Source organism: Manacus candei, unplaced genomic scaffold (assembly GCF_025592945.1).
Source record: "Manacus candei isolate 608988 ecotype Guabito, Panama unplaced genomic scaffold, ASM2559294v1 h1tg000076l, whole genome shotgun sequence".
NCBI lineage: Eukaryota > Metazoa > Chordata > Aves > Passeriformes > Pipridae > Manacus > Manacus candei.
This window is the reverse complement of record NW_026138124.1, coordinates 4,919,274-5,484,220: the sequence shown is the minus strand read 5'-3', so window position 1 is coordinate 5,484,220 and position 564,947 is coordinate 4,919,274. Positions and strand designations below refer to the sequence as shown.

Below are 564,947 nucleotides of genomic sequence, written 5' to 3'. Positions count from 1 at the left end.
TTCAGCAGCCCACGTGGGGTGGCTCCTGCCAGGGGAGAGAAGTAAAATTAAATATATATATATAAAAAAAAAAAAAAAAAAAGGCAAAGAGAGAGGAGGAGATGACGGATGGGAGGATTTGCAGCCGTGGCCGTTTGTCCTGGTGGAGGGAGCCCTGGATTCTGCAGGCACAAGGGACCTGCCGGTGCCCGTGGGCCGTGGGCACGCATCCCCCAGCACGGCTCGGCACGGCACGGCACGGCACGGCACGGCACGGGGAGCAGCCGTCCCCGCGGTCCCCCCGCCGCCCCGCTGCCTTTGCCAGCCGACTAATTGCGCCAGTGACTTTGCAGTTCCCAAAATAGCTCCTGGCTCCGGCGGGTGACGTCAGCGGGAGCCGCGGCGGCAGGCCCGGCAGGAGCAGGGAAGGAGGACGCTGCCGGGCGTGGGGTGTGGTGAGCAGCTCCTGCATCCCACCACGGTCCCGCTGGGTGACCTTGGCACCGTGGGCCGTGATCCCAAGGGAGCGAGGCTCGCAGTGCCGCAGGGATGCTGCGGGGAGCGCAAATCCTCATCCACCCCTTCGGAGGAGGTGGTCCAAGGATGTCCCTGCCCTGCATCCCTGCCACGTGGGTGCCCACATCCCCAGGACCTCTGGCCGCAGGGGGTGGGGCAGCCTGTTCAGAGGGGCAGATCTGCCCCTCGGTGCCCCCGTATGGTAAGGAATGCCCCCTCAGCCAGGGCAGCTGGATGCCTGCAGCTGCCCAGGGGTGCCAAGGGGTGAGCCAGGGCCACCCTCACGATGCCCCTCCAGGGAAACTGAGGGATGCAGGAGGATGCAGAGGCAGCAGGGAGAGCAAGGGGGGCACAGCGAGCAGACAAACAGAGCAGAGCTCAAGGTCACCCAGGTGCTGCTGGACACAGCAGAGCCAGGGATGCTCCCCGGGCCAGGGCTGCCTCGGGCACTGACTCACCCTGCGCAGGACAGTGCCCAGCTCCTCCAGTTACAGGCACAGATGGGATTGCCTTAACAGGGCACAGTGGGTGACAGGGTTGGCCCAGTCCTGAGAGAGCACCCCTGGGACTGGGCACACACACCCAGGCCCCTCCAGCCATCCCTGCAGTCTGCACCCTCTCCAAGCAAGGCATCCTCCATACCACTCCCCAGCCAGAAACACTGGCTTGTACTGGTCTCACACTGGTCCCAGAAAAGGATCCCCATCCCTCCCAGCACAGCCAGGCACAGCAATGTCTGCCCCAATTTCTGGGAACCAGAACTCCTGAGCCCCACACCAGCACTCAGCCAGAGGCTGGCTTATTATTCAAGAGCACGGCAAAGTAATTAAAGCCTCCTCCATTTCCCCTTGCTCATTTGTGCTCCTTCAGCCTGGATTAATGGGTCTCCTCTCCCCAGCACAGACTCATTCCTTATTCCTAATAGTCCATAAATCCCAGCCCCAAAATAACCCCAGCTTTTGCCTGGGCCTGCTGAAATATTTATTCTCTCCTCCCTGCTACCCCCCACACCATCCCCTCTCCGGGGATGGGGAGAGGAGCTAATCAATGGGATCGACCGGTGAGGAGCTGCAGCTGCTCTGGGCACCGGGAAACAGCTGATGTCGGCAAGAGGATAAGAGCTGGGCAGGAACCTCGGCTTATCCCGGCTCCCACGCAGCCGCTGCAGCCTGGCTGTGGTCCCAAGGCAGGATGCTCTCGCACCACTGGCATCCCCCGTGCTGATACCCTGCTCCAGAGCATTCCCCATGCTGATACCCTGCTCCAGAGCATTCCCCCTGCTGATACCCTGCTCCAGAGCATCCCCTGTGCTGATACCCTGCTCCAGAGCATTCCCCGTGCTGATACCCTGCTCCAGGGCATTCTCTGTGCTGATACCCTGCTCCAGAGTCTTCCTGTGCTGATACCCTGCTCCAGAGTATTCCCCGTGCTGGTACCCTGCTCCAGAGCATTCCCTGTGCTGGTACCCTGCTCTAGAGCATCCCCTGTGCTGGTACCCTGCTCCAGAACCTTCCCTGTGCTGGTTCCCTGTTCCCACCCTGCCTGTCACTCCCTGCTCCCATGGAGATGATGTCCAGCTTGGCTGTGCAGTGTCTAGGGGGATCCCTGTGGATCCCAGCCCACTCCAAGCTGGCTGCGGGAGAAAAGGCTGGAAGACAAGGGAGGCAGCTGCTGTCTCTCCTGGCTGGAAACCCTTTGCTTGCTGGATTGCAGGTTGCAGAAGGGAGAAGCTCCAGGAGAGCAGGACCTGTTTTCCCAGCCCAAAGCCAAGAACAGCAGGGTGTTGGGTAACACCAAAACCCAGCCTGGCTTTGCCGGCTCAAGGCACAGCCCTCAAGGAAAACAGGGAAAGCCCATCCAGCCTTACTCACCTTCCTCCCTGCAACACCCCAAGAGGCAGCAGCCTCCAGAGCAGCTCCTGGCCACCAGGTCCCTCCCCACCTCCCATAGCCATGGGGAGGAGTCGGCAAAGCTGGCGGAGCCCGCAGCACCCTCTGACCCATCCCCAGCTGGTGTGGGCTGCAGGGGGACCTGGGGAGTGCCGGGGACTGCTCTGTCCCCCTCCTGCTCCCAGCAGGACCCAGGCATTGCCCAGCTGTCCCAGAGGCAGGAGACAAGGAGGGGGGTGAGGGGGCAGCAGGGTGGGCAGCGGAGCGTGCAGGACCTGGGAAAGGAGAGGTTTTATTCACACACCACCTCCCTGCCCTTTCCCAGGGCCCCAGCAAGCCCAAGTCGAGTTGCACTGCTACAGCCTGCCTGGAAGATGCTTCCATGCCTCAGTTTCCCTTCCATCCCCTCAGTGATGGAAATCTGGCCTGGGGGCAAAGTGCTGGAAAAGCTCTGCCCACAGGAAGTGGAGGAGAGGCAGCCAACATCAGCCTTGGCATGGGGCCAGGGCCACCCCACAGCCCACATGACTGCCAAATCCACCGGGAACAAACCCACGGCTGGAACCAACCCTGAGCCTGGTGCAGCTCAGGGCTGTACCCCCAGAGCTGGGGTGGGGAGGGGTCTAAGCTGGGCTCTCAGCTGGGTGGGAGTCAAGGGATTTGCACCAATTTTTGGCAGCAAGAGCTGAGCCTTCTCCTCCAGGTTTGGGACATTGCCTCTTCCCCAGATATTTACTGCTGCCCGGGGCTTTGAGGGGGTGACAGGGAGACAAGTCAGGTCTCAGAGCACTTCCAAAGGGCTTTTATTTATTCACAAAACAAACCCAAACACATATAAGGAAAAATGGGAAAACCAAAAAGCCCAACCCAGGAATATGCACAGTCTATTATTAACAAAAGGATTGCACAAACAGAGGAGTGAGTGCAGCAGAGGGAGCAGCTGGGACCTGCTCTGTGCTGCTGCCCGAGCCCTTCCTCACCCTTACACCCCATCCATGAGAACACAGAGATCATTTTCCTGGTGTCCCATTAGGAATCAAACACTTGGTGGTGAAGGCAACTGGTACTGCAGGATGGATCCTTCCACCTGAGCTGGGAGGGAAACAGCCTTTACCCTAAAGGCATGGCACTGGGAAGAGACCAGGCTTCTGGGCCCCTTTCCTTGCTCTGGGAAGAGATTTGGGGTCTCCCCTATGGTTTTCCATCTGCTTGTGTCCTGTCTGCCAGCTCCCTGCCTGCCCTGGGCACTCTCACCTGCCCTGAGCATTATGGAGCTTATGGGACAGAGCAGTCAAAGCCAGCATGTCTGGATAGCACAGGATGGAGAAGGGTGGTGAGGCTACAAGGAGGCCCATCCTTTCCCACTCCCCAAGGGATTTTTTGGGCAGGTACACAGGCTGTGCTGAAGCCCCCCCGGAAGGGAAATCTCAGTTGAGCTCTCCTAAAACCCCACAGAGTTTGCAGAAGAAACAGGGGAAATGGGCATGAGGATTGCAGATGGCGTGAGATCCAATGCCTGCATTTCTGCTGCATGGAAATGAGGGAGGGATCGGTGTTTCTGACACCAAAATGGGAAGAAAAAGCTGGTATTGGGATTTCTGAGGGGTTTTCAAAGCAAATTGCAGAACAGCAGCAACTCGCTGCAGAGCCACTGGAACATCCTGGTGGGATTTCAGCCCCCTTTTTACATTTTCTGAGTGTAATCTAACGTCATTTTCACAGCAGAAAGTCCATTTTTCTCTCCTCCTCTCTTAATAGAAATGGCTGAAACCAACCAGATTTCACACCAAAAGTGGTTCTGTTTTTCCAGGGGGTGGTCTGGGGGAAAAAACCTTCAGCCAGTATTTCAGGAGCTGAGGAGAGCCCAGTCCTCACCCAGCTCTTCCCACCCTCAGAGCCCAAACACCCGCAGCGGACTCAACCTGTGCCCTCGTGGGGTGAGTGGGGAAACTGGGGCAGAGAGTGGGTGTCAGGGTTCAGCCCCTCTTTGTGGGCATCACCCCTGTCCCCCCCTTACCTGCGGGGGATCCCGGCGGGGCGGGCGGTCATAGGATGTCACAGACAGCACCGGCGTCCTCGGAGTGGTCGCAGTTGTGGACGTCCCAGCGGATGTGGGAGCAGCGCAGCAGCGAGGGCTCGTGGCCCTTGCACTTGAGGTTGTCGAGGAAGATGTAGCCCGTGCCCTGGCCGTACCGGGCCTCCCCCCAGGCTGCCATGGCGTGCCCGCAGCCCACCTGCCTGCACACCACCTTGGCGTCCCGCAGGTCCCAGGCGTCGTCGCACACCGTGCCCCACTGGGACAGGTAGAACATCTCCACGCGCCCCTCGCACCGGTGGCTGCCGTTCACCAGGCGCAGGGACCCTGCGGAGGGCACGGGGTGAGGCAGCCCCTGCCCGTGCTCATCCTAGTGCTGCACCCCCCTCTCCACCACCTTGGAACAGCTCTGGTCTTTCCAAGGCTCTGCAGATGTTTGCTGGGGCCCACAGCTCCCCCACTGCCTCCACACAGCCAGAATCACGGGGGGGGTGACCCGCTGCTGGTGCCTGGGTGACCCTCAGAGCATCGTGGTGGATGTTCAACTTGAAAGAACGGACAATAATTCTCTGTTCCTGGCTCAGCCCCTTTGATCCATCACCTCCCCTCCTCACCAACGTCCATCACCCATCACCTGAGGTTCATCGTCTCTTCTCCCATCCAAAATCCAACACTTAATGGTCCATCACCTGAGGTCTGTCACCTCTGCCTGAACCAGCCTTGTAGGCACCAGGAGAGCCCATGACTTAATGGTGCCACTAGTTTTTCCCCCTCCTATGACCTGCTCCAGGTGGATGCTTCAGACACTGCCAAAGCCTGTGCCACTGCCCAAGCCACCTCCGTTTCCACGCTGTGCCAGTGTGGAGCATCCCCAGGGCTGGCACTGAGTCCCCAGTGACACCTCAGTACCTACCCTCCCTGGGACGAGTTGGGACCAACGTGGTGGTCGTAGCAGTGGCTTCTTGGAAATGGTCTCCAGCATCATCAGCACCTGGTGCAGTGGGGAAGGGGTGGGAAAGTGACTCAGGGGACACCTGAGCCCAGGGCCAGGACAGAGCCCCCCCAGCAGTGGTGTGGGATGGCTGGGGATGGATGCGGGGTCGTGTGGGGTGGGATGTGCAGTCACTGCACTTCCAGGGATGTGCACAAATGGAGACCAGAGATGATAGACACACTCCAGCCATCACCATGGTGAGCCACGGTACCAACTGCCATTGCTGTCCCCCATGGGCAGGAGGCCCCCCAGGGTCAGGTCAGAGCCCCCCAGCAGCAGCGTGGGATGGCTGGGGACTGATGCAGGGATGTGTGGGGTGGAATGTGCAACCACTACTCTTCCAGGGAAGTGCACAAACAGAGACCAGAGGTTGTATTCACATTCCAACCATCACCTGCACCACAGCACCGAGCACTGCTGCTGTCCTCCACAGGCAGGAGGAATCCCAGGGGCTCATTAATCACCCACCACCCCATTTTGGAGACCCCCACTTCCCGCAGCCCCCCCCGAGCACAGCCAGAATCCTCCCTACGCCCATTATCTCGTTGGTTTTCCACTCCACTGAGCTGAGCTTCACTGGAGAACCCCCTTCTCCCAGCTGGCGGCCCCCAGGCTCTCCCGGACTCTCACCTCGGCAAATGACCCCGGCGTCCTCGTGGTGGCCGCAGTTGTGCTGCCCCCAGCCCAGGTGGAAGCAGTCGGCCAGGCGAGCCTCGCCGCCGCCGCATCCCACGTTATCCAGCAGGACGGGCCCGCTGCCGTAGCCGAAGGAGCCGAGGACGGTGGCGGCGAGGGCGGCCCCGCAGCCCAGCTGCCGGCACACCACCTGGGCGTCGGGGAAGTCCCAGTCGTCGTCGCAGACGGTGCCCCAGGTGCCGCGGTGCCGCACCTCCACCCGCCCGCGGCAGCTCCCGTTCCCGTTCGCCAGCCGCACGCCGCCACCTGCGTGGGGGCCCCGGCACAGGCACGACACCGGGGGGGACCAGGGCTCCACAGGGGGGTCCAGTGTCCCCTGCTGACCCTCCAGGGGTATGGGGTGAGCCCCCGGGGAACGTGGGGTGAGCGTCTGGGTTATGGGGTGACACATAGGGACGTGGGAGCAACCCCCTGGGGATGTGGGGCAAACCCCTAGGGACATGGATGCAACCCCCCCAGGGATGTGGGGCAAAACCCTGTGGGCATGGGGTGAGCCCCTGGGTTATGGGGTGACCCCTGGGGGCATGGTAGCAACCCCCCAGGGATGTGGGGCAAAACATTCAGGGCGTGGGGTGATTCCCTGGGTTATAGGGTAACACATGGAGACATGAGTGCAACCCCCTGAGGATGTGGGGCAAAACCCCTGGGTTATGGGGTGACCCTTGGGGACATAAGTGCATCCCCTGGGGGCATGGGGTGAGCCCTTGGGAGCATGGGGGGAAGCCTGAGAATGTCAGCTGAGCCCCTGGGGACTTAGGGTGAGCCCTGTGGATGTGGGGTGAGCCCTGGGGATAGGGGGTGACCCCCCCCCAGGAACGGGGAGCCCCATGCAGAACTAGCAGCAGCTGCACACTTACTTTCCTGCTCGACAGTCAGGAGCATGGTGGTGACCACCTCAGTGGCCTGGGAGGGCTGGTCCCTGCCATCTGTCACTGCTGGGACAAGCACGGGGACACACAGGCATTGGGGGGTCCAGATCCAGCACCCACTGCCCCTCTTCAGTCGGTACCAGCGGCCACCAGCACCAGAGCTGCCCCATGGCAAGCTACTGCCATGGGCAATGTCACTTCCAGAGTGTCACCCACGCGTGGCAGGACCCCAGGGTGACTATGCTGGGTCACAGCAGGACACAGAGGGCATGATGCCCCCCAACAAGACCCCAGCTGAGTGACTGCTGACCTGTGGCCGTGGCTGTGAGTGTCTCCTCAGAGTCCAGGGCCACCGAGGTGGTGAATGATGTGATGGTGGACGTGTCCAGGCCTGCAGTGACACAGAGGGACAGAGGTGAAATGGTAGGAAGAAAGATGCACAGCTGTGAACGTCCTGACTGTGGGAGGCAAACCCGGGTGGTTGGACTCGATGACCTCAGAGGCCTTTGTCTTTTCTGACCTAGTTGATTCTGTGATTATGTGAGTCTGGATGCTCCAGGGCAATGGGGATGAGGATGGACCATGTCCATCTGCACATTTCTGCTGCTCAGGTGCTGGAAATGGGGCTTCTCCACCCCAGCCCAAGTGCTGGGGTCCCACATGGGACCTTCCTTCTCCATGTACCTGGGAGGTTTATCATCAGGATTCATTACCTTTTAATCTGTCTTATCCCCTACCCCTCTGAGCAGAGGCTGTTCATGGTGATGCCATCAGCTCACTGCCCAGGGGAGGTGCCAGAGGGGATGGGGATGTTTAGGGAGGAAAGGACCAGCCTGAGAAAACTGTCCCTTTTCTCCAGCATCAACCTCTTTGTCCCCTAACGGCAGGAAAGGGAAAGCACTGGCACTTACTGCTCCCGTCATTAGCCATGATAATGAGGGAATTCAGGGGGATTATTAACATTATAAACAGTAATCAGCGGAGAATGGCAGAAATGCATCATTTCAGGAGGGGAAGGGGAGGCAGGCTGGGCCTGGCATCGTGCCCAGCCCCTGGCAGCCGCTTACTCATTCCGGACTTGGGCAGCTTGTTTTCCAGCCAGCAGAGCAGGGAAGTGGCAGAAGGAAATGGCAGGATGGCAGATGCATTTCCCCTGCAAATCACCACTCCAGCCGTGTCCCAGTCCCTCTGTGCAGTGTTGCATCCTGCTCCAGACCACCAGGATGACGGCGGATAAGGAGCAAGGATGTTCCTACAGCACCAAAGACTGGTCCCTGGCCAACCCTGGGCACCTCAGCATCTCTCTGAGGCCATTTCTCCTCAGAGACTGGAAAGTCCCTGGGTTTTTCCCTGCCCTGGTACCTGCACAGATGACCCCGGCGTCCTCGTGGTGGCCGCAGTTGTGGATGCCCCAGCCAAGGCTGTAGCAGGCGGAGAGGAAGGGCTCGCTGCCATCGCAGTTGACGTTGTCCAGGAGGATGCGCCCTGTCCCGTAGCCAAAGTAGGCATTGCTCTTGTAATCCAGGGCCTGCCCACAGCCCAGCTGCTTGCAGACCACGCTGGCATCGCTCAGGCCCCAGTCGTCGTCGCAGACGGTGCCCCAGTTCCCGCGGTAGAAGATCTCCACCCGGCCCTGGCAGGTGTCGGGCCCGCTCACCAGACGGATGCTGCCGTCACCTGGAGGGTGGCAGCACGTGGTGAGAAGGATGTTGTGCCCCTGCACACGGCACAGGGATGCCACCGAGCCTGGAAATGGCAGTGCCCGTGATGGCAAAGAAACCGAGTGAGAAAGAGTGGGGAAAGGGTGGTGCTTTAGGGCAACACGGCTTGGGAGCCTTGGAAAGCTCTGGGATAGGGTTTGGCCATGGCCAGCACAATGATAGATCCCCAGGGTTCTGCCCCTCGGAGCTGGAGAGCTGGGGGGCTCAAGAGGGGCAGCAGGTGATGGTGGGGGACACTGCCCTCAGCCAGGATGTCCCCCCTGCAAGCAGCACTCAAGCAGCTTACTTTCCCCATCCTGTACCGGGGCTGTGAGGGTCCTGGTGGTCGGTCCTTCGCTGGCTTGCGTGGGTGAGAACTCTGCAAAGGGAAGCAGAGAGGTGGCACCTGCTCCTGCTCCATCATGAAGCTGGAGGGATCCCTCCCACCCCACTGCTCCAGGAGGGTTTGCACCAAACTAGCCCCAACAGGGAAATAAAGAGGGTTTGCAGCTGCACTGCCCTGCCCAGAGCTCTCTACCAAGGGCTCAAGCCACTTCTCTGCCCTCAGACCCACCCCCCCTACCTTCTTCTTCACCCCTTCCACATCTCCTCTCCAGCAGTGCCCTGGCTCAGTTTCTTGCTCAATCCATGACCTCTGTTCTCTGGTCCAACCCACCAGCCAACCCATCATCTCTGCCTTTCCATTCTTCCTTTTCCAAGCCCTGCTTCTGGAGGACACAGGAATTCACTGAGCAGCTGCTCTGGGTCTGCACAGCCTCACATTCAGTGCTCACTGATGCCTGGCTGATGAGCAAACCCTGAGTAGCTACACAGGAGGAAAGTGTGTGGGGTGCATAGGGGTCGGCACAGAGTTGTTCCACTTTCACTTGCCAAGTTCAAACACTTTCCACTGCTTTTCTCACCTTTAGGAACATTTTCCTACTGAAAACCTCAGCAATTTAAAGAAAGACAAGTCAAAAGGGGTAAGAGCAGTGGGGCAGCGACTGACTCAGAGGCTGAAACGTGGGTGGGCATGTGCTCTTTCCCCAAGGATTGTGCTGGAGAGGTCGCAAAGTCCCTGAGCTGGGAGTGAAAAGAAAACACAAAACAGGCTGGTCACCTTATGGCACCAGCATGTGGAGCTGGGAGGTGACCTGGATTGAGGAAAGAGGTGGAGGGGGGATGCAGAGGAGGCTTGGCTGACCCATGATCATAAGAACAGAGGCTGGGATATGACTCTTGGGCTCTACCAAAGCATCTGCACCCCTCAAGGCTTGCAGCCCCCCAGGAGCTCCCTGCCCTCCTTGCCCCCAGGGAACCCAACCTCACTACCATTGCACACGACAGCCACGTCCTCGTAGTGGTAGCAGTTGTGGATGCCCCAGCCGTGGCTCCAGCACTCGCTCAGAGCTGCCTCCCAGCCCTTGCAGTCCACGTTGTCCAGGAAGATGGGCCCGCTCCCCTGGCCGAAGGTCATGGCAGCCGGGAGGGTGATGGCGTGGCCACAGCCCAGCTGGCGACACACCACGTTGGCATCCACGATGTCCCAGTCGTCGTCGCAGACCGTCCCCCAGGAGCCGTTGTAGAGGATCTCCACCCGCCCCTGGCACCGGCTGGGCCCGTTGGAGAGACGGATCTCTGGGAGGACGGGCAGAGGGAGGTCCCTTAGCAGGCAACAGGCCACGAGGTGACAAACACTCAGGGGGAGCAAAACTACTCCAAATCCCTGCTCCTTAAATTAAACGGTGACTCTTCTCTGTATCACAAGGCTTGGTGCTGCCCACCTGGTGGTGGGACATTGGGCTTCCCTTCATTGGAGGTTTTTAAAAAGAGATTGGATGTGGCCCTTAGTGCCATGATATAGTAATTGGAATTGGATCAGGGGTTGGACTTGATGATCTTGGAGGTCTTTTCCAACCCAATCTATTCTATGATTCTATGATTCTATGATTCATCTGCTGGAAGCAGAGGACGTGGAGACTCAACATATCTCAGTACAAGTGAGATGCACCAGCATCAAGGCTGGGTTGGACAGGGCTTTGACCCACTTGGTTTAGTGGAAGGTGTCCCTGCCCGTGTCACGTTGGAGTTGGAACAAGGTGGGATTTAAGGTCCCTTCCAACCCAAACCATTGTGTGGCTCTATGATCATGCCATCATTTCACCTCCTAAAGGGCAGTAACCCAACAGGAGAAGAGGAAAGCAGATGTGAGGCACCCATGTGTAGACATACAATGGGTGACAAGTGACAAGGTGCAATTAGCAAACTCTTATGAGCCTCAACGAACAGATCCAGAGCTGATCCCACGTGGGAGTCGGTGGGATGGAGATGATCCCTCAAGCTGCTGGTGACAGGGAGCAGGCATAGAAGTGCTCCTGGCCTGCCACGTCAAGGGAATTATTTGCTTGTGTGTGATGCATGGCACAGGGACAGGGACTCAGCAGGAGGTGGCAAAATTCCCCTCTCAGGATAATAAGTGGAACAGGGATAATAAAGAAACTCTATTTCCTTCCTGTAAAACAAATTTAGCTTCTTGCTGCTTTTTATTCCAAACCAATATGCTTCCTTTTTGAAATTCCCAAAATCCTTTTTTTTTTTTTTTTTTTTAACCAAAAAATTGCATGTTTCAACTACAAAACTTCCTGGAGAAAAGTGATTTTAAGAGAAGAATCTCACCTGGGAATTGCAACATCTCAGGCTCGGAGGTGGTGCCTGTAAGGGAGAAGAGAAGGGATCAGCTCTGCAAGGGAGAAGAGAAGGGATCAGCTCTCCCCAGCCCTTGAAGCACGGGGAGCTCGAAGGATGATGGCAGCAGGGATGGGGTGGGCATGGTGGGGGACCTGACAGCCCCTGGACCTTTTTCTCTCCTGCAAAGGCCTGAGGTTTGTAGGGGAAAAATTAAACACCTTTTCTCAGGGCATCAGTTCATCTGCTTCACAGTGGGGGAAACTGAGGCAGCATGTGGGTGACTGTGGCTCTGCAGTGGGACTGTGCTTGAAGCACAGTGTGTGACACTGAAGAGCCCAGTGGCCAGCAGCAGCCACCCCAGGTGGGCCCTGCCTTGAGTCAGGCCTTGGGGATCTTCGTATCAATCCATGGCTCCATTCATGAATTGCTGCAGGCCCTGGGCAGCTCCTGCATGCCCCTGCCCTGTGCCCCGTGGAAAAGTTGAGTGGTCAGATGGGGATGAGGAAAACCCATCCTGCCTGCCTTGAGAAACCCACTGGAGATCTCCTGATGGAAGATGCTGTGCCCTGTGTGCATTTTAATTGATTTTTTTCTTTTTTTTTTTTTTTCTCCCAACAAAGTCTGCTTTTTGCAAGCTCCATAATTACATGCAAGCACCAACACACCTGTTGATGGGGTGCATCCACCTTAGGGGGTGAGCAAGCAGCCTCCAGAGGGAACTGAACGTTTGCAGGATGCATTTACATTCCAGCCAGCTGGGTTTGAATGAGGGCTCTGGAAGTGCCCTGCCAGCAGCCCCAAACTCAGGGTCTGGATGCTCAGGGAAGGGCTAAGGGAAAGCTGAAACTCCTCCTGGCAGCCTGCTCCTCCCACTGGGCTGAGCCCCCCTCCCACAATTTGGGCATTTATTTGGGCACAAAAACTCTCTCAGCCCCAGTGCTGAGTGATGTGGGGTCCCCCCTGGGATGCTGCCAGCGTGGGGCACTGAGAGCTCCAGCTTGTCCAGGAGGTCACAGCAGCATGATCCAGGGGACAGTGGATGGGAACGAGTGGCTGGACCTTGTGGACATCCCTGTCACTGTCCCTGTGGGTACCCTGGGAGTTCACAAGCTCTTGGCAGATGCCAGAGCCCAGCACAGATTCCTCGGCCATCTGAGGCACCTCAGGCTTGAGGCTGTGCCTGCACAGCCCTCTCCCATGGGTGACACCTTCCAAAACCCTTCCAAACCTAGTGGAAGGTGTCCCTGCCCATGGCAGGCGGTTTGGAACGAGAGGAGCTTTAAGATTTCTTCCAAGCCGAACCATCCCGTGTTTCTGTGATGCCTCCATGCTAATTACAGCACCCAAGGGCTCATCAACGCCCATGGTGGCTCCGTGGCCTCTTTTCCTCTCCCTGCCTTGGACCAGCCCTGTCCTGCTTCACGCTCAGCCCACGAGCAATGACGTGAAGGTCAATCCCAGCCGCTCTGGAGGCGGATGTCACCACCGTGAGAGGCAGCGTGAGCCTGGGGGGACAGTTGAGCAGATGAACCCACCTCACTTTTCCTTGCTAGGACGTTGCCTGGGAGACCATTAAGTCAGCCAGAAAACAGGGCTGTCAAAGAAAGACCTAGAAGCCCCAAGAGAAACGAGAATAAGGCAACTGTCTAGATGTATCCATGAGTTAGCAGGGATGCTGCCCGTAGCTGGGATGAACATCAGCAACCAGGGAGCTCCAGCCCTGGTCGGGCATTCCTGCCCTCCCCAGCTGGACCAGGCAGGCTGGAAAGGGATGCTGTGATGCCAGCAAGAAGTGGGAGTTACACAGGCAAGACCAAGGGAGCAGAGAGGCTCTAAAGGAGAGAACAGGGAAGGACACGGCAGCCCCGTGGGCTGGAAAACAGGAGAGAGAGATTATTCAGCTCACCTCTGCACCAAAAATGTGGAGATGTGAGCGTTTCTAGGAAGAGCGTTTCATCCTGGTTTGTATTGATTTTTAACACCTAGTCCACTCCAGTGCCGAAGAAGCAGTGGATGAAAAGACATTGATAAATATTCATTTCCCTTTAAGTCAAAATCAAAGCTCTGAAATATTCATTTAAGAGCATCCTCCAGCAAAGTCAGGAGAGATCTGAAAAAAATATGCCTGGTGTGTCTACCATAATGAGGAACGAGGGGAAAACGGTATCCTTTGAGAACAGAGAGAGGGAGAGGGCCCTGAGAGAGGGAGAGGGCCCTCGGTGTTTCTCTGATCCAGCTTCACAAAGCCAAAAGAAAAAGGGAAATTGCTCGAGTAAACACCGGTGCTAAACAAAACCACCAAATGGGAGGACAAATCGCCCTTAGTTAGCGACTAATCTCTGCCCATTAATGAAGAGAACCGGGAGAGCCTGGCGGTGCAGGGGACAGCGGCAGAGCCACCGGGGTCCCCTCGAGATCCCCACACGTCGAGTGTGGGCGCCGGGGCTGCCACAGCAGCTCGGGAGGGGACGGGAAGCTCCCGCTGAGGGAGTGGGAAGGCAAAACCTGATTTGCCTCAATTAGGGTGTCTGACTACATCTGAATTCCCAGTTTTCTGGCTGGCCGTGCCTTGGCACGGGGTTGTTGAGGCAAGAATGTGTTACCACCCACCGCCTGGCTGTAATCACAGGGATCCAGTCACACCGGGATAACTGTGCTGCCTCAGCACTTGCGCAGACCCTCATTCCAGAGCGGGAATGGCTTTTCCCAGTTGGATTAAAATGCTTCCCAGCCTGACTGGACAGTGCCTGCCAGGAGTGAGTAGGGACCATCGTCCTGAGGGAATGGGTGCACATTCCACCCGTCGCTTCGGCAGGATCAGTCCCACAGGTCCTGTGGAGCAATCCCAGGAGCATCCTTTGGCCGTAAGCATCTTCCCATCGGTGTTGGACCTGCTCCCTCCATCCCTGTGCACCCTCGGTGCTGCTGGGGACACCATGCCAATCCTACCCATGGAGAAAATCTGCCCCCAAATCTGAGAGCCGGAGGGAGATCGCGGGTGCCTAAAACCCCTCCCACCGCCCAACGCGGAGCTCACCGGTGGGGCTGAGAAGGAGAAAGAGGAGGAGGAGCATGGCTGGCATCAAGGAAAGGGGCAGCACCGCGATGTCCGGCCCCCCTGTGCCGTGCCGGGTGGCCAGACAGGGACCAGGTGTCATTGCTGCACGACAGTCCTGCCGCAGACAGGTATCCAGAGGAGGCTGTCCCTGAAACATGCAGACAGCAGTTAGTGGCGATGGCCAGAAGAGCCTGTGCCCACCAAGGACCATGCAGGACCCCTGAACACGTCTCTCTTCGGTATTCCCAGGAGCAGTGACCAGGAGACACGTGAAAAGTAATTCTAGTTGGATTTATTGAGAACAAGAGGTAATTTTTTGAGTGGCAAGATGAAGCTGAAAGGGCCACATCCCACCTGCAAAAGGAAACTGGAAGCCAGAGGCCTCTATTGTCTCTGCTCTTTGTCATCCTGTGAGGAAAAAAAAAGCAGGGACAGGCATTTCTGTGGGAAGACAGTAATTTCTGGGGTCTGTAGGACAACCTGATTCACCTGGGGGATTGAGATGCAAACTCCACGGGGGTAAGATGGAAAGCAAACCGAAATGTCAGCAGAAAACAGGGAAAAGATTAAATATCATAAGATTCCATTTCCCCTTCATTTACTGCTCCCTGCAGGAATCACTGCCGAAGGGATGGATTTCTAGCTCTGTTTCACTCACAGACTGTTCGGGAGGGGGATGGGGGCTGGTCCTGCTGGCCGCGACACCTCTGGGAGCCCAGACCCTCATCCCAGCGGTGCCAGCAGTCGGCCTGACGGCAGCGTGTGCTGGTGGAGCAGTGCCATCGTGAGGATGCTCTCACACACAAAGCCAGGCTCTCAGGCTCAGCTCAGCCGAGACCTCAGATTAGTCCCTCCAGCCTGCACGAGGCACTCCATATCCTTAAGGGATGCACACCAGCTACTGTCATCTACTGATGGTCAAAAACCTGGGAAAGGACATTGAAATCCACTGTATCAATGACCAAACCCTCCCTCCCATGGAAACCCCTCCTCCAGCCTTTTCCTGCTCCTGGTTTTCCCATGCACAGGATGAGAAGAGCTCCCAGGTGGGATCATGTGCTGGTGTCCACCCAGCCAAGGTCCCTTAAGATCGTGGGTTGAATGGGCTCCAGAGCCTCCAGATCAAGGCTTTGTTGCCTGCACCAGAGAGAGATGATGGTGGACCAAGGGTTTTTATGTGCACCAGCCCGAGGTGATGGAGGTGCAGGACGGAGCCTCCGTGGATGGGACAGGGCCCCGTTACTCCTCCCTGGTCTCTCCCTCAGCTCCCGCTGCCCAGAGGAGGAGACCCGCCAACAGACAGACGGCTCAGTGATGGGGGATGAAAACCAATCTACTCGCTGAGGTGATGGCTTTCAATACTCCATTCATCCCTCCTGCAGCGCCGAATAATGTCGCCTTTTGTCCCGCCAGCCCTCCCCGCCCTCCGGAGGGGCAGGGCTGACAGACGGCCCCTCCGCCGCCCTGCCCCGGCCAAACCCCGGCATCGCGTCCTGCTCGCAGGGACGTTGTCATCGCCGGCCACTTTTGTGCCGGAGCCAGCGCGTTCCTGCTCCCTGGAAGGGTGGCAGCGGGCTTTAACCACTGCGGTGCTGTGCCACGGCCGACCCCAGAGAGGGAAAACCTGATTTGCCTTCTCTATCCATCGCTCTTCCACCTGCTTCTCCATCCTCACCCCAATGCTCAGGGTTCAGCTATGAACGGAACCCCTTTCCTTGCACCCAGGGATGTTGGGGCCCTTTCAGAATGTCTATAGATTGAAAACTACTTTTAAGCCATAATTAGTCATTGTGGCACTGCAGCAAAGCAAAATATCCCTTTTAACATTGCCCAGAGAAGCTGTGGCTGCCCCATCCCTGGAAGTCTCCAAGGCCACACTGGATGGGGCTTGGATCAACCTGGGCTAGTGGAAGGTGTCCCTGCCCATGGCAGGGTGGAACAAGATGAGCTTTAAGTTCCCTTCCAACCCAAACCCCTCTGTGATTCTGTGAGGTATCTATGATTTAAAGGGTTGCTGAATGTGGGTTTCTGGAAGTCCCTTCAAACTGAGGTCCTGCAAGCTGTCAGGTGTCCTGCAAAAGCACTTCCCATCATGCACCCTATGGAAGGAGCAGCAAACCCCACATCACCCCCATCCTGCACAAGCACTGCCCACTGGGGCTGCTGCAAAACTCCCAGGGGCAGGGCTCCAATGTGGGGCACAGAAAGTCCCTGCTTTCACCCCAAATAACTCACCACAGCAGACACACTGTCCCCCACCAGCATTTTGCCCACAATGAAAACTCCCTCCTCCCACCTGGACATGAGACCGCAGAGGTCCTTCAGTCCCCTTTGGTTCCTTCTGTACCCCTCGGCCACAGCTGGAATGAGCCCCTGCTCTCTATTTGTCACTTCTTCTACTTTTTAATATTCAAGTAACTTCAGGAGAAATCATAGTCTTTCACCCACCACCACCCCACCAGATCATTATTTGTAATTACCACCCTGACCTAAAAAAAAGCATCATAAATCCACATACCTGTTTGATAATTTCTCTCCAGTATAAAAGAGGGTATATCAGATCCCAGAAATATTCTATTCTCTTTTGAAATAAAGGAAAGAGCTGGCTAGTTATAAAAAAAATTTAAAATAATGGTTGAAAAATTAATATTCCCAGTAAGAGGTGATGGGGATAAGGCAGGAATTTTTTCTTTAGGTGAGATCTTGTTTAAAAAATTTAAAAAAATAATAAAAGGAGAAGAAAAAGGATCTCATCCATCAACAGAACAGCTCCAGCCCGTCATCTCTTTGCACCTTTGGGGTGGCTGCTGCTGGGTTACAGCGGGATGGCAGCCCTGCATCCCATCCTGGGGCAGGTCATTCCAAAAGCAAAGGAGAAAGAGAGGGAGGAGGAGGGGGAAGAAGAGGAAGAAGAAGGAGAGAGAAGGAAAGAGAGGGAAGACCGCTAAGGAGACATGGCGGGGAGGGAATGGCTCGGGTTTCAGGGAGGCAGGCAGGGACACATCCTTAAATTGGGTGCTGGCAGAGCCTGGGTTACGCCTCAGGGGAAGGGGGAAGCTTTTTCAGAGGATTTGGGCTTTTCAGCTCCTTCCCACCTCCCTCCTCAGCTGTCTGAGTGCCCACCTGGAGAGGAAGTCAGCAACAACCATCTGGCTGGAAATATTTCTGTCGATGCCTGAGCCAGCACTGGGATGCAACGGGAGGGGACAGTCCCAACATCTTGCCCCTCCTGAGGGATTTGGGAACCTGCTCCTCAGACATGGTCCTCCCTGCCTGTTCCTGGGCAAGAAGCTACCTTTAGAGGTCCTTTTTTTCAGGATTTTTCCTGCCTGGCCATCCAAGGCAGCTCTGCTGAGGACGTTAGAGGGACCTGCCATGTCCTTGCTCTCTTAGCCTGCAGTGAAGGATGTCCTGTGCTGGAAACCTTTCCCATCCACCTCCACCACCTCCTACTCTACACATTCATGTTGTCTCCTTCAGCTGCCAACCGGGGCATCTCTTTGTTTTAAAAGGAATTGTGTGCATTTAATAATTTCTAACCATTATAGCCTTTTAACCATTTTAACCATCATTGCAAGTAAAAGTCGAGTAATGTGAGACTTTTGGGTCCCAACAGGCTTGAGAATCATGGAGAAAGAACCTCCAAACATATTGGGTTTTCCAGTCTCATGAAATCTTAAGCTTCCCAGCAATTTTGGGAGCTTGGTGTGATTTTGGCTTTGAACAAGTTGATCTTATGAGCTACAGGATTCACTCTCACAGGAGGCAGCATTTGCCTTGTGGCTCTTGCTGCTGGATTGTTTACTCATTCCTACACAAAGCCAGACCCTTAAATGCCCTAAAATGCCCGTGTTTCATGTTTTAAGTCCTCACAAAGCCAGCTCTGGCTACAGCTGTCGCCAACTGCTTCTGCCATTACCTTCTTGTAGGGATTCAGTAATTAGCAATTAGGCATTTTTATTCCCCAGTAGCAGCAAAGTTCTAATTGACCAGATCATGAGTGAAAGTTTCAAAGGTGCCTTTTAAGTCTGTTTTGCCTAAACTTTGATAAACTCCCCACTGTCCTGGCTGTCTGCCAGGCCCATGGACCGGGAATCGTCAGCTCCAGCATCGATCCACATCCAGGCTTTGGGGACCAGGAGTGTAAGCTGCCCTAATGTGGGCATGCAGGGATAAGGTCAGCAGCCTGAAGATGCCTTCCACCCTGCCCAGAATTTCTCTGGCCATTTAAGCACCATCTCAGATGTTTTCCATGTCTGCATCCTTCCTGCATGTGCTCTGAGTTGGCTTGGCAGTTTCAGGCTGGGGGATTATGCTGCTCCGAGGAAAAGAAAACACAGCCAGCCTTATTCGAGGAGCAGCCACAACACAAGAAAGGCTAATTATAAAATTCCACAGGACGGCAAGGTTGTTCTCTTGTGTGCTGGAGAAAAAAGCTCTTTTTGTGCTTCGTGATGGTCCTGCTGCCTACTCAGGCAGGGACACTCAGAGGCATCAGTGATGCTCACAGGAGAGTGGCTTATGGAGGGTTCAGGGCCATCCCCACATCCACTCAGCGTCTGCCATGTGCCACGAGCAGCACCTACCACAGCTTCCTATGGCAGCAGGTGGCATTTCCAGCAGATCTGTTTTCTGGCAGCAGCTCGGTCATGGGTGGAAGCTGGGCAAAACAAGTGGCTCACAAATCTGCAGAAAACACAGAGCCTCCAAAAATATAGTAATGATAATATAAACAGATTTTCCTTTTCAATTAGCCAGGAAACTACAGAGAGGAGAGACAAACTCGTTTGTGTGTCCTATGCCATGGCCAGGAATTGTTTTGGGGGTGTAAAGAAGAACCTGGTGCCATACAAAAAAGCCATAAGCCGAAACAAAAGGCATCTCCTTGCTGTCAGGATGGAAGGATGGGGCTGAGCTGATCCTCAGGACACCAGTTGCTGTTGTGAGCCATTAGCCGGCTTATAACGAATGACAGGATTCCCCTGCTGATTGCTGAGCTAAATCACGGTGTACTTAGGGGTTTCCTGCTGCTGCCTGAGCTTTGGGGAGCAGCAGCACGAAGGATGCTGCACCTGCAATGGGATGAGCCACCCCTCCTTCCTCTGTTCCTCCTGCTGCTCCGGAGCACGAGCAGCAGATGGGATCCTGTGATGTGGGGTCCCAGGAGAGGAGCTCTCACCCCCAAACCAATCTGTGTCCAGCAGCCTTAGGAGAAGGGAAAGGTGTAAATGCAGCACAAGAGCATTTTGGTTTCCTGTCCTCAGTGCAGAAGGAGCTGTGCTCCTAACACACCTCTCTGCTAATTTTAAGGTATTTTCTGGCGGTTTATAAGTCCTGAAATAAAGGCAGGGCTGAGGAAAGGGCGGTGGCAGCCCCCAGCATTGCACTCAGCTGCAGCAAGCTGGAGCTGCGGGAGAGGTACCCATCCCCTCCCCAGACAAAATCACCTTTGTTCCTCCCCGTAATCTGCTTCCTGCCCGACGTGCTGCAGAAACCACCTCAGCCAGGTGAGAAAGAGCAGCCCAAGGACGCTGTGCTGACAGGAGGCTCTCCAGAGGGCAGCTGACCCACGCCGTGGGCTCCAGCCGGTACCCAGAGCTGGGGAGGAGCAGGCACGGATCACAGCGGGGAAGAGGGGATGGGAAACGGGCAGCTGGGTCCTCTCCATCACCCACGCTGGTCACAGCAAGGGCACTCGCTGTGGGAATGAGCTTTAGAGTATGTCTGTAGCTCCCTGCCTTTTCTGGGTGTCATTATCGCCATGGGGTGAAACCTCACCCTGCACTGGACTCCTGGCAGTGGGATCCACTGGAACAGCAGCCATATATATGTATATGTGTGTGTGTATACATGTATATATTACTGTGTGTGTATTTATACGTGTAGGTATATATTTATGTACACATACGAGGCGTCCAGCGGGACCAGCACTTGCTGGCTTCTCCGCCAGCCCTGGGGAATCCAGGCATCCCGCTTCTGCTGCAGCATCGCTGTTGTGAGATGGGTGTGCTGCAGCCTCAGTGCTTTTAAATACACTCCTGAGAGCCCAGACCACGCCCAAGTGTGCGGCTGGGAAGTGGTGACCTGTCTGGGGACACGCAGGCTGACAAGACAGTCGGGGTGGACATCGCTGCCTGCTGGGGCAGGGACCTGTGTGGAGATGCGGTGTCCGAGCCTGACACTCCAGGGAACAGCTTGGGTTGGAAGGGACCTTTAGAGGTTTATTTGGTTCCGGGAATGCTCCGGAGCGATGGATCACCTCGTCGGCTGCCAGGAGGCTGAACGTGCACTAGGTGGCAACCAGCTTCAGGGAGAGGCGCTTGCGGCAGCCGGGAGGGGTGTTGGGTTTGGTCAGGGAGAGCAAAGCTCCACTGGGAACCCCCAGGGACCCGCCAGTGCGGCGGGCACAGCCGGCAGAAGGCAAAGCAAGACCAGTCCTGTCCATAATTAACGTTAATGGCGAGGGGAGGGTGGCCAGAGCAGAGGAGACACACTCAATCCAGAGGACTGGGCTCCAGAGTTTCCTGGCTGGATTTAGCAAAGGCAGGGAGGAAGCTGTGGCTGCCCCATCCCTGGGAGTGTTCAAGGCCAGGATGGACAGGGCTTGGAGCAACCTGGGATAGTGAAAGGTGTCCCTGCCCATGGCAGGGGGAGGGAAGGAGATGAGCTTTAAGTTCCCTCCCAACCCAAACCATTCATGATTCCATGATTTCCCTGGAGAAGGCAGGCAGAGGGGAATAGAGCGTTTAGCTGAGTTCATGGGGCATCTTCCACCACCACCAGGGATGAGGAACATGTCCTCTTCAGTAGGTAAATCCCAGGTGTTGGAGAGCAAGGTCACCCAGCAAGAGTGGGATGCCCACACCAGATCCATCCCTGCTTTGTCTAATCAGTTCCCAGCAAGAACCAGCAGCAGCTGCTGCAGAGGAAAATGAAACAAAATTTCACCTATTATCTTCTGCCTGCAGAGGAATTTCTTCCTAATTTCTGTCACTTTGGGTTTGTCTGCTCAGGGAAATTAATCTGAAATCGAGTGGGCTGTGAATTCAAAGTGCTGCAGCAATCCCAGCAGAGCTTGGACAGGCTGTTTCCTAAGTGGCCAGGCTATTCCCCAGAGCACCAGCCTAAGCCTGGCAATTTAACAGAGCCCCAAGCATCAGGTTTTATAGACATTAGTGTAGGACCTTGAGTCAAAACCGCCTGAGATGGAGCAGCCATGGAGAAATTAATTCAGCAGCCTTCCAGCCCTGCTGCAAGAAAAGAAACAGGAGAAAGGCAAATATTTGACTGATTACCCCAGTGTGTGGATGGATCAGACAGGAGCTGATCCCATGTTGGAGGACTCCCTGCTTTGCATACTGATTTGGGGAGCATGCAGAGAAGGGTGTGGGAAAGAAGAACATGGGAAATAAGGGATAAAGCTGGAAAAAAAAATCTGTAAGGGACTGTGTTAAAATCTGTGGATCATTAGGGTAAAAATAATATAAAATATAATATCCAATATTTTAGCAGGCAGTCGGGACTTTGAGGTCTGCATCCCTGTAAAAACAGGGTCCTTAGGGAGAGCAGGACACCGAGTTTCACATCCAAACTCAGAGAGCATCTTCGCAGAAGTTGTTCTTCACGCAGAACGGTTGGAGGAATTTGTGCAGTGGGGTCTGACAGGTTCAACTGGTCACCAGACCCCAGATTCCTGTTGTACGTGGTGCCTGAGCCCTGCTAACCCCTTTCAGGTTGTTGGACCATCATAGCATACAGGACAAGTGAGGGAGAGGTGTGGGAAAAGGGTGAAAGGGTGACTGAGGGAGGCTTGTGCTGCTGAGATTAGGTGTCTCAGCCATCCACCATGTGTGGCAGAACCTTCCAGGGACCTTGATGCAAGATCAGGTCATGAATCCCTGCTCAAAAAATAAAAATTAAAATAAATCCAGTGCACTTCTAGACTATTCACACAGCTCAGCCACTGCCTGGCTGGTTTACCTCCATGGGTACAGCCCTTCCCTTCTCCCAAGAGCTGCACCCAGTGCATATCTGCTCTCCCCCACCCTGCAGCCCTTATCTTTAGCACCCTTCAGCCCCGGAGCATTGCCCAGAGACCTCGCCCAGCCTCCCTCACCAGCCAGGACTCCTCACTTGGAGCATCCCTTCATCTCCCAGCCCTGCCATGCAGTTCTGCCAGACTCGATAGAATCCCTTCTTCACCATCCTCGATTCTCCCTGAAACCTTTTCCTATTTAGGACCAGAGGATATTTGACACCTCTGCAGCCATGCAACCACATGGATCACATAGTCTGCTCCCAGCACGGCTTTATAAAACATTCTTATCTATTTTTCAGGAAAAAAACCCTTGCACTGCTCTCCAGTTACCAATTACAGCCGTAGGAGACAGGAATCCTGAGCACCTGAGTTGTAAATGTGAATCTTATTGTTTAAGCAGACACATTACGAGCAGGCTATCAATCACTTTTGGCAATTATTAGTTCTTTGTGAGTATTTTGAACTCAAGTATGTGACAGTCTCATCCATCCTGGAACAGAGAAATCCGTGGGCATTTACATACAAGGCTGATCTGGGGGGGATGCAGCTTCAGAGGGTTTTCATCGAAGCTGTTGTGGTTATGTGCTTGGTGCTGTACATTTTTGGCAGAGAACCAATCTTATATAAGCTCTGTAAAGAAAATTCTTATGTGTTTAACCCTGGTAGAAGAAGTTTAGAAGATGTCTCCATTTGTACAGCATAAAGTGGTTCTATATGTTATTTTTGCTGTAACTATTCAATCCAAGAATAATGTCCTTTATTTTATAAGCCTTTGGGAGCAGATGTATCATGTCATGGGTGAATCAGTGTTGCTGGGTGTAAAGTCCAGGGAGGTTTAAAGTCATTTGATAAGGACTGGTGAATGCTTCCTGGTTTTGAAAGAATTATGATGATCTTAAGGGTTTTTACTGACCTAAATAATTCTATGGTTCTATGATCATTGCTGACAATGTCTCAGTGGGATTTTGACTTCTGCATCCATCGAGGGAAAAATCTAGGTGGTGTCTGACCTAGCTCTAACAGAGTATGAAGTGATCCAGCTCTCTGCAAGGTGCTTCAGGATTAAAGGAATCCCTAAATAAATACATATTTTGGAAGGTGCAGCAGGTGGGAGGAAGCAGCGCTCTATTGTTGGAGAGATCTGCACACACAGGGTTGTGTTTAACCACCCTCATCCCTGCTCATACAAGGAACAGGCATCTCCAGGGCTTTGTTTTGGATTTGCATAGATGTAAGTGAAATCCTCCGGGCTGTACTGAGCAGCTGATTGATCCAGGATGGATCTGGCTTTGGTGGTCACATCCACATCCCCACAGGACGGGGCAGCGTGGAGAAAGCAGCTCCCACAGCATCCAGTTAAACTGCCTTAGAGGCTGCAATGTTATGCACCACATGCACCCCATCACACACTATCACACATGGTCACACTCACACGTTGTTGCACACTCAGGGTACCACACAGAGCATCTCACACACCCAGTATTACACATGCTCACACGGACAGTATCACACTCACACCCAACATCACACTCCTGCACGGCTGCTGTCAGACACACTCACACACCCCCCCACACCACACACGTCACACTCACACACATTATCACACACACACATGATCACACACTATGACACACACTGTTTCACTCAAACACATTAACATACACACGTTATCACACTCTCACTATCACACACTTTCACTCACACATCGCACACACTATTTCACACACACATTTACACACACACAATCACACGCTCACTATCACACACACTACCACACACTGTTACACGCACATTATCACACACAGTAACACACTATTTTACACATACTATCACACTCACATTATCACACACAATCACACACACTATCACACACTCTCACTAGCACACACACAATTACACACTATCGCACACAATCACACACACTCAGTATCACACACACTATCACACACACAATCACACTCTCATTATCACACACACTATCACACACATTATCACACACACTATCACACATTATCACACACACTATTTCACTCACACACATTTACACGCACTCACTATCACACACACAATCACACTCTTGCTATCACACACACACTATCACACACACACAATCACACACACTATCACACTATCACACACACACACACACACTATCACACACACTATCACACACTATCACACACACACTATCACACACACACACACACATACACAATCACACACACTATCACACACTATCACACACACACACAATCACTATCACACATACAATCACACACACACACACACACACACACACAATCACACTATCACACACACAATCACACACACGCACACTCTCACTCACTATTCCACCCCTCCGCTGTCACTCACGCACCTCCACCAATCATGTCCCTCTCTCTCCCGCCCCCGCCCCCTTGGCCCCGCCCCCCTTGGCCCCGCCCACTCACACGCCCCCGGGCGGCCGCGCGGGCGCACGCGCGGAACCTGTGGGAGCGCGCACCGGGAGCGGCGGCGGGGCCCGAGCGGGGTGAGGGGACCGGGGGGACGGGACCGAGCGGGTGAGGGGACGGGGGCGGCTGGGCAGCGCTCTGGGCTGGGCCGGACTGGGCTGGGCAGAGCTCTGGGCTGGGCTGGGCACCGCGGGACGGGCACCCCCGGGCGGGCACCCCTTTCCCTGCGCCGCTCCACCCGGGCCGCCCGTGAGGGGCCTCCCGGGACCGTTGCGGCCGCCCTGAGCCCGGCCCGTCCTGCCCGGGCCGTTCGGAGCGGGGCACGGCCGGCAGCGGGGCCTTCCCCGCGGCTCCCCTCGCCCCGGCCGCGGCCCCTCCGCCGCTACCGGGGCGGGCGGTGCCGCCCGGCCCCCGAGTGGCCCGGGACGGGCCCGTGACAGCGGGGAGGGCCGGTCGGAGCCGGGGGGGGTTGCGGTGGGTGTGCGGGTGCTGCCGAGGGCCCCGGGCCCGGGGGAGGCTCCCGAGGGGTGGGCGGGCGGCCCCTGCCACCGGCTCCCCGAGGCAGGACCTGCCTCGGCCCTTCCCGGCGCTCCCGGAGCTCCCTCTGCGAGCCGAAGCCCTTGGGGAGTTGGAGGAGCTCTCCAGGTCGTGCCGGGTTCGCACCCGGCCAGTCAACGGTCTGCCCGCAGATAAATAACGCGCCTTCGGTGCCCGGAGGGACCCTGGAGCGGGAGGGTTGGACACAGGGTTTGTTTGGTGTGATCCCGTGTTCAGGTGTACCTTCCCTCCTCTCGCTGCCTCAGCTTTCCTATTCATCGGTGCCCCAAGCCAGCCCTCTGCTTCGTTGACAGGCAGACGCTTTGTTTCCGCCTCAGTTGCCGTCTCTGTTTTCCCCTCTCTGAGGGGAACTCTCTTGGAGCTTGTTTTGAGTGGAAGCAGTCCAGGTTTGGGGCAGCCGAGTTTGTTTCTTCTTTCAGTTGTCAGCCCAGCCACCTTGTGCCGAGTGGATCAGCAGAGGCTGGCAGAGGGCAGGACTGATCAATTTGTGCTGGGAGTTATTGCTGTGATCCCCTCTCTGCTGCCGTACTCTGTTCTTGCTCTTTGGCTGCTGCTGATCGGAGCCGGGTGCTCGTGTATGGAAACGTTTGTTTGGGTAGGAGTTACCTGGCAAGAGCTTCCAGCCCTGTTGCATCACTGTGTTCACAGCTCGGGTTGTGCTGCACCCAGAAGTGCAGCTCAGCTGGTGTGAGGGGCTGTGGGGGCTCTGGCTGGTGGTTTGGGGTCAGAGGGGCACGGGGCACACGTAAAGCTGCTCCAGTCGTGCACCCTTCACAGGGTTACATCTTACTGCGGTCCCGTGGCCTCCTTGTGCTTTATGTGTTCCTCTAATCCCCGTGTAATCTCTTCCCGTGGGATCTTTGTTGCCCTCCCAGTCCTGTCTCTCAAAGTGGTGTTAACAAATCCCTCCTGGGCACCCTCCTTTCTGAGCAACCCGCTGAAAAGTCTCAATTCTACCAATCTGGTGATTTTTATTTTTAATTCAGCCCAGCTCAAGGGCTCCTGAGGCTCCTTTTCATTTCCAGGTACAAGCTCACATTTCATTTAAACTTTTATCAGCGCTGGCAATTTCAGTTCAGAAACTTAAAAAAGGATTTGGCATTTTTAGAAATCATTCTCAGGCCCGTGAATTTTAAGATCCTACATTTAAAGCAAAAGAAAATTCTGCTTTCTGGAAGTAGAACAGAATTAAACAGGGCTTTCAAAGGCTTTAATTCCCTTTCCCTTGCTTTCTCACCACCATTTGCTGGAGTTTGAGGAGCAGGGAGCGAAGCTGTTGGGAAACACAGCTGAAATGCACCCAGTTCTTTTCCTGTCCAAGTCCCCGATTAAAGCCATGTGGGCAAATGTTTCAGAGGTTGTGCTGGGTGTAAAGTTCCCACCAAACAAATCCAAGCTCAAGCTCTGAGCCCACGTTACAAATTACTTCTGAAGTGAAGGGCAGCTGGCTGGAATATTTAAGTTTGCACAGGGTTTTGTTTTCACTTGGGGCAAGTTGGGCTGTAGGATTTCTGACTGGTGCCAGGACTGTTTGCTGAATAAACAGAGCTTTTAGGGTTGGTGTGAATTTCGGCTTTTCAAGGCATTTTTAAAGGTCAAGGTGAAGTGTTCTAGTCCGTGGGATTTCAGCAAAGATGTGAGGTGAGATGTGTAACACATCCCAAACCGCATCTTGCTCTGCCTCAAACCCTCTCTGCCACGGCGTAATGCACAGGGCAGCCCAAGGGGGTGGTCTGAAAGCTGTATGAGCAGCTCCAGTATTGAATTTCTCAACTTCTGATATCTACGTGCTCCTGAATTCTCGGGGAGGACTCAGGAACTGCAACTTCAGGCCTTTTCTTTCCCTTGTTTGCCTTAACTCGGGGACTCGTAATTTTGGCTTACTGAGGCTCTCCCGCATTCCTCACTTCCCAGTCCGTGCAAACAGCTGCTGGCTCAAGCAGCGTTCAGTGAGAACTGGCAGGAGGCTGAAATACGCCCCTCGCTCCTCCTCTGGACCAGCAGTCCCAGCGCAGGAAATATTTTTCCATCCTGATGGGGAAGTGAATGTCGGAGCACGCGACGCTCACGTGCAGCCAGTCCGGGTACCCCCGCGTGTGGTCCAGCATTCACAGCATCGCTGCCATCCCAGGGGTGAGCAACAGGCTGTTGACACTCAGCTGTTATCCCAGTGTTATCCCCGTGGCACAGGGAGGAGGTGTTTTTTTTTTCTGGGATGTTTTCTTGTTTCCATTTCCTGCTGCTGTGTTTCGGAAGTGAAAGGAAAATGAATCGCTGACTCCCTCCTCATGGCCTACCTCTGCTCTGCCTGTGGCTGCAGAGTGTGCTGATGAATATTGGGCAGCAACTCTGGGGGGAAGAAAAGGTGTTTGTTCTGTATTTGGGGTTCAGGTGCGGGGGACAGAAAAATCCTGCAGCCTGGCTTTGCCTCACTCTGGTCCGAGCTGAGAACAGACATGCTGGTGGTCCCTGAGGTGGAGAAGTGTTGGTGTGAAACCTGCCATAAAAAGAAGTGACAGAGGCAGGTGTTGGGTTTGATACCTTAAGCCTTAATTTGCTGGTTTGAGCAGTAAAATAGCTGTCTTTGGTGTGTTGGGGGAGAATGGATTACAAGGAAAAGGTTGGTAGCAGAGACCAGGGCTGGGTCTTGGTGATGGGGAGCGCTTTGTCACCAGCACCAGTTGAGCTGGGGGTGTGGTGTAAAAATCTCTGAGCAGCTCATGAAGTAATTTACACTGAATTCCTGGAGAAAGTGTTGCTTTCCTCTTATAAATGCAGACGTGTGGGTGTGTCTGTTCTGCGCTCGCTCTTCTTCTGTGTCTTTTTTGAGCCAACAAGCCACACGGGCATGATGGATGGGACGCTCCACGGAGCGTGGGATCTTCTCCCATCCGGCAGGGATGTCATCCTCTGTGCAGATGGCATCCTCCAGTGGAAGCCACCCACTGCTGCTCTGCCTCTTGGGAGACCTGAACTTTTCCATTTGATGGGAAGGAAGCTCACAGCTCCCTGCTGACTGCAGGGAGTTAAGCGAGCAATCAGTGATGTGAGACCTGAGGGGGGAGAAGGCGACTTTATTTTAAAACAAAATGAATTTCACTCATTCACAGCCATACCCACCTACACACGAGAACCAACGTGGGGATCTCCAAGTGGCTGTCCATCACTTGGACAGATGTGTGTCCAGATGGTCTAGACAGGATTCCTTGGAATGACACAATGGACAAGGAATGCCAAATATCAGACCTCTGGTGTCTTTTAGGCAGCTTGGTGACCTTGTGATGGCTTGGGTCTCTGCTTTTTTACATCCCTTGGGGGCTAAGAGTGATGATCTCTTGTTGTTGGAATTTGTTTACTGGCCTTTATGTCTTTCTCTGGATGTCTTGGGGCTGCTATCACATTCTCTATTCTTTCCCAAATCATCTCTTAAGGGCTTGAGTCTCTGGCTTGAGTCTTTGATGCAGATTGTCCCTTGTTTCAAGAGTTCCTTGTTTTCCAACCTGAGAAGCTGCAGCTTTGATCTTGAGGACCTGCTAAATCACTGCCCTCAACACAGACTGCCCTCAGCACCCTGTGTTCCTCCTGGTGTTCCTGTACTCCTTCCCATCCATTTTTTGCTGGGATCACACTCAACTATAAAAGTGTATGTGCTGTGATTTGCAAACTGTGCATGGAGGATTGTCTCCTGGCTTTGTGTGCACATACAGTGCTACACAGAAAGAGTCATGGGACGGATCCTGGATCAAAGCTGAGTGGTCAGAAGCCTGAATGGAGCTGATGGTGTAGCCCTGGAGCTCAGATCAGTGAGAAGAGTATGGGAACCACTTGTGTAACCGAGTCATTCCTGTGCACAAGTGTTTGAGGAGCATTTGGCAGCTCAAGTCAAGGTGGTCAGAGCACAACACTGCCAGGAGCAGTGCTGAGCATGGATGGGGAAGGGGGTGGAGTGCCCTCTTGCCTTGGCACATTCCTGGCTAGTGAGTGTCTGTGTGAACTCAGTCAGGCCTTACAGGTCTCCCTGACATGATCAGCAGTGGCTCAGGAGGTGGTTTGATACAGATCTGTGGTGAGTCGGGTGGTGTTTGGTGCCACAAAATGAGAAAGAGGAGTTGCCAGCATTGGCAGGGAGTGGGTGGTGGTGCCTCACTCACCCTCAGCCAAAGGGTTTTGGGGCCAATCTGCTGCTCTGTATTCTCCTAAATGCATCCTCTGTCAAAGTCAGAGCTCGTTTTCCTCTCAAACGGCTTGTGTGGTTTGGATGGAGGATGGGGGGATTTGGGACATCATTCTCAGCTCCGTGTGCTCTCTTTGTTTCTCACTGCAGGTCCTCAGGAGAAAATGGTGTAAGGCCAGCCAGCGCAGCTGCCACTTCCAGTCGTGCCCAGAGCTCAGGGAGGAACATGGCAGCAGCTCAGGGAGCGGGAAGCAGTTCAGCCGGGCCATCCGGACTCCCCGGTTCTGCCCCGGGGCACAGCAGCAACTCCACGGTAGTGGCGGTGTGGGAATGGCAGGATGAGTTTGGCAGGTGGAGGCCGTACCGAGGGAATGTCTGCAGCTACATCGAGCAGGTTATTCAGGCCTCTCAGCAGAAGGGCCGACGTTCGGGGTCGGGGCTTGTCAGCAGCATCCCTTTGGGACGTGCGGATCCCGTCCTGGCTCCCTACGTCATCGACATCCCGAGCCTGACGCAGTTCCGGCAGGATACAGGTAAGGGAGCTTCCCTGCCCACGCTGGGGTTTTGCTTCTGTGCTCGGGGATAAGGGGGCCTCCTTCTGTGTGGGACAGCCCTACAAAGCTGCGCTGTCTGCTGCCGTGCTGGGCAGTTCTTTGAGGAGTGGCACATCTGCTGCTCTTCTGGTGCTGCCCAGAGTGGGAAAATCTGTGGAGCTGGGTGCAGGCAGCAGGGATCCCTCAAGGAACATCATCATGGGACACCCAGAGCTCACAGCTCAAGAGCCAGAGCTGGAAACTCCCCCCACCCACAACCATTCGAGACCACTTGCGTAAAAAAGGCCTTTTTATGATTCCAACCCTCCTGCTTGAATCCCTTGTTCCCTCTGGAACTGGAGTGCCAGCTGCTTTACCTTGGCATGCTGCCGCACACAAGCTGCTTGTGAGAGCCTGCAGCCCCCACACAACACCGAAATGCTGCAGCAGAATATTCCCTGCACTTGTGCTGTGCGAGCCTGGCTTGCTTCCTCCCAGGGAGGAAGGGATGGGCTTAACAGCAGGATTGAGACCTGATTTCCATCCTCCTCTCTCCTGGGCTCGCTGGGGGTACAGCTCAGAATTTGCCAAGATGACTCCTACCCTCTTTTGCTCCAGATGTGCTGAGCAGCTGGAGCTTAGAAAAGGGACAGGGATGGAATGCATGCACTTCATCCCTGGAAAATCCAGGGAGATCCCAAATTACACACCCTGAATGAATGGCTGCTTTGGACAATTCTCCATCCATCAGTTTCCCCTTTGCCAACACCTCTCCCATCACCCCAGGACGCAGTCGAGCATCCCCCCCATGCTTTAGGGGGGGGACATGTGCTGGTTTCTTGCCAGTTGAAGCAGTAAATGAGCAATGTTTTGAACCAGCTGCACGATCATCCAGTGCTGACAGGAAAGGGAAGTGGTTGGAGCAAATGTGAGCATCACAGCTGCATCCGTGGTTTTATTCTTAGTGACCTTAAGATTAGTTTTTCTAACGGTGTCCTGGGTGAGGTGGGGAGCTTTCTCAGCTGGATGCCCTGGCAGGTGTGCTCAGTGTGGCCTGTTTGAGCACCGAGAAACCCAGCTGAGGCTGTGGCTTTGAGCAGTACAACATGGACCACCAGAGCTTGTACCATCAGCTGTTTCTTTCCTGTTTTCTCCTGCCAAACTTGTGAAGGAACCTTCCAGCCTTTTGCCCTTTAGCCAGTGCTCCAACATATGGGCAGCAGTCCCAAACTCTTTGGTGAAGATGAGCAGAGAGCCTGTGGGAGGGTGAAAGATGCATCCCAGTGTAAATGGGACATTCTTTTCCGTGAGTGCAGCTGTCTCTCCTTAGAGGTCTTGTATCTCTCTAGAGCCTTGTGAAAGATCTCAGAACATCCACTGAATATTGTCCATTGCAGGGTGGTTCAGAGTTTGTCATGTCTGGGGGACAGTCCAGCACAATTTTGGAAATTGTGTTGGCTGGCATGATCTCATCTTTCCTTGGACTAGATCTGAGTTTGAATTGTTAATAACAGAAAGGCTCATTCCGCTCCACAGCTCTCCTGCAGTGCTTCCCACCGATCCAGAGGGATGCTGATCAAAGGGGCCAGGGCTGTGAGCCTCCCTCCACAAATACCTGTGTGCTCTGCAATGTGACTGTTGGAAACACTCTCATATCCCCTTTCTGTGGCCCAGTTCTAGGCAAAGCTTTTCCTCTCTGCAGGGCTCTGCCTTAAACATGAACGTTTCCGAGCGAGCTGAGAGCTGAACTTTGTCATGGGCTGGAGAAAAGAATCTCTGCAGGAAACATCCCCATGAAAAATCTTTAAACAGTGCAAAAAATAGGCTGTTGTATTCTGCTCATTAGCTATTAGACAGATAAATAGGCTCTTCAAAGGAAGCCAGGGAGAATAACAGGAAGCCAGTGTTAACGGGAGCAGCGTCCCCTCCAGCAGGGAATGACAGCTGTGTGGGGGGATGCTGTGGGCAGGATTAGCTGTGGGCTTCAGCTGCTGGTTGAGGCAGATTAGCTGAGATTGAGTGCAAGGAAGCAGCAGGAGTTGTCCTCTGACCGCAGCTGTTTGCCCACCCTGGAGAGGAATGCCAGTTTCCCTACCAGCCTGGGGGAAGGGGAATGTTTTCCAAGTGCGAGGCTTTGGTCTTGTTGACTCTTAAAAGCTGTCCCTGCTGCTGTTTGGGGGTGTTACAAACTCAGGTTGCTTGCAAACTCCTTGAGCCCTCTCTGTGCTGCTTTTATCTTCTGAGCTGCCAGTGGAGCAGTGGCAGCCTTGCTAATCTCCTCTGAGATGTGTCCCACTGGATTTCTGACATCTTGCTTTACCTGTGGCAGTCCCCCTTTTCTGGGAGCAGGTTCCTTGCACTCATCTCTAAAAGCAGTGCATGTCTCACCATCTCATTCCCAGCCAGTCTTATCCCCAGTCTTCCTGTTTGGGGGTTCATCCCTGAAGTTACCCAGCTTTTGAGGCCATTGGGTTTGTGTTTCTAAAACTAGGCAGGACTTGCTGGATAGGAGCAGTCATTGCTAGAGTTTGCTTTTGGCTGTTTCATCTGCCTTCCCACTAAGGCACTGATTCCAGGCTGGGAAGGTCACCTTGTAGTAGTTTCCACAGTAGCCCAATACTATTGGGTAGAAATAACAGCAGGGTGAGGCAAAGATCCTCAATATCCTCAATCCAGCATTCAGCCAGCCAGAGCCTGAACACAGGCAGCAGTTGAGTTTTGGCAGTGTGGAGTCCCACGTGGGCTGTCCTCACTTTTCTTTGGGATGTGCCTGTTGGGAGTGAAGCTTGCCTGGATTGCCTGCACCCCACAGAGCCACCAGTGATATCCCAGGGCAGTTCCCCTCAGGCTTTAGGTGTAAAGTGCCTGTTTTCACCTGGAGTCCTGGAACATGGTGCCATAACTCTCATGACCTCTTTAGGGGTTTCATTTGGTTTTTTTCCTCTTGGTGCTGTTCTTTGAAATCTTCCTGTGTCATAACAATTTGTTGCACCCCTGTTCACTCCCACCTTCCTGCATCCCTAGACTTGCTTGCCCCGTGGCATTTTTGCAGAGGTTGCAGAGCTTTTGTCCTCTTGGGTGGCTTCCCTCGCTCCCGTTAGGCTGCTGCTTTTTTGCAGAAAGGGATAAAATACCCAGAAATGAAGTCATCCTGGAGAGCCAGACTTCCAGGGAGTTTGAGCTCCTGCTGTTGCTGTCAAGCAGCCTTGCAAGAGTAGAATGTCTGCTTCCATTTCTCTCCCTTTGTCTGAACAGCTGTTCTCCTCTAGTTACTTCATTGTCTTCTCCTCTCTAGTCTTGCTCTATCTCCCAGCAGCCAGGAGCCTAGAGAAGCTGACCCTGTCTGTCCCTTTTCCAGAGTCCTTGTCCTTGCCCCTGTGGGACTTCACCCACTCTCCCAAGACCAAAATTGTCTGAACCTCCGTGTAGCAAAGTGGGTGTTCAAGCCCCTTAAAGTGCTCCTGCAAAGCACTTCCCGATGCTGTTGTGTCTCTATAGTTACTCTGTTGTCAAGGCTGTGGGAGTTGGGGTTTTTTAAACCAGATCTGTGCCTCAGCCTGATTTTTTTTTTTTTTTTTTACTTTTTTCCCTTTAACGTCAGGGAGGCATATGTGATCGCTGGGCCTTTGTGCTCGGGTGTGTCTGCGTCTGCATCCTCCCTCCTTCCCTCCTTTCCCACCCTTCCTCCCAGCAGCTTTTGAACCTGTTGCCAGCCCACAATCAGATTTGGCAGAGGGACAGGGATCTCGAGGGTGTTGCGTTTCTCTGAGCTTCATGACCAAACCCAGCCCTGTCGGGAGGAGAAGCTCTATTAGTGCCCCTGCTGAGGGAGAGGGGAGGAAGACCACCCTCTTGTAGGCACCACAGATCTGTGCAGAAACAAATCCTCCTTAACTCTCTGCTCTCAGAACGACTGTGTTTACTCCCCTCTCTCCCCACACAGGGACGATGCGGGCTGTCCGCAGGCACGTCTTCCCGGGGGACTCCGCTGCGGGGCAGGGCATCGTCTGGGAATGGCAGAACGACGAAGGCGGGTGGTCCCCGTACGAGATGAACGTCTGCGTGTTCCTGGAGCAAGCCCGTGCCACCAACCACCAGCGAGTAGACCTCGGACCCTTGGGCTACAACTACGAGGTTGACTTTGTGGCTCAAGTCCAGACCAACAAGACCACGAGGTTCCGCCGCAGCGTCCAGAGGCGCTTGGACGCCCCGTACCCGGTGACGACCTCCCTGGCACCCCTTCACACGGGGGTGGGTTGTTCTTGCCAGCAGTGCTGGCCCAACAGCGGGACTGGTCCCATCACCACGCGCTACCGCCACTCCATGATAAACTTTCCCAACTCTTCCACTGCTCATCAGGTTCCCGGTAGGACAGCGTCAGTAAGCTCTTCCAGCGTCGGCTTCGTGCCCTATAACAAACCGACTTTGACTGGAGCAAGGTCAACACCAAGACTCAATGCACAGAGCACCTTGGTTTTGCAGCAAGCTGGGGGCCCCAGCACAGGACTGTCTGCATCTAATGGAGTCAGGTACAGACCCTAATTCACTTCTGTGTGTCCGAGACATCTACTGTGCTCAGGTCTGCCTTATCTAGGAGACTCTCTGTCCCAGAGGACTTTACAAGGGTTTTCTCCCCAGGAGACAGAGGTTTGTGCCTGTGTATCCAGTGCAGTGGGTGAAAAAGCTTCTCCTCTGCTTTCCACTCCTTTTATTCCTCACTTGAAATATAGTCCCTGTCTACAAGTCTTCCCTGAACCACTGGAGAAATCAGATAGGTTGAGGTTCTGAAGGTTGGAGAAAATTAATAGTGATTGGTGGTATTTCAGGTTAGGCTTTAAAACAACTTTGAGAGGGACTGAGTGAATTAAAAGGGGACTTGTAAACATTTATTTAGTTCAAAGTAGGCAGTAAACATAGAGTGGAACTCTGCTCTGTGTTCAAAGCTCTTCCCCTTCAAGGAGGAGACCACTACATTCATTGGGTGTGGCTGAGACCTCGTGAATTCTCTGCCAAAATCCGGTGTCCAGGCTATTTGTCAGGCTAAGTGCTGATGCAGTGCTGAAATGCCACTGGATTTCACCATGGCTCTTCTCTCAGCTCCCACCAGTGAGCAGCTGGAGCTGAAGGAGGGCTGTGTTTGCACCTTACTGATGTAGGAGCACGGGCTCCACTTCAGGCCTTTTTGGCTGCTGCCAGCTCAGTGAAAAGCAGAGGCTTGTGGTCTGATACCTCATCTCCTCTCTGTGGCATGGGCTGCTGGGGCAAGCCATGGTCAGTTATCCCACGCTCAGGATCTTAACTCTTCCTGTGCACAAGCCCTTGCTAGCAGAGGTCTGTAAGATCTGTCTGTGGCAGTGCTGGCACTGAGCATCTGACCAAGCAAGGGCTGGCTGACTGCTCCCTCTGTTTGTGAACGGCTGGAAGTGTGCAGAGCCTTACACCCACTTCCCTGGGAATAATCCAGCTGCTGAACCACTGTGTGAGCCCCTGAGAAACTGCAGGGGAACTTGCCAGGGCTGACTTACCTGTCCAAACTACTCCAGGTAAGTAAAGAGATAAGAGATCTAGAGTGTTGGAAGCACATTCTGCTAATTACACAAGGCACAGGGGTTTGAGGTTCATTTTGATTCTCATTTGTGTTTTAAACAAGATGCTGAATCCTGAGGTATTTTTCTTAGTGTTGTATCAGGACTTTCCCTCTTCGGGGTCATCTGAGTGAAATGACTTCTCACATCCTGTTCTTCATTCTCACGGTCTTTTTTTGGTGGTTTTTTTTGCACCTGGTGATTTTTTTGTGGTGCTTTAAGCATTCACAGTACTCCTCTGTTCCTGTCACCTTCGAGGAGGGCTGAAAATCAGACCTCAGCACTGCCTGCAGGAGCTCCCAGTGAGGCTCTTGCTGTCTCCTGAAGAAGCTGCCAAATTCCCCCTCTCTTGGGAGACACTGGTTGGTGCTCCAGACTGCCTGGAGCCCCCATCCTTCCCCAAAGCCTCAGCATGATTTGGAAAGTGACTCCCAGTGTGGGAAGATTAAAAAGGAAGAGCCAAATGCTGCAGCTGTTGCCCCACAAGCCTGTCTGGAGCAGATCAGGGTCTGGGTGTGTTTTGTGCTACTGGTGGGGGGAGAGGCTGTCCTGGAAGGAGGGAGGATGGGACAGAGATGCCCAGAGAGGGGTGGCATGGTCTCCTCACCATGAACTGAGCCCACGACCCAGGCAATGCCAACCAGGAGGAGAGGAATGCCCAGGAGGAGGCTTGGAGGTGCCCAGCAATGCCAAGGCTGGTTGAGGTTGGGCTGTTTCAACCTATTTTTCAGCTCAGCTGTTGGTGGTGTGCAGGGGATGAGGTGGCTGGTGTCCTGGCATCTATCCCTGCCCAAGCCAGCCTTTATGGGGGATGCAAAGGGGATTGTATGGTTAAATCTGTGCTGGGGACAGCAGGACATGCCACCCAGGGCAGGTGGCAGCTCTTTGGTCACCTGGAAGGGAGCGAGTGAGTGCTGTCAGGCCTATGTGACAGTCACCCTCTGTAAAACCCACATCCCCAGCTGAGCCCTGCTCCCCTGGCTGCCTGCCTGTCCCCTTGGGGTGTGCTCTCCAGTCCTTTGGGATTAGTTTTGCCAGGGACACTCTCTTTGTCCCTGCCAGACAGCCAAGTGCACGCAGGGGGGCAATCTCCATCTTCCAGTAGCGTGCTGAATGTGAAAGGGGCTTGTTCTTCCCCAGCTGACAGCTTGGGATGGCTTTTTCCTGTCACCTCTGCACTGAGGTTGAGTCGGAAATGCCACTGGGTGGGTGTAATTGCTCCTGGCTGGAGTTACAGTATTGGGCTTGTGAAACCCGTGTTCAGCAGAAAATCCTTTAATTTCTATGAATTAGGGGAAACCTGAGTAGCAAAATCTAACAATGTGTTTCATTTAATTCCTAAGCCCAGAACATTCCTGGGTTATTGTATCCCCTGGGTTCCTTGTCTTCCCCCCTCGACTGAACGTGGCATGGTGGTTTGTTCCCCTTACCTTGCAGTCACTGTCCTGCATCACCCAATAGTCCAGCCTTTGGGGCTAATTATCCTGCACTAATTATCCCACCGAGGGTTTCTGGCTGTGTCCGGTGTGCAGCATTGCTCACTCCCCTTAACTGTGATGTGCAATTCCTGTGCTGACCCGTGCTCAGAGGCCAAAGGGAAGTGAGCAGTGGGACACAGGGGCTCCTCTGGTGTCTAATAAAGGTTGTGTTGTGTTCACCCCACAGCCTTTGGCTCCAAAGCAGCGCTGACAGATTACTTGCTTTTACAAAACTGCTTATCTTCACAAATCTTTCAGGGATGACCCAGCTGCCTGCTGGAGCTGAACTTCAACTGGCAGAAGAGCTCAAAAGCTGACTGGGAGAGACTGAAAGACAGTGCAGTTGTGTACACCCAGTTTCTTTAGGAAACACAACTAAAAATGGCAACACTGAAATAAACCTCTGTCCTGCAGGGCCGAGGAAGAGGCGCAGTTCATCCTGGCGAGCTGCCTGACTCCCCGTGTGGCTGTTACAGTTATTTCTAGCAGGCAGGCAGGGAGAGCCCCCAGAAGAGGCTGTCAGCACAGGCATGCCCAGGCTCCTGTGGCACTGAGGGTTGTTAAATGTATTTGCTGCTTGCTGCAGGGCGGGTGCTGTGTGAGAGCAGGCGGAGCTCCGGCACTGCAAAACGCAGGTTTGATTTCCTCCTGCTCTCAAGAGGGTCAAAGAGGGAAAACCCAGAGAAGAGTGCCAAGGCTTAACTAGATGCTAATATCCTTGGCTCTGCTGCTAATGTGTTAAATACATGTGGGCAAGTTATTTTGCTGCTTGGTGCATTGGTTTCCTCCCATGTATTAAACAGAGTTAATGAATCTGGCCTCTCTCACAGACAGTGCTGGAATCTGCACATGGAGTGTCCCATGGCAAAGGTTGTGTCCTTGTCTCAGTGCTGTTAGCCAGATCTGGGAAGCAGGGGTTGGCTGCCCAGCATCCCAGCCACCTCCTGGCATGATTCTTCCCACCCTGTGTGGGAAAGCATCCATCCCTGGGGCAAGAGCTACCCTGTTCCCTGTGCTGTGCTGGCTAATTACAGAGTAGGGCACTCCTGAAACACCCTGCTTGTAATATGAGCAAGTAAAGTTGCAGAAAGCAATCTTCCTGGGGATATTAATTAGTGCCCCAGTCAGGCAAATCCCTGCTGTAGCTCTGCTGGCCCCTCTGAGCTTATGTGGCTTTGGCTTCTGGTATAGGTTGTGCCTACAAATAAAGCAGGCAGCTCAGGGGGACAGGATTTTGTATGAAAGGATGGGGAATGGAGGTCTTGAGGGCCAGGGAGGGATATTAACAGTATTGGGGATCTGGTGCTGTACCCCTAAATCTCCCAAAAGGAGCAACCTACAGTTAGCACTTTGTAGAATCAGGAGGGAGCAGAACCTGGGCAAGGCCTTTCCTTTTCTCTCTCCTCCTTCACATCTTCCAGCTTTGTCTGTAGGCATCCCAGAAGTTCCTCAGATGGTGAGGAGGGGCTCTCCTGGTGCTGGTTCTGCTGGGCACATGGTGACTTGTCCTGCAGCCCTGTTAGCCAGCATGGTTCTCTGCTGCTGGGTGTTCTTCCTGAGTGGGAGCAGAGGAGTCTTCTCTGCTTGGTGCCAGGAGGAAAACCACAGATCCATGTGGCCACATGTGTGCAGTGCACCAAAAGGTCCTTCTTTAGAGACACTCAGTCTGGGTTTTGGCCTCTTCTTGAGAAGAAAGGTAGGGGAGAAACTGCCATTAGTGTTGGTGAGCCCTGGGAAGGGGGTTTGACCTTTGGGTGTTGTGGTAGCACTTGGTGTTAGTGTGAGGCAGGGCTGGATGCAGCCTTGACCTGTGGGGAGAAGTGTTGGCTGTTGCCCAGAGGGTGACAAAGATGCCTAATAAGAGATGTGTGGCCTGCTGGTTGTGTGCAGGGGAAGAAGAAGGAAGAAAGGGCTGTTACCAGATGGAGAGGGTGAGTTCTTACAGGCTTTCCCACTTCTACTCTGTTAGGATATGGTGTATGTGTGGCTTAGGTGATGTTCAGCTCAAACCTGGCCATCCAGTGTTTGAAGTGGCAGCAGCCCTGGATTCCAAGCTGTTGACACACCTTCTTGCTGGCCTTGTGCTTTGCTGTCTCACTGGTGCTGCAGAATCTAGAAATTCTGGAGAAGCAAGTGGTTTTGTCATGCTGAAATATCAGTCTGCCCTGTCTGCCTCCCATAGCAGACTGCCTGGGAACTGGTGGTGGGAAATCATAACAGTATCTTCTTGCTGAATCTCCGAGGACAGTGTCTTACTTTGCATCCCTTTGTTCACAACCTGGTGATCCCTGTTACACTCGGTAACCTCCAGATACAGAGCAGCGGGAGAGCAGGAGCTGCAGCAAACAGCAGGGCAAAATTGGGCCAGGAAGGAGGAGACAATACTAGGAAACGTTCAGAGAATTCAGGCGTTGACTTTCAGGTGTTGCAAGCCCAGCCTGAAGGCTTGGCTGGGAGTCAAAGGCACTGCCTGGCTACAGATCTCCCTGGGCAGCAGAGGCAGCAGGAGCAGGTGCCTCAGTGGATCCCTCTCATCTCTCCACACTGCAGTGCTTGCTCTTGCACTGATGCCCTCCAGATCTCTCTTATGCAAGACCCCCACCAGCCTGCCTGCATCAGGTTTTTTCTCCTAACTGAGCCTGTTTTCAATAAATCAGCAGGACCTCAGCCCAGCCTGGCTCCAGCTCTCTCCCAAGAAGCCAGCACTGTTTCTGGCAATGCTGGAATTGTTTGAATCTGAGCTGGTGGATAAAATACATCTGTTTGTGCTGCTCTGGGATTGGAGGCACAGCCCATGTTACACTACAATGGCAATATCCTTCCTTGTTACCTCTTCCCCTTCCTCCTCCAAAACCCCCACTTCAGACCCAGCGTAGGCTCCAGGTAGCGTTTCCGCACCTTTTTTGGCATGACAGCACTTCCTCCCACTCACTGCGGCTGCAGACCTGCCCAGGCAGCGTTGTGGTACCTCAAAGCAGTTTGGATTTCCCTTGATTTCATCAACCTTTGGGCTTTCTGCAGTTGTAACAGAAATCAGGGAGCGTGGCAGCTGTGCCAGTGCGGTCCCACAGTGCCAGTGGGTCAGCACAGCCTATGGCACTGTTAACTGGGGTGCTGCTGACTGGCAGGGGTGTATTTACTGAAAGAAGAAGTATTTGGTTTCTCCATCATCACATCAGTTGGCTTAAAGGCCTCCAGCAGTCAAAGCTGACACACTTTGCCTTTACACCACTGATCAGCAACTGTCCCCTGGCTTATGGATAGTAATTTGTCTGCAGTGCACTCCCAGCTTCCCAAACTTGATCACTTGTAAATGCATTAACTGCTTATGTATTTCCTTTTGCAGATCTTGAGGGCTCTTCTCATTCTGTCCTGGTTTAACCCAGCACACAGCTGACCACCACACAGCCCCTTGCTCTTTCCATCTTTCTCTGGTGGGATGGGGGAGAGAATTGGAAGGGGAAAAAAAAGGAAAAGTTTTGGGTTGAAATAAAGAAAGTTTAACAGGACAGAAAAGGGAAGGAAAATAATAATAATGATGATTATAAAAGTACTGAAATGTGATGCAGAATGTAATTGCTCACACCCACTGAGCAGCAGCAGTTTTCCCCCTAGTTTCTATACTGAGCATGACATCAAATGGTCTGGAATATCCCTTGTCCCAGCTGTGTCCCCTCCCAGCCTCCTCACTGGTGGGGTGGGGTGAGGAGCAAAGAGGCCTTGACTTAATGGGATCACTGCTAACAACTAAAACATCCCTGTGTTATCAACATAATTCTCATCCTAAATCCAAAACACAGCACTGTACCAGCTACTAGGGAGAAAATCAACTCAATCTCAGCTGAAACCAGGACAACAAGTTCTTGTTCCTGGATGACTTGGACTTGAGCCTTACAATGCAGGAAAGAAGAGTAAAGATTGTCCCTTCCATCATCTCAGAATGTGGTTACCAGTGATCCCCTTCCCAGGGCAGCTCTGGGTTTGCTTTCTCCAGCCTCAGGTGTAATGACCCTGTGCTCCAGCCCTTTGGAAGGATCCCCTGCCCCCCCCCCCCATCTGCTTTCCTGGCACAGTGGAAGGTTCAGCTTTGTGCTTTACAGTATTTTTACCTCCCATGGGGAAGTGAAAGCACCTCCATGTCGTGGTGTGATGATAAAGCACAAGCTCCTCAGGGTCACAGGCTGGGGTGGAGGGGTTGCTCAGGCTCTGTTGTCTTCTTGGCTGCTCAGTTGGAGGAGGAAATGAAGGAAAGTCAAATGTCTCTGTGAAGCAAAGGGATGAGATGAAGGAGGAGGAGGGAAATACCTGAGAAAGAGCTGTGATGACGAGGGTGAATCAGGAAAGAAAAGGAGTCATAAAACCATCTGACTCAAAGCCCTTTGAAATCATGTGGAGGATTTCCCCTGTATTTGGGGGGTTTGAACTGTAGGCAGAACAATCCATTGCATCATTTGAAGACATTGCAAAATTGGTGGCAGCCAAAGGGAAAGCACAGCATTTGAAAGAGGCAGAAGGAAAACCTCTCTGGTCTGGAGAGCTTTATAAGGGTCTGGAAGAGCTGGTTTCCCTCAGACAGGTTGTCAGTGCCTCACCAAGCCCTGGGTCCTGCCCAGGGTTCTTCAGGAAGCTCAGGACACCTGCAGGAGCCCATTCCAAATTGTGACAGGTAGGAGAGGGAAGAGGTAGGGATGCCTCCCTCTCAGGAGGGTGGAAGGCAGTCACATGTCACTCACAAATCTTTTCAGCTCTGGTCATTGTCATGGAAATAGGGACAAAGATTTTAGCAAGGCTGAAAGGAGGGACCTCTGTGATGCTGTTTGGAGCACCATGGCAGCTCTTGCATCCCAGCTGGAAAGAAGGTTCCCCCTTAATAGTGGATGAGACTTGGGCTTTTGACCACCTTGGTCTCTGAATTCTTAAGAAGCTGGCCAGGTTTGATGTAATTTTGGGGAGGCCTTGGGGATAGTTGTCAGAATTCACTGTGTATTAACTGCAGCTGATGCACATGTGCCACCTGAGACAGAGCCCATGGGTGGTTTCTCTGTGCCAGCATGTTGGATTTCAGATGTTCCTGCTCTGCTCATGTGGATCCAGCTTGCTGTCTTCTCTAGTGACCCCCTCCTCAGTGTTCATGCTGCTGCTCCCCCTTTCCTTCCTAACTCCTTTCTCCAACTCATGGCATGACCCTGGCTGCCCATCTATCCCAGACTAGCTTGAGGTGCAGCTGCCACCTTTGGGAAACACTGCTAAAACAAGTAGGTGAAGAACCTGAGAGGGATACTTGGTGTCTGAATCCTCCTGATTTCCAAAGAAAAATGGGTGACAAACTCTTGTGAGTCTCCTGCAGCCTTTGTTCCCTTTGGATTCCTGTTGGATGCATAGTGCATGTTGGCTGCTCATAGGAAGCTCTGTTGTGGAATAGCAAGAGCAGGGATGCATCACAGGATCAGAGCAGGGTCCAGCAGGAGGAAGAGATGAGTCAGGCTCAGCCTCCAGCTGAGAGGAGATGGGGCTGGAGGCAGCTACATTACAGCACAGCTCTGAAGCCTATCTTAGAGGTAAATTAACCTAGGAGAGAGCTCTGGCAAGGACAGGCCTCCTCAAATACAGCTCCTGAACCAGTGGGAGAAGGGTGCATGGGTGAGGGTCCCATCTGGGGCTCATCTGAGCAATTAAGCCCTGTTAATATATGCAGGGCTCTGGCATTCAGAAGGCAGTTTTACTGCTGGTTTCTTTGTTAGTGGTTTTTCTGTGCTGTTGAACTCGTCCCTTTTTCTTTTCTCTCTCCAGTGCCCCAAACCTGCCCATCAAGATGCTCAAACCCAGTAAACTGAACCAGGCCCTGGCAGGTAAGAACCCTACTCTGCTTTACTTACTCAGTCCTTAGGATTAGGTGAATGAGAGGTTTGCCTTTCTGGGGCACTTATTTTTCTTTAGTGCCTTTTAGGAAGAGTTAGAAACGTTGCTGGCATATAAAGTTTGAGACTCAAAGACTTTTCAGAAAAGCAAAGAGGGCAAATTTGGGAGAGAATGGGATGGGCAAACCTTCAGTAACTCTTTTCTCGTTAGTGCTTGTCCTTAGGCTCTCAAAATGAGTGGGATTATTTAAAGCATGGCTATTCATCTTTGTACATGTGCATGAGCAAGTAGCAAAGGAAAGGGCATGTGGAAAAAACTGCTATTTGCTGCTTTTTTTAAAGTCAAAGGGGAGGAGTGGTGTGAGATTTTGTGTGGTTTTTAATGTGAGTTTTTAGATGTGGTTTTATTAAGAAAGCTCAGGTGGTCTTTAGCTTAAAGGGGATTTTGATGCCTTGCCTCAGGGAAAGGGGAGACAGAAGTTGAATCAGACATTGTCTCCTGTAGCAGCAGAATACAGGTTTGCTTGTTATCCAAACTTGTGAGCACAATACTGAGGACTGTGTCTGGGAGGGATGAAAGTGCCAGTTTTCAATGCCCCTTTTCAGAGTAGATTTGCCTGTTAAAGTTGAAATGGCATTGCCTTAAAAACGCCAGCTCGTGCTTGCAGCTTTCAGTGGAAGCCTTGCTGTGCCAACAGCCACTGGCACCTTTGCTCTGTTGGGACTCAGCCAGTGCCAAACCATGGGGGCCTGGTGTGTCGGTGCTGGGGGGTTTGGGTGTTCTGCCAAAGCAGGGGTCTTCTCTGTCCTGACCCTGACTGTACATACGCACACGTGGATGTCATAATGTGGTAACCTGGGGCAGAGGAGTGGGAAAGACCTGATGTCTGGTATTTTCTGTCTGGGCTTTTTTTTCCTGTGTCCATTTCAGGCACTACAGAATAATCTATTAACCCTCTTCTTCCTCTGGCTCTTATCCAGGCATGGTCTGTTGAGGTTATTAGCTCCTGGGACACCAAACTTTGCTCCTGAGCAAGTGGAGACTGTAGCACTCTTGTTTTTCAAGACAAGGTTTACCACCTTATTCCAGAAAAGGTGATGGTGTTCGGTCTCTTCTTGAGTGCCAGCCTTTACCCTGCCTAAAAATGGTCCCCAGGATTGATGTTTTCAGTCATCTAATGTTAGCACAGTCATAAAACTGTGCCTTGCATGTCTCTGTAGCCAAACTGGCACTGCATGAAGACTAACACTGGTGTCCTCTGACAGCATGCAGCCCATCTACCTCCTCTTAGCAAATCACTGTGGAAACGAGGTATAAAGTCAAGCTCAGACCTCGTCTGGGAGGGTGACCTGAGCAGAACTCCCCTTACTCGAGGCAGCTCTGGATTTCCTCCCCTGGCTATTAGCACTGACTGTGTAATTAGGTACTTAATCACAGAAAGGTAAATACAGCAGAGAACTGAAGAGCCCTGGTGAATCCAGACTGTTAATGTTGTTAACTGTGATCTCATTCTCCAAGTACAAGTCACCCACTGTGGATTTGGAAGAGGTGAATACACACAGTCCATTTATGCCTTGTAGTGCCACATTTGGATATAAGAGGCTGCAGGAAAGCCTAGTAAAATAAGACATTTGCCTCCATTTAATACAATAAAATGGTTAAGCGTGTAACTGATATCTCTGTTGCAGGCTGGGGGTGAAAAAGAGGGAATAAATATTCACTTTAATACTCTTTAACTCTCCACAATGCACTCTGGGATGCAGGGGAGTGCAGAGCTGAGTGCTGTCAGTGCAGAAGCAAATCCCTGGGACCAGCGTCTCCTTCAGATCCAGGTCTTTGTAGGACACTGCTTTGATGGGCACTGTGCTGCCTTCTGCCAAGTGTGACACACCTCAGAGGTGCAAGGGAGGAGGGAAATCTGAATTTGAGTCCGTCCTCAAAGTCACATGGAAGCAGAGGAAAGATTAATACAAGTTAATTAGGAAGCAGAAGGAAAACATCTCTGGGGATATTTCTGGTAAAAAAGGAAGCAGTGGAGTTCTGGTAAAAAGGAATAGTTGTATTGAAACATTAATTGGTTGGCTCTTTAGGGACACCTTCTTCCCCTCTATGCTCTACTCTGTGTCTTGAACCACTTCTGGGAGGTAATATTTTGTTCATATTTAAAATCCTGCTGGTGATGTGCGAGTTACTCATTACTCAGGTTATTCTCAAACAAAATCTGGGCCCCTTTTTGTTCCTCCAGTCCCTGCTGCATGACTGCTTCCTTCAGCATCAGTGGCAAAGGCTGGGATCTCTAGGGCTCTCATGTTGTGAGGGAGAGGGAAGTCTTGGATGAGAATGAAGGAGGTTTTATTTTGGGAAATGTGTCCAGAAGTCTCACAGGCCTTGGTCTCCATCCCTGGGTGCTTCAGCAGCTTTGGCTCTGGTTTGAAGCTGGAGAGATAAAACCCCTGAATCTCATGGGTGATCTTGAGAAATGCTGCAGGTGCATCTCTTGGATGCAGAGGGAGCTTCTGGTGGATAAACAGGAGATGAGGAATCCTGTGGGGTCTGAATGAGAAGCTGGGTTTCGTTGGTGTGATGAGCGAGGGAATTGTAACACTGTCAACCCCACGTCTTCTGAAAGCACCACTTGGGATCTCAGACATTGTGAAGCTGACTTAAAAACCATATTTTGTACAAAACCCCATAATTTCTTTTTCCTTGCTTTCTGCTATTTTAATACTTCAAAGTGCATGTGGAAACTTGTCTTTTAAGCTTTTTCTTTCCCTGTGAGAATTTGGTTGGTACAGTGGAAAGCCAGAAGAGAGGTCTAAGCAAACTGTTTAACCACAGTATTGGTGTTCAAGGATCAACTGGACTAATATCTCCTGAGAATAATGAAGTTTAGCTGGTGTGCCTTGGGGCTTGAGGGGGTGGGCAAGGTGCTCATATAAAGGCCCTTCTAATACTAATTTTTAAGCTGAAGGCTGGAAATGAGCTTTTTGTTAAATGAAACGGAGCATTTCTCATTCACATGATTCCTGGAGCTGGGGCATTTGGGAGCATATTAAGCATGATGATTTTGCTGGTGGATATAATTGTACAAATTAGCAATGCTTTTCTGAGATCTCATGTTATTTGAAGATAAGCTCTGCCCTGCACCAGCCTGAGGCCTGGCAAATGCAGCTCATTAACCAGAGCTGGTGACCAGAGGGGCACGTTGGGCTGGATATGAGTAAGTGTGTCCTCAACACTCATTACATTATGTCAGGGTGCTTTTCCCGTGCTCAGCCTCTGCACAGGATATTACAAAAGTCCATTATTTACACAGCAGGCTGAGAAAAGCTGGTGGATGTTGTCATAGCTCCAGTGAAAATAATTTTACCCCAAGGAGTCACTAACGTTGTATTTCTGGCCAAATAGATGCTTTGAGCAAGAGAAAAGAGGCAGTTCTGAGTGTGGTTATTGCAGGTGTTCACAGCAGATCAGATGCCAAAGGATGTTCCACAAGGCTTGGTCTCCTCACTCCTGCAGTCCTTGCAGTGAAGAAACCCAGTGCCCAATGGAAAGTGTGAACATATTAAATAATATTTTTCAAGTTCCCAGGCTTGCTGGTGAGCAGCAGGAACTCTCACAGGAACATGTGATATCCAGAGCAGGCTTGGTCTGGGCAAGCTTGTCATGCTGCAACTTGCCCCTTGTATATTCAGTGAGAATTTATCCAGGTTTAGAGCTCCTGACATAACTCCATGGATGCCTACAACAGGTTCTGACTTGAAATTGTTGTGTCCACGGTCAGAATTGGAGACTCCACCTGCTGATGTGATGTGTGTCTGTGTGTTGTTTTGGCACTTTGTATGAACACACACTCCCATGTAGGGCCTGGGGCAGAGGAGATCCCTTGCTGGGGACTCTGCCACCAAACTCGTGGGAGGATTGTTAATGCTGAGATTTGCAGGATTGTGTTAGAACTTCAAAGGAGGCATTGCTGCTGGGGTTTGAGATGAGCCAGAAGAGCAGTGTAACACCAGGACATCCCTTTTTTGAATGCTCTCTTGATCTAAATCTGCATTTAGTGATGCATTGATTCATTGCATGTGCAGCAGAAGGTTAAAAATTGGTCAGGAAAATGTGTTTTTCCACTTTTACCTTTTCTTGACCAATTTAAAATTGGGAGAACATTGGGTTGGAGTAGTTCCGCTGGTCCCATGTTTACCCTGTGCTAAATGTCTGCGTGGAGCTGCAACTGGGTTTGCAGCTCATAAAACAAAGAATTTGAGGAACAAATGCTGGGGGTTTTTGGTGGTGATTCATGATGCTGGCAGGCAGTTTTGGACATGCTGTTCCAGGTACAAGAGGGGCTGTGTTAGAGGGTAGCTGAACTCACCTGAAATTCTGTGGCTCCTGCTCTTTGCTTGGTCTGATTTTTGAAGGCAGCATGTTGCCCTCTGACATTGAGAGTCTGAAGCTGGTTGTTCAGCCTCTGTTTCTGCTGTGTTCTCTTTTTTTTTTTTTTTTTTATGGGCTCTGCATGCTAACGTTAGCAAGACAGTATTGATCTCTTCAGAAGAACACATTAATTTTGCATTTGCCTATCAGTCAGCTGTGCGTGGGTGGTGATAATCCCTGTTAGTCTTTGGACTCGCTTTTCAAATGTCAGTCTGTGCAATCAGAGCTATTGCACTGCTTAGAAACAGCTTTTTTAGACACAACTTTAACTTTGGTTTCTGCACCAATTCTGGGAATTGTATTTTGCAGCCTCAGTGGGGTCAGACTGAGATGATCTCCCCAGCTGTGGCGGGGGCAGCATCTTCCCTGTTTCTCAAGAATATTATTCCTCCAGGCTCTCCAATCAGAGTGAGTTGGTACTGCTCTTCTAGGAATACCTCTGGCTGCCCTTTAACCTGCTGGAAGGGGAAGGGACCTGCCTGGTGCATGTATAGGTGGCAGCTTTGGTGCTGCTGCTGGGCTTCAGGTGCTCAGTCGTACTCATGGAAAAAACAAGTAGCTTTTGTTATGGGAACATTTCAGCTCTTCCTTAAGGCTCCCTGGAAGTAGTGGACTACTGGCTTAGACCAGGGTTGAGAACATACAAATAGGCTTGTGGTCTTTAGTTCAGGATTGAAAGGAAGTTACTTTGATGGTGAAATTGCTGGATCTGATGGGCTCTCCTTGGCTGTGCCTGCTGGGAAGGGCCTGATGCTGTCAGTGGGACAAGAGATACTAACCCAGGCTTTGTATGCTTTGAAGATCCTCCTCTGGCCCTGCAGCACCTCAGATCTAGGTCCACAATGATGGCACCTAATGGAGGTGATCCATGGCTGCCTGCTTACCTATTTCCATTTGGAAGTTTCACCATCCATTGGGCAGCCTGGTCTTGTGGCCAGACCAGCCCTTCCAGAAGTTCTTGGGTAACTCTGGGGAAACTCCTTCTTCCATCTGTGTCCCTCTTCCTGTGTTGTGCAACTCCTTCTGTCTGTCTTTTGGTCCGTAGATGGGAAAGTTTTATTGAAAGTATTCAACTTTGGGTATCAGGAAAGGAGTTGAACAGCTTCTGGAATATTTATTGTGCTCTGACCTTAGGAAAAAGAGGCATAAATTGTGGTTGGCACTGCGTAGGAGTGGTTCTACTTGTGGGGCACTGACACAGGCTTTGCACAGGGGATTTCTAGTCACAGGATGCAAGTTCTTGACTGGTTGCATATTTGAGGCAGAAAATAGTCTTACCACTTGCATGCAAAGGTGATGCTTCCCCTCATAACTCAATTTTCAGTCATGTAAGGACAAGGTGCCTCATTTTTTGTCCTGGACAAATGTGCTCTAGAATCTTCCTTTCCCAACCCAGATGAATAGAGGCTTGCAAAAATGAAATCCTTGGAAACCTGAGCTTTGACCATGTATTACCAAGCAGGATTCTGTCAGGAATGTCCATAGCATTAGGATGTGGTTTGTGTGGTCTGCTATCAGAGGTGACTTTTGGGGAAACGCTGGCTTTTAGGTTTTCTGCTGTTGGTTTGTAACTATAAGCTTTTTTTCTTTTTTTCTTTTTTTTTCTTTTTTTTTTGAGTTCTCATGCTGTCTGTTGCAGGTGGGAAATTGCTCTTGGGAAAGCAAAAGCAGGTGTTCTCTTGGATGTAGGTGTGAGAGCAGTATGGTACCTTGGAAATGTTATGATTTGTAACCAGCCTGCATTTCACAGGCAAACATCTCAGATCAGCGTGATCAGTCCTGTAGCTGTCTGTGTGCCAATTTTACCTTCAGGGAATGGCTGTCCTTTTTAATGATTCATTAGCTTTATCAAACTGCATCCCATGGATACAGCTGGCTGGGATGGGGGAGGGTGAGGATTGCATTGAGCTGGGAGTGCAAGGGAAAACTGGAGTGCCAGGGAGGAGAGGGTGTGGGGTGAGCGAGGGGCTGAGTGGGGCAGTTCCTGCCCCAGGGTTTGAAGGCAGTTCAGCTGCACTCTGGAGATGGGTTTGGTGTGGCACTGTTAAAATGGGTAGCTTTAGGTGGGAACAGCTAAGCAGGATCTTTAGGGGATACCAGTGATGCCCTGCATCCTTCAGGACTGCTTCCAGGGTTCTGGTGAGTGGGAGAATTCTGCACCACAGCAGACTCCGTGCCTGAGGAGCCCTAAAGCCAAGGCAAAGAGGAAGGTCCTGTTCACACACCAGCACAGAGGTGTGCCCACACTTCCCTCCTTTAATTTGCTACCTGGGCTCCTCCCTGTGAAAACCTCCGGATCCTGTCCTTGTGCTGACTCCAACCCTGTTGCCTCTCGGATGTTTTATGTCCTCTGAAACAAGGGCTTGGGTTTCGTTTTATTTTATCCTCTATTTTATTTTTTTTTTTAATTTCCTTTAAAAGATTATTTTTTTTTAATGATTGTATTTCCCCATTGTTTCCCCTCCTGCATGTTGACCTCGTACCCACTGTAGGCATGACGGCTATTCTGATGTCAGCCGCCGGACTCCCCGTGCACCTCACCCGTGTGCCGCAAGCTGCCAGCACCCATAGAGCCACTAAAAAACACAGCTCAGTTAAGGAGGGGAGGAAAGTGTCCAAGAAAGGTAGTTCCTGCTCAAACTCTGATATATTTGCTTCCGTCTCCTTCTCTTTATCTCTCTGCGCTCCTTCCTTTCCTGTCGTCTCTCCCTCCGCCCTCTCGGCTCTTCTGGTTTGACTGATGATGTTCCTCCCACCGAGGGGAGAAGCAGGATGTGTCTCCCCTGCCCTGCACCGTTTCTGACAGGCTGTGAAATAAGATGAGAAAGTAGATGTGGTCCTGTGGTAGGTCTGCTCGTTTCCATCCATAATTAAAGCTGGAGCAGCTCTGTGATCCATGCATGTCAGACTCCCCCGTGCTCCTGCTGCACCCTCTTGGGGAACCCTGAGTGTCCACATACCAGGACCTTCTGAGTCATTGGTGGAACAACTCTGGGAGCTGAAGGACCATCAAGGAGAGCATTGAATCCATATGTGCTCTGAAGAGAAGGTTTGCTTGTGAGCCATGCTCGTCATGATTGAGTCATGGGATGACAAGGATCTGCCAGACCAGCAGACCCCTGAGTCATACAGGGCTTTCTAGGTCAAATTGCAGGGGATTTATTCTCTTCACCTCTTGTCTGGAGTGGAAGGGAGTGGAGTGCTGTCAGGTGGATGTGCCCTGGCAGGAAGGGATGGGTTACCTTGGCTCTCATGCTGAGCTGAGCCACCTCCAGGGTAGGGCCTTCGTTTCTCCTCTTATCTCACTGGCATCCCTCTCCTTTGCAGAGCCTGTGGGCTCCCAGTTTAGAGCCTGGATTCCATTTGTGTGTAGCAGCCCTAGGACTCTGCAGGAGCAGGTGTGAATCCAGCCTGGTGTAGCTGTAGAGGTTGTTTGCCAACCTTGGCACAGGTGTGTCAACCACCACCAAACCTACAGTGTGTCCCCCGCTTTGGATTAGCAAAAAGGGGGGACTAGAGGTGGGAAGTGTTCAACACTTATATGAGATGCTTATATTTTAGAAAGGGAAGAGCCCAGAGGTAGAGGGGAAGAGACACCTGTCTGTGTGGGGAGTTTATTAGTACATTTTTCTCTCTCCTTGGAGTCCACGAAGTCCGAAGCTGTCTGAAGGAGGCAGGAAGAAAAATAGAAATTAAATGAGGAGGGAGGTATTTTGTGGAAATGCATTATGGAGGGAGCTGCGAGAAGGAGGGAGAGAGCAAATGTGGAGTAGGATGTGTGATGGAGGGGGAGGAGAAAGCAGGGGCGGCAGGAGAAGCAGTGCAGAACAGGAGGAGCGAAGGAAAATGGGAGGTGAAGAGCCGAGTGGAGGTGGGTGACAGAGGGGCTGGATGAGGATCTCACTCCATGGAGCCAGCTGGCGAGGTGGTGGGGTAATGTGGCTCCTGGTGCTCCACTCCTGGCATGGGCAGCATCCAAGCAGCCCTCCACAGCCAGGGAGGAGGGCTGAGTGGTGGGAATGCCCTGGAAACAGTGCTGAAATGGAGCTGTGAGGGGCCAGGCCCTCCCAGAGAGGAGCCCAAAACACCAAGGGCTGGGCCTGCATTGGCGTTGCTCCCCTGCTGCTGGTTAGTGACATGAAATAACTGTATTTAGGGCACAGTGTGGGCACAGACACACGGGCCTGCTCCTCTGCAGCCCGGCTGGCTGCTGGTTTCTCCTCCGTGGGGTCTGTTGGTCCTGAGCACTGCTCCACTCACAGCATCCAGCCCTCCCTAGCAGGAGGGGGTGTGGGTGCAAACAGCCAGGATGCTGTAAGGGATGTTAACAGGAGGGTGTGTCTTGTGACTTGGGAGTGGGATGGGGAAAGCAGCAATGCAGAGCATGGAACAGGGAGCAAGGAGGATGGGATGTGGGCTGAGGGTGAGAGCAGCACACACCGTGTTGGGTGTCTGCCAGGGAGCAGAGGAGTGGCTGTAGCTGTGCTGGGTGTTTTGCACCCCATCAGCGTCTCCTCTGCCATGAGATACCAGTTCCTCGGTGCTGGGTGCAGCACTGGGAGCACCCCTGTGTGCCTGCAGGGCTGCCCTTGGCCAAAGGCTGTGCTAGGGCAGCGCTGGCCCCAGGCCAGGCTGTCACCTCCCTGCCAGCTCTCCAATGCCACCTGCTGGGGCTGGGACACCTCCAGAGGAGCAGAGGGAACACCAGCAGGAGGGATGGAATGAGAAAGGCATCAAGGAGCTCCTTTTCCTATCTGGCATGGCAGGATTTGTCCGAGCCATCCTCGTGCTGCAAGAGGAGACTCTGCCAGCTTGGCTCTTTCCCACACTGACCCATGAAAAGGGGGACCTTTCAGTGATTTAGGTTATTAAAATCGCTCTCTTGTTTTGGAAAGCAGGATCTCCTTTTGCTGGGGGCTGGGATTCCAGTCCTGCAGAGTGCCTCCCTCCTGGGATGCAGAGGGTGCTCAGTCCCTTCTAGGAACAAGCTGTGCTTGTACAACACCCTTCAGGGCTTAGGGACATTGTTCTGCAGTGCAGGTCCTGAGCCTGATTTTTGGCCAGCGTGTTCTCTTTGCCTTTACAGACCCTGAAGCAGCCAGCAGACAGAGATGGGCCTGTTCCGTGCCCTGAATTTCATGTTGTGTGTTCTTTCCCACACCCCTCTAGGATTTTCCATCTCAAGCAAGAGCTGTGCATCCAGGAGTGGGCCCAGCAGTGTACTAAGTACAACCAGCTGTTGGTGGGTGCAGTTTGCCTCTCCTGAGCCTCTTCTCCCTCCCTTCCTGCTGCTGCTGCCAATCCAGGTCCCACCTGGGTTGAGGCAGTGCTGATGGAATTGCAGCCGGATATAGCTGGGGTGTGTTAAACAGAGGCACTAATTAGTCAGGACTCATTAGCGTTGTTGCTGTTCTGGCAGGGATGTCTCTGGCACAGACACGTGCTGTGGGTCTCGGGGAAGCCATAGTCTCCAGGCAGGCTCTATGTTATCCTGGCACACGGCCTGGCAGCGTCTGCCATCCTCATGGATCGGCGCTGCCTTCCCGCCGGCTGGCACCGCGCTGCGTTTCCTCGGGATGCTGCAGCCACTGCCTCGTGCCAGCGGCACTGACTGGGGCCTCACTGCTGCCAGTGGCTTCTCTTGCTCTCCCCAAGCATGCCTGGCCAATGAACTGGACACTACAGGGCTCCCCTGACCTCACAGGGACCTCCAGGGGACTGAAGGGAGGAGGTGTTGGCTTGGGCTTGCTCTGCTACTTGTTACCCTCTGGGATGGTGGGGTCACCATCCGCTTCCACCTGGCGAGGAGTTTTCCCTGCACAGCCATCCTCCCTAGGGTGGGCAGGCACATGTGGAGTGCTGCTCTAAGGAGGGAGAGGAGATGAGATGGTTTGTCCTTCCTTACCAAGCAAGGAGATTAATCCCTGCTGACTGATTGCTTCCCATATGTCTGTCTGTCTGCAGCTGGGTCTGTGGACTGTGCAAGTGCCTGTCCCTCGGAGTTGAGGGAGCTCACTGTTCCGCCTGGGGAAGGAGACAGGCTGCAATAACAGGGGTGCTCTGACCAGAGCAGCCTGGTCACTGGGTTATCCTGCTGAAACACTGAATGTGGAGAAACCTGTTTTTAGCACCAAACTCCTCTCACGTTCCTGATTTCTGGACAGCCCTTTCAGGGGTTGAGGCTGGTAGATCCAGCCTTTGCAAGTGCAGGGAACAGAGGTGATGGGAGCTGTGTGACTGTCCATGACAATAACTAGAAACAACCTATGTCTGGCCTGCAGAGGGTATCAAAAAAGAGTCTGCTGGAAACCATATGGCTCGTTTTGGGATACAGGAGGAGACATGTTACTGCTGCAAGCATTTGGTTGCCGAGCAAGGATTCAAAACACATCTGTTAAACGTTGCCCATGGAAAGCCCTTGCTTCAGCAAGCAGCTTATTATCTACAGGGAGGAAGGGGAAGCATTAAAAACAATTTGATATTCCTCTCTTTGTAAATGAAAGAATTGGTAAACGTTCTTTGGCATCCCGGATAAATCTGTAGCACAGCACTCGGCCAGCTGGTGATAAACAGCATCAGTCGATCCTGCTATTGCATTTCCAATCCTCTATTGAATCCAGAAAACTCTGGGGACTGAACAGGCTTTGATGATCCCAAGGGATGACTAGAACAAAGGTTCGGAGGCAAACACTTTTATGGAGCAAAGTGTCCTGTAAGGAAGTGATTCATGTGCGGGAGCAGACGTGGCTCGTGCCGTGGTCCCAGCTGCCTCCTGGCTCCCCCCACGCTGCTGGGATGTGCCTGGATGGAAGTGCTGGTCTGTCCAAGGAAGAGCCTCTCTTAGGAGGCAAGGAAGGCTGTGTGGGCTTTGCTACCCCTGCTGAAACCAAGCTGTCAGCATCACAAGGCTTCTCTGGGACTGGACCTTCAAATCCTTGCAGCTGGGGACAAATTTTTCTAAAGCATCTGGGCTCCCCAGCCCTTCCTCTCTCCAGGCAGCCTTGGTGGCTGTAAATGCACCAGAGCATTGTCACAGCAAAGTGACAGGAACAGACTGGAAATGCCACAGTGCAAATCCATGAGGTTTTCTGAGGATGGCTGAGGGCTGCATCACTCTCTTCTGCCTGTCTAATTGCCCCAGCTCCATCCTAGTGCCAGCTGGTGAGGTAGGTAATTCCATTTGCTTTGCTCAAAATCCCTGCTGTACCCCAAGAACTTTCCTGTCTCACTCTTAGCCAGCTCTGCACCAGATTTTTGTCTCCTTTCACTGATTTCATTTGAGTGAGTCTGGCCAGTTCTTGGGTGAGTTATGTCTGTTTCTCTGAGCTGCTACAGAGAAGGAAGGTCACCAGGGGCTGCAAGGGGAGAGCATCCCCCACCATCCTGAACGAGGTGAACTGCTCTGAAGCTGCTCGGGTGTGTGCAGGTGGGAGCAGGTGAGCTGGGGCGTTCTGCCAAGGGCTAGGCAGGTGTTGCTGTTGCTGTAACATGCCCTCTCTGCTCACTTCCCTTGCTGTCTTCACCTTGTCTGTGCATCTTTTTGGCACTGCTTCCTCCAGCCCAAAGCCAGAGGAGACAAGAAGGTCACCTCAGAAAGACACCTGGAAAGTGCAGGCCAGATGGAGAAGGACTTGGTGGTCAGCCTGGCAGGCAGCCCAGGATCCTCAGGGATGAGAACACGGTGATCATCTTGGAAGTGGATGGAGTTAGGGTGGGTAGCAGCTAGTCCTGCTCAGAGTCCTTTCTAAAACCTGCAGATCAGAAGAAACTGAGGTCTCCATCTCCCACATGATCATGAAGCCCTGCTCTGCCTGAGATGTCAGGCGTCTCTCCTGCCCAGCACTGGCACTTGGAATGAGCATCCCTTCACCTCCTGGGCTCTTTTTCTTGCTTGTGTGCTCAGTCATCCCTTCCTCCTGCTCCTGCTGCCAGAAATCATGTGTTTCAGGAGTGGCCAGGAATCCCCTTCTGAAAATAACTCATCTTACTGTGTTTTCATTAGAAGAGTCCAGCTCCCAGTTCATCAGTCTTCCTGATGTTCCACCCACATTACTGCTCTGCCTCTTTCTTCTGTGGCATTCCAGGGAATGAGGGGCTTCTGCCTGGTAGAGGATCTGTGCCATCCAGGCCTTTGCATGTTTAGCAACACCCAAATGGATGGGGGGAGCTGAAGATTTGTGTTGTGCAGGTACAGCCGCATCTCCAGTGCTCAGCTGTTGCACATGGTGATACTCTGTGTCCTCCTGGGAGTGTGAAGTTGGGAGCAGCAGTATTGTCTGTGCTAAAGGATCCATCTGGCCAGGATGGAGAATGGAGAAGGAAGAGCTACTCCAGCCGGGAAGGAGAATGGAGAAGGAAGAGCTATGCCTTGGCTGACCCCCCAGATTTGGATTCAGGAAGGAAGGATGAGGCTCCCCCAAGCCAAGTGACCAGTCTCTCTCTTTGCCTCCTGCCAGGTGGAGTCATAACATCACTTGCACAAATGTTTCCTCTCTCAGGCTGGTGGAAGAGCTTGGCAGCCTCCGTGACGGGTAAGGAGCTCATCTCCTCTCCCAGGACCAGGGCCATACAGAGGCATGGGATGCTCCCTGGCTTATGCCAAGTCTTGCTGGGCAGCTCCCAGAGGCTGGGTTTGGTGGTAACTTGCTCTGGGTGTTGTGGGATGTTTGTTGCTTCATCCCATACTGCTTCTGGGAGGACCAGGCTTGTGGGCTGGTCAGGTGCCCGTGGATGGATGGGTGGATGGGATCAGGGACTATATGTGGGAAGATGCGAAGATATCAGTGTCATGTGCTGCAAGTTAAAACACAGATTGTTTTATATACTTGGATGACTTGCACTGTGTTTTGCTTGATATGAGTGTGTGGAAGCTCAGGAGAAAGGCCTGTTTCATTTTAAGGATGTGAAGCTCGTTCTGCCATACTCAAAACAGGACCTGAAGCTTGGTGTGTGTTTCCGGGTGTCCTTGTTGGGCACCAGCTGGGGTGATGTGGGAATGCCTTTTCTCCTTTGACAACAAAGACTGTGTGATCCTCTATCCTACTGAAACCATTGAGTTTGATCCCAGCTGGCTTCTGGTATGCACAGAAAGCTCAGCTGGGACCTGGCATCACTTGGGGAGAACTGGAGCACAGCAGCTCCAGGCAGACCCCTGGGTGTACAGCACAGGGCACCAGCGGGTGCTCCAATCTGTGATGCTCAGAGTCCTGGTGGGAGCCACTGCTGATAGCAAAGCCTTTGTGGGCTTGTAGGGATGAGTTGGAGCAGCCTCTTCTCCCCCTCTAAGCCTAACCTTTCTCCTTGGCATCCTGGCCAGTGGCCTGCTTGTCTCCCTTCTCTCTAGCTCACCCCACATGTGCTGGTCATACTGCACTGTGTCTGATTTCTCCTCTCTTTCTCATCTCTCTCATTGTGCAGCCACACCAACAGAGCCAGAAGCAGTAGTGAAGAAGTACCTGGAAGAGCTGAAGGGCACTCCTGCTGATGAGGTGAGAGGACAGTGAGGCAACTCCAGCTTGCCCAGAGTTCACTGTGGTGTCATGAAAACCGCAGTGTTTCCTGAGGACCATCCTTCCTTGGGCATCCTGTGTGGTAGGTGGTGCTACTTGCAGTGGCACTGTTGATGTGAGGTAGAGAGGCCTCAGCACTGCCTGGAGGCCACATCTGACAACAGGTGACTTGTTCTCATCAGAGGACTGTGACAGAGAAAGCACAATGTGGGCTGAATAGCTCAGTCTGACAGTGCCTCTCCATTGCCCTTGGAGCTGGCTGCAGGGCCTGGGGGGAAGGAGGGGAGTTTGGTTTTGGTCTCTCAGTGCTCAGAGGTTGAAACTAGAGATCACACCCTGCACTGGAGCTTGCAGAGAAGCAGGACAACCATACCCAGTTCCCACTCATCTGCTGTGACTGATGGCAGCTCTCCACCTCCTGGGCAACGCAGGAAGTGGAGTGGGGTGATACCAACCAGATAAGGAAACCTGTCTCTGTGCCCGTAAACGTCAAAGGAAGGGATTAAACCAGAAGGCAGATCTTCCTGAAGCATCTCCTTGATGGCTTCCTCGGTGGGTCAGTCCTTGGGATCAGCCTGTGCTCACAGGTGGTGGTTTCTCCTCCAGGACTGCATCATCTGCATGGAGAAGCTTTCCTCCCCCTCTGGCTACAGTGACACGTGTGAGTCCAGCACCATCAGGCCAGAGGCTGTTGGTCGCCTGACGAGCTGCCAGCACTCCTTCCACATGCTCTGCATGCTGGCCATGTACTCCAACGGGAACAAGGTACCCAGCTGGCCCATCCCCACCAGGCCCCCTGTGCCCAGGTCACTGTGCTGTGGAGCTCTGATCCTGACTTCTCTCTCCTGGCAGGATGGCAGTTTGCAGTGTCCCTCCTGTAAAACCATCTACGGGGAGAAAACCGGGACCCAGCCCAAAGGGAAGATGGAGATCTCCACTTTCCCTCAGTCCCTCCCTGGCCACAAGGACTGTGGGACAATCCAGATTGTGTATCACATCAGCAGAGGCATCCAGGTGAGTGCACAGCACGCTGATGGATAGCACAAGCTGTGAGAGCCTCCCAGAAAAGTTCTGGGATCCAGTACAGTGCCTGCTGGCAGCCCATCACTGAGCAGCCTACGGTGCCTGGAGCCAGCAGCTGCACCAGCTGTTCTTCAGTGTGTATGGGTCTCCTCCATCAAAGATCTTTTTCTGAGCAGCCCCAGAGTTTACAGCAGCTCCTCACCTGCAGTAAGGAACTAATGTCTGCCTGAAACAGGGAGGAGATTCTGCCCGTGCTCACAAGGTGGGAGAGATCCCGATGTGTGGCTTCACAGCCCACGCTGGTTTCAGCGGTGGCAGTGAGCTTGCAAAAGTTTGAGCTGTGTGGGTTTTTTTAAGGTGTCATCAGACCACGTGGAAAAAGCTGTGGTTTGAGGCTGTCTCCCACCAGAATATAATGAGATTTTAGATCTGGCTTTGTATCCCAGCATGAGACTGCTCTTGGAGGAGTCCCGTGTAATGCTCACATGTCCCATAAGAACAAGTCAGACACCTTGTGCTCATCAGCTGCCTTTTACATGGAAGAGCTGGTTTGAGATGAGCCTATGTCAAATCCTGCTGCTGAGGAATTGCCCAACTCCTGTGAAGATGGGTGTGTCCATGCCAAATATGTCTCCTCCCTTGCAGGGCCCCGAGCACCCCAACCCTGGGATGCCATACACGGCCAGAGGCTTTCCTCGCTATTGTTACCTACCAGACAATGAGAAGGGCAGAAAGGTAAGGCACTGTACCCTGATGATGTCACCCTTCTCATGTTATCTCAGGGCACTGAGCTTGTCAAGCTTCTGGCCGTCTGTTTTCTCATGGCTCAAGTCTCCTGCCTTGGGTTTTCCTTTCCCCCTCTAGGTCCTGGAGCTCCTGAAGGTGGCCTGGAAGAGACGCCTGATTTTCACAGTGGGCACCTCCAACACCACCGGCGAGAGCAACACGGTGGTGTGGAACGAGATCCACCACAAGACTGAGATGGACTCAAACCTGAGTGGCCATGGCTACCCTGACCCCAACTACCTGGACAATGTGCTGGCAGAGCTGGCTGCCCAGGGGGTCACTGAGGACTGCTTGGGACAGTGAGCCGTGGGGGCCTGGCTGTGCCGTGCACACCTCGGGGGCCCACCTAGTGCACTTATTCCTGATGCCTTAAGTTCCTGTGTCTGACCACCCGGCACACTGAGCAATAACAGTTCTGTGGGAGCCCCGCCTGCTCTTCACGTTTTTGGGGGGAGGGAAGGATATTTTTGTAGAAGCTGCACTTGTGTTTCTGGGTGGGATTGATGGCCATGGCCAGGAGCAGCTGGGACAGCAGTCCTGAGGTGACAGGTCCCGTGGGGAAGGCAGGACCTTCCTCTGGTAATGCTTGGGGACAGGATGGGGAGATGGGAGTGCCTTGCTCCCACTAAACCACTTGGAAAGCAAATGAGGGCCTCCCTCTGGTGAACAGCAGCTCCCTGAGGCACCTCTTGCCTCCCTCCTGCCCTGTATCTCTGCTCAGTCCCAATAAACTGTTCATTTTCACAGCCAGTCCCTGCCTCTGCCTTCCTGCTGCCTCAGGGCTTGGGGTATCTCACCCTTAGTGTCCCTCTCTAGGGGACCAGCCTGATCCATGGAGCCTCATTCCAGCCAGGACAAAGGAGGGGAAGCTCAGCTCAGCTGGAGGGACACGGATCTCGGTGGAGGCAGGACACAGAGTGCTGGTACCAGGGCTGTGGTTCCAGCCTGTTGATGCTTTGGCTGCTGGATCCTGGTGGTCTGTGGCCACGGTGCCAGCAGAGGTGACCCATCACTGCCCACCCTGCACAAAGTTGCAGCCTCCTGCTCTTGCCGTGAGCTGCCAGCCTCACTCCTCACCAACCCTTCTGGCAGACCTTGTCCCTCTTTTCTCCTTCTCTCAGGTGAAATGGCAGCAATTTGGGGCTGTTTGTGCACGGTGAATCCTCTGCAGGGAGGGGCTGCTGTGCTTTGTGCTGCTGCTGCAGGGATGCTAGTGCCACCAGCTGGTGACAGTCACCTTCCTCCCGCGGTGGTGGCAGCAGTGATGCTCTTCAGCTGGGAGCACACTCCTGGTACTCCTAGCACCTTGCAAGTGGGATATTGCCCCAGTTCTGGTGGCCTTGCAGTACAGTGTCCCCAGGCTCAGAGCTGATATCTTTTGAAGAGCTTGTTTCTGGCTGTTCCCCTCCCTGTGGCCACTGGACCCAGCTGCACATTGAAACCATCCCTTTGGCACTGGTGCTGTCTGCCATTTCACCTCCTTCCTGGGAAATCTGGGATGTGGCTGGGCTTTGTGGCAGCTCTGCCTTGGCATCTGCCTGGGACCAGCATGTCCTGGGCCAGCAACTGGGCATCTTTCTTCCTGCCATTATAATATAAATATTAAAGGTTTTTTAGAGCCTTTTCAGGGCAGGAGCTTTCCCTAAAGTCCATCTTGTGATTGCAGGCTCTAGGGGGCAACCCCTCAACCAGCCTGTGAAATTTGGGGATGCTGCAGGACTGGCAGCTCCTTGGGAGCTGTAGTTCTGTGTCTGTGTGGTGCTGAGCTCTACTCAAACAGGCTCTATCTGTTCCTCTCCCATCCTGGTTGCGAAAGGTAAAGGTTTTGAGTTCAAACCCCATCTCTGTATCCCTGGATCATGTTCTCACAGCAATCAAAACAGTGAATTGAAGCGAAAATTGAGCAGAGTTCAACCAGCCCTGTACAAAGCAAGAATTTCCTGCTGAGCCTTGCCCAAGGCACCTCCAGCAGCTGCTCCAAGGAGTGAATCAGCTGCGTCTGGGCTGGTCCAGGGCTGGGGCACTGGACTGTGAGCTGGTCAGGCTCAGCAGCTCATCCCTGGCTGTCACAGCTTTGGACATGAGGCACCTCCTAAAATCCTCGCCCTGTCTGTGCTGAGCCTGAGACTGTCCCTGTGGCAGGGGAGCCAAGGGGTGGAAAGGAGCAGAACCAGGAGCTCAGACAGTGCTGTGCAGGGAGCTGCTTTGAAGCAGTGGAGTGAAAGCACAGCCATACTGCCGTGGTGCCCATTGGAGCACAGAGAAGGAGGACAGAACCTGAAACAGGTGCTTATTATGCTACTGGATGGGTTGACCAAAAGCCTTGTGTGCTCCATCCCCGGCTGGAGCCCCGGGGAGGGTGGGGTCTCTCCCGGCCCCCCGCGGTGGTGCCTCATCTGCCGCAGGGTGGTTATTATTAGCCCAGCCGTGACCCCGCAGCTATGCTGGGTACCGGCAGCTGAAACTGTGACTCACTGTCCCCCTGCGTCACCCACTCTGCCCCTCGCCCCGCCGGGAGTGCCAGGGAGGGGTCTGGGGGGGGCGGGTGGAGGGTTGGCAGGGTCCCCAGGGTAGGTATTGCTGGGTCGGAGCGGGGAGTAAGTCAGGGATCAGAGGGAGGAGGGATGGAAGCTGCAGCTGCGCCTGTTTTTCCCCTCTGCAGCTGGACGGTGTAATCTTTGAATGCCCCATTTCCACTTAATCTGAAGGCGTTGTCCCGGTCCCTTGGGAAGGGGGAGGAAATCCCCTCCCACGCAGGAGTGGGCGGCCGCTGCCCTTGGCAAACACGGGAGAAGGAGCACTCCAACCCCTTTGCGTGGGGAGGGGGGGGCTCCCGAGCCGCGGGGCAGCTCCCGCTTCAGGGCGCTGTCCCTGGCCCCATCCAGAGGGCTTGGGGAGCCTTTCCCTGGGAAGGGGGAAGGATGGATGGGGAAATGTCAGCGTGGGGTGGCCCCAGAGCTTGGTGCTTCCGTGCCCCCGGTGCTGGGTGGGACCGTTCGCCTCATCGCTGGGGTTTGGGTGGGTTCGGGTGTGATGCTCTGGAGCGCTTCCCTGCCCGCGGGGCAGGGCTGGCTGCACCCGAACCAGTCGGGCACGGGCTCATCCCTGGCTCCCGGTGGGCACGGGGAACCCGCAGGGAGTTGGGTCTAGGTGGGGTGAGAGGGGATGCGGGACCTCTTGCCCAGCTGTCCCCATAGCACCAACACAGACTGCGACTCCCGCCAACCCATCCTGGAGGCTCCGGTGCCTCCTCCGTGCCTCAGTTTCCCCTTTCACATCACAGGCTTATGCCCTGGTCCCTCGCAGCCTTCGAGGTCCTGCAGGACTGAGGGGTGACCCGGGTGGCTCAGTTGTTCCCCCCTGCCCGCGGGGTCCTGCCGGGCCGGCAGAGCCGGTGCAGGAATGTGGGGCTGGGAGGGTCCGGCTCCTCGGGACGGGCGGTCCCCGCTGCGGGGGCACTGGGGGCAGTTCGTCCCCTCGGCAGTGGGACGGGGTGAGCGGAGCAGAGAGGCACATCCAGCCCCAGCGGGAGGACGCCATGGAGCTGCCGTGGGTGCTGCTGGCGCTGGCTGGGATGGGCACAGCCGCGGGCCTGGGTGACTCCCTGGGGGACAGGGCAGAGGGGGACGGGGGTCTGGAGAGCCAGGGAGGGGGTTATGGGGCTGGGCATGGCTGGGGGGTCCCCATACCAGTGTTGTCACCCTGCTGCTGACACTGCTGGCACACCGTGAGCTCCCCCTGTGCCAACACCGGCACTCGTGGGCCCTCTCACGGGTGGGGGCCGGGGTCAGTCACTTGCGGAGCGGAGCAGAGCAGGGGGTCCCTCGCTCACCGTCCACTCCCCCAGCCCGGCTGCCCTACGTGCCCCGCATTATCCCTGTGGCACTGCTGGGGAAGGTCACCGCCACCACCTTCGCACTGGAGAGACCCTGCTGCATCTTCGACCGGCACGCCAACGCCTCGGACACTGTTTGGCTGGCGGTGGCTTTTGCCAACGGTGAGCACCCGCTGCCCCGACACATCTTCCCGTGGCAGGGGGGGGACCCTCACCACAGCCACTCTCCCTCCATCTGTGCCGTGCAGCGTCAGCCACCTTCAGGAACCCCCCATCCCGGGCTGATGTGCCCCCGTACAAGCAGCTGCCCACCACCCACTCCTACATGACTCTGGAGACGGCGGCGGCCGCGTACGCCTGCCCAGCCCCCAGCCCGGCCGTGCTGCGGGTCGGGGGTGACACGGCGTGCAAGGACCAGGGCAGGCAGGACCCCTGCAACGGGCCCCTGCCCTCCCCAGGGCCCTACAGGTAAGGCCAGAACCCCCGAATCCCGGCTCGGGTGACTCCCCACCCAGTGTGTGCTCGACCCCCGGTGTCACTCCCGTACCCACCGCAGGGTGAAGTTCCTGCTCATGGGCTGCCACGGCCCCAAAGCGGAGACGCGCTGGTCCGACCCCATCCTCCTGCGCAGAGGTACCGGTGGCACTGCCATCCCCCCGTGGGTCCCCACACCTGCCTGGTGGCACTGCCATCCCCCCGTAGGTCCCCCACCTGCCCTGTTGGGGTGCTGGCATGCGGCACAGCACAAGCCCTATGCCATCACCCCAAAATCCAGAGGGGGGAGCAGTGATCCCTGATGCCCTCCATATGCTCCATCCCTCTCCTTTCCATTACCCTCTGTGTCTCCCCATATCCCTCATCCGGCCTCTTTCCAGCCATCAGCCCGAGCACCATCGACCCCGTGCCCACACGCCGTGGCAGTGACGTGGTGGTCATCGCCTCCCTCCTGGCCAGCCTGGGGACAGCCCTGGCCACTGCTGTGCTCGGAGCCCTGGGGTATGGGGGCTGCTCGGGGGGACGTGTCTGCAGGGGCCCCAGGAGAACCCCCCCGAACTCGCCCCCATCAGCAAAGAAATGGATAGTTTTAAGATTTAAAAACCCTTTTTATTCTTAAATTGGAGGTTTGAAGGAGAAAGTGCCCCTTGGGGATGGTCAGCACGGGAGGGCTGGCACAGCCCATGGACTCTGCTTGATGCCTCTGTATTTCTCTCTCTGCAGTGCCAAGGTGTGGTGCTCCCTGTGCCAGCGGGATTTGGGGACCAGCGCCTTCGCCCGCAGATCCTACCGGACCCATCACATCCCCCCAGCCCTGCCACAGCCCCCACCCCCAGGCTGTGGGTGTAGCCCCCCAGGGCTGGGCTGTTTTGCCCTCCGACCCCCTGCTCCTTGCCATAGAAACATGGAACAGGTCGTGTTGGAAGGGACCTCAAAGACCATCTCATTTCAACCCTGCTGCCGCGGGCAGGGACACCTTCCACTAGAAGTAAAGTGTCCTGCCAAGTAAAGTCTGACTTTACATCTGTGACTGCCTCCTCCTGGTCCTTGGTCATGCAGCGTGGAAGCTGTGAGAGTGAGGGCACCGAATTCCCTCCAGAACAACCCAGGGTCTCAGTTTGGTGGCACTTGGTGTCGGGGTGGGGGGCACAGACTGGCACCCATGGGGTCTGTGGGGCACATCCCCCCGGGGTGTCCCTCTCTGCCCCACTGCCGGGGTGAGGGCTGTCCCCCACCCATGCCACGAGCGCGGCGGTTCCCAACACGCTTCGCCGGCGGGCGCTCAAACATAACAAATGCTCCCAGGGAAACGAGCCCAACCTGTTTGCCGCGGGGCTGCGGCCCGTGCAGGAATGTGGGCGGTTGGTGTGACCACAGGCGGGTCCCACGGGGACGCGGAGCTCAACTACCCGCACTCCCGCCCTCGGCACCCAGGCGTCCGCACCATGCTCCCGCTGCTCCCGCTGCTCCCGCTGCTCCTCCTGCTCCTGCCCGCAGCCCACGGTGCAGGTGAGTCCGACGGCGCCATCGGGATGGGCTGGGGATCCCCCTCGGCGTTGCGGGGATCCTCTGTGAACCACAGGACCCCAGAGCCTGGAGGTGTAGGGCAGCTGATGCCCTCCTTATTCTGGGTCCTATTCTGGGTGCCACCTCTAGTGTCCCTGGTGTCACTGACCTGAGTTGGCTGACACAGTGTGGGGTCCTTTGGGGGTCCCCCTTTGCATTGCAGGAGTCCACCGTGCACAGGCACCAGGACCCCCCTGAGCCTGGAGGGGTAGGGCAGCTGATGCTCCCCCTATTCGGGGTTCCACCCTCAGTGCCACCCTGGTGTCAACGACCTGGGTCCTCTGGGGATCCCACAGAGGTGTCTCCCCCCACGCCGAGTGGGAGTATGGGGTGTCTTTGATTCCTCTTTTCACAAAACAACGTCTGAGCCCAAAACAGGGGGTGGGAAGCAAGCAGGGGCCCCTCTGCTGAGATCACAGGGTTCAGCTCCCTCCCGTCCCCACCCCGAACCTCTGGGACCGGGGCAGCCGGTCAGGGGCTGCAGTGAGACCTCTGCACCCTCCGCCGCACCCCCTTGGCTTCTCCCGCAGTGGAGCGTGTGGGGTACACGCCGTCCCTGACCAAGAACCCCGTGCTGGAGGGGCAGACGACCGGCTCCACCTTCGTGCTGGATCAGCCCCGCTGCGTCTTCGACAAGTACAGCAACGCCGACATCTGGCTGGTGGTGGCTCTGGAAAGCAGTAGGTGGGGGCGGCCCAGGGCAGGGCCCTGTGCCCCCCGGCTCCCTCCTCACCCTCCATCCCCATCCCTGCAGCCGCAGCCAACTTCAGCAACAGCGTTGCGCCGGGGACTGCCGAGAGCGCGTTCCAGAACTTCCCTGAACACGTCCCCGCCTACATGACCCTCAATGCCACCCTCGCCAACTACCCCTGCCCCAAACCCGCCGGGGATATCACGGTGCTGCGCGTTGGTAGCGAGACCAGCTGCAGCGGGGATGCTGCGAGACCCACCTGCAATGGCCCCCTGCCCGGCCCCGGGCCCTACCTGTGAGTTTGCTCCTGGGGATGTGCCCCCCTCAGGGGCTCCCGGCAGCCCCCTGGCTCACGGGACCGTGGCCAACTTCCCTTCCCATCTCAGGGTGAAGTTCCTTGCCCTGGAGGGCTCCGAGCCCGTGGCCGAGACAGGCTGGTCACAGCCCATCATGCTGAGGGCAGGTATTGCTGCTGGGGGCTCACCTCACAGCTGTTGGGTGGGGGATATGGGGTGGTCCTGGGGGGTGTGGGGCGGTCCCAGGGAGCTGAATCCTGAGCAGTGGTTTGGGGCGAGGGCCCCTGTGAGATGGGGAAGCTGAGGCAGGGCAGTGGTGGGGATCTCACTCGGGTAAGGTGGCACTGTGTGATGGCACATTGTGTTGGCACGCACGGACACACCGTCACCCACGTGCCCCCACCCCGAGCCGCCCAGGGCTTTGCATCCCTGCATCCTGCTCCCTCCCCTCCCGCTCTCTCCCCAGCCAAGTCATCCAACAGCATCTCCACGACGGACGAAGGGCACAGCGCCGGCATGATCGCCCTCACCACCATCCTCTCCATCCTCTTCGCCATCCTCCTGGCCGGGCTGGTGGCCATGCTCGTCTTCTGGGGGTGAGTGCCACCACCAAGTCCCACCTAGGAACCCAGAGATAGGTGCTGGGCACGCGGGATCGGCGCCAGAGGGTGATGCCGTCATCCTGTGGTCCCCACCCTCATCCCTCACCCCCCCGCTTCCCTCCCCAGCTCAGACGCCTGCGGCGGCAGCAGCACCTTCAGCAAGCAGGAGGCGGTGTCGGTGCGGCGGTACAACACCCACCACGTCTACGACCAGCCGGCCGCCCGGCTCTGAGCCCCCGCCGCCTCCCCGCCGCCCCCCGGCACCGCCCCGCCTCCCCACGCAGCCCCGGGTGCCCCCACGGCATCAGCCCACTGCCACGCGGGCACGGCCAGAGCTGCCCCCCGGGGCTGGGGCACTGGAGAGGGACATTAAAGGCTTTTCCGCGTGCTTTGTGCCCGGCCTCTACCTCCTGTTTGTGACCTCCCCGGGAATGGCACCTGCCAAAACCTCAGCGCCTCACGCAGCCCCCTGGAAAGCCCCGTGGCCCTGTTTCTGTACCCCCACGCAGGGCTCTGAGCCCCGTCCCTGGGTGGGGGGAACGATGTGGCCCACAATGCTCTGGAGTGGGAGATGTGTTGTCACGCTCGGTTGGGGCACCGGTGCCACCTGTGCCCACTCTGAATGGGTGAAAGTCCTCTGGGGCACAGGGCAGCGAGGGGAGGCCCCCCCCAGCCCTGACACTGGGGTGAGGGACACTGGAATGTCCTACGGGGGGGTATAGGGGGTGTTTCTCTCTTCCCCTTAACCCCACAGCAATTTCTCGCTGACCCAAACCCAGAGGAGAGTCTCCCCCACCCAGAGCTGGCCCAATCCTTCCCAGGTGCTCTTGATGTTCCCCTGAGAGCCATGAGACTGGTACCCTGGGATGCCTGATCCTGCTCCAGGTGTTGTGGGGACTGATCCTGCACTGGGGAGTGAATCCCTGATCTCTCTCTAGGGGATGTGGGGGCTGATCCTGCACTGGTGGGGAGTGAGCTAGGGGAAGCTGATGCTCTACCAGAGACTGGGAGAGACCTGATCCCTCATTCCTGATCCCGCACCAGGATGTGGGCCCCTGATACTGATGTGGGGGATGTGGGTGCCCTGATCCTGGAGCCTGGTCTGGATGAGACCCCGCCGGTGCCGGGGACAAGCAGGACAGAGCTCACCGCAGGGTGGCTGTGCCCCTTTGCGTGGAGCCAGGGCAGGTGTGCACACACCTGCATACATCACATCCGTGTGTTAAACCCACCGTTTTTCCCCGTAGGCGCCGTGCAAAGGGCAGCATCACATTCACACCCGGCCCCGGTCACAGCGCCCTTACAGGCTGTCCTTGTCCTGCCTGGGAGGGGTGTTAGCAACCTGCCCCCCCACCCCCGCTGCCGGAGCCGCCCCCGTGGAGCCCAGCCAAGGGAAATCAAGCAAATCCAGCGATTAACTCCTGCGGAGAACCAGCGTGGGTGCAGCCGAAGGACGGTTTCATCCGGCAAACGCGGGTCCCCTCCGACCCACACCCCGTCCTCCGAAATAAAACAACTGTTTCAGCTGCAAAGCGGCTTCGAGTGGTTTGGGAGGGGGGAGTGTCACCTGTCACACGGGTGCTGTGGGGGTGGGACACATGGCCCCGACTGATTGCGGGGCTGGAGCTGCCACTGGGGTTGGTGACAGGGGACCGCACCTTGTCCCCCTGCTGTCCCCCTGTGCGGGGGAGGGAGAGGGGCAGCGCTGTAGGAACAGGGCAGCGCGTTCCCGGCGTGTTCCCAGAGTGTCCCCGTAGTGTCCCCACGGCGCAAATGCCAAGGACCAGCTTGGCTGGCACAGCCCTGAGCCCCGGCTTTGGGTGCGGGGCGACTCCTCGAGCCCAGGTGGGTCTTGCGGGAGGGAGGGGGAGTTCCCCCTCTCTCCGCTGGTATTTAGGGCACCAAGATCCCCCCAGAAATGCCACCGGTATCTCGGCGGTGCTGCAAAAAAGGGTAAAAAAGGTAGAAGAGCAAGAAAACGTCGGGGTTTTGGGGTGCGGGGCAGCGCGGAGCACGCTGCAGCCCCCCAGGTTCGTGGGGGGGCGAGTGTGGGTCTGGTCCAACCCAGAAGCCGCGGCCGGTGCCAGGGGGGCCGAGCGGGACGAGGGGAGACCGAGCGGGACCGGGAGGAACCGAAAGGAACCGGGGACACCGATCCGGGGACCCCCCGGGACCCCCGGCAGGGCGGGAGGACCCGGCCCCGCCCACCGCGCCTAGGCCACGCCTCCTGGCTGACAGCCGATAGAACCGCCCAATGGCCGCCGCGGACGGGCTTTCGGGCCACGCCCCCCGCCCCGCCTCCGCACGCTGATTGGGCGGCGGCGGCGCCGGCCCGCACATGGGCGCTGTGCCGGGAGCCGCAGGTTCGAGGCCGCGCTCGGCGCCGTTTGGGCTCCGCTCGGGTCTCCTCGGCTCGGTCTGGCTCCGCTGCCCGCCCGCCATGGCCCGGCGCAGTGCCCTCTCCATCCGCATCGTGGAGGGCAGGAACCTGCCCGTCAAGGACATGTGAGTGCCCCCCGCGGGGGCAGGGAGGGGTTTGGGTTGGGGGGGCCATCCCCGGGAGGGACCCCCCTCTGCCCCAGGAGTGCTGCGGGGTGTCCCCTCAACACGTCCCCGTTGGGGATGCCATCCACCAGGTGTCTTTGGAGTGTTTCCCTTGCTTTGGGGGCTTGGCCAGAATGGCTTCGTGTCCCCCCAGCAGTGCATACACTTCGGGGGTTCCCTCCAGGGTGGTTTTAGGTTCCTCTTTGCTTTGGGGGTTCCCTCCAGGGTGGCTTTCATGTCACCTTTCTTTGGGTGTCCCACCCAGGATGGCTTTGGGGTGTCCCCCCATCAGGGTTCTCCATAGGGTCTCTTTGGGATCCCCCTTGCTTTTTGCGGTTTCCTCCAGGGAGGCTTTGTGGTTGCCTTGCTTTGTGAGTTCCCCCAGTGTGGCTTTGGGATCCTCCTTGCTTTGGTGGTTCTGTCCAGGGTGTCTTTTTGTGCCCCCAGTAGTTCTCAGCGCTTTGGGGGCTTCTCTCGGGAGTGCTGGGATGTCTCCCGCGGTTCGGGGACACCCCCAGGAGCATCCCATGTTGTGGGGTGCCCTCAGCAATGCTTTAGGGTACCCCAGGCAATACTCCAACTTTGAGGTGCTCCCTCTGTGCTGCCGGGGGGCAGGGCTGCCCCCACCACGCAGGGACCCCCACAGGGACCCCCGGACATGCAGCAGGACCCGGTACATCCGTCCTCCCCCACAGGAGCAGAGGGTGCCCCGGTGCTGTGGTCCCTGTCCCCGCTCTGTTCCCAGCCCCGGCTCCATCCCACCATCCCACCTGGCTGCGGTCCGGGGGGCTCCTCTGGCGGTCCCTCGGCTCGGGATTTCCCTCCCAGAAAATCCCGGCGTGGTTCTCATCGCTCCGATCCTTATGGGGCGGGATGTGGGGACTGAGTTGGGGTGGGACGAGGGGAGAGCACCGGCGCGCCCCGAGCCACCAAGGCAGCGGGAAGCCGTTGAGGAGCGCCCGGCAGCCGGAAAACCAGCAAAAATCCCTTCAGCCGTCATGGAAAAAGAGGATAAACAAGGAAAGAAAGATGACTTTTTTTTTTTTTTTTTTTTTTTTTTTTTAAATCCCGTGTGTCAGGGCCTGATTTTTAAATCCCTTGGCACAACTCCCTGCCGGAGCTTGACCCAGCGCGGGCAGGCTCTGGATTTCGGGAGGCTCTTGGTTTGGGGAGAGCGTGCTGTGGGAAGCCGCCCTGCCATAGCGCCTGGAGCGGAGCTTTCCAGACCGGTGGCTTTGGGACGTGGCGCTGGGCCGGGAGGGAAACCCGAGCGCAGCCCTGGCCCCCGCCGCTGACCTTGGCCGTGTCTGGCCCCCTCCCCTCCGGACAGCGGCTCGTTGGGATCTGGTTCCCTGCCCTGGCACGGGTTTGGGGAGCGCTGGTTTCCTCGTGGGAATTCCCTCTGCGGGGTGTCTGACTGGGGGGTCAGACCCTGCTTGCGACAGCCGGGGGTGATGAGGCACCCCCAGACCCCTGCGGGACCCCCGGCTCCCTCAGGATTCGGCGCAGGGAGTCGCGGGGGCAGGATGTGGCCGCGGCTGCTGTGGTTTGTGGCTCCCGATGCCGCCCTGTCCCGGGGTCCGGACCCCCAGCGCGAGGTTCGGCACTGCCCGGACCGAGCTGCAGCCTGGGGTGGGCTCTGCCCTGTCCCCTCCCCCAGGTGAGCGCTGGGAAATCCTTCCCGCGTCTTCATCCTAGGAGAGGAAGGGAAATGGTCTGCTCGATTTTTTTTTTTTAATGGTTTTTGATTTTTTATTTACTTCGTTATTGATTTTTTTAATTTGATTTTTATTTTGTTTGAATTTTATTTTATTGTATGATAATAAAGAATTCTAATAATTATTATAATTATAATAATAACAATGATAATCTTTATTACATTATTTTATTATTTTTTCACTCTTGCACTTTTTATTTTTATTTTATATTTATTCTTTTATTCTTCTCTTTCACTCTTTTATTTTACCTTTTATCTTTTAGTTTTCACCCTTTTTTCTTTTATTTTTACCCTTTATTATTCTACGTTTTATTTTATTCTTTTACTATGCTATTTTCCTTTCCTTTTTTAAAATTTTTTCATTCTATTTTTTATTTGCTTTTTACATTTTTTTATTTGTTTTATTGCTAAACCCCCCCCCCCAGGGCAGAGCTGCACTGCTGACTACACCAGTTAATTTTTAATTCCAGCCCCCCGTGCTGCCCCACCGGTGGCTGCGGGGGCCACGCAGGTTCCTTCTCCCTTCCCCCGGTTCATACGGTGCTCATTTCCTCTTCCACAAGCCCAGCCTTCCCCTTTCCAGCTCCTTCCCTGCACCCCGCGGGGGTGCCCAAGCCAACTGGATGCTGCGTGGGCGTCAGAGGATTCCCAACACCCACCGAGCCTGCAGCACCATAAATCCCTTCCCGACATCCCGGGACAGGGATGCGGTGCACGGGATGTCACCGGGCTCCCCGCCTGCCTCGGGAGAGAGGATTTATCCCACGGCAGCTTGGGCACCTCTCGCGGCCGCCAAGGATGGATTCTGACCATCCTGTGTTTGAATGCCTGGAAAACATGATGCCTGAGTGGTACAAGATGGGGTTCCTGGCACCCTGTGTCCAGGGGATGTGGCTGTCCTGGACCTCCCCGTGGTGACAAGGTTTTCCAGCTCTCATCCAAGCCAGCCCCGCGTTGCCGGGCACGGCTGGAGCGGGCAGCTGTTCCCTTTCCGCCTGCCTGCTCCCTGCATCCCTGATGGTTTGCACAAGGCAGGAAATGTCAGCAATGAGCTCCCGTTAATGGCACTTCACCCACTGCTCTCCTAAAAACCGCTCAGGCGGGCGGCTGGGATGGAATGGGAGCAGGAGCCGGGAGAGCAGCTCTTGGCAACCTGCTGCGCTGCCAGCACCGCGGGGCCGAAAGGATGGAAGTGCCTGGGGATAGGGATATTACTGTGGTACCCGGGATGCGCAGCCTGAGGAAACCCCCTGCAGCCGTATTTGGCAGGGCAGGGAGCACCCAAACCCTTTCAGTCCCCTCCCAAAACCTTTCAGCTCCCACCCAAACCCTTTCAACTCCCCCAACCTGTTTGAATTTGGGATGTGGAAATCACTCTGTGCTTGGCTACCGAAGTCTGCACCCGTGCATCCCCCCCTTTCTCCAGGACACTCATGGTTGGCTGATGGTGCCACTGGGATTGGCATTAATGAGGATCCAAGCTCAGAGCAGGCTGCTCCGTGCCAGTGGGATGGGAGCCACAACCTTTCCACCCCCTTGGCCAGCACCCAGGTCCTGCTGGCTCCTCTGTCCCCAGCCAGAGCCCCCACCCCTGCCCCCGTTCCTGATAAACTGGGCTAATAAGCTATAAAATGGTGATTATTTTTTGGCAGCGATGACTTGGGTCATCCATGGGGAGGAAGCGGGGTCAGAGCATTGTGGTGCCTGCCCTTCACACCCTCTGCATCCCTGGGGGTGTCCCCGGGGTATCCCCATCCCTGCAGCTGTGTTGGGGGTCTGGGGAGAGGCTCCAGGGCTGGAGGAGGTTGCTGTGGCCTCGCTCCTGGTGTGTGAAATTGTGCTGTGGGTGCCTGGAGCTACTTCTGGGAAAGGGTGGGTTTTGTTTTTTCCTTGTCTTCCTGTGTGGAAGAGGAAAGCCACTTCTAGCTGCCAGCAGGACACAGTGGCCGGACACGGTCAGGGATGTGTGTCCCTGGCCTGGGAGTGAAGCTGAGGTCACCACGTGCCTTCAACCATGGCCAGATCCACCCAAGGAAACCTTTGGCAGCCCCGGCACTGCAAAGCCCTGGGGTGTCCCTGCATGGTCCCCTCTCTGGGCAGGGGTTATCAGGGCTGAAGGCTTTGGTCACCCATTACCGTGGGTCGGGTGGGAGGCCAGGGCCATGGCTGGTGGCACTGACAGAGCTGTCCTGTGTCCCTCCAGCACGGGGAGCAGTGACCCGTACTGCATCGTGAAGATTGACGATGAGGCCATCATCAGGTGAGTGGCTGCAGGTCCCTGGCTGGTCCCAAACCTGCTGGAGCCCTAAATTTGGTTTCTGGTGGGTTCCTCCATTTACCCTCCTGTGGTCACAATATTATTGTTACTATTATTATTGTTATTACTATTAATAATAATAACATTACTACTATTACTGCTATTCCCTGCTTTGGGCTGAGATGTTCCTCCTGACACAGTGATGTCTAATAGCTCACAGCCCCCCTTACTCTGTAAGCCACCCCCATGTCTTGCCAGCCCAGAGCCTCAAGACTGGCCAAGGACATGTGTCTCCAAAAGCTGGGAAGGTCCTGGGGCTGGGAAGGTGGGGAGTGCCCTGGTGAGGGAGCCCTGTCCCCTGTGTCACCAGTGCCACCTGCCCTGCAGGACTGCCACGGTGTGGAAGACGCTGTCCCCGTTCTGGGGGGAAGAATATGAGGTGCAGCTCCAGCCCAGCTTCCACAGCATCTCCATCTATGTCATGGATGAGGATGCGCTCAGGTATGGGGAGGGCCTGGAGGGGGACTCAGGGGTTTACAGCTTTGGCTCCCCGTGTGCTCAGCCCCATTGCAGACACCACAGAATCCAGACCTGACCATGCTTCCCTGAGCTTTGGGACACAAAGAGGGGAAGTTATTTCCCGAGGTTATTGTCCAGCTGGCACCAGAGGGTGGCTGATGTGCTCCATGGGTTCAGACACACCGTGGTGGCCCCAGCCCAGGACTCCCTGAAGTGGGGGCTGTCCTGCCTGGGTGCCAATCTCATGCCATGTCCTGCTTCCCACTTTTGTTTTCCAGCCGCGACGACGTGATCGGGAAGGTCTGCATCACCCGGGACATGCTGGTGGAGCACCCCAAGGGTAGGGGAAAGGGTGGCTGGGGGGGTCCCAGTACGGACCCATCTCCTTGGATGAGCTGGTCCAAGGGCCCCCCCAGTGACCCTTCCATGGGGATCCCCCCTTTTCCCGCAGGATACAGTGGCTGGATGAGCCTCAGTGAGGTGGATCCCGACGAGGAGGTGCAGGGGGAGATCCACCTGCGGGTGGAGGTCCTGGGCAGCCAGGGCAGCCGGCGGCTGCGCTGCTCCGTGCTGGAGGCCAGGTGAGGAGGGGACAAGGGGTGGCAGGGGCTGTGTGTGCAGCCAGGACACGGGCAGTGAGCCTGGGCTGCTTCATGACTCAGTTTCCCTGGTGTGTCCTGTCCCTTGGATGCAGAGCATCCTCCTCACCACCCAGCAGCTGATGGGGGTCCTGGGGCAGAGTCCACCTCATCTGCTGGTCTTTGGGACATGCTGGGGAACTGAGGAGGGCAGTGGGTGCCATGGGTGCCATGTAGGTATTTTGGGAGGTCACTGATAAATATCTTCCTCTTCTGGGCAGGGATTTGGCCAGGAAGGACCGGAATGGGGCCTCTGACCCCTTTGTCCGCCTGCGCTACAACGGGAAGACACAGGAGAGCACTGTGAGTGCGACTGCAGCTCGTTGTGATCCTCAGCCTGCCAGTGGTGCAGGTGGAATCGTCCCATGAGGAAGCCTGAAGCCATCCCTGTTCCCTGGCATCCCTAGACTGGTGTCCCTGAGGGGCGGGACACAAGGCCATTGCCCTTGCAGGTGGTCAAGAAATCGTGTTACCCCCGCTGGAACGAGACCTTCGAGTTCGAGCTGGCCGAGCCCGCCGGGGAGAAGCTCTGTGTGGAGGTGTGGGACTGGGACCTCGTTGGCAGGAACGACTTCCTGGGCAAGGTGAGCCCCCAAACTCCATCACTGCTGCAGGGGGTCCTGCCCAGCTGCCCACCCAACCCTCTCCTGCCTTCCCCTGCCAGGTGGTGTTCAGTGTCCAGGGGCTGGAGGCGGCTGGGCAGGAGGAGGGGTGGTTCAGGCTGCGGCCGGACAAGTCCAAGCCGATGGAGAACGAGTGAGTGTTGGCACAGGGGCGTTGGGGTGTGCTGGGGTTGGTCCCAGAGCCCAGAGGGGCACTGGGGAGGGGGTTATTCCTGGGTAATGTCATCCTTTGGAGGAGCAGCTCCTCCACCTGCCTGCCCAGGCTTTCTCAGGCTGTTGGGTCACCTCCTGCTTGGTGAAGTACTTCTCCCTCCACCCACCGACCCACCTCATGCTCCTGCAGGCGCCGGGGCAGCCTGGGCTCACTGCAGCTGCAGGTGAGGCTGCGGGATGAGATGGTGCTGCCTTCCCACTGCTACCAGCCCCTGGTCCAGCTCCTGTGCCAGGAGGTGAAGTCGGGGCGCCAGGTGAGGGGTCCCTGCCAAGCCCTGCTGGAGCACCCCCCTTTCCCTGGCTCTGTGCCGGGCCTGTACCCGACTCAGGCCACATCACACCATGGTGCCTCTCCCCTCCAGGATGGCCAAGTGCACCTGGTCACCCTCCTGGATGAAACCACCACGGCCGAGTGCCGGCAGGAGGTCGCCGTCAACTTGGTCAAACTCTTCCTGGGCCAAGGGCTGGTCAAGGAGTTCCTGGACCTGCTTTTCGAGCTGGAGCTGGCCAAGCCCTGTAAGTGGGAAGTGGAGTCAGAGGCCTCCAACCATCTTCTGGGGCTGCAAAACCTCCGGGATCTTGTGTCGGGAATTTTTGGGGGTGATGGTTGAGGTTCAGCCGTCACACTGTTCTCTGTGTAGGAATCTGCTGGGTTCATCCCAGCAACTCCTGAGCTGAGTTTGGTGGAGGAGCAGGTGGTTTGAGGTTTGGAAATCCCCATAACCCTCATGGAAATGGCCAGGGTTGGAGGGCACAGCCCCTGGGAATGCCCCCATGGTTGAAGCTGCATGGTGGGTGACCTGTGTCCATCCCCCAGGCCATGGAACCTCTCTTGTTTTGCAGGTGAGCCCAACACTTTGTTTCGGAGCAACTCCCTGGCCTCGAAGTCGATGGAGTCCTTCCTCAAGGTGCCAAACTTCCCAAGACTTGCTCTTCCCAGGTCACCCTGGCTCTGGGATGTCCCCAGGGGTCCAGTTCCCGGGGGAAGGATTGGGAGTGCTAGTGGGGCTGTGTCTTCCCCTGGGGCTGGGAGGCTGGAGAAAATCCCCTGGGTGACCCTGACAGTGTCTTGTGCCAGACCTGTGGCCCATCACTGTCCCCTGGGCTGTCCCCTGGCAGGTGACAGGGATGCCATACCTGCACTCTGTCCTGGGGCCCACAATCGCCCGCGTGTTCGAGGAGAAGAAATACGTGGAGTTGGACCCCGGCAAGGTGGAGATCAAAGACGTCGGGTAAGGGACTGTTGGGGAGGTGGGACAGGGGGTCCCCCGACAGGGAGGTGACAGTGACAGTGCCCGCAGGTGCTCGGGGCTGCACCGGGTGCAGACGGAGGGCGAGGTGATCGAGCAGGGCCGCCAGCACCTCCAGTCCTACCTGGGTGAGCTGCTGGACGCCATCGCCAGGTCGGCCCCGGCGTGTCCCCCCGTCATCCGTGCCGCCTTCCGGCAGCTCTTCCAGCGCGTCGGGGAGCGCTTCCCCCAGCACCAGGTCAGGCTGGGACAGGGGAGTCAAACAGGGACATCCCCAGGGCTCTCTGGGTGCAGTCCCCAGCTTTGGTTGATGGGGTCCCCTCTTGGGCTTGAGGGCAGTGCCCAGGGATGGGGTGCAGGGGGACAGCGAGTGGGGCCCTGCTGCACCCAAACAACAGCCCTGGGTGCTGTGTGGGGTGCCTGGGGATGTCCCATTTTGGGACAGGCCCCCACATGTCTCCGTCCCCCATCTCGGTGGTCACAGCATGCCAAATTTGTGGCCGTCACCAGCTTCCTCTGCCTCCGCTTCTTCTCGCCGGCCGTCATGACCCCCAAGCTGTTCCAGCTGCGGGAGACACACGCGGACGCGCGGACCAGCCGCACGCTGCTGCTGCTGGCCAAGGTGGGGACACCAAGGGACAAGGGGTGGCACCCGGGAGGGGCTTTGAGGTGCCTGGCTGCTTCCCATTCGGGATGGCTGGGTCTTCTGGGGCTGACACCGCCATCCCCGGGCGTCTCCAGGCCATCCAGATGGTGGGAAACATGGAGCCGGCGGCCGGGCGGGCCAAGGAGACGTGGCTGTCCCCACTGCTGCCTGCCCTGCAGCAGGGCATTGCCCGCATGAAGGACTTCATCACCCGCCTGGTGGGCACAGAGGAGCAGAAGGGGGAGGAGGAGGGCGAGGGGTGGCCGCTGGGCCCCCCCACGGCCGTGGTGAAGGAGGGGCTGCTCTTCGTGCACAAGACACGGGGCAAGGGGCCTCTTCTCGGCACCGCTGCTGGCAAGAAACTCCACTTCTGCCTCACCGGGGAGTCCCTCAGCTTTGGCAAGAGCCCCAGTGCAGAGGTAGGGGGGTGCTGGGGGCTGAGGGTGTGGCAGCAGGGTGGCACTGACCCGCTGTGTGTGTGTGTCCCCTCCATCAGCGCCTCGGTGCCATCGCCCTGTCCGACATCCTGGCGGCCGAGAAGGTGGAGGAGAAGAGCTTCGGGAGCTCCCACGTCATGCAGGTGGTCTACACGGACACGGGCGGGCAGCAGGAGACAGCCTACCTGCAGTGCAAGGTGGGGGACAGCGGGGGGCGCCCCGAGGGGTGTCACAGCCCGGGGGGTGTCCCCCTCACTGTCCCCAACCCCACAGTGTGTCAATGAGCTGAACCAGTGGCTGTCGGCCCTGCGCAAGGTGTGCGGGAACAACCCCCGTGTGCTGCGCTCGTACCACCCCGGCGTCTTCCGCGGGGACAAGTGGAGCTGCTGCCACCAGCGGGACAGGACAGGTACGGCGAGGGGGCCCGGGACCCCCGCAGGGAGGTTGGGGGGCGTCCTCCCATGTGCTGACCCTGCTGCCCCACAGGGCTGGGGTGCGACCGGACCCGGCACGGCGTCACCCTACAGGACTGGAGCGACCCCCTGGACCCCACAGTGGAGGCTCAGCGGCTATTCCACCACCTCCAGGGCCTCCAGGGGGCCCTCAGGTGAGTCCCTTCCCCTGGGGACCCCCCTGCATCCCCTTGTGCTCCTGCCAAGGGCCCGTTCCTCTCATCCTCCTCTCCCCAGGGAAAAGTACTGGGAGCTACAGGAGCCAGAGGACGCCCAGAATGGCCCCCGGAGGGAAGGTAAGTTGGGTTGGGGGGTTTTGGGGACCCCACTGGGGATGCTCTGGTTGAGCAATGTCCCCAGGGGTCACGGGGGGCTGTGGTGGTTTGGGGGTGTCTCCCAAGGGGGCTGTGGGGTCTCACTGTTGCTCCCCTCTCCCACAGATGCCCCCCTGCCCGAGGGGCTGAGCCAGCTCTTCAGGGTGCTGGGGGACCTGGAGAACTGTCACCACCAGGCACAGCCCCCCAAACCCCCAGCCCCTGTCCTTCTGCAGCTGCAGACTTGAGGGACCCCCTGTCCCCCTGCTGGGATTTGGGGTCCCCACGGCTTGGGGACCACGGCGGTGGAAATAAAGGCACTTTGTACGTTGCAGCCATGTCCTGTCCTTCTGGTGGCACCCTGCTGGCCATGGGGATGGGCACAGGGTGAGGAGCTGGCCACAGCTCTGCTGGTAGCACTGGTGGTGCTGCTGATGGCGGCACTACTGACATCTCAGATGGTCCTGCTGGTGCCGTTTCTGGTGGCCCTGCTGGTGGTGGTGGCATCCTTGGAGTCTCTGCTCGTGGTAGTACTGGTGGTGCTATTGGTGGCACTGATGCCATCACCGATGGCCCTGCTGGTGCCATTTGTGGTGGTCCTGGTGGTGGCAGTGGTGGCATCACTGGTGACTCTAATGGTGGCTGTGGCGGCACCACCGGTGGCTCCACTGGTAGTGGCACTGGTGACATCTTTGATGGCCCTGCTGGTGCCATTTCTGGTGGCCCTACTGGTGGTGGCATCAGCGGTGGCTCTACTGGTGTCTGCACCGAGTCCTCCCGCCCGCAGGGGGGCGCTGTTGCGGCCGGGAGGTAAGGGCAGACCGTGGGCGGAAGTGACGTCAGCGGAAATGAAGCCGCGGCCGCCATAGCGAGTGAGGGCGGAGCGGCGGCGGGATGAACGCGCCTCCAGCCTTCGAGTCCTTCCTCCTCTTCGAGGGCGAGAAAAAGTGAGGGGCCACCCTAATTAGCCCTTAATCAAACAGCGGGGGGCTGGGGGGGAAGGTCCGGGCTCCCCGAACGGGGAGCCCGGGCCTTTCCCCCCAGTCGCCCGCGGTTGCCTGGCCCGCATGGATCGATAACATCCCCTGTATCCCATTTATTTATCCCCACAGAATCACCATCAACAAGGATACCAAGGTGCCCAACGCCTGCTTGTTCACCATCAACAAGGAGGACCACACGCTGGGGAACATCATCAAGTCGTAAGTCCAAACCGGGCACTAAATTTTGGGCTGGTTTTGAGGCTTTTTTTTTTTTTTTCCCGAATTTCCCTGCGGTTTTTTTTTTTTTTCCCCAATTCCAGGCAGTTGCTCAAAGACCCGCAGGTGCTGTTTGCAGGGTACAAGGTCCCTCACCCTCTGGAGCATAAAATTATCATCCGTGTGCAGACCACCCCCGATTACAGCCCCCAGGAGGCTTTCACTAATGCCATCACGGATCTTATCAGCGAGCTCTCCCTGCTGGAGGAGAGGTTCAGGGTGAGTTTATTTATCCTTAAAAGTGTTTATAATTAATCAGAGGGGTGAGTGGTGTGTCTTAAGAGCTGCTGCTTTAGGCCTGTAAATTAATTCAAGCCCCCCCTCGTTGTGTTATTCAGCTCCTGGCTGCTCTGAAATGGTTATTTATGTGTCCAAAAAAAAAAAAAAAAAAAGGGGTGAGAGGTCTGTTATTTCTGAATGCCTGGAATTGGTTTTGAATCTATGAAGGATCAGTTGGAATTCATTCTTCACAGAATGGTTTGGGTTGGAAGAGTGTTCTCTGATGTGGGGAAAAGCACCAGGGCACCAAATTTGTACATAAGCTTTGATTTTAATTTCAGTAATAATTTTCTGGAAACCACAGGTTTCCACTGGTGGTTCTCGTGTATCTCAGAAAAGTCAGGGATGTTTAAACACCTCTTCCAGCTCAGTAACAGCTCTTCTGTTTTTGTTTGTGATTTTACAGGTTGCTATTAAGGACAAACAAGAAGGAATTGAGTAAAATCCACCCCCTCTGGAGGAGACTGTGCTTCTGAGGCAGAATGATGTGTCTCTTAGTTAGGTGATATATTTAAACCTCCATTCATGGCAAATATTTCCCCCCTTGTCCCACTTCTGTTTAGTATTTGACAGCAGCAGTGATATTTTGAGTTTGTTTGTTTGGTTTTTTTGTAATACCAGACAGGCACTTTGCCAAGAGGATAAATGTCTTGTTGGATATGACAGATAAGTCATTAAAGTGATTTTTTTACTTTTCTGATTGGAGCCTTAAGGCAAATATTTGTCCTGGGCTGTTGGGGAGGTTATTGTGGGTATAATTCCAGCATGAGAAGCTGCTCAGTGACAGCAGCAGATGAACTCTCTGCTTCTCCTGTCAGAAACTCCAGGCACTGCCAAGTGAACTGGTATTTTGTTTTATTAAGTGCCATTTCTATAAAACAAATGCACAAATTGTGAAAACTTACAGTTAAAGAAACCGGATGTTTACAACGATTTTAATGAGTTTAACAAACCCTTACCTTTGTTATTTCATTTAATCTTGCACATCATGGCTGGTCTAGAAAACGTTCATGGGCACATGGGTAACAGTCACTAATACTGCACTAGTTCAAATCACGGGGGCGAGACTGGCACAGGGGACTATGACTTCTTCCAGATGGCTGTGATGTTCACACTGGTCAGGACAACAAGGTAGGTGAAGGCAGGGTCTGACACCACGTTGTTCACCAGGATCTCGGGGGGCTGCTCCCCGTTCACGCGCAGCTCCGGCCACTGGAGGATCTGTGGGGAGAACAGAGGGCAGTGGGGGTGGCGGTGTCTGAGGGGGAGGATGTTCAGCACAGCGGGGTCTCTTCTGGGGAAGCTGAGTCAGAGGCTCTTCCCCCTGTCTGAGGTGTGGTAAAGCTTTGGGATGTTCCTGAAGGGCCAGGGTTTAATGCAGAGCGGCTTGAGCAGGAAGGAAAAAGGTGTTGGCAATATAATTCCCAAAACCTTATGGAATCATAGAATCACTTGGCTTGGAAAAGACCTCCACGATCACAGAGTCTGATCTTTAACCCATCACTACCTTGGCAACCAGACCAGAGCACTGAGTGCATATCCAGTTGTTCCTTGAGCACCTCCAGGGATGGGGACTCCAACACCTCCCTGGGTAGTTCATTGCAGTGTTTTAACAACCCTTTCAGTGAAGAAATTATGGAACATTGAGTCCCTTCATACCTATATCCAGTGTAGCTCCAGACCAGTGAGTGAGAGCCTTTGGGTGTGTGTGTGATTGTCCTTTCAGAGCCTTCATGCAAGGGAACAGTGATTGCCCAAAGGAGAACTGTCTCCAGAGGCCAGGGAAATATCGACTAGGAAAAGGGTATGTGAACACAGGAAAGCAGTGAGCCCTTCCCTGCTCTGGATTCCCTCCCCTCAGCCCCTCAGGGACATGGTGCCTGCACTCTTTGTGTTGTGGGGCTCTCCAGTTTAACCACCAGAACTTTAGGGCCCTTCTAGGAAGAGCTGCCCAGCTGCACCATGCAGGAGCTGACAGACTTGCTTTGCAGCTCGTGATTCCTGTCCCGGCTGTGAGTGCCATGGTCAGCTCTGGAGACTGCTTTTAATTGCTTGTGAGTGTCAGGTGTGGAAACATGAGGCATGTTCTGGGATAAACCTCCTCGGGAGACTGGGATTAGCTGCCCTGGGGTGGAAGGGAGGCCCCAAAGGGTACCTGATACCCCAAAGGGTACCTGTGCAGGAGAGATCCTCCGCTCCGAGCGCTTTCCCTTTGGAGAGCCCCAGACCGTGGTGTAGCTGGAGAGGTTGTACATCCACACGCTGCCCTTCTCATCACCACAGAACACGTAGCTTTTTGCTGTGAGAGCAGAAGAAAAAGCTGGAAAACTACTGTGGAACTGGGAGTCTGTTCTGCTGCAAAGCAGAGCTCCAGGCAGTGCTGTAGGGTCCCAAGGGAAGGTGCCATATTTCAGCAAAACTCCCTTTCCAGCACAAAACTACACATCCACGTTGCTCTGAAAGAACTCAATTCACTAAAAGATAAGTCAGCTATCTTACTTTAGCGTGGAAAAAGTAGTGCTAAATACTTCAGGATTTCTCCTGACTTTTTTTTAGACTGGTTTTGGAAAGTGATGACCAGATGAGGTTTGTCTGTTCCTTGCCAGCCTACAGAGCCAGCTGCCCGGTGTGTGGCATCCCTGCCCCTGGCTTCAGATGCACTCAGCATCAGAATGGTTCCACCAAGGCTACAGGGCCCAGCCCTCAGCTCTGTGCTTTGAAAACCTGTACAAGAAAGACCATGGAGCCTCAGCTGAACCCCCTTGCAGGGCAGATGGTACAGCTGCAATTCTTTATCACTTGTATTATTTATACCCAGCTGGTGCCGGGCTGAGGCTGCGCAGTGCTGGAGCTGCACTGCAGTGCTTGCAGGGGGGAGCCCTGACGTTCTCTGGTGGGCTCTGAAATCCAGGCCTCTGCCTCTGATGGGGCAAAGGGGAGCCCCACACACCTGGGCAAAGCACACCTTGCCCTGGGGACCAGTGCTGCCTACCTGGGCAGGTGCTGAGTGTCAGGTAGGACATGTCTGTTGTGGACCACTCCAGCTCAGCCAGGATAACTGCAGACACTGTCCGCTGGCATCCCTTCCCCTTGGCGTCAAAGGACCGGCTCCAGCTCCACAGGTAAATGCATCCTGGTTTGGAGCTCTTGGAAACTAGGGAAGAAAGAGAGGAGGGGCTGTGTAAGCTGCTGGGAAGTGAAATGCCTCAAGACAAAGGCTGGGCTCTGGTGAAGGTGGTCCATCCAGAACACGACTTTTAGGACCTGGGACCTGATCCAGCAACAACTGTTTCCACCTGCTTTACCTCATTTCAGGACAAGTGGAGGCTGCAGAGAGATTTTCAGTGCTATGCTTACATTCCTGAACTGCAGAACAAGCATAAGCTATTCAGAAAAACCCAGCCCATGATGTGGAACCTCCAGTTCCCCTGCAGAAAAGACTGCTGCCACCAGCCCCTGAGCAGAAAGGAGCTCTCCTTCCTTCCGCACTGGCACTACTTGGCCAAGCATGCCCTTGGGGATGGGTCCATCTGATTTACAGTCCTGCCCAGACATGGGTTTATGCTCTAGGCCATATTTTTGGGAAGATAAATGACTCTGGGAAAAAATTCCCTTCTGTGTAGCCCCCAACTAACGAGGCAGTCACCCTCTGCTCATTGTTCTTGCTTTATCCTGCACATGCTGAGGTGCCCCACTGTTTTTTTGGGATTGGGCTGTTGTGTTTACACTCACCGACGACATCGTCATTCAGAAAAGCCAGACCATCAACCCTGTGAGATGTTGTCATGCTTTCATCATCAGGAAACTGGAATATGGCTTCAAAAGGCCTAGAGCAGGGGGGAAGGGTGAAATGAGCCAAGTCCTGAACAGGCAGCAGTGGAAGGGGCACCCAGGTACAGAGCCCAGAAGGAAATTGGTGTGTTAGTGAGTCTCTTGCCAAGTTCAGATGAATTCCCACTTGAACTTACACTTCTATAAGTATGGGTTTATTGAAAGCAGAAGCCCATTTGCTTAAGAGATTGCTGTTTCACTTCATCTCTTTTTGCAGGCGTCAAGATTAGTATTTGCCAGCAGGGCATGACTTTACTTGCTTCTTTCTTGTAATTTTTTCCTGAGCTCCCACAGAGTGCCAGTTTCCTGGGTTACCTCACGTACCAGGGGCAGGGAAGGCCTCACTGTGAGATTGGAAATCGATCCAAGAATTCACACTCTGTTACACTACTTTGAGATGACACACCCTTAAGTTTTGGGGTATTAGATTACACTCCTGCCAGCCTTCCTGCAAAGCAGCCTGGAGCTTTAATACAAGCACAGAGCTGCAAGCTCCTTTAGCACATGCTCATATTTTTTCTGGCCACTATGGGAAGGAGAGGGTGTTTTAAGTTTGGTAGGACATGCTGCTTTTGCTCAAACCTCCTGAGTTAGAAATCAAACCTTTGCTAGGACTACCTCTTCTTGTTATGGAAAGCAAATTCATGGTCCCAGCTTTTGGTTCTCACCTGCTTTTTTCTCCTTTATCCAGTTTTATGTTCCAGGCAAAGCAGCCACCTTCACAACCTGCCAGCAGGTACTGCTCCGGGCAGGTGGGCACCAGGGCAATCCGTAAGGGAATAGAGGCTGCTTCCAGCACCAGCAGCTGGCTACAAAACAGAAGAGAACAAGCAGTTAAGTGGTGCTGCGACGTGGTAGTTACAGGCTCCTGGACTGGCCACACATCTGGTTTTTGAACCTTTACCTTGCTTTGAAATTGTAGTCACAGTCTGGAATCCCAATATCCCAGAGTGCAATTCGCTTGTCATAGGATGCAGCTGTGGGACACAGAAGAGAAGCAGGTAGTGACACCGCTGCTCATCTGGCTCTTCTCGTGCTAAGCTGGCAATTCTACCTGAGGCACAGGCTGTTACACTCTAAGGCTGTGGCATCAGAGAGCTCATTAAAGCACAGCAGCAGTCACCAAGGCTCCTGGCCCCACACCACTCCACAGACACTGTCAGGCATGCACAGTCAATACTTTGTGTTCTTATCCTGTGCTCTAAGAGGGGCAAATAAAACAAAGTTTCTTTCCTGGTGTCCATTACTGAGTTGTGGGTTCACAAAGTCGTTAATTAGTGGCCCTCTAAGCTTGTTTCTGCTCAGGGGTTATGGTGGGATCTAAAATACGAGCTGCAACCTCTACTCTCAGGCAGACACTGCTTTATATCCCTGGCTTACTGTGTTCACATCCACAGCAGCTTCCACTGGGAAAGTTAGGCACTGATGTAAAGAGTGAGAAATGTCACCATGCTGAGATATTGATAGCAGAAACAATCCTAATAGATTACTCAGAGTGATCTGGATCCCCATCAGATGACACCCCTCCAACTCAGTTTGTTGGTGTCCAGTCTCCAAAGAGGGATGCAAAGACTCTCCCTTTATTACTCTTTTTCTATGCAATATATAGGGTTAGGGTGAGCCTTGCTGTCCATAGCATTATATAGATGTGCTATCAACCTCCTTATCCCTTCTTCTGCTTCTGCTTTTGGCACTCTTGAGCTTCTTCTTGAAAAGTATCCCCTGTTCTAAAAAAATTCCACTTTTAATGGTTCATGTAGCACTCTAACCACTCCAGGATGTGGGTAATTGTAGGCAAGAGAAACAATGTGCTGTGGGGCGCAGGTGTGGCCTGAATGGCTCCGTACCAGCTCACTCTACAGCCTGACAATGCAGCTCCAATTTGTAATATGATGGTTCATTACCAGTCCATAAGCCACGGCCTCTGTGGGCCCCACTGTGTGTGGCAAAGCTCTCTTTGACATCAGGACCTGAATAAAAATCTCTGATGAGGCACAGAACTAAAAAAAAAAAAAAAAGTCATTTATTCAAAATCAATTGAGCACATAGTTGTGCTTGTTGGGAAAAATGAAATCCAAAACTCATAATAGTTGAGAGCCCTGCCACTGCCTGCCCCCAGCTGCCTGCTCTGCCTGTCATTCTTCTTACTCACCCCTGTGGAACGCATCCACTGCTGGCCCTGTTTGTGGCTCGTGTGTGTGTGCCAGCCACCCTGAGAGCCACCGAGGGGGAAACAGGAGCTGCTGCACCTCAGCTGAAGAGCCAGGTCCTGGCAGAAACAATCTGTCCTGCTGTAAATTGCTGCCACAGGAGACTAACAATGGTCTCTCCCTAACACCTGTGTGTGCTTTGTGTGTGTGTGTCCCTGCTTGCCCTGGTGACAACTCCCCTTGTTAAGGAAGCCTTGAATTTTCCACGTTATTACTAAAGCTAAAGAGGTTCTGAAGCAGAGACTTACTGAAGAGGTGGGTCTCTTGGGTTGGGCTGAAGCAGACAGTAGCAATGGGCTTCTTGTGAGCCTTTATCTCTCCGTAGCAGAAGTCAGCTGCCACATGGATCAGTTTGACAATCCCTCTCCTCCCAGCAGCTGCCAAGATATTGTGAGCTTTCTTCCGACTGTCGCTGATCACCATTGTGAGGGTTGTCCATGCAACGCTGAAGAACTCCTGGGACAGAAAGAAACCAGGAATAGAGTGACAGCAGACCTGTTAGCTCAGAGATAAGACAACTATCACAAGTGCTACTCAGGTGAAACACCACCACTATTTTAAGATGGAGCATCAAAACTCAAAACAACCCTGAGAAGAACACAAACTACAGAAACAGGATGTTTATTCCTCTATGCTGTCAAGCAGGCTTAGCAGCCAGATACACCTGCGTGAGGGGAGAGGCACACTAATCTTTTAAACTAATAAAAGTATAAACCCAAACCAGGCTAAAAGGATAAGCAAGAAATATTTATTATGTATCTTCATCCATTTAAGACCTGTCCACGCTAATGCCTGACAACCTTTCAGACCTCTTTGTAATATATATTATGCATATATGTATGTCAGTATTATAGATTATGGCATTCCCATTCAATGCTTACCCTTCCCACTTGCAACCCACCTCTGTAGCCACCTTATACTTTTTCAGCACTGTCCCTGTCTCACAATCAATCAGACAAACAGATTCCCCTCCACAGGTTGCCACGGTTCTGGAGGAGCTCACAATGGGATCTGAAAGAGGAAAAAAAATGGGTGAGAAGTTCCCAGGCTCAGGGATAACACACGAAGACTGCAGCTTATCACTGCCTGGTGCTCTCCCAGCCTCCTGCTTTCAAAGTCAAAGAAGAAATACGTAAGCAAGTCTCTTCCTGACAACGGAGACTACGGCTCGAAGGAGCAGGGGTCTAACGCATGGAGTCCGCCGGGATTCCAGAGCCGGGTGGTTCTGGGAATCCTGCAAACCTCTTTAAGAGCTCACCTTTCCTGGCTCCAGAGTCTAGCACTGGCTCGAAGACACAGGACCAGAGCTGCGTTTTAAAATCCTCGCGGCTGTTGCCTTTACTGTGACACTGAAGAAAATGCAATGGCTCTGCACTGACATCCTCCTACAATAAACCATCCACATTTAGACAATTCATTCCCCTGACAGCGGTTTGCCTGTGATTGCCTTGACAGAACCCTCTACTGAACACAGCAATCTGAGTTAAACTGAAGGACACAGGAGAGGCTGAGGTGCCAGCAATGCTCAAGACTCCTAAACCAGCAGACAACTGTTCAGATGTGCCCAGCAGACCCAAGCAGGGAACCCCATCCTGCTGCAGAGAAATGTGAGAAGCCCTTCAGACCCCCACTGGCCTGAGCTGAGGGGGAAACACCTTTCCCCGTGCAGCCATCGGTGTGACCTGAGAGCAAGGCTTGCCAGTCCCATTTCTAAGCACAGGCTTTCAGAGCACCACCTCGGAGCGCTGGTCCATCCGTCCCCTGAAGGGGATTCACCGTCTCCTGGGGGTGTCCCTTTCCTTCCCTGACGCTTCTGAGGGATTTAAAACAATGACAAAAAAAAAAAACCAAACCAAAACTTTAACTCACAATACATATGTGAGCTCCAAGCTGTGTAGAGCTCTGATGAAACCTGAATGCAGCTCCTCCCACTACACCAAGAGGCCAAAAGCCAATCCCCAGGGGGCTGGTGGACCTACCTTTCGCTTGGAGTTCTTCACTGGAGTCAAAGTAACAACTCCATTGTCCTGCTCCTGGCTTTTCTGTTCCCCTGTCATCTGGCTGGATCTTCTGTTGCTTTGTCCCTTGGGAAACTGCTCTCCATTCTTCTGTGTCCCTTCAGCTCCCTGCTCAGGGGTTGTCTCCTTGGCTGGCTGGTTTGATGTTCTTGGTTTATCAGGAGCTGGGTCATCCTGCACATGGCTGGACTTTCTGGGATTAACTACAGCCTCCTCCTCGGTGTTTGCCTGGGACTTGGACCTCTTGTTTCCAGCGCCTGACTTTGAATGGTTTCTTTTCCTCTTGCTGGGTGTTACTGTGACCTGTAAGACACGTTGTCATGCTCTCAGTTTCTGCAGAAGGTTTTTAGCTTTCCTGAGGTTTTCCAGTGATTTGTAAGTTTAGAGATATTAGTTATTCAAATGCAAGTACCCTCCCATGGTTACAGCCTGGGCTCCACGAATCAGACAGCCCAGAGCTGCAGGGTTCCTAGAGGCAGAAGATAATGAAAATCACACAGCCAGACTCATTTTCAGCTCCCTTTCCCAGTTACTTGTGATTTACATACGATATGGAAAAACAAATCTGGTCCATGGACCACGGGGGTTCAATCTGCAGCCGTTTCCAAGCAGGCAAAAATAAGCACAGTCTGGCCAGCCATCAACCCAGCTCTCTAATTAAAAATATCCCTTCCCAGGGAGTCAGTGGAGTCAGTAAGATTCATGGAATCTTTTGGGTCTGCTATGAGAATGGAAGCTCTCTCCTCTTGGAGAGCAACTCAACCTTCACATGGCTGGGAAAGCTTCAATCTGGCTGTAGAGAATCAGCCTGAGCTGCTGGATACAGGCTGGAGCCTGGGACTGCCCCTGTGGTTACCAAAGGGTCATAAATGCAAACTGACAAGAGCTACTGAGTTTGCAAGACACAGAAAGGACATTGTTAATGTAACTGGAAAAATCACCTACCTGAGCCACGTCCTCTGCAGCTTCCCTAGGGCTTTCTGTACTTTCTTCCTCATTCTCATCTGCCTTTTCCTCTGGTTCAGTATCTGAGTTTAGCTCCAGACCCAGTGAGTATGACAGAAACTCTTCTGCAATCATTTTCACCTTAGAAGCAAACATGAAATATGTTAAAAAGAAAAAAAAAAAAAGACAAAAAAATCAAGAGCAGTCAAACTCTGATGTGTCAAGAGCTGCTTTGCCAAGGTTTTAATATCTGTTCCCACTGCTCCACATGAATTTCACAAGTGGTGGAGGAGTCCTCAGCTGATAGAGGCTGGCAGGCCAAGTCCTCTGTTGACATTACATGACCCAAGAACTTCACTTTGTTATGGGCATCCAGGGTACACAGTTGTGAAAACAACAGCACAGCAATGACACAAGACAAAGGAGAGATGGAAGCCTCAATTGTGTGTATGCACATACAAATAAAACAAATGTTACAAACTAAATGGTATCTTTCCCCACTGGGAGTAACTACACTTGTCATTATCTTTTCTCCTTTCATACAGCTTTCATCAAGAGTAAAGGTTGCCATTAAACTAATTTGCAAATAATTAAGTATTAAGGATACTGCAGTCTTGTTAATTAGTACAATTATGGTTATTGCTTATGAATTAAAAAACAATGTTTAATGACAGTCATCACAACTTGGTGCATGTTTAGTCTTAGTGCTCCTGTAACTGCTTCATGAAGCAGTGAAGAAAACCACAAGAAGTGATACCACCTGTCTGCAGGAGCCCTGCACCCAAATCCATGGAGCATTTTAATCAAATCCACTCAGAATCAGGAGCAGGGTCCTTGCCTGAAGAACAGAAGGGTAAGTGGGACACAACCTACCCGCCAGCGGGTGAATTCACTGAGGGAGCTGGGTCCATACACTACATTGGTTTGTACTGACTTCAGGAACTTCTTCCTGATGGACTTCACCTGCTCAGCTGTGTATTTCTCAGGAAGTTGGTCACGGAAGAATTTTTCCCAGTGAGCAGTAACCTAGGCAGAAAGACTGAGTCTACTCGACAGAAAAAACAGAGCAGAAAAGCACAAGAGTACCTGTGAAAGCATTGAAGAAGTTGCCAACCCTGAGGTAGCTACGTGATGGCACCACTTCCATTTTTTTAATCAGTGTTCAAACCATGATTTCATCTAACAGAAAACCCAGTTCCTCTGAACCAAGCTCAGGGGAGTGTGCCTAAGCAGACTCTGCCAGCATTGGACCCAGAGCAATGCCTGATTTCATGCCTCTGGATCCAGAGTAAATGGCCTTAAGGAGTCTTACACTGTGCCTTCCTAACAGGGAGGTACCTGATAGGTACACAGGTATTTCACAGACAACAGTCAGCACAATAAGACATCCCAGTCTTCAGTATTTGATCTCCCCCCCCACTGATACACAGAAGGAATTAACAAGATCAACTAACTAGACTACTAGTGGTAGGAGCAATAATGCACAAAAACAACCAACCAACCAACCAAACCTTTTTCATAATAGAACAGTAATTTTGCTCCAGATCACAACATGCTTTGGGGGGACAGTCTGTCAGGAGCTGAGCTGTGTACACAAATGAGTGAAAATACAGTTCCAAACATGCACAGCTGAAGAAGAACAAACAAATTCTTGTTACTGGTGTATGCTGGAAAAAGCAAGATTATCCTGAGCTTGGTTTTGTGCTCCCCATTCCTGGGGCCTGGACAGTAACATAAATTAGACAGGGAGGTGTATGTAGCTGTTCTGTCAGCACCAGGCTTCTCCTGTTCCTGAATGATGATCAGAGTGACCTGAAAAACTAGAGGGTCAGACACAGACCTGGTTGGCCCTGCTCCTGTCACTTAAACCACAGGCAAAGCTGGCTGCACAGAACAGGTAGAGCAAATGCAAATAGGGACCAGAGAAAGCAGAAGTAAGACATTTCCTGGGTGGCCCAAACTGCAGGCTGGGCTCAGATCATACCACAGTTATTGCAAATCATTTGATGCTTATTTGCATTCTCTGAGAACAATATTTAGTTACTTCTCAGGTGTTTAGAGATGAAGGAAATATCAGACACCTCACCTTGCTGGTGAGCTTACGGCTGTGGACATGCCTCACGTGATTGGCCAGTTTGGTTATGTCCTTGCCATTGAGCAGCCGAAGATTTTCCAAAAGAAACATTACTTTATAGTCATCGTTGAGCTAAAGAGAGAAGACACCAGAGTTACAAAAACTGCACACGTGGTTCTTGCTTTAGCTTTAGTCCTTGATGAAAATACAGCCAATGATGAGAAGAACATATCTAGGAAGGAAAAGCTGTTTCTTAAAATCTCTTCAGCGTTTCCAGCTTGAACTTCGCCTTTTAATTCTGAATCCATGTTCTCCTGTGAGTTGGGATCTCAAATTGCAGACAAAAGAGCTGCCCAACCCTCAGGCAGTACTAACATCCAACACAAGGTGGGGGCTGTGTAACCACTCATCTGCTCAGCCTGAGTGCAAGGCAGGCTGTTCTACTCCCATCCTTTAACTCTAACACAGAGGAAGGCCTGTCCTGCCTCCAGTAAATGAATTCCAGCAGGAATTCTTTGGGCCAGGTGAGTTTTAGGTCAGACAGTTCACCATGCAGCCACGCTGCCAGCATACAATAGCAAATAAGCCTCTGTGGATGGTGACAGGGGCTGATGCCACTCTAAAGCACAAGTAAAATTCCAGTTTTGGATGTTTAACCTGTACAGGCAGCAGAGCCTCTTGGGAGAAGTCAGAAACCTAAACTAGAACTAATCACCAAGTTTAAACCTTCATCAGAGGACCAAATCTGCTCTTCCAAAGCACAAGGGGCACTAAAACTAACTAAACATTAGATACTAAGAAAAAACTCTTTACTTTGAGGGTGGTAATGCCCTGGCACAGGTTGCCCAGAGAAGCTGTGGCTGCCCCATCCCTGGAAGTATCCAAGGCCAGTTTAGCGGTTGCTTGGAGCAACCTGGGATAGTGGAAGGTGTCCCTGCTTGATGAAAGGGGCTGGAACAAGATGATCCTTAAGGTCCCTTCCAACCCAAACCATTCTGGGATTCCATGATTCTACAAGGACATTTCTACACAGTTATTACTCTACTTAACACAAGCATGATCATGAGATACTCTGCCTAATAAACTGCCTAAGATGGAGTCTGACTTGGAGAAACAGGAGTTCAAGACACACAGACATGGATATCTGAGTGGTTTGGGGCAACTGATGTCTGCAGACTGGTAAAGAGTGGCACGAAGTGGTGGAGGGGCACACAAAGACTGGCTGTTTTCTCAGATGCCCTTACACTTGCTGCCCAAGAACAACATATAAGAACTCTGCATAACTGCTGTGTGTCTGCCCCTCTGTTTAATGCTGAGCTTGTAAGGATGGGGGGGTAACTCACTGTCAAGTACACATTGTTCTCGTAGGTCAGCTCCTCGAGCAGAGGGAACTGTTTCAGAGCAGTTACATCTTCCAGCTGGTTATTGTTGCAGTTTAGGACACGCAGATCAGGCAGGGTTAGGCTGTTGGGAAATTTGTCCAATAAATTATCAGAGAGATCTAGTTTCTGCAGGTGCCTCAGCCGGGAAAACAACCGCGGGTCTAAATCTCCAGTCTTCAACTGCAGCTTGGACAGGCTGAAAACAAAAGATAACATGAACTATCTGCATCTCACTGGAAAACCAAGGGCTGATTTCACAGGATACAAGGCCCCTGCTTTTTCCTGTCTGCTGCATTCTGGACTCTGAGCACACACACGTGGGAAAGATGATGTGTTTGAGCTAACAGACACCATCAGGGGCTCAGGTCTGCCAAAGTTCCTGCAGCATAATTAACCTGCAATTCAGATAATCCCCTATGGGTAACAGAGCTGGCTGGGAGCAGTGAATCACCAGAAACATTCTTATTTTGTAGAAAGAACCTCTAAAGAGTTTTGGTATTTTATTCCTTTGCAATGGTGATTCAACAAAACAAGCTGAAGCAATACATGACACTTATTCACTACACCATCAGTCTATTCTGTCCATAGAATGCACTGGATTTATTATTTCACACTTCAGGCAAGTGCAGAGCAGGCCCCCAAATAATCTGCCTGTTTTCAAAGAACTAACCTGACCAAAAAAGTGATTTTTCCATTTCTTCTATAGTGAATTTTGCTGCAAAAACTTCCAAAGGCAAATAAGGGAATCTACCTAACAAGACTCCAAAGCTGCCACCAAAACAGAAGTATTGTGCTGAAAGAGGAAGAGGTATAATATTTGTGAGGGAAAAAGCAATACCCCTTTTCTGTAAGAAACTGAAAACTGGATATTATAAGCAGGGTCATTTATATTTGGTTAGATCATTTAGGTGAGCTCCAAAGGGAGCTTCTAGTCCTGGCAGCCAACATCTCCTGAGGGCACAAGCCTGAGTTCCTTTAACAAACAGAAATCCTGTCTCTAATGATCAGTAAAAAAAAGGCTTCTTGATATAAATGAAGTGTGAATAAATGAGGCAAATAAACCCAGGAAGCAAGGTCCCTTCTCCTTCACTTGCCATCTCAGAGGCCTTACCAGCCAGTCAGAAAGGCTGAGAATTCAGCTGGCTGCAAAGCTGAGTCTGACTGTGGTGTCATTTTGGGGAGAAACCCAACACTGTTCCCCAAACTTTCTGACATATAATCAGCACCATGGCATGAAGCATGGGAAAAGCCACATTCCAGAAATCCACTGCTTCAAGCACCTCCCCATCACTCTGTTACCCAGATTACTGCAGCTGATGCTCCTCGGATAAACCTTTGAGTTCCTCTCTAAAAATAATTATTTTAGCACAAGACAAACCAAAAGAAATAACTTTAAAGAGTACATGTGAAACTCAAACCCTTTGCATCAGGAACAAAAACAACAAAGGCACCAGCCAGAAACTGGCCAGCTGAGTCACTCAGATTGACCAGCTCTGGAACACTGAAATTCCACTACATTAAACATTTGGAAGGACACATATTTGCAATGACCTCTGTTAAGGATCTGAGCAACAAACCTGTTTTTAGTGGTTTCTAAGTGTTTCAGAGTTTATTCTCCCTCTCTGCAATGTTTGAGGTACTAACATAATTGGATTTAGAGGAGACAGAAAGTGATGGAGGGAGAGGAAAACGGAAGGGAAATAACGCCAAAAATACTTTAAAAACCCTCTATAATCCAGGCCAGAAGATTCTCTTGTTTACATTAAGCAATTCCTAACAAAGATGGAAGTGCTCTGAGGGCAGGGATGATATCTGGGAGTTAGGAAATCAGGATCCAGTTTCACAGAAAGAAGGTGGCACCAAAAATACAATAAAAAAGACAAAAAAAGGTGACAACTGTCCATAACCTGCACATAGTGCCACCAGTGCTCTCTGATCCTGCACTGGGAATGCCATCTCAGTTCTGTGCTCTGGAACTGCCTCTCTTTTTTTTTTTTTTGTAAAAATGCTTAGGGAAAAAAAAAAGGCAAAGGAAAAAAAGAAAACTATCACCCAAGCTGAATTCAGCTGGAATTTTCCATGGGCCTGCCTGCACTTACTTCAGTGTCTCGATCTTCCGGAGCCTCGTAGATCTTGGAACTGCTCTTTCCAAAAGAAGTTCTGTAGTGATTTTTGACATTTTTAACCTCCACCCCTCTCCCGGAATCAGTAATGAGTCAGCTGTAGGATCTCTTCTTGTAACCTTCCAGGAAAAATAAACAGGAATAAGAGGAAATGCTTTTAACTGACTCCAAAAGGGGAAAAAAAAAACATTATGAGGTTATGTACTGATTTTGCTGCTGTGTTGGAAGTGGCCTTTTTTACTTATTAGGCTGGGCACAGGTTCCCAACATGCTGACCCAATCCATCTCCAAAACAACAAGGATACCTCCTGTGGCTGTTAGAGTGACAGACTTGCTGCAGGGGATGACCCTCAGGACCTTGACAGCCTCACAGTTACCTGTTTGTGCCTCTCCTGGGCTCTGCTCCAGGAATTCCAACAGGCTTTCAAACAAACAGCAACAGAAAGAATAAATATACCTGCTGTGAACCCCTTCCTCTCAAGAAAATGACAGTGCACTCACTGGCCTGACCAGCTGGACAGACTGTTTGGCTGACAACTCCAAAATCCCCTAAAATTTTGGAAAACTGAAGTAATTAGCAGAAACGTAAATACCCACCCATTAATAACATCATTTCCTCAGCAAGGAAGAAAAATATCAACAGCATTCTGTGTGTTGTTGGTAATTAACAGATGTTTCCATGCATTGCTGTGGGTGGGATAGGACATGCACACACAGGGATACGCTGATATTTAGAATAACAACACTGACAAGTCCAAAGGAGCTTCATGAAATTACTGGTTCAGGGTTTACCACTCTTCCTGACACAGATTCCAAGGGAGGGAAATAAAAGCTAACAAAGCTCCAAGGCCAGGCTCGCTCCTGTCTTTCTGTGTTAGATCAGAGCTGCCTAAATGCCATTCCAGCACATCCTGGGGAACACAGGGGGTACTGAGCTGTCCTTGGGCTTCATTTCAGCACCACCACACACCTACAGCACCTGGAATGTTGTGTGATGGGCAACGAGGCACTGCTTTGTTAACACCTGTATGTAAGGACAGTCCTTCAGGTATGGAACATTTTATACCAGCACAAAAAGGCTGAATGGAAAAACAGTTTTGAACGGCAGATGTTTGGGATTTGATCGTTCAAGCAACAGAGCTGTCACCGAGAGCCAAACCACGGGGTGAGGTTGAACCTACCAAACCTCCCTAAGCGCTAAGGAAAATGTGACACCAGTGGCTGTGGATGTCCCCATCGCCCTCTCTGTGACCACACCAACACCTCAGACACAGCTGTGACACCACTGAGCCGCAGGGAAGGCCGGGCATGGCATGTCCCCATCCCCGCAGCACCACGGGGGATGCTGCGGAGGGGATGCTCGGCCACTCCGGGGGCTGACGGGGAACTGCCCCTCCTCCTGCCCCACAGCAGCGCCGGGGCCGGAGCCGCACGGCGGGGCATCCCCCTGAGCTCCGTGTGCTTGGCCGTGCCCGCCCTGCCCGGCCCCGGCCCCCGGGCGGGCCCGGCGCAGCCCCCGGGACACGATGCGCGCGATGCCGCGGGGACGGCGGGGCCGCGGGCGCCGGGCTGTGCGCCCACCTTGGGGCGGCCTCCCGGCCGCGGGGCACCGGCTGCGAGCGCAGGCCGCGGCTCCGCCCGCGGGCAGGGCCGGGCCGGTGCGGCTCCAGCCCCGGGCCCACGCCCGTACCCGCGGCCTGCGGTCACTGAGGGCCGCCCTGGGGCCGGCGCCGGCCGCGGCCTGAGGCGCCCCCGCGGGGCGTGCACCGCACGCTGCGACTACAGTTCCCAGCGTCCCCCGCGGCGCGCCCGGGCCCCGCGCCGCTGGTCGGGGCCGCGGGGGCTGCTGGGAGCGCGAGTCCGCCCCGCGCCCCCCCCTCCCCACCACCCACCACATCCATCCCGGCCGCGCGGCCTTCGCCCAGCCCCCGCTGCCCTCACCTGGAAGCGGCCGGGCGGGAGGAAGAGGAGCCGGGGGGAGGGAGGGAGGAAGGAAGGAAGGAAGGGCGGGCGGGAGGAGGAGGAGGAGGAGGAGCGGGGAGCGGGGCTGTGTGCTCGGCGCGGGCAGCGGGATGCGGGCGGCGGGCGGAGGGCCGGGCTGCGGCTGCAAGGGGATCCGCTCCTGCCTGCTCTGCGAGGGGCCCGCGCCGGCCGCTCCGCCCCCGCAGGTACCGGGGAGGGGGCGGGCGGCGGGGCGGGGCGGCGGGAGGAGCCGGGGGGCGGTGGGGGGCGCGGGCCGGGGCCCCTCGGGGCGGGACCGCGACCCCCGTGCCCGGGGAGGGGCCGCGTCCCGGGGGCTGCGGGGCAGGTGGGGACAAGGCACAGCCCCCGTTCCCCCCAGGGGTACTGTGGATTCTTCACCCTCGTAACGCCCTGGCTGCGCTCAGGAGCAGAGAGGGAGCTCACCTGAGCTCCACGCATCACACTCATTTCCTACAGCTTAGCCTTGCGGCCCGGGCGATTTTTATCAACTTTCCTCATTCAACATTTATTGCTTATGACAAACCATATCTCTCCAGCCGGCCTGAGCGATGCCCACCATTAATCTCCTTGCACCTGTGGCCCCGAGGATCACCGGTTCTTCCCCTGTCTTTGTAGGATAAAGACATCACTAGTAAAGCAAAGTGGCTTCAAGCAAGCACCTCGTGGAAACAAAACAAAACAAAACAGGGAATAGTTGTTCCCCAAAAGCAGCTGTAACATTTCTCATGTCTGCAAGAATCCCGTACGGTTTTCCTGCTGCAATATCAAGGTTGCAGTGGCAAAAAAATGGAAATGCCTTTAATTGCTTTTTTTGTTTTCCGTTGTTATTTCCACAGGGAGAAGATAATTTCACTTACTGTCCAGCAACAGGCCTAGCTAAAGGAAATGAGCACTCGGAATTTGCTGGCTGGGCATTCCCCTTTCCAGGGGTGTTCCTGGTGGAGGAGTTCATTAGTGAAGATGAAGAGTGTGAGATAGTGGAACTGATGGATCGAGATGACTGGAAACCATCACAGTCTGGCCGAAAGAAGCAGGTTGGATTTTAGAAGCACATTTGATCTTGGATGCCTCTGGAAAAGGAAAGATGTTTTCAGTCAACCCCCCAGATATTTAGATGTTTCGTTAAATGTCTTCCTTTGAAAGCTTTTCCTGAAATCAATGCCGAGAATTACCTGTCATTAAAATCAACTTCTTGGAAAAACACATGATAGTCAAAACAAACAGTATTTGATGGTGCATGTCCAGGCATTAAAGCTCACACAATCTCCAAGGGAAAGAAGTGGGTGTGTGGGTTTGGTTTTACTTTACAAATCCAACTCCAGAGAGATTAACGTACATTCACCGAGTCCTTTTGGAACCTGGTGACCAGGAAGCGATGAGAACAGAATCCTGTAGGGACCACAGCCTCTCCAAAAAGGCTTGTCCTAGATTTTCCCTTTACACCAGCTTTTTTCCCCCTCCCTCTTCTTTTCCAACAGGACTATGGACCCAAAGTGAACTTCAAGAAGCAGAGGCTGAAAGCTGACGGCTTTACCGGTTTGCCAAGTTTCAGCAGGAAGATCGTGGCACAAATGAAGGCCTGCTCTGTGCTCAGTGGTTTCTTACCTGTTGAACAGTGTAACCTGGACTACACACCAGAGAGGGGTTCTGCCATAGACCCCCACTTTGATGACTGGTGGCTGTGGGGGGAGCGTCTGGTCAGTTTAAACTTGCTCTCCAAAACCGTGCTCTCCATGTCCTGTGACTCAGAGGACACCATCCAACTATCCCCCACTTTCAGCAAAGGGCAATTAAGCCCCCCCGGGTCTCTCACACAAACAGCAGCGTGCAGAAATTCGGGCGAGGAGGGAATCGAGGGCGTTGTGCCGCCGAGGCTGGTTCCCAGTAAGGAGGTGACTGTTGCTGTTCACTTGCCCCGGAGGGCGCTGGTGGTGCTGCAGGGGGACGCGCGGTACAAGTGGAAGCACGGGATCCACCGCAAGCACATCGAGAACCGCCGGGTCTGTGTCACGTTCAGGGAGCTCTCTGCAGAGTTCAGCGCCGGGGGAAGGCACGAGGAACTGGGCAAAGAACTGCTGGAAATAGCTCTTTCATTCCAAGGCAGGCCGGTGTGATCAAGGGGGAGGCCGAGTTGCCCTTTGTTAGGAAATTTGTTAAACGAGGTACGGAATTTGTATGACCCGGTTTATTTGTGTGTGTGAGGAACCAGGTGTGTGCAGAGAGAAGCTCAATAAAGTGGAAATTTGACAAACAGAAATAAGGGACTGCAAGGAAGGAGTGGGCTCCAAAGGTTATGCTGGGCAATGGGAGCTTTTAGGCCAAAGTCAGAAATGAGCTGTTGTATCCATTAGCTGCGTTTTAACAAAAAAGCAAACAGCCAGTTTCTAAACACTGAAGTGCTTAGAAGATAGTAAGTTAGAATCATTAAACTGAGCTGAAAATCAAACAGCCCTTGACACAGTTTTAGCCCAGGCCCTGCCACATATTTTAACCTTTCCTGGCCCACACTTGATACTGTCAGACGGTTTTGAGTGTTGCACCTCGCCCTGGGGGCACAACTATCTTTTCACCCTCCTCAGAACCTTCAGAGACCAGCTCCCAGGGGAGGAAGGTAAGCAAGTATCTCTCCACAGCTAGTACAACACACTGAGAACTAATTAAAGTAATTATCCTTTGCTGAAGATTCAGGCTCTTAACAATGAGGATTAATCATAAATTCCGTGTGTGACCTGTATCTTCTGGGATCTAAGAGCAGCATTTGCAGAGGGCTGATGCCACTCTTCAAGCTTGGACAGGGATCAGACCAAAGGCCTGCACAGGCTGTGTTATTTTCTGATCATTTGTCATCTCTGAACCCCGCTGTCAGCTCTCAGTAGCAAGAGTCTGATTTTGGGAATAAGCTGGGCAACAGACTGCAACACTGGCAGCTATCATTTATTTTCCTGGCACCTCCAGCAGTCAGGTTTGAATCATGCCTCGTACCTAAGATTCAAGTAGTCATTTGCAGCAGAAGCTGATTTGAGGCCATCTGTCTGCTCTGAACAAACTTCTGTGCTCTTGAAAATGAAGTTGTGCCATGGAAGAAGTGTGATCCTTTAATAAATACAGTTGTGCCATGAAAAACATTCAGCACAGTCACACCTGCAGCAGTAAAACACCACATTACAGTGCTGCCTGGCTTTGGTTGGTAAGGAAAGGGGACAGATATTTACAAACAGGATCTCAGTATCCCTGCACTGCTGTGTTCTGCCCTAGAAGTACTTCCCTGGCACAATGCACAGGATTTACTGTACAGTAATGCACTAATGCCACAGGCACTGCCCTCTGCTTTAGGGACTGCAGGGGAGGGAGCTCTTTACCCAAAACCCTTACTAGAAATCAGTTGGGTCAATCAGGATATTTCTTATCAGTTTAAGACAACAGATACAGCTACAGCCCTTTGTGCAGTGAACCAGGTTCAGTTTAGCCCTGTATTTAAATAGCTCTGGGCATTGGCTACGTGTTAATTCCTGCAGAGATCCACAAGCAGGGCTGCCATGAGCAGTCCCAAACCCCAAACCTCCATCCAGGCGGGCTGGGGAGTGTCACTGAGGTGCTCCAGGAGTGATTCCAGCAGTCACAGCATGGCCTCTCTGATGGAAACCTGTCACTGCAAACATGAACAGGCACAGAGAGCTCTATCCCAGGAAATTCCTCGTAGGCTGCAACTGGAAGAGGGTAGATCTACATTAGGTATTAGGAAGAAATTCTTCCCTGTGAGGGTGGTGAGGCACTGGCACAGAGAAGCTGTGGCTGCCCCTTCCCTGAAGTGTCCAAGGCCAGGTTGGAGGGGGCTTGGAGCAACCTGGGATAGGGGAAGGTTCCCTGCCCATGGCAGGGGGTGGAACTGGATGATCAGTAAGGACCCTTCCAACCCAGCCCATTCTGTGATTCTCCAGCTCACTCCCAAAAGCAGGGGGTGCTCTCAAAACAGCAGTTCCTCACCTTTTCTGCAGCCTGGTGTGATCAGCACTGTGTGGGTGGAATCCACAGGCCTTTGGGAGCATGATGTTCCCAGGACAGCACGTGGAGCTGCCTTTGGAGCAGAGGAGCTTTGTCCATACAGGAGGAGGAGGCTGTCAGCCTGGGGGAGCCCAGCACAGACACACAGAGGAAACCCAGGGCAGGTTCTCACAGAGCAGTCACTGCACTCATATCCTCATCACTCTTCCAGTTCCGAGCCTCTCCATCGATCCACTCCAACTGCAGCAATCAAGTATTGCCATTAATGTTTGGCCCTAACTTCCAACACTCCCTTTTAGATTTATATTGCACTCTCAGCCTGCTAAAACACTTTCCTTGTGTGTACCTGCTGTTCCATTCTCTCTGCACTGGAAGCAGATGATGGCTCCTGATGAATCAGATTGCCACAATAACACATACACAGTGTTAGTTCATTTTGTGCCCTGCATTTGTTAGCTGAGTTTTTCTGCCTCAATCAAACTATGCAGCTTCTGCTCTTGCCAGAAAATTCCAGCTCTTCCTAGTTGGTATCTTAAATGTGAAAAAAGGCAAATAATTAAATACTGAGCCAAAAACTGAGGGATTTGTCTCAATGGTTTTGAAGTCCAAAACTTAATCTCGTCACTACAGTAATTGCTGGGTCAGTCTTTTGACATTTTAAACAGCCTCTTGGGCATCATCCTTAGATCAAAATGCAATTACACCCATCTGTTCAGTATTACTTTACAAAACTTTATGTACATTCTCTCCTAAAAAGCCAGAAAACAAAACAAACAAACAAAAAAGAGCCAGAAAACCCTGTTTTGCAGAGTTACAAAGCATTAACAAATTGACTGTCAAGTACCATAGAAATCTGAGAAAAGTACAAAGACGTTTTAGTCTTAATTAATGAGCTCTTAAAAGTAATTTTGTCCACTAAGCTGGTATTATTAACATAAGACAAATTTTAATGGTCTTCCTGATATAGAAGTTCCTGTCACAGCTGTTCATCTCCTTAACCATCTCCTTAACCTCCTTGTAAAGCACATGCCAAGACCCAGACCCTCATTAAAAGGAAGCACGTCTAATTGTTATCTACTTGTGTATGTTAAAAGGAGAAGGATAATATCTGAGCAAGATTTTTTTAAAAAAGCAAGGCAGAACCCAAGTTAACCCATAGAGGATGCTGGAGGACTTGAGCTGCCTTTCAAAAAATCAGTCTGAAATCAGTAACAAGTGCAAAACTGAACAAGTTTATCCAGTTTCTCTCACACAGCTGGACAATAACTGAGATACATTCATTGCTCTACATTAAATATTGTTCATGCAGAGATAAAACAAGAACAGGCAAAGCTAAAATACAGATTTTTTTATTTTCCTCTTAGCACTCATCGCTGTCACAACCCTGGACAGAAGGCAAGCTCCCAGCTGGACACACAGGGATTCAAGGGAATGCTCTCCAAATCCAGACAGTCAAATTACTGAAACTGCTTTGAGTCGGGTGCAGAGAAAAGAGCCTGAGAGTTAATCAGAAAATAACCCCCCTGGCCCAGCCTCGCCAGGAGCTGAATTTGAGATTGCAGCCTGGAGGGGGTGCTGAGGCAGCTATCTTAAAAGTAGATGCAATGAGATTTAGAAGATTAAGAAGCTGCAGCAGTGGGGAAAATCCCAAAAGCCTTTTGTTGTTTGTTTGAAGGCAGGGACAGAAGAGAAAGCACATTATGAAAGGCCAGAGGAGCACCTCCACCCCTCAGCCCAGCTCAGGTGTCCTCGAGGCAAGCCGGGCTTGCCCATCCCCACATCCCAGGGCCAGGGAAGAGGAAGGATGTTCTCTCTCTGCAGCTGAACCCACGCCGGAGCTCTCTATAAACACTCCCACATATCTGAGCGCTTACGGCAGCGCTCGCCCCACCCGGGGCTCTCGCACAGGATCGCTTTCCTCCGTCACGTGGAAACCCAACACTGCTCCATCTCTCCTGGTCGTAAAGTCCCTCTGAGAGTCACATACCCACTGAAACAACGGGAGCCAGGCCTGCCCTGGGGTGATGTTAAAAATAGGGAGCTCACAGAGTGAGAGCTGCCACTAAACACGGCGAAGGGAGAACCCGACACTGCTCGGGCTCCCACAGCTCCCTCCGGCCCCCAGTCGTGCACTGCCTTTACTCCTGCTAACCAGGGAAGGAGGGAGAGGAGTTGCCTCCTAAATTACCAGGGCAGGTGCCTGGGAATGACACAAATTGGGCTGTACCCTTGTCTTTGACAGCTCCTTCCCTGCTGTAGGGTGGGCAGGCAAGGTCCCTGCAGCGCTGCAGTCTGCAGAGGCGTTTTTCTGCTGGGCAAAAGCTGTCCAAAAAAAAAATCTAGAGGAAGACTCAGGACTCTGGAGTGAGATCATGGCTGTCCCCCTGCTAAGCCGCAGAGCAAAAATTGGGGAAATGGCCCAAATAAGGTAATAACTGGTCCAGTGAGTCACAGCCCAAGGGGGCTGAGAATCAGGGCAACAGCCACCCCAGGGTGCAGCAGCCCAGGGCCCAAGGCTGGTACAGAAAGCCAACACACACATCAGGGAGATCCTCAACACATGTCCCCAGCTGAGGGTGGAACCCTTGGGAGAAGCATCTCTGGGCAGGAATTGCAGGAACGGAGCCACACAAAACCTGGGACACTCCAGGAATGACAAACGGACACCCCAGAAACGACAGAGAGGTGACAGCACGGGACAGACAAATCCAGACATGACACAGGCCTGCTGGGACAGCAGTGACAGTGTGGAAAGGCTGGAATCTTCATGCTTGACTGATGGGAATCCTGCTGACAGCCATGGGCAGCAGCAGGAGCAAGGATTTTCTAGTGCTGTAGCACAGAAACACCCACCTGGACAACTCCAACATCCCTACTCCTTCCTTTATGGATGAACTGCTATGGCTGGTACCACAGGTAACCTGTCTGCAACACAAGTCTGGACCTGACAGAGGTGAAAATGCAAACAAGTTGAAAGGAAGAGAGGCAGGAGCAAGAAAAGCAGATGCTGTTGTTGGGAAGGGAGAGGAGTTACAGCACAAAGGTGATCCCAGAGAGATCCCAGATGCTACAGTCACTGAGCAAAAATACTCTCAAGGGCTTCTCATGGAAGGGAGAACTCGGTGCCCAGAGAGACACAAGACACAGAGCTGCAAGCAAAGATGGGAAAGCATGTTATTATTCTGGTTTAAGTACATTTGCCCCCGGGGACACCATCCCAAACCATACCTCAGACTCCCCCTGGAGTAAGGCGATCCCACTCCAGTCACAGATGCTCTGCCTTGAGACTGATCTTGAATCCAATCCCACCAAAGCCTCAACGAGTTATTCTACAAAAATCAAAGCACAGTTTCTGCTGCATTTCTCCATTTGCTGAAGTTCATTATACTTGCAAAAAATTAAATTAACAAATTGGCTGTTTCCAAACGAGCTGCATTGCTTTCACAGCACTGTGTGCACACGGGGGAAACTTTTCCTTTTAAATTGCAAAAATGGCTCAATGCTTTCCTCGACAACTTCCCGAGCTCCTCAGTACACAAGGGTATTATTAAAGGAGAGTGCAAAGTACAGATGAGAGACTCTTCCCATCTGGTCTGGCTCTGGCCTCACAACAGAAATTCTCCTGGGGGAAGAGCCCACATGTGCATTACTAGGCAGAAAACTGAACTCTGATTTTGTTGTATAAACCTTTAATTTTTATTATGGTAAAAAGAGGAAGGGAGAGACGGCGGATTCCTGGGGAGTTTGTATCAATTTCAGGACCACCCACTTCCTGGAGGACACTCCTCATTTTTTTGCATATGCACATGAGTACAGATTAGTCATTTAGCACACAAAGCCTATTTTTCTTTGCTGCACATCAGCCAATATGGTACATGCCAACTGCAGCAAGAACAGCAGATGAAAGCCACAGACACAGTGCTAAGCAACTTGTTCAGCAACGCTCACATTCGCATGTAAACATGAGAGATGAGAGTTGGTTTCCCAAGGCCCTCACCAGAGAGGAATATTGGGATAGTCTCACCCTGCTGCCCTGGGGTTTGCGTGTGCTCTCCGTTCTGGGAAGCTGACATGTAATAATACACTGCCATTAAGTTTCTCAAATCCCAGTGGAATAAGGGACCAGGGTTAAATGGAACATTACAAACATCCTTAATGATTTCAGAAACCTATAAGGCCTCAGAGACTCTGAAACTGCAGTTTTTGAGTGCAGAGGAGGAAATCAGCACAGGATCAGGGCCAAGAAAATGTGCTTATGCTTCTTGCAGCCCTGTGTGGCAGAAAGCCTTACTTTCCCTTCAAAGAGCTCATGATTGCAAAACACTCTTTTCCCTCCACAAAGTTACCAAAAATCATAAAATTGTTTTTTTTTTTTTCAGAAGTTTTTCACCCACAAGGATGCTACAGAATTTACAAGCTTCCCTTGCTAAGCAACACAGACATGCAAGTGTCACTGTCTCAGCTGCTGAAAAAAGAAATGAGCTCAAGGGAAATGGATAGCTCTTTAATGGCACACAGCATTCCTGCCGGATCCAGCTCCATCGGGCTCGCCAGCACAGCTCCAGGTTCCACCAGAGGAGCTGCCTGCTTTGGTGAAGGGAGAAGGAAGCCTTCATTTCTGACAGAAAAATGCTACAGCCAATTGAAAAAAGCTAAATGATGGAATACACAGGACTGGGCTTGTTCTCTCCAGCAAAACAGGCAAAAGGCATCGCAGCAACACGTGAATGAAGAAGACACAGCAACAGATTCGTACAATATCTGCTGTCACTCCTTACCTCCTTGAAACTCGCTTTGCTAGTCCTTCAAAGTTTTGTCTCATTAAATTCCCCGGCACTGTTCTGTTTTAAGAATGTCCTTGTTAAAACTAAAACACCTGTAAGCCTTCCCTGGGCACTCCTGCCTCTTCTTGGGAAAAAACACATGATCTTGGCACTCGTTCGATCTGAAGTGACAGACGCTGCTGAAGAAAGTACGAGAGAACTTCCCAGCCTCCTGCAATTCAAAGTTCTACACCCCCAGCTGTAAAAACATAGTAAAGAATAGCAAGAAAAGAACAAAAAAAGCTAAGGCTGATTTCTTTCAGGTTATGTATTTATGGAATACTTGCTTTGGAACAATGGTGATCAACACTTTCAGTTTCTGTTGTGCTTTCCTGGATGTCCTTGAGTCAGCTGCAGGTACCCACGTTAACCAGCTCTGCTCTAGAAATGAGCAGCCAGTTAATCGTGGCTGCACTGACAGCCAGGGAGTTCTGACATGTAAAACAGGTCCTACACACACACACACACACACTGGCTGTTTGGAAGCTGATGCAGTTTTACTTTTGGCAACAGAATATTGCATTTGTAAAAAATACAGATTTTTGGCTACCTGAACCAATGTTAAGGTAAAGTTTTGACCTTGAACTCCACGGCAGTGTCAACTCAAGTACCAAGTGTGTAGGACCAGAATCAGGCCAGAGACCCCAGCATGTGAAACAGCACTAGAACCCACAGCTAGAAATGGCAGGCAATTAGCATTTACATATTGAAGCCTCAAGACAATCCATCACTGGTGCGTCCCACCAAGTAGCAAACCGGGTGTTTTGCCCTCAGCCCCAGCTGAGGGGGCGTGCAGGCTCTGTCACACCACCTGCATGCCTCTGTCATGCCCATCTAACTGCACTTTGAGTTTGTGGAGCTCCTCGATCTCCCGGTTGTGCCGCTCCGTTTTGTGCCGCACCAAGGAGCGGTAGAAGTGAATGGTGAAGACGACAAAAATCAGACCCACGGGGACCATGATGATGGTGGAGACCAGTGCTGACTGCCACCCCGCGTGGCTGCTGGGCTTCTCCACGTTGGTGGTCTCGTTCTTCAGGATGGAGCCCACAGGCAGGAATTTTATCCAGCACAGCAGCACGACCTCCGCGAGGAACAGGAGGATTCCCAGGACGGTGGAGAAGCCCCAGGCCAGCTCGATGTAGGGGTGCATGCGCTCGTGGGGGGACTCGCTGATGGAGTTCAGGTTGTGGATGTTGCTCACTGCCTCCACGTTGGGCAGAATGCAGGTGCTGATGAGCAGGGCGAAGAGATGAACCGCCACGAGCACCGTCGTGCAGGCACTGAAGGCGATCAGCAGCATCTGGGGGTACTTGTACTGCACCTCCAGCTGCACCTCCACCATGGCCACCTGGAACCAAGGAACAGAGAGCTCGTCAACAGCTGCTGGCTTTCCCTCTTTTCAAGGCTTCCATCCAGGAAAGCATCCTTATTCAGGAAGAACACCTAAGGTCAAGTACGCGCTCAAGCGCTTTCTGGAACGGCAGCCGGGATGGATCACTGCCGTTCCTCACACAGTCTGTGCCTTGGCCTTCGTGAGGCTCAGGAACACGTTTCTAACATAACACATCTCTCCTCGCAGCCACGAGCCATACGAGCTGCATCAACCCCAACACACAGCAGAAGGAACTCATTAGACGGCACGTGGGGCGGGGAGACAGCCTGCCAGCCCCCCCGCCCCTCACACCTTCTCCTTCCGCCCCTCACTGCGGCGGCAGCGCAGGAAGTTTCCACTCCGGGTGTGTAAAGAAAAGCAAAACCAAGCAGCTCCTCTGGCCAGTGGCCAGCCAGGTTTCACTGTCTCCCCCTCCATGGGAAGCACGCAAGCTACTTTATAGGTTAAGTCAGCCCGTAGTTAAAATAGCTGCCTTCTATTCTCAGAACAGTTTACGTTTGGTTTTATTACAAATATGCCCAGATACAAGTTATTTATATCCTCAAATTTCTCCCTTGAGGGCTAATAACTTACTGATACACTCAGCAGAAGTGGACAGCTACTGGCTTATGGGTGTGCTCAGCAACTCAGAGAGGAGTCTCCTTCCCAAAACAAGAGCAGGTCTCTAAGGCTATTTTTTCTTTAATCAAATAAAGCTTAAGAAGCAGAATATGTGCAACAGAGCAGGAGGCTCTTCTGAGATCAGAACTAGAGTCTAGTACAGGCCTGTTAACTACTTTAGCATAAGAATTTGTACAATCACTTAACCTACCTGTGAAGTAAACCAGTACTTCTCTGTGATAGCATCCCTGAAAGGACTGCACAAACCTTTTTCACTATGAGAAGCCACAAAAGCAGTGAACAAGACTTATCAAACAGTCCTCTCCAGCAGCTGGCTTGGATCTGCAGCTGCACTTCATGATTTGCAGAGATATTAACTCTCCTGGCAGCAGGCAAAACGTCTGGTGATCCCAGGGGATCTGCTGCCCCAGCACGGCACAGCTACATGGAAAGAAGCCACACTTGGGTTCCTGACTCAGGGCAGTGCCTCTCAAGACCATCATGACAAGGCAAAGTCTGAACGAGCAGCTCAATTCTTGGACACTGAAGCATTTTGCAGAACTGACTCATGATTACTTTATCCAGACTTCACATGAGACACCCCCCGAGCAGCCATTTCGGGCTCTGTATAATCACCTGCACCCCTCACTCTGGCATTACTTGTTAATAATATTATTTAGGCACTGGAAGATTAGGGGTCTGCCCGTGTTCTCCCTGTTGGAAGCCCTGAAAAGGATTAAAGGGGATGGAAGCCAGTTGGCATTACTGCTGCCTTACCTGCATTTACTCTGAAATCATCAGCAGCCTGAATGAGGGGATCACAGTCAAGTCTGAACACATTTAGAATCATAGAATCAGCCAGATTGGAAGGAACCTCTGAGATCATCAAGTCCAACCCTTAGTAGCAACCAAGATATAATATGTGGCAAATGGTCTACAAGCCCAGATTTATACTTTCAGAAACTATTTAGGATTTTAGAGACATGAAAAATATCGTGGTGGTTCTTGGATATTCCCAGTCCTTTGTCCTGATTATGAACATGTGGAGAGTTTACTTTGTTTGTTTGTTTTATAGGTTCCTGTTTGCAGTTTACAGTAGTTCTTGTTGTACAGCAAAGAAAATATTAACACAGGATTGGCCTTCTATCTATTGCAAGGTCAATTAAATTGAAACACATTTCACATGGCCTTGTGCATGTTCTCTTTGCAGTTCCCCTTATATTGATTTGAGAGGGAGGAGATCAGACTTATTCTCTACGTACAATGAATTTGTACAGCGCTGTGGTTGCCAGTCACACCCCATCAGCCAGGAAAAGCTGCAGGTATATTGTTCATTAAGTGGGTGCTGCAATAACCAGGGACGTGGTATTCAGCCAGCTGAATGGGAATTGTACCTGCATGTTCAATTTATAGCTTTATATTAAAGCTGAAAGCCTGGCTGATGTCAACATATCAATTTCTGCTTGTTATCCTTCACATGAGCAGCACTTTTCAGCTAATTGGATGTTTCCTCCCAGACTAACCTATTCCCTAGGGCTGGCTTCAGCTGTGCAATGTGATGAATTTTTAACACTGACTGATGGCTCAGTAAGAGGTATTTCAGGGGAAAACATCAACAATCCAGATAGTGCAGCAAGGCAGAAAACCAGTTCATTTAACCCAGACAAGTGCTGAAAAGGTGAGTGAGCTCTGATTGCTTTACCCTGCACAGACTGTCATGTCATTTCCTGACCGGGATAAGAGAAAGAGGACAAGCTGACATAACCCATTTAAAAATTATTAAATATGCTGCCTAGCCTGTAAAACTATTAATATGTCATGTTTGATACAATTATACTCTTTCATGCAACAGCCCCCTTATTTTAACCTCTTCTCAGAAGCCACTTTGCAAGGCTGAGCACTGTGCCAAGCCATGGAATATTTCAGCATAGGCTTAATTTTAAGCTTGAGAATCATCCTGTTGGACTCCAGGCTCACAGGACCGAGCGCTCAGAACATTTCAGAATTAAACTGCAATTAAATTACATGCAACGATGGTGGGTTTTAGACCAGTACAGCCCCGATTATCCACAACAAAAATGATACTCATCTTGAGAAATTTAGACCAGGACAGATAATAACAGGCAAAAGGATGACAAATGGCTTAACATAAACCATGACACATTCACACAGATGGTTTGGCAGGCTGTAAAAATCACTCCAGTAGATCTGTTAGGGTTTTTGTTTTGTCTTTTTTTTTAATCAAATACATATCCTGTAGCGACTGGACAAGTATTGAGAAGATGGATTAGCAGTAACAGTTCTTAGTTCCATCAGGAAAATTATTAAGGAGGTCTCCTAAGCTCCCTCTTAATTTCCTTTATCTGCAGCCTCCTCGGGGCAAATGCAGTCACCCTACAACCCATCTCCAAGCAGACATGGCACTGGAATGACCCACATCCTCCTGATCTGCCCAACTCTCTGCCAGAAATACCAGAGATGGTAAGGAGGAAGGTTTGCATTATTCTGCAGCCTGTCCAGAAGGAGCTGGATCAGAGCCATCGCCTGTTGATTAAATATCCATCAGCTCGCAATCATTTTCAGCCAATATGGAACTGGCTTGAATCAAACACACCGACAGGGAAGTAAATAAAGCAATAGCCAAGCCCTGAATGACATTTGTTTACATAGTTAAATGCACTCAAGGCTTCAGGGAAACTATTTCATAGAATCACAGAATCAGTTAGCTTGGAAAAGACGGTTAAGATCATCGAGTCCAACCTTTCCCCCAGCACTGCCAAGTCCACCACTAAACCATGTCCCTGAGTGCCACGTCTACACACATTTATCTCAAAATAACTTCTTTCATCAATAGCCAAATAGTTGCTCTCAATAGAGTAAACATCCGTGTACTAAATACCTACATGCCAAATTACCAGAGGAGAACCAACCCAATAGGAACAAATACCTCAGCTGTCAAAGGAAGGTCCAATTAGCTGGGAAAAAGCTTGCTAATAAAGAGAGATTTTGCAAGAGATTTTATGTCTTACTGTTACTGATTTCAGGAGTACCTCTTATATGTTAGGCTGGTGGTCATAATTAACAGTATTTAGACCTGCGTGTTTATTGGACTCGCATTTTAAACAGTTTAGAGAGAAAACAAAACCAATGGTTAACTTTGTGTGTTTGCCAAGGACTTCCAGCAACTTTGTGTTGTGTGAGCTGAGAAGGCATGCTTTGTTTTCAATGCCCTGCAGTGTGGGTGGGCTGCAAGCCCCCGAGTCCCAGTGATGCCAGTGACAGCACAGCCCAGCACGGACACCTCGTGTGACCATGCTCGTAGATCAGTCCACAAGAACACAAAATGCTAATGTAATAACCATGTTAAAGAGAATGGTCACAAATGACTAACATGGAACTCCAGAGGCCCACAGGGCAAGCACATGAGAGGCTTTTCCAGAGTAAGGAAACTGAGTGAAAGGAGTCTACAGGAGAGCATCCAGCTTTCTCAAAAGAAGGGACCTTCTGCCCTTGCAGCACACAAGTTTGGTCACAAACCAACAAAGACTTTGTGAAAAGCTTTTATGAGCATCTCTTGCACACAGACAGAGAGCGGAGAGGACATGAAAACCCCCAAGCACCCTCTCCCCCTCCAGTCTGCTCCCACTGAACCCCCCACCTGCAGCTTGCCAGCTTCACTTTGGGTGACCAACTTTGTCATCCCAGACTGCTGAAATGTTATGGATGATTCATGGTCTGGGGGGCTGGGGGAGGAAAAAGCAGCGGAAAAAGCTAAAATAAAACAAGAAAGGCTATCTGGAAAGATCTGTCTTCCCCTCACAGCTTCTGAGCTGCAGGATGCAACATCCTCACATCGTGTTCCACGCACCAGACACTGCCCTCTGCCCCCCTGCTGACAGACCTCAGGAACAACCAGACCTGCCCATTTCCTGAGCAGAAAACCTCCCCCAAACTGGTTTCAATCCTCACTCCCAGTAAGCAAGAAGCAGAGGGGAGGTAAAGGGGCTCACACTGACACAGCAGAGCTGTGTTTTGTTAACACCACAGCTCGAACAGGCCTGAGCACTGGACCAGACTGTTTCTGTCTTGTTTATTTGCTTACTCCTGACACGGTTTTGACCTATGCAAATAGCTTCCAGATAACACCCGAGTGCAGCACAGCAGAAAGCAAGCACCAGGGATTACTTCTAATAGGCAGCACTGACAAAAATATACCAGGTTTGGCTCCCTTCAGGCTACAGAGCCCTCTGACACGAGTCTCAGGGCCTTTTCTCACACCTCAGTGTATAACACGATCTCCCTGATCGCGCTACGCAAACTTCACTTTGGCAGACTGCGACCCAACCTCCACCTTATTTTAGACACCATGACCTGAGAAAACACACACAGAAATTAAAATAATGTTCAGGACCACAGCAACCACAGGGGCCTGGAGGAACTCCACGCCCATGAGCAACCTCAAACGTAAAGGCAGCAAGGGATGACCAGCCTCAGGGCCAAAGGAGAGCTCAGGTCCTGGATTGTTTAGCATTGCTGGTGGAACACTTGCAGGTAGGGGATTAGTATTTTTAAAGAGCTGACTTGGGAGTGTGTGGGCTGTCTTAGCTCATGTATCAGTGCTACCTTGAGAGAGCCAGCCTCAAACTTTCCAGCAGCAGCCGAGACAGATGCCTCCTGCCTCTTCAGGAAACAACAGTATGTCCTGATTCTTCCCAGGAGGAAAACGCGGATTAATGGATGATTTTAGAGAGCCAAAACCTTCGCGATTCAGAAAGCTATAAAACACACATACCATGGCAAATCCAGAGAGCAGAGCAGAGGTTCTGCTGGAAGCTTTCAGTTTGGCTCGGCTCAGGTACAATTTTCTCCAGGAAAGGGCTTGAACAGAGTGGTGGTTTGACGTGACCAGTTCCAGGTAGCTGCGCCGGACCCAGTCCCGGTAATCCATGCCCTTCGTGCCAGGCTCAGAGCAGCAAGCAGGGGTGGAGGGATCCACTGGGACGTTTAATTCAGAACTCATGGTGAGACAAACGCTGAGGGAATAAAACAGTCACGTTCAGGCAGACAGGACGAGCATCAACTACTGGAAAAGCTACGGTGGAACAAAGTTCCCCTTGGTCGGTGGGAAAGGATGGACCAAATGCCATCACACTTGCAAGGCACAGAACTGAGAAAGGACAGTCCCTAATTGCCAAAAATGACCATAGGAACTAGGAAAGATTACACAGGTAAACCCAGAAACTACTCCAGCAGGAATTCAGGAAGGCTGCACAGCATCAGGCTTTTCATTTCAGAGCTGGCACCTCGACTTTGCCCTCTAATTCCTCCTTGCTAATAAAAGAATTGTTTTACAGATGACACTTTGGCAATAGGACCCCTATTTCATCATTTTGTTTTGAGATGACAGTTCATTTCCCAGAGCATCATGGACTGGCTCCAAATGCACCTCCTAAGAGAACCAAAGTAACACCAATTCAGGGAGTCACTTTTTGCTCGTTCTTTGGAAACAGTTTTTTTCAGTTAAACCATTGCTCTTCATGGCTCATTTTAGATGGGCACAATTGTTCTTCCCCAAACTCCCCCAAAAGGCACACAGCTGATTGCTGTGTAGGATTAACAAGTGAACTTCCCAAGCTTTTGCAGTGAGAAGTTCAATTTCCTGGACTGCTCACACTCCATTTATCAGCCACATCTGACCAAGAATCCTGTTCCCTTAATTCTACCAGTGGCTCTGAGCACGGGGAAAGGAAAAGACAATTCCAAGGGGAAAATGGAGCTGCTTCCAGGAAATTTCATCATCTTCAGATTCAGGAGATTACACTGAGAGATGTATGAAAGCAGCAAGACTATTTCAGGTGGTGATTGCCACAGATCCAAGTGCAGGGTCCAAACCACCCTCCTTACACCACCACATCTCACCAGGCTGCTGCCAAATGGCTCTGGTGATCTCTGTGCCATCCATAGACAGAGGGCAGGATCCGTGGAATGTTTTGAGCAAAGAATTCTCAACTCTGGCAAACATCTGAAACTAGATGTTTAACTCAGCCTTCCAAAGAATGGAAACTACGATTTTCCAGTTAATCCCCTCACACCCAACTCCGCCATTGACACTAGAACTGCATGTTCTGGCCATAAAATACTCACCAGGTCCTAGCAGGAGGAGATGCCTGCCCAGAATCACACCTGGTGTGGTACTAATTAGTCCCAGCACCACACCTCAAGGTCACAGGCACCTTGCTGCTCACTCCCACCCCCCCCCCAGGTCTCCACATGCAGGGGACACATGGGGACAGCTAATAAAGCCATGGCTGCTGTGAGATTTGAAGAAGTGGCAAAGACCAAAAGGACATCAACTGCCCAAAACTCTGAATGCTGTCACTAAAAGGGAACAAAGCTGCTTCAGGCACAACAACAAAGATTACACTGCAGCAGCAAACGAAGCATTGCAGGTCGCAAGACTGTCCCTCCTGAACACGGGGGGCCTTCAGGTACCAGCCCCCTCAGACATAATAAGGCTGGCAGCAAGAGCACAAGATCATTCCTGGGCAGTTTTTTACAAGGCCACCATTACATGGAGAACTCCAGGATGGCTCCTGACCTGCTCAGGAGTTTTCAAAATATTAAAAAAAAAAAAAAAGAGAAAGGCATGAAATAATATTCACACAACAATATAAGCAAAAGAAAATAAGAGGGACAAACCTTCCTTCTTGCTCTGTGTTTTCAGAAAAGGCAAGAATCACCTATTTTACAGAAGAAGAAAAAAAGCCTCCTGGGAGGATTGGAGGCAGAAACAGCCTGTGAGCAGCAAAATCATGAAGCTGTTTCCTGTGACAACATCCTGTGTGGATTCTGCAATGTGTGGCGTGGAGGGAATTTACAGACTTTGTCCCCAGCTGATACAGTGATGGCCTCTAGTCTGCCATTTATTTTCACAAAATACGTAGGAACTTTTTATGTAGGAAGCTTTGACCCCTGGGACAAATTCCATTGAAAAGACAAATAAATGCAGAGGTTACAGAGAGAGGGCAAGAGTACCCAATCACATCTGCTTCTTTCATTAGAAAAATAAGCTAAAAATACCACAAGGATGAATTTTCACTCTGGAGCAGCTCAAGAGATGTTCTCAAATAAGTAAACAACTTCAGAATAAAATCCATAAACACAAACGTAGCCCAAACAAGCAGTGCCAGGATGGCAAACTCACCTTGCTAGCTGTGGACATGGAGGGAGTGGGTGGAGGGCTCCAGGGGCTGAAACACAACAAAAGAAGCATTTTGCATGCACTCTATCTGAAGCAGTTTTACTCTGGAAATACTTCTCAGATAGTTATCTGCATCCGGGGAGGGTTATTCTGAAGATATCACGCTCTTGCCTTGCAAAGTTAAAGGTTCAGCACACTTGCTCTTACAGAAATAACTGTCCTACAGGGTTTTACTGCACATGGAGTTTTGGATGGAGAATGAGGACTTCCCCAGGAGACCTCTTCCTCTGCCAGCTCTGGCAAAGTCCATCCCAGCTGCGTCTTCACTCGCTTCCATTGCACCATCAACGCATCTGACCTCACTTCATCTCACACTGGTAAGACAGAAACCTCTCCCTAATTGCTCCCTCACACTGATCTTGTTACCCTGCCCCAGGGAAAGCCTCTGCCATGCCTCACATCTCCGTGCCCTGCTGCAAGCACACAAGCAGGGATTTCTCCACAGCAGGGAACGAAGACAATGCCACAGGGTGAGATATGTAGATCTGTCTTTGCAGCACTGGCAGCTTCCCTGCCTGGTTTTGGGATGCTGGTCCCCTCCTCAGACCCAGATTTCTGCCTCACACCCCCAGACTGGTCAGTGGGTTTGCACCAGTGCCTTTCTTCCTGGTATAACATCATCCAACCCCCTGCAGGCCGTGGCTAAGCCAAACCCCAGGCCCTGCTACTGCTCTTCCATGAGCTCAGGCCCTCTTTGCTATGGGGAACCCCTTTCTATGTCCCCTTCTGGCTCGGGGCCCCCCCGAAGCACCCCTGGGGTGTCACAGCACCCAGGCAGGGTGTGAACACCCCACAGCTGTGACCTCTACTAAGCAGGGGATCACTTCCCAAGCAGGATGTGATCCCTCACCCCATCACCACAGCTGGGATCCTACTCACAGGGCACTGCCCGAGCAGAGGATTTCTCATTCTCCTTCCCAGCTACACTCAGCACACCCTGGGCAGGATGTAAGGGAGGATCTCCCCTCCAACAGCACCCTCGGACAGGGGATCCCCCAGGCCAGGATAAGACCCACTCACAGGCAGAACCTTCCCCTCCAACGGCAACCCGGACACATCCTCCCTGGGCAGGATGAGACCTCCTACCACTGGATCCCTACCCGGCATCTCAAGGCTCCCCCACATCTCCTCATGCAGGACGGGACCCAGTTGCTCGATCCCCTTTTCCAACAGCACCCTGGGTCAGCGGCTTCCCGACTCCGCAGGCTGGACGTGCCTTCCCACAGCACCCCCGGAGAGAGGATCCCTGTCCGGACACATCCCCCGGGAGCCGGCCTGCCCTCTGCATCCCAAGGGACCCCCAAAGCACCGCCGGGCAGGATGGGACTCCCCTCCCTCTCAGCCCCACCGCCCTGGGCAGGGGATAGCCCCCGGCGAGGCAGGATGAGCCGCGTACCCCCCCACCATCCCGGACGCGGGATTCTCCCTACGTGGGCAGGATGAGGCGCGTACCCCCCCCACCATCCCGGGCAAGGGAATCCCCATCCAGGCAGGATCAGACCAACTGCCCCGGGCAAGATGAGACCTCCTCCTCCCGGTGGGCAGGAGACGCTCCCACCTCCGCACCCCAAACATGGAGGGGATGCCCTCGCTACCCCAGAGCGCGGGGCCCGCTGGGGGGGAGCCCCCACCCCGGGGCGGGATGCGGGGCCGCGGGGGCGGGCCGTGGCTCACCGCGCTGCTGTCCGGGGGCCGGGCCGGGAGCCCCGGGATTGCGGGCGGGAGCGGGAGAGCCGGAGCTGGAGCCGGAGCCGGGATCGGGAGCCGGAGCCGGAGCTGGAGCCGCCTCCGCCGCTGCCACGGCAACGCCGGGCACGGGCCACGTGACCCGCAGGAAACGGGGGGTGCGCCGCCACGCCCCCGCACGTGACCGCGCTCTGATTGGGCCGCGGGGCAGCCAGGTCACGCCCCCTCGGCGGCGGGGGCGGGGCCTGGGGAGGAGACCCCCGCCCGTCCCCCCCTTCCCCCGCGGAGCCGGGGCCGCGTTCACCCCCCGCACCCCGGGGATTTTGGGGGTCCTCGACACTGGGGATGTGCTCAGCGGTCACAGAGGAGGGGCAGCCCCCAGCACCCGCAGCCGGGTGGGATGCCGGGGGTCGCAGCTCGTCAACGCGCATCTGGCAGGGCAAAAAAAAAAAAAATAAAATCAGCTCTGCGGATCCCTGAAGTCACGGTCGGGCTGAAAAACCCCCACTGGCGAAGGTGTTGGTGGGTCTGGGGCGGGCGTTATCTCTAAGTCTTGGCACAGAGAAGGTATTGGTGCAATGGGATGCAAATGTGCTTTTATTACAGTTGTTAATTACACAGCAAAAAGTCGCCACTTACATAAGTCAAAAGGCAGCGCTGCTCTGCCTCCGCCGGGCTGCAACCTCCTCTGGCTCCCTGGAATCCCGGCTGCTATCTCCCTGCACTCCTCCTCTATTGACTCAGCAGGAAATCCTGTATAAACCCATCAAAAGGACAGGGACAGCCTTATGGGAAAGAGAGGGAGTTCCTTCCCTGGAAATGAGATAAAGAAAATGCCGAAAGGCAGCACAATGGGTCAGCTTTATCACAGGGTAATCCCATCATCCTGAATTCCTTTCTGCCCGGGGGGGAGGGAAGAGACAGGAAGACACTTCCCAAAAACCTAATAAAGAGAAAGATACATTTTTTTATCCCGAGGGTGTTTTTCACCTCTGAGATCAGGAACACCTCTGCTCGGTTTCAGCACTAACACTGCTGCCTCTCAGGGTCCCATGTGTAGAAATGGAACGGAGCAAACTTTAATCCCTGAAGATTAGTCTCCATCAGGGAAAGGAGAGGGACTCCTCTAGAAAAGCATCCAGAAAAAGAATTTAACATAAGCAGGTCAAACTCCCGGGCAGTTTTAAGCCTTTAAATTATTAGTGCTTTGTCAGGGCCTTATTTGCAATAGGAAGCAGTTGTAGAGTTATTCCTCATTTTACTACACACGGGAGCACTTCCTTTTTTCTACTCCATGGATGACGTTTTCCCAGTTTTGAGGTCACAGAGTACCTGCATTTTGTCTTAACAAAGAAACATCCCTCTGAACCCCCCTTTGAAGTGCTTTGTATTCTCAACCAGCTCGTACTGCCGGGAACAACCACAACACGGCAGAGTATTTTTTGGAATTCACAGCAACACCTACCAAATACAGCTCCTACTGCTACACTGAGCCACCCCAGCGAGACAGACCGTGAGGCAGATCCCACCTTCACCAACATGTTCTCTTTGCTGTTTGTGGATTTCACCTACAAACTCGGCATTCCTGCAAAATGGAGAGCATGAATAATTCAGCACGGGTGAGGATGGCATCTTAAGGAGGCAGGATGAGGCCACACAACCTGAATTTGTTCAATCACCAACATCTGCTCTACTTAATGCAGAACAGGACTTAGCTCAAAGGCCTGACAAGCTCAGAGGCAGAACATCTTTATTTGTGAGGCTCTCAGTTCTTCTCTGTCCATAAAAACCACCCTATTTTTATGGCTCATCGCACAGTATCCACAGGGTTTGCCTGCCCTAAGGGGGCTTCACGTGAAGCAATGCTCATAACTCATCTCTCCACAGGGAAAATGCCAGGTGCAGAACATCCATCCTGCATCTGAAGTGCTCAGGAATGAAACACTGCCACAACCTGCCTCTGGGGAGACTGAGCAGAAAACAGTTCCACGCAGATCTCTGACCTGGGAGGGGGAACAGCTGGGATATGGACCTTGCAGGTTAGAAGTTATCCAGCTCTAAAGTCTTTGGGTATGTACAGGGGAACTAAACACAAACATCACTTGCACTTGATCACATCTGCTTCTCAGCTGCCACGGTAATACCACTGAGAAGCCACTACATAAAGCCAGCTCAGACAAAATGCAGGATTTCTGGCAGCACTGCTCAACAAAGGATAAATCTAAAAAGAGATTCTCCCTTTTTTACTGTTTTTGCTTAAAATAATTTGGCATTAACCAAGGCTTGAGGAGAAGTAGCACCACATTCTTGATGCGAGGCTCTGGGATGAGCATGTCTGAAAGCCAGCAGGCACTTCTAATTAAAGATACACTGAAAAGACAACAATCAAAGTTACAAGTAAAACCACCACTGCATATGCTTTTCATTTAAGCACCGGTAAGTAAATGTATATATAGATGTTATCATTCCTCCTGGGGAATCCAAAGTGCAAAGCAGAGAGCTCAAGCAGAGAGAAAGGCAGGTGTCATTACATGAAGCTGTAACACAAGCAGAATGATTCCATTCCAAGCCTTTCTGCCACAGCATTTGGAGGCTTTACAGGCATAATCTTTGGGAAAATACATTGTTCCAATCCAAAAGCAAAAAGTAAGTGACATGCAGCTAACACCTTTTCCATATTTTCATGTGTGCCAAATCACTTGATCTTTTTGTCCTTTCCTGCAGCCCTGCAAGCATCTCTTTATTCTACTGAAATCCTCTTGAAAAATAAAATAGAAGACAGAACAATCCAACACATCCCTTTTATTAATTTAAAAAACATGGAAGAAAAGCAATAGGGAAAAGTTTTAGCAATAAAAAAGGGATCCCGATTAAAAATCTATAGAACTTGTCTAGCAACATAAACTGATTTCTTTGGGTTAGAGATGACCCCATACAAAACCCCAAATTCAGAACACTCACAGTGCAGGAGAGTCTGGCTACAGACCACTTTTCTACTTCAGGTTGAACTCTTCCCTTAGATTCATGTATCCCACTGCTACCAGCTCCGCCATAAGTAGAATACGTAGCCTTCACAGTAATATTTCCCTTAAATGGTAATGGATATGTTTTAGCTTTCAGACAGAAAAACACTCTGGGCCATGTTAGAAAGAACTCCAGGGTCACAGAGACTTATGGCTGACTCTTTAGAGCAAACTTAGAGCAGACTGCACAGCAGTTATACAGGCAATTAAGAAAAAAATCTCTTATTTGGCATTTCTCTATCACTATCTCTCGGGCCTGTGACATGAAGGCCATGCCCCGTTAAGCAGATGTAACGTACGGCCAATGGGTTCTGCTTGGCTGAGATGAAAGGCTTTCATGCTCCTGGATATAAAGCAATGAACAGTGCTTCCAGCTGTCCCTGAAAGGCCTCATCCTCTTCCCATCACAAAACTTGGCTCTTCAGCGTCATCTTCCTTCTCTTCCTCCTCCTTGCTGTCCTCTTCGTCGTCCTCGCTGCTGCCTCGCTCTTGGGACTGATCTGGTTCTACAAACACAAACAGGGTGAATCCATAAGGTGTTCCCACCTGTCTTCCTTCTCAAGTATTTCACAACAAAACAGTCCCAGGTGCTAAGGAAACGTGTATTATTAGGTCATGCTAATTAGCACGAGTGGATAACATGGATAACATATTCCCCTGTGTCTTCCTTGTTAAGTATCTCACAACTAAGTAGTCCCAGATAGTCAGGAAACATGTATCAGATTATATTCATTCTACCGAGGGACAGGGAGCTCAGAATATCAAATTCCCCCTTGGAGAAATATTCCCTTACCTCCAGTGTTACCAAGTCCACCTCCTACAGAACATTATTTCTTCAAACAGAGGTAGTCAAACACCAGGGATGATGGATTATCTCATTCCCAACCTCTGCAGGTTGGCATTAACTTTCAAGGATCACAGAGTACTGTTACAGAGCACTGGGAAACCATGGACAAGACTGAGTATATTCCTACACCTATTTTAAGTCACAGAAACTCCACAGGGTGCCATAAAGTTTTACAGACTGTTTGCTATACTGCAAGTACAGGAACCCATTAAGATATGCCTAAAGTTAACAAGGGTCACAGAAAACTCGTGAGGCCTGCTGAAAGATCAGAAAACACTTACTAGAAATTAAATAACCAATCATGAAAATGAGCTACAGCATCAAGTGGGACCTGAATCTGACTTTTTCTGCTCTTTACTGTTGCTCAGGCCCAGTCAAGCTCACACGTAGGATTTAGGCTCAGTGGTCTGATGCCACCGCGTGGTGAAGTTCTGAACTTTCATTTTGTCTTAGGGGTTTGTACAATAACCTAACTTTAACAGCTGACCTGATTCGCTGCCAACCCTTATTGTGAATGCATTTACTACAACAAAGGTGAAAGATGGCAATTCAGAGGTTTTATTCGTTCATTCAAAAAGGAAGATAAATGCTTGCCCACTACATACAACAAATGCACTTCAATTAATTTGGGAAAATTCAGATCTCAACCAGGGCACACAAAACTAGAAAAAGAAAAGACTGTTCTCAGTAGACTAAAGATGGCTATCAGGGGCTTCTGTCCCTACTGGTATTATTATCATTGTTATTACTACTACTACTATTATTATTATTTTACATAGAGAACCACAAACTGTAAAGAGTTAAAAATGTAATAAAGACAGGGGAGTTTGGATTCTTTCAGGAACTTGTGCCAAACAAAACCACTCCAGCCCCACAACTGGTACCACGGCAGTGCCAGTCCCTGATCCAGCTCTCCTCTCTCCCAGCCACTCCCTAAAGGGATGGGTATTCTCTTTTGTTCACTCAAAATGAACAAAAGTATGTTGACTCATACTTAAATCCTCCTCCTAGTTACAAGTCATAAATGACTAGCTTAAAAAAAAAAACAACAAACAGAACAAAAACAAAACACCCAAAAAAACCTACTCTGCTACATCCACTTGCTGTCACAAGTAAAATTAACCTAACAAGTAATTTGTCCTCCCGTGTTTACATGGGAGGCTGGCAATGGTTCAGCTGAAACAGATCCAATTCTGAAAAGCAAAGCAGAATTAAGGTAGAACTGTCAGACAAGTTACTGTTCCAGCAGAATTACCAGCAACTGCTGTAACTTTAAGAATGACTGCAGTTAGTGAGCTAACCCACAAAGGACAACTATTTGAAGGAGTAAGCTAAAATAAACTCACTGAAAAGAAGCAACAATGTGCAAAAGTTTGAGCAAACAGTTACACTGATGTTTGCTGAACATTAATTTCAACACTGCAGGAGGACAGAGGCAGTCAGGTTTTCCATGTTTATTTCTATGCAAATAAAATAGTCATGTGGAACAGATGGCACCAAGGTGGCTCAATTTCTTACACACACAATCATAACTCAGTTTCTTGCTGCCCAAGCTGTGCATTTTTTTCCACCTGTTTTCTCCATAAGCATTCAAAATATACATAAGAGAAAAGCACAGCCTCGAACAATACTGCCTTTTTGAGCAGATGATGTTCTAAATCTGCAGTTTGTCAGAATAGCTGGGGCAAAACATCCACAAACAACCAAATCCAATGTTTGCTGTCCAAAATTTCCCCTAATAAAGGGAAAATATTCACAAACAGCCAAGTTATTTGTAAGATTAAATCTCAACATAGATGGCTTTCAAAGAGGATTTTGAAACATTAGCTAAAATAACAAGCTTAAGGCTCAGGCTTCAATCCATGTATTGAGAATGCTTGGGGGGGGGTGTGTGGAAAAAACCCTTCTAGGCTTCAATTAGGGAACAGAATTGAGTCTTGAGGAAAGAAAACTAAATTTCACTGACCTTTTTCCTGCTTCTTTTGTTCAAGTTTATTTTTCTTAGCTTGCAGCTTCTTCTCTTTTAACTTCTGGCTATAAAGCAAAGAAAAAAAAAAACTGTGACAAATCCTACCTTTGTAAAGCTTCTGAACATTCATACACTGATAAACGACACATTGGAAAACCTGATTTCAGAAGAGAAGTTCAATTTAAATTTGGCCTTAACTGAAAATTCAGCAAGAGCAAACTTAGCAAGCAATCAACAGAAACTTTTCTATGTTGTTTTTAGTCTAATGGATCTTTTAAAAGTCTTCCATGATGCCACTGCAACCCAAACTATACGATACACAATAATCTCCAAGAACACAGATGGAACAAAAATGAAACTGCTCCTATATTTTAGCTACCTAGGCTAATGAACAAAAAGAGAAAATGGTGTCAAAACCTAGACTGCTGGGATTGAACATTAGGGAAAAAATATCACCAGTAGCATATACTTTAATTGAAAAAAAAAAAAATTTAAAAAAAATAGTGCAGTATGCTTTGACCTTCCTCTTTGGCTGTACTTCCTGGGGATATTGGGTCCTTGGAACAACACTAGGAGTAAAAGGGAAAGTCTGTTCACAGAACCCAGTTTTGTTTGCCCAGAAAAGGCAATCAGGCAAGTTAATGTCAGACACAGCCAGAGCAGCCTGGGATTCATGTTCCTCTCTCACCACCATAAGTGAATTCTCTTGAAACAGAGAGCCAGGTAGTGTTAGGTCAGGACAGAAGAGAAGGGTGGTGAGGGAAATCAGAGGGGCTCCTACAGGGCAAAGCCACTTGGGTCCTGCACCATTAGACCATAGAAGGGGGACAAGGAGGTGTTAGTGTTTAGGCAGCATCTGCTGTTGGAACAGTTGTTCTCCCTCTCAGCCAGGGAAGAGGCAGCAGGCCAGATCTGACTTGGTGGCCATCTGTTGGACCACATTAAATTAAACTAAGATGGCAACAGTGTTTGTGTTGAGCACTTTTGTGCTAATATGGCAGTGAGTCACTTTGCACAGGCCTTTCCACAGCAGCTCTCAGCCACAGGATGCAAAGCAGCAAGGGAGAGGCTGCTCAGGGTCAGACAGAGTAAAAGAGCCGGGCCATGATACCTGCTGTTTCTGAAATGTGTGGTGGATAAAGACACTGGGATTTAAATTCCTGTATCAATGCACTCCGATGTTCAAGCTACTTCTTGAGAGCATCAATCTTGTAACTGTTTCACTGTGTCTAGAATTTAAGAGCAAGATGGATTTAATATTTTTTAATATTTTCATTTAACCTACTAGACTTGACCTGCAGGCAGAAGTGGCCTATCCACTAAGCAGCACACAGTTTTGCACTGAAGCTGCTTGGTATCAAGGGATTCAGATGTTCATTTAAGCCAGATATAAACACAAACCTTTCCTGACACTGTTACAACAAATATGCAGTAAGGCACCTTGCAGTCAAGACCACAGAGTCAGCAAAAGCTGCTCAACCAGTCCAGAGTTATCCTGCCAGTGATGACATGGAGAAGAAACCACGCCAGCAAAGCCTGTCAGGTTTACAGCTACCTTTAAAAACCAAACAATGACACTGACAAATTTAATTTCCACAGCCAGACTTCCCAGCTGATAGATGCAGACACAGAATGACAGTGTTTATCCAAAGCATGCAGCTACAGATGAGGCACAGGGTGTGAGGGTTTCCATGTCAAGCCTCCTGGGAAAAATCTGCCCTTACCGCTTCCTTCTGCGTTTTGCTGTTTGCTCTTCTGCAACCATCTTATTCCTCTCCAGTTTCTTCTGGAATTCCTCATCTAGTCTTTGCTGTAATTGATCACATGTCATACTTTGGTCACAATCTAAATTAAAATACTTCTTTTAAAAGTCATGTCCTTTTAGGGAGAAATCTTTTAGCAAAATACAGAAGGGAGCTCTGCCAGATTTTGCCTGGCTTTTTTATACAAAGTCATGTCCTAGGGATGACTGCTGTACAGACAGCACTTTTAACCTATACCCTGAGCCAAACACTGAAACCTTCTGAGGGAGGAATCCTCACCAGAACAGGTGAGGAAGGTTGGGCTTTTGCCCTAATGAATGTTTCGGTAAAAACAAGTGAATAATTGGAGACATAAACATTAACATATGGATCAAAGGACTCGGCCAAGAGAGAGTATAACAATAATGTTGTCTGAAAGAGAGGCCATTCTACTTGACCAAGCCTTAAAAGAAACATCTGAACTCCGTTCACAGGCACTTGCCTTGATTCTCTCTAGGCAAGACAGTGATAATATAAGGGATTTCTAGTTTTAAAGCATTTTCAAGCCAACCTGAGAACACACACACTCACGTGTCTTACTGCGTGCTAGGACCCCAGGGAACACAGGAGATGGAGCATGTCTGACACAAAGCACCAAATGTTTCAGTACTGACACAGACGCCACGTATCACACACTCCTACAGACTCCTCTGACAAAGGGTGGCTCAGAATGGGATTATTTGTACATGACTTTCAAAGAAAACACAGATTTGCAGCGAACACCGAATATTGGGGGGTGAGGGAACTATAAAGAGCTGTGCTGACCTTCTCAGCCATGGCATCCATGAAATCCTGCCTCTGGTACTCTCGCCGCCGGAGATGCCGGTACACGTGGAACTCCCCGCTCCCGGCTCCAGCACTGGAACCTGCAGCAAAGAAGGGGTAAATCTGCTAGGAAAGAATGTGTATAGATTCTCACAAATAACTACAGCTAGAGATGAGCTAAAGCATCCTATTGAAGCTGCTTCTGACTGACTTTCAGCATATCTCACACAAAAAATAAAGGTCAACAGAAAGGAGATAAACCCCATCGTATTGTACTCTCCCACACAAGACAGATACCACTGACAGTTTCTGACTGTTTCTTCACAAATGAAATGCCCACAGCTCTCTCTTCCTGGCATCAGCCTGCATGTTGAAGCCTCATAGGAGCTTTCAACATCACTCTCCATTCTCTTCCTCTGTCTGCTGAGCCATTTCTCGAGGCAAAGCACAGGAATACAAGCCTCAAAGAAGACACCTAATTAAAACACAGCAGCTGGGACTGCAGCACGGGTGCTCTTGATACCAGCAGAATCCCAGCATGTCAGGTGCTCCCAGAAAAACAAGACAGTTTGACTCAAGCACACAGCAAAGCTATTTGAAAAAGCCATGAGGGAATTCCAATAGGCTGAAGAGTTTATCCCAAAGCATATATAAAAACTTCAGTCCAAGATCAATTATTCTGAGATAAGAACAAGTCAACCTCTAGGAAGGATGAAGGTCCCAAAGAAAGACAGAACTTCTACATGCAGACACAGTTTACACCACAACTACTATATTTAATCCCTGCAGGTAAAAGTAAAGCATAAGCAGAGTATTTAGGTCAGGTTCCTTGCACAGCTGCCAGCTCCCTGCCTGACCACACAAAACCATACCTGCTGCACGTGCCTGAGATCCAGGCTGAAAGCAACCACAAGAAGGGCTTCATAACTGTAAGCTTCCAGAGCACTCTCAGATCAGTGGGAAAGACAGATCTACTTATCATCATTTACTTGTCATCACCAGAGCAGCAGCTTATTGCACTGCAGGCAGCCCACGTGCTGCAGTGCCACGGGCTTTGTTCACTTTGCATCCTGACTACCGGCAGAAAAGCGGGACCCAAGAACCAAATAAAACTCGAAAAAGCAACTCTCGAAGCACATTTCACACCTCTTTCCTCCAGCAAAATGAGCAAACTGAAAAACCATCTCTGTCCTCCCCTGTTAAACACTTTTCTGAGTTAAATGTGGCTGACCCCGGAGATATCTGAAGAACAGAATCTTTACCCATCACGTCTCTAACGAACTCCGGGGGAGGTCGCGGTGCCCATTCGTTCAGTTTTTCAGGGATTGGTACAGTCTTTTCCTGCAAGAACAAACCAACCAGCCATCAGTATCTTCTACGAGCAAAGTCTGCAATTTTAACACATTGTTGAAAGGCGGGACATGTCTGACAACAGCCTCTTCCATCAGCTGACAGATCTCAGAAGGAGCACAGCTGCAGCCATTTCTTCATGCACAGGGACCAGGAGCAGGCAGAAGAGGAGAATCAGAAGGGATCCTCTCTGTCCCTCACATTCAGGCCTGCAGGTCAACAAACCCCGGGAGGATTAGGAATGTCTGTGCTTCTTTTCGGTATGGAAACCAGGTGGAAGCATGTCAGCACCTCCAAGCACTCGCAGGAGCTGAGTCTACTCCCACTACCAGTAGTCTGGGAAGTGATGAAAGGCATTTGTGCACCTTCCATGCCAGATCTAGAGGACAGGAAAGAGCAGGGGAGGGAGAACACATGGTGCAAGGTCAGAGGAAGAACGCGGTGCAGGGACATCTCAGCTGCTCCAGCACACACAGGGCACGGGTGAGAGTCTCCTCCTGGCAAACACCTCCTCGGGAAAGGATCGAAACACCCAGTTAGAGGAACTGGGGTCATTAAAAGCAGTGGGCAGAGCAAAGGCCACCGGGCAGAGCACTGAGGGGCTAGTCCTCCTCCTGGGTCCCCAGAGAAGGGTCTCTCCCCTCACAGCACCCCAGAAAAGTCCCTCTCCCATCATGACAAGCCGGTGTGTGGGGCAGGTGTCGGTCCCTCTCCCCTCGAGGACCTCGGGAGGAGAAAGGGGCGGGGGGTGTCAATCTGTCTCCCTTCATGGAACCGGGAAGAAGACAGGGGAGGTCGGCCCCTCTCTCCTCGCAGACCCGGGGTGGCCGTGCCGGCCCCTCTCCCCTCACGGACCTTGCAGGTGCAATGGGGGGGTCTCGGTGTCCCTCTCCCCTCACGGACCCTGGGTGTGGGGGGGTCTCGTTGTCCCTCCTCCCCCCTCCCGGCCCCGCCGCCCTCACCGGGTTCCTCATGAGGCGCTCGAGGCGGAGGCGCTGCTCCTCGGCCGCGCTCCGGGGGATGACGAGTGGCTGCGGCTCCTTGCGGGGCCGGGGCGGCCGCGGGGCCGAGGGCGCCGCCATGTTCCAGACCTGGCCGCGCCCCGCCCCCCGTGACGTCACGGCGCGCGACGCTCCCCCGCCCGTCATGGCGGGTCTGGCTGAGGGCCCGTGAGGGGACCCTGGGGGGGACGGGAAGGGTTTCGCGGGGCCGTCACCGCGAACAGTTGTAGAGTCATAGAATCACTGAATGAATTAAGTTGTAAAATACATGGAGTCCCAACTGTGACCGAACACCACCCTGCCAACAACACCAGAGCACCGAGTGCCGCGTCCAGTCCTTTCCTTAAACACCACCAGGGACGGTGACTCTGCCACCTCCCTTAGCAGCCCCGTTCCAATGCCTGACAAACCCTTCTGTGAAGAAATTCCTCCTGATGTCCATGCCCTGCAGCCCGGGTGGGAGCCGAAGGCACAGAGTCACAGAATGATAATTCACAAAATCAAGGAATTGTATGATTGGAAGGGGCCTCTGGAGATCATCCAGTTCAACCCCCTGCCAAGGCAGGGTCACCCAGAGCAGGTGACACAGGAACGTGTCCACGTGGGTTTGGGATGTCTCCGGAGAGGGAGACTCCACACCCTCCCTGGGCACCTGTTCCAGTGCTCTTCCACCCTCAACGTGATTCTGTGAGGGCACAGAGTCACAGAAAGATGGTTTGGCTCAGAAGGGACCACTGGGGTCACCCATTCCAACCCCTGGCTCCAGCACCATCCCCTGAGCTTGGCACTCAGGGCTGTGTCCAGATGGCTTTTGAGGGAGACCCCACACCCTCGCTATGCAGTCTTTGCCAGTGCTCCATCACCCACACAGTGAAGAGTTCTTCCTCATAGAATTGCACAATGGTTTGGGTTGGAAGGAACGTTAAAGCTCATCTCGTTACACCCCTCTGCCATGGGCAGGGACACCTTCCACTAGCCTAGATTGCTCCAAGCCCCATCCAACCTGGTCTTGAATACTTCCAGGGATGGGGCAGCCATAGCTTGTCTGGGCAGCCTGTGCCAGTGCCTCACTACCTTCACAGGGAATAATTTCTTCTCAATATCCCATCTAACCCTGCCCTCTCAGTGTGAAGCCATTCCCCCTTGTCCTGTCACTACATATCCTTGTGAAAAGTTCCTCTCTATCTTTCTTGTTGGCTCCCTTCAGGTACTGCAAGGCCACAGCTGAGTCACCCTGAAGCCTCTTTTCCAGGCTGAATAACCCCAATTCTCTCAGCCTTTCCTCACAGGAGAGGTGCTCCATCCCTTTACACATCTTGGTGGCCTCCCCTGGACTCACTCCAGCAGGCCCATGTCTCATGTTCAGGTGGAACTGCTTGTGGTCCAGTCTCTGCTTGTGCTCTCATCCTACTGCTCCCCACGCTCGGGGAGAAATACGCTCGGAGATACGTTGTTCCCTGTGTCACTTCTCCCATGTCCCAGCTGTAGCTGTGCTTCCCGCTCCCTGCAAAGCTGCGTTTGCTGAGCTCTGATTTCCTCTGTCCCCCCAAGCACGTTCTCCAGGCTGCAGCGAGTGCAGTCTGTCCCCAACAGGACCCATTAACGAGGCAGCTCTGGCATCTGCCATGCTCCATCCAGGCTCCGGGCTCAGCTGAGCCCCGAGGAGGGTGAAAATTCAGTGTGTTTTTCACCAGCACCCTCAGCCCTGCCAAATCCTTTCCCCGTGACGGCGTAAGCGATATGGGACTTCCCAGTGCCTCGGTGGCAGGCTGCCTGCACCATCTGTTCGTGTCACTTTGGTAATTAACCAGCGCTGCCCGCGGGCTTTGTCTGCTGACAGTGATGAACGGCAGTGCCATTCCCCACGGCAAGGCCTTGCTGGGCACTGGGAGATGCCGAGATGTGGGCAGGTAGAAGGCGGGGGATGCTGCACTGTCTGCATCCATATTCACATCTGGGCTTTGCGGGAGCAGTGCTTGGACGAGCTGAGGGATTGTACACTCAAATCCATGCATGACTGACGGGGCTGCAGGAAGCCATGAGTGGGGAAGAGGAGCCGGAGCTGGCTGTGATCAGGTTCCTCTGCAAGCCAAATTTCTTTTCAAGTCGCTGTGGCCCTACAGAAATGGCATGGCATGTGCTCGGGCTGTGCGTGCGTCAGAGAATTAGCTACTAAAGGTCAGCTGCAATGGAAGAGGGGCATAAACCTTTGTGTAGTTTATGGAGATAAGCTGGAGCCGAGAAGTTGGGCTCTGGGTTTCAGACAGCTTCGTGCTGTGCATGTGGAGAGGGCGACAGAAAGGGGAATGGAGAGGTTGGGAATGGCTCCTTCTGAGATTTATAGTTCATTTATATGACCTGAATTTATTAAGCCCCCATTCTCTTCTCCCTTCAGTGGAGAAAACCGGAGCTGATCCTCAGGTTCAGCTCTATGTTTACAAAAGACTTTTCAACCCTCACTGAGGTTGCTATGGAAATCACACTAGTTTGTGCCTCGTGTTTGTCTTACCAACCTGATTTGTAAAAGAATGGTGTGAATTTAGTGCTGGCTGAGTTCCCAGCTGGCCGCTGGTCCTGGAAGGCATCCTTGCAGTCTCAGCCCTGGCTGGAGCAATGCAAACAGCTTCCCCCATGCTGTCTGCCAGCTCCTCAGCTCCTGTGCCTACGGCTCTCCCAGCCTTGGGTCCTCTTCAGCCCACCAGGACAGAAACCTTACAGTGCCAGGCTGGACTCAGCCTCGCCAAGGAAACACCAGTGCCGTTGCAGAGGCGGGGGCAGGTACGTGCCCCTGGCCCCTGCTCAGTCACTGCAGAATGTTTTTTAGAAGCAGAAATGTAGATTGATTGAGTTTCCTCTCTGTTTAGTCCTGAGCAGAGCACAGGAAGGTTTAGCTTCCTAACCCCTAAATTGTCATGGGTGTGAGTAATGAGCTGCCTTCCACTCCCCATGGGCTGCAAGGGAGCAGCTGGGCAGCTGGATTCACTTGCCCAAAGCCTGGCTTGTGCCATTGACAGCTCACAGTCCTGGGAAACAAACAGGCAGCTGCCTGTCATCCAACAGAGCCCATGCAAACCATGGGGAAAGAGACCTGGGAGCATCTCGCTCTGAACCTACATGTCTAGGGAATTGGTGCAGACTCTTGATGTGCTAACGCATGTATTACTTTTAAAATATATCTATCCAAGGAGGGGGGCCAAGCCTGTTACTGGGTCATTCAAAAATAGAAAGTATTTCATCAAAATACAAAGCCCACGAAATCGGAGTGCTGGGCTGGAATCTGGGCAGAACTGGGCTTACTGGGGTCACGGGATTTGCATTAGAACAGGGAAGTGTTTTCATAGGTCAGTGCAAACCAAACAACAAAACCCAGCTCCCTGATCTGTATCAAAGCTCGACTGTGTTTCTGAGGAGTTTTCCTACCAAAGGGATCTTTCTGGAAGCACTGCAAGCCTTTGCTGAGACAGACCCTGCACGTCAGGCAGGAGCAGCTGTGGAGCTCCAACACCCACGTGAAACGTGGGCGGCTGCGCTGCTGAAATCCCTTTGCATTTTTGTCCTGTTCACAGTCTCTGCCGGGCACAGCTCAGAGCCAGCATCCCACAGATCACTTCAACATCCCTGCAGACTAGTCCAGCGTCCCTGCAGACCAGTCCTGTTCCAGCCCTGGGCAGAGGGCACTGCTGGCATGGAATCCAGCCCAGCCCACACACTGAGGTTGCCTTCGCCTCCTTTCACTACCAGATCTCTGTGTTAGATGCAAAGGGCTGTTGCATCCTGCCCCTGCCTCCCAGGAATCCTGTGAAAGGAAAGGAAGGGATGTTTTCCAGCAAGACTGATGCTGTAGTTAGTCAATTTGCTAATAAGCTGAGGTGTGAATGGTTTAGGTTTAGGCAGGAAGAGCAGCTGTCCCACCAGCACATCTCTCAGTGCCAGCCTTGAGGGCAACAGAGTCATCCATAAGGAGGGGCTGTCACCTCCCCAGCTGCCCAGCTCCTGATGGATGAGCTCTCCAGGAGCAGTGAACAGGCTCTGGAGCCTTTCGGGGGAGGGAATATTTTTGTGAATGGATCATGACACAACCGAGGCCTGATTCCTGAGCTGAGCAGCTCCCTCCACCCCCCCAAAAGCCATGTGTTAGCTGCGTCTGTCACGCTGCTTAGCTGTGACAGAACAGTCTGGGACAATGCCCCAGTTTTCCCAGGGGATTCTCAGCAGAAAAGAGCACACTAGAAAGACATACAACGTCAGAACACGAGGCACTGCCTCCCAGGAGAGATGAAGGCATGGGAGGGGGAAAGACAGGCCGTGGGGAATGGCTGCTGGGGGATGCTCTCACATGCCTTTGGCAAGGGAGGTCCATCTTCACACCCCAGGGCTGCTCATTCCCTATTATCCACACTGCTCTGGGGAGGGAGGCATTTCAACCTGCACCAGTGACAAACCAGACAAAGAAAAAAAGAGACTGGAAGGAGATAAAACCCTGTCCTGTGCAGCCTGGACCCATCCTCCTCCTCCTCCTCCTCCCTCTGCTCAGCAGTGAGAAAAATACCCCTCTCTCCCTCCTCAGTGCACTCCATCAGGCAGAGACAGACTGAGCCCAGCCCCAACTGCCTCGAGATAGCGACGAGGTCTACACACATGTGACATGACAGCACCCTCCCTCCCTTTTATCCTTTCTTCATGTAGCAAATCCAGCAAAACTCCAAGCTCATGCTCACGTGCTGTCCTTTTTGCAAGTGATTTTATTTTAAAACCGAAACTCGAGTTCTCCATTTGTTTATCAAGTCCCCCTCCCCCTTTTTTTTTAAATAAAATTAATTTATTCTACACAACAGTAAACTCTTCCAGACTCTTCCCTATTTACAAATTAACATTTTTGCTTGCAGATCTTTGCTTCCCCCTCCTTTTCCTATCCTGTGACACAAAAAGTGAGAAACCAGCCCGTATCTGAAGGTCTGTAAGGCAGTGCTCCCATCCAGCCCCTTGGGACCTCAATGAGGAACCAGAGTGATGATGTCTGTGCCATATCCAAAATCACCACTAATATCCAAAATTCACTCTGTGTGTGAAGGAAGCATGTCCAGGTTAAACCCATCAGCCTTTCCTTGCTGCATGGGCTCCTCCAAGCTGGGTTTTAGCTGAGCTGAGGAAGGAGAAATACCCTCAAAAGAGCGAACTGCTCCTGCTGCTCTCTGAAGGACTGTGTGTTTGGGGAGAAGGTGGCATTTCCTGCAGGAATGAGATCCACCAGCTCTCATCTCACACAGCCATGGGCCAGAAAGACAGCTCTCACATCACAGAAGGAGCCTTGGAGACACCTTCCCTGCCCTCTGGAAGCGGGAGGCACAAATGACTCAAGTGCTGGGGACATGCTTTGCTAGCTCAGGAAAGAAGGCACCTAAAAAAATAAAAATTTGGCCCAACCCAATTCCAGGCAAATTCAAGGAGTTTTTTTGAGTTAGGTTGTAGCTTGTCTTGTACCTCTCTTTGCACTAAGTGGTAACTTCTAGCTGCTATGGTGGGGTCTGCTCTACCTGGAAACCTGTCCAGGCACTCCAAAGCCACTTGGCTCAGGTCCTGTTAGCACTGTCACCCAGATCTGGCAGCCACACAAGGAGCCAGGAGCCCTGATGCTGGGTAAGACAAGCTGTGGGAGGCAAACCAAGAGGGACACGCAAGCACTTTGTCTGCAAGCAAAGCTGCCCTTCCAGAGGGTCTCCCACCCCACACAAGGCACACAGACTCTGGCCTGTAAAACCATCCTAAGGGCTTCCATGACCTGTAAGGAAAGCATCAATGTAGTGCACATCTGGCCACAGCAGGTTTCTGCTCTACACTCTCCTCCAGGGCTCACCTCCATCAGGGACCTCCTCCTCCAGGTGCACGTAGCTGCACTGCTCTGTCAAAAAGCCACCAAGCAGCAGTGACAACGGCATGCCTGGTCCCTCCTGGCAGCAGTGCTGCTCCAGCCCTCACTGGCAGGGTTTTACAGCTGCTGGGGAGGGACATCAACCACTGGCAAGGGCAATCCTGCCCATCAGCCTGGCCTGGCCCCCCGTGCTGGCTGGCTGCTCACCCACCTGGCACCAGCCCCACTCCTTTTGCTCTTCCTGGGCATTTCTATTTGTCTAAGAAAAAACCAGTAACTTTCGATAGCAGTTACTGAAGATGTGTAGTGTTTTCATTCCTGGGAGCCCAGCTGAACACCTGCAGGGCAAGGCTGTCCCTCACCTCCAGACACAGCCCCTGGCCTCTGCCTGATGCCCCTGGACATCCCGAATGACCAACAACTGATGCAAAGCAGGGGTGTTGTCATATTTTCCAAGGTTTGCCTTGAGCAATGGAAAACATTGCCCAGCTGTGGCAGAGAGCAGTCAGAAGGCTGAGCTGTTGCCCTTGCAGAGAGTTTAGGTTTTGAGAAAGCAAGGAAGAGACGGAGGAAGAAAGGGATTATCCAGGGATTCTCTGTAGGTACAGCAAGGAGAGAAAGGAAACAAAGGAACACAAAAGGCAGGACAGCAGGAAAACCCTTTCTTGAATGCAATTCATTAAGCTTTGGAAAAAAAACCTTCTCCTGGCAGAGGGTTGGAAACACATGCCTCAGAGGGAGCCCAAAAGCCAGCCTGGATAAACCCTCAGTGGTGCCCTCTCAGTGATCCACGTATTTGAGCAAGTCTCTGCATGTAGATCTGCCATTTCCATGGTCATCCCAAAACGCCAGAGTCCCTTGGCAGCTGGTTTGCAGGGTGATGGTGCCAGAAGGATGTTGGCCATGCTGGGCTCTCGCCCCAGAATGGATGTGCCAAGGCTCTTTGGCTGGGGAATGGAGCCTGTCACAGCTCCAGGCTGCCATCCCACGATGGTCATACCCGGGAGGAGATGCAGGGAGCTTGGCTCAGCCCTCGGAGAGCTCTTGGTCCGGAGGGAAAAAGAAGAGGCTGCAAGCTCCAAAATGGCACTGACTCTTTCAGCCTCCCAAACCTCCAGCACTGCCCCAACCTTGGGGCTGGTGCAAGGTCCAGCTGGGACATCGCCTGCTGCTGACGCAGCTCCCAAAAGCAGCAGGGAGCGAGAAGGACGTCCCGGTTTGGTTGCTGGTGGCGGCAGGAGGAGGTGGCGAGGCTGGTGGAGCGGTGAGGGGCACGGCTGCCCCGCTTCCCCCCACCATCCAGCCCCCAGGCATGAGGGGCTCAGTAGAAGGAGTACTGGTTTTCCACGGCCCGGGTCCGGCTCCGGGCGCTGTCAGCCTCGTGGTAGTCCTCGGCACTGGCGGTGGGGGGCTCCGGCCGGCGCTCGGTGCTGTCGCTGCGGCTCCGGGGGCCCAGGGCACCCTCCAGACGGTGGTAGGGTGCAGGGACAGTGACAGGGGGGGCCACGGCCACCCCCTCAGCAGGTGGTGGGGCCGGCGGGCCAGTGGGTGCTGTGCTGCAGAAGTAGTGTGGAGGTGGCAGGTCGACCCGGCAGCCCGGGGGCTGTGGCACAAGGGGTGGTGGGGGGCCGGCATCTGCAAGGGAGGCAAGAGCTTGACCTCTCCAGTGCTCCCTCGCTGGCACCATCCCATGCCCATCCTCTCCATCCTTGACCTTGCCCTTCCCCAACCCCCCTTGCCCACAGTCCCCCAGCACAGCAGGATGCTCTGAGCCCTGTGGACCCCTCTGCCCCTCTCCTGCTCGAGCCAGGGGACTGACACCCATGGCCAGGGACACGGGGGTCACGCCAGCACAGTCCTGCTGCTACATGGTGCTCCCTGCCTGCCTTCTATGGGATAACACCCACCTTGGCACATCTCTAGAGCCACGTGCGTCAGCACAGACACAGCTGTAGGGAGGGAATCCCAGGGATCACTCCCTTTTAGTCCCACACAAGGTACCACCCAAACCTCACACCCAACCCTCCACATGCAGCCCTGCCCCTGCCCGGCTCCAGCACCTACCGGGCTGTGGGCTCTGGGCCACCACGTAGCTGCGGAGGGTGATGTCGGCCGCTCCGCCCGACTCCAGGGGGATGGGATGTGTGTGGAAGTGGCGCAGCATGTCAAAGATGGTCTGGAACCAGAGGTGCTGCACGTGGCACTGCCCGCTCTCGTTCAGTGACAGGCGGAGGTGCTGCAAGCACAGGGGTCAGTGGATGAGCTGGGGACTGGGAGGGTGAGACCACCCTTGCAATCAGCAGCAGAAGCCACCTCCATCAGCCAAGGGTGGTTTGCTCCTACCTCAGGATTGTCATTTTTAACCTGCTGCAGGGTGTTTCCTGCAAAACCCTACTCACTGCAGCCCCAGGAGAAGTTTGGCCCCTCCTAGGGATGAACACCATAAAGGAACACCCAGACAAGGGAGGCTGGGTGCAGCCAGGGGGGCTGAAGCTCCAATCCCGGTGTCACAGACAGCCCTGGGGAAGACTCTAGCCCACCTGAACTACTTCTTGCAGGACAAGTGACAAGAACAGGCAGCTATATCCCAACCCCTGACAGCATGTGCCCTCTGCTAGAAACTCAGCAGAAAACTCCATGTGAGTTGGTTCTTCATAGTGCATTGGTGTACTTCAGGGCACAGAATGAAAAAGGAGAGGGCGGGGGATGATGTGCCAGGCTAGGCTGGGCTTCCATGCATATTACTTAATAATATTTAACCTTATGCTGGCATGGCAGGCACTGATCCAGTTAGGAAAGCATAGAAGGGGCTGAGCAGGATGCAGAGGGCTCTTGGAGGGACAGGGGCAGGCGGTCCTGGGGCTGCCCTGCCAGAGCTGCTGTGTTTGGGGTCACTGCATGGCACCTGCTTGCTTGCAGAGCAGGAAGGAACCCAGGGTGCTGGGCAGGGCTGGTGCTGATATTCACAGAGAAGCAGAGGACACCCACCTTGGCTTTCCCCTGGAAGTTGAAGGTCAGCACATACTCCCCCGGCCGCGTTTCGCTCTGCCGGATGACAAACAATCCGTGGCTCCGGGCGCCCCCGAAGAGCACCAGCTGAGCCGCCTTGATCCGAGAGAGAGTCCCGTGGAACCAGGGGAAGTCAGAGAGGTTGATCTCCGCCTCTGCCTCGCTGTCCTCCCCTGCCCGCAGGGACAGCAGGTTTTTAGGGAGCACCCAGACATCACCCCCTCCCGCCCCCTCATCCTCTCCCTCAAGAACGAGATGCTGGGGCCGCATCCTGCATCCCGGTACCTGTGAGATGTGCAGTGGGGGAGGACTCCAGGGTCTGCAGGAAGTTCTCCAGTGGGACGTGGGTGAGGAGCTCCCCCAGGGAGTCCCTGCTCCGGCCGTGGGGCACGGGGACGGCAGTGGCTGTGGTGGTGTTGTGAGCGCTGGGCAGGGCACATCTGTCTGGCGGCCTGGGCACATCTGGAAGGGAATTTGCAGAGGGATGGGCTCATGGCTCAGCATCACCCACCACCACTGGACAAAGCTGGGGGCTGTCCTGCTCTGAAGGCAACCACGTTGGATACCCTTGGCTCTCAGAGACACCTGAGAGCTACGTTATGGCTTTGAGGGACTCCCAGACTTTCCCAGATGTAGGTCCTTACCGTCAGCCAGGAACTCGCAGCTGGAGGAGGTTGTCCTGCCTGGCAGACAGGCTCCCTGTGCACAGGACACTAGCTCAATATCGTCCCCGCTGTCCCTAAGGGAGAGCACAGAGCACATGGTCACATGCTGAGTGCCACACTACAGACACATGCACGTGTGGCACCTCCACTCCTCCACCCACTGGCACAGAATGGGGACTCAGCCAAACAAAATTCCAGCTGTGATCTGGGAGCACATCCCAATGCTCCTTGCTTCCTCCTGAGGAGCTGCCACGAATAGAAGCACCAACGCCACAGAGAGGCAGAGCAGCCACCAAACAACATGGCTTTTTGGGGGCGAGAAACCAGCGTGAGAGGGATTAAACCCCTGAAAGCCCATTGTATAGGGTCATGCTGGTCAGTCCCAGCTGCAGGATTTTGCTGCAGCCTTGTTGGTTTGGATGGAAATTTGTCACCTTGACCCTCAGCCCTTTGCTTCCCAAGACATCGGTGCACCCACATACAATCCCACCACCAACTTTCATCCTTTCACTTTGACCCTCTGCCAAGGGAATCACAAACCCGTAGGAATTACAACCCTAAAAGACATAAAAAAACGCAAGCCAGGAAGCCTGGAGCAAGCCAGCGAGTGGGAACAGACCAAGGCAGGGGGGCAGCCCCCGCAGAGCATCCCTGCTGCCAACCCTCCCCGTGCACTTCAGCATCCTTCTTGCACAAGCATCCGACTCGCTCCACAGCCTATTTTTATCCTGGCTGTCAGAAAGAGCCTGGCACTGCCAGAGCTGCCGGCAGCACTGGGCTGCTCTTGCTTAACAGCGGCCACGTGGGCACAGGCAGCGAGGAAGCGTCTGCGTCGGGTGGTAACGGCTCCCTCGTGAGCTGCTGAATTATTTAGTGGCCAGTCCGTGAATCAGCCACTGGGAGTCATTCAGCTGCAGCCGGCTAAAAACAAGAAGGGAGGAAGGAAACCAAAACCAACAGCGCGTTGCAGAAAAGCCGTCGCCGGGCGCTCACGCGGCGGCTCCAGCACGCAGCCCTTGGCAAAAGTGTCGGGAGCTGACTGGAAATTCGTTCTTGGCAGCGAGCGCGTGTGTCGGTGTATTAAACAGCTCATTATTATTTGCTCTGGAGTTCATTATTATTTGCTTTACAGTCACGTCCGGAGGCCAGAGCGGGACGGCGCTGGGTGCTAAGCAAACAGAGAAGGCTGGGAGGCTGCCAGAGGGGCTGGCGCGGGGATGCCGGCGGCTCCCGCGGTGGCTTGAGGGGAGCACGGCCGTGGTGCTCGGCTCCGGCTGGAAAACTGGCACTGAAACATGCAGTGGGGAAAAAAAGGGTCTTTTCCCAGCCTTGCCTCCCTCAGCAGCCCAGCCTCAGCACTGCTTTTTGAATTATCAGACTTAATTAAAGCTCATCTCGTTCCACACCCCGCCATGGGCAGGGACACCTTCCACTAGCCCAGGTTGCTCCAAACCCCATCCAACCTGGCCTTGGACACTTTAAGGGATGGGGCATCTGCAGCTTCTCTGGGCAACCTGTGCCAATGAATTATATATTTCAAAAAACAGGAAAAGGAGCTGGAGGAGTAGAAATCTGGAGCGCATCAGTTCATCCTCCCCACTAGATGCAGCCTCCACAGTAACCAGCCCTGTAAACCACCTCTCTCCAGCAGAAGGGGGCAAAGGCAGCCTGGAGGCAGCGGGAGACTCTCCAAGGCCCTGTTCCAGGTTTGCTTGAGGTTTTCAACTCTGCAAGCATGGGCACCTCGTTTTTCCAAAACTGTGCCAAGAAGGTCAGTGCCAGGGTTTCCCCAGAGGCTGGGCTTGTCTGAGCCAGCTGAAGGGCAGCAGCATTGGGCACAAAACCTCCCTAATATGTAACCTGCTGCATGGGCTGATGAAACAGCAGATGGGAGGTTCTGGCTGAGTTGTGACTCCAATGACAGTATTGATGCCACTGTGATAGAAAGGTAAATAAATCGATTTAACCAGCAGAATCTTAAATATACCATGGATGCTAGACTGGAAAAAAACATGGAGAGTAGCTCAAATACAGTATAAAAGCTTCAGAAGGTGGGTGTGAGAAGGTTCCCACGTTGAGGCTGAGTTCCCAGGTCACTTGCCTCTGCCAGGCTGAGGTGACATGGAGAAGGGAAGGGTGAACAGGCAGCCACTGCTCTGCAAACACAGGCTGCTAACTTGGCTTTCAGACTGCTCTGAGTTGGGGACTTCTGTAACAACCTGAGTAGCAAAAACTGCACTGGGGTAACAACCCGTGCTCAGGGGTGAGGGCAGCACAGCAGTGCCCAGCTCAGCCCCACACGGCCCCTTCCCCCAGCAATCCTTACCCAGGGTCAATGCAGTCCTGGATATCCGCCACCCAGGAGTGCTTCTGCAGGGAATCGATGGTCTCCAGGATGTACTCAGCCCCGTTCTCCACCTGCAGGCAATGTGGGATGGTGTCAGCAGTGCTGGGGTCCTGCCACCCACCCCCCATAACCCAGCTGGACCCCTACAAAACCTGCTGCTATTAAACAGGACTTCGCCGAGCAGGAGAGGATCAGTGTCCTGCCTCATCTCAGCACAGGGGTGCCGAGGGGTGACCCACAGAGATGTCCTGCTGTGCCCAAGGGTGTGCCCCCTGACCAAAGATGGGGCTCAGAGGAAAACTCCCACCCCACTGTTATTAGCACATGTATCACAAGGTTTTTTACAAGGCTGTTACAGCCTCTGTGGCAAAACCACACCTGGCTGGCAGCATTGGGGGTACCTGGCATTATGCACCAACATAGACAGCATCACCTCAGTGCCCCCCAAAAACTAGCTCTGCACAGGTAGAGCAGAGCTGCTCTCTGCCCCCAAACCCTGCCACACTCCAAAGCCAGGAGTTTAAACCTCTCCTCTGTTATCTTTCCTGCCTGCTGGTCCATGAGGCTTTGATTTCTGATTGCAGTGGGGTGGGAAAGAAGCTCACTTTCACGGGGAAAAAAAAAACATTAAGTAAAAATCAGGATGCAAAACAGCATCCAAAATGGCAAACCCAAAGCAGCTGTGCCTTTCTGGGGACAGGGAGAACCCAGAAGCCCCACATCAGTGGCTGCAGATGCCACGGGATGCTGTGTGCCTCTGGCAGGTTTCCCTGCATCCTTCACGGAGCTTTACACATCGCGTTCCTGAGCTGGCAAAGCAATCCGGACTCCAGGAGGGTATCACATTGCCAGCTGAGACAACCTCCAAGCAAATTAAATTAATCACAAACAACTGAATCACTGTCCTGAAAATAAGCAGGGAGGGCAGGGAGCAGAGCCCTGGCTGAGGCTGAGCAGTGACCTCGTCCCTGCTGCAGCTTGGGCTGTGCCTGAGTGATCCTGCCCCTGGCAGAGGTGTAGAGGAGCAGCAAAGACCCCCCCTTAATTTGTTTAACCAGAGAAAAGGAGCTTCTCTGGCTTTCTGAGGACAACACACAAAGCTGATGTGAGAGACAGGACTGCTCACTCATGCAGAGCATGACAGCAAGTGAAGCACGTGCAGGGTTTGGGTATTTTGCAAGCACCTGCTTGTGCAATGGAAAAAATTGCGTGTGCCTGGTGTCTGATGGGAGCTGGGGACATGCTGCCTGCTCATTTTTAGGCAATTTGGCAGAAACTATTCTAGTGTGGCCTCCCTAAACAAGGCAGGGGCTTTTCCACCCGTCATAACCTGCATGTTGTGTGTGAAGGTTGAGACTGGGGTCCACATCACACAGGAAGGCAGCAGGGAAACCACAGCACTCAGCTCCCTCTCTTACCCATCTAACCTTCACCCCAGCACCTGTGGGTGTTTCACCCCCTTTGCAAGTCCAACCAGCAAAGGGAGAATGGGAGAACAGCCAGAAGATGACCCAGCAAGAAGGGCCCGGACAGAAAATGACCCACAAATGATAATGGATGTGAGAATAGGGGAACAGCATTCTGTGTCCACAGCTGGGAGGGGAGGGCAAAGGCTGGCTGGAAGCAGTGGAAGAGGGGCTCAATGCTGTGCTTGCTGCCTCTGCTCACTCAAAGGGTCGATTCCAGTCAATTCCCCCTGTGGCAGGGAAAGCACCCTGGCCAGGACAGGGCAGGAGTAGGAGGTACCTGATAAATCAAGCATTTTTTGACTGGTGGGGTTTGGAGCATTCCCCAGGTAAATTAAAGAAATGGCTGAAGTAGTCACTGATCTGTTAGTGGTGGGGATGGATAAAGCATTTCTGGCTCCAGAAGATGGGAAGAGGACAAGCCCAGAGTTCTCCTCCAGCAGCCAAAGAAACTGACCCTTATGGACACCCAGAAAGCACCCCCAGAGCTGAATCCCCCCCAGGAGGGATTTCTCATGACCAAACCCAGTCAAACTCATCTGCTCATGCTTGTGACAGCCCCTGGGATGGGAGAAGCAGTGGCACATCCTCGGACTCGCCACGCTTCAGACACTGATGCAACACAGTTGAGGTGGGATTTGTAAGGAGATCTAGAAAACATGACCGAAGGTAGCTGATGAGCAGTATTCCAAGAGCAGTGATCAATGGCTAAGAGGCTATTGATGGCCGATGGTCAAAGCTGAGGGATATGCTCATCAAAGGCTCTCCGTGCGTGCTGCTCCTCAGTAACAATTAGGACAAAGGCAAGCGAGGATGCCTGATCAATTCATGGGTGACACCACTCTGCAAGTGTGTTGAAGGATGAGGCAAGAACTGAAATGCTCTTGTCAAAGCTGAGAAATGCTTAGTGGAAGAAAATGCCTCCAGCTCAAGGACAAGGGCAAGCTCTGGGCTCACACCGATTGCTGGGGGTGTCTGGGCTGGGGAACCACAACTCTGGAGCAGTTCTGCAGAAACCATTGAGAGGTTACACCAGCCCACAAGCTGCGTGTGAGTCAACATCATCATCACTGGGGTATGAAGAAAACAACTAGATCAGCTTGGGCTGGATAAAGAGGAAGAAGAAAGGAGAAGCAATCAAAGGAGAAGCAATCCTTCCTATCTGCTCTGGGACATGGCCCCATGTACACTTTGGGGAATTCTCTCTTCAGAGCCTGCAGGGAAAGCAAGGAGGACCTTGGGCTGGTCAGTCTGGATGGCAGAAGACTCTTGAGGTTGGTCTTTGAGACACAGAAGACAGTTGAATGACCCTCCATGGCCATGGTGGACACGGAGCACAGCAGAGGCTGAGGCTGAAGAGCGAGAAGCCCTTGGGGCAGGGAGGATGCCCCGAAGGAGGTGCCAGGAGAAGGTGTGGGACCTTGACAAGGAGCTGGGTTTGGTGGAAAATGATTTCCAATGGGAATGTGTGCCAGGGCCAGCAGGCTACCAGGTGCAAGGGTTTTCACAAAGCCAGGTTTTATTTTTCCCCTCCTCTGCTTTCACAGTTTTCTAAGCTTTTGAGCAGGTTCATTCAGCCAGGAAGCCCGGCCCCTCTGCTCTGCTTTGCCACACACTCTTAGGGGAGAAGCTCTTAGGGAGAGAAGTGTTTTTTGAGCAGAGGGAGGACACAGAAATGCTCGAAATGCTGGTGTCCTCCATGTACATGTGCTGCCTCCCAGCTGGGCACATCCCACAGCTCTGATGGAGAGTGCAAGTCCACACAAGTGGGAAAGTACAACCCCATTAGCTGGAGAGAAACACCACGTCCAACAACACATCCATCATCATGGTGGCCAGGACCCTGCAAAATTCAGCCCTGATCTGCCATGACAGGCTGTTGCCTTCCAGCAGAGCAGGAGGCAGCATTAAGCTAATTAAATGCATGATACGGAAAAGTCTTTTTTGGAGAGACTTTCACACTCTGCTCATGCCCACAGACTCATGTGGGGTGGTTGATCCCCAGGGTCTCAGTGGCCCTGCACAGCTGTTCCCACAGAATCATTAAGGTTGGAAAAGACGTCCAAGATCATGGAATCCAACCTTTGACCGAACACCACCTTGTCAACTAGACCAGAGCCCTGAGTGCCACTGCCCCGTGTCAATGAAACAGCCACCATGTGCCACCAATCCAGGGCCATGGCAGCCACAAAACCACAAGCAGCTGCACCAAGGAGTATCTTCCCTTGCAGGTTGTCCCTGGACACTAATTTAACCTGTCTCCTGGTGACACAGAGAAGCCAAGCTCCACAGTGAAAGCCAGGCAAACAGCTCGATCCCAAAATACCCAGGTGTCAGGTGGAGGAGGCAGGGATCCCATGGGGGGCATTAGTGCTGTTGGCATCTCAGTTCCGAAAGCCAAGGCAACAATCCCCTCAGGAAATGAGCATCCCTGCAGCAGGGGCTGGATGCAGGTGCAGATGGGGTTCCTGTAGGGATACACACCCTGCTCTCACCTTTAGGACAAAGGTGTTGTCTTTGTCAGGCATCTCCAGTGGCATTGTGGTGCGGACCTCGATGATGGCTGACAGCGGGATGCTCACCTTGGGTTTGGAAGCCTGGGAAAAGAGGGGAAAAAAAAAAAAACCAAAGAAAATAAATTAAAAGAAATCAATGAATAAAAAAAGTCACTCAATTGAATCAAACTGTCCCTGGGGACGACGCAGTGGAGCTCTCAGAGGCGAGATCAGCTCAGCCTGTGTGGTTATTACAGCGGGGGAATAAACAGCATTGATTTCCCTCCCGTTCTGATAACTCTGAGCTCTTTGAATTAAACCAAGAGGAGGCCCAGTGGAAGGCAGGGAGGTGCATTTAAGTGCCAAACCTCCTCCTTGTTCCAGCACAGGCTGAAGTGCCAGCTCTGCCAACACCACTTACTCCTCTCCTCTCCATTTTAAACCCTCTCCCGATGGAGATCCGCCGGGAGAGAACTGTGCTATCTGATGGGGGACGCTTCCCATGCGGAAAAGCAGCTCCCTTTATCCAGCACAGGAGCAGCATTTCAACCGAGAAGCTCCGACACAGCAGCCTCAGCCATGCAGGGAATTTTAATTACATTAAAATAAAGAAAAATGAATTTCCCCCAGGGCCCCTGGCACCCGCCGGAGCCTTGATGGGGGGGCAGGACCTGGTGCCTCCCACTCCAAGTGTTTGCTGAGCAACAAATTCCCCAGATATTTGTTTTAATTATAACAAATCTCCCCAAAGGAGCCTGCAGAGCTGCTCTCCAGGGCTCTGGGATTCGGAGCATTATGAATGTGGGAAGTGGAGATGCAATTTAGTCACTGAAACCTGTGCCTGGTGCCTTGGGTGCAGGGAGTAGGATGAGGCCAGGGAGCAGCTCCTGGCTGCAGGTTACCAATAACGGGCTCAGTTCCCAATTTTATTGGGAAATGAAAATAAATACATCCAAGACAGAACAGAAACTGCTTTTTCCCTTCCAGGATGTTTCCGTTTCTGCCAGCCCTGGAGCCCCAGCGCTGCCTCCAGACACGTCTCAACCGTGCAAGGCTCTGCCCATCCCCAGGGAATTTTTCCATCCTGCTGTTTGCACAGGAGAAGGTCAGAAAGGAGGCGGCAGCTGCTTCGAAAGGAAAGGAAACAAGGTGATAATTCACCGCTGAGCCAGAGAAAGGGCTTAGAATCACAGAATGGTTTGTGTTGGGAGGGACCTTAAAGATCATCTCATTCCAACCCCCTCTTCTCCGGGAAGGCTCTTCCTTTTAAAGATTTAAGGACATGGCCATAGTTTTTGTAGGGTCTGTGCAAAAACAAAGTTGTGGCTGCCACAGAAAAAAGCTGTTTTCTTCCAGCTGTGCCAGACTGGTGCCACTTTTACAGCTGAATCGTTTGCCAGATGGAAAGCAAGATGGGATGAGGGGAGAAAGCTGTAAACTAGAGCAGGGTGTGATTATAACAGAGGAGCAGACAATGTTCATAAAAGTTGCTGTAAAATAATTTCAAAATTGATTTTTAGAGACAAATCAAGATACACTAAAAAAAAATCCCTCTATGAGCTCTCTCTAAAATGTTTTAAGAGCAGCAGTTGTTCCATTTTAACCCAAGTTTATTACCCCTTAGGTGCAGCTGATAAGCCAGCGCTGCTCCATGCAGCCCACACCCACCAGATCCTCTGTGCATAAAATCAAGGAATGGTTGGGTTTGGAAGGGACCTTAAATATCATCTCATTCCAACCCCCTGCCACGGGCAGGGACACTTTCTACTAGACAAGTTGCTCCAAGCCCCGTCCAACCTGGCCTTGAACACTTCCAGGGATGGGGCAGCCACAGCTTCTCTGGGCAACCTGTGCCAGGGCCTCACCACCCTCACAGCCAAGAGTTTCTTCATAATGTACAATCTAAACCCACTCTCTTTCAGTTTGAAGCCATTCCCTCTTGTCCTGTCACTTCACGTCCTTTCCAAAAGTCCCTCTCCAGCTCTCTTGAAGGCTCCCTTGAAGGCATCATGCCATGGACATGGGGTTGTCTCCTTCCAGCCAGGCCTTGTGCAGTCCCTGGGCTGTGGAAGCTCCCAGTCCAGCTCCCAGTGATGCACACCATCCATACCAGTGCTGAGCCTCTCTCCAGAGAGATGCACTTTAAATGCACGTTTTATATTTTATCAGAAGGACGGATGTTTCAGTGAGAGGCACAGACCAACACCCACAGAGCCAAGGTTCACTCTGGCCTGCAGGTTGGATAGGTTTCAATCACATTTTCCCGTCCATTCGCACCTCAGCCACACAGCACCAGACCTCCCTCTGGACCAGAGCTGGATTTCATCCCAGCTCAGCAGTGGAAACAAGAAAAGCCTCAAGCGAAGTCCAACTGCTGCTTGAATTGCTCATAAAAACAACAGTGGAGAAAAGCCAGGGCTTACCTTTGGAGGGACATAAAACTCAAGGAGGAACCTCTCTCCTTCCACCTTCACCGCTTTCCGGAGCAGGAGGCGGCACTTCTGCCACTGTGAGCTCCCCACACAGTTCGTGTCATCGGCCACCATGTAGCGCAGCGTCCCCTCCCTCTGGATGTCCACCAGCTCCACCTTGGAGGAGGGCACCTTGGACAGGCGCAGCTTGTGGGTCCATTTCTCTCGAGGGTCCCCAGGCTCCTTGCCCCCGGCCGGCCACAGCTCCCTCTCGGCCCTCCGGCCGCCCGGGGCAGCCTCGGCGCCCGGCTCCGGAGAGGACTTGCGATGCCACATCTCCTTCATGCCATCCACCACGCACAAGCTCATGTTCCTCAAGGAGAAGCCTTTCTTGAACTTGGGCTTGGCGGCGGCGTGGATGGAGACGTCCTCCGAGCTGCGGGACTGGCCGTAGGAGGACACCTTGCGTGCCTGCACCTGCTGCGCCGGGGTCAGGTACCGGCTGGCACCCAGCGGGGTGTCCATGCTGTCCAGGGACTCAGTGGACGTCTCCTCCTTCCTCGGGGTGACCTCCCGCCCGTAGGGGACGTGGCAGTTCTGCAGCCCCACGAAGGGCACGATGTTGTACTTGGTGGGCGAGTCGGACACGAACACCCGGCTGACCTCCAGGCTGAAGATGTCCAGGAAGTTGGCAGTGAAATGGTGGGAGAAGGAGGTCTCTGCCCCGGGGGTGTCGTAGTGAGGGTTCTCCTTCAGGAACTGGCAGAACTTCTGGGCGAAGTCGACGGCGGCCGCCTGGGCGTGCAGCTTGCAGAACTCCCTCCAGTCGGGGAGCGGGGAGGAGGGCTCCTGGCACAGGGCATCGCCGTTCATGGCTGCCCCATTCCACCTGCCGGCAGGCTGTGGGGGCAAGGGCACAGCGTGAGCCTGGGCACGGACATGGGCAACCCACCTTGCCCCCCCCCGACACAGGGGTCTCCCCAGGAGCCAGTCTGCAGCTCCTGTGCAAAGGGAAACGCTGTGGGCAATTGTCTGTGTGTCGCTCTCTCTCCACCTCATACACTAGAAAAAAATCTTGGCCCCGGCAGCAGCCATAAATTGTACTTATTTTACGATTATGACCATGCAAAAGCGTTATTGATTTATCATAAAACCGCTAAGGAGTCCCCGACCGGAGGAGCCCGGGGGGATTCGCCTTCAGGATTTCTCTCGCTGTGTGTCTGCCTGGGCATGGCACAGCTCTCCATAGGGTGAGGGAGTATCAGGAGTCCTGGCAGTGCCCTCCCCTCTGCACCCAGCAGCTGGTCCTTCTCTTTCTCCATTCTCTATTTCTGCCCTGATCCTTTGCCACATGAATTTTGGTATTTCACCCTCCTCACTGGAGCATTGTGGGGTAATGGATAACCTGGGACAGGTCCTTGACAGAGGCCAAGGAGTAGATTGGGTACAGGGGGAAAAGAAAACAAAAGCCAGACCCAGGAGCACACCAAAGCTTAATGGGAGCTGCAGACCAGACCCACGTGCCCATGGGAGAAGCATCACTTTGCCCAGTCTCCACACTGGTCCCTCTCCCAGCAGCCATGGGCCTGCCAGGGCATGTGTGCAGGCTGGCTTGGTGCATATGCTGCACTTCCCAAACATCTACCAGGCTTTGGGTAGTGTGAACAGCTTCCTCAGGGAGACCCTGGCAGCAAACGCATCTTAAAAATCATCTCCCAGTGGTGAGACTGCTTGTGGTCTACTGGTGACAGCGAGCCTGGGCCAGTGAGCAAGTGGAGCACTGCTCAGCCCATGTCCCCAGACACAAGGTCCACATGTTCAGACACCCCTCCTTCCCCCCCGAGGGCAGCAGTTTGGCAAACCCACCTCAGCCGGCTCAGATACAGAGCCCAGGGGTGCCTGCAGCTGCCGTGCTCCAGGCAGGAACTGTGCCTGGGGGATCCAGTTCTGGAAGGACACGACAGTCCCCCCGGGTTTTGCTGTTCTCCATTCACAGAGCAGCTCTTTCCCTGGATTTTGCTGTTCTCCATTCACAGAGCAGCTCTTTTGCTGGCGAGGGATTACTCCTGCTAATAAATCACGCGCAGGATCCCGCCAGCAGCTTACACGGCCAATAATTAATTACTGCTCGGATGAACTGCACAAGCCACGGGATCAGGGCAGGCACTGGGGACTGGGATAACCCGCCCCTTGTCCTCCAGACCCCAACCACGTCAGTCACCAGACACAGGCAGGACCAAGCCCCAAAGGCTGTGATACAGAGCAGCAGCTCTGGCCAGGAACCGGTTGCCATTTCCCCAGTACATCCTTACGGAGATGAGGCACCACCTGACCTACCAGCACAAAACATCTGAGCTCTCCAAGGAGCACCTCCATCCCAGGAAGTGGCTCTCCACCCCCCTCAAACAAGGAGAAACCCACACAGGCAACAAAAATCTCAACAGAAACACGATGCATGTAGCATCTTCCCACCTTTAAGACAGGGATGCTGCTTGGTGCCCTGGCTGTGCCAGGGAGGCAGTGAGGACCTGCACTAGCCCCTCACATCCCACAACACCATCACCAGTCTCCAGCAGAGCCCCAGCCCCTGCAGAAACCCCTGGCAAGGCTCTCCCCAGCATCACAGGGCTTTCCTGGAGACCTGAGCAGGGAGCTGTGCCAGCTGGGAAAAAACCCATCCCTGCAGTTTAGGAGCAGCGTCTGAATTTCCCCAAGAGACAACAGGAAAGTAACAGAAAATGCAAAGCTGTTTGTTACCCGCCCAGCAAATGAAATTCCTAATTATCCATCCATCACCAAGCAGAGGATTTAAAGACTCGGGTTGTGGCAGCAGTTACTGCCCTTTGAATTGAAAATTCACAGCCCCAGCTCTGCCACAGCCCCAGGAGCTGCCCTGGCACCAAGCCACAGGCCAGGAGTATTTGGGCTCAGGGAGAAAAGGGAGATGAAAAGGAGTCTCCTGCTGCCAATCCAAGCAGTCACAGCAAGATCAAGGAAGGGGGAAAGGATGCAGAGGGAAAAGAGGAGAAAGGGGCTTAGGAGGAGAGAAAGCCCCACAGTGATGGGTTTAATCTGCCCTGGGTATCGAGCCCAAGGGCTTTGCTGGTTTACCCCCCCCCAGATGGGGCAAGAACACTTCTCCCTATCCCTCTCTCCAGGAGGTGCTCAGAAGGAGGCCTGCCTGCCCGAAATCAAGATACATTGATACAACAGACTCTGAGATGTTAAGGGAAAAAAAAAAAAAAAAGAAGAAAAAAAAAGAAAGGCACTTCAAAAAAGATCAAGCCCCAAACAAAAAGCCTCGAGATCCAGGCACTGCAGCCGGGCTCAGGCTCGGAGACACGCACGCAGAGGCATCACAGCATCTTCCTTTCATCTGCATGGGGATGACAGACTTTAAAAGGCCAATTTATAAAAATGAAGGCTAGAGGAGAGACATCTGGCAGGTCTGAGGAGGCGGGGATTACTAACCCTGTGCCATGTATCCAGCCCCCCCTGCCCGGAGCTGGTCCATGAGCCCTCCCTGCCAGGGCCCAACAGCAGGGGCTGGGAGTGGGTGGGGTGGCTGAAGGCAGCCCCCGGGGCCACAGAGCCATCCCTGCCCCTGGTTCATTGTTTACCTGGTTTCTGCGGGAAGCAGGCTCCCAATTATCTGTGTAGATTTACCTTTAATCTGGGTGCCTTCACTCCCCTCCATACCAACAGCTCTGCCCCACTTCTTGAAATAACTTATCATGCCACAGACAGCATCCCCGGGCAGAGCGGTGGAAGCGGAGACGAAAATAAGCTCAAGATGAAAATAAGCAGGAAAACTGCAATTGCTTTTTGGAGGGGAAGGGCCATCCACTGCCAGCCTGGCTTACCAAAGGCTGCAGGGTGCTCTGGGCACTTTGCTAAGGAGCCAGATCCCTTGGGAGGTGCCATCAGCCCACTCCAGAACTGGCCCAGGGGCCACAGCTTCGAGTCCCTGGCCTGGGTGACACAAAACACATGGATATATAAAATGAGGTGGTTTGTTGTGAAAGGGAAGCCACAGAGTGGCAAACACGGCATCAGGCTGGTGATGGGCTCCTAACCCACCTGCATGAGTCCCCAAACTCCTCCCAGGGCAGTGCTGTGTCTGCTGGGGAAGTGAGTAAAGGTTTAAAAAAAGAAGGAAAAAAGAAGGAATTTCTGGAATTGGCCAAATGGAAATCCAGGTTGGGATGGCAGGTGAGAGCCAGCCCCTGGCAGTGATGTTAGGACAGTCTCTCCCAACAAGGTATGCTGAGGCATCCCCTGCTCTGGGGGGTGCACACAGAATGATCTGAAAGTCGAAGTAAAGCTACTGACCTCAAGAAGAAATGAAATTTAAACTGTCAGCAGAAGCGCAGGAGGAAAAAAAACAACTCCCCGGTGAAGCAGGAGTCAGGGAGCAACAACAAAGCCACTGGGATTTGCTGAACCAGAGGGTGGGGAGGAACCAACATCTAACGAGGTGTTAATAACCCGAATGCGCAACACCGGTCATGGGATGGGCAGCACAGCCAGCCCAGCACTGGCTCTGATGGCTTTATTTAAGGAAACATCCCTAATAAAGAGATGTTTCCCTTCCGGCCAGCGCAGCCAGGCTGGGACAAAGTGATCCTCGGTGGGCAAAAACACTGTCTGGTGGAGGTTGTGGGCGGCAAGTCTGAATCCCTCCATCCCTGCCTGCATCCCTGCACCTCCACCTGTGTGGGAGAGCTCCCGGGGCAAAGCCAGGGAAGGACGGGAGAGGAAGGAAAAGCCTGCATGGGAGGGTGTGCAGCAAATCCCTGGCTCCTGGGGAAGGTGGTCCCCAGCCCAGTCCTGGCTGCCTTGGTCCAGAAAGCTGCTTGGCTTCCAGCAAGATCGGTTTCCAGCAAGATCGATGCCACTCAAAGCCCCAGCTGGTGATCCTGATCCCCCGGGAATGACGTGAGGAAACCCAGGCACCTGCTCCCCCAAGAAAAGCGCCTGACCTAAGCGTGCCATGCCAGAGGAGATCCCCGAGTCACGAGCAGGTCGCAGAGCAAGGCGATACGTCCCGGCCCCCCCCCGGTGCGAAGTGATCCTGGCAGGCAGGCAGCTCCCAACACACAGGCAGAGGCAGCCCCTCTGGCAGCTCAGGAGGGAGCCTGGAGCCTGCCTGCACGGCTCCAAGGCACTGCCTGCCCCAGGCACGCAGGAAAACAGCTAAAACCAGGATGGGGACTGACTGCCCTTAGGACAGTGGGGCAGAGTGAGCATCACACAGAGCCGGTGGCAGGAAGGAAGCAGGGGCATCATCCCTGCTCTTACTGTGCAAGCACAACGGGATGAGGGATGCATTGGCCACAGAGACGATGTCCCCCCATTCCACAGCAGACCTGAACCATGCAAAGACCAAGCAACCTCCTCCCAGGGTGTTTCTTTGCCACCTCGAGGGCCATCCCCAGCCCCTCAAGACCCATCAGAGCTTTAAGGGCATGCAGAGGCTGAGCTGAGGAAGAGAAAGCCATAAGGCAGCAGAAGCAGAAGTTACCTGCCCTCATTTCACATCCCCCAGACCCCTGACCATCCCCACCACAGCCCCAGTGTGGGAGAAGCTGATTTCTCTCCATACTCCTCATTGCTCCAAGCACTATTTATACTATTTTGATCTTAAATCAGACTGGCTGCCTGAATCGGAGAGAAATGGAAACAATCTTTGTTCCTCTCATTTACTGTCCATCCCACTGAAATATTAATCAAACAGCATTTCAGCCTCAAATTTTATGGTCAAACCACCTTCCTTGAACCAATCCCTTGGTAAGTGCATGCTTTGACTCCCTCCACTCCAGATGCACTTCAGGGTCCACCTGACACTTGCAGCCTAGAAAATATTTTTCCAGAGTGAAAAGGTTTCAGGCCTTTTTCTACTTCCCAGTGAGGGATCTCTCTGGTTGCAGCATCAGCCAGACCAGCCCTCAAAACAGATGCACCAAAGCACCCAGGAGTGCTAGATGGCCAGGGTAGGGTTTTGGGGTGCAGGTGCTGAAGGGACACATCTTCCAAAGAGAAAACAGGCAAGAAATGACCCTTCTTCCTGCTCTTGCACACATGGTGGTCTCCCCACAGCGCTGTGTGATATCTCCCAGTTCTGCATCCCGATGTCACCCCCAGCACTCCTGCCAGTAAGCAAATGGGCCCATGACAGTTCCTCCAGTAAAACCTGAGATTTTCTCCATTTCTCACTATTCTGACCATATCACAGGGTTGTTCCTATCGCTCCCCTCCAAAATCCCCCCCCCAGTGTACGTTATACCTCCCGTGCTGACAGCTGCTGGAAAATAAAGACGAGTCAATAGATAAGATCCACTGGATCTTAGATAATCTCTTCCCTGAGTAATTCCATCCAGCTTGCAGGGAACCACACTTGCCAGCCCATGCACGGGGCTGAAGCACCACCCAAGCCACTCAGCCCACTGGGTACACTGGTGTGGGACCCGAGGGACACGTCAGCCACAGGGAGGGGGTCCCCAGGGTGCAGTGACATGATGCTGAGCAAAACTTTGGTACAGCTGGGCATCATGGATGAAGCTTGGGCCTTGGAGGCAGCTGTGTCTGGGAATAAAGCAAAGACCTCCCCTCAATGGCCCAAAAGAAAAGATATTAAAAGAAAATAAAAACAGAGCTTTAGGTAAAGGAGTCAGAGGCTGTTGTCCATTCCCTCTCACTTGGATGCCACCTCCCATGCCTATCTCTGGCAGGAGAGACTTCCCACAGAAAACTAACCAGTCCAAAGTCTATTTTTAACTACCACAATAGCAGAGCCTCCCCCAAGGAGTGGCCGAAGCCCTGTCCCCAACCAAGCAATCTCACATTTCCCTCACTAAGCCTCGATTTCCTTCCGCCTCTCAGCCCACAACAAAACCCTCCTCCTCCTCCTCCTCCTCCTCCTCTCGCCTTCCCATCCTTGGAAAATTATTTGCACATCCACCCACCTCCAGGCTGTGGGTGCACAGTGTCCTGTGCACCTGTTATATATTAACCACTGACCTGGTACCTGGGGGCAGACCCTTCCTGGACTCAGAAATGCCAAACAACAGGAGATTTATCTGCTCGCTCCCCACCGCTGGATGCACCTGAAACTCAGGGAATTTAAAGAAAAAGCCCCACAACATCAACCCAACTGCACTTCACAAAACAGATGCAAACTCTTTAAAGAGATTCCTCTTGCCCTGTGGACCGTTATGCCATGAAGGGGCTCCTTGGGTGTTTTTGAGGGGAGAGCTGTGTGAGTCAGTGGTGCAGGAAAACCAGGAAAGCACATCCTGATGGATACAGCACAGCCATCACTGGGGATCCCCCACTGTTATGGCAGAGAACCCCCTAAGATTGTTTTTCAATTAAGGCACATAATAAACATCAGATAAAGTTACCCAGTTCTGTAGCAAATTTCCTTATTATGTTTTTGTGTGTTGCAGATCTAATTCCCCACACGCATCACTGTCTCATACCCGCCTGCAAACAGCCTTAAACTGCTGCCTAATGGTATCTGAGCTTAGGAAATTCAATTCTTCCCAGCGCCTCACCCAGGACTGCTACAATCACTGCTAATTGCTTAAGTGGTGTATTAAGCAAAATAAAAATTCCAGTGGGCTTTGAACCCCCCCCCTCAACCAGATGATGCCAAAACACCCTGTTACGGCTGCCAATCCTGGCTGGAGATCCAACCTCAAATATCTCTTTTCCTTTTGCTGTGCAGGGATGCTCCTGGGCAGGCAGACCTTCGTACCCATCATGGCCACAACCACGTCAGAGGGACTCACAGGCCGTGTCCAACTTCTCCACCATCCCTTTTCCCAGGGTTCTGCGATGCCATCGCAGCCCATCTCCTGCCCCAGGGTCTTGGCTGCCAAATGCTGCCAGGACCCAGTGGAGCAGGGCATAAACCAGCTCCCATCATCCTGATGGGCCCCTGGAAGTGGATGCACACTGGGTCCCACTCCTGTCCCCCCAGCTCCAAAGCATGGCACAACCTGTGCGAGTTGAGTCTCATCCCAGACCCAGACCCTGCACCAGCAGTGCGGGCGCTCCCACAGCAAAGGGATTCTCCAAGCCCTTCTGACTTTCTCTTTAACAAAAGTCGGATATGGGCTGCAGTTTTCCCTTTAGGGATGACCTCTCCTCCTCTCCGCTGCAGCGGAACCAGCTGGGATTCAAATCTGCAATTCCTGGGAGCGTACCACGTGCTCCCCGCAGTCCCCAGGTTCCCTCTGCCAGCCTCCACGGGGAAGTGGAGCACCGAGCCAGGCACAAGTCTCCAACCCTTATCCCACCACCTCACTGGCATCCCCGGGCAGGGAAAGCAGCCGAGGTCAGGCGAGGGCACCCACGGGCGGGTGCTCCAGGAAGGGAGCGCTGCCAGGAGCGGCTCCGCTGGCCTGGGGCTGGGAGCACGGCCCCGGGGCACCCCGGCCAGCCTGAGTCAGCAGGGCCAGCAGATGTGCAACCATCATCTGGTTCCTGGGAAGAAGAAGAGGAGGAGGAGGAGGAAGAGGAAAGGCATTAGCCAGCAACATCCTCATCTCGAAGAGATGGGTGATTTCCCTCCAAGGAGGAAGGACAAGAGGAGGTTGGACAAGACCACCCAGCCACGAGGGTGTATGAGATGTGCTCACAGTCCAGGAGAAGAGGGAACAGACCTGATGGCTCAGCCAAAAGAGGCAGCCCTGCAGTCAAGCAGCCACTGCAGCCCTGAGCCAACTGAGGGTCTCACACTTGAGGAAGGTGGTGATTTTAACCCCAAAGCCGCACCCAGAGCAGGACAGGGGAGCTCCATCCTGCAGCCCCCAGGGCTGACTCATCCCCCTCTATGGCACAGAACAATGGTCACCTTGTGCTGGGTGAGACACCAGACAGGGCAGGCAATCCCATGCCCTTCCCAAGCACATGTCAACAGGCTGGAGCATCTCCACGAGAATTATCCAACTTTTTTAGAAATCAGTTATTCAGCGGTGGCCCTGGGCTGCACTGAAGCATCACAATGATGGTGAGACACTGGGAAACACCACTGAAGGACACAGAGGGAAGGTCCAAGAGCACTTGCTATCCCATCTAAGCAGATCCCCTGGCAGCACACACCCACCTGCCTGTACAAACACAATGGCCAAAGGCCTCAGGGAAAGGGGGCTGAGAATTTTGGAAGAGCCTATGGAGTTTAGGAGCATGATCCCTATTTAGAAAGGCATCCCCAGATGCCTTTCTAAAAATCCCTGTGGAGGGGAGTTCTGAGTAATCATAGAATTGTTTAGGTTGGAAGAGACATCCAAGATCATCAAGTCCAACTGTTCCTCCAGCACTGCAAAGGCCACCACTAAATCATGTCCCCAAGTGCCACATCTACATGTCTGTTAAATCCCTCCAGCGATGCTGAGTCTGCCACTGCCCTGAACAGCCTGTTCCAGTGTCTGACAACTCTATCAGTGGAGACATTTCCCTTAATATCCAATATCCCCCTAATATCTGTGCCCTGGCACAGCTTGAGGCCATTTCCTTGCCTGTTACCTGGGAGAAGAGACCGACTCCACCTGGCTCCACCCTCCTGTAAGGGGGTTGTAGAGGGCGAGCAGGTCCCCCCGAGAGTCTCCTTTTCTCCAGGCTGAGCCCCCCCAGCTCCCTCAGCCGCTCCTCATCCACTCAAAGACAAATCAGCAGAGCCTCCCGGGGATTTTGGGCAGAATGCTGGGTGGACAGAGCTGTTTTACCTCCTCTCCTGTTCCAGTTCACAGGGTCCCCAAAGTGTCAGCAGCCTGGCTCTTCCAGGTCAAATGCATAACTTCAACTCATCGATTTCCACGCTGGAATGAGGGACCAGACCCACTCAGAGGGACCTGGAAGGCAAAGGATTGGGCTGTCAGGCCCTGGAGTGAAAGCAGTATCCTCGGGCACATCTCACCCCTGAGCCACAGCCCTGCTGGGCTCCAGCCTGACTCCACCAAAACTAGAAATAAGCAGAAGGGCCAGGGAGAAAGTCCCTCCGCTTCCCAAGGGCCTCCCCCTGGTGCTACCCAGGCTCAGCAGAGCGGGGCTGGAGGAAGCTCGGGAGCCGCAGCGGCCCCACGGGGGTCCCCGGGGCCCCGCGGGGATGGGAGGTACCGGCTGCCGGAGGGTCCGGGGGGACCAGGTGGGGACCCCCCCAGAGCTGCCTGCACCCCTCACGCAAACCTAGGCAGACAATAATGATTGAAAATCACGGAGCATCCACGCGGGGTGCTGCGCGCTGCCTGCGACCCCAGCGCCGGGGCTGCCGCCCCCCCCCCAGGGCTGCCCCTCATCCCCCCGGGGCAGCCCCCATGGCCGGGGGGAGCCCATCCCCGCGGGGCAGCCCCCCATCCCGGGGGCAGAACCCCCTCCCGTGGGGCAGCCCCATCATCGGGGAGCCCAACCCCTTGGTGCAGCCCCGCATCCCCGGGGCAGCCTCCCCCCTCTCCCGAGGCAGCCTCTACCCCTAGGGCAGCCTCCCCTCTTCCTGTGCAGCCCCTATCCCCGGGTCAGACCCCATTCCCGGGGCAGCCCCTCTTCTCCCTGTGCAGCCCCCACCCCTGGGGCAGCCCCCCATCCCCGGGCCGAGCCGGGCACCGCCGGGTCTGCCCCATCACCGCCCCCCGCCGTCCCTCCCGCCCCCGCCGGGCCCGATGCTCACCGGGAGGGGGGGATGACCCAGCCGCGGGGGGTGGGAGGCGGCGGCAGCCCCCGGCCCGGCGGCGGCGAGGGGAGGGGGCTGCTCGGGGACCCTCCCGGCTCCACCGCGCCGCAGCGGCGGGAGGGGGGTCGGGGGGGGGGCGGGACCCTCTCCCGGGTGGGGGGGTGTCCGCTCCTGAACGGGGGCGGGGGGAAAAACCGGGAAAACAAGAGCCCTCCTCCCTCCTCCACCCCTCGGCCGCCGCCCCCCGGTGCCGGTACCGGAGGATGCGCTCACCCAGCCCCGCTCGCTGCTCCGGCTCAGCTCGGCTCGGCTCAGCTCGGCTTAGCGCGGCTCGGCTCGGCTCGGCTCTGCCCGGCCCGGCCGCCCCCCGCCCCGCCGGCAGCGCCGCCCCCCGCACCGCCCACCCCCGCCCCCGCCGCCTTAAAGGGCCCCGCCCGGCCCCGCCGCCCCCCCGGGTTCGCAGCGCACCGGGCTGGGGACCCCCAGGGCAGCACCCGGCGGGGTGGGCACCCACCCCCCCCGAGCACGGGGTTGGGATGGAGGCAGTGCCAGAGAGGGCGCCCCAAATGTCGGTGGCACCGCAAATCCTCGGATGCCTCCCCAGATCCTCGCACGGGCACCCCAAGTCCGCGGGTGGTGCCCCAAACCGCAGATCTTCAGTGCATCTGAAGATCTCCCCTAAATCCTCGGACAGGCACCCAACCCCCGCCAGGGACACCTGAAATCCTTGGGCGCCACCCCAAATGCTTGGGGGAAGCTTCAAATCCTCAAATCATCAAACCTTCAGAGGGCACCCCAAGAGTCGCAAATCCTGGCAGGGCACCCCCGTGCCTTGAGAAGGGGGTACAGCCTTTTCTCACCCCGTCTACCAGCCCAATTCTCATTGTTAGGCTGCACAGGAGAGGGGATTTGGGGTGACCCCCCCCAGCCCCACATTCCCAGGGGTCACAGGGCAGCACAGTGTGACTGGAGTGGGCTCCAGGGGCAGGTTTGGGATCCAGCCCCGGAGCCCACCTTTCCCGTCCTGCTGGTGGATTTTGAGGGCTCACCTCTGAGCACCTTCCCCTGCCAGGGGATTCAGGACAGAGGGAACGCCAGGACAGGGGAGCTGAAACCCACAGTGGTTTAAGGGATGTAGTGAGGGGTCACACAGCCTCCCAGACCTTTCATAGCCCCCCCCAGCCTCTCTCCGTGGTGTGTCCACGGGTGGATAAGGATGAGTCACTAAAAAAAAAAAAAGAAAAAAAAAGGAAAAAGAAAAAAAAGGATTTGCAGAAGGAACAAATCCTTTTTACTTCTGCAAAGCACCTGTAGGATTAAGACAACACTGGTTATGTAAGGGGTGGAGAGGGGGGTGGATTTTTTGTCATTATTATTATTTATTTATTATGCTTCCTCGCCATTCCCTTACTCTGCCAGGTGTAATCTGGGGAGATTTGGGGAGAGGCTGCTTTGGGAGAGCTCAGAGGGGGTGGGAAGGAGGGAGGTTGATTGTAGGGCTGGTGCACAGTGATGCCCTGTTTGCTTGTTCTTCCCCCAAAGCAGCATCTTCCAAAACCACTTTTTTTGTTTGGCTGTGTTTTTGGCAGCAGTGTGAAACATGGGCCAAGGGAGGGGTTGCAAAAGCATTGCCAAGGAGGCACGACCAAGGCACAGACTCTTGCCTTCTTTCCATCATGGCTGTTTTTGTGATGATTTTGGGTAGATGCTCACCCCTGCTTCTGGCTGGTCACGTTTTCAAGCCCAGGTTGGGGGCTCTAAATGGCAAAGGGTATTGAAATGAGATGATCTTTAAGGTCTCTTCCAACCCAAACCATTAAATGTTTCCACAATTCTACGATTCCCTTCCCCGGGGGTGTTCTGGGGATGAATTGATGGTCACAGAGGGGCTGGATCCCACTGCTCAGTGCAGGTGACCCTGGATCACTCACCTCCCACGGCGGCTGACAATGTGTTTCCACCCCCCCCTCTCTCCCCGGCCTCTGCTCCAAAAAGCCTCTCTCCCATTCATATACATTTTTAAAGAAAACACACAATCAATAGTCTCTTAGGCTGGAATTTCATTAAGGGTTTCATTGCACTCGCTATCGATTGGCAGCAGGGCTGGGAGCTGCATGGAGTGGGTCTGGCATTCCCGGCTCATGCCGTGCCCAGCCCGTGCCACGGGACCACCCAGACCACCCTCCAAGGGCAAAGGCCAGGCAGATGATCCTGCTGCTCCCATACAAGCAGCAGAAAGCCCGACATCCCAGCTTTTACTAAACTCCCAGATTTTACTAAACAGCGCAAAACATACCAGGAGCCCAGGGAAGGGCTGGGATGCTGGGATTCCTTCCGTGAAGCAGGATAAATGCTTTGTGATTCCAAAGGCTTTGGTACATAACAGGCTCTCTCCTGCCCTCCCTCCGTGGGATGCTGCTTGTTTCAGGATGTGTAGAACAAGGCTGGGAGGCCTGGCCTTGCTTCCATCAAGCACCGGGGCTGCAATTAAAAAACGCCCCAGGGCTCTGAGTGTGGAAGGGCACAGTTTGCTCTGCTGCTGGTTGGTCACTTGGAAAAATCAAGGGAAAAATCCCAACCTTTAAAAGGGCTCGTGGGCTAATTTTAGGTCTGGGCCTTGACCAAGGAGATTTACAATAATTGCCGGGGTGAAAGTTTAACTTCTCCCGCGACTTTTCTCAGCAATCCCCAAGGAACCCTCCTCTGCTGCGCAAAGAGCATCCCCGGGCCAGCTCCCCAAATTGCCTTTTTAAGGCTTTATTTTTAAGCCGAAGCCACAGGCTGCCTTTGGTGGGACAAAAATTCTTCACGAGCCCCGGTCTGCAGCCCGTGTGAGCTCCTGTGGACGGCGATGAGCTCCGGCTCAAATCCTGGTCCCCGGTTTCTGGCCCCGCTCGTCCCTGTCCCATCCGGGAGGCGGAGCAGAGCGGCACCGCTCCCCCCGCGGACACCCCTGTCCCCATTCACCACTAACCCCTTTTTAATAGGAACCACGACGCGAGCAAAGCAGAACAACGCATTGCTTGTAGAACCACGGCCTTTCTGCTCTGTTAAATGATTTAAAACCGGTGGTGAATAAACCTAATATCTGCTCGCTCCTGCCAATTCTCATTACTCCGGGACTCCCTCGGAGCTATTAGCTGCCTTAAAAAAAAAAAAAAAAAATAAAAAAAACATCGCTGGAAGGAGTCAAGCGAGTGGCTCAGCCAGTGCTGGGGAGGGCTGCTGGCAGCCGCCCGGCTGGAGCGTGACGTGCCCTTGAAATCCTGTGCCCGGAGGCATCCGGCATCCGAGCGGTGCCAGCTCCGGCAGCGCCCTCCGCCACCCGCGCCTCCCGGCAGAGCCGGTTATTTTTGATTTCGTCGCCTCCAACCTCGCCGCGGCCCGGGGCAGGCGGGGGGTTATCCGGGGAGTGCAGCCCATGATGCTCTTGCTGATTTTCATGCAAAATTCTAGTGCTGTGGGTTCGCAAAGCCACGGTGGGGAGAGGGGAGGAAAGTGTGTTAGGGGGGAGGAAAGCAGGGGCGGGAGGTGAAGGGGTTTGTTCAGCATCCCAGGAAAAGCCTGGAAAGGAAGTTTGGAGACGGCCGTGGCCGGGGCAGCCCAGCCATGAAACCATTCCGTGGCGCAGGCACAGCAAAATCCGGGTGCGTATGTGAGCTGTCAGCCAGGCAGACAGGCCCCAGGCGTCTCCAGGGCTGTCACAGCTGCAAATTGTCCAGGAGCAGCCTCTAATGAGATGTAAGGGAAGGATTTACTGGAGGAAGATGTCACAGGGATGAAAGGGGGAAAGAGAAGGAACCAGGAGAAATAGCGGTTTGGGTTTGTATTTATTCGTGCAGGAGAAATTGCTTTAAAATGTCCTTTGGTGTGTTGGAGGAGGCAAACAGGCAGTGACAGCCCGGCCTCGGGGCTGGAGGAGCCTTCACTGATGGGAAGACCTTGATGTGCAAATTCCCTTCTCCTCCTCACACCGGGACTCAGGACTTACCTTCGAGAGGGAGCAAAGCCCTTTCATTTCAACACAAAGACTGTGGCTAAAATTTCCTCTGCAACCTGAGCTTTTCCTTCCTGGGGGTTTCTGTGCAGCCCTGGTCCAATGATGCTCTCCCAGGATGACCACAGAGATGGACAAGCCCAACTGCAGACCAGAGCAAAGCCAGACCAGCTGAAATTCCCTGGGAGAGGATGTACAAACAGGAGGATATACAAACAGGAGGATATACAAACAGGAGGATATACAAACAGGAGGATATATAAACAGGATATACAAACAGAAAGGTATACAAAAACAGGACCAAAACCCATCCCCATCTTCCCGCGGGATAACTGATGGAGTTTGGATGGAGCTGGAGGGCACCAGCTGAGTGCAGGAGCCATGCCAGAGAGTGGTCAGCCAGCTCTCAGCATCAGCAGTTCATCCCACATCCTTCTTGTGTGCACCCAGCCTGTCCCTCACCACATCACGGCTCTTCTGCACTTCAAACATCTGTTCAGGGTTGTGTTCAGTGGCCTCTCAGTGTCCGACCCAGATGGAAAGGAGTAATTTGGGCTTGATTAGTGGGGAGGGACAGCAATCTTCTGATCACACTGTCAGGTGGAGAAGTGGTTCAGGGCTTGATGCTTCTGCCTCCCCAATGGTTCTGGAAACAGAATTAGGAGCAAAAAGGGGGTGTCCAGCTCGATATCAGCAGACACAATTAAAGATTTCTCATCTTAGTTTTGTTCTGCCTGGTCTCAATGCCTCCAAGAAGTACAAGTATTTCCTGCTGCATCCTGCTGGGATGGAGCTCACCGGGCCCCTCGGGACACCCCGCCCCGCCCCAGCAGGATCTATTTGTGCTCGCTCTAAGTCTCCAGGGGGTACATTTGAATAGAAACAGGCGCATTCAGAAACACAATAACACCTACGAGGACACCTCCCTCCCTCGAGCCACCGCGGGGAAGCCACCGGAGCCTGGCGCTGGTGATGCTGCTGCTCTTCTTCCTCCTGCTGATGCAAATGAAAAGCGATGCTGTTCCTGTGCTCCAACCCCCCTCGGCGCCCGCTGGCAGAGCACAGGTGGGGAGCTCGCCAAGCGTGGAAGTGCTGTGAGCAGGGGCAGAGCCCCACGTCGGGACGGGCACACAGACCAGTCCTTGTGCTGTGTTCACACCTGGGACCACACAGCTGAAAAAAAAAAAAAGACAAACCCAAAACCCCAGCGTGTTTGCTCCTGCCTCCTCTCACCACAGGGCTCTGTCCCCCAGGGCTGTGCCTGCCCTGCCGGCGTGACCAGGTCTGTGTCTCTCCCAGGGGGACTGGCACCTTCTGCACCTTCTCTTCCAAACCACCTCCCAAAGGTCAGAGGTTCTCAGCTGCTCGCAGGTTGTCTCTCAAGTGTCCCTTTTTTTTTGTGCTGTTCTGCTCTGCTGGGGCTGTGCTTGAGAAATGGTGTCAGAGGCTTTGTTTTGCCTGTCCAGAGACCGTGTAGGAACCAGCCATGGAGGAAAAGGCTTAAAAAAGCCTTCCTGCACACCCTCCGTGGCTGTGCTGACCTGAGCAGGGGCTTTTGCAGGAGCATCACCCTTCAATCACCTCCTGCAGCTGCATCTGTTTTGTGGTGTGTGCCTGGGGAGGGGCTTGGGGCCCCCACTTTGCCGGTCCTGACCCACAGACAGGATGATGGAGCTGTTCACCTCGAGGACCATGACACCACATCCTCTCCTGCAGGGTCTGTCCAGGTTGGATCCTTCCCCCTTGCTCTCCCCGGGCATAACACAGCCATGGGCTCCCTCGATACTGCTGCTCCAGGCTCCCATTATCCCAGAGGTCCCTCTGCCCTCTGCAGCCTTCAGCCAGTGGGAGCCAAACCCCTTGAGATTTCAGGCACAGAAAAAAGGCTTTCACCTTTCTGACTTACAAACATTCCAGCAACAAGAGCTCCTTGCACCTGGAAACCACGGGGGAAACCGTGCTGCTCCTGCTCCCCAGCATTTCCCGCTGGTCCAAGCGGTTTTTTCATTGCAGTTTCCCAGGGGTTTGCCTTCCCTACATGCTGGAAAATGCCCTTCTGGCAACCTTGGCTTTGAAGCATCCCCACACTGCTGGTTCAGGCTGGCCCTGGCGTTCCTGCAGTGCCCAGCTCTGAATGCTCTCTTGCACGTGTGTTCAGTAAAAAACATTAAATATTAAAGGCAAAACCATCATTGCCTGGACTCAGAGCTGCTCTTAAAAATGTTAGCAGCTCCAAAATCCCAATCCTCCCTTAGCTTTGAAAGCTTCTTCCATCTTTTCAGCAGCCCGTGGGGTGCTGGGGCGAGGTGTGCACGAGCAGCAAGGTGGGCAAAATGCCCCCGAAGGAGTTCCCAAAGTGAAGCCACCAGGCCCAGAGCAGCAGATGGGGAATTCCATAACCCTGTGAACCGGCAGGGATGGGTGTGCAGAGGGGAACTGAGAAAAAGGCCTGGAAAATCCCAGTTCTGGGCCAGGGCACTGGAGGGTGGTCAGTGAGGACAGCCCTCTCCCCACCTTGGGCAGCTCAGAGGAAGGGGGCACCACGTGGGAACAGGACAGGTCCCATCCTGTCCCCAGGCACTGGGGAGATGCAGCATCTGCTTGTGGGGGTGCTGTTATAGTCCCCTCCATCAGTGGGGGCCCCAAGGGGCTTTCCATCTGCAGGGGAATTGCCTACTCCCACCCCAAACCTGGGCACCTCCTCGTGTGTGGGATGCTTGATGGGATCAGGCTGCAGAGGGGACAGAGTTTGCAGAGCAAAGCCAGTTATTTTAAGGCAAGGATCCCTCTCCTGGAGGGGGAGGGAGGAGGATGCATTGCTGGCTCTCTGTCCCACAAAAGTGAAGCCTTTTTAGGATATCAGTGGGATCATTCATGTGGGTCCAGCCCAGATCTGTCCTCTATGCTAAACATCTTTCCCAAGTCTCTAAAACCACCACGAGGCTATTAAAAAAATCACTATTCCCTACAGAGCCCTTTCTTTCCCCAAGAGACTCTTCTGGGGCCCTTCCCTGATCCTGCCGTGGCTGGAACCTGTAGGACCATCCCCCTGAGCGTCACCTGAGCATCTCCCCCTCCCAAAGCAGCAGCTTTGGCAGGCTCAGCCTGGACCAGCGCTGTGAGAAAGGGTTTCCATAGCGACAGACACCCAAAAGGCCCTAGATCCTGGGTGTTCAGGGCAAGGATTTGGGCTGGGGGCCAGTGTGCTGAGGGCATATCCCAGAGCCCCATGCTGCAGCTGGATTGCTGCTGGGGTGAACCCCCCAGCCAGCTCGGGGCTCCCATCATCCCAGGACAGCTCCACATCTCATAAATCCCGCCTGGCTGCACCTCCCTCGATGACCTGACCTGCCATGCGTGTCCAGGATGCGTGGGGAGCACCTGTCCAGCAGGATGCTCAACTCCCACAGAGACCCTGGTGCTGCCAGCCTGGCCCTGCCTGTCTTGGGGAGCTGGCCAAGCCCCCGTGGGGTGTGTGGGTTCCCCTCTGCCCCCGGTCCCTCCACGGCTATTTTTGGCCACCACGTGCCGGCCACCCCCGCTGCTGGTGGGGACGGTTATTCTGGGCAAGAGGAAACGTCCGAGGAAGTTGTCCCAGGGCTGTGGTGCCTGGGGGGCAGTGGGATGCCTAAACATCCTTGTGCCACCGCCCTGTTGGAAAACGAAAGGCTGGGGTTCAGGCGAGCCCCTGGCACTGGCTCTGTCCCCACAGGTGTCCCCTGGGGACGGTCCTTGCCCACGGCCCCTGTGGCATCCCCAGTGCCCTCTGTGCCAGCACAGCATTTCCACCTCATGTGCCTCATTTAGGTTCTTCCTGCCTTAACGAGGACAGGCTTTTGGGGAGGGGGGAGCGACGTAAATATTTTTCCGGTTCCTCTCCGAGCTGGAAAAGCCTGCGAGGCCCATCTCCAGGGAGACTCTGTAAATAAGGCGGAGGGGGAGGACGGGGGGGCCACTCCATATGCTGCACCAGCTTTCGGCCCCGGCTTGCCATCAGATGTCTCACACAACAGGAAGCAATAAAACACTTATTACCAGCCGGCACCTTCCAGCGCGGAGGAGCCTTCGCCTGCCGGAAAGTGGAATTTCACCCCAAATCCCACTTCATAACAGGGGTCCCCATTAGCAGGGTTGTGGGGCTCCCATAACAGGGAGCTCATGGCAGAGATGCCCACCGCTGCAATTTCAGCATCGGGATAACCCCACTGCAATTCCCGTGTGTCCCAATATCCTTCTGCCTGCTGCTGTCACCTCTCACACCCTGTCCCAGCACTAGGAAGAGTACCATGGTAAATGCACCCTGGCCAAGGGAGCTCCCGGCATCCAAACCCTGCTGTCCTTTTTAAAACAGTCCAGCTAAAACCAGCAGCCCCATCTGTTCCATCTATTAGGGAAGAAATGAGAGGGATGATGGTTCATGGATTGTGAAGCTGTGATATTCACCCTTGGACAATAATTCCTGCTGCGTGGCCGTACCTCCCAGCTGAACTGGAGCATGTCTTCGAGACAGATGTTCAGCTGTGATTTAAAGGCACCCAGTGGTGGGGGATCCAGCACCATTTCCCTGCCTGCTTCCAGTGGATAATTAGAGCCGCGCTTCCAAAAATAAACACTGATTGATCCCTATGGCCAGGCTGCTCTGGCTCCTGCCTCCAGATACCCAAACCCCTTATATATTTCCTCCTTTTTTCCCCCATATGAGCCTTATCCATGAGCTCACCCCACACTCCGAGCCCCTAATACCTCATCCCCTTTTTCTCCTGCGTGGGCTGCGTCCGTGTGCTGACCCTGCGAGCTCCCAGCCCCGCACTCTGTTTATCCACCACGTCCACTGGGTACACCCTGAACTCGAAATAACCTGCCCCGGCGGCGCGTTCCTGCCGGTGCTGGCTGTGCCCGTGTTTGTGTTTGGAAGCTCCTTTCCTGCCGGCGGGGAGTCTCGCTGGCATCCTGCGCGCCAGGCGCTGGCTCCGCTGCGTTCAGCAGCGCTCAGACCCATCGATCTCCCCTTTCCCTTTGCGGAACGGGAGCAAACACGTCGGCTGCCCGTGTGTCAGAGGCTCCGGAGACCCGCTGCCAGCGGGAAGCGGAGAGGAGGGACGCGAGGCGCCCGGTTGGAGACCTTTAGAAAATCATATTATAGGGGTTTTTTTATAGCACCGCGATAATTGCTGCCCTGCGCGCGGTGTCGCATCGCCCCGCTCCTCCTGGCGCTGCCAGGGCATTTGGCATCCCCTGCACGGGGCTGGAGTGGGATTGGATCCCTTTTCCTTCGCCCCTGCCCGAGGGGTGCGATGGGGTGAGCGCTGCAGCCCAAGATCACGACAGATTGGCCACATCCTGGCAGAGATTTCTCTCCCGTCTCCTCTGCCCGCAGCAAAAACTGAACTTGTGACCCAGATGTGAGCAGCCTGTTATCTCGTTAGCCAGCCCAGCTTCCCCAGGAGCTCTTTATTACCGGATAAACCCTTGAAATTCAGCCTGGGTCTCTGAGATGGACTGGGAGATTCACAGGTTAAATAGATATAAGAAGCACAGGTTTGCCTGTAATTATTTTCCCGAATATCTGTCAATACTAATTAAAATTGTTTCCCATAATTAAATTTAAAACATCAAGGGAGAGCAAGGGGTCACTGAAATCCTCTTCTTTTGAATCACTCAGGGATAAAAGAGGTTTTCAAATCAAATTAGTAAAAAAATCCATTCCCATTTTCCCTCCCTGCCTTCTAGAAAAGGGACAGGCTGTGGGGTGCTTTGGGGCTGCCCTTTGAACCTGGCTGAAAATGGGGTTTAGGGCCTGCTGGGGCTCAGGGGTGAGGGTCTATAGGGGTGTAGGTCTACAGGTGACTGTAAGGAGAATGGAGTGTGCCCCCCAAAACCCAGCACAGCCAGTGACACCCGAGAAACCAGTGATGGATCAGGCAGGCCATGAGGAGTCAGCTGTACCCCAAATCCCACACATGCCAGAACAGCAAGGGCAGCCCTGCTCCTGCTCCCCTCTGGCCACAGGGGTGTTTGTCCTGCTGCCTACAGCAACCCCTGCACATGGTGAGCTGGTTTAGAGCTCTTGCCTGAGTGTGGGGCTTCTGCTCACTTTAATTGCCCCACTGCCTCATTTCTTGGAGGAAAGAGGTTTGGACACAGCACTGCCGGCGATGCCAAGATTGGCTGGAGGAGCCATCTCCCTCTGCCTGGACACCCAAGGACACCCCTCAGATGCAGGGCATCTTCCCGGGCACCAAAACTGCAGGATATTGTTTCGTGCTGCACAGGAGCATCTCACTGCCTGTCCCAGCGCCCCCCGCTCTGCCCGGAGGGACCGGGATCCCCCGGAGCCCCACACCCCCCGGCCCCGCCCGACCCCGTCACCTCCAGCACGCCTCTAGAAAGCAGCTCCGAAAACTTGGCCGAGGCTCCGGGCAGTGACCCGAGAGCCCTCCCCAGCTCAGGCTTTCCCTGCCTCCGGTCAGAGGGTTTGGCAGCCAAAGCCGGGCTCTTGGGAGCGGCTGTTGTTTGCTGCCCGGGACACCCGGACATCCCTTGGCTGCGGGGATGGGATGAGCCAGCGGGGCCGAGGTGAGCTGGACGTGCAGGTTCCATGCAGGAGGAGCTGCTGGAATCTGCAAAACAGTGAGATTAGGAGAGAAAACAACACCCCACATCTAATGCCTGCCCCCTGCCCGGAGGGATTTTGGGACAAAACAGTCCATTTGTCATTTTTATTTTGGACGTAAGGAGGTGACAGCTCTGCCCGAGGGACAAAATCTGGCAGCTCCAGGGGACTGGTAAGACCCAGGTATCCCAGGGGGCTGCAAAACCTCTGGCACAGCCCTCTGCTCTTTGCCCCTTATGGTGTGGGCTCCTGACCCTCCCCAGCCACCCTCACACTGCCAGGCTTGGCTGAGGAAAGCTGTGCCTAAAATTCAAGGACAGAGCCTAAAAGCAGCCCAGCCCTGCCAGGCTGGGGCTGCTCAGTTCCCCTGGGGCTGCAAAAGCAGAGAAAAAGGAGGATGAGGAAAAGGGGGATCCTGATCAGCTCTCCCAAAATTAGCCTGGCAAATTTACACCATTCAGACTGAGTGCCTTTGCCAACAGCCACGTGGGGACGTACAGAATAGCTCAGGGGTTGGATCTGCCTGGGCTCAGTTCCCATGGTCCCTCCTTCACCAGAGCCTTTCACCAGGCCTGTGGGATGCCTGTATTCATGGCAGCTGGGACACCAACTCCAGCACACAGGGACAGAGGTCCTGCCCTTCCTGGCACTGCGAGACATCACTGCCTTTAGCTGCTGTAATGGGTTTCTAAAATTAGCTGCACACTCTGCCCTTGGACTCAAGCAGGACATTTCTCAGTTGTTTAATATCAAAAGTCCAAAAAAAAAAAAAAAATAAAAAAAAGGAAGCAGAGCACAAAAGCCACCCAGTCAATGCATGGCTAAGTTTATTTTATCACTTGTCCTGCAGAACTTGACATCTATTTTAAGTCATTTATGAAGAGTACAAGTGTGAATAGCTGCAAAAGTTTTGCAATTCCAAGACAGAACATACAGCTGCTAAAAAAAGCAAATTTAACCTTCCCAACAAAGCCTCAACAAGCAGCCCACCCTTCCCTGGATCACGTTTCCCAGCTACTGATTTCAGGCAGCCAAAGCTCATCTCCCCCATGTCTTAAGTCGATAAGTTTACAGAGAGGTCTCCAGCTATGGCAGCATCACCCCATCACCCCCCTCTGGCATCTGTGGGTGCCTCCCTTCCGTTCAGGCTCGGTTTACCCCGTGCTGAGCGGGACAGGTGCAGGTTGGTCCCTCAGGGTTTATCCCTCCCTCCAATTTATGAGTATTTTACATTTTGCCGCAGGCCACAGCTCCTATAAATAAACCCGGGCTGCCTGTGGCAGATGTGAAGCCTATTGCTGCCTGCACGCTCCGTTAGAGGCCCTGGCTTCCCAGCAACGGGAGTGGGAATAGATCTGGATCCGCAATGAAATATTAATTGGAAGCAATGCTATTCTCCTGTCTACAGAGGGGAATTTTAATTGAGGACCACGTTAACAAGCTAATACCTTCCCTCACCATGCGGTCACAGCGAGCTGAGGCAGGAATGGGGGTTGATGGGACCTGCACTTTTTAATTGGAGCATCTCCCATTGCCTCTGTCTTCCCAAATCAATCCAAATTAGCAGCCCAGTGTTCATCACCTGGCAAACCCGCCACCAGCAATTGCTTGATTTGACTTTTGCTTTCCTAAAGGAGTCAGAAACATCTCAACAGGGAGAGTCTGGGGCATTCTTGTGAGATCAGTCCTGACCAGCAGCACCTCCATTCATGCCCATTAAGTCCTAACTAGTCCTAACTATTCCCACACTGAGGGTTCCAGTTCAAGAACAGCATCTGCTGGTGCCCAGCAGCATGGGCAGGAGGTTCCTAGAGCCAGAGCAAAATAGGAATTCTCAAACGGCACAACAGTTGAAAATGCAAGTTCAGGAGGTTGGCTTTTCCCCCCATTTCTGGTTAAATTTAGCCCACCCAGTGTTGCATAGGAATCAAAACAGGACGGGGAGAGATGTGGATCTGAGAGGAGCACCTCTGGTCTTGCATTTTCTGTGTGTTTTGGTAGAGACTGAGCTCTCTGGGACACTGTGGGGGCATGGGAACTGCTGCAGCCCTCCCAGGGAGGGCTGGAAACGTGTCCTGCAAAACAACTCTCCCTTAGCTGAGGCTTTTGATTTCCAAGGGTGGGAGCAGGGGGGATCATTGCCTTCATCCTACAAAGCAGAAAGCAAAGCTATAGTAAAGCAGCTGAAAGGGGAGAAGGGACAGATCCTGCTGCAGGATGGAACAGAGCTGGCGCCAGTGGCATCGTGTCCAGCTGTCACTGTCACATGTCGCCCGTGTCGTTCTCGTGGAACTTGTGGAGGTGGTCAGCGAACCTGGGGAAAGAGCAGAGCCACGTTCACCTGCAGCAGGGACCAGAGTGCTTTGGTGGCCGAGCAGGAGCCGCTCCAAATCCAAGCAGTGCCCACAATGATGAGCACCGTGCTCTCCTCCAGCCACGGGCAGCAGTGCCTGGACCTGCACAGGGAGTCACAGCACGGACCTGACTTGGGTCTCCAGGATCACCTTTGCCTTTATCAGGATTTCTCCTGGGCAAGGACTGCTCAGAGGAAGGGGTTTGGAGAGCACCCCACTGAACACAGGTGGTTGCCTTGTTCCGTGCATCTTTTTTCCTGGCCATTCTCATTGGGTTTAAAGCCCAATGAACTGCCCTTGTCTCCAGGACAGAGGTGCTCCGAGCGCTGCCCAAAAAGTCTGCTGCAAACCACCATGCTCTGCCCACCAAAGCCAAGCCCCAGGGCTGGGCTGGCCCAGCCTGTCCCCACACTCACTTCTTAGCGCAGAACGCGGTGCAGTCCCGTCCCACGCTCTCGCTCCAGGCTGTTTTGTAGAGCACCTGTAAGGGAAGGAATGTGATCTGCTCTGCTTTCACCTGCCACCCCTGCCTGTCCTCACAGCACCCTCTGTCACCACAGTGCCAGCCCATCCCTGCCATCCTGTCCTGGAGGGGGACTTTGGATGAGGGCGTGGAGCGACAGGATAAAGGGGAATGGCTTCAAAATGAAAGAGAGCAGGTTTAGATCGGATATTGGGAAGAAATTCTTCCCTGTGAGGGGGGTGAGCCCTTGGCATAGGTTTCCCAGAGAATTTGTGCCTTCCCCATCCCTGGAAGTGTCCAACACCAGGTTGGATGGGGCTTGGAGCAACCTGGTCTAGTGAAAGGTGTCCCTGCCCATGGCAGGGGGTTGGAACTGGTTGATCTTTAAGGTCCCTTCCAACCCAAACCATGATCCTAAGATCACCAGTGTGGAGAACCCCAGTATGTTTTAGTGGTTGCCCTCAGGATGGCCAGGATGACCTTTTCCAGTGGGTTATTTTTGCTGGGGCAGTGCTGCTGTGGCTGCAGGGGTTCAGAGTAAAGCTGGAGGCTGCACATGGATGGAGATGTGTTTTGGAACAGGCTTAAGGAAGGGCACTGCTCAGCTTGGCTCCTTTTTCCTTTCATGGCACTGTGTTTTTATTCCAAAGCTGTGGTCTCAGGAGGCAGTGGTGGGGTTTGGAAAGAGGGAGAAGCCCTCCCATCCCAGACTGATTCATTCAAGCCTTGGGGATTTGTAAACTGTTGTTATCACCAGGAAAGCACTGGTGATACACCCACCAGCAGGCCTCTAAATTAGGATTAATTAAAGTCTCCTGGGATCGGTGGCAAAGACGTTGCTCCCACCACGGGGATGGAGGAGATGGAGCTTCATCCAGACCCCTGCAGGACACACAGTGTGTGTCCAGCCCAGGCAGTGCTGGGTGCTGGATTTCAGGCCCTTTTGTGTCTAGATGATGTAAGATCATTCCAGCCATGTAATATTTATGAATTTTCCTTATTTTTTTTTTTTTTTTTTTTTAGGTTAGAGCTTTAAATTTTAATGATGTTTAACTTTTTATTTCCTTTGCTCCTTTCCTCCCCAAAATAACACTTTAACTTTGAGATCAGGACAGAAATATTGTTCTGATTCGTCTTTTATCTCCTTTCATCGTTGAATTATTGATGATTTGTTTGGCTTTCTTTCCCCCCTGAAATGACAAATAAAATCCCAGGAACTGTGCAAGGATATAAGGATATAGGAGGAGTTTGCATCATGACACATTCCCAGGAGATTCAGGCTGGCTCAAGCCTCCATTCCTACCAAACCTCTGCTTCTCTGTTTTTGACCCTAATGTACAGTTGGGGAAATTTGGAGCCACAGAACACATAAAGAACATGGGGGGAACTAGAGTTCAATAATACAGAGTATTACAGTGTAATACTTTGTAAAACAGAGCCAGAGCTCATCCCTGGAGAGGCAGCAAACAGAACTGAACTCCACTGGGCAGGAGGTTAAGGATGGACCCAGGCACAGGAAAATGGAATTGAACATGCTCTAGAAACAGGCAGTGTGGGCTCAGGGGGATGTATTTTATTCCTAAAATTGCTATGGTATTAGATTCACAAAAATTAACCAGAATGTTGCTCCCCAACAAGCTTGGGAATACACTGAATGCCCTGTGAGCTCCCAGCACAGTGGCACCACGGTCCTGTGGCTGTTCCCAGGAATGACACAGACAGCCTCCAGCTCCTGCCCTTGGGCAAGCCTGTGCCCAGCCAGGGTGGGATTCCCGCCCCATGAAGCTGAGGGGGATATTCATTGGCATGTCCATGTGCCTGCTGAGTTGTGCTGCCCACACTCCTGTCTGCACTGTGCCTCCAGAACCACGGATACACCATCTGCAATGCACTCACTTGGCATGACACCCTGAAAAAGCCCAAATTCCTCCTGGAGGGGATGCTAGCAGACATTTTATCGGGATGTCCACCCCCTGTGGCCCCCACACTTACCAGGAAGACGAGGCAGTGCAGGAACAGGGTGTAGAAGAAGGCAATGGTACGAGCGGTCTTGTTGGACAGGACGAGCCGCCCCTGCAGAAGAGCAGAACAGAAAATCCCATTTTAATGTGGGTCAGTGGAAACCACTTCTCCCTGTGCACAGGTTCAGAGAGACCCTCAGCAAGACTGGGGCCCTGTTCCTGCTAGACCCTATATAAACACACACTGGGGGGGGATGCTTTGCCCACCTCCAAGCAGTCATGCTCCTCCAAGGTGGCTGCACAAGTGCCTATGCTCTCAGCCCAAAATTGCCCAAATCGAGGTGAATCCAGGGCTGCAAACTGTGGGCTTTCCCCCACTGAAAACTCTCTTGGGGTGTTATTTTAAGTTACTTTACCTCAGCTTTCTCCAGCAGCTCTACCTGCTCCTGCTGTGCCAGCCCTGACTCAGTGCCTGCTGTGGCTCAGCACTGCTCCAGAGAGAAACCCCGGCAGTAATTAAGTCTTGCACATTTTTAATTCATGAGCTCAAACAACTTGTGATTTGCAGCATCCTCTCACCACTTCCTCTGCAGGGCAGTGGAGCCAGGCTGCTCCCAGAAGCTGGCCCTGGTGTCCCCTGTCTCTGGCTCTGCAAGGTCTGTCCTGAGTCACCCTCCACCTTTGCCAGTCCTGTGCCAGCACACAGGGCTGTCCAAGCTCTCCAGGGACTGAAACCCTGTGGGGTTGGGATGATTCACCCTCCAGCCCCTCATTTTGGAGAGGCCACAGCCAGCCCCTGATGATGTCTGAGCCCTTTTGGCACATGACACCGGGGTCCCAATGGGAAAACCTTCACGTTCATCCCTTCAAAAAAGCCAAAGTCAGGAGCAGCCGCAGCCTGGGAGAGCAGTTTGCAAAGGATGTGCCTGCCTTCCTTCACAGCCACTCTTTATTCCTGCTGTAAAACTCAGGGACTCATTATGGACATAAGCACATTCCCCAACCACCACACGGGCTTTCCAAAGCTGGCATTAAAACCCACAGATCTCCCACCAAACCCATTCTGGGCTGAAATCATCTTTGCTATTCACAGCCACGGCGGAGGCTGCTGTAACAAACAAGATTATGTTCTTAAATATTCCCAAGGAATAACTCCCCTAAGTCAGTTTTTTTTTTTTTTGTGAATGCCTTTCATTAATTCTCCGTGGTGCTGGCACGCCACACTATCCATATTCATGTTGGCATTTGCTTGGTTTTTATGCAAATGACAACTCTGCCTTTATTACAAGACATTTCTGTGTTCTGGGGCTGCTGCAGACCAGCGGTCCCTTGTTACGCCGGAGAGCTGGGGGTTAACTCAGCCAAAACCCAATCCTGAGCCTGCTGCTAATGTCTCAAATTCAAATATAAGTCAGATTTCCTCAATAACCGCATTTTTATCTCAGAAAGTAGCATTCATCCCTAAGAGATGGCAGCTCAAACCTGCAGTGGCAGCAGCGGCTCTTCTGTCCGCTGCAGCTCAGGCAAGGAGCTGCTGCAGAAACCACAGCTCCCCAGTATTTTCCCTCATGCTTTTTGGAAGGAAGAACCAGAGCAGGAAGGATCAGGGCTTGTGAAGGGGTTTTTATGGACAATGCAATATGAAATCACTGTGTGCCTGAGGATGCTGTGCTGTGTGAGGCAGAGCATCTCCCCTGGGGCGTGGGACCCTCTGCAGCCCCTCACACTTCTGCTCCCGAGTTGTGTGGGGTGCTGGGACTCCCTCATAGTCTCCTATGAGGGAGATCAGGCTGAGCAAAGAGGCTTTGCCCCTGGTCAGCCCTTGGCTGGGGGTGCAGCTCTGAGCCCCCCTGCCATGCTACAAACCAGAGGAGAGGTGCTTGGAATCACAGAACAGAATCACAGAATCGTGTAGGTTGGAAAAGACACCCAAGATCATCAAGTCCAACTCTTCCCCCAGCACTGCCAAGGCCACTACTAAACCATGTCCCCAGGTGCCACATCTACATGTCTTTTAAATCCCTCCAGGAATGGTGACTCCACCACTGCCCTGGGCAGCAAGGGAAGAAAGCGACTGCTCCTAAACTGAGCCCCAGCATGGCCCGGTGAGATCTGCACCCCGGCCTGGGGGAGCAGGGATGGGGCCCTCTCACTGCCTGAGGCCAAGCCCAGCAGCCCCATTCCTCATGCAGGAGCTGGGATAAAAACCTCTCACCTCCCACTCGTGCACAGCAGTGCAGCCCACTCACCATGCTCAGCGTGGCTTTATCCCAGGGACTGAGGCTCAGGTACTTCCGCTGGCGTTCCTGCAAGGAAACCGTACAAGAAGCTGATTTTTGAGGCTCAAAGGGCCAAATTTGGGGTTTGCAAACCAGGGAAGGAGCTCTGTGCCCCAAGATGTTCCTATTTGCCCCCCAACCCCAGACACAGGGGACATCATCAGGGCACAATGACTTTCATTTTTTATTTTTTGAAGTGGATGGCGTTCGAGCGTGTTTTATTCTTTCAGAGCGCTCTCCCTGGATTTCAGCTGGGCAATGGTCCCACAGCAGACAGGAGAGTGGCAGGGGCTTTTCATACCTTCCTGCTGAAGGAGGAGAAGGGGTCCAGGCGTTCCTCGTACTGGGAGGAGTAGCGCTGCTCCGTGTCATCCCTGCTGCCGCCCTGGGGGAGCAAAGGCAGGGTGAGAACCAGTGGGCACCGGGATGCAAGGGGTGTGTGGACACCCAGAACAGGGACACAACCCCCCAGTCCCCCTGGGCTGCTCATTTGGAAGCAATGACCCCCAAAAGATGGAGCAGCACAGCCCAGAGCTGTGACAGACAGCATCTGTCCCTTTTGGAAAGGAGAAGCACAACAGGAGCTATTGAACAAAGTCCTTTCTTCATAAAATTGTAGAATGATTAGGGTTGAAGGGACCTTAAAGGCCATCTAGTTCCAAACCCCTTGCCATGGGCAGGGACACCTTCCACTAGACCAGGTTGTTACATCAAGGGATTCTTCTGTGGGGACTCCTTATTTCTCCTGTGACTCCCTACTTTTTGCCCTTTCTGTGAAATAATTGTACTCTCTTTCCCCCCAGAGAGCTCCACCTGGGTTAGTGCAAATCCCTCTCTGAATTCCTTTGCTGCTGGGCCACGTAGGAGGGTGAGGTTTAGGAGGAGGAAATAATTCTTTAAACACAGGGCTGTTCTTAGCTGGGCAAAGGGCAAGGAAAATGAAGTGCAAAGAAGTGAAAGATTTGGGTGGGTTCAGACAGGCTGGATTTTATCCTTCTCCTGGGACAGAGGCTCCCCTTGTAGAGCCCTGGCAGCAGCAAGCCCCGAGGATGCTCGTGCAGCCTGCACATCTCTGCTCCTCCTTCCTCCAATGCTGCCTCTGCAGGTCACCAGAACTGCAGATTCCACATCATTCCTACCCAAACCCAGCCTGGAAATGGGCATGGGCGTGGGCATGGGCATGGGCACAGCCTGGTGCAAGCTCTGGCTCAAGGGCTCTGGTGCTAATCCACCCCCTCTGCCCAGCACTGTCCCTCTCTGCCCTGCCAGGCATTCACCGAGGCCCTTCTGGACCTGTTCCTGCGTGCAGTGGGTCGTCCTGCCCAGCCACCATGGCTGGTTGTTACTCTGCTGTGTAAACCTTTAGCAAATATGCCCTTACACCCCGCAATCCGATCCCACAGGTCACCGTGGTGAGAGCAGCTCCCCATTTAGGGGCGATGAACTCGCCACGGCCTGGCCTTATTGAATGATCCCTGGGGAGTATTTTTAACGTGTCACATGCCCGATTAGGGGGTGAATTATGCAATTCCCCGGCGCTGCTGCCACGGAGGGTTTTGCTCTTTGAGCTCATGTCAATGGCATGCAGGGGTTGCCTTGTGGCCGTGGATAAACATGGGTATGATATTCCGCAGGAGAAACGGGAAAAAATGTCAGAGGGGGTGACCTGGCGTCATCACTGAGACATAAATAAAAGAACCAAATAAGGTCCTTCACAGCTGTAGGAGTTTCCCATGCCCAAATGCTATTAAAGTATCTGTCAATAAAATGGGAAGGGAGCACAGAGGGGGAGTGGGATGGCAGGGAACTGGTGTCCCCTCCATTAGTGGGACTTTTGCAGTTATAAGGAAAGCCCGAGGTCAGGACAGCCTGGCTCTGACCAGGGAAGTGGTGGCAAGGGAAAGCTTCCAGGCAGCCTGACCTGCCTGCAAAACCCCCACGATTTCCAGGGATGAAGCTCCTGAGGGACACAGCACGAGCAGAGCAGGTTGCAGCTAAGACTATTTCCCCTCCCTAGCCTCCTCCTGGTGTTGATGGGATGTTTTTGGGGCTGGTTTCTTCTCTTTTGGGACTGTCTGTCTTCTGGCTGGCCAGGGAGCAGCTCTCTCTGCTGGCTACAAGAAGTTCAGGGTGGTGGGGAATGAGCACAGGTAGGACAGGATGATTTTCCAGGCTCTAACTGCAGGGCTTTATTGCAGGAGGTCCCAGCTTAACTGCTGTCTGCATGGTCAGGCAGGACCATCTGTGATTACCTGCTGGAGCATCACATTGTCAGCAATGAGGATGAAAGTGGGGTGTAGCAGCTCTTTTAGGGAGGAAATTTGAGCTTCTGGCTTAGAAGATGTCAGACACCCTCCAGCACAGTTCAAAACAGCCTTCCCAGCAGAGAGGCTGGGTCCCTGCTCCTGTGGGCAGAGCACTGCACCCTTTTCCACCCCAGTTAGCTCCCATTTTCCAACTTCCATGCAAGGTGAATGTGGGTACTGTGCAATTCCCCCGTTGCCCGGCCTGAGCCTGGGGATTGTCCATGTGTGTGAACCCAGCTGGAGCATGGACAGACAGACAGACAGATGGACACTCACCCGGCCAGGGTAGCTCTGCAGGAACTTGATCTTCTCGTAGAGCTTGATGTTGTCAGCTCTGAGGTTGTCCAGCTCGCTCTGGAGCGCGTGCACCGTGTGCTGCATCATCCGGTTCTCCTGCAGCAAGGAGGGGAAAACGGGATCTAACTGGGTGGGAGGAAGGAGCTGGGGGTGATCTGGGGCATCCAGCCAGGGTTCAGTCCCTTCTCAGGAATGAAAATCCCCTGGCTTTGAATTACAATTGCTCCCAGATCGAAACTGCCCCGGGTGTGGCAGAGTGGGGCTCCCAGCCCTGAACCACGAAGAACCACATCCCTCGTGCCCAAAGGAGGGCTGGGGCGGCTGAGGTGGCCGTGGGGGGCTTTGGGCTGAGACGTGGCCCCCATGGGAGGTGCAGAGCCAACCTGATGGTTTTGAAAAGGTTGTTCTGAGCTGCCCTTCAGTTTGGATTTTTACCCCAAACCACATTCCCTATGTGCTTTCTCCATGGCACCCCCCAAATGCTGTGCCAGGTGGCCAAACACACACGAGGCAACAGGCATTTGGACCTGCTCTCAAACTGGAGCAACAGGGATGGGCTGGGGGAGGCTTTGGGCCTGCTCACAGCAGAATATATTTTCCTCTTGCTTGCAGTGGCTGATACTAAACTCCCTGCAGGTCACTAAAGCAGCAGCCCCAGGTCGTGCAGCCCCCACAGCCCCCTCCCCACCAGACATACCCCCTCCAGCTCCTGGTTCCTGGCCCGGAAGCGTTCCCTCTGGCTGGAGATGATGGAGAGGAGTGAGTCCACCTGCCCCTCAGGGAATGAGGTGCCAGGGGATGGAGGGTGACCTGTGGACAAGATTTGGCATGAGAGATGACCCGGCAGATGCCCACCATCCACCCCAGGGATCCTCCCTGTGACACTGAGGGACTTTGGGAGCACCCAGATAAACTCCTGTATACAGTTACTGCAACATGGTTTATGGTTTGGGCAGATTTTTTTTCATTTTTAGGGACTTATCCTGGAAATGCACAGGAAAACCAATTGCATTATTTGGTACAACCCATGGCTGCCTTTCCCTGACCACAACCCTTCCCATCCCTGCCAGACTCTCTCCTGTAGCTTCTGCAGCAGCTGCAGCCATAAAAAGAGCCCGAGAGCCACAACCAGGCTCTCCATCCCCACTCTTCTCTCCCCTACCCTGACCCTGCAGCCATCACCACCTTGCTGTGCCCGGGAACCCAATTTGGGGTGCCCCACATGGTTGCCCCCCACGATGGGGCTCTCTGGGTGCCTGGGGGGCCTGTGGGAAATCCTTCCTGCCCTTCCTTCCCGGCAGTGGGAGGCATCCAGGGCCAAGGAGAAATATGTCCCCAAGGCCATGACTCAACTGGCTGCACAGAGCAGCTATTCATAGAGCAGGATGGGTGGCTGAAGGTTGTTTGGCTTGGTGGGACTGTTGCTGTGATATTGTTTATCGTGTGTTTTCAGAACCTTTCAAAACAAAATAAAAAAAAAAAGCCAGAACGCCCCAAAAAACCCAAACCAACAACAACAACAAAAAGAAAATAAAAAAAGGAAAGGAAGTGTTTTTGTTTTTTGTTTTTGTTTTTTTTTTTCTAGAGGAGCCAGGAGTTATTTGTTTTCGATTCATTTTCTCCTGCAGACCTCAGCACAGGAGCTGATGTAAAGGAAATGTTTCCCTCGCTGTCTCTGGAGGGGTTTGGTGTGGGAGGAGCAGGAGGCAGAGCACAGGGTGTTTGGTTCAGCCTGGGTTCACCAGCTCAGCACAGAGCCAGGCCTGGCACGTGCCTGCTGCACCACCCTGGGAGCAGCTGGAGGATGGATGAGCCATGCCCAGCATGGGAAACCCATCACTGGTCCCAGTGAAGGACATGCTGGGCAGGTGATGCCTGAGCTGGCTCCGGAGCACCCTCACACTGCCATCCCTGGAGAGGTGACACCCTGCCCATGTCCCCCCCAGCACAGCCCCAGCTTTGTACCCCCCTCTCACCATAAAACAGCGCTGTGGCCTCCTTGATGGGCTCAGGGATCTTCTCCAGGCTGGGGCTGGCAGCACCCTGGGCAGCACAAGCAGAAGGGATTGAGCATTTCCCACCCACCCAAAGGTGCCTGGACAAAGCAAACCCCTCCTGGACACTGCTACTGCCCCGACACCTGCACCCACGAGGCACTCTGCAAGGATCAACACTGAGACAACATGGAGAGGTTGGTGTTCCACCTCAAATCCCAGCCTTTGCCTGGGAAGAAGGGCTGGATGGTTCCTGGATGCCACTGCCACCACCCTCTCCCACCCCAGTGCAAGGGCACGATGCAAACCTCTGCTGGGTGAGTCGTCAGGAAGAAAGAAGAGGAAGAAAAAAAAAAAAAAGAAGGGGGGGAAAAAAAGAGAAGGTAAACACCCCTCAGGTCTGCTGCTGACCCAGCAGCAGTGACAGCCAACCCCTGGGGCATCTGGAGTGGTCCCTGCCCGCTGCCAGGGCTGGGGTTACCTCTGCATCCGGGCGGTGCACGGCAGACAGGGCTTGGATGGTGCTGAGGTCGTGCTCCAGCTTGGCCACGAGCTCCTTTTGTCCAGCCAGCGTGGACACGGCCTCTGTCAGCTGGATCTGCAGCTCTGCACAGCGCACTGGAAAACAGAGCCAGGGCTGTCACCCGGGGGGGCCAAAACCCCTCACTGTGCCAAGCAGACACCAAGCAGCTGAGAAAACCCCACCTGGAGCACCAGAGCCAACTCATGGGCAGCAACCCCCTTCTCTCCTCATTTCTGAGGGCACACCAGCAATCCCTGCTCAGCACCAGGGGTCCCTCCCACCTTGGTGATGCCTCAGGATGGGCACAGTCCCTGGGCAGGACCAGCATCACGTCCCAGTGCCAGGGGCAATGGGAGCAGGCAGCTGCCTGTACAGCTGCTTCAAAGGTATCAGCAAGGTATTTTTAGTGCCCCAGGGGTACCTGGTAGCCTCCTGGCTGGGCAGAGCAGGGGGACACGGAGAGGGATAAGGCCCACAAACGGAATCCCAGGTCTGCATGGGAAAGGTGTGATGGAAGAGGCTCTGGGCAGCACATCCCCGGCTGTGAGAGCTGGGACAGGAACTCATGGGGTGGATGGTGACTATGGGGGGCTATAGCAAGGTGGAGGACACCTCCCAGGAGGGGCTCAGGTGGGACCATTCCTGCCCTCAGGAGCTGGGTCAGGCTGTGCAGCCCCCAGCATCCCTGCTCAGCCAATTTTCTACAAAGGAACCCTCTCTCCAGTTGCCCCCCAGAGTAAAACCCACACCCTAAACCACAACAGGCGCTGCTGGAATGCTCCAGGAGCAAAACAAAACCCTCTCATTCCCCTCACATAACCCCAGCCCAGATGTGAAGGAACAGAGAGATGTGCTGGGGCCAAAATTCAGCTACAGCAAGAGGCACAGGACCAGCACTGCAGGGCAAGCTCCGTGCTCCGCTGGCAAATCCATCCCTGAACTGTCTTGCAGCAGAAATCGACTTGTTTCACCTTCTCCCTCGCTGCCAGCAATGTCTGGGCCTCTCCCTGGCTGAAAAACCTGCTCAGCTCCAGGTTCAGAGCTGGTGCTCTGCACCACCAGCATCTCCACTGCAGGGACGCAGGATACGTCCCTCTGTGCCTGGGTTTCCAGGTGGGTGAAAGCTCAGGTTCCAGCTGTTCCAGTCCCTCCCTGATAATTCCTGTTGTAATTATTCCCCTGAATTCCAGACAGCTGGAAGGCAAAAAAAAAAAAAAAAAATCCTCATTTATCAACAGCCAGGGAGCAAGAAATGCAGAGGGTGCTTGGGGAGCAGCCGAGCTGGGGGGGCAATGAGGGCAGGCTGTTGCACCCCCAGGGCTCCTACCCTCTCTGAAGCTTTCAGATGAGGGGTGCAACGTGGGTGCAGCTCAGTTCCAGCTCACCCAGCCCTGCCAGGCTGGCAGCCAATCTGCACACCCTAAAACTGGTTGTGGATGGGGGTCCTTGCACGGGGTGTGATGCCCTGGCCAAAGGATTGGACTGAGAGCAGCAGCAATGGAGGCTTGAACAAAGTGATGCCCAAAGCCAGTGCTGCTTTCCCAGGAAGCAGAGGCTTTGCTGGGGCAAATTCCCCCCTTTTTTGTGTAGACATGGCACCTGAGGACAGTGGTGGCAGCAGTGGGGTAACGCTTGGGCTCAATGATCCTAAGTCTTTTTCAATCTAAACAATTCCATTATATGAAACACAATTTCTATGTTCATATCACAGAATCACAGAGTGGTTTGAGTTGGAAAGGACCTTAAAGACCATCTCATTCCAACACCTCTGCCATGGGCAGGGACACCTTCCACTAAACCGGCCCAAGCCCTGTCCTATCTGGCCTTGAACACTTCCAGGGATGGGGCAGCCACAGCTTCTCTGGGCAACCTGTGCCAGGGCCTCCCCACCCTCACAAGGAAGAATTTCTTCCCAATATCCAATCTAAAACTAGATTGGATAAACTTCTTTCAGTTTAAAGCCATTCCTCCTGTCCTATCCATGTTATTCGGAAGGATCAAGGCTTCCTGCAGGGAAGTGGAGGTGATTCATACTTTGAACAAAAACCATGGATTTATTTTTTCTCCCCTCTCCATATTTAGTTTATAGCCCCCAATAAAAGGCTCAGGATCGAGCAGAAGTGGTTGTGGTAAAGGCACATCCCACTGGAGGTCAGTGTTTCTCCAGGAATTGGGAGTTGCTGCCTGCTCCAAAACATGGGTGGCCTGATGCAAAATATTTGCATTAACAAGATTTGGAAAGAAGAAAACCTCTTCCCTACGGTTAATTATTCAATTGGCAGCCTTTTTAAATTGCATTAAAGTGTAATTGGGGAGCTATTACTGGCCAAACAGGGGCTGTGGGGCCCAATCCTGCACAAGGCAGGGCTGAGCATTGTGCCCAGGCTGCACCACGCTGGGAGCAGAGTGGAGGCTGCCTGGGGCAGGACATGTTCCCTGGCCTCCCACCCTGCCCAAAAAATCCTCTGCAGAGCTGAGCCTTGGCATCCTGCAGAAGGTGACCCAAGCCCTGGGTCCCACCTCTTGCTTAAAAGTCATGTAACTTTTGGCTTTTGAGTTACATGGACTGAGTTTTTCAATTTGCTTGAGAGAAAAAGGGCTGAGCAAAGAAACACATCTCCCAGTTTTAAAGGAATCTGCATCCTTCCTTCCCTTAGGTTTCACTCAGCCTTGGCCAGTCTTCTACAAACCATCCACAAAAAGAGAAAAGACTGGACCCACCTCTAACACTGAAAGCAACCAAATGCACAGTTTCTCTCTCATCCCTTTACCAGTGTCACTCTTCACAGCGGGGCTTTGGTGGTTTTTTTTAATCATAACTTTCTTTTTTCAAAGGGGCCCTGACCACCCGCGAGTTCGTCACTTCTCTGCCAGCGACTCTTCACCTCCAGCAGCGGGTGGACGGCTCTCCCAGGAAGGCAGGTCAGCTCTGGCATTGAGATCCAGCAAAAGGAAATCTGCCTTTGTCTTCCCTGAGCTGCTGCTGCTGGAAAACCTTTGCTCTGACCCCTCAGATGTGCAAATACCTCAAAGGCTGCGGAAGACCGAGAGGTACTGCAGAAGATAATGGGACAAAGAAGGTGGAAGCCCCGGGGAAACTGAGTTTTAAAGAATGGTAAGTTTAGCCTCAAACTCTGTCTTTTGAGGTGGTGGAGAAACTGGGCCTGACATTGCCATTGCCTCACAAAGAAAAGTGAAGTAGTGCAGCAACTGGGCAGGACACGCTGGCAGAAGCCACCTACCTTGGCTGGTGCCACGGTCCAGTGCCCCCTTGGCAGGCACAGGAAGGTCCAATTTATCCTTGTCTGATACTCAGGAAATGAGAAGCTGAGACTGGACTATTCCCACCCCTGGAAGTGCTCAAGGCCAGTCTGGATGTGGCTCTGAGCAACCTGATCCAGTGGAAGGTGTCCCTGCCCATGGACTTGGTGACCTTTAAAGGTCTCTTCCAACCCAAACCATTTGATGATTCAGTGATATCTTGCCCCAAACTGAATGAGTGATCAGAAAGAGCCTCTGCTCAAAGGATGTGATCTAAAGAAGATGTCTGTTCTGGGAAGTCTAAATGTACCTCCAACCCACTGCTGGAGGAGCACAGCCATGGACGACACTGCCATGGGATGGGTCTTCCTGGAAATAACATAAAGGATCTGCGTGTGGACAGGCCACGTGGTGAGAACGAAGGTGCCTCGCACAGAGTGAAAACAAAACAGTCCTAAACTGAGAATAAAAGATTCAGATGAATCTCACACTTCTTTCACTGTGAACAGCCCCTTCGGCCTCGTGCCGTTCCAAAGCTGCAGGTTAAATCCCTGCAGTGAATATTGAGGAAAACAATCCCAAAGCCCCAGTCTCCATGGGCACGTTGGAGGGGAACAGGGAGCCTGGCAGATGCCAGGGCTCATTGGGAGTGCCTGTGAGACCACGAGCCCAGCACTGCCACGGAGCAACAGCAACTCTGACTCCCGTAACAAGCCCCAGCAATTGGGCTCCCTTGGCAAATCATCCAAAATAAACAGCATCTGTTTTCACAGATGGAGAAAATTAAGACACACTAGCAACTTAGTTTGAAGTTATAAGGCCAGACATAAATAAATGAGAGGCAATCTTTCCATAAGATGGTGGTTTGATTACTGAGGATACAGACAGATGAATAAATCACCTTGGGGTGAGATAGGCTGTAACTTGCTACACATCCATGAGACTGAAGTAACTGCTCATGTATATCCTCTGAGCCCGAAGGAAATGAGAGGTAAGTGGTATTGCTGAAGGGATCAGGGTAGGAGCACACACATGGGCAGTTATGGCAAATTAGCTGATGCTCTGCAAGTTCACACCCTGATTTGCCTTGTGGGAACTTTTTAATCTCCCTCTGTTACTGTCTGGCCTCCTCAAATTTACATAAACTGTAAAAGACCCAAGAAAACAAGCTGAGAAGTGATGTGGCACGCTGGGAGCTTTCTTTGAAAAGTCAACCGAAGTGCACTGAAACCCACTACTTCAAAGGTTTTAAGTGTATTTTACTGACTGGAAGGAAGATGATGGTAAGATAACTAAACCTTGGAGTACCTTGGCATGAGGGCTCAAAGCTGGAGACTCACTCAACACAAACACGGGTGTCTGAGAGTGCCAGAAGCAGGAGCAGAAGCCAAAAGAAGAAGAAGGAAGCAGAGTCCACCATGGGCCCTTTGATTTTCCAGCTTGTTCACCTTTCCCCACGTTGGGCCACTCCAGTTAATGGCTGGGCTGCTGTGGACAGTGACTTGGAAGTTGAAATCACAATTTTTTCCCCATGCAGAAATAAGTGCCAAGACTTCCTGGCATTGCTGTCCAGGAGGCTTTTCAAGACAACAAAGCCTTACCTACAGTTCTACCTGATGCCAGAGCTCCCAAGGTTTATACACAAACTAAGGCACAGTTTCAGGCTCTTGAAACACTTGGCATTTACCTTTCAAGGAAGTCCAAAAAAGACTGTTCTTGCCCAAAGTCCTGCTGCCCTTCCAGGAGAATCAAAGGCAGATGACTTGACCCTGCACTTTGGGGTTGAAGGGGTGAGGGGGACACGGTCAACACCCTGCAGAGTCCATCCTGGATGCACAGGATGATTTTCTCTGCCCTCTTTTTGATCTATGAAGGTGCCAAGGAAGAAAGATCTGAGCCAAAATCCTCCCCGCAACAGGAAGGTTGTCCAAGGCCTTTCAATGTTGTACAGCCCCATGGTTGTAGTTCTGTCTTGACCTTTTCATGGTGAGGGACAGCATTTCTGCACGGCCCAGAGCGTGTGGGAGTCACTCAATCTGTCTTCATGCAAAGCCTTTTCCCTGGGGCCACCACTGAGCTGTCAAGTAGGCTGAGAAACAGGACAAAGAGGCAGGGAATGATTGAATATTTCTTCTCCACATGGCATCAGAGCCCTGTCTCCTGGGATCTGAGGTGCAAATCTCTTCAGAGTAAAGGCCAAAGAGCGGGTTGTGGTGCAAAAGCCCAGCTGGGCTGCCTGCTGAGGTGCATCTCACCTCACAGAAGGCAATGAAAAATCACTGTCATCCTAAGGGATCACATTCTTCCACGAATCTCCCAAGACTGAATAAAGATACTGGAAATCAAGTGCTCCAGAGATCCCACCAGCACTACAGAAGACACACAAGAACTGGGCTTTTGGGACATTTTAAAGCAACTTCTCTAGAAATCTCCAGGTCACTCAGCTCTAAGAGCACCTGAGTAGCCAAAATGCCTGGAATCTGGGAATCATCTCAGCCTGCAATGTTGCTTATGGGTATCCATTGGGCTGTCCTGGTTTACTTGTACCTGCCATGAGATCATTCTGTGATCAGACCTCCTGCAAGGTTTCTGAAAGGGCGAAAAAAGCAAGGAGATGATGAAAAGAAAGGAGTAATGACACCTCTAAAAGCCATCTGCAAGTTCTAGCACAATCTACCTGGTCTTTAGGCACAGATACCAGCCCTGGAAAAGCTCCAGGAGCAAAGCAGTGAGGTTTCCTTCTCTGTAGATACAGAGGTTGTAAGCAAAGACATCAAGAACTTAAGTGATGTCCTTCAGGGATGGTGCAGAAGATGTGCAGTCCCACACAGGAAGGGCTGGGACTGGCACCAGTCAAGAACAACCCTGCTGTTTTACTTTAGGGTGCTGTCAAAAAGACAGGGAGAAATGGGGACAATAGAAAGCAGAATCATATCCAACACCCTGAGAACAATATCTGAGACTTCATATGCCCAAGTGACAAAGGGCTGGGAGGTTGCACAGGGAAAAATCCTCTTGCCCCAGCATCAGCATCCTTCTCTGATCCCTGCAGCCCTTTCTGTCAGTGCCCTCAGGGTCAGCTTGGAAGGTGGCCTTGGGGAAGAGCAGAAGGAGCCACTGAACTGCAGCGAGGTGGGACCAGGGATGGTGGTTTTCAACTAAAAGAAATTAGTTGAAAAAAGAAATACAATTTAGATGAGATCTAAGGAAGGAGGTTTTTTTATGATGAGGGTGGGGAGGCCCTGGCACAGGTTGCCCAGAGCAGCTGTGGCTGTGCCATCCCTGGAAATGTTCGAGGCCAGGCTCGATGGGGCTTGGAGCAACCTGGTCCAGTGGAAGGAATCCCTGCCCATGGCAGGGGGTTGGATTTCATGACCTTTAAAGGTCCCTTCCAACCCAAACCACTCCATGTCTCTGTGGGTGCCTGCCCCACTCACCACCCAGCTCTCTGGGTTTCTCTGCCAGCTGCTGGCAGAGGAGGCACAGGTGAGATTTCTTCTCCCTCCCCTCCTTTTCTCCCTTTTTTTTCACGTTTACAGGGCCTGCTGGGAAGGGAAGGTTTGAAGGATTTCTCCTTCCCTTTCCTCCTGGCCCAGCCACTCCAAAATAAACAGCCCCCAGCAAAGAAACACAGCGCTGCTTAATAAATTCACCCTGTAAGGATCGAGATTTCATAGAAGAAGGGATTATTTCCAAGGGTTCTAAGATAATTACATGGGTAACTAGGAAGAGTTCAAGAAAACAGTTTGAATTTTCTTATCAGTTTCCCATAGCTTGGAGCAAAAAGAAAATAAAATGCTCTACTGTAATCAAATCATGTTTTCTGAAGCCCTCTGTTGGCAAGAACACAATTTCTTCACCACTTCCATTAAAACAGAAATACTTAGGAGAAAATGATAGCATTTCCAACAGGAAAGAATTGGGGCCCAAAAGCACCGTGTCAGCCACTCACAGTTTCTTACCTGGTGGAAAAATATCCCCCTTCCCACTGAAAGACAAGAACTGCCTCTGGCTGATGGTGGGGCAGGAGCTGGACCACGGCCAGCACCTGTGGCACTGAGGTGCCAACTTCCTCCTGCACCCAAGGATCCAACAAACAAGGGCTTTTCCCATTAATCCAGCAAATCCCTGTAATGCTTCCTTATGCAAATCTCACCCATCCAACCCCAGCAGCAGCTCTGTCCCAGCAGGAACAGTGATGGCACACAGTGCTGACCACTGAGGGTCTGTGGGAACACACAGCTTAAAACTTCTGCCCAAGAGGAGATTTTCAACATCCCTTTTGAAGGGCTGCCCCAATGAACCTATTACAAAGATCCAACTATCTCCATGGAAGACTGTTAAGTATCTGCTCCTGACCTCTCACATGCACCCTGGTGGTTTGGGCTGCCTTCCTACTTTCCCAAAAAATAAACTTTTGGAGAGTAAGGCTTGACAGAACAGTCTGGTTTTATCCTAGATTCTAAATTCTGAGCTACAATGACCCTTCTCCAGCTTCTCCCAACACGAGGTCTGTGCTTTCACAGGTATAACACATCCCTTGCTTATGACCACGGGTGTGATTTTAGGAGTTCCACGATGATACCACCTAAAGAAAAGTGCAGGTTACAAGTACAAAAACTACCAACCTCAGTCATAGCTTTAAAGGTGTAGCTTTAGCATCAAGTTTAAAAAAATTAGGGTCAAATTATACATGATAATGCCATTTACAGCAATGAACAGTCTGACCAGTTGTTAGAAAGAAGGGGAAAAAATAAAGTGTTAAACCCAGAACCTTCCCATCATGTGGAACAACCCGTCACAGACGTTTCAAAAACCTTTAATTCACAAAAAACCCAGACAAGCACGCCAGGTAAAACAGAGCACACAGGTAAGGACAAACACACATGCCCTACCTGACACCCAGAGCATCCAAGCCAGCAGTTTATTACACCAGTTTTAAAAATATAATCCCACTGACGGATTACAACATCTGTTCCTTACCAAACTTCAAACTCCTGACTCTGTAAATACTGAGAATATTTATAGGAACAACATCTAAGGCACTAGAGGAGGAATTTATTTTCCTATAAAGGATCTGTAAAAATAAACAGTGAGAGCCAAATATCTGGGAAAATTCTTTTGCATTTTCATTTTTGAACCTAAAGCATTTCTGACCTCAGATAACTGAATTCAATTTTTAAAAATCAGCTGATATATTGTTACAGTGCTCAAAACAGTTCCCCTTTGTAGTCTCAAACCCCAAATACATATTTCTGTGTAGGAAGCTGGGTGCCCACCTCCCACTGACTGCAGCAGGAATCGTCACACTTGGATTTCACTGAACAAAGGATACAGTTTAGACATCTAACACTTCAATATTTAAGGTATTGAGAACACACACACACATACACACACACACACACACACACACTCCTTGTAGGAAATGAAACACAAAAAAGTAAATTTTGCTCCCCTGGCCAAACACAAATCCCACCAAACCAGCCCCCTTGAGCCCTCTGCACATCACCAAACCAGAACCACAATGTAAATGTTTGCTGCTTGGACTCAGGTCCCACCTCAATAAAAGACGAGCCCACGCAGAATTGTGTTTGTATAAAAGATATTTACTTCAATTATCACACCTAGGGTGCTAGTGAATAATAATAATAATACATCGTGTGAGTTTCATACAGTGATATTGCTTCTCCATATCATATAGGGACCGTTGTACAGTGCTGAGAACAAACATTATATGGCTAAACCAAACAAAGACAGAAACAATGCCGTCTGCTGACGAGGGAGCGCTGCCCTGCACTGCCAGCCAGATAAACTCTTACTTTTTTTTATGTTTAAACAAATACCAAGAAATAAAATGTTACAAAAGATGAGTCACAGCAACACAATGTGGGCTTCTCAAAGCTACTTGTACAAAAAAAAAAAAAAGACACTTTTTTTGTTGGTTTTTTTTTTTTTTTTTGGTCAATTGGGTCTTTGTGAGGATCTTTTTTTTTTTTTTCCTTTTTTTTTTTTTAAAATCTGTGATTGTGAATATAACAAACAAGCTCTAAAAACATCTAAGACTTAGTGCGTTACAGAAAAAATATAAAATACTGCTAAAAATGTAAGACACCACAATACACTGGGGTAAAAACTGAGCTTATTATTTAAAAAAAAAAAAAAAAAAGTTCTCAGGAAAAAGTACACCACTTTCTGTTCGAGTTCATCTTGTGCTGTGTTAGTAGTCGGGGCATTTCCAAGGTCTGCCCATTCTCATGGCAAGTAGTTATTGCACAAATGCAAAAGAGTTAATTTTTTTAATTAAAAGAAAAAAAATAAAAATGAAAAGGGACATGAGGGAAACAATTTAAAAAAAAAAAAAAAAAGAAAAGAAAAAAAGAACATCCCCCCTCCCCAGCCTCCACCTGCTTTGGGATCGACGTCCAAATTCCTACGTGTGACATTCTCGCAGCGTTTCCAGCAAGGAACGGGAAAAAAATGCTTTTCACCACAGAAATGCATAGAGTGTTCCGAGAGGAACAACCTTCTGTTCGGCAGAGCTTATCCAACAGTTACACGAGGGCTTATTTAATCTTATTTTCTTTTTCTTTTGGGCTACGCCAGAAGGAAAAGAACCTGACGTGGGGAAACTCATCGGATTTTTTTTAGTGGGAAATTCACCGGATGGTTTTTTTTTTTTTTTTTTTTTTAGTGGGACACCCTCGAAAGGCAAAGTGCAAATTTGCTTCCCAATCCACAGCAGTGGTGAGTGATGTGCCCTGCAACTGGCTCAGCACCCTCCAGCTTTGCCCACGCCAGGCGGTGCCGCGGGGCCGGGTCAGCGCTCCCGGAGCCCTCGGACCGTCCCTCCTGCGGACACGCTCCCCCCACCCCAAATTCGGGGTTGCAGTCTGGCTTCTGCAGCTTTTCCTCTCGCTCACCAGTGTCACCTCGCCAGGGAAAGCCTGTCTGAACCTGTCTCAACGCTGCAAGAAAACTGAACCCCCCCTCTGCGGCCCAGATCAACGCACGACGTGGATCTCCAGAGCTCACGCCAGGAAAAGCTGCTGCTGCACAAGGTGAACTGTGATTTTTCTCCCTTTTTGTGGTTTTTGTTTTTTTTTTTTTTTTCCTTGACCAACTTTGAACGAGAAGGAAATCAGCTCTGGATTCAGAAAGTCAAACAAATGCCAGCAAAGATGAACATCACAGGAAACCAGTCTCTCATTTTAAATGAACAATCGCAATGTGCTCTGACCAGGGGCTCTGCATCTTCAGCAAATTCTCAGTAGAGGCTCTAGGAGGCTCAGGGTATTTTCTCTCTCTGTATACTTTAAGTCTCTTCTCTCACAACTGAGGCTTCTTGTTCTCAGTCCTAAATTATTTTAAAAGCTATTTAAATAATATTATTTATTAGGCATTTAGATAAAATACTTTTTTTTTTTTCCTTAAAAGAAAAAATGATTGCTCTAGAAAACACAACAGGGGCACAATGATATGGATACTACGAGCCAACACCACCTGCTCCATCTCTAGGATATCTCAAGCTTTCTCCAACATCCATTTAGGGGATAACAACCTGGTCTAGTGGAAGGTGACCCTGCCCATGGCAGGGGGTTGGAATTAGATGATTTTTAAGGTCCCTTCCAACCCAAACCAATGATATGTATACTCCTGTTGTGTTTATATCAAACAAAAAAAAAAAACCTCAACAAAAAAACCCCAACCAACTGTTAAAATTAATCTCATAAATAGGAAATATTAGATTGTTTTCCTAATTACAAACCACCTTTATGTATTTCACCTTATGATGCCGTAGAGAGAGCGAGCTTGGGAAAGGACACACAAGGGCTGGGAAGGGCTGAGGGTGCTGGTGGGTGAAAGCCTCTTCTGGACAGAACCAAATTAAGACTGGAATGACTTTACAGTGCCTAACCCAGAGCCACCACGGCTCTGGGGGTGGAAATGGGGACAGCAGCTGTGACTGATGGCACTGGAGGACATGGGACTGTGGCGGTTGATGTCCACGAGTGTTTCTGGGATGCTGACAGACCTACGAGCACAGGGGGTGAGACTGAGCCTGACGAGATCAACACTGCTGGGTGATGGTTGATTCCTACCCCCAGACCCACTGGAGCCAACCCACAGGGATATGGATATTTTTTTTGTTTGTTTTTTACCCCCAGGAACCTGAATTCTCCCAAACCAGAGCTCGTGCTTGGCTGTGTTGGCAGCAGGACACGACCCTCCAGACACAGAACCAGAGTTTCTATTGCACTAAAGACTCAAGCACAGTGTGGGAAGTGCTCGTGAGCAAAGGGGGGATGTGGGACTCCACCAGTGTTTGCTCCTCTCCAAGGGAAAAGCGGCTGGGAATGCTGCAATCCAGATCACTGTGCTTTAGATTATTCTCCATGAAGAGATTAGGAAATAAGGCACATAGCTTTCCAAGCAGAGAAAGCTTGTTAAATAGCAAATTTCAGGAAAGTAGCAAAACCCTAAAAAATGGGAAATGGGCAGGATTTGGATGATATGCCTTCTGAGTGAAAACAAAAGAATTTCAAGCTTAACTAAAATCTTTCCCCCACAGAAAAAAAGAAACGATCTGTGATCTCCATCTCTGGATGGAGAAAGTGAGAAGGAAATGGAAGCCCTGATCAAGGAAAAGGAAAAGTATGATATAGATGTGACCTTGCTTATTCCCCACACGGCTCCTTTCTGAACTAGATGCTCAAGTACTCCCTGTATCACCTGTACCAGCATCCAGAGGTAACCAGGTACTTTGGAAACACTTTTAAAGCTAGTAATAACTTACCCACATATAAATAACACATCAAAATAGCACGAAGGGTCCAACATAAGCTACAAAAGCCAGAGAAGTCTTGATTGAAAGACTGATTGTAGAAAGTATTTTTTTCTAGTTACTTGGGGACAAGATTGTACTTCAGAGCAAGTCAAGTGCCAGGTTTTATTTATTCTCCTGAAAGCACAGACACTTGCCTTCCAAGAGGAGCTGCCTAACAGAGGTTTTTTTATCTCATTCCAAAGAATACTTAAATTTTCAGCTTAGGGAGAGCAAGCCTGAACTGCTTCAATTTGATACTTGGTTTTAATTTACTTAATCAAATGGGTTTGTTATTGTTTTAAGTATGTCTTTACTGTCCACCTTCCTGCTGTACACAGGTATAGGAAAGTACACTGCAAGTGTGCAAATATCTGGCATATTAACCTCCTGCAGGAGCCAAACCAAAAGAGTAATTATCACAGGATGTTGCAGGTGAGGTTTGACTCTTGCACATCTCAGACCCTTGGGATCATTTTTATGTATTCTGAACATGATCTCCCCTGTCCTCATTAGCTAAACCCGTGTATCTCCAACAGCCCAGTCTCTCCCATGACTAATCCCCTCTCTGCAACAGGGAACAGATCTGACAAGTGGGAAATGGCATCTCCACCCATTAAAACACATATTGGTTTTAAGCCCTCGCTCACCTGCGTCCCAAATGATTTCACAAATTTGGCTGTAGCAATTCTAACTGCACCATTAAGACCAAGCACACAAACACTAAATACACAGAGGGGCTTTTCCATACTGGAATGATGTACACAGACACATTTAACAACTCCTAAAAATGCATATTAATTACCCGCATAGACAGAGGAGAATGCAACTTGTGCCATTATCCTTGCTATCAACAGAGAGGTTGTGCTGCCATGACACCACCACAATTACACAGTAACTATGCAAAAAAGCAGGTATGGCACCACAACAGCAGGAAATTCCTGGCATGACTGTCCATTTCCAAGGATCTTTGGATGAGGATTGTACTTCGAAGCACAAATATCTCTAAAATTCAAACAGAAAGTCCAAGATGTGACATCACAGGGGCATCTACTTTTTGCTGGACTGTTTCCTGCACTATTCCATTGTGGTTGAGGATTCAGCTGCTCTCTGAACTCAGCTGGTTCAAAATCTAAAGAAACTGAAATGACACGATGAAACCAACAGTTTTAATAATAGGAAACCTACAGAACTGTGGCTAAAATCTCCTCGCCTCACTGTGACTAAAGCCAGCTTGAAAAATGGCAGAACTGTCCTTTACAGAAGAGCCTGAACAATAATCTTATTATTATTGTCCAGGAAAAATACAATAATCTTATTAATTTTTTAAAAGGAGGTATTTCCTTTTAATGCACTTTAGTGCCAGAACATGTTTGTTAATAGCAGTGAAAATCAAGCCCGGGAATCCCATTAGGTTTTTGTTTCATTCATAAAGTAATTGTAGAAACATAGACTTCATAGACAGGCAAGGATTTTGGGATATACATGGAGTGCCCAGGTCTTGGGAAAAGCAGGTCCTGGATGATACCAGAGGGTGAGGGGCTTGCTAATGAAGTTCAGTGAACGACTTTCTTCAACTGGAAAATGACCTTACAACTAAGAACTTCTATTAAATATGCCACAGTACTGCTTGGCTGGGGGAATCATCCCTGAGGACAGAGATGGCACCACTCACACACCTGTTTTTAAGGCATTTTGAAAACTTAAGTGCACAGGCCTAACGCTAATCTTCTCCAAAAGGATAAATTTCACGTTCAGAGCATAAAACCATTTTATCCTTGCATATTAATAGGGTAGGGTATAGTCCATGACCTGGTCATGTAGGACAAATCAGTCCCTAGGCAAGGCATAAAGGGCTTTTCTTGCTATAAAGTTCATTATTAACTATATTTTATATCTGGCATAGTCAATATATCCCATAAAAGAGATGGGGAGGGAAGAACAAATTGCTGAAATTATATTTCTATGTTTTAGAGCTCAATGAAGGAGACAGGGATTGCTACATCCCTTTTCAAACTAAGAAGGCTGAGCCAGAAAATAAACCCAGATCTCGTGCTTCCCAAGCCAGTGATTCTCCTTGCAATTTAAAACCAGATTTTAAACTGCTGGGGGGAAGGGGGGGAAGAGTATTTTCTTTGTATAGAATTTTTAAATTCTCTATTTTTTTAAAAATAAGTTGATTGCATATGCAACACGAAGGAAGAAAAAAATATTGATGTTCACACAGTGGGGCAGCAGGAAGTGACAGGGGAAAGCAGCAGGACAACACAGCAGTCAACTCAATCCTGCTTTGCTGATGTTTTATCCATGGGAACTAAATTTAGGGATAGGAGGCTATAACCAGATGGTCAAATCAGGGCCAAAACTGCCACACACTCATGGGAAAGCTTTGGTTTGGTTTATAAAATGTTAAATCCAGCCCCCACCTAAGAACCAACTTTCCTTCTCCTCCTCCTGCTTCTGGACAGTCCCCAAGAAATGCTCGGAGCTCAACCACACTCGTGGCTTAAGACAGAGGAAACCCACTGGGTGAAGAGGAAATAAGAGAGGATTTAAGAGACACAAATGAAGTAAAAACAGTGCCCTCCATCTGCAGGTTAAAAATGTCACCACTTGACTTTCAGTCTGCAACAAATAGCCAGGATTACTGATCTCTTTGCAACCCTGCTAAAGGCACTGGTCCAGATCACTGTGGTGTTCCAGTTTAAATAAACCATTTCAGATTCAAGTGCAAAGTGTCCAAACCCAATTACTTTTTCTCATGTGTCCTCATACTTTATATACGGTCAAAATGGGGATTTTTTTTGGTGTGTGTGGGGGTTTCTAACCTGTCCTGTTTTTGCCAGGAGCATTTTTATTCACATAAGCTTTAAGAATACCTGAAATTAATAATTTTAACATGAAAAATGACAGACTTCTGACAGCAGCTGTGCTAGTGGGGACTGCAACCACTGTGAGCATTTTCCACCATTTCATTACATTATTTTGTCACATTTCCCTCAATCCTATTTTATGTCAATTTATCAGCTTTGTAGTTTGAACTACCACCAGAACAATGCACTTCCTTAACTTACTATTTCTCCTGATAAATGATTGAAAACCAGCAAGTTTTAAGTAATTGGATCAGAGAATATTGCATAGAATTCTGTCATGTTCATGACCCTCCTGCTCTACACACCATTCCCATATCAACAGGTTACATAAAAATAATGCAAAGATCTTTTAGCTAATGAGAAAGGCACATTCTTTTTTTTCTTTTCAGCTGCAATATAGATATTTCCTATTACAGCAAGGAGTTTATTACTAAAGGACTCACTAATTCATGACATGGGCAGAGTGCACTGACACAGGTTCCTTTAAAGGGCAGCTCTTTCTATAGGCATTTTACAGATGAGTAAATAAAATGGTCCAATTTTATGGCATCAACAGAAACTGTAATTAAATGCATTTCTGCCAATAAACATGTGCAATCCTGTTCTCTGAAATCTGTATCCTCAAAAATGGAAGTGTATTGACAATCCCACTGTATGACCCCTCTGCCAAGGGATACTCTTTGCTGGCTTTTAGCAAACAAAGCACTACACTTTTTTCCTTCCCTAACCATCCAGAAAGAAAAACTGACAATTTTAACTGCAATATAAACGTATTTCTGTTAAAACAGCCCTGGCCCTTCATGCACGGTGTTAGTAAGAGCATGGAACTGGAAACAGAGAGAGAAAATAAAATGCTTTTAAAGAATCCTGGGAAAAAACAGAGTCTGGCATGATGGATTTTCTGAAAACTGCCTGTGCTTTTATCCATCAGGAAAAGAAACGTCGGCAGCGAGGGCTCTGCCCCACGTCACACATTCCCTTCCCCCGGAATCAGAGACCCAAGGGGGTGACAGCCACTGTCCTACTCTTTGGCATTTCTTCTCCTCCAACTTTTTGTCCTTTTAATGAAGTAAAAGAAGTTATTCCAATGCACGTTTTCCTCCGAGTGTGAGTTCCAAGTGCTGCACCTGATCCCAACTATGGCTCGCACCCTGCGCTGCAAGTTCAGTCTCTACACTGGGGGGGGGCTCGGCCAGTTTGGAAAGCCAGTAGGTAACTCATGTCCAACCCAAGAATCTCAGCAGTAGTTCAAGCTAATCCATTCTACTTTCCAACAGAAAAGCAGCTGTGACCTTGGCTAAACGCCGGGAAAAACCGGGAGCATCACTTAAACTCCACGAGCTCGATCTGAGACTGCTCGTCTGCCCCTGCCCCTTCACCAAGGAACCCACAGGGACTCCAGGCAGCAAGGCCCAGGTCACCCCAGCAGCATCTCAGCAGGCTAATCCACATTCAACACAGATCATTACATATGAAACAGCAAAAGGAGCTAAGCCACTAATAAAGTGCCAAAAATATAGGAAATACTGACAGCATTTTATTTGATTAATTTCATAATAGATCCCAATGACGACCCTTGGCAGGATGGAGTGACTTCTGACTTCTGAATGCTGTCTTTATCCAGCAAAATTACATGACTCAGATGTAATAATGGAGCTTAGAATTAACAGTTAGTGTTATGAAAGGAAGATTTCCTCTAGGGCAAGCTACAGATATGCTTTTTAAAAATCGTTACAGCATTAAAAAGTGGGCAGACGCTAAAGAATCCTAAAGAACTGGTGGAAACCTGAAAAGCAAACCAAAAATAAACAGGGGGGGAACAAAAAAAAGATATGTTTCAAGGCACTTACGTATTGCTTATTAAGAAGAGAGATTGACCTTAAGTGCTGCATTTGCGTGCGACCTGTGAATACAGTTCTGCTGTCGTACAGTGCAGCCAGAGCTCTCAGTAAGCATCATGGAATGCAATCAGATAGACACAGGCACAAGAACAGTTTGGGGAATATTAATTTAAAAACAAAAAATAATTAAAAAAAAAAATAAATCATCAAACAGAAAAAAAACCCCCTCGCTATGGAGAAAGCCGAGAGTAACCACTTGACCGCATCCAGCACCTGGATCTCAAATCAGCAGACAAGGACAGTAGGAACAGACTGGCAAGTGTATTGCCTAGAATTAATTAAAAAAAAAAACCCAACCTGAACCAAACAACAACAAAGAAAAAAAATAATAATAAAGAACATAAGAAAATATCTGCGTCTCTCAGCCAGAAGGTTTGGTTCTTGGCTGAAGACGCAGCTCGTTGTGACTTGTTTCAAGGTATGTGTGTTTTACCAGGACGTGCATTTATCGATGGAGCTGTGCTTTGGAAGTCAAACCAGGACACTGGACAAGTACAGAGAGGTCACCCTTTGCTTCACCCCGTTCTCCCCTCGCTGGCTGTTCCCAGGGAGTGACGGCCCTCCCGGTGGGAAGGCAGAACCGCTCCCAGCACGTGCTGTCACACACTGGGGTCTGTCACTACCAATCCTCTCCTCAGCTCAGCACAGAAAGGGGCAGCTGCTCTCTCCGCTTCTCAGTTTGAGTTTTGCATCACAAGTCCCCAATTACCCAAGGAGGAATCCTGAAACAGCTAGCAGTGAAAATCGGAAATAAATCCCTGCCTTTCAGCCTCCTAGAGCCTTCTTTCCTCAATCATGGAAAAGGATGGATTTTAGTGTACTGATTCTTAATTTGTGAAAACTTGCGCTAAGTGCTGCTGTCGCTTGTTAAGAGACTGTAAATGAAATACATAAGTTCTAAAACATCATGCAAGAAATGTGGTTTCACATCTTACAGTCAAAAATCCTACTAATGAATTAATACAAGCACACTGAGGTGTAATATTGGGAACATACCTTTAAAGTCGGAACTCCTCTCCCCATCCCTCCCTCCCCCAAAATCAGAAAAGTAATATTAATTAAACTTAAGAAGTAATGAATGCACCATTAAAGTGTCATCAAAAAGATGCTGACCTAAGACAAAAGTTCAATGATACACAATACGGTCAAAAAAGTCTTCAATCAATAATATACAGTATGACAACTACATCTTGTAAATTATACCCAATACTGCCGGCAGTCTATCCCTCTAAAGAATATTTGCCCCCTTTCATCCCTTCCTAACAATCAGATAATAAAATACAGCACCTATAAATAAGCAAAAAAAAATTATATATATATATATTTATATATATATATATATTCCGAAATCATCTATTGTTAGTTTTAAAGATATGGCAATAAAGGAGTCTAAATTAGCAAACTTGTAGAAGCCATAACTGATAAAACAGCTTATTGAAAAAAGGTGGCAGTAATGCACTCTATGTGTGCACAAGTACGTAAGAAAATACACAGACGTATAAAATTGCACGCACACACTCACGCACACACATCCTTCCACGCACCTCTATGCTCACGCATATACATATAGACAACAGGAGGAGTTAGAGACAAGTTAGAATTTGATTTGTACTTTGATCAGCCCTAACCTGTGCATAAAATAACGGGGAAAAAAAAAAAAAAACAACCAAGGCTGTATTTCTGCAGGGCAGAACGGGCTGGACTGGGACTCGAGAGCACGAAGGTTTTGGTTTGGAGTCTGGGCTGCTTCCATCCTGGTAAGAGCCCGTCTGGTCATTGCCATGTACTCTTTATCCACACAAAAAAAAAAATAAGCTTCCCACAACTAAAACGTATTTAAAATCAGTGCTTGTGGTGGGAAGAGAGTCAGTAAATGGCCACCAACAGCAGGAAAAGGGCCGGATCTGCGGCAGCTCCAGTCCCTCTTAGTGGTGTGTGACAGCAATCGGACACGTGAACTGCTTTTCCATTGATTCCAGGCAAGCTGAATATTCGGGATACGGACTACGCCCCCGAAGTAGCGGCTGAAATGTTACTGGCCAACGTTTTTGGAGCGATCTGTCTTTGCTGAGAGGAAATCCTGTACACTACGAACCAAGTGAAATGATCAAGTACATGCTGTTTCTAAGTTGTCTCCTAAACCTCCTAGATATGAGGTCTGATCAGCGTGCTCTGTGGTTAGAGGTTAAAAAGCAGATTATAAAATACCTAGATTCAGATTTTTTTTTTTTGTCCTGATTTGGCCTAAAATGGAGTGTATTAAACAAATTCTGGGCTGCAAAAGACCAGAATCAGTTAAAGCTATGAAACAATGTGCACTACGTGTCAATATTCTATTTCACTTACAAGAAAACACTAAGTCAGCTACCACAAATTAAGATATTTTCCTGATGTGACTTTTTTTTTGTTTTGTTAAAAAATATGTGGAGTAAATGTGTTTTTTTTTTTTAATTCAAAGTTTCAAACAACAAGATTCTTTTCTTTTCTTGAAAATATGTAGGAATCCAAACTAGTGTGTTTAGAGTCGGTTGACTGTGCAATCTCTTAGTGGCAACTGAACAGCTACAAAAAACTTTCTTTTTTTTTCTTTTTTTTGAAAAATCTCCCCTTTTTTCCTGGTTTAAGAAGATAATAGTGTATTATCGCTCTGTAGCCATTAGATGGCAGATAAAAAGCCCCCTTTTAATATGTGGGTTTGATTTTTTTTTAAGTTTTTTTTTTTCCTTTTTAGTTTTTTTTTTTTCTTTTCTTTTTCCGTTTTTCATTTTTTTAAAGCCCCACACCAAAGAGGAGGGCACAAGGCAAAGCTGTATGAGTTATTCCAGAAATCGTGGAAATCACTTAGGGCAATAATAAAAACACTTCAGGGTACAAAAAAGCTCGACTACACATTTCAGTTTTCTTCCTCGAAAACACAAACATAAATTGGGCTTAACGCTCCTTTTTGATTTCTATATGCACCTTGGCCTATGGCGTTTTTGCCCTGTGGCCCGCAGGGCGGTTAAGTGCGAACACAATAAAACCAGTAGAGGTCCAGTTTGACTTCCCAGCTCTCCCGAGTTGGGCCAGTTTAATCTCAAAACTCCCACTCGACGGCCTCTTCCCGACTCGCGGCCTTCTCCAAGCGGTGGATGATGTTGTTCAAGTTGGCCGCTTTCTTTTTCCTCAAGGAGCTGTCTCGCGTGTTCCTGGAGCTCGCCGCCTCCGAGAAGCCGAACAAGCTCTGGAGAGAGTTGGCTTTCTGCGAGCCTGCGGCCGGCGTCGAGCTCGTACTTGGCACACTGGAGGTTTTCTCCGAACTTTCTTTTGACTTGTAGGAGCTCTCCCCCGTAAGGACTGAGGTGGAGGCAGCTGAGGTAGAGGCATCCCCTTCCGTGGCAGAGTTTGGCAGTGTCTCCAGAGCTTCTCCCGGGCGCTGCGGTGCCGGCGGGGAGCTCTGGCGCGGTGCTCTGAGCCGGCCCTCGTCGTCGGTGTCCTCCAGGCTCTCGGCCTGGAATGGCTCCGCTTTCTCCGAAGACCTGGCGCCTTGCAGTGCCTCTTCCCCCGCCTCAAAAGCCGGCTCGGCGGGCCCTCCCTGAGACTTTGCGGTTGCATTGCTGTACTCATCCGCCTCCGGGCCACTCGGCTTCCCCTCGGGAGGGCCTTCCGCGTCCACGCCGTCGCAGCTGTCCCCCTCGGAGCTGTGAGCCGCCCTGCTGCTCCTGGCCGACGGAGAGTCGCTCGACCCAGCCTGGCTCTGGCTCCCGGCTTGGATCTCCTCGATGAACAGCTCCCGGCGGATGCGAGACCTGCGGGACAGGGGAGAGGGATGTGAGTCTGCCGGGCCGCACGGAGCCGCTCACCCACACCAGAGACGCCGCTCAAAACGCCCTCTCATGGAATTCACGGAATCATTAAGGCTGGAGAAGACTTCCAAGATCACTGAGTCCAACCTCACCCAAGCACCACCACGCCCACCAAATCGTATCGCCACACTGATCAGTTTTTGGAGCGCTTCCAGGGATGGTGACTCCGCCATTTTCCCTGGTGGGAAATGTATCCATGTTTTTCATAAAGAAAATAAATGCATTTCTAGGAGAAGAAAATGCCTTGTAAATACGAACCAACTCAGAGCTTTCCTAGAAATGAGCCAGTGTGCCTAAACAAAAAATAAATCAGGAAAAATTCTGGATAAACCCTTTGGTGTTCTCCTGGGCAGCAAGGACAAACAAGGATGAAACCAAGTGAGTTGAGATGAAAGTGCTGTGGGGAAGCCCCGGCTTTTTACAGGCTGCCAGTCTATGAGCTAGTCTGACTTCTGCCTCATTTTTTATTTAAAAAATCAATTTCAGAACATGAGTAGTGACAAGCCAGGTAGAACATTTCATGGGAATGAATGCAATCCACGTGTGGGTAAAGTTGCCCAATGTGCCACCTTGCTCTTCCTACTACTTGAGCAGTGCAAGAATACCCCAAATACAGCACCTTGCCATTTAACTTGGTCTTTCCTCCCTCATCTTCTCTGTTTAGGAGCTCCCAAATTCCTCACAAGTAGGGAACAGTTTATGAAAAAGCCTTAGGGTCTGGGCTAACCCCTTCTCTGTTCTGCTCCATCTGGGAGAGGTGATGAACACCATTCAGGTCCTAATCTATAACCAAGAGGGAGCCTCAATGACCCAGGGCCAGGGATGAGACCACAGGCACAGGCAGGGTTTAGCAAAACTTTATCTTTCAGAGTGAAGGTAACACTTCTGGGTTTCAGCCATGGGGAACTGCTACAGGGCTTGTAGGGAAATGCTGTCCCAACACTGACAGCTGTATGGATTTTCCATTTCTCCTTAAACGTGCTGTGGAAGACAGCACACAATGGAAAAACATTAGGCCAAATGCAGAACACCATCTGAATACAGCTTTTGAAACTAATGATATTATTGACTTATTTGAAATGCAACCGAGTATTTCAGCAGTATTGCTGACTCCACACTTCTGAAGGATTTAGGGGGTCTGTAATTTTCCCTGGGAGAATATTACTCACCTAACAGAAGACCACAGGTGCTAACATTAATTTTCCATTACCATTAACTGCATGCATCCTGCAACATCGATTATCAGGCTCTCTTTGAGCCTGTAATCTCCCTGCATGGACATTGATCCAGAACACGCTGCTTCTGTAACGTTCCCCAAGTCAGGAGAGGAAACTGATAAGAGCTTGGTGCCTGCATGGCATTTAAAATACCTCTGCTCCAGCAGGTACTGAATGCTGACATCCTCACCCAGTATCTGACCAAACATCAGTTCCACGTCTGGGGAAATCCCCGGAATTCACACCCAATATATTGCTTCTGGAATCTAGTCTGGCTCCTGATTAACATAGTAATTAAATCCCTATGGTAAAGAAGAACTGGTGACAGCAGCTAGAAAATTCCAGAGGGCATTCCTGTTGGTGGAAGGTGTTGGCCTCGACATCCACACACCCTGTTGGCATTTATCAGTGTAACTCAAAACGTCAGCCATCTCCTGGGGTGTTTGCTGCAGTTCCCTGGACAACATCAGAGCAAGCACAACACAGAGTTCATTGAAAAATGTGCTCAGAATTTGGGATTACAATTCCAGAAAGTCTGGTTTAATTCCTGATGGGCCTGTAGTATCATCTCTGTGACCCTACTGAATTTATGTGCCAGTTTCCACAGGTGAAGTGGGACAGAAATTCCTTCCTCCCACTCTTTTGTGATATTTTTAAGACAACAGAGCCTCGAACTCTCGTGTGTCCTGTATGTGCTTCACTAATGCAAAGTAAGGGATATTTATTTAATATTTTGAGAGCTATGTGACTGGTAAGGTGTAAAGCCACAGACTTGGAAAGTTCACAGATATATCAAAATCCTTTATACCTATTTATATTCTGAAGTGAATTATTTCTTTGCCTGCTGAGGATTTTTTTTTAAGTTTCTTTTTGCTGCAGAAAATAAATACTAATGCTGAATTTCCGTCTGGTGGACATAAAGGTAGATCTTGCTGCATCAACCACCTCTGGAAAAGTGAGATTTGGGCTGAACCTGAAAGGAAAAGCATCACTGCAACAGGATTCCCAGGAGACGGGAAGACAAACCTGTCCAAATCTGTGCCCTGCCTTATCTGAAGTTATTTTAAGTAAAAATTAACATTAAAGAATTTAGCAGATGGCTTGAGATGTGGAACTGCTTCTGCATGAAAACTCTTCAGTTTGGAAAAGAAATGGCTGAGGGAGAGTATACAAGAGATAAATAAATTAAAGTGTGGCCTGGAGAAGATGAACAGGGGAAAGACCACCCATTTCTTACAACACATGAGCTGCAGAACGGTCAGACCCTGCTCCCCTTGCAGAACATAAAACCTGTACCTCTTCTGCAGTGTCCTACAAATTATTTAAGAGTACTCCATGCATGAAAGCTAAGAAAGTTACTGTACAGAGGAAAGGAACAGGGATGTGTTTTGATTTTTCAGTGGTGCCAACTGCTCAGAGCACCCAGGGCTCCAAACAGGCTTGAAGGAGCTCTTAAAACTCCCGGAGCCTCAGCAGCACATCTGGGAGCAGGTCCAGATCGCTCAGCACCCGGGTTTGTGCTGCCCAGCAGCCCACAGCCCCTCATTTAGAGGTGTTTTTATTTTGCATACAGCTGTCAGCACCTCCCCTCCGTGGCCGAGCACGTTCCCGGGCAGGGCAGCCCGTGGGAACGAGGGAGGTGACACATGCCACCAGTGCCACCAGTGCTCTGTGCTCATCTGCCTAAGTGAGAACAGCACATCTTGCTGTCAGGCCGAGGGGAACGTTATTTTCACAGGCATTCCTCCAACTTGTGTATAATTGCCTGGAAGTGGGAACTGGAAGAGGCCTGTGTTTGGAGAACTCTGAGCGGCGGAAGATGCTGCGTCTGCACCGAGTTCAAGGCAGGGAAACTCAGTGTAAATGTGATTATTTCTTGGTTATAATTTTAAAATTTTGTATAGTTTACTATAAACATTATTTAACTGTTGTGCATAATATTTCTGAGATATCTCATTAAACTCTGTTGCTTCTGCTTCAGCAACTTCCCTGGTAAAAGATGAGAAGGGCTAAAGTGAAAAATACCCTTGAAATGTTAGCAGTTTCTAAAAACAAACAAGTTTAGCAGTCTGGACTAATTAGGAACATTGCTGGCTCTGACTGAAGGAGCAGAATAGTATTAAATCTGGTAGCTTAACTGTACCTGTTCAATATTCATTAGCACAAATATCTTGGAGAAAAGTCTGCTGCACTAATTAAGATTCCCAATCCCAAGCACAGTTGATAATATGTTTATTCAAATCCTTATAATTCTTATATGCTGTTCTGGTGTTGTTTCTTTTTATTGCTGTCTCTAGGCCAAAACCTACTTCAGTGGTTTGAAGGTGGAGAAGGTTCCCTCTCAAGTGAGAAAGGCACTGAACAGATCAACATCTTATTTCATTTTAGTGGAGCTCAATGATTAAATCACAACAGTGAAATAAATCATAGAATTACAGATCGTGGTTTGGGATGGAAAGGACATTAAACACCATCTCATTCCACCCCTCTGCCATGGGCAGGGACACCTTCCACTAGCCCAGGTTGCTCCAAGCCCCATCCAACCTGCCCTTGGACACTTCCAGGGATGGGGCAGCCACAGGTCCTCTGGGCAACCTGTGCCAGGGCCTCACCACCCTCACAGGGAAGAATTTCTTCCCAATATCCCATCCAACACTGCCCTCTGTCAGTTTAAAGCCACTCCCCCCTGTCCTGTCACTACATGCCCTTGTAAGAAGTCCCTCTCTGTGGCCACATCTGATATCAGGGTTATCAGTTCTCTGTCCTTCATGACTCTATAGAGCTTCCCAAAAACACACTGTACCTATTTTCAGAGCTCTCAGTGGCTCAAGACCTAAAAGAAAATTCTCTTTTTTGCTCTCATGCAGGAAAACAACACAATGAAAGCAGGACAATTCTGATGCCATCCGGACACTTCCAAGCACCCCCCATCCAGTGACCTGGGGATAACACCCACAACACCCCCCTAACACGTGTGAGTGTGCCTATGTGAGTCCGACAGAGCAGCCTTGCCTACTGCAGTGGGTTTATAAATATTCATCAGTGGACATCTCTACATCCACGCCCACCCCAAAAGCGAGACTTTCAGTTTAAAAGCACTACTTCCATCAATATGTGAATATTGCTGCTCCTCAGGGATGACTTAAAATCAGTCTGGAGCATTAGCACCACGTTAGTCAGAACCTCCCTGCTGTCGAAACCGTTCATCTTATACAACCCCCCGGTGCTGGTGGAAGCAGACACAGTCTGCTGGAGCAGAGCAGTACCCTGCCAAAGCAAACCCAACAAACCCCTGAGGAGCAGGGCTCCCGGGAGATCACATACCTGTAATTGTGGAACCAGTTGATCACGGTGCTGGTTTTCAAGTTGAGCTGCGTAGCGAGTTCCTCAATGGTTTTTGGTGATGGGTATGGCTTTTGCTGGTAGGCTCGTTTCAGAGCTTCCTTCTCCTCTGGTGCCAGCACCACCCGGGGCTTCTTGAGCTGGTGCTGGGGCTGTGGGCTGGCCCCCTGGCTGTAGTCGATGCCAGCGGATGAGGACTCGCAGGACTGACTGTCGCTGACAGAGCTGTGTCGCCGTTTCATGTAGGCTGAAAGAGAAGCACATTGGATCAGCCCCGGCTGAATACAAATGCAAAATCAATGAGTGCACGAGCTGCGGGATAAACACGGAGGTGACAGGTTGTAGATGCACGGATGGGCTACTCAGGGCATCACCAGAGACCAGAGGAGAGCAAACACGGGGAGGATGCAAGAGGCAGAAAGAGCAGAAAAGAGGGTAGATCAACTGGAAACCTGCCAGGGTCTTCTGCTTTTTCAACGAATGTGGGACACGAATGACAGGGTTCAGTTCACAGGACTCATTTCAAATTCACTCTTTCGAGAGCAGAACTCCCATGTGAGCACCTGATCGGGACAGTCGCACTTCATTTCAGCTGAAACGAGTTTGGTGGTAAAAACATTTCAGATGTGCACGAAGGTCTCTCTAACACTAAGGTCTCTGAAGGAAAAATATGACCGTGGAAGTGGAAGGCAGCCTTTCCTGCCTTCCCACACCATCTCCAACACACGATGGCGCTTGGAGCTCAGAGATCCCAGTGATGGGCTGTGCTGCCTTTTCCTACAGCTCTTCACTACGGCAGTGACAGGTTATGAAAGATAACCAGCCCCCAGCACCCTCCTCCTCCCCTACACCAAGCTCCCTCCAAAACACATGTACTTTCAAGAAAGCTCTCACTGCACTGATGGAGCTCAGTGAGGCTGTGATCCTGCCACTGACCCTCCTCCCCGACGGGGAGTGAATTATCCTGGCAAATCCCGCAAGGAAAGAGTCCCAGCAAACGCTGTCACTGACTTGATTGATTTACACCAGGCACAGAGAGGTGGGATTTACTGCACCTGGCAGTATCATGCACAAGCATTGCTAATGAGGGGGCTGAAAACAGCAAATATAGATGAATCTTGTCAATAAAATCTTTAATGGCCTGTTAAATACCTTCTAGATATTTAAGAGTTTAGGTATTCGAGAGCTGCAATTTGATAACCTTGGCTATTAAATTCCAGACTACACCAGCCTGACATCAATCTAGCAGGCACTAAATCTCCAAGAGCCAGGAGCTCTGGTTGGAGCCAGGGACTAACGTGGGGCACGTCACACCGGTCAGCAACCAAATTCTTCAAAGAAATCAATTCCTCTCTCCCCACAGCTCTGCCTTCAAGCTGAGGGTGCACAAAGAATAAAAATACAATGCAATCAAATAAACTGCAGTGTTCAAAGCCCTGCTCACACTGGCCAACTTCTGCTGGCAGAGCTCCCTCCAGGACTGGCCGGGTTTTCTGGCTCCAGTGGGTTCCAGCATCGTGTCCTCTACATGCTGGCACCTCCAGTGGGACCTTTTACGCTGTGTCTTACTATCACTGAAGTGAATTCTGAGCAACTCTGTAACCTTTGGGGGTATCTGCATGGCCTGCATTTTGTTTTTCCTGAATATGACAGATTACCTGTGGATTGCCTGCTGTGTAAGATCACTGGCATGGAACAGAACGTGAGATGCTCGTGATCCATCACTCTGACGTGATACAGTCCTGCACACGTTTGAAAAAACCATAAAAAACCAAAGTGTTTTTGTTTTAAAATAAATTTCCTTAAAAACCCACCTATTGAAGTTGTTCCAACCAGATGCAGAACAGCAAAGATTCTGCATTATTTCAAGGTGACCCATTGGCCTTATTTTTGCAGCCTTCAAGGAGCTGTAACAACCTTCTACCATGGAATTAATCATTCCAGCAAGAGAATCTCACATTTCTATAAGGTTTTTAATCTCAAGACTCCTTCCTAGATGTTATTTCCAACTTGCACTGACATGCAAACTACAGACAAGGCTCCCTTGTCTCCTTGGATAGCAGAACCAAGAGGCTGGAGGACAACATCCATCACCTGAGCAATGGGCAGCAACTTCAAGAAGGCCATGAGACAAAACAGAACCTGGCATGGAAGATGTAAAAAGGTGCTCAGGGTATCCCTACCTCTGCTCCTGGAACCTCACACTGGGATCACCAAAGGTGCAGTGGCTGATTTAGGCTGCTCTCATGGGAATGAAACAAATTCTATAAATGCTCACATTTCATTAACATAAAAATAAAGAGGAGGGTGTCCCCACCGCTCTGTCAGCAGCAATTGTTTTCTGGGGGATAATCAATTATCAGAACAAATTTCCATTGGGCCAAAGGCAGAACTAGCACCCAGGCTTTATTTAGGGTTTAATGCTGGTCTCTGGAAACTCAGATGACATTTATAAGAGCTTTTCCATTTTAATTTTTATTTCAAACATATGTGCTGTGTGTAGACAGCATAAGGAGATCATTCAGCACATTTGCAGTGACAGCAAGGCTCAAACTGGAATCCAAGTTGCAAACACACTTTATTTTTGGAGAAGCTTGATTTTTGTCTGTGACCAGTCTCCACTTCTCAGGAGACATATGAAAAAAAAAAAGAAACCCAGATGTAATTTGGGCAAAGGTCTGGATCTGGGTCTGAGACTGACTTGTCAAAGCCAACTCTATCCCCTGAGTTACACCTTTTTTCCCCCTCACCATAATTTTTATCTTACGTGGTATTGAACAAGATTATTACAAGGCAAAATAATGGGGAAATGAGGGGAATTAAATATTCTCCTGCCAGCAGGATTCAGGGCTGTTCTGTGAAGAGTGTGATGCTGCCAGCAGCACACACACAGCCTGGCAGGTTATGAGAGGAATGAACTCCTGCAAGGCAGGAAAGGTGTGCAAAGTGTCTCAGCCTGGTGAGCCTGCACCCCTGGCTTCCTCCAAAGAGGGTGGTTAATGTACATTGCAAATTTTCAGAACCATTTTAAAATGGACATTTATAGCACAAACTTCAGCCTGGCGGAACAGAAAAAAAAAAAAAGATATATGCAGCTCACCTTTATCATAATTATTAATTTACTCCCTTAATAAAATGTGGCAGAGAAATAATTGATAATAATGTTTCACTGGAAGCAGATCCAGGCGCATTGTTCTTTAACTGACATTAGCTGAAGGGAAAGTTAAATTCTTAATGTGGCTCTAGAGCAATTTAAAAGGTTAAATCACAGGATCCTTACCTGCATGAAAGGATTTTGCAGGAAATACAGGTCTGAATTCACTTCAGACTGCTCTGAGGACAGCACTTGAACAGCTCAGGAGCTCAGTGCAGAGTCTCAATGATTTATGGCCTTATCTCTATTCAGGTACCATCTACAGAGCATATGTATTGCTCACTGTTTGATAAGAATCCAGTTTAGAAAATAGTTTTGAAAGGATATTGTCAACACTACTTTTAAATTATTTTGATTTTATTTTCCTGCATTATGGGCAATATTCTCTTCGAGGCTATAAAAATCCAGCTAGCTGACAATTTTATTTCTGCCACTTTTCTAATACAGCAAAACCCCTCATGGTTCCCTTTGGTTTACAGTTGGAGGTGGGAAACCCAAGTGGATTTTACTCCCCATGGAAGATCACTCACAATCTGTGATAAGATACTGCACTGCTTTATATTACACTGTGATGAGGATTTGAATTTCTTCTTAAAAGCCTGCAAGACTGTAATTTTCCCAGAAGCTCCCTCACTGCAATTTTAAATATAATCACCAAGTTCTTGATCAAATGTGTAAATGCTTTCAGAACATCAGTCAACAGCAGTGCTTTCAGTGTACACGATTAATGATGTCTGTGCTAATATCATTAAGGGATAGCTCGAGAGATGTATATATCATTAATTAGTTAACTGCTGATAATGGCAGCCTCTGAGTCTCTTGTAAAATCACACAAACGTACTAAAAACAGGGCTCTGAATAACCACTGGTCTTTAGTAAGGAATTTAAAATAGAGAGAAGTAGGATAAATGTGCAGGATATGCTCCCTACTAAGATACCCAACAACAACTCAGATTCTTTCACAGGTCCACCCTCACGACCTTGTTTTATGTGAGCATGTACTAACACAATCACCTTCCCCCCCCCCATAAAGGCTACAAATATAATTATTCTCAAACACCCTTTTATAAAGGCTGCATTTTTCTTTTCTCCTAGAGACCATCAGTGCAGGACTGGCAAGAAGCTCTCTCAGGAATCAATGCACAGTTCTTCCAGCCCAACATCTGTGACCAGCTGCAGCACTATTAACTAATAACCCAAAGCCAGCCCCAAACTTGCATTTCTCATTTGGTAAGGCAAGTTATCAGTGCTACCCCAGGGCCTCAGTAATTAATCTACAGGAGAATATAGCAATGATTTCCCAGTAGCTGGTGAATATTCAGGGTTTGGGGTTGTTTTTTTTTTGTTTGGCTTTGTTGTTGTCGTTTTTTTTTTTTAACATTTCTTTTCTTTTGAGATGTATCTGCTTGAGCAAGCATCAAATAAAGCTCTGGAAAAGCTGCCACGAAGTCCTTTTGCATAACCTTCGTAATACTGGATCAATGCTGCCTCTCTACTATTTATGGAGAGTTCTAAAAGACACGCTGATCTTCGAGAGGACGGAAAACATGAGTCAGCACCGGCGCCCCGAGTTACCTTTTTTCTCCATTCGTTTCATATCCATCAGCTTCTCCACGTTGTTGGGATCGTTCAGCCACAGCTGCATGCGGACAAAGGGCTCCCGTCCCTTCAGACTCAGCTTGTGCCAGGGCTTCGGGCGAGCCAGAAGGTCTGAGACAGAGCCTTGTGTTAGGCCTAGGATTGTCTCCCCGAACAAACGCTGACCTAATACGAAATCGAGAAGCGCGTGAGTTCACTCAGCCGAGGGGCTCGCCGGAAAGAACACGTTCTACCAGACCGCTCGGCAATTGTTCTTACTTCAGAAGGGCTTGAAAACCCCAAAAGAAACATTTAGGAGGATAAAAGCTCTGCCCCCCACTGAAAGGGTAAATATTGAGCTTTAATTTAATCCTTGGGATCTGCCTGAGACACACGTTTGGGGACCGGGACCTTACAGCGAGACAGTGTGCAAAAAATAAAATTAAGGAGCTGAAAAGTGAACTGAACTTCCAGCTAAGCAGGCAACTAGTGAGAGCAGTGAGGCTCCTTAGCTCTTATGCAGGAGGGCAGTGCCACAGCTTCATTCCAACAGGGCAATCCAAACATTTCCAGCAATTAATGAACCAAGACCAGTGCAACCCCCCCACCTTCAGCAGTGTCCTCACAGACACGTGTATGTATTTTCTGTGCTGTACTATCTGTGGGGTTCTAACTGTTGTCTCACCAACCAGAGATAATCACAATCTACAGTATTACAGGTTTTTTTACAGCCTCTACAGTACTTCTGGTTCAGGATACTTAGTTTTAGTTCTCTTTCAAAATGTTGTCGTTTTATCAGGGTGACATCTGCAAATGCCTTTCAGTGCACAGCATCTGTGAGTGCACTGGTGACACTGACTTTATATGGTTAAGGTCTATCTTATCAAGGACTGGGGAAAATCCCTGTGCAGCTCGAACCCAACCACAGAGCTGGTTTTCTAAACCCCTTCACTTCAGCGTTCTCCCTGAGCTGAACTGCCTTGATCCCAACAGCTTGTGCTACAAGAGAGAGCCTGGGGTCATCTGAGTCACCTAGGTGATTTAAGACAGAAGCCCTGCCATTATGGAATTTCAAGGTAACCCAAAGATCTTCCCATACCCCCCAAGTTTGGGCCTTGGGGTCTCGTGTCTGATCTGTAGCTTTTGAGTGCCCTCACTAACACACAACAGAACACTTTCCCTTCACTTCCCAGCACTCTGAGCCAGTGCCAACCAACAGATTCCTAAGGGACAACAGGGATGAGTGGGGGCTAACGACCCTACAGCTCTGCAGGACATGCCCACACCATCAGCTCTTGCCTTCACAACCTCACCTGATCCTGACACAAACAGGTCATGGAAAACACCTGCTCTATAGACCTATTCTCTGTGCTTAACTCCAGGATCTCCTCCTCATTCTCGTTAAAAATATCCCAAGACTGCTTTTGGTGATTTTTGTTTGTCTGTATGGGGAGAGAAGGGAACGTGGGACCAGTCAGAAGATGAACAGTGTCCATTCAGATGAGTGGGGCAGGTGGGTCTGCAAAGCTTTTGGAGGAAGCAGCTGAGATGAGAGGCAGAGAGGGGAAAGGAAGACAGGGCTTAACATGACACTCTGCTAATAAGCTCTAAAACTAACACTGAAAATGGTTCTTACAGACTGATCAGAAAACTACATGCAGAATTCACTTAAGTTCCTAAGTAATAAGTGATTTTCCATTACCCTCAGTATCAGGAAAATCAGACAAAAGAGGTAATTCAAGGCCAATTTTATCTCGTGTATTGCTGGGGTAACCTGCTCCCTGTTTGTGTTTAAAAACATCAGTTAGGGCCTCATCCATTTCCCTGTAAACCTGCCAGCTACCAGCAAGATAAGACAGCTACTTTAAAAATCTGTTATTGTGTGGCCACACAAACAGGAATATGGGCACAAATTTGCAAAAGGGTTGGGAATGAGCAGCCCAGATCGGGTACTAACAGTGCTGCTGAAGGAAATGAACCTCAAACTACACCCTAAAAATTAAAAATGCAAAGGTGGAAGGAGGTAACATCATGTTCTCTAGGTGTTAAGAACAAAGCTAAAGATGTTTATGTCATTTATATTATTCCAGGATATGGCAGGAGGGGATAAAACACCTGAAAGCCTCCCAAGCTAATGGGGAAGGTGTTAGAAATCATCCTCAGCAGGCAGCAGGTGTATCACGCTCCATCTTCATCAGAGCACTATTAATAGTGGGAATATTTTTAAGCACAGGTTTCCTAAAACTTCTCATCCTTCATGCCTGTTCCACTGATGGACAAAACTTTCTGCGTTGGTTTCATGGATAGTCCTGGCCCTTTCTACAAAATACCCACCACTGTAATCCTACAACAGCTCAGGGCATCTGCTTCCCTCTCTAAGTTACATGTTGCCCAACAGGGAATCACTGAAGATACTCTGACATTTGGGGCAACATCTCCACGTTAACAGTGCCAGCACTGTTTGCTGAAATCACAGAATCATCAGCCAGTGATAAGGGACCTTAAAGACCATCTTGCTACCCCCTGCCATGGGCAGGGAACCCTCCACTAGCCCAGGTTGCTCCAAGCACCATCCAAGCTGGCCTTGGACACTTCCAGGGATGGGGCAGCCACAGCTTCTCTGGGCAACCTGTGCCAGGGCCTCACCACCCTCACAGGGAAGAATTTCTTCCTATTATCCCATCTAAACCTCTCTTTCCATTTAAAGCCATTCCCCTGACTGGTGAGAGTTGAACAAGGCCCCGTGGCCTAAGACAGAGAAACCTGTGCACCAGTCAATCTGGTGCACTAGCACACTGAGGGCACAAAAGGAGACATTGAAACTGGTTCCACACCTAATGCACAGTTTGGGGGACATTTCCTGGCTCTTCTGCTGCTTTTTAGGCTTGTCAGCCACACTGTAGGAAAACAAAAATCATGGGAAATAAAAAAGACTAAGTAAAAATGGCATCAAAGCAAATGTAAACAAAAATACTTTTTCAAACCTCTCTGGAACACCAGAGCAGGTACAGCACTCAACAGCATTTTGCTCAAAAACCAGGGGCTTAGACCTACAAACCCTGATCATGACTTAAAGCTTTATCCCTATGTTATCTCCACTGAACAAGGAACCACCATGTGCCCATGCCAGTGTGCATGGACAAGGAATTCTGCTGGGCTCAGTGGAACACAATCTCATGCAGGGTATGTCCATGATCAAGGATCAAGGCCATTTTCTTTTTTTTCTTTTTTTTTTTTTTTTTTTTTTTTTTTCCAAATTCTGTTAAATGAGAACTTGAAATCTCCCCCCTCCTGGTACTTTTCCCCTTAGAAAAATAATCTGAGATAATAACATTTATTCTGTGTCTAGATGAAAAAAAAGGCTTCCTTACATACTAAAACAGAGGAGTTTTTGCTTTTACAGTCATAATGTTCAGATGACATGGACAAAATTCTTCTCACCTAAGTATCACTGTCAGTCTAAATGTAAACTTATCTTTTTGGTCCCATTTGTGGTGAAGAGAATTCTGGTACTTCTGGAGAGTCCCAGATGTTATTTTGAACACCTAACAGAGGGTGAGATGAATCCCTTGCTAAGCCCCAGAAGCAGGAGCAGGTAACACTGGGACAGCCTTGCTGCCCTCCTGCCACAGACTCAAAGGACCCCTAAAGGTTTCCCAAAGCCTTGTGAGGGAAGCAAGTGTTAAAGACATATGAAGAACCAGTAATTTAGAGGCACAGTGGCAGCATTAATTAATGTGGACTTCCTGTACTCAGATCAGGTTATTCCCTTTGACTATTCCACACACAGAGTCATGTCAACATGACAATGAATTCAACACCCCAAAACTCATGTGTAGGTAAAAGCAGACTCAGCTTTGCACATCTCTAAGCAAAGTAACTGAATGGCCCTGTGCAGTGATCTACAGGCTCATCTAAACCTCAGCTGAGTTTGGATTTACCCTCCCAGCTCTACAGGTAACACTGTGCTTCTGCCTGTGATGCCTCTCCCTCTCCAACCATGCTGGGCTCCTCTACTTCACCTGTGCCCAAAATGCTGGGCCTTGAATCTGTAAGTATGGGGAAAACAGCCTCTTTTCCAAAGAGAGCTCTCGCTGGTTTTGGGGTTCTGGTTGTCCTGACAGCCTGCTGGACTGTATTTTGGGAGGTGGGAGCAGTACCTGGCTGGTGAGCCAGGAGCAGAGCTTAGGAAGAGCCAGGGTGTGATGACATTTTAAGTAGAGTGTGACAATCTGAAAGGATTTTTCTACCAGCTTAAAAAAACCCCAAATATCTTCTTCACAAATTAAAGCTTGGGCCGGAGTATTCTCGCAAACATCTACCGAACTACAGCTCAAAACCAAAAGCACTTACACGTTATTTCGGTCAAGAAACGAGAATAAAGCGATTTACCAAGATTGTTGTCCGTTAGCACTTCCTTGACCCTCTTTGTGATGCCATAGGTGTCCAGCTCGGGGGACATGGCCACCAGTTCCTGGATGCTCAGTGCCGAGTGGCCCGACAGCGGCAAAGGGGTCGTGGATTGGGATTCGGAAGCCGGCGGCTCGCTGGATTCTTGGGATTTGCCATCCTTACTTGTCTCTATAGCGGGGCAGGGCTGCTGCACCAGTTCAGTCAGGCTTTTCACTGACTCACTGGAACTCATGGGAGATTCAGGAGCAGGACTGCAACTGGCAGAAGTCTTTGGAGTACTTTCTGTAATTGAAAAGAAAAAAGAGAAAAAAGGCCTCGTTTTAGCATAATTGTAATGTTTTGATTGCAGGATATTTAACTTTCCTTCTCATTTATATTCTACCTACTTAAAGAAATGCCTAAGTATGCAAAATTCTACTTGCTATGACTTGGGTACTAAAAAACCTCTTCTTAAAAACAGAATTATTTTCTAATTTTATCTTGAGTCATCTCTGATTTCTTATAAAGACAAGATGTACAAATACAAATAAAAATCAGGAAAAACTGGAGTGCAATACTCTGTAAGTTTGCAAGCAATTTCCTTGGTCAGGAAATCTCACAGTTTTGCTTGCCACACCACTTTTATATAAAGATGTTTTTAAAGCTGCCATTATAGACTGGTTTAAGCTTCCTTTTGTGACTTGCAGGAAACTCACTGAGCCACTGTTTTGTGGTGCCAATGAGGGATTTTCTACAACTGATACAACTCTATATCTTGAGAGTGTTATTGATTTCATTTTGTGTCTTATCACACGCATCACATTTTTGCAATTCTCTTTGTCCAGAAATAACAAGATTAAAATACAGTTTGTAATTATGCTGTATTAATTAACACGTTTGAGAATCCAACATAAAGATAGTGAGTGGATCAGGAGACACCCAAATCTGTTATTGTGACACTTGGTTTAAAAGAAAGCTTTCCCAATCTGTTAATTTGCCAACAACAATAGGTTCTGTACAGAATGTTTTCCCCCAATAAATTTATCTCTAACAGAACGTACTGACTGAGCTTATCCAGAGAATCCAGACATCTAAGGGTACAGTCTGAACATTTTTAAAAGCAACAACACGTAGACAACGAGGTTTACAAGAACAATTCCCCTCAAAAGATAAAGAGCTCATGATTTCTCCATCCAGTTCTTTCCCATTTTTGTGGAGCTGCTTCCTCCTCCTTGCTGTCTCCCATCTCCTGACCTGACACGGTTAATCTCACGGATCTCAGCTTCATCCATCAGTGGGTTTGTCTCCAGCTCTCTGCAGGATGAGGCCAGACTCCTCCAAAACTGTGTTTACTGGGCCCTGTAGTGCTGCTATGAGAGGGTTCTCTCCCCTCATCCAGTCCCATCACTGCCATGGCAATGGCTGAAGTAAAATTCACTATTTTTTTTCGGTTTGTTTGTTATCCGGAATATTTATCAATATTTATCAATGTCAAATAATCACAGAACACACAGCATGGAAACACATCCCAAACACCAAGGGGAAATACTACAGAAGTAAAAGTCAGACTCAAATGAGGCAAGGTGCACAGAATAACTCTTGTTCAGGGTACTGGAAGCTTCCACATGCTGCATTCAAGAGGCTCCCTGACACTCACATAAAGTTGCTCTCTCAAACCAAAAAATCTGACTTTTTCCCTTAGTGCTTTATGAGAGATGCAAAAGAGGCAGACATAAAGGAAAGCGAGGTGCATATAAATCTTTAAGGTAATCAGCATCCTGCAAATCCTATTTCTTTTCTCTGCTCACCCTGGGTCATCACACAACCGAATAAACCCCCGCAAACGTTATTTTTGTATCGGGAGCAGCAAAGGAATTGTACAGTAAATTTGCCCTGATTCACCCATGCGAGGGACCAATTTGGCAGATCATCCATCTTGTTCACTGTACACTGTCAGGGATGGCATGAATTCCCTACATGATAAACAGATTTCTTCTCAGGTCTGTGTCCTTTAACCCACAGCAAGGTCAAAATTATGGCTGCCAAGCTAATAAAGCGCACGGCACTCGTTCAACTTCCCTCTAATTTTGTCCCTTGTGCCAGCTTATACAAATCTTCCTGAATAACTAGAGCAGCTGCAAATTTCCTATACAATTCCTCATCCGTGCACTGCGCACGGAGAGCAGGGGAAAAAAAAAAAAAGCCAAAATAAAAAAACCCCAAACAACAAACCCCAAACAAAACCAACAAAACCAACCACACAGGACTAAACAAAAGCATTTCCTAACGCTTCCCTCTCCCTCTCCTTTCCCTGCCCACCCTAATTACGAACACAACAAAGGTAATCTGTGTTATCATCTATCACTGAGATGCTCTCTGTTGCTCACATATTAAGCTTATTTATTTTTTATATCACATATCAAGAGCTTACTTGAATTTCATCTTTAAGACCAATCTGCTGCTTATTTGCTCAAAAAGGTGGGATTAGCTGAATTTAATTTTGGAAGGCAGTACAGATGACAAACTGCTTTTTTTCCCCACCAAAAGGCAAGTGTACAATGATTTCTGGCAAAGCATTATGCACTTATACCACAAATAACTCAAAATATGTTCCCCGTTCATTTTTAGCATTTTCCCCTTCTGGAAAAACATTTTCAAGATCACGTAAATATTTGAAGAAAAGATATATTATTTGGGAAAGTAAATTCAATAATCAAATAATGCAAACATTTCCCGTTAATCTACTTACAAAATTAAATAGACATTTAGAGTACAAGTGACTGCTGACAGAACAAAGGGGAAAATTGACTGTATTCACTATTCCAGATTTAACTGTCAATCCACTGCCATTTCACATGTTTTATGAAATAATTTGTCTGTATTCATTTCCCTCAAGTTCCTCACAAGACAAAGACACAAATTCAGGACATCTGAAAAATATGCATTAAGATTTCCAAAGTAGCAATTGACCATTTCCAATGAAAATAATACATCGAAAGCTTATTTCTTTAAAACCTGCTCCACTTTTTTAACCCCAGACTGCTCTGAAGAATAGCACAAACTTCAGAGCAATCCAGTTTCTTATGAGTAACTGATATTCACTGGATGTTTTCACATTTGTGCTTAGTGAGGAAGAGATCATTTTGTCAACACAAAAGTAAAACTGCATTACAGGCTGTACAACCTGCAAACCCCATGGCCACCACTTATTGATGAAATTTCTTTAATAAATTCCAGGTGAACTTTGCTGTACCAAAGGGGTGTTGCAGTTTGCTTTCCAACAGCCCGTATCCAATTTAAAATGTGAAGGAAAAGTCCACAAGCTTCAAAAATAAGGTGCTGGAAGTAAAGAGCTGGAGAGATCAAGAGTATCCCCAGTGATGAGGTCATGGCAGAACCTGGGAATTTTTTAAGCCTCAGGCAGCCAAAGAAATCAGTTGTGCTCTGAGCTTTACAGAGGATGGGAGAAACAGGGTGTCCCCAAACTATGGGAAGATGGTGACCATGTGATGAAGACACAGCTTAACATGACAGTTTTAAATGACCAGAAAAACACATGTAACTTTTGCACAATTACAGGTTGTTGTTGACAAACGCCATTAAAGATTAAAATACACCATAAATGTATTTAAATTATCCAAATCTTCTAAAAATGCAAGTATAACAGAGTTATGAAAGGGCAAAGTTTCTACCAGGCCCTTTTTACATTATTAATTCAAAATATAGTCTGGGGAATAGAGAAGTTAGGCACTTCCAACTGCTTTTAAAAAGCCCATTCAAATATGCAGCATAGAAAATAATAATCAAATGCAAATCAAGTACTAGAAGAGATGTTTTCAGAAATGGGCCAGCAATCTGAAATATTTGGCAAGTGTAAACGACCTCCATTCATAGCTAAAACATGAAGAGAACCAAACACCAACACTGGCTATTTCACAGGCAAGTATGTCTTCAAAAAAGACAAATACACCTGAGGCAGTTTGCCAATGCCAGAGAGCCATTCCTGGGAACACATCACTCCTGGTATAACACAGGGGCCTTATTCTTAAGTCAGGAAATTCTTCCCTTTTGTTTTTTTCCTACTACAGTACTAGAGAGGGATACACAATCTGAAGCGAAGATGTATAAATTGATGGAAACAAAGTCAACATTACACAAACACCTTCTGATTTTCTTTTTAAACACTGTTTCCCCAATATAATATTGCTGCTTGAATTACCCTCTTACTGCAACAACACCCGAAATCATCATCACAGCCTGCCCATTCCCCTCTCCACCCCTTAGTATCTGTTAAGAAACTAAACTAATTTTGCAAACAATTAAGCAAATAGGACTGGGGTCTGTCTGAGTATTTTAAAACACTGGTTGAGAACCATAACAAAGTGACCTTGCCTTGGTTATATGAACACAAAAAAGTCTTTTGTGGCCTTGCATTCCCTTGCACAATGGATGAAACCAAACACTGCTTTGGTCCCATCCGTCCCCTAGACCTTCCCCAAAGCTTCTGTCATGACAGTGTTTTGGAAAATGGGAGAAAGTCTGAAAACAGTTCTGGTCTCAATTCACCGGTTGTGGTGGTTTTCCTGAACTTCACATTAGATTTTCTTACTCTTCTCCAACTACAAGATTTCCCACCCTCATGCTGGGGCCAGCCCTGGGTCCTCAATTGCTTGACTGTCCCACTGGTGGCCTGCAGATTACCTGAAAACACTTCTCCCAACACAGTATCAGCCTGACACATCCCTCTACAGGGTCTGATCATGTTCTGCCACCATAATGTGACAAAATTCCTACAGTGTGTAAGGAATCCCAGGTTGTACAGGGCTCCCCTCCAGCAGTGCTCCTGAGCATCACCCCACTCTGTGCAGGAACTCAGCAGAGACATTCAGTTTATCCTGCAAAACTGCAGGGCACTGGTCAGGAAGGAGCATTTCTGTGATGTACAGGAACTCTTCTGACCACAGGAAGGCTTCCAACACACCCCACGGTACCAGCACAGCTCAGATCCACAGCACAGCTCAGCTGGAGGCTCCTCTGAGGCTCAGGACATCTCAGATGCAAAGACTTGCAGGTGACTCCTGCTCCAACCTCCCCAGAAAAATCACAGACATCTACAAGACCTGACACCAGTCCTGGGTGTCTCCCCCTCAACACAGGTATCCGGGTGAGGGAGTGGAGTTGAGACACGGATAGGGTTTCACCAGTCCCAGAGGCATCACATCTGCCAGCACGGACGGATTCCTCCAGTGGAATTCCTTGTATGCGTCTTGAGAGCTGCAGGTTTGCTACTTTTGCTCAGACCCTGCCTCACCTCTGACAGCAAACTGACTTCACAACCACTTGTAAATCAAAAATTCAAAGATTTGAACAAGATAATCTGGATTTTTGAGCAGAAACCACAAGCCCAATGCTCCGGGCCTCTCCTCCCGGCACACTTGCCCATCCATAAAGACACCCTGTACTTCTGAACCTCTCCAACCTTTGCTGCTATCACAGGCTTAGCTAATAAACTGCAAAAGGACTCAAGGGGAATGAGGTACAGAACATGGTGAAGTTGGGGAAGACCATGCAAAACACAGAAGGTATTCAGGGGCCTCTAAAAGGATTATGAAAAATATTATATTCTAAAGACAGCAGGCAGACAACAGCTGCCTTAAGTTTCAGAGCGAAGTGGATTGAAAAAGCAGATCCACTATAATTTTCAGAGACAAATCTCAGTAGTTTATCTGATCCACTATTTAAATTTCAATACACAGTCCTCTATCTGCAGTAATAATAACCTAAATTCCATTTAGTGTTCATTTGAGCAGTCAGGATAAAGTCATTTCTTATTATCTCCCCACTGTGTAAAAAACAGCTTGAAGGTAGGAAGTCAGCAAGCATTTTCACCAAAAAGTAATTATTGTAAGTGACATTTTTACTGCTGGCATGCCATAAGGCGAACTGCGCATTTGGAAGGACAAGTTGCTAAAACAAAATGACAGGGTACTCTGTGACATTCCGACAAGAACCCAAACACAATTTCACTGGCGCTTGCTTTGATGCACCACTTCCCCCAATGTCCAAAGCTCAGGCTCCGGGTTTATGCCAAACCAGGCAAATTCAAAGTTCCTTCTGGAGGAATGGGGGGAACGGCCACGTCCTGAGCCTGGTGGAGCAGGAGGCACTGGAGCATCCCGGGTTCTGCTAGCTCCCTTTCTGGCACGTTAATAGGGGAGATGAAAGCAGACAAACATGGACAGGAGATTTCTCTGCAATCTCTTAAAAGAGCATTTGCTACTTGAGGGTTGCGTTTACCTCCTCGTGCCGATAAGTTAATGGACAACAACAGACCTGGCAGGCTGCCTGAGATCAAAGTGTCTCACACTGGGACTGGATTAGTTTCTGTTTTCCCCGATGATGAGGTTGCCCATTCTATCCAATTTGCAGACCAAAACCCAGGGTATGCTGTCCTGAGAATCAGGGTCTGATCCCACACAGCTGATCAGCATCCTCAGGACAACTGTGGTGTTCAATGTTCTGGGCTCTGAAAACTTCAGAGAGATATTTTTTTTCCCTCCTATCTAATTTTACCTTTAGCCATGGCTGCCTTTGCAGGGTAGAATAGTTTGGGTTGGGATGGACCTTAAAGCTCATCTCATTCCAACCCCCTCCTATGGGCAGGGACACCTTCCACTAGACCAAGGTGCTCCAAGCCCTGTCCAACCTGGCCTTGGACACTTCCAGGGATGAAAAGAATTTAGCATTCTAAACTTAATCTTCTAAAGCACCATAATAACAACTCTCCTCATTGCAGTGAGTGCAGCACAAGTCTGAACTATGTAATAAAGCTGAGCAGCATTTGTGGGAGAGCACTACAACTCATCCCTCTTCTGACTAATTAACGAAAATACCCGTGAAAGCACTTTCTCCCAGGTAGTGCTTTTGGTGGATTTACTCTAAGTGAGTGAACCTTACCTAGTCACAATTTGCAAATTAATGTGGCTTATAAAAATATGATCCTCCCTACAGTTATAAACTCCCCCACTTCTATGTAGGGAGTACACAAACCTCCCTGCAGTTTGCATATATAATGATGGGAAATACGTAGGTACAGGCACTCAGAGTTGCAAGCCCTCGTTAGAGTTACAATTATAGATTCCCACTCTGACCATGGAGAATTTGTTTGTTTGTTTGTTTCATAAATGTTATAACTTTGGGGAAAATGTTATTTTGTGTCTTGGCTCAGAGGGAGATTTTATGTGGATGAGGGGAGGGATCAAAGGAGAACTCCTTTAGGAAAGGGTGCAGATGTATGTGAGTCTGCACTGAAAGGGGAGGAACCAGCTTTGGTTAACTCTGGAATTACTGGGCTAGTATAAAAATAAAGGTTCCCACTCTGCATATTAGTATATGTTAAGTGTCAGGAGCACATGAAACTGAATAATCAGAGTAGATGTTAGAAATACCTGAAAAAACCTGCTGCTGAGTCTTGCTGAAGGATTACACAGCATTGTTGCAATTTTATGTTGCACTTTCTACAACTGTATTAGCTTTGGGCCTGTATGAAAAAAATGTGTTTTCAGCTGCTCTGGAAAGCAGAAGGAGCTGGAGAAATCAGATGAAGACCAGAAAAGAGCAAGTAAGATGGGAGCTGGAGACAGGCTCACGAGGAGAGATTTACAGTTTAGAAGTTCTTTGGGAAGTTGGGCAACCAATTCTCTTCAATGAACCCACAACCACAAACGCCTCAGAGTGTTAGAAATCCCACTGTTGTGCCCAAAGCTACATTAAAACCTATGTTAAGGCTACACAAACTGAAACCTCTACTGAGTTAGGAGGACTGGGGAGTACTGATCGCTCCTCAGGGCAGCCTGAGCACCCAGGATGTCTGGAATCTTGTGCAGGAAAATACAACTGGAGTTCATCAACTGAAGTGGAATGTTGTGCTGAGACCTATCGAACTCTGGGACAGACACATCAAGCCCTGATACAATAACACCACCTGAGAAAACCCTAAAATGAGAAGAATTAAGAGACATTTTTGCAGTGGCCTGCAAGGAAGATGGGGCCTCTATACAGCCATGATCCTGAGCACTGTTTTACAATAAGGGGAGGGAAAAAAACCCTTAAGATTTTTTTAGCTAGATGTAGACACACAAACATCAGAGAAATGCTCAGGTCAGGCCAACAGCCCCAAATCATTCCAGGATTCTAAGATTCTTGAGACAAAAGTGGGGTCTAGGCATTAAAGAGGCTGAATGATAATTTTTTTGGCTTTACAGATCACCTTTAAACAATTAAAAACCCCTTTCTAAAAATAAACCATATTTTAAATTAGGTGATTAATGGCAGAATCATGGCTGCTTTAAAAGACATTGCCCTACTCTGCCAATCTTCATTCAATATTCAGAGTTTTCGTGTTTCCGTAACTTAGCCTGAAATCAATATTTAGAAATAACTGCTGGAAAATATTTTCAATAACCTTATTATTAAACCAGCTTGTGTGCAGAAGCTTTATTAAGGATTTTCTGAATGCTAAAACAAATATGTCATGGAAGCAATCAATCAAGTTGCCACAACCCCACAGTGTTATATTTTTAGTATAACCAAGATAAACGCGTGCACAATAGCTTTTGGAAAACAGAGTTAGAGCCCCTAAGAAGAGGTTCTGCTGCAGTCTGGGGTGTCTTTGTTGACTTGCTGACCTTCTGATTTAATGTGTTAAACTAACTTTAACGTGGCACCAATTTTATGACTGTTTGTTATCCTCCTCTGTCCCGACCCTGAGTGTGAAGGTATTTCTACCTCCTCCTTTGAGATTTTAACCTCTTGTCTGCTCTGGAGCAGAGTGTGAAGCAGAATGCATATGTGCTCTGTGCACTGCATTTAAATATATCTCCCCCACTAAACAATGTGGACATTCATTTGCCATGGGCAATATCCATATGGGATGGATCCAAGGCTAATGACCGCCTTCCCTCCTTCCCAACAGAGAATCCCATCTACCATCCTCAGCACAGTGGGTTGTTCCTCATCTTAGAGGAAAGCAGCTGAGGAAAAGAGTGACCCTGAGCAGTTCCTGCACTAAAGGAACTCCTTTTCGGAGGAGCACGGGGGTAAAGTACTGAAACAAAATGACATTTACATTGTACGCAACAATATTATAAAAGCTATTAAGGTACATTATTTTACACATCCTCATAATCTCTCCATACTGCTTTACTTAATTTGTGATAAAATTGTTGAGAAAGGGTACTTAATGTAGGACAGTCAGTAAAAGTAATTTATCATCTTCCCGCTTCGGTGCTCACGTTATCAGCGAACTCATTTTCTGCATTCATCATGCAATCAGCCTATTATTTGCATATTAATCAGGCAGTGGACCATGAAAGAGCTGCATCCCAGCCAAATGCTGCACTATCTCAGGAGGAACACTCAGTAATTATCATACATCAGTGTTATGATGTGGTAATTGATTATAACATCTTTCTGTTGCCCCTGGGGAGTCCCACTGCTAACCCAGCTTCAGGCATTCTGTGCAGATTTTTCTCTGAAAATTAGAGAAACCATTGCTGTCCTTTTATTAATGTTTTTTACCTTTACAACAGACAGCTCTCTGAGCATTTCCAAGGTACTTTTGCCTTTTTTTTTTTTTTTTTTTAAATGAAACCTTCATTAGGGAAAACACCTGTCTCAGATCAGAAAAAGTGAAAAAAATCCAAACCATCCAAACTAAACCCCCCCCCCCCCCAAAAAAAAACCCAGTTGGGCTCGTTTGTGTTTGTCTGTCCTCTCTCTTTCAAGGTCTGGTGGCTTTTTAGGTGCTGGTGTTGCTTACATAATGCCCTTCCCCATCAAACACAACAAAATGTTGCAACTTCAATAGACAGTAATTGCAAAGTTCGCATAAAGGCAGTTAAGTTGCTTTATTTAGGTGCCAAATGAGAGGCTAATTTTGGTCCTCTCGTAAAGGACAAATGAAACATCTGCCAGTTCAAACTTGCACTATTTTTAGGACCCAAGTTCCAGAGGGGTAAAAGAGAGAAACAAACACAAACCCCAGCCCTGGTGAATCTCACACCTCCTTCGTGTGTGAACCAGGCAGAGGAGCTGGAGGGGCAGCCCCCTCCTGGGAAGGGGGGATGGCTCTGGAGATGAGACCAGAAGGGACCTTCAAGCTGAAAGAGGGCAGGGTTAGATGGGATACTGGGAAGAAATTCTTCCCTGTGAGGGTGGGGAGGCCCTGGCACAGGTTGCCCAGAGAAGCTGTGGCTGCCCCATCCCTGGAAGTGTCCAAGGGCAGGTTGGATGGGGCTTGGAGCAACCTGGGCTAGTGGAAGGAGTCGCTTCCCCTGGCAGGGGTTGGAATGAGAGGAGCTTTAAAGCCCCTTCCGACCCAAACCACTCTGTGATTCTATGGCAAGTTGCTATCAGCAACATCTTTGACAAGTATAAATACTGGACATGTACTATCAGGCCTATTTTACATTTCTTCTTATTACATTCTCTCCTGTCATTGGCTTTTTAATCACACATCTTCCTATTTCCACTTTTATTTAAATTTGATCTCAAACCCACTTTGCTTTGTTTTCAATGCAAGTTGTGTTTCTCATCAGATTTCAAATAATCACTGGATTCTTTCATTTGTTTCCCTGGATGGCTGCTGGCAAATTAAAAAGCCTCCAACACCCATCAAATTAGGTGAGACAAATCCATCAGTTTTTCTCGCACCCTAATGCAAAGGACAGCCTAGAAGGTAACTTAGAAGATATTAATTTTCTGGTAATATTCTGTTTTTTCTTCTTGGGAATGATTTGCTATCAAGCAATATATAACCCTATAATCAGAACAGGTTGTTTATTTCCCTCTTTCAGGGCTGCTCGGTGGAGAGGATTTTCATCCCCATTATAAGATGGAAATAACAACCCGCAAGTTCGGTGTTCACACACCTTTTTTCCCCCAGTATTTTGGGAGGAAAATAGCCCATTATCTGTTCTTTGAATTGAAAGCAAGGTAATTTTCATCCAGCAGAGGCTCATTTGGTAATTTGCTGAGCAGCAGTTGGGCTGTCGCCCAGGGATGGCCACGATGGCCATTTCCATCCCGCCGATGGCCACGGGGCTGGACCTGCAGCCCCCTCCTTTCCCCACAAGCAACCAGAAGACCAACACGAGCTTCTGCCAGCTGCCAGAGTCTTCTATTCCCAACAGAAAAAAATATCTGCTCCCTTCAGAAAAGAGCCTTTCTGACCCCTTCTGCAGCTGCCAGCCCACGGGGGACAGATCCCGGCCATCGCCCCGGCTCCTGACCCTCCCTGGAGCTGCCCGGGGTCCTGCACTGCAGCACAACAGCAACAGCCTCGCTCGTGTCTCTGTGCTGCTCCAGTTAGTTTGGTATTTGGCTTTCTAACGTAGCAGCTCATCCCTTTCCACCCAGCTCCTCTGCTGGCAGCAGGGAGGGGAGGTGATGTGGGCCCCCTCCCCAAAGGAGGCTGCTCGTCTCCAAACGCGCGCGCAGAGGGAAAGGAAAATGCTGGTAATTAATGAAATGAAGTGATAAGTAATGAAATGAACAACAGTGGAGCTTACAGAGCTCCACTACTCAATGGTCATGGTTTCTTTCACTAACTGCATCCACTTCTTAGCAACTATTATGGCAACTGGTACTCTGTGAACTGCCTGAGAAGACTTGCAGAAATAAGGAAAGTTTCTTTTACCACACAACTTAGAAAATATATTAATTCATTAATTCTAACCTTATAAATGAAGACTTTGAGGGTGAGGCATCATGTGCTCAATGCTGCTGCAGAGCTGCACACAAGCTCCTTTACTGAAGGGGATCTTCTGCACACCAAGGGGGACTGAGCATAAAGGACCCATATTCCCAAATTAACCACCAAAATAAAACATAGCTTCAACTCGACAGATTCTCCAAAATGCCTGCTAGGAACCCATAACTGCACTTCAGAGTGAACTAAACTTGTCTTCAGGATCCAGCCCAAGTCTCCTCCTTGCTGTAACATTAAGAGTGTGTTGGTGTTTTGTCATTGTAATTCAGCCACAAGGAATATCTGCCTAGAAAACAGTGCTCACTCTCTGATTAGGTATTTTGCTTTAGCACTTTTATAACAGCAAAGCTGTGACCACAGGGAGGATGGAGTCATATTCTACAAGTTTAATGACTGGGTGGTTTAATGGACAGTGAAGAGTGCAACTAATACGGGAAGTTCTCCATAAATACTGACCATTTGCAAAGCATCAGTGATGGAAAAGGACCAGGGCCATGCCAAGGCAGCCTGGGGAGGAGAGACCTCAGCAGGAGGAAGGAATAACCAGCACTCAGAGCCAGTGTTATGTTCAGAATGAACTTGAAACACTGGTTTCATGCTGCATTCCCAGGTCCCAGGAAGGTGCCTTGACAGCGATTCTCCCGGCCTTATTGATACCAGAAGGGCTGCCAGGGAGGTTCTCATGGTCCAAATGTCAGGGAAATGGCACAGAATATGATCACACACGTTAAAGACAGACTACAACAGCTGCCCTTATGAGGAGCCAACTGATATCCTATGGTTTGAAATTAAGACAGTCAAGGCCAACTGTTTCCGAGCTGCAATCCCAAACCACAGAGGAGGAATGTGGAAACTTCACCAGGACACACCAGTGTGCTCCAGGGACAGCGTGGAGGTAACTGCTTGGCTGATGCAGTTGTTCAGCTCTGAACTTTAAAAATGCATCTGCACCTCGCACAGAAGGCCACGACCTTCTGAACCCACAGACTCAAACCTTCGTCACCAAACCCAAACCATCTATGCAAGGAATTCCTGCAGTCCAACCACTCAGCCGTTGGAGCCATGGGATGTCCCTCCTCTTCCCTTTCACAGACTGCATCAACCACAGACATTTCACGTCACACATTTTTATCAACCTGGAATGCCAGCAAAGGACCGCAAAAACATCTCTCTCATCTTTTTGATTCGACAACAAAAACCAGCTCCAATTTGGGAAGATCTGTCAGCTCACTTGGGGGATCACATGGTACCAAGAATTCAGCTCTCCACGTGCTAATCCCAGCTGTGCTCTCAAGCACCACTGGACAGCTCTGCCTGCCCAGAAGAAACCAGTACAATGAAAGAAATGACCGTGAACCACGAGGAAATGGGGGTAGAAGCTTCTCCACTGCCACCACGTGGCTGGTGAGCTCTTCCCATAACTGCATCAGGATGGTATTCCTGAATATGGACTGCCAGCCCTACTTTGTTTCCCTTGGTGTAGCCAACTTAACATATTCCTCCTGGGATCAGGAAAACGGGAAGATCCTCACAGCACACAGTGAACTACCTGCCCACTCAGCAGCTTCTGTGCTGAAAAATGTTCCAGGAATATGTATAACATGAATAAAAATACAATGGCTACCCGGGTTTGCCATCATTCCCCACTCTATCTGTTAACATCATAAGCACAGCAAGCCATACTCAATTTTTTTCAGATTTGCTTTCCCAAGGGATGATAAGAAGTAATCTCCCTGTTGTTACAAATGTTGTATTTCGAAAAGAAAGCTTTTATGCATATTTTAGTTGATCTAAATACAGTAGATCTTGGGTTTTTAAATCACCAGATAATATGCAATTATCTCGAGCTAGATTCTGATTTTGAAACAAGCTCTAATTAGCTCCCCATTTTATGCTGTTATAATCCTTTCTTCAACTCCCATGAGCGTTACTATTGCTAAGCAGCATGAGGTTAGGAATGATGGATGATACCCAGAAAGGAAGACAAACAAAAGGGAAATTCAAAATCCCCTGAGATCACCCGCAGCTGTATCGGCAAATGAAGATTTCCACATTAGGTCATAAGACGACCCTTACAGAAACACATACCAAAAAGGCACGTCTTTTTTCCCCACTGAGTATTTGCAAGTCTTTAATGTAGTATTATAGAGAGTGTATGTCCTTCACAGAGGATAAAGACAAAAGTGAATAAAAATTCAGCTTTCCTGGGAGCGGCCACGAAATCAAGAGCACCAAAAAGGAAACTGTGTCTTAAATCTCGTATAGACACGCAGAACAAGGCCCCAAAATAAAACAAACTAATAAAAGCTATACACAGTACAAGTATTTAGAGAAATATCCAAGCCTTCTCCTGGCACATGGCGACTGTCCAAACCCACCCCAGCTCCCATCATCAGTAATGCAACTAAATAAGGGCCAAATTCATCATGAAAAAATGCTGATGCAGTTGGGTGACACTAATTCAACTTTTTTTTTCCATGTGATTTGGTCTGTGCTTTTGACACATAAATCATTAAAAAGGCAGATTTACCCAAGGGCATTAGAGCATTTAGGTGGAAAGAAATACACAGAAAAAAAATGTTAGAAAAGGCACAGCAATACTATTTTTGACCACCTAGGGTACAAACACCATTTTTGTGTAAAACATGTTCCCTGAAATTTGCACAAAATCACCAAAGCATTGAAGGAAGGTCACAGGCAGAAAATGCAGGTGTACACCTGGTTGTCATTTTGGTATAGACTATTTTTCATAAAATTCATAAATATAGCTTCCAAAGAAGAAAACCAAGCCTGGCTTCTCTTTGCTATCTCTCTCTCTATATATATATATATAATTACATAAAATACATATATTTTATCCATTCATTCCCACATATGAGAGACTGATGGGTCCATCTGTCCACATGTGAAAATGGAAAATTACTGGACTAAAGACAACATTTTCATGGATTAGGTGTAAATCAAAACCTTATGATCTAGAAGTGTAACTAACTGGGCCAGAAATCCAGAAAATCTTGCTAGTTTGATACAATAGTGCCAAACAGTAATGAAAATGCTCCCAGCTAATAAAAGTTTTGTTACTATGCATGTTGACACTCTGTACACTGAAGACCTTCTTGGCAAAGCACTCAGGAGCCACTGAGTGTGTGAGTTTAATTTCACTTCTTTCCCTTCATGCATTCAACAAGTTCCAAGCCAATTATATTACATGGAAAAGGCTCCAGACCTCTTCTCGTTTCAAAATTGTCCTGATTAATTTCTGTTTTAAAATTACAAGTATGCAACCTTTTCTGCCTTGATTTTCCTGGGAAATGTCTCAGAAGACCAGAAAATTGAAGCTGTCTCTCTTTTCTTTTTTTTTTTTTTTTCCCCTCTGCCCTGGAGTGGTGGATCTTTCACAAATGCATAATTATTATTACCTTTTCCAAACTGTTTGCTGTGCTTTTAATTACAGAACAGCTGCTAATAAAAGGAAATTACCAAACTGCCCGTCCTCGTTCGAATAACTTGGTCTTGCTCTTTTGTTCTGCCTGGTGTCACAACCTGCCTTATTCCTTTACACAGAGAAAGGCACCAAGAAAAGAACATTTTGTACAACAATTCTATTTTTAATCCTTGGAGAGGAGGTGGAAAAGGGCACGAGCCCATTTTCTCATTTGTAAGGGGGCTTTAAGGAACGGGGGAGGACGATCATCAATAATATGATTTTATTAGCTGATAGGAACGTGTCTCCTCACAAAATATTAGCTCAAGGGCAGGAACTGACAAACGAGACTGGGAGTGTGGGAGGGAACAAAATATCCCGGCAGCAAAACTGAACTTCCTGAAGGAAATCACTTTCAGCTCCCAGCAAACCTCCCGGGAATCCACAAGGTGGTCGGATTTTAATACTATGGGCTTGTCTTTCAATCTTTTATAATTAGAGTTAGTCATAAATATGATGATTAGCAATAACAATGCAGCATTTCCCAGCTCCTCTGATTTCAAATTCCTCTTAAAATGGCTACAATTAATTACTCATATTTTCCACGCTGTCTGAGGCGTTTCTAACTGTGACACTTCACTCTTGCATGGTATTGATGCTACAAAAAAAAAAAGTAGTCAATGGCATGTTTTTAACAAACCATCACAGGAAATTTCCATGTTCCCTAAATGCTTGGCAATAAGCAACAATAGCCCTATGATTGCAAATCTTTTTCTCCCATTTTGGTTTTGTTTTCAGGGCTTGTTTTTACTTGGGGCATTTTTTTTCTTTTTTTTGGTTTTGGTTTTATCTGTTTATTTTGAACTGTTCTTCTTAAGAAAAATGTGGACTGAATATCATCACGGATTTTCTTCCAGTAAAATCTTTTAGAATGCAAAATAGTTTCCCAGTAGAGAGAAAAAGCAGTTTGGTTGGGATATTAAGAGTAAAGCCAGCAAGCTGCAGAAAAAAAAGAGTGTTTCAGAATAGCAGAAAGGTGGAAGAGGAGCACAAATCATCCCTCTCTGTATCCTGAAATGCAGCAATTCTCCAACACAGGGCACTGGCTGTAAGTACAGAGCAGGGCATGAGTATTTTTCTAGAGTACAAAACAGCCTGAGTGGTTTGTGTCAAGTGAAGCATATAATTGGTAAAAGTCTGTGTGGGTAGAGTTTGGTATCCAACAGCAGGAACACAGCTGTTCTGGTCTGTTCCAGCCTCCCTCCCATCCTGTGGCCATCTTCTAAAACCTTCAGCCACTCACTTCTCTGACTTTCAGCTTTGCTGCATCTGCTTTTTTTTTTTCTTTTTTTTTTTTTTTGCAAATGGAAAGGGAAAGGAGGAAAAAAAAAGGTCAGCTTGGAATATTTAACGAAGCTTGAAAAAGACACAACATGGTGTGTTCCCCACCTTGGAATTAACAAAGCAGATTTTGTGCAAAGGAAAGTGGAAAAAAACCTACCAGCGAGTGAGGCAGCTGCAGTATGTGGATCACATTACAAACCAAGGGCTTGTTTTACAGCCATTGTCACATGTCACATTGATAAGCTGAACTATGGCAAAAAAACCCCCTACTGAGCCAATGATCTCCAAGATCACATAAAGTCTCTTTACCTAATATATGCAGCTAAATATGTGTACTCCCTACCTCTGCCATAGCAACAAGGAGAGAAGGAGGAATTAAAGGCATTAATAAAAAAATTGAAGGGACTCCTGTATGATACAACACAATGTGAGAAACCTCTTGGCATCAAAGCAAACGAAACGTAACAAAAGCACAGAGAATTATTTCAGAGCAAATCATTGAAACCAGCTGATTACCTGAGCTTGCACATCCCTGCTGTAGGGAATCCTGTAATGATGTCACAGAGTGAAGGACTAGATAAGAGAGGAGAGGAAAATCAGGGAACAATAAAAGGAGATGCCAAACCACAAACTAAACAGTAAGCAGGCTCAACAAATAGCAAACTGATCTTGGCAAGGGCTCTCTGCTCAGTTAAGTCAGTGGCATATAAAGGTACGACCGAGGCCAGACTCCAGCCTGGCTTTTCTGTGCCAATGGGAATTAGGGTAAGAGACAGCCACAGTAAAAGTGTAATTGCAACACAGCATTCCCCCTTTAGAGCTTAGTTCTTCTAGCTCACCTCCTGAGACAGCAATCGATATTCTCCCTGGGACAATCCAAATCCCCTATGCAGCCCTAGGAAACAGCACGCAACATTTTCCAGCTCTTTGGCCAAAATTTTTGGAATTACGTCTCATATTCGTGCCTAGATAATATCACCCTAATCAGGAACTTGATAACTGCTGCTTATCAATTATGCATAAACGAGCGCTTCGTTCATAAACATTCCCAGCACGTTCCCTTAGGGACTGGCTGGGCTGCCAGGGTGGATGCTGCCACTTCCATAAGGCCTGGACCAGCAACCGGTGCAAGGCTGGCTTACTGCAAATTTCAAAAAAAAATAAAGAAAAAAGAAAAAAAAAGAAAAAAAAAAGATTTCCTCCTCCTCAACTCAAACAACATAGTGGAATTTTAATTACCTTGTCCTTGTTGCTGCCCTTGTGCGGGCAGGACACACTGTCCCAGCTCACCATTCAACCAGAGCTGCATACGAATAAATGGTTCTCGGCCTTTTTGGGTCAATTTACTCCATGGCTTTGGCCTGGAGAGCATGTCACTGACACTTCCTTGGGACAGCCCCAATACCTGAAGTGAAGCAACCAAGAATGGCACGTTAACACACTGGAAGTGGAAAGGGGGTAATTTAAGTCATTTTGGGTTCCTTCTACTGCATCGCTCAAATTGGGTTTGTGTGGACAATTAGAAAAACTGTAAAAATGACATCTGGAGATACTCAGATGGAAATGCCTTTTTATTTTTTTTTTTTCCCTGCCGTGTTTCCTTCTGGAAGGTGGGTTTTTTTCCTGCAGGATCAGGACAGCAGCAGGCTGGTGCGGGATTTGCATGCTTTTCATATTTCGTGTCAGATAGTTTCATCAGCTTTAACAGGAAAAACACCGAGTCCAGGCACACACAGGCAGATGAAACAGGCAATGATTGGCACGTATTTTGTTCTCAAACAAAAATAATTGGGACTTTTGAGACTAGGCCTATATTTGGTTGATTTTTGGGGTATGAATTATAACGATGTGTGTTTTCACCTGTAGCAGCGGCTGCTCCATGTAAGTAAATATTTAAGAACACAGCCGACTGCAGTGGAGGGGGGGATTTCAGACAGGCAGAATGCAATTACTTGCCTGGAATTCAGCACAGGTAGAGGAGTTAAAAATCATACTTAATGAAAACTGCCACGGGATCTTTAATGACCCCGAGAGGTCAGGCTTTTCATTTTACATCTTAGTGCGGAGGTAACAGTGCGATGCCAGCTCCTATAATACCATTACATTGATTCAATTCTTTATAGGAAGAAGAAACAGCAAATGTCCAACAGTTCTTACAGCCTGGGAGGGGTTTTCTGGTGGTCAGGGACCCTCAAAATCCCACGTGCTCAAGGCTTAGGGCCCACAGCGTGAGAACTTCAGGGAGCCTTATCAGGCCTCGTGTATCTGTAATCAAACATTGCTCAAAAGGGCCTCAGAGCACACTGAGATACCAAGCACCAGGTATAAGAAATGTGAATTCCTGACTTCAGGCTAAGAAAAGGTAGGGGATTTTCCATGGGTTTGTTTAAATACCCCTGTGCACATTTCCAAATAATAAAAAAAAAAAAAAAAAAAAGGAAAAATGCTCTTGTGTCTATAATCTTCACTCATAACAAATTTAAGACTCTCCAGTCATGACAATGGTATTGCTCAAGTATTCCATGAATTCATTACATTAAGTATGAAGTACTGAGCCTCAATAATGTTTGCTTCAGCTTTCAAGGTTTCTAAACTTGGGGCCCCCGTTTCTAATTCCAAGTGGCTGAAAAGCCAACCTCTGTACAAAAACCTCTGCAATTCCCAAACACAGGGAAACTAATGCTTTCCTTTGGGAGCTCATTTTAAATAACGTAACACACGAAGCAAAAACATTTTTCCGTCAGACACACGTGGCACATCCCCCTCCACTAAACGGGGCTCGGCACACACGTAAGGAGCAGAAGGCACATTGACAACACAAGAGAGAACCACTTGTTTACCTTTTCCCCAAAGATCCTTTGGCAGATGCCATTCTTTGCTAGCTTTTCCTTGACCTGCCGCGTTAGCTCTATCGTATCCACCTCCTGGTACATATAAATCTCATACTGCTCGGGTGTCAGTGGAGGAACCGAAGGTTTGGATGGCTTGGACAAGGACACGATAGGGGATGAAGGGAGGGGGCTATTTTGTGGTGTCTCACTGCGACTCGCCCCAGTCATGCTCAATTCAGAACTCTGGGAGTACGGAGATTCCGCGTTTGGCCACTCTTTCCAATACTCGGAAGAAGACGGTCCTTGGAGCTGGCTACGATCTGGCCTAGTCTGATTGCTGACCTTTTCTTTTCCACCACTGGCTTCCTCAACTTTTATATCTTCGGGAAGAGCTGCATTTCTTCTCTCATGCTGCACAGTATTCCACCAATGGTCCTTCCAAACACCACCACGTCCCAACTCATTTTTAACATGCCTCAACATACCCTGGGCGGAATCACTTATTCCGTGAAGCTCTAAAACAGGCGCCTCCTGAGGCTCCTTTTTGAGCCCAGAGAGGTTCTGCAATGCAGAGATACTGGAATCAGTGACAGATGAATGTTTCTTCAGGGATATGGCCAAAGGAGAATAGCTGGAAACCGAAGACATTGCAGGTGTAGACACTAGTTTGGGGGACAGGATAGAAATGTCAGCTTGAGATAAAGGTGGTGTTTTTAAGGCAGGTTCAAGGGCAGCCTGCTGTGCCTCCATTTCCCGTCGGGCTTGTTGCAGAATGGATCGAATAGCATCATCAGAATTGCCACTGCTAGAGGCAGAAGGCGGCTGAGCCGGCTCAGCTATGAAAAACAACCAAAAGACTAAATGCAACACAGGAATATGCTTTATATTCAACACGTGCTACTGTAAACAGTTCCCTGACAGACAGAAAAAAAAAAAAAAAAAAAGAAAGGGCTGAAATACATTTCTGGATGGGAGGGAGGAGTTTTCACTAAGCAGAGATTTGCACTTTTCAAAATAAGGTAAGATTTCCAAAGTCCTTCACTGGAAAATTTTGATAGTTGCCAAAGTGCTGGATGTTTGCACGCACAGACTCAGCTGCACAAGTCTGGGATCACTTGCACTTCCACCATTGTAAAAATTTTCAAATAAATGCCTTTGAAAATCAAGCCTTCACCTCTTCCTCCCCCACCCCCAAGTGGTCAATAACATTTTATGGTTGTATTTATAGAGTTATTTAACCTTTCACTTCTCTCTTTCTCCACAAATGAATCTAACACACACACAGAACTGAACACAGCTGCATTCACCTGGACAGACTATTAATACTCTCTCACAGTATAAATAAGGTGAGTCCTTTTAACTCCACAAACATAACACACAAATTACAACAAAGCCAGAACTTTAGGAAGAGATCATCATCATCTCATTTGACAAGCTAAATATGCTCCTGCTTCCTGTTTTCTTGTTCCATGGTCTCAGCCACTGAAATAAACAGCTCTACCAAAGCCAGGCTGACACCTGGTCATCACCCCCTGCCTTATCCGAAGCTCTGGGATGGAGCCACGGGTGCTTTCAGCAGAGACAACCCCCAAATGCAGCATTCCAGTGGGGAACCAGGATTTGGGTGGCTGTGCTGTAGCAGTTGGGGATGAGCAGAGACTGGAACGTGGGTGGGGAATTATCTCTGCAGAGCCAGGAGGTTTTTGCAATGGCATCTGCTTCTATTTAAGGCCGTCTCCACTGAGGTCCCCAGTGCTTGAAAACCAATTCCTCTGAAAGCTACTCTACAGAGAACAGGGAAAATGAAGCACCAGGTAGGAGCAGGGAACCCTCACACTGCAAGTGGCCTGAAAGCGAAATAAGATTTGAAACATGCCGTGTATTACTCTGGTAATATTATTATGCCTCATCTGAATCCATTTCTGAATTTGCCTCCCTACATTCCTTCCTGTCACGCATTATAAAATACATGAAAAGCTAAAAAATGGGGAAAAAAAGACAGTGAGACTCTCTCTTCTGTTTTATCTGCTGGTTTCATAGGGAGTTTTGAGGCTGAATTAATATTTGAAAGGAAGTCTTGAGGTCCTCAGATGAAACATGTTACTGAATAACGTGCTTGCAGTTTCCTGCACACAACCCATATTTTTCTCTATGCAATAATTTCTTGTATAAGGTCGTATTATTTAGGTCATACATTAACTAGTCTTTTATATTCTGCCATGAGATTAACTTAGTTTTCAAAGAAAAGACTAATATCCCAAACTGTAAATCAGTATTTACTTTAAAAAAAAAAACAGAAGTATTGCACAGTAATTTCCACTTCAGCCCATTAGCAGTACTAGGAACTCTTTTAAAGCTGGGAGGGCTATGGAACAGAAGAAATGGTAATTACATGACAGCATACAATGAGAAATTAAACTTTTCTCAGGATAAGACGTTAAACTACAGATTTTTTGGGAAATGATTTGCCAGTTCATTCACTGAATACATTCTGTAACCAAAAATAAAGTCATCTAACAGTCAGAACTGAGTTTGCCTATATAATAATCTGGGTACAGGATGTACAGTGGTGCTGTGTGACTGGTAATTGCTGTCTAGAGTGTGACCTTCACCCCAACAAATCCATCAGTTCCCTCTCCCAGCAGTTCTGTCCCTGGGGCCTGAGTCAGAGAGAAAAGAGAAAGCAGAAGCCATTCCCTTTCCAAGGAGCAAAATGGGAGAGGAAAGGGTTCTATAGGTGCCCCTGCAGGTCTGGAGGGCTGCAAAGAAAGCAGAGCTCTGCACAGGGATAAAGCTGTTCAGAAATCCCACAGTGTCACTCCCTTGGGAGCAGAGCAGAGACCCCAAAACGCCGTGACACGTGTGACCTTAACTTGGGATGTCTTAGACACAGAAACAACTCCACTAAATAATAATAAAACCCCTCAAGAAAGCTCTTCAAACCTACGCTGACGGTTTTAAGGATATAATTAACTGACCAAAAAGCTCATGGCAATTGTTTTAATTAAATTCTGAAATCGAAGGAGCCAGAGACAAAACGAGGCCATACCTGTTTTCTGTACTTGCAGCTCCCTTTTGGCTTGTTCGAGGATGGATTTGATGGCTTCATCAGAGCCAGTCTCTGTGGTTCGGATTCTTGTGGTTATATTACCTGGAGAGGAAAACAGAACTAATGACACCAGGAAAACTTTTCTCTGGTTGTTTTTGTAACACAAAGACACGCTGGATATACTGATACCACGGCCAGCATGACCTGAGGACAGCTTACACAGGGCCTTTACCAACATTTACAACACCAAAAATACTTAATAAAAGAAAAACATCCTTTCTGTGCCTGTCTCTAGCTGCCCTGGAATAGTGAGAACATCAGAGGAAGAACTAGCTGGTCATATATTCCTTTTCTATGGCAACATATATAGATCTATTCTTTTTCCTTTTTTTTTTTTCTTTTTTTTTTTGGAGGGGGAGAGGAAACAGAAGGGAAAAGAAGGGAAAGGAAGAAAGCTAAAAAACATAAGCCCAAGAATCAACTTAAAAATGGCATCAGCTGCTAGGCAAAGTAAGATGAGTATACATTCAGCACAAAACAGAATTAAAAAGTAACTAGATAAAACTAATTTTTAACTTTCTAGAGGTTAATACATGAAGAGAAAGAGTCATTTAAACGCAGATACCATTTGAAGTACTCTCCAGGTAAAGAGCTGAGTGTTTGCTTTTGCTTTGTTTTTTTTTTTTTCTTTTTTAACCTCTAAGGGGAAGAAAAGGAGGGAAAACCATGAATGCTACTGCACTTAACTGCATTTCTCATTATGAGGTTATTGTTTGTAAGTGAGCTAGACAATTTCTGACTGCAGTTAAAATAACTACAGAGTTTTGGGGTCCCTGCTTTAGTTTTTTCTTCTTCCTCATCTTACTAAAAGACAAATTCTGCAACCTAATCTGTAACAAAGAAAAACGTTCAGACTTTCTGTTCAGTGATAATATATCAATCTGATGTTCACTTATCTTGTCTTTCTCATATACAATACTGAACTAAGCATCACACTAATTTAACAGTGTAATAAAGTGGAATTTGTCAGCATAAGCCCCATGAGAAGAAAGAAGTAAATTTAGAGCAGAAGCAGTATGTGATTGTCAGTGTAACTGTGCAACTTTCTCCCTCCAAAATCACAAGAACAGCAAATAGATCTGGTGATTTTATAAAGCCACTTCTATCACTTATCTCTTTTTATCTGCAAATGCAGGGAGGATGGGAGTGGAAAAACTGTCCAAACAGGGTTATGTTAGTACAGCAGCAGCAGAATTAGAAAAAGCAGAGTGTTCATCTAACCCATGGTTTGTTTTATACTTACTGTCTGTTTTTCTATCAGATTCCAGGCCAGAATCAAACTGCACAGTTTTAAGGAAACACACAGCTAAAGCACACTCCACTTCCTAGGGATGGATTGCAAAGAAAAACACCTGCCTGTGACGTACCTTCAGACCCATTTCTTCGTTTCGGTACTTCCTGAAATAGTCTGTTCAGGTTCTGGCCTGGATTCTCTGTTGAAAAACAAGTTTGGTAAGAACAAAACAATCAGGGGATGGTTGCTCTGACATCACGGGCTGTGACATGAGGAGCTGGCAGCCTGTCCCTGAGCTCTCCTGGCCCCTCGGGGCCCTGCCTGAGCCGGAGGAACTGGCTACTTGGGAAGAAGCAAGGCTGGCTGATTTGTTAATAAAGATTACAGCTATGTTCGGAAAGGAGATTAGACAGATATAAATAAATGTCTAGAGATACCAAAAATGAAGAGGTTAAAGATGGGCAGATAATCCCCTCAAGTACAATCATCAAAAGGAAGAACAGATTATAAATCTAACAGTGTGTGCTTCCAATTAAATAAAATCTAGGAAAACCCTGCCTGTCCTTTCCAATATTTCTTGACTGTAAACAACTTACTTTTCAGTTTCTCTAAATGTAAATCTCAAGTCTTAAGATGAATCACAATGAAATGCATGTTACCTCTTAAAATCGCTGCCTTAAATATGCAAAGCTGCTTTAAACTGGGATTGTGTTTTAATTACTCATCTCATGCATCACCTACCCTATTTTGTCACAACACTTTGGGGAAAAAGAACATAATCACACAAGACACAACAAAAGCCTGGTCTCAGTAAACAACCCCAAATAAAAATTTGCAATTATTTCTGAGGGCTGATACCCCGAGTAGCTGCTGACCCTTTTCACTCTGGATTTAGCTCTGACACGGAGCTCTTGGGAAGTGAGGGATGCGAGTGCCCCTGCTGCTTGCTCCTGCTGACAGGCACAAGCCAGCATCTAAAAAAAGCATAAGCAGAGATACTAACCTGCTCGAGAGTGCTGCAAAGCTGAACTTTCTGTACCTGACACCTGATTTGGGTGAGAACGGCAGCAACGCGCAAACCGCCCCACGGGGGGAAGCTTCTGATCGGTACCGTTTGGAACTAAGAGGAGGACGGGGCGAGACCCTGGGCAGGAGAGCACTTACCTCTTTGTCTACCCTGGATGCTGCGCAGAGCCAAGATGTTCTGCTCGTCCGAGAGGAACTGCTTCATCTTATGAAATGGCTCCTTGCCTCTCACAGTCAGTTTATTCCATGGCTTTGGCCGGGCCAGGATCTCGCTCACAGACCCTTGCGACAGTCCCAACACATAATGTCCAAATATCCGCTGTCCAATATTGTGCTTGATCAACTGCTCTTTCACCTGACGTGCAATTTCGGCCGTGTCTATCTCCTCGCCTTCAGAGATGCTCCCAGCACTTTCTGACTGGCTGGGAGACGGGGCCATGCCATTTACATCCGGGCTTTGTTGTAATGGACTTTGGGAAGATATGGAGTTTGTGCTGTATGGACCTGTTGGAAAAATCATGCTTGTGCTTCCTGCTTCCTGCATTGCCTTGGAGTAGAAGGACTGCATTAGCTGTCGCTGGAGGAGAGAGTTTAGTGCAAATTTTCCTGTGGAGGCCAGGGGTAAGCTGGGGCTCGCCAGGGATGAGCTGAAAAAGTCTTGACTTAAACCCGTTGGTGAGAACTGGTGTGTACCATTAGTATTGGAAGCCTGCTCCCCCGCGTTGCGGAGCAACTGGGAAGGAGGGGAGGCCGGCAAGGTTGCAGGACGCTGACTCTCAGGCTGGTCTTTCCCTTTTCTCCTGGCTGACCCTACAAGGAAGGTCAAACATAATGCATTATGGGGGGTCAAAGAGGGAAAAACCAAGATAAAAAAATGCAAAGTTTGCCCCGCAAAGGGAAAAAAAAAAGTGCAGATTGACACGGGCCAATGAAGTGGCGGTGGGAGTTTTGGTTTTGTTTGGTTTTGGTTTGTTTTTATTTGGTTTTGTGGTTTTTTTTTGTTTTTGTTTTTTTTTCATAATTGAAATTTTTTAAGCCAAACAAGGCCCCCAAAACAAACAACATGCATTTCATGTTTGCACCTTTCTTGTATGTTGCAGCCTGGAGAATCCCCCTTACAGACATTAACACTAGAACAGTTACATGAAGTGCAGTTATACAGTTAAATAAATGCAGTTACAGACAGCAAGTCTCTCTGTTGTCTCTCATTCAAGACATGACTCATTGGACCTGACTGAACCCAAATGCAGCAAACATTTACATTTTGGAACAAACCAATTTGAATAAAGGAATCACCATTAGGTGGATGCACCAAGATCACTCAGTTAAAAGTCATAAAACACTTCAGAATTCAGTAATCCCAGGGCCAGTGGCAACTTTTAACTTTCTTCCAGCTGCAAAAACCATAAGCATTCGAGTATCTGGAAATTCCATGACTTGCCATTTAAAAAATGTGCACACAAGATGTAAAAGCCCACGTTAGGAAAGCGGAACGGCAAACACACTTCGCCAAAAAGAAAGGATTTTGTTTTCCCAAGCTGACCTGCTGGTGGCACATCCAAGTGTATCAGACAGGGAGGTTATGTTCTCCATGCAAACACTGTGCATAACACTGGGGGGAGGAGGGAGGGGAAGAGACTTGTGGTGCCACAGATTTGTTCCCAAAACAGACAACAGCCTCAAACGCTACCACTGGGTACAGCCTGTAATGCCTCTTCCTCAACCTTTATAGACTCTCTGAGCTCTCCAAGTTTTACTTTATTATCCAGCCTATAAAACTACAGAAATCCAGCGTTATTCAGTGTTCCTGTTGCTTCTTAATCCTCCTGCCATGCATTAGCTCAGACACTCAGCTCTCACTCAGCCCTCCCACCCTGTCACAAGACAGCAAGTGAACCAGAACAGCCAAAAATCGTGTCAACCTACCGCTCAGGTCGCTGTTGGTGATGCGCAGCGTGGCGTTCTCCGACTGCAGCGAGCGGTTCTTCTCCAGCAGCAGCACCTCCAGCGGTTTGGATGCATCCTGAAGAGAACCAGAGTGGGAGGTTTGTTTCTAAAAGCATTGAGAGGTTCACTCCAGGCACTAAAAAGGATTTCAGAAGTAAAATAAAAGAAAACCACAAGTGCTCGACTCCTCTCTGGACGCAGGGAGGGAGTTCACTGGGTGTGGATTTGCGGGAATCACTCCGGGCTCCCGACATGAGCCGTGGAAGAGATTCACTGTTTAATTTCCATTGTAAATCATTCATCAATTCTGCATTATTTTGAGATGTGTAACGGAACATTTTCTTAATCCTACTTATTTTTAAATGGTCCTGGCACACTTTCAGTTTAAAAGCTGTAGACTTCTTTTAATCTGATTAAAACAGGAGTTAAGATTATATTATTCCTTCTAGGTCAACTGACCCAAGTTAAGCATTTCCTTGACATGCTGCGTTTCAGCAGAAACAGTTGGTTCAAAAATAAAACCAGCCACAGAAACCTGCTATTTACCTTCCCCTCAATATCTAACCCTTGATCATTAAAAAACTCATAGAAAATTAATCCCAGGATATCGATATTCAGTTCAGATTTCAGAAGCAGGACTTTAATTCACAACCTTTAAACTTAAGTAAGATTAATTTGCTGGAATGTCAGAGCTTTCTCAGTACTCAAAGGTTTGTTTTCTTTTGTGAACATTATTTTCAAGGCTAATAAATACTTTAAAATGCCAAAGTCCTTGCTCAGCGTACTGCCTGTACACTGCCTCTAGTATCTTTAAATGACTCAACTTCACAACATTTTGGTTATTCACTCCAGCACAGCTGAAATATCACTTTGCCCTTGCCCACTTAAAAGAAATTAACAGGCAAAAAATGTTCAGTTCAGCTTTTTACAGAAGAAAACATCAGGAAAAACAATGATCGACCCATATGTCTCAACATCAACAGGAAACTGTCGATGCCAACGCCAAGGAATTGCAAGACACAATCTTTGTTAATTAACTGAATTGCTGAAGTAAGTAAGACAACAAAAGTAGGTTCAGTACCTGCCCACCAGAGCTTTCAGATGGTGCAAACTCCATGGATTTCAATATACTGTGGAAGGCAGGAAAAAAAAAATTATTTTCTATTTCTCCTTTCCATAACGACTCCACTAATGAGCATTAACATTATCGTTTCCTGTTCTCCAGCAACACTACAAGTGGTAACAACTTTCCTTGCAGTAACACAATCTCATAATGAATATAGAATAACTATTCAAACTAGTTATTGGATAAGAAAATTTTCTCAAGCGTCATCTAAATCATTCCATATGCAATCCCACAAGGCCAGTTTAAAGCGTAAATTTAAAGGTTAATAAGGATATAACATTTTAAGCTGTCAGAAGCGATATAAATTTATCTGTGAAGCTGGGAGGGAATGAAGAAGTCGTAGCAAAGCAACAAAACAGGGGAATCACCACCACAGTACAGCACTTTATATAATATACACCAGCTCACCAGCAAGGAAAATATGCACAAATAATCTTCCCCACCAAGACACTACAGGGTAAAAGGCAGTTTTTCATTTTAATAACCTCCTCGTTCTATGGCAACGGGAAGACAAAATGGCACAATATTTCTTAAGAAATATGAAAGATCCAAATATTTATAAGTACATTAGGAGAAGAATCTGATAGTCTTGTTGTCAATATTTTATATAAATACTGAGCGGTCAAAGGACGTCTCCCTTCAAAGGCTTTCAGTTAGAGTTGTCTCATCTGGCAAACCAGAATCTTACAGGAATCCAAACTTATTACTGTGCTTTGTCATATAAATTTTTTTAAATCAGCCTGCTGCAGGCAGGACATGAACTTCCTCAGACTGAAGCAATAAATGATTTCAGCTTCTTATTGTACAAAGACAACATTCATTTGGTGAAGAAAAACACATAAACAGATATAGATAGTGTTTATATAGCATTTTTCATGTATAAAGCACCAGGAACTTTGTGAGGCAATGAGAATCCGTTTATTAATGTACCAAACTGTATTAAAAGTTGTGGATCATGTACCAAAATAGGATGGTCCAAACCTGGAAGTGTTTAAGGCCAGGTTGGATGGGGTTTGGGCAACCTGGTCTAGTGCAAGGTGTCACTGCCCATGGCAGGGGCTGGAACAGGATGGGCTTTAAGGTCCTTTCCAACCCAAACCATTCTGTGGTTCTATAAAATGTGGAAACTGAGTCAAAAAAAGGCAGAAGGACAGTATTAAGACACAGGGACTTGTTCTGGATACCACGAGGAGTCCACCAGGCACCCATTAACTGCCTCAGACCACGTGGTGTCCAGCTCCTCTATGAACCTGTCCCTGCATTAATCCAGAGTCAGATATGCATTAAGTGACACTCTGGAAATCAGTGGTCTCTGAGTCATTCAAGGTCACTCAAAGTCATAACAAATACAAGGAAAAAAGGTCACTCTGAGACAGAAACCTGATGCATTTTGCATCTGTGCATACTCACTGCATACAGTGTTAATGCTGACAGGCATTCCTAAAATACAATGATTAATAGAATAATTTCTATTAATTTCTGGTAATGACTTTCATGACATGGGCAGCACTGGGTGACACCTCTTGCCAGCAGAAATGGCTGTAGGGTAGGGCCATCATCCTATACAAGGCACATAAAGCAATGTTGTTAAGACTCTACGAGGGCACAACAGCTCACCCATGTGCAAAGGGGCTTCTTTTCTGCTATCAGTGGACTTGTGCCAGTCAAAGAGAGAGATTGTGCACTAATGGCTCGAGTTCTTAGAGAGCATGACATTATATTGACAACACAGACGTGTTTATTCAGGTTGCAAATCACTGCTGAAAGCCAGTGTTTCTCAGGACACCCCTTCAGGGGCACAGCTCTGTCTCCCAGGACTCCAAGGTGCCAGGGGAGATAAAAGCCCAGAGACTCATGCAAGGAAAACCCCAGTCACTGGCAAATCACTGTTTCCATCCTCCCAGGGATTCTGCAGGGGATGGCCTCTGCAAGGACAGCAAGTCATAATGCATGTCCTCATGATGGTCAAATGAGGAGACTCATCTGAATTTAAAAGAATCCCAATTTGTAACAGCAAATTATCATGTGGCAAACTTCCCAAGGCAATTCCCAGGTGCTTCTCCCACTTCAGGTCAGACCAGCAGCACTTGTGACACGGCTCTCCCAGTGAGCCCCACTTACCACACTTGGTTTGCCATTTGGAGCAGTCCAGCAGCATCCCAACCACCTTCCTCCTGGATGAGGCTAAACCAAAAGAAGCTGCTTGCTCCCCAAGGAGCAAGTAGGGGACAGTGTGCAGCCTCCAGAACCAGGCTGACAGTGGCAGGAAGTGCAAAGTAACCCTAAACCTATTTAGGGTGTACATTTGGTTCTCCACACCAAAAGCCTGGCTCTGAAGCCCTGATCCTGCCATTCCTCTCCTTGCACAGGCTGCTCGACTGATGCACTTTGGTTCTGAGCACCTGCTGCCAGCTGGGACCTTTAGGAAGGATCCTGATCCTTGCAGCACCTGCATTTCCAGTGAGCTTGGAGCAGGCACTTGGCTGGAAACTTACTGACCTCTGCCTACCTAAAGTGGATTCTTTGCGACCTCAATTAGATTTCTGGCAATTTCACAGGTAATTTCCTATATACTTACAACCCAAAATATACTAAAAATCAAGCTGATGGCACCTCCAACTGTCCTAAGAGGATTATTCACTCCAGCAGATTCATTTTTTTTCAAAAAATATAATAGTTAAACATGTCAAAAACGACTCTTCAAAATGTGTCACAAAAGAGACGTTTTCCTCAGGAATATGAGGAAGCAAAATGTTTCCTCTTTGGATTCCAGGAATATCTTTGCCCATGAGATCTCGACTCAATCTGTGGCTCAAGATCAGTTACCTGCTCTTTAAAGGAATGATCTTGTGACTTGAATCTGCACATCTAAGATGACTTGAAAGATCTTAGTGCAAAGCAAAGTGTGCACTGGGACAGCTCGACTTTCTGTTCGTCTGATCCCGACTGCAAAGGCAGGAGGGGTCAGCGCTGTCGTGTTACTCCAGAGGGAACTGAAAGGACACACAGAGCTCTCAGATCTCAAAAATAGGTTTAAAAGCCATTGGGCACAAAAGCCGAGGCAGAAAGTGAAGAATCCTCCCATCCCAGATCTTGACATGGGCCCAAGCTGAGTTCCCCCAAGGTTAGATGTTGACTGATATTGAGAATCCTCAGCCTAAAATACCTCTAATATCCTGGGGAGGATTAAGGAAAATACATCAGTGACAAAAAACCCAGAGAAATATATTCTCTTTCTGACTTACTGACAAGATATCTTTTTTCTTGGTGCAGATTTTATAAGCAGTTAATTTCTGTTGGTGTTTCAGGGCACAGGACAGGTGTGGCAGGATTCAGTGTGAGGGATTCTGATTTACAGCAAAAGACTTTTCACAGTCATTTCCAGCAACAGCCTCACTTCAGATCAGACTGTTGCTGCCAGGTGATGCACATTTAGCCTTTAGCACATCCTTTGGATTAGATGGGAACAGAGGGGGTGGTGTCAATGAGCTGCTTGGAGGATGCAGCACTGCAAATATCTTCAGTGCTCTCATGGAGGGTCTTAACCCCCTGCACCATCCTGCAGGACGGTGTATGGACCCCAGGTCACTTCCAAGCTATCTGGCAGATTAGGGGATATAAAAGCTGTAACAGCTGGGAGAACACGGTTAATTTACTGGCACCCAACCAGGGCCACCCAGGGGATTCTCCCATCTATTTAACTGCAGGCTCATCCTGAGCAGAAACACTATATGAACCCTCCTGTGTGACAACTTCTCCCAGACCTCTTATCTGCCTTCCCAATCCTGCCCTCATATGAGTCAGTGTTGTAAAAAATAAAGTTAATTTAAAAAAAAAAGGCAACATTGCAAGGAATACAGGGTTTGTATCTAAAGTACAAATGCAAAGTAAACCTAAATGTATTTGGTATGTACATTGGGTTCCTGGTACCAGAAGTCTGGCTTTAAAGCCCCAGTCCTGTTGTATCCCACCCACATTGCATTAAACCAGGTAGGGTTCAAAAGCCATTTGCTGTCTCAGCACATTTACATTTGGTATCTCATGTAGCAAATTGGAAGGTTGTGGCCTAATTCCCATTCACTCTTTTATGTATGAGGGCATAAACTGGCTGAAATCTGAAGCTGTTTCCTTAACTCAGGAGAGAACACAGATATATTTACCCCATCACTAAAACGATGACGCTTCTTTAAGACCAGTTAATAATCAGGAATAATGACCAAAGAAATGGTCAATTCACTTAATTTAAGTGAAACTATATACCCACTGTGAACCAGAACCACATCCAGCATGGCTTGAATATATCAGCACCAGGGGCTGGGCAAGTTGTGGGGCTTGCAAATCCAAAGCTGCTTTCCATATTCTCCAGGGACGTGTAAACAAAAGCACATGACTACCAGCCTCATCTGAAATACCTCATTAAACAAGGTAACGGGTTATTTCAGTCTTCTAAAAGCACACACAAAAATGCCAGAATGATGAAAGAAGAGATGGTACTTTCTCGCAGTTATTTAAACCTTGAAACCAAACATATTTCCAGTCAAAAAAGTTCTCTTCTGAACCTGACAGCTTATCTTGTTATAGTTTAAAATGAGGCTCTTTTAAGTCTCTTAAGAAAATCCCTTGAAATAGGAAGAGGCTGTTTGTGGCTTTAGTTTAAAACCACAATATATTAGCAAAAATATACAGTGAGACAAGCCCAGCACTAAACTGGTAAGTGCTGAACACTGGCTGCCAGAAGCAGAGAAAAGGTATCATGGCCAAAGGCTCTGCATTAAATTTTTGGTCCACATCACACGCAGTTGTTGGCTGGGGATTTTTAGGGTGGTCAGCCTAAAATACCACAGACTTTCAAACTTTTTTCCCTTTGTGGGCAATAGTTTTAGTGGCTTTTCTTCACGGACATGTGTATTATTTGCTATTGAGATCCTCTGCTGCAACAAGAAGCACCCTCAGATACAGCAGTTCCACTGGTTCTGGATGCAATTTCTGCCAATATTCCTGAATTCCCCGTTATTGTGGTTTTGACTGAATTCTTTATTGTTCCAAGAACACAGATTTGTGGCTTCATTTAACAAGCACTGTTAGCGTTTGTGAAAAAATTATGTAAGCATTTAACACTTACTTTAATTCTTTCTTAACCTCTTCATAATCAGCCTGTCCTTTCAGTTTTTCTTCCAGTTGCTTTAAAAAGAAAGAAGATGGATTTAATTATTTAGATTGTTTTTTTTTTCTTTTCTGCAGGCTTTCAAAATCATCTTCAAATTATTCCATATATACAGCAGCGCACAAGTGAGGGTTAATGACTCATACCTAATTTACATATATTAGAAAACAAACTATAACCAATTAAACGTAAACACAATTATACCTCGCTCATCCTTTGTTTACAGAGTGCCAAGCATGACAGAATTCAGTGGGTCCCAATTTGGCTGTTTGCAACGTTACTGTTGTGTGCTCAATAAAGAGATCAGGGGAAGGAAGGTATCAAAAAAATGGGGCAGCCGGAATTTTTCAGGGAACTGGGAAATTGAGTAAACAAGCAGGATGCTTTGGCACACACCGTGCTCTTAATAGGACAGTTCTTGATAACCTTATCTACATGATAAAAAGAACAGACTGAAGAAGCTGTTGTTGACTGGGACGCCTTAGGCTTGTAGGGTTTTTACAATGCCTTGTGCCCAAACACAACAGCTGTACCAGGTCGTTTTACAAGCATTACTTATTGCAATAACTAATGTGATTACACACACTGGAGATGGAGCACTGAGACCAGCCCAGTAGGTCGTTTTGCTCAGGGTCTACCTGACGCCGGGCGGCCTCAAAGGCTCCTCTGCGGTGTGAGGATGCCACAAACGTTGAAACAAACCCCCTGACACAATCCAGAACGCAATGCCACACACTTGGACCTTACCCAGCTCCCAACAACAGTGCTCATCACTACAGGATAAATGCTTCAGGAGGCCTAAAACATAGTGATACATAATTGATGCCGTTACGTTGCTTGCAGAAGCCACATTAATTTCCCACTAATAATTTCTTTGCTTAGCGCAGACACACCTGATCTAAGCAAAGAACAGAATTTACTGGCTTGCAACTTCCATGGATAAGTTCAGGCTAGCTCTGTTACACTATATTTTTGGTGTTAAAATTGTCACAGAATCCCAAAGGTCACGGGAAACAGAAATAACACAAGGACGCCTCACCTCAAAGACAGAGCGTCTGCTTTGAAAAGGAAAGGAGTACATGACATGAAAAAGAAAAATAGGGCTTTGTGTCCAGGAGAGGCTGCCTTCAGGGGAGAAGGGAATTCAAGACCCTACACCCACTCTGGGGCTGCTTCTTGACTGCAGGAGGGCAGGGGAGGGCTATTGGGAACTCGGATAATTTTAGCAAACCCGTTTCAAATGCAGCCCCACAAAGTTGTGCAGCAGCACAGCTACGGGTGTGTGGAGGCAGGGCTGGCACAGGCCAACAAACAGAATTGGGAACCTGTTCCCTGTGCTGCCTTCCCCAGTAAGTCGGTGTGTGGGTATCACCCATCTCAACCTGTCCAATTTAAATGAGGGTTCTCCACATGATAGCAGCGTGGTGGGGCTTTGTGGGATATTCCACCTTTTAAAGGATTTTCTTCCCAGCCCTGTCCAGCTCACACACTGCTGACATTTCTGCCTTGCCATCAGCACGGATATTAAAGAGCAGTGACAAAGTGGACATCCAATGTTATCAATACACAGCCCTCTTCAATTCCTGTTCCTGCTGTTTGATGCCATAATCCACCATCCTTAGTCACCGCCGACAAGAGGCATCTCCCGGCAGGAATACACGGGCCCTGCTCTGGCAGCTGCTCAACAAGCAGCTCTTAATGGATCACCACCACTGCTCGTCACGGGGATGCAGGAACTGCTGCTCAGTGTGGAATTTGCACTCTATGGGACACTGATGAAACGAGTGGCCTCTTAAAAAGGTCTCGTGTGCCAGCATCCTCAGCCGGCAGTGACTTGCGCAGTCATTCCCATTGTGTTAAGAAGAAAAAAAACATGTCTGTTTTAGCTAAAACAATATTTTCCACCTGGAATATATATATAAGACGAGTTTTAGTTGTTTCTTCTGACACGTCCTGACTTACCACTGACTCTGCTTTAGAGAGCAGACACAGTGCTACAGGTGTTTTGGCCCTATACTTGACGTAATGAGGAAAATCCTGGTTGATGTGACCAGGAAAATCCCATAAATATTAAGGATGTTGGAGGTTTTGATAACCTCCAACATGTGTTGAAATGTCACTGTGGGAATGTACTATGTAGTCCCAGAGCCTGAGGTGCCACATCAGTTCTCTGATTCTTAAGGAGGACCAGCTACAATGTGCCACGAGTTCGAGCAGCTCAAGCTACAACTCGATGCTGAGCCAGAGGTACTTTAACAAGGAATCCAAACAGAATTTTTAATGCACCAGATCAGGCTGGAGAGGGATCTTTAAATGAAACCAGGGAGCCCTTGGTACTGGGAGGAGACTCAGCATCACCACTGAGAGCTTCCAAACTGGATGCAGGGAATGGGAGGAGCGGCCAAACGCCCCATGACATCCTTCTGCTCTCCTCGGTCATGTCACTTTGCCACCTGCTTCTAACTCTGTTTGGTGCTCCACAGCACAGACACACCACAATTCACCTCTTCCTTAACTCTGTGGCTCATAACATTTTGGGTCTACAGCAGAGGAGCTTTTACAGCAGGGATAACTGGTTATTTATAGTAGTCCTTGGAACAAAAAGTACCAGAATAGATTTAAAACAAACAATATCCTGGATTAACATGTTACTTACTTATGCAAGGATATGCTAAGAAAACAGCCTTTTGTAGAGACAGACATAAACCACAGAAAAGCTAATGATTCCCATTTTAATGCAACCTATATTAAATGTAATTCTGTGCAGGGATAAGCTATACCCTGATAAAGTAAAATTTAGGTACAAAACACAGGTAGAAAAATAAAGAAAAAAATAGATATTGACAGAATGAAGCTGTTTTGGACTCTCAGGTACTCACATGCTGCTATAGCAGTATGGCAACCAGCAATATTTTACTTTGAATTGTATAAAAACCACATATATCCATCATTCCCAAGGATCTAATAGAGAGATTGTTGCCATGGAAAATCTGCACCTAAATGTTTACTTCACTAAACAATATAAACTAACAACTGAGGATGCAGTGCCTGTGTATAAGCAGACCATTTAGGCACTTGGCATCTTCCCAGTCAATGACTGTTTTAAAATGTATTAGTATGGTAATTGTCTCAAAGAACCCTGTAAAATGCACAGAACACCGGATAACAAAGGTTCAAGCTGTGAGACAATCTGGAGGAACTAATATCTTACACTAAATATCAACCTGGTTAATTCAGACAAAATATATTCTAATGACCTCCAACACAGGAAAATGCAGGAGCCAGAGGGCAGAAGGGATGAACTGGTGGCATTTCTGCATGTTAAATTTGAAAATATTCCATGTTAAAGACATCTTGCATTTGTGTTATGAATGAACCCATGTCGGAGCGTGCATAGATTGGGTCCTCTCTTATGTTATTTCAAAAATACAATCTTTACTGTCTTTTTAACCTAAGTGTCATAGGTAAAGAGCAGGGGCTGTGTTAAGGGCTTAAAACATTTAAAAAATCATTAGACTAATGCTGTAGTTTAGTTTAGAGTGATAAACTAACAAGCCCACATTTAATTAACCTGGACTATTTGATGTATCTCTGTGCTGTATTTTAACTGGGTATCAGGGATGTTCTAACACCCACAAAGGGTTAACATAATTAGAGTTAGAAAAGTCTTGTTACTAGAGGACATGTTTTGATTATTAGATCAGATGAAGATAAAGAAGCAATAATTTTGGAAGTATTTCTGTATTGTTTCATTAAGTCATAGAGTATTAAACAATTCCCCCAAGACACAGGCTGAGAACATTGCTTTAATTTGTGAAACTCTTTTTTTTTTTTTTTTTTTTTTGTGGAGGCAACTGTTACCATCTCTGTTATTTTAGAAGCAATTCCTCCCTAATCAAACCTGAGATCGACACATTGTCACTGAGATTCGGTGCTGTGTACAACAGAGCTCTGGCACAGGCTTTCCCAGTACTTTGGGGTAAAAGCAAGTACTTTGAACTATATTTATAGTTGCAACAAATAAGGTTAAAGAGGGTTGAAATGACTAAAACTTTATCAATAGAGGCACTGCATCAGACACTATCAACAGAAAGCTAAATACAGAGCATTAGCTGGGCAAGGCTATGAGAAAATGGAAGGAGATTACTGAAATGGAAATCAAAGACTTGCTCTGTCATTTCTATGATCCTACTCCCTTTGAAGTTAATGGCTAAACTAATACTGACCTCACCAGGAACATGCTTTATTCCAAGAAAATCTGTCAAGTGCAAGGACTCAAGATATTTTCTATCAGGCTTTATGAAAAAGGAAAAGAAAAAAAAAACAACCAACCCTCTAACATGGGCGTAGCCAGCAAAATGTGTCCCTTAAAACCAGGGCAGCTCTTTTCACCCTCAATAAAAGTGGTGCCCACACGGTGACAGGTGGGCAGGGACTGATATTGTCAATATAGTTACATAATAGGTCTCCTTTGCTCCACTGAATTTTCATAAAAATTCTGCAAAGCTGGCTTAAACCATGCAGAAAGCACCGACTGCAACACTTTAGCTTCCATTCCTAACAGACATCTCTCCACGTAAATTATGCTCCACCACAGCAAAACTAGTAACTGCTTAAAAAATGTCAGAATTAGAGCAATTTGTAAGAGTTTCAATTGAACATTAAATCATTCTGCTAGAGCTGAACTGCCCACGCCACAGTCAGAGCTGAGTGGGTACTATCAGCCTCCTGCTCTCCAAAAACCCTCAGACTATCAAACCTGCAAAACTACCAGGTCTTTAATGGAATAGATAAATTTATCTTGTTTACACTTTGGAGCTCCGAGTTGGTGGAACAATGAAGGAGACGGGGAGTTACAGGAAACTGATTCATCCCACAGGGCAGGAAACATTCCTCGTGCTCACGGAGACATCCCAACTGTGTGGGCTCAGCACAAAGAAAGTGAAGCTGCCCAAGCAGAAGGTAAAAGGGTCACTCACAAAATTCTTAGCTGTTCCTTCTGGTTCTAGTGCAGTGCTGTATGCAAATGAGTATAGCACCAGACCACTAATTATAAATGGGAATTATCGTGCAGCAAAGAGTTAAAAAATAATGAAATGGTTACTAAGGATAAGAGCCTTCTCTATGTCCTGATTTTATTTGTTTCTGTGCTCTAAATGATACACTTCCCTTTTCCAGTGGACAGAACTGGAAGGGGTAGCAGGTAAATTTAAAGATAAACCATAAACATTCCTGGCAAATCTTCAATACCAATCACTGGAATGGGAATTAGAAGTTTTAAAGCCTAGAAGGATTTTCTGTGCCTTTTCAGTTCAGCTGTCTCATTACGTATCCATGGTCAATAAATGTTGGGGGTTGAGGGTGGGTTTAATTCTAAAGGTAGCCCATGTTCTCCAAAAACACATTTCAAGACAATAAGAACTGAGTAACTTAGATTTTTAAAAGAAATGTGATCACTTAGAATACAAAACATCCCTGCTCACGGGAGGGGCTTGGAATTAGATGATCTTTAAAGTCCCTTCCAACCAAACCATTCTGTGATTCTATGAATGCCACAGAAAACAGAATTCAGCAGCATCCTGAAGAAGCAGAACCACAGCAGACTTACACCAGTGAACCCCAATATCATGATATCTGTTACAAACATCACGAGCTGCTGAGCACAGAACTGAGCCTTACTTTGAGTGTGCTGTTCTTGGCTGTCAGCTGCTGCTCCAGCTGGGAGATTTGGCTGCTGGAGTTCTCCCTCAGCTTGGTGAGGCTGCCCTGGAGCCTCTGGACATCTTCTACGAGCTGGGCGATCTCCCGCTCCTTCGCAGCCAGTTCTACTTCCAAGCTGGACCGTGTTAGCACCTCGATGGCCTGCTCCTGAGGGGAACAAAGCATCAGACCACAGAAATTAAAAAAGGCAACGAGCCTGAATTCAGGGCAGTTTGGCAAGGACCAAGCATGGCATCAGGTGGCACGAGAAACAGAGACAATTCCTAAATGTGGGACTCCCATGACTGACTGCGTGAAACTGGAAGATGAGCCTTTCTACTGCCCAGGACAGCTCCCAGGGAAAACAGGGATAACAGAGAGAATAAATTCCCCCATTTCATAAGTGCACTGGAAAGATGCAGCCGTGAAAGTCAAAGGATTCTATTTAGTTCTATTTATTATTAATAGCCCGAATGCTTTGACAACTATGAAAATCTGTGCTTACAAAATACTAATCAGATAAAATATTCCGAAGTAATGGAGCAGAATTTCTTAATCAGGAACGGCAGGGCCATGTGCCTGTGGCTCTCTGAATGCACAGTGCACGTTTCAGGCAAAATTGTCAAAAATTGCCCCAAACTGCTACTTCCAATGAACTTGCTCCTTGCATGAAAATCATTCATGTTAATATTATTGCAAGCATTCCTCCATGGGGAAGAAGATAGATGTGACAGCTCTAAGACAAGGCCATTCTCCCCTTGGTCACCACTTTCAGAAATTCTCTTCCCTAAATCTTTCTTCTTCCAGTTTCCCACAGCTGCAAAAATCCATCCTGAAGTCGGAAACTTCCTCCCTAGACTGACCTGCCAGTAGGACAGGAAACTGGAGAGGAGAGAGAGGTTCAGGAGAAGGCAGATCTACTCAGAAAAGATAACAGAAACTAATTGCACCATCTCTTTGTCTCCTTTTGTGCTAAGGGATCAACAGCTGTAACACATTGGAGAGCTCCAAACCTCTTCCATGAAGAACGTGAGGAAACCCTTGAGCATGTGTGGGGAGCACGAGCCCAACCATGAACACACATTCCATTAAAGAGCCTAAAATGCATCTTACAGAGGTTAATGGCTGTTCCTCAGAAACACCAGTGAAGTAGGAGAGAATCCATTTAGCAAGAGAGACAATGATGGTGAGCATTAAACCAAAGATCCTGCGGAAGAGCTGGGAATTCAACCCGCCAACGCTGTCACCCAAACACTTCCCTGACAATTCAAGATGACACTGCAGCAGATTGAAATATATTCCACATCTGCTTTTCTGGGAATACAGGAACAACAAAATACCCTTTTCCATATCTTCTAAACACTTATCTTGATTCTCAGTGACTACACCCCACTGTACTCTGAGAAAGCTGCAAGTAGGAACAGCAGTTAACAACACTCTCCTATTACACTGAATTATACTTTTAACTTGAAAAAACCTCTAATTTGCTTGCATGAAACATCACAAGTTGTATAATCATCTGCTGCTTGTGCCTATTGAGACTAGAACGTGGAGTCTGAAATAAGATAGATAATGATCATTTTCATCCTGCAGTAGTTGTCATATTAAATATAAATGAAGTGCAGAAGTACTATTAAATACAAGAAAGACCTAATGTTAAAATAATGATAAGACTAGGACATGAGATAGGAAGAGGCAGGTAATTCAGAGTTACAAGTGATATTCAGGCTTTTTATTTTTTGTTTTGCAGCCTACTTGTCTGTCTTTTGACTTCTCTGAGAAAATGCTGGGTTGTATTAACAGACAAGCAAACAGATCTGGAGGACTTATGGTTTGTTACTCATTCTCTGCAAACGATTTTTAAAGACAACCATGTGTTTCTCTGCTATCAGTGTCAAGCCCGTGTATGGCTTGCAAGAAAAAAAAAAAAAGCAATGATTTCTTTTGTTTGTTAAATCTGCTGCTTAGAAGTAGACTACATTTCACTGAATTGCATATTTACATTTAAATACTCCTATTTCTCCTTTGGCAAACAAAATTCAAACTAATCTGGCTGCTCATCTGTGATACCTGTTCACCCAGGACCAGTTGGAGTCCTGGAGCAGCTCTGGGTGCCTGCAGGTCCCACCAGCAGAGTCAGCACTGCCAACCTCCCCAAATGGTAGTGCTGCCTTTATTTAGAACCACACAGGGGAGGCAACAAGCAGGAGTGCAGGATGTCTTCTCAATTTTCAAAGCTGCTTTCATTGGATTTATAGGTGTAATTCTCAGTTTTAGATATATCCAGTGAAAACTGGTGTGAGTTCAAATTTATTTCCAGTTCCTCTGGCAGCCCGGACACTGAGGGTAACGAGAGGGAGCTCTGGGCAAAGCAGGTCCCTTTGGGCTGAAGCTCCACACCTCCACTGGTCCTCCAGGTTTGCTGCCTCTATTTTTCCTCTGCTGATGCTCTTTAGCAAGGTGAAATAATTTCTGAGAGCTGCTGCTATCCACCTGGACCTGCAGCCCCGGAGAGCGATGGATCACCACGGAGCCAAGTGGCCTCTGTCCTTCCCGGGGTCTTCTCCAGCCACCAAAAGTTGAACCCACCCACAATCCCAAAGGAACACCCTTCCATTTCAGTTAAAATACGACTCCAAAGAGTTATTTTTATAGCTGTGAGCATAAATTGAAAGAGCTGTACTGCAGGAATGTCAGAAACCTGTAAGAGTCAGTAAATATTTTCTCTCACCACATCAGGTGCCTTCTGGATCTGCGTGGCAAGTTGGAGAGATTTGTTAGCTGATGAGAGCTGCTCCCTTAAGGTCTCTGCCTCTCTCTGAGCCACCTCTGCCCTCTGAAGGAAATGAAAAGGGGTGAAAAGAGAAAGTACATTCAGTTTAACAACTGACAATTATTACAAGAACATTCATCAATTCATGCCTGACTGAATATAATTGATTTTCCTAAACACTCAACCTAATAAATGTTGGAAAAAAACATAGAATGTGATGGATTTTTATTTTAAACAGTACAAGGAAGAAATAATTGAGCGATTATGACAGTAATTTAACGCTAGGAGCAAGGAATCCCCTGCTGATACTAATGCTGCGGCCCACTGAATTTCCCAGACTGAATAAATACAAGTGGAAATGGAGTCTTTTTATTCAATTTCTTTCTATTCTCATAGACCAAGCAGATTTTATTGCAAGGCTCCTCATGGGAATAATTCTCACGGGTAAATGCTGAATTAAAAGATATTCTGACCACTCTCTCAAACACACATACAATGTTGTGGGCTGTCTTTCTGCAGTAATTATTCCCCCAAACATGAACTGTTAGATTCTGTTCTTTCAGCAGGTCTGCTTATTCAACAATATTTAACCCTGAAGTGACAATTTTGCACAGCTCAGTTACCAACTGCTGAGGATTTATGCAATAGCTGATAAGCCTGTGACTTGGCTACTGGTCAGAATTCCCATCTGAATATTGAATAATAATAGAAAGGAGAAAGGCAGAATTATGAGGAAATATTGTCTGTACAAGAGTTTGGGTAGAGACAGATGGATCAGTAACTTCAGGCAATAAATAGCAGCAAAGTCCTTTCCATAACTGTCTGCAAGCTTCTGTTAGAAGTGGAACAAAACCTGGTTGTTTTACAGTACATCCTCCTCCTGGCCAGACTGTCTTCTCTCTTTGTTTAAAGAAATGTATTTTATTGTTGCAAAACCACACTGCCTACCTCCTTCAGCAATCACTGCTTTTCACCTGGGCCACTCCATGCAAATCATGCTGTGCTTTTAGCAGAAAACAGGCAAAATAATTTTCTATCTCCACTTGCAAGACCTATCACCAACTCTTCCAAACCCATCAGCTGCCACCAGCGAAGGTCAAAACTTTTCTTGATCAGTTTTTACTCTTTACACTGATGGGTCCCTTCCTTTACAGAAAGATAAATTCCCACTGCCATTTTTAAGCCACCAAAAGCTTCACATTTTGTGTGCCAGACTCTTTGCTACTCCTTTGGAAAACCTAAGCCATCTGAAACAGCAAATATAAAGCACAGAGCAAATGTAAAATCTAGAGTGAATATAAAACCTATAGCAAAAATAAAAAATCTATAGTGAATATAAAAAATCTACGGTGAATATAAAATCTATAGCAAATATAAATCTATAGTAAATATAAATCTGTAGCAAATATAAAACCTATACCCCTGTGTGTGTGTGGTCTCTGACTTTCTCACCAGTCAAAGCAGAGCCTCTGCACGTTTAATCAATGAGTAAACTAACAGCAATCAAATACTAAACGCATCATCTGCGCTATTTGCTCACAACATTGTATTAAATGATTTTGCATAGGTTCTGCAGCTGTAATTAAAATGTGATTGTAAAAAGTACAGTGTCGTGGCACTAATAATGAGAGCAGGGCACACAACCTATTGTGTGCTTGGGGAAAAATGGTAACAGCACTAAAAAGGCATAAAAAGAAAAATATTAGGATAAATACTGAGCTAATGATCCACATTGAGATAAATTATTTCCTTGTATTTTGTTAGATGTGGAGCTACGTATATTGATCTAATAACTGCGAAACAACTCCAGCAAAGCAGGACAAGTTACTACACTGTGGCACTTGCTCTTGCATCTACTGCTGTATAAGTAATGGGTTTTGCAGCCTTGAGCAATTCTGCTGATGGCTTCCATTCACTGCAGCATTGTTTGGAGAATCTATTCAGCTCGCATGCGAGCAAACCACAGAGGATATTGCTAATAGGTGGTACATCTGCATATACAGTGAGCTGTCAGCTGCCCTTTCTGCACAGCCTCCCCAGCCAATTCACAACACCTGTTGTGATCCTCAGAATAATATCTGACAAGATTTCATACTAGGCATTGTTAAAAATACATCGGCACAAACTTCGGGCAATTCTATTTGGGAAATACTCGTCAATTTTTCTCTCCCCCCCCCCCCCCCAAGAATGGAAGCTTTTTAGAGCCAGAATTACATATGTGTTCAGCCTCTGGAAAGCACTTTTGGGTGCTATTGCAATATGAATTATAAATGACACACAAAAACCTATTAAAAGAACAGCAGTTTCAAATCTGAGCACTTATAAGTTTGGAAAAGCCAACCCCGAGTGCAGGGTTTTGAGAGGTGGGATGGCTCCACACAGGACCTGCTGTTGCTTTTTTCCAATGAGTCTCTACTCCACCCAACTCTGGGATGAATACTGCTCGGTGAATGGATCTTTGGCTTTGTCCTCCTTGTTCCGTGTGTGACCCCCAACTTTATTTACTGCAAGCTAATCCCACCCTCCTCTGCCGACAGGATCGATCACTTCCTCATGGGCTGTGCTCCACCACCAGAGGATCTAAGTGCTTCAGAAACATTATGAATGCACTGGCACAACCCCCATTTGGAGCTATTTGGGTTCCTCAAGCCCCTGGCACATCTCTCTGCGTGGCAGCATCAACCACAGCGTGGCACGAGCTGCCTCTGCCCGTTCCTCACCTGCACCCAGACCCTGCACAGTGCCTGCGGTGCTGCTCCCCTGTTAAACCCTCTGGATTTGCCTTCTTGACTCCCACTGTCCCTTGTTTGTCACTCTGTCCCCTTCCTAATTTTGGCTGCTGGAAGCACTGTTTTTATCTTTTCTGAGCTTCACAGTGCCTTTAGCTCCAGGCAGGCAAAAGCCAGTTCATACTTCACACAACTTAACGAATTTACACAAACTTCCAGAATTAGCCTTACCCCCACGATCTCCTTCCTCTTTTCCTCCTTCCTCTTTTCCTCGTTGCTTCTTCTCCAAAAGTCTTCACAAAATGTCCTCCAAGTGTCCCAGTCTTCCTCCCCACTCCCTCCCCACCATGAACCCTTCTCCCCTTCCTGCTCCCACACCGTGTCCCGTATCCTGCCGTTGCCGTAGCAAGCTGGGGGAGCGTCTCCCCTCCCCGTGCTCCCCCTGTGCCAGAGTGGCACAGAACCTTACATCACATCCAGGAGAAGGAAAACCTGGCTGGTTAATGTTCACCCAGTGACAGACTGCAGCGTGCCTGGGACAGGCACCGACAGCAAAGCCGACAAATTCAAACCAGATTCCATTGAGTTGGTGTGAACTCTTTTTTTTCCAGACTCTTACAGGCTGGCTAAACTTGGGGCTTCTTTTTTTTGTTGTTTTGTTTTAACTTCTTTTTTTTTTGTTTTTCTACTTGAAGCAGCAGAAGATACAACCCTGAGAAAAAGGCAAACCCTCCCTTCCTCAAGCGCCAAGTCCCTTCTATTAAATCCGGGCACAGCAGGCTCCTCACCAAAACAGCAAGAAAAACTCAGAACATGTGGGGAATTTCTTTTTTTTTTTTTTTTCCTCCTAATCTTGTTCTTAGAAATGGTTGAACAATTTTTCCTGAAATGAGAAAAGAGAGCACAGCCAGAGACAGGCGCCCAGTATGGAAAAATGGATAAACCCAAGGAATCTTGCACAACGTGGAGCCACTGGAAAGTTCACATAACCTTCTGTTTGCACGAAACTATGCCACTTCAGCTAAGAAATATCTAGAGATTCACACAACCCTAGAATGGTTTGGGTTGGAAGAGCCTTTAAAGACCATGTTGTTCCACCCCCTGCCATGGGCAGGGACACCTTCCACTAGCCCAGGTTGCTCCAAGCCATGTCCAACCTGGCCTTGGACACTTCCAGGGATGGGGCAGCCACAGCTTCTCTGGGCAACCTGTGCCAGGGCCTAACCACTCTCACAGGGAAGAATTTCTTCCCAATATCCCATCTAACCCTGTCCTCTGGCAGTGGGAAGCCATTCCCCCTGGTTCTGTCACTCCATCCCTTGCCTGAAGTCCCTCTCCAGCTCTCTTGGAGCTCCTTGAGGCACTGGATATGCCATAGCACAGTTGCTTTTCATCCATCAGTGCTAAAACTATTGGTTTCTTACTTCCAAATCCTACATACAGTCAAGAAAACCCTCAATGACCAGTGACAGTCACACAAGTGGCTTTGATAAAAATCATGCAAATCTACTGTTGACTAAACCCCCTATTTTTCTAGATAGTTCAGTCACACAATTCCCTCTAATTCCTATACCACTGTTTTTCTAGCACAGAACCACCTCCCTGGTAAGGAAATATTTCAAAATACTTTCATTCTGCCTCACACAGCAGGTAAATATTGTACTGCTCACGGCGGAGCCGGGAGGTCACGCTCGCAGTGTTGCCGTGGGCTTTCCAATTAAAAGAAAGGAAAAGAAAAAAAGCCTTACACAATACATCCAGTTTAAATTATTCTCCTTGTTTCCTGACAAGATAATGAATAGCATGAACCGAGTGCTCTTCTACTTACAGTAAAATGTTAATTTGATCAAAGACCAGTGGTGTGAACAGCAAAATGAGATACTTACACACACACACAGAAAAAAAAAAAGTATAACCTTTCCCTTGAAGTTCCATCAGCCAAACTGTATTTCCTCACTCCATGCTAAATTCAGTGCTGTGTGTGGTAAAATCTTCCTATGGGCGAGGAGTGGGTATTATCACAAGTAATTCTGCTGCAGTTAATGAGCCTGGTTGTGGCAGCAATCACCACGCTTGGAGCTGACATTCGTACTTGCAAGCTGCTGCAAAAGCTGTGTTTCTGAGCGTGAGATCAATTAAAACACACTGGTTCAATGTGCTTTAATGTTCTAACTTTCCAGACATAAAAATTTACTGTAAAATCTTTAAATGGCCCTAACTTCCACAGAGCAGCAAGCAAGGTTAGATGAAAATCAGGGACGTGATTCTTCAGGGCTCTGGTACCTATTTTTTTCCAACAATGGAGAATTACATCAAAAAAAGAAAAATCTCCACCAACCAGAAGAGGTTGAGTTGTCTTCATTCTTGTCTTCAGGCTATTGCACTTTCCTCTGTGCACTGAAAGGCTGCCAGATAAATGTATTCCCAACTGAAAGCCAGGCATTTACAGGAAACCCATGTTTGTATGAAAATAATATTAACCATATTCTGCCTTTATACAGCACTTCTCTGAGCAAGGATCTCAATGCCCTTTGTAAAGTAAATGTTATTATTCCCATTTTACAGACAGTGAAATCCCAGGATTAAGTGAATGACCTCATCTGCCATAAAGCTGCATAACTTTGCTGGATTCACGGAATAGTTTGGGTTGGAAGGGACCTTATAGAGCATCTCATTCCACCTCCTGCCATGGGTAGGGACACCTTCCACTAGACCAGGTTCCTCCAAGCCCCATCCAAACTTGCTTTGAACACTTCCAGGGATGGGGCAGTTCCATGGGGCTATGGCACACCAGGAGAGTGGAGCATCCAGTTCACTGCCAAGTGGGTCAGAAATAAAAAGCAAATTGTCTGGCAGTGTCTGTGTGAGCCTTGGTGCAAGGAAAGAGTCATGGCAAGATGAACCCCCTTCCCCATGGAAGTACAAAGCTCAGGATGCCTCGCCATGGGTGTGGGTACCACTGGTGGGTCAGAGCAAACCCTCCCACGAGCACCAGCACTACCTGTACTGTGTTGCATTTGTGTTGCTAAGTGAAAAGGAGAATTTATTCCATCTGCTGCTCAAAAACATACATATTTTATGGCAATCTCACTTAGCAGGAATATCTTTTCGAACCATTTTCCAATGTGATTTGTTGGAGACAGGAAGGTGCCATACCCAAGGAAATAAAAAATAATCTTGAGAACAGCATTTCTGCTAAAACACCCTTTCTTTCTACTTTTATAGCAGACACTGTTTTATGTATTTTAGTGGCAGTTTGGCTCCAAAAAAAATGCTTAAATTCACTAACCCTTCCTCTACAGACCTTAAAATCCAACACCACATTTCTGTGGAATAAATGGTACCAATCCAGTCCAGATTCTTTAATAAATGCCTCTGTATTTTAGAAAGAACAGTTGTTCTCGTTTTATTGACAACAGAAGTTTCTATACTTGACTTTCATTCCCCAGAAAAAATAAGCAGTAGAAATCTGGGAGCACTATCAGCACTGTGAAGACGGAAAGAAAACCGATGGAAACATTTTGCTTTTCCAAAGGGATAACAGAAGAAAAAAAAATTAATTCTTCTTTTATAGCTTATACAATAAAGTCCACAAAAAAAAAAAAAAAGTGTCATGTTCTCTTTCTGCTATTACTCCCAAAATCTAAGGATACCTATATCAGAGTCTGCTTTTTAACCCTCCATCTTCAGATTAAAATACAATAACCCAGGATCAATCAACCCTAATTAAAGTTCTACTCTTTTTCTTTCAAAAGTGAAAAAGCACTTTTTTTTTTTGTCCAGGAAGCCTAAATTAAAAAGCCTGTTGGATTTATTTTTTTTAAGCTACATGAACAATGTATAAAGCCAACAAACAGATTTGGATACCTCAATGACATGAAACCACAAACTTAGACTCAATATTAAAACCTTAAAATGAGCCTCACTGCCATTTTAAAAATTTAACACTCCAAAGTATTTCTGTTTTCACAACCTAGGAATCATTCTTTCCAACAGAAACCTCAGTTTTTCTCAAGCACAACTGGGTGATTCCAGATTGGTGGATGAAGCACAGAAACAGAACAATAATTTATCTGAATAAATTTGTCATCCCAAAAGATTTGTGACTTACTGCCATAAACACTTACTGGAAAGGTGCAAACTTGAAAAGGTACAGAAAAGTGTTAACCATAAATATTTGTGTAAAATAAACAGCCACACAACTGTAACTGCTGTGAATGCAGAAAAGTACACTGGAGCTTCATTAACTTCCCTGATTGGAAATTAGAATATTCTGGGAATCAAACAATAAAAAATTCAAAGATGCTGTATCCCAAACTATGATAAATCATTTATTTTGACAAGTATGGGTAGTTTAGTTTTAATTATTTATTCTTATACTTCGTAGCATATCAGAAAATATGCAGTGATTTATTGTGCAAAATGAAATGTTAATAAAATGAGTCCCTTCCCCAAACTACAGCATTATTAAATCTTCATGGAAATGTGAGGGTGAACTTGTGGGTTAGTTTTCTTGTTGAGCTGGAGAGTCAGTAAAGTGCAAATAAGCCATTCCTATTGTATTTAGCTCTATTGTGACTTCAGTCCTGTGCAGTCACACAACCTCAGGGATGAGGAGAGGGTTGGAGAGGGATACTGGACCCCCAGTTCCTCTGCTGTCTGGCACATGATGCAGTTGCATTTTACCATGAAAGCAAGTGAGGGTTATTGGCTTCAGACCTTCACCCCTTCTAAAGCCCCATGTCATGAGCTAATGGCTCCTCTTGAGGCAGGTCTAGGTGAACCAGCCCTTTTAATTTACTATTCTGGCCCTTTTTTTTTATAAAAAAAGCTCTGAGGACTTTCAAGTGGAAGGGTTACTCTTCAGGTCGCCACTGACACCCACCTCACCCTCACAGTGGGTGTGACTTGGTGTACTTACATCACCCTGAGCTCTGTCAGTCACAATGGACTGGTCCTGCCATAAATTCCCCCCCCAAGATCTTGGATTAACAGCACTGAGCACCTGGATCAGCAGCTAAGGAAGGGGCTGTCACCTCAGTCATTGTGTTGCCACCACCTTCTCCTCTCCAGTACCCACCTCTGCTCCAGCCTGTTCTGCTCAAATGAGGGATTAATTTCTCCCATGATTATGGTTTGGGGGCAAATTCAGTTTATACCTTGTGTTACTGATACAATGGAGAGAGACGGAGCTTTGCGGTCACTTCCCCTTCTTCTGTCTGAGCAGAAAATTGCAAAGCTCACTGGTATTTAAAGGTAATTATTTCCAGGAGCCAGTAATTTGTTCTGGGGATGACACAAACTAGCCCAGAAAGCTTCTGCATGGGAAAACCTGAGGATTCAAATGAGGAGAATAACTGGGAGAAGAAAGGTGATGGAGTCTGAAGAAGAATGGCCCGTGTTTGACCCAGCAGGACACCAGGGTGGGAGTCCCAACATCAGCTCTGTCCCTAAGGCTTTTATCATCCAGGATATGGACACCTGGACCAAGGGCAGTGAGTACATCCACACCCTCATTCCTGCAGAACTGGAGAGGGAAATGGCCCTGCCCACCTCTCAGGAGCCACAGAGGTGTCCTCACATACACGGGAAGTTCTGAAGTGCCAACTCCGGATTTTAAAAGGGCAGTCATAGAGAAAGGGATTTTCAAGAAATATCAGCTCTTTAAAAATTTACAGCAATTTTTTTTTCACATTTTCAGTGGAAACATGTAAATTTCTGCTCCAAATCCCAGTCTTTTGGGTCAGTGTTAATTCCAGAGGAGCAAAACATCACATCCAAATCAGCAAGGCAGTCTGTGCACAAAGCAGGAGTCGTGCTGAGCACTACTCTTTAAAGGTAGCCTTAATAATGGGGAATGAGCACTTACTGAAATGGTAAAAGGAAATGTTAATTTAACTATTAAATACATAATTAGGTTAAGTACTTGTTTCTGCAATTGTAACACTTCAGCCTGATGCAAACTCACTTTCTGGCCTGTGCAATAGATTTAATTTCTTCCTTTTTTTTTTTTTTGACTATAAAGAGGTAAAACACAGGAATTGCTGCTCCAAAGATTACTTAGATATAATTTACGAAAGTGTTTTATAAAGGTAAAGCATCACACAAGGCAAAGACTATGAGGATGTTTCAGCAAATGAGCTGAGCTACTGCAGCAGCTCCTGCTCCTCTACCAGGGAACCTTCCCTTCCCTTCTCCATCTCCTCCGAGGCCACACACTCTCCTTGTGTCCCTCATGGGGCCCTCAACACAAGGAAGACATGGACTTGTTGGAGAGAGTCCAGAGAGGGACATGAAGATGCTCCAAAGGCTGGAGCCCCTCTGCTCTGGAGCCAGGATGGGAGAGCTGGGGATGTTCACCTGGAGGAGAGAAGGCTCCAGGGAGACCTGAGAGCCCCTTCCAGGGCCTAAAGGGGCTCCAAGAGAGCTGGAGAGGGACTTGGGACAAGGACATGGAGGGACAAGACCAGGGGGAATGGCTTCCCACTGCCAGAGGACAGGGTTAGATGGGATATTGGGAAGAAATTCTTCCCTCTGAGGGTGGGGAGGCCCTGGCACAGGTTGCCCAGAGGAGCTGTGGCTGCTCCATCCCTGGAAGTGTCCAAGGCCAGGCTGGATGGGGCTTGGAGCACCCTGGGCTAGTGGAAGGTGTCCCTGCCCATGGTAGGGGGTGGGATGAGATGGTCTTTAAAGGCCCTTCCAACCCAAACCATTCCATGATTCTGATTTTGGCACTGTGGCCTCTCCCATGGTTTGCTGAGCTGCCTCCATTTGTTAAACCCACAGAAAACAAACTTGGCCCCTTCATCCCAAATCTTCATTTACTGAGCTCACTGGACTCAATGAATGGTCCCCCAGTTGCAGGAGCTGCTTTTTGGGAGGGGATGGGACTGCAGAAGCTGGAGGGGGAGGCAGAAGAGGAGTAGATGGGGAGAGGGAAGACAGAATCCTCTCTTCTGGCTTTACAACAGCTCAGATGAACTGCACACTGATAGTAATGTACAGACCCAGCTTTTGCTGAATTACAACCAAAGAAAGGGTTATGTACACAAGCAGTTATAAATTTTACCTAATTACAACAAAACCACCACAATAAAGTAAAAAAAACCAAACCAAACCACACTGCAGCTTTGTTCCAGTTAGACAGAAAAAGAGCACTTCTATATAAATATATACAGTTGATTTTAGTATGGCAGTGGGGAAATCAGAAATACCTATTCTTTAACTACAACCCCCTTTCTACTCTGAGGGAAAGAAAAAAACCAAACCCTACTGGGTAAATCATTGCTACATTGGCAAAATGTAGTGCTTTTGCAAAAATCACAAAATAATTCTACCAAAACATCTTTAACACCTACATCATTTCTAAAAAGTCTACATATTTCCAAATAATTACTAGCACTTTAATAAATATTTAATGCAGTCTACAAAAGTTCTTTGACAGAACTAAAAACCCACTGTGCAAACACCAGTTTGCTTTTACTGACTAAATAATCAACCCAACAACCTACAAATCTGCTTTGAGTTTCATTAAGGCATTAAGGGGCTGGAGTGTGTCCAGAGAAGGGAATGGAGCTGGGGAAGGGTCTGGGGCAGCAGGAGCAGCTGAAGGAGCTGGGGGGGCTCAGCCTGGAAGAAAAGAGGCTCAGGGGGAACCTTTTCACTCTGTACAACTCCCTGACAGAAGGGTGTAGGTGGGAGTTGGTCTCTTCTCCCAGGTAACAAGTGATGGGACAAGAGGAAACAGCCTCAAGTTGCTTCAGGAGATGTTTAGATTGGATATCAGGGAAAATCTCTTCACTAAAAGGGTTGTCAAGCCCTGGTACAGGTTGCCCAGTTGTGGAGTCCTCATCACTGGAGGGTTTAAAAGATGTAGCACTTGGGGACATGGTTTAGTGGTGGCCTTGGCAGTGCTGGGTTAATGGTTGAACTGGATGAGCACAGAGGGCTCTTCCAGTGGAAATGATTCTGTGATTTGTATTTGTCCAATTTACCAAGAACTAATGTAAAGGCCAAGACACTTGCAAGACTTGACAGCTGCACCAGGGGAGGGTGGGGGCTGAAAGCTGATCTGGCAAAAGGAAAAAGGCAAAACCAAACAGCAGCTGGAGGAGGGGGTTCATTTTCAACAGGAGCAGTGGCCTGGTCTGGCTCCCACAACCACTGCTGACAGCACAGGGCACCCAGCAGGACCACACGGAGGGGAAGGAGCTGCCACAATTCCTCCTGGCAGTGAGCTGCTCTTAGGTGAGGTTCAGCAGGATTATAAATCCATAACCTGAGAGATTTAAGATTGTAATCTCTGATCTTACCTGACAGAGGGTTTAATGAATGTCACTGATAAGCAAATGCCTGGTTGAGGTTTCCCTCTGTGAAAGCACCACCCGTTGTGTGTGTGACCTGTGAATCCTGCCTGTCCAGGAACATCTCCTTCATCACCTCAAACAGACACCCAAAGCACAGACTGCACCAGAAGGACACTTGGCTCGGGTGTTGGGTTTGGATTTTTTAAAAACTTATTATTTTAAGAAGTCCCATATGATTGTGCCACTTTGTCAGGAGTGTGTGCCCTGCAAGGGATGGTGGGAGGGACATTTATGCCAAATTAGCATCTGCAAATCAGCATCTGCAGGAACAAATGACTCAATTCCTTCCTTGTCCTACACGGCAAAGTCTGATCCAAGCCTTGCTAAAAATTAATGCACCAATAAAATATGTCAGAAAAGGAAGAGAAAAGAAAACTCTGGAGAAGTCCATAAAAGCTGCAGCCCTGCCACAGCCACAGGGCAGAGGCTCTTTAATTTGGGTAAACCAGTCACTTGAATGTCTGAGTAGGGACCAGCATGATGGATTTAGAAACATAAAGCCAAGAATAACTACAGTGGGAAATGTAAGTTTAAATTATTAGAAGGTAAATATATGGGAAGCACCACTCTACTGTGCACACAATCCTTGCAGAGCATCCCTAAAGAGCTGTATTTTGCTCTAAATTTGCATATTTTCTTACTCTACACAGTTATGACTGCTAAGTGCATATAAAAGAACTGTCATGAAATCCAAAAGAGAATTAAAAGAGAAAAATCAAAGTCACACTCAGAATTTTATGGAGGACTCATTTAAAATCCTACCTGATTTGCTCTTTCAAGGTCTGTCATGATCATCTCGATTTCATCAGCCCTGGGAGAACAAGAGAGCAGAAGTTCTGTTATCACATGGAGAACACCTGCTACACAAGTTTATGCACGGTAACAATTGCAACATTCACACAAACAATAACCATTTTCAATATTTATTTATCAAAGGACCCAGTAGGACTGATCAGCTCATCCTCTGACTGGTGGAATCCTCTTGGGTTTCAGCTCAGTGGCCTGGTTTGCAAGGCTCCAATTCCTTTGCTTGTTCCCTTTTTGCAATGAAATAGGCATATTAATATCTGAGCATATTCATTTGATCTTTGAAGGTCTTACTCCCCAAAATTCTGCACAAGGGCAGTGGCATCTTTCCAACACATAAAGGTGCTTCACAAGTGATAATTATGGGAAAGTCAAAGACTGCAATTCTTCGGTCAACTACCATATACACATACACAAAAGTAGCCTGTTACTCTTCTGTTTCAGTGTGCCTGGAAGTTTGGTTCTAAATTTGGCTAAAAAAAAAATATCAGGAGGTCAAAGAGACCAAGAAATTTCATTTTACATTATGCGGAAAAAGAGGTTTTTTGACACAGATTTATCAAACTCTAAATTTAGACTCTTAATGCACTTTGTAAAGCTGAATAAAAAAGTCAAAGGGTTGAAAACTATACAAACAGTCAAGGAAAAATAGTGTTAGGTGGCAGCTCCCAGACCTGACCCCTTAAAACATGAGCATTTCTAACACTTCACTCACACAAATGGAGCCAACCCTTAAGCAATCTTTTCTTATCTTCATGCTGAATCGTGGGCAAATATTTCCCACTCAGGCTCTCACCTGGGAAAGGTACCAGGGACAGGGCTGACAGACCTCAAGAATGTTCTGTATCAGTATAATAAGACATATTATTCTCCCCAGACATTTTGCCTGTCTTGTATCCCTGGACCATATGGAAGCAATAAACACTGTCCTCATCTCCTCTGAACAGCAGCTTTACCAGCAAGTCCTTTTGCAATCTGCCAACACCATAATGTCTGGTTTTTGTTTTTAATCTGTAGCAGATCATTATCAGTAAAAGCTGTGAAATGCTGGAATTCCCTTCCTCTGCCCATGCAGAAAAGTCAGGGTTCGTTTATGTGCTGATTCCCACAGAAGATCCATTTCCCTGTGCAGGTGTTTGTTAGGAAAGATCGTTAATTGAAGTATGTCAGGGTTCTGGCACTGGATCATTACACTGAATATTGACTTACTCTTCAACAATATTTTAGATTTCTGTGTGTACACTCAGGGAAATACAGTAAAAGATCATAATAAGTAAATGTGCATGTATATAAATGAATGGAAAATTATTTTTAATTACAGCCTTTAATGTTGTCGGGGTAATATGAACTGCCTTCTGAAAAAATCTTCTGGACAATAATGGAAAACAGATTAACATGTGTTTTCTTGGGCAGGAGAAGCTAATGTGCTCTTAAATGGGAAAAAATCCTGCACAGGATGTTTTGAATTAATAATAAATAATGGCCATTACTTACTGAACTGAACAACCACTGTTTGGGCAAAGAAGGATTGAAGGGAGCAGCCCAGGGACCGACCTGGAGAGGTTCATGTCAGCCTACAATAACACCTTCCATCTCTTTGGCCTCTGTAGTTGTGAAACATCTTTTGTTTTAGACTCCAGGCCCAAAATACTTATGAATGAACCCACAAAAATTACAGTATTTCCCATGGAACACACATCCCTAAGACCATGACCCCCACCCCCCTGTATATCTGTAACAGATAAGAGGGAAGAGAGCATCCTAATGTACCAAAAAGATGTTCCCCAGCATTTCACAAATATTTTTAGCCAGGATAGTTTAAGGATCCTCTTTATACAAACTTATGCATTCAGGTTGAATTTATGTGTGAATGCCCCAGGTTATATGGAGCCAGCAAATGATGTCTGGATTATGTCACATCCCTCCCAGATCAGAGCTGGGAATGTCCCACCCCGGCACACCGGCCACAGCTCCAGCCAGTCCTGCTTCTGCTCCCTTCTCTGTAGGGTTTGAAGAATAAAATCCCTGCCTTTCCTCTCAAACAGGGGGTGCCAGGTATCAGCCAAAGGTCTGGAACACTGAAGAATCTGAGGAGAGTGAAAGACTCAGAAGCACAAAGCCCTCAGATAGGGAGAGGAAGAGCTTTGGGATCAGAAGAGCGAGGTTTCAGTCCAGGCAAGGAAACACTTCTTCTTTTAGCAGAAAAGAAGGTGACTCTGACAGAGAAAAGATGAGCATGAAGGGGTAGAATGTGAGAGGGTTGGGACCCATCCAAGGACCCTCAGCTAGTGAAGGGGAGCCAAGGGTAGGAAAACTGATGGAGACAGCGAGGGAAGGAACAGAGGGATGCCCGAGGCCAGTGGACCAAGAGAGATGGGACCAAGAGCAGTAAAGCAGAGGAGCACCCCAAGCCAGTAGAAAGGTGGGAGGCTGCCAGTAAAACAGGCTGAAACACAAGATGGTGCCTGAAAAACAAGGTGGAAGGACTCAGGACAACCCTGCACTTCAAATGGACAGGAGTGTTAATACTGGTATTTGTGAGCTGTTCCGGCCGGGGTCAGGATTTAAGAGCTCTATTACAGCACTGGGATCTGCAGCCAATTACAAAAAAAAGCAACTGAGGATATAGAACACCATAAAAATGACATTTGTGCCCTTCAGCACACACAGATAATTCTGACTGAATCTAGTAGAAGTGTCAAACTGTAGCCAAGGGCAAAATTGTCCCTTTGTCCTTGTATCCAGACACACCAGCTGACTGATCCTGAACTCCCCTCTCCCTCCTACATTTTTTTTCTCCCCCCAGCTTTTCAGCACTCCTAATAAAAGGATGTAATATCTCCAAAAAATTCGAGCAAAACACCTCCAGCCTCGCAGTCTGCACACCAATGGAGGGTAATGCTGCAACTATAAGCGTTATCTTTAAGTAAAGTAATGAATTAAATTACTCTGTATTCTTTCCTAGCACAAGTGTCAACAGCATTCAGGAGAATCTTCAAAAGGAATTCAGGCTTTTCATTTTAAAAGCTCAACTACCACATCAGTAGCTGGCACTCAGCAGCCTAAAATCATGTATTTGAGAAAGTCTCTAATAGCTGCATTCACTGTTTGCTCAGCACAAGTATTTATTATAAAATAAATTACAGTTCTCACACCTTTTATGCACTCACAGAAACAACCTGCATTGATTTATTGTTTACAAAGCACCGTGTTGAATTCAGACCTGTCAGGTACGAGGCAGCTCTGCTTTGCTCACTGAATTAGTCCCACACAGGTCATTTTTGATGTATTCACCATCCACCACATTTGCTCATTTTCAGCCCTTCCTATTCTAATACTTGTCTTTATTTCAATGGAACTACTTGCCAGGCAAAGCACCATCCAGCTCTAGGCTGATGGCACCTTGTCCTGCAGCTCTGCACTGAAAAGCTGGTGGGTAACTTGAAGGGAACAATGGCCAAATTCATGGAATCACTGAATCACAACATAGTTTGGGTTGGAAGGGAACTTAAAGCCCATCTTGTTCCACCCCCTGCCATGGGCAGGGACACCTTCCACTAGCCCAGGTTGCTCCAAGCCATGTCCAACCTGGCCTTGGACACTTCCAGGGATGGGGTAGCCACAACTTCCATGGGCAACCTGCGCCAGGGCATCACCACCCTCACAGGGAAGAATTTCTTCCCAATGTCTAATCTAAATCTCTTCTGTTTTACTTTAAAATGCTTCAGCAAATCCACCATTATACAGGCTCTAAATTTCTGCCCAGAATCATCCCATGTGAACTAAACTCAGTTAAAGGAACCAGAGGTCTGATGATTTTACTTTGAACTTTCTTTGTTCCTGAAGCAATACACATCTTGTGAGTGCCTTGGTTCCCCTTCACCCCAAGGGCTGAAAGCAAGGAGAAACCTCCCAAAGTTCTGTCTTTCTTCAGGCAGATACAGAGAATGAGGGTAATTAGTAACAAGAGGACCTTTTGTTAAAATACACTAATATTTTTGGTGGTTTGCATCAGATTTCTACATTGCAACCTAACATTAATCAGGGTTTGGTCAGGGGTGGTACTTTCTTAACGCTAAAACAGATCATGAGAGAAAGAGTGGGGAAAAGCTGTCTTCAGGAACAAATATTATCTACCCTGTGTTTTTGCATTTCACAGATAATATAATCATTCATCTGATCTAGTTTCTTACAGTCTCTGTGCAGAGGAAAAGTAATCATGTAAGCAAGACAGTTCTTCAGGGTGTATTACAGCTTGTTCTAAGTTTCCACGTTTTCAGACTAAGGAATTCAGGAAATCAAATTTTAAGCTCAAGCATTTGGAGCTACAGAATCAGCAGCACCAAGTAAAAAGAATCTGAACTGTTAAAGTAGCATGACCATGAAATATTCTATTATTTCTTCTCTTGGTACTGTGTTTGAAGTGAGAAACAAAATGCATTAAAAGCTATAGATTTTACAAGACATAAGCTTTTACCAGTCATGAAACAGCCCTCAAAGCTAACATGCCACCTATAAAAAACAACTTAAGGAGTTGGAAAAAAACCCCAAACCACCCCACTTTTCAATTCAATTGCTTTCGGGAAATAAAAAGTGCAGAAAGGCTCAATTTTCATTTTGAGATCAAGATAACGGATTAGGCTTGAACAGCATAACAAGCAAGCAAATTCAAGGGTGGGTAACGTGAGAGAGGCTCGGTTCTTCTTCTAAATAAAATTAAATTGGATGAAACCCCCTGAACACCATGAAGTTATTCACTAGCAAGCAAGAAGAATCTGGACTTTATGATTAAAATCCAGTTGATTCAACTCCTTCATTTAGCTTAAAGAGGCAGAAACAATTCCTTTTTTATTAACATGACAAGTGAATGGCTTGCCAAATCTTGTGGCTACAGCCCCCTAAAGATTCAAACTTACTCAACCTTGAAGGAAACTGCTGTTGGATTCTTTATACATGGAAGGACTGAAAAATACAGATGACACTTTGGAAATTGCAGTCAGTGGCGTGGCCAAGAAACTTGGCTACCAGGGCAGATTAATACTTTGGTTTGGCAAAAAACAAACAGCATTTTTTCCCACACATTTGTTTTCTTTAAAAACATGTAAAAGTTTACTAGTCAGAGCAAACGGTCTATGGAGCCAGTGGGGCTTGTTAAAACGTTCTAATTACCCAAGCATTTAGGCAGGCAATTTCAAACTAAAAGCAGACATTATCAACTAATGTGCATTTATGTTTAATTAAGGGAAAAAAAGAAAAACCCTCCTTGTAACGTATATCTGTGATCGTCACAGAGCAGATTTTGGCCAAATTAGGTAAACAGCTCAGCCTCTCAAAATTACAGGCAGTGTAACCCAGCACTTGGCTGGCACAAAACGTGAAGAGTTATTTGGGGCATTTGGGAAGGGAAGAAAAGAAGGAGAAGGGGCCAAAGCACTAAAAAGAAGGGGGGGAAAAAAAAAGAGGGGGGAAAGAAGAAGTGCACTGAATTTTTATTTTTTTCAGGTTTCAATAAAATTTTTATCAGGGAAGGTTCCTGGGTCTGGGAAGTAATTCTGGATCACTACACAATGGCAGCATTGCCTGCAGCCCGATGATCACGGCATTCACTCAGGGCACAAGAGCATCCCAGCACCTGAATATACAATTCCATTTTTTCTTTGAGCAAACCAGGATGACAAATTTCCTACCCAAATCTAAACCTCTTCCTCAGCTCTTCTGGTAGATCCCCTCACCTAGTCTCTGCACCTCAGTGGCCTGTGATTTGTTGCCTAATTTCTAGGAAAAAAAGAACCACCAAACATTTTCTTTGAAGCTCTTAGAAAGTTTCTGATAGAAGGTAATAAAAAAAAACCCCACTAATTCTATTTTTCTTGCACTTTATGAGTATTACTGCACACACAGTTTAGGTATTTTTAGAATTCATAATGATTCAAATCCAACAAACATCCACAGAGGATAAATTCCCCTTTATTGCTAATAGAAGACCGAAATGTAATAGGCAGAAGGGTTTTACAAAGAACAAAATAAAAAGTGATTTCAGCATAACCAGCATAGAATGTCAAAGGGGAAGATCTCACACACTTTTTACTACTAAGTTCTCAAATCTACTTTTCAAATTGCAAGAGCTATAGGTTAATATTTTCTTTCAGAGCAGCCCTCTAAGGATCTTCAGATCAGATAATCCTTTTTCCAATGTCATATAAATCCAGGCCCCTTGTAAAAGAATTTCTCTGTTCAGGGATTCATAAATCCACCAAGTTTAGTAATGAATTGGGTGTTTCCTTTCCTAGGAACTCAATTGAAGAAAAAAATCCTCTCTCTGCTAAGCAGTGAAACATTGAAGGCTTTAAAGTGAGAGATCAAAGAAAGGCTGGGTTCAGGTGCTCCGGCGATTACACCACACCTCACGTGGATTAATCTGGGGAAATGTCCACTTTACATTGCCCAGGCCCCTCTTTGCAGATATCCTCCACTAAATCAAGTCCCTCCCCTAGCAAAAAGGAGAGGGACCCAATGCTTTTTCCAGCTTTTTTTCTTTTTTTTTTTGCTTTTATTAGAATTAATTCCAGTTTCCCCTCGCTGCTGCCCTCGCACCACACACACACATTCAGGCTGAAAAAATAAACCTCGTGTAAAGATCTCTCATTAAGCACACCAGGATCAAGCAGCCACGCCAGCTGCAGGTGTGATCTTCAAACAAACGAGGTCCTGGGTGCTTGAAAGATGTCAAGTGATCATCAAATATTGAGACAGGTTAAAGAAACTGCTTGTAAAGCCCGGGATGCTTGGACAATACAAGACAAGAATCATCTCGCTCATTAAGAGGGAAAAGAGCCTATAGAATAAAACATTTTTCAGTCTGTAGGAAAGCTGCTTTCCAAGAAAACCTGCACTGCACTTTGTTTTCTCTTTCATGGCTGAAGTCGGGATTTCAAGAATTGGGAAAAAAAAAAAATCATGTTTGCAATTATGAAGTTTTAAAGACAACAGAAATCAGCTTTGTTCCAGTGATACACAAGGGAGCAGTTCCTAAAGATCAGCAATGTTTTCTTAGTCATTTCTGGAGAGAAATTGATATGAGTGACACTAATTGATATGCTCAATAAAACACAAAGAGAAATAGTGAGACATATATAACTGATAACAACATAGCACCCAAGAGCTGTAACACCCATAGGGTCACACACACACGACCTTGGCACGCTTGGCAAACCAAAGAACACTTAATGGAAGCAACTGGAATAAAGAAAAGGCATATTGGTTGAATTAAAAAGTAGCCCAATACATAAATAGATGGTCCATATTTTTTCTTTTCTTACATGGCACATATTTATACATGTTGCACCACAGCCAATATGAATATTGGCTCCCCAAACTGTTCAACCCTCCATTTAACCAGGTCTTACTCAGCTTTCACTGGGATTTTCTCTCCACAAGAACAGATCTCTCATGAACATTCCTCTTTCACAGTGTGTTTTTCCTTTACCCTGCAGAGCCTTATGAGCAGTGTTAAAATCAGTAATTAGGAGTGTTCAGATTTGGATTATTTTGGGTTTCCTTCCAGCTCAGACCACTGGAGACAATCCTTTGGGCTAAAGGGGAGTTCAAAGAAGGTGTTGAAACATGAGATAATTTTTGCACCTGAAATTTGCAGAAACAACCTTATTTAGACAGACCTAAAAATCCATTTCCACCAGCTTCTGAGAGAGCTGGTGAGAAATTTGGAAGCTCACAAGCAGTGGGCTCCAGTACTGCAGGTTTTCCTGCAGGCAAAGAGAGGAGTCCCTGCAGTTCCTTTTGCTGAAATCCTTCTCACCTGCCTTTACAGGCTACAGAGAAAAGCAGAAAGGACTTTCTGATGTTTAATTTTTGATGTATTTTTGTCAGAATCCCACCCACATGAATGTCCCGAGATTGAGGTTCTGCACCAGCACCAGTACAAACCCAGCAGATTTTCAGGATTGAGTCCTCAGGGTGGGGAATAAAACCTCCAGGCTCAGGTTTAAAGTGCTCAGAGGAGCCTATTTAGACAAACATTCCCAGCTGCCTTCCCAGCACTGCCCTGGGAAGCAGGAGTCACCACCTGATCCGACACCACGGCTCTGAGGATTTTCTAACAATGTAAGATGACACAGATGCAGCAAATTCCCAATTTCCTAGTGCCTCCTGGTACAAATTGAAAGAGCTCGCTGCAATTCCCCTCTCCTGACTTCAGCTGATTCAATAACACACCAGAATTTAAACACAGGCACCCTTCCCTCTGTCTCCCTTGCACACAAAGCATATCAAACCCATGGAATTGCTCCTGACTTGGCCTTGAGCAGCCAACACGATGTCAATTTTACATGTTTTATAAAGCAACAGCATGTAGAAAGCAACTCAAATGCAGGTCATATCAAGCATGTGACCCACAGAGCAATCAAAGACTGCCTGAAACTGTCATTCAAGGTTCAATCAGCTTCTTGCAGGAAAAATGAAACATCTGTGGCCCAGAGAATTAAGTTATGTATTGCATAATTCATCTGGTGTCTGCCACAGCAGCCATTTTAATGCTCTAGTGATAAACATGTTTGATTATTTTTGTTTTGTTTCCTGTCGCCTCCATGGTATTTCTGTTTATCCTCCCATACCACAACGCAGAATGGAGATAACAAATATACAAACCAGTGTTAGAGTCGGCTGATAAGACATGGGAAATCAGCAGCCTTATTAATCACATCAAGGCAGCAGCATTATTAAACCTCACACTCCCTGTAACTGTCCTCATTTGGGGTCTTTTGGGTACACTCTGCACTTAGATTTGCTGATGAAATCATTGTTTCCCGAGGATCCAAACATTTGGATTGAGCTTTAGAGGATTTTCTATTAGGAAACCTGCTCTCCTCGTACACAAAGCAAGTTCCCTGCTGGTTCCCAGGTTTTCCATCCCCTCACTTCTTTCTGATTCCAATATAAGCAGGAGGAACGTGCATCTCACACCAGACACTGAACCCCTTTCCTTTCATTTATTCCAGAAGTGGGGTTTGTGGTCCACACTGGCAGAAACCCTAATCTAAAGCATCCTTTGCACGTCATTTTGGGAAGTGATTGTTTTATTAACAGTGCATTACTTTTCTCCACGACTTGTGAACCCTTTCTCACCTGCCCTGCACTTTGCTGACTTCCAGAACTCAATCCCTGAAGAGCAGGTGGGAAGTTTGAGGCTCTGGGTCCTTACCCAGCTCTCTGGGTATTTATTCCTGTTGCCAGGAGTTGAGCATTTCTGCAGTCTGCTCAGAGCTTCAGATGTCAGTTAATTTGCTACACAATTAAACAGAGCAGCCATCATTTGTGTGAAATTTAATAGACTTGCCTGATACCAATTTACTCCAAACAGAAGCTCTGAACTGGTTGATGGAGGAGAACAAGCAGCAGCCTCTGAAGTGGTGGAGTCAGGTGTGTTCTTAACTGGGGTTTTTTTTGGAGTTTACAGGATTCCCACAGTGAGCAAACCCTCACTGTGATCAGCAAGTCAGCACTACTGTAAACCCAGATTTGGTAGGAGCAGTTTTACCTGACACCCTGTGGCTGCTTCCTGTGATGCTCCACATGGAGGTGAGTCAGTGGATAAAATACACATCCTCCCTAAGCCCTAACCCAAACAAAGCCCTGCTTCCCATTGATTGTTCCTATAAAGCTGTTTAGACAGTACCCACTGTGACAATATCAGCTGCCCCATCTGTGCCTTCAGCTGCCCCCCATTGCTGCTTCCTCCTGCAGCATCTCTACGTCCCTCCCTGATCCCTTAAATGTCCCCTCTTCACCTCCCACCCACAAACTGTAGGAAATGCACATTATGGATGCTTTCCAGCAGCACAGGCATGGCTGATCACCCTGCAAGTGGAGAGGAACTGCTGCTCCCTCAACCTGCCACCCTCAAACGGGCTATTTGTCCATCTTCCATTCCCAATCCCTACAAGCTTCACCAGAGCTCCCTGTGCCGGGGGTTTTTAAGGCTGTTAATTACTGCCCAAGTCAATCATCAGCTTCCAAGTTAATTTAGGAGGGGAACTGATGAACTGCAAATGGGTGGCTGAGCAGGCTGGCAGTAAAACACACCACAGGCTCGTGGAAGCTCCATTTCCTTTGGAAAAAGGGATGAAGGGTTGGGGATGTACAAACGGGCTCCTGCAGCACAGGAGCAGAACTCATCAGTTTTTCTTTTACTTGAAAAAAAAAAAAGTATAACAAAGTATAAAATAAAAGCTTCCTTAAAGACCAAATCTTACTAACACTGCTGTCCTACAACTCACATAAGCTCTTTTAGAATTGTTTCTCCAAATAAATAAAATATTAAATAAATATGAAAATAAACAACAACAACAATAATGATAGATGATAGACAGACAGACAGACAGACAGATAGATAGACAGATAGATAGATAGATAGATAGATAGAGAGTTTTATACTTTGGAGATAGAGCACCTGCAACAATTTATTATTTTTACTGATGGAGATAAAATAGATAATTTAGCCAAAATTAGAAACCCTAATTGCAGGCATCTTAAGTGTCATTCTATTTTATCGGATTGGCAATACTTTAAACTGAAGAATCAGCAGGAAGAATTGTCTGTGCTTTGATTAAAGATCCTCTAAAAATACACACAAATATTTTAACTTACTTAATAATGTTACTGGAGTTTAAAAATAAGCACAAATACCTTGGCAAAGATACGGGAGCTTTTTGATGGTTTTTTGGTGGGTTATCTTTTTTCCTTTTTAGAATCATCATGTCACATCTGAAACATACTTTGGGTTTTGAGTAGTTACAACCCAAAAATGAACAATCATCCCTCATACTACACCAATGCCAGAATTTCTGTATGTTTGTTTTCTTTAGAGCAAAAATAACCTCAACAATTGGAGACTGTTCACAATTTTTACTATAGCAATATTTCATATTCCAGACTGATCTTTAGGAGCTTCTTTCCAGAGACACCCAGCATCTCTTCTCCTTAACCACAGAGAGAGCTGGGGAGCCCAGTAATTTGGAAAATCTAGGTATCTATTAATTTTTCCCCTTACTTATTCTGTATCTTTGTCCATCACTGCATGAACCTACAAAATGCTTTTCTCTAATTTCCCCCAGTCTTTTTTCAGTGCAACAGTTTGAAAACAAGGAGTGCAGTGAGAAATTCGATGTACAGGTGTCACTCCCCAGGCAGAGATCAAGGGGAAATTACTGCTTCCCACCACAGCAATGACACACCACCAGCTCCTCCCCGGTGGAGAACAGTTATCCTCCAGTGACCTGAATGTTTTTAGGGAAAATATCACAGACTAAAGGAGAGAAATCCATACCTGTTCCAGTTGTAGCTCTAAATCATTTGTTCCTTCTACCCAGTCTGACTTGGTAACTGGCACTATGGAGTGCAAGAGAACATCCCACATGGCCTTTGGAATGATTTATTGGCATCAAACAAGATGAATGTGTCCACCAGGCCAATAATCTCCAAGTTCCTATTTCTTACCATGCTGCTCCAAGCACATTCACCAACAGGCACCCAAATATGACAATATCCTGCTTCCCTACACTGCCAAATGCACCTGGAGCATCAGTGATGGACAACAAAGCAGGCATTGTTTTATCTGTCCTTTATCTGTGGAAGGGACATGCAAGTTGTGCAAAGGAAAAACTAAATGTTGACTCTGCAGGAAGACAGTATTCAAGTGGGAGATGTATTTAGGGAAATGTTTTAGATGCTTTTGGTTTAGCAATGAATATAGGTGATGTGACTATTCTCTGCTATCATCTAAAGTAAGTATTTCCTTCTGGCTATCAAAGAAAATCACATTACATGATCTCTGATACAGGTAACTGATGTCCTCCCATCCAATAAATGGAATTAAAATAGCAGATAGCACGATAGAGATGTGCTTACTCTACATTTTGAGTAGGTTTTACCTTTCCCATGAGCTATGCTGAAGATCAACAACCAGGATGATTGCTGTCTATTTAATAATGTATCCAATTACCAACATGGTTTTTCTCTGTTCCCAATTTGCCCCAGCTTTGCTCAGAATGGAAACACCACTTCTGTCAAATGGCAATTGTGCCAGTGCTCTGCTGTTTCAGTTTATAGCTCTCAACAGCATCAATCCTGCTGACCTGAGTGACAAAGCAGCAAAAAAAAACAGGTGGAAAGAAACAAAGCAGGGAATGTGAGAGCATGGAACACAGAAAACAACCCAGGGAAGGAGAACTGGTGGTGTCTAAGCCTGCACAAGCCCCAGTTCATTACCACAGAACGTGGACAGATGTCTGAGACACAGAGCAACCTCCTGGTCTTCAGATGAAGGAACTGCATTCTTCTCTCTCCCTTCCCTTCTCTAGGTTGGCTCTCACTCCAGTGGGGCACCCAAAAAGCAGGCTGACCCCCAGCTGCCCTCAGGAGTTGGTCAACGTTGGCTTCACTCGAGCCTCCTGTACCAGCCAGCAGGTTTACCTTTAAATCTTTGCTGAATATATAAAGCTGCTCAATTCTTTCCCAACTTAAGCCTCCAGTTGTACTGGATTATGAGGGATGCTCACTAATATGACTGACAGATTGCCTGTCTACACAGAATTGAAACTGGATATATATTAGACAGCAAAATTACCTTAAATAATCCTTCGTGGCAAAACTCAACCCTACCAGGTACTACTTCAAGCCCTTGGAGGACAACAGTGCACAGTTTTCTAATTTAACCTTTTACAATATAATTTCAGAAACACTTTTCAAGTTCTTTATTTCCCTTGCAACAGTTGTTTTGCCTTTAAAATACTGCTGAAGTAAAACAGCTTCAGGCTTGACTAATGTTGTAGTCTGCAGTAAGGAACTATTTGATTATTCTGTTTCAACACTTAATATAACTGGTTTAATGTTTCTACAGAAGGGGAATTTGAACTGGAAATATTGGTTTTCTGTTGCTAATGACAATTCCTCAACACTTCTGCTACATCAGAAGCCTCTTCAGTGGATGAAAACCATCCTTCCTACCCGAACAAACAGCTGTAGCAGAGAAAGGAGGTAAGAAGACAGTGCTGACTGACCCTTTGGATCTGCCTGGTTTTTGATGCAGTGCTAATTCTGCAACCAAGTGGTCTCAGATCCACAAACCCAGCATTTGCTTAAGGAGAGTTTCAGACTGTTTAGACTTTCAGTGCCAAACACCCCTCCCTGCCATCCCCTGACCTGGGGAGGTGTAAAGGTGAGCCCAGAACCCTGGTGGGTGTCCCACCTCCACCTCACTCTGCTCCCCCACTGCAGCACCCACATTTCCCAGGTGTGACAGCCCCTGCCCAGGCCTCAAACCTCTGAACCTGTGGGTTCAGCTGGGTACTCTGCTGGAACATGAACTTGTACACAGGCACAGGAGCAGGGCAATTTCCCCTTCTTTCCCCCAGAGCAGACAGTTTGTGCCATCAGTTCCTGCACCGTACATGCAAAAGTTTGAAACTTTCCAAATAAAGCTTATTTAGTCTCCTGCTGTTTTCCCTGGGCTCAGCTCCTTTTATGGCCTCAAGCAGTAAATCAGTAATCCAGGGAACCTCACTTTGCCTCTGAAGTGTTTTACAAACAGAGAGGATGGGGCCAGACTCACTGGCTGCACAGGGCTCTGCCTCCTTCCCCCATCGCCTTCCCTGCACTTCCAGCCTCCCAAGCCACAGGCTCAAGTGTGCAACCAGGTTTATTTGATGTCATAACAGAAATAAAAGGTGTGGGAGGGGAGCTCTGTATGCAAGAATACACTGTAAAGCTCATGAATTCAACCCACATAGTTTTTTTTCTTAAATTTGTTCCAAGGAATGGACAATAATTGTCTTCCACAGGCCCTGGCCACGTAGGGTATTTGGTACAGCCAACCTTACTACAGTCCCACTGCTATGAAGGTAGAAGGTACAAAGGAACAGGAATTAACTAGGAAAAATGTGTGTGCAAATGATAAATAAAAAATAATAACAGTTTAGTTAATACAGACAATATATTGACTGAAGAAGAGGAACAAAAGTTGTTAAAAGAAAAAGGCTTATCCACCACACACTGCACAGGGAGACTGTTAAACACTGCCCTGGGTGAGAATGGGCACGTGCCTGGCAGGTCTCACCATCCCCAGCTCCCTTCCTGGCTCTGCCACGGCATCACTGACGACACGAGGGTGACAAAAATCAATCCAACAGGCAGCAAGACAAATAAGTCATTTGTATCAAAGCTAAAATATGTTTTTGATCAATAACAGAAAATTAACTCGCACTCCTTTGCCAAGAAAATAGATTATTTAATCAGAGTACAGGCAGATAGAGATGTTACATAATCAAAAAATAGCTCGCACTGCTATATTTAGTGGCCACTGTCTTTTAGGGAAGAGGGCAAAAGTACACCCATTATCAGCTACAAGCCCTCTGCTGAAATGGTTTTCTGATGAGTTAAGCTGGTCTGACATACTTAACACCAAGATATTGTATATTTAAAACTATAACAATGACCACAACAGAAGAAAGGAAAGGCAAGGGAGTCACTGCTGTCCCATGGACAGATATCCACAGGGTTGAAAGGATCAGTCCCAGCTAAAACTTATACACCAGGGGATCTCTAAGAGTAATTTCTGACCTTTCTAACTTCCAGACTACCTGGAGTTTTCCATCAGAGGATGAAACATCAGTACAGCACATTTACAGTTTATGACTGGTTGCCTTTCACAGTTATTACTGTGATTTCTTAGCAATAAGCAGTGGAATTGCAGGAATTTGCAGAACATACAGAAAAATCACTGATCTAGACCATAAGCACAGAGCTCATTTAATACCAGCACAGCCTGCCTGGCCACATGGCAAAGCTGGGAGCCTTCCTGCATCCCTGAGATCCACAGGATCTTAATTAGAAGCTCAAAGAAATGCCTGTCCATGGATAGTCCCCCACATGTGAACAACATCACCATCAACATGATCATCTTTCCCTCCCTCCAGCTTCCCCACCAAACAATAAACACTGGAATAAAGAGTGTCAAAGTCAAGCATCTCTAGTTTTTATGGTTTCAGATATGGAAAAATTCAAATAAGGCATAAGAAAAACTAATAGTTAAACTAAGGGCTGCCACACCTTTACATAAAAGTGAAAGAAAACCCTCTGTTCCTAACTGGAACATGCATGAAAAGAACATTTAGTAGAAGAGCCAGTGATAAAAGTTGGTAACCACCATTTCTTTTATCGTTTTAGGTATCAAAACCAACAAGGAATTATATCAACTGATATTTGCATCAGGTTTATGGAGCAGCTCCACATGGGTGTGCATCTCTCTCAGGCACTGAATGCAAAGCAGTCTTGGAAGATGGTGATTAGGACCTTACCTTTAAGTGTATTTTTCCCTGGGATATCCATTTTAGACACCCAAGGGAAACAAAAACTTCAGGCAGACAAAAAAATCCTTGGTGAGCACAGTATTTTAGAGAGATAAGAAAACAAACAGTGTAAACAGGAATCAAAGATGCTGCTCCAGTGTTAGGATACCTTAAAGATCCCTCAAATGTTGAGGAAAGCTGGAGAGGAAAGAAAGCATTATGCCCATTAAAAATAATAATAATAAAAGATAATTACAGCTGGCTCCAAATGTTAACAATTTAATAGTTACAGGATCTAAGTACTATAAATGACTAATGCAGGCAGCAAATGTATTTGCAGCAGCGTGCAAAACAAAGCCCTTAAAAAGTAGAGAGCTCTGGGAAAAAAAAGGATAAACTGTTTTATAACATCAGCTCTGAAGCACATGGCATTAAAGAAAGGCTCTGTATTACCTTCCTTTTGTGACTGGTGACAAGAACATCTCCTTGATTTACCAAGATGATGAAAAACCAATAATGCACAATTTGAGAGCACCAGAAACCTTCATGATTACAACAACAACAACGTTGTATCTTTACTGCTCTTGTAAGAATGAGACCTGATGGGGGATTTTTTTTTTCTATCTGCACAAGAAGTCACAACATACTTCAAGACATTCATCCATATGCAAAGCCAAGGAAAGACTGCTGATGAATTTAAGTGACTGCAGACTGGAATAACTACCAAAATTGCTGATTATTTACTATGGGCCACTTTGTGTGCGTATTTTTTGCCAAAAGTTTTATAAAATACAACTTTAACCCCTACCCCCTTGCTGTGACTACGGTTGTGCTTTTAATAAACCAACAGCATTTCCCCCAAATAATTAATAAAAGAGGAGCATAGAAATCCACCCATTCACCCATGACTTGTAAACAAACACTCATTTGCTGTTTATTTTATTCAACTAAAGAAGTTCCTGCAGACAGAACTGAGCAGCCACCAGTCACAGGTTCAAGATGCTTGTGAAACAAGGGCTTTTCTGCCTCAATCTGCACATGATGTGGCCAAGACCGGAATGCTGGAGGGTGGGAGGAGGGTGGGAGGAGGGTGGGAGGAGGGTGGGCCCCACCGAACACACGGAACCATTTCCTTCTCCAAACATGCCCACATGGAGCCCCCATCACTTATCTCCCTGCACAAACAGCAGCACAGGTCACTCCTTCCTGCCTCTGAGCAGGCACTCCCCGCTGCCAGGGGCTAATGAGCACTGTCCTCAAGGCTCTGGGCACCCATTTATCCAGCAGGGAAAGACAGGAGAAGCCACTGGCAGCAGTCGCCTTCTGGCCCTCATTTCCTTCATGGATGATCTGCTGCTGAGCTAAAACCAGCAGCTCTGCTGCCTAAAACTGACAGGGTACTTTCTACTACCAAAGCCAGAAATTGTGTCGAGTAATGGTTTCATTCAATTTGCTCACAGTGTTCTCCGTTGATGAATATACTTGATTTCATGGAAATGTGATTAAATAAATCAGATAATGCTAAGTTGTACCAAGTCTCAAGAGGCTCTAGTTCAAGATGTGAAATACTTGCCCCAATAAGCATAACTTGAGCTAAACTTGTGCATTCTGAGTTTTTATGACCTTCTTAACCTCCAAAAACCTCTGGTGGCCCCCTTACTTTTGTTCTCACGGGCGTAACATCAGAATTACAGGTTTTGCATAAACTGCCACACTGATGCAAAGGTATGTGAGGACTGAAGGGGAAGGGCTGGGAAATGAAGAGAAGAAATAAAGAAGATGGGAAAATTCCTGCAAAGCATCTCGACTTATTTGGAGCTCACGGCTCTTGGCACACAGAGGGACCAGGTAACACCAAAACCAGTGCTGTGGCTGAGATTTTCAGTACCAGAAATCAAAAGGAACAGCTCTGAAATCCAGGCTGTTTATAATCAGTTGTCTTCATGTGATGTTACAGGTCTAATCTTAAGTAGTCCAAGTGTTAGACCTTCACCTGCTGCGCAGAAGTTCACGTTACACCGTCCTCTTAGAGAAAGGAACAGCAGCCAAGGAATACAGTGAGCCCACACCACATATTCCTTGCAGACCAAAAAGAGCTTTCTGAAAAGACAGCAGTTGAAAGGCAGCCTGATTCAGAACAGGAGCTGTGTCTGTAATAGCAACGCCACCTTCCTCTGTCACTCCCCACCAAACTCTCATTCTGCAACCTGCAAAATGATTCTTGAAGAGAACAAGGTTGGCACCTCCAGCACAAAAGTGGGTTTCTAGATTTCAGGTACTAGGGAGTGAAATGCAAAGGACATGACTGCTTTTCCTGACTGGCACTCTCTATGAAATTAACTTCAGATAGACCACCAAAATCCTCACTCTTCCTACAGCAGAGTAGCACAGAATCCTAGAATGGGTTGGGTGGGAAGGGACCTTAAGGCTCATCTCGTTCCAACCCCCTGCCCTGGGCAGGGACACCTCCCACTAGACCAGGTTGCTCCAAGCCCTGTCCAAACTGGCTTTGAACACTTCAGTCACTTTGTCTTCATGTCAGATGAACCTTCAGACACCAGGCAGGAATTTTACCCCTTAATCAATAAGCTCCCAGTCCTTTACTCCTACAGCCCTTGGGAAGGGGTGAAGGATCTCCCAACTTACACACTCTGTGAGGAAACTCAGTTTTAGCCCATGGATGGAGCTCTTCCCACCCAAAGGACAACTCCTGCCACCGAGGCAAGGCTGAATTTGCATGTAACTAATAGATTAAGTCTCATCCATACCCCAAAAGGGTTTGTTTGCTTTACTGCAAACAAATTTTGCACATGAACTGGCAGACAATGCACCAGCTGAATGCTGGAACAGAGAGGCTGTTGGGATCTCCAGCAAGTTGGGGACAACACTAAACAACTCAGCTTGTAAGGAGAACATTATTTCCTCTGATATCATACACAGAAGCTGCTGTTTAATTAAAACTAAGCTGCTTAAGCCATTAAACTGGCAAATGGCTGTACCAAATGACTTGTCGTTGTTAGCATTCCAACAGCAGGAGTTGTTTGTTGTCACTCAGATGGCAACTTGCAATGCTAATGCACATTTCCCAACTGGCTCCACACATCTAAAACAATCCAGGGTGGGGAAGTTATTAAAAGTGCTACTGTATACTACCAAGGAATATTTTCTTACCATGATCTTCAAAGACACCCATATCATGCACTCTGCTGCAATTTAATTATTTCAACTTCTGCCCTAGAAATATAAGCCATTCCAGGCATTTACTTGCATTTTAAAAAGTAGAACATGTATCAATTCTGGCTTTGAGCCCCAAGTTTAAAATAGTCCAGATACAACTTTTTGACTCAGATCCTGCAGGTCTCAACATTAAAATCTGTGATTAAAAAGCATAACCTACTACAGCAGCTACTTTATTCTGATTACATGCAATTAAAAAAAAATAAAAATTTAAAAAAAAATAAATCTATGTTTTATCTTGGGTGAGTAACAGGAAAAGCTCATTCTGGCCATGCAGGCAAACTTCAAAGCCACAGAAGGTGAGCACCACTGAAAGTGCCTAAGTGGAGGCACTCCAGAAGACCCCTGTTTGGTTATCACTAGGATTTGGGTCAAGACAGGGAGCATCAGCTGTCTCTGGAACGTGGGATAGGACACTCTGCCTCTTGCTGTTCTTCCTCCCCTTCCCCCAAATGGGAAGGACCATGGAGAGGAATCAAAATGGTTAAACATACTGAATGTGTTGATCTTTTTTACTTCCTGTGAGTCATGCTCCCCAACTCTACCACTCTGCATATAAAAATCTGCTACAACTCGTTAAATAAATATTTCCACTTTGGCTCAGAAAAAGCAGAAGACTCCCACATTAAAGCACCACACAGGTAAAACAATGAAAAAAGGGAGAATGATTAAAACTGCCCATCCCAGTGCCCTGCAACGGGGCAGCCAGTGGTAACACAGAGTGATTATTATGGCAGATGCCATATGCATCTTTTTTCCTTTGGTGTGGTCTCCAGGAAAGAAGAATATTTCCATTCATCACAGGATGACCTAATGGATGTTCAAATGAATGGTCAGCAAATGCATTTTATGCGCTTCTATTTGGGTACATTTATTTTTACAGCTACAATGCAAGCATCAGAACAGCACTTCCACTTTCCTATCCAAGGACTGAAAGGCTATCCACATTAATGAAGTCTTGCCTCACCCCATGTGCCCTTTTTACATATGGCAAAACTGAGTCATCAGCCTTGGTTTAGGTAGTGTGCTTGACACAACAAAAATAAGACACAGAGCTAATTACCAGCACAGGAATGAAAACAGGAGTGTCCTTTCCATAAGCCAGGCTCCAACTAAATTTCCTATCAAAATACAGTGGTTTTATATAGAAATAAAGTTAATAGATACCTAGAACTACTGAATGAAGTGACAGGATCTCTCTGCATTTAGCAACAAGCCTTGAAAACCTTAATCTCGTGAGTCAGTAATAACAGTGGAGGAAGCAAAGCCAATCTTGGGTCTATAATCAATAAGACAAGCTGCTTAAAAGACCTCATCTGAAACAAATGTGTAAATGTCTCCCTAAAGCTGAGATGCTGATTTAAGATTAAAAAGTGTAAATGTACTTCCGTGGTATCAGTTAAGAACAACTTGCATTTCTCATTCACAAAGGCTTAAGGCAAATGGTTTAACACCACCCGAGCACAAACCCCTTGTTATGTCTTTCTCCTGAGTGCCATTAACACCTGGCATGTCCTGTGTCCTGTCTAATTCTCTCTGGTTTACACCAGTCCTATCACAATTCAAATACATCAGGCTCCTCCTCCATTATCAAAGTTAAACCTACAAATGCTGCATTTTTCTCTTGACAAAATCCTGTCGAGAGCCCCGACAAGCCCAGTCCTGGCTGTGAAATACTCTGCTACCAAAAAGATCCAGCTAGGAAAAACCTAAGGACTACACAGACAGACTGTGAAGGATATTGAGAGCAATATTCCTCCAGATAATCCATTAGGAGGGGTGTTGTTTAATAAGTAAAGGGCTGATTTAGAGAAGCCGATGATCAGCACAGCAGCACTAACTGCAGTAAGGCAGAATTATTCTTACCAAGACTGCAGAAGAGTAAAAAGTTCAGACAGTAAAACGAGTCAGGTGAACAGGCAGATGAAATTCAACACTGACAAACATGTGCTAATGCCCTGAAGAGTAATAATTTGGGCTACTTATCTCCACTTTACGCTTCGCACTAGGTAAATAAGATGATGGGCTAATAAGAACATCCACATCTAGTTAAGATCATATTCCAAACAGAGTAAAATCCCCTCAGATAGACTATCATGATTCACTATACAAACAGCTAAATGATATGATCTGGAAGAATAGGAACCTATGGCAAGTTCATCTCCATGATGCATTACAGAGCTGATTTAATTTTTTCCCTCTCTGGACATCCAACCTGGATCATTATCCGAGCCCAGACAGTGGGCAAGACAGTGTCCTTTTACCCAGTACACAATGACTGCACAGTTGCTGAGCCCAGGAAAAGTAAAGAGCCTTAAAAATCCCCATTATCAGCAAAAGAGGGAAAATCTATCCCAGGTAATTTTGCAAGTCAAAATCCCAGTTATTCAGACGCTTTTCCAATGAGGGAGTATCTGCAGCCTTTCCTCCTGTGTCCCTATTAATCTGCAGGGAAATTAACTGCTGCACACTCGGTAACTCGGGGGTTAATTCCGACTGCTGCCGAATGCCCCAAGTCTGTGCTCTGTTCATCAGAGCATTAAATCTGAAAGCTCAAGAGAGTAGTGCAGCCGTGCTGCAAGGGCTATGTTATAAAGTTCTGCATTAAAAATTCATATCGTAGGCTTGCCACAGTACTCTGCTCTGGCTGAAAGGAGAGCTGGCGGGGAAATATTAGACACCCCACTGTCTTTCTGGCAATTGGAGACATTCCTCAACAAACAGCACCTCAGGAAGGGAATGAAAGGGCAAACAAACCGTGAAACAAATCAATGAGTTCAATTATCTCTCTCTCTCCCAGAAAGGAAACTTTTCATTTTTAAGGCTGTTTCATGAAATCTTTTAATGATGGCCCTGAACACGGTGCTGGGCACTCTGGCTGCAGAACCGGCTGCTTGGCAGCGCTTTTTATTTGTTTTACATGAGGCACAGATTCCCAAACACAGAGGGTGAAACAGAGAGCAGGGTAGAGGGATCTCTCTGCAGAACAAGAGCTCTACTTACCCTTTACATTAGCGGGACCACGTGGGATAACAGGCTGTAGAAACTGTTCCCGCTTTCCCTGAAGTGTCTCCAGTAAAGAGTGAATTTAGATTTATTAAGATGGTTAGTTACCCCATGGTTAAGTTATGTGCTTCTCACTGCTGGTTAAGGCTGTGTGCATTTCACAGCGATTTATGGCGACCCAACTGGTGGATGACACGGTTCACAGTGATGAAAATGGGTGGTAGAGTTTTATGAAAGCCACATGTGCCCCTGAGGTTATCTGTCTGATATAACCACCGTGTTCAGGCAGGTTAATAATCCCCATCCCATAAATGAGGAAATACATAGGAAATGAAACATCAGTAAATACAATTTCTTGAGGAAACCGTGCAAAGGAAGTTACCTGTTCACAGTCCTCCCCCCCTGCAACACTCTGCTTAACACCAGCTGTAACAGAAAGATTCCCTTTGCCCAGTGCTTAACACTGAATCAAAGGAAGGAAAAGGAAGAAAACTGAAACCACTGGACAAAAGTTGCCACGGCACTTCATTTATATTTTTTAAATATATAAATATATATGAATATATAAGGTTGTTAGTATAGTTGAAAGCCCAACTGACTTCAACCCAGCAGTCCAGGTTAGGAGAGGTTCAGCCACATGAGTTCCCCCAGGAGGAGGGGCAGGAGGGCAAGTTATCATCCAGTGAGTGCAGTCCACAGGGAACTCAGGAGATTTATGTCTGGTAGCCACCACAAAACAAATCAAGACCAGGCTAGCCTAAAACCCCTCACTAATAAAAAAACTGTACTGGGGAGAAGAAAAAAAAAAATTACACTATTCAGCTGCAAGTTCATTAGTTTGAGGGAAAGAATGAAGACAAGGTGTGTAGTTGGGGATCAACCAAAGACCATCTATTAAAAGCCACTGAAAAACTGCTACAAAATATTACTGACCCTAAGGCAGTGCTTCAGTCAAATTTAATTTTTGCTCAAAATTTCTTACAAACAGGTTATTTGGAATGTGCAAGCAACTCCAGATCAGCTGGGGTTTATTCTGAGCATCACACAGCTGTATCTAAGCAAAACAGGGGAAGCAGCAGTCCTTTCTTCCATCCACTGCCTTGATTTCTCAGTTTTGATCCTTGCTGTAATACTGGCTGCCTTCCAGTATTCCAGCCCCTGACCAACCTCCCTGGGACTCAGTTTCTCAATATGTTAAAAAACTGGGAGGCAAGGCCAGCACAGGCACAAAATCACAGCCCCTGCCACGGTTTGCCCCTGCAGGAACACACCAGATCAGTGTTAAGGGTTAATAATCTCAGGCTTACAGGATTTGTGTATTATGCATTTGTTTATTTAATGCTTTACATGAATGCTAATGAAGTTATTAACAGGCCTGCATGTTGTCTATTGTTTTTCTTGGGTTTAGTGCCTGCATCATCCTGCCTTATCCTTTCTGCTCCACGAGCTGGCCAACACCCAGCTCTTCCAAATCCCTGAATCAGTGCTCAATCCTGGTTCCAATGCCTGGGATTCTCAGTTTCTTGATCAAAGATAATATTTTTTTTAAAACTTCTTCACTGAAACATTATTTTCAAAAACATTTCATCAAGATAAAGCGATTCAATTTCATCACACCAGATATTTTCTGTGACACAAAACTGCAATCCCACATGGCTTTATTGTCTTTTAATTAGATCAGAGGATATGTAAATGAGACAATATTTCTTAGGTCCCATTAAGTGATGTCTCCAAGAGGATCAGAAGGGGCTGAACCAGACAGGACACGCTCCCTTGGCATCCACACCCTGACCTGCCCCATGCTGCAGCTGCTTCTCAGAAAAATCTTTGATTTACTGGAAATGCCACCATTTTAAGGTCATAGCACTGCCAAAACTGCTCAAAATCTCCAGGACAAAATCCCCTTCTCCCTGCAACCAGGGCACAGGGGAAATGCAGAGGGGCAAGTGCTGGGGTGACTCCTGTATGTGCCAACACAGGTATTTCCTTGCCAGCTCTGCTTCTGCCATAGGTACCAAGAAGGGCTCAAAGGGAAGTCCAAGGTTTAGATGGGAATGGGGAGGAGAGAGAAGTGCAGTTTTAAAGCCCTTGTGAAGGCAACAGGGATGATGTGCACAGCGATACAGGCACAGGACTTCATTCTGTAGCCTCTACCCTGAATAATGGGAACATCCCAAAGTCCACAACATCAACAGTATTAATAACACAAATCAGAAATACTTCTTTTTAAAGCAACTGAGGAGAGGATAAAGCCCCTGTTTCTGCAGTCAGGTGACTTATAGCTGAGGCATCATAGCAACTTTTTAAGACAGGGATGGGATCAGACACATTTAGGTGTAGGTTCAATGAGATGCTGAAAAACCTGGCTAATGAGGAAACAGCATAGGATACTTCCATAAAGGCTGTGCCAGATGCAGCCACTGACTGATGGTTCACACCTTCCTGCTCTTGGAACAGGCAAACAAAAAAAAACCCCAAATGACAGCACTGGGTGATTGTGAAAACTGTATGAAACAATGTGGTACTTGGGGGAGCAGGTCACCAGCTCTCAAAACAAATCCCTACACTTCCAAAGGGAAAAAAGACCAAAGCAGAAGAAAGAGGTTGTTTTTCAGGATGCAGAGTTTTAGTGCTTGGGATCTTACACAGTTCCCTAAACCTCCATTCTCATTTAGGACAGCCATTCCTTTCCATTAAATGAGGGAGTACAACACACTCTACATGACTCATCTTTTTTTGCCTGCGTGGGAGTGGGAAAAGCAGCTGGAATCCATCTCTGGATCCATCAAGGAGAACTCAAATCCACACCAGTGCAGGAAGCCACCCATTGAACACGTGGCCAGGTAGACACAAGCACTGCAGTGCCTCTCAGTTTAACTCAGCACCCCAGGGAGAGGGATTGGGAAGGGGTAACCCCACAGGGCAGGCCCCCATTGGAAACAGATGTTTGGGATGATTCCAGGATTTTATCCCGCCTGCCTCCCCCGCTGTCCCAGCCCTGCAGTAGCTGTGCTGCAGGAGCACAGCACAACCACGTGCCCTTCTGCTTTCACAGACAAGACCTCGCCAGGAAGCGGTTCTGGACCAAAATAACTCTGTTGATTTGCTACTTTGCATTGAAGAAAAAAAAAAGAAAGAGACTGTTATAATTTGTAGACATACATGAAAGAGCTGCGTGAAACCCGAGCTCAGCTGACTGGGAGATGGAAACCAAAGACCTTGTCCATGCTGGGGGGGCAGATGTGACTCTGTGAGAGGGTGTTCCTTCCCTCTAACTTGCTCCTCTTCTTCCTCACATGACCCTCCCAGGCACTTCAGAAAGTTCAGCTGTTACAGGTAAAAGGACCTGCTGTGGCAAGATGGCTCAAAAAATTGGACTGGCCTTTTGTTGGACTCATGGGGAAAGCCAATCCCTGCTGGCAACGGGGATGGGATGGCAGGAACACACTTGTGGTTCTTCCACTTGTGGACTGAGGCAGCTGCACCAGGTTTGGCTCCACAAGAGCAAGTGAGAACAGACAGGACAGGGACAGTTCTGCCCCCTGTCATTTCACACAGACCAAAGCACCAAGGATGCTGCAGCCCCTCCATGAAGCTTCATTCCCAGCGAGGATCTGTAGTGGTGTCCATGGCTGGGATGACCCACAGCCTGGCTGGCACAGGAGCCTGAGACCCTCTGATGCAGGACTTTGCATTTATTTAAAGACTTCCATCTAAGGATCTCGTGTCAACCCAAGGTTAGAGATAACAGGGTGATGACTAGAATATGCTGGAATACCCTAAGGCTATTTTTTTTCTACATTGGGTTGTTAAATAACACCAGCTTTTAGGCTATACTAGAAAAAGGCACTGAACAGTCTCACTGGAGGTTAAAAAACAAACAAAATAAAAGCCCTGAAAGGACCTGGGGCACTTCAGTGCTGTCAGAAAGTTACATTAACTAATTGCAAGCAATACAAGTCTAACAAAAGAGGCAACAGAGTCCAGCTCCAGCACAAACTCCTACTGACTCCAAAGGCTCCATAAATATGGAATTCTCAGAAACGAACACTTGGAAATTAAAAATGAAAATAAATAATCTTTTTGTCAGTTTGTGGGTTATCATTCTCGTGGCTGCACATTTCTAGACTCCAGCCAAGACCAGACCCGTTGGCTTTGAGCATCATACACACCCCTCACGCCTCGGTTTCCCTACCCAAAAGTAAAGGTAATGCCAGTGGTTCAAGCAAGCACCTGGGATTTCACAAAGCCAAGTGTTTTACAGGAACACTGAATTCTCTCCACACACAGCTTTGCAACTTTCCTGGTGTGATTCCAGGCTGAACCAGAAATGTGACAAAAAATGCTGGTTTGCACTTGGGCTCTCAAGCCCGACTTCACACCAGAGCTTTAGATCAAAATAAAAAGCAGACTCCAAAGTATTTTCATTCCTTTTCATTTCTAGGTTTTTAGGCAAAATATTAATGCTACATAGTGACTTTCAGCCTGCTGAGTTTTGCATAAGGCACAGTTAAAACTCTGAACAAACACCTCGAATTGTAAAATGAAGACAGAGCTTCCTGTAAGATTCAAAACATTCAGTTTTTCTTCTCTTTTTTTTTTTTTTCATTAAAAAAGCAGTTCTCTGTAACATCTTCCCTGGTTTCTCATCCCCCCACTGCCACCACCCCTGAGGCTTCACTAGTAGCAATATGATTAGGAAATTTAAGAAGAGAAAATACCAAGAGACATGGCCTATGAAGTTCTTCATCTCCTGTTTTTAGGGAAATCATTTTAAATACAGCAATAATTCCAGAGCTGAGCATTAGAAGTTAATGACTCATCAAAAGAACAGGAAATAGGAAACTTTAAGACCTTAAAGGCACAGCAAATAGAAGCTATTTCATGTCATGTACAACACAACCACCCTAACTACAGTATTTCATGCTCAATGGGGGGAAGCAGCATTTGAGATCATCTATCACAGTAATTATGTGATGCTGGAGGGAGCATGACTTTATTTTTTATTCAATTCGACCCTGAGCACCATCAAAATGGAAAACTACAAACATTTGAGAAGTGATGTATTGGCACCAGCCAGCACTTAACCAAGAAAGATTTGGTAAAAAAAAAAATTAAAGTAAATAATTCAATTCTCACAACATATGGGCAATGATTCCCCTGAAGTCCAAGTTAACTGAGATTTGCCCCAATGTAACAGATTTCACATGAATACTTGAAATCCAACTCCACCACATAACTTGGGGCAGAAATAATTCTTCAGGAATTCTCTACAACTTCTGGACCTCTGCCTGTCTTCAAGCCCAATCCTACAGTCCTTCCATGCAGAAAATTACATCTTTATAACTTTAGTCTACACTGATGCCTGAAGAACAGGTCTGTTTGATAATGTGGAAGAGAAGCCTTCACCCCAAAGAGTCAAAAACCACAGGCATCTCCTTCTGTTCCCATATGCCCTCCTGTGTCATCCTTAGCTGGGCTGCCAAAAAAAATAATAATCAGTCTGATCTATGGAAGGACAACAATTCTGTGCTTCATACTGTGGAGGCAAAATATTTTTCTATGAGTTATTGAAAGTAGTTGTTTTCAGATGACTACTTCAGGAAACATGAAATATGAATATCCCATCACGTTCCTGTGCACACTCGACTTTTAAAAGAACAAAAAGTCTGAATCTGAGAAAATCCTCAGGTAACAAAGCTGGTGGCAGAGCTGCTCTGACTGACAATCTTAACCTAAACTTCTTCTGGTTTGTGTTGTTTATGAAGGCATTTTATTGCAGAAGGGGGGGCAGTACCCAAAATCCTCACAAGACTACTTAAAGTTGGCTGGTGAAAATGGAGCATTTCAGTGAAATTCGATATTTTCTTTCATCAAAGGCAGGGAGCCTCAACCCACATGTTAACAGTAATGTAACAAGCCTACTGTATGTGCTACAACCCAAGATCCTTTTCCAATTAGAATTCATTTAGGTTGGGGGAGAGGAGGGGTCGGAGCGAAGAGGTGGCTCTGGAATTGATCTGAAACTGGAATTCAACCATTCCTGCTGGGAGCATTAACTGCTCAGCTGGGAATCCCAAACACTTGTTTGGACTCTGCAGCAAACCAGAAGTGAAAGAGCAACATTACTGAGGAGGAACAGTTTGTCCCTGGAAAACTTAAGGAAATGTATACAGAATGTTTCTTTTTCTGCAGAGAAGAAAGAAAGAAAAAAAAAAAAATAGTCTGTTGCACTATGAAAAAACCCAAACCCAACATTCTTTAATTTTCCTGAAACTCAAGTCTGAGTTTGCTTTTCAGTTCCAGCTCCGATAGAATCTCCAGATCAAACTCATTAGTGCTGGTTAAATCCAGGTTTGCTGATAGAAACGTGTGGGACAGCAAACAAAATCAGTATCAGGCCTCAAGAGAGGATGTGCCTCTTTAATTGAAAAAGGCAGAGTAATCATTCATTTATTTAACCCAGAGATGATTATAATCTGAAAACCTTGAAATCCTCTTACACAACAACTGTTTTGGCAAGCCCCTCTGTGTTCCAACAAATATTAAACTGTGCTTGCCATTTGTCTAAGGAATCTTGTATTAATAAACATGAAGAAGAACACTTTTACCTCCCACACTCAATGACAGAAGAAAACAAAGACCAGCTGTATTCATCAATGGATCCTTGTTCTGCACATAAAGGCTAATTACATTTTACTTCAAGCCTACACATGGAAAACTTTGCTGCTGCCATCTTGTCAAATGCAGCTTCTGATATCCCAGCTGACAGACTGCAATGACTGCACATAATAAACTTCTTTTTGTCATTAACACCTTCAGCGCCCGGCACAGGGGCCGGGGGGGGCACAGACCCACCTGCTCCCTGCAAAAGGCATTTTTAGACATGGGGCAGATGACAGAACCTAACTGGACTGGAGGTTTTCATTCCAGCCACTGATCTCATCCCCAAGGTGCCCAGCTGCACCTCCACCCCTCCCTCTGCACGTCCTTTGAGCGGGACATTAAAGACAAACAAGTTGACACAGTGATCCCCAACTTCAAGATCACGACCAGTCGCCAGGACAAAATCCAGACTCCTTAATGATGATAATGGAGGCTTCTCACTGTGTATTCTTTTTGCTTTTTTGGGTTTTTTTGGTGGTTTCTTTTTGGTGTGAAAGATTTGCAAAGTTTCAAGTAGTTGAAAGACAGTTTTATTCTGAGACTGAAAATCTTAAAAGCACTGTTAGCTTTAAAAAATTGACAATTATCTGTTTTTTTTCCTGAAGGCACTCCAATTCATCTGCATCAAATAAGTGTCTGTAAAACTAACAATTCTGGCCTAAGATAAAAATCACATGTTTTTAAAACATAAAATTAAAATTGGCAATACAAGTAGCTTTTCAGACTTAGATCAAAAGAGGGTTTCTTTTTAGAAGAGAATCAAACTGTCTTTCACCCTTTTTATTGGTGTTTTTTCAGCATTTCTCCCAGCTTTTATAATTAAAATACATGACTCAATTTCACTGTCTACATTCAGTTCCCTTTTCATGTTTTTCTAGACTTCCATATTGCAAAATTCGGGCTACAAACGCTACAGATGATTGTTGTTATGCAAGAACTATTCCTGCCATAAATATCCAAAACAATGATAAAATATTTCTGCTGTTATTAGGTCCTACAAGTTTGTTTTCACAGTACATTAGTCTGGGAGATAAAGCACAAGCTTAATGTCTGCTTCAGGATTCAGCTCCATGACCACTATATTCCAGACCCAGTCCTCATAATCATTCTGCCACAGAACACAATAAACTTCTTGTTACTGCAGATGGTACTAATTTTTATGTAATTCTATATATATTAGGTAAGAATCATACTCAAAATCATGAGAATATTTCTGTGTGAATCTCCCTGAAAGAATGAGATCAGAAATGCAAACAAATATTTTAGGGAACAGACTTTTCTCAGTTTAAGATAAATTACAGCACTTAGGGAAATAGTATTGAAAATGAAGCAAACACTCTGCAAATAAACACATAACAAAGGGTGAGGGGTCATTAGGTTCAGTGCCTACAACCACTGGCCTCTGCCTGTTCCCCCAGAAGCAACAGCAAGACAAAATAACAGCAAAATCAGTTATGTGCAGGAAAAAAATGATGGCTCCACCAGACCCATCATTAGTCAGTGCCTCTTAGAGAGGGATGAAACAATGAGGGAACAAAACTACTTCTGATCACCTCATATGGAACTCATCTTGCATGGAACTCAGAGGAAACTGGACTTCCAGAGCAAACCCAAAATTTACCTTATCCTGAACAGGGTAAAAGGTGTTTCAACTCCAAGTGCTGATGGATTGTGAACTACCATGGGCTGCATTTGGTGAGCTCCAAGTTCCCCATGAGCTCAGTGGGGAATCAGATCCTCGACAGTCACAGAACCACGGGCTAAGAAATTCAGACTTGGTGCCAGTTTGACTGGTGTTAAAACCCTGTCTTGTCCAGAGTGGCACCAGCCACACCAGAAAGCCCTTTATGGATAAACCCAAACCCAGGTCACTCCTCCCATCCAACCCAGCCTGTGGATTTTCATGCCCCAACAAGGAGCTTCCAACAGCCTTCACTTCCCATTTTTCCTGTGCCAGGGAGGGTGGTGAGGGCAGGAGCAAGGGCTGGAAGTGAGGTGAGGGTGGGACTCTGCAGGATGTGGGCATAGGGAGGTGCCACGTCTCCCAACCCTTCCCTTACAGTGTCCCAGCCATCTGAAACAGCTTCTTCATTCTCATCCCACTTCCAGACACAGAAATGACTCTTTGGGCTTTATCCTGCTGATCATGAGAATTCTTTCTCATTATTAACTTTCCTTAAATATGAAGGGTTCAAAGGAAACCAGCCAGTCTGTCTCTTTTGTTGTTCCCTGCCCTGATTGTTAATAAAACCAGAGGATAATTGAAAACAGTAGCCATTAGGAAGACAAGAATATATATTTTTGAGACTACCTTCATGTCCTACTTGAAAACAAGAGAAATCTGCCAAAAATGCTACTCTCTGCAGTTTAGGGTGAACCTAACAGAGCAATGATTGCTACCCCAGGAGTAGAAGGAACCAGGGTGCCTAACACTGAAACACAAATCCTTTGCTAAATGAAATTTTATTTTCACCAAGACTGAAAGATCACAGTGAATATTCCTGAAACAGCCCTTTTTCTAAACAAAATGCAAGAGATATATAGTGTAAAATACAAACAGATGAAGCACCTGAGAATGAAACCAGGAAAGCAGCAGCGTGTGTGCCAGGAAAAGTCTTACTGGGTGGAAGAAAAGATGAAAACTAATAATCTCTCCATAGGAGGCCAAATTATGACCATGTTTTCCAACAAATTTGGACGCCTGAGCCTCCCCCATCTTGTCTGTCTCCAGCAGACAGATGCAAAACAAACAAACAAAAAAAAGCAGTGATACCCTGAAGGGAGACATAGAAAGAAAACAAGGAAATCTTACTTTGCAGTAGTTTCTTCGTCGTATTTTGTTTTCAGATCAAATAGTTCTGTCCTGGTTTTTTCCAAGGCTAAAAGGCATAAACATGAAGCATTACAGTACTGAAACAGCAGTATTCAGCCATAAATAAAGCTGTACATCTCCTGATGAAAAATTCTTTGCTGTATCTTTCTACCTAGGCTTATGACTTAGAAAAAACATAGAATTTTGATTTTTTTTTTTAAATTTTTTATGGCATTTCTGTTACATTGCAAAAAATTCCCAGTTTCTGCTTGACAAAGCTAGACATTATTAATTTCTTATTACACTGGCTAAACTGATTACTTATTTGAAATACTCATTGCAATAGTTCAGGGAAAAAAACCTTCTTGTTTTCTCATAGTAAACAGAGCCAAATGTGCCCAGACCTGGAACCTCTAAGTGTACAGGGATGAAAATTTATGGCAAGTCATAGCAACAGGCGAGACACAGTGGCAGAAACTGGGTTCACACAGATCACTACACAGTTATCTCAGTTCAGGAGGGTGTGAAGCCAGAGGAGAACACACATGGATGATAAGTTCCATGGCCTGCTGTAATTTCAGGGATACTCTGATGCTGCAGGTCCTTCATGGACTTGTCTCCCGGATTTACCACCAGACTGGGTGTGAGCCCAGAGAAGCTCTGATTCACAAAGCTCTGTTGGATCTCCCTGAACTTCCAGGAGCTGGTTCACACACAGTCCTGACACACCCAGTGATCCCTCTCCTCTCACCTCCCAACCTGATCACTGGAATAGGTCAGAAAAGTGAAGCCAAACCTGTTTGCAAAGCTTGAACTTTGTGTTCGGCCTCCTCCAGCTTCGAGGCTGTCGACATCTGTGTCTCCTGCAATTTTCTGCCAAGGGAAGACAAGAGGTGAGAACAGAGCTTGTAACCACCTCAAACAACTTCTCTGGGCTTTGCAAAGTTGGAAGATAGAGCGAACAAACATCTCCACTGTAATCAGACAACTGCCAACACCACCCAGGCTACAAGGTGCTTCAGTGGGACCCCTAAATCAGGTCATGTTGTGATCCTGCTCCTACTTTGTGGTCCCACTTATTAAAATTTTAACAGCGTAGCCACCTCATAACATAAGCTGTGAACATTATACAAGAGTTGACTGCTATATAAATGACAACTTCAGTGGAAGGTTTTCTTGAGCATAATTTGTTTAGGAAATGTCACACACATCGAGAAAATTGTCACCAAGCACCCTCTGTTGTACAAAGTTAGTACAAGAAGAATGATACATTTCCATTTTAGTGTCATAATGAAGGAATTTGTTGCCATAACTGATGGAGTGAATGGATGCAGCAGCTGTCTCATCAGAGCTGTAATGGGTGCCAAATGCAGCAATATTATTAGCTAATCTTTAAGAAAACACATATTTCAAAACAAACCCCACACGGATATTTTCTATATAACATGAGAAAACCTTTAATATGCTCACATTTCTTATGTCCACAGGCAACATTTTCTTGTTTGTGTCAGTTCTACCCATTTTAAAATCATCTGGCCATGGAGGCACTGCTTTCCTTGCTAAAGGCCAGGCTACAGGAGTTATAAAACTCATCTCTGAAAGGAGCTGCTCCAACATCTCCCAGGAGTCACTGCTTTTTACAACACTGCTTTTAGGATATTCTGAAGATTTCAGAATTGTGAAATGGCTTATGAAACTACCAGCATCCTGCCTGCACTCCATAGAGTGCATAAATTTATTCCCCAACACTGCTGACCAGGTTAATAACTATTTATAGCAAGAACCACGCGTCAGTTCCCTTCAAACTGAACTATATATTTTGAGACCTCAAAACATCTTCTACACAGTTTTATTTGCATTCTACGACCTGCCATTTTATTTTACTTTTAAGGGTATCTAAATTGCAGCTGTTAAAGCCACTGCTTACAAGCTACTTACCAAAAAGCAACCACAGGTATTGAAGACTTACAAAAAGCTTTGCATTCACACTGGTAGATTCCTCCCACTCAGACCTGAATTTAAACAACCAACCCTCAGCTAAAAAGCTCATGTAAACTGAAGGTTTTCCACGCTGTGTTGAACATATTATAGTTCAGTGTTATTGCTCCATGGGAGAAGTAAATTCTCAAGACAGGGAACACAGCCTGAAAGAACTCCCTCTTTAGCCCCTTGGTCTTGTCCTGCCTGATTTGTTTGCCCACTAATGTGAAGATTCAAACACTCCCTGCTCATTTGCAAGAGATTAGAAATGCATTAAAAACGCTTTAAACAAAAATGAGTAATTATTAAAACTCTTCTTAATTTTGGCACGTAGGAACACGCACAGGAACATGCAAACCTTCCCGGGATAGCTCAGGTGCACATCCCCTCTCTGAGGCATTGCCAAGGGAGCAGGGGTGATGCACCTTTTACCCAGGCTGTGGGTGCTTCATCTCCAGCAGATCAGGGTTGTGCAGCCTGCACCACGGCTCTGTGACACAGCAGGCTGAATTACCCTGTCGGCTAATGGAGACAGATTGGTGTCACAGAGGACAACACAGCCAGCGAGGAATAAAAGCAGGTTTGCACCCTCCTGAACACGACACCCCCCACCACACCACGGCCAGGAGACAATCTGTCCTTGTTTTACTTCCACCCTCTCACGATTGTTTCGCTGTGCAAAGCTGAGTATCAAATGATTCCGTGTCAAACACGGAAACCGCCGGAATCACTCAATATATGAGCTGTCTCCGCACGCCCCAGAGTCGGTCCTGGCTGGGCAGATTAAACACAAAAATACATCTCTCCTCCTCCACAACACCCACACTCACCTCTCCTTCTCTGCAAAATCATTTTGTAACTTTTGTTCCTTTTCAAGGGCTATGTTCTCCGCTTGGTTCTTCAGGGTCTGCTCATATTCTCGGATTTTCTCTTTAAGTGCTTTTATTGTAACCTCTACAGAAAAACAACGGGGAAGAATGAGTTTACACAGCTCCACGTGGTTCCACAACACAAGGCTTGCTTTACCCTGTAGGCTCAGTGTGTTTTAAACTTTAGCTCTTCAACTCTGACACAAAATCAATGGATATGAGTCCCTTTGGAGACCTTTTACTCCCTAAATGTTAAATTGAACTTTAAGTGTTTAGGTTGAGAAGGATCAATGGAGTTTGCTGGAAAGCAGAGTGAAGAAGGTTCCTCTAACATGACTTTTTTTAAAATAAGAAGGAGAAAAAAAATCAATTGTAAAATATAATATCACCTTATTGACTAGTCTAAAATTAGCTCAGTGCTGAGTGAAGATTAATAAAGTCCCGGTGTAGGTTTAAGTACAGATGTACACACAGGACACTTAATTCACCTAACTGTGCTCGTGCCCAAAGAGGCAGTTCCACTATGGTTCATGCACAGATGCAATCTCACACTAATTGAACACATATCTGGGATACAGCTCCGTTCTGCTCCACAACTGATGAGAAATGCTGCATTAACAGCAGCTCAGACCCAACAGACACTCTGCAGCTCTGCATATCCCAGTTGCTCTCACTGCCTCATCATCCACACCGGGCTGTACACACAGGCATTAACTGTTTTAACTTTCTGAGCGCACTTGTAGCCTTCCAGGGAATTTGCAGAACTCCTTCTCTTGGATAAAGGAGCTATCTTGCATGGATATCCCACGCCTGGATATGGAGGAGAGAAGATGCATAAACCTGCAGAGCTACGGTTCAACATCTCTTTACGTGCCCTGATCCGCTCCTACGTGAAAGGCCTTTGATCCCACCCACAGGAAAGGACTGAATCCTTATAGGGCTCCAAAGAGGAAAAGCAGGACATTCACCAGAGTATGCTTTGTAACAATAATGGAATTTGGAAAAAGCATTGGACTGCCAGAAGACTCCCAGCAGCAATACAGTTCAGTGTACTCACACAGGGATGCAGGCGGGGGGTTAAAGACCTCAGCTTATTAACAGATGCCATTACCAATGATTGAAGGAAAAATAAAATATTTTGGACATAAAAAGTTTTATACTGCGCAGAAACAACATAAGAAGACACGCTCTGATATGATAAATAAAGCCTATGGGGCTGGGGGGAAAGACCTCAGTAGTATCACACTAACCCACACAGAATCCTTTGAAAATCCAGATGTTTAGAGATGAGTCGAGAACTGTAAAGCAGACAGGAGGTAGCTGGTGACATGATCTGCTGTCTGGGCATTACCAAAGACAGCCTGGACCACTGTGACCACAAAAAAGGGGGGAGGAGAGTAGTAAAAATGCCAGCAAACCAGCTGCCTCCGAGAGAAGGAGCGGGATTTTGCTGGCTGTGCAGAAATCAGCTGAGGCTCGTTACTGAGTAACAGGCCATGAAAAGGACACGTCACTTCTTTTTCTCTCTTTTTTTTTTTTTTTTCCCCTCAGCAAAGGGAAATTCTTCTCTGAGATCCGGGAAGTAATACAAATTCTGATCTTTTCCTGAATAAGCAAAGGATGCTCCTTCACAGAGACAACAGGATGCTCATTCCTACGGACAGCAGGTGCGCTCAGCACCGGAGACACCTTTGCTCCAGGTGTTTGCAGACATGAATCTGCCAAAATATCCAGGTATGTTGAGAAGCAGAGAGTAAAATAATCTCATGGAAATGTATATAACTGCATCTTGACTAATGTTTAAATGTCTAATTTTAAAAGGAAACAAAACTACAAAAACGAACGCAAGAAGAGCACAAATATGGGAAGAAACGTGGTTTTTGTAATAGAATTTGGTTTTACATTTAAGCATCTAACAATAGATGTGTTGGACAAGTACAGTTTAATCCTCTACATTGCTTGAAGCACTGAGTGCCTTCTTCACTGCTCAGGTCAGCTAAAGCTTGTCAGCCACTGCCATTTATGCCAGTTTTGGAAGAAGTTCTTACAGGCACTGTACAGCTCACACACAGCCCTCCAAACCAAGAGATTACCTGATCAAAGCACCCTCAGCTAACAACAGGCTTTTCCCTGCATAGCTTATTAATCCCTGTTGGAAACAGAGAGTACAACTATTGCACTGGAATGAAAAACAAGGCAAAGGTTACAGTGGGAAAACGGGAAGGAAGTGAGAGCACACCAGGGAAAATTAAAAATGCCAGTTGGTGAGTGGTTGCAGCAAAAAACTCTGGAAGTGAAGAGCTTTTCCACTTTCTGGGATGAACCCCTATGTCCTGCTTGGATGAACAGGATGCAGAGTCTCAGGAAAACTCTGCACAGGGAACTGCAATCATTGTACATTTGCAGCAAAAAATACTTTTTTAGAGTATACAGGCTTAGAGCATTACAGCTCCCACATGACATCTCTTCCAGTCCAGCCCAAATCCTGGCATGCTGATACCTGTCCTCTTCAGAGGTCACACCCTCTATGTTAAAATACATTTCAAAATATATAACTGCATATATGTTCCTTCTGCTGAAAACGAGATGTAACAAAATCAGCTGAGTTGCTAACGCAGCTTTCAAATGTTACTTGGGTGCAACAGTTCCATAACATAAAAAATAAAATCTCCATTTTCCCAAATGCCAAGACAATTTACCTTTCCACCACTCAGAACTGGCCATTAAACATGGAAATGAAAAGTCCCATGGATAGGTAATGAGGTGTACAACTGAGTAAAATTTTGTTTCCTGGTGCAGGAAACTTTATTCTGAATCACAAGAAAACTTGAACAGCCTTAAAGCCAACAGGCTTTAAATCTCATTGAGATTTTCATGTATTTTCATGTACTCTGGTCTCATTAAAACTTAAATAATTAAACAGTAATAGCTTGTATTTACATTGCTCTGTGGATAGTCTCTAGAGTAAATATAAAGTAAGTATGCTGAATGTACTCCAGTAATACATTTAGATAAGGGAAAAGAGAGCACAGAAAAAGTTCCATTTTGTACAGATTTGTATGTGTGTCTAAAATACTGATTTTTTTTTGGTGCCTGTCTGTGCAAGATGCATGTCCTACAAGCACCCACACCCACGTTCAGCTTGATGTCAGCACCAGCACCGCCTCTCATAAAATGTCACATATAACGTCAGTCAGGTGTAATTTTCAGGGCTGAAGGCTACAGCACAATATGCAGAATAACAACTCCATCCTCTGCCTTGGTGTTACAGGAAATGAAATTTTAAACAAATCCAAAGAGTCTACCCAAAGTCATAAATACAGAGATGGCTGTAACAGACCACTGTGCTTTCTATACTGAATTTCAGTGCTACTGTCAACTCTCCCTGCACGAAATAAAACCGAATTTAACCCCTGCCTTCAAATTTTGGTGATAAGAGTTGATAAAAGAATATGTTTGCAACATACCCTGATTTTTCACCTCGGCGAATTCCTTATTGTACTCCTCTAGAGTTTCCCTAAGCTTCTGGTTTTCTGTTTCAATATCGTGCATACGTTGAACCTTCAGCTGAAGCTGCTGTCCCAAATCCAAGGCTGGAACCGGATCTGAAAGGGGAACAGTGAAATGAAACATAAGATAACAGGAACACATCTGTGATTCAAGCAGTTCAGAGCTCAAGAGTCCTTTTTTATCTATTAATATACATTTTAGTGCCAGTAAGGCACTAAATGTACAGTCCTGTACATTCCTCGTATCCTGCAAACTTCAAAATCCAGAAATATTTCATTGTATCTGTGTTACCCCTTAAATGTGGAGCCAGGTTGGGAGAGCTGGGGGTGTTCAGCCTGGGGAAAAGGCTCTGGGGAGACCTTGGAGCCCTTTCCAGTGCCTAACGGGGCTCCAAGAGAGCTGGAGAGGGACTTGGGACAAGGACATGGAAGGACAGGACAAGGGGGAACGGCTTCCCACTGCCAGAGGGCAGGGTTAGATGGGATAATAGAAAGAAATTCTTCCCTGAGAGGGTGGTGAGGCCCTGGCACAGCTTGCCCAGAGAAGCTGTGGTTGCCCCATCCCTGGAAGCGTCCAAGGCCAGGTTGGATGGGGTTTGGAGCAACCTGGGCTAGTGGGAGGTGTCCCTGCCCATGGTAGGGGATGAAATGAGGTAGTTTTTAAGGTCCCTTCCAACCCAAACCATTCTAGGATTCCATGACATTGGGACATGAAGATCATCCTGGTGTTAATCCACAGGGGAGTGTTCCTGGGTGCAGACAGTCATGATACCAAAGGCACGTGAGAGTCTTCAGTTTTACATTTTTGTTCGCAAAATGAGAATTTTTGTGTAAAAAGCAATTAAACTGCTCAGCTCACAGACAGCTACTGTCCCTCACACACCTCTGCTTCTGCAGGAGTGAACTTCTGAAGCAAACTATGCCCTCCTGCACAGCAGAGCTCCAAGAGGTTATTTGATCATGGAGATCTGAGCTGTACTTGTTCTAACTGACAGATCAATAACAATCAGAAATACTGTGTGGATGCAAATAACTCAATGAAGTTTGGGGTTGGATCCCTCTGTTTCTAATACTATTAATCAAATTTCCTCTCAAAATTAATTCTCTGATGCTTATCCCTTTCTGATAAAGAGGGTCCCCAGCACACACCTGACATGTGCACGTGTGATTTATTCTGGGACTTCTTCCCAGAAGAATAAGAAAACACTGGAGTGCAATGGACTTATAAAAGATTATTGAATATATTTCTGCTGTGGGCGCCAGCATCTCTTGTGAAATGGCTGCAAAGATTTAGTCTCCTGTTGAGGAATGCTAAACACCAAACTCAGTGGATCAACAACAGTATATATTAGGGAGTTCACTTAATTTTCAACCACCACAGTCATTAATTTTTCAGACCACCCTCAGTCTCTGGAAACACATAATAAGTCTATTGTACCTCTGTTAACACATTAAGCATGAGCCTGTGTGTTTTTTCAATATGCCAGCGTTGTTGCATAGTTTATAAAAGAACAGCACTGGGTTATGTTGAGCTCAGAGACATTCTAAGTAGCAGCCTGCTGCATTTTGTTACTCCAGTTCTTCAACAGCTTATGGCATTACCCTGTTCATAATACAAAATCTAGGTTGCTTGTCATCTGTTCTCTGTACATACATAGTTTATGACTACATAGCTTTTTCATTTATGCTTTTTAGGCCAAATACTTTTCGTTATTATTATCCGCATTAAAATATTTATAATAAATCAAACTTAAAATGTTACGGTGGCAGAGACAGGGGGGTACAGGTAAGGAATTAAATATAGAGTTGAAGTCACAGCAGTAGCACGAGTTAAAGGCTCTGCAGTATTTATGTATGGTCCAATTACGGCGTGGGCTGTCACAACACCACCCTCTCCCATGGAGGTCTGCCGACCTTCATCCGCGAGGAACGTTTTGTCACACTCCTGCAGCTCAGCATTTCTCCCAGAGCACCAGCCCGGGACATTCATCTGCTGAACGTAAAGAAAGGCTGGATTGCCTCAATCCATCCACATCTTGAATTGTTACAGGAACCACGAATTGTATCAGGTTGGGGAATCTCGAGCTTCGGCCGCGGGTTTTCTATCGAACGGTGTCGAAGCACCACAATGAGAGAAACTGAACCTCACAAAAATTGTTTTAATTAATTTAATTCTCGTTTTAACACGCCCATTGTAAAAAGCCAGGACACCCACAAGAGGCATTTTGCTCCGAATACACAGGGCTTTTTATATTGAAATCAGTAAAGAATTAAAGGACAAAAAAATAACGTGGGCATTATGAAGTGAATAATGACTAAACCTTAAGTCAAATTTGCAATCCCTGAGAAGCTTTATGTACAAAATGAAAATGCTTGCAATCTCATAATTATTCATCAGGACATGTATATTTAATTTAGCTCTATTAAAGGTTAATGTTCAAGTAGCAAAACAGTGGCAGAACAAACAAAATGTAAAAAAAGTCTCTGTGCATTAAACCTCAAACTTCACTAGAGCCTATTTGAAGGACTAATGGCCTGCAGCCACTAAATACTGCTGGAGGACATGTAAAAAAACCCACGGCTGAAGCACCTCTTAAGACTTAATTTTTATAAACTGCATTAAAGAAAACTAATCACTGTATGACAATAAAGTAACCAAGACGTTTCAGGCAGAGACACCAATAATTTCTTATGGCAAGCTCCAACATGCTCTTTTAGCTTAAAAAACCTAAAAACCTGTTATTTCTGGAGTATTTATGAACACCAATTAACCTGAAACAAGTATAAACCTTACAGTCACGACGACTTTTTTCTTACCTGAGTGGAATGGATTTAAAAATAAATAAAAATACCCTCCTCTTCCCAATATATGCATGCATGGAAAAGCATACCTTTTTATATTAACCAGGCTTACAAAGTATGTTTCATGTCATTTAACAGGAGGTCACTGAATTTTTAAACAAGCAATGGACCAAAACTTTCGATTCATTACACAAACAACAGGCACACATGGCTCAAAAAAATCAAGTGGTCCTGGCTTATGGAGAGAGGTAGAAAAGGAAATGCCCTTTCTGTGGTCTGTAAAAGAGAAAAATCACCTCACTGAACACTCAAATGTGGAAAACTCATCACACATTATTCTCTTTGAATCTTTTCTTGCAAAAGTTCTGGATCCCTGCTAAGCACAGGATAAATAAAAAGTGAGAAAACTGGTAAAAGGAATAGGATAATTCAGAACTTGAAGAAGTGTTTTGCAAGATCATTACTGCCCAAGAGTAAACCGAGATGTCTATTTTTATACTAAACTTAGTGTATTTTTTTCTATTTCTTCCTATTCTGTTCATTTTTCCTAAAACACTTGTTGCATCCCGTACCCACAGAGAAGTCCTCTGCATCCTGTGTTCATACACAGCCCAGCACATCTGGATCCGATCCCTGACAAGGCTTCCTCCACACACTACCACAGGAGAAACACTATTTTAAACCCAGGACCTGCAAAGCCCATTTCTGCCTTTCCTTCCCAACGGATTCACCACCATCCCTGTGCTCACTGCTGGGACACCACACCATCCCCTCGCAGAGGAGCTTCTATCCCCACAAAGGAGGGGGGGGACGGACACATCTCGATGGACACAGACATGAAAAAATTAATGTTACAAATGTAAAGTGATTTTTGTAGCAGTTAATACTTCGCATCAAACGAGCTGGAGCAAACCAGCCACAGCAACACCTCCGAGGCTGCTCTCACACCACACACATGCCCTGATGATGCATCTTTTTTGAACAGCAGTGCAAAAGAAACAATTTTTTTTTGCTGCTGCTGCTGCTTATGCACGTAAACTACTGACTTTATGAACAATTTTAAAAGAAACTCAAAGGCGGATCTTGCCCAAACTGTAAGTTACCTGAGCAGGGAGAGGCAGCCCATCATCACCCTGGGTGCGGTTTTGGGTGCCACAATGTAATAAAAATATAAAGCTATTAGAAAGCACCCAAAGGAGGCTGGGAAGATGGTGAAGGGTCAAGAGGGGCCATACGAGGAGCTGCTGAGGACATTTGTTTTGTTCAGCCTGAAGAGGAAACTCATTGGGGTCTGCAGCTTTCTCATGAGGGGCAGCTCCGATCTCTGCTCTCTGTGACCAGTGACAGGACCTGAGGGAAAGGCTGGAGCTGTGTCAGGAGAGGGTTAGGTTGGATATCAGGAAAAGTTTCTTTCCCTGGAGGGTGGTTGGGCACTGAACAGGCTCCCCAGGGCAGTGGGCACAGCCCCAAGGCTGCCAGAGCTCAGGCAGCATTTGGACAATGTTCTCATGGACAGGGTGGGATTGTTGGGGTGTCCTGGGCAGGGCCAGGAGTTGGACTGGATGATCCCTAAGGGTCCCTTCCAACTCAGGATATTCTCTGATCCTATGACTCGCCCACCACCCCATGTCACTCAGCCCAAACCCAACCTCACCCCTGGACATACAACAGGGTCACTGACGACCACCCCAAACTTCCAAAATGAGTTTTGTTTACAAACCCCTGTTCCTCCCTCATTCTGGGAGCTGGGAGAAGACGACGCAGCTCTTACTATTAATAATTTATCCCTGGTGTTTACACCACGAGCACCGTCGCGGGGTTGCCCTCCCCGGTCATTAGTGGCCGTGGGTGCCCCCCGCGCGCCCCTCGCCCGGTGACATCCCGCTCCCGCCCGCCTCCCTTTTCGCCAGGGCACTCTGGGCTAATGTAATCATACGATTACATAATTAACCCAGCTGTCTCATTAAGAAAATCAACTGGAATTCAGGGCATAATTAGTCATACAGCAATTAGCATGCTGATGAGCAACTGATGAAAAGCTGTCTCGATATAGAGTATGCTGGGACCACCCTCGTTATTTAAGGAGAGGGGGGAAAAGCCCACCTCGGCTCACGGAGAAACGAGCTCGTGCGGGACAGGGAACGTTTAAAGTTAATGTTTAACCCTTTGGCCGCGGGTGTTGTTGCTGTGAGGGTCCCACACACACACACAGAGGGACCTATGGCGGGATGGGCTGCGGGAGGAAAATTTGCCAAATGAAGTGGAAAAACTGTGTCATTGTTTAAATGTACAATTTACAGCGCGCTGGGCCCAATTACCCTCTCTCCCCATATATATATATATATATATCTTAAATACTTTTTTTTTTTTTAAATTTAGGGATGCGTTCCCCGAGGAACGGGCCCTGCCAACCCCGCCGGGAGGTGCCGCCGCCCGGAGCCCTGAGGGGGCTGCCCGGACCCCCGGACCCTCGAGGAGCCGCCCGGAGCCCTGAGGGGGCTGCCCGGACCCCCGGACCCTCGAGGAGCCGCCCGGAGCCCTGAGGGGGCTGTCCGGACCCTCGAGGAGCCGCCCGGAGCCCTGAGGGGGCTGTCCGCGGGTCCCCGGTCGGCCCCGGCCCGGAGCGCGGCGGGCGAGCGGCAAAGCCCGGCCTGGATCGCGGCGCGGGCGGATCGTGAGGCGGCCGCGGCCCCGCGGGTGCCCGAGCGGTGCCGGCGAGCTCCGCACACGCTGTAAAACCATCACAACCGGGGGCTTTCCACGCGGTGAGACCCCCGCAGGTGTGTCAGGGGCTGCGGAAGCGCCCAGAGCCCCGCTCTGCCCTGCCCGGGGTTCGCTCTCGGCTTGTTCCCAAAATACATTCATAGAATTCATATAATGGTTCAGGCAGGAAAATAGAAAGGGGGTCCTTAAAGCTCATCTTGTTCCACCCCCTGCCATGGGCAGGGACACCTTCCACTAGCCCAGATTGCTCCAAGCCCCGTCCAAGCTGGCCCTGAACACTTCCAGGGATGGGGCAGCCACAGCTTCTCTGGGCAACCTGTGCCAGGGCCTCACCACCCTCACAGGGAAGAATTACTTCCTCATATCTAATCTAAACCTGCCCTCTTTTAGTCTGATTGTATTCCTTTGGTATCGTAACATGGAGCTCCCGAAGAGCCTCCTCCAAAACAAAGGACTTGCCTTTTCCTAACCCCCCCTTCTCCTCCCTCTTCATTACAGGCCTGTAACACTGGAAACGATAAGAAAGCAAGTTATGAAACACTGCCAGAACTACAGGGGCAATTAATAATTTATATCGCTGGAAATGTGTTTCCTAAGGTTGGGATCTAAAAATAATTCATGGAAGGCAACGGGTCTCTTTCAACGCGACTGTGTTTCTGTTGCCCAAACCGCACTGTAAGCAAAGCTCTCGGTGATCGCTCACAAGAAACGCCCACACGAAATGATACGGGAGAGGAAAAAATAATAATCCTCCTTAACGCAACTTTATTAACGTGATTTAACTTCTTAAAAGAGCCGAGAGTTCAGCTCTGCTGTCACAATACTTGGGTCACGAAGTAAAAGAAGTTTTTCCCTTCCTGAATGCAACACTGCTCTTTGCAGGGAATGTTCCTGTCGGGGAACAGTCCCTGGATTACAGACACCGAGAAGCTCCAGGAGCTTCTGATGCAGTAAGTGCTTTTGTGGGAGGCTGCATGTCTGAAAATAACCTGAAAATGTGTTTTAGAAAAAATAATAATTACATTGTAGCTTTTGAATATTCAAACACCTCACAGCATACTTAATTAATTCATTAATTATTCCCCAGAAATTTCAGTGGTAAATTGAAATAGCCTAGAGAGACTGAGACAAAGATTTCATGGAATAAATGATAGCTTTGCTCCTGTTCCCCTATGACTCTGGTAGCCCAGGGACAGAAGAGTTATAGCCGTAATTCCGTTTGAAACAAAGCTCATCATCTCTCCAACTCCTCACTTCATAAAAACCATGAAAAGGTTCTTCCTTCAATCAAGAATTATACATATTTTCTTACTCCCCCCCATCCCACAGGACTGAGATTTTTCTCTTCCTTTTATTTATTTTTTCCAATTTTTAACACCATTTCCCTCACCCTGCAGCTGTCGGAGCGTTCTGCGAGGGCCGTACCAGGGAATTCAAAGTGCCCACAAGAGGGTGAGGGACTCTCATTTTCCTTACCAGCAAAAAAAGCTCAATCCCAAATTGTGCCGACCTCTGGAAGCGGCCAAGCCAGACTGATGGGACCCCCCTGCACGGGGAGGGGGGAGTGGCAGCAGACCGGCGCCTTTCCTCCCCATTAATCATCTTCCAGGGTTAAATGAAACGACACGGGACCAATTTTACCACAACCATATAGATCCCGTGGTTCTTAGATCCTGTGGGCTATTATTTAAAAACATCCTTTATTTATCTCCCAACCCGAGAATTGCTACAGCTGAGAGATGCTCTGCCCTGCCCCAGACTGAGATGCACCTCGACCCTAGTACCCAAGAAATCACATAAGACAGAGTAAAGGATCGACTCCTTCTTGAACTGCACTGCCATTCCCTGTATTTTCAAAGGAAATAACCAAAGTAAATCCTCAGAAAAGTTTTTAATATTAAATGTGGGGTATAATAGGTAGTACAATATTTGATGGCACTATGTCAGCTGAAAATGGACCTAATGAATTACTAGAGAAGCCACTGCAACTGAAAAGGCTCCAATGTGATTGTTAATGTTCTAATAATGGCCAAAGACATTGGAATTTCTGCTTGCACAGTGAGCTCAGTGCAAAGGACAGTTACAGAAAACCACTTGTATTCTAAGTTTCATTTCTCCTACTTTGAGTTTATAAAAGAAAAAGGGCCTTCCACTATGTTTGAAAGCGTTTCTGCCACAATCATCCCTTCTTTCTCCTAAAAGCTTCTGAACAGACTTAGCACTAAACCCTCCCAAAGCTGGGGTTTATTCTAATTCCAGTTCACATTCCTGCAACCGAGAAAGGGAAAGTCCAATATTCCCCACCACCAGCACACTCTGCCTTTGCTCTGAACACACAGCACTGCTCCAGTCACTGGGTTTAGGGCTGCTCTAAGTCACTCCCTGCAGCAACAGCTTCCCAAGGGCTGTGGTGACAACCTCCAGGTGAACACAACCCATGCCCGCAGGGATATTTCCTGGGATATCTTCTTTCTTATACCTCACATTCTTCCTGCTTCTGTTCACTCCATCCTTCCCCTTATCTGCACCTCCCCTCTTCCTTCCGTGCCTCCAGCCTACCAAGTAAAATAGGGCTTGACAACCACACAATAAATTTTTTAAAGTGTATGCTTTAGGGATATTTCTTCCTTTGAATATTTATTCCAGCTTTTACAAAGGAATTTATCCAATTATTAATTCAACGAGAAAAACTAAAGAAAAAAAAGTATGTGATCAGACAAGCCCAACTTCAAGCCACGTACTCAGGTAACAGAACTATTTTCAGTTATTTTGACATCGGTTTCAAAACATAGGGATAAAGTGAATGAATTCTAAAGAGGAGAATTGGCCAGGACTTTGTGCTCCATCTGAAAATAACTCTGTAATGTTAACAGCAATGCCCTACCAGCGTGCACTCATCCAGCACAGATCCCAAATTGTATGTTATGCTGAGGCTCTGAATTCAAACCCCAAGGGGAAGGAGCTGAAGTGATTATTTGCTACTTGTACATTCCTCAGCACTGGACTGCCCAAAGGCTGGAGCAGCATCCAGACCCTGCTGGAAAATAAAACAGCAGCAGCTGCTGCCCCTACCAGAACTCTGCTCAGAATCTCCCGTCTGCAGCCGGGGCTTTAAACTGTCCCTCTCACCCCACCCCGGGCACTTCTTTGTGAAAGGTTTGCAGAACAGTTTGGAGAAAATCACTGATGTCGACAGTCCCTAATTTTCTACTGTACAGGCTTCACTGCCAGAACTGGGGCATTTTTCCTCTGTTTATGCAACTCCCGATTTTTAACCTGTTCTAAACATGCTGGTGAAGCATCAAGGATTTTGGCTTCAGATGGGATCCACTCACCAGCTAAATCATTGCCTGCAGCCACAGGGATTTATCGCTTTTCACTCTTTCATGTATTAACTGTGCTCAATTTTCTGCTTAATTTTATCAGATTTTCAAGTGTGTTTAGAAAGACACCCGACTGCTCTGATGAGGGGTGTCTGCACCACTTCTGTGTCCGTGAGCGAGTTCCTTTTGCTTCCCTTCCCCCTGAGACTACTCACTGTAATATTGTTTTCTTTTCCCTCTGAGGTTGAGAACAGGCACGTTATGAATATTCATTTCCCTTGTAAAGTCAAGGGCAGCAAAACCATAAACCTGTTCATTTTACGGGTCTGTCTTCTATTTTATCCAAATATATTTTATTGGGAAAGGGGTGACCATTTTGTCACATATTATTAACAAATGAGGAACTGCTTAAAATTCTTCACACTGTAATGATATCAAACATTTCTCAAAAATGGTCTGTGCTAATCAGTCTCAACATACCACAAACTTAGGGTTTACTATAAGTTGATCCTGCTCTTTAGACAGTTTTGCCAACCATTATCCCAGACAAGAGTGCTCTGGGTATTAACTTTTTCAAACTATATTTTCATTATTCTTCTTTAGGACGTGCTTAAACATCTCTTCCTCCTCCCCTCTTTTTGTCTTCCCTAAATTTACATTGAACCATCTCTCTCTATTGGCACAAGACTGGGGGTGCTTATGTTGAAATTTAAGCACATCACAGGTCATCTGGGTGTGTAAAAATCTGTATTATACTGACTTTCTGCTATCAGGACTGCCATTAACCTTTCTGCTCAACATTACACTTTACCAAAAAATCCAACCATGCCACAGAACATCTGTAAACACAACAACTTCATACTCATTTATCCCCTCCAACATAAGCAGCAGATCATTTTTCTGAGGGGAAAAAAAAAAAAAAACAAACCCAAAATCAAACCTGGTTTTCTCTTGTATCACCTTTAACCTCAGAACATTGATCAAATACACTTTAAACAGAATTTTCTTGGAGCCCAAACAGCAATGCAAGTCTGGAGAAAGGCAACAGCACAATAGCAGAAAACAGTGCAAATCCCACTGCTGCCAGCACGGGACAGGGGTGAGGGAATGAGGCTTTTTAGGGGTGAGAAACAAATTTTCATTTTTGCCTTTAGAAGTAAATCCCCCACACTTACTTTGTGCTTTGCTGATCACTTATTTGGAAAGAACTTTGTGTTTCCTCAGCGAAATCACTCCTTGGAAAAAAGAACACCCTATGCAGAGCAGTTGGAATGTGCAAGGCTGAACTGGGACTGCACCTAAACAAAAACACTGCGTGAAGTGATGGGTGTGGGGAAAACTCCTTTGGAATGAGCCTGTTCCTCTTTCAAACCTTTTAGTAAGACACAGCACCCATGGCAGGGTGTGCAAGGAGTAAGGGAAAGATAAAATTTCCCTTTCAGCCACCTTTCACTGTTATGGCTTTTAATTGTTTGGACAGGGAACATTAAAAAAAAAAAATCTTATTTTTATCCTCTCTTATGTTATGCTTTCCTTAGATAGAGGGTCCTCTGAGCTAAAACCCACCACACACATTATAGAGCACCAAATCTGATCACAACAGAGACCTGTGAAGAGTCTCCAATAAAACCACAAGCACATCCCCTTTTACACCCCAAGAGTCGTTTCGTTTCTTGATGAGAAAACTCCCGTTAAGCCAAAAAAAAACCCATTTATGGCTCAGCCCTAAAAGGCTCCAAACTGAGAGCAATTAACTTACCCTCAGTCTCAAACATATATATGCTCAAAAAACGAAATGGTTTTTCCTAGACTATGGGCTGAACTAAATTTGGTTTAATTGTGCCACTTCCAGGGAGCAGAGTTTGTTTAAAGGCAGAATTATTTCTTCTCTGCCTGCCCAAGAGCTCTGCTGAACGGGAGAAATGCTGAGAGCTGAGCAAATCCACTGTAATTGTGCACAGGGATACAAACAGCAGAAAGAGAAACTCTATTTAACCAATTTGTCCAGACCTGGCCTTCACTCGGGTCTCCACGTTTTAACTTTTACTTGAAAATTAGAGTGAAGTTTTGTTTTAAAAAAAATTAAGCAGCAAACATCATTCCTTCTTAAAATAAAAATATCTAGTATTTTTCACGCTTAATATTTTTCCTTTAAGCTTTAGTCATGAATGTGCTGTCTCTGCAAGGCAACATCGCTCCTCCAAACAAACAAGGCTCCAATTTCACTTTTAAGTGTTTGCAAGATTAAGACCCTAAAAGCCAAGGCTGCTAACATAATGCACTTATTTTATAAAAATAAAGACAAAGGAATCTCGAACAGATGGAAGAAAGCTTCCTCAAAATACAGATCCAACCTCCCTTTACTTCAAAATAAATATATTCACATTATTTTTAAAGGTAAGTTTTGACAACCTTGTTGATTAGTGCAATTCATGTGGCAGCATTTGCTTTTCCCTAGCTCTCTACTGCATACTGAAAATAAGGCAATTAAATGAGAAAATTAATTCCATTAATTAAAAATGTTCAGTCTCAAGCAAGACAGAACGATCTGAGTGCGAATTACAGCTGTATAAACGTACATAAACCAAAATGTTTTCCTTGACATGTACTTTCTTTTAGGAAGGATAAATTTTTGCAGCACAAAGCAATGATAATGCTATTTTAACAGCATCATAAAGCTGGAGAAAGATATATAAAAAGTCTGGTTTATCCTTTAAAGAGAAAACCCCTGATGTACATAGGAAAATTTACAAGTAAAATACCACCCTTCCCACAAATTCCTTACTGGTGAGCCTGAGTGAAAACTCTGGTCAAGTCAGGAAAAAAAAATCATTAAACTTAGCTGAATCCATAAAGTACCGTGGCTGGAGTTTCAATACAGATCATTTTATAGTAAAATTAAAATAGAAGCCCTTTTTAATTATATAAAGTGTGCACATTATTACTGAGGAGAGAAATACACGCTTTCCTCAAGAACCATAAAATTGGCTGCTGGGAATTAGACTTCAGCTGCAATTATTATATGGTCCTATAAAGGATATTGAAAGTCTGATAAAATTGCACCCTTGTCATGTAACAGCGATGCTTAATGCTAAATAACCACTCTGCAGCATTCCAGGCATAGCTTTCTCCAAACATCACAGCTCCCTTCTCACACTGAAAAGAAAACAGAGCAGGACTGGGGAGCTAAAAGTATACCTAAATATTTGAAATACCAAATGAACAGGTCAAAAGATATGTAAAGCCACACAGAGGCAAAACAACACGTGTGATAAATGAATACTGGGGGTTGTTTATGAAGGAAAGCACTCCATGGATACTACCCAAGCCTCCAGGGATACCACCTGAGCCTCCACGGATACCTACCCAGCCCTCCATGGATATGCCCAATGTACCAGACTACCTGGGATGAGAAGGGAAGAAAAAAGAGCAACACAGTGGGGCAAGGGCTGAAGTGCATGTGCCTCACACTGACAAAGAGCAGTGCCACACATTCCTCAGGGCTGCTTTCCTTCTCCTTGCAGGACGTGTTGTAAACAGTGAGTATTTGTTACGCCTGCACGCAGCTACGGGAGACTGGCTGGCCTTCTCCTGAGAACCTGGAATTTGCACTCTCAGGCCCTGTAAATAGAGCATGGGACTAAAAACCTGGAGATGTTTCTCATCCCACAGACTCCACTGCCCTCACAGCTCAGCCAGGCTGCAATTTTTCTGTGCACTGAGAATATCAAAGAAATATTTCTGGGACACGTAACACAGGGCATGTGAAGGGAATGTGGCTGTGGGGTGTGGAAGCAGGGCTGTGAATTTTGCTCCTGCCAACGAAGGAAAAGAGAAAATCCTTTCTCTTATGCAGAAGTACTGACAAAGTCCCTCACCATTTAGATCCCACAGCACGGGTGGGATATACATCCCTCCTTCTCCGTAAGGCTTTGGTCTGACCTGCTGTTCAAATCCCAGCACCTGTGTCAGTGCCAGGCTTCACAAAGAAGCCCCTGCACAAGAGCACACGAAGGATCCCACACAGCCCTTGTTTGACACGACTGCTCAGTCATGAAAAGACACAGACCATTCAAAATCCAACCTACTCAGCTCCCAAATTACAGCAGGAAGCAGCCCCCTGCCTTAGTACAGAGATGGAAGGGCTGCAGTGTCTCTCCCCAGCACTGAATGCTGGACTCACAGGCTGCAGGAATGTTGTGGATGTTCTCATGGAGGGGTTTCCATCCCATGCCCACACTGCTCATGACAGGCACTGCCCACAGCCTGTACGTGACATTCAGACCCTCTCCGAGTTATCCATCTCCTCCCAAGGCATGAGCAGGTGGGCAAAGGGAACTGCTCAGCGTTCAGTGGAACACTACTGAGACTCTGAGCAGGAAGTAAGTACAGGAAAGCTCACAGACCATGGCTGATTAACCTAAAAAACATTTCCAAGGCAGCTGTAGGCTAGGAAGGGCATGGTGAGTCGCTGCATCTCTATAAAGGGACTGGCCACTGAGCACTGCTCAACTATGAATGTGAAAGCATAAAAAAATACATATTTTAGCTCAGACTGAGCATCTGAAAACACTGACCTTTTAACCAGTTAATCTATAAACCAAAACATTAAAAAATTAATTTTTATTTGAAGCGTGCATGAAATGTGCTCCTTATAAGGTAAAGCCAGTAAAGACCAAGGTGCACTTTGCAATGAGGCCTTAAAAACCCTTGTAAGCCCTTAAAAGTATTAACTACACCTCAAAACCTCTCTTGAGGTATTTTCAATACTATATATAATGTCACTGTTTTATAGAAGTATAAAATGACACACACACTGTCATGTGCCAACAGCTCAGTCAGGCCAAGATGTGGCAGAGGAGACTTGGACTCCTCACTCCCTCTCAGCTGTGGGTACAGCTGGAAAAAGAAAAATCTGTTCAGACAGTATTTACTAACCACTGGGGAAAACAGAAAAATCAACTCCTAAAATGTAAAAAGAAATTAATTGAAACCAAACGCCAAACAAAGAAACTTAGGATGCCAAACAAAGGAAAGTTGAAAACATGTACAATAAATGCCTTCAAACAAAATTCATGATCACACTTACTCTGCACAGAACTGAAATTTGGTAGTGATTTACTCCCAAAAGCAGTAAGGCTTTTCCTTTGGTTTTTTAGAAGGCATAATATTGTCTTTTAAAAATACAAATATTGCTGTTTCTTGATGAAGCTTCAAGATGCATCTTTTGCGTTAAAAATGTCTGAACCCTCTCATAAACAAATTACTGAGGATCATGCAATGTTGCAATAACATAAAATGATTTATACAAACATTAAATGTAACGTGAAGTCATGAAATGTGCCTTGGTCACAGTTCTCTCCATCAGAAACAATACTGGAGCACACCAGTTCCAGAATAAAACCGTTGCTCATATTTACCTTATCAAAGGTAGAAAAAGTGCCCACTACCATTCACACAAACATGAGCCATCAGTCTTTCAGAATAAGGAAATAATTTGCTTACCTGGAACGTCAATTAATCTCTTATAAACATTCAAGAAGGCTGCCTCTGCTTCTTTGCTTCGTTTGCCCAATGCGTCAATCTAAGGGGGCGATGAGAAAAGAGGCTTTAAGACTTGTTCCAATACAACTCTTGCACTCAGAGCTATAAATATAAATTAATAGATTTCATGTAAAACTCCTTGATACACAAAAAGGGAACCCAAGTCTCCTGTGTACAGCTCCAACAGAAGCAGCCTTATAAGATTATTCCTGCCATATCTGTACTGAATATAATTCAAAGTCCATTTCTCAGCACAATAACAAGCATCATTTTTTTAATCAAAATTTTTATGAACACTCCTGCCTGTTGTGATTCTTGACTTTAAATCTTTATAAAAAGCCTGGTATTTGCCAGGCTCTCCCCTCACCAGCTCTTTTCCTTTACCACTTAGTGAGATCTAACACAGAAAATGGAGCCGCGGCCACTTCTCATGTCCCACTCTGCCTTTTTTGTGGGAAACATATTTTTCTATTATTTCCACTGAGCCTGTGAGAGCATGGAAAGATGAACTTGATGGGCACCCTGGGGTACTTAACACTAAATAACTGTGAATCTTCTACATGCAAAAAAAGTTTTGTGACCCAGCTCAGGCACAGACCCATGGAGTCTGTACTGTCTGCACCTAATACCAGGCTCCTCTGACCAGCTTCTCTTTGTGTTCTGTAACACACACAATACTCATCTAAGAATTTATTATTTTCATCTAAAACTCCATTTTACAAGGCAGCTTAATGGCTCTGAGAATAAAATACTTCTTCCACAGCAACTCTTTTTGGTAAACGCATATTTTCCTATTGTACTAGAAAACAGAGGATTTACTATTACTAAATATTGACAATAAGCAACCAAACTGACTCGAGACCAGATCTATTGAATTAATACTCCAAAGCAGAGAGACAGAAAGGGAAACAGGAAAGCCTGACATAGCTCAGCAGCAGCTTACCCAAATCAGGAAACCAAAAGCATGGAGATTAGCATTCCCATATTTTAATAATAGGCAAGGAAGGATCTGAAGAACTACGGATACAAAGGCCTGATATCAACTCTTCTGTGTATTTAAAGAGCAGTTGACATTATGGAACCATTTAAAGGTGTGGACGTCAAAAGGGCCTAAAAAAGGAAGGTCCTGCCTGAAAAACGTCCTTGAATTCTTTCTCTGCATTATTGATTCGGCAGATAAGGCAGGAACAATGGCCAGACTTTACTGTATCTGTACTTCAGGCAAGTATCTGATATTTTATTGTACAGGAGGGAGATTTGCAGCGTTAGAAAGCATGTGACCAACCTGTGGTGTGGCCGGGCTTTGCCAACGCTCCGGCACGGGAAGCGGAGGATGCCAGGGAGCGGAAGCGGCGCAGGGAGGAGGAGAGATAAGCAGGAGGGTGCTGGGGGGTCAGCTTTGGTGCCACTTCTGTTTACTTTGTACTAAAATGACTCTGTGAAGAGCAGGGAAGGATTTGGGAAGGGAGGGGAGGGGGGAATCCTGCAATGTGGATGATTAAATTCCGCGGCCAAGTGCAGCGGAGCGCGGGACAGCACGTGACGGGTACAGATCAGCCTCACGGCTCTAAGTGACTTGTAGAGATCATCACGGGCAGGATTAAGGGCAGAAAACCAAACAACAAGGACAATTGTAAAAATCACCCAGGAGCACAATGCACACCCAAGAAAAGGCTTGGAGGGGAGGAGTCGAGGAGGGAAGAAAGGACACGGGCGGCGCCCACACAGCGTTTGGCAGCGGCAGGGAAATCTTGGGAGATACGGCGAGGGGTTGGAAGGAGACAAGTTCAGGTAACACAATACAAGGCTGTGTTTAGAGGAATTCACCAAGTTCCTATTTCACTGACATCCCTCCAAAATCTGGATTCATTTATGGAGGTTGGTGGAGGTGTAGCATAACTGAAACCTGACCTATTTGCAGCTAGCAATTAGAAAAAAAAAGAAAGGTATCTGAAAGGTGATAAACGAGCATCAGAGGTCAGAATGGGGGAGGATGTGGAGAGCAGATATAAATTCTCAAGAGGTGCTGGCCATGCTTATCTGTCAGAATTTACCAAGAAAGGCTATGGAAAGGCACTGGAATCTCCCAGGGCACGCGACGTGCCGGAGAGCAAGGGATTGATGGTCGTGAATAACCCATTTATTAATTTGAATTCAAGCAATCACAGATGGACTGATGCTCATTAGGGAATGAGAACGTCAGTAATTCGGTCGGAACATTTTCACACAAAGCCTGTTTGAGAGGAGACCGTGGACCAAAGTGCCAAAGGCAGGGAGGCCCCGGGACGTGGAAATCGATGCTGGGGAGCGTCAGGCACCGCTCGGGGACGGGCGCGAAGGAAGGGGCACCACCAGAGAGGCTTCTGCAGTTGAGCTGTTTCCTGGGGACGTGGAGACAGACTCTGAAGGCCAAGGAACACCATATGTTCCACTTGTGGACTTTTAACGTTCCCACATACAGTTTTCTCTCGCTGCTGCTCAGCGGAGAGCAGCCAAATTTAAATTACTATTATTAAATACAATTAGCATTACAGCACTGATTCTGTACTGTATTTTTGAAAAATTCATTTGCCCCTTTTATGAAAGCCAAAGCGTTTAAAATGCTTCCATTTCTGAGAAATAACAGGATGGATTTGTTTGCCTATTACAGTTTTTCCACATTTTAATAAAGAGCATTTGTACTTATTTCTCCCTAAGTATTATAAGAGGTATGGTTTATTCAGTCCTCACCAGTTATAGAGTGATGGAAATATAAACCAGAATTGAAACAACATCTTCCAAGGAGATCAGAGACTTTCCAAAGGAAGCAGTTTGTAAATCACAGGTATTTTACACCTTTCCCCCCCCCCCTCTAAATTCAGAACCAGAATTCCAAACAATCCCACCAGGCAGAAATATGGTTTTATGTTTTAGTTGTTAAAAAAAATAAATCAACGTGCCTGGTTTAAAGTTCTACTAAAAATGAGCATTGCCTCTATTTTATACCTTAAAATAAAATTTAGAAAAAGCACCCTGACAACTTTAACTGGAATGAAAAAATAATTAAGCATGCCAGCACCCAGGTGTGTAAGGAAATAAGGAAATATGGGATGAAAAATGCATAAAAAATAGCAAAATATAAATGAAGTCCAAAAAGAGAGGAAACAGAGCACTGAAATGACATGGAAGCATTTGGAAGTTCACTGAAAATTTTTCAAATCTAAGTAAAATTGGTTCAGGAGCCAAGCAGGCTGAGCTGCAATCAGCTCACATTAAACAGTTGAACTACATTATAAAACTCTTGCTGAACATTTTTATTTGACTCTAAAAACTTCAGGGACCCTGAAAGAAGTCAACTTATAATTACACTCGCGTTGTCTTGACACGAGCTCAGCTCCAAATCTTAATTTATCTAAACCAGGCCCCATTATGTCTTCTCCGAGCAGAAAGAAACAACAGTGACCTCTGTATTCCCCACCACCCCCATAAACATATGTTCACTTTTAAGTTTTGGCATACTATTTGTCTTGATAATACCACTGGCGCTGCAGTGCGATAACGGAGCCGAGACACCAGGAATCCTCCCTCCTCATCTCACTCAGCTTTAAAACATCCCCGGAGCTACACGGAGGGAGCCGTGGTCTGAGAGCCCTCCTCCCTTTATCCACCTTGTTTTTCCAGGTCAAGTGTTCTCACGAGTCATTGCCTGGGGTCTCGAGGTCACCCTGGAGGCCTGAGTGACATCCTTCCCCTCCAGAATCACCTCCCTGCTGTGAAAATCTCTGTGATCTGCTCCCACGCTTTGCTGCTTGTTGCCCCACAGCCTAGCTCAGGATCACTTGGCCCCAAGTCTAATATCAGCTACACCTGGCTAAAATCAGAATGTCATCATGGATTCATCTCCACATTTACACAGGCACCATAAATCTGGCACCTGTGTCAGAGAAGGTGCTGAACGCGGTTTTATCTGAACGCTGCCTCTTCCTGTTTCAGCCGCGTCCAGTCAGGTTCAAACAGGTAAAAGCCAAGTCTGTGGCTTTAGTTTGGAATCTGTCGCTCTTTAAGCACTAAGAAATTTCAGCATTAATTCAAGCCTGGTGTCTACTGCCCCCCAAATCTGCTGTGTGCAGGTCTGCAGAGGTGGGATGCTCTGGGCTGTACGTGGTACCGCCTCTGCAGTCAGACCAAAGGCTGCACAGCTGCATTCCTGAATTTAAAGAAGAAACAGGATGATGAAGCTCTTTGCCAGGAAGCTGGGCTGCCAGATGCCAGCACATCCTGCACTGACACTTAAATTCTCTGAACTTATGGATATCAGCACATTAACACATTTCAGACCATGAGAGTGGCACATGTGTTGCTCCTCTTGGATCCACTCGGATCACTCAACAAAGCTGAATGTTTGGGATGCTGAACTCAAATTCCCAAGACAACTCCTTTGTGAGGGGATCCCAATGCTGTGTCTCTCCAGCATCAGTGATTTACTCACAGTTCCTTTAGCTGCAGATCCACAAACACAACTATGCTAAATAGGAACTTTGTAGCCTCAACTCTTCTACTTATCCTCATTGTTCTTCAGTTATAACCCTCACTCTCATTAACCACCTTAACATTAGAGATCTGTCTTTCACTGTCCTGCACACAAAAATAAATGACTTAAAAGAGAACCTATTTTTCTGTTCTGATTTTTAATAAATAGATGCCTTAAGGAGACACCCATTCCCCTTCCCCTACACATCTTCTCTTGTATTGTTTTGCATCACGAAGCTTTTCCATTTGTCTTCAATTACTTCAAGTTACCGAAATGCCATTAAGAATTGGAAGAAACATATTAAACCAAAGGAAAAGCACAATAACAGCTCATTAATGCACCATTCTTTTAAGCTATATTCTTGAATGGTTGCCTTGGAATCAAATGGTAGTTATAGTAAGATTATTAATGCTATGCAATGGCACCAGTCTTGCTTTGAAGCCTTTACATCAGAGCTTGGCTGCTCTTTCATATAAAACTGTCCATCAGCTGCTCAGGTGATGCAGCAAAACAGCTCTACAACCCTCTGTGTGTGTGCATTAGGAAGCACCCAGTTGGTTTGATTTCAATTTCTTAATATCCATCTATCAATAAATAAATTAATAAAAATATGACATTATAATTTTTCAAATTAATAAAAATATACAGTTCACCAATCCAGTTAATTTATTTTGCCGCTGACAAAAGAAAAAGTAAAAAAAATTACTGTATTTTAGCTTTGTTGCAATCAGAAAGAGTTTGGAAGCAAAATTAAAAAGAAAATTATTTCTGTGCAGCTGCTTAAAGCATATGGTGTGGATTTTAGCTGGGCTATAAATTCTTGAACGGAATTAAGGACTTCACAGTGCATCCAATACCAATCTGCTTCACAAAGCTGCTTGGGCTGGGACACAGGTATGATACCAGGGAAAAGCCTGGGAAGAGCATCCCCGCCTCACCACCTTGTTGGTTTAACCTCAAGTCAAGAAGAGAGCTTTAAGAAGGACTCAAATCCCTCAACTTTTCAATTCTGCCTCCCTCCAGTGCGAAACAGCTGCAACCTTGAACCCTTAAAACCTTCCCTTCCTTTCATGCCCAGATAAATCCTGACTTTCCCAGACAAACAACGCTGCCATCCCCCGAGGAAAGCTCCGCTCCCTCGCTCTCCCAGGACAGCTTCTCATTGCTTTGCCAATCTTTGATCTTCCTGCCCAGTTAAACAGCCCAGCCCAACATGTGCCTCCAGATACTGCCAGCTCGAAATCGCGTGTGCCGGTGCCACCCTGCCCTGGGATCACGGCCACGGTGGGTCTGCTTTCCCTGCTGGACCTCTCCTGGAGCCCTGGGTAACCCATGTGCTTCCCTCCTCACCCCTCTCTCTGCATTTCAGGTTTCTCAGCTCCTGCTCTCACCCAGCTCCCAACCCATCCATGGGGAGCAGAGCAGCCCAGATCCCTCCTCCTGCCTCAGGCCACCGGCTGCCGCTTCTCTTGCATCAGCTCCAGCCCCGGCGCTGCTGTTGCATGATTCAGCTCAGTGACTCGATGAAAAACTAAGCAAAGAGGGAGAGGAATTTATTTTCCATCATGCCAGCACACTGAACTGACTCATCCTGTGCATTTGCTGGGCTCAGCAGGAGGGAGGAGGTGGACACCCCGGGCCAGGGCAAGGACACCCGCCGGCATTGGTCCTGCACCCGCAGGGATTGGGTACAGCACAAAAGCAGAGTGACAAATACAGATGGCAAAAGCAGGGTCAGAGTGCCAAATGTTACAGAATTCCCCTCCCTCACTATTCTATTGATCAGTCTTTATAGTATGAAAGTGGATTGACTTTGTTAATATCTACATTAGTTAATATAATACACTCCGATGCAATGACGTGTTAGAATTTTACTGGAGACTTTGGTATTTTTCATGCTGAAGTAAAACAAACTGAAGGACAGCCTGGCTCTGGAAATAAGGACTTGGCTTCATGGAAGCTTAGAGCTGTCTGTGAAGGACAAAGAATATGCCTGAACACCAAGCTAATGCCAGCATCCCAGCCCCTCTGACACATCTCAGCCCATCTGACACGTTATTTAAACCCTCACAGTGTTTTCTGGTGCCACAGCTCAGTAACTCCAGGGACACCTGGATCCACAGACAAGCAGCAGGAACACTGCAGAAATAGGGTTGATTTGCAAAGTTTTACTCCAATTAGTAATCAATAACGTGGGTGCTCGTGCTCAAATCATGTGGTACTTGAACTTAAAGGGCTGTAAGAACCCTGTGTGAAACCAGATTTGGGGTGGCCCAAGTTTGCTGGGGCACCTCATGCACATGGATAATTATTTACCCTTGTAGTTCTACACTTTGCATCCCATCCTCTCTCCTCAGTCAGCACAGGTTGAATTCTCTTAATGCTACAAAGCTAAAACAAAGAGATGACTTCCAAACAGGGGACACATCCTTCCCCCAAAACTGAAAGAACATCTTTCTAGTGAAGAGATCAGCAAATCATTTGCTCTGTCACTAAATGGGGAGAGATGTCAGTTCTGATCCTCGAGGTTCTGCAAGAGCACAAGGATAGAGAACATCTACCAGTCCAGCCACATTTGGTGAAGCAAAGTGGGGCAGGGAGGAAGGGGAGAAAACAGAATTCCTATGAGGGCAGAGCAGCCTGGGCTATCCCACATCACCTCCAGCTTCCCAGGAGCTTCACATAAGGTGAGTGGGTGCTCTGACCTGCCCACTTACTTCTCCTCCTGCCTCTGAGCAGTGACCTGGAACCTACAATCGCTTCTCTCTCTTTTGGACAATCCAAACTTTCATTTAGATATTTTAAAAAATTAGGTCAGAGGAATCCGTGCACGAAGGAGCACATTAACAGCCTTTGTGCAAAACCCACCTGCACATAAATACCAAAATGCAACCTTTTGCTGGTATTTTATACTGAGCTCACCCTCTTGCTTCTCTTTTATGACAAAGCAAGACCAGACACCGATTTGTGTGGAGCCTCAGAGTAATTCTGTAATAAATACAGAGATAATTCTGTATTTGGAGAAGCAGGGACTGGATTCTCAACGACGCTCGGCAGAACACCTCACCCAGCCCAGCCCTCCTATCCCCATTCCTTCCAGCACCCTTCAAGCTCTCTTTTTTTTCCACGAGGATGAGAAGATGCTCCTGACCCTGCGAACTGAACCGGGGCTGCCTGTCGGAATCCTGCAGAAATAGTTTCCCGGCACCGTTGCCGTTTCCCCGGAACGCGTGGCAGCGGCATAGCGGGGCTCCGTGCAGACAGCCCACCAGCTGCCAACGGGCACTCAGCACTTTGTCAATTATATAAAGATCAGAGGATTTGGGCTCAGCCTCCCCAAAGTTGCCCTGGCAGTACCTGCTGTCTCGGTACAACTTGCCTGCACACGGGATGGGACGGAGAGGAACCTGTCAGAGCGTCAGGAAGGTGCTCGGTGCCTGTCGCTTGCTTCTGGTGGGGTATGTAATGTTTGGGACTTTGCCCGTTATCCCCACAGCTGAGAAATGGCCCAGGGTCATACAGGAGAGGTTCTGACTGTATTTGAGAGTCTCTAAGTTCTGTCCATCACCTGGAGCTCAGAGTCCCCTCCCAGGGACGCTTTTGACCCTGCAGCAGCCGCCCCACGTGCTCGGCAGGGAGAGCACATCTGCCTTTGAGATGCTGGAGTGTATTTAAATCACCTTCCTCAGGAAAGATGTTGTTTAAACTGCAATCAAGCCAGCCAAAAATAAATAAATAATCATTTACACACTTCTGTAAACAAAGCAATGAATGGCTGTGGAGCTGCCTTTACCCCAAGAGGAGGCCGTGACCTCTCCCCTCTCCAACAGCTTTGGGGAAGAGAAGTGAGATGTGGAGTGGACATTAACAGAAAATTAACCGCCAAAAATATTCACTTTACTCCATTTTGGTAAATGCAGTGTTTTAATGGGACTTCCACTGAAAAGCAGGGAAAGCTCTGGGCCCAAACACAGCGCTGGATTTTGATGTATGCTGTTGACTTCCCCAGCACAGAGCAATTTGTAATAGCTTTGCCACGCTGTTGTTTTCAAAGCTCCTGCTACATCACAAGCATTTATTTCTGACCACAAAATTACATTTATTCAACAGAAAGCAGCTCAGGGTCTTTAAGAGGTTAACTTCTGGAGTGCTTGGCTGCTCTCCAGCCTCTGTACGAGCATCAGTGCTAACGCAAGGCACACAACAGCACCCAGGCTGGCCGTGATTAATAGAGTGCTGAACACGCTGCTTTCCACATACACACACTTTTCATTCCCTTGCTTCCATAGATCATGGACTTATCCTCAAAATATCTGACTGAAATTGAATTTGGCTTCTCTCTCAACCGTTCATTTCCTATGTTATGCAAGGTTATATCCTTTTCTGCATGAGCAGAACCAAACCAGCTGCAGCTTTTGAGAAGAAAATGTGTTTTCAATTATGAAGCTGGCCTGAATATTGAACCACAGTTCTACTGCTACTCTAATTGAGCCATCATGGAGTGAACCTACAGGAAAGAAATTGTATTAATTAGGTTTGGAAATTTAACGTGAGGAAATTAAAGGGGGTAAAATAAAAAAAAAATAAAATATATGAGGTATCAGCTCAGGAATACTCCTTCAAAATGCAGAAGGAATGTAGGTCTGTAGTGGTTTAGGCACACACATTATTAGAGTACCCCTTCAAAGGCACGATTAGGAGTTCCAGCACATCAAACTGATTTTCAGCTTCTGTTGTCTGCATATGGAAAATTATTAAATTACTCCACTGACCAAATTAATAGTTTAAAGAGCAATTCAGCTAAGTGGGGAGCCAGAGTGGTCTCCTCAGAATGGCAATACCCTTAAAAGCACTTGCTCTGTGAGAAGAACATGAGAAATGGCTTTCACAGAAATCAAGTCCAGTCTGTTGTTTCGGACTCTGTGCCTTAAAGGGTTCCCCAAGTGAGGGATTACTGCATTACTGTTGGACAGTGCTCTTATGCCACATGAAAAGAATGGTAATGACCTCAGGAAATCCTTTCCCAGCCTTAAAATATCTGTCTGATGACTTCACAAATACGGATTCCAACATTAGATTTCCATACCACAACTTCAGCTCTGTGAATTAACACAGCCCCAAGACCATCAACTCCCTTTTGCTTTCTCCCTTTCAGATTTCATGGACAAACATCCAGGCACTGATGTGCCCATGGCAAAGCACAGTGACTACCCAAAACACAGCTTGGTCACATGGCTGCTTGCAGGAGGGCCTTGCAAATTACATATAATCATTTCATGACTGGATGATAAGGCTCTTTAACCTCTTTCTGATTCTGTCCTGTATTTAGCCCAGCATAGGGTGAGCAAACCATTAATAAGTTGCATCCTCAGGTTAATGGTAAGAAAAAGGAAAAAAAAAAAAAAGATAGATTTAAGACAGAAGTGACAGGAATTTTACAACTCTTAAATTAGTGACTTTAATTGTCTTCTCACAATAGCCTTTTTGCACTATCCAGACCTTAAATCTTTCAGGAAAGCCAGAAGAGTTACTCACAAAAATCAAAAGAACAATACCATCAGCTTTGAATCAGACACAACATTCTGCTCAATTAGAAAACTGCATTCAAATTTCCATTAAAATCCTAAATAAGGAAAAAGTACCATAATGAAACTATTCTCCAGTGATGAATTAATAGAGTCTCCTGCTGAACTAGGAATGCATTTTAATACTTGTAGTACGCTAAATTTCATTTCATAATGCTTTTACTTTAACTCATCATAAAAAAAAAATCCAGTTACTTAGCACACTGAGATCTATACAAAAAAAGTTATTTCCAGCTACTAATGGAAACTGGCTATTTGATAACTGAAACAGTTTTTATCTGAATGAATGAGATAAATAACTAAGGAATACAGAATGTTCTGTACTGGGGGTTTATTTAGAAATTCATATTATACAAAAGGGAAAATATGGGGGGAAGCATCAATATTCCATGCTCAAAGGAAAGAAAAATTGGCTAAAGTGACCTGTGGATTTGTTTAAATAAAGTCAGCTGGCCCCAGGTTTACCAGCAGCTCCCATAAATCACACTTGGGAGGATACATAAATACCTGAGCTTAACTTCACCTCTCTCCAAGTCACGTCAGGCTCACCAAGGTTCAGTTCAAGGACAGTTTAAGTCAACCTGAGCTGACACATTTGTTCTGCTCCTGCCCTTGCCTTTGCTCTCCTGGCCTCCCCCCTGCACTGAGCCGCTGCTCTGAACCAACCTGGTGGGAAACTAAGCCAGCAAAAAAGGGAAAAAAAAAAGAAAACTGTGCCCTGACATGGACAGGGACACCTTTCACTAGACCAGGTTACTCAGAACCCCATCCAACCTGGCCTTAAACAATTCCAGGGACAAATCTGGGGCTGAAAACTGATTTTTGTGTAGTAAAAGCAGGGCACCTCTTGCCCTCCTCCTCCTTCCTCCTCCCTGCTCACATTCCACAGGTACTCTGTGGCCAAAAGGTCCCCCTGCCAGCTCTCCCAGGACATTAAATATCAATTAACAGGTAACACACTATTGCAAAGCAATCCCACGGGGCTGGGGGGGTGGGTGTCCAGCAAAGCCATCTTGGGAAATGGTAATCAAGGCATCTCCAGTGGATCTGAAATGGGAAAAAGCCTATTTGCTTAACACAGCTTGTCCCTGAGATACCTGGAGCATTCATCTCCTGATCTTTTAGAAAGTCAGCCTTAACAACAAACAGAAACCAGATCTATATCCTGAACAATCAAATATAACTCAGCAGAACAGACCAATATCCTTCGTATTTTGATTTGTCTCCAAAACAAGATACAGTAATTACATCTATAATCAAATACCACAATTCACAGCTTAATGGTGTGCATTTATGTAGTCAATCATAATTAGTTCAGGTTTTTTAGGTTTCTAAAACCCTGTATAGATTAGGGAGACTGCAATCACCAGCTCAGAGATTCAGCAGCACAATCTTGTAACGTATTTGTGCTTTGTTTACATAACAGGGGATTTCTACCAACAAATTTTACTCCTGTGAGGTTGAATTTGTACCAAAATAAACTTAATTTTTGTATCAGTGAAGCAAAACTACAGAGGAGGAGTGTGTATGAGCCATGCACAGGAACAGGGAGCTGTCTCTGGCGAGATCTAACGGGGAGATCATCTTCACTGTAGCCAAATTTGGATTTATGCTTCTTATTTGATCCTCAGACATCCCCTTCATGAAAAACAGTGCTGAAAGCACACATGCACTTTTCAGTCAGTGCATTGCAAGCTTGAAACTGAAGTGAAAAAGGTTCTAAAAGCACTGCAATCCACTCAGAGCAATTTTAAAGTGTAAATTTCCATTGGCAAACGGACTCGCACAAGTCATTCTTTGTTCTCACAAATGTCTATTAGATACATCAAGGACAAAGCTGTCATGTTTATTTATTTATTTCTAGCAATACATGGGAAACTGGGTTGTAAAATAAAAACTACCACACTGCTTTTAAATGAGGAGTTACTGCCTAGTTGGGATACGGCTTCAGCAGGATGTCCAAATGCAAGCCTCAGTAAGGGGAGTTGGGCACCTAATTCCCTGTGCTGAAACATGCTTTAGGGGCATATTTCCTGGATAACTTTAGGGGCACAGCTCTATAATGTGTAAGAGTATAAGCTAAAACCTGTATCCACCACTTCACACAGGCATGGATCTTTATAAGGACAAATGGAATTTGCAACCTCCATCCCGGATGTTTTCCTAGCAGTGGTACCACAGCTCCCATCTGGCCTCACGTGAGTGAGCACCCCACTGCTGGCCACAGCAAAAATGGAAAATTCTCTAACTGGCCCAGCTGCCCCTGCCTATAGAAACACTTCAAAATAACAACAGTTGGCTTTGAAACTCGTGAGCACTCTACTCGTGTGCTCTCAGTGGTGTGAAGAGAAATCAGAGTCGGAGCCAGCACCAGAGCTGTTAATGCTTTCTGTTGGTTTTCCAACAAACACCTGCCAACTTAAGGTTTTCCATCAGCCCTCTTAAATACAATGTTTTACAGCTGAGAAGGTTTGCAGTGAGAACTATTTGTAGCATCCTCATATGTTGTGTAAGGACATTACACTGCACTCATGAGGAGCTCAAACCCTGAGGTTGGCGAGGCACAGCGAGCTGGATGTGCCACCTGGGTCATGCCATGGGGAGGAGATGCTGAGGGCTGCTGAGAACAAAGTGGTGTGGCCAGTTTAGGTTGTCCAGCACAAACCCAGTGTATCACAGAAAGGATGGGAAGTGACCTTAAAGGTCTCTTTCCACCCCCCTGTCATGGGCAGGGACACCTTCCACCAGACCAGGTTGCTCAGAGCTCCATCTAACCTGGCTTTAAACACTTCCAGGGATGGGGCAGCCACAACTTGTCTGGACAACCTGTGCCAGGGCCTCACCAATCTCACAGGGAAGAATTTCTTCCTAATTTAAACCTACTTCTTCCTCATTTAAACCTACTCTCTGTCAGTCTGTAGCCGTTCTCCCTCATCCTGTCACTCCATGCTCTTGCAAAAAGTCCCTCTCCATCTTTCTTACCCTTCATGTGCACACACACATCCTGCATACAGCAAAATGCAAAGGGCTGAGCCCTTGCCCTGCCCTGCCCAGGGGCTCTGTGCCCACCTGGCCACGCTCACAGCCCACCAGCACACCAGGCTCGTGTGAAGCAGCACAAAAAGCAGCATGAGAAGCATAAATAAGCTCTTACCTCTCCCTGGAAACTCTTCAGTAACGGAGCTACCTGTTTGCGCAGGTCCTGGAAGAGAGAAGTGAGACATTCCATCAGAAAAATCTGAAAGGACGGGTCGTTGTCAGGTTTTTCCTGACGTTATTTTCGGTTCTGAAGTGCTGCTTAAATTCTGATTGCATTCTATGAGGGCTCTGATTAAAACAGGAGTGTACCCTTTGAACAGGTCTGAATTCCCAGTCTGACATACACCTGTATCTGCTGCAAATGGTATTAATTACCAACACTGTGCTGATGTTGGGTAAGCACTGAATGCCTTCAGTCCCCTAATTCAGCTGAAACATTAATGAGATTAGAAGTAAATGCCTCTATCAGCATCCACAGCAGCTACACCTCTGAACTTATGCTAAGGAAATTCCCACAGATGGGAGCCAGGCTTAAAGGAAGATGACTCTGGACCATCATTTCAACTAAGAGTGCTGCTATTTTGTAAAATCTCTATTTCTATTTGTTATTTTCTCAGGAGTGCTCTGATTTTAGCCATCAGAGAACTGGAGCACATTTAAGATGACAGTATTGTTTGTTGTAACTCAAAATCTCTTCTTCCAAATCACAACACACCTAGTGCTATGAAAGTCATTAAAATACTGCCCACAGAACCAATCTAATGGTTTATAGCATATTTTTACTTAGCAACCAAGATAACTTAGGACGAAAAAAGGTATATCTATTATACATTGAATTCTCTGTGGCTCCACTTTTACGCTGGTTTGGGTCTAATTCACTTGAATTCTCATCATTCTCATTACATGCACGCCTGAAGAATAAAATCCTATAATTTTACAGAGGACAATGTTGATCATGCACAGCCAAGATGCTGGAGTCCTGGCTTTGCCACTGCCAAGACACGAGCAGTGACCTCATGGTGAACTTACACCTAGGAATAAACCTGGCAGAGGTAAAACCCAGTAAAATGATGCTGCATTTCGAAGGGCAGCACTGCTTTGGGAAGAAGGTGAATTTCCCATCCTTGGAGACTTCCAAGGCTCAGCTGACCAGACCCAGTGTGGGTGCTAAAGGCCCATTTTTAGGGCCAGGTGAGATTCTGTCAGATTCCCATCACTCCAGAGTCATGGGAACATGACTCACAACTGGGACAGCCACCAAGTGCTCCTGTAACCACGGAATCTTCCTACCTCCACACAGGCCACAGTCCCTGAGCTACCTGAACCTCCTGCAAGAGGTCATAAAGAGGTCTTTGAAGTATTTTCTCTCTATAAAAAGGGTCTGTTGAAGCCCTGAGCTTTTTGGAAAAGAAGGTGACCTTAAAAAAGTTGGGAAAGTCTCTTTTCCAACGCATTTACTTTTACATCTACAGTCAGGCAACATACTGGACATTAAACCACTCACCAAAACACTCTCAGCCCTGGATTTAATCTGATTTTCCTGAAGGAAAAGTAGGCTTTTGAGAGAACTGATTTTTGTCATTTAAATGACAAGTCATGCAGAGAGTTGGAGTATCAGGAGTTCTCCCACTCCCTGAGAAATGGCTTAGGGGGCCAAAGGCAAATGAAGCTATCAAAGACAAATGATCAGCCAAATTTCACTTCTGACATGGTTATTGCACTAAAATATAGCTTAATCCCCATCAAGGATAATGTTGCAGCTTTCTAAGCTCCCTCTTCACACTGAACTGAACTGTGCTTCTGTTCTTACACCAAGCCAAGTCACCTGAACGTTTCCTGATATCTCCTGCTGCCTGTTTTGGGAAAGGAAAAGGTTTGGTACTGTCCTTGCATATCACAGCCACCTACAAATTACACCCCTACCAAAGCAAACTGGCAGGTTGAGCAGCTTTTCCCCACTCCCTGCCTCCTCAGGGAGACCCGAGGGCTGTGCACGTTTTATAACCTGTTTTCTTTGTAACCTGACGATGCTGACATTGAAGAAAGTAACAATAACCAGGATGGCAAAACAAACGTCCACATTCAAGGCCGAAATCTGGCATGGGAGGTTTTAATGCACAGCAAAATTACATGCAGGGAATTAGATTTATAGTCCAAATACTGGTACCCTTTATAAAATCAGGAAAAATTATACCATCCAAGCAAAGCTTCTCTTGAAATACAAATATCAGCTGGTCAGAAATCACTGGTTTTAGGGCTTTTGTCCCTGGTATTGCCTCTGAATTTACTCACTAGTTTGGCACCAGCCATGAAAGTGATGTCAGAAGTGAAAGCAGAAATACAGGAGATCTAATTCCAGATCCAGAGGCAGCAGAATGCAATCCTTGCCCCTCTCTGTCTGCATGGCAAGATCCTGCTATTTAACTGCATCCTCTGACACATCCAAACTTCTGAAAGACATGATTTGCAGCTCTTTTTATTTCATTATATAAACTATGTCAGGACTTCACCTCTTATTCATCTTGAATAATGAGAGATGTTGTTGGCTGTTTATAACAGAAAAGAGGGAGAGAAGGGGGGAAGAAAGGAATACAAGGAGCATCCCAAAGGCACGAAAACAGCTGGTCAAGCTGTCAAACAGGGAGAAAAGCTTTCAGCTACAAACTCTGATTCCCACACAGCCTTCATTTAGTGAACTCAGGATGCCAAACGCTCATCCCAGCCATCAGAACACTACCAAGCAAGATTCGTGCCATGATGGGAAAACCTGTTGTGCCTGATTCACAGAGGTTTTTGGTGGTGGTAAAACATCTCCTGCTAGAGGAGGAGGCAGCTCAAAGTGCTTCAGTGCCACTGGTTATCCCACTGCAATCAGTGCTGGGCAGTCCCAGGACACACTGGTCATCAGAGCACACACTTGAACAGAGTAAAATGCTCTGGCAACTTGAAATCTTCACAATAACTTGAAATCTCTTGCAGCTGAACAACTGAGACAGAGCATCCCCCTGCCATTACCTTCGCAGAGCACACAGGTTTAGAAAAGGAACTGCAAGGAACAATCAAATACTTCAGGCAGGTGAGTGGATAAATGGCACAAGCCATCACAAAATGCATGAACCCCTTTTTCACACCAGTTTTTCTCTTCGCCCCTCTCTTCCAGCCTCCCCCTTGGAAAGAGTTTATAGGCTACTCGTATAACTCCCTCCTTGACGAAACGACATCAAAACTTTAGACAGCTCACAATAAAAGGGAAATAAAAATAAACAGACAGAAGTCAGGAATACATATGCCTCGAGTCACCAGCTCCAACTCTGCCGGGGAGATTTATTTTTGGCAGTTTGGAAAAATTCCTCATCAGACTTTGTCTGGAAATATTACCCTAACTTCAAATAGAATTTTCTCTTCTTTACACTAAATTGAACAGAAAGAAGGACGTTCAGTTCAGACCCGGGGGAATCTGCAGTGTTGGTTAGCAAGGACACTGCATGATTTATTATCTGTTTAAAGTGTGGTGGCCTTTACTGCCTGGGCTGTGATCAAAACAGGAAAAGCATCCAGCTCCAGCCCTCACACAGCTACCAAACCACTGCAGCCAAGCAGAACAGCTGAAAAGGGTACATGCAGTTGAATGTTAAAACAAATTATAATTTATCAACATAAACACACTGAAATATTTGAGTATTCCTATACAATCCCATTATTAGCCTATTTTTCCGTGCCATCTAAATATGTGCATCCTCTCTCTCTCTGGATGATTTATCTGGGGTAGAGCAGTTTTCTGAAAAAGGCTGTATCACAGACAAACTCGGTATCTGAAGCAGAGCCTATGAATTAGGATGTTGTATCATTATCTGAATGAAATCTGATCGCTGAGAACCAGTACAGCGTTTTCTTTTTACAAGGGTATAAACAAAGAGTTTATATTTTGATCAAGTAGCTACACAATGAAATCTGAATCCACATAATTTTTAGCTGCCTTTCCATTCTCATTAAAAATAACTCCGTGGAAAATAAACCAAGAATAAATCTAAGTTAAAATCCTGGGCAACAAATGCATCTTTCTGACAACTAAACTGCATTATTTATCTGTATCTTAATACACTGTGTACAGTACAAAGGACACATCAATGCTCAGGCTACCAACACTGTATCTGTAATTTACTTGAGGTCTGAAGCTACACAAGCACCTTCTGATCTCTTTGCAGGCTGCTCCATCTCATTTACCTCCCAAATGCTTATCTCTAAATGTCACAACAAGAGCCCTCTGACCCCCAGTTTGATAAAGTAGTCCAGCAAGGCTGAGTTTGACCTACACACCTTTATCATCCACACACAAGTATTGTGCCCCTGTGAAACAAAACAAACCCCAAACCTGGGCGAGTGTTCTCTCGTTCCCTATGGATGGTTCTACACATTGACTGCTGGAGACAGGCATTGGCTGGGGAATGTCACCATGTCTGGGACAGAAATCATCATGAGAAGCAGCCCACAGGTATCAGCATGGGTGACATCATTAGCTCAGCTGTCGCAACCTATTTTTGAGCTGCCTTATCACTGGTGAGATGCTCCGGCTTTCCTGCCACCTTCCCCTTTTGTGTTCCCTTCCCTGCTTGCCCACTTGGAATAAGGCACTGAACAAGTGCCCCGTGCTCTGAATCAGCAGGGCTGGACCACCTGACTCCACATACTTTCTTATGAGAACTTAAGAAAAGGAAGAAAAAGAAAAAACCCAACCCAGAACAAACCTCAAACAACTCCCAGTATATACTGACTGTGCAGGAAGGTGCCTGTCACTCATCAACATGTAACACTTCCCATCCCTGGAAGTGTCCAAGGCCAGGTTGAAGCAACCTGATCTAGTGAAAAACATTCCTACCCATGGCAGGGGTTGGAACAAGATGGTCTTTAAGGCCCCTTCCAACTCAAACCATTCCATGACTCAATGATAAAGAAAAAACAGCGTGGCTGAAGAGGAACTCTCCTGCCAAAACCTGGGAACCAGGCTGATCCTCTCTCTCCAGAGGCAGTGTGTGGGTATGATGGATATCTGTTTCTAGCAACTGGGAGGATGTTTATCCATGTGCCCTCCCAGCCAGGGCTCCACACACTCCATCCCCACAGCTTTTATGCCCATAATGTCGAGCTCCTCCTTCCCATAAATGCAGCTGGAAGGGGGAGAGGTGAAAAGCAGCCGAGCGTGAAGGATTTGGGAAGAACGCTGGCATCGCCTTCCGAGGTGTGTTTGATTGTTACACACTTCAAGGACACAACTTGTCGCTGGGAAACACACAAATCAGCAAGTTAACTATAATTAGTGGTAAGCAGTTCTGCTGGTTAATTAGAGAGAGCAGCGAGCACAGATGCTTCACCCTGCTATGGGGAAACGGGTGAGCGAGTGGGGATCACTCACTCAACTACCACTACACAAGTTTTAAATATTATTTCTTTTTTTCTTATGGAAAATCCAGAATATTCCATTTTTTTCCATCAGAAATCCTGGGCCCACATGACTGGGGGTGGAGTAAGGGAAACATTTAAGTCTTTATGTTTAATTAGTTCCAGCAAGTTCCACTTTGCTTTAATCTAAAAGAGATGAAACTGAAATCCTCAATAATTGTTCAAACAGGTATTATACAGTAGCTCAGATGACTGACTTAATTCCTAAAATATAAGGCAAAGTAAATCATATGAGTAAACAATTAATTGCTCAATTTACACTATGATTTAATGATATAAAACCTCTTATTGCTTAAGGCTGCTGAAGTATTTACTTGAAATCAGATCATTAAAGAATTAAACATGATCTTATCAATTTTCTGATGTTTTTAGTTATTTCAATACACTAACATGCCAGTGTTTTCTCTGTACAAAAAAAAAAAATCTTTTAAAGTTACATTTATAGATATGTTTCAACCCTAGCACAATGATAAATAAAAAAATCTTGATTTACAGCAGCAAAACGTACACCACAGTACTTTCAGAAATATTTCAGCTCACAGATCTTGTGCAAATTCCATTAGCTTTAATTATTTATTAGCAGTAGATTTAGATTACTGTTCTTGACCTATTTTTCAGTGTATGGACCCACCCAGCGAGAAGTGAAAAAAAATATTCCATTTGTGAAGGGCTGATTTAGTGAGCACAGACTTCACCTTCAAGGAGAATATTAAGCAAAACCCTGTGTGTTGTAATTCGAGGGGAGACGCCTGAGCTTCAGAGAGGTTACAAACAGGGCCTAACCAGCCCATGGAATAAACACAAACAGAGATTCCTTGAAAAGACATGGAATTTCTGCTGTTTAACCACTTCAGACCACTCTGCAGAACTGCAGCCACATGACAATCCCAAAGGAAGCGACGGCGACACACAGAGAAGTTTCAAGAGTTTCTTTGTGGAAATATCCTGGTTTCCACCAAACTCCAGATAACGTGGATCCTACCAAACCACAGGGAAATGGGCCTAGAGGGAGGAAAAAACTGGGGGCTGGTCCTTTCACACTGTCAAGGTGGCAAAACATGCTCTTCCCAGGCATGGAAAAACAAAGCATCCGGGATGAAAGCCTTGAAGAAAAATGAAACAAAAAAAAACCCCAACCAAACAACAAAACCAGAACTGCCCAAAAATATATCTCCACACCACTGGAAACACTAACTACTTCTGTACCACCCTGGGCTCTGTGGTGCCTCTCAGGCAGAACCTCTAAGACTGTAAATATATTTAAAGTAGGCACTAAAGGCAGTGATCTCTGCAAAGCTGGGGCTGGCACGTTGCTTTCAATGGAACCACTCGCTTTGCTGAGCCTTAATGGAATCCTCTCATGGCTTCTTGCAAGTTCAAATAAACAAAAAGCTACCAGGTTTACTCTGGGCCTGTGCAGCGACGTCCAAACAGACTGGTTACCTTCACAACTGTTTAAAACATCCCCTCTGCCAAAGCACAACTGTTGCACCCATATATATATGTAGGTAAGTGTGTGTATATATACACACATGCACTAGATATAATAGAAGAAGAATTTTTTTAACTGACTTTACAAATTAGTTTAGTGAACGATGCTTTTTAGTGTCGTGTTAAAACCTTGCTGTCATTTATAAACCAGGGAGTTAACACTGGCTAGGAAAGATGTTGAACAGAAACTATTTAGAACTTAAAAACTAGAGTTGCTAGGGAACAAAAAAAAAAATTAATTTAAACAAAAACGAGTCAGGTGGAGCTATGGAAGGAGGTAATTCTAATGAAATGAAAAGCCTGGTCACTAAAATTTCAGTAGGAGGAGGGGGAAAAAAAAAAAAGATGACTTCTGTAACAGTTCACCAATACATGCAGAAAATCCAGCATTGCTTTTAACAAACAATTTAAAAGGCTACACACTGGCTAATGGCTCCATGGAGATTTTCTCTCCTGCTAACAGTTTGTCCTCCCTTGTCAAACCCTGTGGTCCCCACTGAAGGCTGAGGTGACACCAAACATGCCATGACAGACCTTTGTCATGGGAAAAACCACGCCTGTATCATGCCAGGTCAGCAGAACTGGGATGGTTATTTCATTTATGTAATGAAAAAGCATTTGATACACCAGATAAATATTTCAGAGCCTTTGAAGTGCACTGTTCTTGCCAGCAGGACAACCACGTGTCAGTGAAATCCAGGAACTGCTGTTCCTAGGACTTGGGTCAGGCCTATAACCCTGTATATAGAAAGGATAATGAGTTGGTACAGAGCTTTGTTAAGTACCTGCAGATGTTGTTAGATAAGCACATCTGCCAAAAAAAAGGAAAGCAAACTGACTTGCTTAGTTGTGGATCCCAGTGTAGTTGTGCATACCAGCATAGCTGTACCTCCCAAAAAACAGCCTCACCTATATTTGTCAAATTTTAACTAGAACTGCTCTGTCCCTCCAAAAATTCCATGTCATTCCACAGGTTCTCTGCCCCTGCAACTGAGGTTTCCAGTGAATAAGATCCTGAACACTCCTCCCAAATCACATCCTGCAGGATCTCATCCTCCATCCACTACATTTTCCACTTTGAAAGTCTATAAAGAAGGAGTTCACACCACCTCCCTGGTTATTCACAATTACAGCCTGCAGATCAGAGGTTTCTCTTCAGCGGAAAATGGAGAACTTCTGAAAAAAGGTAATTATTATGAGCCTTAAAAAATTAACGTGTCTAATGAGAGGCTAATGACAGGGGCCATGACTCTGCAGATGATGCACCTGAAGTGCTGTGGTCCAATTAACAACACCAGTTCAAACACAGCCTAATGCTTCACATGGTGGATTTAGAAAGAAGAATATTTAATGTGAAACCATAATTGCAGCTGTAATTTTCCATATTCCCTCCACACAAGCAGTGCTGGAATCAGAGTGCACCATCCTTCAGCAGGTCTCACCTTTTGGGATGATGGAATAAGGAACTGGGTGCTGGGACTGGGGTTTCTCCTCAGTCTCAAAGAAAAAATGGGTGGGACCATTCAGAAATCATTTATTTCAATGTACAGGGTTTTTTTTTTTAGGAAAAATGGGACTACTAAAAAACATTCACATTTTAAAACCTGTTGCTGATGCCAACACACAAGCATCTGGATTTAAAGTCAGGTTAAGTTCCCAAGAAGAATAACTCTGTGTTAAATATAATAGTGAGGAGCCAGGCCTCATCCTCATGGATCCTTACAGACTACCTGTAAAAATTGGGGAGGGGCACTGCCAAGACATCAGATATTGCAAAACTGTTTTCCCTACTTATTGTTTAAATATAGATTACAACTAAAGCTGTGCATTAATCACACTCTGACTCTACCTGCATGTAAGAACACAGGTGTATTTACTGATTTATATCATTGTAGCCAACCTTCTTCTTTGATTTGAATGCAAGAAAATCCAATACTACACAATCCTCTAAAAATCTTTTTATAAGATTTTCTCCTTAACCTCAATCCTGGCCGTCCAGTTTTATTCAAAAGCCAGTTGGTCCTAGAGAAAACAAGTTGTTTCAGGAGGACCTGGGTGAAAAGCCTATTGTCCTGCAAACCCATGTCCTGTATTTGCTAAAACTCTTTGTCATCTTTTCTGTCTTTATGTTCTTTGTGACTTGTTCCACGCAGGGAGTCACTGGCTGCTCACCTGCTGTGGGTTCAGGCATCACCCTCTGGATGCAGCTGAAGTGGTAACTTCAAGATTCCAACAAAGAGGAGAAATTCAAAACAAAAAATAAAAAAGAACACTGACAATCTCAAAAACTTCAGGATACAGACCCAGAGGTTTTACTACATCTGATTTAGCATACCTGGTAAAAACACCTCAAAATTAATACAACTGTCATCCTGCTGACCTAAATAAAGAAAATGCAGCACAGAGCTTTTCATGTTGCTTCAGCGAGTGAAGCAACTGGGAGAAAACAAACTTCTGCTGCCTTTACACTTCCTGGCAAAATTCCTACAGAAACAGGCTCAGGCCCATAGTGCTTTGGTAGCACACAGTAGACAGAAATGAATCACCAGAATGAAAGAAAAGCAAAAGCTCACTACAGACTTCTTCAATACATTTACTGTTTGTTAGTCGAACTCAAGAAATAAAAAACCCACATAAAGCGCTTTGGAGCAGCAGCATCTCCTCACCACTGTAATATATGGTCTCAGCTGGGATTAATTCCCAAATTCACGGGATGAACTGGGAACTGTTGCAGTGCTTGGGAGGGGGGGAGAGAAAGAGATAAAAAGATCAGGCAAAGGAACCCAGAGAATTGAAGATCCTGCTGCTTCCCCGTCGGTCAAGGCTGCGAGCCCAGCACTGAATCACCATCAGCTCAATGGCAGATTAAAATGAGACATACTTGTGTAATAATAAATCAACAGAATTAATACAAGCTTATCTTCCACCAACTTAGAAAAGGGGGAGGTGACAAATTGTGCTTAAGGACAAACAGTTTTACTGTTGCTGCACAAGCTGAGTGTCTGTAGGAAATGGCTAAATTTAGACAGCCAGCTTTTGATGAGAGCAACGGAAATTAATTCAAGTTTTTTTGTCTGTGTGGTTTTTTTAAACAGCTCTAGAATGTTACTCATCTCTCGAAACTCTTACCAAAAGAAGAGACTTCATAATGCACCATCCCTCCCTGCCTACTCCCTCCTACTCTTGCCCCTATAAAAGGAAGAATTGCTCCTTTGGGCTACAGCAATTTAGGAACTTAATGCAGTTTAACAAATTCCCTATCTCTTGGCTGGAGCTGTTTGGCTCCGACAGATGAATCAGAGAAGTCCATAAACGTCTGGAGGATTCCTACAGACTTTTTCTTGGATGACTATATATGGCAAGTACAGATCAAGTTATCTGCAATCGTTTTAACCTAAGCTTCAAACTTTTTACCTTATTTCTGGCTTTGTGGCAAACTGCCTTCATCTGCAACACCCCGGAACTGGACACAAACATGACAACTGCTTTTCCCAAAAGCATTTTCCCACTCCTTGCAAGGCAGTAAAAACCACTTGAATTAAGATACACTTAAGTAAAAATTAACTTTTTTTCAATCCCTTCTGCCTCTCAGCAATACATTTCCATAGATGAGCGACCCGGACTGTGATGGTGTGAAGCTCATGTTTTCATTTACACTGTTTTGCTGTTATTGAAGGTGCACCTCACCAGGCAGCAGATGTTTTCCATCACTTATTACCTGAAATACCAACTAACACCAAGTTGTCACGAGAAGTCTTGCACAAACTGGCAATGGAAGTGAAATCCACGCTCAAAAAAAAAAGGAAGAGGGGAGGTCAAAACTGCCCGACTGATGTACACAGGGACTTACAAAGGAATTCCAGCCATGCCTGCAACACCCTTTAATGCAGAGAAATAGTCAATAAACTTCTTCCTATCACCATCTTTTACACATCTGATCATTTTTACAAGATGCTTAGTGAATACATCAAAGCCAACAGCATGTGATACAATACTGAAGGCTTCTTTTAGCTGCATCCAAAGCCTTTTCTCCGTGCGTCCAAAGCAAAGGGTATGCCAAGTTCAAGCAAGTTCTTTAAGCTAAATATTCCTAACGTGTCTCAAATGGACATCCTGTGCCACTGAGGGCTCCCAGTGGGTAAGATCCCAGCTCCTCAAAGCCAGCAGTGAAACCTGGGTGTGCAAACTTGAAAGCCTGAAAGCGAACTCTGAGTTTTGGATGCAAAAATGCCGCAAGGGCTCACTTTTAAATGTCACTTAAAGCAAAGATCCACGGCCAGACCTTTCCTCTGCAAGAGCCTACAACTGATGCCCCTGGTGGAACTCAGCAGAGGAAGAATTGTGGCACAGCCACTGCCCCATTGCTCTAAACTGTGGGGCAGAGTCACAGAGGACTGAGAGCTGCCAGCACGAAATGTAGGCACAGTCACGCTCCATCCCGAGAAACACTCCGAGGAAATGCAGATAAAACAGGTAAAGAAAAAGCCACTGTTCAGAGGAGATTGTATCTTACCCAGCTGCTTATTAACACCGTGCAGTTAAAACATGGTATTTTAAATTTCCAAAGGCGTGCTGTGCCTGGAAATGCAATATTTGAATAAGCACTCTTAAGACTCAAAGCATATCAGGTTTTCCCACCTGACTACACCCTTATAAACAGTGACATTTCTGAACCACTGATCTCTTTCTTAGCCAGGGCAGGGCAGGCACTGAGGCTCATGCTTAAGGGGAAAAAAAAAAAAAAAAAGGAAAAGGAAAATTGGGCAAGTGACATCGTGGACTCTCTAAATCAGTATTGATTACACAACTTATCTTGATTTTATAACTTCTACTTATTGGATCCTGATCATCTGTGCTTATAAAAAAGCTGGAATTGCTCATTTTTTGAATTGATTTTTGGAATGGCTTGTGCAGCGTTTGATGGTCCCTCAGATCTGAGGACTGAGATAACTCATTCATCCCATGGATTCACTCGTGCCATGGATCCATCAAAGCACAGGTGCCTGATGTGTTATTCCTGATGCTGCTCTCCAAGTTCATATAAGAACAAGGAAATGTTTCAGTGCCATTATCAGACAGTGGGAGCATAAACAACTGTTAGCACCTCTTGGGACAGAACAGATATTATTCAGTTGCATTCCATGGGGCTTTTTTCCTAGTGTAGATCCTGGGGAAAGGGCTGCATGACAGAAAATCCTCATGGGTCAAGTTCTAGATGCACCAGCTGTGAGTGAGACAACTCCACAGCCCAGCTCTCTGCACTGCAATCTGCTTTTTTCCAACCATGTCAGACCTAGACCCCGAATTTTTACAGCTCTTCTTCCTCCTCCTCTGCTGGATGAGCTCCCAGAGCCCTGCAGCAGGCACTGCTCGTTGCCTTCCAAAGTGCTCCTGCCAACTTCCCAGCCGGAGCAGGGACTTCTCAGGCAAGGCTGGCAACTCAGCACAACCCTCCTGCTCCCTGTTCCCCCCAAGTCCTCTTGTGTTCAGCACCCTCCTTTTGACCAGGAGTTCACTTTTGGGATAAGTAAGCCATTAGTGTGATCCAAACCAGCCAAGGTTATTCCCCCCATAAACAACTTGTCCAGTGTTTCCTCAAGGACTTTGCTCTCTTCCATTTTTCTGCTCCATTTTTTTGACAGCTCTGACTGATGCTTGGGAGCGTTTCCCATTAAAAACCAGCACACTCAAGTGTGTAATATGTTCCTAAAACATAAATATTTGCCAGATTGCCATACAGAAATACTTCATTATCTTTTCCATAACTGCATAAAATACAAAAACTTAAGTTGCAACAGCATGAAACACTCCTGAAAGTGTGAAAATTATTGCTCATTTTCATGTAAACTGGAGTATTAAAGTACAAATCACACTGTTTACATTAACTGATCAGAAGAATTCCAGTTGATGCAAGTAGGAAGCTGGAATTATTAACATTTTTCTCTGAACTGGGTCTGTTAACTAATAGCTTTTTCACCCCTTATCAGCTGCACAAACAACAATGGATTTTAAATCAACTCAATGACCTGTGAACTTCTCCTAAATGGGGGGCACATAATTTAAGGCAGCCAAGAAAGTTTCGCAGGAGTCAAGAGGGCTCCTCGCCAGGGGCACATGTGGAGAGAGTTAAAGCTTCAAACCGCTATTTTCCCCCCCCCTTACTCAAGTGTCAGCTGTGATAAGCCAAAATTAACAACCCTACACTGAACCACTTCAAATGAAGGGGAAAAAAAATTTCTTCTTGCTATTCTAGGTATTTTAAGTTGCATATGAGCACGGTGGCTAAATATAGACGGTGACAACAAGAGACAGCATTGTCCCTTCGGGCACATTGAATATTATCTCAGAATTCCCATCTTCCTGGGCTGAGCCTCCAGTGCTGGGCTGTTTTGGTTTTGGTTTAAATTTTTCTTACTTAGCAAAGTGCATATTAACCCTGACTTCGTTTTAGATGGAGCAGTTTAACAAAAAGTGTTTTGTTTTGTTGGTTTTTTTTTTAAAAAAAAAGGAAATCCTGATTCTGCAAAAGCACCAGAGAGATTTCCAGTAATTTTCCCAGCTCTGTGTTACTGCACAGAGAGCAGATGCCTTCTGCTTTCTGAGAGCTCTGTCACTCTGCTTTTAAAACGAGAAGGGCATCAATATGAAGTTTTTACAGCATCCTAAACCAGAAAGCCAAGTTAAAATTTTCAGATATGAAAGCGTCTTTTTCCCCAGGAATTCGCGCGATTCATTTTCACGTTTCCATTAGGAGTGCAAGGAATAAAATCAGTAATTACTAGTTTCAAAACACTTCCTAGGAGTGCAAGTGCATCATCTGGAATCCAGCAGACTCATATGAGCCTTTAATATTGAACATGACCAGACTTTCAGACGACAGGGCTGCTCCCGACTTCTGAAGTATTTAAATAGCACTGAGCGAAGCCCAGGTTTCTGCCTAATGTACCCAATGCACTTAGAACATTGACAACACTTCATTTTTAAGCTGGCTTCTATATGAAGTTTAATTTTTAAAGCCATCTATAAATTATCAATGACATCTGTTCTGAAAAATGTCAATTCCTGTTCCTTAGGTTGGCAGGGCCCATCTATTTTGTGTAACATCCTCTTCATATTCCAGCAATTTTAAAGCTCTGTTGACACACGGTTTTTAAGTGAGGCATTGCTCTCCTGGGATTTCATTATTTAGACAAGTCTTGTTTTAAGGTACCAAAGACAATAAATGCACACAACTGTTCTGGACCATATCCCATGGCTCTGACTCCCAGAGATGAAGTGACAGGCACAGATACCCTGAAAACATCCCTGTGCATGGCACCCCTTCCATGTCACACAAACCAGTGGCAAGAGCAAGCAGCAGCTGGAACACCAGCTTGCACCAGCCACCTAATCTGCTGATCAGTGAAGTATGGGGGCCCTCATCATCACTAATTCCTGCAACTGAGATGATAGTTTATTGTGACAAGGTACAAGCACAGGGCTGTCACCACACTGCCATTCCATCAGCCAAAATCTCATTTTGGCTATTCTGTTTATCTAATTGTACCATACAGTCACAATTTAGCATGTCATTCTTTCATTTCTTCAGCTGTTGGGCACATACACTGTGGCTCATTAAAATGCAATTAGGTTTGGGTTTTATGCCCTTATGACGTTACAAAAGAAGGGGTAAAAATAATTTACAAATGTCCACAGTAATCTTCCAGACCTTGTACAACACACACTACTTCCACTTTTTAAAGAACACACACAATAAAAACATCTCATCTTTGTTTTCAAGTCTAATACAACCTTTTTGCTTTTAATATATTCTTTTTGCCTCTTTTCATTCCTCAACCATTAAGCTACTGAGTCTTTGTCTACACAGAGGCATCCTCTAAAATCAAAGCTGGGTTTCAAGAAAGTTTAATCTTGAAGAAACAATTGCACCACGTGCTCTGGTTCTATATGAACATATCGTAAACTGTCACCAAGTCCTCTCCCACTATTTGTCACACAGCAGCAAAACAGACATTGCCTGCTTCTGATTCCATAATTGAGGAGCAGTGTCTGCTGGATGCTGAAATCCTGCTTTCTGGTCATGGCAAACATAAATCAAAGAAAAAAAATCTGCTCTATTAAATCTATTTGCTCTGGGAAAAGAGGGATTTATCATCCTGTAGAACAAGTGGTCAATAAGATTCAGAAGTGCTTAGTACAGACCTTGATGAATCGGGATGCCACAGGTGACACTGTAATTGTGTTTGAAAGGAATCCACAAACAGTAAGGTGAGTGCTCTATTTATTTCAGTGTATAGACAGGCTGGGGATTAAATGCATCACAAACAGAGCAGGATTTTCCCTCTGCATCCCCTTAGGGAGGATCCTTAACAGACTGTCCCAGGAGGCAAAAGCAGCAAGAGAGAAAATAGAGCTGCTTTAACAAGTAAATCTAAAATGGGTATTTCTTATAGAGCCATCACAGAAGAAACGCCTTCCAGGAGCTTTTCAACGCCACACAAACCTTGAGCAAGTGAAAAAACCAAGTTTCAGCAGCAGCAAGACCAGGTCAAGCTTAGGGGCCCTGCAGGGAACCCACGGAACCATAAGACAATTCACTGGCAAATCCCATTTCATGATTCAGGAATGGCTGGGCACAATCCCTGCCTCAAATCACCATGATTCCCAACACAAAAGGCACCTTGGTTTCTCACCCAGGACAAGAATTTAGTCCCAAAGGACAGAAAAAGGAAGTTGAAACAGCACAACCATGTAATTAATAAGGAAACGAATACAGGTGTATTGCAACGACAACTGTGGGAGTTACTAAATCAACCACAGACTAATCCCTTTTTTCCCCTGTTTTTGAACAGAGGAATCCAATTCTGCTGCTTTATGTGTCTCAGTTTTGTTCCAGCAACTTAATCACTGCGTGGAACCGATGTCCTTCCCTCACACAAGGACCAGTTTTAGTGCAGGACACAAAATACTCCCCAGACCGATAAAACCCTCCCATCCTCCCCGGCCTTCAGCCAGCCGGAGCCTGGACTTGGATGGCGGAGCCGCATCTGGTTTCACTTTCCCACAACAAAACAAAACTCACAGGCATCATTCATTATCCCCAAGGTCCGACACCGAGGCTTCCAAATACGCTTTAAGAACTAATTAAGTGCTTATTTAAAGCCGGAGAGGACGTAAATACTGAACTGAGAGCGAGGCGATGAACTGGCGGCGCTGGGTGCCCGGTTATCTCCGTGAGGGATGAGCTCCCGGGCTCCGGCCCTCGCGCCCCAGCATCCATTTCCTGTTCGCGCCGAGGAAATCTTCCACACGTTGGACTCGACTTGTGCTTCAGTGTCTGCTCGGCTTTGGACACAGCACCAGACAAAGATAATGGTTCTGACTGGGGAAGATAACGTTTTGAATTTAGGGGCTAAGCTGTGTCGCGCTTTTGCCGTCGGACCCGAGGCCAAAATCCAAGGGTGCTCAAGGCAGCCTGGCCAAGCTGTGCGTGGTCAGAACTCTCCCTTTCAGCCAGGGATGTGACACAGAGAAACTCCTCACGTGAGTTCTGTAACATCTCATTTTGCTTCAAAATCTCTGTGCACTTGGGAGATCTACCCATCTCGTGCATTCGCTTATAGCTGAGGAGGGAAATGAGATTCATAAGCTGCAGCCTTCATTCAGTTCCAAAGTATTATCCTAGCAGCTAAAAAAAGCCATAATTTGCTCCTACTACTGTTCTTTTTACTGAATTGTTACAGCCAGGTTGGCTTGCATCTTTGGATTTAAGTATTTAGCTTTTTAAGTAATATAACCACCTGTATATATTGTTTATCTCTGTGCTTCTTTCACCCAAAGGTATAAACCACATTCCTAAATTTTATACACTCGTAGCACAGTAACAACAAACAAAAATCCAGACAAACTCAAGCTCTCTCTGTGCTGGCCTCTGCCCCAGCGAGGATGCAGCCTCGTATCAGACAGGATATAAGAGCCCAGACAGATGCAGTCTGAGGGAGAGGTACTAACCAAACAGCATTCAAAGAGAAAACAGGAGAGGCCGCCTCTTAGAGAGCCAGGAGACATTTTTACAGAACATACTTCACTGGGAACATCACAGGACAAAAAAAACAAAAAACGAGTCCACTGTTTGCACTTCGATATATATCCGATTTCAGTCTGTGACAGAAGAGGCAGCACAACCCAAATTAAAAGCACTGCTAACAGAGGCTGTTGCTCTTTTATTGTGATTGTTACAAGTCACATTAGTAGAAATTTGTGAAGTGTTTTAACGCATTTTCATTTCAGCTTAATTAATTTTCATAGGAGTTTGAGCTTAATTAATTTTCACAGAAGTTTGAGCTTAATTAATTTTCATAGAAATTTGACAATTTTCTCATTTGTTGTTGAAATCACAACATGAGTTTTCCATATGCAAGGCAAATATAATAATATCAGCTCACAAAGTCATTTTTGGACTTGTTTTTGTATTTCACAACCAAAAATACTTCCAATGTAAACTGTTAACTGAAGCTCTGACAAGTTTTATTATAAATATTCCTAGCTTTAAAGAGAAATTTGAATATATTCACTTAGTGTATGTTCAAGACAGTTTAGGTCTGACAGCTCCAGATTACGCCTCATTTATATGGAGCAGTGATCAAACTCGTTAATATGTGAAAGAACTAAAGAGGCAGAGGATTGTGAATCAAACAGCATGAGCAAAGTTGTCGAGGAACATGAATAGCTTATGAGGATTTACGTAAGGTGATAGTTTCCAGGGCCCCTTGTGCCAAGGTTTCCAAAGGAGCTGAATAAACAGGGAGCAGTTGGAGCAGCCGCTCTCGGGCTGCGGCGCAGCCCCCGCACACACAAACCCCGCCAACTTAAGCCAAGGAGGAAGCACTTAATCTGCCCATAATTCACCCCATGTGTTACCAGAGATAGGGCCCTCTCCTCTCAGTCAAGGTGAGAGATTTGACAAGGCAGGTAAAGCCTGTTCAGAACTTTTCTCCTCTTGCTTGTGGTGCGGCGGCTCAATAATTTAAGGAGCGTTTCTTGCAGGGGAAAATCAAATCTCACTGTGAAGCAGCGTCTCCTTAAGATTCATTTAATCTTCTGATAACACAAGCTGTGCACACACAATCACTGAAGATGATAATCTGCTGTATGTAACACTAAGTCTACTATTATTCCATTTATTAAAAAGTGCTATAATAACGTTTTGTGCATACATGTACTAAAAAGACAAGTGGATTAGGAGATGAAAATTCAGGGTGCTTCTTCCTTACAGTGTGTGGCTGCCTAATACCTCCCGTTCCTGATGTACAGACATGTGGCTTAGCATGTTTTGTGTGAGAGCTCTGCCAACAGCAGCTCCCCCAGCAAGAGCCAAAGGCCCCCACAGCACTGATTTTGGGGGGAAGGATAACCTCGAATCAAAGCCATGTTCACTTGTTACCAGTTGTTCTTTTCCCTAAGTAAATAAATCATCAGCAGATGAAACTATTAGGAAAAAAGGGAGTGCTGATTTACTTGGCATAGGCTCTTACATTTCTGACATGAAAATCCCTGGTTACTGCTGTCCAACACATGCCACAAACAACCTATCAAAGTGATCACATTTAATCTTCTGAAGGTATGGAGTGGTTTGAACCAAAAGACAGAGGGCTAAGAAATCTCTTATCAATACTCTCCAATCAACCCGTCCTTAAGAGCCGAGACACCCATCGCTGTTCACATCAGGAGCAAGCACTGACTGAAATGTTCCTGTTCCTGCAGAGACCTACAAAAGGCCTCAGTGAATTACAGAAAATGAACATTACCAGGGCCATCCTATTCCTGTTTGCAATTTTCTCCTCACACGCACTGCCCGGGCCGGCTGCCAGCAGAGGAGCTGACCTGCTGCACATGTGCTGCACACACGGGGAGCACGGCCTGGCACGGCCTCACCCCAGGCTCCTGTCCACCCCAAAACCACCCCCAACACACACACACACACCCAGGACTTCCACCAGGGATAGAGCACGTCATGCCCACGGAGCTGATCTGCACATGCGCCCCGCGGGCTCTGCCCGGGATTTCCTGCTCAGACCAGGGCACCAGACAGACAGAAATCCCGGGCAGGGAGCCAACCTCCTCACATTCTGCCTGGACAACACTTCCAGGCCAAAAAGGAGGAAGAAAGAAAGGAAGAAAGAAACAAAAAATATTTTTTTTGAAGTGGGAAAACACAGTTGGAGAACACCGGGCTTATGTTAGTACCTCGCATCACTGAAAATACCTGTTTATTTTCTAATGTAGTTTATGTAAACTTCAAGGAACCAAAGCTGCAGTCAAAGACAACACACACCCAAGTGCAAGCTAGTTCTGCTCTGTCTGCAGGTACAGATCTCCTGATCTCCCTCTACCTTCTTTCCCATTCTTCCCTCAGCTGGAAGTTAAACCTGGCTGCATTAGCACGATATTCCTCAGGGCAAGAGCCAGTAAATAAAGTTTATTAACTTCCCTCAGCACTGATTTCAAACCCCTATAGGCTCTTGCTCACCCGTGGGCTGATCCCACTTCTATGGCTGCTTATGTAGAAATCTTGACTTAACCACTCTTTTGTACTAGAAAATGAATGACAATTGCATCTTGGATTTTTTAATCAAGTGATACTCAGAAATTCCTGACAAAAGGCCACTTCTGAATTACTCTGATGGGAACTCTCGTTACACAAGCTGTATAAAGCTGGTCCTAGCAAGCTCTTTTAAATTATAACCCACACTACAAGTACTGGGGACGGGTTTTCTGCTGAATTTTCCTGCTTAAGCTCCATATTACAAACTGTTAGGAACTGGTTCCAGGTAACTTATTAAACACCACAGCTGATATATGTGAAATGGCTTTCCCAACCACCTCAACCTTTTCTGACCTTTCCTGTCCTTGTCAATGGCCATGCTGAGTTCCAGCTCTGGTCTCTCCCTGGTTTTAGTGCTCTATCTCTGTTAGCAGCAGTGCAGAGCCAGGCAAACTGCAGTAATGTGCCACTTCCTGACATTAAGCCAAAAGGGGAAAAGTAAAGGGCAGGATTTCTGATGCATTTCTTCACTATTTTGAATACAAGCCATTGGTAGAACCACTAGAAAAATTAGGGTAGGCAGCACTAAGTTAACCAACTCTGATTATTAACATGATATTTCATTCCAGCAACCTCATTCCTTAATAAAAAGTAGTTTACCAGGGTTTTACAATCAAGGTATGCAATAGCCATGTTCAGGTTCAATTCCTGCAGGACACAGAAGAGGGAAGATTTAATAAGTAGCCACCTCTTAGGTTTACAAAGAGAAAAAGATTTGGAAATCAGTTTAGCACTTTTTAGAATAAGAGTTCCTTTGAAAATCAGTAGTAAAAATTTAATCCCATGACCTACACGGTTCAGTTTTGAACAATTAGTCTCTTATGCAAGAGCTACTGTTTTCAGTTTGAAGCCTGTTCATTTTAAATGCATGTCAATAACATGATTTATCATGGAAGGATTTGTGAAAACCCAAATACTCATTTTGCCAAGAGCAGAGGCCCTCTGAAGTCCAACAACAGCCTCACACCCACAAGTCCTGGAGGAGGGCAGACCTGGTTGTGACCCCTCCCTTTGCTCATGCCCCTTTAACCCCCTATTTTCTTCCTCTTTCTGCTTTTAAATGCAGCTGAAAGTGAGCTTACTCCAAACATTACATGTAAATCTTAGCAGAGAACATTCAGAAGTGGTAATTACTAACCATTTCCCCAGATAATTAGCTTATAAAAAGGTGTATTTTTAATGTGGATTGCCAAACTCTCCACTAATCATCTCACACCACTTCCCCACAGTAACAATTATTGAAAAACAGTTTAAAAATGCATAAACAAGAGCGTTTAGAGCTCATTTACTTCAGACCAAACGTCAATAAAACCTCAAGACACTGCGAACTGGCTGCGCAGAGGAATTCAAGATGCTGCCTGTTTAACTTCAAACTCACTTCTTCCTCTCCCCACTGCTACCACTCTCATGAAGTTTTCCAAAACTCCCACCTCCAGCAGCATCACGAAAAGGAAGCTCAGCCTGCCAGGGCCACTCAACGTGATGCTCAGGGCGCCTCTGGAACAGCCAAGAACTTTTGTGTTTTGTATTTCTTGGTTGTTTCGCGCCGAGTTTCCACGGAGGTTTTTTTTCGGCGGCGCTTTCCTATCTCTGGTGCACCTGAAAAAACAGGTCGTGTTTCCTCGGCTTTGCCTTGGGAAGAGCAGAGGAGCCTCTGCTCGGGGAGAGCACGGAAGGTGGAAGGAGCTGAAAGGCAGCTCTATATACAGTACACACGCAGCAATTTGTTACTGTGAAAAACCATCTGTTTCTCGGTATTACAATCCTCAGAGGGGAAATTATAGCTAGCGTTCAACATAAAACATCAATTTAAACCATCAACTATTCATAATTTCAATTCTTTATTGGAAACCAAGGACATAAATGTCAGGGAATAAAGCAATATTTCTTTTATTAACTGTTCCATTCATCTGGCTATTAAATAAAACCAGGACCTTAATAAATAGCATTAGCCTTTGTACTGACAGCCACCCCAACTAGCACCATAATTCTAAATAAAATGCATTCTATTTCTAGTTTTAAAATAAAAATTGGGATTAAAAGCATTTAAAAACACATGCATAGAGTATTTCTGCAGCGTTGCTGCTCCTGTGTCGTTAAATGCTTTAACAAACAATACCCCCTCCTTGTATTTATATGCAAGTTTCCAGTCAACCACTTCCCTCCCGATGATATTCTACAACATTAATATTACTGAACAACAGAAAGGATTCCAGTACCGAGGCTGTTTTGCCTGTTGCCAAATGGAATTATTCTTTTAATCCCCCGCTCCCAGATACGACGCCTGCTACGAAAAATAATAACAACAGTAATAACATTAAAAGGAGTGGGTGGATGGAGAGAGGGAGAAAGGAAGAATGGCAGAGACAGGGAACGTGTTCTTCGTAGAGCTTGTCATCACCCATTACTAATGGCAAAAAAGTCTGTATTTATGTTGACAGTTATAGAGTATTTCTGCAGTTTGGTATTTAAGAGTTGCACACAAAAATCCCCGAGTCCAAGCGCCTGGGACAGGGAATGCAGAATCTGTTTGCAATTCTTTTGTGCGGGGGAAATGGAGACAGGGCTCCATTTGCTGCGAGCAGGGCGGGATGGAGGAGGGCGAAATTTAACTTGGTGCCATTAGATCAGACTGTTCGGGGGTTTCCCCACACCTCCGAGGAAAAGCAGCGTTCTGGAAGAGCTGAGAAGTCCACCGGATTCACTATTAATGTTCAGATAATTGTCCATTATTCCTCCTTAAGAATAGCTCCCCTGCTCTTAGCCCGACCAGCATGGGGTACTCAAGAACACCATTATAGGGGAAAGGAAGCACAACTGTAATCAAAACAATGATTACTATCACGTTCATTTAAATGCAGAGTGAGAAATGAATACAAAAATATTCACTTGAAAGTGAAAGGTAAGAAATTAACTTTTTCCCCATGGACATCAGAAACCTAACCTCAAACTCAGGAATTACTTGTAAATTTTTTACATCCCTTTGGAGCACACATTAGTTTCTCCTTCTGCATTTAAATGAAGGCGATGGTAATCATTGTTTTGATTACAGCTGTGTTTCCTTCCACCCAAAATGGGGTTCTTAAGGACCCCATGCTGGCAATTCTAAGAGCAGGAGAGCTGTTCTTAAGAAGTAGTAATGGACAATTATGCAAGTGTTAGCAGTGAATCCACGAACTCTACTGGGCTCCTCATCTACTTAACACAACATTTCCGTACAATTTCTCACAACTCCACGTACAATAAAACCCATCATGCCGACATTAAGAGAAAACAGCATGATTAAAATACATTGTGGTTAAGATAAAAACATCCTTCTCCTCCTTGTAAGAAGTCCAATTTGGAGCCTAACAATGAAGTTTATACAGTTTTCATCTCCTGCTAAATGCCCAAATTCACCAATACCTCGTGGTAACTTGTATTCTATTGTCTTCAGTCGTTTCTACCAACCTTAAACCACCATCTAACCCCATCCTCCTTCTGTCTCCTGCCAAATGGCCTCCAGGACCTCCTCCTTCTGCTCAGTTTTAATCCCATTCTTCCATTTCTAACCCTGAAATCTGTCCCAGTTCGCTGTGTACAGGCAAGCAGGAGCTAAGCCTTCCCTTGACATGAAAAGCTCCCTTCCAAATCCCTGCCTCCTGTTTTTGACACTCCCAAGGTGACAACAGCAGGACTAAGGTCTGGTGGGGATGGATTTCCAGGCTGGTGGTCAGTCTCACTCTTCCAGCCTGTTTTTTCCATCAACCCCAACACGACTGGGCAGCACCAGTGGCAGAAGATAAAACTTTTTAGCTATTTTCCCATTCTATATTCCCAACCACTCAGAAATTGGGCTACTGAGGGAAAGTAACCATTATGCTCAGGCTCATTAATCAGAGTTAAGCATCAGCCACGGTGTTACAACAGAGTATTATAATGCAAGGAATTGCTGTGGAACTGTCCCAGGGAGAACTGAGCTGGGGTTTTCCTCTACATCACTATTCTGAGCTTTGAGATACTTGATACCATTTATCAAATTTCTTACGCAGGTGCCTCCTAACAGCACCTTCACTGTAAGCACTGGGCAGCAAATGACACTTTAGGAACTGTCAGCATGCCTAGTTATCCAAGTTTAATAAGATACTTAATTTCCTTGCAGTATCCACTGCTAGCATTCCCCAGAAAGTTATCAATTCTGCCCTCCCACCCCTTGTCTTCATCAATTATGATCAACGAGTTCTGAATAAATGCATATATATATATATATACACACATACCCCAAGTAGCTCTGCAAAGCACACAGTCAGTACATATTTACATCAGTGAATTCTGTAAATTCAATCAACAGTGTCAGCAGCACCACCACAGACTTGACTCTGCACATTTTTAAGGAGTAAAAATCAGGGCAATCAAGCTCTGTCACACCTTGTTACTGCTGCTTTCAGGGTTTCCTGTTGTGTACTCGAGCACAGTGCTGAGCAGAGCCCCAAGGTCCTGCTCAGGGAGGGGGGGATACCTCATGCAAAAGACAGGGAGAAAAGATGCCAAAAAGAGGGATTTTTTTTTTTTTAAACATCAAGGATTCAATAAATTTACTCCAAAATTTAGATGCCTGTAGGAGACCAAGTGGCCAAAAGCCTCTAGTCATGACTAGAGAAGAAATACAGGAGCTTTTATAGTGGGAATTTATTTTGAACTCCAAATGGGGAAGATTAAGCACAGGAGGGGGTTTTGTGAGACAGGCACCACTCAAGACTAGAGAGCAACAAATTCACTAAATTGGTAGATAAAGTGAGAGAGGACACAAACCCAAGGGAGAGAGAAGTGAAGAGGAACTTGGCAGAGTCTTAAATAACCCCAGTTAAGGGCACAGGTCCAAACCCCACCCTCAAAGGAGAGGAAGAGTGTGAAAAGGGCCCAGTGGCTGAAGCAAAGCTCTTCACTGACCTCAAACCAAAGGGATGAAACATTTGGGTGAGACTGCCAAGGACAAACATAAACGTGCAGTATAAACATTTAGAAATAAAATCTCAAGTGTTCCAACACAGAACTGCAGAAAACCAGCAAGAAACCCAATAAGCAGCAAGAAACACATTTTATAAATAAAGGAGCAGTGGAATGGCAACCAAAGGGACTCCTGGTATATAATACAGTGGAAAAAGGACATCAAGGGATGTCTTTTTATGTCAGCTTTTACTAGAAGAGCTGTTGGTAGATGGCTAACGAGGGGACAAGGGAAGGGAGGATTTAAAACCCTATCTGCAAGATATTACAAAGATGTCAATTAAAGGGTTTAGGTATTTTCAAACTGGCTTGACTTCATAAACTTTGCCATTCTGGGTGCTGAAAAGCTGGCAAACAATTCAAGACATTTGCTGTTACCTTAAAAAGGGCCTAAAAAGGCCAAATATGCAGCACATTTTTCAAGGGGCAGAAAAAAGAGCAGGAGATACCTTCAGAAAAAGGAAGGCTGGACACCTAAAGAAAATCAAGACATCTCAGCATTCAAGAAAAACTAAACTGAATAACCACCTGCTTGTGAGCACCTAGAAGCAAACCAATAGCCAGCTCTAAGTTGTCACCAAAAAAAGCCTGGTTAAAGCAACTTGATTTCTTCTCTGAGATGCCTTTCAGGAGCTTGAAGCACTGAGAGGAAATGCCACAATTTGAATTGAGGAAGGCTTCAAAAAAAGTCTGCTCAGCACATTCCCAAGCTTGCTAAGGAAACCTGCTCTACCTAGGGTAGAGATCAGGTGGGCTTAATGGGTCCACCCACAAAGCAGCACCCAGAGAGGAATCACCAGGAGCTGTTTCTTAAACCCCATGATGTTTAGAGGGAGGTTCTTCCAGTGTCTGACTTGGATCTGTCAGATCCCCTCAGCTGTCACCAACAACCTTGTGGCAGATAGAAGATAAAATTATTTAATCTGCAAAGAACAGGAACTTGGTGTAAACAGCAACAATAACAGACAATGGGATTACAATTCAAAGTAAATGTCACTAAGTGAAAAAATTTACATAAAAAAAACCCCCATCAACCAAAAAAAACCAAACCCCAAGACTGAACTGAAATGTTTAATGTAAAAGACTACAACTGAGAAGGAACAACTGGTACTGTAAAAAAAAAAAAAAGTAGGGATAATGCTGGATCACAAGTTGAACATGACTCAACAGTGTCCTTCTGTTTCAAAGGAGGGAGATATCGTTCTGGGAAGAGCAAACCCACACATAAAGCCAATAAGATGTGAAATAATTCTTCTGCTCTAGTGAGTGTCGGACAAAATCTTCCAGCTGAGGCCTTGCTGGCTTTGGGTATTGCATTTCAAAACTGATATCACTCAATTTGAGAACTTCCCAAGCAGTGGAAATGATCAGAGAGAGGCCCAGGAAACATCATCTGCAGGCAAGGCAAGGCATGAGGGCAGTTCAGCCTGTTCAGGAATCATGAAAATGGAACCAGAGTCCCTGCTAAGGCATGAGCACAAGCTGGGCAAGGAAGGGGTGAGGGCAGGTCTGCCATGAAGGAGGAACTGGATAACAAAGTACGGGATGCTTCAAGATAATTCCAGCCTAAAATCACCAGAAGAACTGCTGGTCTGGGAAAGAGGGGGAAGATGGTCTTTCAAAATGTAAAACATTGCTCCAAAGAGGCAGGTGGAACGTGTTCTCCCTGTTATGGACAGAACATGGAGAAAGGAACTCCAAGTTCATCATTAAGGCTAAATATCAGGGCTGTTCTGAAATGCAAAATAAAAGCACCGGAAACAACTGCCTGTGACTCTCCATCAAGGCTGGGATTTAAGAGGAGGTTAAACAAACACCTGCCAGGTATAGCTGAGCTTGACTGGGGCAGCCCATGACCAGATAATCTCCTGAGTTCTGTCCAGCCTGGCTTTTCTCCAGAAACTCAAGGTAACCCCCCAGTGAACAGGTTTGGTAATTCAAAGTGCCAGTTCCCCCTCTGCTCCACCCTGAAGTGATGTGTTCTGCACACACTGCACATCCCTGAGCAGATCAGCCCACAGGAACATGGAAACAAGCAGCCCAGAGCCTGCAAAGAGACTTTTTAAGGACTTTGCTAATAAGCTTTGCAGGAAAGTCCAGCAGGAGCATGAATGCCTGAACACCTAAAAGTGTGGAGCCACATCCTCTTTCCTCTTCTTGACTCCTACTTACTCCCTGTATTGGTGTTTCCAATCCCCACCACTAAACTGAAAGTTAATTCCTCAAGCACATTATGAAGCTCATTTATTTTCTCCAAAATGCTGCTTTTTAAAGCCTATCACGCTGCTTGGAGGAAGGCTCCATATCCTAAAATTCATCACCATGAGGGTTGCAATTTCTCATGCCTTGCTCAAACAGGAATGACTTCTTTCTTTAATTCAAAGAAAAATGAATTTATTTGTTTTGAAAGCATCAGTGTTTTGAATCTGGCAGGGAAAACTCCCTGAGCCTATTTGCTCTCAGCTAAGCAACAAATAATTTGGACTTGGACCTGCAGTCACGTACAGGGAAGATGCAGTGGAAGAATATTTTGGCAGGAATCAAGGCCATTAAGGAGTGGGAAGCTTCACTTTTCTTTGATACTTTCTACATTTAATAAACCTGAATTAAAGTTGAAACAATCACTTCAGTCACACAAGAAGAAAATCAAGACGAATACGATTGTTTATAGAATTATAGACACGTTTTCTAGAATATTCCATTCAGGGCAAAAAAGAAAGTCTTTTTTTTTTTTTTTAAGAAAGAAAAACCCCAAACCATACAAGGTCTATTTTAAAGATGGTTTTTTGTGGTTGTTTTTTTTTTTTTTTAAAGCAGTAGAAGGAAAAAACTCACATCTTCTACACTACATAAAACCTGGTTTTCCACTCCAGTGTGGATAATGCATTTCCTCGTGGAGTCTGTGGACATCCTAAACAGCAAGAACCTCATTTTCCTTTGCTCCTAACCTTTCCTATCTCCTGGGACCAGCCTTAGGAACAACAATATTTGCACACAAAGGGCTCCTCTGGTCACTTTTTGTTTTCATTAGCACGGTCTGACCTGAAGCTGCACGGTCAGAATTCACCTTTGGTGTCCTGCTTTGGTAAATCTGAGTGACAAGCCTGAAAACCCCTCCTGTGGACAATTGTCACTGTGGGGATGGAAAACTGAATAATTTTAGAGACAACCGAAGTGAAGCTTTTAGAGAAACAACGCGTTTAGTACCAAAATGCATTTCAACACGATTTTATTGCACAACTGAGAGGCTTTGAAAAAACTAAACAAGAAGCTGACTCATGCACCTGTATAATAATAAGAAGAAGCTCTTGTTTGATTTCTGCATTTGGAGCCAAAGCACACGGAGCCATAAAAACAAAGCAGCTCCTTGCAACAGGCTCATAATGAACCTGGGACCGTGTTTCTCCCTCGCTTTGCAAAGCTGCTTTCACAACGAAGCATTTTGGGGATTCTGGCACAAGAACTTGCTCCAAACTGTAAAATTCGGAGCGTGATTTAACATGAAAATCTGAGGACATCGTGGTTTTTGGAGGCTTCCTGCATGAAACTTGTAATTTCCTACCAGCTTCTCACTTGGAGGCAAAAGGGAGGCTGTGATCTTTATTGCTCTCTGGTTTAAGCTGCTCATCCCGGAGCAGCTCTTCTGAGAAGAGGAATGGCCACATTACTGCTCTGTATATTAATTCCCTCCACTTCCCCTTCCTCTCTCCCCTGCTGCTGGTTATTGTCATGACTGACTGAGATAATACACGCTGGCATTTTTAGCAACACAAAAATATTTATAAAAATCTGCCCTAATTACGGTTATCCCAGAACTACCAGGGTTTTCCGCCTTTCCAGGACCTTGTTTAACACCTCCAGTGGTGCTGCTAATGCTGCTGTGGAGAAAACTAATTTACCTGCCTTTTGCCTTCGTTCCAAGTTGCTTTTAAATGCTAAAATAACAAGGGCTGCTTTGTGATCTTAAAACGAGCATGAGAGATACATGCAGCTCGCTGCAATAAAGCAGGAAGGAATATATATATCTACAAACTAACCAGCAGGTTAAAAGACAGGAATTTGAAGTTTTTGCTAACATAGAGGCTTTGATCCTGAAGAACAACAAAAAAAACTGGTTTACAGAATATTAATAGATGTATTTTCCATGTGTGCAGAGAAATGCTTTACTTGCCAGCATAACACAAGCACCCTTTAACAAGAGCATCTGTGAGTGCACAGGGGCAACTCCAACACTTTTGGACTGTGTAAAATACAACAGGCAAGAAACTCTTTTTAGGCAAGGAATTAATTCCCAAGGGGAGACACTGAAGGTTCACTCACCTGTAAAATTCAAAGCCAGACTCTAGAAAGCAAAAGCTCAAAAAGAAAATAACCCCACAACAAATCACGTGTCTGAGCATCGTCTTCTCAACTTCTGCTCACCACAGGCACTGAAAACTCACGTGACTCCAAGAAATCAGCACTTCTACTGTAGGTTTTTCACATAAAACAAACTCTAACAGATCAGTAACTACTGCTGACATAATGAGTCTATCCCCAAAATCAGAAGAAAACACTTCCTTTGAATCACACACTTTTTTGTGGAGTTCTTTCAAAGCAATTAAACCTCCCCTAATTTAGGCACCACACAGGGTGGGACTGCAAACCCATGTTTCTTTTGGTGCTTCAAAGCACATTATTGATACAGTTTCTAAAAGGAGATAAGCTATTGATGAAATGAGCTGTGAGTGCTTTTTAAACTTTCATTCTCTCACTGATCACAAGAAAAAGTGAAATCAGAAGTGTGGTCTCTGCTTCAGGGAAGCCCCTGCCCAGAAAGAAAATTATCCCAGTCTGTTTAGTCCGAGAGAAAAACCTCATGTGACGACTCCAGGCAATTCCTCCAACCCCCTTCTGTCTCAGTCAGCCTTTTTATGAAAATACTATTCATTTAACAGGACATACCTACTATTTCTGAACCACTCCGATTTCAAAGGGAAAAATAATACATTAATCTTCTCCCATGTGTGTGGAAGGACCCGGGAGATGCTCAGGAATCTTTCCTGAACAAAAAGGGCTCTATAAATATAAAATATGTAATTGACACCTCAATGACCTTATCACGGTGAGCTATTGAGGAAAAGTCTGTTCCTCAGCTGTGTGCAAAGAGTTCCCATCACCCCTTTTGGTACAGAAAGAGTAAGTTTTCATCATCATTGAAAATAATGTACTTTTTAGGCACATCAATTCCAAAATCTGCTTGATGACCTTTAGATTTTGATTATAAAAGCCTTTTTTGTAATTATATATACATTTTTACTGGAGCCTTTAAAATGCTATTGAAGATGAGATGAACAGCAGTTAAAAGAGAATGAAATCAATATGGTTATCTATGCAGGTAATCAGATTTAGCCTTTTTTAAGATTTCTTTTTTTAACTTTCAGGGTTTTTTTTTTTTTTAATATACATATATCACACTATCACTAGGTAAAGTTTCTGTTCTAAGCTACTTTATGTCACAAAATTTCCTGCATGGCACAGTTCAATATCAGATAAGAAAAGTACTTCATAAAACAGAACTGAAAAAGATACCAGAAAAAACATTAATCTTATTAAAAGATCTCAGAAATGAGGCCCCTTGCAAACTGAAAAAGGAAGTGATGTTCAAACACAGGTTTCTTCAACAATAACAAAACAATATATAAGTAATTGGGATTTTGGTGTTTATTGCTGCACATCAGTATGTTAAACACTTCCACTGTAAATGCTCTCAGGCTCACTAAAAGGATCTTTTCCACAAATGAAACATGTTGTAAGTGAGCCTCAGTATCACTGCTAAAAAAAGATCTGGTTGGCACAAGGACTGGGATTATACAGAAAGAGGAAAACTCCTACAAATTTCAACTGACAAAGAAACATGATTTTAATAAAAAGGGGATTTGCTTGAGAAATTGTCCTTTTATCAGCAGTAAAAGTGCTGTAATTTTAAGATGTTGCTCAATCATTTTAAAATTTTAGGAAACTGTTTGAAACTACCCTCTAATAAAAATATAACCAATAATAGAAGGATGCTGTAGCAACTAAAAGGGTTATTAAAATTGTGCTTTTGTTAGTTCTGAGTTAAGGAACAATGGCAGGATTAGCAGGAAACTATTACGAAATTAATCTGATTAATGCCTTATAAATAATGAAGCCATACTTAAAAGGGTCCACAAGCTCCACCATGTCAGAACATGGGTCTAACACATGATGCAAGACTAGAAAGGAGGATATTTGCCCTACTAATTAAACAGTAAAAACTGAATCCTCCCAAAAATCAAGTAAGAACAAACAGGGAAGGGAAAAAACAGTACGACTTGTAAAAACACAATAAAATTAACTGCAACCAACTCCACCCTCCTCATAATCAGCCTCAGAGGAAAGAACAAGACTTTACTCCTTGTTGCACACTGCCATGATTTCTCCAGACACAAAAATATCTCTTGTGTCTGATTTTATTATTAGAAGGATTCAAAACCCTTCCCAAGAGAGGACCAGGAGCAGGACAGTCCCTCTCCAAGGGGGGCTTTGGGGAGAAGCCTTCACCCAGCTCTGCTCAAAGACAGAACAGAGCCACAACCGAGTGGATAAAAATCCATTTAAGGTCCATTTTATGGACTGTGCTAAAAAACAGATAGATGCTGTTCATCTCTTACTTGCTAAAAGCAGTGATTACAGCAATCACTGCAGCTCCAGATGGAAGGAGCTGGGATGAAGTTGACAGACCAGTATCTAATCTTAGCTCTGGGCCCAGTATTGAATGAGTCTTGGTGATGCTCTTCTGGCAGTTTGGTTTCAGCTCTGAAAAATCCACTTTTGGGCAGGGAAAAACAAAAACCAAAACAACAACAACAACAACAACAAAACCACTAAAACCACCCCAACAACCTTTCCAATTTCGAAAAGTAAACCAAGATTTGTTGTGAGCAGTAAAATTATAGAATCCCAGAATAGTTTTGGTTGGAAGGGACCTTAAAGCTCATCTTGTTCCAGCACCCTGCCCTGGGCAGGGACACCTTCCACTAGCCCAGGTTGCTCCAAGCCAAAAGTGGAGGAAAACTACATTACTTACCATCAAAAGTATCTTTTGCATTGCAAATGGTCTTCAGTGTCCTGAAAAATACCACTGGTTTTAACTACACTCATAACCACTCACAGCTACCCAAACTCACTTTCTGAATAAACCACAACCAGGGAAGAGAAAACAACTTAAAATTTCCCACCATCAAACCAACTTAGGAGCGAAAGGCACATTACCAATGCAACCAAAACACCAAGTGCAGCTTCTCTGCATTTCCACCCACTTGTAACAACTTCCACTCCAAAATGCCCCGCAGAGCCAGGGTCCCCTCGAGCCCTGACCATCACACTCCTCTCCTCCAAACTCAGATGAAACCAAGCTGTCCTTGCACACAGCACAGCACACCTACAGCCCAACTGTGAGCATCAGAGTCAACGCTAATCCCCTGTTTCTCAATTCTGCTTGCTCACAATTATCAGTGTGAACACCCCGGGCTCCATCCCCTGCTGACTCACGGGCAGTTCCCACCCTGGCATTACTTTTCTGGAGCTGTCCTGGTGCCCAGCTGGTGGATGAGGCTGTTTAAACCAGGGCACAGGACAGAGAAACAAGGCACGTTGCTGAACCTACAAACCTCACTTTGTTTTTAGCAGCTGGAGGAGGAACTGCTTCACACCCTGCAATCACCCACCCCCTCGTGACAGCCCTCACACGTGGCTCCACTTGTTTTAAACATCAGGTTAAAAACAGGAGGGAAACCAAGTCCTGCTGTGCATTGTCACCAAGCTACTGCCAGGAACTCAGCAGACCTCTGAACTTGCATGTAAATAATTTTTTTTTCCAACAGGATACAACTATGGTGGAATTTAAAAGGATCTAGAGGGAGGGAAGGTAGCATGAAATACTGATTATGATCATTATTCAAGAGGTACTAAAATCAAAGAAGAAGTTATTCCTGCCCTCACAGAATAACAGAATGGACCAGGTTGGAAGGTTATCTGGTCCAACATCCCAGCCCCAGCAGGGTCAACCCAGAGCACACAGCACAGGATTGTGTCCAGACAGTCCTGGAATATCTCCAGTGAGGGAAACTCCACAACCTCTCCACGTTATTTATCTACAACACACATTAATATCCAAGACACCACCTTCATCTGCCCTAAAACCACCTCTGCATTTGACATATCCTTTCTATTGTTCCTACAGTTTGCTATATTTCTGCTGGAGAACTTCCTTTGCAATAAAAGCCAGCCGTCCTCGAACATCATTCAAAAAACAAGGTCAAAAAGAGAACAGTGCAGAGAACCAGCACTTTCAGAGTTATTCCCCATTTTCAACCCTGCCCCTTTCAGCAGCCAAGGCAGCATGAAATAGTGCTGCTCTGTTTTTAGGGAGTGTGTGACATTCTCTGCTGTTCTCAGGACACTGCTCAGCGGGGAGCAGCTGCTCCTCCTCTGCAGGAGCTCAATCACCGGTGTTCCAACCTTTCAAACCAAATAAACAAATGACTTCCCTAAAGGCAACTGCAGTTGGGAAAAATCATCTTCTCAATAGGTCATCTCAGGACCCGGTAGATTCGTGAAGCTCCAAAGGCTAAGACATGTATAAATAAATACATGTATATTCTGAAAGTTTGCTGATATTCTCTGTATCCCTTGCCTTATCAGTGAGAAAGGTGAATCTGGTCAATGAGGATAAAATTATGAAGATATTGGTAAATTATATTAATAGCTAAAGACAAAAATGATTGGAGGAAATACAGTTACTGCATTAAAAGACACAGGGATGTGGAAATATTACTGGAGAATACTCACTGCAGAATGATCTTTGTTTTTAATGATGTACTCCAGATGACAATAAATGTCCCAGTGGCCAAGGCCAGTTTGGGTTAATTTAGATTTACTGTAATCCTGTTTAAAACCAGATCTTTAAGAGCACTGGTCTAAATTTGCTTGAAAGGAACTGGGTCTCTACAACAAGAAATTACTGAGTCAAGGAAGGCATAACTTGCAGAATGCCACTTACCAGAAAAACATCCTGGTGCCACACTGCTGCCTGTTTGGGCATGGGCCAGATGCAAAAAGGAGGAGGTGTAAAGGGGGTGTGTATATAAATATACATATATGAGCTTAAATATATATATAAACTATTTCTTTTTGAGGTATTGCTGTTGTGCCAATCAAGAAAAGTGAAATATTTCAATTTTGGAAACTTTTGCAGAGTAAGAATTTTTGCATTTCATGCCCACGGAATTCATCAACTCTGGCTGAGGACAGTGTGAAAAAACATGGGAATTACAGTAGTTATGGCAGTTTCATTGGCAATAGTTTCAAGTCATAATCAAAGTACATAATTTATTTTTTGCTGTTGGAATTAAACCAAAGTATTAATCCTAAGGATGATAAAAACCCATCAGTGAGTGTGTTTCAATGAACTATCACCATAACCAATCTTCTTGTCAAAACCACTGTCTACCAGGGAGCATGAAGGCACTGAATTAAAACACCCAGTGGTCTGGCCCTGAAGCTCATGTTTAGAGAAATACAGGAGAACATATTAATTCAGTCCTCCATATCAGATTATTAATAGGTGACAAACCAGGAACTCATTATGGGAGTGAAACAAGTCTACAGAGATAATCACATTAGTTGAATACTCAAGGATAAAAGCTGGATCAGATTGGCCTGGCAGGATCTCAGAAGCCCAGATGATGGAAATACCTCCTCTGTCAGAGCCCTCATCCCACTCGAGGTGTCCCAGGGCACATCCAACATCTACAGATCCCATCCTCTGGATGGGAAAATGCTGGAGGGTTACACAAGGTTATGCCTCTGCCCCCACACCACAACACTGAAAGCTGAAAAACACTTTGAAATTCACTATTCTGTCATGTAGATTCACCCAATCATTTCTTGTCCTGACTCCCTGAAACGTTTCAATTTGGTTATGCAATGTCTGAGAAAACTCATCCAAGAGAAGTCAAAAAAAGAAAAGGTAATTAATTCATTAAATACAAAACTAGGTATTGACAGGACAGCAAATGCAACAGTCTGAAAGGTCATACATGCCAAGTGATGGAAAAGAAGAAAAAGCCAGGTTTCTGAAGGTATTTTTAGTTGCAGCACTGACCTGACTCCCCCAACAAGAATCTTCTTTCAAGTGATCAATCTAAATACCATCTCCCTGGGTTTTGCCCCACTCTGACCTGTGTTAAACTGTATTAAAAACAAGCTGTTCAACTCTGGATCTGCCCTACTTATATTGTACCACCACAGCTATCCGATGGGAATTTTTCTGAGGCGATCCATAACTCCCTCTACAACAGCAACCCCACGGAGCCGGAACGACGGAACGCGGGGCAGAAAACAGGAGAGCGGCGCAAAAAAAGGGTGATTTTGCTACAGGAAGTTGGGACTTGCCATTTCAAATTAGTAGGAACTGTGAAGTGGGCATTAGTGACAACGTGAATATAGTAATTGGGGTTGATTTCCTGGCACTTTGCCGGATCCTGGCTAGAGCCCTGTGAGTTAATTATAGCTCTGGAGGGAGCGGGGACACTTGGCGGTGACGCAGACACACCACGGGCTCCAGTGGAGAAACCCTGAATTATGTGAGAGGCAAGAGAACCCTCCTGCTCAGCCCATTAAGGGAAATCCAGGTGGAAATTCAGAGCAGGATTGACAAGGATACATAACCTGTTACGTGGAAACAAAAGGAATCCCTTCGACCAAAAGGTCATCGTTTCAGCCCTTAAAAAAAGCCACTTGTATCCCAAAGCCAACAAGATTCTTATCACTAACCTTTAACTAGTAGTATTTAATTAATTTGGCAGAACTACACAATGCAATACCTTGCTCCCCCTCTTGGGTTCCTTCTGTAATCATTTCCTTTGATTAACTTCACTGTATTTACTCAAATTAACCCATGCACTTCATACATGTTACAACAAATTAGAAGAGAAGAATTAAAAAGCAGCCTGCCAACTTAAAAAACTGAGCAAGTGGAACTTTTGAATTAAAGCAGACAGAGTTATTAGCTGATTATTATATGGAGAATGTTCAGAAGAAAGAACATGCCCTTTCCATTTTCATTTTGTATTACTAGTGATTACATGATATATCTTAAATTATAATTTGAGGTAAAACTATGATTAAAAATAATTTAAATATTGCACAACAAGTTAATTGCTCTGGAATTTCTTCATCTTTGTTCCTGTTCTTTGATTCAAAAGATTCTGCATGCAGGGGATCTGCTCCACAAATCCCAGACAAGGTGGGGGGGCCAGGACCCTCAAACACATCCCTCTGTGGTGTTTGCCAGGGACAGAGGGCAAGGGGAAACCATCAGGTACCACTTGTACATATCCCACGTTTCCTGCAAAGCATTACTGCAGCAATGGGGCAGAGATGGGTGGCAGTTCCCCCTTCCCACAAAACCTTTCAGTATTAAAAAGGAAAAAAATAATAAAAAAAAGGGAATGGCCAACCCTCTCCCCAGCCATCCAAAACTGGGTGAAGTACAAGGAAGGAAAGGTGGAAGCTAATGGCTGTTTTGTCACTGCCATAAACCAAAAGGGACGGCCTTAATCACAAATTCTTTCTGAAAAAAACCAAAAAAAGTCTTTACAACATATTCAGGAGAAGAGGCTGTTCACCTTAAAGCCATAACCTCTCCTTGCACTGCAAGTGGAAAAACTTTCACAATGGAAACTGCCTCAGTAGATCAGTGTTAAACCCTTCATGCAGGGCAGGGACAGCTCTTGTTTAATTCCACAGAATCACTTCAGCAAAGGGATCCTGACCCAAATCCCCCATTACAGCCAAACATTCAGATCCTCAAAACCCAGACCTCACCTCGGGTAATTTGCCTGACTGTGGGATGAGCTGTCTGGGTGCAAACCATTCCCAGTTAAAACTTTTATCAAAACATCTTCCCATGAAAAGCCTGGTTTGATCAACTGGCACTTCAAGACAATTCTTGTATGAGAAACTTTCCCAAATCCCTGTGCTTGGGGAATACTGCACTTCCAGCTTGGAGGGCAACGACAGGCTCGCACACGATAAGATGGAGCAAACCCAGCACCAGGCAGTTGGGGAAATTGAGGAGTCCTGTTGGGACCTGCTCACTTCAGTCAATGAGAAAAGCAAGAACTTCAGGCAACTTTCTGTACTCGGGGTCAAATCAGGGGAAAGGAGAAGCTTGGAGCTTTGCTGGGTTTGTCAGTGCAACCCACAGAGAATCGGCCTCTGCAGGTGAGAGGAAGAGATAACAAAAAAAAAAGAAGGGATAACAGACTGTGCTCTTGCACAAGGGGAGAAACCATCACAGGAACTCTACTCAAAGTGCTTCTGTTAAACTTTTATAGGGAGTTTTATCCTGTAAGATCCAAGTCTTCAGAAATATGTTACACAAGCATGTGCAAATAATGCCACGTAAGGATTACTGATGGGTTTGCCAGTCTTTAAATAAATAACTAACTTTTAAGCAAAAACAGATATAAAATTGGATCAATTAAAAACTATCTGCAGGGAAGGGGCTAATGACACATGGGCAGTGCAGGATGAGACCATCTCCTTCAGCAGCACCGCAGCTGGATCTGCTTAAACCAGCACAGAGATTCTACCCAGAGCTTTGTCTTTCCAGTTTTTTCTCCACTGTGCACTTCTACTGTGCTATTTTACATGGATTTAAGAGAACCAGCCAGAATAAGTACAAGCTGGAGCATATAAACTAACTTCTTGTTACAAATAAGCCACCAAAATTATGAAATACTGAAATTTTAACCATCTCCATGGAAAGAAACCATCACCGTTAATCTTGTCCAAAAAATAAAAAAAAAAAAAAAAGAAAAGAGAAAAAAGCCTGAGCTGCTAAATCTCTGGTAAGAGACAGACTCATAGGAGACTCATGATGATACTAATCTGATTAGTCATAACCATGACACCAGAGTTGAGGAAAGAGATGGCCAAGTGAGGAGAGTTCAGGCCAAGAGGAAAGGCTCCACTTCCCTGAGAAACAGATCTTCTGTGTCCATTTGGTGCCCAAAACACTCCTCAATCTCGCTCACCATTCCTAAGAGAGAAGGTGTTATCTCATCCTGCAAGCCATGGAAAACCACATGTCCTTGTACACGAAACCCCTGCCGTCTGAAACGCCGCTGGGTTACACGGCGCCCGGATCGATAACGCACTGAGCTCCAGTCCCTTCCAGGTTAAGGGTTAATTACCACTTGATGGCCAGCAAATAAAAATGGAAGTTTTATCCCACAGGCATTTTCCAGTCTATATCTGCAACGACAGACGGGTTCTCAGAAAGCCCCGTTTGATGCTTTCCCTGCTCCCGAAGCAACGAAAAAGAGCGGAACAAAAGGCGCCTCCACACCAGTTGGACCGAGAGCCACTACTTGTTTTTCCAAGTGCCAGAGGCCAGAACTAAACATGTGAAATTGTAGCTTACAATAATTCTGTTAAGACAGTAAACACAGACAATGCTTTCGACATAATGCAATATTTTGCTGCCGTGCCTGGCAGACACCTCCCTGGCACAGAAGTGCCCCGTGGAAACCTTCCACGTGGAAAGCTCCCTGTTGATCCCTTTGCCATCTCACCCCCCTGCTCAATAACCACAAAGCTCCAGCTCCTGCTAAACATTTCTCCTTGCCACTGACAGGGATGTTTCTTTGGGAATTCCAGCCTCTGGCTTGGTTTCCTGTATTACCAGGTCCGACCTAAGCACCAGAATAAACACAAAGTGTTCACAGTGTTCAGAAGTCCCAGGAGAAGAATTCTTCCTGAAAGTCCAAGCAAGGCTTTCATGACACAGATTCAGTGATTTCTTTCTCCAAAAGAGGGTGCCAAAGGATATGGGGCAGCAAGTATCTGAAGACAGACTTGAAACAAATCAAGGTGAGTGGGTAAGAATCTAACATCCACCTTTAATATAAAAACTTAGCAGTAAATGCAAAGCAAACAACAAACCAGCAAATTTTGTACAACAAAATACCGAATTTATACGACTAGGAAGTTTCCTCAAAGTAACTAAGATGTTTTTCACATTGAAAAGGATTTCTAAACTTAGTATTTCTGGTAAACTCCAAGTTCTGAAGAAAGTAACTGAGGTTTTGAGGAGAACAATGTGATTTTTACTGTTCTCATCAACTTTCCCATGAACCACCTCCTAATTAGCTCATGCACGAGAAACACAACAGAAAGGTGCAGCTGAAATTTTAAAAGCACAAAGATTTACTGGTGGCAAGACCACACATTTCCAGCAACCCGTTCTACCTGCAAAGTGTTTACCTCCAAAGCATTTTACAAATATTAAAGCAATACCTACACTGCTGCTTCTCCCTCACACACACTCACTGCATCATGTTGTACATAAAAATTTGGCATCCAGCCCCCACTTCAGCAGAACACACAACACTCCCCAGGAGTTACTGGGAAAAGTCAAGCTACTCATACTGAAAAACGTGGCGGTTTGTTGTTTCAATATGACACAAAATGCACTTTTTACACTGAGCAGAAATACAAAAAAAAAAGGAAAGTATTAAAAGAATACACACTTTCCCACCAAAAAAATTAAATTAAATATTTAGATTGACTTTTCTCAGTCTTCCCTTGAAAGAAGCAGTCCATGTTGTACTACTCCTCATTTAATTTTCTCCCTTTTTTGCTCTTAAATACTAAAAAAAAAAACATATAAAAGCATCCTATGGCACATCTACCACCACTGCAGGAGCATAATGTACCTGCCCCAGTTAAAACAACGACTATTCATAAGAATTCTGGGAAGCTATTTAAGATATTTTTAGAGTATTGATAGGTGAATAATCTTCGGGTTAAAGAATTCCAATTAAAGACCAATTGTTTTTCTTTCTGGGAATTTGCTGGTACCAGTCTAGGAACTCCACCCAGTAGCTTTGGGAGTTGTCTTTTCTTACTTAGTCATCCAGCTTTGGAAAGTCTCCAACTAAAAATCCCAACCTGCAAGACCCTGTTTTTAAAAAGATAAATTTCATTATTTTTATCTGCTAATCATCTTTTTTTTTTTTTCCTTTTTAACCCACCCACTGATATTAAGGTTAAGAGAAGTCACCAGAATTCTCAGAAACAGCTCTATTTCATTGACTCAAATACCTTTCTCTCCTTTTGGCTCCAGAATGTGAAGCTCATAAAGTGACTGCACTGGAGACCAAACACCAAGGTTCTTTTTTTACTCAGTCCTTTATTAAATAAATACCATCCTGCTGTTGGCACCACAGTGACTGCATATCACTGGATAAAATCCATACTACAAACATGGGATTTATTCCTAAATAAGAAGGGGAGTAGCTACAAATACATCTCCTTGCCATTTGGACCCCGTGTTTCACTGACATTTCAGCTTTTAGAAACTGTCAACACAGGGGAAAACGTGCAAGTTTTACTAATGGACACTTCAATGTTGTGTCCAAGGGCCTTTAATGATTGAATTAAACCCCAGGATGTTTTCAAGCACAACATATTTACTGGTGATCCCTTCATTATCTTCTGCAGCCAACAAATGAGGCTGTTGGATGTTCTGAACCTCAATTCCAACATTAAATTCTGACTCCTGGCAGAGATTTTTAAAAGATCAGATGGAACAATATTAAAGCGTGGAACACACCAAGATTTATATAATATATAAATTATATCTAACAACAGGCAAATCTTTCCACAAGACTCTGTTATTGGAATACTAATTGCCAATTTTCCTACTCCGAGAGCAAGAAACAGCCAGGACGTTGGTAAAATTAAATTATTCATTTCAATAAAAAACCAGTAGAGATTTGGCAATAAGATTTTCTATAACATCATTTACACCTGATGGTTATTTCACTTCCAATTTTTTATTTTTTTTATTTTTTTTTAAATCCTGCAAGGTAAAAAGCAAATACTTATGAAAGGGACATGCAGTTAATGCCAAAGTTTCAATTATAGACTTTCCTATTTGGCAGCAGCAAGTCAGGACTTGTGAGCCTTGTTCTCTTCCTTCAGTGAGAGGAGAAAGAAAGCTGGAGATGCTCTGAGCACTTAAGTATCAGTTTATCCTTAAATGCTGCAGATGATGCCATATCTGAGCATTTCTCATTTACTGGTATCAACAGGGGAAAATCCCCACTTTGTCACCCTCTTTTATAGAACTGAAAATAACACCAAAGGACTATTACTGAGAATAGACAATTTTTAAGTGTTTAAATTTTATCTTATATTTTTTCAAGTTCTTCTCTCCCCACCCCCATTCTGTGTACAGGTCGTATGTACAGGTATAAATTTGTGGTGTATTTTAAAAGGTTACCTCCTAAAAGGATTGTGTAATTTATAGCAATAAGTGCAGACAACAGACAGTGAACCCCCCAAAATACCAATGCCCTCTCTCACCTGTGTTATCTAAAACAAGAAAGTGAATGTGCCTAAGAACTTAGTGAGATCATTGCAGTAGCAAGAGGGACTTCTGGAAAAGTTATCCAAGTTTTTCATCCTTAAGTTTGTGATTAGACAATCCCTGTTTAAAGGTCGCAAAAATGAGTGTGTGATCAGATTTATCAAAATCCTCACACCCACCAAAAAAAAACTGCTTCTGTTTCTGAACAGCAGTTCAGCAACACACACTCTGCCAACTAATCTGCCTCCCCAGAACACTTCTGATGTTTCAAAAGATCACAAGCAAAACATGTATCTTTTGTCTTTTATCAAAAAACAAACAAAAAAAAGGAATGGAGAAATCATATTTCCTTGTTCCATAACTACACTGATTTGGAAAACAGAACAGCAATATTTAATTTTGGACCACAACAGGTTTTAAGAGTCAATACCCTACAGAACATGCCATCTACCCTTCCTTATTTTACCCAGTTATTGCTCACACAAAAAAAGTCCTTATCAGATGCCATTTTCTAAGACTTATTTACATGTCTAAAATGTGCTACCACTATTGTTACACACCTGAAAATGTGCTAACACTGTTGTTGAGACACAGAATTCACTGGAAAAGCAAGTCTATTGGAGAAATATCATAGCCCACCTGCTCTAAAACACCATTACCAGTTTAATCTCCATGTAGAACTACTTTTATTTGTGTACATGTACATATATATATATATATATACACAAATATAGACAGACAGGGCACCTGAGTGCCTTTCTGCCAGCTCACACTTAAAGAATTTCAACAGAAATTAAAGTAAACTATGAATTCTCAGATTATTTTCTTTAATAAGCCATCCTGAAAACTGGGTTTGGGGGGTTTTAGAGCAAATTATCATTCCTGGGAGATCAGTAGCCTCCACAACAGTGAGGGTAAAAGCCTGTAGAGATGCAGCTGAGCATCCAACAGCACTTCCACACTCAACTCTTCACACTCAGTGCTGACCAAGAACGGGGAGCTCTAACACTAGAGGACCACAATTTAAAGTCTAAAGATCCTCATTTTTTGGCAAACACTATTATTGCTCAGTAGAGCTCGTCTTTCTGTGCCACCATCCATGGGAAGGAGCCCTGAGTGCACTAATCTTGCTAATCTCCCGAGCAGGGGGAATCGCTATTAAAAATGCTATTTAGGCAGACAGGCTTCTGGGCAAGGCTGCTACACAGGCTCATCAAACTCATTAAACCCAGCTTTAAATCCCAGGCTTGGGAGTGTAATCCCTTTAAGAAACCTGCAGACTAGGCTAAGAGAATAAAAATATGGCAGTTATTGAACTGAAGGGTGTACGAGCCCTGCTCGCCTCATGGGCAGGGCAGGTGATGGACACACCTCGGTGCCCATCTTCTGGCATGAGGCTGCACACCAGCTCCTGCCAGCACTGAATTTAAACAAGACCATGGAATGATCTCCTTGGAAACTACACACAGACACTGTGTCCTTTACTTCAGAAGCAGAAAGGATGTCGACCTGCAGCAGCATCAACCCTTCAGCCTCGACGTGGGAACACCTCCCCCTGTCACCCATGTTGTGTCAAGGTAAAAGTTCTGTTCAAGCTGGCACAGCACAAAATTAGTGACTGTCCTTAATGGAGGAACAGAAGATGGCTCAAGTGCCACCTCCAGCTGGCAGAGGTAGCATTCAGATGGGTAAGGTGAGCTCTCATGCTCTGCCACACGGCACGGCCTTGGGAAAAACCTCCACGGGAGCTCTAAAATACTGTGCCACCATAAAGCACTTGGACAGACTCAATAACTGACCTTCATCTTCCATGCACGTGTGTAAAGCAACTGCAGAGCTGATTTCCAGCTCTCCTCCTGCCTACAAAGCTGCTGTTGCACGTGGAGAGGCTGAAAAAAGTCCAAACCCCAGTGCTGAGGTTGCAAGGAGGGAATGTGCAACATCACAGGCATCATATTTTGGGAGAGAAGAGCAGAAGGTGCAACTTGAAAAGGGTGCAAGATGCAGCAGTTGTAGAGAGAAGCTCTCTGCACAGGACAGCCCCCAGCAGCATGCTGCCTTCAGGAATTCTGTTTGGGAAATCACAGCACGGGGATGCTTTTAATCACTCCAGTCCTGAACAGAGAGCAGGACTGCAAACTGCTGGGCACGTTGTGTCCTCTCAACTGACCACCAACTGAAGGACTGCAGCAAAAAAACTAGTCTTGAACTGTAGCCTTCTGTTACTAGTGGGTTTTTTTAGGTAAATATAACGGCATGTCTCTTCAAACTGTCACCAGGAGACCAGATACAAAGCTTCCTAGTACAGTGACTAGACAAAATGTAAAATAAAATGAAATCAGAAGGTTCCCTATGGGGTCAGAGCAGTAAAACCGATTCTGATTAAGTTGCATTACCAGATAGAAGCAGGATCTCAATAATTTACAGCCAGAGACAGGGTAAGTGTCCATTAGCATTAGTGTCTATGGATGTACACTTTCTTTTTTTTCCACATTTTTAAGGCCTCTGAGACCACGTCTGGGCCTCCGTCTTTCCCTCTTCCTGGCTCTCAACCATTGAAGTAAAATCCCTTCCCTCCAGGCAAAAGACAAGCCTTCCTCTTTAGCATCCCCTCCACCCCTGAACGGTGGGTAAGGAAGAAGGCAAGATTATTTGAAGTCATTCTGGACACAGTAAACGGCCTCTAATGGTATCTAGAACACAGAATTCAGGATAATTTAAAAAAGTTATGAGGTTGGACATGATCCAAATTCAGATGAGCACAGCCCAGCAGGATGTTCTGCAGATGTGTCAGCGGCTCTTAAGTCTAGTTTTCCCTGATTTTTTTAACACAGTTGCCTTTCAGCATCAGCAATCTTGGAAAGGGCACACTTGAAGCCAAACAAAGTACTAACAGAAATACAACAACAAGCAAGATAATCATGACAGAAAACTGGGCTCATTATATTACTGGTGTCTAAACCTCCATCAGTGTGTTCCTGTCCTTTTTCCCTTCCAAACCCAGTGCAGAGTGACTCCCCTCATTTTGTGCCTCCTCCACTAATGAGCAGCCACATCCACTCCAGTGCCTCCCTTCTCCCAGGAATCATCACTTCAAGAGTTAGAACTAATTTGACAAAAGCCTGTTCTGCACCATCATCCCCAGGTCCTGGAGTTTTAAAGGAACCGTGGAACGAACTTGCTGACAGGTCAGAACAGCTCTCCATTGGTCTCCAACAAAAACAGATGAGTAAGAACATCTGGATAGAGGTCTGGACCTTTTTTTTTTCTTTTAAATTTAAATAACTTCTTTATATTCAAGGTACTTGCACTTTCCCATGTGCATTTTTGAAAGGACTCATGCAAAGTTACTCCCCGTGCTCCCCCAAATTCCAGAGACTGAGGGATTTTTTTGGACTATGAGTACACTGAAATAAAAAAAAAAATCACCACAAAACAATTAGCACCGGGGTTGCAAAACCGTAGAGATGGGGTTTTTTTTACTGTGTCCCCAGTTTTTGGGGTGGACAGAACATCCTAGCACTGGTTCTATCTCCCAGGTGCAGGAGATGAAGGCACAATCCACTTGGGATGAACCAGGATCATCTCCATGTTTTTTACTCCTCCCTGATGCTTTCAAAGTGAGCGAGGAAGGCGAGGGTAACAAGCTGCCAGACACTTCCCCAGCTGATGAGCACCAGCCACCCAAGAGGTGCTTGCATGATTTTGTACATATAAAGCTTGTAAAGCACTTTGGGAAGCTGTGGGATGAAAAGGACTATACAAACGTTAAGATATTATTATTATTAAACCAGTGATCTGACAAGAAGAGACAGCTTTTCAAATCTGTACAACAGCTTGAGCTGAAGAGATCAGGGAGTCCAATTTTGAAAAAAAAATAATAATTTGAAACGAATCGGAGGATTAGAAGTGGCAGCTCTTTTGTGGATTCTCCATGGCAGGTAAATTTAGTAGGCTACTTTAATTTTGCATCGTTTTAACTCCTGGCAATGTCCTGTGCATTGAATCTGACAGAGAGACAGAGTGTTTGAAGCTGTCTGTCGTGGCTACATTTTTAAGTCTCCCAATTTTACAATCAGTGTTTGAATCTGCTACTACAACTCCGGGTACAGAGATCAGAGGCTTATCAAAAAGGCATCCGTTTCAAAGACAAGCAGCAGCTTTGACTTCATTCCTTCAATGCTTAAAATTCCTGAAAAAGCAGATGAGCATACCACAAAACAGGTCTGAAGGAAATCTCTCTATCGCCCGTAAACCTATTTCAGTATTAATTTTTTAAGGATCTATTTTGGTCTCAAGTAAAATGAGTGTGTTTAGCAGAGATAATCCTCTCAACAGGTGAGCTTAATATATGCCTTTTCCTGTGACTGACTGAAAGAACATTTTAAACTTATTGCTTTTCCAAGCATTAATTGAAGAACTACTTCAACCAGGTACCTGATTTTGTTTGAAAGTTTTATTAGACTAATAATATCTGCCCTCTCCTAACAAAGCAGCACTTCATTTCCTTATTGCTGCCCTTATTTCAGCTGCATGGATGAACCAAGTGCCCTGTAGGCAGTACCACTTACTTTGCAGTAAGATGTCACAGTTTAAAGGTGTATCACACACAGGGAGCACTGCATGGCTGTGCCCACATCCAGCTCCTGATTTGAAGCTGAGTTTCAGCATTCACATGATTGATAAGATGATTGTTCTCATCAGCAACCCCTCCTGTCCTGTCTGCACTCGGGCTGGGCCTTGCTCACAGGTAAAACATCCCCACAGAGGTCACAAGAGGGGCAGAACTGCAGGGAGATTAACAGGATTAACTCTTGCTGTTGTCAGTTCTTCCTTTTAAGCTAGAAATGTGTTTTGTCTGTATCTCAAGAACCTGAGTGATTTTCTTCCACCCCATCTCACAGACCTGCCCCCACACGCTGCCCGTCACCGACACCTTCAGCCACTCACTGGAACCAACTGCTTGGCTGATTTTTGCTACAAAGCAAGAGTGGATCTGCAGGTCTGATCCCAGTTCCTCCAGCTGAGCACTGCCCAGCCCAGGGAAGCTCTGAAAAGCTTGTGCAGGGAGCAGTGGGTAGAGTTTCCCAGGGAGCAAAGGATAGAGTTTCCCAGGGAGCAAAGGATAGAGTTTCCAGATAGTCAAGTGATTCTGGCATTCTGACAGCACCGAGGTGACACTAACCTGGCTCCTGCCAAGGTGGTGCAGGTGACTGGAGCCCCAAACCCACCTCTGGCTTCTTCTTTTCACCACAAACCGAGTGCTGCTTATTTTTACCCATTCCAGTTCTCCAGCTGCCCATCAGCAGGACTTAAAGGCAAAGGGGATAATCAGCAACAGGTTAATTTGCCTGATTAAGGCTTGGGAGATTTGGCATTTGGAACCTGTGGCACGGCACAGTCCCCGGAGCCAGGCCCAGGCAGCTTGAAAGGCACCGCTCGCTCCCGCCAGCCAAGGAACGCATTAGAGCTGCATTTGAAACCCGTGGTCATTCCAGCAGCCTTAGCAAAGCTCCACTGCAGGTGTAGACATGCCCTAAAGTGCACTGAAAGTGCTTAAGAGTTCAGCTCTTCAGTGCTCAAATCGCTTCTGACAAACAGGACTGAGAAGTCTTAACACATTCGGGCGTTTTTAAAAGCACTCCCAGCACTAAATGAAAGCTTTGGATTAAAATGAGCTTTAAAAGTCCAGAATGTTTACAAGTGCCTCTCCTCACAGAGCACCTCATCTATCAGCATTCACCCCAGACACACGAGTTTCTTTTTGTGATATGTTACGAAAAGGTCCTTGATGTCCCTCCCTACCCTTGGACAAACTGACAAACGCTTCACAACATTTAAATTACCGTGATTTACCCAGTAGGAAACAAAACACACAGAAAACCACAGCACAGGCTTTTTACGAGACGTGATGATGCTGTACCTGCCTCATCCAATCCCACAAACCAGATGGTTTCTGTTTCTGAACTGAGCAGGTGACATTTTTCATTGCTTTCCCCCGTTTCAGAGAACTACAAGAAAAGACACAAAAACCATTCTGGGGCCTCACACCCAGGTCCTTAACAGCTTCAATCTTAATAAGTTATAATCATGGAATCACAGAATGTTTTGGGTTGGAAGGGACCTTGAAGATCATCTGATTCCAACCCCTGCCATGGGCAGGGACACCTTCCACAAGATCAGGTTGTTCCAAGCCCCGTCCAACCTGGCCTTGGACACTTCCAGGGATGGGGAAACAACAGCCTCAAGGTCCCTGGGCAACAATAATCAATGAACTGATCTCCAAACACACAGGACTGTGCAATTTGCTGCAGACACTGGCAAATAAGCTCTGTGTCAGGGTAGCCCCTGAGAGCAGCACAGTGCACACGTGAAGCTCATTCCCAACTCCAGGGATCACTCAGCCCCATCCTTCCTGCTGAACACTGGCCTAGAGCTGCTCCTCCTGACAAAAAACTCCCATTTAAAAAAAAAGCCAGTGTATGTTCAACAGATAAATAACCACCTCTGTACTTAAAAAGTGCAGAACTGCGGCCATAAATAAGCATTAGTGCTTCAAAAATTGTGAAACCACAGCTTTATGGTTTTAAGCAGAGACAAGGTGGAACCCTGAATGGTGGCAATGTATTTCAGATGAAAGCTTTCAAGCAGATGAGAAATAGTTACAGGATCTGGAACCTGAGTAACTACACTTGCATTAAATTATTCCATCTGCAAGTCCATTAAAAATTGTTAATGGTTTTGTATGGTTTTTATATTTATTGGGTGGGTTTATTCCTATGTGAGTCATACATATTTATTACCAGGGGCCAGATAATGGTTATTAATAAAACTTCTTTTATTTGCATACTGTCTTGATGGTGCCCTAAATATTTACAACTGGACTATAAAATAAAACAGAATCCTCAAAAATTCTAAACAGCACCAGGGATGCATCACAACTTTGCTTTTTGTACTTTACTACTTTTTTTGGTGTTTTTTTTTTTTTTTAAATGGGAAAAACCCCCACCCCTCAACCTGGTAAATCCATTTCTTTTTTTTTTTCAAGTCTAAAAGGCACTAATTCTTTCAAAGCTTCAAAGCACTGTTTGTGTGGAGGAAGTAAGAGGAGATCCAAAGCTCAATCAAGCCAGTTTTTTTATAATTAAGAAAATACATATATTTCTACACATAATTATGAACAGTAACAAAAGCTCAGTATTAAAATAGGTCCACTGAATCCCTGGAATTGTGCCTGCCAACTAAAACACCTACTATGAATTTAGTAATGGGTTATGCAAACATAAATTACAGGGCCAGACATTTTAAAAGGAAAAAAAGGTGATTTATTGTCACACTGGAGACAGGGCAGGATAGAAGCACAATTTCATTTTTCCATATATTCATCAACACTGCAGATGTGTTAATGCAAAAAGAATTCCAAAATAAAAATGACTCTCAACTGCTCTAATTCTCATCTGTCATTTAATTTACTTTAAAATCGTTACCAGGAAGCATTTTTTTTTGTTTCAAGCAAGCAAAACATACTAAAAATTCCTGGAAGAAAATAGGTTTTAAGAGCATTTTAAAAACCTTTCTTCCCCCTACAAACCAAGATTTCATCAAAGGTGACCATAGGAGAGCAGCCCTGCAGAAAGTTGGGGTATTTGGGTGGGGTTTTTTGAATATAAAAGCTTACATCTATCATTTATAACCCAGGCATTTGGTCTGTGAGTATTTTTACTCAACATATTAATAGTTTCTGCTCCTCTTTCAAGCAGATCCAACTATTCACTTATCCACTGTCAGAGCCACGACAAGAATCTCTCGTAACTGGCAACTACTATTAAAAGAGTTATTCATGACAACATAATAATTTTAATGAGAACAACATGTTCCTTTAATTACACCTGAGTGCCTTTGAGGTGGTCCAGCAGATGAACCCAGGGTTTTACAGCACATTTGTTCACAAAGCAAAAAAAAGGAAAAATACTAATTGAAGATGTTTAATTATTTCTTCTTTGGGTAAATACACAAAGGAAGGAAGAGCAGGGATCTTGCTGGCCTGTTATTTTTATAAGTTGAATCTTGAAAATAAGTCAAACTACAGTTCAGATGGCTCGGGGCAAGTTTAGGAACTGAACTTCAAGACTGAGAGCTCTCAAAGCAAGGCTGGAGTGATCCAGAATAAACTCAAAGTTTTACATTTACCTTTATAAGTAATTTAACACAGACTATGAGAATGGCTGGTAATTGTTGGTACCACAGTTAGAAAAATCTCAGCTAATTCAGCTAAATAAATGACAACATTTCCCCTCAAAAAGCAGCTGATGCACTCAGTAAATCACATTATATCTTAATGCACAGCTACATAAAGTACAACCCTCCTGTAGGAGGGTGACAAACGCCCTGTGAGATTTTTTTTCCTTGGAGTTCTGGCCTTGAAAACGTTCTCCTCTTTCAGTCCTCACCCCCAACCTTCCCCTGCCTGCTCTGGCCACTTTCCAAGTGGGTCAGCCCTGCAAGGGTCAAGCCAAGGCAAGTCCAACTGGAGAAAAACAAACTGTTTGCTTTGCATTGTTTCAGTCTCAGTGACAGGAGAAATTCGCTGCAGAGTCCAAGGTTTAACAAGAGATTAACCTGTAAATATTTGCTTACAAGTATGTCCCTTTGTAAACCACTGTAATATCCAAAATACCCTCTTTTCTCTTTTTCTTCAGTGGAAAACACAGCGCCCTTGGCACTGCTGAAATCCAATACCTGCAGCTGATGCTGCTAGAAGAAAAGTGCATTCTTCAATTGTCAAGTGTTCTTAACCAGAAAGATGCTTAAATGAAATAAATCTAAATTACTAAGAGCAGGTAACTTCAGAGCAATTAATTTCTTCAACTACTCTAACTTGTTCAGTCGAATCAGATGTGCCTCCCTCTTGAATATTTTTGGAACTCTTGAATAAAGTAATTGCCTGTGTATTTTCAGATTTACAAAAAGACTTTTGAGGTAAATTGTGTTGTAGAAAATTGATTTAGGGATATTTTGAAAGCAAATGGAGATAGAAACAGTAATTCAAAGTGTCTAGATCATGTGGTTTCAGAAAAATGCTTTAAATTAAACTTCTCTGCCTAGTAACACACAACACACGATCATGACTCCTGCAGGTCAAGGGAATTATTTCCCTGGATTTCAGACCTTTACAATTGCTGTTGTACAGCTACACAGTTATCCATGAAATCCTGCAGAGCAATAATCCCCAAAATATGGCCTCATTTGGTAAAAGGACCTTCTCAAGCCCTGTTATCCCTCAATAAATGACACGGATTCTGCAGCAAGCCAAGAACCTGCTGCCCACCCACTGCCTCCACCACCACCCTGGGAACAGGGTTGGCTTTGGAAAACAAACAGAACTGACAATTTCCTGCACCTGGGATGCCAATCCAACCACCAAACTGCCCCAGTGCTTGGGGGCAGGGGGAATATTCACAACACACTGACAAATTTGGAACACGAGGTGTGGGGAAGGTTTGATCCTGGTGTGGATCTGCTGCTCCCCCACTCCTGGAGCTACAGTAAGAACCACTGCAAGCACTGAGTGACAAACACAATTAATTTAAAAAAATCTAATAAAGTTTAGTGCTTACAGTGGTGGGAATGGTCAATGGAGGTCAGTTTTGGGAGAATGCTAGAAAAATACAGCTGTGTATAAGAATTGTTTTAATGTTCTCTTACTTCCAATAAAAAGGCAGCAAGAGACCATAATATAGAAGAACACCTTAGAAACACTGAGGGGTTTCCCATTAACGATTAGAATATGCTGAAGTCAAATATATATTAAATAATGACAACAAAATTATTGAGAACCACGAATAAGGGCCATCCAGCATGAGGTCAGACCTGATTTAACCCCTCTGACTCCACAAGACTGGTGTTTAGATCACATTTAAAGACATGGAGCTTGATTTTATTACTTTTCTCAAAAAGACACTTTTCCATTTAGGTTTTGAAATACCAAGCTCACGTAGCACAAATTGTCATAGACATCATTTATCTGGCAAACAAACCTCTTGGAAATAAAAACATGGGAAGGGAGGACATGGCACCTAAATATCATTATCCTAAAGGAGAAGTAGTCAATGAAGGTAAAAAAAAAAAAAAGGGAAAAGGGGGAAGGAAAGGGAAAAGGAGAAAAGAAAGCAAAAAGAGAAAAAGGGAAAAAAAGAGGAAAAGGAAAAAAAGGGGAAAAGGGGAAATAGAAAAAAAAGAGGGGGGAAAGAAAAACAAAGACAAAACCAGAAAACAATAAAAGGAGTGGAACAACCCAGCTGTAGATGGCAGCAAATCAATATTCACCCCTCTGTACACAGACACTGAGAACATCAATTATCTACAGACAGATCGTGTGTTTTCAGTAGGTTTTGTTATTATTTTCACTTTGTCACACAGACCAGACCAAAGTTGACTGTGCAAAGTCATCAGGAATCAACACAATTCACTACCCACAATTTGGAAGATCCTGCTCTCATTTCAAGAACTAATTCAAGCAACTGCAATAATTTATTTTTTTTTGTTTACCCTTAATTTGATTATCTTTTGCTGAAGAGACTGGATAATTCAATAGAATACTCCAGAAACACTGGAAAAAAAGAATTTAAGAATTTTACCTTTTAAAAAATGGAGCCCTTCCATAATGACTGTCTCCATTTCCTTTAGTTCCCTATGACTTGCAATTATGATATTTTTTCTAAAAAAAAAAAAGCCTATGGATCTTAAAGACATCCATCACCCTGACATGCAACATCATGAATAAAACTATTACTTCACTAACAAAATGTTTTACAGGCTTTTTTCTTTCTCTTTGGGGCAGAGCCATGACAGAGCAGGATGGGGATGATGGTGATAGTTGGGGTAACAAGAGCACTGGTGGAAACCAGGTTTGATGCAGGCAGGTAAATGTCATTCACTGGAGATTAACCAGGGATTTGGGGCCAGCAGGTTGCCCCCTCCACCCAGGCAGTGTTAAGATATCATTTTATTTTCTAGCACCTTCTAATATTTCCATTTTCCAAAGCATTTTCAAGCCCTTCATTTGAGAACACACTGTGCTTACAGGTTCTCCCATGTCCTTCCATAACTCTGCCCACCCAACCTTTAACCTCCTTTACAGAATTCCCATGTCTGTTTGGGCCTTTAAAGGTAATCTTGACTTTCCCAATCTCACCAACTGAGTACATTTTACAACCCAGAAACCACAAAGAGCAACAACAGTGAGGAATCACCCGTCCAACTCACCACCAGGATGAAAACCAGGGACACGGTTGCAGGGGAGGCTCCTGGCTCCAAATCTGGGCTTTATGCAGGTGCCTCACATCTGCTCTCAAATTAGAAAACTAGTGGCTAATTTTATTGCCCAAGAGCAGCTGGCCCAGGCCTCCTTGGCTGGTCTTTTGTTTTGAGCTCAGTTTAATGACTGGTCCAGGTGAGCCTGGGAACAACCCACAGAGCTCAACATCACCTGGCTGACAGGCCCAAATCACAGAGGAAAGCAGAGAAGAGTCAGAGGTTAAACAGGCTTAAAAGTGGAAGTATTAGATAAGCTTTTCACTGTTGAAAACAGAAAAAGTTAAGCAAAAAGTAGTTACTGAACTAAGAATCTGGGTAGAAAAAAGGTAAAGTTATCAGCATTAGGAACTGCCTATACTTTGTGCCAAAAATTATTATCCTGTTCAGCAGAAATTATTTAGAGATGAAAAAAAAAAAAAACAACTCTCAAAGACAGTCCTTCAAACATTCACATCAGAACTGGCATATGAGGACAGGATTAATTAAACCAAGAATTCCACAGAGGTTAAAATACCCAAAAAAAAATCACACTTGGTCACAACAGTTCAGGAATTGTCACTATAAGAACATAATCATCTGATGCAGGCTGGCAATTCACATGATGTATTTTGAGATGTCTTCCAAGTAACAGTCATGTAAAATTGATGTTTCAAGTAATCTCCTGCCCAGTCTCAGCCTTCCACAGGAGCTGCTCAAATTGAAACAGAGACTGAAAATACCCCAAAAGAGCTATGAGAAGCAGGTTCTCATCCCCTAAAAGGTGTGAGGAGGCAAAAAGTATTTTTGCTAGAACAGGTTAAGAACCCTTTCTAAAAGTTTCTGCATGTAACAACCACCACTGAATTTTTCTGTTCACAAAAGGTTCCCAAACATGTGATACTTCCTCCCAGAGTCATCTCCCAGTGTGCCAAGACAGAAATAGTATTTTAACATTTTTAAATACCAAAAGCCCTAGAGACATTCCTCTAAACATGAAAATATTGTATTGCTTTTGCAGCAATCTGATAATTTGCAGGGAAGGCAGAAATGACCCAAATAGATCCGTCACAGTTTTTAAAGTAAAAAGAAACAGAAGTATCCTCAACTTCATCAGTAATTTTTGGAATCCTTTTCTGCTACACAGGAGATACTATGGAAAGTCTAGAGGACATCCCAGGCAGCAATGGATAGGAAAGTCAAGGCAATGGACACTCATCTGATTTATGGTGAGATTGGCAACAACAGAGGAAAAGAGATGCTGGCACAGACTAACCCAGGGCTGTACTGACAGGGATGTAGGCAGAGAGAAACAGAAAATGGAAAGCAGAATTCTGAAACAGATTGTTATATTTAACAATTCCATCTTTGTGGGGGTTGTTTCTTTTTTTTTTTTTTTTAAATACCAATAAAGTTGTTACTTCAGTGTGGAAATTTAAGTTAAGCTGTACACTGGGTTATTTATCTATCTGAGGAACATTCCACATGCAGGCTGGTTTTCTACTACAGAACTCTTTTGTTATGAAAAAGAGCACGTTGGATGTTTTAGGAACGTAAATGTATCAGTTTGGAAACGCCAGTGACTCACTGTGTGTTCTCTGTCCACCTCAAGGATGTTTCTCCTTCCTGGGGAGGTTTTCAGACAAAATTGCCATTTGGGAAAAAAAATCAAGGTAAGGAACTATTCCTCTTGCCTTCTCATTTTCAACTGGCTTCCAAAACTAAGTACTGAGAGGTGTTCACAGGCCTCCTTTCTATTTGGAAGTTCAGAAAACAGCTGAAGGCACACAAAATTAGGCTTTTGTGTGAAGAGGAATAAATACCAGTGCAGTTTTCCAGCAGGGATTTCTGGACACCCACACCTACCACACCCCTTGGACAGGAGAGGGTGCCCCTATCAGACCTTCCACAGCTGAGCTACTCCCTCCGTGCCTCTGGGAGCAAAAATCACATCTAAATTGTGCTACAGCTGCCTATTCCTACAGTTCTGATACTTTCTTCTAATTCTTTGATCCCGTTTTCATTTTTTAACTCTGTCAGAGAAAGCAGAAGAGGAGCTGGACCGTGTTGCTGCTCAGAAACAAAGCTGCAGAAAGAGCAACACAGCAGAGAAGGCAGAGAAAAGGAGAACCTGAGAAATCCATGCAAGCTTTTAAGGAATGTGGTTCCATAGGATTTGTAGGACAAAAGATGAGGATGTAGAATCCAGCAGAGATCCCAATTTCCCCAACACTGGGGATGTTCAGAGCTGTTGTTTTGAATGTAGTCCCTGAATGAATGAAACTCCTTCCATGTAGTATTTTGGAAGAGAACAGAGGCTACAGAATTATCTCTTGTAAAATAATATTTAAAACCCTCCCATCAAATGATTTAACTTTCTCATCCTCCTTACTGCAAAGAACTAACTGCATATCATTTCCCACTGTATCCCTAAAGTAACTCCACAGAGGATGTAATTTTCCTCTGGACATTCCTCTCCCTGAGTTACCAAGATGCTCTCACAAGGCACATCAAAAGTGCAGTGCTGGTTGGGGTTTTTTTGCTTGTTTCTCCCCACTGTAACCTTCTGCTCCATAAAAATAAAACTAAAAAAGAAATCATCCTGCAATCCATGTGTAACATGCTCTCAACCAGGAGCTGGCAGCTACAGCCACATTTTGAGGAACCTGTCATTTTTCTTATAGGAAAAAAAAAAGAAGGCAGCAGGAAACTCAAGTGTTGTAGAATGATCTTAAGCTTCTAGCAAACAACTGAAAATGTGGCCCCAGCATTGTGCTTATTTTCTAGATTTTGTACAGTTTTCTATACCATCCATATTCTTTCCCTTCTCTCCTTCCTCCTTCTCTTCCCAGGAGTTTGCCCTCTCCTGCAAAGGGAATCAACCCACCCTCTCACAGCTACTGAACTCACTCCTCAAATTCTTTTGCTCCTTTTATAAAGTTCTGTTCCTTCAAAGCTGCAGTCTCCAAATTTTCTCTTCTTCAAGGAGAACTGATTTCTGCCCCACAAATCCTCCTCATGGCATCAATTAAACACTGCCCCTTCCCCACAAGCCACTCCTGCTCCAACATTCCCTTTCCCCTCTCTGGGCTCAGCATCTCTCCCCCTGCACCAACAGGAAGCAAAGCAGCATCTGCTCCTTGAGAATCAGGAATAAAGGTTAGGAAAGCTGCCTGCTGCTTCCCTCCCAGGAAGGCACTTGGAAGGAACCAATACTGGCATCTCAGTTATCTGGAACTGGCTTTGAAACCCTACAACATTCTTGGATGAACAGATTGCTGGCAACCATCAGGGGGAAAAAAAAACCCAAAAACCACAAAACAAACAAAGGATCCAGCCAGGCCTACACATTGCCACACATTCAGGAGGTAACAAAACGAGATTATTTGTATTTTGGGTGTAACTATGCACAGGTGTACACACACACACTGCACTGCCTGCATGGCATGGAAGAGTTGAAACACTCCCAGCTTCCCACAGGTGATGTTCACCTCTCCCAGGTTTCCCCAGCATCAGCGCCTGCCCCTTTTACACCTTTCACACCACACCTGCAGTGTTCTGTGTGCATCCTCCAAGGGTAGTTCGGCTCAGCACTGACCTTGTTGCATTTCCAGTGCAATCAACAGCGAGACTTAATTTGATTTTTGATGGAAAAATGAGCATGGTGGAAGTTACGCCCTTGACAGAGATTTATTCAGGCAGCGAAATGTCACTTCCTACATCCAAGTGCTCAGAGAGTTTGGATTAGCCAAGAACTTTCTTCTAACTCTCCAGGTTTACGTTATTATAAAATTTAGAGCAAGCCTGTTTGAAGGCCAGTGTTGATTCTTCCTCTAAAAGCATCAATCCATATTTCATTATTTACAGAAAGCCATCGAAGACAGGCAGCCTTGGTTAAGGTGGTGGACTTGGCAATATGCACAGGTAAATCACAGAAATAAACCATTAAGAAAAAATCATCACTTCCACAGGCCTAAAATCATGTTCTACTGAGGGAGACTGGAACAGCTTCTCCTCTTACCTCTGGAGTGTTTTTCTTGAACTCCCGACTTTGCTCGATAAGTTTTTTCCTGGACTGCTCACTTTCATCTTGCCGGTTTGCCAATATTGTTGCTGTGGTATCGAGCTCTCTCTGAGAAAAACAAAACATAAAACAAGAAAAAAAAAGAAAAAGGGAAATATTGTCAGAGCTGTGTTTGTCACAGAAATAAAAATCTCTCATATACACATTGGGAATATTGAGGTGGCCGGACCATGGAGCAGTACAGGACAAAGCACCAACCTGCCAGGAATTTACCCCCTGAATACCATCAAATGAAGCTCCAGAACCTTCCTGATTCCATCCTGCAACCAAAATATCACCATTTTCCATAAAAGCATCCATGGCTTCACCCCAGCATTACACAAGACAGCAGCAGTGGCAATACACACATCCTAATAATAATTCCCAAATCCAGGGAAGATTACAGAGTATGGACATATTCAAACCAGGTTTATTTTCACCTGGTTTTATCTGCTTTTTAAAGATACTGGTTTTCCCCTTTTTGAGTTACTCTATGAAAAAGAAATATTATTAACTCCAATGTTGGTTAACCTTACACTAGTTATGCTTCAGTCACTCTTAATTTCCTATAATATACTATATAATAATTCCACACTGCCACTGCAGTGCTCTTTTCCATTTAAGTTGTTCCTTATTTGAATACAAAATTATCTTTTCCTGTTATTGGAATCTAGTCCTCTAAAATTATTAGCAGGGACCTCCATTTCCTCTCCAAAACATATCATTTTTAAGCACCTGATGAATGCCAGATTATCTTCCAGCAGTTTCTACCAGGCTGGAGCACAGGCTCCATCTTTTCACAGCTTCCTCCCTGTGTTATCCCCATCCCAGTTTCTGCACTCAGTCCTGTGCTTCCAAATGTCACCATAATAGATTGAACAGGTCACTTATCAGCACACAAACCAACAATACTCAATCTCCTGTGGCAGTTCATGCCTCTTCTGCAGTATTTCCACGTAACATGAAAAAATAAAGGCAAAACCCTCCACTCAGCTAAGCACAACATTCCCCAAGTCACTTGGAAAACTAAGAATTTATAAAAGGAATTTTTCCCCCCTTATTAATTCCAAAGGAGAAAAACCTAGCTATGAGAAAGAAGTTCATGAAAAGTGAGAACAACTTAATACAGCAAGACTGTCTTCAACTCATGCCTCTGCCAAAATGCCTCCAACCTTTATGCAAAGACTCCAATATTCTCCACCAAAAAACCTGCCACACCTCTGGCATTTGTTTGGAACTCAACCACCTGTAATGGACCAAACCCACAGGCCTGGGACCTCCTGTCATGTTTGAGACCAGATCCCAAATAGGTGCTCAAGATGTTGACTGATGCTAGATACAGCTACTGGTTTCTAAATACTCTGAAAAAGCCTAATTTCAAATACTAGATACATTTTTTTAATGGATAAATCCTTCAACTTTAAATGACTGGATGGATGGACAAGGGTTTTATGTGACTCCACAGTTTGAACTGTGGAGGGAAAACAAAAAGCCTTGCATAGATTCCAACTCAAAAGGATCAATACTCCCCCCCCCTTTAGGTTTCTTAGCATAAAATTAAGATCCTTTTTTTCCCTAATAAATATAGGGACCATAGTTTTCTTAATCCTTGGAAACAAGCTCAATATGACAAGTGGATTTGAAGCCAGGCAGCAATGCTGGAGCCAGTGACCTAAATATTGTCACTGAAATGCTAAAAAAACCTTCCATATCTGACTTGGAGTAAAGAAACAGGGCAATATGTCCACCAGACCTTGGTTTGGAATTCTGTAACATATGTGAAATCTATTGCAGAAAAGTGGGAAATACTTAACAGTTGGATAAACCACATTTGAAATTCATCCCAGCTAAGTTTATGCAAGAAAAAAGAGCAACAGAAACCAATGTGGTTAAGCAGAACTATAAAGAGCAATATAACGGCTAAGCAGAAGGCTTTTAAAAAATATAAACAATCTGGTACGGCCAGAAACTTGGAAAACTATATTTAAAAAGGAAGCACACATTTGAAGCCAAGCAAAGAAAACACAAGTCATGAAGCAAGAGGGAATTTCAGCAGACCAAGGAAGCAAACGCTTCGGTTCACGATACGGGGCGCTGGCAACCAACCCTACCCATGGAAAAGGAGCCTTTTAAAGACCTGTGCTTCCAAGTTTAGAGACAGGAATGAAAAGGAACTGATCAAAAAAATAATAATATTTCATATTTGGTGCTATAATGAAGAGTCAGGCAGCAAATGAAAAACAACTTCTTCATCCCCGCTGCTCGACTGATCCCAGCGCCACAGCGCGCTCACGCCGGGCGCCTTCCCATCAACTTTCAGAACTCCTTCTGGGACAGGTCTGATAATTTCTCACCACAAAACATTTCCTTATGTGTCATATCAGGCAGAGACACTGCTGAGGAGAACTGCCAGCACAGAACTGCGCTGAACTGCCTCTGACACCGGGGGCTGAAGCCCACGAGCTCAAGGTCTTGCAGAGAACTGATGAGCAGCTGATAGTGTGAGATAAAATTCCAGCTGAGGGACAGCAGAAATCCAACACTGTATACATGATCTGATGCAAAATGAGATATTAAATCTCCCAGCTGTGTCATAGTTAATAAACCCCAAATCAAAACTATTTGGAAAATCACTAATCTTTTCCTCCTTACTTGATTTGAACCGTGTACAATGCATGTTTCGTTTATTTAAACCTAATAACAGTTACAGGGTTACAAACCACAAGCATTAATGGCAGATTTTTCATACTTTTGTAACTTAATCTCATGAGATAGCCCAATTTTTGTAAAAATTCAACGTGGCCAATGCATTATTTCTGCAAGCAAGCACGTATTAAGGAGCAAGCAGAAGTAAATTTGGTACTACAAACCTGAGCACTTTGTATCACTCAGAGGTATCCAGACTTCCCAAGCCTTGCAACCACTCTCTAAGTAGGTATCAAGTGAAAGGAGATGTAATTCTGTGCGTTGGAGAGTCCTTTAGAGTGCAACAAAACCAGGAACCCATGGCTCAGTATCACTCTCCACACCTTTGAAATCAAAAAGGTTCCAATGAAAAGCAAAGAGAAACCAGGGCTCAAAGGTGTTGCAGCAGTGACCTGGCTACGAGAGGATTCAAAGCCTGGAAGCTTTAGTTCCACTGATTCAACAGTGGCTAATAAAGTTTCTGGCCCAAAATAGCCCCCATTCAATCACCCCTGCAGAAAGGGAGTCACTGCTTGGAGCACATTTTGAGAGAGAACAAGCAAGACCATTATCCTTCCCCTGCCCCAAATCCCATCGATTTAGGGCAGAGACAGTTCATAGATAACTAAAGAACTCTCTCCAGGGTTTCTGCTTTGACCCATTTCAACAAATTTATTGGGGGTGGGAGGGAGGCAGTGGGAGGAGAGGAGACAAGAAAGTCTTATGCTCCTGAGTGTGGGAGTCATTAGAAGCAATCCCCAGAAAACAAACATTAAAAGGTTTCTTTCATGCAGTGCAGAAATAAAAACTCTAAAACTAGGAGGGTCAATCTGCTATCCCCTGTAACAACAATCACCCTGAAGCAAATCTGTCTTCTTTTAATGCAAGTACTTCCAGCCTCTGGATCCCCAGGAGCCTCCCTGTTCATCCCACCTCTGTCACCCCCGTGCCACAGCGATGGTGTGGCTGCCTGGGATCCACCACAGCAGAGCGAGCCTGCCAAAAACACCCCAGCCTTCCCCTCCTGACTTCTGTTGCACTGAATCAGCCCCTCCTAGGCCCCATCTGTGCCTACAAGGACTTGTACCAGTGCAACAGGGAGGTGGGAAAACACGGCTGGAGCGAGGGGGGCTGGTGGAATCCCCCTTTTCCAACCCACAATTAGGTTGACCCCACGTAATTATGAAACTCCAGGCTCACTGCAGGCAGGTTTCAAGGTTGTTTCTTTCACAGCTCATACGTCTTTCCCTTCTAGATGCATTCCTTGATAATCACCCAGCCAACAGGTCCACACCACTGACCAGTTCAGCACAACAAGTCCTTCCCTTTCCATAATGGGAAGCTTTAAGCCAGTCCTTCCATGCCCAGGACCTGCCAGTGGCTGGCTGGCAGCTCTCAAAGCTGAGTCTCAAAAACTACTCACTTGGGAAAATGATTCTAAAAAGAAATTGGGCTTTCTTGGACATTTATGAAGCCTCTGTTCCCCCACCCACTTTTAACAGCTACTGGCCACTGCCCTGACATGGGCATTTCACAACCAAAGGAACCAACACACCTCAGCATCACTGTCCCCCCATAATCATAACTAGTCCTCAGTCTCTGCTCAGAACCAGTATTCTCATGTTTCACGTGGAAAAAGTTATAAAAAGCTGTAATAATCACCTGTAAGTTACTGCAATGTAACTGTATCCTAAAATTTTGTAATTCTCCCATATTAAAATGTTTAATCCCTGCTGCATTTACCACAAAGCTCTTTCACTGGAGCAAGAAACACATATCACAACCTTGGGACAAACTGATTCTTTTCTGGTAGGCTTCTAGTCAGGGCACAATGCCCAGGCTGTGCCTTCCAAAGCCTTACACGTGGCTGTAGGGGTTACCAGGACATCAGGAAGAATTTCCTCACTGAAAGGGTTGTCAGGCATTGGAAGGGGCTGCCCAGGGAGGTGGTGGAGTCACCATCCCTGGAGGTGTTCAAGGAACAACTGGATGTGGCACTCGGTGCTCTGGTCTGGCTGACAAGGTGGTGTTTGATCAAAGGTTGGACTTCATGGCCTTGGAGGTCTTTTCCAACATTAATGATTCTGTGATTCACCATAAACCTCATTTTCCTTATTACAAGGACAGACACAAATCACAACTTCACGTAGGTCAGGAATTTTCTGCCAGTAAATGCAGCAGTAACCACTTCCCCCGAAATCTTGTTTCTGTGCATTCAAGGTATTTCCCTTCACCATCATTTCAATCGGCTCCCCAGTCTACGTGATAATCTGCCACTGAAAGGAGTTTTCAGCAGTCTCATTTCTGTTTTCATCCTCTGGCAGGATTGCATTTGTCACAGCTATCAAAGCTCTCAATGTAGCTTTTTTGCAATTTTTAATTTCCCATTAAAGGCGAATTTCCCGGTGCGAGGATGACACCGGCGTGGAAGCGTCTGGCACAACTCCACACACGCACAGCCTACTTGTCTTGGGGAGATTTCACATTTCCCTAACTGATACATTAGGCAATCCACCCTTCAATCTTCCAACCCCATCGCTCTCACCTGCTCAGGAGCCCACGTCCCGATTACATAAGTATTTCAGAAATATTTCAGACACCATAAACCGCTTTGCCGGCTCGTTGTGTCCCTCTGGAAAAACAAAGAGGTGCGTTCACCTGATAAAGCTCCTGACTGTGACCATGGGAGTGACCACAGAGCTGACACTGGGAATTTTTACTTATGCCTGTTTTGACTGTAAAACCAGGCCCCAAATCCAAGCTGAAAGTGCTCAGAAAGGTAAAACACTGCAAGGATTCTGTAAGCGGAGTTTGTGGCGGCCTCACTGAGAAGCTCCTTCTTAACACGAGCACAAGGAAAGATCAGAGAGTCCAACACAAGTGCAGCTCAAGAACCACCATCCCTGGCCTCACAAATCAACAGTGACTGATGAACAAACAAAGCAAACACCAGAATACCTGCACTTTGCACTCCCAGAGGAAAAAAAAAAATTAAAAAACCCATCAGTGTTAAAACATGTTTCTTAAGAAGCATTTTGCCACTTGGTAAACTGATGCAACTGCCCTTCAGACGCAGAACTAGTCAGGAAATTTCAATAAACAGGGTTTATTTCCGCGTACTGAAGTAATTTGACTCCAAGTAAGTTTTAAACAAGCTTTGACTGGAACGATCTGGGGCTCCCTGCAATGCTTTTGGACAGGGAGTCAATGTGTGTGGTGGCCACTGCATAGAGCAAAGAGAACAAGAACAGAGGTGCCGATGGAGCCTTCAATAAAATACCTTAACTAACAGGCTACTGAAAAAAAAAAACAAACAAAAGGAAAATGTAAAAAAATGGGTGTTGTGGTTTTGTCTGTTCACAAGAACACCAGCCACCACCACAAATGCAGGCAAAGCCTATCAAACAATCTTGCAAGAGGGGAAAGCTTGTACTGGCTTTTCTACAGGAGCTCCTATCAGCATAAAGCAGCCACACAAGTACCAGGAACAAATGCACTGTGAGGGGAAAAGCCTGCCAGTGCCAGAGCCAACAGGATTGTGCCTGTCTGTTCTTCTACACCTCCAATTCAAGCCTTTTTAGAAAATGCAAAGAATTGGAGACTGTCCAGAGCTATAAAGATCTTAACACCAAAGGTCTGTATTGAACAAGCTTTTGCTCTCGCTCAGCAAAATAATGAAACGTTGCCTATTTGTTTCAAAAGGGTTTGTCTCCTGGCATTACTTATTCCCTCCTTCCATCCTCCTCAAACCAAGGTGCATTTGGGGCTGAAGGATGTCTGTGCATGTCCCAGGTCCAAGAAGCAGCTCCCGGGCTGGGTCTCCACTGCTGGTGACAGTGGCACCACGTGGGTGATCTGCTGCCTTCTCTACAGAAATGAGGCTCCTGCTTCACTCACAGCACCCTCAATCTTCACCCCAAAGCTTCTCTACTCCTCTTGTTCCCCAGCTTCTACCCCAGACTGTCAAGTCATCTCTTTGTTCCCACCAGGTCCGTCTACCCTCACTTCATTCCTACTGCACAGCGACAATCACCTTGAGCATTGGGCAAGATAAAAACCAGCTGGAAGGTGTTTTTTACCAGACCCCAGCAGCACTCCCTGCTCTCTGCATCTCCAAGCCTTCTCCAAAGCTGCTCCCCCCCACAGAAGCTCCACTGCCCTCACCACGATGGTGTGAAACCACCAGCTTCCATTACCTCACCCAAAGACCTGCAGCTTGGGTTCAACACCCGGCAAAGGAACTGTCAGCAAACCTCCTCCAGCAGTTACTTAACACTCTGCTCGGTTTTGCATCGCAGTTCATCACACTTTTAAAGGACATAAATCTCCTAAAAAGTAAATGCAAGTGTTTGCTGGGGGAGAGGGCTCCCTTGGTTTTGCAAACACGGCACGTCCCCAGCCAGCCAGTTGCGGATCCCATCCCGGGGGGAGCTGCCTGCAACTTCACCCACGTGGATTTTCACACTCTTCCACTTAAAAGTAAAAGTTCAAACTAATTGCTTCGATAGCTACAACAGAAAAGGCCAAAAAAGCAATGAGTTAATTTTAGTGTTGCTGCAGTGAGGCTTCCCAGAAGGTAGGATTTCAGATGGATAGCAAGGGGACAGCAGGAGCTGCTCCATCTTGGAGCAAAAACCTCCTCACCCCTCATCAACTGATCATGGAATAAGTCACAATACAACCCTGTGAACTCCTGCTCAACTGCCCTATGCAGCTGATGGCTTTCTACATATAAAATGAACTTAGTTAATCACATACATGCTGGTTAATTACTTTGAAAGAAGCAAAAAAAAATGCTCCAGCTTAATATCGGTGACTTTCAGGGCAGTTCAAACTACATCTTCTTCTGCCAAATAAAATAAATTATGGGAAACCAAAGGAAACCCACTGCTGCTTGCAAAGACCTTGCCTAGGCAAGACACAAAGTAAACTGCATCTGCTGGACCTCCTATCTCCTTGGGTGATCAAAAGCTGACCAAGATGCAAGGCCAGCAGCCGTGCTCAGCAGAGCTCTGACCACACCACACAGCAGACAAATTAGCCCTTCTTTTAAGTGGCCACAGAGAACACAACAACCACACTATGGAGATCACAGCACACTGAGGCTGCCCTTCCCTCCTCCTCTCCCCTTTGGGGCAGGAGGAACCTCCCCAGTCCCATTCTCAGCCTTCCCCTCACATGGGCAACAGGGACTGGAACAGCTGCACATGGGAAGGACAGCAAGGGAAAAAAAAATACAGCTTAGCCATATTTCTGATCCCAGCAAATCAGGAGGTTTCAGCCAGGAGGAGCACAGAATCCATGATTCATAAACCACATTTTTGGTAGACCATCATTAAAGGCGCTTTGGCCCTTAAATGAAACAAAAATGTATTAAAAAAAAAGGAAATTAACTGATGACTAATTACAATCTAGTTGATGCACTACCCTTCTCATTTGATTCAAGCAGCCACCGTGCTCAGGTGCCATTTTGTAATTACACACCACCACTGACTTCAGCTAATTTCTGCTTCCAAGGAAGATCCGATTCATGAGCTACATTAAATAATTCCTTTGACCGCAGATCAAAGTAAAACGTAATTCTAAAAGACTGGTTTAAATAACAGAAAGTCCAACCCTTTAACTAAGCTCTGTTACATCATTCAAAGGATTGAGTTACCTCCTTCCCAGCCTAAGCCTTGCTGGTAAATGAACCATGACCAAGCTTTAAGCGAGACACAAACTGTAACACAGGCCAGGATTTATAACTTGCTAAACAGGTCACCACCTATAAATCAATAATATATATATACACACACACAGGTTTGTTTCAATGTCAGTTACTCAAAATAAACTCCTAAATAAAACCAAACTTGTTGCTCAGGTTTAATTTAACTTCACCCAACTCTCCTAATTACGCTGTCTTTTAGAACAAAAACTCACAATTAATTTTTTCTTTGATGACACATGTTATTGGTTTTATTTTTAGGGTTTTTTTTAACAAGGTTAACCAGGACAGACAGACCAATGTCTGTCCCTAGTCCATCACAGCCACCACTCAATAATCCTTCAGTCTCCAAATGCAATTTCCAATCTCAAAGCTACTTAAGCTGTTTCCTAACATTGGGATATAAAATATTTACCAACAAAAGTATAAATACACACTAAAAAAGCAACCTAAAAATACTTCAGAAACCACATTTCAACAAATTCCTTAAGGGATAGGAAAAAATTACCACGGACTTGAACTAACCACCTCATGGTTCACTCTCTTCTCATGTTTTTTGGGCATTGCAGAAACGTGATAATGGATGAATAAACTATCCTACCACGACAAATATGGGTCGGAAAGATGGGGCTGGGAATAACTTGGAATTTCTGGTTATTAGTTTCAAATCCTTAACCACAGGCATGTGCACGGGGGAAAACCTATAAAATATAGATTGAAAATGCTGTCCAGTGGCCCCCTTCGAGGGGGGGCCTTTTACTGCTGGTCCAGGGACGTGTTTAAATGCTGATGTTGCTCCTTGACTGGTGGCCCTTCTTGCCTGTGGAAGAGCCACTCCACGGGCACAGGACAGGGACGGCGGCGCCCGGCGCAGGGAGCTGGATGGGGAACTCGTGTTGAGAAATAAGTAGCAACAAAAAACAAGATCAGAAGAACATTACTGGCAAATGAAATTGCTGTCTGATAAACACTTTAAGCAGGAAGAGTATTTGGCAGAGGGTTTTCAGAGAATGGTCCTTGACTCCTGACTAACGGGCTTCCTCCCTTGGTCCGAGTTTGTTGACTTTCTGGGCACGCTGGAAGGTTTAGGCAAGTTTCCCATGATGGGAAAAAATAAAGCTTTGCTGAGAAGTTGCCTGTGAGTGCAATTGGTGGATGTTTTCTAAAAAATTACAGATATAAATAGGAAACAAGAAAGCAATGTTTTCTTTATTTAGGTTTTTCCTACTACTGAAGTCCCGTTTAGGCGTCTCAGTTTTCTTTCTGATCTAAATCCCAAGCAGTGACTCAGTTTGGCAGGACAACACAAGACAGCAGAAACGTGTCCTCGGTGTTTGATGCCAACAGCAAGCATGACATACCTTGGACAATTAAACAGAAGGCGAGATTTTGAAGCCTTTCAGATTTTTTTACAGGTTTTTGTATTTAATCTGGATGATTCCAGTCCAGCAGAAACAAATATCAGCCACACTTCCCAGCTGAACTGAAATCGAGAGGCAGAGGCGGTGGAATGCAGAATGCCTTTTCTAGGTGTTTCCCAACAACATATTGCAGTACTTAGTTAAGCTCATTTTCTGTGACATGAAAAGGAAAATAGCAGAATTGACTCATGAAGCAAAATTAGCTGATGCACAGTCACAAGGAGGCTTGGAGCTGACAGCACACAGAACTGCACATCACAAAAACTAACGTGCTTCACGTTAATAATGGTGCAAGCTGGTTTCAGAACCACAGGGACTATTCTCTGTGTTGTTAACATGGACTGACCATTTTTTAAAATCAACATTTCTGGCAGCAACCCCTCAACTGCCCATCAGGAATTACCTACAGACCTTCTAGAAATGCTGCTTTAAGAAAGGCATACATGAAATAGTTTTTAAACCCTGCAAATCTGGAATTTCCAATCAGTAGGTGCCTCCCAGGACGAGCACCAAACCATGGACAGCTGATGTCTGCTTGCTCCACGGACACAACTAAGGTAGACAGGGCAGCTAAAACACCTTTTTAACCACAAAAAAACCCTCTTCAGTGATAATTCACAGGATTCCTCCACTATTCACTGTGGCAGATCACCCTAAACTGAAAACAACAGATTTAGCTGCAGTGGCACTGTCAACCTCGCTACCATACACTGGCACTAAAAAGTCCTTAATTTTGGCTATCAAATACAATTTCAATTTCTTGCACTTTAGGGCACTAAAAACAATTCTGTGAAGACTCTGTGTTTACAATCCCGCAGTAAAGAATGCAGCTGTCTCAATCAGTGCTGATTGTCTGTTAATTAGCTCAGTTTTACAAGCTGATGGAACAGATTACTTCATTCCCTCCCCACGCTCAGAAAGAAACTACAAATACACTTATCTACAATACAGTAATTTTTGCTTCCCAGCAATTTGGGGAGGTAGATGATGTACCAGGGACACAAGTGATCTCATTACCAAGAAATCATCTGTTTTTATCTTTCCAGGCACTCTGTCATGCAGTGATTTTCAGTCCATATATATAAATACACACATATTTCATTCCTGTATGAAAACTGAAGTAAAGAGCACCACTTTCTGATACAGCAGAACTACCTCCCCTCTCTTTTGCTGTGGCTGAAACCAAGTAGATGATATTTAAGGTCCCTTCCAACCCAAACCATTCTATGATTGTAGGATTATCCAAGTCCTTTAGGAACAAAAGCCAGGTCCTCATGAATAACTCCCTGTCTGTATCAGGTATTTAATCAGAATCACATTTTTGACCCCAAACCAGCACTGAATTTTGGAATCTAAAGCAGCAAACTGCAGGTTTTTAGTCAACAGTCTGAAGTTGCTGTCAGCATTCTGCATCCCCACGTGCTTTTCCAACAAACCACAAATAAACAGCTGGGTTACCTCTGAGCCACCCTCTCAGATTCACAGCCTCCAGGATCTCCATCCTCTATCTAGACACTCTTGAAGAGAAGCCAAAATTTAGCTTTCACGTATGCAAATGAGAGCTTGGACACCCTCATCCAAATGCCAGCAAACACTTCTGTTGAGGAAACCAGTGGAATATGATAAAGCCCTAGGCCTGACAGTATGGAAGTCTGATCCAAAAACGCCTCTTTTGAGATGACAAAACATGCTACACATTATATCAAACAACAGAGGTTTCACTCTGAGACTGATGTTCTTTCTCAGTTTAGATCCTTCATGATTAGACAAAGAAGAAAAAAGTTGCATTTAAAAAACATCTATGTATTTAAAAGAAAACTCATTTCATCTAACTACTAGGCTTATTGCAGAAGCAGCAAGTGGACAAAGTCCCACAAAACCATGGAATTATCAGACCACCAGAGCTGGGCTTTGGCAGCATATCTGGGTGATAAGTACAAAGGATAATCTAAATAAAACAATAATTTTTTTCTACACAAAGACATCTGCAGACATCTGCTTCCACAGCAGCATCCCAGAGAGCCTAAAACCTCTTAAGGCTTTTCAGATTTCAGTATAAGGAAAAAATGAGAGTTTAATTTTTGCATCCAAAGCAGATCACTGAGAACACCTGGCAGAAAATTCTCTGGATCCACAGAACCAGCACCAGAGGAGGAGAAAGCCTGAAATGCAGTTTTCACCTCACGTTAGAGATGTTAACCTGCACAAAAAGGGAACCAAGACCACCTAAAGCCTGATTACTTTTTTCAGCCATCGTTTTTCACTTAACTTCAGCTAAATCACGTTTCTACAATCCTATAAGCCCTTCTTTCCCATCACCCAGGAAAAAGACATTTAGAATACGATCCTGGTTTCCAAAGTTCTTACGCAGCCCAATATAAAAATGGAAGGGGGGTGTCTGGTTTTGATTATTTGTTTATTTTTCAATAGAAGTTTTATCCTGATACTTCTTTGGTGTGTTTTGTTGTCTGTCTCAGTCTTTAGGCCAACTGGTTGGCTTTGCTGCTGGAACACCAAAGGAGCCACCTTTGCTCAACGCGCGGCATCAAGCGCTTACACTCGCTAAGGCAGCCCTGGCTATTCCTGCTGCAACACTCGGGCACTTCCTTGGCTTTCACGTGCCAGGGCCCAGACAGTTACAACCCTGGGAAGTTTCACCAGTGCTCCTCTTGAACTGGTGCCATTCCCTGGGCTGCCTGACGTTGCGACACCCCCGTTGCACCTCATCTCTTCCCACACGGGGAGGAGGCAGAGCCGCAGCGCTGTGAGAACTCCTGCCACCACGGCACCTCAGGCACTCCAGGGGAATCCATCCAGGCACTCCCGGGAATGTCAGATTCCTGTTAGAAGAGACTAATTTGGGAAGGGATTTCTAGCTGCTGTTCCATGCACCAGTGCAAATTAGGTGTTGTCAGTAAGCCCTCAGCGCTATTCCCCACAGCGGCTCTGGCTGTACGAGTTACGTGACTCTAAACCAATCTTTCATCTTTGTGCTCCCTGGGCAGCGACACCCGGGGCTCTGCAGATGAAAAACCCCCAAAGGACTTGCCAACCTTTCCTCAGCACTCAGCAGGACACACTTTGGGGTTTAACTGGCGCAGGTTTGCTGTGGGATGGACTCCGAAACGTTGGGAAATGTTTGGGAAAAAGCAAAGCGTGTTACCTCAGTTACCTCTTCAGGGCACCAGCGTTAAAGAAGCTACAAGGCAAAACAACCACCTACACACACTTCCCTATTTTCGTGTAAAACCTCACTTGATCTGTTGCTCTGTGCTTCAAGCTTTGTATTTTATACATTTCTAGACAGATAAAATTATGCCCTAGAAAACTGTCTACGATAAAAGGGGAGAGGGACCTACAGCACCAGGTCAGGAATTATGCTTTGAAAGAGGTTTCTCCCGTGTTTCTGCCCAAATTATAATAAGGATAACAGAAATCACCAACAGTTAAACAACAAAGGCTCCTCCTTGCCCATCTTCTCAGGGGCACTGCAGCAGCCCTGCACTGCTCCCTCTGTTCCATGGATAGAGGCTGTTTAGAGGAATGATGCAGAATGCCTTTCCTCCTTCTGACACTCCTGCAGTGTGTCCTAATCTTGTGCTTTAATCCAGCCCTTTGTGGGTAAGGAATAAGCCTACTGCTGCATTTTAATACTGACTACACACATCAGTCCAAAAAAGCCTTTATAGCAAGTGCCCTAAATATCCAGCCAAAACAGAATGACAAAATTACACATTACTTTTGTCATTACACGTTCTCCTTCACCATATGTCTAAGGTAAGTAGAATGTACCTACATAATGGATTCAGCCCTGGAGTAAAGCTGGACTGCTGAGGCTGGTGAACCTGAGGTAACACTCCATCACTTATTTACTGCATCTCTAAAGCATTTCAGATTCTAAGCTGAATATATATTTCACACAGTACCAAAACTTTTAAATATCCACAGGAAGATTTCATTTTTATAGGCAATAAACATTAAATCTAAAGGACTGGAACATAAAAAGTGTTTTAATACCATATAAATCACCTTTCCCTAGACAGAATAAATCTCTGAAGGTTTTAAGGACTGCAATATAAATTTTTATGGCAAATTATCTACATAGGAATTACTTGCATGAGATGCACTTTCACTTCTCTCTCTCATTTGCATAGTGCTGACAATCTTTTCAATCAAAACGTTCAATCCAATTTGGAAAGTCCAGAATACAATACTGGGCTAAATGCTGGGTGGTGGGTTCCTCCTCCTCTTCATCAGGAGCTTCCTGACTGCTGCTCTCTATCAAACACAGAAGTTGGCTTTGCAAAGGTAACAACATGGATACGGAGAAATTAAGGCTCAGATGAACAGCTACACCTTTCAAAAGCATTTGTGTCTTTCCTAACACAGGAGCCTTCTACAAGCCCTGACAACTCAGAAGAGATCATTTCATGCTGTGAGCAACAGTCCTAAAGCAAGGAGTGACACAGTCTGAATTGAGCAGCAACAGCCCAAATCATTCTTGGGGATGCTCAGAGGGGACATTTTCATTGCAAAGGTGGTACAGCACTGATAGGGCATGACAGGGGGATCTCCATCTGTGGGGAATCCCAGTGCTCTGCTAGGACAAAGCCACAGCAGAGCTGACCTAGGGTGGGTGACAGTCCCTTTCAAGCAGGACATCAAGCCAGAGACACGGCGGAGGTTCCTCCCATCCAACGTGTCCACGATGCCGAGTTCTCTCCTTTGGGTGCCTCCAAAGGAGACCAAATCTAGGGAGATGACACATTTCCACAAGGCTCCAACTTCCAACTAAACAGTTAATAACCACAGAAGGTGAGAGGCTGAATATTATTCATGGTGAAACAGTAAGTGATCACTCCCGAGAGCTTCTGTCCCGGCCTGTCGGCGTAAATACTTCCTCATAACTAAAGCAGAAACAGGCACGAGGTGTGTAATTCCTGAGCCTCCAGAGCACACACATCCTCAAAGGACAGGCCCCACAGAGGTGTGGTGTACCACTGTTACCAAAAATACCCTGCTTTATTCACCGTTTCATTACAGCACAAAAATGTGCTGACAAGGATTCTCACAGAAACGGCCAGAATTAGTTCTTGGAAAACCTCCTGTTGCCTTGGAGTCAGGGCTGAAAACGTGCTCAGTGCTCCACCGAGTCCTCCCCTCCAGGGAATTCAGGGTAAATGCAAACTTAAAGCACCTGAAGAACAGCAAAGTCCCAAAGAACAAAAATAAGGAAAGGGGGAAAAAAAAAAAAAAGGAGGCAGTTTGCAAAGAGACCCAAGAATAGCACTGCTTTATTTCCAATGTATATTTCCCTTAAAAAATATTTTCAGGACTTCTGTCCTACCAGTCAAATTAAGATAACACAGCAGAGGAAGAAATACAAGCCGGTTCCCAGACGGTTCCCTGTGCTTCAAAGGTATTTATTTAATAAGTACCACGTATGGATAAAATGAGATCATCAGCCCAGTCATAAGATGGTTCTCCAAATTTTTAATGAAACCTTGCCCTGTTTGATTTACAGAGTGAGGGCTGGTGCCCGCTGACTGCAGGAAGCACATGCAGCAACCTCGAGTGCCAGAACGCCCCGAGACGTTGGAGGGTGTAAAAATTACTGCTCCGGGAGGGAAAAGAATATTGAAATTTATGAAAGTCAGGGGCTTGCAAAATAAAAAATTACAGGGCCATTTCCAAGACACAAAGTTTTGGCCAATGAAATGAGGTATTTGCTTTCTATCTGATGAAGGAGTACGGTGACATAAAGCTTTCTTCCATATGATTTCACAAGCTTTTATTACTTTTCTGAGTTATCTTTGAATCTAGAGGATGGAATATTATTTTCTTTTGAAACATCAGGTTGTTGCTAGTCTTCCCACTTGTACAATCCACAAAACCTATTAACATTTTCAGTAATTAATGCTAATACTTGAGAAAAAAAGCCATTGTGTTAAGAAATGCTTTAACAAGATCAAGAAAGAAAACAAGTGCTTTTCAGACTGTACATAATTTATTTTGCTACATGATTTTTTTTTTCCCCACAGAAAACCAAGTAGGGACTACGTATCACTCCGTTCAGGCCTCATCTTCATTCTTCTCTTTTCCCTCTTTCCCCACAAGTACAAATTTTACAAAAACATTCTTTTCCTCACCACAGAAAACTAAACACTTAAATAGACCAGTTCCTCTCTGAACTTCCCTTTTGGGGGTGGGAGGAAAGAGGGAGAAAAAGAGCTTTTGGGCTTTTCTCTGCCCACACTCTTAAGCAGTTTGGTAGATGGGAGCCGTCTTATTGGATTTTTCTCTTTAATCCTTTGAATGTAGGTTTATTTTTAATTAATTGGGCCCCTGCAAAAGATGAGTTTCAAATGCTCCAGGATCACAAATATTTCTACTTGAGGCCCACAAATGCAGCTTTGTAAGGGGGAATATCAAGACCAGCTCACCTGGCTTTCCATAGGGGGTAAGAGCACACGGATGAGTTCAACACACAGGAGCAAGAACCAGGACTTCCCTTGAAGTCAGGCTGATGAACTTCATCATACTGGAACCAAGACACACTGAACTGGAAAGTCTGAGTCAAGTTGTGGCTGCTTTCCCAAACAGATCATGAAAGAATATTCAGCCCTAAACTTAGAGCAGCACAACTATGTATTTTATAGGATATTTATCTATGAATCAGCAGATCACACACTTGAAGGCCAGACATTCTTCCCACTCCAGCCTTTAGTCATTCGACCAGGGGAGCCAAGAAAGAACACGCTGAAGAAGTTTTTCACCGGTTCTTTCCAGAGGAGGTAAAAAAAAAGGGTTAAAAAAAAATGAAATAAAATTAGGAAAACAGCAAGCCTGAAGTGAGCAAATAGAGAAATTCCAAGAGGAAGAAGCAGGGATCTGGAATGCCAAGGCAAACCACTCTTGCTGCTTTGGGGTGGGGTGGAGGACATCTTCAAAATAACTACCTTTTAAGTAGTTTGAGCTTACAGTCAACCCCCCCGGCTAAAACACACAACCAAAAGGTAAGTAAATTCCTTGGAAAATGAATAATTTGAAAGAAGAACTGAAAGCTGAACAAAGGTTTGGTTACATGGGTCAGAAGGGGCCCTTCAAGCCCACAGAGCTCAGAAGAACCGCTGAGCAAAAGCTGCACTTGACATGATGTGACTCCATTCCTGCAGCCCCCTCTCCTCATATAAACCCACACTACATTCCCTCAACACAGTGAAGGTTTTCCACCCAGGTAAATCACCTAATAGAAAAAAAATAAATAAAATCCACAGACCATTGTACACCCTGTTATAATTTGGCAACAGAAGGCGGCATCGGGGAGTAAATTGTTTCTGCTCACTAAAGTATGATTTTGCTATTATAAGTTATAGCCATTTGAACTTAAACATTAGTGAAAATTAATGCAAACCCACGCCTGCCCACAGGCACCCACCAGCAGTTGGGAATTGGCTCCTGAGTTTGCCTGAAGCCTTTCTGTGCGTGCCAAGAGCATGGGGATGGACGGGGGGATTGGTGGGGCTGGGGCTTGGTTTGCCCCACACAGAAGGCTGTGTTTGAGTGTCCCCAGCAAGCCCCATAACTGGAGTGTGGGCCCCAAACTGGGCAATTTGGGTGCAGAAAGATATGACAGAACTTCAGCGCTGGCACCTTCTTCAATTACTTACCCTAAAATGATGTGGGTGTTTGTGGAAAACTGTAATCCAGAGCCTAAACCACAAGGCCTTTCTGGATGGTACTGACAAGACCAGAGCATCTGCTGTCAAGTTTAACGAGTTCCCCCAAAGCTACACACAAACCTCAGATAAATCTGTAAAACAAATTTTTTTCTCCTTCTGGGTCAGTTCTGGAGTTGAGTCTTCCCCAGACTTTGCCCCTGAGGGATGCCTCAGCTGCAGAGCAGAAGGAATGGAGATACATGGCATAAACATGAATGTACTGTCAGAGGACTCTGCTATTCAGAACTTCAAACATGTTGCCCCATGGAAAGGATGAAATTTTTAATTCAGCTCCCTCCTCTGAAAAAAATAAAGGTTTGCAGTGACATCAAGATCCAGACAGGATACCCAGTTACTTCTGGGCAACTCATCTGGCTTGGGTAGGTTTGCTCAACCATATGATCAAATTATATTATCCCCATTCAAATAAATGCAGGAACTTTTCCTCGAGCAGGAGTTCTCCCACATGCAGCAGCAGCCAGAAGGGAACATCCTCTGGTTCTAAAGAACAGCCCAAATGCTTCATCCCCTGCACACCATCCCAGACTCCACGTAACATCACAGACCCAGCAAAAATATCCTGTAGTCTCCCTGGCACAGGGATGTGTTTCTGATGTAACACGAGGATTAAAAGTTCTTGCTAAGATTCAGGGCATACTGTTCAGTACTTTTAAAATACATATTATCATCTAAAGAAAACCATCTTTCTCCGTGAGTAATGACATGCTCTGCCCTTGGAAGCCTTCCACTGCTGGGCTGTGGCTGACTGCTCAGATGGGGCTCTCAGGATGAAATCCTAGGCCAGGTTCAACCCTAGATGGCACTGCTTATCACTCCTTGGCACGTTCCCCACCCAGCTGCAGGAGCTGTGCCAAAGAACATCCTCATCATATCCCAGATTAGGCACCAAAGGTAGACACTGACACCTCAGCCCTGCCCAGGAGCACAGGACCTGCAGGGCTGCTGTGTCCCTCCAGACCTGGAAGAGGGACAGAGCAGCAGCCCCCAGGCAGGGACAGCACCTCAGTGACACATCCCAGGGCTGCCCTCACCTTCCACACACACACCCCTGGCACTGGGGACAACCAGCCCTCAGCCCACCAGGGCTCCTGAAGAGCAGGTTCATAGCTGTGCTGAGACATGCACATCAAAGGGACTGCCTTGCTCTACAGAGCCAACAAAGAAACTCCCAAACTAATTTTTTAAATAATTCACTAAGAAAAATACCACTACCAAAAAAACTAATCAGAAACCTCTGATATTAGACATACCCCAACAGTGCTCTGTTCTGTACCTACCAAAGATCCTGAGTGATTTTTTTTTTAATATTTTTTACTCAAATACATGCCAGAACTATCATATCTAAATCACTGTCAAAGAATTAAACCAGAATTGATCATGGTTGTTTTCAGAATACCCCAGGACTGGCTGGTGCCTTTCAGGTAACACACTCATAGTCTCCATGCTAATCCCTCCTTCTCCCCTCCTTCTCTTCTTTTTTTTTAATAGTTGTTCACATTTCTACAGAAGCAAAAGGATTTTGTGATTTCAGGACAGACTCTAGGGTTCTCATTATTTTCTACAGAAAACTCTGAAGTAGGAACAAACAAATCCTCTCCTGTTGCTGCTCCTAAAGGATCTCAGTTCTACCTGACAGCACAGTGCTCTGCCCTCTCATTTTAGCAGGTCCCCTCATCCCTGGCTGTGGACCAGCAGCAGCACCAAGGACCATTTGAGGAGAGAGGGAATTTGCTGCTCCCCCCATCACACGCAAAAATTGAGAAAAGGAACTTATCACGATGCTTTTTATAACCTGTGATGTTGTTAAACTGTCACAGATTATTATAATTTCAGCTAGATTTGATAATAGTTTTGACACAGAAACACAGGTACTTTTTTGTTTTCGGGAGATCTGAAATGACAAATCAACCCACTGTCAGTTCACGGTCTTGCCTATCTACTCTGATTTATTTACTTACTCCTACTGCCAGGGAGCCAAGAACTGGGGAACAATATCTGTAAGGGTGACCCTGTAAATGGAGAGACTGGGAAATGCTGGAAATCCTGCTGGAAAGCAAGTCAGGAATGCTCAATGCTCTCTCTTCACATGTTTTCCACCCATCCTTCCCTCTGCACCTCCACATTCCCCTTCAGCAAGGTGGTATTTTTTTTTTTACCAGCAAAGGAAACGGGTAAATAAAATTAATTCATTACTACTCTGGCTCAAAACCAGTTTTAGCACATCAAGATAATGACAGGGGTCTCTGTTTTAGATGCCAAATTTGAGACAGAATTCAAAGTTTCAATTTGCACACAGAAACCAGTCCTTTTAAAGATATCCTGTCTCCAGACATGCTAAAGGTGGGCATCAAGTAGTTAAAGCAGTAATTAAGTTTGGCAGGGAAATATTATGGAGATTGGTAACTCACATGCCGTTTAAGAACTGAAGTTTGAGAATTATGGTGAAGTTTTAGGGAGCTGGTTTCGGTCTTCTCTGTAAAACCATCAAGTGGATTGAGTTAAAGTCCTTCCAGAGTGCATTCACAAGCAAGTCAATACCCCTCTTCCTCAGAAAAACTAATTAAAAGACCAATTGGCACTACTGAGCTCTGGGGAGAGGTTTAATGATCCAACTTAAAATATCTGGTTAAAGAAGGTATTTTGTTTACAGAAAGATCCATGGGTTTCTTGGGGTTTTTGTTTGGTTTGGTTTTTTTTTCTTTTTAAATTAAGAGTCCCAAACCTACATTAAAACATAACACGATCCCCCTTCATAATTAACACTGGAGTGACTGAGTTAGAATTTACTTAGTTCAAAGCAGGAGTTGTTTTTCAAACCCTGTTTACAAGAAAGGTCCTCAGATTTATCTGGGTAGATGGTTGCCCAAGTGACCCATACCCTTCCCAAACCATTCCAACACCACGTAGTAGCAACCAACGCCCAAAATATAAATGGAGAGTAGGAAAGAATGTGGAGCATCTCCTACTGCTTGTATCTGACTCAAGGAATACAGTAAAGTCAAGCACATAAGGACAAGTTTTTAATTTGACTAGAGCACAGACAAAAAAAAAGGCATCTTTAAAACAAAAGGAAGAGGAAAAAAAATGGCACTAGATACACATCACCTTGCAGGAAATCCTGCCAGATAGCATCTGCTACATAAAACTGGGATTTTTCACTGCAACGACGTCATTTGCATAGGTTGGCTTAAAAAAAAAAAAAAAGAAAAAAAGAAAGAAAAAAAGAAAATCTTTGAAGAAAAATAATGTTATCCTACCTGGCCCAGTGCACTGCACATGGCAGGGCAGAGAGAGACAAAATAAAATGATGGCTGCGACAATTAAACGACAGCAACAAGAAAAAAAAAAAAGGAGTTTTTTTCCTACCTAACGCTTCATGTTTCAGTGTAAGAATGTGCTCAGTTTAACTACAAAGATAAAGAGAAGTTGAGAAACCTGTTTACATTTTTGCCTTTGCACAACCCTGTGCCTGAGCAGCCCAGCAATAGTAACGAAAGTAACTCGTCACAAACAGCTCGAGCCTGCCAGCAACGAAAATTAATGGGAAGGCAAGGATTTTCTTTTGATGTTGGAAAGGCTCCAGTAAAAACTGGTTTGTACATGGGAACATGGTGTCAGACTAGAAGAGAATCAGCTTGTCTGACTTGTGGTTTTCTTGACAACATTCATCTTCTCTTGGCCTGATAGAGAGCAATTAGTGCTTGTCAGTTGAATCATGTGTTATTAAGATCATTCAGGCATTTTTTAATTATGATTACCTAAACAGACAGCAAAAGAAATTCTCAAGCAACTCTAACAATCCACTTCCTTTTCAGATGCTTCCAAGTCTTTTCTCCTTTAATGTTTTAAAGCACAGCGTGGTATTTTACCTGCAAAACCCTCGGTGCCTTTTCCACTTTAAACACATTTCAAAACCCCGACACTGTAGCCTAAAATCCATACACTATCACTTTATCAGATGCTCTGAGTAATGATTTTTTTTTTTTTTTGCAGTTAAAAAGTAGATCAGTCTTCTCTAAACCCAGTAAGCTGCTCTATATGCCAAGACTTGTTTTAAAACACCTCAAACAATGTCTAATAGGTTTATAACGATCCAGCACTCCTAATACACACTTCTTTCTTTCCCCATCGCAGATTTCCAATCAGGATATGAACAGTGTCAGGAATGACATCATCCTTGGGTGTTGCTTAAAACTCCTCCCCAAATAAAATGGTTCCTTATCACTGACTTGGACAGTTTTTTTTCCCCACTGTAAAGGAAGCTAAAAGCAAGACAAGACTAGACATAAAGTTCCTAGTTATTTAAATTCCAGATATCAGAGTAATTGGGTTTTATAGACCCTGCACGGATGAGATCAGGACAGCTTCAGTTTTGTGTCTGAGCTTAGAACACCACTTTTAAGAGCCACACCATTGTTTCTTCCCTTTGGCATTTCTCCCTTCTCTTTATCTGGGGATTTTTCAAGTTTCTATATTAACATTTCCTTTTTTTTTTTATTTTTTTTTCTTTTCTGCTTCTTGCAAACCTCGGCCCACAGAACTTGCAAGCTCTTCTCACTTGTACCATCTGCTCCTGCTCAAGGCCAGCCAAAGGCCTGCTCAGCATCATTTGGGAATTGGGAAATTCAGGTTCCATTCCATGGAAACCCTGATATCCCTGGGAACCACCACTCAGTGCTCTGGTGAGCTGTGCATTTGCTCTGCAGATGCAAGAGAAGCTGCTTCAGAAGGAACACACATTTCAAAACAAACAGAGTAAATATTTAGCGTGCACCTTGATTTTAATAGGCATCAAAATCCTGCTCCTAAAATGAATGACATTCAAGTGTCTATTACCAATTCCCAGGAGTACACCTAATGAAGGATCCTTGAGGATTTTTCTTTTTTGGAAAGATTCTTCACATTTGTTTGCAGCAACAGCAGGAAAACAGAACAGGCATAAGACACCTCTGCCTACCATCAACACCACATTTAATACCTTCTTTAAGGGGGTAAAGTTTCATACAGGGAATTGCCAATATTTTGGGAAGAGAACTGACATTAACAGCCAATTTTCTGGGGTGGAACAGATGCAAGTTAATGGTACAATTTCTAATAAACACCTAAAAGCTTAATAAAATGGCAACCAGGCAGACGAAGGATGAAGGGACAACTTTGTACATGCAAAGCAAAACCAGAATCCTCAGGACTATTTTAATTTAAATTTGGTTCTCTTATGGGCCCTGGTTCCAGTATATTATGTGCCTCATTCTTCCATTGGGGAGAATCTTATGGACTAGTTCTAAAGTATCGTGAAGAAAAAGGGAAATTACTCATTTTTGGCTGAGCTCGGAGCAGAACATTATTTGCAGGTTTATGAACTATTATGAAAATATTAAGGCTGAAAAAGGTAATGCTGACCAAACCAGTCAAATCTCCAGGTACTATTGCTGATTCCTGAGAAAGCAGAAGACTAAAACAACACCCAAGACTACCATCATCTTGGTTTGCTGTTTGCTGGCCAAGTTTATAAAAAAAAATCAGCATTCTGCTTCCTAAATTAAAAATCTGAGTGAATCCTTTTGCTGCAACAGCTGATCATTATCCAAAGCAACTGCCATCATCAACATCAGATTAAACAGGTCTGAAAAATCTAGAAATGAGAAGAAACAGCAGGTTTTTTACCTTGGATTCAGCATCCCTTAGTAACAGGCTATTCTGAGGAACCTGATGTCCCCATTTCATTACTCAGCCTGTGCCTACCTTTAATAACTTCTCTTACTCATGGGTGATATAGTATTTTTATACAAAGTTTGTCTTTTGCATAGACTTGAAATATTTATATGTTTTTAAAAAAACCCATAGGAATAGGAATTTCTTGCAAGATGCTGCTTTATGGCTTAAATAATTTAGGCCTATGATAAATACACCCAGAAACAGTGCACACATGAAAGTTACAGAATTATTTTTTTATTTAGAAAGAAACTACTCTTGGAATGACACCTTCTACCTAAGCCATCAAAAACACATATTCAGGATACTCAAGTCATTTAAGATTCTTATTTCTAGACACCAAGGATATCATTAGATATGAACAGCAAGATGACAATTTAGCTGCTGTGAGGACTTTCTGGATCAGAATGACTTGTAATTTTTGGTTGTTCTGCTCTCTACAAGAGGGTTAAATGACAAAGAAACACCTTACCATCGATTAAATACCACATTTGGCAGACAAACACACACATGAGGCTCTTACTCAGTGCTGCCAAACCTATTTTGAGTCAAAACCTCAAGCTTGCTGCAATGCTGTCCAGTAATGCCACCCTTAAGCACACTAGTTTTTAATACAGTGGTGGGGTTTGATTATAGGAATAAAATTCCTCCTCCCTCCTTTTTTTCCTGTAAATATTCACTCCCTTTGGCCACCAGTAAATCTCTTGAGCAAACCAGTTCTTGCTGAAACAAATGACATTACTGAGAAATTCTCCATTTGCAAGATATGAACAGCTGTGCCTTATGTCACCAAACACGACTCACCTTCTGTTAAGTTAAAACAGACACAGCAAATATTTCAACTCCCTGCTCAGGACAACTCCTGTTCTTCAGAAAATTGCCTAATTTTGCTGCCACCCCACCATTATTTTTCCAATCTTACAAAAATTACCAAAAGGATGTCAAGTCTACAACAACTGTAAATCCTCCAGTCTGTAACTCTCCTCCTTTCCTGTTCATGAGCCACTTTTAGTTAGTTGTTTAGTATATTATTCATCCTTGTTTCCAGTCCTCCTCCTCCTCCTGCTGCAGATAATCCAGTGATGTTGATATAATCCACAAATACCATCAGTCACATCAGTTTGTGCTGCTGCCTTTGAATGCCACAGCACAACTCTCCAGAATGCCACTTAGATTAGCCCACGACGTTCAGGCCATGACTCAAGGGCAGCCACCTTGCTGCTCATTTAGGGGAGTAAAACCACAAGCCCCATTAGCAGGTTTCTTACCAGTTTATTAGACTTGCTCTCAGGGGATCTGAACACACAAGAACTCGCAGCCCCTCCACTCCCTGACATAACAGAGGCAAACGCTCGCTTTGGATTATTTTAAATACACACAAGGCAATCCCTGATTTACCAAAATGCTGCAAAACCTGTAAAAACACACCCAAGAATACCTGTAATAAAGTGCACTCTAAGAACAATGGAGTTAATTTGATACCACGTGCTGATTTACCTGGAACAAAATAGGATCTTAAGAGTACAGCGGGGTATTTTCATTCACAAGTGAAACGAGGCACCCTGAAGCCTCAAGCACTATTTCTCTATGATTTCCATTAGATTCATTTGGCAGCAACGTGTTCTTAAGGTGGAAACCAACCCCCCAAAAAAGTGAGGTAAGGAGAGATAACGGAAAAAGATAAGAGACATTCTTCTCCTCTCAGCTTACAGCGCTCCAGCCATTCAGGAGCTCCTGCACAGGCACAGCTCCCTGCCTTCAAACCCCTCGTACCACAACAGTGCAGAGAACTGCACCCAAGAAAATGTAAGTACAAGACCACAAAGAACAAAAGAACTGACTTTAGAAGGCACAACTCTTAAAGCAGGGGATGTGTGAAACAGAGCTGGGCTCTCAGCTCGGGACAGGCATCTGAGAGCTGAGTGTGAGGTAAAAGCTTCACTGATACTGCCACAAATGCCAGCAGCAAAAGCTTCTGATAATTCTGTGTTGATTAAAAAATATATTAAAATTACTCAAAATTTGGAGCCACTATTTGTTACGTACTGTATTAAAAATTAGTGTTTTGTAAGAGTCCAGACAGATTCTTCTCATTAGTCATTATGTCTCATTAAAAAGCAAAATTGTTCTAGCAGTCCTCAAGAATCTTAAATTATAGTTTCATAGAAAAAGAGAAATTTATACAAGCAAACTTCTGAGAAAGTACTAAAATAGATTTAGGGTTGTTTTTTTTTCTTTCCTTCCTCTTTATAGGGGGCAGAAAGGAGAATTTGTGCTTTATGCTTGTATTTGACACCAAATCCTGTTCAAATCCATCTGTTAACCAGCTACAGCACGAGATGTAAGAGCACACAGAGGAGCCCTGTCCCAATTTAAAAACTACTGCTTTCAAAATAATTTGCTTACATATATAATTTATTTGCAGTGCCATCAAGAGCAGCTAAGTCGAGGCAGGCACGCAGAGCTCGCTCTGCAGCCCTCTGGTAGGGATAATTTAGCAGTCTGAAACGAGTCCTCTAACTAATTTTGAAATGTTAAGCACAACCTCTTCAAATCTAAAGAAAACAGTGAGGCAAAGATAATCCACATAAGTATTTCTTTCACAGCTGAGAATCATCCAACTCTGAACCGTCCCCACAAGAAAACTCTACTGCATTTTACAGAAAAACCAGAAATTTGAGCAGTCTAGAACAAATGGATGGTCTGACTCCCTAAAATGAATGACACTAAACATACCCACTAGCTAAAAATACAGTAAGTTGTCTGAAAATACATGCCAGGCATCTTCACAGTACCCTGCCCTCCACCCTGATCCTTTCCCCTCCTCCCATGTTACTGTAAAAATTTAGGCAGTTTTTCGAGGCTGGGAGTCTCACTGACTTTATTAGGATCCACAGATGTTCCTAAAATCTGTTAAAAAAAGAAAACCAAGTCATTAAATATCCCAGTCTGTGTTTTCTTTAATAATAAATGCTTCAGCCGAAACCCAAATTAATTCTAATGATGACTAAAAGCCCTAAATATTAAGAGCATGAAGCCTGTCATATATTAAAGACTGAATCACCAAAATTAAAATATTACTGAGTTTATGGGAAGAAGCCATTACTTACTCTTACCTAGAAAATATTGACTAACAAATCCAAGCCTCCCGCTGGCAAAGAAGAACTATCCAATGACTGGGATCATTGTATTCACTACAAGATGCCACCATCTGAAAACATTTATTCCTGCATTGCAAAACACAGAACTTCACTCACTCATCACTTGATAAAACCATCTCAATCTGGTACAAAAGGGCCCTACAATGAAAAATCCAAGCATGCAGCCTGTAAGAACAGGTACGAAGGGTTAGGAATTTTATTCCCTGGTATGGGGGAATATGAGCAGTTGGGCAGATATGCAACAGCTAGATCAGCTCCAGAATTTATTTTTATGAAGGGGGAAAAAAAAATAGCAAGGCAGAGGAAGACTGGGGAAAAAAAAATGTTTCAGGGATTTTCTTCAGAAATAGCAAAGAGCAAGACCAAAGAAGTCAAAAGTTTGGCAGGGAGAAGGGGCCAGGTGGCAGAACATGCCATGCAGCAGCCACATGGGCATTGAAGGACCCCAGCAGCAAAACCAATTTTCTAGCAGACAGAGGGACAGCAGAAAAAACAACTGTGATTTCCAACCACAAGAAAAATAGGGGGAAAATATGTTCCTGTGCTCTGAACAGGGTGAGTTTAAAATTAATGCAGAGTTCCCATGAAAATTACAGATTTTCAGAAGAACAGATCACTTTTATGTAAACAAGTGGCCACATAAAAGTCTAAATTGACCTGCATGACCATTACTCATTTCCACTGGAGGAAATGGGATTTTCCTTACTTAAAGGGGCAAAAGAAAAGAAGAAGACACTGCATCCTTTTCCCTGAGGAAAAAAAAAAAAAAAAAGGGCACTTCTTGTGCTAAGTGTTATTAGAAAACAGATAAGCCTTAAAATGAGCTACAGTCGGACTGAATAAGCAAAGAACACCTTTAAAAGGCTGCATAGTATCACAATACTATAATCAAATAATGAGAAAGAAATAGCTGATTTCTGCAGAGCAGGCAGTTGTTCTCACCAGCACACTTTTATTTTTTTTTTTGGTTCCCAAGTATGGTTCAAATCACACAAACCCCCCAGATTATTCAATGCTCCTTTCAAACGCGGTTTGCTGCGAGAATCATTAATCCTCATTATTAACACTATTCCTGTGTGATGAGGAAAACCAGCGAGATGCTTCCAAAGAAGGCAGCTGGAACTGGAAAAACCCAGGTGGGAGAACAGGGCAGGTACCTGTTGGACGTTGATGCAAACCTGATTAGTCTGTTTTAGCTGCGGGATTTTCGGCAGCCACACGTTTGATGGCATTGCAGCTCCAAGCCATCAGGAGCTGCCACATGACTGTGGAGGCATCCAAGAATCCTGGCTCCTGCCTAATGCCAGTCGATTTGCAGGCCTTGGCACGGCCGTGGTGTCCGTGTCTGCGCGGGGCAAACGCTGCATTACCCCAGAAACAAAAATGTTATGGATCAAAGAGGTGAGCAGAGCCCTCCTTCCCCGAGCTGCCTCTCTGCACTTTATAAATGTCTTTTTGTGGTCAAGTCGAGGGTAAAAGCTCCACCATGTGGGAGAAGCTTAGCACTAGCCCAGGTGAACACGGGGTTTGCTCCTGGTGGATCCACAGAGCATCATCCTCGCAGGGATCCCACATCCAAAGCCCCTGGAGACCCAGGGAAGGCTCCTGTGGCTCCCGAGCCATAAACACCCTGTGCCACTTGTTAATTTTAAAACACATTGTTCCTGCACTGGGTACCCACACATCATTAATACCTGTCAATTATGAAAATGAGGTAGCTCAGAGCACTTCCTATGCTTTTGTTTAGTGAAGGAGTAACTTTTTCCAGGGCCATGAATAATACTTGGTGCTGTATGATTGAAAACAGTGAATAATCGCAAAAAAAGGAACTGTTCCATGTTCCAGTGAAGAGACAGCCTGCCAAAACAAACATATTATGGCTGCAAAGGAAAGTAATGTGTCTGTAATTTTAAACTCTGTCCACTTTAGTAGTTCAGCAAGTTTTTATCTCACCCAAACAACCGAAGCAGTAACACAGAGCACAGAACCTGCATGAACCGACCTGTACTCTGTGTGTGTGTGGTGGGGAACAGAAGACAACTCAACACAATACCTGTGAAATTCCGTGATAAATCTACCTTCACAGCCCAGTACAGCTATGCTAAACAAGCAGGATATTAATTCTAAGCAACTAGAAAAAAATATTTTAATAGGAATACTACCAAATCTTTTATTCTCAGAAGTAGTCACATAATTCATTGGTAAGCTCAAAAAAAAAAAAAGGGGGGGGGAGAGGAAGAAATATATCCAATAATAATATTACAAATAATATCAGGAAAACTGACAATGTTTCAGGATTGCATTTATACACCAATAAGAGGGAAGAAGCATTAAGTATTCTTCAGCGTCAGAGCAACCAATCTTAAAAGTGTGTTTTAAAAGAGAATAATTAGGGAAAATATCTTCATTGCAGAATTTAAACACATTCACTACAAGTTTTTAAAAAACAAGAGCCTAATCAGCATACAGGGACTGGGGTTTCAGCATGACTACAGATTTTGCAGGTGCTTTTCAGTAGCCCCATTTGAATAGCTCCTCTATTTATGCCGTTGATTAAGCACGTGTGGGGAAGGAGGCAGTGCTGCTGTCAGGGTGTGTGTTTAGCACACGTGCCCTTGGGAGACACTTCCCAACGCTGCCCAGATCCAGGAATCCAGAGCTGACCATCTTCCATCTTATTTCACTACACAGGGGTCATCGGGGAGGATTCCAACACGGAGGGTACCGAAGGTAATCGGACAGAAAAATACGGAATGGTACTTCCTAAAAAGCCAAACCTCTGCTCTGCTGGTGACCTCCCACACCATGAAGTGGTGCACCTGAACTCTGGTTTATTTTATTTTTAAAAGCACGGGTACCAAAGAAGATCTGGTAGGCAGCATCCTGAGGGGGACAGAAAGGAGGAAGGTGTCTGTGATCCGTCACCTCCAAGCCTGGGGACAAGGGGCAGGTCCCCTCTTGCTCTGCAGCAGCCCCAGAGCCAAGAAACAACCACAGCTCCAGGGAAACCCCTTCCTGGCACTCGGTGCCACCACCACATCTCCTTGTCTGTGCCACCACTTCTCCCAGGCCAGGGCTGAAAAACTGGGAGCACTCCCAAGCCAGAACAGGCAGGTAGGGATTCACTGCCCTGCCCAGTGTGGGATAAAACCCTCAGACCTCAGCCTGGAAAGAAGGAAAAAAATTTTTATGATGAGGTTGGTGAAACACTGGGACATGTTAACCAGAGGGGTGGTAGATGCCCCATCCCTGGAAACATTCAAGGTCAGGTTGGACAGGGCTCTGTATGCCTTGGATTTGAGAGGTCTTAATGAGTCTGCAAAGCTGAAAAACTCAAGGTGTTTAAGTAGTCTTGAAGTCATCTTAAAATCTGCCTGACTTACGGTGAGACCTGAAGAGAATGGGAGAGAGAACTTCTACCCCTGGGTTGGCCCACCATGAGATGCTTTAGAGGTGGTTGTTCTTCCACGTGTAAAGAGAAAACTTTCAAAATAAGTCTTTAACCTGTCTCAAAGATGTTCTAAAAGATGTAACCAGGCTGGCCACACGCACAGCTCCTTTCTCCTCCACCACACCCTTTCCACTGGCTGATCCCAGGCCACAGGGAGCGGGTCAGACGTGGCCAGGACTCCGAGCAGCCCTGCCTGGCGTGTGGAGCTCCTGGAGCCACCGAGGTTACCGGGCAGATCGGGACAGGTTGGGAGCGTTTGGAGAAGTGCAGCGGAATTTTCAACACTGACATGACAAGCTGGCCCCGTGCCACCACCAACAACGCTCGCCGAGGAATCACGTAACGCCGAGAGCTCGGGGTGTGGGGAGACACATCCCAGACATCCCAGCACAGACAGACACCTCCAGAGCCTCTGCTGGAGTCCTCCCAGTGCTGGACACCCCAACACACAGCTGCTTCTACGAACCCACCCCAAACAAGCCCTCTCTTTTTAACCATCCTCCCCAGAGCCTGATCCAGGCTGCTAAAGGAGGTTGATTTTCAAGTATTTAACAACCAGACGGATATTCAGCACGCTGGGTGGGAAGATGGGGTGTGGGAAGATGGGGGGTGAGAGAGAGGGAGGGAGGGATAAAAATCAGGCTCTGTCATCGCTCCCAAGAGCCACTCTTATACCCACACAGCCAATTGGCACCAGCCAACCGTAGCTCTGAGTTTATGCTAATTCTGCCACTCATCATCACCAGTCAGTCACTCCGAAACCAGCTCTCTGGGAAACACCCCAGTTGGGCTCCATCCTTACTGAGCAAGGATGAAGATAAATTTTAAGAACTACTTTGTCTTCAATAAGGCTGAAGCAGAACCCAAGTTCTCGAGGCTGGTAGAAAAGGACTGTTTGAACAAACTTATCACATGAGCACCTGGTTTTTCAAAGACAAACTACCTTTTCAAAACTAACTCGAACGCTTTAACAGCCCATAAGCCAAGGCCAGTTTTACCAAACACATTGTTTGTTCTCAACTGATCTGACTTCTGGTGTCAGATCACCTCAGCTGAGTGCCCCAGCACCATTAACTTCTAGGACTGCACTCTGAAGCCAGCTTAATGGCCCTGCATCAGCCACCTACAACTGAGGTGTCTCTGTTTCCACCGTGCAGAGGATCATTTGACCAAAGCTTTTCCACAGTCACGCTCCATTCTGGATTCATGTTTCCCTTTAATCTACACATACCTCCAGTGAGCTCAGTGCTCAAGGCATGAGCCACTGCATTCCCTGTAAAATACTGCTTTCCACAGCGTCCTCCCTGCCCTCAGTGCTTTTATTTGACCAAAGGACAGTTAGGTACCACTTTATTCTTGCTGTAACTGCCAACATGAACAGCCAACATCTCTCCCCTCATCAACAAAGGTGGAACTGCCCTGCTCCACAAAGCCATGGAACAGGATGGGCCTTTGTACCCAAGGGAACAGAGTTCCACTGCCTCATCCCAGAGCTGGGTTGATGGACCTGGTTGGCAGCTTCACCATAAGGATACTCTTAGGCAATTTTCCTTCCTGTTTGGTAACCTATTAACATCTCTCTATTAAAATATGAAGTGAATTAAGAATATCAACTGAAGCATTAGTGAAACTTAGGGGGAAAAGAGCCTGCAAAATATAAACTATTTACACCAAAAAAACCTACCCAGCTATTTAGATAAAATGCCTCCATGCACATGGAATATGATGCATTCAGAGATGCATAAATCTCTTTCATGTCTCATCTCAGGAATTACCATCATGCCAGTATCTGCAGTGGAACTGAAATGAACTCAAGAGATGTACAATGTGGTGAAGTCTCCAGCAGCACCTCCTAAAGCATTGAAATATTCATTACAGGTCTCCCACCTAAATAGTGACTTGCACTGATCATGCTTAACCTGTCAGACATGTGATGATCCCAGAACAAGGCAATATATCCATAATCATTCACTTCAGTGGTTCACAAGTTTTGGATTCAAAATCCCAAGTGGTTTTATTATGTTTTATTTAAACGTTCAGTGGCTATAGACCAGAACTGTGTCGTTGTTCAAACTGCTTAATCTGTCTCAGCATTTAAAATTAAGTTGAAAAGAACCACTAGTGCTTTTAACTGTCCTTAAATTACATTAATTGCGTTGTTAAGCACTTGAACAGCCTTATGAAGGCAGCTGAGTAAATCACTGCTCAGAAGTAAGTCTATACTACCACCTCCGAGTTCCAGGCACAGGACAGAGCTGTCAATAACCCCGACCTGCAGAGCGAGGATCTCCCACAAACGAGCAGATCAGAAGCAAGTCAAAGCAGAGGCTATTTGTACCCTCTGCCCAGGCAATGCTCTGTGTCAGCAGCAATACACTGTGTGCAGGGAGAGCACTGAAGTTATGATGTCACGATTCCATTTACGCCCCGTCCTGCCAGCAGGCAACTGATGTCACACACCTGTAGCCAGCAGGAACCAACTGCCAACCTACAAACTTCTGCTGGCAGGAGATCAACGGGCTGTAATGAGCACTGAAAGCAAACTATCCAGCCTTCAGCCAGAGCTCCCTGATGTGCCTGAACTGTTACACGAGGCTAAAACCTCACTGCTTCCAACACGGAAAGGCGTCACCACCAGGGTCAGCAACAGCGAACAGAGCCAGTGTGGGCAACCACAAGCTTTGGATTTTTGGATCCACAGATTCTCTCTGTGGGATGTGCCTTCTCCATCCCATGTAACTGGAGAGTATCTACAGGTGTGGTGGTCAAGCAGCCTGACAGGAGGATTCTCGTGCCTGATAAATAACCACGCCTGTGCCGACATGCTGAACGTGGAGCTTGCATGGAACACCAGCCTTTGCTGACAAAATCTTATAGCAACAGCAGCCACAAGCTAAAACAAATACAGATCAGATTGTTTTAAGAATAGCACTTATATATATATATGTATATATTTATATATCTCTGGAGATACTTGATATACCGAGAAGAAACAATGGAATGAAACGAAGAAATCCGAAAGTTTCAAGCCATCTGTATATATCTGTGCTGACTATCAAACCATCTGTATTATATTCTTAGATCAGCTAAAGCAAACCACTGGCACCAGTGCCAAGTTTGGCAGCAGAGCCGATTTGGATCGCCACCAAGGAGAAGGAGCTACCATGCCTTTTAGAATAAATTTTGTAGCAAACACCAAAAGGGTTGATCAACACAGATTATCACAGCTACAACAAGCCAACTAGTTTAAAAAACAGTATTTGCCATCCCACGGTGTTTGATTTTAATGCTCTATGATACAGTCTCTGCCTGAAAAAGAAATCCAGCCTCTCGCTGTCCCTGTCCCGCGGGGAAACGGCTCCAACCACCCGGGCAGGTTCTGCCCAGCAGCACGAAGCACCTGCACGAGGTGGCACCAGGTCTGTGCCCCACAGCAGTCCACAGCTGTATTCAAGCCCACCAAAACCCCACAGCACACAGGGCAGAGGCAACTGCACCGCAAACTGAACGCTCAGCAGCATTTTCTGAGGCTCATACACATCCTTCTGCCGCTTCAGAGCAGGACAAGGCTTGGCTTCCTTCATCTGAGACACGCCGAGCGACCCACACTCAGTTACTTTGTCTTCTCCGACTCCAGTCTCCACCAATCTACAGCACCTCGTTTCTCCCAAAAAATTCCACCTATCCTTCGAAGTCTAGCCCAAATTTCCAAGGCAGAAATACCAACTAATCCCAATAATTCTATTTTCATATTTTAAAAGGGCCCGAAAATAACTATTCACCACCTTTTCCTCTGCTCGAGATTCTGAGAACAACCCGCCTACCAAAAAGTGTAACTCTCACAGCGCTGAGAATTTTGCATGGGTGGAACTCTTTAGCTAAAAGTGATGATAAATAACACCTCCTCAATCCTGCAATCTCCAGAAACAGTTTACAAGAACTAATATACTGAGCTGATTTGCAATGTTAAACCACAATTTCCCAACCCTCTGATGTCCACCTGGAGGATGCCAGGGGAGACATCAAGATCAAGGGAGTACAACACAGAGTTCAACTGTCTGAGGATCTTGTAGCCTCTCTGCCTTCACTGTTGTGAGAATACACAGCTCAGTGATGTTTCTTTATGCAGAATTATCAAATATAACATATTTCCCCATCCAAACATACTGAGAGTTCAGCCCTCACCCCCCTCCAGCCTCACAGGACCCTGGCTTTGCTGGGAAGCAGAAGACCAGCCCTAAGTTGAAGGTACAAAATCTCTCAGGACAGATTTTTCAGCATTCACACAGTTTAGGTGCTAGATCAGCACCATTAAGCAGCATTTTTTCAACCTTTTGTACAGTTCATGTGCAAACTCTGCTAATGGATAAAAACCAGAGTACAGAAGTTCAAGAACGTGTCTGCACATTCCTCTTACCTCTAGACCTGCCATAAAAAGGCTCTCACACAACTCCCATCAATGAAATGGGTAGAACATGACTTTTTTAAACTTATGCATGTACTCAGCACAGAGCACCTGGAAGTCTCAAATTAAGGGAATCGAAGAACAGCAGAATAATCTCCTTTCCCCAATAAAACACATTTGCACTTTGAACTCTGCATATTGTTTAGCTCTGTTCAGAATCCTGTTATGAGAAACTTCTTTTATGAGTCTGACGAAAAGGCTGGTTACCAGAAGCATAATCACAGTAAGCAATAAAGGCTGACATGGAGGATATTTCTCAGCAATTACAGCAGGTGTTTTAAAGGCATAAAGCTACAGAGTTATAAATCCATTTAGAGCCACAGAGAAAGTAAAAGGTGACCAGGAGGTTCAAACCCTCGCAGCCACCAAATATTGTTCCTCTTCCCCTGCAGACCAGAGAGGCTGCAGGACCAACTCCCCTCTGCATTTTAGCAAGTCAAAAGAAGACAAAATAAAACACTGAGGTACAAGAGTCATTAAAAAAATGAAGTACCTTTAAAGGAGGATGCACTATATATATATTTAACATTTACATATATATATAGGCTACAATGCTCAGAAAAATCTTATCACTTGAGGACTGTGAGATCTTTTTTAAAAGGCTGTTTCTCAACTCAGTTAAACAGAGTTGCATGTAACGTATGGAGATGTTTTGAGGGAGTCTAATACGGGGGCTGCCTACAAAAAGTAAAGTATTCTGTGACAACAAAGGTCTGTGGATGTGACAAGACCTTACAAAAATTTGTACCTGAGCTGTACCTACAGAATCAGTGGAGGGAACTCGGGCAAAGCCGAGTTGCCAACACGACACGAAACTCTACAGAGCGATTGCCGGTTATCAAAGTTGCATAAGCCAAGAGACAACAGCGACTATAAATACGACTACCAGCTATTCCACACAACCCCAAGCGTCCTGCCAAGCCCTCCTTCATGTTCTCTCTCACACAGACAAAGGCCTCAAAGCCATGGGACATCTGCCAGGGAAACAAATGAAGTTAAAAAACCAGAAGAACATGAACATGTACTAACCTAAACTTGCGTGTTCTTTCTTCCCAATTCCTCCCCCGACACCTCCCCCTCCAAAGGGATGTCTCAGTTTACTGTACTCTTTTCCTTCTCCCAACCAGTCTTAACTCTTGGACCAATGTTTTAAAGTTTTCCTACCTTTGAAAAAATAATGTTCAGTTCTTAAATGTTTTGCCAGATCTGGACCACACCCTGCCCTCTCCCAAAATCTTGGTTGTTTGTCTCCTATTGCACATAATCAATTATAGCCCTTTCAGGTTTGTATTTTGCATGGTGGGAGCTGATCCAGAAAGGAGATTGTGCTTGTGCGAGCTTGTGTGTTTACACAAACATACACACACACGTACACACACCTTTATAAAACTGGTTTGTTTCTATAGAACTTTAGGGGATTTTCCTGAAACTGAGTTTTTCACCTGTAAGCAGATAGCACTTGATTAAAAAAAGGAGTAGCTGAAAATTTGCCTCTCACCAGGTCATGCAAATCCCTTAAAACACGAAAGGAAAGAGCAAAATCTGTCATTCTATCACCACAGGAGCCGAGAATCAATCACAAGCAATAAGCACAGAAAAATGCACAAAGACACCCAGCAGATATCTTCAGTCCCACTGTACATTTCACTCTCCCCGCTCTTATCCCCGGATTCAGTGTCAGACACCAACTCGGATGTTTGACAAAAAAGGGATCCGGCAGATTGCCCACCAGCCGCAGCGTGTGCTGCCAAGTGAGAAATACAAGCTTGGAAACAGTCTCGAGATTCCAGCCAGGACAGCGAGGCTCGGAGCATCACACAGTGACATAACTGAGCACGGTGGGGAGAGGCTGGAGGGGACGTGGGAAGTTATTGCATCAAATAACTCTGCAGCGCATGCAAAGGAGCTGTTTTCAGTACCGGGCAAGGCAACTGCTTCATTCAGGATTGCCAAGAAATAACTGCAGATTTCTTCCTCCTGATTTTTCTGCTTTAACTATGTCTAACTGCAAAATCCCCTTTACTACTAAAATCTGAATTTTCCAATGTAACTTTCCTGTGAATCTTCTGTACCTAATTTTTGGTTATTGACTCCAATCAGCTTTCAGAGCACTCGGCAGAACAAGGATCACCCTGGGTCCAGCTCACAGTTCTGGGCTCTTACAACATTGGAAAAGAAAGTTTACGTCGTAGAAAAGACAAGAATCATCTTGCTAATTTGTTTGGTACAACAGTGTGAACAGCACATGTAGACAAATACTCAATTTGTCTTCAGACAGTTTTTAGAAGACAGACATTTTATCAGCGGATCTGTTAACACTTTCCTTCAGAAAATATGTTTCGCCTGCCAGCAAACAAACAACAAAATAACGTGTCATATCTGTAAAACGAGGGAGAGAAATAATCAAGATTAGCTTCAAAGTGTTGTAATAAAACAACAATAATCAAAGGCTGGAACATGTAACTCATGTTTCAGCCCTGTGCTCACAGTCCCGCATTTACTTTTTCACTTGGCAATACCTCCAGACACGGCTGTGTTCCACAGCGACTCTCTGCAGCTCTGCTGTTTAACAATAACCAAGGGAATGGGATGGGTTTGGACCCAACTGCAGTGGGATCACTGGTGGGAGCCAAGGCACCACCTTACACAGGCTGTGCTACAGCCAGACCATCCCAAAATCCAAGTCAGCTACACGCTGGGAAAGGAAACCAGAGCGCGAAAACCAGAGATGGTGCTACTTGTTCAAACCTTTCTCAAGTACAGGAGCAGCTCTGCAACTGACTTACCCACTAACTCAAATTACAGGGGAAAAATTGCAAAATTCTGTTATCTTTCTGCTTAACTTGACACAACTGCTAAGTAAGTTCTCCATTTCAAACTCAGGAGAGCAGAAGAAATTTCAACAAGCAAACACTATGTGGGAGCACTTTCGAGTGAGGCTTCCAAGACCCTGAAAGCGTTTTTAGTAAGTTCCATAAATTGTAGCTCTAATTAAGGATTAAATTTGAAGACTAAACACCTCTTTATTTGAGGGCAGGGAGGCTTAAATCTTTTTGTATTAACGCTGAGTTATATCATCTGATATTTTTGCTATGGCCAACCTATAAAACCTGTCAGCCTCACTCAGTTTGCACAGGGCTTTAATTATGTTTAACTAGAATCTGAATGATCTAATTACTTAACATCTTACAGCACAAACTACTGGGGGCATCTGGTTGAGCAACTGGCAAAGGAGTCAGAGAAATGAGTGTTGTGTTCCCTGCTCAGGACCCCTGCAAACAACTCTCCCTCCAGACAAGTTCATTTTTCCATCCCACCTGAAATTTCTGAAAGCAGCCCTGTGAGAACAAACCATCCAGCAGTTCAAAGAAAGGAGTGAGGTGAAGAAAAACTCTGAGTGCCACAAGCAGGGTGATGGGACTTTGAAGAAAAGTTTTTCGTTGTGCTTTGTTCTTTATTGGGTGAAACCCCAGATAATGTTTGTGCCTCTCTGGGGCTCCCTCTCCCACCTTTCCTCAGGAATTGAGACATGGAGGATCGCCATGAGCACTAGAACTGGTGTCAGCTCACCTACATCAGTGCCAGGAGGAAGCTCCCACACCTGCAAGCCTTGAAAGACTTTGAAGTTTTTAACTTTTAAGGGAGCAGATTTTAGCAAAACCAGGGAAAACTCCACTAGGGCACCGTGAGGTCACACAGAGCACTGAGGTTAAACTGGGAACAAGCAGCAACACGAGCTGAGGGTCTTTTTGGCCACAAATGCTTAAATGGTTTCCAGAAAGTGAGTCTTGGTCAGAGTCTTTCCCTTGGCCTGGCCCCCTGCCAGGGTGATATCACAGCACATACCTGAGGACTGTTCAAAGCAAAGGGTGCCCGAAACACAGGAAACTGCTGTTGTGACCCATATTGCACAGACATGATCCCACTTTGATCTCTTTTCCTTGAAACCACAGCACACTGCACCCACCACATTAACCCGACGTGGCCAAAGAAGAAATAAAACCTACAGGTTCTGGCAAAAAACCCGGTCAAAATTGCTGTTTTCTGTCTTAACTTTTCCTTAACGAACAGATGGAAACCAGCAATAACCATCTGTGTGAAGCAGCAATAGCTGTACAGCACAATAACTCCACAAAAATACACTAACAGGGTCAGTTAAGTGTTTCTCTAATTGTCTATTGCCCGTGACCTTTCTCAAAGATTTCAGATGAAAAACAAAACCAAAACAACTCATGAAGGATCCTTTGGCACCTTCGACAGCATCGCTGTTCGATTCTGCGTCCCGGGGAAATTCCAGCTGGGGAAGAACATTCTGCCTTCCCAGATTTCCCCCTGCCTCCCCATGACCTCCTAGGCAGAACATCCAGGTCCCATGCTCCACGACAAAATTGATTATCCCTGAAGGAGCAGGAAAACTAAACCATTCCTGTACGTGCAGTGCAGCAAATGTTTTGGAATCCTTCAAGATCAAAGCCACTCTATTAATAAACTTATATTTTTATATTCCTTGCAGCTGAAAAATCCAATTAAAACATTACAGCGACCTTTTGCCAGAGAATGGCTGTCACAGTGAGGACAGTATCAGAAGACAGTCTAACCAGAATTCAGAAAAAATGGGATAGATATGGAATAAGACTATTACAGTTGTTTTACTTCAGTCACCGGGGTGGTAAAGGATGGCCTAATTCAATAGGAAGATCTGAGAGGCTTTTATTAGGTCTCCCAAGTAGTGTAACTGACAGTTAAACAAACAAAGTGTCAGGCCTTAAGTCAGCATTTAGAAAGTAAATTTATAATGAAGAGCTGACAATCAAGACACGGTACAAAGAGGCTGCTGCCAACCAACAACTTTAAAAAAAAAAAAAACAACCACCAGATATAGAATGAATATTTCTTACCACTGAAATTAACTTCACAACTGGTTGCTAAAATGACTACAGCAAATAAATAGGGCGTAAAGCACTCTGAAGTGTGACTGCAGTTTGCCATGACATCCCTAGAAGCAGGACAAGAGCACTGAATGCCCAGCACAAGAGCACTCGCGGAGCTTTCCCACACCAGCCATTCCTGCTGGCTCACTAGCTTCCACCTCAGCAGCCTCCACAAAACCCAAGCTCACCTAGAGATGAAAACTAATCCATAGAGCCATCATTTCCTGATTTAAGGAGCTTCCACACCTCCTTGTGTGCTCCAGGAGAAAGCCTCTAATCCTGAATTCCTGCCTGCCGTCCCCGTTCCCCAGCAAGGATCCTCCGGGTGTCGGGAGTGCAAACCCTCGAGCCTGGAGACACAACAACACCTTTGGCACACAGGGAGCAGCCAAGCACCAAAAGCACCTTTTCCAACACTGGGAGACTGTGCTGGATGGCCAAGAAGAACGTGCTACAGTACCAAAGTAACTTCTTAGCCTTTCCAGTAAAGTTAATTTTTATGAAATGGCACATACAACAGCTCTTGGACACCGTGACCACTTTCTAAGATCCTGAAATCAATCTGAACTACTAAATTCTTCCTCTAATCCCAGTTAAAGTAGGTTTTTTCACTGTTCCAATTTTAGACTTCAAGTTCTATTTACAGGACAGAAAATCCCAGATAGTGACACTAATCAAGTTTTACTTAGCTTGGCATATTAAAGAACTAACTATTCTCAGGATATGCCAGGACATCTCAGATGCAAATTGTAATTTATGATCTAAACCAAGCTGATCACAGCACAGTGTGTGTGCTGTTTTAATAATTTTGTGCTGTATTTAACACACCACTACTCGAAGGAAAAAATCCCACATAGTTCCAGCCTCTTGAGCTGATGGCCTGGAGCACAGGAAAGGCCTCACAGAGAGAAAAATGTCTATCCCAAGCTGTACAGAAGAACTCAGCTTCACAATACAACCTTCCAACCACGGGACTAACCAGAGCTCTGCCTGCACATTAAAAAAAAAAAGCCTGAAATCAGCTCCTCCTCACAAGCATGGAAACACCAAACAATGTTTTTAATGTTTTGGACATAAAACTGAGAGCGGGGCTTAGTAAGACAGTTTAATTTGATTCAAACCCTGATGTAAAACAGGGAATCAATCCCCAGTCCTGCAGGGGTTAAGGACCAGACAGCACCCACAGTTTCAGAGGATCAAGGCTCACAGCAGAAAAGTTCCTCTCATCAGGAAAGTACACAAAATAAATTCTTGGAGAATTATAGAGTTCTCCCCTCCTCGCTCTCTGCTTCACCACACACCTAATGCTTCTTGCATCCTGGGAAGCACGAGCACAGCACCCCCTGACTCACTTTTATAAAGAATTAAGAAAAAAATATATTCTGATTTCAAGTAGTAATTAGGAGTATAAAGTATGTTTGCCTGAAAAAACAGGCAAGCTGTTGTGAAGAGCAGGAGAGATGAGCTGAAGACATGGTATTATCAAGCTGCCCCTTTCCAACATCCCAAGAATTTCAATAGCAAGACTCCATGCCAAAGAAAATGCACAGAAGACCATAAGGAAAAGAAAATTAGAGCTCCTGAAAGAGAGGGAAAGGGAGGAGAAACCAGTGCATTCACAACTTTTTATTTTTTAAAAATATGAAACCCTTCTCACACTCACACAACAGGAACTAAGGTTACAATTGTGTAAGCAACTCTGCACAGAGGTCTCTCCACAGAAGATCAATTGTAAGACTACTGGCTCCTTGTTTTTAAATGTTTAATATTATCCCATCTCCACAATTAGTATTAGAAAAGCAGCTATGCTCATACCAGACATACCAAACCAAAGCTGAGTACTGTCAATATTAACCAGCACCCACAAAAGCTGCAGTAGAAAAACAGATATGCAGCTCACTGACAAAATTAACACTCTCAAGTTTCAGATCCAGACAAAGGGTACATTTTATTTATGGTTGCAAATGAAGCAAACATCCAAGTGACAACATGATACAAATTTACTTTGACGCGAACATGCAATAAAACGTGTAAACACCCAATAAAAATAAAATGAAAAATAATTACAGACGAGACACAAGTATAAATTTTATTGAGCTACTGTGACAACATTTGTATGTCACATCAATGAAGTAACAAGAAAAAGAACAAAGCTGATTAGAAACATGAGATAAAGGGAAGGGTGAGACGTCACTGGACTAGGACGGAGGGATTCATCTCTGCTCACAACTTAACCATGAAAAGGGCAGCTTCTTCCACCCAGGCTGAGCCAGCAGGCTGTGGCTACACATGTGTTAAAAATGGAGCCCATGCAGTAATGCTCAGTGGGTCAGGGCTGTGTGCTGTGCTGAACAGGGATCGAGCTGGTTCCCCTCTGCCGAGTTGCCGGAGCCGCAGCCTCATCGCTGTGCAGGACACGAGCACACGTGCAATGAGCAGGGGATCAATACTCCTGATGGCACAAACAGACATCTGAAGCACCACCTCTGACCCTGCTGACAGCCTGAGCAGGCTATCAATACTCACACTGGACAACTTGGATAAAAGATAAAAGTTGACGGAAAAAAAGTTTCGAGCTACCCCATCATGTGTGTTTGGTGAATAATGAATTTCAGCCTTCAGGTACAGGTCTAACACCCCACAGAAAACCTGCTCTGAGCACCTCCCTCCCTGTCTTTGGCCATCAGTTATTGTCCATGGCTTGGGGCTGAAGATCCTCCTTCCCCTGAGCTGGCAGTGGCTGGCCTGTCCTGCTGAAACAGGGAGATGTTTCAGATCTTTGGCTGCAGTTTGAAATGATGCAACCACAGCCTGATGAATATTAAATTCAACATTCATATCACTGGCTGTCTATAATGTAAATTTTAAGCAGCCTTTAATGTACAGAGAAATCTGAAGGGAAACTTGATAAATTGCCTATCTGGCCCTCAGTACACCAAACAACAGGGAGGTATGTTCTAAAGTAAGAGTGTGTCTGTGTATGAGCAACTCTAGATTACAACTTTATAGCCATCTGCAAGAAACATTTTCTTCCAGTGATTTACTATCAATCATCCATAATATTCTTTTAGGACACTCAACTACTCAGTTCTTTTTTCACATTCTCTTCTGTAGATATTATTTCCAGCAACAGCCTGAAAAGTACCTACAAATCAACAGTAGCACATCCCCTGTTTAAACCATTTAAAATACTGCTAAAAAAAGTATTTTTTAGCAGAGAATGTAACCACTGAGTCTTATTTATCCACAGAGTAGAATTAAGTAGTAGCAAAAGAACAGTAACTGCTAACTCACAATCTGGTATCTCAAAGAGGGTCTGGGAGCATTATCAGGGTTTCCCAGATGGAGAACAAACCAGTGGAGGCCCAGGACACGCTCAGGGGCTGGAGCAGCCCATGGCAACACTGGGAATGGGGATGCATCAGCTGCTGACAGTGAGACTGGGACTCCCAGCTCATTTCAGAGTCACTGCTACCTCCTGACTGTGCTCACACCAAATCCAAACCAACTAAAGGCTCAGGGTGTCAGTGCCAGTCCCACTGAGCATCACTGCCCAAAGGAACTGTTCACAGTGCAGGGATTTTGGGTGGGCTGATGCATCCCAGCTTAAGGTGACCCCTGGGTAAGAGAAATCTTGTGTTTTCCTGAAAATATCAGATCAGCAACACCATGAAACCTCAAATACCTAGCAAAGGCACCAAAGAGAACAGGAGTGAGACTTAACCCATCAGACTTCCACTGTACTTCATCATCTGCAGCACTCCCCTTTCTGGCTTTGTAGTTTTGTTTCTACAGGAATAAGTCAGGGCTTTTCCACATAGAACATACAACCTTTTGGCATCTAAGATATATCTAGTCTGAGTCTTCATTAAAAAAAAAACCCAAACAAAACAAAAAGTCAAAAGCTATTAAATTCCCCTTTTTTTGCCCCCCTCCTTTTTTTTTAAGTGAGAATAATGAGAATGCTCCTACTATTCATCACACCTGAAAATACCATCCAGGTGGTTAAAAAGCTGCCAGGAACATAAACCCTGTTTGTCACAGGGTGACATTAAAAATCTGTCAGTGTACTCTGAAGTCATACCATCACCCCAGCACCTCATGTACAGATTTTCCCAGGATGTTTCCACAAGGACAGCCTGGTGGCAAACCCCAGGTGATCCCTTTATGCAGTCAGTGAGTGCAGGTGAGCTGGATTTGGTGGCAACACTACAGCCAGGCATTTGTTGGGAGACCCCCCATCCTGCCCAGCTGCACTGCCCAATATTTATATAAATGCTGGGCATTTATATAAATGCCTCCTCCCAACTGCTCTGCAGTATGAGTTTCACTTCCAAGTCCCAGGCTTAAGCTCACTCCTGAACTCCTTCCTTTCTTCACCACTTCCCTCTGTCCCATCCAGTCCTTTAAACAGTGTCACTTCCCCCACTCCACTAGGATTTATTTTTACTTCCCTCCAACGTTGCTGTCCTCAGCTTGCCACACGTGAGCCACAGACAGAAGCCAACATTCCTCAGCAAGGAAAGACCTCTGCAGTGCAAGCAGCAGAACTGATCCAAGTGCCCTGCACACACCCTCCCCAAGCCCATAAAAGCAATCCCACAGCAACACAATAACACAGCAGCACAGGAGCATCCCATCTCCAGAGCTCAAGGGATACAATCCAATGTTGGCAGGAATCAGACCACAGTTTGGTCTCCCCTGCAGACTCGTGTGCAATGCACAGCCAGGCTGACCTGGCCATCAGCCAAACACAAGCCCACTGGATTCAGGAAGAGGAATGGTCTGGCTCCACTGTGGAATCTGTCCAGCCATTTACCAGTTTAGCTGAAATTTAGAAAACTTAGCCTGAATTTTCATACCATTCACAAAAACCAGATGTTGCTATCTCTGTCCAAGCTTCCTTATTCACTGAGGTACATTTCCACACATCCACAGGATCTGCTCAGCTCTGATGGAAGAACTCCTCGGAAAAGCCTCCAAGAGAGCCGTGGCCTACATCCTCCCCTGCCTTAAAAACCTCCCAGCCAGAAACACAAAGATGTGGGGGAATTTAAAGCATCTAAATACAGCAGCTTAAAATACTTCTGTGCATCTGCTTTTGAGCCTTTCAAAGACCAGGTAATCTTCACCTCTGTCTTGCCAGAGCAGCCCATGAATCCAGCTGGGAGGAGGACGAGCACCACCCCAGGAAAGGCAGCACAACTCCAGCCCCCACAGAAACCTCCTTCTTACCCCAACTGTCAATGAAGGCATCGAATTATTGCGAGGCAAGGAGGCAAAAGCTCTCAGACAGCTTTAGTGTGACAGGCTCCAGCTTCTCCCCAGTGCCTGCTGTAACACACCCACAGGGAGCCATCGGGCCTCTCCCGCCTTCAGCACCTTCAGACCCCAAATTACATTTATTCAGCCTTAGTGTTCAACTCTGCTAAGTCACAGAAGTGACCAAGTAAGAACTGCTGTGTCTTGCCAGAGTCAAAACAGAAGCACGACCAGGGAGCAGAGGGGGATTTGGTACAAATTCTCTACTGCCTCCTGCTCTCCCAGAAATCCCAGTACTGTTGGACAGCAGGGAAGACCCACTGTCACATCCTACACCCAACTGAGTTTAATCTTTTATAAAAACTTAATGCTGTTAGCATTCAGCAATCTGTCTGCATTTCCAGGCTCCTCACAACCCAACCAATGCAATATCCTGTATTTTCTTCAGTATTACTACCAATAAAAGCAGAAATTAATGATTTGTCTCATGAAACCAGAGACAGCAACAAATAAAAAAAAGCTGAGAATACATGTGTCACAAAATTAGTAAGATTTATCACATATTTACTAATTTAAAGTTATTATTGTTGACTGTGAGGTCTAAGTTTCTCCCATCTTTCCTGGTACATTCCACCCCACACCCACAATCCCACATGTGAGTGTTCCTGCACAAGTTTCTTCATCCTAAAACTCCCTGTCTTCTGCAAACCATCCCATTGCAGCTTTCCCCTTCTCAGCTTCTCATCTTCCTCCCCACTCCTTTATGCAAAGCTGGAACACTGTCACTGCATTCTCAATCCACAGAACATTGTATTTTCAAGGCCTTGCCCACAAAGTATATGGGAAACAACCAAGCACAAAGAACCCGTGCAAGAAAAACCTGGATATACAAGATGGGAACTTTGTACCCTGCTTACATAAAAAAGACCACAAGCCAATAAAGCACCTGCTTGGTGTTTTAAGAAATACTAAGCATCCATGTATTTGTTCTCTACCCAATAAATAAACTGTCTTTATTCCTGGCCTCAGCGTGATCAAACCAAAACTTTGGACTATACATTTTTCTACATCTACTTTTTGCATTACAAATCAGCTTGCAAATACAGAATAACTGTTCACTGGAATTTCAGACTGCATGTCATTTCTTCCCTAGCAAATGTTTCACCCATTACTTATCTGGTATTGTTACACACAGCCAAGCAATGCAATTTTATTTTTTTTTTTTTCAAAAAAAACCTCCCAACCATTACCATGCTCCAAATCCTCCCTCCTGCATTTCTCAATACATTATCCAATTAACCACAAACTTGGCACTAGAGCAGAGTGATTTAAACATGCACTGATTCTGCCACGTCTCAGATGGGCATTATTTCACTGGAGGAACAGGAGCAAGGGAGAGAAAAGCCGTCAGAAATTTCCTTCCAAGGAACAAGACTCAAGGAACAGGATTCAAGGAATGCTATGAAAGCCAAATTCTTGAGCCAGAAGCACATCAAGGGCCTTTCTTCTAGTATGTCACTGGGGGCATCACCCTGACCACCACAAAATGCCAAAGCTTTCCTGCTGCAGGGAAGCAGGGATTGCTCTGGGAGTGCATTGGCAGCACTGCCCTGGCTTTTACATCCCTCAGTTCCCTGTATTGCATCTTCCTGCAGAACCACCAAGCTGCTTTCCCTACATGACTCTGATCAGCTGTGGGGGGGGGAGCAGAAATATGTTCATAGTAGCTGGAGACTCTTTTCTAGATGCACATTTAACTACCATTATAAATAGAAAAGCACTGACTACTTTTAGGACAGAAACAAGTTCTGCAGTGACCTGCACAGATGAACAAAATTAAACACTAAGACCTGATCACTAATTCCACTTCTGCTGAAGCATGTGAGCTCCTTCCCTTACTGCAAATCAGCTTGTGCTCTGGTACCATCAGACTCAACTAAAAGATGCCAACAACTCCACCTGTTTCTAATTCAGTAAGAGAAGCACTTCAGGATTTAAAAGCTACTCATTACTACTTAGTTTTTCAAGACTTTGTTATAGATTTTATAAGATCAATGGTTTACCCTAAACAATTAGTCACAGCTTGCCACAGAACTAATACTCAATCCTTACTTTAATCATATATGATGCAATACCAGGATGAGATTTTAAAAAACAAACAACATGAGCAAGATTTGCCTTTAGATTTTCACTCCCCAGCTTGATGGTAACAAGTTCTGCCGTTCTGGTCAAAAGCAATAAGAAACTGTACTTTTTAGCAGCGTGTGTGCCTGTCCTAAAAAGCTCCAATGACATTTTGAGACTTGTGTTTATTGTCAAAATAACTACAGATAGTTTGGTAAGTTTTCAAAGGGTATTAACTTCTCCCAGTCATCCTGCAGATCCAGCTCAGATCTGAGACTCGAGCTGGACTTACTCATGCAATGCTGCTGCTGGTCCCAGAGCCCAGCTGCCTCCTCTGACACTGATACAGCCACACATATCCAGAAATATTAAGGAAGCTGTCAAGGAGAGCTGCGTGCTGTGCCCAGGGGAACACGACGCTCCTTTTCCCGTTCCCCAGCAAAACGCTGTTTTTCTGGTGAAGGTGATGGTGACACCAAAAACTACAAACAAGACAGGACCACAGAACAGCAGGTTACCTTCCCACTGCTGAACTGATTCCCATCACACAACTGCTTCCAAACAGGAGACACAGCTTTAACTCGAGGGCAACAGCATTTCTCCAGTGACTTAATTTGCATTTATTGCCACAATATTCCCTGTTTGTGAGGATCTGTTTTCTCTGTGCGCTGCAATTCCCTCCCCATCAGTTATCAGACACGGGGCCATCTTCACTCAGTGGCAAACCCAGGCAGAAATGCTGTGCCAATTCCACAACTGCTTTAGGAAATGCAGGCAACCTTTGCTAGAGAAAGGGGTTAATGTTCAGCTCTGTGCCTTGCAGGTACAGTCTCAAGTGAAGAGCCCCGTTTGATACCTGTAGGAAGCTGCCATTTTTGCATCTCATATTCCATTTGTGAACAGCCCTTTTTGTTCTTTAGTCCAAGTTCTGAATTATTTAATCCTGTCTCCAACACTTGAAATTATCTCTCCCTATAAACAAGAGGTTATTTAGTGAAAGGAAATAAATAATTTAAAAAGTCAGACCCTAAAGTGTTCCTGGCTCTGTTTTTAATTAATATTGATACAATCTTGAGAAACCTGCTGCTGAATATCACAAGGCAGGTCGAAGCTCATCAACAGTTAAACGTCTCCTTTCAACAGAAGGTGGAAGAGGAAGTTGGGAGCTGCCGGGTGCCAGCGCTCCGGGACTGCCCAGTCCCAGCTCCTCACAACTTTCCCATGCACAAAAACCAGGGCTTCAAAGCCATTAGAGCCTGAGCTCCACGAGCTGGAGCTTACAGAGCTCAGGTGGAATTGTGTTAAGCATAAATCCTTCGGGCTTTTGCCCTGGGATAGAGTAGCGGAAACACAGACGTAAGTATTTTTATTTTCTGTAATTCCACGCTCAAAATCCGCTGGTACAAATGAAGGACAGGCAGGGAGGGAGGCATGGACAGTTCTATGGGACTGAACTTCATACCCAGTAACGATAGTTTTTATAGCATATTGCTTCATCTGCAAGTGGGAGTAAATATTACACTACCTCTTCACGCAGATGGGTGGGTAAGAAGGAAAAAAAAAAAAAACAAAACACAACAAAACCAAAAAGCTAATTTGAAACAAATTAACTATTCTGCATATGGATGAAGGTACTTCTCCACCTCCCTGGTCACTCCAGGACTCTGCAGACAGACTGTGTGCAAAGTTAATAAACTCGGTGCTGCACAGATTGCCTGGTGAACCTGCCAACAGGTGAACAGCCTCAATCCGCAACGGGTATAAATAATCACCAGTCCTCAAAAGCAGGTAATGAATATTGTTCAAACAACTCTAAGCTGGCGTTACCAGAACGCTTCAAAGGAGAAGCTACAAGCTGTTCAAGTCAGACTGTCACATTTAGTCTGCAAAAACGAGATTAAGGTTTGCACGGTGATACTCCACAACAGGTTTTACAGTATGCACAGAAATTAAATTATGATAAAAGTGAGCTATTTTTTACCAAAAACAGAAGAGAACAATCTATCAAAATGCCATTTGGCTGCTTTCATTACATTTTAGAATTTAATTTCCATGATAGATACTTTAGCATAATATGTTTTAATCAATAAGCATTTCCGAAGGCTTTATTTTTATTGGCAATATTTAGACTTGTTCACCCTTAAATGTAACACCACGGCAGTGATGTTTGGAGCATTTATTTTCCTATGCTAAGCAAGTACAACCACACATACACAGAGGCAAAAGCAAAAGTCCACAATTAGAGATGTCAGACCTTGTTTAACTACATCTTAATTTAATCCATTTTATTTTATACAATTCTACATCTGGATCTCATTTTCTGTATTCCTGTAGGTATTCTGGGTCACTATTAAGAACCCTTTCAAGTCAGCAAAGTTCAGCCAAGTCTACCTTAATCCCAAACCTTTAAAAGAAACAATAAAACACGGAAAGGGGGTGGAAGACGACGGAGAAGCCTAAACCAAAACGCTACTTTACCCCACCTCCTAATGCACCTGAAAGTCAGAAGGGACCAGCCTCCTACCACAGATCCTACGCAGCGCTTCCCGCTTCGGGGGCTGCCGGGGTGGGATTTTTAGCACCGCTCCCGCGAGCCCGGCGGGGGGAAGGGGAGGGCGGCAGGACCCGCGTCCCGCTCGCAGCCCCCCGCGGGCATCCCCTCACCTGCAGCGGGGATGCGGCTCTGCCCAGCATCAGCGCACCATCCCTCCGCCCGCCGCGGGCTCCGGCCGGCTCCGCCACCGCCTCCACGGGGGCCGCGGTGGGCAGCCGCCGGCTTTCGAGCCAATTTATTTAAACGGGAGGCAGCGGCGGGTTTGGAGAGGCAGGGCAGCGCCTTCCTGCGCCAATCAACTGGGAGACACGCGTGTTGCAATCCCATTCACGGCGGGAGCAGCACCAATTCAGCGTTTGACAACCTCTCCCCCCACGGCCCCCCCCCACAACCCGCCCCGGCCTTATCTGCACCCCGGGAACTCTGTGAAAGCCCGAATCCCCAATGGCCCCGGGGCACGCACCCCCGGGGCAGGGGGGAGGCCGCTCCGCCAGGACTTTCCCCCGGAGGGAAAGGGCACTTCTGGGCTGTTCCGAGGCAGCACCAGCAGAAAGCATCAATATTCCGCTCATCCGTCAGCTCCTGGACAGCAGGAGAGGCTGGAGAGCCCGTGAATTATGTAACGTGCCCTCCCGCCGCCGCGGGGAGATGCGCTGCGATGCCCCGCCGGCCGGGACGCCCCTCCCCGCACCCGGCGCTGCCGCCGCTGCCCTCCCGCGAGTCCCCCCCGCTCGCCGGCGCTCGCCCCTTCCCAGCCCGCCGCTCCCTCCTCCCCGGCGGGGTCCCCGGCGCGGTGCCCGCGGCGGTCGCAGGGCGTCGGCCGGAGCCCCCCGCGCCCGGCGGAGCGGAGCGGAGCGAGGGCCGGACCCCGCGGGGAGCGCCCGCCCGCCCGGCCGGCACCACAGCGCCCCCAGCCCCCGCCGCTCCGCGCCGGCACCGCCAGCCCGCCCGGCGCCCCCACACACACAAAGTCCCAGCACTCGGTAAACTTTCCCCCGGCTTCCCGGCGAGGGAGAAGCGGCGGGGGGACGCGGCGGCGGGAAGCGGGGCAAGGCGGCGGGGAGGGAGGGAGGGAGGGACGGGAGGAGGCGGGCGGGGGGATGAGCGGCGGCCGCCGGGAGTCCCGGCGCGCCCGGAGCCCCGCACGGCGCCGCCGGCGGGGGGGAGCGCGGAGCGGGGGAGAGCAGCCCGGGACGGAGCGGGCGAAGCGGCGGCGGCCCCGGCAGCGGCGGCTCCGGCGCCATCTTGGGCTGATCGATGAATTGAACAAAGAGGATCAATTTCCGATGGGGCCGGTGATCGATGGCGGGGGGGGCGGAGGGAGCGGAGCGCCGCGGCCGGGCGGAGCGGGGGGTTCCCTTTAGGCGGCGCGGGCCGGCAGCGGGAGGAGGAGGGGGAGGCCGGGCCCGAGGGAAGGCGGAGAAGGGAGGGAGGGGGGGGTCCGGCGGCGCGGCCCGGCCGGTGCGGCGAGCGGGGGAGCCTGACCTGCAGCTGCTGTAAATCAAAGCGCTTCCAATATTGAAACATCGATCCCACATTGGCCGCCATCTTGAGACATATTGAGACAGAGTGAGCGGCTGATAGAGAGAGAGGGGCTGGAGTTCAGGAGCCGGGAGGGAGGGGGAGGGAGGGAGGGAGGGAGGGAGCCGGCGGGAGGGGGGAGGAGGGGCGGGGGGGCAAGGGGGAGGGAGGCGGGCAGGGAGCGCCCAAATCCCGGCCTGGAGCCCGCCCGGAACACGGACTCAGCCCGCGCGCTCGCGGGGGGGGGAAGGGGCGCCGCGCCCGCGCGCTCGCAGCGACCCCCCCGCAAACCCCCCCCGGCCCCACACCCGGGGGGGACCCGCGGGCGGGGCGGGCGCGAGTCCCGCGGGGGCGGCGCGGGGTCCGGGCGGCGCCGGCAGCGCGGGGGGATGCGGGGACAGCGGGGCGGTGCGGGGCCGGCCGGGCAGTGCGGGGGGATGCGGGGACAGCGGGGCGGTGCGGGGCCGGCCGGGCAGTGCGGGGGGATGCGGGGCAGTGCGATGCGGACAGTGCGGGGGGATGCGGGCCTGGGCAATGTCGGGGGGGTGCGGGGGCAACCGGGCGGTGCGGGGGGATGCGGGGACAGCCGGGCGGTGCGGGGCCGGGGGGGATGCGGGGCAGTGCGAGAGCGGCCGGTGCGGGGGGTCGCGGAGCCCCCGCGGGCGCGGGGCGGGCTCAGGGCATCGCATCGCCCCGCAAATGGTGCCCGAAGCGGCGGCGGCGGGGAGGGGTGGATGGGGGGGCGAGCCCGCTCGGGGAGCTGCGGGGCTAAAATTAGCCAAGCGCGGAGAGTTTGGGGGAAACAACCATGAAAAAGTGCGTCGGGGACAGCCGGTTCGCGCTGTCCGGGGCGGTCCGAGAGCGCCTGGAACGGGATTTCTTTGGCGCGGACAGGCGCTCCCTGCCAGGGCCGGTGCCGCCGGGGGACGGCTCGCACGGAGGCTGGAAAATCAGATCCCAGCCCCGCGCAGGATATCCATAGAAACGGAGATTAAAAGGATGAAATAAGTTATTTTGTTCTAAACAATAATGTTGCTATAAATACGAACGTTTTCCTTGTTCCCTTCCTGAAAAGCGCAGGGCATTTTAGCAGGCTCATCTCCTGGCAAAACAAACCAGTGTACGCAGCCAGGCTGCAGGTACCTTGCCCCCCGCGAAAGCATTCCTTGTTTTTACTGGGAAATGGGCAAAACTGCGGTCTGTGCCTGTCCCCTCTGGAATCAATAAGCCGCACGGTATTTTTCCAAATACAGCTACTTTCGCTGTTTTGCACTTCATCTGTAAAAGGGAAATATATCTTCCCCCCGTAAGTGAGTGATTGTAGATTATTTCTCAAATTGTATTTGATCACCGAGTGAATTTAGTGCTCACTCAAGTCCGTGGGCTGACTGCTTGGAAATGGCTCTGTCTGTCTTTGGAGAAGTTACAGCAGACACAGCGGCAGAGCAATTGCCACAGATTATTTCCCAATCTGCTGCCGGCCTCCTTTGGAAGAGCACCATCAGTTCAGCCTCCATTTCCACTTTTTGCTGAGGCTGCTGCTTACAAAGATACTAATTGCGATGGCGGGTTTTATGTTAATGGGTTCCACGTAATGATCAGCCTGACAACTACAGACCTTCGGATTGTTAGTTGGCTGCACCGGGAATATAACTAATGGCATTTGGTTATGAAAATGCCACCCTCCACCTGCTGATGTGGACTGGGGGCCCACGGAGACCGAAATCCCAGAGCCGTGGCTGCCGTGGGGCTGGACCCAGGGATGCCTTTGGAGAAGGAAATGCCTTTTCCTCCAGAAGTGCCAGGCTTTGAGGGAGGGCAGCTCTTTGCTGAGATGACAGTGGGGAGGTGTGGGGTGCCCGGCCGGGGTCCCCCCTGCTGCAGGGAGAGGTTTTAGGGTGCTGTGGAGTGACGGCGTCCGCAGGGATGGAGCTGCGCGAGCCTCCGAATTCTGACTAACGCCGTAACCGGTTTGGTAGCTCTAAAATAGGATTTTAATCCTGGGAAGCATCATTTCACATTCCAGTGATCTAATCAAAATCCTTTCCTCTAATCTCTCCATGGTCCCCCCTTTCTAGATGAAAGAGGCTGGAGTTCCTGTCTTCACCCTTTCTCCGCTGCCTCCCTGTTCTACCAGTCTGTTCTGTGTCCAGGCAACTGCAAAAAGACATTTCAAAGGCTCCTGCCGTGCCATGTAGATGTTTTCTCTTGTTAGTTTGGACTGCAGGTGTGTGAGCCTCAAGGATGAAGTATCGTGGTGCTGTTTTAGGTTCGGGGCACACAGTCATGGCACAATAAATCACACAGTAACGCTCGGCTTTGAACACGCGCGCACCGAAAAGGGGAAAGAAAAAAGCATCTGACCCGAATCATTTTCTGGAAACACATCTGGTTAAAATCCAAAGTTTTAAATTGAGTAATATTTTAAAATACATTTGGTAGGTATTACATTACAGTGTTATATCTGGTAATATTTATGATACTAATGTGTTAAGCGGAGGTTTATATCTGTCAAGAAATATGAATGATTGTCATATGGGCTAACAAATGTATCCTGATATAAATAACATTTTATGATATTTTTAACGTTATTGTAGTCTTTCTTTTTGCAGAACTTACATTATTGCCAATTTGAAATAAAAGCTCTGTGGCTACATACCAAAGCTTTTAGCTATATAATTTTGAATAAGTGTAAGCTGATTTTGGGAAGTGCTGAGAAACCTTAACTGTGCCGGGAGACAAACGCTGAGCACCTATAATTCCTATTGTTTCCGTGAAGGATCAAGTCCCTTATTTGCCATTTTGTGTGGCAGCAAGCCCAAGGAAATCTTGTTTGACAGCTCAGTTTTCTCAAAGTGCTGTATTTCTTCGGGCTGGATTCTGCAAAGATCCTGCAGGCTACAGAGCTCCTTGGAACAAATGGTGCTGTGCTTTGTGTTCCTGCTGAAACCTACCTGTGTAAGGTGGGAGAGGGATCTTGGAAAATTTGGTGCATCCTGGCAAGAAGACAGTTAGAATAAAGTTTTCTTGGATTATTATGTTTTGAGGAATCATTCTCATCTGCTCATTTGAGGAAGGATTTCCTAAGGTTAGATTTGATCTGTGTAAATGCTAACTTCTTTCAACGGGCACTAATAGAGTACTGAGAAAAGCACAGTGGATTTGAAGTTTAAATCTAAAATGATGGCAGTGACTAGTAGTATTCAGTAACACTTGCTACATCCAAAATATTTCTAAGTATGTTGTACAGATTTCTTTGTAGAAACTAGGCAAAAATCAGATTAAAATTTGTTACCTAATAATGTCATAAAATGTCATTAATACAGATCTTTAATGAACATATTTGCACACTGGGCCATCACTGGCAATTGGTCTTGTTGTGCTTCACACGTCGTTGTCCAGAACACTGAAGGAAATGGACCCTTATTCCAAGGGTCCCAGACTGGTTGGGAACAATTCCTTGCACAGCTGCTCCCCTGGGTAGCAGTCTGCATTCATGAAGATATTTTGGACCATGAGTCCAGTTTCCATCACTGGACTTGTGCTTCTCTTTGCCTTAATCAATCTGCCTTATTCCCTTGTCCAGGACACTGAAAGAAGTGGTGTTGCTTCCCCCAGCAGCTGTAACTTTGAGTCTCTTCTCCATGGATTCTTTTTTTTTTATTCTTCTCATTTTCATTCAAATTTACTCCCAAATTTCTATCTTTTCCCATAAAAGACTTCTCCTTAGAGCCTTCTCTGTACCCCTGTCTGCTCCTTGTCCAGCTCCTTCCCTCCTCACTTCCATGGCTCTCATCTTTCTTCAGTTGCTTCTTGTCCCCATCTACCTGGCTCCACATGCCTGTGGCTGCTGGAAAGGAGCTTCTCATTCCAAAATCCCATCCCTCTCCACTGTGGAAGTGTCATTCTGCTCACTCTTAAACTGGATCTGAGAGCAAAGCTCCATCTATCCTTATTGCACTTAGTGAGACTCCATAGGGATGGCAGAGAACAGAGGCAGCCAAACAGATAATTTATGTTCCTAGGAGATTTAGCCCAAATTAAGATCAAAACTCATATATGTCTTCCAAATCACAGATTTATTTTTTTCCCCCAATTATTGTCATTGACTCCAATTCTGCTTGATTTATATGTGCTGCAGTAGCCAGAGGTTTTGCAGCATATAAATTGCCAGAGGATTTGGCTGGTGATGTGGACACAGTGACATGTGGAAGCTCAGGAAAGCCCCTGAGCAGAAAATGGTTGGAAGCTGGGAGAGTAGCAGGGAGAAGTATCCCATGTGCCTGCTCACAATTACCTGAGTGTCCAGCTGTCTGGATGGACCCTTGTTCTCAACCAACGTGGCAATTCCCCCATTCTTTGGCAATTTGGGAAAGTTTTAGCACAAACCATGTAGATGGCAGCATACATGACCTAAGCATGAAATCCTAGGATTTCTGTACCCTGTGAGTACTGCACAGCCACAGATACACACTGGTAGGAGGAAGAGAAGAAAACAATTCTCACAGAGGGCAGGGAAAGCAAAGTAAATTTAGGTGATGTGGTTACTTGCTGTTTAACTCTGAAGACATTTGTAAGTATCCAACATAATCCACAACAGATTTCCTTTGAGGATTTGTGGATTAACCCCTACCAACACCAACCTGTGGTGGCACTGGGGGGGTCTCTCTGCCGTGGACAGCAGGAGTCGTTGAAAACCCCAAAAGAACTCCCACACTGAATATTTTTGCAGCATTTCTGTCAAATTGCTGCTTTTCTCCTGGTGTATTCCATCCAGATGCCTGGTGGTGCTTTGGCCAACACCAGTGACAGCAGTGCCAGGGGCAGGCAGGGGAATTAGGGAAGAAAAGGACTGATCAGGTTATCCACTCCCTGGAGCTGGCAGTGAGCAACAGTTTGATACTGAGTTTATCTCAGGGTATGGGTCACACCAGTTTTAACTTGTAAGCACTGTCCTTACCTTCTTGTCCTTTATCCCATGCACAGGATGGTATCCAAGCTGGTATTTTACTTGGATGGGAGGTGTGTTGAGTCCTTTTTGACTGGTCTCACCCTCCCTCCAGCTCTCTTCTTTCCAGCTTAGGCTGTTCTGTTGATTTGGGAATTTATCTTTGTCCTTTAAAGGGATCAGAAGACAAGTTAGTAGGTTACGTTCCCCAGCAAAATTCCCACCTTTTTTCTCACTTGGAACCTTTCATGTATTTTTTACCTTTCACTGGTTTCTATTAGGGTTCTGGGGTTTGCACATCATTTTTTTTGTGGTATTTAACTCTTGCTATTCCTGTCATGAACTCTCACCCACTTCATGCAGCCACTTCCTCACTTCAGGTTCCTGCTCTTCCCATCTCTCCCTCCCTGCTCAGATCCATTTTGGCTCTGTGTTCTCCACCACTAACTGTCCCAGCCAGGTATTTCTCCCACTTTCTGCTCAGTCTTCAGGTCCAATATTCCACATATTACTTAAGAATAAGAAGCTGAAACCATCATTATTAGTTTAAATCCCTTTTTATGTTCTGAAGCTCACCTGTGCTGATTATACTTCTTTGTGCTGCTCACCCCATGGCAGGAGAGCTGGTTTAGTGACTGGCTGGGGATGGGAGCTGCAGTTGGATGCTGTCACAGGGCTTTTCATGGCATGAAACAACTCACTGGATCCTCCCTCAGTTCCTCCATTCTGTACAGCACCAGTGGTCACTGGGAGATCAAAATCTTGTGGTGACTGCTGGGGTTGCAGAAGAGAGAAACTGCAAGGAGGAGATGGAGGGAAATGTGTGACTAAAGCAGCTCAGAGCTGCTCCCTCACCCCCAGTTCCCCTTTCATTCCCTTCTGGACAGGGCCCACACCTTCAGTGCAAAGCTGAGCCGCCCTGGAGAAAGCAAAAGAAAGGTTTTCCTTTCACTTTCCAATCACAAGCGCTTCGTGTGGGACAGGAGGAAGGAACATCCCTCTGCTCCTTTCCTCCAGCTGGGATTTTTGGTGCCCTTCTCCCAAGCCCAGGGTGGTCTCCCCCCTCGTGGCGGGTCCCCCGTGGGTGCTGCCCGTGCCCAGGGTGCTCGGCCCGGCTCTGGCACACGGGGCCAAGGGCAGGGGCTGTGCCTGGGCCCCCTTGCAACAGGCAGGGAGGGCAGAGGAGAGGCAGAGGGTGGAAGGATGGGGAGATGAGAGGCAGAGGGTGGAAGGATGGGGAGATGAGAGGCAGAGGGTGGAAGGATGGGCAGCCAGGTGTGTGCAGAGATCCTGGGACAGCCTGGCTGTGCTGCTCTGCTGGGATCCCAACCCTGAGCAGAGCCCCCAGGCTCCCCGGAGCCACAGAGCACCCGGGAAGCCTGGACTGGAGTGTTTGGGATGTTTGAGGTGGCTGTTCTTCCAATAACGAGTGTGAGATGTCGTTTTGGGAAGCACATCTTTTCTTAGAAACACAACTGTGACTGACTTAGCACAACTGTGATTTTCTGCAAACACAACTGTGTTTGGGGTTGTTGCATGTGAATGCACGGGAAGGAGAAACAGTAATTCTGGATTAATGCAGAAAGGGAGAAAACAGACACCCTTAGAGGAAGCCCTAAGTTCACTGCAGCTGCCACACGCTGGCAAATCCAGTGCTGCACCCCACAGGAAATATTTTAGTGTGGAGAACCTCCTATTTGGAGAGAGATACCAGGGGCCTGTCATGACACACACAGATGAACCAAAGTGCTTGGGGTAGCACATCAATCCACTATTTCTTCAGTAACGTATATGAAATAAATTGGTTCTTTTTCCCCTGGTGTTGCATCATTTCCTATTTGGTGTCTGGCTGGTGACAGATTATCAAATAGGGGAGAAAAAAAAATCTATATAATTTTTTATATCTAAACATCACCTTCTTCTTTGGATAAAGAGATCCAGTCTTAACCTGGCCATGATTGTCCACATTTATGTGCTGGCCTTGTCTGCATCTGCTTGGCATTATCCTGGATTGGGGCTTTAACCTGCTATGAATCCAAAGAAATTATAAGGAATTGATGGGATCACTATGAAATTCCAGGGGTGTAGGCTAGTGCAGACCATACTCTATTAATCTTGTTGTGTTCTTTCTGTAAATAACAAGCTGGATTTGGCCCAACAAGAGTAAAACAAATTGAAAGCATTCATAAAGAGAAGTAAATGGGTTTAAGATGTAAGAGTAACATATTGGTGGGCTGTCTCCAAGAATCCAGTTTTTAAAAGTACCAAAGCACATACAAAACTTTAGTTTAATTTGTTTTAAAGTGCCTGCTGTGTGGGGCTGGCTGCTGAACCAGGGCCATAGGCATAAGACCTGCTTTCATGAAAGGATTAAATAAAAAAAAAAAAAAAAAATTAAAAACTGCAAGAAGGAGAAAAATGTTCAAGGGCAGCCAAGCTGGAGGAAACAAATATAATTTAGTTATGTGAAGTGTTTATAAATGCAGTTTATGAACATGTATGAAAAAGTAATTTTTTACTTTTCAGACTGCAAATGTCACACAGAAAAGAAACAATGGCTTATTTGTCCTTTTCAAGGATTTTTAGAGAATACTTTGCAGTTTGGCTGTTTATTTTGACCTGCTTTTTCCTTTTGAATAGCTTATTATTCTGTTGATTATTTCACATTAGCTCTTTTTGTGTGCTCTCCCTTATTTGTGATTGATAGGGAAGCATTTACCTGGTTTATCTGAAAGTGGGAATTGATTTTAAATTTTGTTTAAAGTTTCAGACTTTCTTTTCACATACATAGGCTACCAAATTTGATCTGTAAATCTCACTTTTTATGTCTCTTGCATCATCAGAATAAGTGTGAAATGACACAGAATGCCTGGAATTGCAATAATACCATGTAACAGAACTGACTATCAGGCTGCATATATAGATTAGATTAATGCATAAATCTAATTTGATATTTTACCTTACTGGGCTAATATTTTACAGATGTAATGCCAACTTGTTAAGTAAATGAAAATCACAGAGAGTCCAATTCTGAAAGGATTACTCAGGCAAAAATCCCTGAAGTCAAAGGGAGTATTGCCTGAACGAAGTCTGCAAAATTAGAACTAGAGCCATATTCCCCAAACAGACAAGCAGATTTATCTTCCAGATCTGCCCAGGAGTTGAATGAAAGATATATAGAGAAAATGAACAAGTAGGTAACCTGAAATATAAGGAGAGACTGATAAGATCACAACAACCCTGAGCAAGCATTTGTGCGGTTGGTGATGTCAACAGGAGCCCAAGTTGTTTTAATAAACTTGTTCATAGTTGTCCTATACTGTGTTTTATACTCTGAAGTACATAGATCACGTAAGAGTTTAACAAGAAGAGCATTCATATTAAATTTGCACATAAAATACCTCCATGAAATATGTGAAATGCTTTTTTTTTATACAATTCCAATAAAACATCGATCATAAAAACTCTGCCCTCCTGCTTCTTCGTATCCAGTTTCAGCTGCTGCTTTGTGTTTAGAGTTGGAGTCCGTGACACTCAGCAGATATCACTGTGGGGCAGTTTTAATTGGTGAAGAAAGACCCTGGCTGTGGTTGCTCACTCGGGGGGGATAAATCAGGAGAAACCCCAGCAGAGCTGGTGAAATGTTGCCTCTCTGTGAGGGGCTGTGGGGCCAAGTGATAGAAAGGGTTGCAGCTCCTGTTTACAGCTGCTCAGGATCTGGCCCACTGACTTGGATGGAGCCAAGCCAGGGATGATTTCTGCCCTTTATCATGAGTTTGCTCAGTGTTTTGCACTGTCAATTCTCCTGACTCTTGCTGCCAAACTCGGCTCCCTTCTTCACAGTTTCGTACAGTGTGAACTGATACTGGTGGAAATCCAAGGGTAAAAAAGCAATGAGTATAAAGCACAGATCTGTAGCCTGGATCTGAGAGGAACAGCTTGACCACAGAGGAAGTTATTTGCACAAAAAGTATTCAAACAGATATGCACGGTTTACATGTGTTTAGTAAATCTTGTCTGAAAACCAGAACCAGCTGGATGGTGTGTGGAGGCCCCGGGCCCAGCCCCTCCTGAGCAACGGTTCATACGTGTGCACGACACACTTGGAGTCACTTTTTCCATCTTTTAATTTGGGGGCTGCTGGGGACTGAAATACGAGGAGAGCAGTTTCCATTTCGGTCTGTGGTGGATGTCAGCATCCTCAGGATGACATTCCCAGCACAACCCCTTCCCTCCACCTGCAGCCCAGGAGCAGAGGCAGGGAGGGTTAAACCCCCTGTGGCAGCTCAGGGGAACGAAGGGAGCTTTTCCTGCCAGGCTCATCCTGCCACGTTCATGTGAGGGCGACAAGCAGAATCCCTAAGGACAATTATCCCAGGGTGATTACCCTACTTGAGGACAGCAAAATCCACTCTCAGTTCACTCCCAAGCCAGAGGAGAACCAGGCCTGAAAGCTAAATTTTCATGCCAGATTAAGAAAGCTGTAGATGCAAGCAAGATCTTTTTCCTTTTTCCCCCCTTCTTTTTGTGTGTGTGTGTGTGTGTCTAACTATGCAACAAATTTTGTAGCTGAGATTTACATACTTCTTGATTCATGAAATTATGAGCAGCTGCTATTTTGCTACATTCTTAAATTGAAAAGGCAGCGAAGAAAAGAACAGACACATTAGGCAAACTCCATCTGCCCCTCATGTCTATCACTTCCCTTCACTCTCTCCTTTGCCAAACAGGATACAATGGCATAATCAGATGTCTTGGTTTGCCTGGGAGAGTCCCCAAATTCATATAGCTGTCGTCTAAGACGGGATTTTTGTTTTTCAGACAACTTCTTAACATGGGCTCTTGTTCCCCCTGAAATGTGGGTACATATTTACAGAAGAACACAAAGGATCTTCAGGGAGAGAAGAACCTTCCAAATGGCTCACAGGCTTTTGGAGGCTCCTGGAAGTCTTCAGACATCTATTCTTAGGGATCTTAGGATCACTTAGATTTCAGATTTACTTTAAGATTTTGCTTCCACCTTTTTATTCAAACTATAGCATGGAAAGATTTTGGGGTGAGAGGGTAAAATACAGGATTCATGATTAGAACAGGTGGGGTTTATCTCGAGCTTTTGCCATGAACCTCTGAACAAATCCAATCTACAGGTAGTTCCATGCGTGGAGAAAAGAGTTATTTAAGCTCTTTGGAGAAGAGAACTTCTATCTGGCATGGTGGAAAACAGTCTGGCCCAGTGGTCTTCACACTAAATGCCACCCTACAGATAATAACACTATATTTCACCATGATGTAAATGTTTTAATTTTCCATTTTTGAATTAAAAGATGGAAGCTCAGAATTTTAGACCTATTTAACACCTGGTTAAACACTTAACAAACTAGTAACAGCTGAGTGCATCCCTGTTAAGTGGAGTTTTTTTCTTTTTGTTGCCCCACTTAAGAAACAGTCATTGTCATTCAGTCTCATTAACATAAATAGGTTCCCTAGGAGATGTCCCATTAAAGTGGCCATCCCTATTAAGCATGTCCCAATTAAGTAGTGTTTATTGTATGGCAGGTTCCAGACCTCAAAGCAGAATAATTTTCAGTTCCTAGAGGGGAAAAAAATAAGTCAAAGAAATTACATATTTAAAAAAGGCTTAAATTGATACAAACTGATAAGAGCCCAAAAATGAAAAATGAGGGCTGACACTTCAGCCTTTTGTTTACCCTGTAATGCTGCTTTTCTGGTTTTGAGTTAAGAATGTAGCCTACACCCTAACTATGAATTTCTTGGCTTTGATTTGATTGTGTCATAACTTAATGTTTTATGACTTACAATCACATTAGTCATAGGAGTCACTCAAGTTTAGAGATGATGGAAAAGACATAGGGGATAGACAAATCCATACTCGGGAAGATGAATAGTCTTGTGGTTGAAACCGTGGGCTGGGACCCAGGAGAGCCGAGTTCACTGGCCAAATGGTCCTGTTTCTGCCTCACTTAGAGCAAAACACCGAGACTCACAGTGTTATTTAGATACCTGAGCAGACATTTAAATATTATTTTGAGTGTTCCTGTGCATGCATAATCTATTTTACTCTTTTCTTAATCAAGGTGGATTTAAGTCAGGGGCTTATTCAAGGTGTTAACAGACAAGCTGTGGAAAATCTTCTTGTGTTGGCTGAAGATGATACAACTCAGTGTCTGCTGCCAAAGGCTACCCCTTATCCCCCAAATTATATTAGTGTCAGCCACTTCAGCATAAAATTTAGGTCTTTAGCACAAACCTCCCTTCAAAGAGCTGAAATGACTTGCCTTGATTTTGTCTCCAAGTGGTGGAGAAGCAGGCAGATGCCTCCTGTCTGTCATGTGTCTGTGGGAGGGGACCTCCAGCACAGAGAGGAGCAGAGGAGGAGGAGGAAGAGGAGGAAGAACAGTAATGCCATTTTCAACAACTGAAGGGAGGGCAGCACATTTACACTTGCAGGGCATTTGCACCTCAGTGCTCACCCTGCAGAAATAAGATATCCCTCGTGTAGCTTTACCCCACATCAGACAACCTGTCCTGCCTGTGAAGCAGAAGTTTGTACCTGGGTGGAGTTCAATAAGTACATGAAAAATATTCAGAGGGCCACAAACTGACATCTCCTCATGGCAGGACCTCCAGAATTTTCCTCAGTACATACAAAAATGGAAATACAAAGGTTCAAACCTTGTCAGAAAACAGAATTGTGATTCATACAGAGCAATGACTTCTCTGGATCCCTCTTTTTGGTGTTTCAGAGAAACAGACAGTTTGAGTCATCCCGACTTATTTTATTTCACAGAATCATGGAAACATTTAGGTTGGAAAAGAAACTTGAGTCCAACTGTAAACCCAACACTGCCAAGCCCACCACTAAACCACGTCCCTAAGCTCCATGGCTGGAAGCTTTCGTGCAAGCTTCCCTGAAAAGCAATGTACACCTGTTAAATACTTTTCCTTGGTCTCAATAATCACGTTTTTTTTTTTTTTAAAAAAGCAATTGTCCCTGGAGTACAGTTTCATATCAAAAGTTGTGATTTGCACAATGGTGCACAAGTGGTTCACACATTTAATGTGTAGCCCGTGCTCTGGAGAACCTTAAGACTCCTTGCATTAATAAGAGGCACTGTACTTCAAAATGAGGGTTTGTGAGTAGGTGGTAAACTTTCTTCTGGGTCACTGAGTAGCAAGTGGGTGCTTTGAAAGCATCTCCCAGGAGCCAGGTAATCTGTGGTTGAGCGATGCAGGTGTCCTACTGTGGTCAAATCAGAAAGAAAGACTTCTATCCTTAAGGCAGTAAAATAATTACACCTGGTATCCCCATATCTTACCTCCAGTAAATAGGTGTAGAACAATGTGGCTTTGTAGTACCCAGTAATAATATCAGGAGTTGGCAGCAAGAGAGTCTTTATAGGTTTTACTGAAATCCTACATCACTCTGTGCAAGAGAAATGGTTAATAATCAGAGTATTTGGGGGTTCATCTCAGAACCAAAATACCTGGCCTTGTGTAAAACTCCCAAGTCTGTATGACTGGGGTGAGAACCAGCACAGGAAGTTCTTTCTCCTTCCTTGGTGTGCCTTGTTTGAAGATGGAGGTTGTGCTCACAGATACACCCATCTGTAGAAAGGGCACAACCAAAAGCCCAGCTCCAGAGAGCTGCTGCCCTGAAGAGCACTTCAAATCCAGATTTGGGCTTGCTGCTGAAGGTCTCCAATTAACCTGTTCTTTGTTAAACAGCAGCACTGGAACAGCACTTGCTCAGGCTCCCAGCAGACGGTGGGTCAGCGTTTCTGTGTGAGACCATTTGTCTCGGGTTTCCCGTTTCTCCAGGGCTCCCAGAGCAGGTGCCCACGGCAGCAGCTGAGGGCTCCAAGGGGCCCTGTGCAGAAGGGAGAGCCCAGCCATGTACCTGAGCAGAGGCTGGAGTGTATCCTTTCAGCTCTGACACAAATCAACTGCAGGGCACTCTGACACACATCCCAACCTTTCAGAGAGTATTTTTTGAGCTCGGCTCATTATCTGAGCCTCCATTCAGATGCTCTCAGCACAGATGCCTTCCTCATCAGCTCTGCACTAAAACATACAGTAAGTGAAATTCTGCCATATGTTAATACATATGTTTCAGTTTCAATAAGCATTTGATGCAAGGCTGTTTTTATTTTTTTTTTCCCAGGCAATAGAAATTACAGAGTCTATACCATTACCTCCCCTCTCCATTTAAAAGTACTAGTGAGCTTAAATAAACTAATTAAAGTAAGGTTAGCTACGTGCAGCATAACCTGTCAGCATGGTGGAAGCATGTATCGATTCTTAATGGTTCAGCCTTTATCTGGAAGGTCCAAACCAGCTGGGGATGGCAGAGTCAAACTGTCTGAGACTCTCTGTGATGTTGTAAAATGATGGAGAGGCAGATAGCCTGGAGAAAAGGTGTAACCGGGATTTTCACTTCATCCCCACCTCAAATTTTCCCATCTGGCATATCACAACATAATGATGTGAATGATGTCATCAAACTGGGGGAGAGGATCTCAACGGGGTAGTTTTCTCCTTTGCTGAACTTGGTAAGCTGGCCACAAATTGTAATTAGCAAGTGTCTACAGTTTATTTCTGGCAGAGGCTCAGTCCGTTTTCCACAGGCTGGAATCAGTCTGTTCAGCCACGAGGATTCTTTTTGTTTGTTTGTTTGCAAATAAACTCTTGGAAAGATCCCGGGCACATTATGAGATTTACAGATCAGTTGCTCTGCACAAGCACAGTGCTTTTACAGCAATACCTCTGAGTAATGCTTTTGATTTAACTGGAGCTACCCTAGATTTGCACCATTGTAGGAGCCAGATTAGGCCCCATAATTCTTGCACACGGGCTCGAAAGCATCCAAGCAGTTATGAATGAGAGCAGCATTTGCAAGACAGAACAAAGAAAAACCAGCCAAAAAAAATATCCAACTTAACATCAGCTTTGCCTGCTGGATCCTTTGCTTTACAGCTAGAGAAATATCCAGGCAGACCCTCAGCTAGCAGAAGCTGGCACAGCTTTGTTAAAAATCAGTGGAGCTTTGCTGATTTATATCAGCTGAGAATCACTATCTGCCCCGATGACAAAATGAGGCATTGAAACAGAGTGGGAAGGCAATAGGGTTTATCTATGGTTACAGCATTAAAGCAGCATCATAAGATAAACTAATTCTTGTCTGAAGCTTTCAAAAAAAAAAAAAAAAAGGTGTCTCTGGGGATACAGCACTGACTTGGCTTTCTCAGTGTTGGCTTCTGATCACTGTGCCAAGACTGGCATCTTCCCTTCCCTCAGCAAATCAGTGTGGCTCCTGCAAACTCCTCATTGACTGCCAATGCTGTGCTACCAATAATTTACCACGATTGAGAAACGTCTCTGCTCTCGCTCTGCACAGGAGAGTTTGCTCCTGCATGCCTGGATCTGTTCAGTTACTTACTTTATGAACATTATTAAAAAGAATCAAAGGATTCTTTTGGGTTCGTTTTTCATAAAATGTCTCAAGCATTTGATAAATAAATAATCTTCTGCTTAAAATGGGCACGAATTCCCTAAAGACTCAGCGTTGCAAGCAGGTATGTGCCAAGCCCAGCTCTCCTCCAGGGGGATGTATATATCTATATACCTGTAATTATAGGCTGATAATTATATAATTCCCTCTATGTATATCATCATTTGTGAATAACTCGGTAAGCTGGCAACACAGAAGGGCGGGACTGTATCATAAGCTAATAAAAAAAAGCAATTATATTTCTTTCTGATCCAGTTCTCACCTTCCCAGTGAGATTGGGGCATTGTGCAATAAGTGAGAAATGAGGAACCTCGGAACACTTGGAAGCAAGATAAGCATCCAAATGCCTGACTCTGTCATTCAGAGCTCAGCCGAACTGTTTCAGTCAGGAAATTATGGGCTGCCATGGGAACAAAGGTCCCTTCCCAGATTACCAAAAGGAGCCTGAAGTGGGTCAGAAATGTTACAAGAATAGGCTTTCAAATGGCATTTATGTTATTTCCCAGGTTAATACATGTTTGAATCTAAGCACTAAGGCTAATGTGAGCAGTTTCATTTCAGCTTCATGCAACATCTCCTGGCTGCACATGCAATTCACCCCCAAAATGACTCCTAGAAGATCTCTCTGCAGTCTAGCTTGCATCTCTCACACCTTGTTTTATACTAACTTTGCAAACTGCTCAAATAGGGACCATTTGTAATCCTGCAGAAAGTGCTTTTGGAGCTGACATATCAGAAATCACAAAATTTTACATATGCCTTGGATAAATTATGAACAAGTGCTTTTGTCTTCTAATTTACAGCATTCGTGCAAGTCTCTAATTCCTTTCCAAGATGCACAGCAGTGTGTCCTCAACTGAACCTCAACTTACACCCACTGTCTTCACTTCCAAATCCTTGGGACGGCTCACGCTCTGAAAAGCCCAGAAACAGAGCCCAGTATCAGGGTAGGATTGAGCCTCCAGTGTGTAATCAGGAACAGAACAAATCCGGGCATGCAGGAGATAATTTAGTTGTGCAGAACGGGAGCACAAAAGTGTCTCAATTCTGGTAAATTATTGGTAGCTCTGCACTGGCAGTCAGTGAAGTGCTTGCCGAAATTGTGATGATTTGTTAAAGGAGGAAGAGGAGCCAATCCTGGCAAAAGAATTCCATGCCATGGAAAAGAGAAAAAGCCAGCATTGTACTTATACAAACAGTCTGTTCTTAGAGCTCTAAATGAAAGATAATTTTTTTCAGAAGTTCAAACACTGGGAGCACAGATCAGCCCCATTCTCTGTACCATTTATTACAGCTTTCTGTCCCTGTGTCTCTGGTTATAAAGCAGCAGAACTGCTAAGCTGTTCCCTCCATGTGAAACAAAAATGACTGGAGTGGGACCAACGTAGAGCCAAGCTCTGCATTTGGAGCTGTGCTGGTTATCTCACTCCTAAGGTCCTACTCAGCAGAAATCAAATCAGTCTCATCACCAAGTTTTTTTTGTGCTGGAGTCTCTGTGGCTGTTGCAGACTCCTAAGAGGTCTGCAGGATGCTTTGCCTGTTGTGTCACTATTGACTCCTCTGCCCTGCAACCAGAAAAATCCCAAATGCAGCGTGGCTCAGTTGTAACGATACTGCCTCTGGTTCAGCAGAGCGTGGCAGCACATCCTGAGTGTAAACAGCCAGGTATCAGGGAGGCTCCTCAGAGCTCAGCATGTGCTGCTTTCTTTGCTCAGTCACAAAAGCTGCTGATTCTGTGAAGTTTGAATGAAACCTGAGATAAAGTTTCTGGTTTGGGTGATGTGTCCTCTGCTTCCAGAAGGTACTAGAAGGGAAAATGTATGCAGGGAAGCAGCAAAGGTGTCTAAGTTTTGGAAGTGTTAAGCCTCCCTCCCTCACATTAGACCATAGGACAGGACTGACCACAGCTGGACCTGCAGACAGGATCCCTGCATTTCACTCATTCCCTTTTGGAAAGCTCTCTCTTCCCAGCAACCTGCCCGTGTCCAGTTCATACCTGTATTTGTGTGTTCAAACTAATGCAGTCATGGATGTGAGAGGGAACACTCCAGCCATTCCTGAGTGTTGCAAAAGGGAAATTAATACCTTTTCCCTATTTCTGACTAAAACAATTACCACACTTTTCTACACTATGCAAATAATTATCAAAGGATTTTGAAATCCAATACTTGGAACATAAACAGTTTTCAGTGAGAGATGTGTCCACAGCCCCTATAGGAAAAAAATTCTTGTTTGGCTAATATTAAAGTCTGAAGGATTGAAAGTTGGCTGTTCCATGCCACAGAGCATTTCAGTGACTGAGGAAAGTCTGTGTGAGAACATCTGCCAATTCAGGACACACACTGGGATAGTTACTGAAGTGGTTTTTATTTGGGGAGTTTTTTCCCTCTTTGGGTCAATAAGCCAAACTTTGGCCAAAAGACTGAAGGCAATTTAAGATCTTTCAGAAGAGTATGGTAGGCAGACACTTGGTACCCTCCCAGAAGTGAACATGATATTCACTTGCCAGGAGTTATATCCTGTGCTGAGACAGGCTCGGGTGTTCTTGCTTCTGTAAAACTCTGCTTTGTGCTCCCTCCCATGTTCAGGGCAGTAAAAAATGCCACAGCAGCTGAGAGCACTCTCAGAGAATACCTGCCCTGTTCTAATGTTCTGGGATCAAGAACTCTAAATATCCTCGCATGCAGGAATGAATTTTGGCACAAAGAAGTCTGTAAAACAGGTTAGGAATTAATATGATGATATAACAAATGGGGGGAAAAAATCCGACACTCACTTTCTTTGATTAAGAAAGTTTTTCAAGAGTGTCCCAAGTTGTATTTATTTATTTGTTCAAAGTAGATTAGATCAGATTAGTAGTAATCGTTAGATTTTAAGAGATATTAAACAACCTAGAGCTCCTGTTGAGTTTATACCATTAATAATTACAAGAAAAACTTATATAGTCTCCAAAAATGTGGAGTTTTACCGTGCAATTCTACTCTTGAAAAAGGGATAATACACATCCTGCCGCACTGAAGTTTTGGGTTTTGACAGTAGCTTTACCAAACATACTAAAAATTAGGATGCAAAAATAGAGCATTGTAGAGCCAGTGCAGCTCTGGAGAAGGGAAAGAGCATCTGCACATCTCCTGTCTCCTAAGCAAAATTATGGCTGTGTTCTCCTCAGATACATCTGTTGCTTTTTAGTTTTCAGCTGTCCCCCAGACAGTTAACCAAGTCTGGCTTCATTCACCCCTTTATTAAATCATGTATTCAATGAGACTGCTCAGAGGCCAAATGGACTTGGTTTGCATGGCACTAACAATTCAGCACTTTTAGCAGAAAAAAAGGAGTGAGGAGTGAATAATTCGGAGGAATAATTGTGTTTTGTGCAAAGCTCCCTCTGCAATTCCCCCCTGTGGTGGCAGGAGAGAATGATAAAATCTATCTGTTCCCGAGGTGAACTGCTTGAGAATCTCATCTTAATAGGGTGGGGGCATCGCTGCACGGGGAAGGTGAGAAGTTTCTCGAATTTCTGAGGGCTAGTCCGGGCTAATTCCTTCGTGCTTGTCGGGAGGTATCAATTCCTGAAAAGGGAGTTTCCTTTCTCCTTCCTGTGACTCGTCAGGACGGTGCCTACACACTAAACATATCTACATGCAGGGCTGCCTTCCCCGCCCGCTTGGTGCCTACTGGCCCCACTCCCTTATCTAATCAAGGTTCAATCAAAGTTAATTAGGGATCTAGTTTTCTGTTCCTACACCAGGCATAAAGCAAAAGAAGCTCCTGGGCATATCTGATCTGTGTTATAACTATGTAATAACTGGCACAACTGTGTAATTACAATACAGCCCTATCTCAGGTTACATCATTATCATTATGCTTAACACTGAAACAAAATGTGGTTATCAGGATCGGTGGCAACACATTGGTGATGTGCCACCCAGGAAGAGGAGGATGTACACATGTCACCCAGGCCCTGCTTAAAAATGGAAAAAAAGTTTATTCCTGCATGAGGAGAAAATGGAATATTCAGGACATTGACTTTTTGGGGTTAAATTGACCTTTCCTTTGCCCTCCCTCCTCCCTTCCTTAGCCAGACTTTCACTTGTCAGGGAGTACTTGACTCTGGAGTCACTGATAATAAAGTCTAATCTACCTACATGTGTCTGCAGTCTATTTCCACAGGGAAGAGAACTGCAAAGTTCCAAGAACAGTGTTAACTCAAAGCCACTGCACAGAGAACATTTTCTTTAGTTCTGATATTGTGCCTAAGTGGTAGTTTAATGAACTAACATGCATCTATAAAAAGTAGATGCCATGAAACTTGTAAGAAGCGAATTCACTTGAAGTAAATTGCATTGAAAATAGCATTTCTACATCTTCTGCTTCTTGCTGAATTTAGTTATAAAATATTAGAGAAACCATAATGCACAGATTTTAATGACTAATATTTATGTGCAGTCTTAAATATCAACAGCTAGAGCCACTTTCTGTTAATGATAGGACTGGATGTGATTTCTTAGCTAAAGACAGCTTCCTTAGCTTACCTCATATCACGGCATCTGGTATCTCTAATTGGAATCATTTTCATAATAACCATGAGCAATATACATTACTATCTAAATAGGAAGGCTGACTGCAATACAGACTTGTCTACAGCACTTGAAGGATCCAGCATCCAGCCCAAAGCCCCTTAAACTCGAGGGAAAGACTCCTGCTGATGTGTCTTATCTGGATCAGGTTCAATATATCCAAACCCCCCAGAAACTCCTGGTAAGAAAGCAGGAGTTTTCAGTGCAACTCTGTCAAACCCCTCTGAAGGTGGTGGCCCTTTCTGTTACTAAGTAAGGCCTAATTCAGTCAGGATTTAGATACTTGCACAACTTGAAATGCCAGACTCGTTCTGTGGATTTTTAAGGAAGTTCAAGGCATTCAGTAGGATGGTCTGCTCACTACTTTACTACTTATGAATGCTTAATTGTTCAAAATTGTGCTGTTTCATTAGTAGTAGTAGAAAATTACCTAATTCATAGAGAAATACTAATTTGTATGGTGTTATGAGCTTGTTTTGAATTATTTCAGGAAAATCTTGCTCCCTAAGGAACACTCATAAATTCACAACCTATCCATTGTCAAAGTCTTCAGCAGTAGACATTTAGGTTATGTTGAAAGTGTAATGTTTTATATTCATCACAATACTCATCAATTATTCTCAATAAGAATAAGCAGTTGTCAATAAGATAAGAATACATGAATTTCTCTTAACCTGGAGAATTTCTCCAAAAGGGACAAGAAATCCTACTGCTAGGTTAAAAGGAAAAGAAAGGGTTTAATTAGAGTCCCCTAACGACTGCACGCACAGGGTTTGTTGAAGCTGAAATTTTACATAAAAAGGTGCAAATGCTTTTAAAGAGAACCATCCCAGATTGCATTTTCTCGCTCTCTCCCATATAATTGTAAACAGCTTTGATTTCAAAGGGAAAATCAGACAATTATTTTATAATGAGAGGTGTGGTCTAGTGATTGGAGCATCAGACTGGCAGCCAAAAACCACTGGAGTTTTAATCCTGGCTCTGACACTGACACCATCGACTGCCTTGGGCTAATCAGCAGGGGGTTGACTGAGATCTGCTCCTTGGGGGTGCAAGAGGCAGGGACAGCTGCAGAATTCCTGATCCAAAGCTCCAGAGGTGAGCAAGAACCTCCCCAGTGCTGCAGCCAGCCCGTGCCCAGCGTGTCCCTGCACTGAAGGGCACAATCCCTGACCAGAGGAAGGAATTAAACCCACGCAACGTTCACCTCGGGCGAGCTGAGGTTCAGGAAAGCCAGAGTTGCTAAGTGCTGTCAATAAAAGCTTTCAAACTTCTTTGCATAAGCATATTTGAGTAGGTCTGTGCTTTGAAGCAAGCCTGTTGCTTAGGTCGAGGGGTGAGTAAAGCCAGTCCTGCCTTTAGAACACTCCCGGCACCTCGGGAGGTTTTTGTTTCCTTTAAGCACCTTGTAGTTAAATTTTTAGTCATTGTTTTCTTTCTTCCTGTGTACTCCCATCCCCCAGTGACCCCCAGCTTTTCCCTGTCCTTTGCTTCTCAGTACAATTCCTCCTGTCTCATTGAGTTGTCTGATTTCTTATCCTTGATTAATACAAACACAGACAAAACCCTCATCCTTGGGGATTTTAATTGGAAGGTTGATTGCCTTTTCTTCTTCGCTTGCACATTTTCCATCACTTCAGCTTCCTTGGGGTCCACAGACAGACTTTCAATCTCCCTCCTCACATTCACCATCATGTTCTTGATCTTTGCTTGCTTGGGGCTTGACTCCTTCTAATATAAATGTTAGGCATCTTGCCATTTCAGATGACAGATCAGCTCTTTGATGTGTCTAATTATGATGGAGAGGGGGCAGAGAAAGCAGGACCTCCTGAAGCCAGGATAAATCTGCTGTCCATATAAACTCTGAGCAGCAATGTGTCCCTCTGCTTCCCCTCTGGTACGTGACAGCTTGCTAGACTCAAATCCTGCCCTACCCAAAAGAGTTCCATGAATACCCAGCACAAGGGAAGTTTTTACATTTGAACCTGTTTAATTTGAAAGGGGAAACCTGTCAGAAGCCTGGATGCCAAGATGATAGGGAGGGGTAGCAGAATGGGGAGTTCTACCTCAACTTTGCATGGCAAAAGCAGAGGTGGCTGACTGAAAGCAATCTAGTGAGAGAATCTTGTTCCTCCACCTCCTCTCACCCTCCCTTTGTTGCTGCCACAGATTGACACTCAGTAGTTATGTTAGTGCTCTGCAGAAGTCATCAAATTCTACCTCACAACACCTTTCTCTGCTGAATTTTCTGTCCAGTTTTACGGATGCTGTTCAGAGAGGAAGGGCCGTGCTGCTCTGAGGGCCAGAAGTTGAGGAGCACACCAGGTTTTAGTCCCTTCTCTTGCTCTTAAGTAATTTAGACATCTTCAGAGAGTCCCATCGCAGGTTCTTTCACTGTGTTAAGAACCAAACTTGTGGCAAAGCTGGCACTGGACTCAGTCTGGGGTTTGTGACAACCAGGGCTGACCTCACAGTTGTTGCCCAGGACTTTAACCAGCACCCCTCTCTGTCTGTGTTTGGGGAGGAGCTGCCTTGCTTGGTAGAAGATGGGACAGACCCTTTAACACTGCAAACTCTCTAAGGGCTGTGCTGCTGAACTCGTGCTGCTCCTCTGGTGCACGTGTTTGCCCACAGAGCTCCTGTACAGCTCCTACCTGTGCTCTGGTTGTGGCTGCTCTGTTCAGGACCAGGGCTCTGTTGAGGTGCATGTTTTATAAACACATAAAAGGCCATGGTCCCAGCCCTGAGGTACTTGAAGTTGTTAGCAAATCTCACAGACACTTCTTAATATGAATTTATTGTTGATCTGTCTGCCCTAGAGCTTGAAATTCTTTATTTATCTGCCAAACAGGCACAGCAGGAGTTTCAGCATTGCTTCCCCTTATATTACCCAGCTAATGTGCTTCAAGCCTGACCTACAATGATCATCTCCTGGGAAGAAAGCTTGGGTTAGTCTTCCTTCCACTCAGCATTCAGCCCTTGATCTTTCTACCAAAATGGGAAATCAGTGCTAGTGAAATGAACACTGATCAACAGTGACAAAACCTTTCACCTCATCTCAGGCAGGAAGCTGGGGTTGCATTTGTGCTGTTGTCCTTGAGCAGAGAGTCTTGAGTGGAGAGTTTCCTACCGTCTCTCTTCCCTCTTCACTTTTCAGAGCAAATGCAGAAACCTGCTTTAAATTAAACAGCCACAAGGTGAAGGGAAGTAATGTTCTGGTGACAGAGTGACAGTGTGAAAGGCAGCAGTGAAGGGGTTTGTGCAGCAGAGGTGGAGGGAGTACAGGGAACATCTATCAATATTTACTGAGCAGCATTGCTTTTCCATCCCGTGTTTCTCAGCCCTTCATCTTTACACAGCCCTGCCCTGTAAAAGCTTTGCACTTATTCCTGTGCATTTCCAAACAAGAAACCTCCTTTCTGGCTCTGATCTTTGGTGACAGGGCTGAGGAAGATCATGGAAGCCTTTCTCTCTGTGGGTGCCCTCTACCCACCCCAGAGGAGAGATTAATAGTTTCTGAAAGCATTTCCACCCTACAGAAAGGTCACCAGAGTCCCGAGGAAGATGAATAAACAGGGGTTCATCAAGACTCCGTGGTAACGTGGGAGGGACCTCTTCCAGCAAAAATATTGCCACAAAATGCTGACCAGTGGTGATTTCAGAGTAGCTGGAGGTTGGCAGGTGACCTCCTGGGCTGTTGTTTTTCACACAGTGCAACACAACCCAACCACTTCCACGGGTGTATTTTTTTAACTGTTTTGTTTTGCATCAAGTGTTTGTCATCGTGTGGCCTGTGTTCTGTGGGCTGTGCTGATTAAGGCTGTGGGATGATATATCCCTGTCATCTTATCTTCCAGAGGCAGTCAGCTGTCTTTGGGATTCACTTGGAGCTGTGAGTTAGGGCGGGGTTTTCCTTCAGTTATTTTATGCCAAATCTATCACCTCAATATTTATTGTTCCTGCTCTGGACAGTGGGGTTAACCTGAATGAAAGGGTTATACACTCTTGAGTATCCTCTCAGTGCTTCCTACAACTTTTGGGGCCTGATAAACTGAGCACCTTAGTCCAACAGTATTTACCTCATTCTTAATGCAGAATAAATCTACCAGAAAAACCAGCAGAAACTCAGCTAGAGCAAAAAATCCTTCCCTTTAGGTTTTCTGTTCGCTGATTTAGGATGGGGCAGCCACATTGCAACGTGTTTTCCTCCTAAATAAATTCCATACATGTGATTTATACACACACACACACACACAGAGTGAAGGTCATTATCCAAAGTTGCAAAATCAAATTACCTATGGTAATGCTCATTTGAAGATATAATGTTAAGTAGTCTTACTGCTAAAAAGAGAGGGAAAAATGTCTAAAATGGACTGGTACAATTTTGTCAGATTATCATAAACTCCCAAACCTAAGCTACAAGAATAGCTGATCCTGACAGATGCTTGCTGTTGGAGTGCCCACATAGGGAGAAGTCTGATTATGTATCTGGTGGGAGGCATAAAGACAGAAGAAAGTTGATTTGCTTTATCCTGTCAATCTAATGATTCACTTTTCAGGTCACACTTTATCTACACACAGTGTTTATTTAGACAATGAAACCATCAGTGCCATTGATAGAATCTAATACGCCAGCAGAGATATTTTTCTCTCCCACTATTTTCTTCTGGTGCTGGAGTGTGTATTCCTGCCACAGAAGTCTTTTTATGGAAAAAAATATTTTGTTATAAGCACTATCATCGTGTGTTGTAATTATTATTTTGTTTTACCCTGCCCACACAGAAAACTGTTTGCATTATATTCCATTGAAAGATACATTTTAAGTTATCTCTGGTAGTCATGAATAATGTAAATTGACAAGAACTATTATGGAGGCAGGTAGACAAAGAAACAGAAAGTTAAGTGGTTTCCTTTCTCTTTATGGCAGAGTGACATTTACCTGTAAGTGCATTTGATTTTAACACAATAGGATGAGTCTGTGCTGGGCTGGATTAGGATTGAGGCATGTGGAGGAGTTCAGATAAAGAGTGGGCACTGAGAAATGCCCTCACCAGACCTCTCTAGGGAGGGGACTTCAGCAGCAATAGCATGTCAGAATGTCTTTTTTTTTTTCAGTCCTTGCATCCAGCTGACAAAATCTTTCCTTGTTTCTGTATCTGTAATTCCAAGAGATCTCTCCGTGCTTCCCACAGCTGTCTAACAGCCTAATACTTTGTGCTTGTCACATCACTTTCCAAAAAAAGGGTCAATGTCACTCTGCCACCCTGACAGACAGAAAAGCCAAGGCAAAGAGAAGCTCTGGGTGAACGGGGGTCACTCAGAGACCCAGGAGCAGCTTTCCTGGTGTGTGTACTCACAGCCCAGACTGGTACTGCCTCTCACATTCCAGCTACAAATTTCACCAGTTCCCCTTTTCCTCAGACTCACCAGAACTGCACTAGTTGGGTTTAACTCTCCTGCAGTTACACTGCATTTAAATCAGAAATAATTTCAGTGGGTTGGATTCTCACTTTTGTAAACAAGAGTGTTCCCCCTGAAACTAGTAGAGCTCATTTTCAGGTCTGAGACGGTGTAACTGCTCTCATGTCATGAACACCCCACTAGATATAAAATACTTTGTTTCTTCAGTGTGGCACATTTACTGACCTCCCTGATCCAGCTTTTCCCTGCAGTGTAACTTTCCCTGTCTTCGAGGTCACCCTGGGGGAGAGGGACAAAAGCCACTCGACCCTTGTCTCCAGTAAAATAACCAACCCAACAAAAGCAAACAAAAAGCCAAGTAGGTGTTGCACTGTGATCAAGATAGTCCCTTCCCCAGGGGAGTCACAGGCCTGCAAGTGGACAGCTAAAATCCTTTGGGAGAGCTAACATCCTTTGGGAGAGTTAGCATCCTTTGGGAGAGATAACATCCTTTGGGAGAGATAACATCCTTTGGGAGAGATAAAATCCCTTTGTTTCTACAGTGCCTTGGGTACCATGGCTTAAACTGTCCATATTCCTCGTAGGAAACCTTCAGACAACATTGTCCAGGCTGCCTCTCAGAGCTTTTCTACTTTCCTGCTCTCTGCTTTAAGTTTCTCTGCAGGGGAAGGACGGGCTCTGGCTGATCACAAATGTGACCTGTCCCACTGAGTTATTGTTGCCTGCTGTGGGGGATGAGCTTTTGCAGTCCTCTGGTTCCTGGTGACGTAGTCCTGGTGCACACACACCCCACACTTGTGTCTTGGGGCTTCAAATGCCTTTATCTATGTCATGCATTGGTTTTTACAGTTTGCTATGAATCACTGATGCCTGCTGGGAACACATACCCGCTTCTGGTTATTTTTATTACAATGTTATAATGGGCACAAGGACACTTAAAAGTGGAACAACTGAGCATCTCTTGGTAGCCAGTGCTGTGCAACTCTCCTGGGATGCCTGAGAACACCAAGATGTGATGCTGAAATGTGTTGCTGTAGTGAAAAGAAATTAATTCCAACATAGTCTGTGTCCTGTGTAGTAGCTCTGCTCATGTGAATGATAGCAGAGTAGCTAAAACCCTATATCAAGTCCTGGGATATGTGATCAGAGCCCTGGATATGCTGCAGGTTTCCTAAATGAGGGTGGATCAGCCATTTAGGCATTCCAGTTACATTTCAACTGTAAGGCAGCTGCTCTTTGTTACCTGACTCTGTGTGGACACCCTGGGATGTCCAGGAAATAGGCTGGAGAGTTTGTTGGCTCCCTTCTACCCAGCATCTTCTGGAAAATCAGTGGGCAGAGACACAAGATTCATGTCAGGATCTTCTTCTGACAAGAAACTGAGACATAGCCTGGAAAAGCACGTGGACAGAAGGTGAAGAAAAAGGGATTAATGGCATGCTGAGGTATTATCCCACACTGATGCTGCATGGTGATGCCAGGCTGAATACATTAAAGTCTGTAAGGAATCCAGATCTCTGGAAAAAGGGAACTTATGCAGACCAAGCTTGTTAATAACTACTTGCCAAAGCTGTGAAGGTTTTAGCTTTGAAGGTCATAGTATTTGAAGGACAAATATTTCTGTTCCCAGAGAGAGAAACATGGAACAAAGAAACTCACCTGAGACCTGCTGGGCACTGGGCCCCTTTGGTTTGAGTGTTTAGTGTTCAGTGATTCCTGAAATGTTTGTTATGGATGGAGAGTGTGTTAGAAAAAATCAGGATACTCAGAGAAAAGAGTGAAGGGAATGGTTGAAACAAACAATACTTGATATAAAATACTAATAATATCTGCAGTTCCACTAACTCTGGAGGTCTCAGAATGGCCTTCTTTGTCACCTCCAGTTTATAAGAAGGTCAGACACAAGGGAGGAACTGATTTGCTCAAGGCACACAGCCAGCAAATGGTAGAATTGGGACTAGAAACCAAATCTTTTTACTCTTAGCAGGAAGTGAACAGGTAGGTTTGCTGTAGTTTCGAAAGACATGGCTACAAGAGGCCCTAAACTAGCAGAGCTCAATTTTCTAACCCCACTGTATGGCTTTGGCCAGCTCCCTGGATTCTGCTTTGTGCTTTAATTCTCCTGTGCCACTGCACACAAAGTAAGTCACTTTTACAGGAGGATGTTATGCCCAAACTCTGCCTTTGGGTACAGAAGGAAATGGCAGAGAAGAGAAGCCACTGCATCCAGCTGATTGGGAGAGTGGCCATGTGCCAGACATCATCTTTTGTGGTAATAACTCCTTTCCAATGGCAGCCTGAGCTATTTGCCTGTCATGATTTGTCTTTTTGTGCTTGGGGAATGCTGGTTGACCTTTGTCTTTGATGTTGCTGGGCCCTTTCCTTGCAATAGGGCAGTTCAGGAGGCCACGACCACATCTGCTTTGGCTGGTTCTGTTATCAATTAATTTGTCCTGCCACATCAAAGAACAGAGATAAAGCTGTAGCATTTCCTTACCACAGATTTTTATCTTCACTCCCCAGTTCACCTCACAACACAGGCACCTTCCACCTCCACAGCAAGCAGAGGGAGAGAGACAGACAGAGAAAGAAACAGAAATGACATCCTAATAACCTCCCTCGAGCGCTGATGGCACCTGGGTCTCTGTGTGCTGAGCCTTACACCCACTTCCAATCTGGCCTGGCCACAGCCAGCCAGTTGCTTACTCCCCCAACAAGTTATTTGTTTTTCTCTCTAGACAAATCAGTGATGTTAGAATGACAAATAGCAGTTATAGCTTTGCACTTAGCTGAGTATAATTTCAGGCCATCAGTACCATCTGTCTCCCTTCTTGGGCTGCAGCTCCATTAAGCGACAGCCAGAGATCCTCAAGGACAAAGAGCCCAACTCACACGGACAGATATTTTAGGGGGCACAATTTGTGACTCTGTGCCCTTTGAGGTTCATTCCAATGAAGCTGGGAAATAAAACCTGATCCAAATTAAAACTTTCCCTGCTCTGCCATGCTGAGCCTTTACTGTGCTTGTTCAGGAGTTCTGCACTGAGACTGGTACTAACCACCATGCAAATTTATCCAAAGGCTTGCTGAGGTGATGCTGTTTGTCTTGGCTTTCAGACAACATTCAGGCTTATTTCTAGGAAATTTCGTGTTCATTTACTACAAGTCATAGTCTTTCTTTCGTTTTCTTTTTCTTTCTTTCCTTCTTTCTTTCTTTCTTTCTTTCTTTCTTTCTTTCTTTCTTTCTTTCTTTCTTTCTTTCTTTCTTTCTTTCTTTCTTTCTTTCTTTCTTTCTTTCTTTCTTTCTTTCTTTCTTTCTTTCTTTCTTCTTTCTTTCTCCCTTTCTCCCTTTCTTTCTCTCTTCCTTTCTCTCTTCCTCTCTCTTTCTCTCTCTGTTTCCCCTCTTTCTTTCTCTCTCTCCTTTCTTATGTTTTCTGAGGTCTAATTTGATCACATCACAAAACACAGGGGAAAAGCAGTTTTGGAACCATTTTGCATGTGCCATGAAAATGCCCCTTCTTCCACAGCGTGGCTGTGAATGCCCTTCTCTCTCATTGACTAAAGACCCTGTGTACCTTGCAGGATCAGTTGCATTCAAAAACCTGTCCTTTCAAATTTGTTTAGGTAAAGTGCAGAATGCAGATGATTCCCAGAATAACTCCTCTGGCTTCATTTGGAACGACAGCAAAAACAAATCTGGACTTAGCTTCTCATCTCAATGGAAGGGCACAGAGGAGCAGTGAGAATCTGTCATTGCTTGTAAAGGACAACGTTACATGAGAGAGAGAGAGAGAGCACAGGAGAGAGGCAGAGAGAAAAAACCCTTTCCTCTCTGCTAAATAAGGGCCATGTTGAGGTGTGTGAGGACAGCGGGGGTCAGCGAGTGCTGGAACTGACTCTGAACTTCTGGCAGAACAATCTCCTGCAACTAAACCCAAGAATTCCTTTATGTTCAGCAACCTGCAGGGAGATGTTCCACAGCCAGCTTTCTCCACAAGAGCCAGGTTACAGTGTCTGTATGTGACAGCAACTGAAGCAAAAGCTTTTGTCTTTTAAATCAGAGTAGCTCACAGGCAGCACAGTGGACTCGAGCCTGATATTTAATATCAGACACTGAGCAAGAATCCATTTGTAACAGAGGAGCCATAAACCATGAGATTATTTGCCACATAACAGGGAGATGGTGGGTGCAGATGTTCAAACACCATGTCTAATTAGAACAGGAACAGATATGTTACAGGAATTAGAATTCCTTCAGTAAGGGTCTAGCTCTGCACACTGCTCTGTTTAAACTACTAGATACTTTGTGTGTCTGAGCCACTTTTCAGTCATGAACCCAAGTGTTTGGCAGACACTCCTGCAGCCTCAGTGCTTCCCTGTCTTAGGAAGGGAGTAAAGACTATGGTCCTGATTTGTCAGAGGGGTGGTTTCACTGAACTTCCACTTGCCTGCACACACAGTCAGTGTCAGGACTAGAAATAAAGTCCAGGAGTCCTGGTTCTCAGTCCTCTCCCATCAGCCATGTTCTCCTGAGCTTACTTTACCTGCATATCAGGGATTTTGTAGGCAACTACAGAGACAGAGAACAGATTGCCCCCAAATGGGGTCCTTAATCACTCAACTTTTATCACTGGGAGACAGTAGCTTCCCTCCCTACCTCCTTGAAAAGCTTTTAAAATAAACACAGGTACATTAGAACAACAGTCCTTCAAAAAGGGTCCCTTCCTCCCCCTTACCTTCCTTGCTCTCCTGTCATTAAGCAGAGCAAAGCCATCCTTACATGTGACATTTGGACAGATTGACTTAAGCTATTTACTTTAGGCTTTTTTCCCCCTCCCATTCAGGATCACTTTCATTCATTTTTCAAGTGTCTCAAAATTTCTTTTGCTAAATCCATAGATCAGGTGATTCAGAATGAAGCAATGCCATTCTGATAAAAGCACAACCCTGAAGCTTCCCTACTCCTCCCATAGTCCCTTTCTGCTTACTCTTTAATTCTCTAATTAACTCACTAATTCTGCTGACAAAAGGAAAAATACACCAGCAGTGGCAAAGGAAATCTCACCTTTAAATGCCAATTTTCTTTTCTTCCCACAGAGCCTACCTTGCTGGTTAAACTGTTGAGTAATTGTATTCTGGGCTCAGAGTCAGTGGGTCAGATTCTGCTCTGAATTACATCAATAAAAACAACCACTCCAGGGCAACCTTTCATAAATATGCCTGCTTTTAAACCAGTGTGCTCTCCTGCTTGAGGATGCCTTCCTAAACCAAATCCTAACCCAGAATTACCACATTAATGTCAGTGGGACTGACGGGTGACAGAGTTCAGACTCTGAACTCCATCACAAGGCTTTTCTCTCTCTCCCAGCAGCAGAAAAGCAACGAGCAGTTTTAACACAACCCTCCTGACTCACATTCTCTGCTCAGCAGAAGTCCAGGAAGCTTTGCTGGGTAGATTGAAGGTGCAGTGGCATAGATGTGTGTCTGAAGTGAGGATGTGCCATGCTGTGGATCCTGTTGGGGCACGGGCTGAACAAAGATCTGCATAATCCCCTCTTATCATGAGCTTTGCCAAGCCACTCTCACTATCAGACACTTTTTTTCCCTCTTATTGTTCATCTTTCTTGCTTGATGGCAACTGGAAGGTTTTGGATATTTCCTCTAGTTCTGTATTAACTCCTCCCGAGGAAAATGTGGTGTAAGTCACCTCTTTTGAGAACACACAAAAGGAGGGGCAGAGGGAAAGAATTAGGGATGCAGGATCTGTTGAGTGACACCAAGTGATGTTCATGGTACAGAATGGTCACATTGTTGGGTAACTGGAACTGCAGTTTGTGGTCCTCTTGAGACAGTAACTCACTGTAAAGTTAAGTCTTTCTCTGTGCATATAGAGTTTGAATTAGGGGAAATGCTCAAAATATATAAACAGGAACTAGTCTTGCAGAGAAGATAAGCTTTGGAGTGAGGGGGCTGTCTCTTCCAGTGTGTATTTAGTGTCTACTGCAGTGGGGACTAATGTCATGTTGGGGCTCTGGATGCTGGGCCTCCCTCAGTGTGTGTACTGCTGTAATACACAGAACTACTTCCTTCCATTGACTGCCTTTTTGTGGCATTGTTTTGTGTGATTGACTCCCTTTTTCATCCAGAGGCCAAAGAGTGATTATTGGAGATTGCCAGCTCCAGACCTGAATTGTTTTATTCAGGAAGTTAATTAAAATCAACCCACCTCTTTAGAAAACCTTCTCGAATACAGTCTGGATGCTCCTTTCATCTCAGTGTTACTACTTCTTTTTTTTTTTTTAATCAGAGCTCCTTAAATCATGGAAATAACTTGGCAAAGGAGCTGTATTACAAGAAAAATCAGTTAGGAACGTAGGTAAAGGCACATAATAGGTCTTTAGAGGAGAGGAATGAATTTAATTGAGTGAAAGCTCAGAAAACCCAAAAGTAAACTCAGGGTCATCAGCATGCTTCTTTCACTTATCCCTCAGTTGCACTTCATAGATCCAGGCTTCCTTTTGCTCTGCTGTTATCACACTTTCCTTTTGCTGTGATTTATTAACTGTGGAACTGTCAAATTATGAAACTGAGGTTCTAGAAATACTTATTAATGTTTGAGAAATTCATTTCACACTTGAATACTTTTTCTAACACTTACTAATGTCCCTCATTTTGGTCATGTGGGTCTACAGGGCAAGAAAACAAGGTATCTTATTATATATTTAGCATGTGGAGATGAAGGATGAAAAAAATGTCTTTTAAAACCCCCTCAAACATTGCAGCAACCCTATGCCTTTGGTCCTTGTGCTGCTGGATGTGGTGACTGTGTGTGTGTGTGCATAAGCAGGGCAATGTCTGTACATTCAGTGACACCATTCCAGCTCCCTTTCAGTCACTATTAAGAAAGCACTTCTAATCCCCTCTGAGAAGCTTGAACATAAAATTCCTTTCATGCCAGTTTTGTCTTCCTCAGTTTGGCAAACACTGACCTTCCCCCTGTGATTCCAATGGATCTTGTAATTCAAAAGGCATTTCTGTTTATTATTACCCTGTTAGTGCACAGGAATCATCAGGGATACCAGGACTGCTCAGGCAACAAGGTTACTCTCTGAGCTCTCTGTTGCAGCTTTGTAGTGCAAACAAAAATACAGCAGGCCAGAGATAAATGATGATTACTTTACTCACTATTTAATCAGAACAATGAACCTAAAATAATTATTGAATAATTACTTGCCTCGAGATCCTTGGGAGTAAGTTTGCCACATTTATTCCCCAAAACACAAAGTTTTCTGATGGAAATTTGTTTAAAAAGTAGAAAGGAAGACCACCAAAAATGTCCAAGTTTATGAATTTGCTCTCACAGGACTGGAACGTTTCTACTTCTTGACACTCAGTTTTGAAACGTGTTACGTTACACCAGTATCAAATTCAACAGTTCTAAACTGGTATAGTCTCACTCAAAAGGAGGTTTTCCTTCAAAATATGATTTTGCACAGAATACTGAGCTCTGTGTTTCCATCAGCATTAATGAAGTCAAGTTTAGTGTTTAACCTAGTCTGCTCAAAGTAGTCCTGCATGCTCAGAGAGCCATCATCTGATAGGAAATGGCTGCAATACCTCCAGTTTTCCTAAAACACTGACGGTTTCAACCGTTTCTTAAGAAATACTCACTGGGCACTGCAGATGCTTCTGCTTTCAAACACAACCATCTTCTTCAGCTTCAATGGGTGACTCCTTTCAGCCAGAGCAGTGACACCTCTGGTGTAACACTGAAGTCACCCAAAGGAAGGAGTGACCACCAGATGTTTTTCCTTGACATCCCTCAGCACAGTGCTCTCCTCCCTCTGCTCCCTCACTGGTACCATCCATGATTTTTAAAGGACCATAACAGCACTGGGAACATTGGTTTTTTTTCAAAGGAAACACCAGGAACCATTTCTAGTTTTTCCCATTTGGTAAACTGCTCCTCATGAAAACTGAGTGCAGCAGAGGTGCCTTCTCCAATGCACAGGTGTCCCCTGCACACTCAAAACACCAGAAGGGGAAAAAAGAAACCCCTTTGGCACAGGTAACATGGAAGACATCATTTATTTTTCTTACCTCCAATGAGAGGTCTGAATTGTGGTCTTGTTTAATCCAGCACAGAAGCCAATGATGGGCTGGGCTGGAGTGTTTGCTCTGCTGTCTCTTCTGTTTAAGCTGAGGACAAGACAAAACGTTCATACAACAGTGAATCCTCCCTGTGGCCCAGCCCCCATCACAGCTCTGCCCCACGGACCTGGATGCCCCTCAGTGCCCGTGTTTTCCAACCTGCCAATGTATAAGTGCTTAATTTTAGTATGTAGGAAAATGCTCATGTGTGACTGCAACCCCCCTAAATTCTGTACACACAAATTCAGCAGATTGTTTGGATTGTTTGAAAGTTTGTCTTTGAACATCTCCTCTGTTGCTCTTTCTTTGCTACTGCCCTTCAACTTTTGTGTCTGTAGACCTGAGGTGCCATGTGGAAGAGCCCCTTTTACATCAGCTGAAACTACTATTTCTTCCTTAAACTGTACACATGGGTCACTATTCACTCTGGAAATTGCTCTGCCCTTGATAAATGCAACTTAATTTTTGTGTGAAACAAATGTTGAAATATCTTCGTGAACAGTTTTAAACTTGACAGGTCAGTTCTATAAATCATTTATTTGTTTTAATGTTACTTAGCATCCCTGAATCTAAAAGCATTTCATACAGATGTTTCCCTGACCATTTCAGTAACGATTTAGCTCATTGTTAATGCTTCCATTTCACAGAGGCACAAAGTGAAATGCAGGTATCTGAGAAGTGCTATTGTTTTTAGGAGGGTTCAGCATTGGCTTCTGATTTCTAGGACTCACTTTGCTGAGGGCTCAGCTCTTCTAAAAAAAGCTGTCTACAAGGGTCAGAAAGAAACTATTAAATTGCCTGACACCTATTAATCTACTCCTCTTTTAGGTCTGTAGCTGTGAACTGAGCTCATTGAAATAAAATCTCTCATACTTGTGAGATCATGTATTAGAAAATCAGTCCTGGTGTGCCCAAAAAGTTGGCCCCACATTACATTATTTCCTTACACAAATAGTAATAAAATACTTCTTTTTTTTTTTTCCCCCCAGAAGATATTTTATTTTAGGGAAATGCAACAGGAAAGAACAAAAGCAAAATTCCCATTTGTGAAAGCACAGCATGTGCAACATCACTATAACAGGCAGCAAAAGGTCTAAGAGCAGAAAAAGGACTACTGAGACCTGCACACAGAGTTTCTTATAAATTAGCTCAGAAAACCAAAGGTAGAGCACTGTGTGCTAAGGGAGGCTCGGATCATAAAATATTTTTAAAGTCCTTTAGCAATATTAAAATTCTGCTCAGCAACAACTATTGTAATACAATTTTCCCCTCTCCTCGCTCAAGAATCAATGGTGCAGCCATTCTCTTTGTTAAAAAGATTCAAAACTCTAAAAAAAACCAAAAAAAAAATGGATTTAGTTGAGTTCTCACCCTGGAAAAATGAGTGAAAGTGCTTAATCCATCGGCGTGGGTGCACAAAGTGCATTTGTTGTGCTGCTGGATGTAACACGAGCTGAACCAGGGCAGGAGAGCGAAAGCTTTGCAGCCCCTGATGGATTTCAGATTTATTAGACACTGGAATGTTTTTTTTCCCCCCTTGTCTATAAGAACATGGTGTGTAAGATGATAAAGGGCAGGAATAAAGGGAGCAGACATTGTAGCCCTTAAAATTAAAACAACTGTTTCTAGATTTTCCAAGTGTCAATGTATGAAAAACCAGCCTAAATAGAAGTGTTGCATTATTCAGTGTGCTTTCCTCCTGGAAAGAAAAACATTTTGCAGCCACTGACAAAGCTATGGACATGTGACTAATACTACTTTTATTTTCCTATATGGAGAAAAAACCCATCACAAAGCCTAAATGGAATATTTATGCTGTAAGATAATACACTCATACCTGTAAATTATGAGTGCAAGCTGTAATAATTCATCTTTAGTTTCATTACTCATGCACTATGGAGCTTTCAAGATTAGGGATAGATTTGTTATGCCACTACACTCCAGTGTATGTTTTCCCTTTCTTAACCCTCTCCCTCTTCTCTGGCTCACACATCCTGTACAGTAGGAGCAAATTTCTTTGCACCAACACATACAGGCTGTTTAAGCTGCACAGAACTGGCATCATTTTCAAAGGACATATTAATGATCCATTTTATGATGTTAACCAGGCTGAAAAAAAAATTAGCTCAGTGTATAGGGATATGATTTCAAATAAATTTGGGAGGAAAGTTTCCTATTCTGAGAAGAGCTCCAAGATGTAACATTAATAAAAAGCTTTTGTAGTCTAATGTTACAGGGTAGTTCTCTTGAGCTTCCAAGATGGGAACCACAGTGGTCTGCTTGTGGCAGCAGTAGTTTTGTTCCAGTATCTATATGCTGCTTTGTGAAAGGGAATAGCAAAAATCTGGAATGAATTGCTTCAATGATTAGATTTCCCATGAAAATATAAACAACACAACTATTCACTGAAAGAGGACTTATGTTTAATATATAAGCAGAGGAATAAACAAGCTCTGTTCTTCTATTTTTGACTCTGTCTGTATTTTAAGTGTCTGAAAGCAAAGACAAGGCCAAGGAGACAGTTTGGGCCAGTGTTCTGAGCACTCCAGGCTCTGCTGGGGTCTGCTATTGAGTTATTGTGTAATCTTGGGTGAGTCATTTAAATTCTTTATGCTCTGATTTCACCACTCTGTAAAATAGGTGTAATCCTCCCCCATTTACCTCAGACAGCAAAAATATCTATAAAACATCTTAGATGACATGTTATGTTCAGGCAAATTTTCCTTCAGTAAAAAATTCTCTGTGTGAGCTGTATTTGTCCACAGATCTTTTTGTCCTGCAAATCTCTGCCCACAGACACACACACACAGAGTCGTGTCAGTGCTGTCTGAAAAATGAGATGAACATGCCTTTGCCATGAAATCAAACCCATCATTCTGCTCCTATAACTGCAGAAATTGCACTAACTATCAAACTTTTAAGTCTTTTCAAAGACCAAACCTTGTATGTCCTAATCAAGTGAGAAGTCCCAGTAAGAATCAGTAGGATACTTCAAGCCATTAAAGAAAGCAGGATCTGGCCTCTTGTAGAGCACTGAGGTAAAACAGACACAGTGCTGCAGTTTGCATTGGACAGTTCTCAATTAGAATGTCAAGATTTATGGTGTATTTTATCCGGTTTTCATTCTCTGCTGTTCAGTTTAACTTTTGACCTATGGTTATTGGCAGAAGAGGGCTTGTCCCAGAGGGCCATTAGCCCCTTCCAAAGAGGCATTCTAAGAAGTGCCAAAAAAGAGGGTGGGAAACAGGTCTCTTTGTAACAGGACCCCTCCTCCTTCTCTGAAATGCTCACACAATCGATGTGATAGTCAGGGTTCAAGAAAACAGGAGATCCTTAGGATTTTTCTGCACTAAGTATTTCAGGTCTTGCATTATTCCTCTTCTGTCCTGCCCTGACAAGAGGTTGGATGGAAGCAAATCTTGTAGAAAGGATCAACACTAGTTGTGCCCAAAAATCTGCATGGACTCAGAGTAAAAGAAAATGGAAGTTATAAATACAGGGCACCTGTACTGAGACCTTAATAAGAGGCAGAGTAAGGTATGGCATCCAGGTGTTCTCCAGAGGATTGGAGTTCATAGAGCTCCCAGCCAATATGCACACAACATCCTTACAATATATGGTAGAAGAGTTGCTGATGCATCCTTGAATTTGATTTAAAAAATGCTTGGAAATAAATAGATTTATCCAGGTGTGATAGCCCTGCCCAGTACATTCCCTACAAAAAAAGGAGAGGATGGTTGTGCTGAAAGGGAGCCTGCTGGCATGCAACTGGCACGATTTCTCAAGGCAAAACCCTTAGACTGATGAAAATATCAAACAGGATCAATGATCTTGTGCTGGTGGCACAAATTAAGGGTAGCACTGTAAATGTGGAGGGCCGGAGTATTCCAGGGGAAGGCCTGTATGATCCTGGCCATTACAGCATTAGGAAAAGAATGAAATGCAATAGAATGAGAACTCAGGCTGTGCAGTTTGAGATTAATAAAAGTGATGCTCCGTGGTGAGCAAGACGCTCCTCAGATGGAGACGTCCTCACAGCATCGAGGTTCTCCAAGGGCCTTCCCACGGACACGGGGGGGGAACAAAAATAACCCAGCTCGCTTTAGGATAGCGCCCTTCATTTGCAAAAGGGATTATATAACTTGCTTGCCTCTAACAACAGAGGACTAGTTTGATGAACCAGAAGGCCCCTTCCAGTCCTATTGTTCCTGTTATTCCCAAAGTTAAATTAACACCAACCTTGCCTCGTTCCTGCACCTGTGGAGAGGGAGTTTGCCCTGGAGCTCCCACAATGAGATGTCTCTGTAAATGGGAATTGAAAACTCTGTAAATGGGAATAGAAGAGATGCCAGGTCTGTAATTTAAAAAAAAAAAAAAAAAAAAAAGTAATAGATCTAAATCCTCCTGATTTGGGGGGCAGAAAGGCTCATAAGGACACAGTGTGCTACAGGAGACCAGCCTTAAATTCCCCTCAGGAGCAGCTCACGGCCTGTGGCACAGCATCTGCCCCCTCAAAGGGCACCCACTGTCCTCTGCCACCCTGAAGCAATTGGGGCAGAAACACTCAGCTTGGGAAAGTGACTTTTCTCTAGACAGGCTCCCACCTCTTTCCCTCAGGCCTTTCTTCTCACAGCCTGTCAGGACGACAGGGCCTCCATACCCCACAGACTTCACCTCGTACAAATCCCGGGCCTGGGAGCAATCTCTCCCCCTGTATCATACATATATATGTGTTTTAATATGGAATATGTGAGAGGAGGTGAAATTCAGCTGTGCAGGGCTGCCGGTAGGTTGTGAGGGGCAGGGCAGGGCCCCTGACTGGTTCCGCCGCCATGTTGGCTGCTGAGGGGAGCCGGCCTTGCCCTGGCAGGTGCTGTGAGGGCACCTCTGCCCCCTCAGGGCAACAAAGCTGCTTAAAGTGATACCAAAGTGGGGTAACACAGCCCAGCGTCTGTGGGGTGGTGGCACTGCCTCTGGATCTCTCTTCAGGATACAAATTTAGGTGTAAAGATGCTCAAATCGAGTAACAAAATGGAGGCGAAGCTGTGGCAGTGACTGCCTGAGGGTGGGCGGAGCTATCAGAGCACACAGCCCAGAGCAAAGGAGGGTAAGTGAAGTAACAGCTATTTAAAATGTGTGAGAATAGAAATTGCCCCTCCCTGACTCCCCAACCCTGTGGAGTGGAGGAGAGGAACAGGCCCTCAGTCTGGCAGGGTGAACACCAGCACCTCACATTTAGTGCTGCCCTGTCACTCTCACTGCTGCTCCTGAAGGTGGGACTGCACCGTGGAGATGGTGCTTTAGCATATGTGACATCTTTTCCTGGAAGACTATGTGATTAGAGAACCTTTAGAAACAGTCAGGGAACCTTTGGAAATTACTGCAGCTGGCATCTGGGTTTCAGGGCAGCACTGGGACAGGTTCGAGCTGCAGGGCAGGAGGCAGGAGCAGGATAGGGATGGGATGGATGTACCTACCCCTCCATCTTCTGTCACCTCCACAGCAGCAGCAGTAGCAGTTTGGAAGGGGGCTGTGGCAAAGACACAGGTGTCTGCCAGGTGACATGTCCCTGGAAGGGAGCTGTGCAGGGAATAAGCCAAGGACACTTTCCTCCTGGGAGGAGCTGCCCCAGCCACCAGAAGGTGCCAGCCCCCAGCTTTCTGTTCCAATTCCCAGCGTGGTTTAGCAGTGCAACGATTTGCTCACAAGACACAGAGCAGAGCCCACCTACTCATTCCTCTGCGCAGCCATGAGACGATAATGACTCTCAGTCAGTGGCGTGGCTTTGAACAGATGCCTGGAGGTGAAAGGATCTGTATTCCATTACTAGCCCCTTCGACTAGCCAGGGTCCCCCAGGTTAAATATTTTTAGCAACAGCTTGTTTACATGTCAAACTTGTCAATGAGCTTCTGGGGCACTGCTGCCACAAAGCTGTGTTGGTGGCAGCCCGTAAGCTTTCTCTATGCACGGAGCTAATGCCTTCTAAAGGGCTTGTCAGATATATTCTTCCCACTGTGTCACGAGAGCAAGACTAATTTCAAAGAAATGCTCTTTATTTCTACTTAAAACTGCTAAGGAAAATATCCAGCACTGTCTTTTTTCTTGTCATCTGTTCGACAAGTGTCTCATAAAACAAATTGAGAGGTTTAAATCTCCGAGACAAAAATCAATAAGAGGATAAGTAAAGAATAGGAGGAAGTCAGCAGGCTGAGATTTATTTCATTGGAAATGTTTTTTCAGTGGATTTACTAATAAATCTAAAGTGGCTGGTGCAGCTGCCTTTGATATGCAGTATCCCCTTTACTTAGATGGAAGCTGCACATGAAAAGGAGCTTTGAATACTGATTTTTACAAGGGTGTAAATCAGCAAAGCCCCACACGTTACATATACCACCAGCATCTGGTTCAGGTAGAAGTTAAGAAAAAGGATTTGTTTGTGTGCCAGAGTTTTCCTCTGTAGTTTTGCCATTTTTTGTTTAATATATTGCAGTAGTTGTGATCAGGGCCTTGCTGTGCTGGACACTGAACAATCTGATGTAATAAAATAATTTCTGTCCCGAACAGTTTATAGAGCTTCAAGGGTAAGAAACTCCATTGAAATAACAAATATGGGCTGATCAGCAGTGAAATCACAGGGAATGATGTTTGTGATGGTGGAACAAAGCTGTGGCATCTCTTGAAAATCTGCTCCAGTGAGCACTTCCCTTGTGGTGAGGTGAAACTGGGAAAAATTTAAATTAAATGGATGATTTGGAACAGATTTACAGATAAAGAAAACGAAATAAACTCCTGAAACAGTCAGGAGAAGGTCGGCATGGGCTGACTACCAGTCATTTTTAGGTTGATCCCACAGCTGGCCTTTGTTCCAGGAGGAAGGGATGTTCTCCTGAGCAACAGCAATAATGGCTGTCACTGAAATGGATGCACTTTGATGTGGGCATGCAGCGATGGAAAAGGGCTGCACCCCAGCCCAGAATGCCCTCCCTGCTGCACATCCCCCCAGACTGTGAGCTTTTCCAAAGGCCCTGTGGATGAAGAGGAAGCTATAATGAGCTCCTTGTTGAGTAAGAGGAGTGGTTTGCTCCAGTTGGCACACATGACAGATGTCTGTGGGTAGGGAGCGAGTGGCTGGGCTCTGTGTGTGTACATATGTGCTAGGAGGGGTTCCAGGAGGGTTCCGTGGCTCACTATTCTATTTCCAATTAAACAAATAGTCCTGGATGCTTTTACAATGTCAGATGGGAAATCAGCCAGAAACCAGCTGATATCTTATTGTTCCTTGTTCTTCAATCGATTCTGCGTCTTTCAAAAGATTTCTCTGCACCAAACATGTATCAGAACATGGTTAAGCTCCGTTGTTCCAGCTCACAAATTTGATGTTAGGAAGAAATGTCGGAAGTGAGAGTAAATCAACAGAAATGGCCATTTTCATCCCCTTATATGGTTTTTCTCAAGTCAACATGAGAAACATTTCACAGCTAACTGTGAAAACTGGCACCTCATTACCTACTTTATTATTTCTTATGACTTATTAAGGGTTATTATCATTGTTCATTATCCTTTTTGATAGTGCATACCCTGGCTATCCTATCGTGTTATTACTGGGTAGTAGTAGCAGACTCTTACATTTAGGTCACTTAAACAGCTTGTATTTAAAGATTCCTATGGATATTAGTCTGAAGGGTGCAACCAGTACTGTGATTTGAAAATGGAAAGAGGGAAAATGTGGAATGCAAACTGTGTGGTTATGTGCTAAATGACTGTGTCACAGAGCCATACTCACTGTGGGGCTGAACTGAGCTTGCATGATCCACCTAAAGTCTGTAATTTCCATCATTTTCAAGCACCTCACATTGGAATCAAGGTAACCTCACATTAACACAGTGGTTTTTAGTGCAGCCATGTATATCTATGTTATACAAACTCACACACATGTATACAAACATTGTGGAAAGTCAGACAACCTTCAGAGTAGACAATGCTGCCACTGTTTTCCATAACACACAAAGACACACACTTAAATCTTCGTAATTGAAACAGGGATAATGCATTCTCTGTGTCACAGAGCTTTAAGGATATATTATATGGTGACTTATGGGTTTCACCATAAATTGTTAAATGTCATGAAGGGATGGCCATAATTCATACAACCCCTGACTCTGTACCAGACATTCCAGGAGGGCAGTACAGTTCTGCAACACAGGCAGGTGTGATCCCCATCTCTCTGAGGAAGGTGCAGAGAATTGACAAAATCCACATTGTGAATCAGCAGTACAGCTAAAAATAGAACCCAAGCTTTGAGTATCAGCTTTTGCCAAAACCTGCCCAGCAGGGTGGCATGACAAGGACTGCCCAGACCTTAGTTTGACTTCCAAGTCAAGAGCAGGACCCTTCACATTCTGGCAGTAAAGAAGTACCACAGAATCACAGAATCACAGAATGTGCTGAGTTGGAAGGGGCCCACAAGGATCCTGGAGTCCAACCCTTATGCAAGAACACCTCTGCTTTTCAGCTTCCCTGGAACCTCTGCAGAGGGAGAACGTTGCCCGCTGTGCTCCCACCTCACCACGTCATCTCCACGCCACAACGCCCTGGCTGGCTTTTCACTCAAAATCCACCACCCGTGTCCTGACCCTGTTCCATCTCTCACAAGATCAAAGTCCCAAGAACTTGAAAGGCACACAGTGACATGATTTATCCTCAGGGGAGCATGATGGCTTCTGAAATTTCCTTCTCCCCTGGATGCCACACTGTCCCCCTGCCCATAAGATGGAAATACTGATTTTGTCTCTGATCTGGTTTGTGTAAATATATGTGAGAGAATAGCTAATGTCATTGCACAGGGACACAGAGGAAGAAGTTGCAGAGAAGAAGGGGATATTAACTCTTCCACTCTTTTAGATTTCCAGGCTGCAGTGTAATCCTACAAAATTAAACAATATGATCAGGATTTCCCCTTTTCCTCGTGACCTGACTTTTTAAAGCTAGGGCTAAGAACTGCAGCACATTTCTTTTCCCAAAGCAAAACACGATCCTGGATAAAAGTCAGTTTAGTTGAGAGAAAAAAGTAAAACAAAAATAGATCTTTTCCATAAACAAAGCTGCTTTCCATTTTGCTAACATAAACAGGCAGATGCATTAAGAGATCATGCCACCCAAGCCCTGGAAAAAGAAGCAGGAAAATATATTTCTGAGTATTTTCCTGAAGGTGCAAGGATGGCTGAGCCTAAGGCAAACAGAGCAGAGGGACAAGGCTTTATAAACAGGGCAGTTTTACAGTTTCACCTGAGATTCAGAAGAACTATCCTTCCATAGTTAGGTCAAAAGCAGCATCCTCTCCTTCCTAAATGAAATCTCTGCTTATAGTAGGAACCTGTGCACGTGGTATGCCTTCAGTCACCCTAAATTTTCACAGAAATATAGGTTTTTGCAGTAGTCTCTACGACTGTGTAAACAGAATTTCAGGTCTATGGGCATGGATGTGGAAAACTGGATGAGGCAAAAAAAGCCTTTCAGAAATTAAAGTCTCACCTTTGCAGACTGAGAGGCTACAGGTAAGCACTGTGTGAATGAAACCTCCTCCCCCAAGGGACCAGGGGATAAAACAAGAGAAATAAGAGATGATTGGTGTCCTAATGAAGGGCTGGATTTGCTGACAACCCAGCTGAAGTCAAGCAGCTGGGATGGACCCTGTTCTGTTAAAGCCCACACATCTTTTACTCTTCTCTCTCACTTGAATCATTCCCTTAGTGGGAAATTGGTCCTTGTGTACTGCAAGACCTGTTTAAGCCATCAAAATAATCTTTCTGTAATTGTCTGGAGATGCCCACAGTCTAGATGTCAACAGGCATCTGTAGCTAAATGATGCTTTGCAATAAATCACACCCAGGAGATGCTACAGTCTTCTGATATAGATACATATATATACAAGGTCTGTAAGAGCAAAGCTCCTCCAGGGTTTGGTACCATAACTGCTTCAGATCAATTTAAGACACAGTGAGTACACCCAGTGCAAAACTGGCTTCTTCCACTTTAGCTGGTGCCTGAAAAGAAGATTTGGCATTTAGATCTGTCCAGTGACTCAAATACTACTTCTTCAAACTGTCTATTTGGAAAATGGTCTTCAGGATATTTCTGCTTTTTCTTGCTTCCTCTTGGGCCATAAATGCAGCAAGAAGGGCCTTCTGCAGAAGACTTTGACCCTCTGTACAGGAAGTTCAAGTCTATGTGCAAATGAAAAATATTGTAGCCAATATTTCATATCTACAGTTGGTTTGTTCCTTGTTCCCCATATTCTCCCCCTTCATCCTGGTTCAGCTTGTGTAGGAAGTGTATTTAGAGTAGTAGTTCCTGATTTGTTTTTGATAATATTTAGGTGCATCATCCCTCTATCGCTTGTCTTACAAAGAAAGTGCACGGAGAGAACCAGTTTAGACAATTTTATCCTTTCTGATACTTTTTCTCCTTTACTCCCCCAGTCCCTTTTCCTCTGCAGCTCCCATTAAGGACAAGTCAGTGACTCACAAAGCCCATTTTCACTCATTCACTCCATCCCAGCCCCACACTCTCACCCACCCCAGGGCTCCCTGACGCTTGATCTCTGCCACCAGGAGCCCCCAATTCTGTGGCCAGCGCTGAGGCCAAAGGGAACTCTACAAACCAGTTATTCTCTGCTTCCCCCAGGAACAAAACTGCGGCGCTGGCACTGCCCTCTAAAGATGTGTGAATCGGCATTAAAGTGCTGACCTGTTCCACGCTTCTGGGACCCTTTGAACCGCGGATCTTTGAAGCCAGGGCTGTAACGAACTCGTGGATAATAAGCCGCTGCCCCATGCCAGGAAAGGCAGAGGTATCAGGGACTGGTGGAAGCTTTTGAAGGCACAAAATGCTATTAAAAACTGCGAGGGACTAGAGAAAAAGAGACAGTGGAAAACAAATCTCCTTGCCATGCAGCAATACGTCTAACTTTGGCAAGTTAGAACCAGGGGCACTAAACCGGATTTAAAGCTTAAAAAATTTGGGGTGGCTGGCTTAGATACACTTCTGCTGAATTTGGGGCTTTACCAGGAGAGACACTTAGTTCAGCTCAGGGCTTTCCTTGCCTTCCTGCACCATTAAGGTGTTAGGGAGGGGAGAACCAGCCTGCATAGCAATAATTATTATCAATTGTATTGTGCTTTTTATCTTCAAAGTGCTTTACAGACACAAACTAATTATTTCTCTGCAACACCCCTGTGAAGAAGATGGTAAGTATCATTATCTCTGTTTTACCAATGGGGAGACTGAGCCAGAGCATTTAAGCGATTAGCCCGGGGCCACAGGGGCAGTTAGTGTCAGGGCTGGGAATGCAGGAGTGTCTCTGCTCCCAGTCAGCACCAGGCAACATATCTCTTTAGTAGGAACAAAAGGGAACCTTTCTCCAGACTTGGAACCTAAAAGGAGCTCATTTTTTTTGGCAAGGGATTATAAACTCTTTCTTTAAAATGTAATCATAATTGGGAAAAAAAAAAAAAAAAAGACTGTGGAATAATGGCACCAAAGAGGGTTGAAAGCCAACATGTCTGCTTTATGGGTAATCCTAGAATTCAGAAATTTGGGAAAATTCCTGGAAAAATTGTGCGGGGGATGTAAAGCTCTGTTTCAGTGCAAAAAAAAAAAAATGACATATTTGAAATTTCCCATGGAAGGAAAAGTAAATTATAATAATTTTTAAATATCAAAATGTTTCATTACAGACGTTTCAAAATGAAACTGAACCTGAAAGTCTGTGCTCTGAAGTTCCCAGTTCAGACATGGCTGCAGGGCTTTTAAATTCCTGCATGCCTATGGGCTCTCAGGGAGGTTCTCAGGGCTTCCACAGGTATGTTGGTTGTCACCTCCTGGCTGAGCACAGCAGGAGCTGTGCAGAGCCTCTGTTCTACCCACCTGAAAATACCAAAGTCGTTTAGAGCCGCCAATAGCTTGGCACTATTTGCACTGGAACAGAAAAGGAGCAGTCAAAGAGGTCCAGATGGGAAGCATCCCATCGGTGACCCTGAGTGACAATCCACCACATGGGATGCTGCTGGCCTCCCTCCCTCAAAACTGAGTTCTGGATTAGGGATGCTGGGAAGGAACATACCCAGTGGGTGAGTGCTCCCTTTTCCATGAGATTCCCTTTGTCCTGGCTCTGACCCTGAGAGAACTGAAGGGCAATCACCCACCTCAGGCACTGACTAAGGAGTGGAGCTGGAGAGAAACTGAGTTTTCAGGGCAGGAGAGTAGGAATAAAAGGCATCTTTTTACTCTGAGCTTTACATTTTTTGTTTGGAATCATGACCTGATGGAGAACACAAGACTTTTTTGCACCATTCATCTCGTGGTACCTAAGAGGTACTGAAAAAATGACACTGAGTCAGGGTGACACTTTTCAGCCTGAAACACTGAGGTAGATCCTCAAACAGAAGCTGCCATGAGGGCTGCATTTTTCTGAAGAGCTCTCTGGCACTTCTTAAAATCTAGGTGGTGATTCTGGTGCCTAAATGGGAGCTGAGCTCCTGCAAACCTGCTTCTGATGGTGCATGCTGAGCTGTTCTGCAAATTCTGGCTATCATTGCTCTGCATTCTTGTACTTCCTGGTTGTGAGCTGTGCTGGGAGCAAAACTATCAAAGCACCACAAGGAAACCACTCCTGCTATAATCAGGAAGCACAAAAAATCTCAGGAGCCAAACTGTTCAGCCTCTATTCCTATTTGGATGATGGTTGTACCTCTGGTACTGCTTTATCCTTATATGGATCAAAGCTGTGCAATGGCAGGTACTAGAAAAACCTCTAAAATAGAGACAATCCCAACACTGAATCGTTTACAATCAAAATAGAAGATGAGGCAGAAAGTGTGTGCAACAGATGGACAGATCTGGCATAAGGAATCCACAGGATAATCTTCTAGTGAGCATCTCCAGCATAGTTTGCAGAGCAGAAAAGAGCAGTCAAGGACAAGCTTTGCCTCTTACCTTACCTGACCCCTAAACCTTTTGAGATTTACCCACAACAATTAATTATTCCTTTGACTGGCCAAGATGACTCACAGCTGCTCATGCCATCCCAAAGCTCAAGATCTAAGTAAATTTATTGAAATTAGTGATGGCTTCATTCCAGGAACCTTGTGTTTAGTTTTGATTCAAAGAAGCTCCTCACCCTTCCCACCTCTTGTTTTTTCCCCTCTTCCAGCCCTCAGCAAATGTGAAGCTATAAAGCTTCGATCTAATAGTGATTAAGACTCAGGAATGGGAGTCATAAGATCCGAGTCCTATTCTTGTCTCTAATACAGGGTGGTTTTCAGTGAGTCACTTCCCCTTTCTCTTACTCAATATCCTTGTTTGTAAAATGGGGTTAACAATACTGACCTGTCTCACTGAAAATTTGTGGATTCATTAATATCTGTGAGCATTCAAGTATCTGACATTCTGGAGCTTTTCCCTGGCTTTGGGAGCTCTGTATCTGTGATGACACTCATTGCACAAAGACCCTTCACCTCTCTCCTTTGATATTTTAGCCTTTTAGGAGGACCAGGAATTATCAATGTCAAACCTTGGCAGTTGAAAATAGACATTTCAGACCTTCAAACAACATCATCCTTCAAGCCCTGATCTCAGTTCCTCCTTTGTAGGACAGGAACCTACAGCTTTCAGAGCTCAGTTCAAACTTCTTCTTCCTTCACCAAAGTCTGTCCAGGTGAAAGCTGACACTGTATCCATCTCTAACTCCCTTAATTAGGTTTTTCCATATTGGATCAGTGGGCTAGACAGCTTTGAAGTTTGCTTTACCTAATTGCACACAAATCTTTTGAACAAAGAGCCTGCTGTTGGTGGGCTGGGAGGGCTTGAGGATGGTTCAGTCAAGTGCCTGTCCAACCTCTCCACCTGTAGGAAGGTGGAGGAAAATTCTTTGAGGTTCTCAAAAGACTGAAAGCCCTCATTTTTTCCAGGAAGAAGCTGGTTTGTGTGTAATGCCCAGCTGGGCAGCCCTCTCTGTGCACTTCTCCTTTCCTCTGGGTGATGCCACCCAGCAGCCATGACTGGCTGGGAGCTACAGCAGCTGCACCACCAGCCTGAGAATCTCCTCCTGAGGGAGAGGTTGACCTCAAGGGCAGGAAGGAGATACCTGCAGAATCATCACCTTCCACAGCAGCTGGAGCCACAACTGCCTGCAAGGCACACAGGAATGGAGTGAGGGGTTTGACTCCCCAGAGTAACCCTGGCAAAGCTGTGGAGAGAAAGAAAAATCACAGGGAGGAAAGGCAAGCAGAGGAACTAAAAGTGGTGGTTTGGGTCTCTTCCCTGCCCAGGAGGAACCACAGTGCTTTTCTTCTGACAGTGACTCCCTGAGTGGAATTGTGGTCCTGAATCATGAATAGCTGCAATCTGAGGATTTGAAGCTTTTTTGCAAGACACAGGAGGCACCTCTGACATAGTACAGTGTGTGTGTGGTCCTGGTTGAAAAAGCGTATGAGGCAAAAATAAGAAAATGTAACAGGATTTTTTCTTTGACTAGATCTTGCTGGTTTTACCATCTTAGTTCTAGACTTGCCATATACTAAAAATTCATAGAATTGTTTAGGTTGGAAAGGACCTTTAAAGACAATCTAGTATAACTTTCCATCACAGGCAGGGACATCTTGCACTAGACCAGGTTGCTCCAAGCCCTGTCCAACCTGGCCTTGAACACTTTCTTTTGTGGGGCATCCACAACTCCTGTATGTTTGGTTTGTGAGCTCGGGGCTGGAGCTGCAGTCCCAGCCCATGGGGCAGTGGCAGAGGGGCTGTTCCAGGGGCTCCACACGCCTGGCTGACCCTGTTTGTAGCTCCTGCAGGGAGACACACGGAGCTGGGCTGCAGTGATGGGCACTTGGCACTGCTCCTCTCACCTCATTACACCATCCCTCCCCTCTAGTGTGACTGGCACTGCTCAGCTTCCGTGCCCACAAACCGGGCACGACTCCAGCCCATTATTAGTTACCTTATGCCTCTGTTCTTGAGATCAACTGTCCCACTCTTCCCTTATCTCTTCTCCTTTACTGTATGTTATTTGGAAGGCAAACTTCACGTGAAGGATCACATCTAGCTAAAAGTTGTTCATTCCACAGCACATAAGAAACATTAATAATAGCAATAGTCCAATCAATCACAGCGTCACAGTAACACAGGAGTTAATGTGCCTTAAGAGCCTATGTCAGCTTACTGAATTACAAGCAAACATATTTGATACATGAACTAAAGGACTCATGTACTTGCCAAGACTCAAGGCCAGATCACAGATTCACATTTCTCTCTGACACTGCTGCTCATTCTAGACCTCCCCACAGCAGTGTAGGGTGGCTGTTCTTTCCCTACACCTGGAGCTAGAGGTGTTAGCAGCTACAGGAAATGCACACAAACAAAGAGAGGAGCTAGAACTTGGTTTAGAGGAGGCACTGATTTAAAAAAAGTTTTGTGGATCTGATGTTTTAAAGTTTGGCTCTGGGATGTCAGTGTTTTGGAAATGTGGCAGGGGGTCATTTAGTTAATCCTTCATCCACTCGTAAATCGAAAGTTCTGCATTATCAAGGAATCTCAAAGAATTTCTCCTGGTATAAATCGTTATTACTCTGCTGATTTGAAAGAGGAAGGAGACAAGAAAGATGTCCTGGCTGGGGGTAGGTTAATCCCCCTGGGCTTGCCAGACTGATGAACTATTCCCTGTTTTGCTACAGATTTCTTGTGTGACCTTGGGCAAATCACTCTCCCTCTCAATATCACAGCTTCCCATCTGTAAACTGGTGAGAGCAACAACCGCCCTGCCCCAGAGGGGTGTTTGGAGGATAAATATGTTGGAGGCTTGGAGCTGCTGGAGCACAATAGTGACAAGGTTCCGACAAATCCCGAAGATAGATAGAAGCTGACAATCAGGCAGACTGCTATTAGCAGCTGATTCATTCTCTCTGCTTAATGCATATTTTTAGCAGGCTGTTATTGACTAGACAGGCACACAAGTCTGTCAATTAACAACGTTATAATGAACTAAATCTCTGCACCAGTAGCCTTTACTGGGTGAATTCAGAACTCCCCGACCCCGTGGCACAACACCTGCACTGCTAATAAAGGGTGAAGATTTTCCTACAAGTCAAGTGGAGATACCATGTGCCCAGGCACAACTGGCATTTCCACCCTGGGGTTCTGAGCAGCTTCGTGTGCAGTACAGTGACAATTAAGAAATCTTAGGTGGCCACGGATTTATTACAATGTGTTCATAAAACCTTGTCAAAGCACCATTTCAATACAACTCATGGCCAGCCACTGCAGTGATTGGTGCTCAGAGCCCCTCTTGCAGGCTGCAATATGATCAGGGAACACTGCTTAATTGTATTTCTTTTGCAGAGTGATGAAATGTAAAGCTCTGCTCCCAGCTCGCTGCCTGGCACAGGAGCCTCAGCAAATATGTGATTCTCACACTGCAGCTGGACTCTAATGACATGAGAGGTGTTAATGCAATGCAACTGGAACCTTTAATTAGCCAGTGACTAATAAGAAATCTCTCAAAGGCTCCAGGAGAAAGAACCTTATTCTTCATGGAGAGTTCCCTGAACTGTGCTTAGAAACAGGGACAGACAAATGGCAAATCTTCTCAGAGACCTGAGTCCCAAAGCTGCAGTGCCTGGGAAAGGGTTTGTCTTTCCTTTGGCAATTACCTGCTCAGGCAAAGTAAGCAGAGAGAGGGACAATAACCCTGGGCCCATTGCTGACTTGCACTAGTTGGTACCTAAACTTGTTCCACATCCGGCAGGCAACTGGCTGAACCTGCTGATGAAACAAAAAGATTTGGCTTGACTTTGAATGTGTTTGTGTTCAGGGCAGAGGAAGAGTGACAGACAGACAGACAGCTGTCTCCCACTTGCTAATTGAATGGAGACTGGCAGACCTTAATGTACCTTGGGGATCACTTCTGTTTGATACAGAGCTTCAGACCCTGATTCTTAAACTTTATTATCAAAAATCTTTTTCCTGCTGAACCCTCCAAGCTGGAAACCACGCAGGCCACATTGCCTGGATTTTCTGGAGCAATGCACAATGCATGCAGGGTTGGGTAGTCTGTCACGTTACTCGGTGCTATTGCTGCCTGGTTTTCAGACTGATGCAGATTCAGCCTTGTGTCACCATCAGCTACATCAATTTTTCTCCACTAACTATGTCAACCACAGGAAGAAAGGGAACAAGGGCTAATATGACTTATATGATATTACCTGGCAGCTCAGAGGTAGGAGTAGTCTGCAGACAGAAGAGAAAAACTGTGTCTGTGTCTTTATTCACCCTTTCTCTCAAGCCCTTGACAAAGCTTGGCAGTGCTGATAACACAACATCAGTTACAGGGGATTTAAGGTCAGAATAAATCACTTTCCTGAAGAAATTAAAAAATCAATGTCATTACTCAAACCATGGAATTTACTCCAGCAATTTCTCCCTCAAATGCCAGAGAAGTTAGGAAGCTGTGGAGCTGCTGAAGGAACCGTGGGGCTGCTGAAAGCATTGGGGGTCAAGGCAGAATGTCAGAAAACCAGATGAAGTCTTGTGTCTCATGTCATGTTCCAGTGGAAAGGCACATCTGGTGCCTACAGCAGTGCAGTGTGTGTGAGGGTGAGTGTGCAAGAGTGTGTGTGAGTGTGTAAGAGTGTGCAGGTCCATGTGTGTGTCTGTTCTGCTGCCCTCCAACAGGCTCCCAACCCTGCTGTGCAAGGCCTTGGGTTTCTCAGGTGCAAACGCTGGTTGCACTGGCCTTAAGCTAAACCAAACCAAAATAAGAAATCCCCTGTGAATTAAAAATCATCTTTTGCCAGCCAGTTCTAATCCTGAGCCCCCCAAAATGCAGAAGGAGCTCTATCAGTGCCTTTGAAGCCTGTAAACATATTGTTGCTGCCACCATGCAAGCCCAGGCAGTCCCAAGTCTGTTACTTCTCTCTGTTCCTGCTCTTCTGGTTAAATGCACCTGGGAATAAGTAATTGTTTATGTCATAAAAAATTCATCATAAACAAATGGCATGGGCAAGCCAGCTGAGCAAATGCCGGGAAAATGAGTTAAAAAACCCTAGGATTGGTATAATTGGTAGTGCACTTCTTGGGATTGGGATGAAAGCTGAGTGTTTTATATGAAAGGATAAGGGGGGACAGGCACTGGGTGTACCTGGAGAGAGAAAGCATTCCATGTGTAACTGTGGCTTGGCAAAAGCACGGGCACTGTTGTTAGAAACACACAGAACAGATCACTGGCAGAGCAGAGGAGTGATGTGATAAGCAATTGAAAGGCCTATTTTAAATCTCTCCCAGCAATCTCTGATTTACATCAGTGCAAACAAGGGCAGAGACATGGCCCAAGTCAGAGCTGTAGGCATTGTTCAAATGTCTCGGTTGTTTTGTTTTGTTTCCTATATAGATAAAAGATAAAGAAAGCATATATTCTTTGTTACATAATACTCAGTGCTAAGGGACTTTCCAGGTCCTAAAGCTGAGGCTGAAGGAGCTGCCTTACATGTGGAGTTGCAGCTGATCCAAGAGCACAGAAAATAAACAGTACATGTTCCTCCATCCCTTGAACCCTGTGAGCTACTTTTGTGGTTATCATTCCCTTATTGCCTTATCTCTTGCCATGTTTACAGGATTCACCTTGTCTGCTACCCTGAGCCTTCTGCCAATCCCAAAGGATCTGGGAGCACATGGAAGGCTGGTTGGAATCCCAAAGGATCTGGGAGCACATGGAAGGCTGGTTGGAGTGCAACACTCGGAGCGGCGGGCGGCAAAACAGCGGTGAGGAGACAACAGATGTAAATGTCAGTGGGACCGGGCAGGAGTTAAAGAGCCTTGTTGTTAACGGTGTGCTGAGCAGGGAGCCCCTTAACCAGGGGGAGTGTGTGTAGGGCAGAGTCAGGAGGGTCCCTGATAACTCAGTGTTGCTGGGCTTTTCAGCCAGAGTCAACTGCAGCCTGATTAGATTTAGACCATTTCTTCTTTGTCCTCTCATTAGCAAGCAATAAAGCATGATGAATGGGCATGGAAGAAAATAGATCTCAGACCTAAAGCACCCTGATCAGGTCTGCAAACCTAGACCCTTCCAGAGTAGATAAGACACTTCAACCATTGCTTTGCTTTTTCTTTCATTCCTGACTGGATCAGGGACAGCTCTTTTTATGGATGCTCAGTCTTTGCACCGTGGTGGAGTTGCCCAGGGGTGGCAGCCTCTTCCAGACTGTTGGTCAGCCTGAGTCTGGTAGGATCCTGTCACACCCACCTTGGTCCCAAATGGACAGATGCACATACCAAGCTGTAAACACATTTCTCAGCAAGTGTCCTGCTTAGGAAACAACCCAGTGGCCATATCACACGAATTTAAGTTGCCCAGGGGATAATCCAATTTTCCTATTTGGCCACTCTTCATTTTTTAACTGAATGGCAAAAAGTTTCATGTTGCTGCTGAGTGTTACATTTGTGTAACAATGAAGGGGCTGCCAAATGGCTGCAAGTCAAGAAGTGCACTGAGCCTAATCCCAGGAACTACAAAGCCAGTTCAAGTGGTATTTGGTAACCCTGAGATAACTTTAAGAAGATAAAAATGAGAAATGTCTGCTAAGATGGAAGTGTGTTCCTCTACACTAAACCAAAGTGAAAAAATCCAGGCTGAAAATATTTGCCTGCAGATCTCCCTGTGCTGCTGAGTGTGCTGCACTTGGTGTTCCTAACAAAGGACATTCCCAAACTGGCCTGGATGGCTGCAGCATTGCTCTAGTACATGATGGCATCTGGATTTCTTTTGGATTGCAATCTCTTGTGTTGTTTGCTGGGTTCCTTAAACACCTAGCTATTGACACAAGTCATTTAGCTGAAAATCTCCACTTTCCTGGGAAAAAAGTCCTTCAAAGGCTGCTTAAGTGCTTAAAATCATGGCCTCAGTGCTCTCCCAAGGCTGCAAAACCCAGAGGAAAATAAGGCAAGCCCCCTTAATTTAAACTGAAAATAATGATTTTTCCTCAGTCTCATGATTTTTGTTGAGCCTGGCTCATGATTTTGAATGCTTCAGGTTTGCAGTACCCCATGATGTAGATACAACCTCTGCAGGACAGGTCCAAACAGCTTCTTAAAAACTGTTTATTAGTTCTCCCTTCCATTGTCCTCCCTTTTGTCGGGTGCGTTTAATTAATTAATTTTACATATTCTTTATGCCTGTAATTTAAAAAAAAAATACTTGTGGATTTAGGGCACCAATAAAAAACCCTTTTATTTTAAAATTGAAAGATGAAAACCAGTGTAATGAACTTGCCACTTCCTTAGAGTTCTGGTAAGTTGGGTGTGATCTGATGGTACAGAATGATTCATGGGATAAAATTATAGACTTATGCAGGTGTGTACAAGAGCCTGGGTGGGGTGTAGTCAAACAGGGAATTTTATATGGCAATAAACATGGGCATGTGGTATAAAGAAACTGTACTGCCTTAAAAATAACCTTATTTTATTTTATTTTTATTTGATAAGGACAAATTGAACGACCAGAATGGTCAAATACAGACATTGCTTTCCTCTTCTCCTGACAGAGTCCAACAGAGAGAGCTCAGTGTACCTTTGAGCAGGTGGGACCTGTGTGTGTTCTTAGCACCAGGAAAACCCAATGTGCAGCTCATGCCTAGATTCTAATTCCTGAAGTCTGGTTTTATAGGAACTGGACAACACAGCAGTGTTTAAGCTGAGATAAATCATCTGAAGAGAGCATTTTTTGGGCTTTCTCCTTGCACCTCTGTCTCACAGAGACTGTCAGTCTCTCCAGGTTCTGTGGAGGCCCCATCCAGTCTGGCTGGTGGACCATGTGAGAAAGCCCTACCCCTCCGAGCAGGGAGCTGCATCTCACACCTGATCACAGTGCCAGATACAGGGAAGGTCAGAAGGCCAAAGGTTGAGAAATCTGGCTTGCAAAGCAAACAGAAATGTTTCTGTTTGCAGTCAGAAATGCTGACTGTACATAGAGCCACAGGAACTTCCAAACCACAAGAATTGCCTCTCACTGCTTCCCTCTTCATCTTCTGTTCCTCCACCACCAGCCTTTTCTCTTTCTTGCCACTGTTGGCCTGAAATTATTCTTGCCTGAAGCCCCTGCTGTCTGAGACAGCCTACACACGTCTGCCTGAACACCTCTGCTGCTTTCAGAGCCCATCAGAAGAGAGCTTAAAAAAAGAGAGACTAACTTGGAAGCTGGTATAGAGTTATACAGCTCTGCTGAAATCAGGGGAGTTAGGCAAATAAGAATTTTTCAAATGTCAGGGACTGATGTTTTGCTCTTTTTTTTCCTTCATGCAGTTTCTCTCTCCCTCTGTGGTTTGTTATCATTCAGCTCTACAAAGCTTTGTTTAACTCTAGGAAAGGCCATAGGAGTTGGAATTAGATCCAATTTTGTTTGCACAAGAGTGTGTGGCTAAGGCTGGGCCTTTGAAAAGGGTGTATTATATACTCTGGAGGTTTTGGAAGATCATCATAACTATTGCTTGAGGGTCAGACTGTTCCAGGCTCATTCTCATAATATCTTACTCTACAGATAGTCCAATTTGCCAGAGACACAGTAAGAAAGTATCCTTTCTTGGAAAGGATAACTGTCACTTGTCCTAATCTAAGAGGAGTGTGTTTTATGGGATGTATGGGGCTCTGGACCACAGGTGGCTCTTATGTAGGAACCATTATCCTAAATGCCAACATTCCCCAGGTCATGACTAGAGCTGTATTTTGGGCCTTGGGAGTTCATGTGCTCCTCAGCAAAGAGATGACAGAAAATTACTGTATTTTGTACCAGCCAGGTGTAGTTTTGGGGCTTTTGACAAAGTCAGGGAAGGTGGTAGGGTGTGATCACCTACAGCAGCTGATCAGCTCCTCCTGACACCGTGACATCTTCTGCAGGGAGGGGAGAGGAGGTGCTGGAGGGCACAAGGGGTAACATGGAGAAGTACAGATCTCCTCACATCTCCCTGCTGCCAGCCCAGCACAAATCCAGCCTGTTCACGTGAGCGTAAAGCCCACCCCAGACTGTCCAGAAAACAAAATCAGAATGCAGTACTTTCTCTGCGTAAATAACTGGTAATTCCTGAGGAAATGGGTCCCAGATTTCCCTATGAATTGGGGCCTTAAGTTCTGACATAGGGAGCTATTCATGGAGGAAATTCTAATTGAGTCAGGTTGTGCTTTTTTCACAAATTGTTTACGCTCTGTCTGGGTCTTTACTGGGTTCCTGAAGGGACCTGTGTTGCACCCAGGTGCTGTGGAGGGCAGGCAGATTTAGGTGAGCACTCCTTGCATGCAGAAGTCAAATACTAAGGATAGGAAGCATATCTATGGTCCATAAGAGGGAAAGATCATCTGGTCACCATCTGGGGCTCAGGGATGGCTCTCTGCACTGAAAGAGCAGTTGCTGTGCCTTGCTGTGTTTCCACAACAGCAACCAAAGATGGTGACATGGAGACAATTAATGCTAACTGCCCACTCACTTCCTGATTATTTGTTACACGTGCTCCAATGTTTTTAAAAAGAGGGGCTGCACCATAATGGATCTGGAGTCTCATCTCTGACAGGTATGGTTTGAAGTGAGTGGAGTTATCCCGGTGTAATCTAAGTTAAAAGGAATAATCAGGCCCTGTACTCTGTGTTGAAATTCTCTCATGAAACGCTTCCCAGAAATATCAAAGAATATTAAAGCTCTTTGGGAGCAGGGACTCTCATCCTGTGTGTGAACGGTGTCCAACACAATGGGGCTTGCTCTTGGCAGAGACCTCTAGGAGCTCGAGCAGTACATGTAATAACATCTAACTACACCTCCAAGACATGGTGCAGGGAAGTACATGGTGTTAACTCACCTGAGTGCCTGCCTAACCTGTGATTTAGAGGGGCCCCTCCCTCAGCATTCAAAGGAGGAAATTAAATCTTCCCCAGGGAAGAAATATCCCGACCTTCCCGAGGCAGGGGCTGTGTGTATCGGATACGAAGGAGAAGCAGGAATTGCACTGCTTAAGGTTCAGTTCCCCAGTTTGGCTACCTGGCCTTTGGCAAATCACTTAATTACTCCGTTTTACAATTGCCCAATTGTCAGAATAATTCTTTGCTTTCCCATAGCAGGGTGGGGATGGACAGAAGGAGAGCAAATTCGTCCTACCTTTATGATTACAGAGTGCTTCAAAGTGCTGTGGGGAAAGGGCAAAGGGGCAGCAATAGATCACATTCATCTCTGCTGGCTGGTCCCTAAAAGCATTTACTCACCACACTGAGGCTTGCTCACTGTCTTCAGTGGTAACTCCTTAAGGAAACAGTTTGTTTAAGGCAACGTTTTCCAAAGCACCCAAGTGAGTCTCCCAAATCCCTTTGAAAGGGAAGGAATCTCAGAAATGACATTTCAGAAATAATACCTGAGCCCTCAAATCATTTGAAAACATCTGCATCAGTTTTTTCTCATGTGAAGAGGATGAAATTATAGAACCATCAACTGACCCAAGGAATTTAATACTCATAATAGTAAAATCTAGGAAATTAATATCCCATAACTAGCATGTCACTGAGCAGAGAACTTTTCCCTTTATTGTAAAGATCCTATCAAAACCCTCAGCAGACTTGCCTGATTCACTAGCCATGAAATCTTGGTCTCATCCTTTGATCTTTCTTCAGGTACTACTTCATGTAAGAATAAGGCAGACTCCCTTGGCTTGCCTCCAGCAGGGAGAGACTAAGAGAGTTTCTGTGCTTCTGTAGGCTAATTAGCCACTTGCAGGACCCCAGAGAGGTGTAATCCACAGTTTTCCTTCACTACATCCATTCCTCTAAAAGCCTGGATCCTGGTCTTTACTTCAGCACTGTGAATTGTGAGGCTGTCAGAGATTTCTAATCTCCAAATTAAAATAAACTCCTAGCAAGGTCCAGTTCTCATAGAAGAGCCGTTGTGTGGAGATAGGTGAGCAGTGTCTGAGGAGGTTTGTAGATACCTGAGGTATCAGATGCCACAGAGGTACAAAGTGTTACCTTCTTTCTTCTCTCTGCACAATCTCTCCACAGGCTGCATGTGGATGTCTCAGGAATGGAAAAGGGAAAGGCAGAGAATCTGTGGGAAAAGGTGCATCCCATACCCTCAACCTCCACAACACACATTTTTTTTCCTACCTCCCTCTAAGTTATTTTGCTTTCCTATTGTATATCTAACTCCCAAGGAAAGACCTTGCTGACTCAGCCTGAACCCTTTTCTGTTGAGTCACCTCCTTTAGCTTCCAAATTAAAAGGCCAATAATTGCCTGTATATGAAGATTTAGACAATTGCTGCCTTTTAACCTCAGCATGAGTTGTACATGAAATTCCTGCTGTTCTCTGTGAAAAAGACTAACTTAAGAGAGATTGTGGTTAGAGACCAAACTACTGGATGAGCTGTTCTGCCCTCCACACATGGAGCCAGGGCTCCAGGCACCGAGGTCCCCCAGTGCAGGAAAAACCCTGCTGGAATGCTGCATTCCAAACCAAACTCCTCAGGAAAGCTAAGATCTGATGCCAGATCCAGCTGTAGTTATGCAGGAATGTATCTAACATCAGGCAAAGGACAACCTGGCCCTCTCTGCTGTGAGCTCTGTGCATCTCACTGTCCAGTGGGTGCTGAACTCATTTGCCTTTCTGAGCCCCAAATACTGGAGCTGCTCTAGTGCTTTGCAGGAGCCCAACACAAATCTGTCCTCACAAGCAGCAACTGCATCCTCTGCATCCTCTGCCCTACTGGGTAATCTAACAGTGCTTCTCCTTCCCAGGCCTTGCCTTTCCTTCCTGTCATCTCAATCCCTCTGCTGGGATCACTTCCTTCTGTTTATACCTGATTCCCCCTGCTTCTACTCCTGTCATCCAAGATTTATTATTCTCAAGGGACACTGATGCAGAACATGAACCTCTCCCTGTAAGCCCCTCAATGTCTTTTGCTGTTATCTTGAGTTGGGGCAGATAATGTAAAGTGGGAGGAAGGACATGCTGAAGACACAGAAAAAAGAATTCCAGTCTGATTTGTACCTTAATTTCTTTCTACCTCTGTTCCCCAAATGTATCAATACATGTGATGTTTCTTTTCCTGCCCTTGGTGCTATGGAGACAAGGTGGTTTAGTAGGATAACGTCAGGGTGCAGCAAGGACCATCAGCTCCCAAAGAGATGGGGAACTCACAGGGATAATGTGGCTGCAAGGTCAGGGTCCTCACCAGGAAGGGGCCCCATCCCACAGCCCTCAAGGATGGCAAGCAGGGCAGGCTGGGAGTGGCAGTCAGGCTCAACCAGGAGTCCAGATCATCAGACAAATTTGTGGTGACGAGGCAGGTCTGACCTCAAGCCGGGAAGTCAATCCAGAGGTCAGGCTCAGGTCTAATAAAGCAAACCAGGGTCAGACCCAGCCCAGTTATCAGCAGGCAGGTCCACAGTGATGAGGGAGGCCTGAGGTCAAGCTGGGAAATTAGTCAAGGGGTCAAGACCAACAAGGCTCGTGGACAGGCACCAGCAGGTCTGTGTGGGAGCTGGAGACAGGCCCTCAGCTTTGCTCCTGTGGTGGCTGAAGACCCAGGGCTGAGCTTCAGTGAGGCTCCCAGACCCATGGGCAGAGGATGGAGGCTGCAGGTCGGACTAATTAGGGCCATTAAAACTTATTAGTGCTCTCAAGGACCTTACAGAGAGATACTGTTTCTGGCTCTGCCACTGACTTCCAGGTGATCCTGAACAAATCCCCTCCCTTGTGTTTCTCCATCCTACCTGAGTTTCAGCTGGGAGGAAGACCAGTACTGTCACCTTCTCCAAAGCTTCAAATTAGCAGATGGGAGCAGAGGATGCAGCATTATTTTTCAGGATGTTAGTAATTGTAAGATGTGCACCTATTAGGAGGATGGGAGGCACAGTAGCTCCTCCACACAAGAATCTTTTATTGTTCACATGAGTAGCTTCTCATATTTTCCTCTAACAAGCTTCTGAGTATTTCCGGCAGAATTCCTGTGAGATTAAACATCATATAAAATGTATCTGTCTCACGCAAGATATGACTTGCTTTTGAACCATCAGCAATCATCCCAGCAATTGCTAGGATACAACTGTATTTTTTTATTGTTATTGCTATTTTCCCATTTTCCGTCCTGGATCTTGTAAGATGCCAGTCCTATCACTAATTATGCTAACAAGGTCCTGGGCTTGATTTAGAGGCTCTGTTACAACGCCAGTCTCTCCGTTTACATCTCAAGTATCGGCATGTTTATTGTAGATGTCTGTTAAGAGAAGCTACTTTTTCTGTGCTTGTCTGGGGAGTGAGAGCAGGAGCCAGGGTTGGAGGGGAGTAGTGCAAACCAACACAGGGAAATGAGGAAAAGCAAATATCTGCTACCTCTGCATCTTCCTGGCAAAAGGACTGACACTGCCATGGCTCACAGAGCTTCCTAGGGACACGTTACCTTTGATTCCATACAGCCTTTCCCCAAATCCAAACCACACAGATTCATGAAAGCAGAGTTCACTGCCGAGGGCTGGCACCCTGTTTGGTGTGTTGATAACTTTGCAGAGCTGATGTGTGTATTAGTCATCCTTGCTGGTTCACTGCTGATCTGAAAGACAGAGGTTAAATAATTGCGAAAGCCGGGCTGATGTCACCACGGCGCCTGACTGGAGCTGGTCCTTGGGAACTGCTGAGAGAGATGCATTTGCTTTGCTTTTGCCCAGGAAAGGGGTCACTCTGAGCAGGAGTTCTCAACCTTTCCTCACACGTACAGTCCAGTGCACAATGTCTGTGTGGCTGAGTCACTCCCACCTTTGGAGCCGCTCCTGAGGAGCTGAGCCGAAGACAACGTGTCTTCCCTCTTTTTCTTTGCTTCTCCTTGTTCCTCCCGGCCTAAAGGCATCGTGGAGACTTTCAAAAATCAGGTGTATACATGTACATCTCCAAGGGCCTCCTGTATACACTGTGCCATGTGTGCAGGCCCCAGCACACAAGTCAGGATCTGTTTGGTTGTGTGTATAAGGAGAGTTTTCTTGTACAGGCCTGTTTTACTGACCATATCATGTGTATACCACAGATAAGCCAGGCATATATCATGTAACCTTGTATATGTGTATGGGCCTTTTCTACTTACTGTTTAACATTGAGAATGTGTCTTGGCTCTGTAAGAGACATAAAAAAATGAAGACAGAGCCTGCCCTAAAGAGTTTGTACTCTAAATGTCAGACAGAGAAAAGACAGGATGCGCTGTGGTGAGAGAGACTTCTGATGTGTTTGTAATTTAAATAGGAAAAAACCTAAACTTGCTTCACAGGAAAAGAGTGTGTGCCTGCTTGTTTTTAAGAGGACTTTAGAAAAGAAAAAGCAACAGTTTTATGACAGCTTGCTTGGGGGAGAGGCTTCTTTTAACACCTGCACAGAGGCTCTGGAGAAGGAACTGGGTGTACAGTGTGGTCTGGAGCCTGTGCCTATTGTTCCTCTGTTCTCTGAGTGAAATTCAGCTCTGCCTTCTGAGGGTGCAACTTGCAGCTGACACCAGGACTGGCTTTATTGGCCCATGTGCCAATCCTTTTCCTCCTTGAGCTGTTCCCTGTGGCTCTGTTGCGTTTGCCTGCTCTGTGTCTAATCCCTGTCTTGCGTTGTGTTTTATGCTTTTAATGAGAAGGGATAGACAGCAAAGCAAAACTTTCATGCTGTGATCATAGGAGAGGAGCTATTTATTCCTGTGTTTCATGTGATGCCATGAAAACAGTCAGCAGTCTTACAGGAGAGCTCTGCAGTATCCACAACACCTTTGCTGATGCCAGCTGACATTCTGGAGCACATCCCCTTGCACTGTTGTTCTGCATCCTCACATGGATGGTCAGGCTGTGGAATCAGAAATTAGTGCAAAGGGCACATTTTATCCTCTTTTAGGTGCACAGGTTTTCAGGTCTAAAACTTCTCAGATTCTGACTACAACTTGTCAACGTTTTTATTATACATGTACATGTTTGTATTTTAAGAAGACGAAGTGCTGGGTGTGGGTATGTGCTAATACTAAAAGAGAAACACAATCATATGAAGCTTCCTAGAGCCTTACACTAAAATACCAGAAGCATTTGACTCCAAAGCATTGTGTTGAAGAGGTATGTGGAAAAACCTTGGTCCACTTGGCTGCTAAAGACAGGAACTTCTCATGGGTTTCTTTCAAAGTGGTCAAGCTCACAGATGAAAGCAGGACAGTTCTATGGGTCACACCATCTTAGTGAGACACTGTCCCAGCTGGAGAGCCCCTGGTGACATTGTGGGGATATAATGTCACTTGGGGAGCTGTTTCAAGGTACTGGAGCCTGTCAGGAGTTTGAATTCCCTGAGTGGTGTCTATTCTGCCAGCTCAAACCTTCAGGAGACAGTAAAGCCCAAGATCCCAGCTTATCCCAACTCTCTTCACACTGGCTTTTTCTTTTGTTTTTACTGCAGAGAGAGACTCAGTTTCTCTGATTTAAATTTATTCCACAGCTCTGGAGGAAGTGTGAACACAACTGGATCTGTTTCTGTGGCCCTGTGAGCTCAGAATTCAGCACAGTGTCCTGAAATTACATATGTATATGATCATACAGCAAATTTAATACAGCAACCACATCCTGATCACTTGGAGGGAAGTTAAAATAATGCAGTGATACATCCAGAGCACGGGGCAGGTCTCCTGACCCCTTGGTGATGGCCATTTCCCAATAGTGATGACCATGCCAAAGCTGATTTGGTTGGTTATGGCAGACACCACACAACAGTCCATTGCCTGTGGGAAGCTCTGGATCCAGTCCCTCATCCAGCTGGATGTGCCCAGCACAGAGCAGTGGGAATGCAGGTGGGACTAAACCCTCCTTGCCTGTCTGCAGTTGTAGCCTGGCAGTCAGACCCACATTTTCACTTTGCTGATGACTGAGACAAACCAAGGGAGGCTTTGTGGCTGGGCTTAGTTGAGCACAGTGAGGCTCTGACCACTGCCTGTCTTCTGCATCCAAAGGATGATCACCCATCTTGGAGACAACTCTGTGATTAAGGGAAGAATGCCCTTTTGAAGGGGCAATTTAAAGAAATGTCATTTCTCTTAGCAAATCGTCTATTTTTTTCTCCTAATCTTCACATCTACTACCCTTGAATATACAATTCAGCCCTGTAGACTTCAATTTGTTGCTGAAAATAGTACTTATGACCATTTTGATACTTTTTCAATACATTTTTAAGGCAAGTCATAAGACTCTTTACGTGAATAACTGGAATTAACCTTCATTTGTGCCTTAATTTGAAGTTCAAACTTAACATAATCAATACTTTGTGGTCTACTGTAATCTGTTCAAGTCTGTTTATCCAAGGAAATTATTTGTTCCCCTTCTGCAACTGAGGTAGAAATGGACATAATTAATTCCACAAACTCTGAGAAACCGAAAGAAGCAGGACTCTGCAAAGCACCACGTCCAAATTCAGCACTTGTGAAGTGCACACACACCTCACTTAATTTTTAGCATTTAAAATAGCCAATTTCTCAGCAAAGTGCCCCAGTTCAGCTTTTTGTACAATTTTAGCTCCTCTGTGGCGCCTGCTTTCCCCCCTTCAGCAAAAGTGATTGTATCAGGTGGAAATAGTCATATTTGCTGACATCAGACACGAGAATGACTGCACAGAGTTCACTGTTGTTGTCATGATGTGTTTTTTGATGAGCTACATTTATAACCACGTAATTTGCTCTCAGTGTTTCATTGTAATTTACCCTCTAGAGAATTCATCATGTCATAAACTTCAGTAGGTACAAGATCGGTTCATTCTAATTTTAAGATTGTATCGTAAGGAACGTTTAGCACATTGTGAAATAAATCCAAGAGGCATTTAATCACTGCGAGTCTGTCATGCACATCTCTGTCATCCTTAACAAACTTCAGAACTGCAACTGGGCAATTCTCAGCTAATGTAAAAAGTAACATCTAATAGCTTTAACTGCTAGTCAGACAGATGATCATCTTGTGGGGACATGCCTCGACATCTCTGTGCACTGGAGGCTGACAAAATGATAGAGCTTCCGTGATTCTGAAAGCCTTGGCAGCTAAGGAGAACTGATTGAAAACTTTGATTGCACAGCTCTCAAGATCAGATGATTATTTGATCAAACACTCATTTATAAAATAATTTGCTGTGTTTTACAGAACATGAGGATGCTTATTTTGCTTCCACCTAATTGCCCAGCTAATTTTCCTGTAATTTATAGAGGGTGATGTGTCCAAAAGCTAACATTAGTCTTATTAGCCAAATGTGAATAACAAAGCTCAGACTCTTTGACTTTTCCAATACTTCTTACATTTTCAGGTGTTCTCATACAGTTTCGCTGTTGCTTTCAACAACAATCAAACAGATTTGTTTGTTACTGTACAGCTCAGAGGAAAATGATATCAAGAACACCTCATTATTTTCCTGGGTTTGAAAGTCTGGGTGTGCAGAGTAATGCCAGTGCAAATCATCTGAAGTTATTCAAACTTATTTTTGCATGTTTAGTTACCATTCTATGTTTAAAATTTGTAATTAAATTTTTGAGAAAGCAGAAGTTCTTGTTCATGAGGGAGTGGATGGAATTTGATCTCGTACAAAGTGGGCAGGAGATCTGAAACATTCTGCTCAAATATAGTTCCAGTGAAGTCAGTCAGCAGCATCCCTGTGGGAGTGAGTACCCACATTAAGTCTCCAGGTTGTTCTCAGTTCTCTGCCTCACTGTGGCAGAATCTCCAAGCAGTAAGAGCAGTGTAGGAGTTTACTCTATTTTCCCTCAGCTCTCCTGTGAAATTATAATTGGGTTTTTGTGCTAAACTCAAATGCAACCGTTTCCCTTTTGGTTTCCACCATACACTTCTGATTTCACCCTCTGTAATGCTTTTAGAAGCTTGGTGCACACCAGCAATGCAATATAGAAATTTCTTTATTGAGTAACAGAGCAGCTGCTCTGCTCTAGAGCAAACTCTCTTTATGTACTGCACGGTTTGGATAAGAATTTCTGAAAAGCTCTGGAAAGACCTTTACCTAGAAAAGTCCCCACACCAGCTCCCTTCCATTTCAAGGTCTTGTGTTATACCTTTAGTTCAGCTTTGAGCAGGAGTTTGCACGATGGATCTCCAAGGTCCCTCCTAACCCAAGTGCAATGATTCTTCCCATTGATCTTCCACAATAGAAGTCATTAGTACCTGTTCATGGCTTAACAAAACTTCCCCTCTCTAAAGTGGCTCAGAAGAGCTCTAGCTCAAGGGAAAGCTGAGTCCTCACTTCAGATTCCTCATTTGGCTTTTTACTTCCCAAGGGCTGAAGATAAAATTGAAGCTGGGTATGCAAGACTTCACCACAGCAGCGAGCTGGGCCAACAGCATCCCCTCTGGTTATCTGTGGAGAAGCTGGAAACAGGACCTAGAGAGACCTTCTTTGCAGGATTTCACTTGCTGGATTGGCTTGATTTTGCTCAGACTTCTGATCTTTTGGGAAAACTGAATCTGGGTGAACTCAGATGTACACTCAGGGTAGCGTTACGTGTCCTGCACGTCTCATCACATACAGGGCTTGCTGTGGCTTTTCCTCTTGCAGATGGTAAAAGTCAAAGCATGGTACAAAGAAACTGAAAGCAGCAGCTGAGCGAACCCAAGGTGTCTGGAACGGGGCAAAGGGGATGTGGGGAGACATGTAAAATGGGGGCAAATGTGATAATTTCCAGAGCTGTGCAAGAGAGGCAGAGAAACCCCTCAGGGGCAGGGGTAAAGTCATCACCGCGTTAAGGGAGTAGTCTGTTGTGATTGCTCTCTGATGTGAAATAGAGTGAAAAATGATGGGATTTTTTCCCCTTTAATTTATTGGAAATGTGAATGACTCAGTCTTGCTTTAACTTATTTTGTATCTGCTTTATCTGGAGCGAGCTCTGAATAAACAGGGCTTTCTCTTTTCCTACTCTTGGGGATTTGGCTTCTTGCCTCACTTTTATTTTTTTTTTTTCTTTTTCTGAAAGTAGAGATTTGGGTGAAAAGTAGCCATAACATTTCTGGTACCAGAAACATGCTAAATCCATTCCTTTTAAGCCAGGGATGTTGAAACATTCACTCTTCAGAGTCACTCAAAAGGTCCTGCTCATGAGAACCATGTCCAGGCTTTTCTTCCCAGCTCCCTCCTGGATGTTCCCAAGAGAGCAAGCCCTGAACCCAAGAACTCTTTCTTCCAAACCCATCATTCCCTCTTGCTAACCTTCTGTCCCCTTGCCCATCAAAAGATGCAGCTGAAACATCTGAAACAGCTTGTTTTGTGAATAAGCAGCACGTTGTGGTCAGCTGTGAGCCAGACGAGGATGAGGAAGGTGGTGACTCACGGGGCTCAGACAGATGGAAGGCGACCTCTGGGCCAGCCCTTGCTGTCCACTTCAGTGTCATCTCAGAGCTGAACAAGCTGAACAGCTCTAGCAAGTCTGTGTCCAGTTCTGATTTTTGGGGTAGAAATCAGATGCCACGCAGCTTAAGGCCGAGTTTGTGTTTAATTAGGGGATTATCTCCAATCTGAAATGGAGCTGCTCTGCAGCTTGTGAACCCCAGCGAGATAAAGACTCCCACAAACCCCTGCAAACTGGAAATTTGTAGGGTTCACCCTGTGTTTATTCGGGGTGAAAGGCAGAGCTCAGCTGCCACAGCTGGACTTTTTTTTTCTGCTCCCCATTTGCTGCTCTAATGTGTTTGCTGAGCAGATCATCCGGAATCAGACTGGCCGGAGCTGGAATCGCTCCGCTCCCTTAGCAAATACACGAGGTCTGAGAGGTGTCTGCCTGCGTGTAATGAAATGAGCTGACTGGCACTTTAGCATTCCCCTGTGTAGGAGCGTCTTAGGAGTAAGACACTTAATTATTATTAACATTCTAATTGGCCTGTGGTGTGCGTGCGCGGCTGCGCTGCTGTCGGTGTAGGAGACACATTCCACACTTCCCAAACTGGCTCCCTCGGAACCGAGCAGAGCCCGGACCTTCTAAAATCCATGTCTCAACCTTCAGCCGTTTCCAGTAGCAAAATCCTAAACGGGCTGGGGGGGGAAGGGGGAAGAAAAAAAGTAACTATATTCAGGAAACACTAACGGGAAGAGAACATCTCGGTGAGGTCTGCAGATAAGAATGGTAGGAATTGTTCTCTCCCAGCAATGCCTGCGGTACAACTTGTCCTGGACGCCTCAGCCGCTGCTCCATGCCAGCATATAGGGAGGATATTGGCTCTTAATGGGAGGCATTAGGTGTTTAAATCAAGCCCATTTTCCCCCAAGCGCAGCGCTGTCAGGTGACAGCGCCTCGGTGGCGGCTGCGCTCCCCGCTCGCCCTCCTTGTCAGCGGCTTGCCACCACCTAGTGCCTTCCCCGGGAACTGCTCCGGCCCGGAGAGCGGCTGGAAAAGCCCATTTAAAAAAAAAAAAAATAAAATTGTGCATTTAACACAAGTAGCAGCGGCTGCAGGTTTGGCTCTGCGCTTTTGCAGAGAGCAGTGTCTGCTGGGGGACCGCGGCGATACTCGCTGCTCCAGCGCTGCTGCTTCCACTGACTAACGGGGGTTCAGTGGGATAATGTCCTTCCACCCCGGAGCAGCCTAAAAACAAATGACTGCTTTCTAGCAGGGTGCTTGCCTTAGTGTGTGGCTGCCAATGGCAATCGGTTCTGCAGGGTACAAGGATCTTTTTGATGCATCTTTGATTGTCTGACAGAGAACAAGCACTATTCTTATAAACTCACACTTTGGAAAAACATAAAAGAAACTGGCAGTTTGAAACAGCTTCCTCTGTGTGCAGACAACCTCTCTGAAAGACCTAATCTGACCATTCAACTGCATTTAAAGCTCTCTCCTTCTGCTGAGTTATAATAAAAACAGAAGCAAGATCCTTAGCTTCCTTCTTGACCTAATTTAGCACTAATCCTAAAATCATCCCACCCTTTCATACTACAGAAATTATTTCTACAACTTTTACCCTCATTAAGAACATCATCACGTACTCAGTCGTTTTTACACAAATCAGTGGGACTTAACTACCCTCATAATCAAGTTTAGGGTGCCAGGATCTGACCTAAGATTATCTTGCTAATGGAATTAATGCTGCTTTGGCAGTGCCAGTTTTCTATCTACATATTGCAAGAATTGCTTAAACTCAACCTCTGAAAGGTGCTGTGCAGCTGCAGATCCCACCAGTCCTGGTGACTTGGATATGTCCTGAATCAGTCCAGGCTCAGCTCATCCTGTTTATTTGACAGGCAATAACCTTTTTATTGAACCCAGCACATTACACTGATGATCCACTCGTCAGCAAACATGATTGTAATAATCACTCGGTATTTATTTAACAGCCAATTGCCGTCTTTTGGGAAAGAGTCAATTTACATAGTTCCAAATTAAAATTAATACATTTTCTAATGGTTATTTAATAAAGGCCAAGATAGGGGACTTGCCTACTGGTGAGAGGTGAGGATGGGAGACCAGGCATCTGCGTGTAGTACTTGTTTCTGCCACTGCCTTGCTGGATGACCTTGGGCAAATCACTTCACTGCCACATTCTTTTTATTCCCTTGTAAAACTGGTATAATAGTACCCCGGTGCCACGGAGCTTAATTACTGTTTGTAAAGGATTTTAACCTCTCCAGCAAGGAAGTGCATGAATTATCCTCTAGCCAGCCTGCTGCCCCTGGATGGAGGGAACATATGCAGCTGTTCATGTGCAGGGATGTCTGGCAAGGAACACATTTTAGGCCAGCGAAGTATCTTTCTTTCAAGATAAAAGAAAACCTTCTTCCTCCCATGCTCTGCACCAGTGTCAGAGCTTCCTATTGCTTTTAAGTGCAAAGTCTAATTTTCTCTGAACATATGTATTCAGGAGCCTGGCCAGCCCCCCTTGGTATCGATTGCATTGGCCAATTGATGGGGCAGGTAGGGATTTTTTTCTCATCCCTAGCCTGGGCTTTCCTCATGTGGTAGTATCAGACTCTCACTCCTTGTCCTGGTGCTTTCCTTTCCCTCTCCCACTCCTCCTCAGGAATATAAAGCACTTCAGAAATGGGACTAGGTTTGTAATAGGTTACTTTAATTGGATTTTTTTGGGGGGGTGTATTGGTATGCACAGGTTATCTTTAAATGATTTACTGATGTACTGCCAAGCACTGCTCATTTAACCTCCTTCCTGCTCTCTTTGTATATATGGATTCCTCTAACGACACTGGCAAACAATCTTTTAGAGAGCTGTGCCACACATTTCTGCAATGAAAATCCCCAGTGGAAAGCCAGCAGACACTGCCATTCAGGGCTGGCATGTCCCAGGCTTTGGCACTCGGTCTCCAGTGGCCTCGGTGGGCACCCAGCACCTTGCAGGGTGATTTGCTTACCCACCCCCAGTCCCACAAAGGTAAAGAGGAGCCTTTTTTCCTCTCTGCTTCTTTTTTCTTCTTCTTTTTTCCCCCCCTCGTTTTTTTTCCCCTCCCTGTGATCGTTGAGCCACTCCGACGTGAATTTATGTGTGTAATCATCTGTGTTGTAATTGGCAGCCTGGCATATGAGTCACTAACCAAATTAACTGAAGTTTCCTTTGGGGAAAAATGTAATCAGTTACTACACTCAGATACATTGCACCAAATTAACTCTTGCTGTTTGTAGGGGTTGGGGCTGAGCTGGCTGATGGTTTCCTTCCTCAAAACATGGGGAGGGAGGCAGGAGCAGACAAGGGTCAAAAACCCCATGGATGGAGTATCTTTCTCCAGAGCTCCTGGAAAGTCATTTGTAACAGTCTCTACCCTAAGAGTTCAAAAATCACGAATAACATCAGCCCCATATTATGAGATTGATTTTAAATCCAGTAAGATGGAAAAATATGTGTTTTGCTCGTTTGGGGCTTTTAGTGCTTCACCATGTGAGCTTATTATGTTTGCAACCCAAATTATCAGACCTCCACTTGGAGTGGGAAGGCAAGCTGGGATTTCCATAGAATCACATGATTCAAGAAGCTGGAGCTTTAAGAAAAAATCCACTATTGCAGAACTAAGAATTAGCTGGTCAGAGTTAACAACACAGCACTTGATTGTTTTTTGTGTGCATTGAAATCTATGAGGTGCCCAAATCTAAGCAGCACTGTGGAAATAATGATAATATGTTTTTGGTTTGCTGGCTGGATTAAAAAAAATCAGCGAAAAGTTTAAGCAGAATAAAATACTTTATTTGATCTGATTTGAAATGAAACATTAATTTTCTTTTTTCACTAAAAGAAAAATAAATCAGATGCTTTAATTTAAAAAGTCTTCATCTTTCAAATATTTCTTCCCCAAGTCTGGTAAATAGTTCCAGTTGAGCTTGATCTGCAACTGTCAGAAAATAAAATATTCTACTAAACAGGTCACAGGGGCCAGCCCAAGAGATCCAGTCTGGTGGGTGACAGAGATGATGGAAGACTCAAAAAAGTGGTAATTGCTGCTTAATAGTCTCAGGAACCCAGATATACAAACATGTAGGTACCAATCTCTTCAATTTTAGCCTCTGAAGATTTGGTATCTGGTATTTTTGGCTTTTTACTGCCTGAGGAGAATAAGAATTCTTGCTGAAGTGTTGGTGGGAGGTAAATACATTGACCAGTACGAAGTGATTCAACAAGAAAGGTGGTAATGGGGACCCTTTCAGAAGGACATTCCAGCCTGTGTCCTGGGAAGTCCAACCACAGCCTCCTGGAGAATTAAGATTTTCTGATGTCTTTTGTGCAGGACTGAACTTGGTCTGTTAGAGGAAAATGGTGTGTGGAGCCCTGTGGAAGAGGCAGAAGGAAGGCAGTTTGACCACGATGGGCAAAATCTGTAATTCAGGCACAAACCACCCAAACTGCTCAGAGACTGTCCTGCAACTGCTGCAGGTATAACTAGAAAATTAAAAAAATTTGGCCCTTTTTGCTCCCAATGAAGTCAGTCAGCTGATGCAGTGCAACTTAAGTTATGACACCTGCTTTTATTTTAACCTTAAACTCTCTTCAGAAAGACCCTCTCTGAAAAGGTCTGGGATTTTTTTCTTTTTTTTTTTTTCCTTTTTTCCCCTTTCTTCTTTGTTGCCCCTGCAAAAATATAGCACCAAGTGTCTCAGTACCACTGTGATTCTTTAGCATAACTCTGACTTCTGACTGCACCAGTATTTCCTTTCTCTTTCATCTTCTCATCTTTTTTTCTCCATATATTTATTTTAATAACTAGACCAACCTATTTTTGCAGTTGGAAGAATGCAAAATTCAATTTATCTCAGGGAACACCTCAAATGAATTCACGCAGAAAGGGGGTGGTGGAAGATTTAGGTCCTGACTGTGAGCTTTTGACTGGAGCCATTTGTCATTTTGCTTCACGGATCGGAGCAGTGAAGGTTTTATAGTGTGAGCCCTTCAGTGACAGAGCTGAGGGTGATATCCCTCTGCTGGCATGGGGTTTCCTTTGCCAGGCCTTCTTAAGCAGCCTATCCAAATCCATATCTGCCTGAGACTGGTGGAGAGAGGGGCTGGATTGGACACGGCCCTGCTGTCATCCTTTTACTCGGTGTGAAATCAGCTCTTCTGTGCTGAGGATGAGCTTGAAACATCCGGATCATTTGTACGTGGATACAGACATTGCACACATAGAACACTCCTGGGAACTTCTCCATAGCCTAACTCAGGCCTACAAGGTGCTCACTGATATATTAATGCTGCAGAAATCAGAGAAAATAGCTGCCTGGAGGTGTGTTGGATGCTGGTTTTGATGAAGCCAAACTGGGGATACATTCTGATCCAGGAGTGTGCTGTCCAGGATCACATGGCTGAATAATCCCTTCAAGGAATTTGGGTCCTCTCTGCCTCCAGCTGTGGCAAAGTGGTGCTGGGGCAAAGAACCAACTGCAGTGGAGGCTGTGGAGTCTGGGTTTAGTGAGGAGGTGGAAACAGGGCTGGGCACATCTTCCTGGTGAGTGTATCCCAAACCCTCTTTGGCAGAAACCTTGGAAGGACCAGGTAGAGAGGGCAAGTTGGCTATTTCAGCCAAAGCAGAACTTCCCTGAAATGTCTTTTCAATGGAAAATGGAGCACAGAGAGCAGTGATGCTCTGATGGTGGGGATGCTTTTTGGCTGCTGAAGGAGTGTAGGGGGGGAGCTGGGTGTGCAGATTCCTGATCCTTCCAGTCAGTTTACACAAGTCTCTGCTTGTCAACACCCCCTTCCCCAAAGTTATTTATCTTCCTGTCTGCTGCTGAGAGCTCTTGGATCCAAACAAACTGAATCAGTTCACACCTGCCATATAAACCAGGAATGCTGTAAGAAGTGGGTGGGCTCCTCTACTGAGAGCTCCGTGGTCAGGTGGGGTGGGAATTTGTGCTCTTCTCTCTCAGCGAAGGGGAAAGCTGGGCTGGGTCAGGCCTAACTCCTGCCATGGCTCCAGAGTGACTGCAGAGACACCTTTCTTCCCTGGCCCTTCCCAAAGTGAGCAGTGGAGGCAGAACATCAGGCAGCTTTGCCTTGTGACACCCCACTAATGCATCTCCTTCCTCCAACAGTGACCAGTGGCCTGGCCCCCATCAGACCCCTGTAACACTGAGCAGCACCCAGACCCTCCCACTCCAATCCAGAGCAGCAAAGGGACTGGAGGAAGAGCAAGGAAGCACCAAGGAAACACTTGGGAAGTGCTCTAACCCAGTTTCTGTGGTGCTGCAGCTTCCAGCCTGCTCTGGGTGTGTGTCAGGATGTGTGTGATGCCCCGGGGTGTTGGGGGCAGAGGGATATTCCAGCTGATCTTGCCCCCAGTGGCTGCAGTGCCCTGCTCCTCAGCCTCTCCTTGTTGCTGCATTATTAGAATTGTGCCAGAGCTGCAGAGAGATCTTTGAAACATTGTAATCGATGCAAGGCAAAATTTGCACTTGGAGTGGTATAAATAGTGCATAAATATCCTTCTTGCTGTCTGCACTGAGGTGAGTCTTGTCTCCAGAGCTTCCATTTTTATTGCCTTTTTCCCCCTTCCCTTCACAATACTGAATTGACTGACTTTATCTTGGCACTTTCTGTGTCTTGCCGAAAGAACAAACTCAAAATAGCTTTCTGGGGTGCATTTTGGAGTTGTTTTTTTTTTCTGTGCCACTGAAAGAAGGGATGGTTGTTCCAAAGAATGCAATTTATTTTATCCACTTTCATCCCGAGTTTACACATGGGCCATTAGCTGCCAGCTGAGTGGTAAACACATAAATGGTGGAGGTAATACCTACGTTTCTGAGCCACTTTCTCCCCTCCAAAAGCTTTTCCCTTCTCCCTAGCTGTGGTTATGAGCTTGCAAAACTCACTTAAACCTTTTCCACCAGCAGAATTAACTTCCATTAATGTTATGAGTGCTTGAGGCAAAAGAGCATTAGTTTGTTACACCTCCTCTGAGGTGCCTTGAACAGGTTGAATGACAAAGCAGCCATTTAAAAAACCTGTCTGAAGATCATTTACCAAGAAGGGGGAGTTTTGTAGTGAAGTTGTTTGGGAAGTGGGAAGTCTCAATGCAGTTCCCAGATCTCCAGGAGTGTTTTGGCATGAACCTGGAATATGCAATCTCTCATTTTTCTGACCTTCATCTTTTTTGTATCAACTTAGTCCTCTGGAAAAGGCTATTGGTGAGCTATGGTGGGGGCATGGTAGTGGAAAATATAGTCCTTTATCTCCCTGAGCTCCAATGGTTTGGGTAAAAAATGAGTGAGAACATTGCTTCCTTCTGGTGCATTTTCTGCCTTTATTTAGGGTGAAAGACCTGATCCCAAACAGGAGTGTAAAGTGCAATACAAATGTGAAATGTAACTGAATTTCTGTCTTTGAATCCCTTGTCCATGTAATTTCAAGGTAACTGGGATTGGTGCAGTGGCTGCACTCTCCTACTCCACCTTTGTGGGTCGAGTTTCTGGGCAGGGCTCACTGAATTTCTGCATAGTTACAGGATCTTGAGGAACAGGCAGAGCCCATTTTCCTTAGTAATGGAGTAGGTTGTGAACAGGTCTGTTGTTGAAGCATTTATTGTTTTTCAACTTAAGTTATGGTTTCATATAAATAATATATGTAGCTAGTCAATGCTTGGGAAATGCATTCTTTTCCTTGTGAAATATTTATGGACGTCAGTGCCTGCTAAGTACCCAGTCAATTTGGAGAATACAGCTCCAGAGAGAAGGCTTGGTTGCCTTTAAAGTCTTGGCCAGGGTGGGACAGACCTGTTAGCTGAGAGATATTGGAAATCTGATTTTTTTCTCTCTTGGTTTGCCCCTCTCCTTCCCCTCTTTGTGTGGGATCTGTCCATGCCACCCAGGATTTGGAAAATGGGTCTTATACTGGTGAAGTTTTTGTACTGATAGAAAAAACAATGGAATCCTCTATATCATGAGGGGACAGGTATGGTATGACCTGGTTAAAAAGATAATTCAACTGAAATCTGTTGGGATTTTTCGCCTGTCAGGCAAATAATTAAAATTATTGATATATTTTCTATAACAAAGTATAACCTCCAAAATGCTGTCATTATTCATACTGGGGCCATTTTGCCCAGTGTAGAATTCCCATGTGTGGCTTCTGCATTTCTCACACCTTCAGAGTGGAAATGAGAATTAACCCAGCTCTGGGTTTACTGGTGGGACAGTCCAGGGTGACTTTCATCCCAGGGGACATCTGAGGCTCCCTGTGACTTCTCCAGCCTGGTCAGAGCTGCTCCCATGGAAGAACTGCTGGGGGTTAAGACAAAGAAACTCCCTGCTCAGCCTTTACCTCAGATAATATTTCAGTCTTCTTCCCTGCTGGAAATCAGATCCTTTTTGTCACAGGGCTCTGTCCTGCTCTTTGACTGGATGACAAGAATTTGTGATGGTTGAGATTCAAAGAAGGGGACACCTGGATTTTTTTTTCTCGCTTTTTTTACCCCCAAGAAATCAGCACAACAGCTCCTGCACTTGAAACAGGCACTTGGGGCATAGTGGGGAGTGAGAACTTTGAAGTATCAAGGTTTTACAGGAGCAGAGATGGCTGAAAATAAAATTAAATTCTGAAAAAACACCCCAAATTCAAGAATTCGCAAATCTGTTTGAACTGACTCAAGTCATTTAAATAATTTAAATAATTTTGGGTGTTTTTTTGTTTTTTTTGTCCAGCTCTGACTCCTGCAGGCTGGAGCAGCCAGCACTGGCACCAATGACAAGCTGCTTTTGTAACACTTACTGCAGTTTCCTGCTCTGGTGGCCTGTGAATGGATGATTTTCTTTTTTTTTTTTTTGCTTAATAAACAGCCCTCACGTATCTGTCTGAAACTCACACCATTAAAGCCTTAACTCAGCAATCTAAAATGATGTATTTTTTCCCCCTTACCTACCTGTCAAATCATAAACATCAGCCTTAGTAATAAATATTTCTATTTTATATGGATCTTTTTATGCCTCTATCCCAGTTGTATTTTCAAGGCTAAGGGCTTCAGTATGAGAGTCTTGCTGCATGTTTAACAAACAAATAGTGAAAAATACGATATGCTGATGTGGAGATTATTATACATAAATCATTGAAAAACACTCTTTTTTGGAGAAGAGAATCACAAAAGGAGTCATTGACCTGAATAAAAGAAGCTCAGCTGTACTCCAGAGAATTTGCCATTTTCAATACATGTTAGTGCTTGCTAACAATTGTAATTTATTAATCCTGTTCTCTCTTCTTTTCCTCCCTACTTGCACATTTGATTTTTACTGTAAGCAAGAATTGTGTTTATTTCCTAAGAGCATAAATTGATCTTTCAGTCACTGATAACCACTAAAAGCTATTTGATAGTCAAGATAATCCCTCCAAAGACCCATAACCAAAGCAGGTAGAAAAGGCCTCCTCACTAGACCATCCCATTTTACTATTTCTAAGAGAAAAGGCAGTATTTGCATCCTGAAAGGGAGCCAGGGATATTCTGGCCTGAGTTGCAGGTCATAACTCTCCTCATGGGCTGTTTGGAAACAGAAGCTCCCTACCTAGTGCAAATTGATGGAGCCCTGCTGCCCCAAATGAAAGACAGGCAGCTCTGCTGAGACACTCCAGGATGGGGAGCAGTGACAGGATTTTTTTCACATCTCTGGAAAACCAGGATGTCTGTTTTGCTGTTCAAATGGGAGCTGAACCCTGGGAAATTGTGGCTTCTCCTGCAGAGAAACTAGAGACAGTTTAGACAATCCAGCTGCACTAATAGATGCTATTTTTATTTAGATCTTGAGTGTATCTGTTGTGTAGAGTCTTTACTTGTTCAGGGACCATCAAGCCCCTGCTTTGGCATCCCAAAGCTTCCCTCTAAATCCAGTGTTTGCCCAAGGTGGATTCACATCCATGAACAGATGCATGCACGTGCCCACCTGCCTTTCTCCTCATGTCTCTGTTTTCCAACTGGAGGTGCAAGAGTTGAGCATTTTATACCCCCAGAACTAAATTCTGCAAAAGAAGAGACAAGGAATTAAACAGTTCAGGGTGAGGGAATCTTATAAATATCCAGCTCTGACTTGCAATCTCCAGATGTCTGTCTGAAATAGGAGCAGTTTTCTCTCCCAACGCTTCTTCCATTTACCTGTAGAAGTGCCTTTGAACGGAGCTGCACTCCCAGCACCATGTTTTGTTTCATTTAACAAATGCTGCCGTTTTTATAGGAGCTGTTTTCTTCCTTTGTCAACGTACTCCGAATGTGTCTGAGGAGTTTTTCTGAGCACCTTCCCTGCGGTGTGTTCCTGAAGAAACAATCGAGTATTTAACTGATCGTTAGTGCTTGGCTTTCCCCTTCAGCTGCAGCCACTCCGTTTCTGAAGGTAGGCTGTGATGTGCCTGCTGACTATTTAAGTTTTAAAACCTTACTTAGGTTCAGTAGTTCTTCTCTAGTCTGAATATGACTTTTTTCCCCTTCTTACATGGCTGAGATGAGGTGCCTCCTTCCTAGAACACTAATTACCCCCCAGCTGCTCCTCTTTGGGGCTTATAAAAAATGTCAGGGAGGAAAAAAGTTATGAAATAAACCAGCATGCAAAGAGAAATAACTGAGAAATATGTGGTATGTTTGTGCCATACATTTTAGCAAATGTGGACACAAGAGTATCTGTCTTTGTAGCTAAATTTCTGTGTTCTTACATTTATTGAATCAGCAATGTCCCCATTCATTATGGAACACGAGCAGCTGCTCAGCCTTTCATGGGATGTACAGTTTCCTTTCCTTCTCATAGTAAAGACAGAATAATGCTATTTTTCTTCAGCACTTTTCAGCTAATGCTCCTTTAGATTGTCATCCTTACTTCTGTGTAAATGCAGATCCTAATTTAGAAGAATTATCTTTGAGTAAAGCATTATTTTATCCAGGTAGGGTTGGGAAAGGGCTTCTTTCCAAAAGGGAACTGTTGGACAGGTTAAAGAAACTGTTGTCAGCATCATCCCTTTTGTGTGCCTGAGCAGTTTTGGAAAGAGGGATGTAATTATTGGCCTCAGCCAAAAAGAGGGAGGGAGAAGTCTGTATTTCACAATCCTTCTCTCCACCACAGGTACCTCTTTGGGCTTCTGAGAGAACCTGCCACTACCTCCCTCAATATTAGGAGATCACAGTATCCTTCAGCACACTTACAGATCATCCTTCCCCCCTTTCTCCCTTCTTTCACTTCTTTCTGAATTTATTTACTCTCTGTGTTGGAGAAAACTTGACACTATCACAAAATGGGTGTTGGTAATTTGAAACCTTTCTGGATGACACCTCACTATTTTCACTCTCCTGGTCCATCCCACATGGTTTTGTAATAATTAAGACCACAGTGAGGAGCAGTCAGGAGCTGAAGGGAGTGGAAACCAGTTCTCCAGTAGCTACAGAGCTGTAGCAAAGAGATCATCTGATTCCAGCTCTGCAAGGACCTTGCACAATTCCTGCCACTTTCTCTCCAAGACCAAGAACAGAAAAACAAACCATTAAGTAGCAACATAGAGAAGGTACAACAGCAACCCACTGACCTTTCCAATGTGTGCTCCTGCCATGCTTCTCTAAATTATGTTTTAATAGAAAGAGCACGGCTTTTATCTTCTATTAAACAAACAAACCCAACAACCCACTGTGGGGAATTGTCAGAGTTTGGGGTCAGCCTCACAGCCTGTTGAGGTAACAGAAAATGCTTCTCACTGTGTGTATATTGGTTCCTTTTGTAGCACTGGTTGCAATGGAAAAACCAAAGTTGGGCACATTTGAAAAGTCTGGTATCAGACCAAGGGCTCCCTTCTACAAACTGCTGAGTAAAGCTGGCTAGAAAACAAAACATCTGTTTTAGAAAAAATGGGGAAATTTTAGAATTTTTGTCTCATCAAAGTAAAAATAAGGCTGCTTGTTGAAGAGAGAGCAAGCAAGCAGAACTGAGGTTCAGCTCCCAGCACAGCAAAGCCTGGTGCTGAGGGTATTCCTGTAGGATGTAGGAGACCAGCATTCATGTCTGTGGTGTAAAACACCTCCTTGACTGGGATCAACACAATTGCTCCTGTTGGATTGATTCTGACTTGATAAAAATCCCATTCCTTGGGGCAGAGGGGACAGGATGACCCAGAGGTTGGGGTATTTGCAATGACTGTGGGAAGATTGTGTCAAATCCTTGCTCTGCTTTATTTGGAGCCAACTCAATCTTTCCTGTATCACATGGTGTAAATCCACATCACCAGGGAATGTAACCACTGGGCTGCTGGCTGTGCTGGGATCCTTTCCCAATCAGTCTTTGTCCATCAGTCTCAGGCTGGGTGGGAGGATTCCTCCCAGCAAGCATTTTGTGAAAATGATGTGTTTCCCACAAAAAGTTTCAGTTCTGAGAGATCAGCATTTTCTGTCTCCCCCTCACCCCAAAAAATGGAAAACCCAACCCCCTCTAGTTGGAAAATGCCTGACTAACAGCAGCACTGAGCCCTGATGAGGTCAAGTGACTGCTTGCCTCCTTCCAACGTTTGTGTCTTTTTATTTCAAAACACTTTGAGAGCTGCTTTTCTGGCAGGAAATTGCAAAAAAGCCAAGGCTGCATTTAAATGGTGCATTCAGCTGCAGCTTGCACCAAGGGCAGTTTGGAAATAATCTTTATATAGAAGATGTTGTCTCAAATACCTATTGAACACATTGAACCTCCCACACACCTGATCTTCCTGCTTTGCACGAAACATAAAATTTTGCTCTTAAATACCAGAACCAGTACCTAAGAAAGAGGCCTGGAAAAAGTAGCTTTAATAATCAAACCCATAAATCCACCCCAAAGGGACTTTCACTGTCACATGATGACTAACTGGGAATGTGTATGTTGAGAAGGGAGGGGAAGAAAAGATAAGGTGGTCAGAGGGGTCTAAAACACAGATTTTGTTGGCATTAGAAATGTGACCACTGCAGGCAGCAGGTCTGTGGAGCAGCTTTCCCAGCCAGGAGATCACTGTTTGTATTCCTTCCTCTGCTCTTGGTCTATTGAAGGGTTCTCAGACAAATAACTTTCCTCTTTGTGCTCCTGTTTTCCTCCCTGCAAAGTGCTGTCAGTGACATTTGTTGCTTTTGTAAAGCACTTTGAGATCTGTGGGCAAAAGGGATGTGTTGGAGATTTTGTGGTCCAGAAAGGGAAGAAGCTGTGAAACTGAAGTTTGAAGTCATCCTTGTGTTCCTGTGTCTCTTTGCTCTTAGTGGTATTTTTTTCTTTTGGGAAGAAAGGAGTGATTGCAAACGAGTGGAGAACAGCCAGGAGTCAAACCTTGCTGTCAGCTGTATGCAGGTGTATGGAAAGGAATTCAGAGGGGACAGATGGTGACAATTCTCTGGGTATCCCATTGCAAAATGTCTGGAGCTGAGAGGAATGCTGGGTCAGAGGCAAACCAGTGATGCTGAGCTCAAAGTGAGCCTCTGCCCAGCTGGCATTCAGATCAGTCACCAGCCCTGCCCCAAAATGGTCCTGTGGCTGATCACATAATTTACCCTGACCCAAGGGCTGCCCTGAGCTCCATCTCAGCTCCCTGTGCTCCCCAGCCCAGCTCTGGCCAGCCCTGGGCACGTTCTCACACTGCTCCCTCCTTCAGGTTGTGCTCATTTATATGGTCATACCAACACCCCAGCACACAGTGATGGTCCTCAAAGCTTCTGGTGTGCACAGGCAGGGCAGGTGCAAACAAGTCATGTCCTTTGCTCATGAGTAAAACAAGACTGAAGCAAAGATAATGTGCATTAAATAGAAATCATATAATATTAAATAAAAAAGCATTTCAGTGTTGCTATTTTCCACATCTAGGTCAGAATAAAAATTGTTTTAATGCCTTTGAGCCCTTATCACCTCTTGCCAAGGGCCTCACCAGCAATCAATAATACAGCCCAAGCAGCTGTATTTGGAGACTTTGTTCTGCCATTTGATTTCTAAACAGATTTTTCCTGCCCAAGATAGAGAATGGAACAAATGACTATTCAAGAAAGCTTGTTATAGAATGAGATCCTATAGTCCAGTCCCACAGCTTATGGTCCACATGGAAGCCCAGCTGAGGAATCCAGCATTGCTTTATCAGCAAAGTCACAAATATTTACTGAGAACAGAAGTCAGATGGGAAGGACTGTCTGATCCAAACTATGCATAGTTGCCCTAAGCATGAAAACAACTGTTTTTTCTCATTTTTTCTTGCTATATGGGTGGTCTCCAGTGTTATCCATAAATAATCTATTTTTTTGTTAACTTTGTACAGGATAAAGAGGATAATAACCATACCAGCTTCACCAGCCTGTGGAGAGAACAGCTGAAGAGAGCATGTGAAATTGCTGTGATGAATAGCAGAAGAGGGAAAGGCTCCTTGCAGTGAGAAAGATCTAAGCAGCACATCAGGCCAGGAGGCAAACAGAGAAAAAACTTTCTTGGATGTAACCAGGTGGGTTGCTAGGGGTTGGATTAGGAGTGGTGCATGGTATCAAAGAAGAGAAAGTCAACAGGTTCTTTGTGCAAAAGAAAACCAAAGGAAAATGAATGCAGTAAAATATGTGACTTAAACCTTGTCTAATTTAAGAAAGAAAAACTCAAGTGCTATTCCAAAGAAAGAGCTTGAACTCAATCAAAGAAAAGGGATTCTAAAACAGTAACAGAGAACCTTCCTTCTCTTTAGAGACACTCAAAGAGCAAATAGGATGTGCCTTTCTATTAAAATATGTCTTGCCAAGGAGGAAAGGCTTGAAACCCTTGTTTCAAAGATATGAACCCCACTGTCTCTGGTTGACTGTCTCAGCTCAGGATGCAGGGATGGGCAGCAGTGGTGATAGCAGAGCACTTCTTGGGTCACTTGAAAAGCAGTGACCTAGGAGCCTCTATTCCAGAGGCAGGATCAAGCTGTTCAGTCTGAGACACTGACCAAATTCCTGGTGGATATATGGGATATATGCAAACCACATCTACAGCATCCCAGACTTGCCTGCTAAAGGATCCAGGGAGCTCAAACCAAGGAGGTATAAGTTGATTGACCCCTTTAGCCCAGATCCCTCTGGTAGGACTTGCTAAGCTTTAATCTGACTTTGGCCAGACAACACACTCGCCTTGGCCTCAGGCTGGTTGGACTATTTGCTACCAGCAGCAACCCAAACGTTAAAGATCAACACATCAGATAAATACTAACAAAATTTCAGGCCAACAGCAGTAAAATGCTGCTATGTGGTGAGATTTTTTTTCCTGATCTGTAGCTGTCACTGGGGTGAGCTTGTGTTAGTGGCCTCTTCTCCATTTCAGCTGCTAGGATGGGACTGCCTTTGCCTGTCTCTGTACATGTAGCAACCTCTTCCTTCTTCTTAAAGTGTCTTGGAAGCTCACACACATCGTGGTGGGACACTGACTGTTGCTGGCTTAGTGGTGAACAGATGTCAGGGAAAAATGGTGACAGGAGAAAGTCAGAAAAAAGCATGTTCCATCAGGGCCTTCCACCCATCAGAGGCACTAGAAAAGGGTCTTTCTTCAGGTTGTTCAACAGCCATCAGGACATTTGGGTCATTCTTGAACTGGAGTTTCCTCAGGATATAAATGTGGGAAGTCACTTTTCCACAAGACTATTGGTGGAGGTTGTGTAGGTGAGAGTGTGACCAACCTTGGACAAGAATTGCAGAGTGTTGAATCCTGTCTGAGGGAGGCCTAAAACTTCTGGGTAAGTGCATTACCAGAGGAGGTATCTGTGTACCATTCACGAAAATAATTATGCATTTCAGAAGACACTTGATTTTTTAAGTAGTTCTTGAATTCCCAAGTGCTTAAATCACTTCTGAAGGTAAAAAACTGACTCTTCAGTCAGAAGCTTTTGAAAGTATTATCCTCTGTGTTTTCCCAGTTATGTTCCTCTTCAAGCTCTTAAGTGATTTTTAAAGGCACTGATCACCCACAGGCTGTGTTGCAGTTGCTGACAGTGGTGAGCAGTCAGCACCTCTGGAGAAGTTGAGCAGTTTGGTGCCTCAGTTCATTTGTCTGTATTTTAAAACTGTGGCCTCTGCTTTTATTGACTTTCGAGACAGGTGAAGATGATAAAGTGAATGAATATAAAAAGTGCAGCAGAGCATTAAAAAGCAAGGAAGATGACAAGAAGAGATTGTGGCTGAGATTAAAAGGCAGGATTTCATTGGGATGTTTTCCTTATGCCAAGACCTCTTTTCTATTGCCTTTCTTTTTTTCTTCATATGAAGTTGCATTGAAAAAGCTGCATCCTGGCTCTCCCACATCCCTGTATTTTATCACAGTCACTGATGCACATCCTTGTAAAAGGCATGTTAAATATTTTTGTGGTTAAATGTCACCTGGCTTGGTGGAAGCAGAAGCCTCACATATAGGGCTGGTAGGAATGAGTCATTTTATAGGTTACAGTCTCTGCTGCTCCCCCTCATCTGGACCTGTTCTCATGCTGAATCCAGCAAGGTCCTGTCACCAAAGCCACTTAAAACCTGGAATTTGTGCTACAACATACTGTACTTGTGTCCTGCAAGCAGCAGTTCTGAGCTGGGACTGTGTTCCCTGGCTGCAGTTCCTTGTGCTCAGACTCCTCTGAGGCTTTGTGGTGTGTTTCTTATTCAATTTTGGAGGCCTGGACAGTTCTGCTGCTTGGATCTCTCAAGTTAAACAGGTTTAGACCTGGTTAGTTCTTGGACAGAGCGACCTCCAAGGAAAACACAGGCGTTAGCCTGCAGGAAGTGTGATGGTGATTCAGGAGGTGGCTCAGCTCCCTCAGAGTCAGGATTGAACTGGCAAATCTCTCCAGGGCCAGAAAGTGCAGTCCTGGCAGAGATGGCATCTTCCAAAGGTCAGGGCAGGATGGAAAACCAATGTCTGTTTTGTTTGCAAGGGCATGAGGAAAAGTTCCTGCCCTAGAAATGAGGCACTTCGGATGTGATTAAAGAAGTCAACAAAACTGGGAAATGACCCTTTGAAAAGATCACACATCTGGGATTCCAGGAGGCCACACAGCACCCTTGGGCTGCAAAAGGTGATTCTTTTATAGCCCTGCTATAAAAGGAGTCAGGCCTGCTCTCTGTGTGAAGAATGTGCCTCCTTTAAGTGTCAAAAATATCAGCTGGATTAGCATGGTGGGCCAGTACAGGTTGCATCAGGACTCCTAATTTCCCTCCTCTGCTGTAGCCATGTAGTTACACTCCCTGCCCACAGGATCAGTCTAAAACTGGGAAAATGTAAGAGGCCTCAAAATGGACAAGACAACTTCTACTTGCCTTCATCAAACTGCTTATCCAGATGCTGCTCTCTGCTACATGGAAGGAGGAGAACAAGTACTGAAAGGTTTCTCCTCCCAACCAGAATTAAAGCAATCACCTCTTCTGTGTGGACAATTGTGTCCAAGAGTCTCTTAGAAGAGCTCAAATTAAGCAGGAGCAATCAGATCCTTTGTAGACTTGATACAGTCTGTGGTTTGTCTCAGATTTTCACATAGGTTACCTTAGAATGAAGTCCTCACTCTTATTTTATCAAAATTAGTTGATACTTTAATCATTTTGGGGTCAAACTTCCTTTTTGCTTAACACTTTTTCCCAAGTTTCCAAGGAGAAGTGAATGAGAGTTCTTGTGACACAGATCTTTTCCAGCTCTTTGGACGCTGTCATACATATTACACCTGGCTCCAAACTTCAGCTCTCTGAGTGAGAAATAATGCTGTGGTTCCTCCCCCTAAAACTGGATGATGATCTCACTAACATCAGATTTCCTCATGTGAAATTCCTTTCTCAAATCACTGTCAATGGATGTGCCTGAAGATGAAATCTACCTTCAAGGTCGATTTTGTCTTCATGGGGGAGAACCTTTTCAGTACAATCACTGATATTCCTCACTTGCATTGTTAGTCTATTGATCATTAATTTATTTTACCTTTATTTGGCACAGTGCTGAATGCATGATGGATTATAAAGTATTGAGTCACTGATCATTACTGATTTATTGAACCCTGTAGCGGGAACAGAATGAAACACTGCTAAGCCTGTTTGAAAGTAAAGTCAAGAGAATGTAAAGCACAAGCTTAATATAAATGCCTGCTTAAATGTCCTAAAAGAAGGATGGATTTCTCATCCTTTAGGACTTCATTAAATCACAGGGGTCACAATTCAGAGTTTGTTTCCCTGAATCAGTCACCTCGGTGTAAATGAGCTATTTCTGCTCTCCCACTGCTAGTGCAGCAGACAGGCACTTGGATGCTCCAGCTCATCTGCTGCTTGTTTTGGTGAAGTACAGCAGCTTTATGTACATTTTTGCCACTTGCAGCTGGAATTGTCACTTCCTATTTGAGAGGAGAAGGGGGGGAGCAAGTACAATTTATAAATTTTTGTGGGTTTAGGCATCTTCATGACAGCTTTAGTGAGCTTGCTCATCTTAGGGCGTTTTTTTGCTCTTCCTGGCATTTTCTCCTTTTGAAGTCATTAAAACCAATTTCATATTTATAAATAAAATGTCCTAATGCATCTAATATATGATGAGGTCTGGCTGCTGCCTGCTTTTCTTTTTAATGTTTATGCCAGGTGCCTCTTGCTTTCAAGGAACCAAGCAATGAATAAATTTAACAGATATTTCTTTTAATTAGCCCCCAAAGAGCTAGCAATGAAAAACACTATCAGAAACATTCTAGTGCTTTAGAAAATATAAGACTTCTTCACAAAGCCTCCACGCAGAATTACAGAACAGCAATAAAATCATCACTTGCATGCAGAAATAGATTGTTTACACAGGGATCTCCTACGAACTGTGCATTTATTAGTATTAACTCCTAATCACACAAACATTTCCCCACATGCACCTGAGTAGAACTGTTTAAATCAGTGGCACAGCTCTGCTGCCTGACATCAGGTACGTGCATTAGGGTTTGTAGGATTAGAGCTCCATTCGTGTGTCTCTCTTAAAAGCTTTGCCTTCTCTCAGAGAAGAGGGGGAAGGAAAATTTATATTCCAGATTGGTGTAATTACTGCAGCACACACAGTATTGGCAAACTAGATTCTCTGAATGTCTGCAGCGTTTCAAAGCAGTTTAAGAGAGAGGCTAAAGGCTGACAGTTCCTTACTCTGACTTACATTCTGCCCCCTCTGCTTTTGATTCTGCATTCAGAGCTGCCACGAGAACGTCAGCACTGCAATAAATATGCATTTATGTAGCCCCTTTTTTTTTGAAGTTCTCTAAACACTTTACAGACAGCCCTTTATATTCACAGATCTCAAAGTATTTTAGAAATCTCTGTTAGTATTGTTTTCCCTCTTTTATTGAGGGAGCAATGGTTGTGTTCCCAGGGAAGTGACTGATCCAGGAACCAATGCTTTCAAATTAGGTAAATCAGAATTCTCCTATGAAGATTTTCCCTAGAAGATCTCAAGTGACTCTGAGGGAAAACATCAAGTTTTTATTTCTGTGTTGCAGTTCACTGTTACAGGCAGGATTACACAAGGCTAATAAACCTCACCTGTGACAATAGTCAGCCTGGAAAGCTCCTATCAACCAGACACACAGTAATTATCTCCACTCCTTGGCTGGGATATTGGGAAGAAAATCCAACAATCCTGGCTCCAAAGTTGTTTGTTGTAGGTACATCATGGGGGTGTGGTATTTCTGCACCGAGTCCCTCCCACAGGTCACTTTTACACGGGGCTTTAAGGGAGACTGAATCTATATCCTGAAGTCTATTTTTTGGGACTGGTTTATCTGGGTTGCAGTTGAATTGTCCCCAAGATGTGCAGCTAACAGAGCTGTCTCTGTGCCCATTCAGCCCAAAATATTGGAGCACTGAAATATTCCCAAAATCTGGAGCACTGGGCAGGGAAGAGCAAACCCCTGCACATGGATCTGCTGCAGCCAGAGCCATCCTGTCCTGTTGGGAGGTGATGTGCTGCTATCAGGTGCGTCTGTGCCTCTGGCTCATCCCATAGGATCCATAATCTCTCACTGAGGAGTCACAATCCCCTGATAATGGAGTGTACAGGGTCAGCCCATTGTATTGATCCAATTCCTGAAAGAGCTGGTTGAGGAACAATACTCCCTTCTCTCCCCCAGCTATAAGGAAGTTCCTTCATTAGAGATCACTGCAGAGCTACGGAAACATTCTCTTCCAGCAGAATATTTCCCATAATGTTGTTATGGGAAATGCCTTAAAAGTGGCAATCAATTCCTCTTTGAAGTCATTAACAACCAGAAATAAATGCAGGAGTTGGTGTGAGAGGGCTGGAAATAGGAGAAGATTTAAAGTGTATCTCTTACATGTGCTCCAGCAGAGAGAAGGGAAGAGATCCAATTGCTTTCCTACCCTTGGAATTTCTCTGTTGGTTTTAATAGTCTGATACCCTAATGACAAACTCCACACACACTCTGGGGTATGTTCTCAACTTAATCCATGGGGATACATGTCTGTAATACTCATTAATGTCAAGGAGCGTTAGGACGAACATAAATCTTTGCTCACTAAGATGTGAATCTAGACTCTGATGTACACCATGCCCCATCAGCTGCTGACTGAAGAAAAAGAGCAATTCCAGCACCTAGAAAGTCTTACTTGAGAGTTCCTAGACTAAACAATCAATCCAGCCAAAAAAAATGGGGGATGAAATTTCTACTCCACACTTTGGGTTCGAAACACCAGCTGTGATAGAGAGCGATGCATCCCCAGTGGGCTCACACGGGAAGTCCATAAAATCCCTAAGAATCCCCAGTCGGCCAGACAGGCTCTCCAGTTCCACCAGAAACCCTGAAATATAGATAAGCAGTGCATTTCTCAGCTAATTGCCAGTGCCATACAGCTCGGGAAAACATCTCACTATACCTATACATACAGAGAAATTTCGATGCCAAGAAATTAGAACTGCTCTCTAACAGACTTCTGATTTGTGATTTCTTTGGCACTGAGCCTAACACAAAATCACTGTGATTTCCAACTGCAAATATTTTTGGAACCACCAGACTTGGTCCCATGTGTATGTTAAATGAAATGAATGTTCAAAATCCATAATAAAACTCCAGAGGGGAGACTCCGATTAGAATATTAACATTAATCTTAGGAAGTCACTAGGAACCATTCAATCTATAATAATAAATTGCAATAAAGAAGGAATATAAAGGCTTTTTTGCTGTCTGTTCAGTAAGCAGGTGTTACTGTGAACTCTCTAATCTGCACAGCACAGAAGTGAAGTGGTTGCCCTTAAATTTTCCAGTTGCATAAAATAAATAAATGACATTACCAAATTATGTACAACAATCCCTCTCATAGGAGCTGAAGTGCAGTTGAGGGACTGGTGCAGATCCTGAGATAACGTAAAGCAGCTCTCCAAGACAAGACTGGAAAGTTTTCAAAAGCCATCCTTCTCTCAACAGCTTTGGAGCCAGAAGCAGGAGCTTGGGTTCACTCCAGATTTATGGGAAGAGCCATCCCCAGGTCACTTGCTGGTGATGAGGTCCCTGGTTTTTCATCCTGGGAAGTCACAGATGTCAGGACATGATGGTCTCACACTGCTCCTGTACTAGAGCAAGGGCTGAGCTCTGCTGTTCTGACCTGCTGAACTTTGCCTTTGATTTTATTTGGAACCAGGCTGAAGTGACTCAATTTAGGTCTCTAAAATGGTCCCTAAAATATACCTTATCAACAGTGGCTTGATTTTCAAAATAAATGATCACTCTCCAAAGCTTTAACTAGCAGCAGTTAATCAGCACTTCTCAGCTCTGTCACCCAGCTAATATGGTTATATATGTTCAGCATTAAACCACTGTGTTTAAAAGCTTTAACCACTGTCTCTAACACTGAAATAAAACTGTGGTTCACTGTGTATAACATTTGCTTGTAAAATTCAGCAAGAATAATGATCAGGAGGTGAATCAAACCAACCCAACCCCACCCTTTAACTTTGAATTGGACTTTAAGTTTGGTGCTCTGAAATTTAAGTGGTGACAGAAGAAGTTTCTCATTATGATTAAAAAATTGGACTCAAGTGAGACTCACACGATTTGACTGGCAATGTCATTGTATTTTCATAAATAGGTGAGAAATGAGGTGTACAGAAATTTCTCAATTCAGTAAAAGGTTGCTTTTCAGCTCAGGCAATGACTCCCAATGGTGAACATATTTCTGTTTTTATGGAGAAGTCGTTTTCCACACCTGGTTATTTTGTGGTGTTCACTGTATTTTTGATGCAACTCAGATTCCAGGAAGTCTGGGAACTCCCAGAGCAAACTCTGCTCTGCAAGGATCTGTAGCTCGGCAGCAACAGCGAGGAGTTGGAAGCTAATCTATGTTGAACTGTATCATTGAATCTTTTGGGATTCACTCAGAGCTTGTTAGGAAACAAACTGAAGCCCTGAAATGCAAAGCATCAGGACACCTCAAGGAAAATTTCTGATCACAGGTACAATGCAATTCACAAAGAACTGTCTAAACATGCAGTGATTTCAGTGATTCACAGTGTGTCCCTGTGATGAGTGTTCTGGGTGCAGCCTCACCGAGCAGCAAAACTGTCCTTCCAGGTATGACACTGCTCTATTAATAGTCTATGAAGTACTGGGAGCAAATGAAAGACACTTCAGATGACTCTTGAAAAATGAATCAGTATCTGCTCTGAAATTGGACCCCAAGCATGGAAACATAAAATAGGATGTGTCTGCGAGAGATTATTTTGGGGCCATATGGTTTCTTACTCTGCTCCACCCTCCTTTTCAGGAAAGTAACGTGTCCCAGCACCCTGTACTCATTTGAGATTGATATGGGCATGTTTTGGGAGAACACTTTGTTGGGCTATTAGGAATTTCGTTCTTTCACAACAGACAACTGCTCTGGTAATGCCTCCTGACCTGTCTTTGTGGAAAACACTAATGAAGGGAGAACTTATGCACCAATTCTTGTCTTCATCCTACAAATAAGTTGCTGGCTTTTCTCTTCACCACTCTGCTTTAATCTCTCTTCTCTCCTGTCTGACACATCTCTCCTGCTGGCTGCTGGTGGGACAAGCCTGTGATTTGTTCCAAGCAAACACACGTGCACAGTTTCCACCATTGTGTGGTCTCACGTTCTGAACTTACCTGTGGGTGTTTACTTTGGTGGCATGACCTGGTGTTTTTGTAGCTCTGTATCTTTTTTCCTCCTTCCTTGATATTTTGTTCCCCTCAGCCACGATAACTCTTCGTCAGAAGCTGCTGCATTTCTGCTTTGATCATACAGAACGTACCATACAGCCTGGGGTAACACAGTGCTGCTTAATCCAGATGAAATAGCTACAAACCCTCTTAGAAGTGGGGTTTAAAAAGGGATACCAGTGAAATCAGATCCCTCTAGCTGGACAGCAGTCTGATAGCAGAACAAGGGCTGTTGTGGTATTTGGCAGCCAGACAGTCTTTATTGTTATTAGATGAAACAAAGCTTGTGATCTTTAGTCCTTGACCTTCACTGCAGCAGCACTCTCTTAATCAGACCTTAATTTAACACCTAACATGGTCACAGAGAGGACTGGCCATGGGCTGCTGGTTTAATTACATATAGCTGATATCATCCAAACCAATTTAACCTCATTGCTGTGTGCTGGGCACTGGGTGGGAATCGCCCTTCAGACACAGCACAAACAGCTTCCAACAGAAACAAACAGTTCAAAGTTTGGTGCATTCACCTCAAAAAGAAATAACTACTCTTTTGGATGCCTTTCAGATGATGTTACAGCCTTTTCAGGAAGAGCTGGAATCAGCACAGTCTGCTAAATTTGTTTGCCCTTTATGCTTTCACTCTGGCATTTTAGGTATTTTTAATATTTAAAGATTAAGCATCTTGCTGATGGGATTCTCCCATCCACATTCATGGGATCTGCTGCTGTGTGGAAGCATCTGACAACTGGTAAAAATTTGTGTTTCATGATAAGATTTTCACATTGTGCTGCTGCTTTGTGCTCAGTTCTTCACAAACTGACACAATATTTATTTTTTGACATTTAAATCTGAACAGTCATATTTTTGCATGTTTTGACACAAAATTTGGTCTCTTTCTGAATTAGTCTGGAAATCTGAAAACATCCTAAGTCTTCTTTTAGAAATAGGATTGTTTTGATTAATCAGCTTTCACTCAAATTTTTTTTCACCAAAACCACCATCAGCAAGCCAAATGCACAAGAAACATTGTAAAAAATCAGCAGTTTTTTAAAGAAATCACAAATTTTCCATGAAATCCCAGTTAAATGCAAAAAGACTGTTGTGAATATCATAGGTTTTCTTGAAAGATGGCTACCTCTAGCAGAGCACTTATGGGAAAATATTAATGAATAAAAGTGATGTAAAATATTAACAAGCAGCAAGAGCCTGGTCTCTGGGACTTGGAAAACACTGCCAGTGTTTGTCACTGGCTTCCTTAGCCCTTGGTCATGTTGCTTCTAAAGCTGAGCTCTGATGGCTCTGAATGAAGTGGTGCAAAAGAATTAGCATTTTGTGTGGTCTGTCCAACCTTTCTGCAAGAGATCACGTGCCTCATGGCAGGGATGGCAGAGCAGGACAGGTGCCAGCACTTTATCCATCCTTATTCCCATATTGCCTGCCTTGCTGATGGAGGTGGGTCTGCCCTGAGACACTGGGCAGGGACAGGCAGGCACTGGATACACTCCTTGTATAACCACTGTGCACATGGAAAGGTGAATGTGGGTCACCTGCCACTCTCAGTAGGAAGCTTCTTACTTCCACTCTGCAGGTGACTTCCCAAGATGTAAGAATCGAGCCCAAAGATTTTAGGTTGCAATGAATTTAAAAGCAAAATCAACCCAAAACCTCCATGGGAAGTTCTGAATAAAACCTGTATTTTCTGCTGTTGCAAAGAAAAGCCACCCCTTGCCCATGTCAACGCTTTGTGCTTTAAAGGCCACATCCCTGAACATCTTCTCTGGTCCTTCCAGCTCAGGGGGTGTTTGAATGCCAGTTTTTCCTGAGCTGGTGAGTACGTGTTGGTTCCCAACGTTCCAGTGCTGGAAGGGGAGAAGGCCATTGTGTGTTTAGTTCTCCCTTGGAGTTTGCACATGATGACTGCTGTGTAGTCATGTTCTGGTTCACTCTGCACAAACTTTCCATTGTAGACCCCTTACACTGACTGAGCTTTGGCTGAGACAAAAGAAAGCTGTGGTGGGGCAAGGTTTAATCTCTAGCTGACGCTGTACTTATACAAAATCAATATGAACAGCAGGTTGTCACTGGAACCACAAAGAGAATCTCTATGACAGGCTCATGCTTTTTTAAAAAACCATTTCAGTTTATCTTGTGCAGTTCTTTTGTATAGGTAATTCTTTCTGTTGCAGGGTCTGCTGAAATGTTCCCAGGCCTGGCTGGAGGATCAGTGTTGCTTTAAAACCTGAATAAACAGTTACACGCCTTGGTAGCTTCAGATCCAGTAGCCAGAACAAATGACATTTTGCATGAGTTCTTCCAAATGAATTGCTCTGTGACCACTGTAGACTTTTGAGTTTTTGACTCATGGTAGCAGAATACTTTTCTTGAAGAGCTCTGAAATGCAGTTCTTTCAGGACCCGATTGTTCCCAAAGCCAACGCAGTTAACTCAGAGCCCGGTGTGGCTTCACAAATCCCCCTGAGTCATGTTTTGACTCGGGGGTCGGACTTTTTTGTGCTGGAATGTTTTGACAGGGCTCTGTGTGGCCTCACGCGAGGGCAGTGGTTGTGTTGATGTGCAGGAATGTCGATGGCTCTGCAGAAACCTCAGAGTCTCCCATTAAGAGGTTTCCTTCACCTCGGCGGGAGGACCCGCGTTGCTGCGAGTGCTGTTCCCGAGGTGCCCTGCAGTCAGAAATACAGAGCACAGTCGCTCTGATGTGTTCCAGCCACAGGGTGTTAATGTGCCACTGCTTCTCGGGGTTTCAGCACCAAGGCATCGCTTCTTTGGATTCCAATAACACAGGCAAGTGCACTTCTGCCCTAAGCAAACAGCGGCAGCTCTGTCGTGCACTGGGATAGTGGGATACAATGGGCACCTTTTCCCACTCTGCCTGAACGCAGGACATGCTCCCAAAGGCTTCTGAGTCCTGCAGAGCCTTCTCCACACTCCAAGGACTGTGGAAGTCAGTGACACACTTTTGTTGCTCCTGGGTAGCTCTGGGTGAAGCTGGGTCAGGGCTCCATTTCCAAGGGGCCCCTCTTTCCCAGTGCTAAATGTCCATTTACAGCCCCAGAGGGCAGTAGATGTGTCACACGAGTGCCCTCATACATGTGCAGTGTTATGTGAGTGCACTCATAGAACGTGTTTTGACTAAAGTTTTCTATTTGTTGGCATTTGTCTGCACCATCTAATGAGTATTTGCTCTACAAAGGCGCTCAGCACCTAAAAGAGCAATTATATTTTTCAGAAAGTCTTAGAAGTTCTCTTTATGGGCAGGTATTTGTTATGCTGAGGATTGAACTCTTGCAAAGAAAGTGAAGTTTGAGCTTTCTTGATAAAGACAAATAACACACTTTGTTCACGGTCTTCCTGATATTTTTATGATTCTTATCATGCTCAGTGCTCTTCTTAAGTCTGGATTCCCCAAAGCTGGATGATTAGAGAATCTTAGTTTGTGTGAAACTCAAAACAGGACCTTCTGAGCTTTCATTATTATAGAAAAAACCTTGGAAATAAATGCACATGAAAGGCAAACACCAGAGTGCTAAAAAAAGGAACCCAAAGTCATAAACCAAATTGATGCAATAGTGTGGCACAGTGACTAATTTAATCGCAGGTTCTCACTGAAAATTGCTGCTTATTAAGCAAAATAACAGTATTTTTAATTTTATTGCCTTAAGGATACTTAATCCAACAGCAAAATGTTTTTGTTTATCAGATTTATTTCTGTGTCACAAATATCACATTCTATAGGAAAACATAAGAAAATAAATTTCTGTCAAGAGTGAATTTGATACAAAGTTAAACGTTTACTTTAGTCAGAGGTACTTGTATATCCATGTGGGTGGATGGGTGTGAGTTTGTGTCTTCTAATTTTAAGTTAACATTGGTGTTTTCGTGCCTGATTCATGATTTTTGAATGCTTGAGCTCAGCAGCACTGAACACCTGCCTTAATTGTGGGGACTAAGCTTCTTTGAAATTCTAACCTAAATTTAAAATTTCTGCCATTAAAAAATAATAAAAAAAAAATCCTAGACCAGACAAGCCTCTTTGCCAAATGCTGGGCTATAAATTACAGCCATTTCTTTTTATTACGCTGTTATGCACTAAAAAAATAAACCCCAAACACCTAAACCCACAAATCTAATTACACCAAACGTGCTCCTCATGCAAAGCTGAGCTCTGAGCTCAGCTCAGCTCCAGGTAGGCCCAGTGGTTTAGCTGCAAACTAAACCTTTGGAAAAACAGAAGCCGAAATAGTAACACAACAGCAATGCTGTATTAGCCCTTTAGGGAAATGCCTAAATAAGCAATAAAATTAATGAAATAGTATTTATAGCCTTTGTGTCAGAAATGTATTATTTGTAAATGAAAGCAAAGCAGGTTTGCCTTGGTAGACTGGCACAGCTCTGACTCCAACTCTACCCTTATCGAGGCCTTTTGGTACTTAAAGGGGGTTTATAAGAATGATGGGGACAAAACTTTTAGCAGGGCCTGTTGTGTACATGCAACACAAGGAGTGATTCGCCTTCAGCACTGTTGGAGGGCAGGGAGAAGGGAATTTGACTTTCCCAGCGCAGGAAGATGAAGCTGTGCATATTTATATGCATTTTGCATTTCCCTGCTAAATGTCCCTACACTTTGAAAAGTTTAGCCCGGGAAGTTACATTAAAAAAAAATCAATAGTTATCGAATTTATACTCAGTGTGTGAATCCTGTTACGGGAGGCTTTGGAGAGATGGTCATCTCAGTGCATCTGCTTGTTTTGCTTCACAGCATGAGGCAGGAGTTGTGTCTTTACTGGCTATACCTGGCATAGCCACGGGGTTGGTTTGCAAGACAGAAGGAAAAGAAAAAGGTGGAGGCATTAATTGTTCATTACCAAGAGCGAAAAATCGTAACTAATCACGGCCCAGCGCTGCTGCTAATGCATTCAAACCTCCCTCCTCCCCACCAAACCATCCGGGGCTTTAAAATGTAAATACAGTTTGTAATTGAGAGCAGCATTTTATTACTTGCTTTTAAGAGGCACAGGACGCCTGTAACCCTCAATATGAAATTTCCGCTGGCTGGAAATAAATTCAGCCCCGTGTTTTGCTTTTATTCCCGCGGCGACTCCCGCCCGGGAGAGGTACCGGCTGGTCTGCAAGAGCTCAGCCTCTCACTCAGCACCGAGGGGAGAAGTGGCTGGGAGCTGTGGTTTTGCAGCCACACTGCTGCCTTCCTCACATTGCACACTGGAGGCAAAAGCAAACACGCTGCAGAATAAATCCTCGGAGATGTGCTGAGAGCTGCTGAGCTACCACAGCCCGGGCTGGACTCAATGGGAACTGCAGGCACGCAGCCCTTCCCTGAATCCTGCCTTCCTTTGCAGTGCTGTGCTGCCCCAAAGCAGCTTTTACTGCTGGTTGTAGTTATTTCTACATCAGCCTTGGCAATAGAACCTAGAAAGTGAGGAGAAGGGCTCGGGGTCCGTAGTGTTGGGTGCTGCACAACTATGGGACAAGTAACAGCTCCTGACACAGCGAGAGGCAAATGGATGTGTAAGGCAGGTGACAAGCAAAATATACTGAAAAAGAAGTGTGGGGCATTTTTCCTTCTTCTGTGACATGGGAGATGTCACAAGGATATGTGATTTATAGTTAGATCCTTTAGGGAACTGAATACTCAGGCTATATTTCACTTAAATTAAGCAGAACAGGATTCCACTTCAAACTTTCAACATTTTAACTGGTTTTGGAATGTGAAGTTTTTATATGGAGACGGAGGCTTTAGAATGGCACCACCAAAGCAGTTACTCATGGGTACCTCCATCAACATGGAAATAATTCCCTCATACTTTCAGTCTTTCTTTTCCTCTTCTGTCAGCTCTAGATCTGGGAAACAGTGTGAAAAGAGATCCCCATAAACAGCACGATAATCTTGCCCTGCAGCCCTTCCAGGACATTGGCAGGGAAAGAGGAATAAGAAGTTATACACATTTTGGCTGAAAGGACTGATAACCTCCACCTGAGCAGAAGTCAGCAATGTCTAGAAAATTAAAGACTAGCAAAGAGGTAGGGATTTAAAGGAAGACAGAGAAAACCCTCTGGATTTTAAGGTAAACCATTACACCAGCTCATGTTCTGGGTTTAACCCATCAAATATTTCTTCACTGAGGAATCAGGAAAGTATTACCTGTGAGAGCAGAAGTGAAGGCAGCCATGCCAGGGCCTGCCACTTCAGAGAATACAAACTCTTTCTGCTACTTCAAGGCTTCTCGGCTGAATTAATGTGTAGGACATAATAACAGCCATGCTGAGAGTGAAATATTCCCTCTCTCATTAGAAACCACTTCTGTTCTTGTTGAGCTGTATCCTCCCACCTTCATCTGCTCTGGGTTCTATCCAACATTATTTACAATAATTGTACCCACCTTCGCTGTTGGATTTCTCAAAGGAATTGTGGCTAAGAGGGATAAAAGATGTCTACACACTCAGTGGCTTTTTCCTCAAACAAATCAGGAAGTCAAGCATGGTTTACAAGGAGAAAGAGCTACTTGAAGAGCTCTAGGGTGTATTTTTTTTAACCACTTAACGTTGCAGGACACCTTGACATCCTATCTTATACACGAGGAATTAAAATTGTACATTCTGTCAAGTAGATAAGTGAGTTGATTAAAAACCCCCTCAATATCCAAGAGCTCCTACTGAAATCTCAGGATACATAACACATTCCTTGACCTAAAGACTGGAGTAAGGTAATGCAGGAGTAATCTGCCCAAAGTTTGTCTCAGGGAGTCCTTTCTTCCACGATCTTGCTGGTAAGAAGTGGGCAAACTGTCCAGGACTAAGACACAAAGCACGGAGGGACTGGATTTGCTCAGGTTACTTCTCTGCATATTGAACATTTTTAAAATATTGAATATTTTTCTGTTCTATTACACAAAAAAAACCCCAAACCCTAAAAATGAAATACAGAATGACATGCAATGGATGCCTCCTTGCACATTAACCCTTTGCAGGTCACACTGACAAACACCAAACTGCAAAGGACCTCTCACCACTAACCCACATTTATCTGCATGGGTCTCTGCCCACGTGCACAGCTACAGTGGCTAAGTGAGTGAGGAGGGCTTGGTCATACACAAATACATTAAATAACAGATGAAAATAGGGTCTGAACCAACTGCACATTTACCTGCCACACTTAAGTGTAGGCAAAGGAGTGTCTGGCTTAATGAGGTTAATGAAAATTGGGTTTTCTTCTGCCTGGCAGATTTAAGAAGAACCTCAGCTGTGGAGTTCACAGCAGACTATTTCCTGTAGGACTTTGTTTGCTTCTGTATCCTCTCTGACTGATACACACATGTGACCTGTGAGTCCTGAAAGTGAACACAGAGAATTTCCTGGGTTATTATGCATTTTTCCTTCTAATACAGCAAGAGTTCAACACCTATCATTGGCAAGGGAGCATTGCTCACTCGCCATAAGAAAAGCAAAAATAGAAAAAAGTGACTATTCCTTAATGCCATCTTCTGAGGAGCTTGTTAAGTTTTTGGCTTGCTGTAGAAGGTTGTGGTGGCCCTACCTCTGCAGTCACTGCTGTCACCTGTATTCGAGCTGTTGTTGGTGGGGTTCAGGCTGAGGGTTCACTGGGAGCCACACTTGTTAATGATAAGCATCTTCCAGTTTAGATCCCAACTGTCTTTCCTTTCCCAAAGGACATTTTCCTCTCTGTACTTTCTCAGTGAGGAGGTGCCTGATGTCCACCCATGGTTATGCTGAGCAGTGTCATGGAAGTGCCTTTCCCAGGTTCATTTTGAGGATGGAGGGGGTGCTCAGTGTCACCCCTTGGCAGGAGCCTGGCTCTGGATGACACTGCAGCTGCCTGAGCTCCAGGGGAACAGAGGAGCCAACAGCACTTCTCTCCTGCCTTTATTCTCTTCAGCAGGGAGCAGCTTCACTCCCTGCAGGTGGGACAACAGAGGGACAACCGAGGGGACAGTCCAGACAGTGCAGTGTCACCACATGCACTCTCTGACCTGCAACCAACTAGTGAAGGAGGTACCACGACCAGCTTGCTGTTCCTCCTTTCAGGAGAGATTTTGGCTTCCAGAAGCCTTTGTCTTGACTTCTGCTGAAAGGAGCAGCGTGGGTCAAGTTTGTTTCTTAGAAAAGTTCAACTCTGTGCATCCAGATCATTTCAGGTTTGTCTCTTCTCATGGTTTGACACTTTGTGCTTTAGGGAGTCTCTGTATGGCCAAGGTGTTGGATTCATGGCCCAGATTTCTTTCACATGTTTTAAAACCAAAAAACTCAAAGATATTCCTTCACAGACAAGGGAGGAAGACTAGCTCCTCAAGGATTGACTTAGCTCACCTGAGATGCAATTATTACAAGTCATTATTATTTTGCAAACCTCGTGTCCTCTAATACATGACCTTTTGGGGTGTGGACTCACGCTTTTGGGATACTTGTGTGGAGTATATTGAAATATGCATTTCCTCCCATTTGAGTGACTGTAGTGTGTATTTTCCAACTACCATGGGATTTTGTGCTGCATTTCTGAGTACACTGGGGTTGGCTCACGTGCATACATAACTAATGTCTGTGTTTTGAAGTGCCAGGAATGTAAAATGGGTTAGCAAGTGGAGCAGCAGGTCGAGACATGTCACAACAGTGTAATTCATCCAACAGAATGAGGATAGCTTGGGGGGTCCTAAGTTAAAAGAGTTGATTAGTCTCAGCTCAGAGTAAGGATTAGCACAGACTGGCAAAGACAGGAGCAAAGACATTCAGACATGGCTTAGGGTGATGGTTCTACTCACAGTCACCAAAATATTTAGGAAGTAAGGCCCAGGTGAGCCAGGCTGAGGGTTCAGGTTGCTGAAGCGTCGCTGTGAATGTGTGTGTTGATTTTCCATGATTTGCTCACCTGTCTCACTCCTGTTCCCTGTCTGGTCCCACCCCATGTCCGAGGCTGGCAGGACGTGCTGTCACCCACTGTGAGAGCTGAGCTTCCCTGGCAGGACAATCCTCCCTCCTGCACATGTCACCTTCAGCCCCTGGCCTGCAGTGGAACCACAATGTCCAGCATTATGGACTGGCTGATCTTCCTTCCAACCCCAACCATTCTATGCCTCTATAAATGCTGCAAAAGGGCCAGATTCTGTCCTCAGCCACATGATGGTTACTCCCAGATAATCCCACTCATTCTAAGAGGTGACAGTGGATCTGTGCTGTTATTTGTGAGGTCAGAATATGGTACTTTTCATACGTGCTCTTTTTCCCAACTTTAAGCCCAGTTTAGGAGTGTGGGTTGTTTCTTTAGCACAACAGGAGGGTTTGTTCCTATGCCATGTGATGATTCTCCCATAATGATTTTTTAGAGAAGTGCCAAAGGATTGAATTGGGAACTTGTACAAAGAGTTGTTAAATGCCTTTGTGGTTCTTGGATTTACAGCTACTGTGCTGGAGGAATATGGCCCTATTGCCATGTTCTACATTCAGTATCTGCAAAGCAATGCCAAGCTACTGTAGCCATAATTTCCAAAGTGGCTATTTCAGCTGGCATTTCTCACTGTATTTAAATTCTTGAGTTGTCCCTCATCTGGCAGTCCTTTTTCTAGTGTCCTTATGGATGGTGTAGCCTCAAATCTGTGCTGTACTCTGAGGTGATATTGCTGCCTATCTTCTATTCCACTCTAGGTGTTATAAACTGCAATGGAGTGTAAGTTCCAAAAACTCAGTATGATGTGGTCCAACATACTCTGACATTCATCTGCAATTAAACCACAAATACCTGGCACAAATTCAGCCACTGGGTCAATATTCAGATATTATTGTCTGTAAACAATATTAGCTCTTGTTATGCTGATTTTTTTCAGAGAAGGTAGAGCCTTATATAGGTATATTTTAGGGGAAGACTTCCAGTTGCTTAACCTGAAATTTTAGGAAGCTCCATGTCATACATATTCTAAACAATTTCAGAAATTATGCATGCATGTGGGTACAGACAGAAATTACAAATACAGCAGATTAATTTAGGAAAGAAGATCTTATCCTGACAGAAAAATGCATAGCAGACCCCATCAAAAGCTAAATAAAAGACAGAAACATTCAGGCAAAATTTCTGACAGGGAGAATTTGTCAGGTGGTGGGCTGGTTCTTCCATTCTTTGAAAGTTTCAAGTGAATGTAGCCTGTCTTTCTGTGAGGATTCCTGGCCAAGGTGTCAGCAGATGTCTAAATCTCACCTGGTTCCCCAGAGCTCTTTAGCCTCCCTTCAGCCTCCCTCCATTCCTGACTCCTGCTTTGCTCAACCCTGACTTCTCAGCAGGGTTTCTTGCTACCAGAAAGAACAGGCCTTGCCAGCAGAAACTAATTACTTTCTCATCAAATCCTATCTTGCAGCACAAATGTTGTGACCTGTCCCGCTGCTTCCAAGGCCTCCCAAATAGTTCATGTAGAGACACCCCCTCTGGAATGGCCAACAGCCCAAGGTGGGAGCAGAGGATGTGCTAAACTGCACATGTGATGCAGTGTGGAACAGGGAGGGCAAGTCCACTGACCCCCCTGGCTCTGAATTCTGTCCCTGAGGATGCCATGGCTTCAGCTGGCTTGGCCAACTGCTACCAACATAAAATAGTATTAATAACAACCACAACAATATTTAAAAATATGTTCTGGCTCAACCACAAGACATGGGCTTGACCCAGCAACTGATATATGCAATACTGTGGCCTGTGTTAGACAGGAGAAGAGGCTGGAGATGTTTTCCTGGTGGTTTTGTCTGTAAAACTCTAGTGGATATCACAGTGGATTTCATTGGAAACCATCAGCTCAGTTATTGTGGTTACTGTTGGGTCTCCTGGTTTGGTTCTGCTGGGTGGAGAACAAGGCAGAGCTCGTGCATGGGGATTCATGGCATCCCCAGGACATTCCCTTTTCACTTATTGTTTGAGGTTCCTATCTGCTTTTGCCACTGAGGATCTGGGCAGTATAAATTAGCCAGGGAACAAAAAAATAAAGGTTTAATGCAAAAGGTTGGCATTTTTCTGCCTTGCATTCTAGCCTTGCCTTGGACAGACTTCCCATTGGGCCTGTAGATGCAATTTTGGGCTTTTATTTCCTGCCTGTGGAACAAGGAAGGAATAACAGCACGTTTCAACCTCGTGGGTGCATTGGGAAGACAAATTCAGCCTTGGTTTTGAAATACACATATACTGTGGTAATTAGAACAATACAATAGCAAATAAACAGAGGAAGAAGAAAAGTACCTAACCCACAAAAGGATTTGGTTGATTTGCAGCAAATGAGATATGGGACCACAGACTACGTGGTGAAGTTAAGAGAAATATTGAGCAGCTGCTTTGCTACACAGCTTTACAAAATGAAATGACAACCTGCAGGAAAAACAGCACAGGCCCCTTTACTACCCAAGAGGGCAGAGCTAAGGTTACAGGGCCTGTAACAGTGTTGTCATTTCCTTACTCCCAGGAGCTGCGTTTTCCAACTTGATGGCTTCCCTAATGTAATTGCTTTTTATGCGATGATTTTTTCAGAGCCTGATTCTTGCTGGAGTAACTCAGGAGGAACCCCAACAAAGCCAAGCAAGTGATCTCAGTGCAAAAATTGTAGGGGCCACAGTGGAATTGGGCATGCTCAGTCCATAACCTCCTTCTCCAGATCCTGCAGCAAATGCCCCATGCTGGAATGGCAAGGAGATATCAGATGAAAACACAAAACAATGACAAACAGTGCATTTTTCAGTAGCCACATCATATTATGTCATTGATGTCAGGTTGAGTTATATTGGTCTGCTTTTCATTATGTTGTGTTATGCCTTTTGACATAATGCAACACACTGTAAGTAACATAAAGTGACCTCCAAGTATAAAAGAGTACACAGTTTTTGTCAGATTAGATAGTGGCTATGAATTCTCAGAGAGGGAGGGGTAACTCAGAGCAGGGCGTTTGGAGTCAGTGTCCTGAACAACAAATGCACAGAACTTAATTAACAGTTACAGCAGCCCTGGCTGTTTCCAAAATGGTCTGTGTGCCTCTGCTCAACAGAGAGAGGAGATTCACAGTGGGATTTGCACTGTTTCATTTGTTTAAAATTCTGCAGAGGTAGCTGTAACAGCTCTCTCTTTCCTGTACCTGTACTGCAGGAGCTCCATATACAGTGAACATAAGATTCACTAGCCTGAGATTTGCCTTGTTGCCAGGCTCCAAAATACAGTCCTGAGACCAAGCTTAGCCAATGGCCTTTCTGAGCAGCACTGAGTAACCTGTCCTCTGAATGGAATCAGCTGCTAAGAAAATAACTGTAGGGAGAAAAGAAAAGGGAGTCACCGTGGATCTAAAAAGAAGGCGAGCTCCTCATTAATTTAAGGTGATTAATTTAAGGAAAAGTTGGTAGTTCCAGGGAGGTTGTTTCTCTGGAGGGCTTGAAATCCACCTTAGCTTGGCAGTTCTATCTGGTGGCTTTGCTGGAATTAGCTGATGTTCTGCCTTTAGTCCTTGGTCTACACTCCTGACCCACGGGTTGCACAACTGCCAGGACTCGCAGAAAGTGGAGTCCTTTGATATGAAGGCTGGAATACAGCTCTCCTAAAGGGGGATGGTTCCTACCTGTTGGCAGGATATGGAGGATTTCAGTTCCCACATATGTTAAACTGTCACATGTCTTGTGAAGGCATCCACTCAAAGGCAGGATGCAAAACTGTCTGAGTGCAGGAGAAGTGTAAAGCTGTGGTATGAAGTTGGTCTCAAAACTTAGTTTTGCAACAGCCCCAGCACTTACTGAGGTACTTACTGTACATTTCCTATATAACAAATGTTACATTTCCTATGTAGTACAGTCAGCATTAGTGTTTTTTGTGGCCCTGCTGAACTAGGAGAAGAGGCCACTTTTCATTTGGCACCCACCTGGCATCCCATCTCACCACAAGAATTGTCATCAAGTCCTGTCATCTGCCTTTTCAGACAGTGAATGTTGTAGGGATCAGAAACATTTTCAAGATCAGTCTCAAAGATGGAAGTTGCACAGGCACCTGAATGCATTTGATGTGGGTTTCCTGAGCAGTAATAAACATGGAATTTCACTTAAAAAGGTGTTTTAAGATTAAAATTTAACATTGTTAACAGGAATAGAGTGTAATATTTTGTGTGAAAAGGGTGCCCAAGTGAGCAGCAACAGGATATCAGAATCCAATGTGTCACATGCGTTTTCTTTATCATTTCTCATTTAGAAATGTAGCATAAATTAATATCTGCTTAATTGCCAGGTGTGCAGCATTCCTTTAAGATGTGTATGGGATGCTGTCCTTGTTCATTAGGGCATTAACTGTTAGAGAATGAGCAGTTCCTTCTCCTGAACACTGAGCAATAATCCAGCTCCACCCTCCATCCTGCCAGGAGACCGGTGCAATCAGACCCCTGTGACACCGACACCCACAGTGCTCTGCAGGACTCCCCAGAGCTACCTTTAAGTATCATTTTGCAGCATCAGAGAGTCCAGAATTAAACATGAAACACTCTTGTTCAGTTCAGAAAGAGAGCTGTTACCCTGTGCCTGAGCAACTCCCAAAGAAAGGAGTGGGACACCAGGCTGTGCTTGTGGCCAGGCACACACAGAGACTCCACACTGGGAAGTCTCACTGAGATTTGCAGCCAGGCTGGATCTCAGGAGACTTCCTATTATTATTATTTTCTTTACTAGTAAATCATTATGTTGTCTCCTTCACAGCACAGAGAGTTCAAATAAACCTGTCCCTGTGACAATCTGATTCTCTGAAGGAGTGTCCTGTTCTGTTGAGTCATGTGAGAGGAAAATACAAAGAAGTAGAAAGACAGATCAAAAAGGGGTAGCAGAAAGAGCCCTGGAGGCAGACTTAAGTTTGGTATTTAATATTTCAGGTAAAATATTCACTTAGCATCAATTATCTTGTTGGGTTCTTTTTTTTTTTTTTCCCCCAAATGAAATTGCCTTCTGAATCAGCCAGCTCTCTAATTACCAGATTGAATGATTGAAATTTTTAGGGCAATTAAATTCAAGCCTTTCTTTTCCAGTCCTTATGTTATTCCCCCCTTCTCTCCCTCCTTCCTCCAGTCTGGAGCCTTCCTATAATTTGGAGGCAGTTGCAGAAGCAAGCAGACCTTTAAAGCCAAGATGTATGTCTCCCTTAATTCCTTGGTGGATTTGTTTTATAGACTAGGCAGAGAGGGTTCTGGTCTCTCAGGACATGTGCATTACAAACACACAGCTTTGTGTGGGTTTTATCCTAACATGTCATTGGAAGGATTCATTTAATATAGAAATTCTGTGAAAAGACAAAGATCAATGTAGAAAATACACGTGCTATTAGAAGATGCCTGCAGATCAAATTGGAAAACTAATGAGCAAATTGATGATAATAATGATGATTGATGATCTACTGGATAAGAGAAAACAAATCTCCCAATGAAACAGTACAAAGGTCTGTTAACAGAGCTGTGAGGACAAACTCATGAAAAGATAAGTATTCTGCCAAGAAAGGACACAGAATTCCCAGGATGAAATCCTGGGCCCACTGGACTCAAAGCTGCTGCTCATTTGTGTGTCTTGTTAGGATCAGAGCACTGATCCTGCAGAACCAGCAACCATATTCTCATATATAAGTATGTGGGCTATTCCATGGATTCCAGTGGGACTATCCCATCCTTGAAGTTAAGTGGATGCTTCACAGCTTTGCTGAGTCAGGATCTGCCCCAGTGAACATGATAAACCTTTATCACAGTGAACCCCTGAAAGTGTGGAAGATTTTCCTCAAAAACCTCGCTCTGAGTCTTTCAGATTTCCAAACCCAATCCAGTGCACAAAGCTGGGGCTGCTCTCCAGCAGGACCCAGGGATTTATTTTCATGCTCTGTTCCACTGAGCATTGGTGTAATGTCACTGGAGTCAGAGCAATGAACACAGCCAGTATCCACAGCGATTTCACTACAGCCAGATGAATTGTATTCTGCTTATTTATTACTTCATTATCCCTGTAGGTGTTCAAGGTGCTTCACAACAGCTAAAGCAGTCCTTGCCCTGGAGAGGATGCAGTCAGATCTAAGATTAGAGATGACAGCACTGCAAGGGGCTGGACCTGGAGAAAGAGCAAGGTCCTTGTTCAACCAGAAGCATAAATGCTCGTCTGTCTCAAAGTTCAGTGGATTGGTTAAGCACTGCCATGGCTCAAGGTTGGACTGATTGATTTAGAGAAGTATTTTGGATGCAGTTTCCTGAAAAACCTCCTGTTTCTGCTGTTTTCAATGCTCTGATGTTCTTGGATAGATACTCTCACAGACACAGATTAGACCTTTGGGAAATATGATTTCATGTCTGTGGAATTATGACATTTCATTCTGATTAATGTTTTGGCCCATTGTGATAATGCCAGTGGGATGGAATGTTATCCATTAATATCCATGAGCATTCCCTGGGACACACAGCCCTTGTGGTTCCTCTGCTACCTTCTGTTTCCTCCTGCTCTCAAGGCCATATTCATCACCAAACATTTCTTTTTTCATGTTCTGAAGTCCATGACTCTCCACCAGTTTGGAGTGCCTTGGGATATGGCCTCTGGCCTTCAGGCATGTTTGACAGATTCAGAGAAAAGAGACCTGACCTGAGTCACTTTATTGCCCTCTGCAGTGCTTTTCCAGCCTTCCTTCCAGGGGTAGATGCACCTCTGCAGAACCTCAGTCATTTTTCTGGAGCTCTGAATGCCTGCACCAGACTCTGGAGCTACCAAAGCAGCCTGGATTTATTGCTGGTTTCCTCTGCATTTTCTCAAGGACTGTGTTTCTCTCTCTGCTTTTTCAGGTTGCCACGTCCACTTCAAATCTTGCAGTGCCTGCCCCGTGTTCATTATTTAGCAGCACATGGGAAAGCCTCCTCAGCTCCTGCTTGCTGTGAGTGCTGTACAATTGTATCCCAACTGCCTGCTCCACTTATCTGCTGCATTATTTCTGTGAAAGCAAAAGCTGTGCATGGAACAGATGCTTGGAATGGTATTGGGATCCAATTACTGCACTTTTCCAACCTTACATCTCTTGTCTAAACTTGGAGCAGGCATATTTTTGTTCCTTGGTGACACTATATAAAGAGACAATTGGCATTGTGTTTGCTGGCTGACTGGTTGGCAGAGAAGGGGTGGCAGGAACAGCAGCACCATGGTAGGTTTTATTCTTTCCACATCTCTCTGGGTTTTTTTGTCTGTATTTCTTTCTGACTCTAAATTCAAACAGAGCAGGAATGATCACACTGGACTCCATGAAACCTCATTTAGTATCACATCCAGAATGAAGATACATCCCATAGAGTGAGCTGTGAACTTCCAAGGAATACTTTAATAATTTGTTTAACTAATGGGTGAGGCAGAGAACGTAGATGCACTTGCTGAGGGGAAGAGCTCGTGCATGTCTGTCCCAGACTGGCACAGCAGGGCAGCAATGCCTGGCACAGCTGCTGTGTGCCAGTGCTAAGGTCTGCTCTGGTGGGATGGGGAGTGAGGAGAGGGGTAGCTCTGGAATTGTGACTGCATTGCCCTTGAGACTGCAGAAATGTCTGTCTTGCCTTTGCCCCTCTCACTTGGCTTTTAGCTCTGGGACTCCAACACTTCTGCCCCAGAGGTGCATTGATGTCATTTCAAGGAGCCAAGAAGAACTCCTGCCTAAGGAACAGTGGGCAGATTGGGCAGATCTTTGTCTTCTGCAAATTTGGAGGAATGACTACAACAATATTAAAAAAAAAAATAGAAAAAGCTGGTGATTTTCTCTTTCCTTACTTTGCTCCTTTTTGCAGGTCCTTTTCAGGTTGTCTTAAAGCAATGCTGCCCAGTGGCTCCCTGGGGCTGTGGAATATTTGGTTGTGGAGGACACCAGAGAGGGAGCTGTATATGAAAAGCTCTCTCAAAGCTCAGTTCAAACCTGATCCCATTTAAGCAGGTGACGAATGGGATCCACGTGCTGTTCTGAGCAGGATAAAACCCCACTCAAAGTCATTTCTAAAACCCATGCACCAAACCAGGTTCCAGTGCAAGCCTGGGGGCAGTGGTTTCACACTAATCCTGTTCTTCACCACTGCTTCAGAAGTGAGCAGTGCCCTGTGCTGATTGTGCCTCTTCAGCTGTGGATTTACAGGTTTCCCTTTAATCAGCCTCACTAAAGCCTCAGCCAGCCCTCTCGTGGGCTGGGGGGCCAGTGCTGGGTCTTAGGTTTTCTTTTTCCTTTTTTTTTTTTTCCAAAATTTTATTTATCAAGTTTTTTTCCTTCCTGTTTAGTTCAATGACACACCAACACTCACTGATGTTTGAAGATATTTCAGGACATTCTGTGATGAAATGCTTAACTTAAGAGATGAGAAAATATAGTGAGAGACTTGTCTGTCTCCTCGCTCCCAGTTCAACTGACGATTCTCTGTGGTGGTTCTTTTCATTGTGCCTTTTGTTTTGGGAAAATATCTTCTGAGGTACCTTCCTATACAGGGACACATGAAACAGATTTAAAATGGAAAGAAAAAAATAGCCTTAATGAAAGAAAGCTGAAGAATATCTTTACATAAGGAAGTGATCATTTTTTATTAATCAGAGGGAAATGTATATGTAATTATGCTAGATGAACTCTGTGGGGAGGTTTTTTTCTCTCTTTATGATGTCTTAAGGGATTTATAAATATTACAGAGGTTTTATAGCATCATAATATTTCAGATGTGCAGTAAAGCTACTTTCAAAGGATTAGTGCAGACAAAGCAGCATAGTAAAAAATAATTACAAGTCAGCCAGTGCTACTAGGCTCTGACATCCAGGGCTGATGAGAGCGAGAGAGGCAGGGTTCAGGGAGATAATTTTTCTAACAAGAGCAGACCACACAAGTGCTGTGGAATGGAGTTCTGAGAACTGTCTCTGGCTCTCCGTTTATTCCAGGGAATTTCAGACAAGCTGGGTCTGTGCTGTCTCCCCGTGTGCTCTGTGCTGACGGGGAGAAGGAAGGGGAGAGGCAGAAGGAAGCAGAGGGAAGCCTTTTTCTTGTTCCCAAAACATTCCTGTGTTGATTTGGTTCGAGTGACACCTCGTAGCAGGTTCTGCCTGCCCCAAAATAGATGGCATTCTGATGTGCTGTTGGGATGTACCACCTGCACTGGGACGGGCACCAGCAAAGCTGAGTGACTTCACCAGCTGGACGGGAGCCAGTTGTGTGACCACTGTGTCTGTGTGTGTGCCTGAACACGTGTGTTCATGTGTGTGCCTGTGAGCATGGACAGAGGGACTGTCCAGCTGTTCCCATGTGCATGCCAGAGAGGAAAAACTGTTGGGTGGGAAAAGCAGCTGCCCAATTTTTAGGTCATGGAGGTCGAGGAGTCTGCAGTTGGAGAGGTTATCTGAGATAAAGTTTGGGGAGGTAAAGCCTTCCCTCTGTGTGTCTGCAGGAGAAAAAGGAGGCTGGGATGGGGAAGGGGGTTTATGTGGGGCAAAGGAGAATGTTTAGTGTACAGGAGAGTGAGGCAGCCCAAGAGATTTTTGTACCTAGCAGGGATCAAAGGGGTGTGTGTGTGTCTCTGTGGGTGTGTGGGAGGCTGGGACTACACACAAAATGGAGTGAGGATGAGAAGGGAGGATCTGTTTGTGACTGTGGAGTAGGTAATAAAAAGATCTTCTGTTTCTCAGTTCTGATAACGTGGGGTTTATTTGAATGATCTGAGGCTGTTGCCTGTTTGAAATGCAAATTGTGCCCTTAGAGCAGTTTGTGTTTCTTACTCCTCTAGACTGTTCCCTCAAAGGCTTGTTTTTGGGTTGGCCTTGTGCTGCTCACCTGCCATGGAAAGGATCTAAACCACCCTAAAAAAGGGTGGCTTGTCCATAGCTGGGATCTTTGGTGCAGGTGCAGTGCAAATTATCTCAGCAGAGAAAACTCGTGAGACAATAATCACCAAAAATCCTGTCCAGTGCTGCAGAAATGCCTTGTCCAGGCCTGAGATGTAAGTTCTGATTCAGAAGCTGTATTCAACGATAACAAAAATTCAAAGACAGGAAATGTCAGCCCTGGGATCCCAGAGTGGATGAAAAACAAGGGGAGAGTGTGATGAATGAAAAAGTAATAGTAAGTGAGAGTTACCATCATACAGTGGATCACAGCAGGGGACAGAATCTGAGCAAAATGATGGATGATTCTGCCTTTTCTGTAGTCACAGACATAGCTGTAGAGGAAGGAAGTACAAAAAGTGCAAGGCTGGTAGTATTTTATGTCTACCTTGCCTTGGACTGAATAAACACATAAGGGTACAAGACAACAGAATCAGGTTCTTAATAGTGTACACTGTTTCCCTCTGCAGGACCTGCTTATCCACTGGGGTCTTCTCTGGCAGAAAAATTATTAAAAGACAAAACAAGTTGCTTAGTGGGAAAGTGTTTCTGCTTGTATTTCAGTTTTGGCTATCACACTGTTATTTAGAGTATTCTCTGTGTGTTTTAAGGCATGGTGGAGCAAACAAGGAACTGATGTCCCCAAACCAAACCAAAAATGAGGCTCCTGGCAGAGTGCTGCCCCTCTCTCCTGACTGCCTGTGGAAACATTCCTGCTCTGCAGAAATTGCTGAGTAGAGATTGGTTACTTTATAATTACTGAAGGGCAGAAATGTGCACCTGAGCAGGCAGGCAGGGAGCTGTGCCTGTGTTTAGCTTGCAGGAGCTTGGCCTGTTCTAGCACCAGCCTTTTACCAATTTATCAGGGCAAACAACACCTTATGTTCTGAAGTAAGAACCAGGTATATTTATCTCCTTCCTCCTTTACATGTAGAGATATAAACTGATTCACTGCCCCTTTTTCTTTTAGGTCACCCAGAAATCAGAGATTTCTTTACTCTGGTTCACTTGAACATGCACACAAAAATTAATCCCTGGTTTTCTATCCAGCAAGGCAAAGGCCATCCACACTCACTATCTCTGCCTATCTGTGTCCCTGCATACCCTTGTTCTCTCAGGCTCCCTGACAGTGCCAGAGAGGAGGAATATAAAGAACCTCAGTGAAGGAAACTCAGCTCAAAGCAAATGCCTGGTTCAACAGAGTGTTCCTGGGACCGGATTTTGGTATGGCTCCGCTTTTTCATTTAAACCTTCTAAACCAAACCAAAACCAACCCCTCAAAACAGCCAAAAAAGACCCTTTAAAACCCAGGCTAATTGAGGGAGTGCTAACATTAGTAAGACAAATGAGTGATACACGACAAGCCTGCGGTTTCTCCTCTAAAGTGAAGTGTTGTTTTCTTCACAATGGGATGATTAATACACTCAGGCAGGAATATTAATAGGCTCGTTCAGTTGTTGCAACATTCTTCCCACTGCTGTGCTATTGAGGCCTTGGAATGTGAGCCCAGGGGACCCTCAGCTCTTCAGTTCCTCATCTGGCACGTTCTGTAGTCGGTCTCCCAGCACATGCTGCAGTGAGAGCTGCTCTGTCTCTGCAAAGTGCAGCTCAGCACACTTGGTGTGTCACGAGTGGGGAAATCAAGGCAGGCAGAAGTGATGTGTCAGTCACCCACTTGCTCCTCTGCAGGTCACCTCCTGAATCCTTGGCAGTTTAGAAACCGTATGTCTGCTCAGTTCTGTGATGTTCTTTTTAATGTGCCACTCCTTCAGAGAGAGACTCCGGAGTCAGAATCCCGATTGTGTTCATTAAAAAATGCTGGAGTGTTTGGAATTGTCAGACAGCAGCACAGACCTATTTCTATTCTCTTAAAGCTGCCTTTTAATTCAAGTTACTCACCAGAAAGACAGTGACAATGTACCCTATTCTATTCCTGCTCCACCTCTCAGCCTTCCTCCTCATAGCACCTGCCTACCCACCATTTGTGCAAAATCAGGGTGCAGTTTCTTTCTGTGATTATGAATTTCCTGGCCTTTCAGGGCAGATAAACTACAATACTGGGACCTGGTAGTCCCAGATGCTCTATATATTTTGTGCTAAAAGGCTTAGTTTGACACTGCTGGTAGGAGGCCATTCCCACCCAGCAGCTGTTGTGAAATATATTGGTGGTCTCAGCCCCATTCCACAAGTGAACAGGTCATAAATAAGATCCACACCCAGAGCTTCAGAAAAACTAGAGATAGACTGAGCAACATGGGCACTGATCTCCTCTATCATCCCTGGAGATGATAAACCAGAGAGTACACTGAACAAATATGCTGGGATGAATTTCTTCTAGAATTTCTTCTAGGCTGGAACTAGATGATTTCTCCCAGTCCAAGCCATAATAAGATTCTATGGTACTTCAGTAATTGTTCCCTGTATAACCAGTTTTTTCCTTTGAAAAGGACTTCACTAAAGTAAAGAAACTTTCGGGTGGTTTTTGACTTGCCGATCTGTTTCTGATAGATATTGAGCCACAGCTTTTGGGTTTATCTGATCCTTCCTTACATCTACAATCCTTCCTTAAAGCCTTACAGCACAGAGAACCCATTAAACTGAGGACTAATGGAGGAATTGCCAGTGTTTGGCACTTCCAGGAGCTGGACCCCACTGCCCTGCGCTGTGGTGACAGATTAAAGAGACACAGATGGTTTGCTGCTCTGGGGAATATTTATCATGCTGACCATGGATGCTGCCTTTGGCCACAGCAGAGCAGCCTGTGAGAAGGGCAAAGCATGTTTTGTCTCCATCAAGACCAACAACCCAGGAGAAGAAGCAGCTCAGCCGCCCCCTCGGAGAGCGCGGAGGCCTGAAATCCATTCCCCTGGGAACATCTGCTCCCCCTTTACCTCAGGGAACAAATGCATGGAAATACAGAGGGTTGTTCCTAATATTTCCATTCGATCTGGAAGTGTTGAAAACCTCCACCAGGCACCTCACGTTATGTGGAAGATTGCCTATGACTGCTCCAAAATAACACTTATTTCATGTGGAGGAGGGAATCTGTTTATTCCAAAATCAATATTTCTACATTCATTAAACATTCCACTTATTAACTTCTTTTTTCCATGCCTGTGATGGCATTCTATCCTTGTTTTTATCCTTCCTGCAAATATATTTTTCATTTGATTTCCATTCCTATTTCCAGATTTTAGTGCTCTGCATTAGCTAATTGGAGCTTGACAGGTCTGGAGTGTGGGTATGTGGAAGAGTGCCTACCACTGCCCTAATTTCCCCTCATCCATATCCTGGGATCTAAACCAGGGTGGCTGAGTGCAGAAATCTGCCTGGCAAATTAAATTGATCAGACAATGTGTGCTTCAAACAGAGTCAACTGGGAATATTTCCTTGAGCTGCTCTGCTCCTCAGGATATTTGAAATCAGTATTGAATCTGAACTTTCACAGGCTTTTTTATTTTGATGAAAGGAGACAGTAGAAGTTGCCTTCTGTTTCATGCAGAATAGCCCAAACTAAGTAAGACTAATTTTCTGTGACACGAGAACCAGGTGGGACTATGATAATGAAGTTTAAAAGTAAAAATGATAAAGAAAAAAGTAATCTGTCTGGAAGGGAACTCAAAAGGCAGTGCAGCTCATTATCCTGCCCCAAGTAAGGATAATGCTGTGGTTAAAACATTTCTGTAATCCTTAGAAATCATAGATTTTATTCTTTACTGCAGAACAAGAACTGTATTGTCTTAGTCAAGTGGTTGGGCCTTTATTCAAAGATATTTAATGAAGTCTAGTTCTGACTGATTTTTAGGGAGCATTAGATTCTTAGATATCATTGTAGCTCTTTCCCCAGTCTTGCTCTGCCTCAGCCTCCAGACTACGGAATGTTGATAAAAGCAGTCCTGCCCTTTTATTTAAGATGACTATCTGGAATATTAAAATAACATGGTCTACTAAGGTAATGTGGTATAGAGTCATAGACTGGTAAAATAATATAGGTTTCAAGTGTAGAAGGTGTTCCTGCACAGGAAGGATTAATCTGTTCAGTCAGTGTTGGTCCAGACAGAGCAGATTTCTAAACATTTCTGTGTGAGTAGGAAATGATATAATTTCCCTTTATAGTTCCTGAACTGAGTCTTCATGCTGGTCCCAGCATGGGAACTGGGAAGAAGCAGTACCTGTAGGCACTTCCCTGAACTGCTGGAATTTCTTGAGAACAGCAGGTTGGGAATTCTACCTTATATCTCCAAGTGGCACCATAAGATTACATCACTGCTCCTGAAGCACTGAGCTCTGGAAAGCCAGGGTGGAAGGGGAGGAGTGTCCTGAATCAGATAGTCTGTAATGCCTGAGCTGGAGGTGACTCTGCCCCAGGAACAGGCAGTTCCCTGGGGGGACAGGCAGTGCACCAGTCGTGATGTTGAGTCAGACTTTGGGTCTCTCACCTTTTTAAGGCAGCACAGTGACAGTGTCCTTGTTTATCTGAGCTGTCAGGTTCCAGGAGGGAGTGATATCACTCCAGCAGGGAGTGTTAAAAATCCTCAGTGAGAGCAATTTTTATTATATATATACACACACACATATCTTCAATTCTATTTATGTATATATGTAAGATTGAATTAAAAACCTTGTTATAACAAAGCACAATCCTCTTGTATTACTTGACTGTATATATTTTACTTTCTGTTGAAGATGGAATTTGTTTTCATGGGTGCTTAACAGACCAAAGAATATATATTTGATCTTCGTATTTGTATTACAGGCTCCCAAAAAGGCAAAGAAGAAGATAGAAGGTGGCTCCAATGTGTTCTCTATGTTTGAACAAACCCAGATCCAGGAGTTCAAAGAGGTGGGTCACTGTGCTGCTGTTCTCTATAGTCTCCTGTTATTGCTAATGAAGAACATAGGCTTTGTTTGTAATCCTTATTCAGTTCTCCATCTGCTCTAATAGAACACACAGTTGTTTTCTGAATCATCCCTGTGGTCTTGGCTGGTGTATCATTTTCCTTGTGTATTTGTTTGTTCTTTCTTTCATTCTTTCTTTCCTTCTTTCTTTCCTTCTTCTGTCCCCCACTCCCCTGTTTCAAGCTCCAGACTTATTTGAAAATAAGCCCCTGCTCCAAGATAAAGGAAAATTACCATCTCATCCACTTTAGACCTGATTCAGGAAAACACTTCATCACAGTTAAAGTGGTATTTTAAATAAGAATAGTCTTACATGCTCAAGTATTATCCTGAATGGAGATGCCTTATTGAACCAGGGCTTTAATCCGTGGTCTGTTCCACAACAGCAATAGAAAATGTTCTTCTGTGTCCTTCTAATAGTGCCCACAAACTAGAAATGAAAATACCCAAAAGCCCTCAGCTGATTTTCTCCACAAATGCCAATAAATGAAAACATGTTGAGATTAATAAAGTACTTTTAGCTCCCAAGGAATTTGGTATTCCACGCACTGCAGATTCTTTGAGCACAGGTAAGAAGGTAAATCTGAAGGGCTGGCATAAAAGCTGGAGCATATTGAAGACAGAAAATCTGCTTGATAAGTTTATGTTCTTTTTCTGAGTGGACATTCTAGAATGTCTGTGAGACCATCACTGTCTGGATTGAGTTGTCATTTTAAATTATTGGCTTTTCCCCCATTTTTTCTAACTCCCATCTCCAAAGCCATTTCTGACGTGATAAATATCTACTGTTTCATTTTGTGCATGTGTCCTTCAACTTTACTTTCCATGAGGATTCCCACCAGGAAAACTCAGTAGTGGACAAGACTAAAACCCACACAAAGGACTGGGAACATGACCCAGCTAAGTGGATTGGAACCACTAATCATTTCTCCACAGTTAATGGAAACATGTTTAACACTCTTCTCCCACCTCTTCTCCACATCCTATGAACCTCCATTTGACTTTCTCCAAGGATTCCTGTTTGAAGAAGGACCAACAAACAGAATGCCATATTTGGTCTTCTCTAAACCAGATAATCCTGAGAACATCTCTAGGAGGATGGTGGCAGAATAATGGCATAAAACTCAAGACCATGTTGTGTCTAAAAACTGCATGTTTGGGACAAGCATTTCTGAAAAGCTGGTTTTGATCAGAACATTTTTATCTAGAGATTTCAAGCAGCTCACCAGCAAATGTTTCAGCACTGCTGTTATGCTATTTAAAGTTCACCCATTACAATATCTAATGCTCTTCCTGTCTTCTGTGAGCTTTCTGGGTTTTGCTCTGCTCTTCATATTTCTCCTCTTTTGCTTCCAAACTGGGGGGGGATCACCATTCAAAGCAAGCCTTCCCCAGAGAAAGGAAAGCATCCCTAAAGTGTTGGGGTTAATTTTTTATAAGGGGATGGTTTGGCAGGTAAGTGAAGGATTATGAACATGGATGTGGCAAGGAGTCACCTGGGCAAACAGGAATGTGAGCAGTGGGGCTTTGTGAGAAACTGGAGGTGAAACTACGTAAGGATCTGTTGATATAACACAACCAGGGAGAGAAATGCACCCTGTAGAGCAGCAGATTTTAAAACTCTGCAAGTTAGTGTTGCTGTATTCTCTGGAGAGCACAGTCTTTCATCATAATGGAAGTAGGAATAATTCCTGGTCATTGCAAAGATACACTCTCATATTGATGTGCCTGTCAGACAGATAACCATCTTCAGAGACATGCCTGGTATGAGCAGGGGAATTTCAGGTCATTAAAATCTTTCCAAATCAATGAAACATTAAAAGTGTGATGGCAGCAAATAGAGGGACACACAAATAGGTAAACAGATAGATGGGCAGTTAGCTGGCTTGGTAAATAATGGTCAGAGAACATCAAGTCTGTGTTGGCTGAAAATAAAAACAAATTAACTGGTTTTTTCTATCAAAAGTTAAACTTTGCCTGACAAGAGTATCTAAGGTCAGCACATCAGGGTCAGTTGGAGTACTGTCTCAAGGATACAGTTTATTGGAAAGGGGAAAAAAACTTTGAATAAATTATCCTATGGAACCTGCATTTCTCTGTACTTCTGAAAATTCAGCTGTCTCTGTATGATGGGCCATTTTAAGTCCCAGAAGGAATTGACTTCAGGTTGATAGCAGAGAGATATCTACAGAAATGAAATGTTTTACAGAACATAACTGCACAAAGAACGAGGCATGGGGAAGGTACAAACACACAGAGCAAGCGCTGCCTAAATCCTCCCTGACTAAAGTCTCCCTAATTCAAACTTTTATGGGTTAAGGCCTGAATGGCTGGAGCTGCCAGCACTGGCTCCAGCCCAGCTGCTCACTGCACTGAGCAGTAATTTAGTGAGAAGAAGTTTGGGTGGGTTTAATTAAGCCCCTTGCCAACATAGAGTAATGTGTTGAAAGTGAGGAGGGTGCAATGAGGTGGTGTGATGTGGAGGAATCAAAGGAAGTTAAATATTCCTTCTCACAGGATGAATATCATACCCCCCTGGCCTGGTGTGTGTGATTGCAGCACTGTCCTGTGCAATGGTGGTGGCAACACATGTTCCTTTTTCTTCCCCCAGGCTTTCACCATCATGGATCAGAACAGGGATGGCTTTATTGACAAAGCAGACTTGAGAGACACGTTTGCTGCACTAGGTAAACTGTAATAAGTAAAACTAATTGTTCAATACTTGAAAAAAATGCAGTTTCAAACACCTAGGAAAGGTCTGCATTAGAATTACAGTGGGATAAGTGATGAGATACACAGGAGGCAAAGGGGAACCTGTTCAGTTTGACCTTCCTCCTGATGGCAGTTGCTGTCTCACTGCAGAGCTCCAGCTGGAAAGTCTCCTGAGCAGTCTCCTTGGGAAGAGGTCTGATCCCTCCCCTGCAACTATTTCAGAACAAGCCCACCCAAGCAGGGGTCCATGCCAGGCATTTCTGATTTGCCTCCGAATCCAGGCTTCCCAGGCTGCACTTTTTCATCTGGGAGCCATGGAATATCCACTGATTAGCTCTGCTGCCATGGACTGGCTGCCCCTCTGCCCACACAAAAGCAGGAGGACTTCATGTGAGGTTCTGTGCTTCATGTGGGGTGAAATGTGCATGTCATGGGATTGGGTATTGTCCATTCCATGCCCATCACAGTCCTGATAATATCAAGCAGATCAGAGCAAATCTTCCCAAGGGAAGGAAAAATTAAAATGCTCGTGATCCCAAACCTGGAGTTGTATCCTCATTGCAACATCTGAGGCTTGAACAGTGATGTAGGCATTTGGGATTTTGCCATCTGGATCTTATTAAAACGAGTTTGATAAGAATCTTTAGTGCTCCCCAGGGTGGAATCAGGCGCCAGCAGAGTCAGTGCAAGGAGCAGAAGCTCCTGAACTCTTTATTGTGACAATGAGGTTTGCAAACTTTGGCCTGTAGCTACTGTTGCCCTGAAATATTTATTTCTTAAGGCCAAGTTCTGGTGTCTTTCCTGTTCAGTGAAGCCCTTCAACAACTATAAAGTACAGTCACAGCAAATTACCTCTCAATTTGAGACGGGTTGCCAGGGTCTAAATTCTCATCAGTGGACTGCACAAGGATGGAGAGGGAATAGGACTACTCAACTCATCATCTGCCCTCTACTCAGTGAGGTGTCTCAATGCACAGGAGGGCAAAGACTGAGACCTTGGATTCACTTCATCACTTTGATCTCTGCTATATTAACATCAGTGGGGCCCATATTTCACCTGAGGTAAAACAAAACAAAACAGAACAAAACAGGAGTTTATTTGGAAGTGCCCCTTCCCTCATCCACTGCTGGCCATGTCTGTGTTATTTATCCTCCTTGCTGCTTCAGTCACCCTTTGATCTCAGAGTCAGCTCTGCCGATTCCTTTGCCACCGGGGTGTTTGGGAGTTGTGTTCTGCCACGTTATTAGCAAAGTTGCACAGAGCCCTGAGCTCCCCAGTGGGAGGAGATGAATGGGAATCGTTTTTTGAAACACAATTTGTGATTTATTATGAAAAATGATCTCTGCTGCAGGTCGTCTGAATGTCAAGAATGAAGAGCTTGAAGACATGGTGAAGGAGGCGCCAGGTCCTATTAACTTCACTGTCTTCCTTACTATGTTTGGGGAAAAGCTGAAAGGTAAGCACCTCTGGGGGATTGGAGAGGTATCTGTCAAAGCTCCTCGGCACTGAAATATCTCAGCACCTTGCAAATTATAATCATGTACCCACAGAACAGTGCTCAGAGGCAGGGAGTGATCTCCACCTTTGCAGGCAGAGCTCAAGTATGAAAGGCTGAGGGCCAGTCCAGAGGACAGTTCAAAGGTGTGATTCAGCTTAACCAAGCTCACATGAAAGTGCTCAGCTGAGGTCCAGAAAGCAATGAAACCCCAGCAGCCTGGAGCACAGGGAGGGGAGTTCCTCACCATCAGCAGCTTCCTAGGCTGGAGTCAGTTCCTCACAGTGTTAGCTGCTTTTAAAGTATTTTCTGTATTTCTAGAGAAAAGCCCCTTTTTACACTTCTTTGGCTCACTAAGCAAACATGAGCTCTGCATCCTCCTTGCAGTTGCAGGGCATGAAGAGGAACGTGGGCTTCCCTGTTTTCTGTGTTAGTTGTAACCCAGTGGCCCAGCCCTGGTGTCACTTGAAGTCAATAGTGATTTTGCCATTAGATGAAGACTTCACTTAATGAAATAATTAAATCTCAGTGGATTTGCAAGGGTAAGGGAGAGGGATTTTACCCATTGCTGCAGAATATATAGAGATCACTGGGGGTGGTTCAGCAAATATGGGTACTAAATTTGTTGTGTGAGCTGGTAATTTAGTCATCTCTCTCCTGCTCATGGCTAGAAACTGCAAGGGGGGAGTGAAGCCAAGAGAAACCATCATCTTCCAACATGCATTAGAGAAAGGTGAAAGCCTTGACCTTCAAAGCAAGGCTGGTCTTAGCCAAACACATTCCAGAAGTTTGTTAAAATAACTAATGAACAGAAAAATGGAAAAATCCTATACTGTCTTCTTAAAAGCATTTGTTGTATTGTTCCCAGATTCTGGCTCTCCATTGCTGAACACAATTCCAGTGAAGGGCTTTCTGTGCTTGGAGTAGAAAATAGAGAGGTCTGAAAGAAAGAATTCACGTAGTTAGTCCTTGAAGAAATACACTCCTGCTAAAGAGAAGCAGGAGAGGGGATGGAGGAGGCTGCAGATGGACACAGGGGAGGGGATTTTATCACCCAGACATCACTCTGTCTTGATAAATGTGGTACCTCCACCTTTACATTCCAGGTGTCATCTGGCAGAGAAGGTAGTGCCCTCCTCCACAGTTTTCCTTCTGGGATATGTGACTATTTGTTGTGGGGTTCCCTGCTGCCCATTCCATTTGGGATGCTCACAGAGAGCATGGAAATGAGCTCTTCTTCCTTTCCCTCTTGTCCCTCACAGTTGCTGAAGCTGGCAAAGCCTCTGGCCCTGCCAATTGTGTGGCCTAAAAGCAGAGCCAGCACAGGAAGGTGAATGGCAAAGCATAACCCTCTTGTCTGCAGGTTTCCTGTTGGCTACTTGCAGGGGAGGAGGGGTTTTTTAATTTCCATTTGGTGAAGGGAAAATCACAGCTGTGCTTGTCATGCCCTTCTAGTTGGGTTTGTCATGCAAAGGAAGCACAGCCAAAAGACTGCACATTCCCAATCAAAACTAATTGGGATGAAGAGCCTTTGTAGTGCAATTAGAAAGGGAGAAAGGGCTAGAGGAAGTGGATATGGCAATTTTGCAACACTCTTTATTAGCTAAGTACCACTCAGAGAATTTGGTGAAAGGTGCTTTCTAAGTAAAATTTGTTGTGCTATAATTGATTTCTGTCATAAAGGGGAAGCTGGGATTTTCAGGATGAGCTTTAGCTTTGTATGTTGAGATTATGATGCCAGATGAACAGCTAACAAAACTCGGTTTATGTTAATGCCAACCACATGGAGCTGTTTCTACAGGGAGTCAGAATAATACAATTTGTACAGAAAACAGAGATGCCGCACATCAAAGAAACCACTTTATTTACCAGCTAATCAATAAAGAATGCCTGCTGCATTGCTTCTCTTCAAAGCCAAAGTCCAAGGATATGACAGAGGAGAAAATGTAAAACACAGTGAGGGAAAAAAAAATCCCCCCTACAGTGGTGAGCAGTTAAAATGCAGAGCTCTCCTCAGAGCTGGGGGACGTTTCTCTTCGTGGGACAATCAAAACATTGATTAAACACCAATGCTCTTTGCATTGATCACAGATTCATTGCAGTTTGAATGCACTGCCTACACAGCTTGGCCAAAAAAATCCACACGGCCAGTGCGTGACAAGGAGGAGGCCGGATAGGCCGAGGTTTGTTGCTGTTCCATGCACCAGGAGAGCACCAATCCTGGGGAAATCTGAACAAAGACTACTAGGAAGGCATCAGGAGGCTATGCAGCCACTAGAGCAGGGAGCCTTGGCTGGGTTCTATCTCTGCCAAACTTTGAATCTGCAATTCTTTGTTATATCCTTTTTTAATCACTCTTTTGGTGTTTCAGTTTCCCAAGTAGCTTCATTTGTCCACGGGGTCAGTTTGCCTGCTTGTAACTTTGGTTTCCTACAGCTGCAAAGATTTGTGTTGTATATAAATACCATAATATTTTGAAATGTTGTGGAATAGTCAGAAACAGAGTATACAGTGTATCCTTTGGAGTGGGTTGAGGCTGTGAGTGTACCGAGAATCTGCAGCATTACAGCCCAGTCACAAACCCCAGCCAAGATTAAGGCACTGTGAAAGCAAGTCACTGACACAAATTTTTTCCAGTCCAAACAGAGGGAAGAAAAGGAAGACCATTACTATCATTTTACTGCTGGGAATAGAGGGAGAGGGATATTCAAGTCATATCAAAAATCTGTGGCCCAACTAAGAGCAGGAGCAAAACCTCGGAGCCATAGTCTGGTGCTTCAAACCACCCTGTTTCTATGTGTCACACTTAATGAGGAGATGTTTAGGGGGAAATAAGTGCAGATCACCATTTTACATTGATCATCCTGTTTCCATTGGCATTTGGATTTTATGATGAGCTCCATTTCCTTTGGTGAGGCAAATAACCTCTTCTCTATATAGTGAAGAACAAGTAACATCAAAAAGTGTTTTTACAAGGAACGTGCTGTACAAGATTAAAGGAAGCCAGTGAGGGAAACAGTTTGTTATATTTTCGTTTCTGAAAGCCACTAATCCTCTGGGTACTGATATTGGAGACCAGTTCCTGGAAGTTTTCTCTCCTGCAGACACAGAATAGATATGAGTTATTATTTTTAAGCTTCTGAGCATTGAACTATTCACCTCTATTGTTTATCTGACATGACAAATGCTGCCGACTTAAGGAACCTTTGTCTTCAAACCCACAACTGCAGAATTCTCCATTTTGCACTGTTTTCAAGTGAATGCAATTACTTAGCAAGTGTTCAGCAGCTAGAGAAATACATCCAGGCTCCTAAATTACGTTTCATTAATTTTAGGCACGGACCCAGAAGAAACCATTCTGAATGCTTTTAAGATTTTCGACCCAGAAGGAAAAGGCCGCATAAAGGCAGACTAGTAAGTTTATTTCAGATCCTTTGAAAGAATAACAACAATCCTAATAATTGCACCATAGTAAAGAACTGCTTAAAAACTGTATTTTTCATGGTGTTTTAAGAGACAGAGGAACTGTCAGGCAAAGGAACATTTAGCTTTGTAAGCTGGAGTTAAAAGACTGGACTATTGTATGAATGTATTTGTATACCAAAAAGAGATGTTATTGTCTTCAGACCCTGCAAGAGGCAACGGAAATATAATCACATGTAGGCCATTAGATAGCCTTTTTTTGAAGGTCTGGGTATAAATCAACACATGACTCTTTGTAGATTAACTCCATATGTCAAATTAAAACCAATGTCTGGTGCCTAACTCTCAGAGTGCTTGACTCAAATGGGAAGCTACTCCCCCCTTAAAAAAGTGATCAATTTAATTAACTCTGTGACATGGTTTTAGTGCAGGACATTTTCCTTTTTATGTGTTTATCATTTGAGCCTTCTGCCTCCAGATGATAACTTGCTGCAAAATTCCACTAGGATGGTGGGAGCCAAACCTAATAATACTATTAATAATCTGGCAATTATTGTCAATATGGCTATTTTTAAAATAAGGAGGCAGGGCCTGATTTGTATTCATAACCTGTTGCCCCAACAAAGCAGTGTAAAAGGACTTTAAGTGCTAATTGAACAAATGTAAACCCTCATTGCACTGCCAGAACAGGACTTCAGGTAAGTGAGATAAATTATATAAATGATATCAAATCAGGGCAATGCATGGGGAGGTCTGACCTATGGCTCCAGAGAAATGCTTTATGTACCCAGATTTATGCATATGGTTAAATTTTGTGGTGAATTTGGGGTCTACACTTTTTTGCAGCAGCCATTTCAGGGAGATTTTATAAAGCATGATATGTATAGGAAATTTATTAGGGAACCATGAGTTACAAAACTCATACATGTATTTGCCTCAATTAATTCTGCAAATGTTGTGATAACCTCTGAGTAGAATCCCATGGAGGTTTCCATGATATTATCTGCAATTATTGATGTCTCCTGGAAGTCAGTTGAAAATATAATATTCCCATACAGTATTTCTTTCCTTTCCCAATGTGCTGTTCTGTGACACTCCCCCAGTGGGTGTGAGAGCCATACTATGGTGTGGAAAGTGCAAAATAAAAGCAAGGACACAGTTTTTTCACTAAAAACTTCCAAATTAATTAAAACACAAGTGGATGTAGCAAACAATCAGAAGGAACAGAGGGCTAACAGTTGTCCTGATGGTTTTGGGTTAACATTATCCAAGCAACTTGGGAAGAACAGTCAGAGGATCACATCATATCAAACAACCAGAATAAATGTAGCCTGTTGCCAGCTAGGGCAGATCACAGGGCAGTGAAATCACAGCTGTGAAATATGAACTTCTGATACTACAAACCCCATGAAATGTTATATTTCCCACCACTATCTGTAACAATATCCTGCATACAAAATCTGCAGCTTGCCACCCTCTGTCCAGCTCTACATTCCTTGGATGCTGGAAGCCAGTTGGAGTTTGGGGCAAATCAGGAATGCAGCATCCCACTCCAAAATGAAGATGAGAGAGAAATACTTTTATTTTTCCTTGATGGAAAAGGTCAACCTTGTCCCCACCCCCACTGCACCGCTAACATTAGACAATTGTTTTAGTTCATCACCACAACAGAGCATAATGTTTACTTATTAGACCCGAGGGTAATGTTGATCATTACAGAACAAACCATTAAATCAATTCCGTGAATGTCTTTGAGGTTTAACTTCTATTCATATGCTTCCAAAATTTAGACATTTGAAGGTTTTGAAATAATTTTTCTGTTGGCTCACGCAGCCGTTTCAATATGACTGTTAATGTTAATAAATAATATTTCTCCATATTAAAAAAATCCTGGAATGTTTCTCTCCAAAACCCGCCATGTTGACCTTTTAATCAGAACTTCTTTTTATGTTCATGGAGTTAACATCCTTCTGGGGATTTTTATGTCTCTTCCCTCTGCGTGTTTTCACCTCTAGTCTGGAAATGACTCACTTAGTCCATCTGATGGTAGCTGGGATGGAGCCTTCAAACCTTTCCAGAAGCTCCAGGAGTTTGTAATGTACTTCCAAATTCACTGAGGGACTTTGTTTGCCTGCATCATTATCCCCCACATAAACCCCTTCCTAGAGCATGATGTCAAAAAGAGAAAATGCTTTCGGTCGCATTCTCAGCTGGTGTGAACTGGCACAGTGCTTGGAAAGGTTGGATGATTCAGTCCCAAATGCCATTCATGGGACAAAGTGAGTCAGGCCAGCACCAACTCTGCCCAGTGCAGGTGCCAACAAAACTGTGCCCACTTGGAGCAGGAAAATGGACCCAGGACCTTTGGAGGTTCCTGTGGCTGAGCCAGTGATGTCTCTCATCGTAGCTGTGGAGCTCTGCTCCTTTCAACTCACCTGTTTTTTCTCCAAGACACCCCAGTGGAAAGGGCAAATCCAGTGGAAAACCAAAATGTCCTGGAGATTTTACAGATAATTTTAAAAAAGGTTCTGAAAATATCAGACTGCAACAAGGTATTTGTAACTGTGGAAGGAGCTGATGTCAGCCAGGACAAGAGATAGCATTTAGACTCCTGCCCCAAGGCACATGGATATTCTTTTTTGCCCAGAAGACTTTGGGTTTGGTTTGATTTTGGAGTGTTTTTGAGAAGCAAATAGCCTTTATAAAGAAAGCAAGATATACAAAGAAAAAAGTCCATAATTTCTGGCTTTGGAAATTGTGAGTGTTTGTTTCCCTATAAAATAAATAATGGAAAATGTGCATAGATCCTTTACTCAATCCTTCCTCCTGATGAGTGTGCCAGAGCCTACTGGGCTGTGCATCAGAAGATTATAATTAGATATTTGATCTTTCCCCCTAAATACTTTAAGCATGTGAATGGAAGACACACAGTGCCCAGATCTCTTTTTAATTCAGTCCTGTTCGTGATGAAGCTTATTTGTGACTTCTGACAAAATTGCTCTGAGTGCTTCCTTCTATTCCCCAAGCTCCTTCCTGGATCACACTTCCCATTTACATTTATTAATGCTGTTTGCCCCCCTGCACAGGTATCCAATAATCAGTTTGTGCTGAGGAGAGCGAGGCCTCTACTCTTGCACCCACTGCTCGGTTGAGAATTCGACTTCAAAAACGCAGTCACACCCTGAGTGGCCCAGGGACTAAAACACAAACAGCAATTTGAGACAAAGAGAGATGAGGAAACTTTGCTAAGTAAAGAGAATGGTGAAGTAATGCAGGAAAAATATAAACAACAGCTTAAGCTCTGTCTGTGACTTCAGAGTGTTTCCCAAAACTTGCACAGATATTTTCACACTTGTCCTTGTGGGTAAGATCCTTATTCACTACCCAGAAACTTTTTTTTTCAGTTTTCCCTTTCTGAGCTTCCAAATGAGCACTTCCTATCAACAAGAAGGAAAAAAGAGTCAGAGCTCTGAGGAAGAGCTGTTGTAGCTTTGCCATCCAAAGCACGCTTTTATCTGGGTGACTTTTCCCACGTGAGATGCACAGTGTATGGGAGCAGAAAGGGGAGATTTACCATGTTACCTGAACATCTGCATCCACAGTAGGTGAATTTTGCTCATCTGGAAGTGTTCCTGCTCAGGCATGATTTCTATTACAAATAGTTTTAAATATTCCCTTTCAGAAGGAGGAATAAATACTCCCTTTAAAAAGCAAAAAGGGCTGCTTTCAGAAGAGCTATTGCTTTCACTCTCCCCCAACAAAACCTTCAAAAAAGAAGCCTTTTTTTTTTTTTTCAAATCTACAAACCAAACCAGATTTCTATATTTGCTTCAGCTTTTGTTTTTGTACAACAGACTGCTCAGCTGTTATCACAGCTTTTGAGTTTGCTTTACTGATCTAGAAAAACTTCTGATGATGTATAAATACCTTTGGTAGTAACAAAAGGAGACAACTCTGCTTGTGCAGCGTGAATGCAAACTGTGAGATTAAAAAGAGAATTCTTTTACAGGAAAGGGAAATTCTTGGTGCAAGTGAAAGGGATGTTTTGTGTGATGTAACCAAGTTCAGGTGGATGTTGCAGCACATGGTGCATGTGCTGCCCTCAGCACACGAGGAACTGGGTAGGATATAAAGACATTTTATCTAAGGGGGTTAGACTAGAAACAGAAATCATCTTCCAGGCTTTTCTGTTCACCTATAAACTTAGGTAAAAAAAAATTAGATGCTCCACTGCCTTCCCACAATGGGTTTAAAACAGAAGGTAAATCAGCTGAGAGTCAGCCCCCAAACTATTCTCTTTGATGTAATTGCAGGGGATGCAGATTGTGTGTGGGATAAGCTCCTTGTTCCAGTGCTGTAACTCCAGCTCAAGACACTGCACCATGGAATACAACAGGTCTCATGCAGTTCCACAGCCTCCTCTGGGAATGACTGCATGCAAATAAAGGGATTCACAGATGATGATTTGGAATAGCTGCTGGAGTTCTCTTTCAAGTCCTCTTTCTCATTGCATGCTCTGTTCCTTTCATCCTCGGATTTTACAGAAAATATTCTCTCTTTTGGTTTTGTTAAGTGATCCGAACTTTAAACAGCAAGTGAGAAAACCTACCACTTTAGGTTAAGATAAGCATACAAAATTGCTGTATTTCAATTAGAGTAATAACCTTAAACAATTTTAAACCTCCATAAAATGTCACAAAAGCGAAATAAGTTGGCAGAGCGAGGCATTGACACTGATGGGTGCCCACAGAAAATCTCTTACAATATCGTGTAAGGATTAACAGCTCTAATTTATGCGGTCACACAGATTTCCTTTCATGCAACTTCAGGAAGGATCTTGCCATCTGAATTGTCATGTGCCATTATCACCCTTTAATCAGGTTATTTCATTTTATTTGAACAGCATCAAAGAAATGCTGATGACACAGGCAGACCGGTTCAGTCAAGAAGAGGTAAGGAACTGCTTTATTCAAACCAGAAATCTTTCTCCAGCTCCTGTTCAGCACTAAGTCTTTGCCCCTCTTTAAATGCATGAATTCAGCTGAAATCCAGACTGAGGGAAGGTTGATGCCAGCTCTAGCAATTAGTAACAATTCAAAGCCTCTCTTCTGAAGAGCTCCATAGCTAAATCAAAGTCAAAGAGATTCCTTGGACTCCCATCCAAGTTAAGCGTGGCCCATCTCGTGCTGTTCTTTCCTGTGGTGGGCTGGGCAAGGGATTTACTGCAGCCCAAGTGAGTTTGGGTGAGGACTGTGATCTGGTTTCCATTTCTGTGAGTTATTTTGTTTGAAATCTGAAATGACTTCTGAAATGAGGTACTGACTTTGTGGTTTGTGTGAGACTGAACATGGATTCTGCTGGCTGGGGGGAGTTCAGAAGGACTTTATTTTCAGAAGAGGAGATTGAGTGGAGTTGGTTTGTGGCAAGAACAGACTGGACAGCCTGTTCCAGTCAGAACAGCAAACTGGGCTGGTTTTGACCAGGGCTTACCTGGATTTCTGGGAAAGCTCTTTTCAACAGGGATCTTGTTGGGATTTGAGCAGGACTTTATTAACTAGTTGTGTTCTAATTCCTATTTCAATTTTACTGAAGCTAAGGAAAAGTCTTCCACAGTGGTTAATGGATCAGGGCAGCAGGGAGCTGACCTGGGTTGAAAAGGAAAAGCTGCACATGTTGCTGTCCCACAGTCCTACCTTTGTAACACTTATCTCCTGTTTGCTTGGCAGATCAACCAGATGTTTGCTGCTTTCCCTCCAGATGTCTCTGGTAACCTTGACTATAAGAACCTCTGTTATGTTATCACCCATGGTGAGGAGAAGGACTAAGAGCAGAGAGATGAGCTTCTCATCTGGTGCTGCACCAAGTTATTTCATAATGCCTTTGTGTGCAAGACAAAGGGCTGAACATCCAGTATGTGCAGCCATGTGGTCATCAGAAGAGAACCAATAAAACAATTGAAATTAGATTAAAGATATTTAATGCTCCTGTTTTTATAATAATTTAAAATAATAATTTTAAAATATCAAAATACCAATTTTGTGAGGGTTTTTTCCCCCATCCTTTTTATTCTCCCTGTCAGTGGTTTGAAATGGAATTTTGTTGATGAACTAGTGCTTTTTTGATTTATTGACAAACCTAATGTTCACCAGATGGTCCATTGGGCACTGCAGTGTTGCTTAACCTCTTGTCTTTTATACATAAGTTCCATGTATTAATTGAGAAATCCTCTAACTTATTGCACCAGGAAGAATATCTGGTAAATAGAATTATGTTCCATTTCACAGCCCCTAGCAATGAAAGTGTAAATAAAACAATCTTAAGCTCTTGTGAATATGCAATATGCCCTCTCCATCTCAGTGATGTGGTCAGTGTTACAAACCACTTCACTCATTTGCTTTCGTGAAAGAGAACAGAAATAGTGGATTATTGCCTATTTTCCTCATAGGAAAATTTACCTGGGTGCACTCAGAAACCAGGAATAATGAATTTCCCCCTTCAGAGGCTCCTCTATTGTGTGTGAGAGGTTGTCCATGAAATAATAATAACCCCTGATCTGTCACTCCTTGGCCATTCTCCTTGTCTTACAGGTGAGGCACACACTGGAAGCACGTGTTTAACCCAAGATCATCAAGTCTAGGGCCAAAGAGAGGGATTTGGGAATCATGGCCCAGGGTGACACAGGAAAGCAAACTACCTCTCACTTCAGTAACCCAAGATCAGCCCAGTTTCTAAAATGGTCTGCAGTTTCTTGTATTTAGACTTCTAGGAATTGGACATATTCCGCCTTGTGTGGAATATTGCATGAACACTTCCTGTGTGGGAGTCAGGAGGACGTTGCAGCCAAAGGAAAACAAGCTTCTGCTGTTTTAACAGCTAATGAAAATGCTTTCCTTGTGCATCAGTGCTGCTGGCACCACAGACACTGAGAGGAAGCAACAGGTTTTTATTTTCTGTTTCCATCTCAGCCTTTGCAGCAGGAGAACTTGAGGGCAACGTGTCAAATTCTGCCCTCACCAAGAGGGATAGAAATTCCATGAAAAAGCCTAAATATCTGCATGACTCAGGGATGTGACCTTCGTCCCTACCTGCATTTTCTGTTGTTCCAGCAAACCCCTGCATTCAGTGCATGTCAGGAATACAGAATAACTGGAATGAGAAGGCTTTTAGCAGACAGAAAGTTCATAAAATAAATCTCACCCCAACGTGCAGAGACCCTGTGCATGTTCCTGCACCAGCAA

The 564,947-nt window shown here is 46.4% G+C and overlaps 14 protein-coding genes across 34 annotated transcripts; 8 read left to right on the top strand and 6 right to left on the bottom strand.

Annotated features, from left to right (window-relative positions):
* Positions 1 to 4,429: 4,429 nt before the first annotated feature.
* On the bottom strand, positions 4,430 to 25,731 carry SSC4D (scavenger receptor cysteine rich family member with 4 domains). The gene is made up of 9 exons (XM_051809880.1): positions 24,913 to 25,731; positions 10,011 to 10,404; positions 8,986 to 9,057; positions 8,341 to 8,655; positions 7,289 to 7,369; positions 6,967 to 7,044; positions 5,946 to 6,355; positions 5,333 to 5,453; positions 4,430 to 4,746 (listed from the first exon to the last, which is right to left on the bottom strand). The coding sequence occupies exons 1-9, from the start codon at positions 25,729 to 25,731 to the stop codon at positions 4,430 to 4,432; spliced, it is 2,607 nt and encodes an 868-aa protein (XP_051665840.1).
* Positions 24,926 to 59,636, top strand: DTX2 (deltex E3 ubiquitin ligase 2). 5 transcript variants are annotated; one of them, XM_051809233.1, is made up of 11 exons: positions 24,926 to 24,992; positions 29,798 to 30,180; positions 34,124 to 34,709; positions 43,034 to 43,092; positions 50,029 to 50,160; positions 55,993 to 56,067; positions 56,954 to 57,024; positions 57,652 to 57,810; positions 57,898 to 58,059; positions 58,714 to 58,803; positions 58,933 to 59,635. In XM_051809233.1, exons 2-11 carry the CDS (start codon positions 29,874 to 29,876, stop codon positions 59,155 to 59,157), a joined length of 1,866 nt encoding a protein of 621 aa, XP_051665193.1. In that variant the 5' UTR covers positions 24,926 to 24,992; positions 29,798 to 29,873; the 3' UTR covers positions 59,158 to 59,635. The 5 variants fall into 5 exon arrangements, with proteins under 5 accessions (XP_051665193.1, XP_051665195.1, XP_051665196.1 ...); XM_051809232.1 differs by having other exon boundaries at positions 24,951 to 25,023; XM_051809235.1 differs by lacking the exon at positions 50,029 to 50,160 and having other exon boundaries at positions 24,946 to 25,023; positions 58,933 to 59,636.
* A 2,756-nt stretch (positions 59,637 to 62,392) lies between these two features.
* Positions 62,393 to 64,170, top strand: LOC127481046 (uroplakin-3b-like). The gene is made up of 6 exons (XM_051809879.1): positions 62,393 to 62,450; positions 62,702 to 62,851; positions 62,938 to 63,157; positions 63,246 to 63,322; positions 63,565 to 63,685; positions 64,155 to 64,170. The coding sequence occupies exons 1-6, from the start codon at positions 62,393 to 62,395 to the stop codon at positions 64,168 to 64,170; spliced, it is 642 nt and encodes a 213-aa protein (XP_051665839.1).
* A 351-nt stretch (positions 64,171 to 64,521) lies between these two features.
* On the top strand, positions 64,522 to 67,858 carry LOC127480745 (uroplakin-3b-like protein 1). Of its 2 annotated transcripts, none has more exons than XM_051809202.1 (6): positions 64,522 to 64,693; positions 65,281 to 65,430; positions 65,505 to 65,736; positions 65,828 to 65,904; positions 66,204 to 66,333; positions 67,587 to 67,858. In XM_051809202.1, exons 1-6 carry the CDS (start codon positions 64,537 to 64,539, stop codon positions 67,675 to 67,677), a joined length of 837 nt encoding a protein of 278 aa, XP_051665162.1. In that variant the 5' UTR covers positions 64,522 to 64,536; the 3' UTR covers positions 67,678 to 67,858. The 2 variants fall into 2 exon arrangements, with proteins under 2 accessions (XP_051665162.1, XP_051665161.1); XM_051809201.1 differs by having other exon boundaries at positions 66,466 to 67,858.
* Positions 67,859 to 68,685: 827 nt separating this feature from the next.
* Positions 68,686 to 78,323, top strand: LOC127481125 (ras GTPase-activating protein 4-like). The gene is made up of 20 exons (XM_051810034.1): positions 68,686 to 68,844; positions 72,804 to 72,860; positions 73,245 to 73,358; positions 73,655 to 73,716; positions 73,828 to 73,957; positions 74,236 to 74,317; positions 74,467 to 74,598; positions 74,679 to 74,770; positions 74,981 to 75,104; positions 75,213 to 75,366; positions 75,694 to 75,758; positions 75,970 to 76,082; positions 76,152 to 76,338; positions 76,585 to 76,722; positions 76,842 to 77,165; positions 77,243 to 77,380; positions 77,457 to 77,592; positions 77,670 to 77,790; positions 77,873 to 77,931; positions 78,076 to 78,323. Exons 1-20 carry the CDS (start codon positions 68,780 to 68,782, stop codon positions 78,195 to 78,197), a joined length of 2,415 nt encoding a protein of 804 aa, XP_051665994.1. The 5' UTR covers positions 68,686 to 68,779; the 3' UTR covers positions 78,198 to 78,323.
* A 420-nt stretch (positions 78,324 to 78,743) lies between these two features.
* Positions 78,744 to 80,187, top strand: POLR2J (RNA polymerase II subunit J). Its single transcript, XM_051810048.1, has 4 exons — positions 78,744 to 78,896; positions 79,062 to 79,151; positions 79,253 to 79,427; positions 79,894 to 80,187. The coding sequence occupies exons 1-4, from the start codon at positions 78,844 to 78,846 to the stop codon at positions 79,927 to 79,929; spliced, it is 354 nt and encodes a 117-aa protein (XP_051666008.1). The 5' UTR covers positions 78,744 to 78,843; the 3' UTR covers positions 79,930 to 80,187.
* Positions 80,188 to 80,325: 138 nt separating this feature from the next.
* LRWD1 (leucine rich repeats and WD repeat domain containing 1) lies at positions 80,326 to 96,641 on the bottom strand. 4 transcript variants are annotated; one of them, XM_051810035.1, is made up of 16 exons: positions 96,577 to 96,641; positions 94,047 to 94,189; positions 91,909 to 92,143; positions 90,578 to 90,697; positions 89,365 to 89,517; positions 88,492 to 88,632; positions 87,508 to 87,849; positions 86,787 to 86,913; positions 86,430 to 86,539; positions 85,777 to 85,984; positions 84,223 to 84,295; positions 83,987 to 84,127; positions 83,220 to 83,314; positions 82,480 to 82,641; positions 81,662 to 81,786; positions 80,326 to 80,708 (listed from the first exon to the last, which is right to left on the bottom strand). In XM_051810035.1, exons 1-16 carry the CDS (start codon positions 96,610 to 96,612, stop codon positions 80,568 to 80,570), a joined length of 2,352 nt encoding a protein of 783 aa, XP_051665995.1. In that variant the 5' UTR covers positions 96,613 to 96,641; the 3' UTR covers positions 80,326 to 80,567. The 4 variants fall into 4 exon arrangements, with proteins under 4 accessions (XP_051665995.1, XP_051665996.1, XP_051665997.1 ...); XM_051810036.1 differs by lacking the exon at positions 96,577 to 96,641 and adding an exon at positions 96,012 to 96,118; XM_051810037.1 differs by lacking the exon at positions 96,577 to 96,641 and adding an exon at positions 95,761 to 95,809.
* On the top strand, positions 96,097 to 98,795 carry ALKBH4 (alkB homolog 4, lysine demethylase). 2 transcript variants are annotated; one of them, XM_051810042.1, is made up of 3 exons: positions 96,097 to 96,238; positions 96,890 to 97,087; positions 97,532 to 98,793. In XM_051810042.1, exons 1-3 carry the CDS (start codon positions 96,143 to 96,145, stop codon positions 98,165 to 98,167), a joined length of 930 nt encoding a protein of 309 aa, XP_051666002.1. In that variant the 5' UTR covers positions 96,097 to 96,142; the 3' UTR covers positions 98,168 to 98,793. The 2 variants fall into 2 exon arrangements, with proteins under 2 accessions (XP_051666002.1, XP_051666001.1); XM_051810041.1 differs by lacking the exon at positions 96,097 to 96,238 and having other exon boundaries at positions 96,363 to 97,087; positions 97,532 to 98,795.
* A 6,336-nt stretch (positions 98,796 to 105,131) lies between these two features.
* ORAI2 (ORAI calcium release-activated calcium modulator 2) lies at positions 105,132 to 118,576 on the bottom strand. 3 transcript variants are annotated; one of them, XM_051810044.1, is made up of 5 exons: positions 118,487 to 118,576; positions 116,458 to 117,403; positions 114,076 to 114,121; positions 111,664 to 111,904; positions 105,132 to 106,226 (listed from the first exon to the last, which is right to left on the bottom strand). In XM_051810044.1, the coding sequence occupies exons 4-5, from the start codon at positions 111,889 to 111,891 to the stop codon at positions 105,681 to 105,683; spliced, it is 774 nt and encodes a 257-aa protein (XP_051666004.1). In that variant the 5' UTR covers positions 111,892 to 111,904; positions 114,076 to 114,121; positions 116,458 to 117,403; positions 118,487 to 118,576; the 3' UTR covers positions 105,132 to 105,680. The 3 variants fall into 3 exon arrangements, with proteins under 3 accessions (XP_051666004.1, XP_051666005.1, XP_051666003.1); XM_051810045.1 differs by lacking the exon at positions 118,487 to 118,576 and having other exon boundaries at positions 116,458 to 116,631; positions 117,284 to 117,868; XM_051810043.1 differs by lacking the exons at positions 116,458 to 117,403; positions 118,487 to 118,576 and adding an exon at positions 115,807 to 115,982.
* Positions 118,577 to 118,604: 28 nt separating this feature from the next.
* PRKRIP1 (PRKR interacting protein 1) lies at positions 118,605 to 126,689 on the bottom strand. The gene is made up of 6 exons (XM_051810046.1): positions 126,537 to 126,689; positions 125,487 to 125,565; positions 124,225 to 124,325; positions 123,382 to 123,467; positions 121,655 to 121,722; positions 118,605 to 119,347 (listed from the first exon to the last, which is right to left on the bottom strand). The coding sequence occupies exons 1-6, from the start codon at positions 126,654 to 126,656 to the stop codon at positions 119,232 to 119,234; spliced, it is 570 nt and encodes a 189-aa protein (XP_051666006.1). The 5' UTR covers positions 126,657 to 126,689; the 3' UTR covers positions 118,605 to 119,231.
* Positions 126,690 to 131,299: 4,610 nt separating this feature from the next.
* Positions 131,300 to 155,866, bottom strand: SH2B2 (SH2B adaptor protein 2). Of its 2 annotated transcripts, none has more exons than XM_051810040.1 (10): positions 155,783 to 155,866; positions 154,569 to 154,694; positions 144,850 to 145,737; positions 142,427 to 142,528; positions 138,445 to 138,536; positions 136,098 to 136,192; positions 135,739 to 135,915; positions 135,433 to 135,626; positions 134,509 to 134,680; positions 131,300 to 134,079 (listed from the first exon to the last, which is right to left on the bottom strand). In XM_051810040.1, the coding sequence occupies exons 3-10, from the start codon at positions 145,708 to 145,710 to the stop codon at positions 133,766 to 133,768; spliced, it is 2,007 nt and encodes a 668-aa protein (XP_051666000.1). In that variant the 5' UTR covers positions 145,711 to 145,737; positions 154,569 to 154,694; positions 155,783 to 155,866; the 3' UTR covers positions 131,300 to 133,765. The 2 variants fall into 2 exon arrangements, with proteins under 2 accessions (XP_051666000.1, XP_051665999.1); XM_051810039.1 differs by lacking the exon at positions 155,783 to 155,866 and adding an exon at positions 155,507 to 155,771.
* Positions 155,867 to 166,926: 11,060 nt separating this feature from the next.
* CUX1 (cut like homeobox 1) lies at positions 166,927 to 438,187 on the bottom strand. 7 transcript variants are annotated; one of them, XM_051809835.1, is made up of 24 exons: positions 438,036 to 438,187; positions 387,294 to 387,404; positions 331,111 to 331,158; positions 317,823 to 317,901; positions 303,427 to 303,564; positions 299,921 to 300,044; positions 297,907 to 297,983; positions 297,111 to 297,177; positions 265,986 to 266,034; positions 254,087 to 254,191; positions 251,335 to 251,523; positions 245,614 to 245,672; positions 240,447 to 240,495; positions 239,345 to 239,441; positions 237,557 to 238,228; positions 236,526 to 236,591; positions 235,099 to 235,200; positions 232,059 to 232,885; positions 230,458 to 230,623; positions 229,735 to 229,791; positions 212,681 to 212,983; positions 208,286 to 208,474; positions 203,539 to 203,803; positions 187,143 to 198,940 (listed from the first exon to the last, which is right to left on the bottom strand). In XM_051809835.1, exons 1-24 carry the CDS (start codon positions 438,096 to 438,098, stop codon positions 198,229 to 198,231), a joined length of 4,614 nt encoding a protein of 1,537 aa, XP_051665795.1. In that variant the 5' UTR covers positions 438,099 to 438,187; the 3' UTR covers positions 187,143 to 198,228. The 7 variants fall into 7 exon arrangements, with proteins under 7 accessions (XP_051665800.1, XP_051665795.1, XP_051665798.1 ...); XM_051809838.1 differs by having other exon boundaries at positions 237,557 to 237,922; XM_051809840.1 differs by lacking the exons at positions 187,143 to 198,940; positions 203,539 to 203,803; positions 208,286 to 208,474; ... (5 more) ...; positions 236,526 to 236,591; positions 237,557 to 238,228 and adding exons at positions 166,927 to 168,433; positions 168,890 to 168,954; positions 170,929 to 171,009; ... (4 more) ...; positions 177,756 to 177,822; positions 178,255 to 178,391.
* LOC127481029 (nematocyst expressed protein 3-like) lies at positions 436,437 to 440,657 on the top strand. The gene is made up of 2 exons (XM_051809853.1): positions 436,437 to 437,533; positions 440,150 to 440,657. The coding sequence occupies exons 1-2, from the start codon at positions 436,995 to 436,997 to the stop codon at positions 440,151 to 440,153; spliced, it is 543 nt and encodes a 180-aa protein (XP_051665813.1). The 5' UTR covers positions 436,437 to 436,994; the 3' UTR covers positions 440,154 to 440,657.
* Positions 440,658 to 489,424: 48,767 nt separating this feature from the next.
* Positions 489,425 to 563,679, top strand: MYL10 (myosin light chain 10). 3 transcript variants are annotated; one of them, XM_051809856.1, is made up of 8 exons: positions 489,425 to 489,510; positions 517,440 to 517,619; positions 549,936 to 550,022; positions 552,690 to 552,765; positions 554,143 to 554,247; positions 557,622 to 557,700; positions 562,613 to 562,661; positions 563,436 to 563,679. In XM_051809856.1, exons 3-8 carry the CDS (start codon positions 549,987 to 549,989, stop codon positions 563,532 to 563,534), a joined length of 444 nt encoding a protein of 147 aa, XP_051665816.1. In that variant the 5' UTR covers positions 489,425 to 489,510; positions 517,440 to 517,619; positions 549,936 to 549,986; the 3' UTR covers positions 563,535 to 563,679. The 3 variants fall into 3 exon arrangements, with proteins under 3 accessions (XP_051665816.1, XP_051665815.1, XP_051665814.1); XM_051809855.1 differs by lacking the exons at positions 489,425 to 489,510; positions 517,440 to 517,619 and adding an exon at positions 542,317 to 542,495; XM_051809854.1 differs by lacking the exons at positions 489,425 to 489,510; positions 517,440 to 517,619 and adding an exon at positions 546,386 to 546,403.
* Positions 563,680 to 564,947: the final 1,268 nt, after the last annotated feature.

Coding starts and splice junctions, on each gene's coding strand:
- ORAI2 (XM_051810044.1), bottom strand. CDS start 111,891: ATGAGTTCTGAATTAAACGTCCCAGTGGATCCCTCCACCCCTGCTTGC. Junction 106,227..111,663: donor TGCTCTCTGGATTTGCCATG/GTATGTGTGTTT, acceptor CCTTGGTTCCAG/GTGGCCATGGTGGAGGTGCA.
- LRWD1 (XM_051810035.1), bottom strand. CDS start 96,612: ATGGTGGGCATCGCTCAGGCCGGCTGGAGAGATATG. Junction 82,642..83,219: donor TCTGAATGACGATGTCGTCG/GTGAGTGTAAAC, acceptor TTTCTTCCCTAG/TTTCCAAGAGCTCCAAACCA. Junction 81,787..82,479: donor GACACTCAGCACCTGCCCAG/GTAGGCAGCACT, acceptor CTGCTCTCACAG/CAAAAAGCTACGTGTTCTGT.
- PRKRIP1 (XM_051810046.1), bottom strand. CDS start 126,656: ATGGCGGCGCCCTCGGCCCCGCGGCCGCCCCGGCCCCGCAAGGAGCCG. Junction 125,566..126,536: donor AGCGCCTCATGAGGAACCCG/GTGAGGGCGGCG, acceptor TTGTTCTTGCAG/GAAAAGACTGTACCAATCCC. Junction 119,348..121,654: donor ACAAAAGAAGCAGGAAAAAG/GTCAGTGAAATT, acceptor TTGTGTTTGTAG/AACCAGATCAGTCCCAAGAG.
- CUX1 (XM_051809835.1), bottom strand. CDS start 438,098: ATGGCGGCCAATGTGGGATCGATGTTTCAATATTGGAAGCGCTTTGAT. Junction 317,902..331,110: donor TGAAGAGTTTCCAGGGAGAG/GTAAGAGCTTAT, acceptor TCGCCCCCTTAG/ATTGACGCATTGGGCAAACG. Junction 208,475..212,680: donor GCTAACGGACAACAATCTTG/GTAAATCGCTTT, acceptor ATTTCGTATTAG/GTCAGCGTTTGTTCGGGGAG.
- SH2B2 (XM_051810040.1), bottom strand. CDS start 145,710: ATGAACGGCGATGCCCTGTGCCAGGAGCCCTCCTCCCCGCTCCCCGAC. Junction 135,916..136,097: donor CTGCGAGTTCCTGGCTGACG/GTAAGGACCTAC, acceptor ATTCCCTTCCAG/ATGTGCCCAGGCCGCCAGAC. Junction 134,080..134,508: donor GGCCCAGAGCCCACAGCCCG/GTAGGTGCTGGA, acceptor CCTCCCTTGCAG/ATGCCGGCCCCCCACCACCC.
- LOC127481029 (XM_051809853.1), top strand. CDS start 436,995: ATGGCCCCGGGGCACGCACCCCCGGGGCAGGGGGGAGGCCGCTCCGCC.
- SSC4D (XM_051809880.1), bottom strand. CDS start 25,731: ATGAATAGGAAAGCTGAGGCAGCGAGAGGAGGGAAGGTACACCTGAAC. Junction 9,058..10,010: donor CGTGGCTGTCGTGTGCAATG/GTAGTGAGGTTG, acceptor TTCCCTTTGCAG/AGTTCTCACCCACGCAAGCC. Junction 4,747..5,332: donor CCCAACTCGTCCCAGGGAGG/GTAGGTACTGAG, acceptor TGCCCTCCGCAG/GGTCCCTGCGCCTGGTGAAC.
- DTX2 (XM_051809233.1), top strand. CDS start 29,874: ATGGCAGCAGCTCAGGGAGCGGGAAGCAGTTCAGCCGGGCCATCCGGA. Junction 58,060..58,713: donor ACATCAGCAGAGGCATCCAG/GTGAGTGCACAG, acceptor CCTCCCTTGCAG/GGCCCCGAGCACCCCAACCC. Junction 58,804..58,932: donor ACAATGAGAAGGGCAGAAAG/GTAAGGCACTGT, acceptor TTCCCCCTCTAG/GTCCTGGAGCTCCTGAAGGT.
- ALKBH4 (XM_051810041.1), top strand. CDS start 96,779: ATGTCTGCAAGAATCCCGTACGGTTTTCCTGCTGCAATATCAAGGTTG. Junction 97,088..97,531: donor AGTCTGGCCGAAAGAAGCAG/GTTGGATTTTAG, acceptor CTTTTCCAACAG/GACTATGGACCCAAAGTGAA.
- MYL10 (XM_051809855.1), top strand. Junction 550,023..552,689: donor AGATCCAGGAGTTCAAAGAG/GTGGGTCACTGT, acceptor TTCTTCCCCCAG/GCTTTCACCATCATGGATCA. Junction 552,766..554,142: donor AGACACGTTTGCTGCACTAG/GTAAACTGTAAT, acceptor TCTCTGCTGCAG/GTCGTCTGAATGTCAAGAAT.
- POLR2J (XM_051810048.1), top strand. CDS start 78,844: ATGAACGCGCCTCCAGCCTTCGAGTCCTTCCTCCTCTTCGAGGGCGAG. Junction 78,897..79,061: donor CTCTTCGAGGGCGAGAAAAA/GTGAGGGGCCAC, acceptor TTATCCCCACAG/AATCACCATCAACAAGGATA. Junction 79,152..79,252: donor CTGGGGAACATCATCAAGTC/GTAAGTCCAAAC, acceptor CCCCAATTCCAG/GCAGTTGCTCAAAGACCCGC.
- LOC127481046 (XM_051809879.1), top strand. CDS start 62,393: ATGGAGCTGCCGTGGGTGCTGCTGGCGCTGGCTGGGATGGGCACAGCC. Junction 62,852..62,937: donor GGCGGTGGCTTTTGCCAACG/GTGAGCACCCGC, acceptor TGTGCCGTGCAG/CGTCAGCCACCTTCAGGAAC. Junction 63,158..63,245: donor CCCTCCCCAGGGCCCTACAG/GTAAGGCCAGAA, acceptor TACCCACCGCAG/GGTGAAGTTCCTGCTCATGG.
- LOC127480745 (XM_051809201.1), top strand. CDS start 64,537: ATGTGGGCGGTTGGTGTGACCACAGGCGGGTCCCACGGGGACGCGGAG. Junction 64,694..65,280: donor GCCCGCAGCCCACGGTGCAG/GTGAGTCCGACG, acceptor CTTCTCCCGCAG/TGGAGCGTGTGGGGTACACG. Junction 65,431..65,504: donor GGTGGTGGCTCTGGAAAGCA/GTAGGTGGGGGC, acceptor CCATCCCTGCAG/CCGCAGCCAACTTCAGCAAC.
- LOC127481125 (XM_051810034.1), top strand. CDS start 68,780: ATGGCCCGGCGCAGTGCCCTCTCCATCCGCATCGTGGAGGGCAGGAAC. Junction 73,359..73,654: donor ATGGATGAGGATGCGCTCAG/GTATGGGGAGGG, acceptor TTTGTTTTCCAG/CCGCGACGACGTGATCGGGA. Junction 76,723..76,841: donor CGCTGCTGCTGCTGGCCAAG/GTGGGGACACCA, acceptor GGGCGTCTCCAG/GCCATCCAGATGGTGGGAAA.